We start from the raw sequence: 576716 nt of genomic DNA, 5'->3' as shown, positions 1-576716 counted from the left end.
ACATTCCCACCTTTTTGTTTACATTTTACATTTCGTGGGATCTATTGAGTTCTCCACGCACATGGATTCTCTTTAGACAAATCAAAACCATCCAGGACTAAAAACTAATGTGGTTTTGAGCTAGACCTGTTTTTATAACGAATAAAGCACAAAAAGGTGTCCTAAATGACCAGATGACCACTGGTGGGAATCAAGGATGACCTCCCTTTACTCCACCAGTGGTCACTGACCCCCTTCCACCCCCCCAAAAATGTGATTACTTGCTAAGCCTCAGATGTTGTACTCGGGTTCATTAGAGTGGCCTATGCAGGTCCCTGGAGTAGTCTACTGGGTGGGTGCACTGCATTGACAGGTGGACCCAGGCCCATACCTCCCTCTACCTGTTACACTTGTGGTAGAAACTGTGAGCCCTCGAAAACTCACCAGCCCCAATGGCTTGATTTTCTATATTTTTCACTTGGACGTTTTTTTTTTTCTTTCAAAAATTAAAAAAACACGCACAAAGAACAAAACCTTGTTTGAAAGAGTATTTTTAAAAAATGTTTTCCTTTTTTGAAAATGATCTTCTTTCCTATTTGCATTTTGGACGTTTTGTGCGAAACGTCCAAAGTTAGACTAAGTCGTCATATCGAAAATGCCCCTCCATGTCTTACCTTTTATACATTTGTGATGTCTTACAAACATTTCATGGAGTTACTGACTTTTCATATAAGACTGTGCAACCATTTAATCTCTGTTTTAACTCAAAAGGATTTGGGGAGGCAAGCAAATCTTTACAAGCCAATGGGCTCTTATTTCTTTCACTAGTTCTGCTCCTTCTGCATTTCAAATCAGTCTTTAAATTTCTCGTTCCCTCCATTGACCCCACTTCTCCAAAGAGTGTTCTTTAAATGTGCCTTTAATTAATTTTACACATTGATCACTAGGAGTAACTGTAATAGATTACTATGTTCTTAATTTGTGCATCTCTCTTTTTCTCACTCAGACTTTCTTGCTCTTTTCTAGGTTGCCTGATTTACTCCTTCGTGATTCCTTCTTTTTTTTTACTTCCCTGTTATGACGACCTCCTCTTGATTTCTTACAAAGTAGTAAATGATAGCAGATAAAGACAAGTAAGATGTTTAGGATTATAATACCAATCTGTGCAGGTTACCCCCTTCCCTGCCTTTGTTTACAGTTTTAACTGCTACTCTGTGCTGGATATCCTCCCATTCTTTCTGTTTGAGGTAACATAGTAAATGACAGCACATAAATACTTGAATGGTCTATCTAGTATGCCCAGGAAGGGAAGGGAATGGGACTTATATACTGCCTTTTTGTGGTTTTTCCAACTACATTCAAAGCGGTTTACATATTATATACAGGTACTTATTTGTACCTAGGACAATGGAGGGTTAAGTGGCTTGCCCAGAGTCACAAGGAGCTGCAGTGGGAACTGAACCCAGTTCCCCAGGATCAGAGTCCGCTGCACTAACCACTAGGCTACTCCTCCACTCTTCCCTTAGAAATGGTTAGAGTTATACTTGTCACTCCTTGTAGGGCATTCTATCTGCCACTCCACACAGGTTACACACATCTCTATGCCTTTGTTTAGTGTTGTACCTGCTCAGGGCCGGTCTTAGGCAGAGGCGACCGAGGGGGCCCCGCGCCTCGCCTCTGCCTCGCCGACCACGCTCGGCAGCCCTCCACCCATGTCCCGCCACGCGAATCTCCTCATTCCCCTGCTGCTTCCCCTCCTTCCAGCCACCTGAGACCTCTCCCGTCTGAGCCCCCCTCCCCGACCCGCCAAATGACCCTCTTCTGCCACCCAACCCGCCCGCACCTCACCTGACCCAGCATTTTTAAAAAACCTCCAAGCGGCGGTGCCTCGCGTCTGAGAGAAGAAAACTCGCTTCGTCGTTGGCCGGCCTTCCCTCAAGCCCCGCCCTCTGATGTAACTTTCGCAAGGGTGGGACTTGAGGGAAGGCCGGCCAACGACGAAGCGAGTTTTCTTCTCTCAGACGCGAGGCACCGCCGCTTGGAGGTTTTTAAAAAATGCTGGGTCAGGTGAGGTGCGGGCGGGTTGGGTGGCAGAAGAGGGTCATTTGGCGGGTCGGGGAGGGGGGCTCAGACGGGAGAGGTCTCAGGTGGCTGGAAGGAGGGGAAGCAGCAGGGGAATGAGGAGACTCGCGTGGCGGGACATGGGTGGAGGGCTGCCGAGCGTGGTCGGAGAGGCGAGGCAGAGGCGAGGCGCGGGGCCCCCTCGATCGCCTCTGCCTAAGACCGGCCCTGAGCAGGTATAACACTAAACAAAGGCATAGAGATGTGTGTAACCTGTGTGGAGTGGCAGATAGAATGCCCTACAAGGAGTGACAAGTATAACTCTAACCATTTCTAAGGGAAGAGTGGAGGAGTAGCCTAGTGGTTAGTGCAGCGGACTCTGATCCTGGGGAACTGGGTTCAGTTTCCACTGCAGCTCCTTGTGACTCTGGGCAAGCCACTTAACCCTCCATTGTCCTAGGTACAAATAAGTACCTGTATATAATATGTAATCCGCTTTGAATGTAGTTGGAAAAACCACAAAAAGGCAGTATATAAGTCCCATTCCCTTCCCTTCCTGGGCATACTAGATAGACCATTCAAGTATTTATGTGCTGTCATTTACTATGTTACCTCAAACAGAAAGAATGGGAGGATATCCAGCACAGAGTAGCAGTTAAAACTGTAAACAAAGGCAGGGAAGGGGGTAACCTGCACAGATTGGTATTATAATCCTAAACATCGTACTTGTCTTTATCTGCTATCATTTACTACTTTGTAAGAAATCAAGAGGAGGTCGTCATAACAGGGAAGTAAAAAAAAAGAAAGAATCACGAAGGAGTAAATCAGGCAACCTAGAAAAGAGCAAGAAAGTCTGAGTGAGAAAAAGAGAGATGCACAAATTAAGAACATAATAATCTATTACAGTTACTCCTAGTGATCAATGTGTAAAATTAATTAAAGGCACATTTAAAGAACACTCTTTGGAGAAGTGGGGTCAATGGAGGGAACGAGAAATTTAAAGACTGATTTGAAATGCAGAAGGAGCAGAACTAGTGAAAGAAATAAGAGCCCATTGGCTTGTAAAGATTTGCTTGCCTCCCCAAATCCTTTTGAGTTAAAACAGAGATTAAATGGTTGCACAGTCTTATATGAAAAGGCAGTAACTCCATGAAATGTTTGTAAGACATCACAAATGTATAAAAGGTAAGACATGGAGGGGCATTTTCGATATGACGTCTTAGTCTAACTTTGGACGTTTCGCACAAAACGTCCAAAATGCAAATAGGAAAGAAGATCATTTTCAAAAAAGGAAAACATTTTTTAAAAATACTCTTTCAAACAAGGTTTTGTTCTTTGTGCGTGTTTTTTTAATTTTTGAAAGAAAAAAAAAAAACGTCCAAGTGAAAAATATAGAAAATCAAGCCATTGGGCTGGTGAGTTTTCGAGGGCTCACAGTTTCTACCACAAGTGTAACAGGTAGAGGGAGGTATGGGCCTGGGTCCACCTGTCAATGCAGTGCACCCACCCAGTAGACTACTCCAGGGACCTGCATAGGCCACTCTAATGAACCCGAGTACAACATCTGAGGCTTAGCAAGTAATCACATTTTTGGGGGGGTGGAAGGGGGTCAGTGACCACTGGTGGAGTAAAGGGAGGTCATCCTTGATTCCCACCAGTGGTCATCTGGTCATTTAGGACACCTTTTTGTGCTTTATTCGTTATAAAAACAGGTCTAGTTCAAAACCACATTAGTTTTTAGTCCTGGATGGTTTTGATTTGTCTAAAGAGAATCCATGTGCGTGGAGAACTCAATAGATCCCACGAAATGTAAAATGTAAACAAAAAGGTGGGAATGTGAGCCAGACTATCCAATAACTGGACCTAAAGTCAAGTTTTAAAAAATAAATAATATTTATTAATTTTCAAGCAAATAATAATAAAATAATTCCACATTAAAAATGACTCGACACAACATTGTGTTTCGGCCAGATGGCCTACATCAGGAGTCTATAAACAAAAAATGATAAATAAATACATGAATAAGATGTACATTGAAATAAAGTTCGATGAAAAAGGACATTTAAAATATAGAATATTATAAACTATACCATGTTGATATAAATACTATTCTCCGAGGACAAGCAGGCTGCTTGTTCTCACTGATGGGTGACGTCCACGGCAGCCCCTCCAATCGGAAACTTCACTAGCAAAGTCCTTTGCTAGCCCTCGCGCGCCCGCGCGCACCGCACATGCGCGGCCGTCTTCCCGCCCGAAACCGGCTCGAGCCGGCCAGTCTTCTTTTGTCCGCACTCGGTACGGTCGTGTTTTCGCCGTGTCGAGCCCCGGAAAGTCGACCTCGCGCGTCCAAATTATTTTTGAGCGTGTTTTTTTCCTTCGGGAAAACTTTGTTTCAGTCGGGAAGTGCTCCGGAAACCCTCCGCCGGGTTTCGTGTCAATCCTCCCCGTACTTCCAGCTTTTGCCCCGGTAAGTTTCTTTCGTCGTCGGGGTAGGCCTCTTTTCGGCCTCGGTCGAGATTTTTTTCTCCCTCTAAATTTTGGTGCTTCAAATTCCGCCATTTCGGCTTTTGATTTCGCCGGCGTGATTTTTCCGCCCATGACATCGAAGCCTTCCAGCGGCTTCAAGAAGTGCACCCAGTGCGCCCGGGTTATCTCGCTCACTGATCGACACTCGTCGTGTCTTCAGTGTCTGGGGGCCGAGCACCGCCCTCAGAACTGCAGTCTGTGTTCCCTGCTTCAAAGGCGGACTCAGGTAGCGAGACTAGCCCAGTGGAACGTGTTGTTCTCGGGCTCTTCGTCGGCATCGGCACCGGGATCTTCGAGTGCATCGACGTCGGCAGCGTCCAGACCATCTTCCTCGGCCGCCCCTGCATCGAGTGCATCGAGGCATCGGGCCTCTGCATCGGCGCCGAGACATCGGATAGCTGCATCGACGTCGGTGGTACCAGGACCTCGTCTGCTGATGTCGTCGGACGGTGGTGCATCGAGTGGAGTGCAGGTGAGGGCTGTCCATTCCCCTGCTGGTGGCGGTGAGCCCTCGGGTGGGTCTCCTCCTACCCTGAGGGCTCCTGCGGTACAGCCCCCCCGAGATCGACCTTCTTCGGTCTCGGCCCCGAGGAAGCGACGGATGGATTCGACGTCCTCCTCGTCGGTGCCGGGGAGCTCCGGTGACATGCTTCGGAAGAAATCGAAGAAGCATCGACACCGGTCTCCTCCCCGTGTCGGCACCGAGAGCTCTGGGTCGCCGAGGGATTCGGCACCCAGCAGGCATCGGCACCGAGAGAACCGCTCACCCTCTGTTCAGGAGGTGTCGATGCGCTCCGCTCTGGACAGCCCGGAACAGCCTCCACGCCCGGAACAGGTACTGACGTCGACGCCTGCATCGACCTCCATGCCTTTCTCTGCAGCCGCTCTGAACGAGAGCCTCCGGGCCGTTCTCCCAGAGATTCTGGGGGAGCTGTTGCGCCCTACCCCTCCGGTACCGGCGGTGCTTGCGCCTCCGGTACCGTCGAGCGTGGCGCCGGCTGGCCCATCGCCCGGGGTGAGGTCCCCGACGTCGGTACCGCGTGCGGTGCCGACTGCGGCCACCTCCCAGGAGGGCTCCCCGACTACGTCGGCGGAGGGAGCTTCGCCGATGCGGGCGAGGGAGTCTACCTCTCGACGCCCCCATCGTGGACGCGGTTCCACGGAGTCGAGCCGGGCCCGGTTGCAGACGCAGGTCCGTGAACTTGTGTCTGACACCGAGGGTGAGGCCTCGTGGGAAGAAGAAGAAGATCCCAGATATTTCTCTGACGAGGAGTCTGAGGGTCTTCCTTCTGATCCCACTCCCTCTCCTGAAAGGCAGCTTTCTCCTCCCGAGAGTCTGTCTTTTGCTTCCTTTGTCCGGGAGATGTCTACGGCCATCCCCTTCCCGGTGGTTGTGGAGGACGAGCCCAGGGCTGAAATGTTTGAGCTCCTGGACTATCCTTCTCCACCTAAGGAAGCGTCCACTGTTCCCTTGCATCATGTCCTAAAAAAGACATTGCTTGCGAACTGGACGAAACCTCTAACTAATCCCCACATCCCCAAGAAGATCGAGTCCCAGTACCGGATCCATGGGGACCCAGAGCTGATGCGCACCCAGTTGCCTCACGACTCTGGAGTTGTGGATCTGGCCCTCAAGAAGGCTAAGAGTTCTAGAGAGCATGCTTCGGCACCCCCGGGCAAAGACTCTAGAACCTTAGACTCCTTTGGGAGGAAGGCCTACCATTCCTCTATGCTCGTGGCCAAAATTCAGTCTTACCAGCTCTACACGAGCATACACATGCGGAATAATGTGCGGCAGTTGGCGGGCTTGGTTGATGCTCTTCCCCCTGAGCAAGCCAAGCCTTTTCAGGAGGTGGTCAGGCAACTGAAGGCGTGCAGAAAATTCCTGGCCAGAGGAGTTTATGACACTTTTGATGTTGCGTCCAGGGCCGCTGCTCAAGGTGTGGTGATGCGCAGGCTCTCATGGCTGCGTGCCGCCGACATGGAGAATAGACTCCAGCAGCGGATTGCGGACTCGCCTTGCCGTGCGGATAACATTTTTGGCGAAAAAGTCGAACAGGTGGTAGAGTCTCTCCACCAGCGGGACACCGCATTCGACAAGTTCGCCCGCCGGCAGCCTTCAGCTTCTACCTCTACAGGTAGACGATTTTTCGGGGGAAGGAAGACTGTTCCCTATACTTCTGGCAAGCGTAGGTACAATCCTCCTTCCCGACAGCCTGCGGCCCAGGCTAAGCCCCAGCGCGCTCGCTCTCGTCAGCAGCGTGCGCCTCAGCAAGGCCCCGCGGCTCCCCAGCAAAAGCAAGGGGCGAGCTTTTGACTGGCTCCAGCAGAGCATAGCCGACATCCAAGTGTCAGTGCCGGGCGACCTGCCAGTCGGAGGGAGGTTGAAAGCTTTTCACCAAAGGTGGCCTCTCATAACCTCCGATCAGTGGGTTCTCCAAATAGTCCGGCAAGGATACACCCTCAATTTGGCCTCAAAACCTCCAAATTGTCCACCGGGAGCTCAGTCCTACAGCTTCCAGCACAAGCAGGTACTTGCAGAGGAACTCTCCGCCCTTCTCAGCGCCAATGCGGTCGAGCCCGTGCCATCCGGGCAAGAAGGGCTGGGATTCTATTCCAGGTACTTCCTTGTGGAAAAGAAAACAGGGGGGATGCGTCCCATCCTAGACCTAAGGGCCCTGAACAAATATCTCGTAAAAGAAAAGTTCAGGATGCTTTCCCTGGGCACCCTTCTCCCCATGATTCAGCAAAACGATTGGCTATGCTCTCTGGACTTGAAGGATGCCTACACACACATCCCGATACTGCCAGCTCACAGACAGTATCTGCGATTTCAGCTGGGCACACGCCACTTCCAGTACTGTGTGCTACCCTTTGGGCTCGCCTCTGCGCCCAGGGTGTTCACAAAGTGCCTAGCTGTGGTAGCAGCGGCGCTTCGCAGGCTGGGGGTGCACGTGTTCCCATATCTCGACGATTGGCTGGTGAAGAACACATCCGAGGCAGGAGCCCTGCAGTCCATGCAGATGACTATTCGCCTCCTGGAGCTACTGGGGTTTGTGATAAATTACCCAAAGTCCCACCTTCTCCCAGTGCAGAAACTCGAATTCATCGGAGCCCTGCTGGATTCTCGGACGGCTCGTGCCTATCTCCCAGAGGCGAGGGCCAACAACCTGTTGTCCCTCGTCTCAAGGGTGCGAGCGTCCCAGCAGATCACAGCTCGGCAGATGTTGAGATTGCTGGGCCACATGGCCTCCACAGTTCATGTGACTCCCATGGCCCGCCTTCACATGAGATCTGCTCAATGGACCCTAGCCTCCCAGTGGTATCAGGCCGCTGGGGGTCTAGAGGACGTGATCCACCTGTCCACGAGTTCTCGAATCCCTGTTGTGGTGGACGATTTGCTCCAATTTGACTCTGGGACGTCCCTTCCAAATTCCTCAGCCACAAAAAGTGCTGACCACGGATGCGTCTCTCCTGGGATGGGGAGCTCATGTCGATGGGCTTCACACCCAAGGAAGGTGGTCCCTCCAAGAACGCGATCTACAGATCAATCTTCTGGAGTTGCGAGCGATCTGGAACGCTCTGAAGGCTTTCAGAGATCGGCTGTCCCACCAAATTATCCAAATTCAGACAGACAATCAGGTTGCCATGTACTATGTCAACAAGCAGGGGGGCACCGGATCTCGCCCCCTGTGTCAGGAAGCCGTCAGCATGTGGCTCTGGGCTCGCCGTCAAGGCATGGTGCTCCAAGCCACATATCTGGCAGGCGTAAACAACAGTCTGGCCGACAGGTTGAGCAGGATTATGCAACCTCACGAGTGGTCGCTCAATTCCCGTGTGGTGCGACAGATCTTCCAGGCGTGGGGCACCCCCCTGGTGGATCTCTTCGCATCTCAAGTGAACCACAAGGTCCCTCAGTTCTGTTCCAGGCTTCAGGCCCACAGCAGACTGGCGTCGGATGCCTTCCTCCTGGATTGGGGGGAAGGTCTGCTGTATTCTTATCCTCCCATCCCTCTGGTGGGGAAGACTTTGTTGAAACTCAGGCAAGACCGAGGCACCATGATTCTGATTGCTCCTTTTTGGCCGCGTCAGATCTGGTTCCCTCTTCTTCTGGAGTTATCCTCCGAAGAACCGTGGAGATTGGAGTGTTTTCCGACCCTCATCACGCAGGACGAGGGGGCTCTTCTGCATCCCAACCTCCAGTCTCTGGCTCTCACGGCCTGGATGTTGAGGGCGTAGACTTTGCCTCTTTGGGTCTGCCGGAGGGTGTCTCCCGCATCTTGCTTGCTTCCAGGAAAGACTCCACTAAGAGAAGTTACTTCTTTCATTGGAGGAGGTTTGCCGTCTGGTGTGACAGCAAGGCCCTAGATCCTCGCTCTTGTCCTACACAGACCCTGCTTGAATACCTTCTGCACTTGTCCGAGTCTGGTCTTAAGACCAACTCCGTAAGGGTTCACCTTAGTGCAATCAGTGCATACCATTACCAAGTGGAAGGTAAGCCGATCTCAGGACAGCCTTTAGTTGTTCGCTTCATGAGAGGTTTGCTTTTGTCAAAGCCCCCTGTCAAGCCTCCTACAGTGTCATGGGATCTCAATGTCGTTCTCACCCAGCTGATGAAACCTCCTTTCGAGCCACTGAATTCCTGCCATCCGAAGTACTTGACCTGGAAGGTCATTTTCTTGGTGGCAGTTACTTCGGCTCGTAGAGTCAGTGAGCTTCAGGCCCTGGTAGCCCAGGCCCCTTACACCAAATTTCATCACAACAGAGTAGTCCTCCGCACTCACCCTAAGTTTCTGCCAAAGGTCGTGTCGGAGTTCCATCTGAACCAGTCAATTGTCTTGCCAACATTCTTTCCCCGTCCTCATTCCTGCCCTGCTGAACGTCAGCTGCACACATTGGACTGCAAGAGAGCATTGGCCTTCTATTTGGAGCGGACACAGCCCCACAGACAGTCCGCCCAATTGTTTGTTTCTTTTGATCCCAATAGGAGGGGAGTGGCTGTAGGGAAACGCACCATATCCAATTGGCTAGCAGATTGCATTTCCTTCACTTACGCCCAGGCGGGGCTGGGTCTTGAGGGTCATGTCACGGCTCATAATGTTAGAGCCATGGCTGCGTCGGTAGCCCACTTGAAGTCAGCCTCCATTGAAGAAATTTGCAAAGCTGCGACGTGGTCATCTGTCCACACATTCACATCTCATTACTGCCTGCAGCAGGATACCCGACGCGACAGTCAGTTCGGGCAGTCAGTTCTTCAGAACCTGTTTGGGCTTTAGGATCCAACTCCACCCCCCGAGGGCCCTGTTTGTTCTGTTCCAGGCTGCACTCTCAGTTAGTTGGTAAATTTTTTAGGTCAATTTCAGTTATGTCCTCGCCGTTGCGAGGCCCAATTGACCATGGTTGTTGTTTTGAGTGAGCCTGGGGGCTAGGGATACCCCATCAGTGAGAACAAGCAGCCTGCTTGTCCTCGGAGAAAGCGAATGTTACATACCTGTAGAAGGTATTCTCCGAGGACAGCAGGCTGATTGTTCTCACAAACCCGCCCGCCTCCCCTTTGGAGTTGTGTCTTCCCTTGAAGTGTATTGTCTTGCTACATACTGGACTGGCCGGCTCGAGCCGGTTTCGGGCGGGAAGACGGACGCGCATGCGCGGTGCGCGCGGGCGCGCGAGGGCTAGCAAAGGACTTTGCTAGTGAAGTTTCCGATTGGAGGGGCTGCCGTGGACGTCACCCATCAGTGAGAACAATCAGCCTGCTGTCCTCGGAGAATACCTTCTACAGGTATGTAGCATTCGCTATATAAATGGTATGTCAAAAGATGATAAAATGATGATAAAAACGCTAGAAAACAGATGTAAGACAATAACCAAAGATAATTACCATGCTAATATAAATGGTATGTCAAAAAATAATAAAATAATGATAAAATGATGATAAACTGAAACATGTTGAGAGGCATAACTTTGAATGCAGAAAACATACATTAAACTAAATGCATGTAAAGGAAACACTTACATAAAATATAAAATGTAAATTATAGGATGACAACACATACTGCAATTCTAGACGTCCATATCCAGGCTTTGTAAAAACGAGATTTGGATGTCCATGCAATATGAATGTCTAAATGCCAATTTTCAGATGTCCAAAACAAGAATAAAGCTTCTAAAATAAGGGCCATAATGTCAAAAGAAAATACTTATAGCATTAGTTAATATCATAAAGCAAAATAAATAAAATAAGCATATCCACATTTAATAAAAATTTAAAATACATAAAGATATTTACAATAAAACTTTTTGCAACTATCAAACTTTCACTAAATTTGAATTATATAACAAACATTTTCCCTCTAAGGCAGAAAGGAGGGTGCTTAACCATAAGACTATACCAATCCCTAACAATAAATAAAAAATACTATCTCAAAATTTGAGCAACTGTACCAGCTATAACCACACTCCAACATCACAACACTAAATCCTACTAAATTCTCTCTTAGCTCATTGCTGCTTCCAAAGAACTACCTATCAGATAACCCCCCCCCCCCCCCCCCCCTTAAATTCATCTCTGGGTGTGACCCAGCTCTGGCAGATGCAGCACTGGAGAGGCAGTTCATGCGGACTGGACAACCACAGGCCCTCTTAGTCATGCAGCTGATCCTAGTTTGACTTCAAGCTTTGCTCTCTTTCTTTCTCACCCTCTGCCTCAATTTATGAGTCAGGCCTTGATAGCAATGGGAATCAGTGGCGTAGCCAGACTTGACATTTTGGGTGGGCCCAGAGCTAATATGGGTGGTCACTATGTATATAGGTATGAGTAGAATTAATTAAAGTGCACTTGGAGGCTCTTTTACTGCAAATTGCACCTATTCCCAACGGAAACAGCTGTCCTGCATCAACATAAACCTCTTCCATAAATGTGGGTAGCAGAAGTATAATAAAGTAACCTTCTTTCTAAAGCTTTGCAGCCCCAAACCCCACAATCTAGATCAGTGGCTGGCTGGGACACACCCAACAGATATGTTCATTTAGGCGACACACTGAACACTGCAGTCTGTGACAGAACCAAATAAGAGCCCAAATATTGCAAGGAAAATATAAAACTCTCAATTCAATAATCATTCATTTACACAAATTAATACATTAAAATTTTTCACAAATGTTAACATATCAAAAACCACTTGAAGGAAAGTTCAAGAATTCTTAATGATAAACATATGCAAAATCATATTGTCAACATTAAGATTTTTTTCCACCTTCTGTAGCATACAGAATATAACTAGAATGTTTCCTCTTACAGCTTTCCATTAAAAAAAATGTATTCAAATTCTGGGAGCACCTCAGTAATAGCAACACAAAATTCCTTCACTGTCAGATACTTTGTGAAGCAACACTAAATCCTGCAAAGAAGCTTCTCAGAGCCTATATTACAAACCTTATCACCAATTCTGAACATGAATACCAATAACAGTACCTTTAAAAAGGTAGCAGTGAATATACACAACAGCAATATGTGTTCCATTGGAAAAGCTAGACAAGTCAAACTCCTAGATCCCCCATACAAACTACATGCCATACCAGCAGAATCTCTCACCTCAGTCGCATGCAACCCTCATCAATTACAGAATAAAGGACCAAAAATTTGAAATTGTCCTGTACACGGCATCAGCCCTGCCCTATCCTACCCTTCCCTACCCCCCAATCCATCTCTATTAGCCCAGAATCAACCATAACCTTCCCTATCCCCCCCCCATCCCTACCTGTAGCCTGACATCAGTCCTGCCTTACCCTTTACATGTCCCCCATAGTCATAGTAACATAGTAACATATAGTAACATAGTAGATGACGGCAGAAAAAGACCTGCATGGTCCATCCAGTCTGCCCATCTCTCTTGCCCTTCCCACCGTAAAAGCATCCCCACCGAAATACCCACCAGCATTTTGCCTGGGTAGTACAGAGCCCACCCCCATCACATAAATTTAAACATTTTTTTCTTTTCTCTCTCTCTCTCTTTTTTTAACCTGGGCTTGAGCTTCCTACAGACTGAGGTAAAGGTCTACTGCTCCTGAGCACCTGATGGGTGTGCAGTCTGTGCTGCCGGAGGCCCAAGCTTGCAGTGCCTGTTGATCAGTGCTGGCCCTGCTGGGGAAATTATTCTGGATCTTCCACTCATGATCCCAACTTTGCCACAGGCTTAAGGAATCCGGGTCCCAGATGCTTTCAGTGCTGGCAGGGCACAGTCACACACTGTGACTGTCTGATGCACTGCAGGGGCGACCTGAGCAGACAAGTGTGCACAGGCTGCATTTTGGACACAAAAGAAATCAGAACTACTTGTTTGTAGGATGTTAACACTATACTTCCTGCCATGTGGGGTGGCTGATCTGTCACCTATGTGCTCCTATAACACATAGATAATCATCCTCATTTGCTAAGCACATTGCCCCATGGGGACGTAATAGGATTAGAAGATCATAAAAGTAGATGTTATAACAAAGATTGGTTTTCCTATGGATCGTTCACTCTGTTTATCAAGGTTTTTGGCAGATTATTTTAAACTCTAGGGTCTCACTTTGTTTTCTGCTGTGCGACTGGATGAATCCGTAGTTTCCTGTACCACAGCACATTTTCTAATGAGCTTTAAAAAGTACAGTGAAGTTTTGAGTGCCGTTTAGATAACTTTGTATTTGGTAGAAAGACTAATGGGTTTAAACACGGCCGTTTTTCAAAGGCTGGAGAAGGGGAAGGGTTAGAGTTACCAGCATGCAGCACACCCACGATGATAAAGACACACAGTCACTCTACTGCATACTGCCTTACCGGAGCAGGTCCCTTGGCCCCCCCCCCCCCCCCCCACTTGATTTGTTTCCAAGCACTGTGCGTGCAGCAACATTAAAGCAGGTTAGGACGGCTGCTGCTGTACTCAAATTTGCACATGGCTGAAATGCTGCTGTGCACTGTGTGCAGCCTAACCAGCACCTGAGAAGACAGGCACTAATTGGCGGGTTAGAGACTGGGTGGGCCTGATCCGAGATTGGTCGGGCCTGGGCCCATCCAGGCCCACCTGTAGCTACGCCCCTCATGGGAATATATTAGTTGTCCTACACTTACTGGCAAAAATTTCCATTCTGATGTACACAATTCTCATCCCCCCCCCCCCCCCCCCCCCCCACTTCCTGCTAGCGTCTTACGATCTCAACTTTGCAGTATCCATTGTACTGGAATGGCCGCTGTCAAATTCTTTAAGCTGTGTTGAAAATTTATAAATGGGCAAATTGGAAAGGGAGATACAGTGTAAAACAGATTCCTTATTTCAGTTTATTTGTTAGTACAGTTTTCCCCATTATTTTATCACATCATAATTGTAGTGTTAAATCTGGTTTCCAGTTGTGCAGAGAACAGAATTAAAAAAAAATCACACAAACCTTATTTGTTCTATAATTTCTGAAAATCAAAGTAAAAAGAATGCGGAGGTTTGAACTTGATGGGATAATGGGTTCTTTCAAGGAAAAGGTCTTGAGACACATTTTTATCTTTCTTCTTCCAGGTTTCTGTGTTCTATACCTGACTTCCCCTATTGCTTCCTCTTTTCACAGGGCCATAATTAGGGGTGGATGAGAGAGAGGGGCAACCATCCAGGGTGCAAAGCCCATTGAGGATGGGAAACAAACTGAAATGCTAGTGTAGACAGGCAGCAGATGAAAAGCTAGGATGAATACAGTTCTCTTCTTAACGTTCAGGTTGTGGGGAAGAGGACAGAACAAAAAGGACAGAGCATTAGAGTGGAGGGAGTTAAAGAAAAAGGGGATGAGAGCAGAGTGAGAAACGTGGGACACAAGTATCCTTGCCTGCCTTGGAGGTTAACATGCTTAGTTACAGCTCTACCTTCTCACCAAACATACACCTAAAAATCCTAATTGTTAAATTCATCCAAACCCGCCCTCTTGATACTTTACCCCTCTCCTGTTCTGTACTCACTAGGCATCTGTGACTTTCTTTTTAGGGCTTCTGCTTTTTGTGTCTCCTTCTTCCTGAGAGGACAGTTGATAAGAGGTTCCAGCAGATTCAGTAGAATTCTCACTGCATGGCTGGATGCTCTTCTGAACCAGAGATTCTCCGATTTCTATGATCTCAGGTTCAGCACATGTGCAGCCTACATCAGACACACTGGATACAGCAATCTCATGCTCTGTGGAGTCTCTTGGTAACAATGGCTCCAATATTAGACAATGGAAGTCATCCTCTTCGGTTACATTCTGGAACTGGAAATGTATTAGGGAGCAAATGTGTAAACACCGGTGCTGGTTTTGATTGTATACATTCTCCACTGGGCTGTCAGTAACTGCATCTCTAGACTGGAGCGCTGAATCTTCCTGGGATACCAGTCCATTTTCTGTAAACTCTTGAGCCATTCTAGTGGCAGTGTTGGAGGTGCTTGCCTGAGTCCCCCATTCATCAGACTCAGGGTAGCCGTCAGTAGTAGAAGGTATTTCATTCACCTGCACAGAGTCTGTAAATGTGCCACGTGAAAAGGCCATCTTTTCAGATCTTCAGAGATCTATGGCTCTGAAAGCTTAATCCAACAAGGATTTCAGAAGAAACTGAGTTCAATGCAGATAAGCTGAGTTCAGGAACAAAACTATATGTAAAAACTGATCTGTGAAACAGAAAATTAAACAGGATTTTATCAATAGAAGCTCCCCAACCCCATTAATAAAGCAAGAACATTTCAAAAGAGTACAGAAACCCTAAAAGAATAAACCCATAAACCCTTCAAGAACAACTCTAAACCCCCCCTGAAAATGATGAGTTCCTCAGCCAACCCTCAGCACCGATCACCTATTCCCTTAAAACACAAGCACAGAATCCAAACATCAGTTCAAACCTAACCTTAAAATTCACTGAAGAATACAGTCAGAATATCAGATGAATTTAGAGAAAGGTTATTGGAGGTAACTGTTAGAAAATCTATAATGACATACCTGAAATCTTTTTAAATTTGTTTGTTGATTTTTATTTCCACAGTAACCCTGAAGTTTCTATGATCCATTCTTCTAATGGAACCTGATGACCAACAGAGTAAAGAGAGGGAAGGTTGGGTGATTATTTTTCAAAAAGGCGGCAAATAAAACCTAATAAATAAATAAACAAACAAATTAATTAATATCATACACCTCTAAGCAAATCTAAGGGAAGCACCACCAACTTCCCCTTCAAGGAGACAGTGAAACCAGATCCTTCGCTAGAAGCAAATGCACATTTCATTTTCACTCTATCCTTATCCCACCTCCACACTCAACATGATCTTTTCTCTCTCTCTCTCTCTGCCATCCACTGCCCTTCCCCACCGCTTCCAGAATCCTCTCCACCCTCTGATTCCCAGCACACCTGTACAATTTTCTTTCCCCAATTCACGATTCCTTCTCTCCCCTGATTCCTTGCCCCCCCCCCCACTTCCACACACACACACACACACACACACACACAGAGTTTATTTCCCACATCTTCTCCTCCTCTGGCTGGCTTCATTCTGCCAGTTTGAATGCTTGGTGTCAGCAGGTCCTGCAGGAATATGGGGCCCCATACATTCAAACTGCAGACTGAAGCCAGTGGGCAGAGGCAGACAGCATGACGTACTGCTCACTTCTTTCTGAAAAGGCAGAACAGCACAGTGTAGAAGGTATTGGGAAATTGAGAGAAGATTAGGAGGGAAGTAGATATTTGGGAGGGAGGAGAAAGAAAAGTCTGCATGAAGAGGGGAAATCATGAATTTTCAATAGGCAAAAGAGAAGGAAGGAGGCTGCTGTATAAGGGATCCTGAACCTGGACAGGAGCAGGCCAGAGCGATGGGCAGATACAGCTAAGGACAGGGAATATATTTACCTGTCTCCTCCAGACAGCTCTAGCTGAATGGAAGCTGATTTATGAAGTTCATCAGAAAATAACCTGTGAAGTAATCTGATTGGTCCAGCAGTGCATTCATAATACACGTGTCAATGAATGAGTATTTATTACATCACAGATGGGCTACTGGGCTGGGCTTCAATCACCTTTCAAAATGCATACTGTGGTACATTGATGACATTTTTATGATTTGGACTGAGGGGGAAGACAAATTCCTTCAATACATACCATCCTACAATCAGATTCAAAATTGACTACTCCCCAGAAAAGTCAATTTCTTGGACACCATAGTCTCAGTCAGTGATGGCAATATACAAACATCTATATACACTCCAGCTTCCACCCTTCACATACAAAAAGATCCATTATTTACAGCCAAGCCACAAGATACCACCGTATCTGCTCTGACACAGAGGACAGAGACAGACACCTTGAATTCCTGACTGCATCCTTCAAACATAAAGGCTACAACCCCAAAATAATCTCCAAGAATATTGCCTCCTCCCTCAAAATACCCAGGGAAAATCTACTACAGTACAAAGAAAAAAAAGCCACAGACAGAATCCTCCTTATAGTGACATACAACCCAGAGCTGGAAACATTGAGAAAAATCATAAAAGAGCTTCAGCCTCTACTCCAGGAAGATGAATTACTGAAAGAGATATTCCCATCCCCACCAGTGCTAGCTTTCAGACAGCCACCCAACTTAAAACACAAGCTAATTAGAAGTAAGCTCCCAACACAGACTCAAAAAGAAGAGAAGGGCACACATCCTTGCAATATATCCAGCTGCAAACTATGCCCACACATCTCACAGGACCCCACAGTCATTCACAAAGGAAAAATATTCAACATAAAGGAATCCTTTACATGCTCATCTTCCAATGTGGTATACATCATCCAGTGTAAGACATGTGACCAAGGATGCTATATTGGAGAAACCAGCCAAATGCTAAAGACAAGATTTAACTTACATAGACATCACATGAAAAATGCTAGTGCCAACCAGGATGCCACACCTGTGGGGCAACACTTTACTAAACCTGAACACTGTACTAGCGATGTCATAGTAAGAATCCTGAAGGGTAATTTTAAAACAATACAGTCAGAATGATTGAATATTTTGACACCCAACAGACAGGACTTAATAAGGATCTGAGTTTTCTAGCCCATTATAAACCATAAAGTTGTATTTCTCTGTTTATTTCTCTGTATATCACCCTCCTCTCACCTACCCACATCCATCCTGTTAGAATATCAATGAAATGCTTTGATGTCCCCATGCATACCCCCACCCTCCCACTCTGTCAGACTGTCAAAGTAATGCTGGCTTCATTCTGCCAGTTTGAATGCTTGGTGTCAGCAGGCCCTGCAGGAATATGGGGCTCCATACATTCAAACTGCAGACTGAAGCCAGTGGGCAGAGGCAGACAGCATGACGTACTGCTCACTTCTTTCTGAAAAGACAGAACAGCACAGTGTAGAAGGTATTGGGAAATTGAGAGAAGATTAGGAGGGAAGTAGATATTTGGGAGGGAGGAGAAAGAAAAGTCTGAAGAGGGGAAATCATGAATTTTCAATAGGCAAAAGAGAAGGAAGGAGGCTGCTGTATAAGGGATCCTGAACCTGGACAGGAGCAGGCCAGAGCGATGGGCAGATACAGCTAAGGACAGGGAATATATTTACCTGTCTCCTCCGGACAGCTCTAGCTGAATGGAAGCTGATTTATGAAGTTCATCAGAAAATACCCGGTGAAGTAATCTGATTGGTCCAGCAGTGCATTCATAATACACGTGTCAATGAATGAGTATTTATTACATCACAGATGGGCTACTGAGCTGGGCTTCAATCACCTTTCAAAATGCATACTGTGGTACATTGATGACATTTTTATGATTTGGACTGAGGGGGAAGACAAATTCCTTCAATACATACCATCCTACAATCAGATTCAAAATTGACTACTCCCCAGAAAAGTCAATTTCTTGGACACCACAGTCTTAATCAGCGATGGCAATGAGCCTGCCATGAGTGGGAAAGCACGGGGTACAAATGTAACAAAAAAAAATATACAAACATCTATATACCAAAAACCCACAGACAGATGCAGCTACCTCCACAACTCCAGCTTCCACCCTTCACATACAAAAAAATCCATTATTTACAGCCAAGCCACAAGATACCACCGTATCTGCTCTGACACAGAGGACAGAGACAGACACCTTGAATTCCTGACTGCATCCTTCAAACATAAAGGCTACAACCCCAAAATAATCTCCAAGAATATTGCCTCCTCCCTCAAAATACCCAGGGAAAATCTACTACAGTACAAAGAAAAAAAAGCCACACACAGAATCCTCCTTATAGTGACATACAATCCAGAGCTGGAAAAATTCAGAAAAATCATAAATGATCTACAGCCTCTACTCCAGGAAGATGAATTACTGAAAGAGATATTCCCATCCCCACCAGTGCTGGCCTTCCGACAGCCACCCAACTTAAAACACAAGCTAATTAGAAGTAAGCTCCCAACACAGACTCAAAAAGAAGAGAAGGGCACACATCCTTGCAATATATCCAGCTGCAAACATGCCCACACATCTCACAGGACCCCACAGTCATTCACAAAGGAAAATATTCAACATAAAGGAATCCTTTACATGCTCATCTTCCAATGTGGTATACATCATCCAGTGTAAGAAATGTGACCAAGGATGCTATATTGGAGAAACCAGCCAAATGCTAAAGACAAGATTTAACTTACATAGACATCACATGAAAAATGCTAGTGCCAACCAGGATGCCACACCTGTGGGGCAACACTTTACTAAACCTGAACACTGTACTAGTGTCGCGCCTCCCGCGCTTGACGCGCTCTCGAGGACCTTGGCATACCTTCAGGCTTCTTCCCCGGGAGCGCGGGGTTTGTGAGTCCTTGAGGCAAAATCACCTTCCAGGTAGGAAAAAGAAAAGACTGAACCGGAACTCCGGACTGGAGTTGTACACCGGAACACTCGGAACTGGAACGCACCGGACGGGTGCGCACTGGAGTGGGGCCTGCTGGACTGGACACACTGGAGTGGCCCCACTGGACTGGAACATACAGGAGTGAAACCCGCTGACTGGGAACACACTGGAGCGGAACCCACAGGAACTGGACAACCCTGGACCTAGGCTTCACCTACGCTTGACTGCCTTCCCCTCGGGTTGAGCCTCAGGTCTTTGCGGCCGGTAGGACTTACAGGAACAGCAGGCATGAAGATCCAGGAGTGCCCCCTGGCCCTAGGCGAAGGCCAGGCGACAATCAGAACTATCCGGGTTCTGGCAGTCAGCAGTGAATCAACACAATGACAAGTAAGCTGGACCCAGGCTCATAGAGACACTGTACCCGTGCAACCCAGTCTACACAGGAACATACACAGAGCAAACTCAAGAGACTTGGAAGGCTATACACCAGCTAACAACTAAGCTGTGCCCCAGCTAACAAGTCATGCCCTGGACCCAAACGCAGAGACTAGCAAGGCTTGACACAGGCTACAAGCCAGCGGGGCCTAAGCTGGCTAGTCTACACTAAGAACAAACACAGTCTTGAAATAGTGGCTAGCAAGGGCGGCTAGGCTCACTCTAGGAACAAACACAATCTTGGAATAGTGGCTAGCAAGGGCGGCTAGTCTAACACTAGAAACAAACAGACTTGGATATGGCTAACAGGACGGCTAGCGACACGAGGAACGAACATAGTCTTGGAAATAGCTAACCGGACAGCTAGCTGGCATGGGGAACAATCACGGGGAACTAGCAGAGCTATGCACAGGCACCAAGCCAGACGGTGCCTAAGCTAACTAGTCATACCTTGGAAACAAACATAGAGAACTAGTGGAGCTATGCACAGGCATACAAGCCAGACGGTGCCTTAGCTACTAGTCATACCTTGGAAACAAACATAGAGCACTAGAAGCTATGCACAGGCAACAAGCCAGACGGTGCCTAAGCTAACTAGTCATACCTTGGAAACAACATAGAGAACTAGTGGAGCTATGCACAGGCAACAGCCAGACGGTGCCTTAGCTACTAGTCATACCTTGGAAACAAACATAGAGAACTAGTGGAGCTATGCACAGGCAACAAGCCAGACTGGTGCCTTAGCTACTAGTCATACCTTGGAAACAAACATAGAGCACTAGAAGCTATGCACAGGCAACAAGCCAGACGGTGCCTTAGCTACTAGTCATACCTTGGAAACAAACATAGAGCACTAGAAGCTATGCACAGGCAACAAGCCAGACGGTGCCTAAGCGAACTAGTCATACCTTGGAAACAACATAGAGCACTAGTAAAGCTATGCACAGGCAACGAGCCACACGGTGCTTAAGCTAAACTAGTCTGAACAAACATAAAACACTAGCAAAGCTATACACAGGCTATAAGCTACACGGTGCCTAAGCTAGCTAGTCAAACAAACATAAAACACTAGCAAAGCTATACACAGGCTACTAAAGCTACAACGGTGCCTAAGCTAGCTAGTCAAACCAAACATAGAAACTCACCACAGAGCAAACACTGACACCGGGTACAGAGCACTCTATACACCAGACCTTTGTGATGAGAGTGATGAAATGAGATGAGATACAAAGGCCAGGACTGGTAGTCTGCAGGTGACTAATAAAGGCCCAGCAAACACCAGAGCACAGGTGCAGCAATCACCTTGCAACCAAACATAGGCTTGACACTCAGAGCAGGGCATCCCATAGAAAGTAACAGCGGGAGCCATCTTGGATACTGGCAGAGACGAAGAGGCGGCAGCCATCTTGAAGAGGCATAGCCCACACAGGAGAGTTCAGTAGGGCAATCGCACACAGAGCCAGAGAGAACCTAAGACAAACACAGACACAGAGACAGAGCAGAAGCCAGCACAGACACTGACTCCAGAACAGGGTAAGTCTGAAGGGTGGCACGGCCACAAACGGGACAACTAGCAATTTCATAGTAAGAATCCTGAAGGGTAATTTTAAAACAATACAGTCAGAATGATTGAATATTTTGACACCCAACAGACAGGACTTAATAAGGATCTGGGTTTTCTAGCCTGGAGCTCGGAAACTCTTCTGGCTGAAGTGATAGCCACCAAAAAGACTGCTTTCAACGTCAGGTCTTTCAGAGATGCCCTCGACAAGGGTTCAAACGGCGGCTTCTGCAATGCTCTTAGCACCAGGTTGAGATTCCACGCAGGCACCACTGAGTGCAGAGGAGGGCGCAGGTGATTAACTCCCTTGAGAAAGCGCACCACATCTGGCTGCGAAGCCAGGGAAGCACCCTTCAGGCGGCCCCTGAAGAAAGCCAGAGCCGCTACCTGGACTTTAAGGGAACTGAGCGACAGGCCTTTCTCCAGACCTTCTTGCAGGAACGCCAACACTGAAGAAATTGGAGCAGTGAAGGGAGAAAGTGAGCCTGCTTCACACCACGCTGCAAAGATACGCCAAACCCTGGCGTAAGCAGTAGAAGTAGAGCGCTTCCTCGCTCTCAGCATAGTGGCGATGACCTTGTCTGAGGAGCCCTTCTTCCTCAGACGCTGCCGCTCAATAGCCAGGCCGTAAGACCAAAGGGGGAGGGATCCTCCATCACCACGGGACCCTGATGTAACAGGCCCTGCTCCACTGGCAGCCGCAGAGGATCGTCGACTGAGAGCCTGATCAAGTCCGCATACCAGGGACGTCTGGGCCAAACCGGACCCACCAGGATTACCCTGCCGGGATGCTTTGCCACCCGGTCTAGCACCCTGCCCAACATGGGCCAGGGCGGGAACACATAGAGGAGCTCTTGTGTCGGCCACTGTTGGAGAAGAGCATCTACTCCCAGGGATCGAGGGTCCCGTCCTCTGCTGAAAAAGCGCGGCACTTGGCAATTGGCTGATGACGCCATCAGATCTAGGCTCGGCTGGCCCCAGCGCTTCATGATGTCCAAGAACGCCTGAGCAGATAGCTGCCACTCTCCGGGCTCCAAGGTATGGCGACTGAGAAAGTCCGCCTTGACATTCATGACTCCGGCAATGTGGGCCGCTGAAAGCTGCTCCAGGTTCGCTTCCGCCCACTGGCAAAGATTCATAGCCTCCTTGGCTAGAGGGGCGCTCTTGGTACCTCCCTGGCGGTTGACATAGGCCACAGCCGTGGCATTGTCCGACAGGACCCGTACAGGCTTCAACACCAGTACCGGGATGAACTCCAAAAGCGCCAACCGAATGGCTCTGAGTTCCAGGAGGTTGATAGACCACTTTGCCTCTGCAGGAGACCAGAGCCCCTGCGCTGTCCTTCCCAAGCAGTGGGCTCCCCAGCCCGACAAAGAGGCGTCCGTCGTGACGACAATCCACTCTGGGGTCACCAGAGGCATTCCCGCAGACAACTTGTCTGTCTGCATCCACCAGCTCAGCGCCTTGCGCACTGCTGGGTCCAAGGGAAGGCGCACAGCATAATCCTCCGACATCAGAGTCCAGCGCTGCAGCAGAGAGTGTTGCAGTGGTCTCATATGAGCCCTGGCCCAGGGCACTACTTCCATCGTGGCCGTCATAGAGCCCAACAGCTGCACATAGTCCCAAGCCCGAAGAGGAGAGGCTACTAGGAACTGGTCCACCTGAGCCTGAAGTTTGACAATCCGATTGTCTGGCAGGAACACTCTGCCCACTTGGGTGTCGAATCGAACTCCCAGGTACTCCAGGGACTGAGTCGGGCGCAGCTGGCTCTTCTCCCAGTTGATGATCCATCCCAGGGAGCTCAAAAGAGCAACTACCCGGTCCACAGCTTTGCCGCACTCTGCATAAGAGGGGGCTCGGATCAACCAGTCGTCTAGATAAGGATGGACTTGTACCCCTTCCTTTCGTAGGAAGGCCGCGATGACCACCATTACTTTGGAAAAGGTCCGCGGAGCAGTAGCCAACCCGAATGGGAGGGCTCTGAACTGGAAGTGTCGTCCCAGGACTGCAAAACGCAGAAAGCGTTGATGAGGAGGCCAGATGGGAATATGCAGGTACGCTTCCTTGATGTCCAAGGAGGCCAAGAACTCTCCTGCCTTCACTGCCGCTATAACAGAGCGGAAAGTCTCCATGCGAAAGTGCCGCACTTTCAAGGCCCGATTGACCCCTTTGAGGTCGAGGATAGGCCGGACAGAACCTCCTTTCTTTGGTACCACAAAGTAAATGGAGTAACGTCCCTTGCCAAGCTGACTTTCTGGCACTGGAACGACCGCGCCCAGGCGGATCAGATTGTCCAAGGTCTGCTGCACTGCCACAGCTTTGACCGGAGACTTGCAGGGAGAGAGTACAAACCCGTCTCTTAAGGGTCGGCAGAACTCTAGCTTGTAGCTGTCTCTGATGACTTCCAGCACCCACGCGTCTGAAGTTATTGTGGCCACTCGCTCAGAAACGAGGACAGCCGTCCTCCAATCTGCACTGGGGCGTGGACCAAGGCCCCGTCATTGGGTACGAGACCCTGGGGGAGGACCGGAGGGAGCACCTCCGGGACGGCGGTCTCTGCGAAAGGAATGCTGCTTGGGGGAGAAATTCCTCTTAAAGGAAGAGGGGGCAGAGGAACCCGACTTGCCCGGGCGGTACCGACGGGCTTCCTGCAACCGTCCTCTGGAGGTACCGGGACGAGTACTAGCCCGAGCCCTGACCTCTGGTCATTTCTTGCCCTTAGACGTGCCGAGATCGGTCACGATTTTGTCCAGCTCGACCCCAAAGAGCAGCTTGCCTTTAAAAGGCAATCTAGCCAGGCGGGATTTAGAGGCGTGGTCAGCAGACCAATGTTTCAGCCAAAGCCACCGCCGCGCAGAGATTGTCTGAGCCATGCCTTTAGCTGAGGCCCTCAAGACATCATACAGCAAGTCTGCCAAATAGGCTAGGCCCGATTCCAGGGCCGGCCACTCAGCCCTCAAGGAATGATCCGAGGGGGAAGCCCGCTGCACCATAGTCAGGCACGCCCTGGCCACATAGGAGCCGCAAACTGAGGCCTGCAAACTTAAAGCAGCCGCCTCAAAGGACGACCTTAAGGCCGCCTCCAATCTTCTGTCTTGGGCGTCCTTTAGGGCCGTGCCACCTTCCACCGGCAACGCCGTTTTCTTAGTCACCGCAGTGATTAAAGAATCCACGGTAGGCCACAGATAGGCCTCACGTTCACTCACAGCCAAAGGATAGAGGCGGGACATAGCCCTAGCCACTTTAAGGCTCACTTCCGGGACATCCCATTGAGCCGAAATTAAGGTGTGCATGGCATCATGCACGTGGAAGGTTCTAGGCGGGCGCTTCGTCCCCAGCATAATGGCAGAGCCAACAGGGGCTGAGGGAGAGACGTCCTCCGGAGAGGAAATCTTCAAAGTGTCCATGGCCTGTATCAACAGGTTGGGCAAATCCTCTGGGCTAAAAAGCCGCGCTGCAGAGGGGTCATCCGCTCCATCCGAGCGGGGATCCGTCTCCTCCAAGGAATCCGCAAAGGACCGTTGGGAGACCTCAGACACGCTGCCCTCATCTACATCGGAGGAGACAAAGTCCTCCAAGGCCTGGGAATCAACCCGAGGGCGTTTACCTCTGGGAACCTCAACCTCTTTACCAGACGAGGGAGCAGGGGCAGCGTTTTGCATGAGGAAGGCCTGATGCAGCAGCAAAACAAACTCGGGGGAGAAACCCCCCAGACTGTGCACTTCCGCAGCCTGGGCCACAGCCCTAGCCGCACCCTCAACCGGCGCTCGCAAGAGCGGGGGAGAGACATGCTGCGCATCCAAAATGGCGTCCGGCGCGACACTCCGCGAAGGAGCCGCGCGGGAAGAACGGCGCTTAACTTTAGCCGCTTTTGTGCCGTCGCCCAAATTAAGGGCGTTCATGGCATTAATGTCTCCAACCTCAAGGGCGGCCCACGAAGAAGCCGTCCGAGGCGCGTGGCCGGCCAAGATGGCGGAGGCGAGGAGCGGGGGATGGGCGCTTATGGCGGGAAAAACCGCCACGCCGGAGGAAGGACCGGGACATTCATCGGTCACGAAACTGTCACCCAACAAGGGCGAATCAGGCTTTAAGACCCCCGAATCCCCTCTAGAAGCGCTCAAGCGATCCGGGGAGCGACCCTTTGCGCCCTCGCCCTCCGACGCCATATGCCACGAGGAGAAGAATCGGGGAACCCCCTGCCCGCTATAAAAAAGGTAAAAATTACCTGCTTGCCGCTCCGAGCTGTAACGACCTGGTGTCCCAGTGAGTAGCTGCAATGAACGTTTAAATAAACGTCGAAATAAACGCCTTTAAGGACGTTCAAAATTTTTTTTTTTTTTTAACGGAGCCAGCGGGAGGGGGGAGAAAAGGAGGGACCTGGCACCACCAGGTTTGCACTTGCTCAAAAGAGCCCTCAACCCCAGGCACTCAACAAAACCTAAAAATTAGGCTTGGAGGCCTAGCCAGAGCTGCTGCTGTGTGTGACCACCACCTGCTGAGATAGAGAACATACTGAGGAGTTTCCGGCAGCACATGACCACATATAGGGAGGCAAAAGTTTGCTCTCTATCTCCACCTGCTGGTAGATGGACACAACCCACCAGTCTATGGATTGATCAGCTTGATGATATGGAAATATATATATATACACACACACACACACACACACCCCTACACATTTTTGCAATAACAACCTCAAACCGTCCCTCAATTAATTAAAATTTTGCATGCACAGACTGACATCTAGCATCACCGATGCAAATATAAGAATCCCTCATCCCATTTAAGATAAATTTTAAATTTCTACAAACTACAGTCACAAATATCAGTTTCTGACATGACAATTACTTAAGCGCCAATGCTTATTTCTGGGATAAGCAGCATAAAATATATTGAACTTTTTTGGGATCTTGCCAGGTATTTGTGACCTGGATTGGCCACTGTTGGAACCAGAATGCTGGGCTTGATGGAACTTTGGTCTGTCCCAGTGTGACAATACTTATGCCATCTGTGACGTCACTGCACATTGATAAAATGTTGTCAAAAGAAGAAAATTTTAATTAAAATACTCAAGATTTGAAAAAGGATACGTGGTCAAGGATTAATGGCTTAATTTCTGACATTTGGACTGTTCAGGTTGACATTAAGCGTGTTAGAAACTAACTTTTGGGTAGTGTTACTTAACATTTGACATCTCAGTAACGTTAAGGTGGATTTCTATGAAACCACACAACCAGAAACAGATGTCACTTTGTGCATGTAAAATCTGAATTTGGTGCAGATTTGCAGCTGTTATTGCAAAATGTTTAGGGTGCTCACTCCCCCATACACTCAAAGCTCACCCAAAACGAAATATCTGCTGTCCATTCCAAGTTGAACCCTCTGGTACTGACAGGGCCTAGCTGAACACCTGTGAGGCCTAGGATGAGGACCACAAGTACGCACAAAGGAGTCTCAGAGCCAGGGCTTAATTTGTAGATAAAAAGGAAATGAGAGCTAGGAGCGGCTTGGGTGAGCCAGGAACAGGAGAAAAGGGGCTGGATTAGCGAGCAGTGACTGCTCTTGTCTCCGCTCCATGCTCACTACCTCCCCTCCTCTTTCCTGCAGGCTGCTTGGAAGGCAGCCCCTGATAGGGGATAGAATAGAATGCCCCTGCAGCAGTGCAGTCTGAACATAAGTGATGGAACTGCGTTCCACGCCCTTCCCCCACAAATTAAGCCCTGCTCAGAGCTGAAATGACACTATTCCTAGCTGAAAGCCAAGTACCAGTGAAGTGGGGCTTCACAGGAGAATCAGAAAATATTGTGAAGAATCACAAACTTCTTAAATCAAAGTTACCTTTTTATGGAGACAAAAAGCAGCACGGCAGGTGGTCTGCCAAATCCAATATGGAAGATAAAGTAACAAAGCATACCTTGTAAAAAAAACAGTTTTTATTAATAGATTAAAAGCTCCCAGAAATTTTACACAAAATGCCCGACACAGCCATGTTTTTGCATCAGGGGCAAGTGGGTCACTATAAATGAAAATAAAATCATTTCAATATAACAAAATCCTGTAACAGCATAATTATAAATAATCTACAAAAACACCAGAGGAACTCTTAAATAACACCACCATACTAAAAAAAAAAAAAAACTAACATCAATGTACAAAACAATAAAACAACCAGAGAGGCTTACCCAGCTGATATAAAATTCCAAAAATAGTCCTGCTGGTGTAACTGTTAAAACATAGCAAGTTCTAAAAAAGAAACAAATACACGCTAATGGATTTAGCTCCTGCCACTTTTTCCCTTTCATGTTGGCTCCATCATCATAGCCCTGTCCTCTCATGTCTGCAGTGTTAATGTCCAGTTCCTTCAACTTTTGAAGCAGTACATCTGTACTGTTATCTATGTCAATGAATTCCAGGAAATGTTCTCAGACAGTTACCACAGAAATGTCATTTTGTAATAGTTCTTCTGTTACAAAATGCACCATTAAAGTCATTTGTTCTGTATGGCTGGTGCGTGAGGAGTGCAATTCAAAATGGAGTAATATTTGCAGACTTCAGGTGTGCCAGAATCTTCTTTTTGACTTTTTTTTGCCCAGTAACTGGATAATCTCATTCTGAACTGTTTTTCCGAGGTAGGTAGTATGTTCTTGAGAGCTTACTCTTCTTAAATACTCCTTAAATACTGAATCAAACTCTGCCATCAACTCCACAATTTTAAGAAAGTTACCATGATTTGGCACAAACAACTGATCCGACTTCCCACAGAGAGCAAGATCTGAGTAGCAAGTTCTCTAACAATCTATACCAGTCTTTTTAGAACTTTTTCCAATGACAAATCTCAGAATCCATCTTCTGTTGATTGCTTTCATCTATGGTGGACTCTAACTAGTTCCGTCTCTAGCTCTTTCCAGGTCAAGAATGCTCTGTAGTGATTTTTTGTCACCTTATCATGATTTGCCAGTGTTCTGTCTAGGTTCTTCCAGTCTCTTGTTCCAATAGAACAATTTGCAGCAAAAGCAGTATACAGCATCTTTCTACTTTCTCACCGTTGGGTTTTTCATGCCAGTTGGAGGAGTGGCCTAGTGGTTAGGGTGGTGGACTTTGGTCCTGGGGAACTGAGTTTGATTCCCACTTCAGGCACAGGCAGCTCCTTGTGACTCTGGGCAAGTCACTTAACCCTCCATTGCCCCATGTAAGCCGCATTGAGCCTGCCATGAGTGGGAAAGTGCGGGGTACAAATGTAATAAAATAGATACTATTGGAGATTCTACATGGAATGTTGCTACTATTGGAGATTCTAGATGGAATGTTAATGTTGCTATTCCACTAGCAACATTCCATGTAGAAGGCTGCGCAGGCTTCTGTTTCTGTGAGTCTGACGTCCTGTGTCAGACTCACAGAAGCAGAAGCCTGCGCGGCCACATTGGTGATCTGCAAGGGCTGACTTCTACATGGAATGTTGCTAGTGGAATAGCAACATTCCATGTAGAATCTCAAATAGTAGCAAGAGTGGAGGAGTGGCCTAGTGGTTAGGGTGGTGGACTTTGGTCCTGAGGAACTGAGTTCAATTCCCACTTTAGGCACAGGCAGCTCCTTGTGACTCTGGGCAAGTCACTTAACCCTCCATTGCCCCATGTAAGCCACAAGTGGGAAAGCACGGGGTATAAATGTACAAAAACAAAACATGATAGAAGCTTCTTTTGTATACAGGATCTTTTGGAAACTTGAAAGCTTTCACTTGCTTTGGACCATGTAGTACAAGAAAGTCTCTCAGTTTACTGCTCATTTCAGGCCACAGCCCTGGCTCTTCAAGAAACCATGGAAGTAATTCTGAGGAAACTGCAACCTCCGGTTCCATCACGCTCCCACATGCAACTGCTTCTCCATCAGGCACAGCCACCTCTTCATCCATCGGTGAAGCAGATGTAAACGTAGTGATAAGTCAGTTCTATAGGAGCATCTGTAAGAGCGGTACTATTTCTGTCCTTGCCAGTAAGATTTTCAACCTCAAAACAATTCTTCATGTTGAGAATCTAGTGCTTCCGTTGTAAGAAACTTTAGCATGGCTCCTTTTTGTTTTGATAGAGCAGCCTCTCTCGATTCCCTCCATTTTTATAGTGTGCTCCAGACAGACGTTTCTTCTTATTTGACGTTGCAGACCAAGCCTGGCTATTTCTGAAAATAAAATGAATACTATATTAGAAGTAGCATCAAGTGGCAGTTCAGCAACCTCCTGCCTTCCTCCTTCACAAACGCATCAAAAGGGGCTCAGTGTTACAGCAGGGGTGCAACAGCGTCTCCAGCAGCCAAAGTGAAGCTGCAGTCTAGCGGCAGAAAAACTACAACCGAGACCTGCAGAGACTTTAAAAGCAAGCCCGGGTGGGGGGAGGGGGGGGGATTTCAGACAGGCCAGCTCTACACTTAAGACAATTTTATGTAAGTTATACATTTGCAATAAAACTCTCTCAAGGGCTACTTCACTTTACAGCTTATGGTACAAACTCTGATGTTAAATCAGTGATAGCAACAACCTTCCTATACTACCAGACACTGTAACAAAACCTTTCAAACAAGACACTCGGAAGCCTACCATACTATACCAGTGCCAATTTAAGAACTCAAACTGCACCAACCCCATCTCTGAAATTGAGAGAACAAGATGGGCTGCTACAGATCTATATATATAAAAGGCACCACCAACATTCTAATGAAGCTTCCAGCCGGAAGTGTGAAGCGCCAGAGATATCCAGTTTCCCCATGACTGAAGGAAAACAGCACAGCACGAAATCCCTCTCTCTGTAACAGTGAAGGACTCAGAGGGGGGAGGGGAGAGAGACGCCCTCACTCTCTCTGTAACACAAACACAGCACAGCAGGAAACTTAACACTGAAGGACTGGACTGGGAGGGGGAGGGGACAGACAGCACAGGGGAAGGGAGAGAGGGCAGAGACACACACACTCCCACATGCACACTCTGAAGAAAACCTTGCTAACCCCCGTTTCATTTGCATCAGAAACGGGGCTTTTTTACTAGTTTCTATATAGAACCTACAAGTCAACCAAAATTTCAAGGGAAGCAGCACTCAAAGTTGACAACAACCAACTATACTGCTGTTAAACAAAAAATAAATTATTGTATGGTGATAGTACTCCCAAAACATAACTGCCAAAATAGTGGAGAATAAAAAATAATAATAATAATGCCACCTAACCGTACACAATATTAGGAATGCAAATTTCAATCGTCCAAAAAAACTCCACTACATCATGATAGCACTGCAAAAACTGTGAGGAGACCCATCACCCACTCAATCAGATTACTGGAGGCAAAAAACAATCCCAAAAGGTATTATTAAAAAAAAAAAATTCATATCAACTCAAAAGAAAACACTAATCTTTCAATGGATCTTCATACAATTCCCAGGGCCGGGGATGACAGCAAAGAGACAAATGTGCTAGATGACCCCCTCATTTCTTTTACACAAGGAAAACACAGATCATCACTTAAGGGTATGTTTACTAAGGTTAGTGTTTTTAAATTTAAGGCGCGTTAAACGCCAACACACCAATACATTCCTATCGGCGCATTAGCATTTGACACGCGTTAGCGTTTAATGAGCGTTAAAAATGCTAATGTGTCTATAGCGCGCCTTTGTAAACACAGACATTAGTGAAAAAAAATATAAGGGGCCCATTTACTAAAGTTTATTGCTTACATCATTTTGCTAAAGCAGTGCTTTACCTATCAAACTTCACTCAGCTGTTACCCCTAGTTCTTCCATTTCCCACCTCACTCCTTCAGCAGCATCCTCTTCCATTTTATCTTTTTTACTTATTTCCCATTACCACATTTCTACCCTCTGTACTCGCTACCTTCCTCACTCATCTCTGACGACCCTTCCTCTCCCATATGGTTCCACTGTTTGCCATCTCCCCTCTATCCCTGGCTCCACCCAGGAAGCCCGACATCTCCCAGAGGTACTGCATTTCTCCCTCACCCTTTGCCCTCAAGTACGGCATCTCACCCTCAGCCTTTGTCCTCCCCTACCTTTCCAGTAGTACCTATCTCATTTGCCCCCTCTCCAATACTGACACTGTCTCACTCTTTGCACCCCCCCCCCCCCCCCCCCGGCAGTCTCATCTCTACTTTCCTGGCTCCTCAGCCTTCCCCAGCGGCACAGATTCTCATATGCTGCCTGGCTTCCTGCTCCGGAGTCAGTCTTCTCTGTACTGGATCCTGCTCTGTGATGTAATTTCCTGTTTCCTCAGGGGTGGGACTCTATACAGAGAAGGGTAATGTGAGTGCCAGCAGCCTATGGAATCCAAAGGAGGATGGCAAGACACCTATGCTACCAGACCAGAAAGGTGAAGGAGAACCCACCATGCCATGGTGGGGGGGTGTTAATGGGAGGAAACCTGTCAAGCCATGAGGGGGGGGGGGGCAAATTATGAGAGTTGTCATGGTGGAGAGAAATGGAAGAAGTGCTACCTTTTAGTAGCGGAAGCAGTGCTGTCACGGGAGGGGGGGGAAGGGATGGAAGAAGATATGAGGGGCCAGATACTCACAGGCAGAAAAGGAACCAGACAGCAGAATGCAATGAGGTCAGCTGTTGTGCTGCCACTGCCTTATGCTTGCCTCAAGGCAGTTGGGCCTGGGCCCGGAGCAGGTGGTGGCTGAAGAAGGCAGTCGGGCTGTATTGGTGGGGGTGGGGAGGGAGGGAGAGGCCATGGCAGCAGCAAAAGCAGTCAGCGGTGCCACTAGGCAAGATAGAGTGGAGCTGTGCAGCAGCAACAGCAACTTCATGCACGTATAGCAGTGCTATGTCTGGCTCCTGCTCTTTGCTTGCCACATAAGTCTCTTTGCCAAGCATGGGAATTTCTCTTTCATTTTATGTTCAAACATTTTTATTGAAAATAAAGTACAATTGATACAAACCAGTAAACCGAGTCGCAGCTCATTATGAACATCAATAGCCATCTCCTTGTAAACCCCTTCCCAACTCTCCCGTCTTCTCTTTCATTTTAATTGGCCAACTGCCTGCACTGCTGCCCTCTGAAACCTGCCGCCCGAGGCCACGGCCTCAATTGGACTCTATAGAGCCGCCTCTGATTAAGATGAAGCATTTTAATCAAACTTGAGGCATGCGGAAGCTGGATCCCATGAGAAAGGAACCTGTAGTGATTGTTTCCAAGCACAGGTAATGTTTAGCTTATAGTGAAATGAATTTCATATATTAGAATATTTTTTTGCTCTTGACTGTAATTTTTCAGAGCATATAGTCCTTGCATTCAGTGTCAATGTTCATTTTTTTTTTAATTCTAGATTGTGCGTAAGGCTAATATAATGTCCACAGTGTAGACAAGGTGTCTTGACTCCTTCACCCTATTCTAGTGAGAATCTACATCATGCTTGTCCTTAAGTTCAATTCTTAAAAAAAAATTAAGTGTTACAATCCAAAAAGAAAACAAAGCCCATCAGACAACCCCCCTCCCCCCCAAGATTTGAGGATACAAACATACACATACATATACAAATAGTGTCTAGACGTGATCTACTCCGGCACTCACTAAATAAAAAAGATCTGATAGTCACAACACTAACACAATGAATTGCGAGAACTATATGAACTGTACGAAACTTCTAAAGCCCCTTCCCAGAAGGGCAGGAGGGGGCCTCAAACCGTCTCAAGGGTTTATCTAGCAGACACTGCAGGAATGAACAGGGTTACAGCAAACCCAGCCATGCTGGAAGGCCTGCTGAAAGTGCAGAGGAGACAAAGGCAACAGCCAACAGCATTTTACCTCCTCAAGTCAACGGCTGCTCACCAGGTCCAGAAACTGCAGGAAACATCTGTAACAGAGAAGACATGATAACAAGAAATGGAGTTTTGTTGTGTTTCTGAAACAGCAAAATCAGATATTGGTGAACTGCTGGTAAACACAGGGTAAATGTAGTCTTTTTATGCCATCAACTATCACTCTTACCAGTTATTCCTGTCCATAGGGCAGGTGTGTATAATAAAATATTGTTTCCAGATCATTTTTGGATTTCTGACTGATATTTTTCTGTTAATTAATGCACATAACAGGGCTCATAAATCAACTTTATGTGCACTAATTCAGAAGTTCTAAACACTTAATTTAGCATATATTCCCTCACAAGATTTCCCTAACCAAATGGCAAATGGACGTACATCCTTGCCACAGTGTCAAAGATATATGCCAGCTGCAGAAGCTTCTTAGGTTCCTGCTGGACATTTCGCAGCCACTAACAACCTGTTAGTACAAGCCTCAAATCTGGCTAATCTACAGATGATGGCAAATGCCCAGACAAAAAAAACCTGAAATGCTTTACAACCCCCCCCCCCCCCCCCACACACACACACACAAACACAAAAAAAAAAAACCTCCAAACTTCCTACACTCATTTTAGGTGAAAAAGTGAACTGTAGGAAACTTCTAAAGCCCCCTCCTAGAAGGAGGTGGCCTCAAACTATTTCAAGCTTTTGTCTTGCAGGCTCTGCAGGAATGGAAAAGATTACAGCAAACCTCACCATGCTGGAAGGCCTGCTTAAGAGTTCAGAGAGGTGGGATCGTGACCCCACCATCTGCAGCATCCCACCTTGCTTTCCAGATCCGCTGTCCATATTCCAGATGCAGGAACTACCACCAGAGAATGCATTTCACATCTGTATTGAGAGAAAGCAGGAAACAAGGGAATACATCAACCTGCAGCTCTGTACAGCAGTGTTCCTTAACCCAGCATAGCCGCCGAGAGAGGGGGGGGGGGGCAGTCCCAGATGTTCAAATCCAAATTAAAACCTTACCATATATTACAAGTGGAACACCATTATTCTGTTTTCAAAAGTCAAAAATGGGAAGACTGTTACATCGTAATATACTAGATGATGGCTGAAAAAGACCTGTACAGTCCATCCAACAAGATAAATGTTGGGCATTTAGGGGGAATTCTAAAGATGGCCCTCATAAATCGGTGCTGGGGGAAAAAATCAGCAGTATGGGCGCTCTGGAATCAGCGCCCTCTATAGAACAGCGTTTCAAGCCGATGGAAGTCCAAAGTTCAGCGCCAGTATTTATGTCACCTGAAACATGGTGCGTAAATGCTGCATGCAGTGTTTCACAATAGCGCCTTTCTGGCATGTTCACGAGTAGCCTAGTGGTTAGTGCAGTGGACTTGGATCCTGGGGAACCGGTTTGATTCCCACTGCAACTCCTTGTGACGCTGGGCAAGTCACTTAACCCTCCATTGTCCCAGGTACCAAATAAGTACCTGAATATATGTAAACCGCTTTGAATGTAGTTGCAAAATACCACAGAAAGCCGGTATATCAAGTCCCATTTCTTTCCCTATTTGAGATTCTAGATGGAATGTTGCTACTATTGGAGATTCTAGATGGAATGTTGCTACTATTGAGATTCTACATGGAATATTGCTATTCTACTAGCAACATTCCATGTAGAAGCCTGCCCCTTCAGATCAGCAACGCAGCCGCGCAGGCTTCTGTTTCTGTGAGTCTGACATCCTGCACGTAACAGACTCATAGAAACAGAAGCCTTCGCGGCCACATTGCTGATCTGCAAGGGCCGACTTCTACATAGAATGTCGCTAATGGAGGAGTAGCCTAGTGGTTAGTGCAGTGGATTTTGATCCTGGGGAACTGAGTTCGATTCCCACTGCAACTCCTTGTGACTCTGGGCAAGTCACTTAACCCTCCATTGCCGCAGGTACAAATAAGTACCTGTATATACTATGTAAACCACTTTGAATGTAGTTACAAAAAAACCACAAAAAACCCCACACAGGCAGTATATTAAGTCCCATTCCTTCTCATGTGCCTCCACGGCTGCACCCCGTTTTGAGTTGTGCACTATGGATTTTGGCACCCAGGGCAAAATGCACTAAAGTCGTCGTTAGAGCCTTTCCCTACCGAATTCCATAGCGAATCGGTAGGGAACGGCTATGCATGAAGGAAAGGGAATGCAAATGAGCTGCTCGTTGCAGCTCACTTGTATTCTCTAATCCCTCATAAAACCGTTGGATAATCAGCCGGTAGAGCATGTGCAGAGCAGCCAAGCGTTATGCTGGCTGCTCTGCGCATGCCAAGGACGTAAAAAAAAACCCCAAACACGTCCTTTATGGACGGCCTTGCCCCCCCCCCCACCGAGGTTGCCGCCGCTCCCCGCTGCATTGAAATCAGAACTTTATGCAGCCCCAGCCCCCCTCCCTTCCTTCCTTGAAATTACAGCTTCCCTACCATCCTCCGCCCCCCGTGGCCCCCCCCCCCCCCGAGGTCACCACCGTCCCTCCCCCCTCCTTCTGCCACCGGGCCCTCACAGCGCCTCTCACCTCTGTGTGAAGGTGCTGCACCGGCAACAACAGCTGATCGCCTCTTCAGACTTCCCTCCTTTCTTCCTGGCCCGCCCTCGTCTGACTTAAGTAACTTACGTAGGTTACGTACGTCAGACGAGGGTGGGCCAGGGAGGAAAGGAGGGAAGTCCGGAGAGGCGATCAGCTGTTGCCGGTGCAGCGCCTTCACACGGAAGTGAGAGGCGCTGTGAGGGCCCAGTGGCAGACGGAGGGTGATGGGTGGAGCGGCGGCGACGACCTCAGGGGGGGGGGTGGCGGGGGCAGAGGATGGCGCGGAAGCTGTCATTTCAAGGGAGGGAAGGAAGGAAGGAGGGGGGGGGGGGGGGCGCAGCTGCGGAAAGCTCTGATTTCAATGCAGGGGGGAGGAGGGAGCGGTGTAATGGTAGGTGCAGCGGATGCCTGCAGCATCGGAGCCTGTGATATTTTTTATAATACACTACAGTGAAGAACGTCCATAAAGGACGCTCCTGACGAGCACTTGGTCGTTTTTGCCCCTCCCGATTTTTTTTTTTTTTACATTTATAAGTTTTCCAAGACCGCGCAGCCCCAACGAGAGGTACAGACTCTCGTCAGATTTCCCAGCTTTAGGGCAATCGGAAAAGCTTAGTGCATCTCATTTCAATAGGGTTTCTACACAATTTGCTCATCTGCATTCCGTTTGCGTTAGCTGCTACCGTCGTCGGGGGGGGGGGGAAGTATTTAGTGCATGCCGGGGGTTTACTACTTGCTCGTTAATGGCTCGTAAAGTTTAGTGCATCTGGCCCCCTGTGTTAAAGACTGTCAGTTAGTGCCAATTAAGGTCAATTAACTGATGCTTAACAGCTCATTAACCAATTGGTTTACATGCACATCTTAGATCCATGCCGAAATTTCAGCCCGCAAATTTGGGCACCATATATAGAATCCAGGTGTTAATGAGTTTCACCCTGAGACCTGATTTTAAGCTCATTTTTTTTTTCACACACCTGTGCAGGCAAGTCTTCACTCTCTAATTACTGGGCAGGAGGACAGCTTTTACACCATTCACTCAGGCTGCTTTTATCTTTGTTATTTCCACCATCTGTAAAAGGGAACAAGTCACATTATAGGTTAAAGCAAACTAGTAGTTCTGAAGCGACATACATTAGATCAGAAGCACTATGAGCTTGGAGAAAAGGCAACTGAGAGGAGATATGATAGAGGTCTATAAAATAATGAGTGGAGTTGAACGGGTAGACGTGAAGCGTCCGTTTACGCTTTCCAAAAACACTAAGACTAGGGGGCATGCGATGAAGCTACAAAGTAGTAAATTTAATACGAATCAGAGAAACCTTTTCTTCACTCAACGTGTAATTAGACTCTGGAATTCATTGCCAGAGAATGTGGTAAAGAAGGTTAGCTTAGCGGAGTTTAAAAAAAAGGGTTGGACGGCTTCCTAAAGGAAAAGTCCATAGACCATTATTAAACGAACTTGGGGAAAATCCATTATTTCTGGGATAAGCAGTATAAAATGTTTTGTACATTTTTGGGATCTTGCCGGGTATTTGTGACCTGGATTGGCCACTGTTGGAAACAGGATGCTGGGCTCGATGGACCTTTGGTCTTTCCCAGTATGGCAATACTTATGTATTTATGTAAGTGTCTTGACTGCTTTACCCTATTCTACTGAGAAGCTACATCATGCTTGTTCTTCAGTTCAATTCTTTAAAAAAAATTAAGTGTTACAATCCAAAAAGAAAACAAAGCCCATCAGACAACCCCCGCCCCCTCCAGATTTGAGGATACAAACATATGTTACCATTCGTCCGGATTTCCCTGGACATGTCCTCTTTTTGAGGGCATGTCCGGGGCGTTCGGCGGATTTTGCCCGCAACCACGTTTGTCCGGATTTCTGGACAAACGTGGGCGCGGGTGCGGGCAGGCACGTGCGTGCGGTGGGCGTGTGGGGGGGCAATCGGCGCCGTGGGTCTGGTCTCCTGTCCCCTCCCCTTCCATGTTCCCTGGTGGTCTAGTGATGTCTTCAGGGCAGGAAAGAACCCCCTCTTTCCTGCCCGGAGCGCTGCCTTCCCTGTCTATCATCCTTCTCGGTCTGGCTGGGGATTCAAAATGGCCGCCGAGAGTTGAACTCTCGCGAGGCCGCTTCAACTCTCGGTGGCCATTTTGAATCCCCAGCCAGACCGAGGACGATGCAGCAGGCAAGGGGGCTCTTTCCTGCCCCGAAGAGAAGACGCTACTAGACCACCAGGGCTATATAGTAAGTGAGGTGGGGATATGTGACGGGGGGGGGGGGGGGGGGGGGGGAAGGGACTATGTGACGGGGGGGGGGGGGGGGGGGGGGGGGGGGAATAGGGGTGGAATGAGGACCCGCAGGGGCGTGGCGGGGCAGGGGGCGTGACATGTGTCCTCTTTTTCAGAGGACACAAAATGGTAACCCTACACATACATATACAAATAGTGTCTAGAATTGACCTACTCCGGCACTCACTAAACAACATAGATCTGATAGTCACAAGTCTCAACACTAACACTATGAATTGAGAGAACTATATGAACTGTACGAAACTTCTAAAGCCCCTTCCCAGAAGGGCAGGAGGGGGCCTCAAACCGTCTCAAGGGTTTATCTAGCAGACACTGCAGGAATGAACAGGGTTACAGCAAACCCAGCCGTGCTGGAAGGCCTGCTGAAAGAGCAGAGAAGGAGACAAAGGCAACAGCCAACAGCATTTTACCTCCTCAAGTCAACGGCTGCTCACCAGGTCCAGAAACTGCAGGAAACATCTGTAACAGAGAAGACATGATAACAAGAAATGGAGTTTTGTTGTGTTTCTGAAACAGCAAAATCAGATATTGGTGAACTGCTGGTAAACACAGGGTAAATGTAGTCTTTTTATGCCATCAACTATCACTCTTACCAGTTATTCCTGTCCATAGGGCAGGTGTGTATAATAAAATATTGTTTCCGGATCATTTTTGGATTTTCTGGCTGATATTTTTCTGTTTTCAGAAATGAATGCATGTAAAATGTAATTAATGCACATAACAGGGCTCATAAATCAACTTTATGTGCACTAATTCAGCATTTCTAAACAGGTACACTTAATTTAGCATATATTCCCTCACAAGATTTCCCTAACCAAATGGCAAATGGACGTACATCCTTGCCACAGTGTCAAAGATATATGCCAGCTGCAGAAGATTCTTAGGTTCCTGCTGGACATTTCACAGCCACTAACAACCTGTTAGTACAAGCCTCAAATCTGGCTAATCTACAGATGATGGCAAATGCCCAGTCAAAAAAAACCTGAAATACTTTACAACTCCCCCCCCCCCCCAAAAAAAAAAACCCCTCCAAACTTCCTACACTCGTTTTAGGTGAAACAGGGAACTGTATGAAACTTCTAAAGCCCCCTCCTAGATGGAGGTGGCCTCAAACTATTTCAAGCTTTTGTCTTGCAGGCTCTGCAGGAATGGGCAAGATTACAGCAAACCTCACCATGCTGGAAGGCCTGCTTAAGAGTGCAGAGAGGTGGGATAGTGACCCCACCATCTGCAGCATCCCACCTTGCTTTCCAGATCCGCTGTCCATATTCCAGATGCAGGAACTACCACCAGAGAATGCATTTCACATCTGTATTGAGAGAAAGCAGGAAACAAGGGAATACATCAACCTGCAGCTCTGTACAGCAGTGTTCCTTAACCCAGCATAGCCGCCGAGAGAGGGGGGGGGGGGGGCAGTCCCAGATGTTCAAATCCAAATTAAAACCTTACCATATATTACAAGTGGAACACCATTATTCTGTTTTCAAAAGTCAAAAATGGGAAGACTGTTACATCGTAATATACTAGATGATGGCTGAAAAAGACCTGTACAGTCCATCCAACAAGATAAATGTTGGGCATTTAGGGGGAATTCTATAGATGGCCCTCATAAATCGGTGCTGGGGAAAAAAATCAGCAGTATGGGCGCTCTGGAATCAGCGCCCTCTATAAAACAGCGTTTCAAGCCGATGGAAGTCCAAAGTTCAGCGCCAGTATTTATGTCACCTGAAACATGGTGCGTAAATGTTGCATGCAGTGTTTCACAATAGCGCCTTTCTGGCATGTTCACGAGTAGCCTAGTGGTTAGTGCAGTGGACTTGGATCCTGGGGAACCGGTTTGATTCCCACTGCAACTCCTTGTGACGCTGGGCAAGTCACTTAACCCTCCATTGCCCCAGGTACCAAATAAGTACCTGAATAATGTAAACCGCTTTGAATGTAGTTGCAAAATACCACAGAAAGCCGGTATATCAAGTCCCATTTCCCTTTCCCTATTTGAGATTCTACATGGAATGTTGCTACTATTTGAGATTCTACATGGAATGTTGCTATTCTACTAGCAACATTCCATGTAGAAGCCTGCCTCTGCAGATCAGCAACGCAGCCGCGCAGGCTTCTGTTTCTGTGAGTCTGACGTCCTGCATGTATGTGCAGGACGTCAGACTCATAGAAACAGAAGCCTGTGTGGCCACATTGCTGATCTGCAAGGGCAGGCTTCTACATGGAATGTCACTAGTGGAGGAGTAGCCTAGCGGTTAGTGCAGTGGACTTTGATCCTGGGGAACCGAGTTCGATTCCCACTGCAGTTCCTTGTGACTCTGGGTAAGTCACTTAACCCTCCATTGTCCCAGGTACAAATAAGTACATGTATATACTATGTAAACCGCTTTGAATGTAGTTACAAAAAAAAACACACAAGTCCCATTCCTTCTCATGTGCCTCCCCGGCTGCACCCCGGTTTGAGTTGTGCGCTATGGATTTTGGCACCCAGTGTTAACGACTGGCAGTTAGTGCCAATTAAGGTCAATTAATTGATGCTTAACAGCTCATTAACCAGTTGGTTTACATGCACATCTTGGATCCATGCTGAAATTTCAGCGTGCAAATTTGGGCACCATATATAGAATCCAGGGGTTAATGAGTTTCACCCTGAGACCTGATTTTAAGCTCTTTTTTTTTTTCACACACCTGTGCAGGCAAGTCTTCACTCTCTAATCACTGGGCAGGAGGACAGCTTTTACACCATTCACTCAGGCTGCTTTTATCTTTGTTATTTCCACCATCTGTAAAAGGGAACAAGTCACATTATAGGTTAAAGCAAACTAGTAGTTCTGAAGTGACATACATTAGATCAGAAGCATTATGAGCTTGGAGAAAAGGCGACTGAGAGGAGATATGATAGAGGTCTATAAAATAATGAGTGGAGTTCAATGGGTAGACGTGAAGTGTCCATTTACGCTTTCCAAAAATACTAGGACTAGGGGGCATGCGATGAAGCTACAAACTAGTAAATTTAATACGGATCAGAGAAAACTTTTCTTCACTCAACGTGTAATTAGACTCTGGAATTTGTTGCCAGAGAATGTGGTAAAGGTAGTTAGCTTAGCAGAGTTTAAAAAAGGTTTGGACAGCTTCCTAAAGGAAAAGTCCATAGACCATTATTAAATGGACTTGGGGAAAATCCACTATTTCTGGGATAAGCAGTATAAAATGTTTTGTACTTTTTTGGGCTCTTGCCAGATATTTGTGACCTGGATGGGCTTGATTGACCTTTAGTGTGTCGCAGTATGGCAATACTTATGTAATTATGGGCGAAAAATATAGGATTCAGTCTCTCTCCCCCCCTCCCCCCCAAAGCTGGTAGACACCTCCCAACCTTCATCACCATAGAATTTAATAACAAGCAGTGGGCCCAATATTCAGACTGCAGGAGTTAGCCAACCTGCCCCCTGTGGTCAGTGCTGAGCCTGGATATTTAATACCAGGTTATTTTATTTTTTATTTATTTGTTGCATTTGTATCTCACATTTTCCCACCTATTTGCAGGCTCAATGTGGCTTACATCATACCGGAGGTGCATTTGCAGTCTCCGGTGTTTACATGTTGAGATGAGATAAAGTTCATGTGGGACAGCCACATAAGGTCTTTGAACAGTGGGAAGAGTTGTGTTTTGTGCAAATTGAATTCTAGCGTTATTGTGTTGCAGAGATCAGGCATTTGTTGGGTTGGTAGAGCATGCGTTTTATAAAAAGACTAGTAAAAAAGCCCCGTTTCTGATGCAAATGAAACGGGGGCTAGCAATGTTTTCTTCTGTGTGCATGTGGGAGTGTGTGTGTCCCTGCCCTCTGGCCTCTCTCCCCTCCCCCCTCTGAGTCCTTCACTGTTACAGAGCCAGCGATTTGATTTGGTGCTCTGCTGTTTTCCTTCACTGACTGTGTTACAGAGAGGGCGGGGCAGACACTCATAGGGAAACCGGATATCTCGCCCCCTTCACACTTCCGGCTGGAGGCTTCATAGAACGTTGGTGTTGCCTTTTATATAGAGAGATAAGTTTTTAGTGTGACTGGCATTAAAAATCTGGTTTATTTTTGGCAGGTTAAGTTTAAACCATTCAAGGCTATACCTGCTATTTGGCCACCAAACTTACCTGGCGATGTACTGAATATTTGTAGATAGCCAATTATATTGCATGATATAACCGTTTATCCAGGAAACACCAAGATAACCAGCACGCTCCCACTGAATATTGCAGTGCTGCTTAACCACCAGAAGCTGTTCCTGGCTGGTTAAATGGTTTTAAATATTGGGCAGAAAGATTTCACTGATCCACCCCCCCCCCCCCCCCCCAAAAAAAAAGACTAGAAATATTTCTGTGGAAAAAAATGTGACACTTTTGGGGCTATCAAAGGGCAAACACTTCCTTAAAAACAATCACTGACGCCTTGAACAAAATAAGTACTTTCACAGGAAAACAAGGTAATAGCTTCATAACAGGAGAAGCACCATCTCTCATGGCGAATCTAAATAAACGCCTGTTCTGCTTAATTTGAAGTTTACGAACTTTCCAGGGAATCTCGGTAAAACACGGATCCTCCACAGTTCTCTCTGAGGCCTGTTCTTTTATGGGAAAACGTCGGCTCCAAGCTTTTGTACAACTCTTACCTTTCTTGAAAATGGCCCAGAATATGGACGCAGACAGCACCTATGCGATAAGGAAGCCTGATCATAAACTACAATATTATATCTACTGCTGAATTCAAAGCCCAGCGAAACGAAGTACTGAGCTCCGTCCTACTCCCTTTTGCAAATATGGATCTCGGCACCACGTGCTGTGGGGGGGGGGGGGGGGGCTTGGTTTGCCAATTTATCACCTTCTCTCCCTCCAAATCAGCTCCCGACCAGAGATCGAAGCAGGTACCTGACTTCCAGCAGCTTCAGCCAGCGCCCACCAGCCATCCCCCGAGGACGAAGGGGCTCGGAGGGCAAATTAGGAGAGAAAGGCTGGAGCCCAGATCGACGTGCAGGAAGGAAGCCATACTCACGTAGAGAAAGGGTCAGAGAGAGGCGAGAGCGCTGCATTGCAAGCACAGCCCTGTAAATCGGACTACCCACAAGGCACCGGGTCCCGCACTACATTAACCCTCTAGGTACCGGTCGTGTGTGTATTAGGATAGTGGTTAGGACTGAACACAACAGGAGCTGATTACAGCAGTGGTTCCCAAGCCTGGCCCTGGAGGAGGCAGGCACCCCAGCCACTCAGGTTTGGCGGATAACCACAAAGAATATTCATGAACTAAATTCTGAGTGACCACCTTATTTTTTCTTTGATGTTTCAATATGCTTTTATTTCTTAAATGTTATCAATTCTGAAATCTTAATATGCACCTCATGTAAATATATAACTAATTATCCTATAATAATAATAATATAACTATTATCATGTTTTTCATTATCATGTTACCTAAGATCCTTTTGCTATTACAAAATGTATATTTTCTTATATAATTCTTATATATTTCTTACTGTTTGCTCGTTAAAATACTATTATGTTTTATCATTATCATGTTACCCAAAATCCTTCTGTTATTACTAAATGTATACTTTCTCATGTAGTTCCACTACTCATGAATATTGTAAGCCAGATTGAGCCTGCAACGAGGTGGGAAAATGTGGGATACAAATGCAACAACTAAAATAAATAAATATAATTAATATATGATTTTTTTTTTTGTTACATTTGTACCCCACACTTTCCCACTCATGGCAGGCTCAATGCAGCTTACATGGAGCAATGGAGGGTTAAGTGACTTGCCCAGAGTCACAAGGAGCTGCCTGTGCCGGGAATTGAACCCACTTCCTCAGGACCAAAGTCCACCACCCTAACCACTAGGCCACTCCTCCTTCATGTTTACATGAGGTGCATATTAAAATTTGAGAATTGATACAATTTAAGAAATAAAAGCATATTGAAACATCAAAGAAAAAAATAAGGTGGTCACTGTATGGTACAATGAATATTCATGAGCTATATTTGCATGCACTGCTTCCACTGCATGCAGAATCTCTCTGGTGAATATTCATTGTGGATATCCCAAAAACTTGCCTGGCTGGGATCAGGTTCGGGAACCACTGGATTAGAGGAAACAGTGTAGCTCAGAATCTAGCAAACATGACTTTACCGACTTGCAAGTGCTGGGAAGAGTTATGTGGTCTGTTACAGTTACTTTTTTTAAGTATTCTGGGGCCGTTTGGAAACAAAATGTATCGTCTTAATGTTATTTTTGTTCTGAAAGTTTAAGAAATGCACAACAGAGAGTCTCAAAGGAACAGCAAGAACAATGACGGATTGCCGACAAGACAAACCGAAACGGTGTGGTAGCCCAGTTAGTCCACTTAGAATGGTAAAGAAGAGAAATAAATCAAAACAGAGAAAAGAAAATAAGATTATACCTTTTTTTTTCCCTCGGACTAACTTAATACATATTTTAATTCGCTTTCGAAGGTAACCTTTCCTCTTCAGATCGGAAATAAGCTAGACTTTAAATCACATTTTAAAAAAAGGTATAATCTTCTTTTCTAAGTTTTATGTCTATTTATTACAGGACAAAACAATGAAACCTTTAAGGTTGAATTAATTAATCTGGTATTATTTATGAAAAATGGGTGGTCCAACAGCCCAGCTATTCTATCATTGGTACATAAGTACATAAGTACATAAGTAATGCCATACTGGGAAAAGACCAAGGGTCCATCGAGCCCAGCATCATGTCCACGACAGCGGCCAATCCAGGCCAAGGGCACCTGGCAAGCTTCCCAAACGTACAAACATTCTATACATGTTATTCCTGGAATTTTGGATTTTTCCAAGTCCGTTTAGTAGCGGTTTATGGACTTGTCCTTTAGGAAACCATCCAACCCCTTTTTAAACTCTGCTAAGCTAACCGCCTTCACCACTTTCTCCGGCAACGAATTCCAGAGTTTAATTACACGTTGGGTGAAGAAAAATTTTCTCCGATTTGTTTTAAATTTACTACACTGTAGTTTCATCGCATGCCCCCTAGTCCTAGTATTTTTGGAAAGCGTGAACAGACGCTTCACATCCACCTGTTCCACTCCACTCATTATTTTATATACCTCTATCATGTCTCCCCTCAGCCGTCTCTTCTCCAAGCTGTATAGCCCTAGCCTCCTTAGTCTTTCTTCATAGGGAAGTCGTCCCATCCCCGCTATCATTTTAGTCGCCCTTCGCTGCACCTTTTCCAATTCTACTATATCTTTCTTGAGATGCGGCGACCAGAATTGAACACAATACTCAAGGTGCAGTCGCACCATGGAGCGATACAACGGCATTATAACATCCTCACACCTGTTTTCCATACCTTTCCTAATAATACCCAACATTCTATTCGCTTTCTTAGCCGCAGCAGCACACTGAGCAGAAGGTTTCAGCGTGTTATTGACGACGACACCCAGATCCCTTTCTTAGTCCGTAACTCCTAACGTGGAACCTTGCATGACGTAGCTATAATTCGGGTTCTTTTTTCCCACATGCATCACCTTGCACTTGCTCACATTAAACATCATCTGCCATTTAGCCGCCCAGTCTCCCAGTCTCGTAAGGTCCTCTTGTAATTTTTCACAATCCTGTCGCGATTTAACGACTTTGAATAACTTTGTGTCATCAGCAAATTTAATTACCTCGCTAGTTACTCCCATCTCTAAATCATTTATAAATATATTAAAAAGCAGCGGTCCTAGCACGGACCCCTGAGGAACCCCACTAACTACCCTTCTCCATTGTGAATACTGCCCATTTAACCCCACTCTCTGTTTCCTATCCTTCAACCAGTTTTTAATCCACAATAGGACATTTCCTCCTATCCCATGACCCTCCAATTTCCTCTGTAGCCTTTCATGAGGTACCTTGTCAAATGCCTTTTGAAAATCCAGATACACAATGTCAACCGACTCCCCTTTGTCCACATGTTTGTTCACTCCTTCAAAGAATTGAAGTAAATTGGTCAGGCAAGATTTCCCCACACAAAAGCCATGCTGACTTGGTCTCAGTAATCCATGTCCTCGGATGTGCTCTGTAAGTTTGTTTTTAATAATAGCCTCTACCATTTTCCCTGGCACCGACGTCAGACTCACCGGTCTATAATTTCCCGGATCTCCCCTGGAGCCTTTTTTAAAAATGGGCGTTACATTGGCCACCCTCCAATCTTCCGGTACCACGCTCGATTTTAAGGATAAGTTGCATATCACTAGCAGTAGCTCCGCAAGCTTGTTTTTCAGTTCTATCAGTACTCTAGGATGAATACCATCCGGTCCAGGAGATTTGCTACTCTTCAGTTTGCCGAACTGCCCCATTACGTCCTCCAGGTTTACCGTGAAGTCAGTATGTTTCTCCGACTCGTCCGCTTGAAATACCATTTCCGACACCGGTATCCCACCCAAATCTTCCTCGGTGAAGACCGAAGCAAAGAATTCATTCAGTCTCTCCGCTACGTCTTTGTCTTCCTTGATCGCCCCTTTTACCCCTCGGTCATCCAGCGGCCCAACTGATTCTTTTGCCGGCTTCCTGCTTTTAATATACCGAAAAAATTTTTTACTATGTTTTTTTGCCTCTAATGCTATCTTTTTTTCATACTCCCTCTTGGCCTTCTTAATCTGCGCCTTGCATTTGCTTTGACACTCCTTATGCTGTTTCTTGTTATTTTCAGACGGTTCCTTCTTCCATTTTCTGAAGGCGTTTCTTTTAGCCCTAATAGCTTCCTTCACCTCACTTTTCAACCAGGCCGGGTGTCTTTTGGACTTTCGTCTTTCTTTTCTAATTCGCGGAATATGTATGGCCTGGGCCTCCAGGATGGTATTTTTGAACAGCGTCCACGCCTGTTGTACAGTTTTTACTCTCTCAGTTGCCCCCCTAAGTTTTTTTTTTACCGTTCTTCTCATTTTATCATAGTCTCCTTTTTTAAAGTTAAACGCTAACATATTTGACTTTCTGTGTACAGTTACTTCAAGGTCGATGTCAAAACTGATCATATTATGGTCACTGTTATCAAGCGACCCGAGTACCATAACATCCCTCACCAGATCATGTGCTCCACTAAGGACCAAGTCTAGAATTTTTCCTTCTCTCATCGGCTCCTGCACCAGCTGCTCCATAAAGCTGTCCTTGATTTCATCAAGGAATTGTATCTCTGTAGCGTGTCCCGATGTTACATTTACCCAGTCTATATTTGGATAATTGAAGTCACCCATTATTATCACATTGCCCATTTTGTTCGCGTCTCTGATTTCTTTTATAATTTCTGTGTCTACCTGCTCATCCTGGCGAGGCGGACGGTAGTACACTCCTATCACCATTTTTTTCCCTTTTATACATGGAATTTCAACCCACAGTGATTCAAAGGTGTGATTTGTGTCCTGCTGAATTTGTAATCTATCTGAGTCAAGGCTCTCTTTAATATACAATGCTACCCCTCCACCAGTCCGGTCTACCCTATCATTACGATATACTTTGTACCCCGGTATGACAGTGTCCCACTGGTTATCCTCCTTCCACCAGGTCTCAGTAATGCCTATTATATCCAATTTTTCATTTAGTGCAATATATTCCAACTCTCCCATCTTATTTCTTAGACTCCTAGCATTTGCATATAGACATTTCAGAGTATGTTTGTTGTTCTTATTTGCATGATGCTTAGTACCTGACACTATTGATTTGACATCTTTTGTCTGATCTTTAGTTGTAATTAAGGGCACCTGGCCTACCACGGTCTGTTGTGCAACCTCACTATCCAGAAACCCTATCTTCCCTGTTTGTGAGGTATCTTTGCAAGATACCTTTTCCCGAACCATGCACTTTTGAGCGACTGTCGGCCTTCCCCCCCTTTCTAGTTTAAAAGCTGCTCTATCTCCTTTTTAAATGCCGATGCCAGCAGCCTGGTCCCACCCTGGTTAAGGTGGAGCCCATCCTTTCGGAATAGGCTCCCCCTTCCCCAGAATGTTGCCCAGTTCCTAACAAATCTAAAACCCTCCTCCCTGCACCATCGTCTCATCCACGCATTGAGACTCTGGAGCTCTGCCTGTCTCTTGGGCCCTGCACGTGGAACAGGTAGCATTTCAGAAAATGCTACCCTAGAGGATCTGGATTCGAGCTTTCTACCTAAGAGCCTAAATTTGGCTTCCAGAACCTCTCTCCCACATTTTCCTATGTCATTGGTACCCACATGTACCAAGACAGCGGACTCCTCCCCAGCACTATCTAAAATCCTATCTAGGTGACGCGTGAGGTCCGCCACCTTCGCACCAGGCAGGCAAGTCACCAGGCGATCCTCACGTCCACCAGCCACCCAGCTATCTATATGCCTAATGATCGAATCACCAACTACAACAGCTGTCCTAACCTTTCCCTCCCGGGCAGCACTTGGAGACATATCCTCAGTGCGAGAGGATAGTACATCCCCTGGTGGGCAGGTCCTGGCTACAGGAGTACTTCCTACTTCACCAGGGTGATGCTCTCCTTCTAGGAGACCTCCCTCCTCCAAGGTAGCACAAGGGCTACTAGACTGGAGGTGGGACCTCTCTACAACATCCCTGTAGGTCTCCTCTATGTACCTCTCTGTCTCCCTCAGCTCCACCAAGTCTGCTACTCTAGCCTCAAGAGAACGGACATGTTCTCTAAGAGCTAGGAGCTCTTTGCATCGGGCACAAACATATGACATCTCACCAACTGGGAGATAATCATACATGTGACACTCAATGCAAAAGACTGGATAGCACCCCTCTCGCTGCTGGACTGCTGACTCCATCTTAGTGTTTTTGAGTTTTCCAATATTTTAAAACTTGCTAAAACTTGCTACAGTATTAAGGATATTAGCCTAATATAAAAGTGTCTTTTACTTTATATAGTGTATTGTATGATTTATTTAGTATTTATTTCTTAGATGGTAATGAAATGTATTTAAAACTCTATAAGAGCACTCCTTGCTTGTTACCCTAATTGCAATAACTGACTATAAATGAGGAGTTGTCCTAGGGGTGGGTGGGAATACTAAATTAGATCCTGCAGTGGCTGTTAGATTCTATCTGTTAATGCTGTGGTACAAGGCTTTTAAAACTAAGTGGAAAGACTATGGAGATTAGCTGTTTTCTGTTAGCTGTTGAAATTTGCTTTTTAAGTTTGCCTAACACTAACCTACAATTCCTCCTTTAAACCCCAATCTTTAAGTTCCCAAAGCACAAGCAAAGTACCGTTCACTTACCAGAGAAATGTCCTCTTCTCTCAGAACTGGGGTTATTATTTGCTCTAATAGGAGGAGGGAGGAGAGAAGGCGGCTCCAGAAAGTGAAAGCGTGCATAGAGACGGCTTCAGGCCGGGGCGGTCGGAGAACCCGACTTTCGCTTTCGTTTCTGTCCGGGGACGGGAAAGGCAGCCGTTGATCGCTTGCCGGAGGACGAGGACAGAGCCCCGGGGGAGGTGAGAGCGGCTTACATCCGAGCTTCCGGATACCGTCCTCGCAGGGCCACCACCGATCGCTGGCCGAGGCGGCAGAGCGGGGCTTGGAGCCCGGGGCGGGTACCATCCGAGCTGCTGGAGAGGCTTCACGTGTCCTTTGGGACGGAAGCAAGGGAGGGTGTTTGGGTACAGGGACGGGCGCGAATAGATTAAGTCCAGACGGATGACGATTCCCTAAATTGTCCAAGGGCGGGTGGGTCGTTGTGCGCTGTTTACACCCCAGGCTGCTGCCTAGCAAATGGTGCGTCAAGGACATATATTGAAAGGTCCCTTGTGAACAGATGGTGAAGTGAGAATTCATAAATCTCTGGAAAAGACAGGCACTGTTATATGTGTGTGGCATTCGTTGTTTTCTTTCTCTTTTGGGGGGGGGGGGGGGCGGAGGGAATAATACTGTCTCCTTCCACCTCCTTTGGGCTTTCTGCTCAGCTGCTGCACCATCCAGCTATGGACTTTCATTCTCCCAATTTTATATCCCCTCCAAACTCCCTTTGTCCGTCATTGTTCTTGCTGTTCATTTGAGACTCTCTGTTGTGCATTTCTTAAACTTTCAGAACAAAAATAACATTAAGACGATACATTTTGTTTCCAAGCGGCCCCAGAATACTTAAAAAAAGTAACTGTAACAGACCACATAACTCTTCCCAGCACTTGCAAGTCGGTAAAGTCATGTTTGCTAGATCCTGAGCTACACTGTTTCCTCTAATCCAGTGGTTCCCGAACCTGATCCCAGCCAGGCAAGTTTTTGGGATATCCACAATGAATATTCACCAGAGAGATTCTGCATGCAGTGGAAGCAGTGCATGCAAATATAGCTCATGAATATTCATTGTACCATACAGTGACCACCTTATTTTTTTCTTTGATGTTTCAATATGCTTTTATTTCTTAAATTGTATCAATTCTCAATTTTAATATGCACCTCATGTAAACATGAAGGAGGAGTGGCCTAGTGGTTAGGGTGGTGGACTTTGGTCCTGAGGAAGTGGGTTCAATTCCCGGCACAGGCAGCTCCTTGTGACTCTGGGCAAGTCACTTAACCCTCCATTGCTCCATGTAAGCTGCATTGAGCCTGCCATGAGTGGGAAAGTGTGGGGTACAAATGTAACAAAAAAAAAAATCATATATTAATTATATTTATTTATTTTAGTTGTTGCATTTGTATCCCACATTTTCCCACCTCGTTGCAGGCTCAATCTGGCTTACAATATTCATGAGTAGTGGAACTACATGAGAAAGTATACATTTAGTAATAACAGAAGGATTTTGGGTAACATGATAATGATAAAACATAATAGTATTTTAACGAGCAAACAGTAAGAAATATATAAGAATTATATAAGAAAATATACATTTTGTAATAGCAAAAGGATCTTAGGTAACATGATAATGAAAAACATGATAATAGTTATATTATTATTATTATAGGATAATTAGTTATATATTTACATGAGGTGCATATTAAGATTTCAGAATTGATAACATTTAAGAAATAAAAGCATATTGAAACATCAAAGAAAAAATAAGGTGGTCACTCAGAATTTAGTTCATGAATATTCTTTGTGGTTATCCGCCAAACCTGAGTGGCTGGGGTGCCTGCCTCCTCCAGGGCCAGGCTTGGGAACCACTGCTGTAATCAGCTCCTGTTGTGTTCAGTCCTAACCACTATCCTAATACACACACGACCGGTACCTAGAGGGTTAATGTAGTGCGGGACCCGGTGCCTTGTGGGTAGTCCGATTTACAGGGCTGTGCTTGCAATGCAGCGCTCTCGCCTCTCTCTGACCCTTTCTCTATGTGAGTATGGCTTCCTTCCTGCACGTCGATCTGGGCTCCAGCCTTTCTCTCCTAATTTGCCCTCCGAGCCCCTTCGTCCTCGGGGGATGGCTGGTGGGCGCTGGCTGAAGCTGCTGGAAGTCAGGTACCTGCTTCGATCTCTGGTCGGGAGCTGATTTGGAGGGAGAGAAGGTGATAAATTGGCAAACCAAGCCCCCCCCCCCCCCCCCCACAGCACGTGGTGCCGAGATCCATATTTGCAAAAGGAAGTAGGACGGAGCTCAGTACTTCGTTTCGCTGGGCTTTGAATTCAGCAGTAGATATAATATTGTAGTTTATGATCAGGCTTCCTTATCGCATAGGTGCTGTCTGCGTCCATATTCTGGGCCATTTTCAAGAAAGGTAAGAGTTGTACAAAAGCTTGGAGCCGACGTTTTCCCATAAAAGAACAGGCCTCAGAGAGAACTGTGGAGGATCCGTGTTTTACCGAGATTCCCTGGAAAGTTCGTAAACTTCAAATTAAGCAGAACAGGCGTTTATTTAGATTCTCCATGAGAGATGGTGCTTCTCCTGTTATGAAGCTATTACCTTGTTTTCCTGTGAAAGTACTTATTTTGTTCAAGGCGTCAGTGATTGTTTTTAAGGAAGTGTTTGCCCTTTGATAGCCCCAAAAGTGTCACATTTTTTTCCACAGAAATATTTCTAGTCTTTTTTTTTTTTGGGGGGGGGGGGGGGGGGGGTGGATCAGTGAAATCTTTCTGCCCAATATTTAAAACCATTTAACCAGCCAGGAACAGCTTCTGGTGGTTAAGCAGCACTGCAATATTCAGTGGGAGCGTGCTGGTTATCTTGGTGTTTCCTGGATAAACGGTTATATCATGCAATATAATTGGCTATCTACAAATATTCAGTACATCGCCAGGTAAGTTTGGTGGCCAAATAGCAGGTATAGCCTTGAATGGTTTAAACTTAACCTGCCAAAAATAAACCAGATTTTTAATGCCAGTCACACTAAAAACTTATCTCTCTATATAAAAGGCAACACCAACGTTCTATGAAGCCTCCAGCCGGAAGTGTGAAGGGGGCAAGATATCCGGTTTCCCTATGAGTGTCTGCCTTAATCTATAGGGGGTGAAGTGCTTTCAGTGTACGAAGGAAGAGCAGGACTTGGGGGTGATTGTGTCTGACGACCTTAAAGCTTTCAAACAGGTAGAAAAAGCGACGGCCAAAGCCAGAAGGATGCTTGGGTGCATAAAGAGAGGCATGACCAGCAGGAAAAAGGAGGTGATAGTGCCGTTGTATAAGTCTCTGGTGAGGCCTCATTTGGAGTACTGCGTGCAGTTCTGGAGACCGCACCTACGGAAAGATATAAACAGGATGGAGTTGGTCCGGAGGGCGGCTACGAAATTAGTAAGCGGTCTTGAATGCAAAAATTATAGGGACAGGCTTATGAGCTTCAACGTGTATACGCTAGAGGAGAGAGAGAGGAGACGCATGTGTTAGGTGGGGAGAATCTGATAGGTACGGACGGGGAGAGGGATCTTGGGGTGATAGTATCTGAGGATTTGAAGGCGACGAAACAGTGTGACAAGGTGGTGGCCGTAGCTAGAAGGTTGTTAGGCTGTATAGAGAGAGGTGTGACCAGCAGAAGAAAGGGGGTGTTGATGCCCCTGTATAAGTCGTTGGTGAGGCCCCACCTATTGTGTTCAGTTTTGGAGGCCCTAGCTTGCGAAGGATGTAAAAAGAATTGAAGCGGTGCAAAGAAAAGCTACGAGAATGGTAAGGGATTTGCGTTACAAGACGTATGAGAAGAGACTTGATGACCTGAACATGTATACTCTGGAGGAAAGGAGAAACAGGGGTGATATGATACAGGCGTTCAAATATTTGAAAAGTATTAATCCGCAAATGAACCTTTTCTGGAGATGCGAAGGAGGTAGAACGAGAGGACATGAAATGAGATTGAAGGGGGGCAGACTCAAGAAAAATGTCAGGAAGTATTTTTTCACAGAGAGAGTAGTGGATGCTTGGAATGCCCTCCCGCGGGAGGTGGTGGAAATGAAAACGGTAACAGAATTCAAACACGTATGGGACAAACATAAAGGGATCCTGTTCAGAAGGAATGGATCCTAAGGAGCTTAGCCGAGATTGGGTGGCAGAGCTGGTGGCGGGAGGCGGGGATAGTGCTGGGCAGACTTGTATGGTCTGTGCCAGAGCCGGTGGTTGGGAGGCGGGGATAGTGCTGGGCAGACTTACACGGTCTGTGCCCTGAAGAGGACAGGTACAAATCAAGGTAAGGTATACACAAAAAGTAGCACATATGAGTTTATCTTGTTGGGCAGACTGGATGGACCATGCAGGTCTTTTTCTGCTGTCATCTACTATGTTACTATGATAGAAACGTTTAAATATCTCAAGGGCATTTATGTACAGGAAGAGAGCCTTTTTCAAATGAAGCACAGCTCTGGAATGAGGGGACATATGACAAAGATAAGAGGGAATAGGCTTAGGAGTAACCTAAGGAAGTATTATTTCACAGAAAGGGTGGTGGAGGCGTGGAATGGTCACCCGGTGGAGGTGGTGGAGTCGAGGACTGTTCCAGAATTTAAAAAGGCATGGGATAAGCATGTGGGATCGCTTAGGAACAGGAAGAATTAGGGGTTACAGAGGATGGGCAGACTGGATGGGTCATATGGCCTTTGTCTGCCGCCATGTTTCTATGTTTCTAGCCAGTGTTTGGAGAAGGTGATTTATCTGCCAAACTTTAAATCACATTAAAAAACAAAGTCCATGCCATTTTCTGCTAATTCTAAAATTTGTTTGAGTACACACAGCACATATCTATCGATGTTCTATTTAAAAAGCCTGTTCTCTGTGTTTTACCGCCCCCCCCCCCCCCAAATACATTTGCTGCACTTTCTGTTTCTTTAAAGGGGGGGGGGAGTGCTAAAAATATGCTAAAATTTGAAAGGATGTGATAACTCACTTAAACAATATATTCCTCCTCTTGCAGCTGACCGAGGCCCCTGCACCGCGTAAGCTCCTCTAGAGGCTGGCAGGGCATGGATGCCAGGACCCTCCGTGTTGACAATGTTCCCAGCGTCACGTCAGATGACAGGATGCATGACAAGCTCCTCATCCACTTTCTGCGACCCAGAAACGGCGGAGGGGAAGTGCTGGAGCTGAAGTACCCCACTGAGGAAACCGGTGTGGCCTTTCTAACGTTTCAAGAGAAGGAAGGTAATGGAGCCGTTGAGGACATGGGAGGGGCACAGGCGGGGAGGAAGGCTACATGTCACACTGCGAGAGTTTCAGCAGTTAGGCCAGGTACGTAGATGGAAGACCGAGGTGTATAGATGGTGACACAGCAGTGTAAGGTGAGACAGGACCAAGGTGCATGGGAAAGGAGATTGGGTGGCAGAGCTGGTGGTTGGGAGGCGGGGATAGTGCTGGGCAGACTTATACGGTCTGTGCCAGAGCCCGTGATGGGAGGCGGGGCTGGTGGTTGGGAGGCGGGGATAGTGCTGGGCAGACTTGTACTGTCTGTGCCAGAGCCCGTGGTGGGAGGCGGGGCTGGTGGTTGGGAGGCGGGGATAGTGCTGGGCAGACTTATACGGTCTGTGCCAGAGCCCGTGGTGGGAGGCGGGGCTGGTGGTTGGGAGGCAGGGATAGTGCTGGGCAGACTTATACGGTCTGTGCCAGAGCCCGTGGTAGGAGGCGGGGCTGGTGGTTGGGAGGCGGGGATAGTGCTGGGCAGACTTGTACTGTCTGTGCCAGAGCCCGTGGTGGGAGGCGGGGCTGGTGGTTGGGAGGCGGGGATAGTGCTGAGCAGACTTGTACTGTCTGTGCCAGAGCCCGTGGTGGGAGGCGGGGCTGGTGGTTGGGAGGCGGAGATAGTGCTGGGCAGACTTATACGGTCTGTGCCAGAGCCCGTGGTGGGAGGCGGGGCTGGTGGTTGGGAGGCGGAGATAGTGCTGGGCAGACTTATACGGTCTGTGCCAGAGCCCGTGGTGGGAGGCGGGGCTGGTGGTTGGGAGGCGGAGATAGTGCTGGGCAGACTTACACGGTCTGTGCCCTGAAGAGGACAGGTACAAATCAAGGTAAGGTATACACAAAAAGTAGCACATATGAGTTTATCTTGTTGGGCAGACTGGATGGACCGTGCAGGTCTTTTTCTGCCGTCATCTACTATGTTACTATGAGATGGGATTTGATATACCACCTTTCTGTGGTTATAATTAAAGCGGTTTACATATTATATACAGGTACTTATTTTGTACCTGGGGCAATGGAGGGTTAAGTAACATGCCTAGAGTCACAAGGAGCTGCAGTGGGGGTTGAACCCAGTTCCCCTGGTTCTCACGCCACTGCACTAACCATTAGGTTACTCTGATGGTGACACAGCAGTGTGAGGTAAGGCAGGACTGAGGTGCATGGATAGTGGCACAAGATATTGCAGAATTGAGGTACCTAGATGGTGGTATAGCACAGCTGTTCTTGGCAAGAGCTGCAAACAAGGCTGGTGTTCAGGATCTCCACAGTGAATATTCATGAAATACACGTTTGCATAAGTATGGCTAAGAGTACAGAGCCCAATATTCAAAGCTGCTGGTTAAGTAATACTGACAAGGGCTGTCCACTGAAAATCACCACAGACTGCTCTGACGCTGTCTGGAGAGCACTGGGGTGATCTGGAGGTGGAAACAGGATCTGTCCAGAGACTGGTGATATTTTGTGCCGGTATGCAGATAACTTAGGGAAAAAAACTGTCCTAAATTATCCAGATTCATATCCGGAGAGTGGCACTGAATGTCACTATTTTCTTGAATTTGGGGGCAGTCAGCGCCGTACATGGATATTCAGTGCTAATATCTGAACATCGTCCGTCACTGAATATCCTGGTAGAACTTTAAACACTGTAGCTGGAGTTTAAAAGAATTGGTGACTGTAAAGTTTAAATATTGCCCCTCACAGTTAATTTGCATGGCATTTGGTGTGCAGTCCTGGCATTTCAGCTGTTCTGTGTCCTTCTTTAGAGCGTGCAGGGCAGCGACTTTTCAGCAGGCGACCGTTGGGTTTTGGGCTGGGTGCCAGGTCTTTTGTTGTCTGCACTGTTCCCTGGTAACCCAGCCTGCAAGACATGAGACCTGAGCACAGGATTTACTCAGCTGCTGGGCTGAATGTTAGCATGCTATTTACTTTTATTCCAGAGACTAGGCAGTTGGGGTTTTTGTTTGTTTGTTTAATAAAAAGTCCCAAGAGGTGGCACCAAAGTGAACGTACCTGTAAACATTTATCTGTGATGCTGGTGGACTGTGGGCCTTGGCTAAAATTTGAAGTTTTACGTCAAACTGTATCTGCTGTACACCACCATAGGTCGATCTCTGTCAAGGGCCCTTTTACCAAGTACTACTACTACTACTTATCATTTCTAAAGCGCTACTAGACTTACGCAGCGCTGTACACTTGAACATGAAGAGACAGTCCCTGTTCAACAATCTAATTAGGACAGACAAACAGGACAAACAAGAGATAAGGGAATATTAAAGTGAGGATGATTATATAAGGGTTCTGATCAAGTGAACAAGGGTTAGGAGTTAAAAGCAGCATCACAAAGGTGAGCTTTTAGCTTAGATTTGAAGACGGCCAGAGATGGAGCTTGACGTACCGGCTCAGGAAGTCTATTCCAGGCATAAGGTGCAGCAAGATAAAAGGAACGGAGTCTGGAGTTAGCAGTGGAGGAGAAGGGTGCAGATAAGAGAGATTTACCCAGTGAACGGAGCTCCCGGGGAGGAATGTAGGGAGAGATGAGAGTGGAGAGGTACTGCAGAGTGAATGCACTTATAGGTCAATAAGAGGAGTTTGAACTGTATGCGGAAACAGATAGGAAGCCAGTGAAGTGACTTGAGGAGAGGGCTAATATGAGCATAGCGACCCTGGCGGAATATTAGTCGTGCAGCAGAATTTTGAACAGATTGAAGAGGAGAGAGATGGCTAAGTGGGAGACTGGGAGAAGCAAGTTGCAGCGCTAAAAGGTGGTCTACGGTAGCCTAACGTGGGTCTTTCCTGCACACTGAGGCCACAGTTTTCTTTTTTCTGATAATAGCCACAGACTAGTTTCCCACTAGCGCATGAGCCCCTACCCCCACCTGTTTTGTAGGCGGTAACCTGCTAATCCTGTACCATCAGTTAGTGTGCAGCAATGCCCGTGCGCAAACTGATTAGCATAGCCACGCCCACTCTCCATCCCCAAATGCCCCCAGTGCTAAAAAATGTTTTAAAAATTTTTAGCGTGAGGGCAATGCGCGTCGATTCCAAAACTACCACTTGACTCCTTAGCATGCCCTGCAGTAGCGCATTTTAACCCGCAGGGTTAAGTGACTTGCCGAAGATCACAAGGAACAGCAGTGGGATTTGAACCGGCCATCTCCGGATTGCAAGACCGGTGCTCTAACCACTAGGCCACTCCTCCACTTTGATATGTTGAGAGTTGGCATTTCACTGATCTGAAAGCATTTATGCTTTGCTTTGTAACACTTCTACATCAGTAGCAAGGCAGTGTCAGACAAGCTGAGTTGCTGCACAATTTTAACTTTTTTTTTCTTACTTTATTTTTAAAAATTTCCCACACTTACATGATTTTTTTTTGTTGTTGTTGTCAGAATCCTGTGGCTATTTTATATTCATTTATTGGGATTTATTAACCGCCTTTATGAAGAGATTCACCCAGGTCATTGTACAACAGGTAGATCTTGACATAATCAGCTTATGTTGTTTTAACAGTATAGCAATGGTAAAATGACAACATAAAATACTGTATTTGGAGATAGGCAAATTAAATCCTAGTAATAACAATGACAAGATACAGTATCAGAAACATACCTATTAAAACAGCACAGTAGGACATTCATATGGCAGAAATATGATAAATGTCAGCAGGATAGAAATGATACACTATAATAGACAGCATGGAAAAACATTCATATCCTATATAATAAAACGCACCGCCAACATTCTGAAGCTGACTGCATGGCTGAGGCATTCCTGCTCTCTTTATCCATCTCCTGAATTGACATCACGTACTTCCGGGTTCATCACAAGCAGAAGTGACCAACCACACAAGGTTTCTCGGCTTCAGAATGTTGGATGTGCATTCTATTAAATAGGATTGGTCAGTTCCTTGAAGCACAGCCAGAGCTCAGCGTCCTGCACAGTAACACTCAGACACCAGAGAGAGAAGGGGGGGGGGGGGGGGGGGGCTGACACCAGAGAGAGAGAGGGAGGGAGGTATCTTTGTCACACACACACTCTGTCTCACAGTCAATGTCTTTCTGTCTCACTCTCACACACTGTCTCTCAAACTGTATCACATTCACTCTCTATGTGTCACACGGTCACTCACACGCTCTTGGTCTCATACACTCAGTCTCACAGAGAGTCTGTGTCTCACACACACTCTCTCTCTCGCACACACTATCTGTGTGAAACACACTCACTCACACTGTCTCATATATGCACTTGCACACACTCGCATTCTCACACACACACTCTCTCTCTCACAGACACACTCGCACCCAGACTCACTCTCTCTCTCACACACACACACTCACACATTCACTCTCTCTCTCACACACAGTCACTCTCACATACACACTCCGAGGAAAACCTTGCTAGCACCCGTTTCATTTGTGTCAGAAACGGGCCTTTTTTACTATTAATACATATGATACTCATGATCAATACAAATCTAATACAAGGCATGCATTTTAACTGTCAAATAACATGGCCTTGATGCTCACAATGTCAGTACAATAGAAGGAAATATTTTAATAGGCAATCAGGGGGAGGGATGTAGGAGGAATTCACTTGAGACATACAGACAGGCTAGCCCAGGGGTGGTCAACCACTGTTCGTGAGGGCCACAATCCAGATGGGTTTTCAAAATTTTACAATGAGATGGATTTGAAGGTACTGCTTCCAATGTCTGCAAATAGATTTCATGCATATTCAGTGTGGAAATCTTGAAAACCTGACTGGTTGAGGACCATGGTTGCCCACCCCTGAGCTAGCCAATGCTTGTGCCTCCCCTGGTGACAGTATTCCATATTCCAGTCTCTCTGACAGTGTAACCAGCTTATGAAAGTCTGTTCTTTTCATAAAGAGCATTACTGGTGTTGGGTGCATTGTTATATCAGGAGAAAGAGTTGTTCCCTCACTGGAAGGTGCTGGGCCTGAGAAGTTTTGATAGTGACTGCACAAGGTCGCTGACCTTTGTACTGACGAACTGAGGCTCTGATTCCACAGACATTTGTGACATGAGACTGAATGATGCAATATCCCATCCTGAACTGTTCTGATTCTGTAACTCTGCTCTTTTTATTTAAGCCGGATAGCTCGGGCACGTAGGATTCATTGCTGTTTGCAGGAATAGCTCTACTGGTCATTAAAGGCACGTAGCCAGGTCTCAGATCTTTTTAAGGGGGGGTGGCAGAAATGTTTGCCTTGCCCTGCCGCTGCCCCACGACCCTCAAATACCTGAGCTAGTGACAGTCCTCAACTCCACCATTAGAAGTGCTCCCCATTGCCTGTGGCCGCTGCCACCTCTGTGCCGGGCCTTTCACCTGATGCATGTTCAGCTTCTGCCCCACCCCCTGCACATGCTTAGTTTGTGCTTGCAGGGACCAAACACAAATTGTGTGTGTGTGTGTGGGGGGGGGGGGGGGGCAGAAGCCCCCTGTGGCATTACAATTGGTAACAATGTTGAAAGCTCCAACTACCTGAAGAGGACAGGTACAAATCAAGGTAAGGTATACACAAAAAGTAGCACATATGAGTTTATCTTGTTGGGCAGAGTGGATGGACCATGCAGTCTTTTTCTGCTGTCATCTACTATGTTGTTAAGTCATTGCTGACTTTTCATCAGCTAGCATTCTTATCTGTCAGCACTAGAGGGGGCTCTTTGTGCCACTTCCTGTACTTTGGGGTTCAATGGGCTTAATCGTGTTGGGTTTCTGTTTGTTTTTTTTGTTTTCCCCAGTGGCAGAGAGAATCTTGGGGAGACAACACAGGCTGGAACTGGATGGAAAGATCTATAACTTGGATGTGAGGCGAGTGGAGAGACTTAAGACTCCAGATGCTGAGGTGGGTATCAGATTTTAACCAATTGGCTTTGATATGATGGAAAATATGATGCCTTGCGTACTCTGGGACAAAGGTTTCCCTTTTTCTTTCTCGGTCCTACATAAGACCGAAGTAGAAGGTAAATCAGAAGCATAGATTCCAAGATCCGTATTTTCACCTTTCCACTCTGGTCTTTTTGGAGAACGTGAAGTTTCTCAGGCTTTTTTCAGATGAGGTCATGATCGGAGCTGACAGAGATTTCTGTTTCTGTAGCACCCATGCCCTGCTCTGCTATGTAGAGTTCTTGTTTTTCCCATTGATTCTTTGCCACTTGGCTTCAGAAAGGCCTTTCTGTACATATAAAAGGGCTTTTATGGAACTAAACCAGGGTTTGCATGGGGTGACAAGAAGACACATACTTCATGTGACCATAGTGTAGGTGTGGAGTGGAATGGGTAGACGTGACGTGTCTGTTTACTCTTTCCAAAAATACTAGGACTAGTGGGCATGCAATGAGGCTACAAAGTAGTAAATTTAAAACAAATCTGAGAAAATGTTTCTTAACGTGTAATTAAACTCTGGAATTCGTTGCCAGAGAATGTGGTAAAAGGCAGTTAGCTTAGCGGGGTTTTAAAAAGTTTTGGATGGCTTCCTAAAGGAAATGTCCATAGACCATTATTAAAATGGACTTGGGGAAAATCCACTGCTTATTTCTGGGATAAGCAGCATAAAATGTTTTGTACTTTTTTGGGATCTTGCTAGGTATTTGTGACATGGATTGGCCACTGTTGGAAACAGGATGCTGAGCTTGATGGACCTTTGGTCTGTCTCAGTATGGCAATACTTATGTACTTATGACGGAGTTTGGGTGGCATGTGGACAGTCTTGGTTTACAGGCGTATATGTCTGGAGCTTCAGTCCAGCTGTGATCTCTGCCGTTTGTGCTCTAGTAATTTTGTGTATATAAAATTACCTCCAGGCCCAAGTCTTGGTGTGCTTGTCTGACATTTACAAGGCCTGGTAGCCTAGTGGTATAGTCGGGGCAGGAGTGATCTCCAGTCACTTCTGTCCATGCTGACTTCATTTTCAAAATGGCTACCGCAATCTCTAGCAGCAGTCTTGACTCAACAATAAAAATCACTGGTGTCCTCTTCCCAATTACCCCAACATGTTGAACTCTTCCCAACCCCCCTCCTTCTTGCTGGCATACTTTGAAGAGGCAGGAGTGATGCCCACTTTCTTTTGCTCAGCGCCCCCATGTTGGAAAACGGAGGAGCCTGACCCTGTGTGGTACATCCTGTAATGTACAGCACAGAATTGTGCCCAGACTACCAAATAAAAGCATAATACTCAACTTATTTCTCTGCACCAATACTTTGTAATCCCAATTACTATGTAAGCCGCATTGAACCTGCTTTGAGTGGGAAAGCGCGGGGTACAAATGTAATAAATAAATAATTCCCTTGTTTTGCAGACTGACCCTGTGGCATGTATCCAAGGATTTATTTATTTGTTGCATTTGTATCCCACATTTCCCCACCTATTTGCAGGCTCAATGTGGCTTACATCATACCGGAGGTGCATTTGCAGTCTCCGGTGTTTACAAATACAGAGTGATTTTGAGATGAGATAAAGTTCATGTGGGACAGCCATATAAGGTCGTTGAACAGTGGGAGAGTTGTGTGGATGCACAGTGCAGGGATGGGTGGCACCATTTTTCAAGGTGGCATCACATAGGCAGGAGCAAGTGGACATCCATATCCAGCAATTCTCCTCCCTCCCCTGCCTTCCCCTCCATATCCAGCAATTCTCCTCCCTCCCCTGCCTTCCCCTCCATATCCAGCAATTTCTCGTCTCTCCCTGGGCCCTGGCCTCCCATCCATGTCCATCCTTGTCCATTGATGCTCCTCTCTCCCCTTCCCTCCTCCATCCATCCATATCCAGCAATTCTCCTCCCTCCCCTCCATGCCCAGCAGTTTCTCCTCTCTCCCTGGGCCCTGCCCTCCCATCCATGTCCATCCTTGTCCATCAATGCTCCTCTCTCCCCTTCCCTCCTCCATCCATCCATATCCAGCAATTCTCCTCCCTCCATGCCCAGCAATTTCTCCTGTCTCCCTGGGCCCTGCCCTCCCATCCATGTCCATCGATGCTCCTCTCTCCCCTGCCCCCCTCTATCTATCCATATCCAGCAATTCTCCTTCCTCCCCTCCATGTCCAGCAATGAATCCTCTCTCCCTGGGCCCTGCCCTCCCATCCATGTCCATCGATTAATGCTCCTCTCCCCATCCCTCCCGCTCCCATGTCCACCTGCCTGCCCTCTTCTCTTCTAGTATTTAAATTATTTACCTCCTTTTCAGCAGCTGCGCAGTGTCAGTGAAAGCGCTGTCTGACGTCTCTCCACCAGCCTTCCCTTCGCTCGTTTGTTCCCTCAGTGCCCCACCTTCTTCTGACGTCATTTCCTCGAGGGCGGGACACTGAGAGGGAATGAACGAGCGATGGGAAGGTTAGAGATGTCGGGCAGCGCTTTCACTGATGCTGAGCAGCTGCTGCGACGTCGGACAGTCGGAGCGAGGTAAATTTAAACTACTGGAGCGTCAGGATAGAGCGAAGGAGGCTGACTGAGGCGCGCTGCGCGGGGCCCCCTTAAGCGCGAGGCCCTATGCAGTCGCCTCGACCTAAGACCGGCCCTGCATCTTCGACTCCTCTCTCTCCTTCTCTGCACATATTTAGCAGACTGCTAAAACCTGTCGTTTCTTTCTCTATAATATCACCAAAATTCTCCCTTTCCTTTCTGAGCACACTACCAGAACCCTCATCCACACTCTTATCACCTCTCGCTTAGACTATTGCAAATTGCTTCTCACAGGTCTCCCACTTAGCCATCTCTCTCCTCTTCAATCTGTTCAAAATTCTGCTGCACGACTAATATTCCGCCAGTGTCGTTATGCTATTAGCCCTCTCCTCAAGTCACTTCACTGGCTTCCTATCCGTTTCCGCATACAGTTCAAACTCCTCTTATTGACCTATAAGTGCATTCACTCTGCAGCTCCTCAGTACCTCTCCACTCTTATCTCTCCCTACATTCCTCCCCGGGAACTCCGTTCACTGGGTAAATCTCTCTTATCTGCACCCTTCTCCTCCACCGCTAACTCCAGATGCCGTTCCTTTTATCTTGCTGCACCATATGCCTGGAATAGACTTCCTGAGCCTTATTCACTTGTTCAGAACCCTTATTTTATCATCCTCACTTTAATATTCCCTTATCTCTTGTTTGTCCTGTTTGTCTGTCCTAATTAGATTGTAAGCTCTATCGAGCAGGGACTGTCTCTTCATGTTCAAGTGTACAGCGCTGCGTACGTCTAGTAGCGCTTTAGAAATGATAAGTAGTAGTAGTTATTCTATAATGATGGAACTACAAAAAAAGTGCTAGATCTGATGATAATGTACCTAGCTATAAAAGGTGGTGGGAGAGTAAGATGATGTACATATAAGGATTAAAGGAGTTTGGTCAGTTTATATAAAGTTGTTAATGAAGATAGGGAGAGAAATGTCTCTTGTGGGTGAGGCCCAGTATGTTGAACTGAATTCTGAATTGGATAGGAAGTCGGTGGTAACGCATAAGGAAGGGTTTTAGGGAATCAAGTCAACGGGAACGGCAGAGAATTTTAATGGCTTGTGTTGATTTAAGTGTTGGGAACCAGAGCGGAAGGGCAGCTGAGCAGACTGGATGGGTCTTTATCTGCTATTGCCTGCTATGTTAGATTCCAAATTAATGACATGTCTGGTTTTTAGCTTACTTTTTAAACTCAGAAGTATTTTTTTGTCTTTAGGTGTCTTCCTGACATTGTTTTTGCTTCCTTTACTCATATGTGTTGGTTTCAGAATGAATGCACCATCCCAGAGGGAGGTAAAGGCAGACAGTTGTGGTCTCAAGAGCTGCAGACAGGCCTGGGTTTCAAGGGACCCCTATCAGATACATTTGATTTCAGAAATTGGTCCATCTGCATCTTTTGACTAGTGTAACCTTAGTCCCCATCAGACAGTCATGGATGCCAACTAAGCTCTTTGGATCAGGCCTCAGGCAAGGGCGTACAAATGATAAAGGGCTTGATATTCAGACTCCCGGCTAAATCCCGCGGGAGGCACTGAGCCCGGATATTCAGTGCTGGGCCATTTCCGATGACCACCATTGAATATCTGGGGGGGGGGGGGGGGGGGGGTTGCCGGTTTAAACTTTAATCAATCTAGTCAATATTCAGCGCTGGCCGCACCTCCTCCTGTTCCCATTCATGAGCCTCCTACTTTGGGTACAGAGCACCTCCTATTCCTGAGCCTTTCCCCATTCCTGAGCCTCCTCTTTTGGGTACACAGCACCTCCTCCTTTTCCCATTCCCTGAGCCTCTTCCTTCGAGTCCTTATAGTTGCTGGTGGGGCTTTCAGAATTGTCTAATTTTTCTTTTGGCCATACTAGTCCCCTCCTATATCCACATTGCTCTGAGGAAGCCGGTGTGCTACACAACAGTTTTGAAACCAAAATGTGCCTTGCACTTGAAAAAGTTGAGAAACACTGAGACAGAGGGCTGGTTTAAACCCAGTTCTCCAGGCCAAACTGTGTGGAAGCTCTGCTAGGGGACCAGTAATGTTAACAAGCAACTGAAGATTGAAGCCAGGGGAAAGAAGATACTCATCACCAACCTTCTCTTCTCCCTGTGCTTATTCTCCACTGTCCTGTAAAAAGTAGCAGCTTCCTTTAAAGATTCATAAGCGAGATTACTGCTTAAGGTTTACACAGTAACTACAGTACAGTCTCAATTATCTGACATAAATGGGACAGATCCTTTGTTGGATAATATGGAAAACAATGGTAACCCCTCAAACAATGCAGAAACAACTGTTCCATGCATCCCCAGGTGGTGAAGATGATGCGCTTCAGAGGAGGGGGATGTGGGTGATGCACCGAGAGGGGTGGGGTGATACGCCAAGAGGGAAGAGGGGGTGATGCACTGAGAGGAGGGGGGAGCGTAGCGGTGACCCGCCCGGGGTGGCAGCCAACCTAGGTATGCCACTGTATCACTGTTCAAACAAACAAAATAATCAAGCTGAAAGGTGCATGCCATAGGCATTGTACTTAGGCGCATTTTGGGGCATTTGTCTTCTCCCCTCTTATCTGCACTCTTCTCTCCCTCCTCTCTGAACATCTTCTCTCACTCTTTCTCACTCCTCTTTTCTGTGATCTCCACTCACCTTGCAGGTCTTCTGCTGACAGGAACTGGGAGTCCCTCTAGCATTTCCTCCTTTACCACTGTGCATTTGGCTTCTCTTTTGGTAGTCGGGAGTTTTGTAATCTGTGGGCACTGTATACTTCAGTGCGCAACTGCACAACTCTTCCTGTTGATTTCTGTGTGTGATTTAGTAAAGGTACACAGACATACATTTCTACATCCTATAATGTGTATGGATGGTGGACAGACAGATAGCGTTTCCACCTCACTCCATGTCACAAGGAACAGGCTGCTCCAGTCCTGGCTTACCCTATTGCATGCATGGATTTTTAATTTCTCTTGGGGAAACTCGATGGGACAATCAGAACTCCAAGTCTATGCATATGGTAGCTAAAACCAGGACTGAAGTAGGCTGTTTCTTATGACATGGAGTCAGTGATCACCCTAAGACACTTGGGCAAACCCTCCACAGTAGGCACTTTTGCTTGTTGTGACATGTAGATTGCATATTATTGACATTACCCATAAGGGTGAAAGAGATGGGTTGACTGTGCTGGGATATGACTCTACGAACCCCAAGTGAAGATGCGATCCTTCTGTCTATTATTATTAATAATGGAAAATGTGGTCTGCCTCTTACCTGTGATCTTCATGGTAGCACCAAAACTCTTCGTAAAATCTGCATGAAGAGTAATTTTTTCTTCTAAATATTTTAAAAGTCCATTTTGCCCAGTTGCTTTGTGGCCTGATGGTTAGTGCAACGAGCTTTGATCCTGGCAACCAAGGTTTGATTCCCACTGCAGTTCCTTGTGACTTTGGGCAAGTTACTTAATTCTCCATTGCCCCAGGTACAAACCTAGATTGTGAGCCCTCTAGGGACAGAGAAAGTACCTGTATATAATGTGTACAGTGCTATGTACATCTAGTAGTGCTATAGAAATGATTAGTAATAGTAGCCCCAGTTGAGAGGAACTCTGGGATCCAGTTACTCTTTGTTATTTTGCAGTAGGTGCAAGAGAGAGAAGGGATGAAAAGATCAATATGAAAATCATTAATTCTCATAGGATTTTCCAAGAAACTTGGAATTGAAAGTGCTGCCTGTATAGATTGTCCATGCTATGCTTATGATTGTCTGAGAGAATCTTAAAGCTTACTTCATAATATCCCAGACAGATCTGATGTTGGACTGTTATAAAATGGGATTTCACCGTATTTTGGTTGTGCCTTGGTTCTGTTGAAACATCAGATTTCTGTTGTCTTAATAATTCCAGTGCATTCATATTCTGACAGGTATACATGTTCATGAGGACTACACTGGACCTGCACTGGTTCCGAGACAAAGATGCCGTGAAGCAGTTGGTGAAGAAACATGGCTTCAAGATTTCTTCACACACCGGATTAGGAATAGAGATTGAAGGAACTTTCCCAGCACTTAAGAGGCTTAGGGATGAGCTCTTATGCTTGGCTAGAGCTAATAAGAGGATACGTGTGTCTTCACCATTGATTAAAAGACATCAATCAACTGAAAACCACAGCACATTTCATTCTGAAGGATCTTTATGGAGCAGGAAGGAACTCACCCAGACCGGATGGATACCTGAAAGAAATGTAGATTACTTGCATGGACCTGACTATTCAATGGCAACAAGAATGTGCAGATCACAGTTGGACAGCTATCAGAATGAGCCTCCTAGATCCCGCAGTAGTAGACATAGCACTGAACCCCATTCATTGCCGACCCATATTCGAGGTAACCCCATGAAAGCTTTCCCTGAGGCCAAATTCAGTCTTAGTGATGTACCCATTTCTGCTTCTGGCTATCATGGTGGTGGTCTTGGCAGCATTTCATTGACTGGTACTGCAGACCAGCAAGAGAAGCTTCAGAGTTTACTAAATGCTAAAAGCCCTAGAAGAAATTCAGTTGATTCTTACTCCTCCTCCCCATTGAGTATGAAGTATTCAGCAGGTAGCAGCGGGTCATTAACCCCCAGATCTGACTCATCTCATTGCTTTACTACAGACAGGGACACATTAGAATACCTCCAGGCTTTCAGTAAGCGTGAGATCAGTGCAATCCTGGACTCCCATTCTGTTGAGATGAACATAGAGGATCAAGGTGACATTTGCAACTTAACATTAACTTCACATTCATTCTCCTCAAAGTCTTTAGAAAGTGCTGTTAAAAACTTTTCTGATCTCCTATCTAACACCCAGAAGTATTTAAGGACTTATGATATTCCTCTTTCTAGATTTAAGCTTGAGAAACATTCAGATATCCTTCAGAGAAGTAAGATGATAGGAGAAGTGTACCGTACTCTGATTGTGATGTATAAAGACAATTTGCACTTGATAGGACCTTCACTGGAAGTTTATGAGGTTTATCAGAAACTTCTAGGGGAGGGCCCTCCAGACCTTGGTGACCTAGACAGGGGAGGTCCAGTTGGGCATTTGGTGAAAACAAAATACAGAAGGGACTCTTCCTGCCCTCCTCCTGTAGAAGTGAGAACCCAAGATGTTTCTGGGTGCATGACTTATGATGCCCTCAAATATTCTCCAGGTAGCCATGCAAAGTACGAACACGAGGAACTTTCAAAGAAGGTTCAGAAGAATTTGCCAGACACAGAAATATTCAACAGATACAGACCAAAAAGAACCGCATCTGAAGGAAGAGGCAACAGCAAGAGAGGTTTGGGATCTCCCAGCACATCCACAACAACACGGCAAGAAAGAAACCTACCCCAGACTAACCCAATGGAGAGAGGAAGGAGCTCAGTCAGAAATACAATGAAACCTTTGGACATGTCAAACAAAAAGTCTATTAAAGAGAAATGGTCAAGATAAATATTTGTGATACTGTCACCATTCATCATATGTACTTTAATTTTATATATGGTTTCCATCTCTGCTGGTACCTACTATACCACCATCAAACTAAGATCTGACTTCCCATTGACAAGGCTTCCCAAACCTGTCCTGGGGCCCCTATAGCCAGTCAAGTTTCCAGCAGGTTCACAATGAATATGAAGTAGATGAATTTGCATACACTGTGATTCTAATATATGCAGACATATTTAATGCTTATTCATTGTGGATCTTCTGAAAACCTAATTGGCTCTGGGGTCCCCAGTACAGGTTTGGGAAGTCCTGGCCAACAGTATATTCTACACTCTACTCAAGACCACCAAATTAAGGCCTGCTTTCCCCTTTGGTGTACTGCACACAGTTGGACCAAACAAGAGATCGGGATCTATAACGGAAGCTGTGTATATATATGTCAGTGATGTTTCCTTAAACCAGTGGTTCCCAAACCTATTCTGGGGGCTCCCCAGCCAGTCAGGTTTTCAGGATATTCACAATGAATATTTATGAAAGAGATTTGCATGCAGATCTCGCTCATGAATATTGATTGTAGATATCCTGAATACCTGACTGGCTGGAGAAACCCCCAGGACCAGGTTTGGAAACCACTTCAGGCTGGCTATTTAAACTTCAGGCTGGCTATTTCACTCTTTTTAGCTTGTACCCTTTTTGCCCCCCCCCCCCCCCCCCCTCCAGCCTCAACCTGGAAGAGCAGCTAGAAACCCAATCCACAGGAGTCACTTAAGAGTGTGATTTTTGCTTTGTTTTATTCATGAATTATGCCCTCCCTTTTTCTTTTAGTTAAAGAGAAAGGTGAAGGACCTGGGAGTCAGGAAGAACCGTTAAGGGTCACTTTGAGATTTTTGTTTTTATAGATCACAAGGTATGACTCTGGGGTGGAAGAAGAACAGGATCATTTGAAAACTGAAACTTGAACAAAATACAGGGCCTTTCTAAATTTGCCCCCACATCCCTTTGCCTTTCCTTCCATGGAAGCTTGAGTTGCTTTCTGGGAAGGGAGGAGGTACCTGGAGAAGGAACAATTGTCCACATATGGTTAGCCACATAATGAACAAAATAAAATTATTACCATTGGAGGAAAGGAAGAAAACGTAGGAAGATCAGAATATGGTAGTGAATAATCCCATTAGGCCTATCTAGTCAACAGTGCCATAGGCCCCCTACTGAGTTTTGATTTCTGCACAAATCTTCATAACCAAGAGTCTTCTTATCATAGGCATTTTTGAATTTTACCACGGTTTTGGCCTCAACTACTTCCACAAGGAGGCCATTTCATATATCTGCCTCCAATTCCATGAAGAATCTCTTGCCTCACCAAAATCCCAGAGAACGCTTTCTTTTACAGAAGTGATTCCTCCTTTGGAAAAGTGGTTAATAACCATCTCTCTAATGCAAATCAGGCTTGTTCCACATAATTATACAGCGCAGTGGGTTTAAGATTTATACCTGTTAAAGCAGACAGGAAGTCTGTGGTGCAAAGTAAACTAAACAGGTTTTTCAGGATATTCCTAATGAATATGCATGAGAGAGCATGGGTTCCATTATATGCAAATCTATCTCATGCATATTCATTAGGGATATCCTGAAAATCTGGCCTGGTTGCAGCACTCCAGGGTTGAACTCCTGCATCCTTGTCCTATAGGCACTAGAGATTGAGAATCACTCATACCCAACAACCCTGCCTGGGTAGTTTGCTCATAGATAGATAGCGCTGCATAATTCCTCACAGTATTAATCATTTAAAATACTTATTTGCACTAATTGAAATGATTTGCTCAGTCCTTTAAGGGATTGTAAAGCATTCCTCATGTGAAGTATCTGGAAAAGAGTTCTTTTAAAATTGCACACTGACAAGATGAGGCGTAGACATTTTCAGGGGTGTCAACTTGAGTGGAACAGGGGTGGAGTTGTGATGTATTTATGTATTTTATATGTGTGGGCATACGTAGAGTACATGCACACATTTTCACTTTCTGTGGAGCAGAAGTAAACTTTTTGTTTATTTTTTATCCATGTAAAAATTGTCATATCTAGGTGGAGTACATTATAAAGACATTTCACAACACAATAAAAGTAAAATGTAAAAAGAAAAACTCAGCCACCTATAAGTCCATAAATCACCCAAACACTGGAAGAAAAAGCTGAGCTTTCACTTTTCTTTCATAAATGCAAATCCAGAAGAGGAAACCAAAGGTTCTGCAGAAAGGGCAGTACAATCCTCAAAAGCAGAACACATATCTTCCAATATTTAAAAAGGCTTTTATTCTTGCCACTTTAAAACACAACCCAACATGGCCACGTTTCGCCTCTCTAGAGGCTGCGTCAGGGATTATCAACTATTAGGGTCCCAAAGGGCACAAACACCTAACAGTAGATATAGCAATTAAAACAGCTCAGCAGCTAGCAGCAGGATAAAAAGAGTGTCACCTCCTTTGTCAATACTACACCATAGTATATAGGACTGGGTCATAGTAACAAAATGTCTGACTTCTTGTGGTGGTACGCGTACGCCTAACCTCACTCAAGGAAGACATCTTTATCAACAACTGGCCCTGAAATCTCAAAACCTGTCTTGGTACGGGCCTCTTAAATAAGAGACCAAATAAGATGATTTATTAAAATAGTATCATCTTTAAAGTCAATCCTTCACTTGATAGAGAATCAACGATGAGCACACAAGATAGGTGTAATGTGAGCCCCATCGTTAATTTTGTGGTCGTATTTGCAGTAACTGAAGATGTAAATGTACTCCCTGGATGCCCATGAAAAAGAACATTACCATAGTCTGTTTCACTCATTACCAATGAGAGGATTAGAGGAGCTGCAGCACTTTGATCCAAATACGGATGAACAAAAGAACATACAAATAGCCATACTGGGTCAGACCGGTGGTCCATCTAGCCCAGTATCCTGTCTCCAACAGTGGCCAATCCAGGTCACAAGTACCTGGCAGAAACCCAAATAGTAGCAACATTCCATGCTAACCAATCCCAGGGCAAGCAGTGGCTTCACCATGTCTGTCTCAATAGCAGACTATGGACTTTTCCTCCAGAAACGTGGCCAATCCTTTTTTAAACCCAGATACACTAACAGCTGATAACACTTGCTGCAAATCCTGACTGTACCACCTGCAAAATGTATTTTTTAAAGAGCAAACCCTCAGCCAACCATTACTTGGGTAACTATAGGATCCTATTTTATAAAGGCAAATGGGAGGGTAATTTTATAACAGGGTTTAAAAAAGGTTTGGACAAGTTCCTGCAGGAATGGTCCATAGTCTGTTATTGAAATAAACATGGGAAAGGCCACTGCTTGTCCCTGGGATCAGTAGCAAGAATCTTCCTACTATTTGAGATCTGTCAGGTACTTATTCCCTGAATTGGCCATTTCTGGAAGCAGGATGCTGGGCTACATGGACTATTGGTCTGACCCAATGTTGCTGTTTTTATATTTCTAGGGTGCCTGGTTTAAGAGGGCAAATATGTGTCTAGTTAGGTGCTATTTTATGAAGACACACAGGGCCGAATTCTACGTATAGCACCGAAAGATCGGTGCCGGAAATTATCTGTGCTAAGCACCATTCTGTAAAGGTTTTTCAGCCTTTAAAGAATGTGAGCGTGGTGTGGAAATTGCATCTAACTTTGGGCACTGAACTTATGCCTTGGAAAAGCAGATGCAACACTCGCACCCAAAGTTAGGCATTGATAGGTCTAATTCTGCAAAAGCACGCCTAACCTTTAGAAGTGCCCTGACCCACCCTGGCCATGGCCTCTTTTGAAATCCACGCAAGACCAGTTAGGTGCGGTTGGTGGACAAACATGCAGATCAGAGATCTGCGTGTAACCCCTCAAGTAATGTCAAGTGCTGGTTAACACTGATGGCTGCACCAATAATTAACCCAATTGAGATCTACACGCAAATTCCGGTGCCGATCTTTCAGCGCTATATATTGAATTTGTGGGGATATAGACCTATGGGATCTTTATAAAATACTAGTAAGGAGCAGAAATGATGCTTACCTTGCCGGAATGGACACTTCCACCCGCTTTTCAGCAGGTATAAATGTCTGCCCCTGTATTATGCAGGTACATTTGTAAGTTAGCATATTTTAAAAAGCTAGTTGTGCCGTTGTGAACTCTGCTCAGGATCCATCCAAGCCTTCCTTACATACTTATACCTCTGGATTCTATATATGGCACCCAGAATTGCATGCCAAAATGCACCCACAAATTAATTGAGTAATGAGTGAATTAACGCCAATAATTGGGTGCTAAAACTCATTCAAATTTGCATGCACTTCTGGCCGTGCATTATTCTATAAGGCACGATGCCTAACTGTACTAGCCTGTAACTGAAAAGGTGGGCATGGCCATGGGTGTGATGGGGAACATACCAAAAAGTTGTACATGGAATTAGAGAAAACGGTCTCAGCACACTTAACTTGGGTGCCAGCATTTTCATGCCCTTTATAGAATGGTCTATAGCACTGTTTTTTTTTTTTTGTGCCAAATTTTGAACATCATGTATTGACTCGAGCCCATAATGGCAAAGTAGCACCATTATGTGATAGGAATTTTGTAAAAACCCTTTTATGTATGTAAATCAGCGTTTTAGGTGTGAAAAAATGGCTTATGAAATTATCCTTATAGGTGTCTGATGTCTTTATAAAATGCATAACTTTTTACTTATCAACTATTAATTTTAAAAATAAATTTGAGAGGACCATCATATTATAAAGGAGGGTGTAACAACTCCTCATACATTGCCTACTCCAGTCCTTCCTGAAGCAGAGTGAAATCAAAACGTGATATTGTGTCGGATGGATGAAGTTGAGCCATTTAGGTGGAATCAACTTTAGAAGCTAAGGGGTCCCTTTACAAAGGCGCAGTAAAGAGTGGCCTGTGGTAGTGTGTGTTTTGGATGTGCGCTGGGCCACTTATTTACTGTGTCTGGAAAAAAGTTTTTTTTATGGGCCAGGAAATGGACGCCGGCAAAATTAAAATTAGCACGTGCCTATTTACGGCCTGAGCCCTTAATGCCACCAATTGACTTTGCGGTATGGGCTCACGCATTACCAACCATGTAGCTCGCAGCAACTGCCGATTACTGCTGGGAACGCCCCCCGCGGTAGAAAATAGAAAATTATTTTCTACAGCGGGATTCAGTGCACGCCAAACTTGGAATTACCGCCAGGCACACATGCGAGCCCAGCGGTAGTGCCGATTTGGCACGTGCGACCCGCGCCTTAGTCTTTCCACGCCTTTCTAAAAGGGCCCCTATGTAAGCCATTGTTAAGTTGAAATTTAAAAGAACAGCACATATTGATGGATTGAGGACACATTATAATGCATTTGGAGTAACATTTTTAAAAGGTATAGATGATTATGACTACAGAGGAGGAGTTGAAAGTCTTATATCATCCTTCATAACATAATGATCCACTAAAATGTACATTTGACTTATTAACTATTGATTTTAAAAGTTATATGATCTAGTTAGGTGGTCTTTCAGTTTGAATTTTGAACCAGACCTGTGGTGGAGGACCTTGATTGCCTTTATAAAATAAGCAATTTTTTGTACATTTAACTTAAACACCTAGTTATGACATTACCCCCTGAAAGATAATTTTATAAGGGGGCACCTAGATTTTGGTGCTAGGCAAATGCCTATTTGGTACCTATTCTGCAATACAAATTAGGCTCCTACTTTTCATTATAGAATAGATCATAAGCCATCTTATGAGTGCAGACTTGGACATTTACAGCAGCCTTAGAGCTGGTGTACATTTGCCTAGATTGCAATCAGAATGAGCATAAATGATCAAATTTTATTATCTACATATATAAATGTGTGCCCTGCCAGTGTTCCACCCAGATTCCACCCATGCGAACATCCACCTGCAGCATATGTATGCACCATCGCATCTTGGCGAGTGCCTACAGAATATAGCATAGCCAGGATATGGTCATTGATTCACGCGAATGACTAGAAGACCAGCATTTACCTGCATTCCTGATGCCTAAAACTGGGCATCTCTTTATAGAATTACCTCCTAACTCTTTAGTGTTCTACCACTGTATTTGATGATTCTCAGTTCGATCCTAACCTTGAATCATCTACTTTATTCTTCTCAGTCACTGATATGCTTTTGCTGTGTGTCTTGTCTGTCAGTCTTGATTGGACTACAAGCTCCAAGTAGTACGGAATGTCCATTATCCCCCATATTCTGTATGGGTCACCCAAATTTGGGCATAGATCCCAGATTTGTGTGTAAACTAATTAGACAATAACAATCACTTACTGAAGTTAACAAGCATTTAGTTGTCAGTAATTAGGAGGTTACGTGCAGATCTGTCCTACAATCTATACTATAACATGTGTGTCTAAATTCATAGCATGCAACTCTAGAGGGAGTGTGGCCATGGGAGGGGCCTGGGTGGGTTGGGGAGTTCCCAAAAATTAGGCGCAATGTTATAGAATTCCTGCATTTGTACGTCTAACTGGCATCAGTCGGGCACCAGCCTTTGGAAAGCCCACGTGCTCTTACCCAAAGTTAGGCTTGAAAGGCTAGATTCTAAATGTGGTGCCTGAAAAATCCACGTGGGAAAAAAATACACCTAGGCGCATTCTCTAAGGTACACCTAAATTTTATAGAATAGGCTGAGATTTCTGTACGGTATATAGAATATGCCGAGCGCCTCGCTACGTTACCAAATTTGGTCAGGTCCATTTACGCCATGTTTTACTTGTCTTATTAGTCACAGAGCAGGTGTATTCTATAATCGCGTAGATTTTAGAAAAGCCCATTCCACGCACATAACCACGCCCCCTTTTCAACTGTGCGACTTGGAATTTACATGCACCTTGTTACAGAATACACTTAGCGAGTTGTGCATGTCAATTGCAATTAATGCCAATTAGTGCTGATAATTGCTTGTTAACATCCAATTGACAGCGCTGATTACTTAACTGATTAAGTTACGTGCATTTTTATAGAATACGCTTCAATTTCCGCACGGAAGTTAAGACACAATATATAGAATTTTGGGGGAAATACGTGCTAAGCTAACATTCCACAAAAAAGTTGCTCCGCATAGAGATCCCTGTACAAAATACTAGCTTAGTGCAGATCGTCCTGACACCTAACCTTGGGCACCATGTATTGAATCTGTCCCTTTGTGTCTCTTCATACATCTGATGTGTGCAATACAGATCATTGAAATAAACTTTATTAGACATAATTGCATTAAAGCTCAATACAATTGTTGACAACTTTTATATTTTTTTTTACTGGCTTTATAAAGTATTTTAAAGAGATGTTTAGTGTGGGCTAGTCGCCACTGTGCTACTAAGTGGAAGACAGCCCATAAAACTGAAGGATTCCATGGAAATGCAAGACACCCAGGCATGCCATCTGGTGGTTGGGTGGAGGGTTCAGAGGTGAAGGGAGAAAATTGAGGGAGGGAAGGCAAGCCCCAAAGAGAGAGCCTTAAATGTAGCTATCCGGGATCCATGGCAAGCAGTGATACCAGCCTGATGCTGCTTTTAACTCCTAACCCTTATTCACTTGTTCATAACCCTTATTTTATCATCCTCACCTTAATATTCCCTTATCTCTTATTTGTCCTGTTTGTCTGGCCTAATTCGATTGTAAGCTCTGTCAAGCAGGGACTTTCTCTTCATGTTCAAGTGTACAGCGCTGCGTACGTCTAGTAGCGCTTTAGAAATGATAAGTAGTAGTAGTAGATAACAAACCCACCACATCAACAATATAAAGAGGAAACCCGCACGGGTACCATAAGTAAAAACTATTATTTATATTTTAGACTTAAATGAATACATAACCATGGTGGCGCGTGGCATGTTTATAATGGTACAACATTCAATTCTGACATGTAAATATCTTGTTATGTATGGTTTGTCTATAAATTCCTTTTGGCTGTCTGTGTAGTTTTGGTGTTCTAAAGTTGTTACATATTTATAGTGGCTCACTGTTAAATGCCACTAATTTTTCTTAATTTTGTACATTTTGGTGTGATTATTCTTTTTGGATTTATTGATTGTATATTTATCACAGGTTTTCTAAAAGCACAACATTAAAGTATGAATATACTTATGCTCTTTTGGTGGGTTATATTTTTTCAATCTCATTAAGTATATATTATTGTCCATTTGATATTAAGGGGTCCTTTTAATAAGCTGTGGTACGAAGTACTCATCACACCCTTACGCAGGTTTTTCCTGCACGCTAATGCCGTTCTTGCCGCAGCCGGAAAATGGCTGATTTTCCGAATTAATGGCCTTGCGCTGTTATCAAAGAATATAATCCCACAGAGCTGACAAAACTTTCAAAATTAATGAAAAAGTGTTACAAAATGTTTATAGTAGTGTGCTCATACTGCTTAGCGGGACTGCCACATCAAAAGGTTTTCAAGTATGTCCATGATTTTACAATCATTGCACACTTTTTAAAAAATAATTTTTCATCCCGGTCATGATCAACACCACCAAATTCACATTTCAAACAGTATTGAATATTTGGCCGTTACAAAAAATGATCATGTGAGCCCTTACCGCCACCTATTTTGAAAGTGGCAGGGCTCACATGGTAATCCCGCACTAATCAGCACGTGGTAATATGTTTGTGCTAACTGATTCTAACTGTCATGCTCGCTCTCTGCCCCCAGACATTCCTTCTCTGAGAAAAGTAAAGAAATTTTATTTATTTATTTATTTATTTGTAGCATTTGTATCCCACATTTTCCCACCAATTTGCAGGCTCAATGTGGCTTACATTTGCCGTAATGGTGGTTGCCATTTCCGGGTAACAGAATTACAAATGGAATTGCGTTAAGGTGCATACATACATGGTAATATACATGGAACAGATCATGGTATATATATAAACCGTGTGCATACATGCATAGTAAAGAAGAAAAATACATTATGGTATTGCATGAAGGTTTCTGAATAATAAATTGGATTGTAACATACATTAGGTCATTGACTATAGAGATCATATTCGACGTAAGGATTAAAGTATTAATGGTTGTTCATTGATAGCAAATAAGTTAATCAGTCAAGTGATAGGATTTCAGTTTTATCTAGGACGTGTTAAGTCTTATTATCTAGTATTTAAGATGAGTGTTTGTGGTATGCCTTCTTGAACAGATCAGTTTTCAGTAGTCTTCGGAAGATAGTTAGGTCTTGTGTTGTTTTTATGGCTTTCGGTAGTGCGTTCCATAGCTGTGTGCAAATGTATGACTACTACTACTTACTACTACTTAACATTTCTAGAGCGCTACTAGGGTTACGCAGCGCTGTACAAATTAATAACTAAGGACGGTCCCTGCTCAGAAGAGCTTACAATCTAAAGGACGAAATGTCAAGTTGGGGTGGTCTAGATTTCCTGAGTAGAGGTGTTGTGATTAGGTGCCGAAAGCAACATTGAAGAGGTGGGCTTTGAGCAATGATTTGAAGATAGGTAGGGAGGGGGCCTGGCGTATGGGCTCAGGGAGTTTGCTGTGTGCAAATGTATGAGAAACTGGTCGCGTATGTGGATTTGTGTTTTAGTCCTTTACAGTTAGGATAATGAAGATTGAGGAATGTGCGTGCTGATCTTTTTGCGTTCCTGGTAGGCAAGCCTATAAGATCTGACATGTAGGTCGGGGCTTCCCCCTGAACGATTTTGTGGACCAGGGTGCAAACTTTGAACACAATTCGTTCTTTTAATGAGAGCCAGTGTAGTTTTTCTCTTAGGGGTTTGGCACTTTCGTATTTCGCTTTCCCAAATTGTTTTCAGTGCGTGGTTTGCACGTGCACATTGGGTTTTGTTGCAGGTCGCCTCAGTGCATCCTGCACTATAAGCTGCAGTAAACATGTGCTAGAACTTACTGCAGCTTAGTAAAAGGAGCCCTTATTGTTTTACTCTTAATGTGTCAGGACCACACTCCTGTCCTTAAACCAAGCATTGGGGATTTAAAGCTAAACACCTCGTTGGCATAAAAAAAAAAACAACTCCCAATAGAAATACAGAAGAAACAACTCTCGCACACCAGCTCGAATAGCAAGCAAACATGTTGAAGATCACCAACATTCTTTATTTTTAGTGTTACTGGTGCATAGAGCATTTATTTTGACAACTTCAGTGGCATCAGGTATGTTATGTAAATTTTTGGACAAGTGATAGCACTTTCACTATTGTCTTTTGTGCATCTGATACTTTTGCAGTTTACAATCTAAATGCAGCATGCATGGGTCTTTATTGTCATTCTTCGCTTCTATATTACGCACTGCTCCATAACTTATGTTGTGACTATCACTGAGGTGGCATTTAGGTATTGGAAGGACGTGGAGGGGCATAATCGAACGGGGCGCCCAAGTTTTCCTTGGGGCAGCCATCTTTCATTTCGATAATACGGTCGTGGACGCCCAAATCTCCACATTTAGGTCGATCTTAGAGATGGCTGTCCCCGATTTTCAGCAATAATGGAACCCGAGGATGCCCATCTCAGAAATGACCAAATCCAAGCCCTTTGGTCGTGGGAGGAGCCAGCATTTGTAGTGCACTGGTCCCCCTGACATGCCAGGACACCAACCGGGCACCCTAGGGGGCACTGCAGTGGACTTCAGAAAAAGCTCCCAGGTGCATAGCTCCCTTACCTTGTGTGCTGAGCCCCCCCCAAAAAAAACCCACTCCCCACAACTGTACACCACTACCATAGCCCTTAGGGATGAAGGGGGGCACCTACATATACATATAACATAGTAGATGACGGCAGAAAAAGACCTGCACGGTCCATCCAGTCTGCCCAACAAGATAAACTCATTAGTGCTACTTTTTGTATATACCTTACCTTGATTTGTACCTGTCCTTTTCAGGGCACAGACCGTATAAGTCTGCCCAGCACTATCCCCGCCTCCCACCACCGGCTCTGGCACAGACCGGATAAGTCTGCCCAGCACCATCCCCGCCTCCCACCACTGGCTCTGGCACCCAATCTCGGCTAAGCTCCTTAGGATCCATTCCTTCTGAACAGGATTCCTTTATGTTTATCCCACGCATGTTTGAATTCCGTTACCGTTTTCATTTCCACCACCTCCCGCGGTTTGTGGTGGGTTTTGGAGGGCTCACATTTACCACCACAAGTGTAACAGGTAGGGGAGGATGGGCCTGGGTCTGCCTGCCTGAAGTACACTGCAGTACCCACTAAAACTGCTCCAGGGACCTGCATACTGCTGCAATGGAGCTGGGTATGATATTTGAGGCTGGAAAAAATATTTTAACTTTTTTTTTTAGGGTAGGAGGGGGTTAGTGACCACTGGGGGAGTAAGGGGAAGTGATCCCCGATCCCCTCCGGTGGTCATCTGGTCATTTAGGGCACATTTTTGTGGCTTAGTCGTAAAAAAAATAAGGACCAAGTAAAGTCATCCAAGTGTTTGTCAGGGATGCTCTTCTTTTTCCCATTATCGATTGAGGACGCCCATGTGTTAAGTACGCAGTCCTGCCTTTGTTATGCTTACGACACGCCCCCGGGAACTTTGGTTATCTCCACGACGGAAAGCAGTTGAAGGCGCCCAAAATTGGCTTTTGATTATGCCGATTTGGGTGACCCTGGGAGAAGGACGCCCATCTCCCGATTTGTGTCGAAAGATGGGCGCCCTTCTCTTTCGAAAATGAGCCCAATAGTGTCAAACTTTGCTTCTTCACTGAGTGGTGTGAGCTATATTTCCTAGAGCTGTAGCCCTAGTATGCAGTAGATGGGAGGCAAAGACCTTAAAACCACGTACTATCGGCGCATGTATAAGCGAATCATCAGGTCTACTCAAATGGCAGACCGCAGGCCACAGTCTGGAGTGCAAGGGTGACTCCCTCCCTGAAACCTCTGCTCTGGCCCCAGGTCCGGAGCTCCCTATCTTAAGTCCTTTCTTTGCCCAGCTCTTCGGCAGTGGCAGCGATTCACACGGGCCGTCTGCCTGAGCTCGGAACTGATTTCTGCTGTGCCCTGCCCTTGGGTCAGAACATAGTAACATAGTAACATAGTAGATGACGGCAGAAAAAGACCTGCACGGTCCATCCAGTCTGCCCAACAAGATAACTCATATTTGCTGCTTTTTGTGTATACCCTACTTTGATTTGTACCTGTGTTCTTCAGGGCACAGACCGTATAAGTCTGTCCAGCACTATCCTCGCCTCCCACCACCGGCTCTGGCACAGACCGTACAAGTCTGCCCAGCACTATCCTCGCCTCCCACCACCGGCTCTGGCACAGACCGTATAAGTCTGCCCAGCACTATCCCCGCCTCCCAACCACCAGCCCCGCCTCCCAACCACTGGCTCTGGCTCAGACCGTATAAGTCTGCCCAGCACTATCCCCACCTCCAAACCACCAGCCCCGCCTCCCAACCACTGGCTCTGGCTCAGACCGTATAAGTCTGCCCAGCACTATCCTCGCCTCCCAACCACCAGCCCCGCCTCCCGATCTTGACTAAGCTCCTCAGGATCCATTCCTTCGGCACAGGATTTCTTTATGCTTATCCCACGCATGTTTGAATTCCGTTACCGTTTTCATTTCCACCACCTCCCGCGGGAGGGCACAGCAGAGATCAGTCTCCAAGCTTGGGCAGACAGCCTGTGTGAATCGCTGCCACTGCCGAAGACCTGGGCAAAGAAAGGACTTAAGGTAGGGAACGTCAGACGTGGGCCCAGAGGAGGGGGTTGAGAGAAGGAGTCGGTCTGTTCCTATACTGTACTACGTATAAACGAGTCCCACAAACAAACTTGAGATCAATGAAGACATGTTGCCATTGCGCATAATCCATACCCACGCAATAGGGTGCGTGTGTAGCGCCCCCCTAGGTTTCAGCGCTGCTTCATTTCACTACAGTAACAAAACTTGCTATTGGTCACAGCACCAGGGGTAAGATGGTTCCCCTGAAATGAAGCACACTTCCACCCTTGACACCACTGACGCTAAAGAAATCCAGTGTTAAGTTTCAGAGTGAGAGTAACATCACCCTACAGGGATCAAACAATAAGCCACGACGTAATAAGTTAACAATATTTGATTTTATTGCACAATTATTTCTAAAAAGAAAATCTTAGAGCTTTCCTAGAACTGTTGCGTGAGTAAAGTGCTTCTCAAGTTAAAAACACATTTCTTAAATAGTTAAAACATTTTTAAAACACAGGTTAAAAACCTTAGCTAAGTTACTAAAGTGCAATTTCAATTAAAACTATTTCCTCCCTTTTACAGAAAATGTCTCAATTAAACAGGTAAGTTTTACTCTTGTATCACTAATTCAGTTTTCTTTCCCACATTGTACTTGTTGCTGAACCCTGGGTTTTTCCTTTCAGGTTTCTCAAATACTTAGTAGAGAGGTGTGGTAGCCGTGTTAGTCCACTCTTAAAGGTTATCAATAGAAATCAAACCAAATGGAAAATAAGATACCTTTTTTATTGGACATAACTTAATACATTCCACGTAGAAGTCGGCCCTTGCAGATCACCAATGTGGCCGCACAGGCTTCTGTTTGTCTGACATCCTGCACGTACGTGCAGGAAGTCAGACTCACAGAAACAGAAGCCTGCGCAGCCTTCTACATGGAATGTTGCTAGTGGAATAGCAACATCCCATGTAGAATCTCAAATAGTAGCAACATTCCATGTAGAACCTCCAATAGTAGCAACATTCCATGTAGAATCTCCAATAGTATCTATTTTATTACATTTGTACCCCGCACTTTCCCACTCATGGCAGGCTCAATATGGCTTACACAGGGCAATGGAAGGTTAAGTGACTTGTCCAGAGTCACAAGGAGCTGCCTGTGCCTGAAGTGGGAATCAAACTCAGTTCCTCAGGACCAAAGTCCACCACCCTAACCACTAGGCCACTCCTCCACTGTTGCTACTATTTGAGATTCTACATGGAATGTTGTTATTCCAACATTCCATGTAGAAGTCGGCCCTTGCAGATCACCAATGTGGCCGCGCAGGCTTCTGCTTCTGTGAGTGCAGGACGTCAGACTCACAGAAGCAGAAGCCTGCGCAGCCTTCTACATGGAATGTTGCTAGTGGAATAGCAACATTCCATGTAGAATCTCCAATAGTAGCAACATTCCATGTAGAATCTCCAATAGTATCTATTTTATTTTTGTTACATTTGTACCCCACACTTTCCCACTCATGGCAGGCTCAATGTGGCTATGGAGGGTTACGTGACTTGCCCAGAGTCACAAGGAGCTGCCTGTGCCTGAAGGGGGAATTGAACTCATTTCCCCAGGACCAGAGTCCACCACCCTAACCACTAGGCCACTCCTGCCTCCCTGATTGTATGTTTACTATAGTCAGTGTCTTCTTAGGCAGGGCAGGCCACGTATTCTAGCTACTTTTGAAAATAAAGATAATTCAGTAAAGCCTGTACTAAACCTCCCACAATTATATTGGCTCAGGCTCACTCTCTCTTTCAGCCCCACTCAAGCTGAAATGACAGTATTCAGTTCCACCTGCAGGTCACAGTGCCTCGCTGTACACAGTTTGGCTTTGCACCCCTATCTCCAGTGCAGCACCTCAGTTCAGTCTCAATAAACAGGCTGCACTTCACTCTGCTTTGCTTCTGCAGACTTTCAAAAATCTAGTTTATTTATTTGTTACATTTGTATCCCACATTTTCCCACCTATTTGTAGGCTCAATGTGGCTTATATAGTACCGTAAAGGCATTCGCCAAGTCCGATAGAGGAACAAATGCAATTAGATGTTAGGGTGGAATAGGGTAGGTAAGATTCAGGCATATGAGGGGTTGAAGATAGGAAGGGTTAGATAATGTCCAATACGATCTTAGGTGTTGATGTGTTGCAGAGTTGAGGCATTTATGTTGGGTCAGTAGGGTATGCCTTACGAAACAGGTAGGTCTTTAGTGATTTTCTGAATTTTAGATGGTCGTACATTGTTTTCACAGCTTTTGGCAGTGCGTTCCATAGTCATGTGCTTATGTAGGAGAAGTTGGACGCATAGTTTGCTTTGTATTTGAGTCCTTTGCAATTTGGGTAGTGGAGATTCAGGTAAGTCCATGATGAACTGGTTCTATTTCTGGTTGGGAGATCGATCAAGTCAATCATGTAACCTGGGACTTCACCGTAGATGATCTTGTGGACCAGGGTGCAGGTTTTGAAGGTGATACGTTCTTTGATCGGAAGCCAGTGCAGTTTTTCACGGAGGGGTGTGGCACTTTGGAATCATGTTTTACCAAATAACAACCTGGCTACTGTGTTTTGGGCTGTCTGGAGTTGCTTTGTGAGTTGTTCTTTACATCCCGCATAAATTCCATTACAGTAATCAGCGTGGCTTAGTACCATTGATTGAAACATATTCTTTACAGTGGAGTTTACTTGGGGTTCAAGTGTAAGATTGCGGTCAATTGTAACGCCTAGGATTTTGAGACTATCTGAAATGGGGAGGGTATGATCTGAGGTGATTATGGTTGTGGGTTTGTAATTATTGTGCTGGGATGAGAGGATAAGGCAGTGTGTTTTATCAGTGTTCAGTTTCAATTCAAATGAGTTTGCCCATGAGTTCCTCTTCAGTGTCCCTTTCAGGCAGCACTGACTGAATAGGACTCTGACTCTTTAACTGGAATCCTCTGCTCTCGGAGCACACTACAGCACTGCTTCCCAAAGAGGCACTTTTACTAAGCAGCGTAAGCGTCTACGTGCGCCCAATGTGTGCCAAAATGGAGTTACAGCAGCCTAGCATTCCAGCCCCCAGCGTGCGCCACTTCCGGTGCTACAAAAGTATTTTTAGTTTTGTAGTGCCAGTAATAGGCAGTGCCGCATGCTGCCCGGTTACTGCAGGGTTAGTGCGGGAGTCCTTACTGCCACCTCGAATATTGTGTTCAATTCTGGTCGCCGCATCTCAAAAAAGATATAGTGGAATTAGAAATGGTGCAGAGAAGGGCGACGAAAATGATAAAGGGGATGGGACGACTTCCCTATGAGGAAAGGCTAAAGCGGCTGGGGCTCTTCAGCTTGGAGAAAAGGTGGCTGAGGGGAGATATGATAGAGGTCTATAAAATAATGAGTGGAGTTGAACGGGTAGATGTGAAGCGTCTGCTTACGCTTTCCAAAAATACTAGGACTAGGGGGCATGCGATGAAGCTACAATGTAGTAAATTTAAAACAAATCGAAGATAATTTTTCTTCACTTGTGCGATTAAATTCTGGAATTCGTTGCCAGAGAATGTGGTAAAGGCGGTTAGCTTAGCAGAGTTTAAAAAAAGGGTTTGGATGGCTTCCTAAAGGAAAAGTCCATAGACCATTATTAAATGGACTTGGGGCAAATCCACTATTTCTGGGATAAGCAGTATAAAATGTTTTGTACATTTTTGGGATCTTGCCGGGTATTTGTGACCTGGATTGGCCACTGTTGGATACAGGATGCTGGGCTTGATGGACCGTTGGTCTTTCCCAGTATGGCAATACTTATGTACTTATGTAAGTGCTCCCCCCCCCCAAAATGGCCGTGCAGCAAGTGGTTCACTTGCCACATGGACATTTAAAAAAAAAAAAGACAGCCTTTTACCCGCTGTGGTAAAAGGGGGCCTCAGCACATGTCGAAAACAATTTACCGCAGCTTGGTAAAAGGACCCCTGAGTTTTGTCACCAATCTCCCTTTGCACTCCAGAATTTACCAAAAAAAAAAAAAACCTGACAGGGTTTAACCACAAACATCTTTTTAATTGTACTTTGCACTGTAGCATACAATGGTATTTAGAAGAATATAAACAATTCCTGAACAATCTGTGGTATGGTTGTAATGCTGGTAGAAGACTGCACCCTCTTTCTGATATAGTGCACACTATTATTGGCATATGAAAAAAACACAAATTGTGTTTTTTCTGCTCATTTTTGTTTGTAAATGACAAACAACATGGGATAAATTGTTGATTTTTCCCCGTGTCGTTGCAAATGACAACCTGTCCTTAGCAATTACCGTTCTCCTCTTTGCTTTATGAAAGAGAGTGGAAACACGGCTCTCCTGTCCCTTGTAAATCTATTTGCTTGCTGGAGTCCCTGGAAATCAGGGGTCCAAAGCTGTGCGTAGCTGCAGAACAGCTTCCAGACTTTTGTTCTCTCTTTTGACCCCCTTTTCTGCCCTCTGCTTCCAACTTCTTCCAGCTGCATTACCAGCATCCCATCAGCCCAACCTGAAAGTTAACCATATCACTAATGGTAGAGTCAAGTGAGTCCGGCAACTTCCTGTGAGCTCCACTGACATCGTTTAAAGGAATCCACTCCAGGTTTTGCATTTATCTGTCTGTAGGTTGTGCTTTGAGTCCCACAGCAGTGTCTCTGTTTCAGGCTTTACTCCAACCAGGAAAAGAACATTCCAGAATAGAGAATGACTTGGGTACAAAGATTGTCCCCATCCCCGCAAACTCAAACGTCACCACACTAGTTCCATCATTTTCGATGAAAAAGAATCGCTCACTTTTTGTACAAATGAGATTTTGTACCGTTGCAGGGACGGGTTGGGAATGGAGTTTGAGTCTGTGGGGACAGGGTGGGGATGGGGACAAACATGGTTGGGGTGGGATGGAAATGGCTCTGGGGACTACTGCAGAACTTATTGGTCTTGTCTGTTTGTCCTGATTTAGATTGTAAGCTCTTTTGAGCAGGGACTGTCTTTCTTCATGTTCAATTGTAAAGCGCTGTGTACGACTGGTAGCGCTATATAAGTGATTTATAGTATAGTAGTAGTAGAACTTGGTAAAATTAATACTTGGGTTTTTTTTTTTAAAGCTCAAGGGGATTGGAACCTCCTATTAGTGTAGATTCTGAACAACTAAAATTACCTTCTTTTGGAGGAAAACAGAGATTAACAAAAGTAGGGTCTTTTCACTAAGGATTTTCTCCTGTTTCTATTTCCATGAGATCAAATTTTAGTGAATCAGACAAGTCCCAGTTCCTACCCATGGTACGCCTGTTTTGCATAGCACCCTGAAAGAAGTTCACTTTCGCTTATTGCTCAGCCCCTTCCAGGATTCTGTTACAAGATTTGGGCTTCCCAAGCCTCCATCAGGGGAAAGCAGGAGCTGTTGCAGCCACCCACCCTCCTGTAAGGCAGCTTGAGAGGAAATGATGACACAGGCCAGACCGCAGGAGGCTACAGAAAGCAGGAAATGGGCCTGCCTTACACAGCACACTTCTCTCTTTCAGATGTGCTCAGGAAATTTGAGAACAAAAATGTTAAAAACCCACATACATATCATTTTTAAAATGCACATTTATGAGATCAACAGAAAATAGCCTCTGCCTAGTAGTGGAATTTTTAAAAATCTACATATATGACTAGATCACGTGGCTGCCATGTTCTGTCACTTAGGGGCCTGAGCGCGCCTGGAAAAAAGGGGATTTTTTTTTAATGTGCCGGAAAATGGATGTGCGTCCATTTTCAGCCTGAGACCTTAACACCACCAAGTGTTATGAATGCTCTAATTCTGCCCCCCAATACTCCCCCTTGTAATCTGGACACACTGCAGATTAGCTGCATAGATAAACATCTGCAAAATAGGTGATTTCAACATTTTGGCAAGCAAAACGTCCAAATGCTGCTTTATGCCACTTTTGAAACATTTTTTTCTCTTTTGAAAATGAGCCCCTATATAGCAACCTATGGAACTTTGTAAGTCTAAGTGCTTTGAAAATTAGCCCCATAAGGAAATGTAATATTTACTTTTGGTAGGCTACAATTTTAATGGTGGAAAGTTGGCCCTGGGGGAGGCCCTGCCATGGTGTCCTAGATTTGGAAACCCCAAATCTGCTAACCTTATTACTAACACTGCTGCACTGTGCTTTCCTCTTTCTTCAGTCTTCACGTCACCACTGGCACCATTCAGGGCGATCTTCCTGCAGTGCACAGTGATGGGGGGGGGGGGGGGGGGGGAGAGAACCTTTGAGATAAGACATGCAGGGCAGTGTGGTTGGTTCACATTTTAAAGATTTATTTCACCTAGACACAGACTAGAGACAATCTACTTTCAAAATAAAATCCGTTGGGGTATTATTACGTAGCTGTTCTGCAGTCTTTTTCAGCAGTGATTCCTTTAAAAGACCCAACACGAAATATTAGGGCTACCTAAGTTTCTAGGTCATCACAAACAGGCTTGCGTGCACGTGCACAAACACACACACTGCCCCACCCCAGAATAGGTACAGCATACGCAGCAGCAATGCAAACTTCCCTCACACACAGACACACAGATTGCCCCACCACAGAACTGGTCCAGCCACAGCTGCTATTACCAGTGGGCAAAAGGGGGAGCTGCCCCTGGCTCCTACATGAAGGAGGACCTGCCACCCATAGGAGGAGAGCCATTGAATCATAGGGCTGATCCCCCCTACCTTACTTCTGCTGCCTGCCGCACCTTTGAGTCTATAGGCGCGGGAGTGATGAAAAAGGACCAGGCCCAGCATTAGTTAATTCTTCAGCACTAAAGAGTCATCGAGCTCATTCACTCACAAAGGCCTTGCTGGTACAACATGTCAGAGGGAGTAGGTCCAGCAGGGTCTTCGCGAGTGCATGAGCTCGATGGCTCTTCGGCACTGAAGTATTAATTAATGCTGGGACTGGCCCTTTTTTGTCATTCCTGCGGATCTGGACTTAGAGACATGGCAGTGGCAAGCGGCGGCAGTAGAAGGGAAGGGGTAGGTGTGAGAGGAAATGCTGGATTGGAGGCAAGGAGAGTTAGAGAAAGGGGGTGATGTTGGATGGGTGGGAAGGAGGGAAGACAGAGGGGAGATGGTACACATGGATGGAGGGAAGGGAAGGGAAGAAAAAGAGAAGGAGGAAATGTACATTGATGGAGGGGAAGGGAGAGGGGAATTGCTGCACATGGATGGAGGGGAGGGACAGGAAAGAGATGGAAAACTAGATCTGTGAAAGGGGCAGAAAAATGGAAGAAAGCGGAATCTGAATGATCAGTGCCAAAGATGGATGTAGGAAAGGAAGTGAAGAAAACAGGCAGTGAGAACAGAAGTACCAAATGGACAGGAGACCCTGGAAACTGAGTTAAGAGCACAGAGGCAGAGTGGAGGAGTAGCCTAATGGCTAGTGCAGCAGTCTTTGATCCTGGCAACCTGGCTTCAACTACACTCAGTTTACTAATCCCAATTGCTGTCCAACTGATCACAACTACACTCGAACGGTTTACTAATCAACAATTGTACCATTCTGAACCCATTTTTTGTGATTCTTTATAATAAGAGTGTTAGACCCCTGATGCAGACGGTCTTCCCGTCGAAAAACGGCCGGTCATACACTAGTGTGGTGCTGAATAAAAGGTGTTTTTATTGACTCCTGGCTGTGAAGTGTTCTTGGTCCACCTCTATTTCTTGGTTTGCTGTTTGGACTACATGTAGGGTTTTTTTTTTAACCTCTACCTTTGGGTTTTGTTTGGTGTACTTTAGATCCTTATAGGATCACAGAATGTCGCTGCCGCATTTCTCGAGGGTACATTGGGCAGCCATGAGGGAAACAGCAATCTTTTGGCTTACACCCACCTTATGGAATGATTTACCTAAAGAAATTCAAGCAGAGGTTAATTAGGTTTTAGTAAAAACCCACTTCTTTGAACAAGCCTTCCATGTACAGGAAGATTACAGTGGCCTCCAGGGAACTGTTTCCCACCAGGAGACACAAGAGATACGTTCTACCATTATCACCATCACCAATAGTGACCCCAGTGGGCAACAGATTTGTCTTGCTAAAAGTATAAGGAACGTACTTCTGTAGGGCAAGGGAAGAGAAAAAAATTCTTCCTTCCATCCTAGAAGGAACTACATATGATATTATTAAGAAAAGCATGCAGATATTAAGAATAGCTTGTAGATGGCTGGGTGAGATGCCCGAGTTTCTGGATTGCCAATCCTATATAATAATTCTCACCTCCAACAGGATGTGCTTGGGACCGTGCTTGCCGGAAGTGGTCTGCTAGGCAGGCACGTACTGACCTCAGTGACATCAGTGACAGACAATTTGGCAAAGCAAAACAATCTGAGTGCTGGCCATTAGGACACAGGGTTGATAGGAGAGTTTTAAAAGACTGAAGGAACCGAAAGTGTTAAATGGGGGGAGGGGGGGAGTTCTGGACTGAAAGACATGAACATTTGGGAAAGGAAAACAATCTGAATGCTGGCCATTAGGACACAGGGTAGATAGGAGAGTTTTAAAACACTGAAGGAAACGAAAGTGTTAAACTGGAGAAGGGGGGGGGGGGGGGCGGGAGTTGTGAATGACTGAAAGACATGCAAATTTGGGACAGGAAAACAATCTCAACGCTGGCCATTAGCACACAGGGTACATAGGAGAGTTTTAAAAGACTGAAGGAACCAAAAGTGTTCAGGGGGGGCAAGTTCTGAATGAATGAAAGAAATGAAAATTTACGAGAGGAACACAATCTGAATGCCGGGCATTTGTACACAGGGTAGATAGGACACTTTTTAAAAAAATGAAGGATGTGAAAGTATTACATCTTGGGGGAGGGGTGAGGAGGAAAGTGGTGGGGTATCCAGATACTGGGCGTTAGGGCCACGGGGGTACATAGACTTTTGAAAGCCTTAAGGAACCCAAAGTGTGGGAATGAGGAGGAAAAGGAGGGGAGGGAATGGGGTGAGGGGCATTAGGAACAGGGGAGGGGGCCCTGTCACACACTCTCATTCTCACACACACACTGTCACGCAGACAGTCTCACTCTGTCACACACCCGCACATTCACTCTGGCTCTCTCTCTCAAACATACACACTCCCAGGAGAACCTTGCTAGCATCCGTTTCATTCGTTCCAGAAACAGGCCTTTTTTACTAGTTATGTATAGAATGAGATGAGAAACAGGCAGGTCATACTATTCTTTTTATATATAGTGCTCTAGATGTAATCTGTGTTGCTAGTTAGTATTCACAGTAGTGAGGATGACAGTAGATAAAGTACATAGCAGACAACATATAAGACATTCCTTCATCTAGCAGAGAGTTGAAGAGACCTTTAGACAAAGGCAGGATGATCGAGACTCAATCACCTGCAAGGAGGAATTTGCTTTTCTACTCTATGGATATCAATAGAAATCAAACCAAATAAAACATGGAAAAGAAAATAAGATACCTTTTTTATTGGACATAAATTAATACATTTCTTGATTAGCTTTCGAAGGTTGCCCTTCTTCGTCAGATCGGAAATAAGCAAATGTGCTAGCTGACAGTGTATATAAGTGAAAACATTCAAGCATTACTATGACAGTCTGACAGGGTGGGAGGATGGGGGTGGGTAGGAGGTATGCATGGGGACATCAAAGCATATCATTGATATTCTAACAGGATGGGTGTGGATAGGTGAGGGGAGGGTGATCAACAGAGAAATACAGCTTTATGGTTTATAATAGGCTAGGAACCCCAGATCCTTGTTAAGTCCTTTCAGTTGGGTGTTAAAATATTCAATCATTCTGACTTCAAAGGTCTTACGTTCTTGTATGGTTTTAAAGTTACCTTTCAGGATTCTCACTGTGAAGTCACTGGTACAGTGTCCTGGTCCTGTAAAATGCTGACCAAGAGTGGACTAACACGGCTAACACACTCCTCTACTACTCTATGGAGCAACCCAGTGATCTACAATTAAGAGCCTACAAGGGCCAAATAAGACAATTTGTCATCCTATTGTAATCCATGGTAAGAAAGGGCTTTAGTGACAGGCCGCAGAAGTATCCTGTGGTTACAGAGCTCAGGCTGGGTTAGGCGACCTCTAATCTCCAAGTGGCACGTTGAGTTTCTGAGGAGATACCGCCAAGCACTAAGATATATAAGACATTCAGAGGCATGCAGGAAGGGTGATAGGGAGAAAGGACAAAGACCAGGGGACACTCTATGAAGTTACATGGAAAAATACTTTTAAAACAAATAAGAGGAAATATTTTTTCACTCAGTTAATAGAAGGTTGTATGAACATGAATGTGTAAAATGAACTGGAAAAGAAGGCAATGAAACTGCAGCTGAAATTGAAGTGATTAGTGATGCAACACAGTGAAGTCACAGTTGTTGCAGTGATGGCATGATATTTATTTGTATCTGGAAAAGTTTTCATAAATTTTATGTATTTTTTAAGATGCTGGTGCAAGCTGACACAAGGCTGTATAGAGAGAGGTGTGACCAGCAGAAGAAAAGAGGTGTTAATACCCCTGTATAAGACGTTGGTGAGACCCCACCTGGAGTATTGTGTTCAGTTTTGGAGGCCGTATCTTGTGAAGGATGTTAAAAAAATGGAAGCGGTGCAAAGAAAAGCTACGAGAATGGTATGGGAGTTGCGTTACAAGACGTATGAGGAGAGACTTGTTGACCTGAACATGTATACCCTGGAGGAAAGGAGAAACAGGGGTGGTATGATACAGACGTTCAAATATTTGAAAGGTATTAATCCGCAAACGAACCTTTTCCGGAGAGGGGAAGGCGGTAGAACTAGAGGACATGAAATGAGATTGAAGGGGGGGCAGACACAAGAAAAATGTCAGGAAGTATTTTTTCATGGAGAGAGTGGTTGATGCTTGGAATGCCCTCCCGCGGGAGGTGGTGGAGAGGAAAATGGTAACGGAATTCAAACATGCGTGGGATAAACATAAAGGAATCCTCCTCAGAAGGAAGGGATCCCCAGAAGCTTAGCCGGTGGTGGGAGGCAGGGCTGGTGGTTGGGAGGTGTGGATAGTGCTGGGCAGATTTATATGGTCTGTGCCAGAACCGGTGGTGGGAGGCGGGGCTGGTGGTTGGGGCGGGGATAGTGCTGGGCAGACTTGTACGGTCTGTGCCCTGAAAAAGACAGGTACAAATCAAGGTAAGGTATACACAAAAAATGGCACATGTGAGTTTATCTTGTTGGGCAGACTGGGTGGACCGTGCAGATTTTTTTCTGCCGTCATCTACTATGTTACTATGTTACTATGTTATTTGTATATGGAAAAGTTTTTCATGAATTTTATGTATTTTTTAAGATGCTGGTGCAAGCTGACACAAGGCCATGTGAGGTTTTATGTGATCCCATTTTTCTATAACTTTTTGCTAAAGTTTTTTTTTTTTTTAGAAGTAACTTTTGGTTTTTGCTCTTTATTCCTTTTAGACACGTATAAGAGACAGTCCTTCCTCTGTGTGAAGCCTACACTCTAGTCAAGAAATACTGAGAAAACAAATAGGAAGTTTTAGGAAGTGGATTTATTACAGTAAACCCAGCTGAACTTGAGAAGGCTGGGATGAAGAGGAACCTGGGTTTAAGCTTTAAAAGCAAGTTGAAAAAAAAAAGTAGATTTTCAGGCAGGATTCGAAGATGGACAGAGAAGAAAGTGTCATGTACCAACTCTGGAAGGCCGAGGCACAGTGAAAAGTGTGGAGCCAGAAGTTGGTGATGGAGGAGAACAGAACAGATAAGACCAGTTTGCAGATGAATAGGGATCATATGGAGCAGGTGTAGAGGGAGATTAGAGATTATTTCAGCAGATCTGAGTGTGTCCAGTGCAATTCAAAAATCTATAAATGTAAAATGCAAATGAAGGGTTTTTGTTTTCATAGTATCTCCCTGTAACACTTATAGACCAATGTATTAGGCCATGCTGTGATAAATACGCAATGTACAAAAGGGCCCATCCACTTTATACTTGATGTTAACCTTACTCTCATCTCCTTGCTGACCTTGTGTTCATCTCATGATTTCATGAATTTCGCTGTCTATTCTTACTAGCAGCCCTTGGGGGTTGCTCTGGGTATACTCCAAATGGAAGCTGGGGGGAGCTCTGGAACTGAACCCTGTTCCTGCTGCCTGCTACTGATTCCTTCGGCTGTTCAAGGTCCCCCCAGTCCCCCCTCCCAGTTTCCTATACTGCAACTACTTGATTTGGGGAAATTTCACTAAATACAGGTGTTTTTGTTGAAATAACCCCCTTGTGTGGACTGTGATTTCTTTGGGAACTTTCAAGACTACTGGGGTTTTTGAATAGTCAACCAATGAAGACGTGGGGAACTCTGCCTCCCATATCACTACTGTGTTTGTGTACCCTCTGCGCCCACTAAGAGAGGGATGTTATACTTCACTATTTTATGCTCTGAAAATGTTGTATTATTATTTATGTTGTTAGTGGTTTTAGGCCCTGTTTAGAGAGAGGAGGCAGGTTAGGATATCATACATTCTTCTGATCCTATGACAGCCTCACAAACTCCTTCAAGGTATGGCCTTTCACAAGTCTTGACTCAGAAAATATTAGGTGACTGATATTTGAACATTAAAGGGGGGGGGGGGGGGGGGGGGGGCTTTTTTTGACTGGAAGCCTGTCCTCATTACCAGAGTGTCAGTTTCCCAAAAGAGCAAGATTAGACACTGTCCCTCCAAGCGGTGGTATTGGCGCTGCTGTGCTGGGGAGCTGGAGAATACTGATCCCCTAAATGAAAGCTTTGCTACAAAACCAGCAAGAATTCACTAACCCTACAATAAGACTCTCTCTCTCTTTCTTCTGTCCCACCCATATATCACAAACACTAGGGCACTCAGTGTGTAACCTCAGGACAGGAAGCTAACTACCGGCTTCACTCTGAAAGTCATCTTCCCTTTCTGTCATTCTGAAAGAGAAGCTGTTGCATCCAGTTGCTGTTCTGGTCTTTTCTGAATCATTCTTTTAATTTTTTCCACCTTGTTCTACTTCCTTCTCTGGAGGCCAAGCTCGAGCCCCCCCCCCCCCCCCCGAGGATGGCTGAGCAGGAGAGCCTGGAGTTTGGAAAGGCTGATTTTGTCCTGCTGGACTGCGTCACGATGGAGGACTTCATGGCCAATTTGAAACTCAGGTGAGTCTAAGCCTGCTAAGACTGCTTCTCAGTGCCAACAGATCCCCCCCCCCTCTGCCTCTGCACCCAGGGGAAGAAGGTGCTGGGGCGCAAGGGGTAGGGCAGGTACTGTTACTCCCGGCACTAGCACTGTGAGACTGGGGGAATACTGCTGGTTCATGCTGGCAGGGAAGTGAACACTGCTGGGAAATGCATGATACAAAAGTGAAAGCGTGCTTGGGTCATACGGTGTAGTAAATTTAAAACAAATCGGAGAAATGTTTCTTCACCCGACGCATAATTAAACTCTGGAATTCGTTGCCAGAGAACGTGGTGAAGGCAATTAGCTTGGCAGAGTTTAGAAAGGGGTTAGACGGTTTCCTAAAGGACAAGTCCATAAACCGCTACTAAATGGACGTGTAATTAGACTCTGGAATTCGTTGCCGGAGAACGTGGTACGGGCGGTTAACTTGACGGAGTTTAAAAAGGGGTTAGATAGATTCCTAAAGGACAAGTCCATAGACCGCTATTAAATGGACTTGGAAAAATTCCGCATTTTAGGTATAACTTGTCTGGAATGTTTTTACGTTTGGGGAGCGTGCCAGGTGCCCTTGACCTGGATTGGCCACTGTCGGTGACAGGATGCTGGGCTAGATGGACCTTTGGTCTTTCCCAGTATGGCACTACTTATGTACTTATGTACTTATATGTACGTTTGGGAAGCTCGCCAGGTGCCCTTGGCCTGGATTGGCCGCTGTCGTGGACAAGATGCTGGGCTCGATGGACCCTTGGTCTTTTCCCAGTGTGGCATTACTTATGTACTTATGTCCTCTACTTGGCTCACTTTTATTACATAGAGCAGTGATTTAACCTATTGTGATGTCATAGTGGCTCATTCCACCAATAAGAGCCAACCTCATTAGTGATGTCACGATGGCTTGATTGTATAGAATGTTTGTACGTTTGGGAAGCTTGCCAGGTGCCCTTGGCCTGAATTGGCCGCTGTCATGGACAGGATGCTGGGCTCGATGGACCCTTGGTCTTTACCCAGTATGGCATTACTTATGTACGTATGTACTTCAGTGCTGTGCAGTGCCACACTGTACTGTATTGGGGTGCTATGCTATATCTAGTCTTAAAGATCTGCACAGAGGCCTTCTACAGCCTAGATGAGACTGTGCAGAGCAATCTCAGCGTAATAACCTCAAAGAGCTTACGAATTATAGGGTCCTTTTACTAAGCTGCTGTGCTAGTGGCAGCAGCCATTTTTGCCACACGCCAGGCCCCCTTTGACCGTGGCGGGTAAAAAGCTCCCCCGAAAGAAATGGCCGTGCAGTAAGTTTGCACCTGCCACGCAGTCGTTTTGGAGGGAGCACTTACCCAGTGGTAACCCCCCGGAGGGAATATTTTTTCCAATATTCCCGCTTGCGCCGGAAATGCTGCGTGCTGGGGGTGGAGCTATTGCCGGCACCCGTGTAGGGCTGGCTGTAGTTCCGGATCGCAGTGTGGCAAGTCCTTGCCACGCGACAACCCTTTAGTAAAAGGGCCCCTATGTGGGGATCAGACACATATGAAACACAAATATGGAGAAACAGGACTGACAGGTGAAGCGATGATCAAGCACACATTAGGGACAGCTGCAGCAAAACACAAATAGTACGATAACCTTATTAAGGAGGCATTTTTGCAACATATATGGACACTTTGAGATTACGGTTAATATCAAAGCAATCAGAAACAAAGAAGCTCCATTGAATAAAACACATACAGAATAGGGTGTAGTAAATCTAGCCAAATTAAGTGCTGGAAGGAAAAGCCTCAGATGTCTCAAGGGTAATGCAGTTGATATATATTTTTCTTACATTTGTACCCTGCGCTTTCCCACTCATAGCAGGTTCAATGCGGCTTACATATTATATACAGGTACTTATTTGTACCTGGGGCAATGGAGGGTTAAGTGACTTGCCCAGAGTCAAAAGGAGCTGCCTGTGCCTGCAGTGGGAATTGAACACAGTTCCCCAGGACCAAAGTCCACCACCTAACCAATAGGCTACTCCTCTACTAGCACATTCCATATAGAAGCCTGCCCTTGCAGCCGCGCAGGCTTCTGTTTCTGTGAGTCTGACATCCTGCACGTGCAGGACGTCAGACTCACAGAAGCAGAAGCCTGTGCAGCCTTCTACATGTAATGTTGGAATGTTGCTATTGGAATAGCAACATTCCATGTAGAATCTCCAATAGTAGCAACATTCCATGTAGAATCTCAAATAGGGAAAGGAAACTGGGACTTGATATGCTGCCTTTCTGTGGGGTTTACATAGTATATACAGGTACTTATTTGTACCTGGGGCAATGGAGGGTTAAGTGACTTGCCCAGAGTCACAAGGAGCTGCCTGTGCCTGTAGTGGGAATTTCACACAGTTCCCCAGGACCAAAGTCCACCACTCTAACCACTAGGCCACTCCTCCACTCCACACTTTTTATTGCACAACCAAAGTGGTTTATATATCTAATATAATAAAACGCACCGTGAACGTTCTGAAGACAACGTTCTGAAGTCACTCAAACACTCCCTGTAGGGTTCGTGGATTCATGGTGTGAAGCCACCCAGCCGTCTCTGCCCCGCCCTCGCGTCAAATGTCATGACGTCGAGGGCGGAAAAAAAACCAAACAAACGGATCGCACCCACGCATGGTGCATTTTATTATATTAGATTTACCTCCGTGGTGGCGGTTCCGGCAGCGCAGCGTCAGGGAAGGAGGCGGCGCTCCCGACGTCTCTAGCCTTCCCTTCGCTGTGTTCCGCCTTCTTCTGATGTCAAGGATGACGTCAAAAGAAGGCGGAACACAGCGAAGGGAAGACTAGTCGTCGGGAGCGCCGCCTCCTTCCCTGACACTGCGCTGCCGGAACCGCCATGGAGGTAAATTTAAAAAGAAAAAAAAAAAAGGGATGTTGGGGGGAGAGAAGAGGGTGGGCAGTAAAGTTGAACAATGGGAGCGGGAGGGCAGGGGAGAAACGACAGCATGGATGCGAAGGGGGGGGCATGAATGCGAAGGGGGGGGGAAAGAGGGCTGGCCAGGCTGGGACATGGGAGAGAGAGGAGCATGGATGCGAGGGGGGGTCAAGGAAGGGAGAGAGGGGAATTGCAGGAAAAGGATGAATGGAGGGGGCAGGGGACAGAGGAGCATGGATGGGCATGGATTGGGAGGGCAGGGCTCAGGGAGAGAGGGGAATTGCTGGAAAGGGATGAATGGAGGGGACAGATGGCCATGGATGGATATGGATTGCAGGGCAGGGCTCAGGGAGAGAGGGGAATTGCTGGATAGGGATGAATGGAGGGGGAAGGTGACAGAGGAGCATGGATGGGCATGGATTGGGAGGGCAGGGCTCAGGGAGAGAGGGGAATTGCTGGATAGGGATGAATGGAGGGGACAGATGGGCATGGATGGATATGGATTGCAGGGCAGGGCTCAGGGAGAGAGGGGAATTGCTGGATAGGGATGAATGGAGGGGGCAGGTGACAGAGGAGCATGGATGGGCATGGATTGGGAGGGCAGGGCTCAGGGAGAGAGGGGAATTGCTGGAAAAGGATGAATGGAGGGGGCAGGGGACAGATGGGCATGGATTGGGAGGGCAGGGCTCACACTCTCTCTCTCATATACAATGTCTTTCTGACTCTCACTCTCACACACTCTGTCTCACACTGTATCACATTCACTCTCTATGTGCCACACAGTCACGTTTGCACATCAGAATAAGAAAAGGTCACTTATTTACAAATCTTGAATTAGAAAATCTTGAAAGACACTGCCCGAAAAGAGTCAGCAAATGGCATGGCGGTCGGTCCCACTGATGGTGGCCAGTGTTTCACCTAGTGCTGCATAAGGGTCCCTGGACTACATGTCTGTGGATAAAAGATATGTAAAAAAATTACTCAGTTTTTAGCATCAGATGGGGTGGGACCTGGCAGAGATATGCAGAAGCCTGAGCCTATGCCTGCTTGGGACCTTGCCTTTCTGCTTACCATTGAAGTTTTCACATTAAAATTGGAGCCGCAAAAGAAACCACCATGGTTTGAGGGAAAGGAGTGGACTGTAATGGAGTTGGGGAGGCAGGAAGGGGAGAGGGGGTATTCTGGATCATGTGGGGCGGGGCTAGGAGGTGGAGGAGTAGCCTAGTGGTTAGTGCAGTGGACTTTGATCCTGGGGAACTGAGTTCAATCCCCACTGCAGCTCCCTGTGACTCTGGGCAAGTCACCTAACCCTCCATTGCCCCTGGTACAAAATAAGTACCTGAATATATGTAAACCATTTTGAATGTAGTTGCAAAAACCTCAGAAAGGCAGTATGTCAAGTCCCATTTCCCTTCCCTTTATTCTGACACCTGTATCCTCTAGTATCTGGGAAGGTGCAATGCCCCCTTCTTGGTAGGATTACCATATGACTCCAGAAAAAGGAGGACAGATTGAGACAGTCTGGGTTTTACTTCCATTGATTTCAATAGAAGCAAAGCCTGGCCTGGAACAATGTGTCCTCCTTTTTCTGGAGCCATGTGATAACCCTACTTGTTGGTCTCCTCAAACTACTTGTATGGTCTTCTGTCCTAGGAGACTGCCTAGTGCTAGGGCAGCCTTGCCTACGAGGTCCTCCAGGCCCCTCAGGAATACCAGACTCACACACTAAAGCCTTCAGGAAAACTCTGACTGGGACTGGGTCCCTTCAGATCTATTGATCCCACGCACTTTCTGAACTCAACTGGACATCCAGAACTCTCCAGATCTACTCTGGCTTGAATTGTGTTCTTTTCTCTCAGGCCAAGATGGGACACCTTGTTTTCTGGTCCAAGAACTAGCTAGCCACAGAGCCAGCTCCCTTCTGTTTCTCTGCAGCACCAACTCTTTTTGGGCTGTAATTTTTTGGCCAAGTCTCAGGAAAATCCCTAGAATTTTATTAGGCAGAACTTTTTATAGTTCCCTCCAAAAACCAAAAGGGGAACATCCATTTAATCAGATGAACACCTTAGCCCATTCTCACTACTCAGTACAGAGTAGGAGCAGAGGCTCCAGAAATTTCCTCATTTTAAAACCAGGATTATTTGGAGCTCTCTTACACAGCTAAAATCAGTCAAGTACTTTGTACCTCATATTTGTGTGGTGGCTGAGTGGGGACAAAATAGTGTCTGTACTTTTGAAAATGCTGCTTTTCTCCCTTGACTTAGCCACTCCTGTTCTCTAGAATACAGCTTTTCAACCAGTTAAAAGTAACCGTGCTTGTCTCAGCAGAGCAGATGAGGGTAATTTTCAGCATAGCTGCTCTTATACCATGACTGGAGGAGTAGCCTAATGCAGTGCCGTAGCGAGGGCAGCTGACACCTGGGGCGGGTCGCCGCTGCGCACCCCCCCCCGGGTACAGCACAGCACACCCCCCCTCGGCGAGCACCCTCCCCCCCGGAGCGCATTTGTACTTTCATAGGGAAGCGGCGAGGGGCGATCCGCCCCGAGTGCACGTCGCTGGGAGCTGCGTCGGCTCCGCTGGTTCCCTGCTCTCTCTGCCCTGGAACAGGAAGTAACCTGTTCCGGGGCAGAGGGAGCAGGGAACCAGTGAAGCTGACACCCCCCCAGCGGCGTGCACCCGGGGCGGACCGCCCCACCGCCGCCCCCCCTTCCTACGCCACTGGCCTTAATGGTTAGTGCTAGTAGGATGAGAATCAGAGAAACAGGGTTCAATTTCCACTTCAGCTCCTTGTGATCCTGGGCAGATCACTTAGGGGTCCTTTTACTAAGGTGCACTGAAAAATGGCCTGCGGTAGTGTAGGCGCGGGTTTTGGGTGCGCGCAGAATCATTTTTCAGCGCACCTGTAAAAAAGGCCTTTTTTAAATTTTTGCCAAAAATGGACATGCAGCAAAGTGAAAATTGCCGCACGTCCATTTTGGGTCTGAGACCTTACCGCCAGCCATTGGCCTAGTGGTAAAGTCTCGTGCGGTAACCAGGCAGTAATGACCTACGCGCGCCACATGCCACTTGGCGTGCATCCGATACGCGCGGCAGAAAAATAAAAATTATTTTTCGGTTGCGCGTATCGGCCACACGCCAAATATTAAATTAACACAAGAGCCATGAGGTCGCTGTGAGGTAACTCCATTTTGGCACATGTTGGGTGCATGTAGACGCTTACACAGGTTAGTAAAAGGGTCCCTTAACCTTCCGTTGCCCCAGGTACAAAAACTTAGATTGTGGGTCCACTAGGGACAAAGAAAGTACCTGTATATAATATATAAACTGCTTTGGCTGTAACACAGAAAGGCTCTGAGGGTAGATGACTTAAAAAAATTTGTCCTCCCTGTGTGTAATACATGCTTCTTCTTATTTAGGGTGCAATCTCCAATAGTCGTATTGTTTGCTACACACACGACCACTTTTAGCCCATGTGCATTGCAATCATTTTTCAAATGTCTATGGTCTGTGTCCTAATCGTGGCTGGATAGCTAGGCCAATGCCAGGTAGACTTTTACAGTCTGTGCCCCGATCAGGACTGGATGGGCTAGAGTGGGCTTCGATGATAGCTTCAGTAGCAGGGGCATAGTCAGACCTCGACGGGAGAGGGGGCCACAGCCCAAAGTGAGGAGGCACATTTTGGTCCGCTTCCCCCTGCTGCCCCCACCGTTGCCGCCGCTCCCCCCCACCTGCCCACCCGTCACCATTGGAAGGTACCTTGGCTGGCAGGGGGTCCCCAACCCCCACCAGCTAAAGCATTTGTCCCACACTGGCCTCACATTGCCTGGCATCCTGTCCTGTTTTCAGTGCCATGCACGCTCGTTTTAATGAAACTGAGCATGAGTACGGCGCTGAAAACAGGATAGAGTGCCAGGCAATGTAAGACTAGCGTGGGGCAAGTGCCTTAGCTGGTGGGGGTTGCGGACCCCTGCTAGCCAAACCGGGGGCCCCAGAGCCAATTTGGGGGGCCCAGGGCCCCGTGCCCCCCCCCCCCCCGTAGTTATGCCACTGTTCAGTAGTTGGAGAACAAGGCTAGTTCCAGGCGGACTTCTACGGTCTGTGCCCTGAAAATAGACAAACACAAATCAAGATCAAATATACACATATGTAGTATCTTATCATACCATAAGCTATGAGTTTATCTTGTTGGGCAGACTGGATGGAACATACAGGTCTTTATCTGCCGTTATTTACTATGTTACAACATGCGTTCTTTCTCTTTAAAAAATTAGCTTGTGCAAAGAACACACATTGGAAGTACCGTGAAGGGGATGAAATGATGTATGTTTGCTTGAAAATGTAAGTTGAGTGCTCTCTTTTAGTCCCCAGCCTAAACACAGCCTCTTTCTTTTTAACGTAGCTAAAAGAATACAGGCTATAGGGGACTGCACTCATTAACCACTCAATAACTCATTAAAGGTATAGTGGAATTGGAGAAGGTGCAGCGAAGGGCAACGAAAATGATAGCGGGGATGAGACAACTTCCCTATGAAGAAAGACCAAGGAGGCTAGGGCTTTTCAGCTTGGAGAAGAGACGACTGAGGGGAGACATGATAGAGGTATATAAAATAATGAATGGAGTGGAACAGGTGGATGTGAAGCGTCTGTTCACGCTTTCCAAAAATACTAGGACTGGGGGGCATGCGATGAAACTACAGTGTAGTACATTTAAAACAAATAGGAGAAAATGTTTCTTCACCCAACGCGTAATTAAACTCTGGAATTCGTTGCCGGAGAACATGGTGAAGGCGGTTAGCTTGGCAGAGTTTTAAAAGGGTTTGGACGGTTTCCTGAAGGACAAGTCCATAGACCACTACGAAATGGACTTGGGAAAAATCCACAATTTCGGGAATAACATGTATAGAATGTTTTGTATGTTGGGAAGCTTGTCAGGTGCCCTTGACCTGGATTGGCCGCTGTCGGGGACAGAATGCTGGGCTCGATGGGCCTTTGGTCTTTTCCCAGTAAGGCATTACTTATGTACTTATGTACTAACCAGACAGAAGCGGCGTTTTCAGCTGGGTAAATCACCATTTAAAGTGCAGCCACACATAATACAATATTTAAAGCTTTGGGAGGTTTTTATGCGTGATTAGAGTTTAAGATGGAATTCAGCTAAGTTTAAGGTACTTCTGAGGTCTTTCTCTCCCTTAAGTTCCTGTAATATTTTAGGGTTTGTAATCTGTGCTAGTGATGTGGATCTTATTTGTTGGCACAGCGTAGGGGGTCCCTGTAACCCAGAGGCAAAAACCTCAGCATGGCACTTCCCATACAACTTAATACATTTAAGATCTGTGTTATATGCATATTGGGCGTACTTCTAAAAGTAGGGGTATACCAATGGCAATGCAAAGGAAGGAGAGTTTAGGCAGGCAGTGGCAGTCTCCAAATTTATTGAGGGCAAATAGAAAAGAAAGACCTGACACGGAGCCGTGTTTCGTTGAACAATCGCCTGCTGCAGGAGTCATGTGATCTATGATGCTTCAGCAGAATAAAATATTATGGTGATGGTGCTACAGGATACAGCCAAATCAGCTGACCAGCAGAACCAAAAATACAAAGCCTGTGCAGACTTGGCAAGATGCTATTGCTCCGCTCAGCCACTGCGCTCACAGATTTGGCAAGATGCCGTTGTTATGCTCAGCTCTTGCGCTCGTATGCTGGGCCTTTTTGGTTCTGCTGGTCAGCTGATTTGCCGGGTCTGTTTTCTATTTGTCTTCAACAAATTTTGAGACTGCCACTGACTGCCTGGACTTTCCCTCCTTTGGATTGCCATTGTTGTATCCCTAGTGTTTGGTTTTGGATTGCTCTTTTGTAGAGGTTTGACTTTGCCTTTTGTGGTTTTGTTGTGGTACTTCTACATGCTGAATACACATGTAAGCCAATACGCCTCTTCCGTTCCTCAACCCCAAATCAGTTAGCCAGCCCTACAGTAGCACATACTAGACTTCAGACTACTTGCCATTCTGCTTTTTCCTCCTTAACCCCATTGCTATGGAACATGTTGCCTTTCGCTCTTCACACTTTTTAAAGCTGCCTTGAAAACTCATCTATTTACCATGGCTTTTCCGTCTGATCCTTGAGCTGTGGTGGTTCGTCCGGCCAGTGGGCAGCTTTGTGCTTCTTATCTGACTTACTTTCCATTTCCTAGCTTTGCTTAATTCTCTTTCGCTTTCAGTTGGAGTTCCTTTTCCTTATTTTCTGTATTGTATTGTTTTTATAGTTGATTGTAAATCGCTTTGATTTTATTAAACTAAGGGGTCCGTTTACAAAGCCACGGTAAAAATTGGCCTGTGGTAGTATGGGTGCATATGTTAGGTGCACGCTGGGCCATTTTTTACCACGGCTGGGAAAAGGCTATTTTATAATGGGCTGGGAAATAGGTCTGCACTTATATTAAAACTAGTATGCGCCTGAACCCTTACTGTCACCCAATGACCTAGCGCTATGGGCTCACGCACTACCCATATGGTAACCATGCAGTGCGCACCAAAATGGGTGTGCTGCTGGTTACCTCCGAGAACCCCCCCCCCCCCCCCCAAGGTAGAAAATAGAAAATTAATTTCTACCACAGGATTTGGCACATGCCAAAATCAGAATGACCACCGGGCACACATGCTGTCCCGATGGTAGTGCCGATTGGGCACTGCACCTTTGTAAAAGGGTCTTTCACAATTCCTGGAGAATTGCGAAAACAATTCTAATACCAGACTCCATGATTAACATAATAAAAACTTCATAAACAAAAATGTTTAAAATGTTTTTCTAAATAAGCAATAACTAGTCAAACTAGATGCATGCCAACAAGAGCGCATCTAGTTTTACACAAATTGCATGGACTTGGCCATGTTTTGGTTTGGGCCGAAATGCCAGTGCATTTTCGACTGAAACCGAAACTCCCTCCCCTGACCAAAAGCACCACCCTTCACCACTTGTAGGCCCTTCCTGGGCCTACCTTAGAAGCCCTGGTGACCTAGTGGCCTAGTCGAGGCAGGAGCAATCCCCAATCACTCTTGCCCATGCTGGCTCCATGGGCGGATGTGGCAACCATTTTGAATGCGGAGCCAGCATGGGCAGGAGTGACTGGGGATTGCTCTTGCCCAGACTAGGCCATTAGACCACCAGGGCTTCTAAGGTAGACCCAGGAAGGACCTATGGATGGTGGGAGGGCAGCACGTTTGGTCAGGGGGCCTGCATTCCATCAGAAGTGCCTCACTTTCTGTTGAGGGGGCCAAGTGGCCTGCTTTTGGGAGAGGGGAGGTGTGACAGTTTTGGCTTCGTTTTGGCCAAAACTGTGCAGCGAATTTTGGCTACAGATTCAGTTTTGGCAGAAACTGAAAACCCTGCTTTTGGTTGCCCTCTAGGATGAATGCTGCTGCTGTTTATATAGGTTTTTGGCTCACCCCAAATCTCACTCAAAATTAACATGACTAACTTTGGCTGTATAATGATTTATATAGTTAAATGTTAACCATTCCAGTAGGACAATTTCAAAAATTGTTGAAATAAAATAAACTTATGCAGTTGGCACCTGATGCCAGCCTCAAAACTCCTTGTCAATACTGACCCCCCCCCCCCCCCCCCCCCCCCCCAAGTTTTCAACTTTGGCAAGTCATATCCTGGGCTATGCACTCTAGAGCTAAAAGCTGCCCAAATGGAATAGTTTGATCATTAGGAAACGTGAATAACTTCTCTCTGGAGATCAGCTGATAGCTGTTAGGCAATTTAAGTCAGCAGATTGTTGGCAGGAGCTGGTGAAGTGAACACCTTGGGTCTGGTACGACTGGTGCAAAGCTAGCATTCTTTTGACATCTCAGAATACAATTCTGATCAAGGCTGTATGTGCAGGCACGTCATAGACAGAATGTAGAGATTGCGACTGAAATGTCCAGGAGGGGACATTACTGTAGTATTTCAGAAACAGGTCTGTCAGTGTAGAGCCTATTCTAAAACGCATATAGGAGCAGCTATTTTAAAAGATACAAATTGAAAAATTGAACTTAGGAAGATGGCAACTTACACAGGCAGGTCCCACATGCAAGTTGGTGTTTACCACATAGGCTTATAAGTTACACATAAGAACAGGAGCCCTCAAAAACACAGAAGTCACGCCAAACATAGCAAAGGTGACAGGAAGTAAAAGCTGGACAATGTCCAAAGTGCATAGAATGTTTATTAATGTTGCATAGAGAAATGATACACCTATGTGCAGCATGAAAAACGCAGCTGAGTGTCAACTTGTACTTTTCTCAAAGAGATATTGAGCACCAATAACACCCGACAGAAGACTCCAGAGGCAGGCCATCTGGCCGAAACACAACTTGTGTCGAGTCATGCACTTTGAACTAGGGGCATAGCCAGACTTCGGCGGGAGGGGGGTCCAGAGCTCGAGGTGAGGGGGCACATTTTAGCTCCCCCGGTGCTGCCGACCCCCCCCCCCCCGCCATTGCTACCCCCCCCCGCCATTGCTAACCCCCCCCACCAACTTTGACCTCCCCCGCCATTGCCAACCCCCCCTGCCGATAACCCAACGACCCCCCCTCCCGCCGCCGTCTACCTTTGCTGGCGGGGGACCCCAACCCCCACCAGCCGAGCCGAGGTCCTTTTCTTCCCAATCCTGTGCAACAGGGGCGTAGCCAGACTTCCGTGGGAGGGGGGTCCAAAGCCTGAGGGGAGGGGGCACATTTTAGCCCTCCCCTGGCACTGCCCCCCCCCCCACGGCTGCCTACCTTCACTTTTGCTGGCGGGGGACCCCACTCCCCGCCAGCCGACGTCCTCTCCGTCCTGCTCCTGCTCTTGTTGCATGCATTGGTGACGTCCTGCACGTTGTACGTGCAGGACGTCAGACTCAGAGAACAGAGTTCTCTTCTCTGAGTCTGACGTCACACGTACAATGTGCAGGACGTCAGCAATGCATGCAACAGCAGGAGCAGGATGGAGAGGACGTCGGCTGGTGGGGAGTGGGGTCCCCCGCCAGCAAAAGTGAAGGTAGGCAGCGGCGGAGGCGGGTTCGCCAGGAGGGGGGACCAGGCTGGAATCTACGGGGGCCCAGGCCCCCTCAAGCCCCACGTAGCTATGCCACTGCCGTGCAAGGCTTCGTTCTAGTCTGGTGCAGGACATCAGACTCACAGAAACAGAACAAAGCCTTGGGTCCCCCACCAGCAAAGGTAGGCAGTGGCGGGAGGGGGGGTCATCAGCAGGGGGGTCCAGGGGCAAATCTATGGGGGCCCAGGCCCCCGTGGCCCCATACTGGCTACGCCCCTGCTTTGAACATTGTCTAGCTTTTGCTTCCTGTCACCTTCGCTGTGTTTGGCGTGACATATGTATACCTGCCATTTTGCAAATCTACACATCCATATCACTAATTAATAATGGAGGTTGCAATCCTTAATTATTTTCATTTTGGAAGGGGAAATAAGCAATGGAACTTTAAGAAGGGAACTTCCTTAATGCATTCTATAAAAGGCTGGGCCCAAATGACCCTTTTTAAAAGCATATGTGTGAAGGAGCAGTTGTACATCCCGACATTGAAATATCGAGATGTATATGTGCGCTCCCTTTCTGAATTGGAGAATACACATTAAGATCTACACATACCCCCCAATTCCACAAAATTCATCAAAAATTGCACGCGCAATTTAATTGAATAATGACCCAATTAGTGCCAATAATTGTCTTTTAAACAAGCAATTATTAGCCCTCTCCTCAAGTCACTTCACTGGCTTCCTATCCGTTTCCGCATACAGTTCAAACTCCTCTTATTAACCTATAAGTGCATTCACTCTGCAGCTCCTCAGTACCTCTCCACTCTCATCTCTCCCTACATTCCTCCCTGTAAACTCCGTTCACTGGGTAAATCTCTCTTATCTCCAACCTTCTCCTCCACTGCTAACTCCAGACTCCGTTCCTTTTATCTTGCTGCACCATATGCCTGGAATAGACTTCCTGAGCCGGTACGTCAAGCTCCATCTCTGGCCGTCTTCAAATCTAAGCTAAAAGCCCACCTTTTTGATGCTGCTTTTAACTCTTAACCCTTATTCACTTGTTCAGAACCCTTATTTTATCATCCTCACTTTAATATTCCCTTATCTCTCGTTTGTTCTGTCTGTCCTAATTAGATTGTAAACTCTGTCGATCAGGGACTGTCTCTTCATGTTCAAGTGTACAGTGCTGCGTACGTCTAGTAGCGCTATAGAAATGATAAGTAGTAGTAGTAGTAATTGAATTCAATTAACATGAACACACGTAAATTTAGGCATGTGATCTACGCCTACATTTTATGTGCATCCTGGAAAAGGGGGCGTAGAAATGGGAGGGTCATAGACATTTTGGGGTGGAGCATGAGCATGGATTTGATTTACGTGCACAATTCTATAAGGGGGATCCGCGTATAAATTTAGGCAGGGGCATTTGACCCATGTTTTCATTGGTGCAAATGTGTGCGCCTAAATTTATGTGTGACCCCTGTGCTTAAGCGGTATTCTATAAATCACATCTAACTTTAGGCATGGCTTCTAGAATAGCACTTAAGTGGTTTTTTTCCTGTGCTGATTTTTTAGGTATGATTTATAGAGTTCACTCCATAGTGCAGATTTACATCTCTAAATAGCGGCTTTCTGAAACTGGGTTTACACATGCACGTGATACACATGTGTTTATGTCAGCATTTTTCACATGTAGATCGAGAATAGGGCTTCTAAATTGGCCTCAGTGGTGTACCTACCTTATATGGCACCTGGGGTGGAGCACCCCTCTCCAGGAGAGTGTGCACCACTCCAGGCAGCGCACATCCCCTTCCTCCTCCTTCAAGCAAGGGGGTGCATGGAGCAGATGTGCGGCTGTAGGCTTTGCCGGTCCCCTGCCCCCTCTGACATCAACTTCCTGTGTGGGGCAGTGCCCTCCACTGCCCCGCTCTAGGTACTTTTGTCTTAAAAAAACTTGGCCTCCTCGCCCAGGTGACTTGTAAAATTACCTTCTCAGTTGCACTAACCTCACTGTAGATAAAGCAGATGTAGTCAATGCTATCTACTGAAATGGTGGTAACTGCTCTTAACAGTACCATGTGTAACAAAAAATGGGCGGAAGATATCCAGAAGGACCAGACTAAAACCACAAATATAAACAACAGCCTACTCGCCATTGCTGCCTCTCGACGTCTATGCAGACAGTACTTACAAACTCACTCTGACAGTATCATTGATCATCTCACTTTTTCTGTGAGATCCTCTTTGGAGAAATACCAGTATAAGCCAGTTTTAAAGACCCCTGAGGAAGGCCTTTTTGGCCGAAACACGGATCGTGTTGGGTCATAATAAACTTTTTTTGGCTTTTATATTTGTGGCTTTAGTCTGGTCCTTCTGGATATCTTCCGCCCATTTTTTGTTACACTTTTGTCCTTTTGCGGGAGATTTTGGACTCTCCTTTGTGGTGTTTTCTTAACAGTACCATGCCATATCATGTCGTATGTAAGGCATTATGCCACCAGTCCTTGCCCAGTCTCCACTGCATTCTACGTTATGCGGTTAGCATGGAATTAGGACGTGCTAAGAGTCATACAGTAACTGTTAACATGGGCATATGAAAACAATGCACATTAATTGCACAAAACAATTGTAGAAAATTTATTTGAAAATCCAGAAGTATGCATGTAAGTCTTAACCCTGTCACCAACTCTCCCCTCAGGAATGCCTATGCTCATCACAATGAAAAATTACTTTATTTGCTTACAAAATCTCATATACAGCTCCCTCTGGCCAACAATGAACTCAAAGTAGTTTACAGATCATAGGTGCCAGCTCTGTGGATGCTTGAGCACCCCCAATATTGAGCAAACTCCTTGACTGTGTCCAGGAAGAGGTAATTTCCACTGGATTTAGTACCCCAATCATTTTGAAAAGTTGACTCCTATGTTACAAATTATCTTCCATCATTAAAACAAAAGTCTAACAATCATAAAACATCTACCACCATCAGGAAAACACAAATCTTCCCCTACTACTACTCCACTTGGAAAAGAACATCTCAACTCCTTCCTCAGGAGCAAACAAGATTTGCTACTAAGGTGAAGTGGAAGGCTTATCTCTGACATGCCAAGTCACAAGCTTAAGGGTCCTGATCTCACGTATTGTCTTCCTCCCTACTCCCCAGTGGTCTCCCGCATGAGTCTAGCATTGCCTCACTTCTCTTTCCTCTTCTTCCTTCCTTCCAGCAGGACCAGCATCTCCCCTTCCCTTTCCTTTTTCCCCCCCTGCCGCTCGGGTCCTACAATATGCCTGTTTGCCGGCTGTCTTCCATCAGGCCTTTTCTAACTAGCCCTGGGGTCCTTCCCTCTGTCACAACTTCCTGTTGCCTCATAGACAGAATGTGGGAGAGGGAAAGAAGCCTCAGAGGAGCCCTGGAGAGAGCTTGATTATAGGAAGTTGTGAAGAACCTGCAAGTTTGTAGGGCCCATGTAGAAGGGAGGGGGGCAGGCAGAGGGAAGAGGGAAGAGAAGACGCCATACTTGCAGGAAGAAGGGGGTGGGAATGCTGCACTTGAATGGAAGGGGTGGGGACAGAGGGGAGTGGAATGCAGGATTTGAATGGAAGGGGTGGGAAAGCTGCATTTGGATGGAAGGGAAGGGAGACGGTGAAATGCTGCACATGAATGTAAGGGTAGGAAGTGGGGGAAATGTGCATGATGGGAAGGGTAGGGGAAATGCTGCACTTGGATAGGAGGGAAGGGAGAGGGGGAAATGCTGCAAGTGGATGAAAGAAAAAAGAGAGAGAGTTGGGAGAGGAGAAAGAAAAGGATGCCAACATGTTGGGGGGGGGGGGGGGGGAGAGATAGAAGAAGAGATGCCAAGATAGTAGAGGGAGAGAGAAGAGAAGAAATGCCAAGGTAGTGGAGATGGTGGTGGGGGAGAGGAAGAGATGCCAGGATCTGTGGGGAAAGAAGGAGAAGTGGTGGACCTGTAAAGTGGAGACAGAACAGGAGTGAGGAAAGAGAGAGAAGCACTTGCTGGACCCCTGGGAAGGGCGGTGAGGAGAGGGATGAAAGAGAGAGGGAGAAATGCTGGCTTGGGAAGGCGAAGACAGGAGGGAAGGAAGAGAGAGGGAGAGATGCTGACACGAGTTGGGGGCATAGGGTCACAAAAGAGGTATGTTGGATAGGGCAAGAATAGGGACACAGTGATGGGAGATGCTCAATATGGCGAGAAGATAGGGGCAAGGACACAGGGGTGATACTGGGTAGGATAGATAGGGACACAGAGAGAAGATGGGAACATCTGAAAGGCTGAAGTGCCAAATGGACAAGGAGACTCTGGCAAGATAGTTAAAAGAAGTGGATCAAACTGGAGGGGGGAGGTTGTGTTATAAGTTAAAGAGGGAATTGAGTCAAACAAAATAAAAATTCTGCAGTAAACAGATAGCAACAAGGAAACCTTACGGATAGAAACTCCATGTGTGAAGTGAAAGAATAGAGCTATACTACAGTCCATCAGGCCGGAATGAAAGACAAACATAGAAATGTTGAAAGAAATTAGGAAAGCTGGAAAATTTGGCACCAATATAATAATGAGTGATTTCAATTACTCTAATATTGATTGGATAAATGTCACACCAGGGAGCACTAGGGAGATAAAATTCCTAGACAAAATAAATGACTGCTTCTTGGAGCAGCTGGTCCAGGAACTGACAAGAGGGGGAGCTATTTTAGATCTAGTCCTTAGTGGAATGCAGGGCATAGTACGAGAGGTAACTGTGTTGGGTGCACAGGGAAACAGTGTTCATAACATAATCAAATTTGAGCTAATATCTGGAGTGAAGTCACTAAGGAAAGCTACTGTATCAGCATTTAATTTTTGAAAGGGCAACTATGATAAAAGGAGGAAAATGGTTACAAAAAACCTAAAAGGATTAGCTGCTAAGGGTAGGACTTTAAATCAGGCATGGACGTTGTTTAAAAATACCATCTTTCATTTCCCTAGGGTTTTCTCTGTTACCCCTAGGGAAATGCTTAGAAGATATATTAAAGAAATATTTGGTGTGCCTGAGGAATCTATTCCTCCTTTTTCTCAAATTAACTATCTTCTAGCTAAACCCGTGGAGGGTCAACAGAATTTGGATCAGAATAATTTACTGTTAGATGTTTTAGTCTTTGGATAGCGAAGCGGCAGTGGCTTCAACCTTGTTGGCCACTGTCTCCTTTGCACCAGATACTGTAAGAATTGCTTGTTCAAGATGTTTTCAAAAACAAGGAGAAGACCCTCATGGGCTTTAAAATTTAGGTTTTTCCAGATGTATCAAGAGACACTCAGAAGAGACTTTGCCAGTTTCTATTGCTTAAACCAGGAGTACTCCACATTTGCCCTATCTTTTAAATATGTTATCCTACCAATCTGTAAAATAAGTGTTTTTTGAACCTTCTCTCACTGATTTTCTAGCTGTTAAACAGCTTGTGGGGGTTAGTTAACATCTGCGATTTGCTCAATATTTTATTTTATGGTGTCCCATATTACGTTAGGTTTAAGTTTCCTGGTACAAATTCTTTTATAAAATTGTTCCACTCTATGAAGTCTTAGATCCATCTCTTATGTGGACTTGACTGTAACTACCTATTTCATTAGTTTTTTAAAAATAGTTTTCCTATTATTGTTACGTTTGGTGGATAGTATCACTTTTCTGTACAACTATTTCCTTGGTTGTAGGATTTAAAATGATAAATAAAATAAAAACACTGTCTTTCAAGCTCAGATGAGATGTGTTCCATGTATTAATAAAAGTTGAAAGAAGAGCAATTGACAGCAAGCATGGTTAAAAGGAAAAGTGAAAGAGGCTATTAGAGCCAAAAGAACATCCTTCAAAGAATGGAAAAAGGATCTGAACGTAGAAAACAAGAAGCAACATAAACATGGCAAGTTAGATGCAAAGCATTGATAAAGAAGGCTAAAAGAAAATATAAATAGAAACTTGCCACAGAAGTGAAAAATCATAGCAATAACATTTTCAGGTATATCAGAAGCAGAATGTCTGTGAGGGAATCCGTGGGACCATTAAATCATCACGGAGTATAAGGAGCACTCATGGAGGACAAGGCCATAACAGAGAGACTGAATTAATTCTTTGCTTCGGATTTTACTAAAGAAGAGGTAAGAGATCTACCTGCACCATGAGTGGAGGAACTGAAAGAAATCTCAGTGAACCTGGAAGATGTACTGAGCCAAATTGACAAACTAAAGACTAGTAAATCACCTGGACTGGATGGTATACAACCCAGAGTACTGAAAGAACTCAAATATGAAACTGTTGATCTGATGTTGGGGTGCATTTTAGAAAAATTGTCCATAGTACCTGAAGATTGGAAGGTGGCCAAAGAAACGCCAATTTTTTAAAAAGGGTTCCAGGGATGATATGGTTATCAATAGAAATCAAACAAAATAAAACATGGAAAAGAAAATAAGATGATACCTTTTTTATTGGACATAACTTAATACATTTCTTGATTAGCTTTCGAAGGTTGCCCTTCTTCATCAGATCGGAAATAAGCAAATGTGCTAGCTGACAGTGTATATAAGTGAAAACATTCAAGCATTACTATGACAGTCTGACAGGGTGGGAGGATGGGGGTGGGTAGGAGGTATGCATGGGGACATCAAAGCATATCATTGATATTCTAACAGGATGGGTGTGGATAGGTGAGGGGTGGGGTGATCAACAGAGACATACAGCTTTATGGTTTATAATGGGCTAGGAACCCCAGATCTTTGTTAAGTCCTTTCTGTTGGGTGTTAAAATATTCAATCATTCTGACTTCAAAGGTCTTACGTTCTTGTATGGTTTTAAAGTTACCTTTCAGTATTCTCACTGTGAAATCACTGGTATAGTGTCCTGGTTCTGTGAAGTGCTGTCCTACTTAGGGATGATATGGGAAATTACAGCCTAGTAAGCCTGATGGCAGTGCCGGGTAAAACAGTGGAAATTACTATAAAGAATAAAATTACTGAACACATAGACAAACATGGTTTAATGGGACATAGATTCAGCCATGGAAAGTCTTGCCTCACCAATTTCCTTCATTTCTATGAAGCCGTGAATAAACATGTGGATAAAGGTAAGCCAGTTGATGTAGTCTATCTAGATTTTCAGAAAGCTTTTGACAAAGTCCTCCAGGATAGGAGGCAATGTTCTGTTGTGGATTAGGAATTGGTTAATGGATAGAAAACAGAGGGAAGCACCGTAATGCTGTTCTGAATCTTTCCTTTAGGCGCTTGACTCATTCTTTTTATGGGTTCAAAAGTGCAGATGTTTCCTGATCTTTCAAGAGAGACACAGATGAGGCGCAAGGCATTTCTGGCTTATCGTGCCAGGGTGCAAGCTGTAGGCAAGATTTCCTTGTATGTTTCGTTATATATGAGGGTAAACAGTTTCAGATTTTTGAACCTGAAAACTCAGAAGGATTTCTAAAAGCTGAAGAGGAAATAAACGTTATTGTGCAACCTTTATGCATGGTGCTAGGGACAGGCTTGGGAGGGTTTTTCTGGGGTGGCGTTTGTCATTATTTTTTAATTTTATTTCTTACGTATAGTAATTGCCTAATTCTTGGATCAATATTTCTTTATTTGTGGATGAATATTTGACTCTTTTTCTTTTTGATTGTGGGGTTTAGTTTTCTTTATTTATTTGATATCCTGAATGGTGATATGTTAAACGTTTGTGAAATTTCAATAAAGTAACATAGTAACATAGTAGATGACGGCAGAAAAAGACCTGCATGGTCCATCTAGTCTGCCCAAGACAAACTCATATGTGTATACCTTACCTTGAATTTGTACCTGTCCTTTTCAGAGCACAGACCATATAAGTCTGCCCAGCAGTATTTCCCGCCTCCCAACCACCAGTCCCGCCTCCCATCAGCGGCTCAGGTACAGACCGTATAAGTCTGCCCTCCCCTATCCTCGCCTCCCAAGCACCACCCCCTCTTCTCCCCAACTGCTCCGCCACCCAATTTCAGCTAAGCTTCTGAGGATCCATTCCTTCTGCACAGGATTCCTCTATGCATATCCCACGCATGTTTGAACTCCATTACCATTTTCATCTCCACCACCTCCCGCGGGAGGGCATTCCAAGCGTCCACCACCCTCTCCGTGAAAAAATACTTCCTGACATCTTTCCTGAATCTGCCCCCCTTCAATCTCATTTCATGTCCTCTTGTTCTACCGCCTTCCCATCTCTGGAAAAGATTCGTTTGCGGATTAATACCTTTCAAATATTTGAACGTCTGTATCATATCATCCCTGTTCCTCCTTTCCTCCAGGGTGTACATGTTCAGGTCAGCAAGCCTCTCTTCATACGTCTTGGAACGTAAATCCCATACCATCCTCGCAGCTTTTCTTTGCACCGCTTCCATTTTTTTAACATCCTTCGCAAGATACGGCCTCCAAAACTGAACACAATACTCCAGGTGGGGCCTCACCAACGTCTTATACAGGGGCATTAAAACCTCCTTTCTTCTGCTGGTCACTCCTCTCTCTATACAGCCTAGCAATCTTCTAGCTACTGCCACCGCCTTGTCGCACTGTTTTGTCGCCTTCAGGTCCTCAGATACTATCACCCCAAGATCCCTCTCCCCGTCCGTGCCTATCAGACTCTCCCTGCCTAACACATAAGTCTCCCTTGGATTTCTACTCCCTAAGTGCATCACTTTGCATTTCTTCGCATTGAATTTTAATTGCCAAACGTTAGACCATTCTTCTAGCTTCTGAAGATCTTTTTTCATGTTTTCCACACCCTCCGGGGTGTCCACTCTGTTGGAAATCTTGGTGTCATCCGCAAAAAGGCAAACTTTACCTTGTAACCCTTCGGCAATGTCACTCACAAATATATTGAACAGAATTGGCCCCAGCACCGATCCCTGAGGCACTCCACTACTCACCTTTCCCTCCTCCGAGCGAACTCCATTCACCACCACCCTCTGGCGTCTGTCCGTCAACCAGTTCCTAATCCAGTTCACCACTTCGGGTCCTATCTTCAGGCCGTCTAGTTTATTTAAGAGCCTCCTGTGGGGAACCGTGTCGAAAGCCTTGCTGAAATCTAAGTAGATGACGTCCATAGCACGTCCTTGATTTAATTCTCCTGTCACCCAGTCAAAGAATTCAATGAGATTCGTTTGGCACGATTTCCCTTTGGTGAAACCATGTTGTCTCAGATCTTGCAACTTATTGGCTTCCAGGAAATTCACTATCCTTTCCTTCAGCATGGCTTCCATTACTTTTCCAATAACCGAAGTGAGGCTTACCGGCCTGTAGTTTCCAGCTTCTTCCCTATCCCCACTTTTGTGAAGAGGTACCACCTCCGCCGTTCTCCAATCCCTCGGAACCTCTCCCGTCTCCAAGGATTTATTAAACAAGTCTTTAAGAGGACCCGCCAGAACCTCTCTGAGCTCCCTCAGTATTCTGGGGTGGATCCCGTCCGGCCCCATGTCTTTGTCCACCTTTAGCTTTTCAAGTTGTTGATACACACTCTCTTCTGTGAACGGCGCTCTATCCACCTCATTCTCAGGTGTACTTTTGCTAGTCCCTCTCGGTCCTTCCCCAGGGTTTTCTTCAGTGAAAACAGAACAAAAGTATCTATTTAGCAAATTGGCTTTTTCTTCATCATTTTCTACATAGCGTTTTGTTGTATCTTTTAGTCTCACAATTCCCTTTATAGTCTTTCTCCTTTCACTAATATACCTGAAGAAGTTTTTGTCTCCCCTCCTTACATTTCTAGCCATTTGTTCTTCCGCTTGCACCTTCGCCAGACGTACCTCTCTCTTGGCTTCTTTCAGTTTCATCCGGTATTCGTCCCCGTGGTAGGGTTAAATGGCCATTTCTCCCAGTGGTGGAGGGTGACTAGTGGAGTGCCCCAGGGATCTATATTAGGATGGGTGCTATTTAACATATTTATAAATGATCTAGAAATAGGAATGACAAGTGAGGTGATTAAATTTGCAGATGACACAAAACTGTTAAAAATTGTTAAAATGATGTAGACTGTGAAAAATTGCAGGAAGACCTTAGGAAACTGGAAGACTGGGCGTCCAAATGGAACATTAAATTTAATGTAGACAAATGAAAAGTGAAGCACATTGGGAAGAATAATCCAAAACATAGTTACCTAATGCTAGGATCCACCTTGGGGGTCAGCACCCAAGAAAATGATCTAGGTGTTGTTGTAGACAATATGCTGATATCTTCTGCCCAGTGTGCATCGGTGGCCGAAAAAGCAAACAAGATGCTAGGAATTATTAGGAAAGGGATGGTAAATAAGATGAAGAATATTAAAATGCCTCTGTATCGTTCCATGGTGCGACCCCCCACCTTGAGCATTGCGTTCAATTCTGGTCGCTGTATCTCAAAAAAGATATAGCAGAATTAGAAAAAGTTAAAAGAAGAGCGACCAAAATGACAAAGAGGATGGAACTCCTCCCATATGAGGAAAGGCTTAAGAGGTTAGGGCTCTTCAGCTTGGAAAAGAGATGGCTGAGGGGAGATATGATTGAGGTCTTTAAAATCCTGAGTGGTGTAGAATGAGTAGAAGTGAATCCGAATCAATTTTTTTTATTCTGAAAAAGTACAAAGACTAGGGGACATTCAATGAAGTTAACATGGTAATACTTTTAAAACAAACAGGAGAAATATATATATTTTTTCACTCAATAATCACTTAAGCTCTGGAACTTGTTGCCAGAGGATGAGGTTAGTGTATCTGAGTCTAAAAAAGGTTTGGACAAGTTCCTGGAGGAAAAGTCCACAGTTTGCTATTGAGATAGATATGGGGAAGCTACTGCTTGCCCTGGGATTGGTAGCATGGAATCTTGCTAGTAGTTGGGATTCTGCCAGGTACTTGTGTCCTGGATTGGCCACTGTTCAAAACAGGATACTGGGCTAAATGGACCATCTGTTTCACCCAGTATGGCTATTCTTATGTTCTTATTTTTTTATTAAAGACTTGGAAATTTAGCTTTTGTAAATCAACCAAGTTCCTTGTGGAAATTGAAGCATATTCCATAAAAATGCGCATAACCTAATTAGTTAGCATGCCAATCAGTGCTGATAATTGGATGTTAACAAGCAATTAGCACTAATTGGCATTAATAAGAATTTACGCGCACTACTTGCTAAGTGTACTTTGTAAATTTTAATGTGTGCTACCAAAAGGGGGCATGGCCATGGGTGGTTCGTGGGTGTTCCAAAAATTTAAACATGGGGTTACAGAATACACCTGCTATGTGCCTAACTTAGGGGGTCTTTTACTAAGGCATGCTTACCTTTTTAGCATGCGCTAAAAATAGGCACATGCTAAATATTAGAGACGCCAATGTATTCCTATGGGGGGCATAGCTAGGTGGGGACATGGGCCCCTGCAGATTTAGCCCTGGCCCCCCTGCTTTCACACCCCCCACCGCCGACCCCCCCCGTCACATTCGACCCCCCCTCCCGCCACCACCAACCCTCCCCCGCTGCTGTCAGGTACCTTTGCTGGCAGGGGTCCCCAACCTCCGCCAGCCGAAGTCTTCTTCAGCATCGGTCTCCGGCGCGTTGCTGATCTGGATTCTGTTTCTGTGAGTCTTGACGTCCTGTACATAGGAATGTGCAGGATGTCAGGACTCATAGAAACAGAATCCAGATCAGCGAACGCGCCAGACTCAGAGACCGGCGCTGAAGGGGACTTCGGCTTGCAGGGGTTGGGGACCCCCACCAGCGAAGGTACCTGGCGGGGGAGGATTGGCGGTGGGGGGAGGGGGGGTCGAAAGGGATGGGGAGGGGCGCTGGGGGGGTCAAAATTGGCAGGGGGTCGGCAGTGCCGGGGGGGGGGGCTAAAATATTCCCCCTCACCTCAGGCTCTGGACCCCCCTACCGTAGAAGTCTGGCTACGCCCCTGCTAGGGGCATCTCTAAAATTTAGCGTGTGTCTATTTTTAGCGCGTGCTAAAAACACGAGTGCGCCTTAGTAAAAGGCCCCCTTATGCACGGGTATTTACACCAAGTTTTACTTGCGTAAATGGATGTGCCTAGAGTTAGGCACTGGCATGGCTGCTAGGCGTATTTTAAAACCCGCCTAGTCATATTCTATAAACCATGCCTAAATGTAGGCATAGTTTATAGACAATGCCTAGGTGGAAATTTTCGATGCTGATTTTTCAGGTGCCATAAATAGAATCTAGTCCAGAAACCCTTGGTTAATTTTATAAAAGCCAGTTTCCTTGGATAAAACAGGGCATAATTCTAAAAAAAACAAGTTTATCCCCACCCAAAGCTAACTGTCACAGGGATTTGCTCTTCGCAGTTCACTGAAAGAAATATTATTAGGAATTAAAACATTCTATCCATGGGATTTTCTCACATTCTGTACCTAAGAGCTATCATCCTATGAATCAGCCTTATATGAGGAACTTATGTAGGTCTCACTCTGAGTGTCACTGATCATTGCCAGCCACCATAAGCCTACACCCTTCCTGTCACCGACTGGGAACTCCCTGACACCATCAGTCAGTGTTTACAGGAGAGAGATTTCTTTCATAAGCCAGCTTTCAAAACACTCCCTCTCTCTCCATCACCATGAGCAGAGCAAGGAGAGGAGGACAGCTGAGCCAGGCAGGCAGAGAGCAGCTTCTACAAACACCAGGATGCACTGGTGCTGATTTAAATGTAAAAACATTTCTTACTGGTTATGTATAATTTGGGGTTGGCACCCTGGGGTCATGGATGGACACACAAACCATTTGTGTTTCTACCAAGTTTTGCAGTGTAAGTTGCTCTTCAGAGGCAGCCTTAGGCATATTCTGCCAGATTCCATGTATTGTGCCTTAATTCCCACGTGGAAATGTGTGTGTATTCTATAACAATGCGCGTAACTTAATTGGTTAACTAGCTAATCAGCGCTGTTCATTGGATGATAGCAACCAATTATCAGCACTAACTGGCATTAATTAGAATTTATGCGCACTACTTCCTAAGCGTATTCTGTAACATAGTGCACTTAAATTATAAGTCGCATAGTTAAAAAGTAGGCGTGGTTATGGTGTGGAATGGGCGGGTCATGTGACAGTCTAGTGGTGGGTGCAGTATACTGCAGACAGGTGGACCCAGGCCCATACCTCCCCCTACCTGTTACACTTGTGGTGGAAACTGTCAGCCCTCCAAAACTCACCAGAAACCCACTGGACCCACATATAGGTGCCCCCTTCACCCATAAGGGCTATTATAGTGGTTTCCAGGTGGGGGTAGTAGGTTTGGGGTAGGTTTTGGAGGGCTCAGCAGTCGAGATAAGGGCAGTCGAGATAAGGGACCAACAGTGAGATGTGTTCCTAGGAGCATTTATATGAAGTCCACAGCAGTACCCCTAGAGTGCCTCATTGCTCTCCTGGGATGTCAGGAGGATCAGCCTGGTAAAAATGCTGGCCCCTCCTATATTCCCGATGGCTTGATTTTCTATGTTTTTCATTTGGATGTTTTTTTTTTCAAAAATAGTCCAAAAAAACCTATATAAAGCACAAAACCTTGATCAAAATAGTATAAAAAAAAATAGACGCTTTTCTTTTTTCAAAAATGGCCTTCTTTCCTATTCGGATTTTAGACGTTTTGTACAAAACATCCAAAGTCGAACTTAGACGTCATATTGAAAATGCCCCTCCACAACTCATTCGGTACACAAATTTGCAGTTTCAGAATTCTAGTTTACCACCCTTTACAGATTTGCCCCCTATGGTCTAGATTCAGTAAATGGTGCTGAAAAAATCCACGCAAAGCACTGTTCTATAAGTACCTATTCAATAGAATAGTGTTTATTATTATTATTATTAGCATTTGTATAGTGCTATCAGACGCACGCAGCGCTGAACACCTGACATAAAGAGACAGTCCCTGCTCAAAAGAGCTTACAATCTAAATAATACAGACAGACAAGACAGTTACGGGTGAGGGAAGTACTGGGTGAGAAGGAAGGAAGGAAGGGGCAAGGGAGGGCAACTGAGTAATGACTAGGAGTTAAAAGCAGCAGTGAAAAGGTGGATTTTCAGCATAGATTTGAAAACAGATAGAGATGGAGCTACACGTATAGGTCCAGGAAGTCTATTCCAGGCATAAGGTGCCGCAAGAGAAAAGGAACGAAGCCTGGAGTTAGCAGTAGAGGAGAAGGGGGACGACAAGAGAGATTTGTCCAGTGAGTGGAGTTCACGGGGAGGAATGTAGGGAGAGATGATAGTGGAGAGGTAATGGGGGGCTGCAGAGTGGATGCATTTAAAGGTCAGTAAGAGAAGTTTAAACTGTATGCGGAAGCGGACAGGGAGCCAGTGAAGTGACTTGAGGAGTGGGCTAGTGTGGGTATAACGATTCTGGCGGAAAATAAGTCGTGCCGCAGAATTCTGAACAGATTGGAGAAGAGAGAGATGGCTGAGCGGAAGACCAGTGAGTAGTAAATTGCAATAGTCCAAGCGAAAGGTGACAAGGGTGTGGACAAGGGTTCTGGTAGCGTATTCAGAAAGGAAGGGGCGAAATTTGCTAATGTTGTAGATAAAGAAACGACAGGTTTTGGCGATCTGTTGAATATGTGCAGGGAAGGAGAGAGAAGAATCAAAGATGACTCCAAGGTTACGAGCCGAGGAGACAGGGAGGATGTGAGAGCCATTAACAGAGATACAGAAAGGGGGGCTGAGTCCCTATTTCCGTGCCAAACTTTGGGCGCAAGGATTTACACCAAATGAAACCTGGAGTAAATTCTAACACGTAATTTAGATACAGATCCCCGGTATTCAGTGAATGCTCCTGACCCGCCCATGCCCCTCCCATGGCCACACCCCCTTTTCAGTTGTGCGTTATAAGATTTGCATGCGGATCTTTATAGAACAGTGCCTAGCAACATCGCCGCACAAATCCAAAATGTTGCCAATTAACACGAATTGATTTTTAGCACCCAATTAATGGTGCTAATTGGCTTGTTAGTCAATTTAGTTGCGTGCAAATCTCAGGATAGCGTGAAATTTTGCAAGCAGAAATTTGTGTGCCATTTAGAGAACCCAGGGGTATGTGCCTTCCTTTTTAGAAGTATAAATTGACCCTGTAGCTGTCTCAGGGGCCCTTTTACTGAGCGGCTGTAAGCCCAACATGGGCTTACTGCTCACTCTTCCATGACTACTGCTGGCCCAATGCTGCCACCGGTAGTGGTCCCACCCCAAGTGTGTGCCAAGAAAGCCCCCAGAAACGGCTTGCGCAGCGATAACCCGGCAGTAATCGGGTATTGCCACACGCTGCCTGGTTACCGCAGGGTTAGTGCGGTAGCCCTTATCACCACCTCAATGGGTGGCAGTAAGGGCTCCTCACCGCATGGTCATAAGGTAAGAGTTCTCTTATCGCATGGTCATGTGTGTTTGGGGGCTTTTTTACCTGCTGTGCTAAAAAGGGCCCTGGCACACAGAAAAATGGCCCCTGCCCATGGGCGTAGTTTGTTTCATTGGGGGGGGGGGGGGCAAAGGGTGTGACTTTGTACATTTGCATATATGCATCTCATACATATTCATTATGGCTATTAAAAAAACAAACACACGCACCAGACTAAAATGCTGAATATGAAACCAGCATATCAAAAACATTAGGGACAGACACTTTATGAAATAACACAAAACCCTACAAAAAGACACTTAAAACCTATACAGAAAACTTAACACACAACAGCCCTAACCCACCTATAAAAAAACAGTGCTATAAATATTACACTGGACCCTAGAGCACCAATATACCTGCTACTGGAAAACTGGAACAAGCTGGACTGTTACACATTCCTACACAAACACTACATGCTAGCAGAATCCGTCACCTCAGTCACATATGCAGAACACGGGCAGACCCTCATGCATAGGACAGGGGCGTAGCCACGGGTGGGCCTGGACGGGCCCAGGCCCAGCCACTTTTGCTCCAGGCCCGCCCAGCCTCTTCTGCCCACTCTCCCCGTCCACGTGGTCTGCTCACTTTTACTGCCCTGAAGCGCCATTCTCCCTCCAGCACCGGCAATTCCCATAGCCAGCCTTCTGCCAGCGCGCGTCGTCAGGGCCTCTTCTCAGGCACGTCCCGCCTACTCTGCAACTTCCTGCGTCCCACCTTTGCGGAAAACAGGAAGTTGCAGAGTAGGCGGGACGAACCTGAGAAGAGGCTCCGACGACGCGCGCTGGCAGAAGGCTGGTTATGGGAATCGCCGGTGCTGGAAAGAGAACGACGCTTCAGTAAAAATGACCAGAACTGACCATGTGCAGGGGGATGTCGCGCGGGGGGGGGGGGGGGGGGGGGGGGTAGTGGATGGAGAGGAAATGCGGCGGCGGCTGGGGGGGGGTGGTGGTAGCGGGTGGACAGGAAATGCGAGACCTGTGTCCACCCAGTCCACCTCCAGGCCCATCTAAAAATTAAACTCTGGCTACACTACTGGCATAGGAGCCGACGCTGTGGGTGCTTGAGCACCCCCAATATTGAGAAAATTCCTTGTATGTGTCCAGGGAGGGGTTATTTCCGCGTGGCTTAGCACCCCTAATAATTTTGAAAAGTTAGCTCCTATGCCTTCATGTGATACAATATAGGGAACCACAAAAAACATGCCCGCAAAAACTGAAATATAGATCTCTTCAAAAAAGCCAGACTCTGCAAGCAGTGCAAATACTGGTAAAAGAGAAACAGAAATGTATTTTCTTCTGTACTCTTCAAAATACAACAATAGAAAAAATGTACATTTCAGAAAGCAGGCACATCTTAGTCCTTAAAAAGCATTAAATAAAAAGAATGTTTTGTTTTCTACCTTTGTTGTCTGAGCATTCTATTTTTCTGGCTGGGCTGGTCCCAGTCTCTTTTCCATTTTCCATTTGTCAGTCTTCTCCTAAATTCTTTTCCAGGCTGGCTTTTCTATTTCTTCGCTCTTCTATTGTCTTCTTCCTGTCCTTCTCTGCATCTGTGTGGCACTGATCTTTCATTTTACATTTTTTTCCACATTTTTCTCTCACTCTTTAGTTATTAGTATTCATCTACCTACTGGTTTTGACCATCTCCCTCTCATTCTCTCTCCAGCACTCATGTTTCCCCCGTCTGTCTCTCCCTTACCCAGTTTCTTAAATTCCTCCCCCATCTTTCACCCATTTCATTAGTCCCTCATTCATATACTCTGTACTCACCCTCTTTGCCCTCATCTACCCTCCACTGCATCTCATCATCCTATCGGTCCCAGCTCCATCCATGTCTTTCCTTCCTTCCCTTGCCTATCCTCCATGCCCAATAGCTTCTCTTTCACCATCTTTTTAACCCCTTTCCACCCTAACTCAACCCCCTTCAGATAACTCATCCCCTTCTCCTATACCCCTCTCCAGTAGCCCAATCCCTTTTCAATGCCTCTTATCCTCTCTCCAGTCTTCCATGTCATTCACATTATCAGGCTCATTTTCGAAAGAGAAGGATGCCCATCTTTAGACACAAATCGGAAGATGGGCATCTGTCTCACAGGGTCGCCCAAATCGGTATAATCGAAAGCCGATTTTGGGCGTCCCCAACTGTTTTCCGTTGCAGGGACGACCAAAGTTCACAGGGACGTGTCGGAAGCATAGCAAATGCGGGACTTGGGCGTGCCTAACACATGGACGTCCTCAACCCATAATGGAAAAAAAAGGATGTCCCTGACAAGCACTTAGACGACTTTACCTGGTCCTGTTTTTTTTACGACCAAGGCACAAAAAGGTGCCCAAACTGACCAGATGACCACTGGAGAGAATCAGGGATGACCTCCCCTTACTCCCCCAGTGGTCACTAACCCCCTCAAAAATATCTTTAAAAATATTTTTTGCCAGCCTCTATGTCAGCCTCAAATGTCATACTCAGGTCCATGACAGCAGTATGCAGGTCCCTGGAGCAGTTTTAGTGGGTGCAGTGTACTTCAGGCAGGCGGACCCAGGCCCATCCCCCCTACCTGTTACATTTGTGGTGGTAAATGTGAGCCCTCCAAAACCCACCAGAAACCCACTGTACCCACATCTAGGTGCCCCCTTCACCCGTAAGAGCTATGGTAGTGGTGTACAGTTGTGGGTAGTGGGTTTTGGGGGGCTCAGCGCACAAGGTAAGGGAGCTATGTACCTGGGAGCAATTTGTGAAGTCCACTGCAGTGCCCCCTAGGGTGCCCAGTTGGTGTCCTGGCATGTCAGCGGGACCAGTGCACTATGAATGGTGGCTCCTCCCATGACAAAAGGGCTTGCATTTGGTCGTTTCTGAGATGAGCGTCCTTGGTTTCCATTATCGCCAAAAATCAGAAACGACCAAGTCTAGGGACGACCATCTCTAAGGACGACCTAAATTTCAGGATTTGGGTGTCCCCGACCGTATTAGCGAAACGAAACATGGACGTCCATCTTGTTTCGATAATACGGGTTTCCCCGTCACTCCATTGGGACGTTTGCAAGGACGTCCTCAGCAAAACTTTGGCATCCCTTTCGATTATGCCCCTCCACGTCTCAACCTTTCCCCACATCATCCCTTTTTCTGGCCCTTCTCATATCCCTCATTTCACATCCTGCTTCTTCCCCTGTCCAACCCCCCCAGTCCCATTCATCTTCTGCTCCTTTCCTCTGCCCCACCTTTCCCAGATGCAGATGGGATTCCATGTGCCCCAAATGAAAGAAGAGTTTAATTTTTCTTCCATTTAATTTCACTATATTCCATCTTTATAACACCAGTCTTTTTCCCAAGGCAGATTACAACAACAATTAAGACGAACCCATCAAGAAACAGGATATCCTCACTGAAATTTGGCCATCTGTATTGTATAGAACAGTGTAGAAAAATGAGCACAAAATACAGTTCATAACTGCTGTTTCTCTACCAGTTGCAATAATTTTTTTTTTAAATTTTTGTTTTTATTAATGCTTTTACAATACATTTACAAGTCATAAACTTGCGTTGGTAATGCGGACCTACATACTTAAAAAAAAAAGAAAACATTTGTTCAATCACGAAGAAATTATAACACTTTGTCCTCTTTAGACCACAATATTAGGAGGCCACATGAAGGAAATACAACAGGAGAAGCTTAAGGCAAAGACAAAATCAAATTGTATAGCTTAGCACAGATCTATCCATCTAAGTATCATCAAACTAAGTCTACCCAGTGGCCAATTTTTTTATTTTATCAAATTCGCTAAGATGTTCTGGTTGAAAAAACACATATTTTATCCCTAGGAATTTAACTACACATTTACAGGGGTAATTAAGATAGAAAAATGCTCCCAGAGCTATGGTTTCAGCCCTAAGAGACAGAAAAGCTTTCCTTCTCTCCTGGGTTAATTTAGTAACATCTGGGAACATCCATATTTTTTTCCCTAAGAAAAGTGAATTTGCATTTCTAAAGTAAAGGCGTTTAACTGCCTCCAGATCTTGTTCGAATACAAAGTTCACTAGTAGGGTCAGTCTTTCAGAGTCTTCAGATATGGAAGTTTCTAGAAAATCAGTTAGATTCATAATTTCCTTGTCTTTTGGCCGTTCGGGGGCCCCTGGATCTGGCTGTACATCGGATACTTTCTTTGATGTATATAATAAATCTTATTTATTGGTGGAAACATTTCAGGGGAATAATGTAATACTTCCAGTAGATATTTCTTAAATGCATCCAGTGGGCTAACTCCCAAAGACCTTGGAAAGTTCAGAAAACGTAATGTTAATCTACGATGAAAATTTTCAATCTGTTCTAATTTTCGATGGAGAAAAGTCCTATCTTTTACTGTTATCACTTTAAATTCCTGTAAATTCTTTATTTCTTGTTTTAAATCCAGCACGTGCAAGTTAAATTCTTGTTTTGTGTTATCCATAGTTTTAGAAAGTAAATCCACTTTACTTACAAGTGATGAAATTTCTTTCGTGGAGTTGGCCACTGAAGTATCTAAACGCTGCAGAGCATTCCAAATACTCTCCAGCGTCACCGTCCCAGGTCTAGAAAATGGAGCTCTTTGCTCAGGAAGGGAAAATTCCTTTCCCTTCCCTCCGTCGGTTTTCGCCCCTTCCACTCCTCAATCCGTGGGGCCCTGTATCGCCACTTCCGGTCCCAGAGTCACACGCTGGGGAGGGCGTCCTTCGGGTTGGGGCGGCGGTTCGAAATCCGGGGGAGACAAGGTGACATGGAGTCCCAAGCCCCGAGGGTCTCCTTCCGACGAGGCAGCAGGACTATTCCCGGATATCGGGGTAGATGTAGTTGTGGCGTATCTCTCCATTGTCTGTTGCCCGCCAGGGGGTCTAGGCTTCGAGGTCTCGCCTTTGACCAATCCCTTCCGCTTAGTATGGGGCATTTTGGATAACAAAGTAACGTTGTGGGAAACAGATTTCAGGAGCTCACAGACCACAAACTATCGTGCCGCCATCTTGTCACGTGACCTCCGCAATAATTTTTTTTAACTGTTTTAGTGATATTCAATTGTTATTCCTCCCCTCTTCTTCCCTCAACCTTCTTCCCCCGAGTCTACCTTTAATTTGTTTCAAAACTTGCCGGCAGCAACAGCAATTCACAGGCGCTGCCCTGCAGCCGGCTGACATCTTCTCTCTCTGCAGCGCGGCCCGCCCCTGCGGACACAGGAAGTTACCTCAGAAATGGCAGGCCACAGCAGTTGAGAGAGAATGTCGGTCTGGTAGCAGGGTAGTGCCTGTGAATCGCTGCCACCACCCGGCAAGCTTTGAAACAAATTAAAGGTAGCACATAGGGGAAGAGGGTTGAGGAAGGGAAGAAAGAACAGAGGAGATGCCAGTCTGGGAGGAGTGTGGGGGGGGGGGGGGGGGGGGGGGGAGTTGCGGCAGCAGTGGGAAGGGAAAGATGCCGGAGGAGGAATGCCTCGCAGGACTGCCCCTGTCAGCGGGAGACTTTCCCACTTTGGCGGGAGTGTGGGAGATGCGGGAGACTTGGCAGGTCTGGTCGGCGATGCAGGAGATGGCAAGTCATTTGGGGGGGGCACTGCCCCCCTTGCCCCTCCCAAACTACGCCCATGCCTCTGCTGTTAGCGCAGGGCCCTTTCTCCCACAGCTTGGTAAAAGGGCCCTTCTGTGTTTTTGCTTGTTTTAGCTCACACATTTTCAGAGGTAGCTCAAGGTGAGTTATATTCGGGGACAGTAGGTATTTTCCTGCCTTTGGGGAGCTTACAATCTAAAATTGGACCTGAGACCATAGAGCGTTAAAGAGGAGATTCTATATATGGCGCCTAAAAAAAAATCAGTGCCGACTAAGCGTATTCTATAATCAGTGCCTAGTTTTAGGTGCCGTTTATAGAATACACTTAGTTGATATCTCAGTGCTGAAATTACATGCGTCCATTTGCACCAACGAAAACATGGCGGAAATCCCAAACGTGGCAGTGGGCCATATTCTATAACTATGTGTGTAAGTTTCAGAATGCCCACGAAATGCCCATTTCCCCGCCCCTTTTTGCCTGCGCAGGTTAGAAGCTCGGCGCACTTCATTATAGAATATGCTTAGCGAATTGTGCACCTAAATTTTAATTAGTACCAATTAGTACTCATTATTGCTTGTTAAGTGCTGTAATCAGCCCTCATTAGCTTAGAGTGAGAGGAGTGGCCTAGTGGTTGGGGTGCTGGACTTTGGTCCTGAGGAACTGAGTTCGATTCCCACTTCAGGCACAGGCAGCTCCTTGTGACTCTGGGCAAGTCACTTAACCCTCCATTGCCCCATGTAAGCCGCATTGAGCCTGCCATGGGTGGGAAAGCGCAGGGTACAAATGTAACAAAAATAAAATAGATACTATTGGAGATTCTACATGGAATGTTGCTACTATTGGAGATTCTAGATGGAATGTTGCTACTATTGAGATTCTGTTGCTACTATTTGAGATTCTACATGGAATGTTAATGTTGCTATTCCACTAGCAACATTCCATGTAGAAGGCTGCGCAGGCTTCTGCTTCTGTGAGTCTGACGTCCTGCACGTACGTGCAGGACGTCAGACTCACAGAAACAGAAGCCTGCACGGCCACATTGGTGATCTGCAAGGGCCGACTTCTACATGGAATGTTGCTAGTGGAATAGCAACATTCCATGTAGAATCTCAAATAGTAGCAACAGTGGAGGAGTGGCCTAGTGGTTAGGGTGGTGGACTTTGGTCCTGGGGAACTGAGGTCGATTCCCACTTCAGGCACAGGCAGCTCCTTGTGACTCTGGGCAAGTCACTTAACCCTCCATTGCCCCATGTAAGCCGCATTGAGCCTACCATGAGTGGGAAAGCGCGGGGTACAAATGTAACAAAAAAAAATATTGAGCCGATTAAGTTGTGCGTGTTGTTATAGAATCCAGGGGTAAGTGACTTGTACAATATCACAAAGAGCAGCAGCAGGTTTAAACCTTGCTTTCCTAGCATCGAGCAGATACATTTGGTGATTCCTTTCTAAAGCTATCAAGTGAAGGTCTGGTCTGGAGCTAGACGGGTGGGTGGGCTGGACAGAAATATCAAACAAGTCTCAATGAAATTCTTGAAACTAGAGGAAATTCTATTGTGGCACAGAGCAGAATGTTAATTTTTCAAGCCACAAACAAAAGCCTGTCTCAAAAATAGCATAGTCGGTTGCCCTCAGAGGTAGCTATCTGGAAAACATGACAGCTGCATTAAGCACCTAACACATACCAAGAAAACAGGAAATACACGAGACATCACCTTATACTGAACCAAAGAGCCATATAAGGAGGGGAGAAGAATATGCAGGTCAGTATTCAAGATACCTTATGCAGTCGGCAGAAATTGTTTATTGTTTCTTTATTGTTTATTCCAGATTTGATATACTGCTTAATCCGACGAATGGGCCAAGGAGGTTTATGTAGCATTAAAAAGACATAAAATAGAGAAAGGAACACCGAATATAAAATATAACATTTAAAATCATGCACACAAAATGCAGTTGAATGTAGTTGCTGGCAAAAGACTATCCGATTGAGTGCACAAAAGGAAAGGCTAAAGCGGTTAGGGTTCTTTAGCTTGGAGAAAAAATGGCTGGGGGGGGGGGGAGATATGATAAAGGTCTATAAAATATTGAGTTGTGTGGAACGGGTAGACGTGAATCGCTTGTTTACTGTTTCCAAAAATACTAGGACTAGGGGGCACGTGATGAAGCTACAATGTAGTAAATTTAAAACAAATCAGGGAAAATATTTCTTCACTCAACATGTAATTAAACTGTGGAATTTGTTGCCAGAGAATGTGGTAAAAGCAGTTAGCTTAACGGGGTTTTAAAAAGGTTTGGATAACTTCCTAAAAGAAAAGTCTATAAGCTTTTATTAAGGTGGACTTGGGGAAAATCCACTGCTTATTTCTAGGATAAGCAGCATAAAATATATTGTACAGTTTGGGGATCTTGCCAGGTACTTTTGGAAACAGGATGCTGGGCTTGATGGACCTTCAGTCTGTCCCAGTATGGCAATACTTATGTACTTATGTAAGGGAATTACTTAAGGTGGGAATGATACAACAGACATGGGTACTGAACAAGTGGTTAGGAGTTAAAAGCAGCTTCAAAAAGGTGGGCTTTTAGCCTAGGTTTGAAGATGGCCAGAGATGGAGCTTGACATACTGACTCAGGAAGTCTATTCCAGGTATATGGTGCAGCAAGATAAAAAGAATCTGGACTCTGGAATCTGGTGTTGGCAGAAAAGAGAGATTTACCCAATGAATGGAGTTCCTGGGGAGGAATGTATAGAGAGATAAGAGTGGAGAGGTACTGAGGAGCTGCAGAGTGAATGCACATGTAAGTCAGTAAGAGGAGTTTGAACTTTATGCGGAAATGGATAGGGAGCCAATGAAGTGACTTGAGGAGAGGGCTAATATGAGCATAGCAACACTGGTGGAATATAAGTAGTGCAGCAGAATTCTGAACAGATTGAAGAGGGGAGAGATAGCTTAGTGGGAGATCTGTGAGAAGTAAGTTGCAGTAGTCAAAGCGAGAGGTGCTAAAAGTGTGGATAAGGGTTTTGGTAGTGTGCTCAGAAAGGAAGGGACAAATTTTGGTGATATTACAGAGAAAGAAATGACAGGTTTTAGCAGTCTGTTGGATATGTGTAGAAAAAGATAGTGAGGAGTCAAAGTTACGAGTTGATAAGACAGGGAGGATGAGAGTGTTATCCAGAGAGATAGAGAATATGGGAAGAGGAGAGGTGGGTTTATGGGAAAAGATAAGAAGCTCAGTCTTGGTCATGATTAGTTTCAGATGGCGATGAAACATCCAGGCAGCAATGTCAGACTGGCAGGCTGAGACTTAGACCTGGATTCCTGCTGAATTTTCTGGTGTGGAGAGGTAGATCTGGGAGTCATCAGCATAAAGGTGATACTGAAAACCATGGGATGAGATCAGAGCACCAAGGGAAGAAGTATAGATGGAGAAAAGAAGAGGTCTCAAGACAGAGCCCTGAGATACACCAACAGATAGTCGTGAACTTAAACTCAAAGTGTATTAAATTAGGCAATAACTTTTTCATCGTAAGTCAAAATTTTAATGTATTTGTTGCTGTATTTTTACTTTTACTGAAGCATTAAAACATGTATTTATTTTTTACTTTTACTTATGTACTTTGTCCTAGTACTTTGAACAACATTGGTTGTTCGGTTAAGCAAGTTAATATCTGAGTTAGGACATAAGGAACAAGTAAAATGAAGGAAGTAATTTTCTTTGTGCAGTAGGTGGCAGCAAAGGGATATTTGTAGAAAGAAAGGAATGAGGAGAGGTCCTGTGCCAGGAGTTTCACTGTCAACTTAGGCCTGAGTATAGGGAGGTGGTGAGAGAACGTTCAGAAGTAATTTGGTCTGTATCTTGCTGTAGAAGGAGGGACAAGGAATAAGTATTCACCAATCTTTTTTGCTTCTCACTGGTGTGTTGGAGTAGTTAGGTAGAAATGTGCATTCATTAGTGTACTTTTGTAGTTATGCACTAATACTGTGTTAACACACTGACTATTTTACATTATGCAATAGGATCTAGTTGTTAATAATGTGTGTTAACGTGCTAACGTGGAGGGGCATTTTCAAAATGAAAAAAGACAGATACAAATCAAGGGGCTGGTGGTTGGGAGGCGGGGCTGGTGTTTGGGAGGTGGGGCTAGTGATGGGCAGACTTATATGGTCTGTGCCCTGAAAAAGACAGATACAAATCAAGGTAAGGCAGGGGCGTAGCCAGACAACAGATTTTGGGTGGGCCTGGGCAAGAAGTGGGTGGGCACCAAGTGTTCTCCCTCCCCCCCCCCCCCCACCACAAAAAAATATCTCAGCTGGCAGGAAAACACTTCTTTCCACCTTGGCAGTCTGCAGCAGGCTTACGCTGAAAACTGAGCATGTGCAGGTGCCAGTATCATGGAGAAAGTCTTCAGCTGGCGGAGCTTGGGATCCCCACCAGCTACTGCTAAACATGTGCTACTGATGGGTGGGCCTGAGCCCTAAATGGGTGGGCCCTGGCCCACCCAGGCCCACCTGTGGCTACGGCACTGAGGTAAGTTATACACAAAAAGTAGCACATATGAGTTATCTTGTTGGGCAGACTGGATGGACCATGCAGGTCTTTTTCTGCCGTCATCTACTATGTTACTATGTTACTATGCAAGTTCGACACTTTGCTCAAAACATCCAGAATCCAGGTAGCAAATATAGTGAGTTTCAAAACAGCAAAACGTTTATCTTTTTTTTTTTTTTTTTTTTTCAAAAATGGCACTTGCTAGATGTTTTTGTGCTCTGTGCATTTCTCTTTTTGGTCCCTAAAGTGAAAGTATTGGTCCTTATAGTGAAAAACGCACATAATCAAGCTCTTGGGATGTAGGAGGAGCCTGCATTATTAGCAGACTGGCCACACAGACATCCCAGCACAGCAGTGGGGCATCCTAGGGGGCACTGCAGTGGACTTCACATAAAAGCTCCCAGGTACACATTTCACCGTTACTTCCTTATAATATATGGGGAGCAGTGGCGTTCCTAGGGGGGGGGGCGGTAGGTGCGGTCCGCCCCGGGTGCACGCTGCTGGGGGGTGCCGCGTGCGCCTGTCCTCCGTTGTTCCATGCTTCTTCTCTGCCCCGGAACAGGTTACTTCCTGTTCCGGGGCAGAGAAAAAGCATGGAACAACGGAGGACAGGCGCGCGCGCGTGGCACCCCCCCAGCGGCGTGCACCCGGCGGGGGGGGTGGGGGTGTTTCCTTCGTGGGGGTGTTCTTTCGCCGGTGGGCGGGGGCGCTACACCCGGGGGGGCGGGGCGCATCGGCGATCCGCCCCGGATGCCAGCCCCCCCAGGAACGCCACTGATGTGGAGCCCTCCAAAACCCATCAAAAACTTACTGTACCCACCTGTACACCATTACAATAGCCCTTATGGCTGTAGGTGTCACCTATATGTGGGTACAGTAGGTTTTTGGTGGATTTGGAAGGCTCACACTTTTCACCACAAGTGTAACAGTTGGAGTGAGCTATGGGCCTGGGTCCCCAGCACCGATCACTAAGCTACTCCAGGGACCTGCTTGCTGCTCTAAAAGGTCTGGTCATAACAATTGAAGTTGCCATAGAGGCTGGTATGTTCTGTTTCTTTCACAACTTTTGGGGGTGGGAGGGGGTCAGTGACCACTGGGGGAGTAAGGGGGAGGTCATTCCTTTATTTCTCCAGTGGTCATTATTACAACAGATCTAGCTCAAAATGTCTTAGTTTTAGTCCTGGACATTTTTGTTTTGTTTCATTATGGTCAGGGGTGTAGCCAGACACCCAATTTTGGGGTGGGCCTGGGCCCAAGATGGGTGGGCAGAAGAACTCCATCCTGTCCCACAAGTGATTTGGTCTCTCCCTCTCTCGCCTGCATGCCATATGGTCTCTCAAACATCTCTCTCCCCCATACCTTTTAAATAGCAGATTTTCACTGGCAGTGAGCAGCAGCTAATACACACTGCTCATGTTGGCCCCACAGCCTTCCCTCTGATGCAACTTCCTGTTTCCGCATAGGCGGGAATACATTAGAGGGAAGGCTGGTATGCAGGAAGGACAGTTGTTGGGAATTTTTGGCTGGTGGGGCTTGGGGATCCCTGCCAGACACTTCATAGGTGTGCTGCTACTGGGTGGGCCTGTTAAGGCATGTTAAGGGCAGGATTTGGGCATTCCTAACACTTAGACATGTTTCTACCATAATCAGTGGCACCACTGACCCTCTTGCTGCCGCATCACTCGTTAAAAAAATGGCTACCGAGACTTCCAGCGGCGGCCTTGTGAGACTTCCGTTGCGGCTCAGGGGAGTGGGCAGGAAGTCTGGGATAGGTAGGTAGGTGTCAGTTTTAATACATTTTGTTTTGTCTAAAGTTTCAGCATCAATAGCCTTTATCTCTACACTTATACCAAAAGCTCCTAACAATGTATCATACCAAGTTCATTTTACTCTACAATTAAGGCAATTAAGGGTACTACAGTATTTACACAGGTCTTCATAGGTGTAGCATTCACACAAGAAGAATATAAACGTGCTAATAATACATTGGTGGTCTAAATATCAACAATGTCTGCATTTTTGGGTCAACATTGCTGTATTGTCTGTCTCTGACTTGTGCAAGTCATATTAAACTCGTTTGTGTGGCAGGACTCCTTTCCATATTTGATAGTTGCCACAGGACACATCTAGTAAGCTGAACATGTGTAATTATCTTGTTGTCAGATTTCACTATGATTCCTCCATCTCCCAATCAGCTTGCCCTAACTTTTGGCTGTGAGTCATAAATGTCCACCAGGGGTAATAACCATACCCAAAGACACCATAAGAAGAAGGATTACAATGAATCTTACAAGGATCTATGAATAAAGCATATAAACAGATCAGTTATTCTCTAAGATAACACTTATTTGCTAGGACACAAGTCCATTCTTCTTGCCCAGATTGGAGGATTAGGACAGGGTTATATTATGACTTAAGGCATAATTGTTATACTAATTAGCCTTCAAAATGGGAACCATTATAAGTTTTAATAGTGTTGCCTGCAAGGATATGCAATTAAATATCTAGAATAAGTCTAGTGCTGTGCACACATATTGACATCCTTGCAAATTAGGTAAAGGTCCTATATAATCCATCTACCAAATTTGTTCAGGTAATTTTCCCCTTTATAATTGACCCATAGACACGTGGGGAACAGATCGCCTAGTCTGGTATTAACAGACCAGACATTCAACAATAACAGTTCTAATAACATCCATAATTAAACTAATACCACGATCTGTTGCCCACCTGTAAGTGGCCTTTCTTCCCAGATGTTCACATTTTTGGTGCACCCATTTTCGCCAAACCTGAGCAATTATCCGGCTCTTCCACAGTTTTCCACCTCGAGGGGTGTGATTTTACTTTATTCATCAGCCACTGCGCTGTAGAGACGTTCTAGAGTATCACCCTTGCAATGAGCATCTACATGAAAAACAGTAACATTAGGTTTTTACACAATTCTAAATATCTTGCCACAATTCTCTGCTTGCCACAATTCTCTGCCCCACAAATCCTTGATATATTTTCCAATTATTTTATACCAAATAGGTAGCTACGTGGCTAATCCATTTGCCACGGACCATGAATCAGTATATACATGACATTGCCCTAAATTCTCAGTTTTCAAACCCATATAGGCAGCATATAACTCTGCATACTGACTAGTTCCTCCTTCTCCACTACATTCTAATGAACGTTCTATTTTTGGATTGTAGGCTACCGCTTTCCACATTCTCTTTCCTCCAATATACTTAGCAGAACCATCTGTAAACCAAATATGTTGCTGCTCTTCATTAGTTAATTGATCATAGGCTTTTCCCCACCTGACTGGGCTCTCCACCCGTTCCAGGGGTTCTAGCCCAGTTTGTCCTGTTTCTGGAAGGGCTGCCACCTTTTCATGCAGTGAGGGAATTCCCCCAATCCCTGATTTTGTTCTTTCCTGAATATACCACTTCCATTTAATTATGCTAGCTTCTTGTGCATGCCCTATCCGATGAGGTTTTGGGGAACTATGTATCCATTGCATTACTGGTATTTCAGATCTCAGGACAACCACATGTCCTATAGTTAACTGCTTGGAATCCACCAGAGCCCAATAACATGCTAATAGCTGTTTCTCAAAAGGAGTATATTTTCTTTTCTCAAAAGAAGTATATATTCTTTTCTACTTCTAAAACTACTATGGCTCTAAAACCCCAGTGTTACCCAATTCCTTTGTTTTTGCCAAAGGCTCCAATTAGCATAATTTTCATTCACTGAGACACTTAATTCTACTTCTAGTTGCACTGGCCACAGATCTGAAACAATCTGTGTTGTCTGCTCAAAAGCCTGTTTTAACAAAAAACAAAACTGTTGCTCCTCTTCCTTTCACTCAAGGTCATATTTTTTCCTGATTGCCCTGTGCTAGCATTTTACTTATGTGCTGCTTGCAATTAACAAATTCCTATGCCTAAAAGTTTCCCTGCCAGAGACGGTCCTTGAATCTTATTAAGATTTATCTCCCATCCCTTGTCCTTTATATGTGCAATTAATAATTTCAAATGAGTTTAAACATAATTTTAAATCATGATATAAATGTACTCTTTTTGTTAATATTCCCTTCTTCATTTCTTATATTTATACCGCGTCACTCTTACAGCGGCACGCTCAGTTATCATTTTAACTGTGTAAATCACACATCATTCCAACTGTGCCACTCTTACAGTGGCATGCTCAGTTATCATTTAGTAACGTATTCTGGCAAGCATCTCATTTTAACTGTAAATCACACATTTATCATTCCAATTCTGTACTTTTCCTATGCTGTTTATCCCGGCTCTAACGGGTTTTCAGATAAGCAATACTGTTACATAATAACATACTAAATGACGGCAGATAAAGACCTGTACGGTCCATCCAGTCTGCCCAACAAGATAAACTCATTTTACATAGTATGTGATACCGCTCCTTCTCCCTTTTTGTTTTAACTTTTTGCCTGCAGCAAACCACAGCAAAAGGCAATGATTCCTTTAAACCGGAATCCTATTCCTCCCATTTTGACCACTCAGTGGCTATAATAGCATATAGTACCTCATTCCAGCCTTGGAATTCAACTATCCTCTGCATTCCTCTTAAAAAGTGTCATTACTTCTACGAATCCCATCCTCGTCGCCAAAATATACTGCTATGGATTTACAGCCTGCTTCACTAACACAGACTACTCAGTAATTACTGTAGATTCTTTTGGATTCGTATTAGGTAAATGAGACGTTTATTAGAGGTGCTAAAATCTACAATGATTAAGATATATACAATGATTAACTATATAACTAAAAAGAAACAATACCTATCTATAAACAATCATTACATCACTGATCTCTACATCTAAGCAATGATAAGAGTTTGTAGACCAGGAAAAGAAGCAATAAAACAATCATCACTGGCCCTTACATCATCCAGGCTCTTATCATCAGCTGGGGGGGCCCTGTTCACAGCGAAAGCCAGGAGTTTCTTTGACCAGGAAACATGGTTCTCTGCGTAGTTCATAGGTTACTCACAAATGAGCTCCCAATTTCACTGAAAGAAACTCCCCTTTTTATAAGGCTTAGAACTCATGTTCAGAGCTAAGGAGAATTACAGGAATGTACATAAGGATGCAGTCACATGCTTCTGGCTCAAGTAAACAAACCACTGGCCAGGTGGCTCATCTCCTGAACTCAGAGTATATCCTGTTTCCTTTCTGCACAAACTGAATTGATCAGAGACATGCCTTATCTTCCACATTCCAACTTGTTTTACAGACCCTGAGTGAACTGGTCAGTCAAGGCAGAGTTGAAAAACAATCTTTAAAATTCACTTCCACTACAGGAATCAAACCCAGTTCTCCAGGATCAAGGTCTGCTGCAGTAACCACTAAACTACTCCTCCACTCCTCATCCATCCTCACTGAAGAACCTGTGTGTATTTGCATAGTCTGGAGATGGGGAGGGGCAGGGAGAATAAGTCCATGAATCATTTCCAGAGACAAAATGAGAGAAACCAATCTGTGATTAGTAGACTAACATAAGAAGGATTGCTCAGGAAAGAGTTTTAATCCTTCTAGACTGCACAAGTTGAAAATAGGGATGTGCACAGGAAAAAAAATTAACTTCATCTTATTGTTTTGTTTGCTTTTTGGGCCATTTATTTTTCAAGTAATGTCATGCATTTCATTCAGCAGTTTAGTTCATTACCAATTAAAGGAAATGGAGGAAGCAATATTTTGGCATTTTCCATCCAAGTGTTATGAAATTTGCAGATAGGCATCAGGAACAGAGGCAAGAATACCCCAAGGTACCACAAATGGGGCACAAGAAACAGACTACTAACTGAGGGAGGGACAAAGCAGCAGGTGTACCCATATTAGCACCTCAGGAACCAAAAGAGGGGAAAGGGAACCATCCACAGGAATGGAGATCCACGATGGTTATGATCTCTAAATCACTTGTTGGGCCTGGGTATAGGGATGAAAAATTAATCAAATCATCCAGGAACCAAGCAATCGTGGGGTCAAATATGACCATTTAGGGAGTGGAGGAGTGGCCTAGTGGTTAGGGTGGTGGACTTTGGTCCTGGGGAACTGAGGAACTGAGTTTGATTCCCACTTCAGGCACAGGCAGCTCCTTGTGACTATGGGCAAGTCACTTAACCCTCCATTGCCCCATGTAAGCCGCATTGAGTCTGCCATGAGTGGGAAAGCGCGGGGTACAAATGTAATAAAATAGATATTATTGGAGATTCTACATGGAATGTTGCTACTATTGGAGATTCTACTTGGAATGTTGCTACTATTGGAGATTCTACATGGAATGTTGCTACTATTGAGATTCTGTTGCTACTATTTGAGATTCTACATGGAATGTTAATGTTGCTATTCCACTAGCAACATTCCATGTAGAAGCCTGCGCGGCCACATTGGTGATCTGCAAGGGCCGACTTCTACATGGAATGTTGGAATAGCAACATTCCATGTAGAATCTCAAATAGTAGCAACAGTGGAGGAGTGGCCTAGTGGTTAGAGAGGTGGACTTTGGTCCTGGGGAACTGAGGAACTGAGTTCGATTCCCACTTTAGGCACAGGCAGTTCCTTGTGACTCAGGGCAAGTCACTTAACCCTCCATTGCCCCATGTAAGCCGCATTGAGCCTGCCATGAGTGGGAAAGCGCGGGGTACAAATGTAACAAAAAAAAAAAAAAAGACTACACTCAATAGATGGGAAGAGAACATAACATTGTCACTGACACACTTATAAGCACAAGTTCTCAAGACAAACAAAAGCATCCAAAAAAATAGAGAAAAAAAAAGCCTCAAAGAGCTCCTAAATTAAAAACTTGTGAAGCTAAAATGCTTCATCACCAGCTAAAAATCCTCCCACATAGATATCAGTCTTCAATATAATCACTTTAGAAACAAAGCTCAAGGCTGTCACTTAGCTGCATAGTTGTCTCTTTCTCCCAGCTCACTTGACAACCATTTTCTACATCATAAAAAGCACGGCTGAACATGGTAGACACGCTTGCCTTGAGAACTTGTGCTTATTAGTATGACTGTTTAAGGGAAGACAGAAAAAAAAACTGGGGGGCTCTAGAGGAGACCTATAGTGATCCTGTTTGGATTTTGATTTTAGGCTAAATTATTTGCCTATGGAATTAATGGGGGCCTGGGCTGTGGAATCTGAGGCATGTGGCAAAAAGAAGGAAAACAAAAATCTTCCACAAGAAGTGAACAAACTAAAGCAAAAGTGAAAGTCACCAGAAAAATGTGCGTTCAAAACGGTAAATAACGTCATTAGACCAATGATAGAGTCCATCACATGTGTTTATTCATAATTGGTTAAACCTCAATGTAAATAATATTATCTAGGTCCTCAATGAGAAACGTGTGACTGCTATGATACAGGTACTTCCAGTAACTGTTAAAGATTTTTAGAGGAAAAGGCCTCGAGAAACCCCATGACACAACGTAAAGGTCACTCGGGGTTGGACTTCCTCACCATTGGCCAGAAAAACCTCTAAACTCTGTTGTCTAAGAGCTAAATAGTAATGTTAAACAAACTTAACTTAATCAGATCTCTGTGTTCTCTTTGAGCATTTGTGACCGTGATCAACGATAGCCAGCGTTTCGATTTCTGCTAAAAGTAAAGATTTCAAATGGGCTTCAGATTTTATACCAGTCCTAGTTTTCCTCCTACCATTACCCTACTGGAACCAGAGAGCTCTCCACTTGTTCTGAACATCTCAGGGGTTAAAACAGGTCACAGTGCAATAATTTAGAAGAGCCACTAGAGGTCTCTGCCAAAATCTTAGGGTCTGTACACATAGAGTAATTATTTTGATGAATAGATGCTTCATATACAGTTAAGTTGTAGTGTGCATCACCTGTGTTTTCCTATGCTAACCATTTTGACTTCTTTTCTATAATTGTGGTTGGTATGTGAATAAATAGCCTAACATAGGCTAAGGCCAGATGCTTTCACTGGCAACAATCCCTCGCACTCTGGGTGAATCCTTGAGAACACTGGGAGATCGCAAGGGAAATAGCTATCCAAACAGAAAAAAGTAGGGGCAGACAATGTTCTTCCACACAAAAAAGCAATTTTATTGTAGAGGCACCACATGTGCACAAACCTGACATGGGCCATGTTTCGGTGGTTAAGAACTGCCGGCCTCAGGCGTCATACAATCTGTACAGTTGTTAGCAGAAGATACAAATTGATGCAATGGTGCACAGAGTACGAACAGATATCAGCTCACTCAATGCTGCTGCGCTCAGACCCAACAAGGACAGGGTTGTGTGTGGAAGAGCATAAGAATAGCCATGCTGGGACAGACCAATGATCCATCTAGCCCAGAACAAGTCACAAGTACCTGGCAGAAACCCAATTAGTAGCAACATTCATGCTATACATTCCAACATTTTCTGCCCATACTTTTTTCTGTTTTTTCTTGATTGCGTTGGGTTTTTTTCTTTGCAAATAGCTATCTAGAGGCATCATTAAGACCATCTATCACTCCATAGCAATGAGAACTAATGTGTTCTTTAACTGATGCAGGTTTGAGAAAGGAAGAATTTACACCTACATCGGGGAGGTGGTGGTCTCTGTGAACCCCTACACGCAGATGGAGCTGTATGGGAAGGCCGTGATTGAGAATTACCGGGGCAGAGAGCTATATGAAAGGCCTCCACATCTCTACGCTATTGCAGATGCTGCCTACAAGGCTATGAAGCGCAGAGCCAAGGACACCTGCATCGTAATATCAGGTGATACTAGACAGCTTCAGCCTTCCAAGTGACCAATACTTTTTCTCCCACACTTTCTGCTCTTTCTTAGAGTCTAGCAGTTTAAACACCTGAAAAGAATTGATTTGATCCCAGATGCTGGGAAAAAGTCCAGTGCAAGGATCTGCTACCACACTGCAATAAAGACATCTTCATATAAATCATTACCGTTACCATTACATTGCTTTTTATATCCCGCAAACTTCCCAATTAGAGATTCAGTGTGGGTCACAATGTTAAGAAGCTGGGCATACCCAGGAATTATAAAGATAATTAATTCTAACAGAGTAAACTAGTTATTAGACATTACAAATTTACTCCTGGATTCTATATAAGGCATGGCGACTTGTGCATGTTACATTAGGTATGTGTCCAATTTACCTGCGCACCTTAATTGAGTAACAAACCAATCAGTGATGATAATTGGCTGATAAGCAAACAATTATCAGCACTAATTGGCAATAATTAGAATTAATGCACTCATCTTTTTCGGCGTATTTTAGGAAGAGGATTGCGTAAATTCTAATGCGCATAGCTGAAAAGAGGGTGCGGACATGGGAAGAGTGTGGGCATGTCAGGCGCATTCCTCAAATTTACACACGGAGTTATAGAATTTGGGGGAATGCACCAACATTTAGGCGCGGGTATTTACACCAGGGGCATAGCTACCTGGGGCCATGGGGGAATGGGACCCATAGATTTGGCCCTGGCAACCCCCACCGCCAACCCCTTCGACCCCCCTCCCACCACCAACCCTCCCCCACTGCCGCCGCTGTCAAGTACCTTTGCTGGTGAGGGTCCCCAAACCCCACCAGCCGAAGTGGTCTTCTCCGGTGCGGCCGCGTTGCTGATCTGCAAGGGCAGGCTTCTGTTTCTGTGAGTTTGACGTCCTGCATGTACGTACTTGCAGGACATCAGACTCACAGAAACAGAAGCCTGCGCGGCCGCGTTGCTGATCTGCAAGGGCAGGATGTCAGACTCACAGAAACAGAAGTTTGCCCTTGCAAATCAGCAACGCGGCTGTGCCAGAGAAGAGGACTTCCCGCCAGCAAAGGTACCCGACGGCGGCAGGGGAGGGTTGTTGGTGGGAGGGGGGGTCGAAGGGGTTGGCGTCGGGGGGGGGGGCAGGGCCAAATCTATGGGGGCCCATGCCCCTGTGGCCCCACGTACCTACGCCCCTGGGTGTAAATGTGTGCATTGGAGCTGGTACACCAATGAGGCTGGATGTGGACATCACCAAATATGCCATGCAGGGTTGTCAATTCGTAATAAATTGAGCCATAGTAGTGGTGTCATTAGCATCCGATGGTTCCAATAGTGCTACTAGACACAAATGTATTCTGCAAAAAAAAAAATTTTAATGGTCTGGAGCTGGGCATTTTGGCGTATCTAAATGTAAGCATGTTTCCCGACCCTATGCGCTATTCTATAAACCGTGCCTAACTTTAGACGTGGTTTATAGAATAGTGCTAAGCACTATTTTTGAACATGCCTATGTACAGAATATGGATCTTAGTGTACAAGAACAATTTAATGTGTTAGTTTCTGGAGTTTCAAAGGTAGCTGATTCCACCATTTGGCTGCCATAAATTGAAATTTGTTCACAGAAATGGTTTTATACTTACCATGTGCTGGGCTGGAATAGGGTATGTAGGTTCTAAATATCACCTGGATGTGCCCAATCTATTATGATTGGCAATACAATTCAATTATTCATGTAATCTGGCATTTCACCATGAATAATTGGGGGAAAAACATAGTTTAAAAACTGTTCTAGCCTCCATGGCTGTAAAGTAATCACACTCAGAAATTAATACATATTGTGTGAAAAGAGATGCCCCGAAAGTCTTAATTCACCCATTGCACAACTTTGCTAGCATTGCAGTTGTTTTTTTGGGTGATACTTTAGTCTTCATTTATCTGGATCCCTCTTGAGTGGAGTGGAGGAGTGGCCTAGTGGTTAGGGTGGTGGACTTTGGTCCTGGGGAACTGAGGAACTGAGTTCAATTCCCACTCCAGGCACAGGCAGCTCCTTGTGACTCTGGGCAAGTCACTTAACCCTCCATTGCTCCATGTAAGCTTGAGCCTGCCATGAGTGGGAAAGCACAGGGTACAAATGTAAGAAAATAGATACTATTGGAGATTCTACATGGAATGTTGCTACTTTTGGAAATTCTACATGGAATGTTGCTATTCCACTAGCAACATTCCATGTAGAAGGCTGCGCAGGCTTCTGTTTCTGTGAGTCTGACGTCCTGCACGTACGTGCAGGACGTCAGACTCACAGAAACAGAAGCCTGCGCGGCCACATTGGTGATCTGCAAGGGCCGACTTCTACATGGAATGTTGCTACTATTGGAGATTCTAGGTGGAATGTTAATGTTACTATTCCACTAGCAACATTCCATGTAGAAGGCTGCGCAGGCTTCTGCTTCTGTGAGTCTGACATGCAGGACGTCAGACTCACAGAAACAGAAGCCTGCATGGCTGCAAGGGCAGGCTTCTACATGGAATGTGCTAGTGGAGGAGTGGCCTAGTGGTTAGGGTGGTGGACTTTGGTCCTGGGGAACTGAGGAACTGAGTTCAATTCCCACTCCAGGCACAGACAGCTCCTTGTGACTCTGGGCAAGTCACTTAACCCTCCATTGCCCCCTGTAAGCTGCATTGAGCCTGTCATGAGTGGGAAAGCACGGGGTACAAATGTAATAAAAAAATAATCCCCCTAATTCTAGAAACTTGCATGCCCAACTTTACACTTATGGGTAGACAGTAAATGGCACCTAAGGTAGACCCTGGAATACAGGGCGCTAATCTACAACAGTAGTTCCATGTGAAGTTGCTATCATAGAATACTAGAGTCTACATTTTTGTGCCTAATTTTAGGTGTGAGTATTTATGTCAGCCAAAGGCTGGAGTAAATGCTTGTGCCTAACTACTAGAATTTAGGTGCATAAATGAAAGTATTCTATAAAACCATGCATCAATGCTGGGCACGCCCCTGACCTGCCCATGCCTCTCCCATGGTCACACTCCTGAGTCACCCATTCCCCTCCCCTGGCCATGACCTTGACCCACCCATGCCCCTCCCTTGGTCACACAACCCATGCCCCTGCTATAACCACACCCCTGACCAGCCCATGTCCCTCCCCTGACCTGCCCATGCCCCTCCCTTGTCCATGCCCCTCACCTACCCATGTCCCTCCCCTGGTCACACCCCTGAGTCACCCATGCCCTATCCCATAGCCACACCCCTGACCAGCCCATGTCCCTTCTCTGTCCATGACCCTGAGGCACCCATGCCCCTCCTCTGGCCATGCTCCTCCCCTGTCCATGACCCTGACCCATCCATGCCCCTCCCCTGGTCACACCCCCATGCCCTATCCCATAGCCACACCCCTGACCAGCCCATGTCCCTTCTCTGTCCATGACCCTGAGGCACCCATGCCCCTCCTCTGGCCATGCTCCTCCCCTGTCCATGACCCTGACCCATCCATGCCCCTCCCCTGGTCACACCCCCATGCCCTATCCCATAGCCACACCCCTGACCAGCCCATGTCCCTTCTCTGTCCACGACCCTGAGGCACCCATGCCCCTCCTCTGGCCATGCTCCTCCCCTGTCCATGACCCTGACCCATCCATGCCCCTCCCCTGGTCACACCCCTGAGTCACCCATGCCCTATACCCATAGCCACACCCCTGACCAGCCCATGTCCCCATAATAGACTCTAATTTCTGTTAATTGGCACCAGTTAGCAGTTACACACTTAGAATTCTACAAACGCATACACAAAATCTATAGCATGCAACTGCAAGAGAAGCTTGGGCAGGTCAGGGACATAAGTGACTCAGGGGTGTGACCAGGGGAGGGGTATGGCTAGGAGAAGGGCATGGATGGGTGGAGTGGAGGAGTAGCCTAGTGGTTAGGGTGGTGGACTTTGCTCCTGGAGAACTGAGTTCATTTCCCATGTCAGGCACAGGCAGCTCCTTGTGACTCTGGGCAAGTCACTTAACCCTCCATTGCCCCATGTAAGCCGCATTGAGCCTGCCATGAGTGGGAAAGCACAGGGTACAAATGTAATAAAATAGATACTATTGGAGATTCTACATGGAATGTTGCTACTTTTGGAATTTCTACATGGAATGTTGCTATTCCACTAGCAACATTCCATGTAGAAGGCTGCGCAGGCTTCTGCTTCTGTGAGTCTGACGTCCTGCACGTACATGCAGGACGTCAGACTCACAGAAACAGAAGCCTGCGCGGCCACATTGGTGATCTGCAAGGGCCGACTTCTACATGGAATGTTGCTAGTGGAATAGCAACATTCCATGTAGAATCTCAAATAGTAGCAACAGTGGAGGAGTGGCCTAGTGGTTAGGGTGGTGGACTTTGGTCCTGGGGAACTGAGGAACAGGCAGCTCCTTGTGACTCTGGGCAAGTCACTTAACCCTCCATTGCCCCATGTAAGCCGCATTGAGCCTGCCATGAGTGGGAAAAGTGCGGGGTACAAATGTAACAAAAATAAAATAGATACTATTGGAGATTCTACATGGAATGTTGCTACTATTGGAGATTCTACATGGAATGTTGCTATTCCACTAGCAACATTCCATGTAGAAGGCTGCGCAGGCTTCTGTTTCTCTGAGTCTGACGTCCTGCACGTATGTGCAGGACGTCAGACTCACAGAAGCAGAAGCCTGCGCGGCCACATTGATGATCTGCAAGGGCCGACTTCTACATGGAATGTTGGAATAGCAACATTCCATGTAGAATCTCAAATAGTAGCAACAGTGGAGGAGTGGCCTAGTGGTTAGGGTGGTGGACTTTGGTCCTGGGGAACTGAGGAACTGAGTTTGATTCCCACTTCAGGTACAGGCAGCTCCTTGTGACTCTGGGCAAGTCACTTAACCCTCCATTGCCCCATGTAAGCCGCATTGAGCCTGCCATGAGTGGGAAAGCGCGGGGTACAAATGTAATAAAATAGATACTATTGGAGATTCTACATGGAATGTTGCTACTATTGTTGGAGATTCTACATGGAATGTGTGTTGCTATTCCACTAGCAGCATTCCATGTAGAAGGCTGCGCAGGCTTCTGTTTCTGCGAGTCTGACGTCCTGCGACGTCAGACTCACAGAAGCAGAAGCCTGCACGGCCACATTGGTGATCTGCAAGGGCCGACTTCTACATGGCATGTTGCCAGTGGAGGAGTGGCCTAGTGGTTAGGGTGATGGACTTTGGTCCTGGGGAACTGAGGAACTGAGTTTGATTCCCACTTCAGGCACAGGCAGCTCCTTGTGACTCTGGGCAAGTCACTTAACCCTCCATTGCCCCATGTAAGCCGCATTGAGCCTGCCATGAGTGGGAAAGCGCGGGGTACAAATGTAACAAAAAAAAAAAAGTGCATGGCCAGGGGAAGGGAATGGATGACACATGGGTGTGACCAGGGGATGGGCATGGGTGCCTAGCACTTATGCACGTGGGTTACAGAACAATTACATGCCTAACTGCCTACATTTAGGTACATGGCTAGTGTAAATGCTTTCACCTAAAGGTAGGCACATAACTGCAGACTTATGCTAGTGATTCTCCCTTCTACAGTCTACTACTACTAGTGATCACCGCTTTTGGACCCTGCATAGCCTGTTGTCTTGCACTTAATATCTCTTATGTATCTTTTCAAGGTGAGAGTGGAGCTGGGAAAACGGAGGCCAGTAAATATATTATGCAGTACATAGCGGCCATCACCAACCCCAACCAGAGGGCTGAGGTGGAAAGGTGAGAACCAAAGTTTTCATGTAAAGGGCCATTGAACAAAGCACCACACAGATACCCATAAACTATCTGGGGGTAGGAAATGCTCTTTCCCCTTCACGGGACTCGATGGAAAGGGAACCGCTACTGCTACTTACCATTTCTATAGTGCTACTAGACACAGCACTATAAACTAAGCACGAATGAGAGAGTCTCTGTTCGACAGAGCTTAAAAGCTAATCGAGACAGACAAAACAGGACAAATAAGGAATTAGGGAGTTTCATTTAATTTGGGAACGATTAAAACAACATGGGTATTGAACAGGTGAATAATTGGTTAAGAATTAAAAGCAAACTCAAAAAAGATTGTCTTTGAGCCTGGATTTGTATAGGGTCACGTCACGGCAAATGAAAATGAGTTGCAAAAACATGAAATTCTGTGTTTCTTCATGTACTGTCAATAGTACTCACTCTTCTGAAAGTGCACACATGCATGAACCATTGCACAAGTGTGAACAGTGCATGACCGCACACACTATTGGGAGCAAGTGTGCACTGTAGGCACATCTCTCTTTCTAATCCCTCTACCTACTCTCCTAAACTGCAACACCCCCTTCCTGTCCTGAACCCCTTCCCAAACCACCCCCCTGAAGACAGAAAACGGAAGACCCAAGTCCTCCCTCCCCACCCGCATAGGCACCTTGGTCCTACCTTCATGGTCCCTGGTGGTCTAAAGGATGAAAGTTCGCTAAGGCGGGGAATACTGAGATCCCACAGAGAAATAACACTGACAACAGAGAAGTGGGAAATAGACCGGGCCGCGTTAGCTCGATTACACACACACAGATTTCTCAATCAAAGGTCTTTCTAAAGACCACATTGTTCCTTTACTTGAATCTACGGTCATCGACCGTCAGATAGTGTTTCATTTTATTTAAGGACTCCTGATGCAGGCTACCAGCCGAGTCTTCACTAATAAATTGTCCCATAACAACTGAAGTCACCTTGCTTGTCTCTGGATAGCCCAGTCTATTTCCCACTTCTCTATTGTCACTGGCCTAGAGGGGCAAACAGGTACAAGTGATGTCCACTCCACTCACTCCAGCCATTGGAAATCGCGGCAGCCATTTTGAACAAGCTGCTGCTCTCTGCAGATGTGCGTGGGCATTGCTCCTGCATGTTTACCCCGCTAGACTTCCGAGGACCATGAAGGTAGGGCCATGGTAACTATGCGGATGGGAGGCTCGAGCCTGCTGCCATCTTTCTTTGAGGGTGGGAGGGAGGGGAGATCAGGAAGGGGGTGTTGCAGTTCAGGGTGGTGGGAGGGGGGATTGGAAGCTAAGGCTCCAGACCGGGGCAGAAACCCTTATGTGGGTCCCAGCTGAATAATTGCCAGGATCCGCATAAATTCCAGCAGCTGGCACTTAAAGGTTACTTACGTCAGACGAGGGCGGGCCCGGGAGGAAAGGAGGGACGCCCGAAGACTCGGCGAAGAGGCGATCAGCTGTTCTTCTTGCCCGTGCAGCGCCTTCACACAGAGGTGAGAGGCGCTGTGCGGGCCCGGTAAGACAGAGAGGGGCCCGGTGGAGGGGGGGAGCATCAGCGACGACCTCAGGGGGGGGCGGCGGGGTCGAGGATGGCAGGAGGCAGAGCTGGGGAGAAAGAGAGGAAGAGAGGAAGGGAGGGGGGCCGGGGCAGCCTAAAGTTTAGCCACAGACCAACCTAAAGAGCTCTACTTTCTCCCTCGGCTCTGTTTCAACTCTCTACTTTTAACTTCCAACTAGCCCACTCCAGTTGCTTCAGCAGGTATCCCAGAATTCAAAACAGCCCATGTGAAAGTTAATCCTGTTGCTTCTGGTAGAGGAAAAGTGAGTCCAGCAACTTCCTGTGAGTTCTACCAGCATGTTTTAAAGGAGTCCACTAAGTTTTGCATTTAGCTGCCTGCAGTCGCGATTTTTTCTTTTTGTTTTGACATTTAAGTTTTTTTGACATTTAAGCTAACGAGAGGTACAGACCTCTCGTTAGCTTTCTGGTAGTTTTCCAGCGTTAGGGCAAGTGGAAAACTTTAGTGCATCTCATTTCAATAGGGTTTCTACACAATTTGCTCATCTGCATTCCGTTTTAGTTTGCTGCTACCGTCCTCAGAAATTGGGCTTTAATGCATGCCAGGCAGGGGCGTATCTGCGTGGGGCCACAGGGGCAGGACAACGTGCTGGGACGTCAGACTCCGAACTGGATTGAACAGTCAACTACAGCACGGCCACGGAGGCCGAAGAAGAACTTTAAAGACGTCGGGTTGGCTGGCGGGGGTTGGGGTCCCCCGCCAGCTGAAGAAATATCTTTAAAAGGCGGCAAGCGGACCTCGGCTGGCGAGGGGTTGGGGTCCCCTGCCAGCAAAGGTAAACAACGGCAGCGGGGGAGGGTTGACGGCGGGGGGGAGGGTGGAGAGTCGTTGGTGGGGAGGTTATGGCAATGGCGGCAGTGGCGGGGGGGGGGTCGTTGGGGGGGGCTAAAATGTGCCCCCTCTCTCTGGCTCTGGCCCCCCCTACTGCCAGAGTCCAGATACGCCCATGATGCCAGGGTAGAAAAACTGTTTGTTAAAGGCTCGTTAAAGCCTCGTTAAAGCCTCCTTTAGTTTAGTGCATCTTGCCCTGAGTGAATTAAGGGCCAGATGCACAAAACCTAACGAGCCCACAACTTGCATTTTAAACTGGTTCCAGCCAGTTTAAAACGCAAGTAGTTTACCCGGGGCATGCACTAAGGGCATTTTCCCTGCCACGGTAGCAGGCAACGAAAACGGAATGCAAATGATTCAAAAGCTATTATAATGAGCTGCACTACCGTTGCAGCCCATTATAATGAGATGCACTACCGTTTTTCCGATTCCCTTACCGTAGGAACCCTAACGGGAGGTCTGCACCTCTCGTTAGGGCTCCTGTGAGGGAATCGGAAAGGAAAAGGGCCCCCCAAAAAAGGTAAAAAAGAAAAAAAAAGCAGGGAGCGCATGTGAGGGGCATCCTTTAAGGACGTACTCTCCCTGCGCTTGTGAGAGACGTTTTTTTTCACAGTTTTTTGCTCTGCCAGCGCTCGTGTTTTTTTCCCCCTTCTATTTTGTCTTCGCCGCGCCACTTACCCCTCCACAGCAAAATTTTTCTATTTTCCTGGTTGCCGGAGAATCAGGACGTCCCTTTAGATTAGGCTCCTCTTCCTGGTCTCTTCAGCCAATCAGAGCGCGTTTCGCTGACAACAGCCAGCTAAGCCCGCTTTGATTGGCTGAAGAGACCAGGAAGAGGAGCCTAATCAAAACGGACGTCCCGATTCTCCGACTCAGGTACCGAAGGAATAGAGAATGCAAGTGAGCTACAACGAGTAGCTCATTTGCATTCCCTATCGTTGATGCATTCCCTTTCCCTACCGATTCGCTATGGAATCCGTAGGGAACGGGAATTACCGACGTCTTTAGTGCATCTTGCTCCAAGTCTGGCAGTGAAGATTCAACACACAATTCTAAGGAATTCACCTTTAAAACAGACACCAGATTCTATGAAACCAGATTGATTGGATTAAGTCACAGGTTTAAAACACTTGGCACAGGTTAAAACACAGTTCCAGTGAAGACACCTTTAAGACAATTCCAGCATAAAAAGACGAAATCACAGTGCAATATAGGCAATAGGATGGAGACAGAGAAGGAACTTATAGAGGTCAGACCCTCTGCAAGTGAAAGGACAGGGTTTTTTTTGTGTGTTAATAGGATAGAATAAAAAGGGGGTGAAATAAAATAAAGGAGTCAATAGTTTATCAAGAAGATATTAAGGGAGGAAGTGACGTCACCGATGTAGTCGGTAGCCAGTTTGTAGAGCTCCGCGGGTTTACAGTTATAAAAGAGTGTCTAACCCTTGAAAAAAGCGCGAAAATCACCTCCGCGAACGCTGCAATAAGATTATAACAACTTATGGCGGCCAGAAAGAAGTTGGCGAAGTATAAGTACTCGGCGGATCCGCCGCGGGCCATGAAAAGAGGGAACGCGGCTCCCCTTCAGAGCGGAGCTAAAATGGCGGCGAATGATGATGAAGAGCCCGATAATGACATGGAGGAATGCAGCGCGGGTGAGGCCGAGGTAGAAAGGAGTGAAATCATCCGATGGTTCCGAGAGCTCAAATCAGAAATGATCAATACCAGGAAGAGTATTCAGACAGCTGTAGCAGAGCTCCGGGAAGAGGTAAAAGATATGGGTCACCGTGTAGTTGAGACTGAGGAGCGAACAGAAGCATTAGCGGGTGAATTAAAGACTCTGAAGAAGAAGGTTAACACAGAACAGCAAGTGAGACTGGACATAGAGCAACAAATAGAAGACTTGGAAAACCGCTCCCGGGGGTGCAATTTACGCTTTAAAGGCCTGCCGGAAGAGTCTCAGTATAAAGATATAGAGAAGACTGTGCAAGAGATCTGTGCTTTCATTTTGAATCAAGGAAAAGATTTACAAGAGACGCAGGAAGGGCCCACAATAAAACTAGATAGGGCCCACCGAAGTCTGGGACCGCAACGGGGTGACTTCCCCAGAGATATAGTTGTCTGCTTCCATGATTACCAAGTGAAAGAAGCAATATGGCGGAAAGCACGTGCTATGGGGGAAGTTGAATGGAATAATGTGAAGGTACAGATTTTTCAGGATTTGGCGAGAGTTACTTTACAAAAAAGACGAGACTTCAAAGATATAACTAGATATCTGCAAAAGACCGGCTTGCGATACAGGTGGTTGTATCCTAGAGGCATCCTGGTATCAGTGGGCAGCCAAGCAAAGAAAATACTGCAACCAGAGGAAGCATGGAAAACTTTGGCGTCATTAGGCTGCACGGATTTGCCCGAGGTAACAGCGACGCCTCAGAGCTCTCAAAAAGACAAAATCTCCAAAGGCGTTGGGGGCTGGATCCAGCGAAGCAGAGGCAGTACTAGAAGGAGCCCAACAGAAGAGGACCAGGGGCATGAGCGAGACGCAGAAACTTGAAAATCTACTTGTACCAGGGCTAATGCCCGGATCTAAGTCTGGTTTCATGTATACTTTAGTATAGGTGAAGTTATGTTAAGAAACATAGAATGTTATCCTTTTTCTGTTATATACGATTAAGGGGGAGATTGAATGTGGTGGCTGATGATGGGTGAGGGGAGACACGGAGGATAAATTATAGATGGATAACCCATCGGAACGACACTTCCTTAGGGACTTAACTGGCATCTAAGTTTGGAGGCCAGTCAAGGGGTTTCAGTGGGAGTGGGGAGGGGCAGGGGGGGAGCAGGGAGGGGGGTGGGATAATAGTGGGTTCATGGAATGTGAATGGTTTGAATACCCCTGAGAAAAGAAGTATCATATATAGGGAAATCCATAAAATGCATTGGGATATTGTTATGCTGCAAGAGACTCATATTCAAAAGAAAGATGAAAGATTAATACAATATAAAAATATGGGCACTGGATATTTTCAGGCTGATCCTAGAGGGGGGAAAAAGGGGGGGCTGGCAATTTATATAAGGGATACGGTCGCCTTTGTCCATGAACAAACATATGTGGAAGGCCAGGGTAGATGCATAGCGGTTAAAGGTAAACTAAATAATCAACCACTTACATTAGTTAATATCTACGCCCCTAATGAAGGACAGGGCGCATTTTTTGAGGCCTTACGGTTGGAACTGCTCCATTTTGTATCAGGAGAAATAATTCTGGGGGGTGACTTCAATTGGGCATTGTCAGACTTGGACCGCTCCAAAGGTGAGAGGGGAAGTGGTCAGGCAAATACGGCCAAATTATTGAGAATGGTCAAGGAACTGGATTTGATCGATGTCTGGAGGATGCAACATCCGGGGCAGCGGACATATTCTTTTTATTCTCATGCACAGCGTACTTACACTAGGATAGATACACTCTGGGGATCCCGCAGCCTATGGGGAAAGGTTGGGGATTCGGTCATAGGAACCATCCATGCATCGGATCATGCTCCCATTTGGATCTCTTGGAAGGGATTAGGGAGAGAACGGGAACATACATTTTGGAGGCTAAATGAATCCTTGCTAGATACTGTAGAGGCTTGTGAGGAAATTAGAGAAGTGGTGCAGGAATATTTAACACATAATGATAATGGGGAGGTTTCTGATGGGATTCTTTGGGACGCCCTGAAGGTGGTAGTGAGAGGGCATTTGATTAGGAAAGGTAGTCAACGGAAGAGAGAGGGTCAACAACAGGAATTGAGGGTGCGACAAAGACTGACCATTTTAGAAGCTCAACATCACGGCGGACGAAGCCATGGAACCTGGGGGGAATTGCAAGAATGTAGGGCGGAGTTACAGCAAATTCAAATCCGTCAAATGGAATATCACCGAAAACTTATGAGGCAGAAATTTTTTGAGTTTAGTAATAAAGCGGGTAGGATGTTGGCACGAAGCCTAAGACAACAGCGGGTAGGCAGTACTATTACCAAGATAAAGGGGGCAGGGGATCAGTTGGTTCACCAGGATAAGGAGATTCGGGAACGATTTGCTCAATATTACTCAGCCCTTTACGCTAAAGAAACTAGAGCCAGCAAGGAGGGAATTCAACAATATTTAGATGGGATGGACCTACATAGGTTAACGGAGCAACAGAGGGAATATTTAGATAAACTTATTACGTTAGAGGAGATAGAAGGAGTAATCAAAGGCTTGAAGGGGGGGAAAGCACCTGGCTTAGATGGATATACGGCCAAATTTTATAAACTGTTGGGGAGGGAATTAGGGCCGCTGTTAGCGAGGGTAGGGAACGAATGTTTTAAGACCGGGACGCTGCCGAAAAGTATGTATGAAGCGGGGATCTCTGTCCTCCCTAAGCCAGGTCGAGATCCAACACAATGCGGCTCGTACAGGCCGATTTCTTTAATAAATATTGATATTAAGATAGTGGCTAAGGTAATGGCCGAAAGAATTAATATATTTCTACCCCAGTTAATTCATAAAGATCAATCCGGCTTTATCCCTAAAAGGCAAGTAGCCGATAATATCCGGAGAACTCTAAACATCATATGGGAGGTGCAACAACGGGAGGAGGCCTTGGTGCTGTTAACAACTGATGCAGAAAAGGCCTTCGACCGGGTGGAGTGGAATTATCTATGGGAGGTGTTAAGGTCATGGGGTTTGGCCCAGGGATTTTAACTTGGCTTCGGGATTATATGCAGCACCAGTGGCACGGATAAAAGTGAATGGGGGATATTCAGAACAGGTACAGATACAAAGAGGTACTAGGCAAGGTTGTCCACTTTCCCCTCTGCTTTTCGCTATAGCGATTGAGCCGCTAGCACAGAAGATTAGGGAAACAACCCTGATACGAGGATTCCAGGTGGGAGCATGTGAGCACAAGCTAGCTTTGTTTGCGGATGATATTCTCTTTTATGTAAGTCACCCGGAAGAGACTTTGACTCTCATTTGTAATGAGATACGAACTTTTGGAGAGTTGTCAGGATTTAAAGTTAATTATGATAAATCCGAAATTTTGGGCATCAACGCGTCCCAATCTTCTGTGGAGGCTTTGTTGCAAAAATTTCCTTTTAGACATGCACGGGACAATTTTAAATATTTAGGAATTCGGCTCCCAAGGGAAATATCGCAGCTATATGGGTTGAATTACGCCCCACTGTTCCGGGAGCTGCGCACAGACATGAGCAGGTGGAAAAACGGACTGTTATCATGGTGGGGTAGGATAGCTGTGATAAAGATGAACCTGGTTCCCCGGATGTTGTTCCTCTTCCAGACGTTGCCGTTAGAGGTTCCCCCAGCAGTTCTAAGTAAATTGCAATCTGATATTTCCCAGTTTGCGTGGGGGGGCAAGCGGGCTAGAATTTCCAAAAGAATTATGTGGGGGAGCGTGGAGGAAGGGGGAAGGGGGTTACCCAATATATTATGGTACTACCAGGCAGCGCAGTTAAAACAGGTGGCGGAATGGAGCAAAGGACATAGATCGCCAGTGGCTACTTTGGAGCAAGACTTGGTGCCTTGGTGTAATCTGGAACGTGGAGTATGGGGATCTGAAAAGATGTATAACCCTCATCAGGGGTATAACAACCCATTCATAGCTCACCTGCAACGTATTTGGGATGTATTAAAGAATAAATTTAAGCAGGGGGTAAAAACCTCTACCCTAGCCTATATTAGCCAAGAAGCTGAGTTCCCCGCAGGGCGAGAGGGAGGGGTATTTCGGGAGTGGAATCGAAAGGGTTTGAAACGATTCAGGGATCTTATGTCCGAAGGGATATTAAGAGAGTTTGTAACCCTTCAAAGGAAGTTCGGCCTCCCAGAATCTGATCACTATGCCTATTTACAAGTTAGGCATTTTATGAGGGGGCAAGGGTGGTTGCAGTCTGATCCACGGGAACGAGAGATATTGGAAAACATATGGGAAACCTTAGAGGGAGGGAGGAAGGGAATATCCAGACTCTATAGGTATATTAGGGGAGATAAAATGAAGAAATTACCCTATATGTCTGTGTGGGAGAGAGATCTAAATATTGAAATGAGTGTGAAGGAATGGGAAAGGGTGTGTATGGAGGTGAAAAAAGCATCTATCTGTGTATTAATTAAAGAAAATGCTTACAAAGTTTTAAGTAGATGGTATTACACGCCGGACAGGCTAAAACGAATATACCCCACGGTATCCGATCAATGTTGGCGGTGTAATACCGGGATAGGTAGTTTTTTGCATGTATGGTGGGAGTGTCCTACTATCCAACCATTTTGGGGGGATGTTACCACGCATTTAACACACATTCTGGACACACAATTTCCAGCAGAGCCAAAATGGTGCCTATTAGGATGGGGGAATAAACGGGGCCAGAAATGGCAAAGGCGGCTTAAAAGATTGGGGTTAGCAGCCGCAAAGTTGGAAATTGCGGCACACTGGAAACAGAGAATTGGCCCCACTATTGCAACATGGAAGATGAGAATCAGGAGCATTGTGGGCCTGGAACAGCTGACTGATAGGAGAAAGGGCAGATACAAACCTGATGCTAAAGAGTGGACACAATTGGAGAGACTATGGAATAATGCATTGCCAGAACAGGGGATCTAATCATGCAGTGGAATGTAATGAGTAGGGGGGGGGGGGGGTAGGAGTGGGAGGGGGGAGGGTCGGGAGAAACCTATTAAAACTTATGGTTGTATATTGAGATGTAACTCAACTGTTGGATGTATTTCAGAAGTCTGAAGGCTGTATTGCCTTCTAACGTATTCTTTAAGTTGTGTTTAATAAAAATTTTCAAATTTAAAAAAAAAAAAGAAGATATTAAGGAAGATATTAACAGCAGGACATAGATAACCTCAGTTACCAATCAAACCAAGTCTGAAAACTTTACTTTATTTTCCGTCATGCCTGAGTCCATCCCACGGTCCTCTGCTTGGGACATTCCATTCTTGTTTCCTAAAGAGGTATTATAAGCAAGAGAAAAACTCAACTCTTGCTTTCAAGATTAAAAAAACACCTGAATCGGTCAACCTTATTCTTTGTTTCCTGGGTCCTGGTAGCCTGCCTCCACTGAGATCCTTAACGTAAAGTAAATGTGTTAACCTGCCCAGCTGAGGCTTTTAGCATTCAAACGACAGAGCCAGTCCCAGGGTGAGCACTTTCTGCAAGGTTAGGGGAATAATATACAAGGAAGTATGCCTTAATCAGCAGCAGCTGCAGTGCTCCTGACTCTTTGCTATAGGGAATTAGATTGTGAGCTCTTTGAGCAGGGACTGTCTTTATGTGTATGGTGTACAGCGCTGCGTATACCTTGTAGCGCTATAGAAGTGATAAGTAGTAGTAGTAGAGGTGAGTAAGAGGGAAGTCCTGCCAGAAACGTGATGCCTTCTGTCATCTGGTCAATAAATGCAGCATCTGTGGTTTCCATTAAACACCCCGGTTATAACTGTGCTATGACTGCTAGGAAACTGTCCACGTGAGGCATGCAAGAATGCCACAGAGATACAGAAGAACAAAAAACCTTGCAGAAAGAAAATACCACAAAGGAAACAGCGAAGGTCACTCAATAAAACAATGATGTTGTATGTAGTCTAGAAGATTTATTGGTCAACAACAATGATTCTATGGTCAACACATAAAAGCATCATTTTATTTTTGTTACATTTGTACCCCGTGCTTTCCCACTCATGGCAGGCTCAATGCGGCAGGCAATGGAGGGTTAAGTGACTTGCCCACAGTCACAAGGAGCTGCCTGTGCTGGGAATTAAACTCACGTCCTCAGTTCCCCAGGACCAAAGTCCACCACCCTAACCACTAGGCTACTCCTCCACTGGCAACATGCCATGTAGAAGCCTGCCCTTGCAGCCGTGCAGGCTTCTGTTTCTGTGCATCTGACGTCCTGCACATACATGCAGGACGTCAGACTCACAGAAACAGAAGCCTGTGCGGCTGCAAGGGCAGGCTTCTACATGGAATGCTGCTAGTGGAATAGCAACATTAACATTCCATGTAGAATCTCAAATAGTAGCAACATTCCATCTAGAATCTCCAATAGTAGCAACATTCCATGTAGAATCTCAAAAGGAAAGGAAACTGGGACTTCCTATGCTGCCTTTCTGTGGGGTTTACATAGTATATACAGGTACTTATTTGTACCTGGGGCAATGGAGGGTTAAGTGACTTGCCCAGAGTCACAAGGAGCTGCCTGTGCCTGAAGTGGGAATTGAACTCAGTTCCTCAGGACCAAAGTCCACCACCCTAACCACTAGGCCACTCCTCCATTGTTTTATTGAGTTATCTTAGTTGTTTCCTTTGTAGCATACAAGAATGCTGACATTCCAGCTTGTCAATACCCAAATGAAGATGATTTTACCTTCTGTGCAGACTAGAAGGTTGGATTTCAATGGTTTAATGGAATTAAAGCATCTGAAGCCAAATGAAGAGGCCAATTTCTTTAAAATAGGAGTATAGATACAATACAGTACAATATCAGGATTTATATTCCACAGCTTACCAGAAGGTCTCGTGTGGATTACAATAAAAAATAAATTTAGATCTCTAGACAGGAAAATGCTCATTTCCGTAGTTACAAGATATAAGATACAGAAAAAGATTATATTAAAACAATCTATCTTTTGAAAAGTACCAGTGCGAGTGGGTCTGGAGTGTAGAATCTGAGACACTGCTTAAGGTGGAATGAGGTGTTAGGCTTTTTCTTTGTTGCTTTATTATCTTAGTTGTGATCGCTATATATGCGCGGGGGAGGGGGTTGGTTCCCCCCTCCCTTTACTTTGTGGACTGATTTAAACGTAGAGGAGTATGATTGTTTCTTTATTTCTATTTTCCTTTCAATGGGGGGAAGGAGTGTTCCTTCTGATTTTGTTATATATTCTTGTGTTTTATATTTCTTAATTATAAGGAAATTCCTTGTATGTTATTGAAAATTGCAATAATAAAAAAAAAAAGAAAAAAACCCCAAATCTAATATGTCATAACCTTAGAAATATCCCAAAAAGGTATGTTTTCAACAATTAGAGGATTTTAATCTCAGTTCTGAGGGTAGAGAGTTTCGTAACTTAGCGACCTGATAACAGAAAGAAGCAGCATAAATTCATTTATACCTTATATCAAGGGAAGGGAAATAGACAGGAGCCAGATCCTCCCCAGATAAGGTTTGAAATATGATGGTTTAATACATGAGATCTGAAGCCTGCTCAGTAGCTTGGTACAGAGCTAACAGGTTGCTCAGTTCCAGGAGGGAGCTTTTAGGCCTGTCCTGAATTTATGACTTCCTCATGAAACTGTTTTATGGGACCTGCAGTACTGATTTTTGTTTAAATATTTGTATATTCCTGGAGACTGTCCAGTTCTATCAAATACTGTAAACCGCATAGAACTCCTGAGGGATTTTGCAGGGTATAAGCCTTATAGTATAGTATGGTGTAGTATTTCAATGGGTCGAATTGGGGACTAAAATTCCCACACTGCTTTCGGATGTAAGCTCAAAACCAAGACTTGTTAGCAAGTTTCCTTCCTGGACCTGGGCACTAACATCAGTCGTATAACTGTCACATATCCCTCATTTAGCATAAACTTGTATTGTCTAGGGACCAAGTCATCAACTGTCTTTGTTACAAAGGCCACACGTGCATGCTTTCTTTGAAGTGTGCTGCAGAGCTTTCATGCTCGTATGCATCTTTCCTCATGATAAAGGCAGCCTATTTGCTTATCATAGAGATACTATAGACATCGTGATAGAGATAAGAATCCCTTTAGTGCGTTGGTATTCAACGCAATCCTCAGATCACACCCAGTCAGTTAGGTTTTCAGGATATCCACAATAACAAAATGCAGGATGGACAGAAATTTATGGGAGGGAAGAAATAAAGAAAAATGTCAAGTTTTGACTCAAAAGAGGGAGTGTCATCCTAAAGTAGAAGACAGTGAAAGTGACAGGAAAATACTCCTTGGAACAGGGACATTAAGGGCCTGTGATACAGAAGCCCTGAGCCAGGGGAGGACTGACCATTCGGGCAATCAGGCAGTGTCCGAGGGCCCAGAGGCTATGCCCAGATGCCCGCCGTGCCGCTGGTGATTTAGTGGTCTCTGTGAGAGGAAACATATTCTTTCCTGCCTGGCCCGCTGGGTTGCCGCTATTTCCCCCCTGTCTAGCACCACTGTATTTTAAAAATGGTGGCGGAGATTCCCTGTGGAAGTCTTGTGAGACTGTCAAGACCCATGAGACTACCGCAGGACGTCTCAGCTGCCATTTTGAAAACATGGCGGCAGGCAGGGGAATAGCGGCAACACAGCAGGCAGGAAAGAACATGCCCCTCCCCACACAGAGGCCACCAGACCACCAGGACCCCTCAGGTAGGACAGGGGAAGTGGGGGTGTTGGCTGCGGCAGCAGGGGGGGTGTCAGGCAGCGGTCGGGCAGAGGGTACAGACCACCCTCAGTCCACCCCTGCCCTGAGCATAGTAAAAAGAGGCAATACTAACTATTCATTTTTAGAACTCAGAATTATATACGGAACTCATGACTTTTTAATCTCTGCTATATCCCATTTCTCCCTCCCCTTCTTTCAGAGTGAAGAATGTGCTCCTGAAATCCAACTGTGTCCTGGAATCCTTTGGAAACGCCAAGACCAACCGCAATGACAACTCCAGTCGCTTTGGGAAATACATGGACATCAACTTTGACTTCAAGGGAGATCCTACAGGGGGCCATATCAACAATTATCTTCTAGAAAAGGTGAGAGGGACAAGTTTCAGGAAGAAAGGGAGGTTACGTGATGCAAGGGTCCACATTAAGAGTCACCGACCAGGAAAAGAATCTAGGTGTCATCATTGATGATACAATGCTCAATGTGCAGTGGCGACTATGAAAGCAAATAGAATATTAGGAATTGTAAAACAAAACTGAGAATGTTATATTGCCTTTGTATCACTTCTTGCTGCAGCCGCACCTCGAATACTGTGTGCAGTTCAGTCACTGCATCTCAAAAAAGATATAGTACAATTAGAAAAGGTTCAGAGAAGGGCGTCAAAAATGATAAAGGCGATGGGACGACTTCCTATGAGGAAAGTCTAAAGCGGCTAGGGCTTTTCAGCTTGGAGAAGAGATGGCTGAGAGCAGATATGATAGAGATATATTAAATACTGAGTGGAGTGGAACAGGTAGACGTGAATCACTTGTTTACTTTTTCCAAAAATACTAGGGCTAGGGGCATGCAAAGAATTTAAACGAGTCAGAGAAAATATTTATTCACTCAATGAGTAATTAAACTCTGGAATTCATTGCCAGAGAATGTGGTAACATAGTAAATGGCGGCAGATAAAGACCTGTACGGGCCAGTTAGCTTAGCAGGGTTTCAAAAAGGTTTGAATAATTTCCTAAAAGAAAAATCCATAAGCCATTATTAAGATGCTCTTGGAAAAATCCACTGCCTATTCTAGGATAAGCAGCATAAAATCTGATTTACTATTCTGAGATCTTGTCTGGTACTTGTGATCTGGATTGGCCACCTTTGGAAACAGGATACTGGGCTTGATGGACCTTCAGTCTGTCCCAGTATAGCAATGCTTCTCTTTTTATGACTGCACCCTCGAGAGCGCAGGCTTAAGTGTACAAACAATGTCCTGCTTGTGCAGTTGACTAGTGCCTTGTCACTGAATAGCACTATCAACACAGTCTTTTCAGATTTTAATTGAGAGTTCCAGCTCACAAAATCATGAATCTCTCATTTTGACTTCATTCTTGTTTAGTTCTAGAGATGATGTAATGCCATTTAAATTTCTTGAAAGTACCTTGCCCTGAGCCATGTACGTTCTTACACATCTGTATAAACTGGAATTGTTGCTGTCCAGATACTGGACATGTGCCATTCTGAAACATGCAAAACATACAGAGGACTATTAAATGTGGTCTTACATGGGTAATAATCGGGGCTTTTTTTGAGGGGGTACTTGGGGGTACTGAGTACCGGTACCTTTTCCATTGTCTGCTAAAATTGACCCATGGACCCCAAGTTTTAATGACAGAGCTCAGGCACTACACACCAATTCTGCCTTGTCATAGATTCTGTGACTGGTTGCAGGGGGCCTGGCTATTGTGGGGTGGGTCCCTCAGTGATCACCCCACCCCTGAAAGGTGGCCTGACATTTGAGTACCGGCACCTTTTTCACTAGAAAAAACTCACTGGTAATAATGCATGTTGACAGTGTGTGGTGCTCCAAAAATAGTTAACAAATGTTAACTGCCATGTCAAATATCTAAATTGGAAATTTAAATTAGGCAGCATACAATGGGTGGAGAAGATGCTTTGAAGTTAATGTAGGTGTAGTTACCATATGTTAACTGCTAATGTGGCAGAAAATATGGAATGGTAACTATATACCCTTGAGGTGACATCAGACGCAGGGGCATAAAATAGACCTCATGTCACACTCTGACTTACTTTTATCTGCCCTACCTGTGCTTTAACTGTACCTTGTTTAGTCCTGTTTCAAGCTTTCTGCTCTGCCTCTTTCACCTAGCTGTTTGTTCAATAAACACTGCTCTTGAGAGCAAATCAGTGTACGAGTGTCCAGTGTTGAAGGCCCATCCTTCAACCCCACCTTTTCCGTTGGATTTGTGAATTCTGTAGGGGTCATTTGTTCCTCCACCTTGGTGGTTATCCTTTTGTGTTGCCTCTTTGTCACCCTGCTAGTGTTTCAACCTGATTTGTTGGACCCATCCATGTTCTGCCCACTTGAGCTGATGTCAGATGTTAAGGCATAAATTGCTTTCTATTGCGGTGTTTTGTGCTGCAGCTGTGTGCACCATGGATGTATGCTGAAGGAGCACACTCAAGAAGCAGATCTACTTCTGGGACATGTTCCATGGGGTGACTCTTTTATGAAGGCAGAATCTTCGCTCCGCCTACTGTGGCTGCTTGTGCGCCAGTGTGATTACCTTGTTCTGACCTATTGACTTTGCCAGCTTCCTGAACTCTTCCAATTTCAGTATTGTGGGCACACTGACTGCCTTCTTCTTAGGATACCCATGATCAACAAATAAGACGCCTTACCTGCTGTACTGCCATATTGAGTTCTTGATGTGTTCCTTCACATGCTGTTCCCTGTAAACAGCCATTTGTAAAGTGTCCTACAAATAACCCTACTTGACTGTAGGTTGTTGTGTTCCAAAACCACTGCAGGTTGTGACCTCATCTCAGATCAAGTCCTTGATATTTTGTGTTTCACTGAGACATGGTTAAAGGAGGTTGAGAAGCCTATCCTCTTGCAGTGTATGCCACCTGACTATTCAAACTTCTCTACTGCTATGTCAGGATCAGGTGGTGGGGTGATTCTTATTTATGCTTCGTCCCTGCTGATCATGGAACTTCCATTTGACTCATTACAATGTCCTGAATCTTTACTTAGCAAGATAGACTGTTTAGGACAATTCATAAGTACATAAGAGTAGCCATACTGGGTCAGACCAATGATCCATCTAATCTAGTATCCTGCTTTCCAAACAGTGGCCAAGCCAGGTCACAAGTACATGGCAGAAACCCAAAACAATGCAACACTCCATACTACAAATCTCAGGGCAAGCAGTTGCTTCCCATGTCTGCCTCAAAAGCAGACTATGGACTTTTCCTCCAGGAATTTGTCCAAGGAGAAATTAGACCTTACCTATTAATTTGCTTTCCTTTAGTCCCTCCGGACCGGCCAGGTGGAGACTGAGAAAAAAACTGTGACTCAAGAGAGAGCCAATAAGAGCCCTTGGTAACAAGAGAAAGATCCAGTAACAAAGTACCAAAGCAGAAGGAAGTAAAACAATAAGTAAATGGTCTGTGCATAAAGCCTGAGCAACCACCTGCAACACAGGGTGTGTGCCACCAACAATAATGTGACCAATGACATGCCCTGCATATCATGAACCATAATCAATAGAAATAAAACAAAATAAAACATGGAAAAGAAAATAAGATGATACCTTTTTTATTGGACATAACTTAATACATTTCTTGATTAGCTTTTGAAGGTTGCCCTTCTTCATCAGATCGGAAATAAGCAAGTGTTGGTAGATGACAGTATATATAAGTGAAACATCAAAGCATTTCAGTGACAGTTTAACAGGATGGGGGTGGATAGGTGAGAGGAGGGGGACAAACAGAGCAATACAACTTTATGGTTTATAATGGGCTAGAAAACCCAGATCTTTGTTAAGTCCTATCTGGTGGGTGTCAAAATATTTAATCATTCTGATTTCAAAGGTCTTACGTTCCTGTATTGTTTTAAAGTTACCTTTCAGGATTCTTACTATGAAATCAATGGTACAGTGTTCTGGTTTTGTAAAGTGCTGCCCCACAGAAGTGGAATCCTGACTGGCACTGGCATTTTTCATGTGATGTCTATGTAAATTAAATCTTGTCTTTAGCATCTGGCTTGTTTCTCCGATCTAGCATCCTTCGTCACATTTTTTACACTGAATGATGTATACCACATTGGAAGATGAGCATGTAAAGGATTCCTTTATGTTGAATATTTTTCCTTTGTGAATGACTGTGGAGTCCTGTGAAATGTTTTGGCATAGCTTGCAGCTGGATATATTGCAAGGATGTGTGCCATTCTTTTCTTTTTGAGCTTACTTCTGATTAGCTTGTGTTTTAAGTTGGGTGGCTGTTGGAAAGCCAGCACTGGTGGGGATGGAAATATCTCTTTCAGTAATTCATCCTCCTGGAGTACAGGCTGAAGATCTTTTATGATTGTTCTTAATTTTTCCAGCTGTGGGTTGTATGTCACTATAAGGGGGATTCTGTCTGTGGCTTTTTTTTCTTTGTACTGTAGCAGATTTTCCTTGGGTGTTTTGAGGGAGGAGGCAATATTTTTGGAGATTATTTTGGGGTTGTAGCCTTTCTGTTCGAAGGATGCAGTCAGGATTTCAAGGTGTCTGTCTCTGTCCCATGGGTCAGAGCAGATACGGTGGTATCTTGTGGCTTGGCTATAAATAATGGATCTCTTTGTATGTGAAGGGTGGAAGCTGGAGTTGTGGAGGTAGCTGCATCTGTCTGTGGGTTTCTTGTATATAGATGTTTGCATATAGCCATCGCTGATTGAGACCGTGGTGTCCAAAAAATTGACTTTTTCTGGGGAGTAGTCAATTTTGAATCTGATTGTAGGACGGTATGTATTGAAGGAATTGTAAAATTGTTTCAGAGTTTCTTCCTCGTCAGTCCAAATCATAAAAATGTCATCGATGTACCGGTAGTATTTTAGGGGTTTGGTCTGGTATGTATTCAGAAATGTCTCTTCCAGCTCAGCCATAAAAAGGTTGGCATATTGGGGTGCTGTCCTGGTGCCCATTGCAGTGCCCATTATTTGTAGATAGATATCATCGTTGAAGTGGAAGTAGTTGTGAGTTAAAATAAATTTGATTAATTTTGTAATAGTTTCTGGTGAGTATTGATGGTCCAGTGTGGATGTTTTTAGGAGCCTCCCACATGCAGCTATGCCATCCGCATGGGGAATGTTGCTGTATAGTGATTCTACATCCATTGTGACCAGAAGGGTGCTTGGTGGTAATTGCTTGATATTTTTCAATTTATTCAGAAAGTTTGTGGTGTCTTGTATGAAGCTGTTTGTTTTGTGCACGAGAGGTTTCAGAATTCCCTCTATGAGTCCAGATATTTCTTCCGTGAGTGTGCTAATACCCGATATGATTGGTCTGCCCGGGGTTTCCAGGTTTGTGGATTTTGGGTAGCATGTAGAATGTGCTCACGGAAGGCTGGTTTGGTATGAGTTTCTTCAGATGTGGCCGTACTTGTTTAGGAAATGTTCTGATAGGGTCTTGTAACTGCTTTGTATAATCCTATTTGGGGGTCCTCAGTTAGTTTCCTGTAGTATGTATTGTCTGAGAGCTGTCTGTGCCCTTCTTCAGTGTATTTTTGTGTGTCCATAATTAGCACTGTGCCTCCTTTGTCTGCAGGTTTGATGATAATGCGTTCGTTAGTTTGTAGAGTTCTTATGGCCGCTCTTTCTGGTGGGGGTAAGATTGTACAGAATTCTCTTTTGTTTGTTGGAAAGTTGTGATTTTACCCTAGTCTGAAGCTTTCTATGTAGTTGTCCAGCTTGTAGTTTTGTCCATCCTGTGTGGTGAAATAAGTGTTCTTTTGTTTAAAACTGTATTCCGGTCTGTTGGGGGTCCCTTTGTTGTGGAAATGTGCCCTCAGGCGCATTTTTCTAAAGAATTCTTCTAGGTTTGAGTATAATTGGATTTTGTCCTGCTTGCTAGATGGGCAAAATGAAAGTCCTTTGGAGAGTACAGAGACTTCATACTGTGATAATTGATTGTTCGAGAGGTTTATTATCCCCATCTGATCTGCATCTCCAAAGGTGTGATCAGTGTTTCTTGGTTTGTTTGGGCTCTGATTTTCACATACCTCAGATGTATATCCAAGTGTCTCCAAGGTGTCTGGGGATGTTGGTTTTGCAGGGCTGTTTCTGTTCCAGGATAAGCTGTTTTCTCTCTGTGATTCAGTAGGAGAGAAGACAGCTTTATTTCTTTTTTGCGGATAGCAATGTATTGTTTTTCTCCTTGGATGTTATGCAGGTCCTGCTTAAGTTGGCTGATATGGTATGGATGTAGTTCCTCCATGTTCCTCATGATTTCATCCCTTTGGGTTTGTATTATTTTCTTCTTTTTGTAGAGTTGATGTATAAGTTCATTTCTTAGTTTCTGACTAGTGTGCCTGCAGAGTTTCTCTGCATAGTCAGAATTGTAAGTAGTAGCCAAAGGATTTTTGATCTTCATTCCTTTAGGAATGATGTCATTCTTCTTGCAGATTGTCAGAAAGTAAAGATGACTGTTCAGTTTTGTTTCTTTTTCCATAAGTTTGTTCATTTGCTTTTTCATGCGGCTGTATGCGGTATCTTCCATCTTGAGTAGAGAGGTGTGGTAGCCGTGTCAGTCCACTTTTAAAGGTATCAATAGAAATAAAACAAAATAAAACATGGAAAATAAAATAAAATGATACCTTTTTTATTGGACATAAGTTAATACATTTCTTGATTAGCTTTCGAAGGAACCATAGAATTTGCGTTTCTTTTTTTTTAAAACAATGAAACCAGAAACCAGCAACACAGCTCCCAAGAAGACACAGAATACCTAAAGGGAGGGATCTGGTCTGGTCTGGAGGGACTAAAGGAAAGCAAATTAGCAGGCAAGGTCTAATTTCTCCTTCCTTAGTGCCCCTCCGGACCGGCCCAGAATGTGACTGATGGGAAGTAAGAAAGCAGTAAGATTATGGAAGGGACCCTAACAGCCCTGCCATCAAAACGTATGCCCAAAACAACTTGCTGATGACTCAGGAGGTCCAATCGGTAGTGCTTAGAAAAGGTATGCAAAGAAGACCAAGTCGCCGCCATACAAATGTCATCCAGAGGCACCAGACAACGCTCTGCCCAAGAAGTAGCCTGACCTCTGGTAGAGTGAGCCTTAACTCCTTCCGGAACAGCTTTCCCAGAAAGAAGGTAAGCTGATGCAATAATTTTCTTAAGCCAATGAAAAATAGTGGGCTTAGAAGCCATAAGCCCTTTGCGTGAACCTCTGATGAGAATAAACAAACGATCGAACCAACAAATCTCCGTAGACTTAATGTAATGCTTCAGAACTCTTTTGTCATCCAAACGCTTCAAGAGACACTGCTCCTCCAACCTGGAGAAAGAACCTAGATCAGGCAACACCACCAGTTGAGATGAATGAAAACGAGTCAATACCTTGGGCAGAAAAGAAGGAACTGGTCTTAAAACCACTCGATCCGAGCTGAATTAAAAAAATGGAGACCTACACGAAAGAGCCTGCAACTCCAAAACTCTCCTAGCTGAGGCAATAGCCACTAAAAACAATGTCTTCAGGGTTAAGTCTTTCAAAGTACAAGAAGATAAAGGCTCAAAGGGAGGCTTGGTAAGAACCGAGAGTACCAAATTAAGATCCCAGCGGGGAAAAGAACAGCGAGACGGAGGACGCAGGAGGTTAACCTCTCTTTAAAAATGGAACACATCCAGGTGGCTAGCCAGCGATCTTCCTTGAGCACGACCTCAAAAACACGACAGAGCTGCAATCTGCACTTCAAGAGAAGCCAAAACAAGGCCTTTGTCGAAACCACGATGCAGAAAATCCAAAATTTGCAAGACGGACGCGCGAAAGGGAGCTATCCTGAGCTCCTCACACCAGGCCTCAAAAATCTTCCAGGTCTGAACATAATTCAAAGAGGTAGAACGTCGACGAGAGCGAAGCATAGTAGAAATTACGTTAGCGGAGTATCCCTTCTTGTTAGTCTCGCACACTCAAGAGCCAGGCCGTAAGACAGAATCGACCCAGATCCGGATGAAACACCGGGCCCTGAGCCAAAAGATCCTGCCTGACCAGGAGCTTGAACTGATCCTCTACTAGAAGCTGCTGAAGATTGGCGTACTACGGTCTGTGAGGCCAATCCAGCGCCACCAAGATCAGACGGCCCCTGTGCATCTTGACTCTGTGAAGTAGATGCCCTATCAATGGCCAGGGAGGAAAGGCATAAAGAAGACCGGTCGGCCAGGGAGCAAACAGGTCCATCTTGGGGAACCCTCAATGGTTCACCACTGCCCAATATGCCACATCGCTTAGAGCCCGCTCTCCGGGATCTAGCATATTTCGACTGAGAAAGTCTGCTTGAACATTTTGAACTCCTGCCACATGAGCCGCTGAACTCCGACCGCTGTAACAGCTGTGATGCTTCTTGCTCCAACTGCCGACTTCTCATTCCACCTTGCCGATTGATGTAAGCCACCGCGGTGGCATTTTCTGACATCAAGCGGACAGCCTCGCCCCTCAACAGATGGACAAAGGTCTGGATTGCTAGTCTAACTGCCCTGGTCTCTAATAGATTTATTGAGCAAGATCTCTCTTGAGGAGACCACAGCCTTGAGCATACTGTCCCTGACAGTGAGCTCCCCATCCCTGGAGACTGGCATCTGTTGTAACCACCCTCCAGTTGGGCTGATCCAGAGGCATTCCCTTGGTCATACTGGCATCTCGCAGCCACCAATGTAGGCTGCTTTTCACCTGAGCTGGAAGTGACTATTTCTGATGTAGAGAGTCCTGTTGTGACGACCACCGAGAAAGAAGCGACCACTGAAGTGGCCTCATGTGAGCCCTGGCCCAGGGCACTGCCTCAATCGCCGCCACCATTGAACCCAGGACCTGAAGATAATCCTTGGCTGCTGGCCTTGGTGACTGCAATAAGTGATGAATCTGAGACTGCAGTTTGAGGACACGAGCCTGCAGAAGAAAAACATGGCTCTGCAATGTGTCAAAACAGACTCCCAGGTACTCCAACGACTGAGATGGCTGCAGACGGATCTTTTGTGCACTGACTACTCAACCTAGGGACTTCAAGAAGTCTACTACTTGAGCTGTCACCTGAATGCTCTCCTGGTAAGACTTTGCTCTGATCAACCAATTATCTAAATAAGGATGAACTAGAATGCCTTCCATTCTGAGTGCTGCGGCTACTACAACCATGACTTTGGTAAAAGTCTGAGGAGCAGTCACAAGGCCGAAGGTAAGAGTCCGAAAATGAAAATGCTGGCAGAGCACCGCAAACTGAAGGAAACGTTGGTGTGCCGGTCAAATAGGGATATGCAAGTAGGTTTCTCTGAGGTCGAGCAACGTCAGAAACTCCCCGGTCTGCACCGCCACAATGACCGACCGCAAAGTCTCCATACAAAACGAGGGCACCCTGAGGGCTCGATTGACCACCTGGAGATCTAAAAATCAGCCTGAAGGAACTCTCTTGCTTGGGAACCAGAAAGTATATGGAGTAACGTCCTAGACGCTGCTCTGCCAAAGGGACTGGACAAATAGCCTGAAGGTCAAGAAGTCTGCATAGAGTGTCCCTGACAGCCCTGGTTTTGAGCAGAGAATGGCAGGGAGACTCCACGAAAGCGTCTGACAAAGGACGTGCAAACTAAGGCGAACCCCATCGCAAATAACCTGTAGACCCACTGGTCTGAAGTAATTTGGGCGCACCTCCCATAAAACTACGCCAACCGAGCTCCTACCTGAACCAGAGGCTGGGCCCGCAAACCTTCATTGCTGAGGACAGGAGGAAGACGAGAAAGAATTTCCCATTTCCCGACCGCCTCTACGACCACCCCAAAAGGAGAGGGTCCTCGGAAAAAAACTTGGATCATTGAAATGGAACTACTCTGCCTGGTCTATACCGAAAATCACAGCCTCTACCACGGCAGGAAAAAAAAACACCATTAAAACCCCTTTTCATCTTTTGGTCTGATCATTTTTAACATGAGTTGTGGTCACATTTACTCTACCTCTAAGGTGCCCACATATTATGCTAAGAAACTAGACCAGATCAACTTGGATTTTCTGGTATCTATCTCTGAGATTGTCCTCTGTGAATCTGAATCTTTATCTCTCTCGGAACAGTCTGCAATCCGTAACACCAGCCTAAGAACAATACTGGACACCATCGTTCTCTTACAGCCTTCCTATCATAACTCTAACCATTCCTGGCCCTGGTATAACAATGGCCTTCACCTTTGTTCTGAAGCGTGAGCCAGATCACTCGCACAGCCCAGACGCTCATGCGAGTGATCTGGCTCACGCTTCAGAACAAAGGTCTTTTTTAAGACCACTACAATACAGACTGTATTTTACAACATTGCTAATTCTGGATCATCATTATCGGTCTCAACTCAAGTATTTAGACTCCTGATGTAGGCCCTTTGGCCGAAACACAACGCTGTGTCGAGTCAATATACTGATTAATAAAGTTTGGTTCATCTTCACTCTGGAACTCCTGGTTTTTTACCCACTGCTTTGTTGTATTGTGACTATCCGTGGGATTTCGTTGAGTTCTCCACGTTTGTGGATTCTCTACTTACTCTTGTTCCTATACATCGCCTTTTCATCCTCTTCCCTGCACAAGGTTCTATACTTGTCCCCCTATTATTCTATATTTTTCGTACTCTTTTAACCACTATTGAGCAGGTATTAGTGCATACTTTTATGTTGATGATGTTTTTCTGTTCTCTTATACTGATCCTTACTCACTATACAAAGAACTTGCCTTGAGTTTAGCAATCCATCTATTTATCCCAATCGACTCTATACTACCCATCATATCCCCATCTCCACATCTGCACTTGGCCCCTCAACTATATAGAAAGCTGTATTGTAGAAAAAAACAGGAATATCCTATATATGTTATTTGAATGTTCTAATGTGTGCTTATTAGGTGTTTCATTGCTGTTATGCTGACATGGTATTATATCTATGTTATTTGGGAATGTTCTTCCATGCAGTCCTGTGGTAAAGTGAGTGAGGGCGGGCTGTGGAGCCTAGTAAGCCACACACATTCAGCAAATTAGGATGGAAGCAAATAATATTTATTAAAGGTGTCCGGTAAGGGCGCCTGTTCACTTCACAGGAAGGGAGGAAACAATACTCAAAGCTAGTTCTGTAAACAAAAGTGTCCTCGGGTGGCTTGTTCCTGCAGGGCCACAACATACATGAATGTCTCTCAGCTCAGCATCAACTCTTACTGGTTTCTGGTCTGGTCCCTGAATCCAGGGTTACCAGCGAGGTCTCTAGCAGGTGCACAAGGCTGGCCTGCAGCCGGCCAGACCAAAATACAAACTTTTCAAGATTCCAAGTTGAACTAGGCCTACCTCCTGCACTTAGTGGTTGCAGTTTCTCAGCTTTGGGGTGGAGGCATCTGCAGTGGGCATTGCTGCTTCCCTCTGGGCCTCTTAACCTAACTCTGGCCCAGCCTTTTATACTTCTTCGACCTTGCCCTCCTGGCTCCACCCCTCTCGTATTCATTCCCTCTTGGGCGGGACCAGGGGCTTAGCCAGAAAGCCAATTTTGGGTGGGCCTGGGCCCAGGATGGGTGGGCAGAATAACTTTGCCCTGTCCCACAAGTGATTTGGTGTCTCCCTCTCTCGCCTGCATGCCATTTGGTCTCCCAAACATCCTCTGTCCCTCGCATGCAGCAACTAATACACACTGCTCATGTTGGCCCCACAGCCTTCCATCTGATGCAACTTCCTGTTTCCGCATAGGTGGGAATACGTGGGGCTGGTCCGAATAGTATGTATCAGACGCTGCTTGCTGCAGGCGAAGATCTGCTATTTACAAGGTATGCAGGAGGGACAGTTGTTGGGAGTTTTTGGCTGGTGAGGTTCAGGGATCCCTGCCAGCCACATCATAGGTGTGCTGCTACTGGGTGGGCCTGAGCCCAAAGTGAGTGGGCCTGGGCCCATCCAGGCCCACCCTTGGCTACGCCACTGGGCGGGACTAGGGGTTTTAAGGAAGCCTGACACCGTGAAGGAGTGTTTTTAAGGGGAAGTGGCAGTGCCTTATAGGCTCCCTCACATGTCTGCTATGGTGTTGTTTGTATTGTACTGACATTTATCATATTTCTGTTATATGATTGTTCTGCAGTGCTGTTAAATATGTATATTTTTGATACTGTTTCATGTTAGTCCTATTATTAGGTTTAAATTTGCTATTTCCAAGTTTACTGCATTTATTGTACTTATGTTTATATTTGGTCATTTCACTATGGTTATCGATTAGCAAAATTGTAAATTTTGTGTTAAACTGTACCTGGTGATCAAAAAAAGAAAAAAGCTCTCATAATAGTTGTGGCCATCTTTTTTTTTCTCTTTTGTGATATAAAACTGTACCTGGTGTACACCTCCTGGGGTGAATTTCTTCATAAAGATGGTTAATAAATCCCAATATATAACAAAATAAATGAATACATTTGGTTTTACAGCAGAAAAAGGAGCAATGAATACATTTCTTGCACCTCTAAGCTCATAGCACTGTGAAAGGTGCCCCTTTCATTTTTGCAATGACTAGCCACGGCAGATTTGCTTGCCTGGCGGAGGTGGTGTTACTCAGCCCTCTGCCACAATAGAGAGATGTGATGAGTGAGGTTTAGCCTTCAGAGAATTCGCACAGCAAAAGGAAATGGTGATGATCTAAATATGGACCTGCTGCTCCTTGGTAGCCAAGTGTGATGGGGGTGGAGTGGGGGGGGGGGGGGGGGGGGTGAGTATCATCTGCACAGAATTTGCCTATTTAATTCTTTACCTTAGATAAAGCTGCAAAGAGCAGGCATGTTCTTCTGTGCAACTTGGTAGGTTTCTCTATTGAAGCAACATAAAAGCCCCGTGTTCTCTGAATCATTTTTCTTTCCTTGCTCTCACCTCTCAAAGATTCATTTGATATGTCTCTCTCAAAGCCTCCGCTGAAATTCAGCACCTACTCATACAGTTCACAATGCAACTTGTGCTACAGTGTTTCAGTTTAACCACTTAACCACACTACCAGCACCATCTCTCACCACCTAAATTGAGACACCCAAAACCTTTTGATTATCAAAGTAACATGGTAAATGGCCCCAGAGAACAATCCATCCAGTCTGCCCAACAGTCTCACTCATTATCAATTATCATTATCAATTCATGCATACCTCCTACCCACCCCCATCCTCCCACCCTGTCAGACTGTCATAGTAATGCTTGAAGGTTTTCACTTATATACACTGTCAGCTAGCACATTTGCTTATTTCCGATCTGACGAAGAAGGGCAACCTTCGAAAGCTAATCAAGAAATGTATTAAGTTATGTCCAATAAAAAAGGTATCATCTTATTTTCTTTTCCATGTTTTATTTTGTTTGATTTCTATTGATAACCTCAATTCATGATTAAACCAGTAATAAATGTGATGTAAAATTCTAGATCATCATCTTTCTTTGGAGTTTCTGGGACATAGACTGTAAAAGTCCACCCGGCCCTGACCTTACGTTCCAACTACTGGAGTTGCAGTCAAAGCCCACTCCAGCCTATCCAAATATGTCTTGTCATCTGCAGGACACAGACCATAAAAGTCTGCCTGGCACTGTTCTCACGTTCCAGATACTGAAGTTGCCGTTGAAGTCCTTTTCAACCCATACTAAACCAGATTGCCATATATGGGACACAGATCGTACAAATCTGTCCGGCACCGGCCCTAGTTCATAACAGCCGGAGTTGCCACTTAAGCGTTACTCAACATATCCACACACAGGCAGTCATTTAAGTTTTTTTTTTTATTTTATTTTATACCATCCATTTTCTAATTAAAGATCCTCTGTGTTCATCCCATGCATTTTTAATTCTGTCACCTTTTTCTACCATCTCCTTTGGGAGGGCATTCCAGGCATCGACCACCCTCACTGTGAGAACTTCCTGATATTACACCTAAGCCTACCACCTCGCAACTTCAATTCATATCCTCTAGTTTTACTGTTCCCCCTCCTCTGGAAATTGTTTCCATATTAATACATTTCAAGTATTTCAACATCTGTATCATCTCTCCCCTGCCTTTTCTTTCCTCTAGGATATACACATTGAGGTCTTCCAGTCTCGTCTCATACTTCTTTTGGCATAAGCCCCAGATCTTTTTTGTCACCTTCCTCTGGACCGCTTCGTCTTTTTAAATCCTTAGCAAGATACGGCCTTCAAAACTAAACACAGTACTCCAGGTGGGGCCTCACCAAGGACTTGTACAGTGGCATCAACACCTCCTTTCTTCTGCTGGTTACGCCTCTCTATGCAACCTAGCATCCTCCTGGCTACAGCCACTGCCTTGTCACACTGTTTCATTGCGTTTTGATCCTCGGACACTATCTCCCCAAGGTCCCTCTCCCTGTCTGTGCATATAGGCTTTTCACCTCCTAGGGCATATGGCTCCCTTTGATTTCTGCTCCCCAAATGTATCACTGCAGTTCTTTGAATTAATTTTTTATTTTGAAAAAAAAATCATCTTTATTAAGTTTTATGAACCAAAAAGTACAGAAGCAGATGATCTCAGATAAACAACAATGAAAAGAAACAACCCCAACCCTACTCCCCCTTCAGGCAAATGACAGAGAGTCCAAGAAGTGAATTACGATCCACACAATGAAAAGATAATACTGGGAAGGTGGTGCTCATTCCCAGGTGTCAACATTGTAACGCATTTAACATTCCACTGCGTAATCTAGCTGTCAAAGAATCCAAGAATGGGGTCCAAACTTTAATAAATCGATCAATCTTCTTAAGAGTAATTCCCAAAACAGAAAGGTGTTCTATCTGAAGCAAACTGTGCATTTGGTTCCTCCATAGTGGCATGCATTAAAGTTTAACTGCCAAACATTAGACCATTCTTCTAACTTTTGCAGATCCTTTTTCATGTTTTCCACTCCCTCCGAGGTGTCCACTCTAGTACAAATCTTGGTATAATCCACAAAAAGGCAAACCCCTCTCTTCAAACCGTTGCCCCAATTCCTTTGCTTTTTATTTAAAGTCACTTAAATCAGAACACACTCTTCGAATACGGAGGAACTGACTTACGGGTAGACTATATTTCAGTTTATATGGATGGTAACTTCCAAACTGAAGAAGAGTATTACAGCTTACTGGCTTTCTATATAATGATGTACTTAATCCTCCTTGGGGTCAGATACATTTATTGTATGAACACTGTCTCAAGGATGATATAGGCATAAAGTGGAAAAAACCTCTGTCAGCTTTAAAAACTGTAAATTTAACTGATAGTGATAATAAGTCAAGATTGTGGCCACACCTAATAGGAAATACCATCATCGTCACAGAGAAACCTACAGAAGAACACAATCATTAAGTTCAAAAGTTATATGTGTAAACATCATGTTACAACATAATTAAAGCTTTCAATCTTATAAGGATCCTAAATATAGTCACACACCTTCAACTTTATCCATAGACCAACTTCACATTTCTTATACCTCTTCCCGTTTTCGCCTCAGCAGTGCCTATTTCCAATCTTTATTTAGTTATTGGAAATATATATTTGCAGCAAATTCTTCATTGGCAATTACTCTCGCAATAATTTCATAACTTCTTTTTATATAAATATCTCTCTGTATAAAAGGCAACCCCAACGTTCTGAAGCCTCCACGGAAGTTGAGGCGCCCGAGATATCTGGTGTGCCCTGGAGTGTCTGCACCGCCCTCGCGTCAAAACGTCATGACATCGAGGGCGGAGCTATGACACTTGAGGGCCGAAACGGAAACGCCACGGTGAACAAGGCAAGTAGCTGGGAGGGACGGAGGGAGGGGGCCCCTTGCTAGCACCCGTTTCATTGCGCTCAGAAACGGGCATTTTTTCCTAGTATTTTAATAATGTTATAAAAATCCTCTTTAAAGTACTTATCTTAGCAGAAAGTCGGACCCCAAACACCACTGGAGAATATTTTTTCCAGTAGGACACAATGGTGAAACTCAATGGCTACAAGTATTTTATGAAGAATAAACAATGGAGATAACAAAGTCAATGAATCAAATCAAAATCTTTTATTCAAATCGACTCAACATGAGCCATGTTTCGGCTGAAAAGCTTAAACCAGGAGTCTAAAAATAGCACATACAGAACTGAGACTGAGTAAAAACTAATACATATAAAGCAATCATATATAAAAATGAGTGAACATATGAAAAGATAAAAAAAAATCTAACTACATAAACCAACTTATAAAAAAGATAAAAACTCACTAAACATATAACCTCTGTGTGTATGTCTTTATGGGTGCTATCCCTAATAATCATAAAGTAACAAATATGGGTGCTACTACTTGAACACATCTATTTGAAAATTAAAAAGAAATGATTTTCAGGATAAATTAAGAAAAGACTCTATACAGTTCATTTTCAAAAGAGAAAAACATCCAAAAAATGTCATAAAGCAGCATTTGGATGAATTTCTTATCAAAATGTCCAAATCGGTATTTTCGAAACCTATTTTGCAGACGTTTATCTATGCAATTCATTTGCAGTGTGGCCAGATCATAATGGGGCATGTTGGGGGCGGGTTTAGGGCAGGCTTAGGATGTTCCTAACACTTGGACATTTTACAGCCATAATGGAACAAACGAAAACGTCCAGTGCGAAAACTTCAACGTTTTGGTCTAGACCTGTTTTTAGAATGAATAAGGCAAAAAATGTGTCCCAAATAACCAGATGACCACTGGATGGAATCAAGGATGACCTCCCCTCCCACCCTCCAAAGATGTGACTAAAAGTATTACTTACCAACCTCTATGACAGCTTCAGATATTATAGCCAACCAGGTCCATTAGAGCAGGAGGCAGGTCCCTGGAGTAGTGTAGTGGTCAGTGGAGTGCACTATAGCGAGGAGGACCCAGGTCCATATCCCACTCTACCTGTTACGCTTGTGGTGGAAAGTGTGAGTCCTCCCACACTCCTCCAAAACCTATTGTAACCACTTATATATGTGTCTTCACTCATAAGGGCTATTGTAGTGGTGTACAGTTGGGTACAGTAGGTTTTTGGTAGATTTTGCAGGACTCAGCATACAGTATAAGGGGGTAACGGTGAGACGTGTACCTGGGAGCTTTTATTTGAAGTCCACTGCAGTGCCCCCCTGGGGTGCGCCACTGTTCTCCTGGGATCGCTGTGTGGCCAATCTACTAAGAATGCTGGCTCCTCCTACATCCTTGTAGCTTGATTTTCTCTGTTTTTCACTTGGACTTTTTTTTTTTAATGGCCCAAAAGGATAAACGCACAGAGCATGAAAACATCGTGCATGTGACCATTTAAAAAATAAAAAAGATAAACCTTTTGCGTTTCAAAAAATGGCCATATTTCCTATTTGGATTTGGGACATTTACCTCAAAATAACCAAAGTCTGACTTAGATATCATATCAAAAATGCCCTTCCACGTACTGGAAAAAATGAATAAAACATCAATATCCATAAAAGGTAAATGACAATTGTGCACAAGTATTCATCTTAAATAATTTATCATGATACTTGAAAAAAAGTTCAAAAAGAACTTAAGGACAAAAAATATGCCTTAACAAACTTAGGGCCCCTTTTACCAAGCTGCGGTAAAAGGAGCCCTGAGGTAGCATTAAAACCATATCTCCTCCCCCCCCTGAAAACATTCCGGAACCTGGTGCAATCCACGGTACTTACCCACACCGACTACTGTAATAGTATCTTCTTAGGCTGCAAGACCCATATCCTGAAAAAACTTCAGACTGCCCAAAATACAGCAGCAAGACTCATTTTTGGCAAATCACGATTTGAATGCGCAACACCTCTTCGACAAAAACTTCACTGGCTCCCTATCCGAGAACGAATCAACTTCAAGGTCCACACATTAATCCACAAGATTATCCATGGTGAATCTCCGGACTATATATGCTCAATCTGATTGACCTTCCCGCCAGAAACATGTCTGAAACCTCGCGAACTTACCTCAACCTACATTACCCCAATTGCAAAGGACTCAAGTACAAAACCCATTACGGATCAAACTTCTCCTTCTTAGGCAGCCAACTCTGGAATGCCCTCCCGAGACCTATCCGATCAATCAGGAACTACATCCCTTCCGGAAATCACTAAAAACCCATCTGTTCAAGCAAGCCTACCCAAATGAACCAAACTAATCGTATGAATCCAATTACCCAACACTTACACATCTCTACCCACTTATATCTTTTATTATTCTGCTATACTCAACTTATGTTTTCCCTATCAAGTTTCACTATCAATAATCTGTAATCCCTATTACTACGTAAGCTGCATTGAACCTGCTTTACTACTACTACTACTACTACTATTTAGCATTTCTATAGCACTACAAGGCGTACGCAGCGTTGCACAAACATAGAAGAAAGACAGTCCCTGCTCAAAGAGCTTACAATCTAATAGACAAAAAATAAATAAAGTAAGCAAATCAAATCAATTAATGTGAATGGGAAGGAAGAGAGGAGGGTAGGTGGAGGCGAGTGGTTACGAGTCAAAAGCAATGTTAAAGAGGTGGGCTTTCAGTCTAGATTTAAAGGTGGCCAAGGATGGGGCAAGACGTAGGGGCTCAGGAAGTTTATTCCAGGCGTAGGGTGCAGCGAGAAAGAAGGCGCGAAGTCTGGAGTTGGCAGTAGTGGAGAAGGGAACAGATAAGAAGGATTTATCCATGGAGCGGAGTGCACGGGAAGGGGTGTAGTGACAAGGGTGTGGATGAGGGTTTTGGTAGAGTGCTCGGAAAGAAAGGGGCGGATTTTACGGATATTTTGAGTGGGAAAGCGCGGGGTGCAAATGTAATAATAAATAAATAAATTATCACATGGATTTGCTGCGCACAGAGGCCCCTTTTACTGCAGTGGATAAAAGACAAAAAAAAAAAAGGAAAAGGCTGTGTAGTAAGTGTAACACTTGCTGTGTGGCCTTTTCCGGGGGGGGGAGCCCTTACCGCCTCCTATTTGTTCTAAGGTATAATATGGGCTTCTTAGCATTAAGAGCTTTAGTAAAAGTGCCCCTATAATTGTTAGAAGAGTAAAATTTAATATTTCAATTATTTTGATCTAAGGACCGATGACAAAGTGGGTGTCGGAAATCTTAATGGTGTAAAATAATTGTAGCAAACACCCACAGAAGGTGATCTCTCCACAGGAGAATCAAAGACAGACGAACAAACAGTGGATCCAATAAAAGTCCTCTCACAATGAGTGTCTTCCTGAACAAGGTCTTTATTCAAATCTGCACAAATGACCCGACATGTGACGTGTTTCGGCCGTAAAGGCCTGCGTCAGGGGTCTATAAAATATACATAAATGGGAAATACGCAAAGAATATATACATAAACATTTAAAAACATATAAGTATAGCCCTTGAGCAAAATATAATAAAATATAAAACAAATATAAATATATAAATAAATATAAAACATTATAAAAGAAAAATATGATAAAAGAAAACTATGGAAATGATAAAACAATCAAACAAGAATGAGAAACATACCTAGAAGTATCTGATGAAAAAATACCTTGTTGGTCAGATGAATAACAGCACATAAGTTGCTAACGACAAGTTAGTTTGGGTAGCTCCTTTATATTATATTATATTATATTATATTATATTATATTATATTATATTATTTTATGTATAAGATGTATTTATCTATTTATACATTTGTTCTAGATATCTCTGTTAGCAACTTATGTGCTGTTATTCATCTGACCAACAAGGTATTTTTTCATCAGATACTTCTAGGTATGTTTCTCATTCTTGTTTGATTGTTTTATCATTTCCATAGTTTTCTTTTATCATATTTTTCTTTTATAATGTTTTATATTTATTTATATATTTATATTTGTTTTATATTTTATTATATTTTGCTCAACAAGGCGGTATCTGAACACAAAAGATCCCACGGAGAAACCAACATGTCTAGAAGTGAGTAATGAAGGACGGCTGGACAAACCACTGGTTCAACCAGTCCAATTTATTTCTTAAAACCAATGTTAAGACTCGACACGGAAACCGTGTTTCGGCATACAAGATGCCTGCTTCAGGAGTCTGATGGTGTAAGCATCAAAAAAGGAATGGTGCTAATCAGGACTGGAAATAATGAGTAGGTCTTTAAAAAGACCGTGCGTGTATAGGTAATGCACTGTCAAAAGAATAAGCAAATTTGCATTGAATGTTTCAGTATCGCAAGACAAGCGTGACTGCTCCAGTGTAGCTACACTCCTGAAGCAGGCATCTTGTATGCCGAAACACGGTTTCTGTGTCAAGTCTTAACATTGGTTTTAAGAAATAAATTGGGGCGTTACATTTGCATAGGATAAGGATATATCATAAATGATTCTCTGTTCTCATTGGGTTCTTATTCTGATTTACTTTGTGAAATTTTACAACTCCCTATATTTTAGCCACAGTATTACTTTATATAAATATGATAAAATGTCACTTTCAACTTCATAGGTAAAAAAAAAATTCAAGTATTGCTTGTGGACAAACAGACTAGGATAAATAGAGGGAACTGAAAAAATGTGCTAGAGGATTTTGAGAAGGCTTCCACATAGAGCATGCAGAAATAAAGGTGGAAATAATCTAAAAATAAATAAATAAATAAATTGGGGGTATAGTGGGGGCCTTATTCGGGGTTGAATTTGGTTGTATGGTCATAGTGAATATGTTGTTTGCCCTTTGGGGCATCATCTTGAACATTGTGGATCCACAAGTATAGCTCAGCTGGAGAGCGGGAGGTTATAAGAAACAAAGCCTCCTGCTCGGTCTTCGATGTATGTAGCTGAAGGATCTCCTGCAATTGCAAGACAGAGGCGGCGGCACGGCTTATATCCTTTGCTCTTAGACCATGGGACCGTATGGACAGTCCGAAGAGATTGAAAGTGCAGTAACATGTTACGCTCCACTTTGATGTTTAAAGGGTTGAAGGGGGTAGGTGGGTGGTGGGAATGGACGGGTAGGGAAATGTTAAAATGTTGATGATAAGGTATGTTTGTAGCATTTGTGTGGCAGAGTTGATATGGTGCTATGTTTGTTCTTGTTACAAGAGATTGTTGGAACCCCCATTTTGATTTATCATCAATAAAAACGTTGAAACATAAGAAATAAATTGGATTGGTTGAACCAGTGGTTTGTCCAACCGTCCTTCATTTCCCACTTCTGAACTTGTTGTACAATAATTGAAGCCACTGAGTGTCACTGCTGAGGTCCTATTGGAAAAAATAATCTCCAGTGGTCTTTTGGGACAGATACATTTATTATATGAACACTGCGGAAATATTGTGAGGATCTAATCTCAGTTTAACCATGTTGCTTGAGTTAACCTCATGCTGTGACCCTGAAGAACATTTGCAGTGGTCATTGTTCTATGAGATGGCTTGTTTCTGAAAATTCCAGGCTACAGAAAGTTCAAGAATCACATTCCTCATACCTGAATTACTCTCTTTTGTTTCTCCCTTACAGTCTCGAGTTCTCAAGCAATACCAAGGCGAGAGAAACTTCCACTCCTTCTACCAGGTAAGGTCTATTTAGAGTTGTATCCTCCAACATATGATTCTTCAGGACAGATACAATGTGTGTGAGCTAAGGATGTGGAAGTGACTAATGGGCAGATGATCAAAAGCCCCGCGCTGTTCCTAACAGTGCTCTAAGAACAGCGCTGGAACAGCATAGGACTTTACTGGACCTATGATCAGAGATAATTGCATGCAAATTTAAGCACGCAATTCTCTCTGATAATGGGGTAGAAGTGTGGGAGGATTGTGCCTGAGTATGCGCTCAGGTACAATCTTCTCACATCTGTTTGACAGGTCTGGGCTGTAACAAGCCCAGACCTGTCAAACACAGGGGCTGGAGGTCCAAGGGACCACCAGACCCCAAATACCCCTGCCCCGAGCCAGACAAAATGGGGGCTGGAGGTCCGGCGGACCTCCGGTCCCCCTGACCCCCCCCCAACACAGTTTCAGGGCAGGCTGGAGATCCAGTGGGTCTCCAGCCCCCCTAACCCCGCCCATCATCCCTCAGATGTACCTGGTGGCCCAGTGGACCGCAGTCAATCCCCCCACCTCCCTACCTTAGGTTGGAGGAGGGAGGTGGCCTCCTTCCTCTTTCATCGGTGGCGCCTGAAAAATGTCAGCACCCAGCCCTGCCCAGTGCATCCTGGGATGCACTGGGTGGGGCTTCACACCATATAAGGGAGTTGGGGCGTGGGGAAGGGCCACTAGACCACCAGGTAGGTAGGTGGGTGGGGGGAGGGATTGACCGCGACCCACTGGGCCACCAGGGACATCTCAGGAATGCTGGGGGGGGTTTAAGGGGGGGCTGAAGACCTCTATCAGGGGGACTGGAGGTCCGCTGGACCTCCAGCCCACTGTCGTTGGAGGGGGGGGGGGGGGTCAGTCGGGTCGAGGTTCCTGCAGGAGGCTGCTGCATTGGGGGGAATAGGGGCCTGCTAACATGCAAATGCATGCTGGACAGGGCTCACCAGTCCTGTTTGCTGTGGCCAGCGAGCCAATCTTGGCTAGAACTTATGCATATGTGTAAATGCTAGTATTGTATAAATTCATGTACAAATTTAAGCACTGTGTTATGAACACCACCACTGCAACATCTCCAGCTCTGGCTGGCCCAGGGCTTGGAAGACCTGATTTGGGGATTGACTCCAGATCTGTCCATGTGACATGCCACTGAGTCACTAAGCCAGGACTCTTGGTTGGTTAGGTTCTTCTTTTAACCTAACCAACCCATGTGCCCCTTGTACCATCACATGAAATATGTTAAGGTAAGCAGTGATGTCTCTTCCTTACAGCTGATTCTAGGAGCCCCAGACCAACTGCTGAGCACGCTCCATGTCTGCAAAGATCCTGCACTCTACCAGTTCACCATGGAGGGCGCCACAAGCAATGTAAGTATCCACTGAAAACGCTTTCCATGCATCTATTTAGCAACTGCTGAATTGATGCTTAGAAATAGCAGGCTGTGGCACCCCCTCTATACTTTACCTCCATGATGCCCTGATGCTCAAAACTCTGGCTCTGTGTAGAACAGCACTGGAAAATAGCGTCGGGTCAGTGCGGCAAAACAACTTTCTAATGCTCAATGCTAATAGTATGCAAATATAGGCGTGCTGTTAACGTTGAGCATTAGGAAGATAAAGGGGAGGATTGTTCCTGGGGTATGGCAGAAGACCTCTCTCTCACCAGGCATGCGCAGAAAAGCTCTCTCTCGACGGTCGCTGGAACCTCTCTTCTTGTACTCGTCTTCAACACTTCGGGTAGTGATATCTACTTAACACAGAAGTAGGAAATGAAGACCATTTTAAACAGGTAGCGTCTGCTGATAATTACAGCGGCGTACCGAGGCTGAGGCGGTAGGGGCAGTCCGCCCCGGATGCATGCTGCAGGAAGGGTGCAGGGAGCAGTCGCATGGCTGTTGGCTCTGCTGTTACTTCCTGTTCTGGGGCAGAGAGAGCAGGGAACCAGGCAGAGCCGACAGCTGCGTGGCTGCTCTCAGCACCCCAGCAGGTAAGAAGAATGCACCCCGGGGGTGAGGGGGGGGTTTGAAGGTGATGCACCGGAGGGGGGGGGGGATGATGCTGCACCTGGGGGGGGGGGGAATACGCAGTGGCGATCCGCCCCTGGTGGCAGCCGACCAAGGAACACCACTGGGTATTTGTTTTGACTATTAAACATTGAACAGATATTGCTGTTGTCACTGTATTATTTTTTCATAATAATGCTTAATATTATTCCTTTCACTCTTTTATCTAAAACTGGTATAACACAGCCAAGGGACCGGGTCAAAATAACCCTGTCAAAAAAAAACCCTGAGACAAAATAGCCCCAACAAAAAAAAATAGATAACGAAAAAGCCTCCAACATAATAGCTCCTGACATATGGCTCCCATAGCCTCTCCTCCAACCCTTGAAAAATAGACCGATTAGATAATGGTACTTGCTGTAGGAGAAAATAATGACTGGAGCGATGGGACTCTCAGGTCAGAGCATGGGACTTTGTTGGTGTTGCTGGTGTTCTTTGTTTATCACGCATGCGCCGTGTTTTAGCGGCTAACGTTACCACGATTAGGGGGGTGGGGTGCCATAGAAGGAATGATCCGGAGCAGGTCCCAGGCTACCCGCAAAACTTGCTGCTGTAGCCAACGATATCCAAGGTGAGTTTGAAGGCAGAACGGCGAAGGAGAGGAAAGGGGAGACGGGAAAGGTCACAGTTTTGAGTGTGATTTGGTATTTCTGGGTGTGGTGACAAGACCAATTTAATTCTTCAGTGTATAAGGCAGTGGCGTAGCCACAGGTGGGCTTGGGTGGGCCAGGGCCCACCCATTTATGGCTCAGGCCCACCCAACAGTAGCACATGTTTAGTGGTAACTGATGGGAATCCCAAGCTCCGCCAGCTGAAGATTTCCCCCTGATGGTAACAAAAACACTACTCTCCACGACACTGGCACCTGCACATGCTCAGTTTTCAGTGCATTCCTGTTGCCAAGGTGGAAAGAAGTGTTTTCCCACCAGCTGAGATTTTTTTTTAGGGGGGGGGGAGAACACTTGGTGCCCACCCAATTCTTGCCTAGGCCCACCCAAAATCTGTTGTCTGGCTACGCCCCTGGTATAAGGACCTAGAAAATATGTTTCTTCAATAAATAAGTGAATTTGTGCCTCTCTCTTTCTTTCTCCTCTACTTGCCTTCCCTTCTACGCCCACCACCTCTTCTCTTCTTCTCTGATCTGTGGATATGAGTAAAAGTAGGAATTCTACATTAGCCTGGTACAACTGTCAGCCCTATAAACGTGTTTGACCGTCAGTCTCATAAATATAACCAGCATCAAGCAGTAAAAGTGTTTTGCTCTCTTTAAAATTCACGACTGATGTATTAATGCCCTCAAAAGAGTGAAAAGTAGCCACTCCACATTACTATTTTAATGATAGTAAAAGCTGCCTTCAGAATTAACTTTTATAGTTTTTGTAATAATGTGGATGCTAATAAATGGTAGGAAGAATACTGGTAATATGAAATATAATTAGAATATTATCCAGCTTATAATTGAAAAAGAAAAACGTCTATATTGCGACCCAAATCGGGAGATAGACGTTTATCTCACAAAAACGAATAAAGCGGTATAATCGAAAGCCGAATTTGGACGTTTTCAACTGCACTCCATCGCGGATGCGGACAAAGTTGATGGGGCGTGTTGAAGGCGTGGTGAAGGCGGAACTGGGGCGCGGTTATCGGGCGATCAGAGATGGGTGCCTTTCGCCGATAATGGAAGAAAAATATGCGTTTTTAGTGAGAATTTAGGGCACTTTTCCTGGACCCTGTTTTTCCATGAATAAGGCCCCAAAAAGTGCCCTAAATGAACAGATGACCACTGGAGGGAATCGGGGATGACCTCCCCTGACTCCCCCAGTGGTCACAAACCCCCTCCCACCACAAAATATGCCGTTTCAGAACTTTTTATTTTCACCCTCAAATGTCATACCCACCTCCCTGGCAGCATTATGCAGGTCACTGGAGCAGTTATTAGGGGGTGCAGTGGACTTCAGGCAGGTGGACCCAGGCCCACCTCCCCCACATGTTACACTTGTGCTGGTAAATGGTAGCCCTCCAAACTGCCCCCCAAACCCACTGTACCCACATGTAGGTGCCCCCCTTCACCCCTTAGGGCTATAGTAATGGTGTAGACTTGTGGGCAGTGGGTTTTGAGGGAGATTTGGGGGGCTCAACACACAAGGGAAGGGTGCTATGCACCTGGGAGCTCTTTTACCTTTTTTTTTGTTTTTGTAAAAGTGCCCCCTAGGGTGCCCGGTTGGTGTCCTGGCATGTGAGGGGGACCAGTGCACTACGAATCCTGGCCCCTCCCACGAACAAATGCCTTGGATTTATTCGTTTTTGAGCTGGGCACTTTCATTTTCCATTATCACTGAAAAACAAAAACGCCCAGCTCACAAATTGTCGAATAAAACATGGACGTCTATTTTTTTTCGAAAATATGGTTCGGTCCGCCCCTTCATGGACCCGTTCTCGGAGATAAACACCCATGGAGATAGACGTTTTCGTTCGATTATGCCCCTCCACGTGAGTAAGAGGATGGGATAAAGAAATTGTATAGAGTAGGTAATATCAGAGCCATCATCAAAGTATATACAATTAGAGAAACATTTGAGAGTACTTGTTCCAACTTATAATGCAGATGAAATTATTACCTTCCTTATAAGTGTAGCACATAATCTGTCTATTTAGAGATTGTTATAGTTTAGCAAGAAGCAGGACCGCTGAGAGACTGAGCTGGGCCTGGCCCCCCCAAGGATCGTTGCCACTGCCGCCCCCCCCCCCCAGGATTGTTGCCGCCGCTACCCCCCCCCCCACCCCCAGGATCGCTGCTGCCCCTGCCTGCCGCAACTGTAAATACATTGGCTGGCGGGGATCTCAAGGCCCCGCCAGCAGGAGTCTTCCTCCAGCGCTGCTCTGCTTCACTCTGCCGCATGGCCTGTCCCTGCGGCTGCTTTTCTCTCAGGTCTTGCATGCTCAGTTTCAAAATCGAGCATGTGCAGGCTGAGGGGAAAAGCAGCCGCTTGGCAGGCAGTGCAGCAGAGTGAAGAAGAACAGTGCTGGAGGAAGATCTCTTCTGCTGTGTCTGCTACTCCGGCTCCTCCCCAGCCTCCAAGGGGGGCCTGGCGGCGGAGTTTTCTTTCTCCTGCTCCTGTCGAGTCACAATCACCCAGGTCCCGTAAGGAGCAGGAGAGAGAGAGAGAGACCCTGGCGCTGGGCCACCCTTGGAGGCCTGGGTCCAGGGAATTTTGCCCCCTCCTGCCCCACCCCTCGGCGGCACTGATAAGTAGTAACTGGTATGTACAATATGAAATGTTATTTGATTTATATTTCAATACAGTTATTAGGTTTTTGAAATGCTATTTTTTTTACGTCTTTCAATAAAGAATGTAGTGTATCATTTATTTTTGTGATGGGCTATTTTTGTCCAGGGGGTTATTTTGTCAAGGGTTATTTTGTGGGAGGGGCCATTTTGGTGAGGGTTATTTTGTTATGGGCTGATTTGTCAAGGGCTGTTTTGTCAGGGCTATTATGTCGGGTTGCCCACAGCCAAGTATTTACCTGTCAGTTTTTAATACTTGTCCTCTCAATTGTATTTATTTGCTCAGACCAAGAAAACTCACAGCTAAATGTACGTTGCAGTCGCGTTTTCTGTTTTAAAAGTAACACTTACAAATATATCACAAAAGCGGTTGCTCGGGGGGGGGGGGGGGGGGGGGGGGAGGTTCTGGATAGCTTCCTTCTCACCCTGAAATATTTAATCTTGCATCATAAGTGCCAGTAGAAAGCCACCTGGGCGGAGAACTCTGAAATCCCATGGAGTATAGTAAAGGCAAAAGGATGGTGGGAAATGGACCACAGACTCCAGAAACAAGGGAAGCAAACTTAATGCTTTAAGAAGGTTTATTGATCAAAGATTCAACACAGTACTGTGTTTCAGCCTAAGGCCTGCTTCAGGAGTCTTTGGATAATGAGTAGATTACAAAATCTCCAATATCGTGTCTTTTCAATTTTGTAACACAAAAGATGGGTCTTGAGAAAGACTAATGTAATAATGTTGCAAAAGGTGGAAGATATATGCATTTTCTAATCATGTAGCTTAGAAGACAGATTTAGCTACATGATTAGAAAAGGCATATATTTTCTACCTAAGGCCCCTGTGTATCCTTTTGGATCTACAATAATTAAGCATTGTACTAAAATGAAGATCATTACGAATGATGTTCTTTCTTAAATGCACAATGTCTAACCATAAGTCCATCAAAATTCCGTTGATTGATTCACGTCATCAACCTCTTGATCTTGGTGTTGTAACAACTGATTGAAGTATTCCTCACTGTAGCTGAGGACATTGTCCCAGCTCTGGAAAGTCATGGTCCGGTTCTCTGTCAGGGGTAAGGAGAAAAGGTCCACTGAAGTGGATGAACGCCAAAATCCCACGTGAAAACAACAATAGGAAGTGGACCAACGACTCAAGAGACCAGGACAACAGACTATTATTTATAAAAAAAGACAGGAACTTTATTCCCATCACAAAGAGCAACACATATAATCTGAAGGACCCAAGAGACGGGTCCCCTACAGTACCAGACATAATAAAGATACCACTCCAACCGAACAAAGGCGCAAAATGAAATAACTGTCTATTTTTACTGAAACACTTCCTTTTGCCATTGTAGGGCAGATTTGCAGAGATGCCAAGTTACCCAGGCTGTATAATTCTTGATAAAGTCTCTCAAGCTTTGATACTCTTTCATTAGACATCTGATTTTATTTATTTATTTGCCTCTTCTAAATACTGTCTATCCCATATAACATTCACTTTATCATTTGCTTTAAGCATTTAAAAAGATATTATACCCTTCACTTGTCATTTATATTACATTTCACATCATTCAAGCACTTCATTTTATGATTCATTGTCTCTGTTTTTATGTGGAGTTACTTCACACCACTATTTCATGTTTTATTTACATTTTATGATGTTTTATAAATTGTATTTATATGTCTATATTTGTGATTATTTATATATGGGGTTGTTTATATCTGTGCAGACTCCTGAAGCAGGCACGTATGTGCCGAAACAGGGTACCATGTCATCATCGAATAAAAGTTTCAAACTACATATCGAGAGTCCCTAGTCTGTTCCTACTCCTTTTTTGGCTGGAGTCAGATTCGACATTCTGCATGCATGCATGCATGTCTACAAAAGGCCACTAGGTGTCACAATTGCTTCACAAAAACAGCCAATGAAACCCGAGAGAGGGTTTTTCAATGTTGGAAAAATCTTCATTATAACCATGTCCTGAGGATCTTCATATATTTCTGTAAAAACACATGCACCTGTGGCTGAGGTTTAAATGCTGTTGCTAGCTGGGTTTTGTTTTGTTTTTTTTGTCCAGGAGTGACAGATTAATTTCCAGGAATGTCATTTTTCTAATTACTTATGGATTTCTTCATAAAGAAATGAAAAAGGAGTGGCTGATAGAGCAACCAAAAAACAATATTTCTCTCGATGCATTGCACAGGCTGCCAATTCAACCAAGCAGCTGTTCCGTATAGTAAACAGCCTACTGCAACCCCTACAACAGAACCAGCCTGCCCAGTCAAAACTGAACTGCAATGAATTTGCTGCATACTTTGCCATCAAAATTAAAAATCTCTGCCAGGATTTACAGGCAGTCCCACCCAATCTCCAATCAGTTAGCCAGGAGCGCACATCTCACCCCTCCTGACACAGACATATGGGACACTTTTAACTCAATAGCAGAAGAGAACCTTGACAAAATCCTAAGAGACCTTTGACCAACTACCTGCTCCCTCGACCCCTGCTCATCAAACATAGTGCAGCAGGTAAGTATGGGCCCCATAGAAGGCACCACAAATATCATGAAATCCTCTCTTTCTAATGGGCAGCTACCAACAGCATTGAAAAAGGCAGTGGTTCACCCTTTGCTAAAGAAAAACAACAATGACCTGGACAAACTTGAAAGTTACCAGCCAGTATCCAACATCCCATTTCTAGGGAAACTTATAGAACAAACAGTCTGTGTTCAACTCAGTGGTTGGCTAGAAGAGAGAAATTGGCTAGATCCATGCCAGTTTGGATTCAGACCTGGTTATGGGAAAGGGAAATGGGACTTGATATACCGCCTTTCTGAGGTTTTTGCAACTACATTCAAAGCGGTTTACATATATTCGGGTACTTATTTTGGAGTACCCCATGTACTCCACTTCCTCGTACTCTCTCCCATTCAACAATCTACCCACAGATAAAAAATGTCTACCCCATCGCTCTCTTGCTATTATTCGATCAGCGTAGTAATTCCCCAACGTCATATCCTTTAGTTTATACGCCCCAAAGGTGATTGATCTGACTCTGTCTTCCTTAACTATTCACAATGTAACCCATAATCGTAATGTAACAAACTGTATTTCCATCATTTACAATGTATTTTAAGCCACACTGAGCCCGCAAATAGGTGGGAAAATGTGGGATACAAATGCAATTAAATAAATAAATAAATAAATACCAGGGGCAATGGAGGGTTAAGTGACTTGCCCAGAGTCACAAGGAGCTGCAGTGGGAATCGAACTCAGTTCCCCAGGACAAATGCACATCCCTAGGTGACACAGACACTGACCCTCATGATACTGCAATTGTAAGGACTTGAACATCTCGGTGGCTTGCTGTGATTTGCATACATACTGTGACAGTTTGAATGACTGTTTCCATTAATCTACCAGATATTTATTCCCCTCCAAGAGTACATGGGCTGCTAATGTTTGAAGAAGACTAGAACAAGTTAGAAAGCAATTCTGAGTCCCAAGTTGTAAATGAATTTCAGTGTGGATGTACTTTGCAGCCATTTCCAAAAGCAGCATAAGAGTAGCCATACTGGGTCAGAACAATGGTCCATCTAGCCCAGTATCCTGTTTTCCAAACTGTGGCTAATCCAGGTCACAAGTACCTGGCAGAAACCCACTTAGTAGCACCATCCCATGCTACCACTCCCAGGGAAAGCAGTGACTTTCCCATGTCTGTCTCCATAGCAGACTGTGGACCTTTCCTCCATGAACTTGTCCAAACCTTTTTTTAAACCCAGATACCACCGCTGTTACCACATCTTCTAGCAACGAGTTCCAGAGCTTGACTATTCATTGAGTGAAAAAATATTTCCTTTTATTTGCTTTAAAAGTATTTCCATGTAACTTCATTGTCCCCTGGTCTTTGTATTTTTTGAAAGAGTAAAAAATTGATTCACTTTTACCCGTTCTACAGCACTCAGGATTTTGTAGACCTCAGTCATATCCCCCCTCTGCTGCCTATTTTCCAAGCTGAATAGCCCTAACCTCTTTAGCCTTTCCATCCCCTTTATCATTTTGGTCACTCTTCTTTGAACCCTTTCTAATTCTGCTACTGTATATCTTTTCTGAGATATGGTGACCGACCAGAATTGAACGCAATACTTGAGGTGAGGTTGCACCATGGATTGATTCAGAGGCATTATAGTATTCTTGGTCTTATTTACCATCCCTTTCCAAGTCATTCCTAGCATTCTGTTTGCTTGTTTGGCTGCTGCCTCACACTGGGCAGAAAAGTTCAGTGTATTATCTACAACTACACCTAGATCTTTTACCAGGGCCGGTCAAACCCAGTAAGCGGGGTAAGCACCGCAGGGGGGCGCCTGCCTTCAAGGGCGCTGCTGCACCACCATACTGCGCCGCCTTCTGACATCATTTCCTCGAGGGCGGGACTCTGCGGGAACGAACTCACGAAGGGAGGGAAGGCTAGAGACGGGCAGGGCTTTAAAATGACGCGACCACTGGGATGGAGGTAAATTAAAAAAGACTTAAACCACGCAGGGTAGCAAGAAGAAAAAGGGGGATGTTGGGGGGGGGGGAGAAGAGGGCGGGCAGGTGGCCATAAATGGGAGGGGGATGGGGGCAAAGGAGAATCACTGGACAGGGGCAGGGTGGGAGAAGAGAGAAAGGAGATGGGGGGGGGGGGGCGCCAACTGATAGTCTGCAGGGGGGGCGCCAGAGACTCTAGGACCAGCCCTGTCTTTTATACTTGAATTGGAACTCCTTGCTGGACTCCATGTTTATTGCCGTTTCTTAGGATTTTTTTACTGAGCATTCTTCCTTGTAATTATATTGTGTAACAAGGAAACACCAGGTTATCTCATTCATAAGGTTCCTGACGCAGGCGCATTTGCGCCGAAACACGGCAGCTGTGTCGAGTCATTTGAATGTTCCTCAATAAAGATTTTGAAACCTACACGTCTCCCTTGTGATTGGATAGAGACAACTTGTCCTACCCCTTTCTCCTTGACCTGACTACTTTCATAGGAATCACCGCACCTCCACTGTACGTGGCCTTTGACCAGAATTGAATGCAATACTTGAGGTGAGGTTGCACCGTGGATTGATTCAGAGGCATTATAGTATTCTTGGTCTTACTTACCATCCCTTTCCTGGTAATTCCTAGCATCCTGTTTGCTTGTTTGGCTGCTGTCTCACACTGGGCAGAAAATTTCAGTGTATTATCTACAACACCACCTAGATCTTTTTCTTGAGTGCTAACTCCTAAGGTGGACTCTAGCATCAGGTAACTATGATTTGGATTATTCTTCCCAATGTGTATCACTTTGCATTTGCCCACATTAAATTTCATCTACTATTTGGATGCCCAGTCTTCCAATTTCCTAAGGTCTTCCTGCAATTTTTCACAATCCGCATTTGTTTAACAGCTTTGAATAGTTTTGTGCAGCGGCGTAGCAAGGACGGGGCGGTCTGCCCCGGGTGCACGCTGCTGGAGGGTGCAGAGAGCAGCCGTGTGCCTGTTGGCTTCATTGGTTCCCTGCTCCCTCTGCCCTGGAACAAGTTACTTCCTGTTCTGGGGCAGAGGGAGCAGGGAGCCAGTGGAGCCGACAGGCGCACGACTGCTCTCTGCACCCTCCAGCAGCCAACAATGCACCCGGGGGGGGGGCTTGATGCACCAGGGAGGGGGGTGTCATTGTGCCGGGTGGGGGGCTTGATGCGCTGGAGAGGGGGTGTCATTGCGCCGGGGGGGGGGGGTTGTGCTGTACCCTGGGGGGACGGATGCCACTGCACCCTGGGGGGGGGGGGGGTGCGCAGCAGCGATCCGCCCCGGGTGACAGCCGACCTCGGATCGCCACTGGTTTTGTGTCATCTGCAAATGTAATCATCTTACTTTGCATTCCTATTTCCAGAACATTTATAAATATGTTAAATAGCACCAGTCTCAGTACAGATCCCTGCTATTAACCCTCCTTCTTTGAGAAAAATGGATACGAGAGAAGTAGGTGCCACCCATGGTGGACCTGTTGGAATGAGGGGGGAGGGCAGCTGTCAGTTGAGATTTCCATAGGTAAGCTCAAACAGCCAGGATTGAATTCTCTTTCTAAATTCATCAAATTGAGATTCAAGTCCGACTTCTAACAGCAAAGAATGTTTCCAGGCAACAGAAGATCCCACAGACATTTCCTGAAATTGCCAGTGTTTCAATAAAACCAAGGCATGTGTTGATTTCATTAGGAGTAGGTCTGGGCAGTTAGTGGAGTTAGGATAATCAGGTATCTCATGCCACTAAATCAACATTCATTGCTTTTCGTCACCTTCAACAATTTTCTACTTTGGGGCAAAAAGATCTCTTGATCATAGCTCACAGCTAGGTGTTAACTTGAATCAATTATTGTAATTCACCTTACTAAGGATTGCCTAGAGTAAAATTCCTCTGCAGTAAAAATAATAAAATGAAGAAGTGAAGGGATGATCATGCCAGTTCATTGTTAAGGGATTGACATGGGCTTCCTGTAGAACAGGAAATTCAATAAAAAGGTTATCACTCTGCTCTATAAATAATTTCCTCAGGCTTCCTCTAAAGATCTGAGGTGGTTATTACATCCCTACATCCCTTCTCGTATCTTAAGATTTATTTTAGCAAGAGTGGCTATCGGCCCCTGCTTTCCCAACAAATGTAGCACATGCTAATGAAATGCTCCAGATTTACGGAACAAGCGTTCCTCAGAGTTTTGATTAAAATCTTTTTATTTAAACTTTTGTAAAGTTTCTCCACAGGTGTCTTTAGTTGTCTTTTATTTTAATTGATGTATTCTTTTCATATTGTACTTGCTTTTATTTTGTCTATATTGAGTTATTCTTCTTCATATTAGACCTATATTGTAATCTGTTTTAGAATCTTATTTGTAGGCAGAATATCACATTTTCTAAAGGTTGTAGGAGACTTATTGCATGTGATAAGTAAACATGCAATATGGGCATTAATCCCCATGAGACATGGATCTGGAGGGGTCCATGACCCTTGTGCTCCAGCCTGAGGAGGGCACTGGAGGAGGAATTAGAAGGTTAAAAATCAGAAGAAGCATTGTGCAAAGTGGCAAATGGAAGCAGAGATAGCTAATACAGTAAAATTGGGTGGTAAGACCTTTTCAGATATGTAAGTGACAAGTGGAAGTGCCATTGTGATGCTCAAAGCTGAGAGGGATAAATATGTGGAAGATGATACGGATAAAGCTGAACTGCTTACTCAGAGAAGTTCTGGCGGCTCCGCTGACTGACCTCTTCAATGCTTCCTTGGAGACTGGAGTGGTCCCGGAGGACTAGAGAAGGGCAAATGTGGTTCCTTTGCACAAGAGTGGAAGTAAGGAGGAGGTTGGGAATTACAGACCTGTCAGTCTGACCTCAGTGGTGAGTAAGCTAATGGAAATGCTACAAAGCAGAGGATTGTGAGATTTCTCAAGAATGGAATGCAGGACCCGAGGCAGCATGGCTTCACTAGTGGCAGGTCGTGTCAGACGAATTTGACTGACTTCTTTGACTGGGTGACCACACTGTTGGACACAGGAGGGGCACTAGATGTGGTGTACTTTGATTTGAGCAAAGCCTTTGACACAGTTCCGCACATGCGACTGATAAATAAATTGAGTGCCCTCAGTATGGGACCTAGAGTAACTGATTGGGTTAAAAATTGGTTGAATGGAAGGAGACAGAGGGTAGTGGTACATGGAGCTTGCGCTGAAGAAAAGGATGTTGCCAGTGGAATATCGCAGGGATCGGTCCTTGGGCCAGCTTTTTTAAACGTTTTTGTGAGCGATATTGCGGAAGGGCTGTCTGGTAAGGTTTGTCTTTTTGCGGATGATACCAAACTCTGCAACAGGGTGGACACTCTGGAGGGTGTGAATGACACGAGGAAGGACCTAGCGAAGCTGGGGGAATGGACAGATATTTGGCAACTAAGATTTAATCCCCAAAAATGCAGGGTCATGCACTTGGGTTGCAAGAATCTGAGGGAACAATACAGTATAGGGGGTGAAGTGCTTCAGTGTACGAAGGAAGAGCAGGACCTGGGGATGATTGTGTCTGATGACCTTACTGCTTCCAAACAGGTGAAAAAAAAGCAATGGTCAAAGCCAGAAGGATGCTTGGATGCATAAAAAGAGGTATGACCAGCAGGAAATAGGAGGTGATAGTACCATTGTAAAAGTCTCTGGTGAGGTCCCATTTAGAGTACTATGTGCAGTTCTGGAGACCGCACTTACAAAAAGATATAAACAGGATGGAGTCGGTCCAGAGGGCGGTTACAGAATTAGTAAGTGGTCTTGAACACAAAAAATATAGGGACAGGCTTATGAACCTCAACATGTATACGCTGGAAGAGAGGAGACATGATAGAGACGTTTAAATATCTCAAGGGCATTTATGTACAGGAAGTGAGCCTTTTTCAACTGAGGGAGAGCTCTGGAACGAGGGGCCTACAATAAAGTTAAGAGGGAATAGGCTTAGGAGTAATCTAAGAAAGTATTATTTCACAGAAAGGTTGGCGGAGGCATGGAATGGCCTCCCAATGGAGGTTGTGGAGTCAAAGTCTGTGTCAGAATTTAAGAAGGCATGGGATAAACATGGGAAAGAAAGAGTTAGGGGTTACTGAGGATGGGCAGACTGGATGGGCCATATGGCCTTTATCTGCAGTCATGTTCTATATTTCTATGTGTGTTGGGGGGGGGGGGTCACAATTGTACATATTGTCCCTCGGTGCTGAAGACCCAGGGTACACCACTGCTCTGTAGGCAGTCACAGTAGTGTTGTACCATGGGAATTAATGACTGTGTAGCCATCTCATTGTCTGTGTGGAAAATCACGTTAAGGTTGAATAATGGGAATGATTAAAAATGACAAATAGGCTGGTAGCACCTTATAGACCAAGGCTTCCCAAACCTGTCCTGGGACTCCCACAGCCAGTCAGGCTTTCAGGATATCCACGATGACTATGCGTGGGATAAATCTGCATAGCATGGAAGACCCAGAATTGGGAGTGGAGGAGTAGCTAAAGCAGTGGCAGGGAAATCAGGATTCAAATTCCACTGCCAATCCTTCTGATCTTGGGCAAGACACTTGACCATCCATTGCCTTAGGTACAAACATAGGGGGGGGGGCAATTCTATAAATTGTCACCAAGATGTAGACACCACAATGGAGCATGTTTAGCGCAAATTCTGTAATGGTTTCTGGGCACATCTAAATCAATATAGAATACTAGTGGAGAGCTGCCTTGGTCTGCCGAAACTTAAGCACCAACTTATGTCATGTCAATGGCTGTGTGAGTTAGTGAAGACAACCAAACAGCTGCAGCAATCCAAGGAAGGACAAGCAGAGCAAGAGTTTATCCAAATGACAACTTTAATGGAAGCAGGACCCAACCCGGCCAAGATTCGGAAAAACGTTTGTCAAGGGTACAGATTCAAACATGTACTGCAATACTTGCGTTTAAAAGAAAAATGAGATCCCAAGTCAAAATGCAGCCAACAGCATCCCCCAAAAGCAAGGAGTCATAAAATCACCTGAGTACTGTACAACTGCTCTTTAAGGTGCTGTGCAAAAAGCACATGTGAACAGAACAGTAGTTGTATAGCACTCAGGTGATTTTATGACTCCTCGCTTTTTGGGGGATGCTGTTGGCTGCATTCTTTTACTTTTGACTTTGGACCTCATTTTTCTTTTAAACGCAGGTATTGCAGTACATGTTTGAATCTGTACTCTTGACAAAGGTTTTTCCGAATCTTGGCCAGGCTGGGTCTTCTTGTTTCCATTAAAGTTGACATTGGGATTCTCTGGTTGTGTTTCTCTTTCATTGGATCGCTGCTGCTGTTTGGTTGTTTGTTCTGCTTCTGCAGTAGACCATCTCCTGTTTGTTTCTGTGTGAGTTAGTGTGCCATGAGCCACCCACATATACACCCCACCTTGCAGTAGCACGCTAAATGGGAAAATCAGTAAATGCTGCCCAAAGTTAGGTGCCAGAAAGATCTGCACTAAACTAGTATTCTATAATGGATGTTCCATGATGAGTGTCCATTATAGAATACTAATAGTATCAAAAGAAGAGACTGTGCCTTTAAATTTCCAAAAAATATATATAAATATGATATGAAACATATACTGAATCAAACTATATTCAACTATTTACCTATAAAATATAATATGGTTGCTCAGTTTTCAACAGTGGTCTTAGCTGACATAACTCTTAAGCGCTATTAAAGTGCAAAGTGGTGCATGTGGGAAAGAGGAACCCGATTTATAGCTACGTCATGCAAGTTCCACGTTAGGAGTCACAGACCAAGAAAGGGATCTAGGTGTCGTCGTTGATAAATCGTTGAAACCTTCTGCTCAGTGTGCTGCTGCGGCTAAGAAAGCAAATAGAATGTTGGGTGTTATTAGGAAAGGAATGGAAAACAAAAATGAGGACGTTATAATGCCTTTGTATCGCTCCATGGTGCAACCGCACCTCAAATATTGTGTTCAATTCTGGTCGCCGCATCTCAAAAAAGATACAGTGGAATTAGAAAAGGTACAGAGATTTTATTTGGATGGTCCTAGGTGTTTTACCTAGTTTTTCTTGTTTGTGATCCGCTTTGAACTCATTGGATGTTAGTGAAATACAAGAACAGATTGTAATGTAATAAATAGTGCCTAGCGAAGACACGCATGTAACTCCAAATTGTTGCCATCTCACCTTTACTCCCTTATATTGTATATTGAGCCCTCCAAAACTCACCAAAAACCTTCTGTATACAACTGTACACCACTCCACTACAATAGCCCTTATGACTGCAGTTGTCACCTCTATGTGGATACAGTAGGCTTTTGGTGGATTTTAGAGGGCTCACACTTTCCACCACAAGTGTGACAGTTCAATTGGATTATGGGCCTGGGTCCCCTTCTCCACAATGCACTACATTGCCCATTAGGCTACTCCAGGGACCTACTTGCTGCTGTAATAGGACCGACCATAACATCTGAGGCTGTCATAGAGGCTGATAAATACTGCTTCTTTTATATTTTTGGGGGGTGGGAGGAGGGTCAGTGACCACTGGGGGAGTAACGGGGATCATTCCTTTATTCTTCCAGTGGTCATCTGGTTATTTAGGGCACTTTTTTGTGGCTTATTCGTTCTAAAAACAGGTCTAGCTCAAAATGTTTTAGTTTAAGTCCTGGATGATTTTGTTTTGTTCCTTTATGACTGAAAAACATCCAAGTTTTAGGAATGCCCAGATCCCACACTTAACACGCCCCCTTGAGATTTGGGTGCATTGCAGATGAACAGCATAGAAAATATTTTCAAAAGAGAAAAACATCTAAAAAGTGGACATTTTTCTCACCAAAACATCATCCAAGTCATTATTTTCAAAACCTATTTTTTAGACGAGCCCCTTAATGTCACCCATTACAGAATAGCACCTAGCACTTCCACGTGTAACTTTCAACTATTGGCGCCAGTAATGCGCATAAGTGCTCGTATTCTGTAACATTCACATGCTATTAGTACACTCATCATATTATCTCCCGGATTCTTCATTTGATGCCCAGACTTGTGGGCCCAAATTTGTGTGCGTGCCCGAGTTGCACACGTAAATTAATTGTTTAATGAGCTCAGTGTCATCAATAATTGGCTGCTACACTCAATAATATTTGTGTCTGGCTGCACACTATTCTATAAGACCTTGCACCTAACTCCCAAAGCCAGTATCTCGAAAGGGGCCGTGGCCATAGGAGGATCATGGGCATGTCAGAAGCATTCCAGAAATGCGCAAGTGTAGTTCTAAAATACTGGGTCAGCACATCCAACTTGGGTGCCAGCATTTCCACCAGGTTTTAGCAGGCGTAAGTAAGTCTGGGGCCCAAGGTTAGGTGCGAGATCCACGCTTAAGCTCCGGCGCCTAATTTTATTTATTTATTTGTAGCATTTGTATCCCACATTTTCCCAACAATTTGCAGGCTCAATGTGGCTTACATTTGCCGTAATGGCGACTGCCATTTCCAGGTAATAGAATTACAAATGGTAATGTGTTAAGTTGCATATATACATGGTAACGTACATGTAACATAACATACGTGAACAGATCCCCATTGAGCCCCGTTTATAGAATCCGGCCCTTTAGAGGCAGTTATATAACTGTGCACCTGGACTTACACTGTGATATCTGTGATGGGTCAGAATGTGCTTCTATTGCTCCAAGCATACTTTGTGCTGGGTGTTTGACCTACTATTGACCATTAACTTCCATGAATCAAAGGGATTTTGAGGTTTATTCAGTTAGAAAGCAAACAAATTGTCGTTTTGTTTTGTTGTTTACCTTCCAGTCATTAACCAATGATAAAAGTAACTTCAAAGCTGTGGTGGATGCCATGCAAGTGATTGGCTTTAGTCAGGAGGAGATTGGTTCCATCCATCGGATCCTGGCAGCCATTTTACATCTGGTAAGTTGTTGTTCCTTTTATGTGTATGTAAGGTGCCTTCTCCACCATGTAGCTCTGGTGCTGGAAGCCACATCAGATAAACCTGTTTTTTTGTTAAACTAGACCTTTGTGTTATCCATTATCCAATATTACCATTTGGCCTTTTATTAGGGAAGGAGAGGAGTATATCAGACTTAAATTGGAGGCAGTTTTCTGAATGGTCCTTTTTAATGTCTGCAAACAGGCCACCCATGCTTTAAGCATACTTTCAGGATTGTGCACACAGAGTCACATGTGGTATGCATGCATGATGGACAGAATACCAGCCATTGCTTGATAATAGCATAAAACCTTGTCCAAGGGCTGTCACTGTGATGTCTGGGCTAGAAAAATGAAGGGTTAAAAACAGAGGCAATGTTGCAAGTGAAGGTTTATCATGCAATAAGATTCTGCTTGGAGGCAGCACCCGCAGCCCAGTGGCATAGCCACAATAAGCACCTAGCTGTGACCACTATGGCCATCTGTTTGGAAGACACCCTGACAAGATTGTATAAGGAGTCTACCGGGTAATGTCTATTCCAAACTTGAAGCTTAGAGAAGAGGGCAGATTCTACTGGATCAATAATTCCCCAAAATGCATCTGTGGATATCTGCATGTGTTTTAGGAAGGGCTTATTGGTGTTTGTAGAGGATTTCATTAAACAAATTAATGACTATGTTTCATGTGGTTGGATACCTGTGGCCACTGTGAAAGGGCTTGAATGCAAGAGTTCTGCAATAGATACAGAACAGGCATCCACATGCTTACAAACACATATATGTAAGAAGACACATGAGGATACACATAGTACCATCAACAAATATTCAAATGGAATTATATGTTCAATGGTGGCCAGTGAGCATATAAGTTAGCAACTATACAGGTGGAGGGTATTTCATAAGCGGGTGTCTAGTTTAAGGTAGTCAAAACGCACTATTCCTTAGATTCAGCAGCAGATGACTCCAGAGACTTGTGGGTTGTATCCATCTACCAGCAGGTGGAGATAGAGAATACATCTGCTGTGACTAAAGGAAAGAAAATGATCAGGCAAGATATAATTTTTCGGTGTAAGCCTATTTTATAAAGAAAAGTAGGTGCCTGCTTTTCCATCTAACTCCCGTGGTCAATGCTAAACCCAAATATTCAATGGCGGGCCATTTCTGGTGATTGGCATTGAATATCCGGGTTATTTTGGGCTGGTTTGAAAATAACCGGCTAAGTCGACATTCAGACTTTGCCGGTTATCCTCAAACCGGCCAAAGATATTCCAGGGTTTGACACAGCCAAATATGGCCGCTTAATCCGCTTTAAAAATTGGCAGATAGCTGGTGATATCACGAAATATAACTGGCTATCCGCTAGCCACTAACCAGGGATATTTGAGGGGAATAGCTGGTTATCATGTATATGAGACAAATGCAGTGTGGCTGGGGTAGAAATTGTAACCTAATACCAAATAGAACAACTTCAGCCAATGTTGTATATAGATCGCATTATTCAATGGGTGTAGTGGAGAAAAAGCCCTCAGAAACCTCCAGTGAAATTCTGGTGGTTTAGTGGGGGGTTAAGCACAATTGTGTGAAGTAACTCACGCAGTGATTCTATCATAGGGCAAAAAACTCCACTCCCTGACTATTATTTAAGTCTTAATCTGCACACAATATAAACAGTGTTTGAGCAATGTTATTGAAGCTCGCAACTTAAACGGTGTTAAAGCAATATTTTTATGCTCTAATGTGTCTTTCAACTGAACACAAAATAAAGTAGCACTTAGCTTTATGTTTTAAATCGGCACTCTTCTGTGACCGTTCGACGGAGGCCGCCGTTTCACCTAGAAAACTGGCTTCGTCAGGAACGGAGTGCTCACAGTGATATTGAGTTGAGAACCTAGAAGTAGAAAAAACACATTAAATATCTTTCAAAGTGCGCAAGGTCTTTGATAAGCAAAACTTCTAGAGGTCACCCCATGGACAGACTTACTCGAGCTGGAGGCAATGATTTAAAATGGCGCCTCAGCGTTCGTGTACAAACAGCTGTTAGATATACTAACGTAAGAATGACGTGTTGAGCATTAGTAAAAATTGAACCAATCAATGGAGCTGTTCAGCCCATTGGGTACTAAAGTGTCCAATTGGAAGATCCACCTTGCTTCCCTCCTTGCTAATTTGAGCTTTCGGTCGCCGCCTCTATTAGACGGCGCTATCCAGTCAATGACAGAGCACTGTAAATCTTCAAATTTATGCTTTTGGATGACACAGTGTTCCACAATGGGTTCTTTTAATGCTTTAACACCGTTTAAGTTGCGAGCTTCAATAACATTGCTCAAACACTGTTTATATTGTGTGCAGATTAAGACTTAAATAATAGTCAGGGAGTGGAGTTTTTTGCCCTATGATAGAATCACTGCGTGAGTTACTTCACACAATTGTGCTTAACCCCGCACTAAACCACCAGAATTTCACTGGAGGTTTCTGAGGGCTTTTTCTCCACTACACCCATTGAATAATGCGATCTATATACAACATTGGCTGAAGTTGTTCTATTTGGTAATAGCTGGTTATCCCCTGCTGAATATTGGCAGCCATTCTGACTGGTTAAATAGCGCTGAATATTGCGCAGCTGGTGCTCAATGTATCTTCCTATTTCACACACAAATAGAATACTGTAAGTTGTGTGCATTGTTTGTCAACATTAGACATGCCCAATGACATCTGTCATTCACCTTGCATACTGTAAGTGGTGCACCTAAGAGGGGTTATGCTAGTATTCTATCATGGAATCTGGGCGCCTTGTCTTCTATACATACTTTATATTCAGTGCCACTGGTTAGACACAATATGGCGCTGAATATGTAATAATTTAGGGGTGCTTTTACTAAGGTGCCCCGAAAAGTGGCCTGCACTGGTGTAGACACGTGTATTGGATGTGTGCAGGTTCATTTTTCAGCACACCTGCAAAAAAGGCCTCTTTTTTTTGGCCAAAAATGGACGTGCGGCAAAATGAAAATTGGTGTGCGTCCATTTTGGGCCTGAGACCTTACCTCCACCCATTCACTTAGCGATAAGGTCTCACGTATTAAATGAGCAGTAATCATCAGTGTGTATATCTGGCATGCATAGCGGTCGCACGTAAAAAATGAAATTACCGCCCAGGCCATGTGGTAGCCGGCCAGTAGTTCCAAATTGGCGTGCATAGGGCACGCATAGACGCCTACACAGCTTAGCAAAAGGGCCCCTTAAACGCCAATGCTGGTGTTTACATTATGGTTGCCTTGCTTCATCACAAAAATTGCCCCTCTGAGATTAGCTAAGGCCTCCTGCCTCTTCTGACTGTCTGCCACCTGTTTGCAGGGGAATATGTCCTTTGTCGAAGACGGAGACACAGCAGAGATAGAAGACAAGGATCTGATCTATTACATTGCAGAGCTGACGTCTACTGAGCCCGACTGCCTCCTCCGAACCCTGCTGCATCGTACTGTGGCCACTGGCGGAGGGGATGTGATTGAGAAAGGTCACAATGTCAAGGATGCCAGCTATGCCAGGGATGCTTTTGCAAAGGTAACACCTACTGAATCATGGAGATGGAACTTGATTAAATCCCATTGCAAAAAATGAGACCTGCAATATGTAATGCACATTAATGCATTTTAGTGAGAAATGTGGTAGCACAGTTGAATAAATCTCATTTATGAAGTTGTTAGCTTGTTTTGGTTATTTCCCTGGATGAGGTATTAGAACATAAGAATAGCCATACTGGGTCAGAACCAGGGGTGTGCTGGTAAATTGTTAACAGGAGGCTCTCTCTTGCCAGCAAAGTAAATGAGAATTCAGGAGGGGCCCAAGCCCACATTTTGGGATCCATTTGTTAAAGTAGCCATGGAGAACCAGCTCCAAAATTCTTAAAAACTTAACAAACGGCTCTCTAGAGCCTGCTCCAGCACACCACTGGTCAGAACGATAGTCCATCTAGCCCAATATCCTGCTTCCAGCAGTGACACCAGTTCAGGTTCAAGTGTCTGGCAGAATCCCAAATAGTAGCAAGATTCCAGGGATAAGCAATGGCTTTCCCCATGTCTATCTTAATAGCAGATTATAGACGTTTCCTCTAGGAACTTGTCCAAACTTTTTTTTTACAGCCAGATATGTTAACTGCTGTAACCACATCCTCTGGTAATGAGAAGCAGCATGAAGATAACTTTGGGAACCTTTTTACATCTGTGCACACACTTATGTGAATAGTTTTCTCTGTTTGGGCTTTGAGTTTTCACAATGAACGTATGCATGTGCTTCTGGTGTAGACGTAACTTCAGGGACTGCAGGAGTTATCTTGTTGGGTAGATTGGATGGAACGTGCAGGTCTTTATCTGCCATCATCTAGTATGTTACTATGGCGCTTATTTTTGAAGCATATGGACATCCCAAAATGCTGAAATGGACATCCATCTGCTTGAAATGTCCAAATACCAATTTTGCAAAGGCAGAAAAGGGAGGGATGTCCAACACTGCAGTATGTCCAAATAGCAAGGGGGCATGAAAGAAAATAGAACATTGAAGAATTTGACGAAGCGGACATTTTTTGCACTTGGGGAACAGAATATTGAAAGGTGTAACCTTGCAGAGTGAACAAACATGACGGCATGCTGGGGGGGGGGGGGGGGGGGGGGGGAAGGGAAGTACTGCCAGGCTGCTGCGGTAGTCTGGCGGTACTTCCTATATAGCGAGCGGTAAGGTCACGTTGGGCTTACCGCTGCTTAGTAAAAGAAGCCCTTAGATGCCTAAGTTTATAGTGGACAAAAATAAACTGGATATTCAAGGCTAATCACCGGAAACGGCCTGGCGTTGAATATCTGGGCTCACCGCCAACCACGGGAGTTAGCTGAGCTGCCTCCCGTGGTCTGAATATTGGCCCCAATGAGGCTCATTTTCAAAGCACATAGAAACATATGCAACTTTGTAAGTTTATATGCTTTGACAATAAGCACCACAGTCGGGACACGAAAAATAGAGAAGAAATGGAGTTGCCTTCATAGTCAGGAATGAGCTTGCAAGGGCAGTACTGGGAGGAGTGGAGGAGTGGCCAGGGTGGAGGACTTTGGACCTGGGGAACTGAGGAACTGAGTTCAATTCCCACTTCAGGCACAGGCAGCTCCTTGTGACTCTGGGCAAGTCACTTAACCCTCCATTGCCCCATGTAAGTTGCATTGAGCCTGCCATGAGTGGGAAAGCGTGGGGTACAAATGTAATAAAATAGATACTATTGGAGATTCTACATGGAATGTTGCTACTATTGGAAATTCTACATAGAATGTTGCTACTATTGGAGATTCTACATGGAATGTTGCTATTCCACTAGCAACATTCCATGTAGAAGGCTGCGCAGGCTTCTGCTTCTGTGAGTCTGATGTCCTGCACGTATGTGCAGGACTTCAGACTCACAGAAGCAGAAGCCTGCATGGCCATATTGGTGATCTGCAAGGGCCAACTTCTACATGGAATGTTGCTAGTGGAATAGCAACATTCCATGTAGAATCTCAAATAGTAGCAACAGTGGAGGAGTAGCCTAGTGGTTAGGGTGGTGGACTTTGGTCCTGAGGAACTGAGTTCAATTCCCACTTTAGGCACAGGCAGCTCCTTGTGACTCTGGGCAAGTCACTTAACCCTCCATTGCCCCATGTAAGCCACAAGTGGGAAAGCACGGGGTATAAATGTAACAAAAATAACAATAAATATAATGCTATTAATGATCAATATCCCTTTAACATAGGCAGGCCTTTAACATGACAATAATTCAAGTTTATGCTCCAACAACTGATGCATATGAGGTTGTGGTCCAGTTTTATGATCAAGTTCATGCTGCAATGGATATAGCATGTAAGTAGGATGTGCTACTGATGACTGGTGACTGGAATACCGAAGTTGTTAATGGAAAGAAAAATAACGCAGTAGAACCTTGAGGACTAGGGACAGAAAAAAGAAGCAAGGAATCAGCTAATGAACTTTTGTGAAGCCAACAATGTACTCACTGGAAATGTTTTCTTCATTCAGCCAAAACAACACTTATACACATGGACTTCAGCAGATGAAGACAAAGACAAAGCAAAGGGGGGGGGGAGCAAACCTCACGTAAACATAAACAACAAACAAAACGTAAGCAACAAACAAAACAGTGAGGTAGATGCAAGGAGGATATCAAATGGTCTTTGTTCTTCTATTTATATTTACATATTTATGTTTGTTCTTATGTTGTTTGGTTTTATGTAGATTCACCAGACCTGTGAGGCAGGCCCTTTGGGCCGAAACACGGCCGTGTTGGGTCATCTTTTAGCAGTTTTTTAATAAAGACCATTTGATAGCCTTCTTGTATCCACCTCATTGTTTTGTTTGTTGTTGTCCACCAGATGAAGAACATTGAAACCAGATTGCCTACTTTCTCAGCATGAATCAGAAGAGATCTATTCTGATGGCAAGTGCTGATTGCAGATTGTGGAATAGATCACGAATTTCTTGGGTGCAAAGTATAAGCTAAAGTGAAAAACAACGCCCATACTGGTATGAACAAACAACCTCAAATACATACCACCTTCCTTCAAGGAAAATGTCAAAAATCAATTTGCAATGTTAAATGTATCCAATAGAGAGCCAAAGGAATATGGACAAAAATAAAGGATATCAACAATGAATCATGGAAGAATTTAGACAGGGTAAGAAAGTCAAAGAAGGTTATCTAAGAAAACGATGGAAATAGCACAGAAGAGGAAAAAAGAAAAGAGACAAAAATGTTATGAAAAAAACTAAATAGGGATTTCTGGAGGTCAGTTAGAAGAGACAAGGACTGATACTAGAACAATCTCTGCAAAGGAATTGAAGATGGAAACAAATGTGGAAGTACAAGGAATTTAAATTCCAACCACAAATTGGCATGTTGAAGGGTGACGACAGCCAATTACTGACTGACACGTCGCAGATCAAGCAAAGGTGGAAGAAATATACAGGAAAACCTCTACCAGGGGTGGACTGACAGTGATCTGGGTACCGGGGCAATAAGAATCATTGGACCCCCCTTCCCCAGGTCCTGCTACCACCTTCTCCCCCTGCTTTTAAGCTCCCAGTGCCCAACTCAGACACCTCTCCCTTTTCTATCTTTTAAAGCTCCCTCCCCCTCTCAATCTCTCTTGAACCTCCCACCCCCGGTGGTCCAGCTGCTCCCCCCGGTTTACCTTTCATCTTGTTTCTTTCGCACAGCAGCAGAAGCATTTCAGAGAAAGTTGTCTGTGCTGGCTCCCGAGTCTCCTCTCTGTCACACCCCTGCGGAAACAGGAATTTACATCATGGGAGCGGCAGAGGCAACTTTCTCTAAAATGCTGCTGCTGCTGTGTTCTAGAACGTCTTATTACTCTAACGAGAAATCTTTACTCTGGACAAATTGGTTTTCAGTTTACAAAGGAATAACATAAGGCTATATTCTTTTGCCATATTTGTTTAACTTGTATGCTGAATCTATCATAAGAGAAGCTGGATTGCAAGACTAATGTAGATTCAAATTCAGAGGAAAGATTCTCAACCACCTCCGATATGCTGATGATATTGTGGACAACGTAATGGCCTTTCTGATCAAAGTTAAAAAAGAAAGTGAAATAATGAGATTGTGACTAAATTTAAAGAAGACAAAAGTTACGACACCAGATATAGCCACCACTTTCAGAGTTGTTGTGGACAGTTTCTGCCTCCTGGGATCAATTATCAAGGAGCTCTGGCCAACTGGCACTTCGAAGAGCTGCAATGAAGGGCTTAAAGAAAATTTATAAGAGCAAGGATGTGTCCTTACAAACAAAGATCTGAATTGTACGTACCATGGTTTTCTTCTACTATATAAGAACATAGCATAAGCATTGCAATGCTGAGACAGACCAATCCTTCAAACCCAGTATCCAGTTTCCAACAGTGGCCAATCCAGGTCTCAAGTACCTGGCAAGATCCCAGAACAGAAAAACAGATTTTATGCTGCTTATCCTAGAAATAAGCAATGGATTTTCCCAGGTCCATGTTAATAATGGCTTATGTACTTACCTTTTAGGAAATTAGCAAAATCTAATATTACTACTACTTATCATTTCTATAGCGCTACTAGACGTACACAGCGCTGTACACTTGAACATGTAAGAGACAGTCCCTGCTCGACAGAGCTTACAATCTAATAAGGACAAACAGGACAAATAAGGGATAAGGAAATTACTTAAGGTGTGAATGATACAACAGACATGGGTACTGAACAAGTGAATAGGGGTTAGGAGTTAAAAGCAGCTTCAAGAAGGTGGGCTTTTAGCCTAGTTTTGAAGACGGCCAGAGATTTACCCGATGAATGGAGTTCCTGGGGAGGAGTGTAGGGAGAAACAAGTGTGGAGAGGTACTGAGGAGCTGTAGAGTGAATGCACTTGTAAGTCAGTAAGAGGAGTTTGAACTGTGGAAATGAACAGGGAGCCAATGAAGTGACTTCAGGAGAGGGCTAATATGAGCATAGTGACACTGGTGGAATATAAGTCGTTCAGCAGAACTTTGAACAGATTGAAGGAGAGAGAGATGGCTTAGTAGGAGACCTGTGAGAAGCAAGTTGCAGTAGTGTAAGCGAGAGGTGATAAGAGTGTGGATAAGGGTTTTGGTAGTGTGCTCAGAAAGGAAGGGACAAATTTTGGTGATATTATAGATAAAGAAATGACAGGTTTTAGCAGCCCGATGGATTTGTGCAGAGAAAGAAAGATGACCCCAAGGTTACAAGCTGATGAGACAGGGAGGATGAGAGTGTTATCCACAGGGATAAAGAATGGGGGGAAGAGGAGAGTTGGGTTTAGGGGGAAAGACCCCTGATGAAGGCTTTATAGCCGAAACACAGACCGTGTAGGGTCCTAATAAAGTCTATTTGGAGTTCTCATTCCATGAGTTCTGACTGGTTTCTTGGACTGGATTTTCTTCCACTCTGCATTTGTAGTCCTCCAAAACCCACCCGAAACCCATTGTACCCATATGTAGGTCCCCCCTTCACCCCTTAGGGCTATGGTAATGGTGTAGAGTTGTGGGGAGTGGGTTTTGGGGGGGTTTAGGGGGCTCAGTACACAAGGTAAGGGAGCTATGCACCTGGGAGCTATTTTAATTTTTTTTAACCTTTTTAGAAGTGCCCCCTAGGGTGCCCGGTTGGTGTCCTGGCATGTGAGGGGGACCACTGCACTACGAATCCTGGCCCCTCCTACGACCAAATGCCTTGGATTTGGCCAGGTTTGAGATCGCCGGCTTCGGTTTCCATTATGGCCAAAAACCGATGCCGGCTATCTCAAACCCGGCCATCTCTGACATTTGGGTGGCCCCAACCGTATTATTGAAAAAAAAAGATGTCCGGCCATCTTTTTCAAAAATATGGTTGGCTCTGCCCACTTGCGGACCGTTCGATTATGCCCCTCCACGAATTGCATTTGATAATAGTGGAAAGAGTTGATTTGGTGGAAGATCCCTTGCCAGCTAGTTGCAGTTGGCTAAGCAGAAGATGATGATAGTGTGGAAGTAGTTGTGGCAGTGAGTTTAAGAAGGAAGGAAAGGATTTTCATGATGCTCTAGAGAAGCAATTACAAGCTTTAGCGGTGTTTTGGTCAATGGAAGAGTATAAGGTGTTCTAGGTCAGTGTTACCCAAGTCGGTCCTGGAGTACTCCCTTGCCAGTCAGGTTTTCAGGATATCTGCAATGAATATGCATGAAAGAGATTTGCATACAATGGAAGCAGTGTCTGCAGATCAATCTCAAGCATATTCATTGTGGATATCTTGACTGGGCGGCGTCTGTGGCTCAGCCCTAAGGGAGTTTCAGTCCGGCATGCAGCCACTGGAGGTGTAGAACAAATTTGATGGTGGTTCCTCCTGAGGAAGATTTGTGAAATGCGGTCCTGCATTGAGGAGCCGGCATAACATGAAACAGATATGGTGGACTGTTGAGTTAGTCACCGAGCACACAGCACCTGTATTGTGATGCATACTAATGACTGGAGGTGGCGTATTTGAACAGCCAACGGAGGTTTAACGGACATGCAGAGTTTGTCCATGAAGAACAGTCATCCAGCGTTTATGTGGAAACATTTTCACTGCGTCCATGAGGAAGGCGTGGCGTTTGTAGGAAAAGGACCATTTAGCTGGCAGGACTGAGTTTTGATTATTTGAGTATGATATAATGTATAAGCATGGCAAAACATATGCACAACATGAAACAGTATAAGTATGCAGTTTAAAATGAAAAATCAACTGTTTTGTATTTAAATTAAATACAGGTGTGCAAGGTGAGCAGAGGAGTGAATGTGTGAGGTTTTAATAGTAGGCAGCAGTGCTAGTGAGGTTAGCGGGCATTGCAATACAATAAAATGTTTTTGTGATAAAGAAAAAATACTGGAGTCTTTGTGTAGTCGATATTAAAAGTGACTCTGGAATTAAGAGTTATCCCCTGATTAGTAATTTTGATATTTGATATACTGCCAAAGGCCTACACATAGGCATCTAGGCAGTTTACAATATTCAAATAGGTTTAAAAGAAGTAAGCATAGTGTAGCAGGAGAGAGGTTACTGAAATTGAAGAAAGGCTGAGGAGAATAGATGAGTCTTTAAGGCTTGTTTAAAAGCTGTGAGTGACAGTTGATTCCTGAAATTGCAAGGTAAGTTGTTCCATAGTTAGGGTCAATGTACCTAAAGGCAGAATTGCGGGAGATATTGAGATGGAGGAGAGGAGATAGGGGGAGAATGAGGAGATTATTGACAGCAGAGTGGAGACAATGGAGTGAGGTATAGGGATAAGCAGATTATTAAGGTAGGTGAGGGGGGGGTGCATGAGATTTGTATATCAGTAGTAGGATTTTGTATTTAATACAGGCAACAGTGGGCAACCAGTGTTCTGAGTAGAAAAGGGGGTAACGTGATCGAAGTGGTGTGCGTTGTGAAGGAGCTTGACAGCAGTGGATTGAACAAATTGAAGACATTTGAGGGAGTGAAGCGGTAATCCAGCGTACAATGAGTTACAATAGTCAAGATGTGTTATAACAAGATCCAAAATGAGAGGGTGCAGAAGAGAAGCAGGAAGAAATGGATGAACAGAGGAAATACGGCGAAGTGCAAAGAATGAAGACCAGAGAACATTATTTATTTGGGGTTTGTAAGTATGATACCCCCACCCCTCAGATTGATAATCATCCCAACACCACCTCTCCCTGAAGAACTGTAAAAATATAGATTTGGAAGCAGAAGCCAGTCTTAGGAGGGATTACTATGTATGGAATGGATCCTCCACTGGTTTTCTTATCAACAGTAATATTCTAAATATACTTAGAGTGGCATTTAAAAAAAAATCTAAGTCAGAATTGAGTCATCCTGCCCATAACATCCAAAAAAACTGGTCCGTCTTACACAGCTATTTTCGAACAGGAAATAAGTCCAAATTTCCTGTTCGAAAATATGTGAAAAGGATGTCCTTAAGCTGGAAATGTTCATCCTGAACAACCGTTTTACAAACTGAAATGTTTAAATTATAAACGGGGGAAAACAAGACAGAGACATCTGTCTGGTAGCAATCTTACAAAACTGGCACATGGGATCTTGCCAGGTATTTGTGACCTGGATTGGCCACTGTTGGAAACAGGATACTGGACTTGATGGACCTTGGGTCGGTCCCAGTATGGCAACTTTTATGTTTTTATGGCACATAGGTGTCTTTGCAGACCAAAGGAGCAGCCTAGTGGTTAGTACAGAGGACTATAAACCAAGGGGCACAGGTTCAAATCCCACTGTAACTCTTTTTTTTTTTTTACCTGAAACATACCTACTGTACTTGAATGTACACCACTTCAATAGCCTTCAGGCTTGCAGGGGTGTTATATTATTAGGTACAGTAAGTATTTTTCTGTTCCTGCATGGAGAAGGCATTAACTGAGTGGAAGTGCCTTGTCCAGAAGGGATTTCCTCTTGATGTAGGATTACAGGCCTGGTAATTTTCTCATGCTCCTTCATGCTTCCATGTCAATCAATCCCAGCCTCAGTTGAGGCCAGAGCACCATAAGCCTTCACTAGTAGCTACAGAGCTGCCAAGTTACCCATTCCAGGAGGGAGACTTTTTAGCCGGTCCTGGATTTCTGTCAATGTCATCTTGGTGCATTATGGGTCTTGCAGAACTGATTTCAATGGATAAGAACATGGACTACAATACTACACTGCTTTGGGATATAAGTTTAAAACCAGGACTGAATGAGTAACTTGACAGCTCTGTAACTATCAGTTTTTGCCCCAGTCTATAAACTACTCTTGCTCTCCCCACCTAGTTCAGCCCTCATAAAAAAAGATTTTCAGCCAGAGGCTACAGATTGCAACTGGTGTACCCTGCAGCTGGCTAATAGGCATATGTATCAAGACCCAGAGATGCCAGGTTACCCAGTTCCAGGCTGGAGATTTTGGGACAGTGTCGGACTTCTAACAATTATATCCTGGTGCTTTATGGGATCTGCAGTTCTGATTTCAATGGCCAGGATCAGGCACTACAAATCCCACACTGTTTTGGGATGTAAAGGACTCAAATACAAAACAACTTACACTTCCAGCTTTTCCTACATAAGCACACAACTGTGGAACGCATTACCAAAAGTCTTAAAAGCGACATTCGACCACCTGAAGTTCCAGAAATCACTAAAAAGTAACCTGTTCAAAAAGGCATACCCCATCGTTCTAACCTAAATGACTGACCCCAGCAACACAACATAACGATAGTACGTAATGGACAAAACCCAACTCTCCCGTTAGACGATTCCCTAATGTGGCTATGCCACATGAACTCTATCTTATCACAACATACATCACTATGTATTTGTTCTGACCGGAGTCGGAAATCGCCTCTCCGGAACTCTGTAAGCCACATTGAGCCTACAATTAAGTGGGAAAATGTGGGATACAAATGTAACAAATAAAAATTTTTTTTTAAAAATGTATGTTCAAAACCAGGGCTGGTCAAAAAGTCTCCAGCCTGGAAATGGGTAATTTGGCATCTCTGAGACTCCCTCTTTTCAGCATCTCCAGCTGGTCCTGGAAGCAAAGGCTGAGCTTTGGAGGGATTACTACTTATAGAATGGATCTTCCACAACAGCATTATTCTAAACTTATTCTACTGTCTAATAACAATGAAACGTGGTTTGCCATATGTTCACTGTGCTGAGAAAAATAGTGATTGCTATGTTACCCTTGTATATACCTCATACCGTGTTTGCAAGAACACCAGGAATGGACCAGAATCTCATGATGACATAGAGGCTTTAGCAGATTGGCAAACCTGCCCCCACTCCTGGCATAGAGAAACAGGAGAATGAACAAAATGCTTGTTATGTTTCTCCTGTCAGCCGCTAACAAGTACCTTGTGTGCCATGATGCAGGTTTCAGAGCTATCCCTTCCATCCTCCTGGGCCTTGCTGGTTGGCATGGAAACCTACCCATAGCTAGATTTTCTGTCAGCGGGATCCTGCCAGCAGCAGCCCACATCAGAAGAGGAGGAGGCTCAGTGAGGTCCAAAGCTAACAGTTAGCATAAGATAAATAGGGGAAGCAGTGCTGAGATAAAATGAAACATCATTAAAGAAAGAGATCTCTTAACATCACTGAAGGCTGCTTCCCACTTCCTTGACTCAGATTCAGAGTGTGATAAGCAGTAGAGACATAATGAGAGGGCTTTCCTTGGTTTCCTAGGAAACTGGCCTACTTCAGTCAAAAGGAGTCTAACCACCCAAGGAAAGTTCGTGAAAGCACATAGTGTGGGAACCAGAAGGGGCCAAGCAGTCCCATTTATGCACTAGGGGGGAAATAGTATAAATGGGCGCCTCCAATTAGTCATCCAAACAGAAGGCAGGCGGCAGGAGCCTTTTTTTTTTTTCAAAGAGGTACTTTATTTGAAAACCAATGGGCAGAAGCCTATTCTGTAACAGAATCTAGGCTCCCAGTTTCCATTATAGAATACTGTGTAACCGGCTCTCAATGCACGTAACAATTAGGCCCTCGCACTTAACAGCAGCCATAAAGCTGGTGTAAAAGCGAGTACCTAAGTATGTCAGGGACACACATATCTTACAGTATTTTGTAAGTTACGTGTATAGATGGGAGTCCTGTCTATGTCCTGCCCATGCTCTGCCCTCTCGTGTAACAGACCTATTTACAAATGTAACCAATGACTAAGATTTATAAAATTCTTCTCCTGTGTATTTACAGACTAAGCAACCTGCTATAAAATTACCCCATAGCCCTTAATTTCTAAAGTCTGCTTTTCCCTGCTCTCCCCCCCCCCTACATACAACATCCCCCTCATTCTATAACAGGACACTTAAATTTACACACTGATGATGCATGTGAATGTATACAATACTACCATCAATGCAGGTAAATTGAAAGACATTCTTTGCAACCAGCACAGATAGATTTACAATAATGTTTTCATTTTATTTATTTGTTACATTTTTATCCCACATTTTCCCACCTATTTGTAGGCTCAATGTGGCTTACATAGTACCGGAGAGACCTTTGCAGGCTCCGGTGTGAACAAATACAGGGTGATGTGGTAAGATCAAGTTCATGTGGCACAGCCACATTAGGGAATCTGAGAACGTAAGAGTTGTGTTATGTCCATTACGTGCTTTAGTTTGGTTGTGTTGCAGAGATTAGACATTTAAGTTGGATCGGTAGGGTATGCCTTTTTAAACAGGTTGGTTTTAGTGATTTCCGGAATTTTAGGTCTTTCTTTTAAGTCAAGACTAGAGACTGGACAAGTACCCTGAAAATATCTATTGAAAAAAGGGCCTAATTCTCTTCAGCTTCCAAAGTACCTTAAAAGATTTAGTGACTATGAAGGACATCTGAGATTCTAGGTTTTAGCTGGCGTAAATAGTCGCGCTTAAATTTTAGTCGTGGGAACGGGCGCTATGTGTATTCTATAAACCGTACCTAACTTTAGGTGAGGTTTGTTGATCAGCGCTAAGCACGTCTTTTTTCGGCACCAATGTTTTTTGGCACAATACATAGAATTCAATCCCACCTGTGTGTATATGGGCCTAGAATTTAGGTGCCAGCCCTAGAGCTGGTGTAACTGTGGGTGCTAAATGCCAAAGAGACACACGTATTTAGTTTTAATTTCTTTATTAGTTTTCTTATAACATTCAAACATGAATTAGTTATCAGAAATATCTGAATTTTAACATATAAAGTAAAAATAATATAGCAAATCGCCAGGAAATTCTACAATAACTTTTTGACCACAACATGTGGATCCAAGATGAAAGTAAAATAAATTCAGCAATTACATTCTATTATTAGAGCAGAGAGCATACCAACAATACAATCAGACAGCAGCATTATTCTGGTTAGCTTCTACCGGGGGGTTCCTCATCCTTTCTTTACTTATTACAAATTCTTGGAGTTTCTTGGGGTCAGTGAATAGAAAATTATTATTTTCATAACTTATCAAACTTTTACTAGGAAATTTAACAAAGAAGGTTGCCCCTAGGGCTACCACTCTTGGTTTAAACACCAAGAGCTCCTTCCTTCTCATTTGAGTTTCTTTAGACAAATCTGGAAATATATTTATCATAGCACCCATGAAAACATCTTTCATATGTTGAAAATATAATTTCAAAACATTGGTTTTGTCTAATTCAAAAACAAAGGAAACAAGCAGAGTTGCTCTTTCAGATTCCACTGATGTCTCTAGAATTTCGGTAACATTTAAATCTTCTCTAAGCATTTGAACATTTGTTCTCATATTTCTTTTTATATAATATGCTTTTGCAATCGGTGGAAAATTATCTTTTGTAAATCCCAGGATATCATGAAAATATTTCTTTAAAAGTTCCATCGGGCAAATAAAAGTTGAAACAGGAAAATTAAGAGACACACGTATTTATAGTATTCAATAAGGTATGTATGTAAGTGTATGTCCCACCCAGGCTTCACCTATGCCTATGCCCCCCTTGCAAATATGTGCTATGCAAGATATGTGCATGTAGATGGGAATTTGGCCTGTATACGTGTATGTGCACACATAGGAACATCTGAAGGACAATTTGATAACTGGGTGGTGCAAGCAGTTACACAGAATTTGTGAATGTAACTGGTGCCTTAATTGGCACTTAAGTGCACAAGTGCACTAAGCGATATTCTATAAGGGTGCACTTAAGTGCATAGTGTGCAGGGGTGGCCCAAGACAGTGTGCCACATGAGTCGAGGGGATGGTTGGCTTCCCCAATTTTGCTTCTCCCCCTGGCTCCACTCTGCTCTACTCCACCCCTTCCCCATTCTGTCATCTCCCCCCTTCCTTCCTTTCCTGAATATACCTTCTTTTTTGGCTTTCCAAAAGTTGGGATGGCAGCGGTTCCCATACACTGCCCTGCCGCCAGCCCTGGCCCCTTCTCTCTACTGTGGCTTGCCTCGCCTCTGAGTATATCGGAGAGGCGGGCCATAAGAGAAAAGGGGTGGGCAGCAAGGCAGCATAGGGTAACCGCTGCCACCCTGACTTTTGGAAAGCAAAAAAAGAAGGTGAATTCAGGAAAGGAAGGATGGGGTGGGGGGGGGGGGGGTGTGATGCCAGAGCATGGCAGGTGTGGGTGTGGATGCTGCTCTAAAACAGTGCCACCTGAGACCCCCGCCTCGGGTGGCCTAATGGTAGGGCCACCAGTGATAGTGCATAACTGTAAGGGGGTGTACACATGGGAGGAGCATGGGCATGTCTCCTACTTACACATGCACTTGTATGGTAACTGTAGGCGCCTTGATGCCAACGTACACTAGCATTCTATAACGGAATCTTGGCTCTAATTTGCATTTTTAGAATTTGGTGCTCAGTGCACAGCATCAAAGTGCCTAACTTGAAGTGCCAGGATATAAAACTGCCCTCTTAGGATCTTGCAAATTTTCAAAGAGGCCAATTTAGGATGGTATGTGACTTTTGGGTGTCACTGTATGGGCACCACTGTTTGCACACACTAGCACTTCAGTGCCAACAAAAGGAGGGCCATCTGGGTTGACAAGAGGTATAGTGCTGCAGGCAGTGGTCCTTGGATTAGAAAGGAAGTCTGTGAGAGAGGTCAGAACAGGCCACTGTATGTATTATTTATTCAGATTTTGCTCACACCTTTTTTGGTAGTAGCTCAAGGTGAGTTACATTCAGGTACTCTGGATATTTCTCTGTCCCAGGAGGGCTCACAATCTAAGTTTGTACCTGAGGCAATGGAGGGTTAAGTGACTTGCCCAAGATCACAAGGAACAGCCACCTCTGGATTGCAAGACTGGTGCTCCAACCACTAGGCCACTCCTCCACTTGTTATTCTTTAGGGTTCTACATGGAATGTTGCTACTCTTTGAGATTCTGCATGGAATCTTGTCACTCTTTAGGATTCCAGAATTGTTGCTGATCTGCAAACGCAGGCTTCTGGTTCTGTGAGTCTGACGTCCTGCACGTACGTGCAGGACGTCAGACTCACAGAACCAGAAGCCTGCGTAGCCACGTTGACAGGTACACTGGATATTTCTCTGTCCCAGGAGGGCTCACAATCTAAGTTTGTACCTGAGGCAATGGAGGGTTAAGTGACTTTTCCAAGATCACAAGGAGCAGCAGTGGGATTTGACCTGGCCACCTCTGGATTGCAAGACCAGTGCTCTAACCACTAGGCCACTCCTCCACTCCACTCCATGCAGCTAGAGGTTTCTTTGGGGGACGTGGGGCCCTTTGTCCTTGGCTGCACCACCCCATATGGAGGCCCATTATCTCCTCCCTCACAGACACCATTTGGGGCAGTACAGACCTTCCTTCTGCTTTGAGGACCCAACTCTCTCCCAGAGAAATTGCTTCTCTTGGTGGACCTGCCAAATGAGTCCCATGGCCTGAGCACCTTGCGTTGGAGGTCAGTGCGGAGGAAGGTCTTTTAGGTGCTGCCATTTGGGGGCTTAAAACTCAGTTGCCAATAAGCATAGGCACCCAAAAGTCCTGCTTCAATTTTGGAGCATAACTCAAAGTTAAGAGAATAAATCGTTTGAATATAGGACCCTTAAGAGGTCTTTTACTAAAGCTTAGCTTGAGTTGTCTGCAGCAGGGCCCATAGAAATAAAATGGGTCCTGCTGCAGATAACTCCAGCTAAGCTTTAGTAAAAGACCCCCTTAGTTTTTATGTTTGAACAATTTTTATTGGAAGTCGAAAATTACAATAAAGTCAAATAAAAAGCAATGTGCAGAAGATATCAAACAGTATGAGACTTGTGACCAGAGATCAGTAATACCACAGCTAGATTCTTGCTTCCTTTTCTTGTACAGAGAACCCGGTCAGTCTTTACCTTGTGTTACCAGACATCACAAACACAGTGATTTATTTATTTATTTGTGACATTTATATCCCACACTAGCCATTAAGCCCATAACAACGGGCTACTTTTTGTTTACCTATGGCCTCCCCCCCCAACCCTGCTCTCTCCCCTGCCCTCCCCCCAGCGTCTGTTTCCCTCAGTTCTGCCCCCTCCTTCCCTCCCTGCTCCCTCCTCTTCTGATTTCCATGCCCATGTCCAAGCCCTCCTCCCTATTGGGCTGTACTGCTGGTGGAGGCAGGGCTTGGACTTCTACCTCTCAGCGTCCCAACTGCATTTGCAGGTGAGTCGGTCACTTGCCGTTTATATGTTTGATTATCCCAAACAAGTTTGAGTTCCATGTGGCTTACAATAAACAGTATTGGATACATAACAAAGAATAATGCATAAGAAAGTAATTTGTTGTATGAATCCAATTTTATAATACTGTATCATAAACATACTGGGATAGCTATGGATGCTTAACATTTAGAAAACCTATTATGAATGAGAACTTGTACATGAAGCAAAAAGAAAGTTAATGGTAAATAGAGTAATAACCAATTCAGGTAATAGTGAATTGTTTGAGATACAGTTGTTCTTTGTGAGGGTTTGTTTGAATAGAAACGATTTGAGGATTTTGCGTAATCTAGTATATTCCTGGATATTTCTTATTTTGGGTGGTAAGGAGTTCCAACATTGGGTTCCTAGGTAAGTGAAGTCTGCAGAGTGGACAGCTTTGTAGATCACTTTTCTGATGGCAAAATGAAACTAAGTTCTGTTATTGTTCTCGTTCAAGCAAGATATGATTCATCGAGAACTGAACCCCAAGGTGAATATTTCTTCAACCTCTGCTTCCCACTTTTCCAGGCGATCTATGAGCGGCTTTTCTGCTGGATCGTGGGGCGCATTAACAATGTCATTGAGGTGAAGAACTATGATGCCCGGATTCATGGAAAGAACACTGTGATCGGAGTGCTGGATATCTATGGCTTTGAGATCTTTGAAAACAACAGGTAAGTGACAGAGATGGAGGGGTGGAGAGAAGCTGCAAGTCAGATTGCATGCAGGGGACATGAAGACAAGAGAAAATAAAAAGAGAACAAGACAGCTAAAGCTGATGGAGAACCCTAGGGGGAAAAGTGCACATGTCACAAGGACAAGCAGAGAATGAGTAATACAAGGGAACAAATCTAAAGAAAAGAGTGGAGGCAGAGATGAAATCATCAGCATTACAGTGTCCTTGAGAGAGACTGACAGCAGCACAGACAAAGGAAAGGGCTTCTATTTATTTTATTTTGCTCACACCTTTTTCAGTAGTAGCTCAAGGTGAGTTACATTCAGGTACACCAGTGGCATACCAAGGGGGGGGGGGCGGTGGGGGCGGTCCGCCCCGGGTGCACGCCCCTGGGGGGGGGTGGCGCGCGCCTGTTGGCCGAGTCCGCTCGTTCCCTCCCTGCTGCTCCCTTTGCGTGGAACAGGTTACTTCCTGTTCCGGGGCAGAGGGAGCAGCAGGGAGGGAACGAGCGGACTCAGCCAACAGGCACGCGGTCCCCCCCCCCCAGCAGGTAAAAATGCACCCGGGGGGGGGGGGGGGGGGGGGTTGTGCTGCACCCAGGGTGGGGGATGTAATTTTGCTGGTGCTCTAACCACTAGGCCACTCCTCTACTTTTATGAGTCAATACACCAGTTGCAGAGATGGAGGGCTGAATTAATAATAGGCAGATTAGTCAAGTGCCTATGGTTGATTGCCCTTATGGGGACAGTTACCATACTGTTTGTGAGTCACATTTTTTTCATCAGTAGCTGTGGCACTATTCTGCAGAGCTGCCAAGTTACCCAGTTCCAACAGTGATATTTTAAGCTGTTAGCTTAGCAAGGTTTAAAAATGGTTTGGACAAGTTCCTAAAAAATACAAAATCCGTAAGTCATTACTAAGATGGACTTGACAAAATCCACTGCTTATTTCCAGGACACACAGCACAAAATCTGTTTTACTTTTTTGGGATCTTGCCAGTCCTGGATTGGCCACTGCTGGAAACAGGATACTGGGTCTGATGAACCGTCAGTCTGTCCCAGTATGGCAATGCTTATGTTCTTATGTAAGTCCAGTCCTGGATTTCTGCAACCCCATACTTGTTCATGATAGAACCCGCAGCACTGATTTCTATCACTAGAATCAAGAACTATAAATATGACAGTGTTTTGGTATTTAAGTTCAGAACCAGAAGTGGCCAAAAAGGTATCTGTTCTGAAACTGGTAAAATGACAGCTGCATGTTTTAGGTGAAACTTGAAGAGATAAGGCAGCCAACTGTCCACATGTGTAAGGGTGGGTCCCTGACAATTAGTCCAATGACAGTTTGTCAAATGGGCCATTGGTCTAAAATCCACAATGGCTAATGGGTCAATTGGTCTACTGGTATCATTGGTCTAAACAAAAGAAGAGGAGGGATACGGATTAAAAAACCAGTGTAATTTTGTAAGAAAAACTACTGCAGGATTCAGGTCTCAGTTATTTTGATTTTCAGAAGCTAAAGATTAGCACACAAACTTGATGGAAGAAGACAATCTTATAAACTTAATATATGAGTGAAGAAAGTTAATATGAGAAAATTAAAAAGCACAAAAGTTTGTCGATATTGTTCTAAAAGTGCAGATTGTGGGCAATGCCATGTAGGATTAATGCCTTGATTAAATTAAAGCCTGTGGTATATTCTCATTATTGACTTTAACAAGTGATCTTCCACATGACAAACGTATGACTTCACATCTTTATCTTGATTATTTAATTTTTAGATGAATTAACTTTTAGATGAATCGTCTCTTTAATCGAATTGTATCCTTGGATGAATTGTATTCTTAGATCAATTGACCATTAATCGAACGTCATTAGCTGAATCGTACCAAACCCTCTAAGGTACATCTGCCAGCAGGGAAGGCTGCACAGATAGGCATCCATTGGAACAACACATGTTCTGCAGAGCCATATCCACATGTATGCGAGTGTTAATTACAGCAAACTGCAAGCTGCTGTCCTTGTTAGGGTTAATCCCTACGATCTCATAGATATTGTGCCTCTGGGTTTATAAGAGAGAGAGAATGTGCTGGGACCTGTGATGTTTACTATATTCATGAATAATCTAGAGAAAGGAGCAACACGTGAGGTGATCGAATTTGAAGATGACACAAAATTATTCAAAGTCCTTAAAACAGTAGAGGATGGTGAAAAATTGTGGAAGGATCTTGAGAAACCAAGAGATTGGGCAACTAAATGGCGGATGGAATTTAATTAGTGCAGGTGCAAAGTGAGGCACATAGGAAAAGTAATCCCAACCACGGGTACAAAATACTGGGTGACTAGTTAGGAGTCACCACCCAAGAAAAAGATCTCGAAGTGACGAAGTCAATGTGAACAATACATTGACATTTTCAGTCCGGTGTGCCACAGCTGTCAAAACAGACAAACAAAACAAATAGAATATTAGGGACTATTCAAAAGGAATGGAGAACAAAATTAAGAATATCATTATAACTCTGTATAAATCCATAGTGTGACAACACCTTGAGCACTGTTCCCTCTAAGTTGAGCGGGAGTCCTCCACCTCTAGTCCTGCCAGCAGGGCCAGTCTTAGCAAGTGTGGGGCCCTGTGCAGACCAATTTGGTGGGGCCCCATCTCTCTCTCTCTCTCTCTCTCCACATGCCCTCCGCCCCATGAAAATCTTGCTTCTTAAATCTCCTCTTTTTGGCTTTCTTTCTACCTACCCATCAATCTCTTAAGCCAGGATATATGGAGTATGATCTGTCTCTCAAATTTACAGCTAACATTTACTGTAGTACTTGCATTGTGCAAAAAAGAGCTTCCTTCTGGAGTACATAAAGTGTACATCCTATATAATAAAACGCACCTCCAACATTCTGAAGCTGACTGCATGGCTGAGGCATTCCTGCTCTCTTTATCCATCTCCTGAATTGACATCACGAACTTCCAGGTTCGTCACAAGCAGAAGTGACCAACCACTCGAGGTTTCTCGGCTTCAGAATGTTGGAGGTGCATTCTGTTAAATAGGATTGGTCAGTTCCTTGAAGTACAGCCAGAGCTCAGCATCCTGCACAGTAACGCTCAGACACCAGAGAGAGGGGGGGGGGGGGGGGGGCTGACACCAGAGAGAGGGAGGGAGGGAGGGAGGGGGGGCTGACACCAGAGAGGGGGGGGGGAGGTATCTCTGTCACATATACACACTCTCTCTCTCTCTCACACACTCTCTCTCTCTCTCTCACAGTCAATGTCTTTCTCTCTCTCACTCTCACACACTCTATGTCTCACACTGTATCACATTCACTCTCTATGTGTCACACAGCCACTCACACACTCTCTTGGTCTAATACACTCAGTCTTACAGAGAGTCTGTGTCTCACACACACACACACACTCTCTCTCTCTCTCACACACAGTGTATCTGTGTGAAACACACTCTCTCTCTCACACTGTGTCTCACATACGCACTTGCACACACTCTCATTCTCACACACACACTCCCTCTCTCACAGACACACTCACACCCAGACTCACTCTCTCTCTCTCACACACACACACACACACACACACACACACACACACACACACTCGCACATTCACTCTCTCTCTCTCACACACACAGTTACTCTCACATACACTCTCTCAAACATACGCACTCCGAAGAAAACCTTGCTAGCGCCCGTTTCATTTGTGTCAGAAACGGGCCTTTTTTACTAGTAAGAACATAGGAATAGCCATACTGGGTCAGCCCAATGGTCCATCTAGTCCAGTATCCTGCTCCAATAGTGACCAATCCAGATCACAAGTACACGGCAGAAACCCAAATAGTAGCAACATTCCATGCTACCAATCCCAGGGTAAGCAGTGGCTTCCCCCATATCCATCTCAATAACAAACTATGGACTTTTCCTCCAGGAACTGGTCCAAACCTTTTTAAAACCCAGATGTGCTAACCACTGTTACCACATCCTCCGGCAATGAGTTCCAGAGCTTAACTATTCTTTGAGTGAAAAAATATTTCCTCCTATTTTTCTAAAAATGTATTTCCATGCAATTTAATTGTGTCCCCTGGTCTTTGTACTTTTTGAAAGAGTAAAAAAATCGATTCACTTTTACTCGTTCTACACCAGTCAGGATTTTATAGTCCTCAATCATATCCCCCCCTCAGCCATCTCTTTTTCCAAGCTGAAGAGCCCTAACCTTTTTAGCCTTTCCTCATATGACAGCAGTTCCATCCCCTCCTAGTACTGAGCTGGCAGCAATCATCCTTTTGCTGACTGCCACTGGTGTTATCCCTGGAAATTCAACGCTGGACCATGGCTCCAGCATTGAATTTCTGGGTTTACGGAGCTGGCGAATACACAGTCGGTTAAGTGCAATATTCAGCACTTAACCGGCTAAGGCAAACCACATAAAGATAGGACTGACTTTTATGCTGTCCTATTTATTCAGTTACCTTGGACAATTAAGTGCTCAATATTGGCACTTATCCAGCAAGTTCTGATTTCATCCCCAGAACACCCCCAAAATAGCCAGTTTCGTATTGGGCACTAAATGGACATTTTCAGTGGCACTACCCAGTTACATGCCACTGAATATGACTAGTTAGCCCCGAACAAAGAATTTTACCAGTCAGGAACCGTTTCTGTATGGGCAACTTATCAGGATATGGTCGAAGATTCTTTTTAATCAACTCTGTTGTTCCCAGTGGAATGGGAAATATTTCAATATCTTTCTGCCACATTTTTTGGTCTCCGACTGCATGTCATTATTTTTTAAGCATTATAAGCATCTGCTCCTTCTCTGCCTCATTCACAGAGTAATCGCTTGATAGTGACATCTTTATGATCAGTGTAATTCTGGTGTTTTTCTCTTTTACCAATATGTCATTGATCTTTCTTGTGGGATTTTTTTTTTTGGTGGGGGAGGTGTTATTTGTTTATATTATTAATTTTTTTGAAAATAAAAATTTGAATTAGAAAAAAAGAGTGGGGATTCTGCACATGATCTGCATTCTGCATAACATTTTTGTGGTCACAATCTCAGTGCTTTTCTTTCCAACATATAAATTATAAGAATATTTCATGAAGTATATTTCTCTAGTTTGGTCAGCAGGTGGTGCATGTTTATGTTTAAAGCTGTTACAGAAAAATGACTGTTCCTTCGTTAGTTGAACACAGAGAAGTTAATCTGCAGTGATGTGGCCAGTTACTTTTAAAATTTGTTGTTCTGGGCTCTGATTGGCCTAGAAGCTCAAATTCAGCTAGGATATACTGGCTTTTTCTCTAGTCTTAGCCAGGGAGAAGAGAGAGAAAGATCTCTTTGCTGATGCCCTGTGAACAGTTATATTTGATAACCTGTGAGCAGGTATATGTCCTGAACTCCCCAGGTACTATTTAGATAGTAAGCAAATGTTTAGATAGTGTTATGATTGATCCATATTTCAGTTACCTGTTATTGTTTGCTGATTGCACCTTTTCTGTTCATTGTTCTAATTTTTCATGACAGTAAATATTTTTAGTATATTGCCTCTGCTTGTCTGGACTGACTTAGAATACTGGTGGTTTATATATTGGGTCTGTGAGTGCTTATCCATAATCTTCTGTCCTAGGCTGCAGCTATCAATTGCTTATCCTTAGGTTTCAGTTTACCTTTCTGTAACCATTCATGTGTTTGATTTTGATCAATGAACAGTTTCTAGAGCAATACTTTGTATTCCCCATTATACTTATGCATTTGCCACTTGTTTTTCCTTGTTTGCTGATCTAATTCTTTGAAGAGTTTTTTTTTTGTCTTTGTTTGCAAATTTTGCTTTTTTCTTTCTGTATGTATACTGATGGAGTCTTACTCATTCCTTCTACTCGTTGGAGCACTTGTCCAAGTTTAATGATGCAGAGAGATTCAGGACATTTTCTTTCATATTTCAACACCTTTTGCATATTGAATCTGATGACATTGTTAAATAAGCCTGAATGCCCATGAGAGAAGCTCTATGAAGCCCATTCCTGCTTTCGCTTGGGGAATGTACAGTTTTGGAATACACTGATTCTTGTAAATGACTTTGTGGGCATGAAGGAGTTTTCCTGTTCATATGCCCAGTTTTTTAAGATCTTTAAGAGACCAGCCTACAAAACTGTATGAGAGCACAGGAATTGCCAGCTGACTAATGGCTTGTGTCTTATTCCATAATATACACTCTTTGATATCAATTTTAGCCTTCTGTAATATTCAGTATTGATCTTTTATGTCAGTGATTTATGCTTGATTGTTGCTTCTTTCTCCACTTCTAAATATTTAAAGTATACACCTTCCTGTTGAAGCTTCTTTATATCATAGTTATCTGTCAGAGGGATGTTTTCAGTTTTGCTCAATTTTCCTCCAAGAAAGGTTGCCTTAGCACATTTGTCCAGACTAAGAGTCATCCTGATGTCATCTGAGAAGCTTTTCACTGGAACTGTAGAGCTTCAAATCATCTACAAACAGTAAGGGGTCAATATTTAGCCAGTGTTTTGCTGACCACCGCTGGCGCTATACTCAGAAATTCAATGATGGGCCATGTCTAGGCACCAGCATTGAATTTCCAGGTTTGCAGAGCTAGCTCACACACATATTTATTTATTTAGATTTTGCTCACACCTTTTTCAGTAGTAGCTCAAGGTGAGTTACATTCCGGTAGACTGGATATTTCTCTGTCCCAGGAGGACTCACAATCAAAGTTTGTACCTGAGGCAATGGAGGGTTAAGTGACTTGCCCAAGATCACAAGGAGCAGTAGTGGGATTTGAACCAGCCACCTCTGGATTGCAAGACCGGTGCTCTAACCACTAGGCCACTCCTCCACTCACATAGCTGGTTAACTGCGATGTTCAGCATTTAATTGGCTATAGTTTGCTACATAAAGATAGGACCAGCTTTTATGTAGTCCTATATATGTAGTTAACCTGGCCAGTTAAGTGCTGCATGTCGGCATTTAACCATCGAAGTGCTGACTTTGCCTCTGGATCGCCCCCACAATAGCCGATTTTGTGTTTGGTGCTAACCGGTTATGAGCCACTGAAAATTAGTGGTTAACTCCGAACAGGTGATTTAACTAGCCAGGAGCCATTTCTAGTCGGTTAAATCACATTGAATCTCGACCCATTGGTGTGATGTAAGCTCTGGATGATTACCAAGCAACATGCTCATTTTATTTACTTCTTTTCTATTAATGAAGAGATAGTACCATACACATGTCAAAATTTACTGTCTGAGATACGGCTATTCAGAATTGTGAGGTGTTTGTTAAAAAGACTGAAGAGAAAATCTCCAGAAAGCCAAGCGAGAATAGTGGAAAACTGTTCGATGGTTGTGTGACCCGTGGTTGATGTTCTCATTGCCGCTGTGACCGCAAATTTGTTTGCCTATGTGATTTACTAGATAAATCAATATATGACAGGGAATATAAAGGCAGCATTCAAACACAATCTATGTTAACGTTTGGAAGGCTGATTATGTTTAGAAAGTGCAAGTCTGTGCCTTTTGAAGATGAGTCTTACCAAGTGCGGTCTACATAAAATAGGATCCAGGTTTCTAACCCTAGGTAGCCCCATGCCTAGAAAAATAAACCAGATATACAGTCCATTAGACAGGAAGCATAAATTCTGGCTCTAATGACTTTTCTGGTCTGCAGACAGAAAGTGAGATCTGGGATAGATACACTGTATTAATAGATTCCTGCACTGCAGATAGAGAGAGATGGGACAGATATACTGCATCCACATTCTTCTGTACTACAGATCATGAGATGCTGTATATTGTATTCATAGACTCCTGCAATCAGAGCCAGTGTAAATATATTAGGCACCTAGGTAAACCTTCTGTCTTGTGCTCCCTCAATATTTAGGTTGACAGGCTCCTCCCTCCCCCCCCCCCCCCCACTCCAAGACTTTGAGAATTATTTATTTATTTATTACATTTGTATCCTACTACTACTACTACTATTTAGCATTTCTATAGCGCTACAAAGCATACGCAGCGCTGCACAAACATAGAAGAAAGACAGTCCCTGCTCAAAGAGCTTACAATCTAATAGACAAAAAATAAATAAAGTAAGCAAATCAAATCAATTAATGTGAACGGGAAGGAAGAGAGGAGGGTAGGTGGAGGCGAGTGGTCCCACATTATCCCACCTATTTGCAGGCTCAATGTGGCTTACATAGTTTTGTTATGACATTGTCATTCCAGAATATCAGATACAGTTAGTAGTGTGCAGAGATTAAGTAGGGAAGAAAAAGAGGTCACGTGACGCGATGAGCGGGAGTGGACGCTAGGAAGATCGCTCCTGCTTACTCCTCAAAAATCGGGGCAAAATAATTTCCACAGAAGAGCCTTATACATTAAGACTTGAGAGAAACTACTTGCAGAATCGATAGAGCATATAACGAGCGGAGAAAGAACCGGTAATGGCGACAAAAAATACAAGAAAAGAGAAAGAAAAGATTCGCTCCGCTGAGGACAAAATGGCGGCGCCGGCGAGCCCGGGAAATTCGGCGGTGGGATCCGCCTGGGCCGCCGAAATTGTGGGAGAAGTCACACAAGCCCTAGAGGTAATACTGGATAAAAAATTGAATTCACTGGACATTAAACTGGAAACTCTCAACAACAGTATAAATCAAATACAAGCGGATATGGCACAATACCAGCAGAGGGCCAGTGATACCGAAGATCGAGTCAGTGTCCTAGAAACGGAGATCGCCCAACTAAGAAAAATAATTACCTCCTATGATGATAAACTTGAAGACCTAGAAAATAGGTCGAGGAGGAACAATCTACGAATAGTGGGATTGATTGAAGGACAAGGAGACCGTGAACTTAGCAAATATCTTGAAACATGGTTCACAGCGGAACTAGAGCTGCCGGAAGCGTTGGGGCCGCTTAGAATTGAGCGAGCACACCGACTAGGGCCGAAGAACGGAACGGAGGGAAGACCACGTGTAGTCATTTGCAAAATTCTTAATTTCAATCACAAGAATGCAATTTTGCAAGCGCTACGCAATGGAAAAGAACTATACAGTGGAAATCGTAAAGTTCTTTGTTTCCAAGACTATTCAGCGGCGGTAGCGGCGCAAAGAAAAAAGTTTTCGCCGGTTTGCTCAATGTTGGTGAATAAGAAGATTAAGTTCGCGCTATTATACCCAGCGAAGTTGAGAGTCATTCATTCATCGGGCACGAAATTATTTGCTACGGTGGAAGAAGCAAAAATGTTTGTGCAGCAGATGGAAGAGAGGCTGGAGTCTTGAAATTGTAAAGAGTGCGTCGCAGAAACAAGACAATTCATAATTGCCTTTGCTAAATGATGGAGTCTACTAGAGAAGCGGTGGGCCAATTAATATATAAGTAAGATGAGAGACAACATGAATATGAAAGTTTCACAAGAATGCTGGATATCATGAGGGAACGATGTAATAGATAATACAAATTGTTGTAAGTTAATGCTTCTGTTATTAGAATTTAAAGAAGTTGGGAAGTTTACATGGTGTGATCGGAAATTAGTTAAATATTAGAACACTAATTTGAAAGATCTTGATAGTAGTGGAACGTTATAATGCCTCACTACAGTAGAGAATGATAAAATTCATAAACAATATGATGAGAGATTGAATGTTGAGAGAGTGATATGACCGCTCAAACATGTAATATCTCATTAAAAGAAACATGTGGAAAGAAGGGACGGATACAGATAATGGGAGGAGAAGCGTCGTCAATGACCTGCTTCCTATGGGAAGAAGAGGGTTAATGGGGGGGGATGGGGGGAGGGGGGAGTTAAAGGAGCAATTTAAGAGACTGCAATTTAAAGAAGGGAGGAGGAGAGGAACAAGTCAATGTAAACCTCAGAATCATATACTAGTGACACTGAGAGTATGGTATCAGAACAGGAGTGGCTGGAGGCTGGGCTGGCTACTCTTAGAGATACAAGTTGATCAGCTGATGGGAAATCAATGTATAAGAGATGATCAATTAAGGTAATATCCTGGAATGTGGGGGGAATACACTCCCCCATTAAGAGATCAAAAATTTTGCGGCATCTTAACCGTATAAAAGCAGATATTGTAATGCTCCAAGAAACACATTTATCAACAGTAGAACATGCTAAATTGACTAAATGGTGGGTAGTGGAGTGTGTAGCGGCTGCGGCAGTGGGTCGGAAAGGGGGAGTAGCCATACTCTTTCGGAAAGGACTAACATATAAAGTAGGTAAAACGATTTCAGATCCGGAGGGTAGATTCATATTAAGTATAGTAAACATTAATAACGAAAATATAATTTTGGGAAGTATATATGCCCCTAATGTATTGGATTTAAAATTCTATAAGAAATTGTTAGCACAAATTACTCAGTTAGGGAACCTGCCCCTAATACTGGGAGGAGACTTTAATATGACTTGGGATCCGATTATGGATAGAACACACCCACCAAAAGAAGCGAGGAAAATAGATACTAGGGGTTTACCGGATTTATGTAAAATGCTAGATATAATAGATGTCTGGCGTACGTTGCATCCATTGAATAAAGAATATACACATCAATCTAGAGCACATGGGACATCATCCAGAATTGATTATTTGCTGGTATCTCGCAATGTATTAACAGATATTACTGAGGCACACATAGATCCCTGTGTCATATCGGATCACTCGGTGGTCGGAATGACATGGAAGGGAGGAGAAGGTGAAGACATGTTGAAAAGCTGGACGTTTCCCACATATTTAATGAAAGATACACGATTTGGGGAGCATATACAAGACAAATGGGCAGAATTTAAACATTTCAATGAGGGCTCTGTTACTGAGACCAGTACTTATTGGGAAGCGGCGAAGGCTGTGCTGAGAGGTGAAATAATAAGCTATGTAGTGCAATATAAACGAATGAGAGATAGAGAAATAATGAGGCTTGAACAATTATTAGGTAAGCTAAACCGACAGTATGGTCTGAAACCCAATAATAGCATTAGACAAGAGATCTTGGCTATACACACTACTTTAAATACTAAAATACATGAGAGAGAGGTGAAATCTCAGGCCTATTATCGTTTCCAGCTCTATAAGCATGGAAACAAGGGGGGCAAATATCTAGCACGGCTTATAGCACCTAAGTTTGCTTCCCGAAATATAACAACTTTGAGAAATAAGAATGGGACTCTCATTCATTCCAATAAAGAAATTAGACAAACTTTTCAAAATTTTTACCAGGAGCTTTATAAGAGATCAGATCAAGATGAATTACAAGGGGAATCTTATATGGAGGGTAGTCAAATTCCGAAACTGCAAAATGAAGACAGACAGAGGCTCAATGCTAAAATCAACATGGAAGAGGTTGGGTGGGCAATTAAACAGAGTAAATTAGGGAAAGCATCAGGTCCAGATGGATATAAAGCGGAATTTTATAAGTTGATGGGGGATTCGATTATACCTACTCTGACTGAGGTATTTAATGAATGGATAGAGAAGGGCACATTATCAGATAATATGAATCTAGCTAGGATAGTAGTATTTCCTAAACCCCAACGGGATGAGCAGCTGGTTGCATCTTATAGACCCATCTCCCTAATAAATCAAGAAGCAAAATTATTTGCAAAAATATTGGCCAAAAGATTAGGGGGGATATTACCTCAAATTATACATCCAGCACAAGTCGGATTTGTTCAAGGGAGATCAACTACAAAAAATTTGCGGAATATCTTGGCCACCCTAGAAAGCCTAGGTCATTCCAAAGAGCAAGCTTTGATGATAAGTTTTGATGCAGAAAAGGCATTTGACAGAGTGGAATGGCCCTTTCTGTACTCGGTGCTAGAAAAATATGGGTTTAATGGCACTTTTGTGCAGGCGATTAGAGCACTATATCATAAACCAAGGGCACAGGTGTTGGTGAATGGAAATGTTACGGAGGAAATTCAGATTAGTAGAGGCACCAGACAAGGTTGTCCTTTGTCACCCTTACTTTTTGCGCTTCAACTAGATCCATTAATAAGAGATATCCATGAATGTGCAGCAATCAAAGGGGTAAAAATCAAAAGACAAGAATTTAAGATAGCCGCGTTTGCGGATGACTTGTTAATGATAATTACGAAACCGAAAGATACTTTAGCGAATCTTTTGCAAATTTTTAAAGAATATGGAGACTATTCGGGATTTAAACTGAATATTGATAAGTCAGAAGCGTTACAGATTAATGTGGACATACATAAATTGTGGGGGAGAGATTTCCCATTGAAACGAGCACATAAATCCTTTCGATACTTAGGTATACAACTACCAGCTACACCAAAAGAGCTATATCAACTAAACATTGAGAAATTACTGGAACAAACTAAGCAACAACTAGACTCATGGGGCATGTTAACACTTTCGATGATAGGGAGAATCAATTTACTTAAAATGGTGATATTGCCGAGATGGTTATATATTTTGCAGATTTTACCTATAGCATTATTGCAGAAAGATATCAGAAGTTTGTACCGAATAATGTTTAGATTTTGTTGGGCCAAAAAAAAAGCTAAAATACAACAAAAATACATGCTGGGAGGATGGAAGCATGGGGGGTTGGGAATTCCTAACATTAAATATTATAATATGGCATGTCTACTGAGACTAGTGAGGGATAGATTATTCCAAACAGATGATCACACACCAATAGAGATAGAAGATGCATTGTTTAGTCCATATCATTTTGTTACTTTACTACATATGCGACATATTGAAACTCCCCATGAATTTAGACACAACACTTTACTTAAACCTGTGAGGGAGGTGTGGAAATTTATAAGCACATTATTAGGGGGAGACCCAAGGATAACGGAGTTAGTAAGTATTAGAGGGAATCCAAATTTTAAACCAGGAATAGAGAATAAAACTTTTAATGAATGGGGAAAATTGGGTGTGACAACTCTAACAGATGTGTTAGACAACAATGGGGATATCAAACCATTGCCGCGGCTGCTAAACCATGAGGAAGTGAGTTGGCATGATACTTACGCATATTATCAACTCCAACATTATATACAAAAGCTAAATAAAGAAACACTTAAACTTAGGATAGGAAACAAAATTCTTAATTTCTTTGAGGAAATTACAGAAAATGCCCCTACTATATCGCAACTGTATCAGAAAGTGTGGAGCTTAACCCCTGAGAAGGACATGACTCTGTTAAGACAGAAATGGGAAAAGGATATAGGAAAAGAACTGCAAACATGGGATATAGTAGCACAAATTAAAAGCATTCCAAATTTAATTGGAGGAATGGATTATAGAGAATGTGCATTTAGAATGATACATAGGGCATATTTTACTCAGATTCAACTGTATAAATCAGGGAGAATTGAAACAGCTCTATGCTTAAAATGTAATAGTGTTGAGAACTCCATATATCATGCGATGTGGACCTGTGTATTTATACAAAGATATTGGAGACAAATAACTGCTTATCTTGCAGGAGTGTTGTGTAGCAGAGTGGCAATGAATCCGTTACAACTAATATTAGACATGAAAGAGACAAGACCGAATTTAAATGCGGATAAAATGTTGTTACGACGTAAATTGTGTCTGATAGCTAGGAAATGTATTATGCAACACTGGACGGCGCATAACCCGCCAAATTTCTGGCATTGGCGGAACCAAGTACACCAATTATTGGTATGGGAAGCAAAAGAGGCTAAAGGAAATGAAAAAAGAAAAAAGCGATTTCTTAGAATATGGGGATGTTATTTGGAGCAGATGTCGCAACAGGGAAGGAGTTTGATCATCAATACTTTATGAATGAATTCTATAAGATATCAGAATGAATAGAGATTGCAGAGGGTTGCAGAGGAGACTAAGAAGAAGAAGGGGGAAAAGGGGGGAGAGGGGGGGTAAAGGGGGGAAGGGGGGGAGGGAATAAGAAAAGAGAACTAATGGTTAAAGGTTATAAAAATGAAGAAAGACAACATACCACCATTGTGTAAGATAAATATTGTTTTATTGTATTATTACAAGATAATTGAGGAACAGAAAATGCTTGTATTAGTTATATAATGCCAACAAGCTGTGGATGTGTTGATTTCTTTCATAATAAAAACAGTTGAAACATAAGTAGGGAAGAAAGAGGAAGTGATTGGGCGGGTGATAGTAGAAGTGGATTTTCATAACTGGTTGGGTTGGGAAAGTGAATCAGTGAAGCTGTTGGTTCTCGTTGTAGGCCTTGTTGAAGAAGTGTGTCTGCAGAGATTTGCGAAAGTTATTTGTTTCGACAATTGATTTCAGGTCTGTGGGTAGAGCATTCCATATTTGCGTGCTCGTGTAGGAGAAGGTAGTGGCATGCATCAGCTTGTGTTTTAGTCCTTTACAGCTGGGGAAGTTCAAATTGAGAAATTTGCGGGATGTTCTTGTGGCGTTTCTGGGGGGTAGGTCCACTAGGTTCAGCATGTAGATCGGGGCGTCTGCGTGGATAATTTTGTGTACAATCATACATATCTTGAACGCAATGCGTTCCTTAAGTGGGAGCCAGTGCAGTTTCTTTCTTAGGGGTTTTGCACTTTCATATTTAGTTTTTCCAAATATGAGTCTGGCGGCAGTATTCTGGGTTGTTTGGAGTTTTTTGATAGTCTGTTGTTTGCAGCCCGCATATAGTGCGTTGCAGTAATCCAGATGGCTTATTACCATTGACTGTACCAGGGTGCGGAAGACGTATCTCGGGAAGAATTAAACTCATGATCACTTCAAGACCATCACTCCTAAAATGATTCTGTAAAAATGCATAAATGTGTTAAATTATGCAGACCATTCTTTGAGTTAATATGGCTGTTCAGCACCTCAATTAGTTCTGTCTTACAGTCCATATTCAAAAAAGCAGGGCTCCTAAGTTTGTGCCCTATTTTAGCTGAACATTCATCTTAATCTAGGAGTTATGCTTGTAAACTTAGAACTGCCATTCATTTGCCTAGATTTATGAGCATAGAGCTAAATTTTATATGTCATGCCTAAAACAATCGACGCTGAAAAAAAATATGCCAAAATTTAGGCATAGTTTATAGTTTATTAAAACTTGCTATAGAATACGCCTAACACCTAAATTAGGCGCAGAGTGGGTGTATTCTATAACACTGTGAGTAAATGTTAGGAATGTCCACGATCATTCCATGCTCCTCCCATTGGCCATGTCCCCTTTTGAGATTCGTGTGGTAGAATTTACACACACCTCTTTATAGAATACGTTTAGCGAGTAGTACGCATTATAATTATTGCCAATTAGTGCCATTAATTGCTTGTTAGGGTCTAGTTATCATCTCTGGCTCGTTAATCAATTAAGTTGTGTGCGGCTAGAATTACGTGTGTAACTTTAGTTACCATATATGGAATTTGCTGGATAGTGCTGAAAATTAGGGCTAAACTCCAAACTTTTTCCCCTATCCTAAATATACCCCTATTGCAATCAAATGTTTATGCTCTTACTTTAAAAGTTTAGTGACATTTTGAGCATAAACGTAGGCCCTCAGCCTTAGTAAATTTTCAAAAGGCCAATTTAGGAGCATTGGTCTCAAAGTTAGAAGCATGGAGAAATTAGATGTTACTTGTGATTGTTTATTTAAAATGTATTACATTTTTGTATTAAGAGTTTGAATATAAGAAAACAGACTGTGGGTTTAATTTGGAAGAAGATGAGGATTTCAGCAAGGCACTGGGCTGTGTTTCCTAGTGTGAAAAGAGTCACCTCCGAGGCTTCTTACTCATTGGTCATGGTTAATGTAACCTGTCGTGCTCAAAATTTTGAAATATGTAATTATTTACCACATTGGGGAAAACAAACCAGCAAATCAGTATAACATCCAAAAAAACTTTATTGAAGATACCGTGTATGAAACAAATGCCCGACAGGCCGTGTTTCGCCCAACAATAGGGCTGCGTCAGGGGCCAGTCTGTATCTTTCTTAAATAAGATCGGTATCAAATTATATATCAGAACAAAGATATAAGGAACCTTCTTCATAAAAAACCAGCATGAGCAGCATAAAATAGAATATCCTGGATAACGCCAGATAAACAATGAATTGTCTGCAGACGCAGCCCTATTGTTGGGCGAAACACGGCCTGTGTCGAGCATTTGATTCATACACGGTATCTTCAATAAAGTTTTTTTGGATGTTATACTGATCTGCTGGTTTGCTTTCCACATTGGATTTTGCAGATCGTTTGCCTTGTTGTTTTCTGGGACCATTATTTACCACATTTGCTTACCTGATCTTCATCTATGCAAATGTAAATAAATGCGTTTCATCGTTTACTGACTTCTTGAAGTCTCATGATTTGGAATTTTCTTCTTTTTGCATTTCCTTTTTTTCCTTATATATTTAATCTAAGGCTGCCAAATGGATCCAGATTCACAGGACAGGGTTGATCCAGTGGCGGGCTTAATTTAACAGCACAGTAGACAAGCACAAACGAGCAGATCGCCAATATCCCCAATGCTTTAATGTGTCCAAAGACCCCTGTTCCGCAGGCACAACATATATACTGTATATTTAGATCTGTAGGTGTCCGCACTGTAGTCACCTCAACTTATTTGTTTCAGCTTTGAGCAATTTTGCATCAATTATTGCAATGAGAAACTGCAGCAGCTTTTCATTGAGCTGATCCTGCGTCAGGAGCAAGAGGAATACCAGCGGGAAGGCATCGAGTGGCAGCAGGTGAGTGAGTGCCACTTCATAAGAACTCAATGAGCCACCCAGCTATGTAGCAGTGTACATTTTCTCCATCAGGTTGCTGTCCCAGTTTAGCTGATGAGGTACTCTGCTATGAAAAATTGCCACTTAAACCCTACTTTCATCTTTATTCCTGCTGAAGTCATTGGTGGGAGCTGCAAAGAGACTCATAAACACTGTATTTTAATGATTACAAGAGGAAATTGGGTGTTTGTATTTGAATGATATCCTAAATGACCTTTCCCAGTTCTATGCTTAATTCCTATGCCAGGGCATTAGGGTAACCAAAATAACTAACCAGCTCATTTTCAAAAGTGATCGCCAGCCATCTTCCGACACAAATCGGGATATGGCCGGCGATCTCCTGAACCTGGACAAATCGGTATAATCGAAAGCCGATTTTGGCCGGGTTCAACTGTTTTCTGTCGTGGAGCTGGCGAAACATCAAGGGTGTGTGTCAGTAGGGTAGTGAAGGCAGGACGGGGGCAGGATGGCCGGCTTCGCCCAATAATGAAAAAAAAAAGCCAGGCTAGTAGAGCATTTCGCCGGCTGTACTTGGTCCCTTTTTTTCATGACCAAGCTTCGAAAAGGAGCCTCAACTCACCAAATGACCACCGGAGGGAATCGGGGATGACCTCCCCTTACTCCCCCAGTGGTCAGCAATCCCCTCCCACCCAAAAAAAAAAAATTAAAAAACAATTTTTTGCCAGACTCTATGCCAGCCTGAAATGTCATACCCAGCTCCATGACAGCAGTATGCAGGTCCATGGAGCAGTTTTTAGTGGGTGCAGTGCACTTCAAACAGGTGGACCCAGGCCCATCCCCCCCTACCTGTTACACTTGTGGTGGTAAATGGGAGCCCTGCAACCCCCCCCCCCCAAACCCACTGTACCCACATGTAGGTGCCCCTTTCACCCATAAGGGCTATGGTAATGGTGTAGATTTGTGGGGAGTGGGTTTTGGGGGGGGATTTGGGTGGCTCAGCACCCAAGGTAAGGGAGCTATGCACCTGGGAGCTATTTTTATTTTTTAATTTTTAGAAGTGCCCCCTAGTGTGCCTGGTTGGTGTCCTGGCATGTGAGGGGGGCCAGTGCACTACAAATGCTGGTTCCTCCCATGACCAAATGCCTTGGATTTGGCCAGGTTTGAGATCGCCGGCATTATTTTCCATTATGGCCGAAAACCGATGCCGGCCATCTCAAACCCGGCGATCTCTGACATTTGGCCAGGACCAACTGTATTAGCGAAGAAAAAGATGGCCAGCCATCTTATTCGAAAATACGGTTGGCTCCGCCCACTTGTGGCACTGGCTCCGGAGATGGCCGCCCATAGAGATGGCCGGCGGCGTTCGATTATGCACCTCTAAGGCTCCTTTTACTAAGTGGCGGTAAGCCCAATGCGGGCTTACTGCTAGCCATACAGGAAATACCGCCAGGCTACCGCAGCAGCCCAGCAGTACTCCTACCCCTAGTGCACTGTTATTTCCAGCACTACAAAAATGTATTAATTTTTGTAGTGCCAGAGTGTACCCAGCGGTAATTGGGCAGTGCCACGCTGCCCAGTTACCTCTGGGTTAATGCGGGAGCCCTTACCGTCACCTCAATGGATAGCAGTAAGGGCCCCCCCAAAAAATGGCCGTATGGCAAGTGCTTTACTTGCCTCACGGCCATTTCCTGCAGGAAGTTGAGACTTCCCTTTTACCAGTTGTGGTAAAAGGGGGCTTCGGCGCACGTGTAAAACACACGCAGATGCCAGCACCGGCCCTCTTTTGCCTCAGCTGGTAAAAGGGGCCCTAAGACTTTTCTTGTGAATGAATTATGACTTTTATTTAGCACAAATTAATAGACTAAATAGCAACTGTAATTATTTTCTGATTAAAGAATTATGTAGGAATTTACAATCTCTGTGTCTCTGTAAGATGTTATCTTTTAATGTTTCCACACAGAATCACTATCACATATTTATTCCATTTTACCCACTGTTTACTCAAATGGATTTAACCTTTGCTATGGCAGCTGTCAGGCCAATACTGCTCTATAACAATCTGATTTAAGAACAGAATTTCTCTGTAGCAGCATTTTTGATGTTAGCTCAGTTTGAATACAAGTTTCTGACCACACCTTAGGGAGAGCTCCTTGCTCCATCTTTCTGGATCTTCTGCGACAGTTCCTCTGCTGGGCTGGAGACCACCTTCTTATACTCCACTTCCATCTCACTCACTCTCCACACTCCCTCCCTCCCTCTTCCTAATGTCCAAGAAATCCCATATTATATAGGATTTGTCTGGAGATCACCCTCTTGCATGCCACTTCTACCTCACTCACTCTCCCTAATGTCCAGGAAATCCCATATTATATAGGATTTGCTCCATAGCCATTAATGATATATTCTGTCATTGGTTGTCAACAGGCTTACATGGAAATAATGGAGCTTGGCTTTTCATGACTGGTTCAGTTTAATAAGGATTAAGGCATGGGGGTTGGTCCTATGATGCAAAGGCCTAGTCAGCATTACTCACAATAGGCCCTTTGAAAGGGAGTCTCTGCAGACCCTCCCTTTGAACATCAGCATGGGTGGGCATAATTGGGCTGGATTGTGTTGTCCTGAGGCTGTACCCAGGTCACCTAATGCATCACGATTCTTCTGTAACCCATGATTCAGAACAAACATCCAAGCTATACATTGCAGTGTTCTTTGATACACCAGCTTGAATGAACAATGCTAACAGCTTAATTCTCTTAAAAATACAGTTCAGGCCTCGTCTAAAACAGCTATATAGCAAAGCCTAATTTGACTTAATTTCTCTATAGTGTCCAGGCCCAAAATCACCCCAGCACTAATCATAACATGATCATCTTTCATTAACAAATAAAGGAACTCCCTAGTAATTTTGCCTGAATCCACATATAAACATCTCCTCTTAATCAGTGGTCTGTAATTTCCCGAATCACCTTGGATCTCTTTTTAAAAGTAGATGTTACATTGGCTACCCTGCAGGTACAACGGATGATTTTAATGACAGGTTACAGATCCCGAGCAACAGATCTGAAATTTTATATTTGAGTTCTTTTGGTACCCTGGGGTGTATGCCATCCAGTCCAGGTGATTTACTACTCTTTAATTTGTTGATTTGGCTCTGTACATCTTCCAGGTTCACTGAGATTTCTTTCAATTCCTCTGCATTGTCACTCCTGAAAACCATCTCTGGTACCTTCGCTACTTTCAAAACCATATTGTCAGATAATGGTAGTTCAGTCAGGGTAGAAGAGGCGGTATGGCATAACCATAATACTTTGATTTTATTTTTATTTAATTTAAAGCCATGAGCTAAACTCTGTTTTTCAATTATATAGATACAGTAAGTATTAATAGAAAATGCAGTACATAAATCTACATCTATAGTTATTAATAAAACCATATCATCTGCGTATGAGAGAAACTTTACACCCAACTGAGAAAAGCCTGAACAAAAAGAAATCATATAAACATTAAAACAACAACGGAGAAAGTGGACAGTCTTGAGGCACTCCACATGGTAATATCCAATCAGTAGAGAATTTGTTAGCCATTTTAACTGTATAGTGCCTATGAGACAAAAGTTCACTCATCCAATTCAAGACCTTGCTTGATAGGCCCAAAGAACTTAACTTGTAAAGCAAACTATGATGATCAACTGTATCAAACGCAGCCGTAAGATCGATCTGTAAAAGTACAGCTGCTTTTCCCCAGGCAAACAAAGTCATTGCCTCTAAGATAATCACCAACAATACTGCTTCAGTCAAATGATAGGGCCTAAATCCAAACTGCAATGGATGTAAACAATCAAAATTAGTTAGATAATTTGACAGTATCTTTCTGTCCCTACAGGGCTCACAATGTAAAAAAAGAAACAACTATAAGAGGTACTTGAACCCACAACCTCTAGATCTCTGCACTGGTTTTCAGTTGACTGCTTTAACAGTTAGGCTATAACTCAACATGGACTACTAGGTGGCCATTTTATAAAATAGATGTGCCTATATTTCACTTGTTTTGCCCTGTTTACAGTTTAGATCTTAATTTTCGTAAAACAGATGTTCATGCTGGACGTAGCCAGCACTTGGATTTATTTATTCTTGTTACATTTGTACCCTGCACTTCCCCACTCATGGCAGGCTCTATGCGGCAGGCAATGGAGGGTTAAGTGACTTGCCCAGAGTCACAAGGAGCTGCCTGTGCGGGGAATCAAACTCAGCTCCTCAGGACCAAAGTCCACCACCCTAACCACTAGGCCACTCCTCCACTCCATTTGTCATGTATTTTAGAACAGGCTGTGTGTTGGAAGATCCTGTTCTAAAATCCATGAGATATGTGAATGTCCATATCTGACGAACAGCCATCCTTGTTCTGAGTTGGATGTCCTTTCTAAAATTCTGCTCCACATCTGGACATTTATGCAAAATCTTTATGTATGTGTATGTAGGGTTACCATATGGCGCCAGAAAAAGGAGGATGGATTGAGCCAGCCGGGTTTTACTTCCATTGCAAAGCAATGGAAGTAAAACCCGGCTGGCTCAATCCGTCCTCCTTTTTCTGGAGCCATATGGTAACCCTATGTGTATGTGTGTATGAGAGAGAGAGAGAGAGAGATTTGCATTGAGGCAGTGCATTCAAATCTATCTCATGCATATTCATTTTAGCTATCCTGAAAACCTGATGGGACTAGGTGTGCCCCAAGGACTGGGTTGTGAATGGCTGATATAGAGATTATAGGTAGAAAGATAGAGATATGCACATATATAAGGACAAAGTGATATATATGGATCAGGAGTTCTCAACCCAGTCCTGGAGACACACCTCAGTCAGTCTGGTTTTCAGGATACACACAATGAATATGCATGAGATAGATTTGTATAAAATGGAGGCAGCATATGCATATGTATCTCATGTATATTCATTGTGGATATCTTGAAAACCAGACTGGCTTGGAGTGTCCTGAATACTGGGTTGAGAATCCCCTGATATAGATGTATAAATATATAAAATTATTAGGCGGAAACATCCTAATGGCCAAATGCTTTTACCTTAACTTAAAGGACAAGAACCATATGGGTCTAAGAGGTCATGTTCTACAATTCTTAATAATAATTCTTATGCTGGTCTAAGACAAGAAATCATAAATGGGAAGGAACCCAACAACAACAAAAAATATATATATGTAATAGATTATTGACATGATTATAATTTAGCTCTGGGGAAGACCTGAGTTTTGTTTGACCACGAGTTGTAATAAGAGGGATCTTCGTAAGGAAGATCATACAGGACCACCTGCTGGTGGGGAGATTGATAAAAGAGTGCCTCTATTAAATGTGTCTGCCCTGTCTCTGGCAGATTGAATACTTCAACAACCAGATCATCGTGGACCTGGTGGAGCAGCCGCACAAAGGAGTCATCGCCATCCTAGATGAGGCCTGTCTGACGGTGGGAGATGTCACCGACATTATGTTCCTGGACTCCATGAACATGAAGCTCTGCACACACCCACACTACACCAGCAGGAAGGTGAGATCCCTGAAAGCACAGCCCCTGACACTTAATGGGTAATCAGGTACACAGCAGGAATAAAAGATGCGTGTACTGGCTGCTGTAATACTTAAGCTATAAAAAAAGTTCAGTGTGTCCACACCGTAAAAGCAATATATTTATTTTAGTTACATTTGTACCCTGTTCAATGTGGCTTACATATTGTATATAGGTACTTATTTGTACCTGGGGCAATGGAGGGTTAAGTGACTTGCCCAGAGTCACAAGGAGCTGCCTATGCCTGAAGTGGGAATCAAACTCAGTTTCTCAGAACCAAAGTCCACCACCCTAACCACTAGGCCACTCCTCCACACAAAGTGGACTCTTAGGTCACCATAATATCATTTGTAGGAGGAAAAGGTCTCAGACATCACCAGATCACTCTGCCCAAATCAATGATAAGAGGTCAGAAAAAGGAGACCCCTTAGTGACTGTTTTAATCATTGACCAAAAACCCTCTCCATCTTTATTTTGACCATTCAATCAATCAGTATGGCATACAATAGGCAGCTAGCAAAATGTTACAGTGACACTTATCTGAAACCCACTGAATCCTGGTAGGCACCCGTTTCGTTACTGCTTCTTCAAGGGATAAAGGTCAGTGGTCAGATTGTTACAAAATATATCTCGCTTCTGCCATCTGGCTGCTGTAATAACATCCTGTGTAATTAGAAATATAAACTTCCTATCAGGGCCTGTCCATAGGAAGAAGCCACACCTTCAGGTGCTGGGAAGGCCAGGTAAAACTCCCAACCATCCCAGCTGTCCTTTGAGGCAGAGAGGGGGAAGCAAGGACTTCTAGGCTCTTGAGAATCAGTAAGACCTTTCAATTATAAAAAAAAACTTTTCATACAACCATCAGGCAAGACTAGGCGTTTGATTAGGGCAACCGCTTCTTGGGAGCAGCAAAGAGCAGCTACAGCCAAAACAAAACATACTTGACTGCATGAGCAGGCATAGCGCTGACTAGAAACTTAGAAACCCAATGCCCACATTCATTATAGCGTTTCGGTCAACCAACCTGCTTCTGGGGTCAATGAAAAAGTTACCAATCTGAAACAAAGAGAAACAATACAATGTAGAAACAAGAAAATATTACAAGAGAAAGAAAAAGCTTAATACAAATTTTACCTGCGGCAAAAGCCATCCACAGCACCAAATTCAACGGGCGGTGCACAATGACATTAACACATTTAAAAGGGTATTCACTGCGTGATGATGACAACAAATTGGTGACTGTTTCACTGACCCCAGGTTGGTTGACTGAAACGCCATAACGAATGTGGATGTCGGGTGTCTAATAAGTTTTGAGCCGGCGTTGTGCCTGCTCGTGCAGCTAAGTAGTCCCGTTTTCATACTTGTTTAGATATTTCTATATATTTTCCATAATTTATTGTATGTATTTGAGATGTGTTTTTATATTTTGTACTTGCAAGAGTCTTTTTGAACAAGAATTAAGAATAAAAGAATTGAAGAGTTTTTGGTGGTAGCAGAGGTTTTGGTACATGGATGCAAGTGATCGACCACACGTAATAGACTCAAGGATTTGAAATAGCTGTGGGCTATAAGAGGTCTGATAGCTTTGCCTCTGGTGCATATCTGATGCTTCTATGTTCCTTTCCTCTTTTTTTAAAGCTTCTTAAGTTTCCTTCAAAAATGCCATGCTAGTCGTGCTCCTTTTTCATTATTTTTGTGGAGTATAGTTTTCCTTTTTTCCCTTATGCCCTATTGTTAGAAGCCCAAATAGTAGCCACATTTCATGCTACCAGTCCCAAGGCAAGCAGTGGCTTCCCTGTGTCATCTCAATAGTAGACTATGGACTTTTCCTCCAGGAACTAGTCCAAATCTTTTTAAAACTGAGATATGCTAACCACTGTTACCACAACCTCCAGTAATGAGTTCCAAAGCTTAACGATTCTTTGAGTGAAAAAATATTTCCTCCTATTTGTTGTAAAAGTATTTCCATGTAGCTTCATTGAGTGTCCCCTTCATTGAGTATTACCTGTTCTACACCACTCAGGATTTTACAGACCTCAATTATATCTCCCCTCAGACATCTCTCTTCCAAGCTGAAGAGCCCTAACCTCTTTAGCCTTTCCTCATAGAAGAGGAGATCCATCCCCTTTATCATTTTAATCACTCTTCTTTGAACCTTTTCTAATTCCACTATATCTTTTTTAAGATACAGCGACTAGAACTGAACGCAATACAAAAGGAATCTGGAGGCTACTAACATACAAAGACATTGGATAACAGCTTTTCCATATAGTTATTCTCTTTCCAACCCTCTGTAGGGCTTGTCTCTAATCCAGTCTGCTCCCTTTTGCACTTGAGACCTCTTAGTTTAGTGACAGAATTCGTTTTCGAGCTTGGATGCCTCAAAGTGCCAGATATCAAGTTGTTGGATGCCAGTACCAGAGGGTAGATAGATTTAGTTGGGATCTCTTATGGTTCTGGTTGAAGATACACAGGTAAGATACAAATACCCAAGCAGCTAGTACTGAGAGTTTCTAAGATTTATCTAGGTATCATTATTTCTGTGACTATTACCTTCAGAATGCAAAAGATCCTGAATACAAGAACCTGTGTTATATTTGCTGTCGGACAAGCGAAGTACTGTTTTTGCATGGAAACAGGAGTACCCCCACCCCAGCTCCCCCAATGGTGGCGACCACGTTCATTGAATGTGCCGGAGAAAGTCGGGACTAAGCTTTGATATCTGTCCTCCTCCCCCCTTCTTTCTTGGTCCCAACCAGCAACCACCTGGGCGGGACTGGTGAAGAAAATAAAAGAGAGGCGAAGGAGTGATATGTGTGGAATCTGCTTTTCTGTTTTTCAGGCCTTCTCCTACAGAGTTTCATGTATGCCTCATGCTTCACACACACCTGCACACCTGTAAGGTCTTAGGCTTCTTGGCTTTAGAACCTCTTTTCCCATGTATTAAGAAAGGTTGTTTGGTTCTGTGTTTCCAGCTGAAACCTATCGACAAGTCCATGGCATTCAACCGGGATTTCCGAATCAGACACTACGCAGGAGATGTCACGTAAGTCCAGTGCACTGCTGTTTCTCCAGGAGTCTTTCCATAGTGCATGTTTTAATCTCTCCAGCCTGCTACACCAAGCGACAAAGCATCCACTAAGAACAGACCAAAAACAAGCATGACCATTAGGAGACAGACTGATCCAGTCTTGGTTTTACCCCCTTTATACAGGAACTTGCAATCCCACTCTTCTTGTGGAAATCAAGTCCACGTATAGCAGTGGGTAAGCACAGGACAGGATCTGGAACAAAGTCAGGACATGTGGGCCAACAAGGACTTTCATAATATTCATAATCTTTTTTTCAAAATAAAACTATCTTCTTCCTGCTATAATGGTAATACAGAAATAGTTCCCATTTGTTGGCATGACAGCCTGGAGACGAGTGACTTTCAGTATATTACATTGCTAATTTTAGAAGCATCCCCGTGTGAATACCAGCTGTGCTTTTTTATAGATTGGCATACAGGTTTAAAAACCATTTTATTTACACCTGGTGACGGAGCATGACACGCCAACTCAGCAGTCTATTCCAGGTGAACGGCACAGCAAAATGGAAGGAACAGAATCTGGAGTTGGGAGGTGAAAGAAAAGGGTACAGATCAGTGGTTCCCAAACCTGGTCCTGAAGACACTCCAGCCAGTCAGGTTTTCAGGGTATCTGCAAATATCTCTCATGAATATTCACTGTGGGTATCCTGAAAACCTGACTGGCCCCCTGGGGTGCCTCCAGGACCAGGTTTGGGAACCACTGGTACAGATGATGGATCATGTGTGTCTTTATCTGCCATCATATGCTATGTTATTGTATGTATGTAACTAACCAATATTATAAAACCACTCTTCCATGACTGTTACTGCCAGTATTTGACCATGATGGACTGTAACCTGAATGGAGTGACAGCAGGGCTGCAGACAGCCGGGGCCGGGCCCGGGCCCAGGACAAGGCCGCTCCTGGCCCCCCCCCCGAGGTCACCGGGCCCCCCTCCACCCGCTGCCAGTGCCGGGCCCTCTGAACTAACCTGAAGCGCCTTCATCTTTGACGCAAGCAGCAGCAGCAGGGCAGACCTCTCCTTCCTTCCCTGCCCCGCCCTCGCGGACGTTACGTCAGGCGAGGGCGGGACATGGAAGGAAGGAGTGGCCTGCCCTGCTGCTGCTGCTTGCGTCGAAGATGAAGGCGCTTCAGGTTAGTTGTGGGAGCGACAGAGAGCGGGTGGGCTGGACTGTGGCAGCGCCGGGCCCCCCGCGGAGGCCTGGGCCCGGGGACTTTTGTCCCCCCTGTCCCCCCCTCTCGGCGGCCCTGAGTGACAGGTGCGCCACTGGCTGCCTTACTGGGCAGACTAGATGGACCATGCTGGTCTTTATCTGCCATCATATATGATGTTACTATATAACAGTGACTTACCTAATGAACAGAATTCCTGGGGAGGGGTTTAGGGAGAGATAAGAGAGGAGAGATACTGAGGACTTTGAACTGTATATGGAAATGAATAGGAAGCCAATGAAATGACGTGAGGAGAAGGATTCCTGCCCCCCCCCCCCCCCCCCCCACAGAAACTGCTGTTTCAGAGAACCATCTAGAATGCCTAGTGTTCTGGTTGGTCTTTTGAGAGGGTGATAGATGCCTGGAACAACCTACCAACAGAGGGAGTGGAAACCAGTACTCTGACAAAATTCAAATGCACTTGGGACAGAAAATAGAGGACAGGAATAGGGTTGGGGTTTTTTTTTTTTGCAGTATTGCAGAGTATCCATTATTTGCTCCCTCAAGAGCAGAGGTGGGGAAAAGATGATAAGGAGAAGACAAAATGCAAATAATGAATGCACAACCTAGCACTACTGCAGACTATTGAGGGATAAATACTCAACTAAAGGCATTCCTGATGCTGAGCCACTCTGTAATTTTCACCTAGTCCGTTCTGACCCAGCACTGGTAGTTACAATCATGGAGAGTCCAGGTGTGTTCCTGAATGAGGAAAGCCTTAATTTGGTGGCAAGTGCCCACCAATCTCACACAATGATCTGGCTTCCAGCAGTTCTAGTACCAAATTGTCCTTAAAATGGATGTGTAACCCGTGAGGTATGGAGATTGTTTGCGTCACTTGCATATTCAAAGCTATCATTATTATTAGCATTTGTATAGCACTACCAGATGCACGCAGCGCTGAACACCTGATACAAAGAGACAGTCCATGCTCAAAAGAGCTTACAATCTCATGCAGCAAGTGTCAGTTTCATACAAATCTCTTGAAGTTGAAAGCTATTTTCCACGCTTTCCAAATGTTAGAGAGTGGCTTTTGGGAAAAATCTCTCTCATTCGAACATGTCACTGCCCTGGCTCCACTTCCTTTCCTCTACCATCATAAGTACATAAGTATTGCCATACTGGGAAAGACCAAAGGTCCATCAAGACCAGCATCCTGTTTCCAACAGTGGCCAATCCAGGTCACAAATACCTGGCAAGATCCCCAAAAAGTACTAAATATTTTATACTGCTTATCCCAGAAATAGTGGATTTTCCCCAAGTCCATTTAATAATGGTCTGTGGACTTTTCCTTTAGGAAGCCGGCCAAACCTTTTTTAAACTCCGCCAAGCTAACAGCCTTTACCACATTCTCTGGTAACGAATACCAGAGTTTAATTACACATTGAGTGAAGAAACTTTTTCTCTGATTCGTTTTAAATTTACTACATTGTAGCTTCATCGCATGCCCCCTAGTCCTAGTATTTTTGGAAAGCGTAAACAGACGCTTCACATCTACCCATTCCACTCCACTCATTATTTTATAGACCTCTATCATATCTCCCCTCAGCCGCCTTTTCTCCAAGCTGAAGAACCCTAGCCGCTTTAGCCTTTCCTCATAGGGAAGTTGTCCCATCCCCTTTATCGTTTTCATCGCCCTTCTCTGCACCTTTTCTAATTCCACTATATCTTTTTTGAGATTCGGTGACCAGAATTGAACACAATATTTGAGGTGCAGTCGCACCATGGAGCGATGCAAAGGCATTATAACATCCTCATTTTAGTTTTCCATTCCTTTCCTAATAATACCTAACATTCTATTTGCTTTCTTAGCTGCAGCAGCACACTGAGCAGAAGGTTTCAACGTATCATCAACGACGACACCTAGATCTGTTTCTTGGTTCGTGACTCCTAACGTGGAACCTTGCATGACGTAGCTCACATTAAACGTCATCTGCCATTTAGATACCCAGTCTCGTAAGGTCCTCTTGTAATTTTTCACAGTCCTCCCACGATTTAACGACTTTGAATAACTTTGTGTCATCAGCAAATTTAATTACCTCGCTAGTTACTCCCATCTCTTGGTCATTTATAAATATGTTAAAAAGCAGCGGTCCCAGCACAGACCCTTGGGGAACCCCACTAACTACCCTTCTCCATTGAGAATACTGACCATTTAACCCTACTCTCTGTTTTCTATCTTTTAACCAGTTTTTAATCCACAATAGAACACTACCTCCTATCCCATGACTCTCCAATTTCCTCAGGAGTCTTTCATGAGGTACTTTGTCAAACACCTTCTGAAAATCCAGATGCACAATATCAACCGGCTCACCTTTATCCACATGTTTTTTCACCCCTTCAAAGAAATGTAGTAGATTGGTGAGGCAAGATTTCCCTTCACTAGATCCATGTTGACTTTGTCTCATTAATCCATACTTTTGAATATGCTCTGTAATTTTGTTCTTAATAATAGTCTCTACTATTTTGCCCGGCACCGATGTCTGTCTCCCCCAGAACCCTGGTGCTCTAGTCAACTGCCTACTTTGCCTCATGGAAGCACCAGCCATGATCCCAGATAGGTATCCATCTCCTCTGGCTTCATTGATGCAGCAAGACTTCACTGTCCTTGATACATCACTAGAGAATGACATGGGGACGGGGACCCGCGGTAACCACGGGGATGGAACAGGGACAGAGCCTTAAGGGATGGGGTGGGGACAGATCCCGTAGGGATGGAGACAAAGCCCATGGAGACAAACTTTGTCCGTGTGCCGTTTTCTACTTTGAAGCCTGTTAATGAACTGGACTGTATTTATGTTTGAGTGATGCAGACAACAATATTTTGATTTTTTTTGGAAAAACGAGCAAACATTCTGGCTATAATTAGCAAAATTTGCATGGGGGATCCTGTACATTCCTGCTACCAGCATATCTTCTAAGAAGACATCTTTTATTGCAGGAAGAACTGTGGAAGACAGGAGAGCTAGACTGAATCCTGAGATTGTTGATGACTTATTCATCCATAGATTAAAAAATCATAACAGTTCTTCATAGGCATATTTCTCCCCCACTGGGCATACAGAACGGGTTGTACTTTGTACCCCTGGACATTTTAACAGGGTGGATTAGGATTCTTTGGGGTAGTAGAAGTCAGCTATTGTTGGGGTTAGAAGGGTAGAGGGTGGTGGTGAGGGCGGTTGTTATAATTGCTCGTTGTTATTATTGTTTTCTAGTTATGATTTATAAACAACAGTTGCACAGCATATTGTTCCTTTTTATACTTTAATAAAAAGATTTAAATATAAAATCATAAGTGTTTGAGGCTTCTGCAGATGAGGACAGAGCCCACGGGGATGGGGCAGGGGCAGGGACAGAGACAGAACCTGCGGGGACAGGACGGGGACGGATACAGGGCCTGCGGGGACAGGTTGGGGATGGAGACAGAGCCCGCAGGAACTGGACATGGACGGAGACAGAACCTGCGGGGATGAAAACAGAACCCACGGGGATGGGGCAGGGACGGGGACAAAGTTTGTCCCCGTATCATTCTCGTCACCACACATTGGCCACTAGACTGTCCCTCTGATGCCACATTCTTTTCCCCTCATTCTGAACCAGTGGTATACTGAGTTTGGAGCGGGAGGAGGTCATGGCATCAGCCTGACTTGGGATGCTGGAGGATCGGACAGGAGGTGAAGAAATAAAAGTAAGTATGGGGTCTTTGAGCCCATGCACATGCTTAGAGCCTGCCGCATCCCTGCCCTTCAGAAACAGGAAGTCTGTGTGAGACAGGCCTTGAGTGTGTGTATAGGAGCGCAAAGGCTTCATGCTTGATTTAATTTTTGCTGCTACTGCTACAGTTCTGAGAAGGCCTGACTGGGGTCAAGAAATGAAGTGTCAGCAAAGGTAAAGAATGGGGGGGGGGGGGGGGGAGACGCGGGGAAGGGCAGAAAAGTGGAAGAGAGAAAGGGAGTATGAAAGAAAGGAGAGACAATGGAAGGGGGTAGAAAAGAAAAAGGGAAGATACAAGATGGAAAGCAGGAGGAGAAGACAGATAGGGGAGATGCTGGATGGGTGGTGGGGCAGAGAGAGATGGGGGAGAGATGCTGGATAGATGGTGGGCAATGTTCCTTCTAAGCTGTGCGGGAGTTCTCCAACTGCATTGCTGCCAGTGGGGGATGCTGCGTCAATATTGTGTTTTCGATCACTAGGGACAGGCAGATCCTCTGGAATGCTGCAGGGCTTGCATTCCCCCCACTTCTGAAAATGTGTTATTGAAACAGCGCCCTCCACTGGTTGCAGTGGGTTGGAAGACTCTTGCACAGGTTAGAGGGAACATTGATGGTGGGGCAGAGAGAGATGATGGATGGATGGTGGGGTGGGGAGGGGGAGAGAGATGCTGGATGGATGGTGAGGCAGAGAGAGAGAGGTGAGAGATGCTGGATGGATGGGAGCAGAGAGAGATGGGGAAGATGGGGAGCAGAACAGAGAAAGGGAAAACGCTGGGTGAGTTAGATGACTGAGATGAGGATGGAAACAGGGCTGTAGACATGGTAAAAGGGGGTAATTGGAGACTGAGTGTAGATGAGAGACAGGAGAAAGGGACCACTGGAGGCAGGGGAGGGGATAAATGACAGGGAGGATTCTGGGTCTGGTGAGGGCATAAGAACCAGAGGAAAGTTAATGAAGGCTGGAGAAGGGAAGGGTCCAGTATGTGGATATAGAGTAATGGGAAGTGGGTGAAAGAAGAAAATACGAGACTGGGAAAGGAGTGAGAGACATAGAAAAGGACGGCTAGGAAGGAGGTGACAGGAATTCTGGCTTTGTTTTCCCTAAGAAAAGTAGCAGGAGCATATTTTCATGCATTCAGTGGGGTAAAATCCTGTTTTGGCTTCAGCTCTGATGCCCTTTTCTTAGTGCTAAGCTTACAGCTGAGATAGTGCTTGTAGAAGATCTAGTGACAGCCTCGCCCTGCCACTTCCAGGCCAAAAGTCACTTAAGTTCTGACGCAAAGATGATTTCTGGAAAAAAGGGTTGCTGTGTCGTTCCATTTCTGTTGGCCAGACTGATCCTTTCCTGGTTTTACCTCCATTGCATGCATGAACTTGTCGACCCACTTTTATGAAAAAAAGAACTACCTGTCCATGATGTAATGGGATAAAGCCAAGCCCAGATCAGCCTGGACAGCAAATATTGAGCTGATGAAGTGCCTAGGATTATCCTAAAGCCTGCATTACTCATCCAGCAGTCAAGTATCAAGCTAACTATTTAATTTAATATGGGTTTTTATAGTCTGCTTCACCAAAAAGGTTTAGGTGGATTACAAGTTCCAACTGAGTTGCAATGAGTGCAAACTGAGATAACAAACATTCAGTCAAGTTACAGTAAGTTCCAAACAACTATAATGGATTCCAATCCGTTAATCACAAGAAATTAATAACAAAATAAAACACAATAAGTTGTAATGATAAAAAAAACAGTTAGAGAATTATAGTCACAGGACTTCAAATCCATGTGTTCATCATACTTGGAACTCCAGATAAATATTTCCCGAATAAAATCTATTTCTAGTTTAGCAGCAGGCAAAATATAATAAACCAGATGTAATACTGTCTTTCCCCGGCCTTTGACTTTCCCATTGCAATGTTCTCAGGCTGCCTATAGGTTGGATATCCAGCAAAACACCAGTTTGTGTACTTTTCCGACATTTTTCTCCTGGTGCTTTGTGTGCTGCTGTGGAAGTAGGACTGCTGGGCTGGAAGGCTGGGAATGAATCTATATTTGCTTGTTCCCCTCACAGGTACTCCGTGGAAGGGTTCATTGACAAGAACAAGGACACCCTCTTCCAGGATTTCAAACGCTTGATGTACAACAGGTGAGAAGGAAGAATCTGGAGCCTTGCTGCCAGGGGTGCCTAGATCAGTGTTTCTCAAGTCTGGTCGTGGACTACCCCTTGCCAGTCAGGTTTTCAGGATATCCACGATGAATATGCATGAAAGAGATTGCATAGAATGGAGGCAGGGTATGCAAATCAAGTTTATACATATTCATTGTGAATATCCTGAAAACTTGACTGGCAAGGGGTAGTCTCCATGACTGGACTTGGGAAGCACTGGCCTAGATGATGAGGTACTACTACTACTACTACTTAACATTTCTAGAGTGCTACTAGGGTTATGCAGCGCTGTACAAATTAATAACTAAGGACGGTCCCTGCTCAGAAGAGCTTACAATCTAAAGGACGAAATGTCAAGTTGGGGTAGTCTAGTTTTCCTGAACAGAGGTGTTGTGATTAGGTGCCGAAAGCGACATTGAAGAGGTGGGCTTTGAGCAATGATTTGAAGATGGGTAGGGAGGGGGCCTGGCGTATGAGCTCAGGGAGTTTGTTCCAAGCATGGGGTGAGGCGAGGCAGAAAGGTGGACTGACAACCGTGGTAACTGTGGCAGGGAGCACTGAATACCCACGTCAGTTCCTCACCATCACTCATTGGGTGATCCTTGGCAATTCACTTCACCCCCTTGGTTTTTAGCTCTTTGGGGAAAATACAGTGAACCCATGTGAATTATCTTGTGCGGTATTATATACAAGTATAAATAATGAATAAACACCATTACTGTCTTGTTTATTTATGTTAAAAACTTGTACCCTGCTTAAACCTAAGTGGCTAAGAAAAAGGAACATACATACATAAGAATTATAATCACAAACATACAAACAACAAATACACTGTTATCCCCCCAACAGTTTTCTCAAAAACCGTAACTACTACCTGCCAACATCAAAGAGTAAGAAAGGCTTGGACAAAAACGTGGGTTTTTAATAACTTCCTAAATTGTCCTACACTAGCACAAAGGCACAAATGGTCAGACAGGGCATTCCACGTTAGTGGACCTGCTATTGGGAATGCTGCAGCCCTGGTCAGAGCATAATGTGTGCTCACTAACAAATCAACTGCCAACTCCTTCACAGAATCAGATCTCAGACCCATAACATTTGCAAACAACTTTATAACAGAGTGTAAACCATGGAACCCTGCCATAAACAGTCTGATGGAGAAGATACAAAACATTAAACTGGATTCTAAATCTCACAGGCAACCAAATATAGGTGTTTCAAAGTGGGAGTGATATGATCCTACTTCGAAATACCTAAAGTCACCCTCGCAGCAGCAGCATTCTGCACTGCTTTGACCCTAGCACTAGACATTCCGAAATAAAGAGAATTACAATAGTCCACCTTTGATAGGACGATACTTTGTACAACATTTTGGAAGTCAGATAAGTCAACATTGACTTTAATCGATATAACAAACACAACTGATTGAATGACACTTGTATCACACTTCCAATCTGAACTTCCATTGTAAGCTGGGCATCTAACACTGCCCCCCAACAACCTCATTTCACTTCTAACAAGCACTTCTAATCCACCCACTTGTACAGTCTGTGGCCATCTCTCATCCACCACTTTTCCCACAATCATTATTTCAGTTTTCTCTAAATTCAAGGCAAGCTTGTTCACTGTCGTCCACTCTCCTATAGCCTCATATATACTGATATCCGATTGGACAAATCAGACCCCCAAAAAACTGTCGGAAAAAAAATACTGAACATCATCAGCATAAAGGTACTCAACCCCCAACCGCTCAAACATTTGATACAATGGGGCCATGTAGATATTAAATAGAAGGGCAAAAGAGAGCAGACCCCTGTGGGACTCCTCTCTCAACCTCAATAGGTTCAGAGATCTTTCCCCCACTACAAACCTGCATGACATATCCGGAAAAATAGGAGGCAAACTACTCATATACTTTACCAACCACTCCTGGCTGTTTCATAAGAACATAAGAGTAGCCATACTGGGTCAGACCAATGGTTCATCTAGCCCAGTATCCTGTTTTTCAAACAGTGGCCAAGCCAGGTCACAAGTACCTGGCAGAAACCCAAATCGTTGCAACACTCCATACTACAAATCCCAGGGCAAGCAGTTGCTTCCTATGTCTGCCTCAATAGCAGACTATGGACTTTTCCTCCAGGAATTTTTCCAAACCATTTTTAAACCCAGATACACTAACCGCTTTTACCATATCCTCCGGCAAAGAGTTCCAGAGCTTAACTATTCGTTGAGTGAAAAAATATTTCCTCCTATTTGTTTTAGAAGTATTTCCGTGTAACTTCCTCGAGTGTCCCCTAGTCTTTGTACTTTTGGAATGAGTAAAAGAAATCGATTTACTTCTACTTGTTCTACACTCCTCAGGATTTTGTAGACCTCAATCATATGTCACCTCACCTGTCCCTTTTCCAGGCTGAAGAGCCCTAACCTATTTAGCCTTTCCTCATACAAGAGGAGTTCCATCTCCATTATCATTTTGGTCTCTCTTCTTTGAACCTTTTCTAATTCCGCTATATCTTTTTTGAGATACGGTGACCAGAACTGAACACAATACTCAAGGTGTAGACGCACCATGGAGCAATACAAAGGCATTATAGTGTTTTTGGTCTTATTCACCATCCCTTTCCTAATAATTCCTAGCATCCTATTTGCTTTCTTGGCCGCCACCACACACTGAGCAGAAGATTTCAGTGGATTATCTATGATTCTCAGATCTTTTTCTTGAGTGCTGACCCCCAAGGAGGACCCTAGCATAAGGTAGCTATGATTCGGATTATTCTTTCCAATGTGCATCACCTTGCATTTGTCCACATTAAATTTCATCTGCCATTTGGATGCCCAGTCTTCCAATTTCCTAAGGTCTTCCTGCAATATTTCACAGTTTGCATGTGTTTTAACAACCTTGAATGTTTTGTATCATCTGCAAATTTGATCACCTCACTCATGGTTCTGATTTCCATATCATTTATAAATATGTTAAATAGTACCAGTCCCAATACAGATCCCTGCGGCACGCCACTGTTCACCCTCCTCCATTGAAAGAAATGACCATTTAACCCTACCCTCTGTTTTCTGTCCAATAATCAATTCCTAATCCACTCCAGAACCTTGCCTCCTATCCCATGACTCTTTAATTTTCTCAGGAGTCTCTCATGAGGAACTTTATCAAAAGCTTTCTGAAAATCTAGATAAACTACATCAACCAGCTCACCTTTATCCACATGTTTATTCATGCTTTCAAAGAAAGGAAGCCAATTGGAGAGGCAAGACTTCCCTCGGCTTAAACCATGCTGACTCTGTCCCATTAAACCATATTTGTCTACGTGTTCTGTAATTTTATTCTTTATAATAGTTTCCACTATTTTGCCCAGCACTGATGTCAAGCTTACTGGTCTATAATTTTCCGCATCACCCCTAGAACCCTTTTAAAAAATCGGCTTCACATTTGCCACCCTCCAATCTTCAGGTACTATGGCCGATTTTAACGACGGGCTACACATTACTAACAGCAGATCAGCAATTTAATGCTTGAGTTACTTGAGTACCCTTGGATGTATGCCTTCTGGTTCAGGTGATTTACTACTCTTTAATTTGTCAGTTTGGCTCAGTACATCTTCCAGGTTCACCGAGATTTCTTTCAGTTCCTCTGCATCATCGCCCTTGAAAACCAGTTCCAGTACAGGCAGATCTCTTACATCTTCTTCCATAAAGACAGAAGCAAAGAATTCATTCAGTTTCTCTGCTATGGCCTTGTCCTTCCTGAGTGCCCCTTTTGCTCCTTCGTGATCTAAACAATAACATAGTGACATCAGCTGAATCAAAAGCACAGGAAACATCCAGGGATATCAGACAGAAACACTGATTCCTGTCCAATCCTCATCTGAACACAGCTACTGTAGATAACAACAATGTCTCCACTCCATAAGCCCTCCTAAAGCCAAACTGGAAAGGATCTAAACAATCATGCTTCTCCACAAAAGCCGCCAACTGTTGCAACACTACTTTTTCCATAACCTTTCCCATGAAGGGAATAATCAAAATAGGTCTATAATTTGACATAATTGTAGAATCCAAGTTTTCTTGCTTTAATAAAGGTCTGCCAGTAACCTGCTTACATGCCTCAGGAAGAGAACCTTCCTCCAAAGACTTATTTGCAATAGATGACAAAGTGACGTTCCTAAGTCAGCTGCCACCTGGGGCACATCACCACTGAGGAGCCCCCTGGCGCATCATCCCCCCAGCGCATCACCTCCACTCCCCGGCACAGCATCTCCTGGGGGTGCAGGGAGTAGTCGCATGGCTGTCAGCTCCACTGGTTCCCTGCCCTGGAGCAGGAAGTAACGTCAGAGGGAGCAGGGAACCAGCGGAGCTGACAGCCAAGTGGCTGCTCCCTGCACCCCCTTGCAGTGTGCACCCAGGGTGGGCTGCCCCCACCGCTCCTACCTTGGTACACTACTGAGATGACAACACTGGTGTGACCTTATCCGCCATCAAACGTATTACAGGAGATGAGCAAGCATCTACTAAAGACTTGGTTGGTGAAATAGAAGATAAAAACTTTTCCACTACCTGCTCACCAACGAACTCAAACTCCTTCCATTTTACCTCCAAATCTCCAGCACTCTCCCTCACTTCCTCCACCACACCACCCACTCTCCTATTTAATTGGGCCATCTTATTTTTCAAAAAAGCATCATATACTCTTGGATCAGGGCCCAAATACTCCTCCCTAGCTCTAGAACCATCAACCAAATATTACACAGTTTGATATGATTCATGAGGCCTATTCAATGCATAATGCACCCTCTGCCTGAAATATTCATTCTGTAATCTCTCACAAAATCCCAGATTCTCAGTAAGTCATAAATTATAACTCTCTAAACCATCCACATCACAAGACTTTTGCCACTTTCTTTCAGCCTGCCTCAATGACACAATCCACCAGCTTCTATATAGCGTGCCTAGAGATCTGTGCAGAAATCCAGGCATATTCTGTAACTACGCATGTAACTTAATTGTCTTAACAAGCTAATCAGCGCATTTAACAGCACTTAACAAGCAATAATGAGAATTTGTGCACACAACTCGCTAAGCATATGCTATAATGAACTGTGCCTAAACTGTAAAGTGGGTAGTTCAAAAGGGGCGGGGAAATGGGCGTTTCGTGGATGTTCTGAAAGTTACTTACATAGTTACAGAATATGGCCTAGTGCACGTAAATCTACAGTGGTGGAAATAAGTATTTGATCCCTTGCTGATTTTGTAAGTTTGCCCACTGACAAAGACATGAGCAGCCCATAATTGAAGGGTAAGTTATTGGTAACAGTGAGAGATAGCACATCACAAATTAAATCCGGAAAATCACATTGTGGAAAGTATATGAATTTATTTGCATTCTGCAGAGGGAAATAAGTATTTAATCCCTCTGGCAAACAAGACCTAATACTTGGTGGCAAAACCCTTGTTGGCAAGCACAGCGGTCAGACGTCTTCTGTAGTTGATGATGAGGTTTGCACACATGTCAGGAGGAATTTTGGTCCACTCCTCTTTGCAGATCATCTCTAAATCATTAAGAGTTCTGGGCTGTCGCTTGGCAACTCGCAGCTTCAGCTCCCTCCATAAGTTTTCAATGGGATTAAGGTCTGGTGACTGGCTAGGCCACTCCATGACCCTAATGTGCTTCTTCCTGAGCCACTCCTTTGTTGCCTTGGCTGTATGTTTTGGGTCATTGTCGTGCTGGAAGACCCAGCCACGACCCATTTTTAAGGCCCTGGCGGAGGGAAGGAGGTTGTCACTCAGAATTGTACGGTACATGGCCCCATCCATTCTCCCATTGATGCGGTGAAGTAGTCCTGTGCCCTTAGCAGAGAAACACCCCCAAAACATAACATTTCCACCTCCATGCTTGACAGTGGGGACGGTGTTCTTTGGGTCATAGGCAGCATTTCTCTTCCTCCAAACACGGCGAGTTGAGTTCATGCCAAAGAGCTCAATTTTGGTCTCATCTGACCACAGCACCTTCTCCCAATCACTCTCGGCATCATCCAGGTGTTCACTGGCAAACTTCAGACGGGCCGTCACATGTGCCTTCCGGAGCAGGGGGACCTTGCGGGCACTGCAGGATTGCAATCCGTTATGTCGTAATGTGTTACCAATGGTTTTCGTGGTGACAGTGGTCCCAGCTGCCTTGAGATCATTGACAAGTTCCCCCCTTGTAGTTGTAGGCTGATTTCTAACCTTCCTCATGATCAAGGATACCCCACGAGGTGAGATTTTGCGTGGAGCCCCAGATCTTTGTCGATTGACAGTCATTTTGTACTTCTTCCATTTTCTTACTATGGCACCAACAGTTGTCTCCTTCTCGCCCAGCGTCTTACTGATGGTTTTGTAGCCCATTCCAGCCTTGTGCAGGTGTATGATCTTGTCCCTGACATCCTTAGACAGCTCCTTGCTCTTGGCCATTTTGTAGAGGTTAGAGTCTGACTGATTCACTGAGTCTGTGGACAGGTGTCTTTCATACAGGTGACCATTGCCGACAGCTGTCTGTCATGCAGGTAACGAGTTGATTTGGAGCATCTACCTGGTCTGTAGGGGCCAGATCTCTTACTGGTTGGTGGGGGATCAAATACTTATTTCCCTCTGCAGAATGCAAATAAATTCATATACTTTCCACAATGTGATTTTCCGGATTTAATTTGTGATGTGCTATCTCTCACTGTTACCAATAACCTACCCTTCAATTATGGGCTGCTCATGTCTTTGTCAGTGGGCAAACTTACAAAATCAGCAAGGGATCAAATACTTATTTCCACCACTGTACATGCTGGGATTTACACCAAGTTTTCATTGGTGTAAATAGACACACATAGATTTAGATGCAGAAATATTATCTAAGCGTATTCCATATACCGTGCATAAATCTAGGCGTCGCTCATAGAATATGCTCAGGCAGAAATCATTTCCACGAGGTTATAAAACCATACATGAATAAATAAATATAAATATAAGCAATAAACATCAATAATAAAAATGATTTATAACAATTATAAAAAAACAATAATTGAGAATTAAAAATCAGTGATAGAAGCCCATTTCCAGCATGCCCAGAATATAGGGCATGTCCCAGTATTTCATTTTCAGGACGTGCATGAATGTTCACATTAGCGCATGTAACCGGAAAATAATTGATGCGAGAGCCTTCTATCTGTGTCTCATGTTGAAATTAGAAGAGGTAGGAAGAATTAACTATTAGCAGGCCTCAAGGCTTATACCTGGATTGTAAGGGCAGGTCATAGATACTAAATTAGAAGGAGTCCTTTCATAAAATGCTTTATGAGCTATTGCTAATGTCTTAAACTTCACCCTATATTATATTGGAAGCCAATGATATTGAACCCATAATGGTGTAAATGCTCCCTCTTTTTTACCCCCCCCCCCCCCAACAATCTAATTCCTGCATTCTGGAGTGTCCACAGGCGCTTTATCAAATAACAGCTAATCCCTGCATAAGTAATGTTTTCATAATCCAATCTTGAAATAGTAAAGAATGTTAAAGAGTATGCACTATATCGTCCTTAAAATATGACCAAATAGCCCATAATAAACATCACAAAAAACCTGTATGTTATAAATCTATGTTGTAAACTTTGACAAAACAGTGGGTTTCCAAGGCTGAACACTGTATTATTCCATGGAGTGTATTTCTTCTAATTGGCCATCAGATGGCACTTGTTTTGACTTTTAAAGCTTTTGCAGAAAAGACTTTCTCTTCTCCAGATTCAGCTTATGGAAAGGCAATCTGCAGTACCATTTGGCAGCTACTTTCAAAATTGATGCCCTGGGTTCTGATTGGCCCTGGATTTCAAATCTAGCCTTAAGGTACTGGATTTTTCCCAGTCTCAGCCAGGGAGCAGAGAGAGAAAGATCTCTTTACTGAGGACCTGTAAGCAGTTATATTTTGTAAACTGTGAGCAGCTACATTTCCTGAACTCCCCAGGTACTACCCAGATAGTAAACAAATATTTAGTTTTATAATTGATCCATATTCAGTTACCTGATATTGTCTGCTGATTTCACCTTTTTCTGTTCACTGTTCAAGTTGTGTGACAATAAACCATTTTTAGTTTATTGACTCTGCTGTCCTGGACTGACTAAGAATCCTGGTTTGTGTTTTGGAGTCTGTGGGTGCTTTCTAGGAACATGTGGCCTCTGGAGTGTGGCCCTAGTGTCCTAGAAATCACCTGGGAATAACTTGAAAGTGGGAGACTAGCCCAAAGGCAAGCAGGACCCAGTCGGTGGGAGGAGGGTGCTAGTATATGCCCAGGTTCAGGCGGGCCTGAGCAATGCTGGGGACAGACCCTCAAGGTGGCCGCAGGGTAAACCCCAGGTAGGTGCTAGGCGTTTCATGACATAAACCAATGCGCATAAACCTATGCTCTTAAAACATATTGCCGTATTTATTAATTTATAAATTTGTATTAAATTAAACTTCAAATTAACATTTCCTTGATGAAAATCTCAAGCTGAATGTTATTACAAATACAAATCAGTTAGGATAATGCTAGAAAAGAAAGGACTCAAAATTGTTTGCCAAAATGATGATGATGATGATGGGAAAGGGAAAGGGAATGGCGAATGAATTTGATATACCACTTTATGGCTAAAAGTAATCATCCAGGTACATACAAGATGTTTTATTGTGCTCTGATTTCCCCATTGTATTCTCTTAAAAAAACAACAAGTCCCTGAATGCAGTGGGGTAAACCCAGGACTGGATGAACCCTTTGGGTGAATCTTAATCCAGTTGGCAATTTAGGGGTCCTTTTACAAAGGCATGTAAAAATAAGCACATGTTAAACACTAGAGACACCCATAAGAATATATGGGTGTCTCTAGCATTCAGCGCATGCTAAAATCGCTAGTGTACGTTTGTAAAAGACCCCCTTAGGGAGGAAGAATGTGCGAAAACAGGATGTAGAGAGACAGACAGGGGTGAGTAAGGTGTTGTAACAATATGCAACAAGCTACATTTCTCCCTGCTTGGTAAGTGTACAAGGATTTGGATTATTAGATTTATCTAATTATTGGACTTTCCAAACCCAAGCTCAGGGAAAGATATATTACATTACATTACATTTTGTGCTTCTATATCGCAGTGTCCACAAAGAGTTTTCTCCAGTGCACAATCAAAGAAAGCAGAACATATCCCCGGAAATACAATTATTTAAAACTGCATGCCAAAATACAATACATTTTAGAACAGATCATAAAAATAAGTTTTAAGAGCTTTCTTGAAGACAGGATATGGAATATTTGCCGAATATTTAAAGGTAATAAATTCCACCAATGCGAAAACCTGATGGGAAAACGTGCCATTAAATAGAGTTTTATATATAATTCCCTTCAGGCTAGTAAATAGTAAAAGAAAAAGCAATCTACTACCTAAGGACATATTCCTGACTGATAATTGAATTAACTTCTCTAAATATAAAGGGACATAGCCATGAAGTATTAAAAAAAAAGTAATGGAACAAATTTTAAAAACAATTCTAGCCCTAATCGGAAGACAATGAACTTTCCTCAGCAATGGATAGGCTGAGTCGTGGATAGGAAGAATGATAAATTAGACGTGCTGCAGTGGTTGACGTTTTCTAAGAAGACCCTCATTTAAACCCATATATATTCAGGTACAATAAGCATGTAAGCCCTGCCACGCTGGGAAAAGACCAAAGGTCCATCAAGCCCAGCACCCTGTCTCCGACAGTGGCCAATCCAGGCCCCAAGAACCTGGCAAAAACCCCAAAATTTAATAACGATCAATGGACTTTTCCTTCAGGAATCTGTCCAGACCCCCTTTAAACTCAGCAAGGCCAGCTGCCGTCACTACCTTCTCCGGCAATGAGTTCCAGAGTCTAACCACGCGCTGAGTAAAGAAAAACTTTCTCCGATTTGTTTTAAACCTACCACATTCTAATTTCATCTTGTGTCCCCTGGTTCTATTATTGTTAGAAAGCGTAAACAAATGCTTCACATCTGTCCGCTCTGTCCCGCTCATTATTTTGTAAACCTCTATCATATCACCTCTCAGCCGCCTTCTCTCCAGGCTAAAGAGTCCTAGCCGTCTTAACCTCTCCTCATAGGGTAGTCATCCCATCCCTTTTATCATTTTTGTCACCCTTCTTTGCACCTTCTCCAATTCCTTTATATCTTTTTTGAGATGAGGCGACCAGAACTGAACACAATACTCCAGGTGCGGTCGCACCATGGAGCGATATAATGGCATTATAACATCCTCATGCTTGGTTTCCATCCCTTTTCTAATAATACTCATCATTCTGTTCACCTTCTTAGCCGCCGCAGCACATTGAGCTGAAGATTTCAACGTCCTATCCATTGCCTCAGAAGGCTTTCAGTCTAAGTCTGAGGCAATGGAGGGTGAAGTGACTTGCCCAAGGTTGCAAGGAGGTTCTTGGGATTAGCAGGATTCAAGCATGATTTCCCAGGTTCTCAACTTCCTTACAGTCCGGAGTGGTCCCGGAAGCCTGGAGAAAGATGGATGTGGTCTCTTTGCACAAGAGTGGAAGTAAGGAGGAGGTTGGGAATTACAGACCTGTCAGTCTGACCTCGGTGGTGAGTAAACTAATGGAAACACTTCTAAAGCGGAGGATTGTGAGGTTTCTTGAACTGAATGAAATGCAGGACCCGAGGCAGCATGGCTTCACTAGAGGCAGGTTGTGTCAGACGAATCTGATTGATTTCTTTGAATGGGTGACCAAACAGTTGGATGTGGCACTAGATGTGGTGTACTTAGATTTCAGCAAAGCCTTTGACATGGTTCCGCACTTGCAACTCATAAATAAACTGAGTACCCTCAGTATGGGACCTAGAATAACTGACTGGGTTAAAAATTGGTTGAATGGAAGGAGACAGAAGGTGGTGGTAAATAGAGCTTGCTCTGGAGATGTTATCAGTGGGGTGCCACAGGGATCGATCCAGGGACCGGCTATTTTTATCATCTTTGTGAGTGATATTGCAGAAGGGCTGTCTGGTAAGGTTTGTCTCTTTGCAGATGATACCAGACTCTGCAACAGGGTGGACACCCCAGAGGGTGTGGATGACATGAGGAAGGACCTAGTGAAGCTTGAGGAATGGTGCAATATTTGGCAACTAAGATTTAATGCTAAAAAATGCAGGGTCATGCAATTGGATCACAAGAATCTGAGGTAACGGTACAATATAGGGGGTGAAGTGCTTCTATGTACAAAGGAAGAGCACAACTTGGGGGTGATTGTGTCTGATGACCTTAAAGTTTCCAAACAGGTAGAAAAAGTGGCAGTCATAGCCAGAAGGATTCTTGAGTGCATAAGGAGAGGCATGACCAGCAGGAACAAAGAGGTGATAGAGCCCTTGTATAAGTCTCTGGTGAGGCCCCATTTAGCGTACTGTGTGCAATTGTGGAGACTGCACCTATGGAAAGATATGAACAGGATGGAGTCGGTCCAGAGGGTGGCTACAAAATTGGTAAGCAGTCTTGGACATGAAACATATAGGGACAAGCATATGAACCTCAACATGTATATGCTGGAAGAGAGGAGAGAGAAAGGAGATACGCGTTTAAATATCTCAGGGGCATTAATGTACAGGAAATGAAGGAAAACTCTGGAATGAGGGGGCATACGATGAAATTAAGAGGAAACAGGCTTAGGAGGAGGAATCTAATTAAGTATTTGTTCATGGAAAGGGTGGTGGAAGTGTGGAATGGCCTCCCAGTGGAGGTCATGGAGACGATGACTATGTCAGAATTTAAGAAAGTGTGGGACAAGCACATGGGATCCCTTAGGAAAAGGAAGAGTTAGTGGTTATGGAGGATGGGCAATTTGGTCTTTATCTGCCATCATGTTTCTAACCACTAGGCCACTCTTTCACTCTGCTCAGTCAATATCTTGAAATTCAGAATGCCTTCACACCAGCAGGGCTGGCAGAACCAACCAGCAGCACATTGAACAAAGAAACTATGGCAACCATGTCCTGCTGACCAGCATTTCCCAAACAGTGTCCCCCTCCTTCCACACACTGCTAGTTTTTTTTTGTTACATTTGTACCCCGCGCTTTCCCACTCATGGCAGGCTCAATGCGGCTTACATGGGGCAATGGAGGGTTAAGTGACTTGCCCAGAGTCACAAGGAGCTGCCTGTGCCGGGAATTGAACTCAGTTCCTCAGGACCAAAGTCCACCACCCTAACCACTAGGCCACTCCTCTTCCTTGCTGCCTTTTCAATATCAGAGGAGCAGCATCACAACCTTCTGTTGTATCACAATGCGGTTCCTTCTTGATAAGTTGCTCCTCAGCACTCACTTCTTGTTCTCAGTCTAGCTATTTATTTTTTTGAAATATTATTTTTTTATTTAAAAATTCATAACAACAGAGTACACATTGCATGTGTCAAGGAAATACTAGCTAATGACAATAACTTAGAGCAAAAGTCTCTACCTTCCCATCTAGTCAAAGAAAGAAAGAAACGGACTCCTGGCACCCTAACAACTTGGTGTACCTTAACCAAGTTTTGGTATAAAGCTCTAGAAGCTTTGCACTCAAATTTTCTTATGTAAGGAATTAAAACCAAATCAAAATCAAAATCCACTAACGAATCAAGTACAAAAATAACCATAATAACCCCACCCACCCAATCCTCACATCCCATTCCCCCAACCTTCCCCCACCCACCCCATAACCATTATATTACCTCTACCTGCATAGCTGAGCAATTCCAGAAGAAAAAAAAAGTATAGATAATATATCAATATCACATGTTAATACTTAAGCCTCTCACTCTCTACTAAATATATGTCCTGCATTTCCCCATTCCCTATTCATTCAAGTCTTTCATGCCCCAATAACTCAAGATTAGCCTTCCCACGAACCTATAAAGAAGATAACCAACCAAATCTGCTCAAGTTTGTCTCTTTTTCCTCATCATCCAGGGCCGCCGAGAGGGGGGGGACAGGGGGGACAAAATTCCCCGGGCCCGGGACTCCGGGGGGGGGGGGGGGGCCCGGCACTGCCACCACAGTCCGGCCCACCCGCCTTCCGTCGCTTCCTGGCATTGAATTTAAGCGCCTCACCTTCGAAAGCACAGCAAGCAGCGGCAGACCACTCCTTCTTTCCTTGTCCCGCCCTCGCCTGACGTAACTTCCGCGAGGGCGAGACACAGAAGGAAGGAGTGGTCTGCCGCTGCTTGCTGCGCTTTCGAAGGTGAGGCGCTTAAGGTCAGTGCAGAGGGCCTGGGGGTGGAGAGAGGGCCCGGTGGCGGGTGGAGGGGGGCCGGCGACCTCGAGTGGGGGGGGGCGGCCTTATCCCGGGCCTGACCCAGTCTCTCGGCGGCCCTGTCATCATCCATGTTAATTTGCCATATTTTATCATTTCTCTCCATTTGGCAGTCCAGATTTCCACTAATGGACTTTCAGCCCATAGCCATCCCTGTGCTATAGTCAGTCTGGCAGCTAGCAGAATATTACTGTAGATACCAAAACCCCTTTTCCTGCCTTCCCCATCGTGTGGTTACCCACCCCTAGCAAGCAGAGCTCACTCTAGCAATTAATTCAATTAAACTTCTTAATTTAACCCTACATATTCAATAGAAGTTCAGCCTAATTAATTGAGCATTAAAAATTCTACCTTCAAGGCATTAGGGTGCACCCCTCCTAACTATTCTATATGTTCAATAGAAATATGACTGTGGAATCATTGCCCTATCTGCAATAATATTATAGCACATCGTCATTTTTTCCGTGTTTACTATATATAAACTCTGATGCAAAAATACAGTATTCCATCATGAGTTACAACATGGAGAGATCAATTTTGTGTAGGTCATCTAGGCTGGAAATGGGAAGTCCCAAGTTAACATGTTCAAAATTTCCTAGGTATCTTACAAGAAGCCTTTTGTAAAATACAGAGAAGGTCATTGGAAAAATACATGTCTTTGCTTATACTATGGGAACACCCATTTTACAAAAAGCACATTGAAAAAGTGAATGCATCTCTTGGGGCTTTGTGCATATAAGTGTCAGTGTTGAACTTGTGTTAAAGGATTTTCCTACCTCCATGTGTAAGTATTGAATTTTGCAAAAGTTTGGTGTGTGTGTGTGGGGGGGGGGGGGGGGGGGGGGGGGTTAATGAAGGAGCTGAGATCTCAAATTCATTTTATGTGCTGTTAGAAGTGATTTGGCCCACCAGAGAGGTATGGTGAGCAGAATTCCCAAACGAGCAGTTAACTGATGCTTCTGCATGCTGACAGGGAATATTTTGATGAATATGTATATTTCCATTGCTAAATAGGAAATCCAAATATAATTTTAATGTCTATTCAAATTTGTGTAGGCAAAGGTTATACACATGTAAGGAGTAACTTTTCTAAACTTGCTACTTATTTATGTATTTATATTTAGTTCATTCATTACTTACACACTGATGCCCACATACATATGTAACTCAGCTTTTCACACATGCACATGGCAAATAACTCTTCAAAACCCCCCCTCCCCGCCCCCCATTTTCTATTTCTGTTGATGGCTCTCTCATTCTCCCTGTCTCCTCAGCTCGAAACCTTGGGGTCATCTTTGACTCTTCTCTCTCCTTCTCTGCTCATATCCAGCAGATTGCCAAGACCTGTGGTTTCTTTCTTTACAACATCCGTAAAATCCGCCCCTTTCTTTCCGAGCACTCTACCAAAACCCTCATCCACACCCTTGTCACCTCTCGTTTAGACTACTGCAATCTGCTTTTTGCTGGCCTCCCACTTAGTCACCTCTCCCCTCTCCAGTTGGTTCAAAACTCTGCTGCCCGTCTCATCTTCCGCCAGGGTCGCTTTACTCATACTACCCCTCTCCTCAAGACCCTTCACTGGCTCCCTATCCATTTTCGCATCCTGTTCAAACTTCTTCTACTAACCTATAAATGTACTCACTCTGCTGCTCCCCAGTATCTCTCCACACTCGTCCTTCCCTACACCCCTTCCCGTGCACTCCGCTCCATGGATAAATCCTTCTTATCTGTTCCCTTCTCCACTACTGCCAACTCTAGACTTTGCGCCTTCTGTCTCGCTGCACCCTACGCCTGGAATAAACTTCCTGAGCCCCTACGTCTTGCCCCATCCTTGGCCACCTTTAAATCTAGACTGAAAGCCCACCTCTTTAACATTGCTTTTGACTCGTAACCACTTGTAACCACTCGCCTCCACCCACCCTCCTCTCTTCCTTCCCGTTCACATTAATTGATTTGATTTGCTTACTTTATTTATTTTTTGTCTATTAGATTGTAAGCTCTTTGAGCAGGGACTGTCTTTCTTCTATGTTTGTGCAGCGCTGCGTATGCCTTGTAGCGCTATAGAAATGCTAAATAGTAGTAGTAGTAGTAGTATGTTGCATACAATACTCAGGTAAAGAAGATCAAGCAGCTGATCAGTCCATTCTTCTGCTTCATCTAGCTACCAGAATTTCCTCCCTGTTTACTAAGCTGCGCGGCAATTCTGACTCAGCCCATGCAAAGCGTTAGTGTTTTAAACTGTAGTTTAGCTCTTCACAGCTGATCAGTCCATTCATCTACTTCACATAGATACCAGTAAGAGTTCTAGAATGTAGTTTAGTTCTTTATAGCTGATCATAGATACATAGATACATTTGATCAACCGGAGAAGGCAGGCTTGTAAGGAAAGCAGATTGGGGAAACACGGTCTTAATAGAAACCACAGGAAATATATACCATAATGAATACCCTCAAACTACTCCTAATAATCTACTCCCTAACACTGATCCACTGAACACTAACCACCCCACTTGCAGAAAACAACATCATACCCATACTACACAATCATCATAGATTGATCAAATACACCACACCTCACCAAACTGTTAACAACCTAAACAAAGGAAGAACACTTACATGCGAACAACCACAACAGAAGGGAAAGAAGGGCCCAAACAAACTCACATCAACAAAGAAACAACAACTAACAAGAGTCCATAACACCAAATACAGAAGACCCATTCCAAACAATCCAAGTGGGCTACGTCAGATCTGCTGTAAATAAAACAGCAATACTAACAGACTGGATCAGGTCAGAAAACCTCGACCTACTCTTCCTCACTGAAACTTGGATCCATGACCAAAAGGATCCTATAATCCTAGACCTGCGCCCTCCAGGATACAAAATCACACACTGGACCAGAAAAGAAAAGAGAGTCGGAGGCATAGCACTAATCTATCGGTCCCACTTTACCACCAAAACCACTGCCAAGCCCATAACACCTCAACTTGAAATTGCCTCAATCAGAATCCACAACAAAACCCTACGCGATCATGTGAATTGTGTCTTGTTTTACAGACCTCCAGGTAATTGGAATGAAGGCCAGACCAACTTCATGGGCTTCATTTCAAACACTCGTGTAACCAACTCCAATATACTAGTATTAGGAGACATTAACCTCTACCTAGAAGACCCAAACTCTACCAACACATGAAAATGCAAGGAATTCCTCCACTCATGGGATCTTAAATGGCTACACATGCAAGCAACCCATGTCAAAGGGCACACACTCGACTTCATCTCACACAATCTGTCCACAGACCAGAACCTAATAATAACAAATTAAATGGACAGAAACACCATGGACCGACCACTACAAACCAAACCTATCCCTAAAATGGCAGAAAAAGGATTCACACTGTATACAAGAACACACAACCTACAGCACAAGAGGCCAAATAGATTCGGAAACATTCTGGCAACAGATATACAAAAACGAATGGACAGCACAAATGGACTCTATATACTACCTCTCAGAATGGGATAAAAGATGCAGAAGCATACTGGACGAAATAGCACCCTTACGAACAAGAACCTCACGTAGGCATAACTCGATACCGTGGTTCAACGAAGAACTGAAAAAATTAAAAACACAATCCAGGAAACTCGAACGAGCTTGGAAAAAAATAAAAGATGAACACAAACTCAACGCATGGAAACAAATAAAAAGAAAATACAAATACGCAATAAGACAGACCAAAAGGTCATACTATAAAACTGAAATAGGGCCAGATTACAAAGACACGAAGAAATTATACCAACTCGTGAACAAACTACTAAACATCACCTTGGTCACCACAACTAATACAGACATCCCATCTGCAGACAACCTTGCTAAATACTTCAATGAAAAAATTGCAAACCTACGTAACACGCTACCTCGGGACAACACCGATATCGAAAATTTCATCACTGGCTTGGAACCAACCCCTGGTGAATACCCAGCGGACCGAACCTGGTCAAACTTCGCTCTCCTCACCGCGGAAACAGTCACCCAGGCGATTAATAGGTTCTCCAACTCTCACTGTAAATTGGATACCTGCCCCAGCTACTTAATAAATTCCGCCCCCCACCGCTTCATAGCAGACCTTACATCCCACTTAAACTACATGCTTCAACAAGGTCTCTTCCTAAGGAAAATGGCAACATCCTACTCACCCCAATACCAAAAGATCCCAAGAAAAAATCAAATGAAATCACTATCTACCGCCCAGTAGCATCAATCCCACTGGTGGTCAAACTGATGGAAAGCATGGTAACCAAACAACTTACTGATTATATAAACAAATTCACAATATTACATGAATCACAATCAGGATTTCTCCCCCTCCATAGCACTGAAACAGTACTAATTACCCTCCTAGCCAAATTCAAGCAGGAAATAGCAACAGGCAAAAGCATACCTCCTCAAATTTGACATGTCCAGTGCGTTCGACATGGTAAGCAATAAAACAGTGGCGTAGCCACAGGTGGGCTTGGGTGAGCCAGGGCCCACCCATTTATGGCTCAGGCCCACCCAACAGTAGCACATGTTTACTGGTAACTGGTGGGAATCCCAAGCTCCGCCAGCTGAAGATTTCCCCCTGATGGTAACAAAAGCGTTACTCTCCATGACACCAGCACCCGCGCATGCTCAGTTTTCAGTGCAATACTGCTGTCAATGTGGAAAGAAGCGTTTTCCCACCAGCTAAGTTTTTTTTTTTGGAGGGGGGGGGGGGGGAGAACACTTGGTGCCCACCCAATTCTTGCCTAGGTCCACCCAAAATCTGTTGTCTGGCTACACCCCTGCAATAAAATACTACTAAGACTCCTAGATTACTTCGGGATTGGCAGACACATACTTAGTTGGATCAAGGGTTTCCTAATCACTAGAACATATCAAGTGAAATCAAGCTCAAACATATCACCACCGTGGAAAGCAGAATGTGGAGTACCTCAAGGATCACCACTATCACCGATCCTTATCAACCTAGTCCACTAGCCAAATCCTTATCCAACCAAGGCCTTAACCCTTTCATCTATGCAGACGATGTCACAATATAAATTCCTTACAAACGTGATCTGACAGAAATCACCAACAAAATCAAACTCAGCTTGAATATCATGGACTCATGGGCAAACGCATTTCGACTAAAACTCAACACAGAAAAAACACACTCTCATCCTCTCATCCCAATACAATACGAACAAACCCACAAACATAAATACCCCAGATTATACCCTCCCTATCTCAGACAGCCTGAAAATTCTCAGTGTTACAATCGACCGTAACTTCACACTAGAGAACCAACTGAAATCTACAAAAGAAAATGTTCCACTCAATGTGGAAACTCAAACGCGTGAAACCATTCTTCCCGAGGGAAACATTTCGCAACTTGATACGATCAATGGTACTAAGCCATGTAGACTAGTGCAACAGAATTTATGTGGGATGCAAAGAACAAATTATAAAGAAACTTCAGACCACTCAAAACACGGCAGCCAGGCTTATATTTGGAAAAATGCGATTCGAAAGCGCCAAACCTCTCCGAGAAAAACTGCACTGGCTCCCAATCAAAGAACGTATTGCTTTCAAAATCTGCACCCTGGTTCATAAAATTATCTACGGCGAAGCCCCGGGATACATGGCAAAACCTCATAGACCTACCAACCAGAAACACAACAAGATCAACACAAACATACCTAAATCTCCACTACCCAAGCTACAAAGGACTCAAATACAAATCAACCTATGCATCCAGCTTTTCCTACATAAGCACACAACTATGGAACACATTACCAACAGCCTTGAAAACAACTTATGATCACCTAAACTTCCGGAAATTATTAAAAACTAACCTGTTCAAAAAGGCATACCCTACCGACCCAACTTAAATGCCTGTACCCTGCAACACAACGAAACCAAAGCTCGTAATGGACATATAATAACTCTTCCTCTCTATGATTCCCTAATGTGTCTGTACACACGAATCTTATTCTACCACAACATTACTGTATTTGTTCATACTGGTATTGGCGAACGCCTTTACGGTACTATGTAAGCCACATTGAGCCTGCAAATAGGTGGGAAAATGTGGGATACAAATGTAACAAATAAATAGATAAACAGATAGATACCAGTATTAAGAGTTCTAGAATGTAGTTTAGTTCTTTACAGCTGATCAGTCTGTTCATCTACCTCACATAGATACTAGGATTAGTGTTCTAGACTCTGGAGGTAGATACCTGGAATGCTCTCCCGTAGGAGGTGGTAGAGATGCAAACGGTAACAGAATTCATAAATGTGTGAGACAAACACAAAGGAATCCTGTTTAGAAGGAATGGATCCAAAGAAGCTTAGCTGAGATTAGCTAAGAAAGCCAGTGCTGGGCAGACTTCTATGGTCTGTGCCCTGATCGTGGTTGTATAGATATGGATGGGTTGGAATGGAGCTTTTCTGGGACTTTGATAACAGCTTCATAAATTTTAGAACAAGGCCAGTGTTGGGCAGACTTCTATGGTCTATGCCCTAAAAATGACAAAGGTAAATCAAGATCAGGTATACATATGATGTATCACATCATACCATATGTAATGAGTTTATCTTGTTGGGCAGACTGGATGGACAGAACAGGTCTGCTGTCATCTACTATGTTACTATGGTTTAGGTCTTAGCAGCTGACTCTGGTGTAGTTTTTGCAGCTGATTAGTACGTTCTTCTGTCTCACATAGATACCAGGATAAGTGTTCTGTAGTAGTTTTTTTGCAGCTGATCTTCTTTATAGGTTCCCAAGAGTGCTAATCTTGAGTTATTAGGACATTCTTCTGTCTCACCTAAATACCAGGATTAGTATTCTACACTCTGGTTTTGTTCTTTGCAGCTGATCAGTCCATTCATTTGTCTCACATAGGTACTAGGATTAGTGTTCTGTAGTTTAGTTCTTTGCAGCTGATCCGTCCATTCTTCTACCTCACATAGATACTAGGATTAGTGTTCTAGACTCTAGTTTAGTTCTTTGCAGCTGATCTGTCCATTCTTTTGTCTCACATAGATACCAGTATTAGTGTGCTACACACTGATTGGTTTAGTTCTTTGCAGCTGATCAGTCCATTCTTCTGTCTTACATAGATACCAGGATTAGTGTTCTAGACTATAGTTTGGTTCTTTGCAGCTTATCAATCCATTCTTCTGTCTCACATAGATACCAGGATTAGTGTTCTGTAGTATACTGGTTTTTGTTGTTGTTGTTGTTTTTTCTTTTTTTTTTGTGCAGCTAATCAGTACATTCTTACCAGGATTAGTATTCTAGACTCTGGTTTAGTTCTTTGCAGCTGATCAGTCCGTTCATATCTCTAACTTAGATACTAGATTAGTGTTCTGTAGTTTGGTTCTTTGCAGCTGATCAGGCCATTCTTGTATCTCACATAAATACCAGGATTAGTGTTCTAGATTCTGGTTTAGTTCATTGCAGCTGATCAGTCCATTCTTCTGTCCCACATAGATACCAGGCTTACCAGCTTATAATCGAATGAGAAAAATGCCCAAGTTCCGACCTAAATCGGGAGATGGGCGTTTATCTCACAAAAACAAATAACGCGGTATAATCAAAAGCCGAATTTGGGACGCTTTCAACTGCACTCCGTCGCGGATGCGGACAAAGTTGACGGGGGCGTGTCGAAGGCGTGTCGAAGGCGGAACTGGGGCGTGGTTATCGGGCGAACAGAGATGGGCGCCCTTTCGCCGATAATGGAAGAAAAATATGCGATTTTAGCGAGAATTTAGGGCACTTTTCCTGGACCCTGTTTTTCCACGAATAAGGCCCCAAAAAGTGCCCTAAATGACCAGATGACCACTGGAGGGAATCGGGGATGACCTCCCCTGACTTCCCCAGTGGTCACAAACCCCCTCCCAGCACAAAATATGACGTTTCACAACTTTTTCTTTTCACCCTCAAATGTCATACCCACCTCCCTGGCAGCAGTATGCAGGTTACTGGAGCACTTATTAGGGGGTGCAGTGGACTTCAGGCAGGTGGACCCAGGCCCATCCCCCCCCTACCTGTTACAATTGTGCTGCTTAATGCGTTAGTCGTCCAACCCCCCCAAACCCACTGTACCCACATGTAGGTGCCCCCCCTTCACCCCTTAGGGCTATAGTAATGGTGTAGACTTATGGGCAGTGGGTTTTGAGGGGGATTTGGGAGGCTCAACACACAAGGGAAGGGTGCTATGCACCTGGGAGCTCTTTTACCTTTTTTTTTTGTTTTGTAAAAGTGCCCCCTAGGGTGCCCGGTTGGTGTTCTGGCATGTGAGGGGGACTAGTGCACTACGAATCATGGCCCCTCCCACGAACAAATGCCTTGGATGTATTCGTTTTTGAGCTGGGCGCTTTCATTTTCCATTATCACTGAATAACAAAAACGCCCAGCTCACAAAGTAGCGAATAACATATGGGCGTCTATTTTTTTCGAAAATACAGTTGGCTCCGCCCCTTCACGGACCCGTTCTCGGAGATAAACGCCCATGGAGATAGGCGTTATCGTTCGATTATGCCCCTCTTTGTGTTCTAGACTGTAGTTTTGTTCTTTGCAGCTGATCAGTCTATTCTTCTACTTCACATGCATGCTAGGATTAGTAGTCTAGACTGTAGTTTTTTTGTGTTGTTTTAAAAACCTTGGACTGGCCTGGGTTCAATATTCGGGGGGTTGGTTTAATTTTGAGCTGCTTAGATAAACTGTGATAGGAGTTTTACGGTCTCAATTATTTCACTTCTATAGAGATTTCAAATTATTATATATTAGATTATAAAGGGTACGCTACTATTTGTATACTGACAAATTGATTGGTATAAACTGCCTAAGGCATATACCAATTGACGCTATATCAAATAATAAATGGAATGGTGTGGTAGCCACATGGACATTAGTGAGCAGAGATGTAGTACAACTTACTTAGGAATGACTTATGATCATTTCACACAGCCCTGTTTCTTACAGCTTTTTCTCCATTTCTTTCTTGCAGTGCAGACCCAGTTCTGAGAGACATGTGGCCAGAGGGCAAGCTCAGCATCACGGAGGTAACCAGACGGCCCCTGACTGCTGCCACCCTCTTTAAGAACTCCATGGTGGCCCTTGTTGAGAACTTGGCATGCAAGGTAATGCTTCTCGTTTTGTTTTGCCAAAACCTCACCTTTCATGTTTCCCTCACTTGAGATGCTTGCTTTAGACATGTAACTGGGAGGCATTGACCATGTCCTGCCCACTTGTACTTCTGTGTTATGCCACTTACAGAATAGCATTCATGTGTGTAAGTGTTAATTTTTGTGCAGTTACGTACACAAGGGGGTGTGTACCCTTGTTCTAGACTTGCCCTACATGTGTTTCAGCAGAAGAAGCAGGATTCAGACTCTGGTTCCCACCCACTGCTCCAACCACTAAGATAGGTTCATCTTCTCTAAGAAGACCTAGAGCACATTCATCAATCTAGAGGTCTTATTTTTCAGTATTAAGGCCACTCCTTTCCGGTGGTAGTTCAAGGTGTGTTACATCAGGTACAGTAGGTATTTCTCTGTCCCAAGAGGACTTATAAGTTGGAGCCAAAGGGTTAAGTGACTTTTCCAATGCCACAAGGAGTGCCAATGGGATTTGAACCCTGGTTCTCTGGTTCACAACTTGCTGCTCAAAACACTAGGCTTCTCCCCCACTGTGTAGAATGGAGCATACATGTGGTGCTGGCATCTGCATTGGCACTTTGAGCTGCTAGCAGTCGAGCTTTAAGGGATCAGGGCCAGCTCCAGATTTGTACAGATGGCAGAGCTTGGGGATCCTCACCAATTACAGAAAGATGTGTCCAACTGCTGCGTAGCCTGAGACAAAAGTGAATGGGCCCTGGCCACCTCAAAGTCCTAACTGAAGCAGAAGGTCTGATTAGATTCACCAGGAACAACACAAGTCTAGTACTTTTCCTCGTGAACAAGGATATGCAATATCCTCCTTTTGATTGTCCTTTTCTCTTGTCATTACACTTTCAAAAATATTTCTTGGGTCCCCAAAAGTCACTGTGAAACAGCCTGTTCTTTCTCTGCAGAGTACTTGACTGATAACCTTTCAGGGGTAGATGTTAAAAGTACTCTGACAAGTATGTATCGTCCAGGACTTGCATAAATTCTGGCAGCCTGCACAAGTTCAGTCAGACACTGATATTAAATACAGGTGCCCAGACATGGCCAAACATTGAACATCAGGGCCTAATTTAGCTGGTGACAGACAGTATTTTAAAAAAACACTGACCACTGCTGGCTGAATATTGACTGGACGAGTGTTCTATAAAATAGGCATCTTATTGGATAATCTATCTAGGTGCCATGTTATAAAATTAGTCCCACAAGTGCAGGCTCTCAACTCCTAATTCTATAAAAGTCGCCACAAATTCAGGGCCAGTGCTAGGGTTTCTGGCGCCCTCCTGCAGCCTATTAGTCAGCGCCCCCTACCCATCCAGGGGCAGGGTCACTATGGCTCTGCCCCCATAGTAGCCATACCTATAGTAGCCACACCCATTTTACCGGCCATGGCGCATATAAAAATATTACACCAGTTTAGGAGAAGAAAAATAACTTGTTTTTTTTTTCATTATAAATAATTTCTGTAAGCTCCAGTATACCCAAAATAACACAAACCAAATTAGCATACAGACCAGGAATTAGGAGAACAGTCTTGCCAAACCTGAAACAATATGTTATCAAAATGTCAGAACCTAACAAACAGATTCCTATTCAGACATTTGGCCTTGCAGTCACACATGCAGAACAGAGAAAGCCCTGCTTCAAATTTTAACCTGAAATCCTAAAAAGCTAGATTCTGCATGCAGCACAATACCAGAAAAACAGAAAGAAACACATTGCTATTCATTGCAAAATAAGACAGCACATGTAAATTTTCAAATTGGATATATTCCAAACACTAAAATTAAAATAAAATGATTTTTTTCTACCTTTGTTGTCTGGTGACTTTGTTTTTCTGATCATGTTGGTCCCAGTATCTGATTCTGCTGCTCTCTATGTGTTCTCTTAACTCGTTTTCCAGGGCTTCCTTTCCATTTATTTCTTTACTTTCCTCCTTTGTTCTTCATTCCTTGTTCTACATCCATAGGTAAAAGCTGGGTCCTCCGCGGACTTAACTGGAAGAGGTATAGAGTGGATCCAGCTTTTGCCTATTTTCTCCATCCATGTGAAGCATTTTTCCTCTTTTCCCTTTCCCTCATCTCCGTTCAGTATGCATCTCCTTCCGATTTTTTCCCTCTCCTCCATCCACGTCCAGCATTTTTCAAAATGGCAGTTAGGCCCTGCCTAGTGCATCCCAGGATGCACTACACTGGGTGGTGTGCCACCATTTTCAATATGGCAGTCTTAGAAGCAGGAGCAAGTGGGCATTGCTTCTGCTTCCAACTTTAAAGGTACAGGGTATGGTGGTGGGCATGGTTTGCTACTAGACCACCAGACAGCTCTGTCAGGGGGCCGGGCTGGGCCTGGCCTAGCCCAGCTGGGGGGGGGGGGGTTTCTGGATGTGCTGAGCCTGGCCTAGCCCAACTGTGGTGGGCCTCCAGGTGGGTCAGGGCCTAGCCCACCCTAGCTGGGGGGGGGGGGAGTCCCACTGGACTACCAAGTTTTTCTTTGTTTTGTTCCAGGTTGGGGTGCTGAGGGCCATTTTTGTTTTAGTGTTGGGGGGGGGGGGTTAGGGGACCATTATAGATTTTTTTTGGCGGGGGGAGTTGGGTGCTAAGGTCCATGGCATGCTTTTTTTCCTCCAAACATCAACCTTCCTATCAGTGCTTGAGCCAATCAGCACTCAGGCACTGACAAGAAAGTTAGCACAGAGTACTGAGCAGCTAATTAATGCCAGAATTTTAACATGCTGCTGTGACTTTTCTGCATTAGATTCGCAATAGTTTCCCTCTACCTTGAATCATCTTTGAGCATTGGGCCCAATGAGAGTTATCGTGAGTTATATTAGATCTATAACTAGACCTTCAACTGCATTTTATAGATAACTAGTAAAAAAGGCCCGTTTCTGAAACAAATGAAACGGGCGCTAGCAAGGTTTTCCTTGGAGTGTGTATTTTTGAGAGAGAGAGAGAGAGAGAGAGTGAATGTGCGTGTGTGTGTGTGTGACTGAGTGAGTGTGGGTGTGAGTGTGTCTGTGAGAATGAGTGTGTTTGTGATGTGTGTGGAAGTGCGTATGTGTGACACAGTAAGTGTGAGAGAGTGTGTTTCACACAGATACAGTGATTGGGAGAGAGAGAGTGAGACTGTGTTCGAGTGTCTGTGTGAGAGAGAGAGTGAGACTGTGCGCGAGTGTCTCTGAGAGAGAGAGTGTGTGTGTGGGAATGAGAGTGTGTGTGGGAATGAGAGTGTGTGTGAGAATGAGTGTGTGCCAGGATGGTCCCCCCTCCTGCAAGGTGCCCCCTCCCTGTCTCCCTGCCATGTGTAAGTGTGTATTTGTGAGAGAGTGAGTGTGTTTGTGAGAGAGTGTGTGTGTGTGTGTGGGAATGAGAGTGAGTGTGAAAATGAGAGTGTGGCAGGATGGGCCCCCCTCCCTCAGATGTGGCCCCCTCCCTCTCCTCCTGCCAGGTGCAAGTGTATGTTTGTGAGTGTGAGAGAGTGAGACTGTGTGCGAGTGTCTCTGTGAGAGAGTGTGTGTATGGGAATGTGAGTGTGTGTAAGAATGAGAGTGTGTGCCAGGGTGGCCCCCGTCCGCCAGGGTGGCCCCCTCCCTCCCAGGTGCAAGTGTGTATTTGTGACAGAGAGAGAGAGTGTGTGTGGGGGAATGAGCGTGTGTGCCAGGGTGGGGCACATCCCTCCCCTCCCCCTCCCAGATTTAAGTGTGTGTTAGTGACAGAGAGAGAGTGAGTGTGTGTGAGTGTGTTTGTGTGAGAGAGAGAGAGAGTGTGTGTATGAAGGAGAGTGTGTGCCAGGTGAAGGTGAGTGTGTGCCAGGGTGGTCCCCCTCCCTCATTGTCTGCTTCCCTGCCAGGGGCTCCTCTCCCTCTCTCCCCACCTCCTCCTCCTCCAGCCCTCCCTGCCACTTGATCCCGTTCTTCGGTACTCCTCCCCTTGCCTGCTAGCACTGATGTTTACCTCCTCCTCTTCTGTCCCTCCCTGCCTCTTGATCGGCGTTCTTTGTGACTCCTCCCCCTGCCTGGTACACACCCACCTTCTCCTCCTCCGGGCCGCCATGCCACTTGATGTTGTATCTTTGGTACTCCTAGGGCTGGCGCTATAAAAAGAAGCGCTAACTACAAAAAATGTTTAAGAAAATGTAAAAACGCGGCACCGCAGGCAGCCTTGAGGCATTGGCTGCTGGCTGTGCAGGCTCCTCCCGTCTCTTACGTCACTGCCCCCGGAGGGACGTAGAGGCAGTGACGTAAGAGACGGGCGGAGCCTGCACAGCAGCAGCCAGTGGCTCAAGGCTGCCTGCGGTGCTGTGTTTTGTTTTGTTTTTTTTTTACATTTTTTGTTGTTTGCGCTCATGTTAGTCAGCTGATTGTTTTTTTTATTTTTGTAGCACCGGCCCTGCTGCTGAACATGAAAAGCAGCATTGGCCGGCAATAGGAGCTGGGGCTGGTGCGGTGGAGGAAAAGTGGGCTGGCAGGGCTCGTCTAGGGCCGGCCGTGGCTACGCCCCTGGCAGCAGTCTTGAGCAATTCTACTCCTCCCCTGCCTGAGTTGGTGTTTGCTGGGGTGTGGCATTCAGTGTGTTTGCGGTGTCAACCTTGGGGGGGGGGGGGGGGGGTTTGGTGACGGGCGGCGACTTTGGTGGGTGGGGGACGTGCTGGGGGGTCTTGTTCCGTGTGTTAGCGGTGGCAACCTTGGGGGGGGGGTGTTTTGGTGACGGTCGGCGACTTTGGGGGGTGGAGGAAGTTGGGAAGGGCGGATAGTGTGTTTCCAACCTTCTAATGGGACATCATTTTAGGTTGAGCGCTGTTATTTGCTGAGTGTCATTGCTCCGCCCTGACGTCATTACGTTTGACGCGTGGGCGGGGCAGACACTCATGGAGCAAAAAAGTGGTCTCAGCCGCCTCACTTTAGAGCGTTGGGAAAGTGAGGCTTCATTAGAATGTTGGAGGTGCGTTTTATATAGAGAGATACTAGTAAAAAAGGCCTGTTTCGGTATGAAATGAAACGGGTGCTAGCAAGGTTATCCCTCCCTCCCTCGCTCTCTCCTTCTGTCCCCTCCAAGTCCCAAGGCCCCCTTTCTTCCCTTCCGATTTTCAGGCCCTCCCTCTCTCTCCCTCCCTCTCTCTCTCTCCTTCCCTCTGTCCCTCCCCCGAATTCCAATCCCCCCTACTCTCTGTCTCACAGACACATCCTTGCGATGCCTCCACCTCATTTCCTGTTTCCGCAAGGGCGGGACCAGAGTCAGAGCTGAAAGCGAAGAGAAGGGAAGGCAGCAGACTCGCGAGGCTCTTCACTGCTGCCGTCGGGACCCCGGTAAGAGGGGGGGAGGGGAGGGTAGCAGAGGGGGGTTGGCAATTTTGGAGGGGGGAGCAACGTGCACGTAGGGACGTCTCTGCCCGCTCCCGCTGTTCTTCAATGCGCGCCTCTCACTGGGATCGTAACCCCCTGCTGACGTCAGTAAAGCAGGGTTCTACTGCTGGGCAGTGACGTCAGCAGGTGGTTACGATCCCAGTGAGATATTTTAGAACGTTTACTTAGCAAATTATTATGTTAGATAAAATGCAGTTGAAGGTCTAGTTATCTGTTTGCCTTTCCCATTAGCATGCATTATGATCACCCTTGTTAATGTCAGTTTATTTTCCCCACCTGCTCCTTTTTTTACCCTTAGCCTACATTAACATAAAATCCTTCCCTATGTGTTCCACATTGGCTGTTTTTTAAATTCATGCTAATACCCACATTAATAAAGTAATATGTAACAACTTTGCCAAGGTAGATTTTTATTTTAAGAATTTGGATAGCATTTAAAATATTTGACTAACATTCCTAAAAGGCTATTTGTGATGCCCCATTTCAAGCCAATAGTTGAAGCTGGCTGGTCTCTTGGCTCACTCAGTCTACCCAATGGTTTCTGCGGGCTGAGGCCCTCCTTGATCTCCAGTGAGCTTTCCCATGTCCATGCCCCATCTCTCCAGTCTCTCTTCAAAGCATGCTTGAATACTGTCACTATTTTTCTTAGCACCACCTCTCCTGGATTTCTGGAAATACCTATTTGCATGTTTCTTAGCTTTGATGCCTTCGGTTTCAGGCTTATTCATATGAGTCTCTTTTCTGTCCTAACACATTTTTGAACTCCTTTGGATCAACGGTTCTCAACCCCATCCTTGGGACATGCCTAGCCAGTCAAGTTTTCAGGATACCCACAATGAATATGCATGAGATAAATTTGCATGTGGAAATCTATCTCATGCATATTCATTGTGGGGATCCTGAAAACCTGACTAGCTAGGTGTGTCCGAAGGACTGAGTTGAGAACTCCTGCTTTGGATTGAAATCATTCATAGCAGCCTCTAGGAGGTACTGTGGTTTTTAGGCAGTGCATATGACATTTTCTGCTCCCAGGAGCAAAAAACGGAAGCCCCAGGCAGAGACTGGGCAATCCTGTGAGAGCCAGATAGCCAGCTGGACAGGAACAGGGGCGTAGCCAGACACCCAACTTTGGGTGGGCCTGGACTCAAGATGGGTGGGCAGAAGAACCCCTCCCTGTCCCACGGGTGTTTTGGTCTCTCCTTGTCTCACCTTCATGCCATCTGCTATTTACAAGGTATGCTTGAGGGACAATAGTTGGGAGTTTTCAGTTGGTGGGGCTAGGGAATCAGCATAGGTGTGCTGCTACTGGGTGGGCCTGAGCCCAAAGTGGGTGGGCCTGGCCCACCCAGGCCTACCCTTGGCTACGTCACTGGACAGGAAAAGTGAAAATGAAAGGGACCTAATTACACACAACTGAGCAGTAAATTTTCACAACCCAAAGGGGAGAATGAAACTGTGAAAATGTCTTTAAAAAAACAGTGAGTTGTCACCTTCTGCTCCAAAAGCCAGCTCTGCCATGCTCTGAATGGTTAACACCTTTCTGGCTGGTGTGGATGAGAAATCCTCAGGGCCTGCAACTTCTTTGGTAACAGTCAGCAGTGAAATATCCTGAATAATTTGTCATTTTCTCCAACGTTATGATCATTAACCTCTTCCCAGAAGCAGAGACTAAAATTAGCTCTTAGTAGAAAGAAAGGAAAGGGAAAGGGGAAATGATTTGATATACCACCTTTCAGTGGTTACAATCAAAGCGGTTCACAAATTATATACAGGCACTTTTTCTGTCCTTAGTGGGCTCGCAACCTAAATTCTGTTTTTTTGAGAGATGAATTGAGGGGGAAGGAAATGAAAAGAAAAAAAAAAACCATGAAGAAGAGTAATGTAGAAAACCATGACTGAAGGAAGCAGGTATGCCATTATATGGATAGAAATACATCGATTTGATGTCAGGTAGCTGTTACTTTGAGTGGCGTAGCAGTGCCATCCTTGTAATGAGGCAGAAGGAAAACTCCAGATAATCAGGCACAACTGGCCCAGTTTTAGGCTTGTTCTAGGCCCTATCCCAAAGGATGCTGGGGACTGTAGTTCTGCACTCCTAATACAAAAGCTAGATCTATGACTCCCAGAGGACTTGATATGAGGGATTAAATTAAACCACAAGGTGGAGCCACTTGGAGCTCATGGAGATTACAAATGAAGAGGTCCTAGACACCTATGGGGACAGTTCTAGAAGAGAAAACCACCAGCATGATTAAAAGGTGAAGTAAAAGAGGCTATTAGAGCCAAAAATGTCCTTCAAAGGATGGGAAAAAAACCCAAATGAAGAAAATAAGAAGCAACGTAAGCTTTAGCGAGCTAGATGCAAAGCACTGATGAAGAAGGCTAGAAAACAAATATGAAGAGAAACTTACCACAGAGACAAAAGCTCACAGTAACAACTTTTTCATGTACATCAGAAGCAGAAAGCCTGTGAGGGAATCCATGGAACCATTAGATTATGAAGGAGCACAAGGGGCAGTCAGCGAGGACAAGGCCATAGTGGAGTCCCTGAATGAATTCTTTGCTTCAGTTTTTACAGAAGAAGATTTAAGAGATCTATATGTACCAGAAATTGTTTTCAAGAGTGACGATGTGGAGGAACTGAAAGAAATTTCAGTGAACCTGGAAGATGTACTAAACCAAATCAACAAATTAAAGAGTAGTAAATCACCTGGACCGGATGGTATGCATCCAAGGGTACTGAAAGAACTCAAACATGAAATTGCTGATCTGCTGTTAGTAATATGTTACATGTCATTAAAATTATCTGTAGTACCTGAAAATTGGGGAGTAGCCAATGTAACGCTGATTTTTTAAATCCAGGAAATTACAGACTGGTAAGTCTGACGTCAGTACCGGGCAAAATAGTGGAATCTATTATAAAGAATAAAATTACGGAACACTTAGATAAACATGGTTTAATGTGACAGAGTCAGCATGGATTCAGCCAAGGGAAGTCTTGCCTCACCAATTTGCTTCATTTCCCTGAAGGCGTGAATAAACATGTGGATAAAGGTGAGCTGGTTGATGTAATATATCTAGATTTTCAGAAAGCTTTTGTCAAAGTTTCTCGTGAGAGACTCCTGAGAAAATTAAAGAGTCCTGGGATAGGAGGCAATGTTCTGTTGTGGATTAAGAATTGGTTATTAGACAGAAAACAGAGGGTAGAGTTAAATGGCTATTTCTCTCAATTTAGGATGGTGAATAGTTGAATGCTGCAGGGATTTGTACTGGGACCAGTAACATTTAACATATTTATAAGTGATTTGGAAATCGGATTAACAAGTGAAGTGATTAAATTTGCAGATCACACAAAACTATTCAAGTTTGTTAAAACACATATGGACTGTGAAAAATTGCAGGTAGACCTTAGAAATTTGGAAAACTGGGCATCCAAATGGCAGATGAAATTTAATGTACACAAATGCAACGTGATGCACATTGGAAAGAATATCCAAATCATAGTTAAATGATGCTAGGTTCCACCTTAGGTGTCAGCACCCAAGAAAAAGATCTAGGTGTCAAAGCAGTGGCGTAGCCAAGGGTGGGCTGGGGTGGGCCTGGGCCCACCCACTTTAGGTTCAGGCCCACCAAGTGGCAGCACACCTATAATGTGGCTGGCAGGGACCCCAAGCCTCACCAGCCAAAAATTCCCAACAACTGTTTGCTGCCGGTGAAAATCTGCTATTTAAAAGGTATACGGGGGAGAGGGGATGTTTGAAAGACCATATGGTATGCAGGCGAGAGAGGGAGAAACGAAATCACTTGTAGGACAAGGTGGAGTTCTGCCTATCCACCTTGGGTTCAGGCCCACCCAAACTTGGGTGTCTGGCTATGCCCCTGTGTCAAAGTAAACAATGTGCTGAAATCTTCTGCCCAGTGTATGGCAGTGGCCAAAAAAGCAAACAGGATGTTAGAAATTATTAGGAAAGGAATGGTAAAGAAGACCAAGAATACTATAATGCCTCTGTATCGCTCTATGGTGCGACCTCACCTTGAGTATTGCATTCAGTTCTGGTCACCGTATTTAATCAAATCAATTCTTGTATACTGCTAATATCCCCTTTCCAGGGTTCAGTGCGGTTTACATTCTAGGTGAGACAATATGGCGGAATTAAAAAAAATTAAAAGAGCGACCAAAATGATAAAGGGGAAGACTCCTCTCATATGAGCAAAGGCTAAAGAGGTTAGGGCTCTGCAGCTTGGAAAAAAAGATGGATGAGGGGGCTATGATTGAGGTCTACAAAATCCTGAGCGGTGTAGAACGAGTTGAAGTGAATCGATTTTTACTCTTTGAAAAAGTACAAAGACTAGGGGACACTCAATGAAGTTACATTTATTTATTTTTTTATTTATTAGTATTTATTAACCGCCTTTATGAAGATAATTTATTTAATGTAATGATGTCAACACTAGGCAACAGACTAGAAACAGCAAGATTCAAAACATTCATATATGCTGATGATGTTACCATATGCATAACCTTCAAAAAGAACATTAAAGACATCTTACAAAAGGCAAAACTTGACTTAAATCTGAACCATTACTTTTTAAATTATTTCATCATTGATCTCGCTATACCTAATGTTTTATTCCACTATGTTACTCATATTCTTGTGTTATTATTAGTTGTATCTCTACTCAGCCATGGCAATAGCCAGGGTGGAATATTGTAAGCCACATTGAGCCTGCAAATAGGTGGGAAAATGTGGGATACAAATGCAACAAATAAATAATGAAAACCTGGGCCTCAGAACCCAAACTAAAGCTAAATAAAGAAAAAAAAACTAAATTCATGGTCATTACCAACCTATTTGACCAAAACAACTACAACAGTTTCACAGTTGACAACACTTCATTCCCCATTGACAATAATCTGAAAATTCTAGGTGTAATTATAGACAAACATTTATCATTTGATACTCAAGTTTCCTCAGTAATCACAAAATCTTTTAGGTCTCTTTGGAAACTAAAAAAGATCAGACCCTATTCAGACTATTGGTACAATCATTAACATTATCCCAATTTGATTACTGTAATGCCATATATGCTGGCTGTAAGGAGTAACCGTTGAAAAAACTCCAAACAGCTCAAAGCACTGCAGCCACGGGTTCATATGTAAAATCTCTTGTTTTGAAAGTGCCTCCCTTTTATTAATCAAATTACACTTGCTTCCCATCAAAGCAAGAATTACCTTCAAATTATGTACCTTTATCTTTGAAATACTAAATGGCACAGCTCTAAACAATATTTATTTATTTAGATTTTTGCTCACATCTTTTTCGGTAGTAGCTCAAGGTGAGTTATACTCAGGTACTCTGGATATTTCTCTGTCCCAGGAGGGCTCACAATCTAAGTTTGTACCTGAGGCAATGGAGGGTTAAGTGACTGGCCCAAGATCACAAGGAGCAGCAGCAGGATTTGAACCGGCCACCTCTGGATTGTAAGACTGGTGCTTTAACCACTAGGCCACTCCTCCACTCCATTAATAAACCATGGTACCATTAATAAACTTACCTCAAAGAGACACTAAATATGCGGCAAGAAACTATCTCAGACTACACCTCCCAAATTGCAGAAAAGTGATCTACAAAACTGTCCACTCTGCAGACTTCACTTACCTAGGAACCACATGGTGGAACTCCTTACCACCCAAAACAGTGGCGTAGCCACAGGTGGGTCTGGGTGGGCCAGGGCCCACCCACCAGTAGCACACATTTAGTGGTAGCTGGTGGGGAGCCCAAGTTCCACCAGCTGAAGACTTCCCCCTGATGGTAATGAAAATGCTATTCTCCACGATACTGGCACCTGTGCATGCTCTGTTTTCAGCGCATCCCTGCTGCAGACTGCCAAGGCGGAAAGAAACATTTTCCTGCCATCTGAGATATTTTTTTGGTGGTGGTGGTGGTGGTGGGAGAACACTTGGTGCCCACCCACTTCTTGCCTAGGTCCACCCAAAATCTATTGTCTGGCTACGCCTCTGACCCAAAATAAGAAATAGCCAGGAATATACTAGATTCTGCAAAATCCTCAAATCGTTCCTATTCAAACAAACCCTCACAAAGAACAACCATATCTCAAACAATTCATTATACCTGAATTGGTTATTACTCTATTTACTATTAACTCATAGCAAATGCATTGCAGGTCTGCTCTTCTTTATGTATATCACCGTCTTTAAATAACTGCTGTGACCACTGTAAATTAGTACTAAACAATGATGATGATGGTGTAATTGATGTAAATTAAGAGATTAGAGACGACTGAGTACAACATAGAAGATAGGAAAAAGAGTGTATGTATTGAATGAATGAGACGAGGCTAGGATATTAGGGTTTTAAAGAATATTTACACTTTTTGTACCTTGAAGTATATTTACTTATTTGTTGCATTTGTATCCCACATTTTCCCACCTATTTGCAGGCTCAATGTGGCTTACATAATACCGTCAAGGCATTTGCCCAGTCGGTTGATAGCAAATACAAGGTTGTATAGTGATCGAATGAGGTATATGTTATTATTATTTATTACATTTGTACCCCGCGCTTTCCCACACAATGCAGGCTCAATGCGGCTTACATAGTAATTTGAAATACAAAGTGGAGGGTCGGAAGGGATGAAGATTGTGTGTTGTCCAGTTAGGTATGCTGTGTTTCTGGGTGAAGAGGTTTACGTAGGATCGTTGGGGTAGGCCTTTTTGAAGAGGTTGGTTTTTAGTGATTTCCTGAAGTTCAGGTGGTCATGTATTGTTTTCACAGCTTTTTTTATGTTTAATAAAGAAGTTTGATATAATATATACGGATATAAGTGAGTTCCTTGGTCAGTAGATAATAATATGTAATCAGATTGGAATTTGGGAACTCAATAAAGATTTGATGCATATTCATAAGGGATATTCTAAAAACCCAATTGGCTATGCAGATCCTTTGGCTCTGGTTCAGAGCTGTACACTAATCCTGCTTAGACCACATTGTTTGTTGTTGGGGTTTTTTTTTTAGAATTAATGTTCTGCTAGATGAACTCACTCTTTGATGCAATCCATGCAAGTGGATAAGCAATCACTTACTGTATGCACCGTGGTAACCAGATCCAGTAAAGACGTCACCTGATTGTCTCCTAGAGGTTGGATATCAAATTTAGAAACTGTGTAGGCAGATAACTGTATTTGGAACACTGACATTTCATGCTTTGTTGAATTAGAATATAACATTTCTGTATAAGGTTCTCCAGGAGGAAGCTCAGTCATACATCCTGATGGGGAAGAGAGAGCTTGAATTCAGCCTCTCTCCGGAAAGTATTAAAACGATGTCTGTTTTAAAGGGACAACAGCGTTATTGGGTTCTTGTGGCACTAGGACATGCTTCATTGTACAATGAGTGAAAAATGCTGCTACAACACGTTTTCTTGTAGGGGAAGTGCACAGTGAGGCAACAAGCTGCAAACCACCACATACATCAGCTTTCTTTTTAAATGTATTAATAGCAGGCTTTTGTATGGTATTGGGATAAATGTAATTTTAAACTGGTCTAAATTGATTTTGCTTTAAGTTTATTTTATAAATTTGTTTACTGTTTTATTGTGCCATGTTTTAAAATTCTATCCTGCTTATAATCGAAATAGAAAAACGCCTATTTTGTGACCCAAATCGGGAGATAGACGTTTATCTCACAAAAATGAATAAAGCGGTATAATCGAAAGCCGAATTTGGACGTTTTCAACTGCACTCCGTCGCGGATGCGGACAAAATTGATGGGGGTGTGTCGAAGGCATGGTGAAGGCGGAACTGGGGCGTGGTTATCGGCCGATCAGAGATGGACGCCTTTCGCCGATAATGGAAAAAAAAATGTGTGTTTGTAGTGAGAATTTAGGGCACTTTTCCTGGACCCTGTTTTTCCACGAATAAGGCCCCAATAAGTGCCCTAAATGACCAGATGACCACTGGAGGGAATCGGGGATGACCTCCCCTGACTCCCCCAGTGGTCACAAACCCCCTCCCACCACAAAATATGCCGTTTCACAACTTTTTATTTTCACTCTCAAATGTCATACCCACCTCCCTGGCAGCAGTATGCAGATCCCTGGAGCAGTTGTTAGGGGGTGCAGTGGACTTCAGGCAGGTGGACCCAGGCCCATCCCCCCCACCTGTTACACTTGTGCTGGTAAATGGGAGCCCTCCAAACCGCCCCCCAAACCCACTGTACCCACATGTAGGTGCCCCCCTTCACCCCTTAGGGCTATAGTAATGGTGTAGACTTGTGGGCAGTGGGTTTTGAGGGGGATTTGGGGGGCTCAACACCCAAGGGAAGGGTGCTATGCACCTGGGAGCTCTTTTACCTTTTTTTTTGTTTTTGTAGAAGTGCCCCCTAGGGTGCCCGGTTGGTGTCCTGGCATGTGAGGGGGACCAGTGCACTACGAATCCTGGCCCCTCCCACGAATAAATGTCTTGGAGTTATTCGTTTTTGAGCTGGGCGCTTTCATTTTCCATTATCGCTGAAAAACAAAAACGTCCAGCTCACAAATTGTCGAATAAAACATGGACGTCTATTTTTTGCGAAAATACAGTTCGGTCCGCCCCTTCACGGACCCGTTCTCGGAGATAAACGCCCATGGAGATAGACGTTTCCGTTCGATTATGCCCCTTCACGTATACTTAACTCCCAGCACTACTCACTTATGAGTTCTTTTATCACAGTGGCAAATTATAAACATATATTCTCGATAGCTTCTCCAATATATATTTAAAAAATATTTTATTTAGACTATCAGACATATTAAGTAAACAAATCGCAGTATTTCACTGATGACTTTGCTTCCATTCCACATAGGTCCTTTTCTTTATAACATTTAAAAAATTTCTTCTAGCTTCCATCTTGTTATCATATCTTAAACATTCTTTAATACTTAACTTACATGACTGGATCCACTGTCAATAAAGCCAGTGTTTCACCACCTTCTTCAGGGTAGCAGTCCAAATCTAACAAGAAAAAATATCAGCCATTAGTAAATTCCCAAGTAGTAACATTTCTTTAATTTCATATATTATTATTATTATTTGTTACATTTGTACCCCACATTTTACCACCTTTTTGCAGGCTCAATGTGGCTTACATAGTACTGTAAAGGTGTTTGCCAATTCGGTTGATAACAAATACAAGGTTATATTGTGGTCAATGAGGTAGGTATGAGTCAACCGTCCTGAGTGTCGAAGGGAATAAGGATTGTCATTGTCCAGTATGATCACTGGATATGCTGTGTTCCTGTGTGTGGGGATTTAAGTAAGATCAGTGGGATAGGCCTTTTTGAAAAGGTGGGTTTTTAGTGATTTCCTGAAGTTTAGGTGATCGTGGATTGTTTTTTACCATTTTTGGGAGTCCATTCCATAGTTGTGCGCTTAAGTAAGAGAAGCTGGATGCGTAAGTTGTTTTGTATTTAAGTCCTTTGCAATTTGGGTAATGTAGGTTAGGTATGATCGTGATGATCCGATTCTGTTTCTGGTTGGTAGATCTATGAGGTCTGTCATGTATCCTGGGACTACACCGTAGATAATTTTGTGGACCAAAGTGCAGATTTTGAAGGTGATCCGTTCTTTGATTGGGAGCCATTGCAGCTTTTCTCGAAGGGGTTTAGCACTTTCAAATCGAGTTTTACCATATATTAGTCTGGCTGCTGTGTTTTGGGCAGTCTGGAGTTTTTTTATGAGTTGTTCTTTACATCCCACAAAGATTCCGTTGTAGTAATCTGCATGGCTTAGGAACACTCACATATGAAGACTCACATAAATTCACAATGTTGCCACTTGCTCTCTGAAACACATTCTTCCAATATACAGTACAGCCAGTGTCTAGTTGGCGTCTTTAAACTGACACAAGAAAATAGGCAGCTTTCTGATTGGTTCATCGCCATTCAAAGCAATTCCAATTCCACATTTAAACCATGTGGCTGATTTGTGTTTAAACAAAAAATACACAGTTGTTCTTTGTAATTCAAAAAATACTCCAAATTAGCACCCTTCCACTCAACTTGTATATTATCAATCACTCTCCAGCGGATATCTTCCCATGTATGTTTATCCAACCAATGCTGTACCAATGGCGCAGATAACATTTGGTTGACAATCCGAGATGTGTGCTCAGTCAAATGAACTTTTATAGGTCTTGATGTATGACCTACATATATTAAGGAACATAGACACATAATTATGTAAATAATATTACGTGACATACAAACAGTATGTGATCTTGCCATTATTCTTTGTTTCTTTGAGGGTCAGCCCATTCAAGTCCTTCAAATGTAGAAGAACACCATTGACATTGTTTACATTGAAAATGTCCCAGAGATTCATTTGAACAATCCACATAATCAATACGTTTGAATGTCAAAATCTCTCCTATTGTTTTATTCTCCAATAGGCACAAATAGGGGGATCTTGAAAGAAGTCGCAAACTTGCAAAACATGCAACAAGTCCCTCATCAATGTCACAATTTTAGAACTCAAAGGAGAAAAGGGAAGTACCAACACCAGCCCTCCCACAGGAGGTGGTGAAAATGAAAACAGTAATGGAATTCAAACATGCGTAGGATAAACACAAAGGAATCCGGTTTAGAAGGAATGGTTCCATGGAATCTTAGCAGAGATTGGGTGGCGATGCCGGTAATTGGGGAAACAAAAACGGGAGCTGGGCAGACTTCTACGATCTACGCCCTGATCGTGACTGGATAGAGATGGGCTGAAGTGTAAATTTTAAGGGGGTTCGACATTAGCTTCAGAACTTAGTACAAGAACAGTGCTGGGCAGACTTCTACAGTCTGTGCACTGAGAAAGGCAAGGACAAATCAAACTCAGGTATACATATAAAGTATCACATACCATGTAAAATGAGTTTATCTTGTTGGGCAGACTGGATGGACCGTACAGGTCTTTTTATCTGCCGTCATTTACTATGTTAACACAAATTCTTCTTTCTCCTGTCTCTGATTGTATTGTAATAGTAAATCTCTTTGCGTAAATTTCGCTTTAAAATAGGCTTGTTGAACCAACTTTGCAGGATATCCACGAGCTATAAAATTAGATGACATCACTACAGATTGCTGTTTAAAATCATCCAAGGATGAACAAATCTGGTGCAAGCAGAGAAATTGACTTATAGGCAAAGTTCTCTTTAGACAGTGAAGTAGACTAAGGGTATTCTATAAAAACTTGCATAGATTTGTGAAATACCCTCGACTCGTCCAATCCACACCCATGGCCATGCCCCTTTTCAACTATGTAACCTAGAATTTATGCACATAACATTATAGAAAACGCTTAGACAGTTGAACCATATGGAATCCGGGGGATGATGTCTAAAGCAGCTGCCATATCTACAAAAATTAACCCCCCCCCCACCCCCGGTTTACTAAGCCGCGCCAGCACTGACACAGCCCATTCAACTAAGGCTCCTAAATTTGGCAGAAAATAGATTTAGGGACCTAACTGTGGGGCCATTTTACTAAAGGGTTGCCGTCTGGCAACTTGGAACTATCACCGGCCCAACGCAGGTGTCTTCAGTAGTTCTTCCCCCAGGATGCACCATTTCCGGTGCTAGTGGAAATATTGAAAAAAATATTTCTGCAGGGGGGTTACCTAGCGGTGACGCTGCCCAGCTACCGCTGGGTTAGCGTGGGAGCCCTTACTGTCACCTCAGTGGGTAGCGGTAAGAGCTGCCCCGGAAATGGCCATGCAGCAAGTGCAAACGTACTGCATGGCCATTTAATTTTTAGTTATTTTCACCCGCTGTGGTAAAAGGGCCCTGGTGCATGGAAAAAATGGCCGCCATCGCTAGCTCAGGGCCCCTTTAACTGCAGCTTAGTAAAAGGTTAAGACCTCAGGTTTTTTTTTTAACGTTGGGCCCAATGTTTCTAAATGGGACCAGCTAGAATGTGGTATCCTTCAAGGGTCCACTGGATTAGCAACCCTTTTAATTTATAGGGAAAGGGAAATGAGACTTGATATACCACCTTTCTGAGGTTTTTGCAATTACATTCAAAGCAGTTTACATATATTCAGGTACTTATTTTGTACCAGGGGTAATGGAGGGTTAAGTGACTTGCCCAGAGTCACAAGGAGCTGCAGTAGGAATTGAACTCAGTTCCCCAGGGTCAAAGTGCACTGTACTAGCCACTAGGCTACTCCTATATGATCCTGCTTTGTAAGAAGCTATGAGAGTTGAAGACCAATTTAAGTCTTTATGCTAATGATATTTTGCTGTTTGTACCGTTTTCTATTCAGACAGATATCCAGTCTGGGAAGTTAATTTCTGATTTTCAAGTAATATCTTTGTGTGCTGAAAATGGGCTGGCAATAAACCTTAAAAAAAAGCATTAGTAATAACTACAAATCACACTTAAGATCTGTGATTATATTAAAATATTCAAACAATTTATTCCAGCTTGCAATGAAATGCAATATTTAGGTGTTGTTCAATACCACAAATTGTCTTTTTGATCACATGTAAATAAAGTGATCTGCAATATCTTTTAAACTGCATATGATACCAAGGCTTCATATGTTGTTAGACTCATCTTGATTTTCAAATTGCTGTTCAATTATTGACTCATTTTTATTTAGACTACTGTAATGTGATTTATCTTAGACTTCTAGATGTAGTCATTAAATAACTACAGGTGGCACAGAATGCTGCAGCAAACACCACAGAAGGTGATCTCTCCACAGGAGAACCAAAGACAAACGAACAACAGTGGATCCAATAAGAGTCCTCTCACAGTGGGCGTCCTTCAAAACAAGGTCTTTATTCAAAACAATCAATCAAACAACCCGACATGTGACGTGTTTCGGCCAAAAGGCCTGCGTCAGGGGTCTATTGATCCTTTATGTGAAATACCTTGAAAATCAGATGGCTCTCAGTAAATAAATTATTAACAGAGATATTTTGTGCTTTCACTCGTCGGCTCCCCACCATCCTCAGATCTTTTCGAAAATTATTGGATCCACTGTTGTTTCGTTTGACAGAATGCTGCAGCTCATATCGTCACAGGCTACTGGAAGTATGATCATATTTCTCCATTATTAGTAGAACTCCTCTGGTTTCTAGTGAAGCACCATTTACAATTTAACATTTTGGGAATGGTGTTTAAAATTCCATCTTCTTTATGTGTTGTGAATCTAGATTACCCCATGCAACTATATGAGCTTTTTTGTAATTTATGCTCCAGTTAAAGAGTTTCTTGGCAGCCGCTCATTAGGGTGTACTAAGAAACAGCCAACTATCAGCTGCTGTATTCTGTAAGAGGATTTTCTGGCTTTCAGAAAGGATTAGAAGACACATTTATTTGAGATGTATTATGCACAGTTTTAATGGTGTTGTTTTATGACTATATTTGGGATTGTATGTATTTGTTTTAATTATGTATGTTTTAGATGTATATCTCAAAAGTGGAAAGACTGAAACTCTAGATCTATGATTAAGCAAACACTATAGTGAAGAGTCCAGTAATAATTTTTAACAGTACAAAATACTTGTTTAAAAACGAGGAAAAGACCTCAAAACACCCAAATGCCTACTTTAATTTTGAGCGTCATTAGCTGGGGTCGTGGTATTCATCATTGATCAGAAAAGCCTCATGACTTTTCTTTATTTCGATTAATATATTTTATCATACTTTACTTGTCCTTTATTAAAATAAATATTTCTTTATTTTTGAAACAAAAGGTCTAACTTCTTTGACCATATATTTAAGATTGTCTTGCACAAAACATTTTTTTACAGACAATTTGTGGAGCAAAAAAGTCGAGCATTTATCTGACACCTGACGGCAGCCAGATCCGCTTCACTTTGTCGGCTTCTTCAGGGGTTGTGCATCGACAGTTACAACAAAAAGGATAGTGTCATTCTTTTAATGATCACATTTTATCCCACTGGCGGTTTGCTCTACAATGTGTGATAAAGTATGATAAAATATATTAATTGAAATAAAGAAAAGTCACAAGGTTTTTCTGACCAATGATGAATACCATGACCCCAGTGGAGGAGTGGCCTAGTGGTTAGGGTGGTGGACTTTGGTCCTGGGAAACTGAGGAAGTGAGTTTGATTCCTGGCACAGGCAGCTCCTTGTGACTCTGGGCAAGTCACTTAACACTCCATTGCCTGCCGCATTGAGCTTTGAGCCTGCCATGAGTGGGAAAAGCAAGGAGTACAAATGTAACAAAACAAAACAATGCTGAAAATTAAAGTGGGTGTTTTGAGGTCTTCTCCTCATTTTTAAAGAAGTATTTTGTAGTGTTAAAAAATTATTACTGGACTCTTCACTATAGTGTTTGTTTTAGATGTACACCACCTAGATTTACAAGGATAGGTGGTTTTAGAGATATATTAATTGAAATGAATTGAAATTCCTATTGCACAGCCTTCTGACAATCACCTGGAAGAATTCAGAAAAACAATGTGTCCCACTCTCCATGCCAAATGTGAACCTCGCTATAAATTATAATAGCTCAGGGACAAAGCCTAGAATTTGCTGAGCCATTCAGAATTGAAAATAGCACTTTGACTGATCATTATCTTCCTGCCAGCCTTTTTATATAGTTCATTAGCCCTGAAGGCCCCAGTCTGGGCATCCCGAACCTGTCATCAGCTGTCTGCAGAAGAGACTCGGGGTATTTAGACTGCTAATAGCTCCAGCACTTCCTAGACCTTGGACATAATAGTGAAACAGAGCAAATAATCGGTGCTGGTGGTGTTTAAGATTGCATTACTCTAAAAGGAGCAGGCAGCGTCACTCACACTCACACTATCAACGCCTCTCAGGAGGCAAAGATTTTCTCGCCTTCCCAAATACAGATGCTTTTCCTCACCTTCCTAAACACAGATGCATTGCCACTACATTTCACACACCAATGAATTCTTTGCCCTCAGCTCCTGTCTCTGGCTCTCAGTCTTATTCATTCTTAGTTTCCCTCTCTTATTTATTTATTTATTGCATTTGTATCCCACATTTTCCCACCTCTTTGCAGGCTCAATGTGGAATGAATGATGGAAATGTATAGGAGAATATACATTTAGTATAACATAAGGATCTTGGGTACTTTGATAGTGATGAAACATGATAGTAGAGTAACAAGCAAATGTTGTAAGTCAATTCTGGATATATGTGTAGGGATTCACATTCGTTGATCTTTGTGGTATGCCTTGTTAAAGAGATGAGTCTTCAGTAGTTTGCGGAAGTTAGTTAATTCGTAGATCGTTTTCAAGCTGCATGGCAGCTCATTCCAAAATTGTGTGCTCAAGTAGTGCCATTTCACAGCTTCTTAGATGATGTAAATAACTGGTTATACATCTTATATGTCTAGAAATCATTGTGCTCTCTCCCCCCCCCCCCCACCCCTCCTCCCCAAGCCCCAACATACCTATTCCAGCTCCACATTGCAAGTTGCCAGCTATACCCACTGTCCTATTTAGGATTTCTGCTTTCCCTGGAGCCCAATTAACAACTGCGGGACATCTCCAGTCAGGCAGCCTCTTGCATGATTCCCTTTAGTGAATGATTTATATTCCATTCTTTCTATCCCTTGGTTCTTTCAAAATGCTATGTTTTCTATGTATACGCCATTGTATCAAAATGCTTATTTATTACGATTTATTTACCGCCCTTTTGAAGGCATTCACTCAAGGTGATGTACAGCAAGAATAAGTCAAATGTAGGCAATAGACAATTACAGCGGTAAAAAGTATTCAAATAACAGTACATATTCCCCAGGATTCTATATATCACGCCTTAATTTTCATGTGGAAATCAAAGCGTATTTTAAAACAATGCGCGTAACTTAATTGGTTAACTGGCTAATTAGCGCTGTCAATTAGATGTTAACAAGCAATTATCAGCATCATTCATTCACAAGCATCTAGAGATTTTTCCACTATTTTGAATCCCCTCTCGGCTTTCTTGTTAGTTCAATCGCTGCAGTGATAGCTGTTGGTTGGAAGTCATTCACCCCTACAATCAAGGAGGTTTGATTGACAGGAGATGGCATCACATGACAAGGCTGAAACCATCTACACCAAGGACGTTAATTGCTCCCCTATGCAGCAGCTACCATCTTGATACACTCAAAATACATTACTTTGTATGGTGGCAAGCTCCGTCTACTGGCTTTAGGCCAGAAAATGGGCCAAGCACACTCCCACCATTTCCTGTCAATTAAACCTCCTTGCCTACAATCATAGAGCCTCAATCCAGCCACTAGGTGTCGTTTCTGCTTATCCACTCCTACCCTAGCTGAGATCATTTTCAACCATCTTTCTGACTTCATATGCAACTTTCTTTAAATTACTCCCTTTATTTTCTAACTCCTAATACTCTCTTATTTATCTATAGATTAATCTTTGCTTATACCCTATGCTGTCTATTAAAATGTTTTATTGCATATTGTGTTGACATTGTAAAGTAGCATACTATGCCAATCGGTTCGCTTTACTCATACTACCCCACTACTCAAGTCACTTCACTGGCTCCCTATCCGTTTTCGCATCTTGTTCAAACTTCTTCTACTAACCTATAAATGTACTCACTCTGCTGCTCCCCAGTATCTCTCCACACTCGTCCTTCCCTACACCCCTTCCCGTGCACTCCGCTCCATGGATAAATCCTTCTTATCTGTTCCCTTCTCCACTACTGCCAACTCCAGACTTCGCGCCTTCTGTCTCGCTGCACCCTACGCCTGGAATAAACTTCCTGAGCCCCTACGTCTTGCCCCATCCTTGGCCACCTTTAAATCTAGACTGAAAGCCCACCTCTTTAACATTGCTTTTGACTCGTAACCACTTGTAACCACTCGCCTCCACCTACCCTCCTCTCTTCCTTCCCGTTCACATTAATTGATTTGATTTGCTTACTTTATTTTTTGTCTATTAGATTGTAAGCTCTTTGAGCAGGGACTGTCTTTCTTCTATGTTTGTGCAGCGCTGCGTACGCTTTGTAGCACTATTTAAATGCTAAATAGTAGTAGTAGTAGTAACCATACCTTGTATTGTCATTTGAATATTTTTACTGCTGTATTTGTCTGTTGCCTATGTTTGACTTATTCTTGCTATATACCGCCTTGAGGGAGTTCCTTCAAAAAGGCGGTAAATCAGTCCTAATAAATAAATAAATACTGCACAATGACTGATTCACTTCCTTTAAACAGTTGCCTCTGCAACATTCTCAAAACCAGCAGATCTGTGGAGCAGAAGACCTGATTCAGGAATCAGACTCAGGTCTCTTCACATGGTACTACATAGTACTAAGACACAGGCCAGCCCACTGGCATCAGTGGCGTAGCTACGTGGGGCCACGGGGGACTGGGCCCCCCAAAATTTGCTCTGGGCCCCTGGTTGGCTGGCAGGGGTCCCCAAACCCTGCCAGCTGAAGACTTTGTCCAGTTCTGGTCTGTGGCAGCGCCGCTGCATTGTCTGCTCTGCTGTCTCTTCCCTTCACGTTCCGGCATGCTCCTTTTAGTGAAATTGAGCACTCAGTTTCACTAAAAGGATCATGCCAGATGTGAGGGGAAAAGAGAGCACGGGCAATGCAGTGGCGCCAGAGACCAGCGCTGGATGAAGTCTTCAGCTGGTGGGGGTTGGGGACTCCCGCCAGCCAAGGTATTTGTGGCATCGGTGCTTCAGCTGGCAGGGGTTGAGGACCCCAACCAGCCAAGATGTACAGCGGCTACAGTGGGTGTGGAACGGCAGGGCGGCGAATGAGGTGGCAGCGGCGAGGCAGTGGAGGCGGCAGCAGGGCAGTGACCAAAATGTGCCCCCCACCTTGGGTTCTGGCCACCCTCCCACCTCGAGGTCTGACTATGCCCCTGCCCTGCACTCCTCCCCCCACTGATCTTTTTAACAGTAACTGGAATTTATTTTTATTTATTTTTTATTTGTAGCATTTGTACCCCACATTTTCCCACTGATTTGCAGGCTCAATGTGGCTTACATTTGCCGTAATGGCGGTTACCATTTCCTGGTAACAGAATTACAAATGGCATTGCATTAGGTGCATACATACATACATGGTGCATGCATACATGGTAAAGAAGAATACGTTATGGTATTGCATATTATTTCATGAGTGAAAGATTGGATTGTAGTATACATTAGTTCATCGACTATAGAGAGACCATAATCGACATAAGGAATGAAGTGGTAGTGCTTGATCATTATTAACAAAGAGGTTATTCATTCAAGTGAAAAAGAGTTCGGTTTTCTAGTTCATGTGCAGTTTTATTATTTACTGTTGAGGATGGATGTTATTGGTATGCCTTCTTGAACAGTTCAGTTTTCAGTAGCCTTCGGAAGATAGTTAGGTCTTGCATTGTTTTTATGGCCTTCGGTAGTGCGTTCCATAGTTGTGTGCAGACGTAGGAGAAACTGGTTGCGTATGTGGATTTATATTTTAGCCCTTTACAGTTGGGGTAATGGAGATTGAAGAATGAGCGTGCTGATCTTTTTGCATTCCTAATAGGCAAGTCTATAAGGTCTGACATATAGGCCGGGGCTTCCCCGTGAACGATTTTGTGGACCAGGGTGCAAACTTTAAACGTAATTCGTTCTTTTAATGGGAGCCAGTGCAGTTTTTCTCTTAGGGGCTTGGCGCTTTCGTATTTCGCTTTCCCAAATATGAGTCTGGCTGCTGTGTTTTGGGCGGTTTGAAGCTTCTTAATGATTTATTCTTTGCATCCGGCGTAAATGGCATTGCAGTAATCTAGATGGCTTAGTACCATTGATTGTATTAGGCTGCGGAATATTTCCCTTGGGAAGAAATGTTTGATCCTTTTAAGTTTCCACGTTGAGTAGAACATTTTCTTTGTGGTGTTTTTCACATGGTCTTCGAGTGTGAGATTTCGGTCAATTGTGACTCCCAGAATTTTCAGGCTGTCTGAGACCGGAATTGACTTCACAATGTGTGTTTGTTTTTCTCTTTTACAGGAGCCATACTACGTGCGCTGTATAAAGCCCAATGAAGTCAAGTCTCCTGTCCTCTTCGATGATGAGCGGTGTCGCCACCAAGTGGAGTATCTGGGTCTTCTAGAAAATGTGCGGGTGCGGAGAGCAGGCTTTGCATACCGACAGCCCTATGACAGATTCCTTCTCAGGTACAAGCACAGTGATCCATTTTCTCTTTTTCCCATAATATTCAAAGCCTGGGCATGTACACTTGATTTAGAGGGAGGAAAGTAGTTTTTGGTTCCCCAAAGAAACAGACAATAATCACAGGCACAAAATACGAAAAGAAAAAAAAAAAAAAAAAAAAAGGAAAATTAGGCTTTCCTTTATCCAATGCGTCCAACTCATAGTTGGCAAACAAAATAAGGTCAGCATCTGAGCTGAAAACTCAAAATAAGATAGTTCCAAAAAATATGGCCCATTTTTCTCAGTGTTTCTTCAGAGTTCATCAGTCACGCATCATAGTAACAGGTTCCACTCATACACTCATCACCTTATACATGCGTCATGACCCAGGTGATATGCAGATCAGTGTTTTTACAGCTGAGTAAGGATCTAGTATTGACATTTCTTTTTGATTAGTGTTTGGTTACAGGAAAGGTTCCAGAACAGAAATGGGCAGATATTGTCTCATTCTGATTATACCTGGGTTAAGTGCAGAGCTGGTTTTAGACATTCAAGGGCCCAGAACAGAAACTGGAGAGGGGGCCCCAAAGCTGGTCTTCAGCCTATGCCTTCTTCAGCTTGAAGCAGGCTTGGGGGACCCCTGTAGTATGGTGGCCCAGAGCCATTGCCCTGTTTAAGTGACTGACTGTTTGTGACCCCGGGCAACAATGGAAATCACACCCATTTCACCAGGTTCTCAACCGTTAGGCTACTCCTCCACTGGTGATGCATGGAATGGCTTGAGGAGGAGGATGAGGAGGAAACGATAACAATGTGACAGGACTCAAGAAATAGTTTGCTAACACAGGGGACCTCTAGTTGAGAGGAAAAGAAGCTAAATCCAGAAACCAAGTAGACTGGGTAGTACTGCACCAGGAAAGGATATAGAGCAGACTGGATAGGCCTGTGGTCATATGTGTACTATTAAGAACGATATTCAGTTTTTTAAGTTTCCTGGTGTGGTGTCAGTATTTCCATTCAGAATGATTTAGGGAAGAGGTACACTTTGTTCGATTGAACCGGTCTGATGTGCCTTCCTCTTGTCTGCCATGCAAGCCATAAATGTTAATTTGTGGTTCTGTTGCTTCCTTATTCTCCATGCTGCACCTGGATTTCTGGAAAGTGGCTTCAATTATATCATTTCAGTCACAACTCCAGATTGTGCTCCTGTTCTCAACTAGGAAGGTGTGAAAGCTTAAGAACATAAGAACATAGGTGTTGCTATACTAGGACAGACCAAAGGTCCATCAAGGCCAGCATCCTGTTGCTAACAGTGGCCACTCCCGGTTACAAGTACCTGGCAAGATCCCAAAACAGTACAATACATTTTATGATGCTTATCTTAGAAATAAGCAGTGGATTTTCCCCAAGTCCCTTTTAATAATGGCTTATGGACTTTTCTTTTAGGAAATTATCCAAACCTTTTTTGAACCCCGCTAAGCTAACTGCTTTTACCACATTCTCTGGCAACAAATTCCAGAGCTTAATTAAATGTTGAGTGAAGAAATATTTTTTTCTGATTTGTTTTAAATTTACTACTTTGTAGCTTCATTGTGTGCTCCCTAGTCCTAGTATTTTTGGAAAGAGTAAATAAGCAATTCACGTCTACCCATTCCACTCCACTCATTATTTTATAGACCTCTATCATATCTCCCCTCAGCCGTCTTTTCTCCAAGCTGAAGAGCCCTAACCACTTTAGCCTTTCTTCATAAGGAATTCATCCCATTCCCTTTATCATTTTCGTCACCCTTCTCTATACCTTTTCTAATTCCACTATATCTTTTTTGAGATGCAGTGACCAGAATTGCACACAGCATCCGAGGTGCGGTCACACTATGGAGCAATACAAAGGCATTATAAAGTCCTCATTTTTGTTTTCCATTCCACAAACTAAAAGAAGTACAAAACAGTTCCAAAGAAATAAAATGGAATGTGGCCATTAAACAGCAGTCTCTGCAGCAGCCCAGCCTCTGCTCCTAATTTTCAAGATGAGGACCACAAACCAATGTCAGAAAAAGCTACAGCCAACAGAACCAACTAGTGGCAAGCAAATAAAGAATTTATTGTAAGGAGCAATCTTTGGTAAGGAGGCATAAGTACTGTCCTACCACAGAGGTGTTTCAGTCGTCACCCAACACGTTTTGGCAGCTGGACTAACCTGCATCAGGGGCACAATCAGTCTTTATAATGAGAACAACAGATACACCTTGAAACAAGATATTCAATGCATAAACATTGCATACACTGGGCTCCTCAAGGCCAATGTGAATTGCTTCCAAACTGCAATAAAAACATTCGGAATTTAAAAGAAAAAGTGGGAAAATGACTTTTCACATGTCTTTTAATTTTTTGTAATTCATTTGCAAAGTTCAGGAAGGTTCCCCTATTGGGCCTTGCCACAGATTAGCAGCATTTCTCTGTCTGAAATTTACACTCCACATCACATAAGCAGTTTCTTTACCCAATCAGATTGTGTCTTTAATCCATCAGCATCATCTGAAACTGTACTGTAATGTTCCTTGTTTCATGTCAGTATGCTCCTTGGTTGCCACAACTATCCAGTCCCACTGAAGGCTTGGTTATGTCTAACTCACTTTCCTCCACCTTGATTGGATATAAAATTATTTGCAGCAGGCTTCGTTGTGTCTAACTCACATTCGGATATAAAATGATTTGCAGCAGGCTTGGTTGCGTCTAACTCACTTTCCTCCACCTTCATTGGATATTAAATGATTTGCAATAAGCTTGGTTGTGTTTAATTCACTTTCCTCCATCTTGGTCAGATATAGAATGATTTGCAGCAAGCTTGGTTATGTTTAACTCACTTTCCTCCACTTTGATCGGATATAAAGTGATTTGCAGCAGGCTTGGTTGTGTCTAACTCACTTTCCTCCACCTTCATCAGATGTATACAATGATTTGCAGGAGGCTTGGTTGTGTCTAACTCAGTTTTGGATATAAAATGATTTGCAGCAGGCTTGGTTGTGTTTAACTCACTTTCGGATTTAAAATGATGTGCAGCATGCTTGGTTGTTTCTAACTCACTTTGGGATATAAAATGATTTGCAGCAGGCTTGGCACTGTTTAACTCACGTTCCTTCACCTTGATCAGATATAAAATGATTTGCAGCAGGCTTGGTTGTGTCTAACTTACTTTCCTCCACCTTCATCGGATATAAAATGATTTGCAGTAAGCTTGGTTGTGTTTAATTCACTTTCCTCCTCCTTGATCGGATGTAAAATGATTTGCAACGGTCTTGGTTGTGTCTAACTCATTTTCAGATATAGAATGATTTGCAGCAAGCTTGGTTGTGTTTAACTCACTTTCCTCCACCTTGATCGGATATAAAATGATTTGCAGCAGGCTTGGTTGTGTCTAACTCACTTTCCTCCACCTTCATCAGATGTATACAATGATTTGCAGGAGGCTTGGTTGTTTCTAACTCACTTTTGGATTTAAAATGATTTGCAACGGTCTTGGTTGTGTCTAACTCATTTTCAGATATAGAATGATTTGCAGCAAGCTTGGTTGTGTCTAACTCACTTTCCTCCACCTTCATCAGATGTATACAATGATTTGCAGGAGGCTTGGTTGTGTCTAACTCACTTTTGGATATAAAATGATTTGCAGCAGGCTTGGCACTGTTTAACTCACGTTCCTTTACCTTGATCAGATATAAAATGATTTGCAGCAGGCTTGGTTGTGTCTAACTTACTTTCCTCCACCTTCATCGGATATAAAATGATTTGCAGTAAGCTTGGTTGTGTCTAACTCACTTTCGGATATAAAATGATTTGCAGGAAGCTTGATAGTGTTTAATTTACTTTCCTCCTCCTTGATCAGATGTAAAATGATTTGCAACGGTCTTGGTTGTGTCTAACTCATTTTCAGATATAGAATGATTTGCAGCAAGCTTGGTTGTGTTTAACTCACTTTCCTCCACTTTGATCGGATATAAAGTGATTTGCAGCAGGCTTGGTTGTGTCTAACTCACTTTCCTCCACCTTCATCAGATATAAAACGATTTGCAGCAGGCTTGGTTGTGTCTAACTCACTTTCCTCCACCTTCATCAGATGTATACAATGATTTGCAGGAGGCTTGGTTGTGTCTAACTCAGTTTTGGATATAAAATGATTTGCAGCAGGCTTGGCACTGTTTAACTCACGTTCCTTCACCTTGATCAGATATAAAATGATTTGCAGCAGGCTTGGTTGTGTCTAACTTACTTTCCTCTACCTTCATCGGATATAAAATGATTTGCAGTAAGCTTGGTTGTGTTTAATTCACTTTCCTCCATCTTGCCTAGGTATAAAATGACCTGTGAATACACCTGGCCTAACCACCTCATGGCAACGGACCGTGATGCCACCAAGGCCATTATTGACCAGCATGGCTTCCAGGATGATGTGGCCTATGGTCTGACAAAGGTGTTTATCCGCACACCCCAAACTCTCTTCACACTGGAGTATGAACGGGCACAGCTTATCCCCATCATTGTGCTCCTCTTACAAAAGGTAAGATGGCAGAGTTGCAGACTTGAGTTTCTAATCTTCTCTAATCTGTGTAATTGCTTTTATGTATGTGATCTTGTAACCCACCTAGAATCACAGATAGCGTGAAATATAAATTTTAAAAAGAAAGAACTTGTATTAAGGGGAAAAACACATGCAAAATCTCATGATTAGATTTATTTTTACATACGGGGTCACTTTATAAATCATGTTTTTTTTTTTTGTTACATTTGTACCCCGCGCTTTCCCACTCATGGCAGGCTCAATGCGGCTTACATGGGGCAATGGAGGGTTAAGTGACTTGCCCTGAGTCACAAGGAGCTGCCTGTGCCTGAAGTGGGAATGGAACTCAGTTCCTCAGGACCAAAGTCCACTACCCTAACCACTAGGCCACTCCTCCACTGTTGCAACTATTTGAGATTCTACATGGAATGTTGCTATTCCACTAGAAACATTCCATGTAGAAGTCGGCCCTTGCAGATCATCACCAATGTGGCCGCGCAGGCTTCTGCAGGCCATGCAGGACGTCAGACTCACAGAAGCCTTCTACATGGAATGTTGCTAGTGGAATAGCAACATTCCATGTAGAATCTCTAATAGTAGCAACATTCCATGTAGAATCTCCAATAGTATCTATTTTATTTTTGTTACATTTGTACCCCACGCTATCCCACTCATGGCAGGCTCAATGCGGCTTACATGTGGCAATGGAGGGTTAAGTGACTTGCCCTGAGTCACAAGGAGCTGCCTGTGCCTGAAGTGGGAATCGAACTCAGTTCCTCAGGACCAAAGTCCACCACCCTAACCACTAGGCCACTGCTCCACTCCACATGAAAAGCATGTTTTCCCTACAAAACATTACTGTTACAAAATTGTGCATGGGTATGCACACATCAAATGCAGGTGCACTAAAAGACTGCACATAGGCATCCTGTATAAGAAGCTTAGGAAGGCTAAGCCACCCCAGCCCCAACCATAAACTTCCCCTCCACTCCACCCTCCTGCACGCTCACTTCCTCCACCAGGTCCGCTGCCTTTCCAGCTCTGCAGTGGTAAAGAACAGAAAAGACAAGCAGGACCATTGCTTTATGTTTGTCGCTGCTAGCTCTGCTGTTCCCACCCCTGAGAAGCAAGAAGTCTACATAAGAGGGGGCAGGAACAGAAGAGCTAGGGGTGGCATGCCCAAAACAATGGTCCGGTGCATGTTTTCTGATTTTGATGCCGCAGACTCGGAAGGCAGTGTTTTTTATGTTTTTTAATTACTGTGGACCCAGTATTCAGCCAGTGGTGATCAGCATTTTGCTGAGCGCGGCAGCAATAAACCCAGAAATTCAAGAGAGCCATGTCCAAGTCCTGGAACTGAATTTCCAGGTCTAGGGAACTGGCTACAACATAGCCAGTTAAGTGCGAAATTTTGCACTTATTTGGCTATGAAGTACTGCGTAGAGATAGGACTGCGTTTTATGCGGTCCTATTTATGTGGTTATTTTAACTGGTTAAGTGCCAACTCCTCACCTGGAATGCTCCCAAAAATAGCTAGTTTTGGCTTGAGAGTTAACTGGATATTTTCAGTGGCATTATCCAGTTAACTGCTGCTGAAAATGCCCAGTTAGTCCTATGTATATACAGTGGGGGAAATAAGTATTTGATCCCTTGCTGATTTTGTAAGTTTGCCCACTGACAAAGACATGAGCAGCCCATAATTGAAGGGTAGGTTATTGGTAACAGTGAGAGATAGCACATCACAAATTAAATCCGGAAAATCACATTGTGGAAAGTATATGAATTTATTTGCATTCTGCAGAGGGAAATAAGTATTTGATCCCCCATCAACCAGTAAGAGATCTGGCCCCTACAGACCAGGTAGATGCTCCAAATCAACTCGTTACCTGCATGACAGACAGCTGTCGGCAATGGTCACCTGTATGAAAGACACCTGTCCACAGACTCAGTGAATCAGTCAGACTCTAACCTCTACAAAATGGCCAAGAGCAAGGAGCTGTCTAAGGATGTCAGGGACAAGATCATACACCTGCACAAGGCTGGAATGGGCTACAAAACCATCAGTAAGACGCTGGGCGAGAAGGAGACAACTGTTGGTGCCATAGTAAGAAAATGGAAGAAGTACAAAATGACTGTCAATCGACAAAGATCTGGGGCTCCACGCAAAATCTCACCTCGTGGGGTATCCTTGATCATGAGGAAGGTTAGAAATCAGCCTACAACTACAAGGGGGGAACTTGTCAATGATCTCAAGGCAGCTGGGACCACTGTCACCACGAAAACCATTGGTAACACATTACGACATAACGGATTGCAATCCTGCAGTGCCCGCAAGGTCCCCCTGCTCCGGAAGGCACATGTGACGGCCCGTCTGAAGTTTGCCAGTGAACACCTGGATGATGCCGAGAGTGATTGGGAGAAGGTGCTGTGGTCAGATGAGACAAAAATTGAGCTCTTTGGCATGAACTCAACTCGCCGTGTTTGGAGGAAGAGAAATGCTGCCTATGACCCAAAGAACACCGTCCCCACTGTCAAGCATGGAGGTGGAAATGTTATGTTTTGGGGGTGTTTCTCTGCTAAGGGCACAGGACTACTTCACCGCATCAATGGGAGAATGGATGGGGCCATGTACCGTACAATTCTGAGTGACAACCTCCTTCCCTCCGCCAGGGCCTTAAAAATGGGTCGTGGCTGGGTCTTCCAGCACGACAATGACCCAAAACATACAGCCAAGGCAACAAAGGAGTGGCTCAGGAAGAAGCACATTAGGGTCATGGAGTGGCCTAGCCAGTCACCAGACCTTAATCCCATTGAAAACTTATGGAGGGAGCTGAAGCTGCGAGTTGCCAAGCGACAGCCCAGAACTCTTAATGATTTAGAGATGATCTGCAAAGAGGAGTGGACCAAAATTCCTCCTGACATGTGTGCAAACCTCATCATCAACTACAGAAGACGTCTGACCGCTGTGCTTGCCAACAAGGGTTTTGCCACCAAGTATTAGGTCTTGTTTGCCAGAGGGATTAAATACTTATTTCCCTCTGCAGAATGCAAATAAATTCATATACTTTCCACAATGTGATTTTCCGAATTTAATTTGTGATGTGCTATCTCTCACTGTTACCAATAACCTACCCTTCAATTATGGGCTGCTCATGTCTTTGTCAGTGGGCAAACTTACAAAATCAGCAAGGGATCAAATACTTATTTCCCCCACTGTATATAATCAGTGCCGTAGCGAGGGCTAATGGCACCCAGGGCGGGTCGTCACTGCGCACCCCCCACCCGGGTTCAGCACGGCGCGACCCCCCCCCCTCTGCGGTGCACCCCCCCGGACCACATTCTTATCTGCGGGAGGGCCGATCCGCCCCGAGTGCACGTCACTCAGAGCTGCGTCGGCCCCGCTGGTTCCCTGCTCTCTCTGCCCCGGAACAGGAAGTAACCTGTTCCGGGGCAGAGAGAGCAGGGAACCAGCGGGGCCGGCACCCCCCGAGCGCGTGCTCCTGGGGCGGACCGCCCCTCCCGCCCCTCCCCCTCCCTACGCCACTGATATATATATATATAGTTAATAAAAGAGAGAAACTAAGACAAGGACTAATGACTATAAAATGTACAGCAGGAAAGTTTCTCCTCATCCATATGAGGGTCCACTTTTCTATTAGACCTGATAGACTTACCACCCAGGAATGCTAAAAAATCATCCCGCACATTCCTTAATCTTCACTTCCCCAACTGTAAAGGTCTAAAATACAAACTAACGCATGCGTCAACCTTTTCCTACCTGAGCACACAATTCTGGAATGCTCTACCACGCAACTTAAAAACGATCTATGAACTAACTAACTTCAGCAAACTACTGAAGACCCATCTCTTTAATAAGGCATACAACAAAGATCAACAAATATGAACTCCTATATATATATCCAGAACTGCCTTACGATATTTGCTTCTTAAACTACTATCATGTTTTATCATTATCATGTTACCCAAGATCCTTCTGTTATACTAAATGTATATTTTCTTATATATTTCCACTATTCATGATGTATTGTAAGCCACATTGAGCCTGCAAAGAGGTGGGAAAATGTGGGATACAAATGCAACAAATAAATAAATAAATATTTCTACTCGTTGGGAGAGCAGGTGTCAAGGCATCTTAGACGGTCTTGCCCCTTTGCAACTTAAATCCTCCTTCCACCGCAGATCTAAACCTTGGTTTACTCATGAACTTAAAGAGTTGAAGCAACAAACTAGAAGGCTGGAGAGAGCTTGGTTTACGTCCAAAAGCGCCCGCACCTTATCAGCTTGGAAGCATTCTCATTGCACTTACAAATATGCAATCAAACAAGCCAAGAGAGCTTTCTTCCATAAAAGAATTCAAGCGAATATGTTGGATACTCGGAAGCTATACCGTCAACTGACTTCTCTTCTAGACACCACCCCAGTTACCTCACCAAGTGCTGATATGCCTTCAGCGTCCCAGTTGGCCAACTATTTCAGGGAAAAAATCCTTCTACTTCGGAATTCGCTTCCCCTGAATGCCACTAGTGTTGATGCCTTCCTTAATGGCCTTTCGGCCCCACTAGCCCCTTGCCCAGCTGACCATTATTAGTCCTTCTTTGATCAGGTCACCACTGTGCAGGTCTCCTTGGCCCTTCGCAAGTTTTCACTGACGCACTGCAAGCTGGATATCTGCCCTAACTACCTGCTGCAATCGGCACCAGAGTGTTTTGTTGCTGACTTTACATCCTACCTCAACTACATGCTTCAGCGTGGGCGCTTCCCCGCGGCCCACGGTCACATTCTCCTAACACCAATCCCAAAGGACCCGAAGTGTGAGCCTAGTATTATTTCTAACTACCGCCCTGTTGCTACTATCCCATTACTTGTCAAGACTATGGAGAGCATGGTTAATTCCCAGCTCATTAATTATTTAGACAAATTTTCAATTCTTCATGCCTCCCAATCTGGATTCCGGTCTCACCACAGTACCGAGACAGTGCTGGTTACTCTTCTGTCCAACTTTCGGAAGGAACTGTCTTTTGGGAAAAACATTTTGGTTCTCCAATTTGATTTGTCAAGTGCGTTCGACATGGTTGACCACAATCTCCTCCTTACGCTGCTAAGTGAATTTGGTGTTGGTGGCACTGTCTTGGATTGGTTTTGGGAATTTCTATCTTGCCAATCCTATCGGGTCAAAGTCCAGTCTACTATATCTCCATCCTGGAAGTCGCAATGTGGAGTTCCTCAAGGCTCCCCCCTTTCGCCTACCTTCTTTAACATCATAATGACCCCACTGGTAACTGCCCTTTCCAACCATGGCCTGAATCCCTAAAACTATGCTGATGATGTGTCTATTTACATTCCTTTCCAAACTTCCTTAGCCAAAATCACAGCGGACATTCAGAACAGTCTCGCCATTATGGTCAACTGGGCTAGCACATTTAAGTTTAAGCTAAATAAGGAAAAAATGCATTGCCTCATTCTCTCCTCCCCGTTCAAACAGCCTATCCCGGGCACGATTGCTGCGCTGGACTTCTCCATCCCTATCTCAACAAGTCTGAAGCTTCTCGGGGTCACTCTGGATTCCCACTTGACTCTCGACCTCCAAGTATCGTCAATTGCAAAGCGTATGTTCCTTTCCATGAGGTCTCTTAAGCGTATCAAGCAGTTCCTGCCATTCGACCTCTTCAGGACTCTACTCCACTCCCTCGTTCTGAGCCATTTCGACTACTGCAATGGAATTTACACCGGCTGCAAAGAACATACCCTCAAAAAACTCCAGACTGTGCAGAACACGGCGGCGAGGCTTCTATTTGGCAAATCTCGGTTTGAAGCAGCAAAACCCCTTTGTGAAAAGCTCCACTAGCTCCCGATTAAAGAACGTATTGAATTTAAACTATGTGCTCTTACGCACAAGATAGTTTATGGGGGCGTTCCAGCTTATATGTATAGCCTGATTGACCTTCCTCCCCGAAATTCCGAGAAGTCGTCTCGCACCTATCTCAATCTTCACTTTCCAAACTGCAGAAACGTAAGATACAAGCTACTGTTTGCCTCCTCTTTTATCTTTATGAGTCCCCGTTATTGGAATGCATTACCATTATCGTTAAGAGAGCTATCCGATCACAGCCCGTTCAAGAAGTCCCTAAAGACCTACCTATGTGATCGATCATACTCCTCTGTTGCTTGACCTCCTGTAATCCCTCATCCCTTTATCCTATTGTTTCCCTCCCTTCCCCTCTTCTGCCTTATTCTCTGTTGTCCTAGAATTACTATGTTACTCCTTTCCTTGAATGTTGTAAGCCACATGGAGCCTGCCTCAGTGGGATTGTGTAGGATATAAGTGTTCATAAATAAATAAATAAATTTATATTAATATTAATATTGGTCTGCTTTGATGATGATTTTCTGTAAAATAACTGTGGAAATGAATGACTGCTATATACAAGCTTTACTAGTTACTGGCATTTGTATCAATAGTCATGGATCCCACTGGAGTAACATTGTATTTATACAATAGGCATAAAGGGCTAGATTCTATATATAGTGTCAAAACAATTGGTGCTGAAATAAAGCAATGTTCTATAAGCTGCGCTTAAAGTTAGGCATGGTTTATAGAATAGCACTTATGCCTGGGAATCACACCTAACTTTAGGCGTGACCATTTGCATCGACTGAAACATGGTGCAAATGTACATGCCTACATTAAGCGCATATAATTTTAGGAATGTCCTCGTTTTGTCTATGGCCCTCCCATTTCTGCACACTCTCTTTCAAATCGCACGTAAATTATAGACACAGATCCTGTGCCTAAATTTAGGTGCATATTCAATTAGATTTTATTTATTTATTTATTTATATAGCTGGTTAGCCACTATGCGCTAAGCACTGATATTCAGCTGAGATAACCAGCTATCTCATGCTGAATACTAACGCTTAGCCGGCTAAGTGCTATTTAATCGTTCCTGGCCAGTTAAATAGCGCTGAATATTGGTCAAACTATATTTATGTGCTCAGTGTAAGTGCAAGCGCCTAGATTAGAGAATCGCCCATATTGACTTTAAGGATCTTATATGAAGAGAATTTGCATCAAGAAAAAAAAACTGGTTGAATCCTAAACTTGCTGTCTTTGTTAGTGTCAGAAATGTGCTCTGTCTTGTATCTTCTAGTCAGCAGGTTTGTCCTTCTCTTGCTTGCTTTTTTTGCTGTTGTTTGGGAGAGCATTCTTTCTTTCTTTCTTTCTGCCTTCTTAGAAAAATGGAGCGTTCATCAGTCTTCAGTTCTGTCTCTCTGCATGCTCTGTCCTGTTTTTATATGGTCTCATAGAAATGCAGGGATGTAGTGTGATGTACTCTTCCCTCAGCAGGCCATTGATTGTGATTCTCTGTAGGACATGATTCTCCCAAGTGCTTCAGATGGTTAGTCGTAATGGGGGGAGGGGGAGACTGGTTTTTGACTGCTGATTCAGTTGAAACTACAACTGAAAGCCAGTCATAAGTTGTGTATTACATTGAATTTGTGCATTGGTTTCAATCAGCAGTAGGCATTCTGGTATGCTGTTTAATCAGCGGACCAGTGATTGACTCCACAAAACATCTCTTTTGTTCAAGCTGGTCTCTTCTCTGCTTTCATCTTGTCTGTCTTTTAATTTCATCTCCCGATTTCTCATCTCAGTTTTTCTTTTCTTTTCTTTGATGCTTGCTCCATCTAGCTCTCTCTTTTTTTAAGAATATTTTTATTTCAAAGATTTTAGAAAAATTACTGTATACAATTATCCATTTGTGCCAGAAACCAAAGAGAGCAACAACTGGTAACTATTCAAGTAAAATGGTACATATAACAAAATAATAATAATTATCTCTTACATTAGACTATAATCATAAGGGAGGAGGGAGAAAAATGGAGCACTTTCGTAAGTAACAATCAAAAGGAAAGGCTTAACATTGAAGAACCTTGAGGGGCCCTTTTACTAAGACGCGTAGGCGCCTACGCACGCGCAGTGTGCATCAATGTGGAGTTACTGCCCGGCTACCGTGTGGCCCTTGCAGTAATTTCATTTTTGACGCACGTCCACTGCGCGCGCCGGAAAAGAATTTTTATTTTCTGGCGCACGGCAGAAACCGGGTGGTAATCGTCATTTTATGCGCGTAGACGATTTCTGCATGGTTAACGCCTGAGACCTTACTACTGAGTCAATGGCCGACGGTAAGGTCTCAGACCCAAAATGGACGCACGCCAATTTTTATTTTGCTGCACGTCCATTTTCGTCAAAAATTTTTTAAAGGCCTTTTTTACAGGCGTGCTGAAAAATGGATCTGCGTGCACCCAAAACATGCGCCTACACTAGCGCAACCTATTTTTTGACGCACCTTAATAAAAGGACCCCTGAGTTTCTTAACCATCACCCACCCTATCATTGGCTTGAGACAGCTGTGATGCCCCAGCTTCTTTAAATCTAAAAAGGCACATAATTGATCAAGGACAAAAAAACTGATATCTAGCACCCACATAGGAAAATATATATGTGCAGGTGTGCCTAAGAGAAAAAGGCAGCTTCCAAAGATACCTCCACCCCCCCCCCCCCCCCCCAATATTCTAAACTATTTAACCAGCCAGGTACGGTTACTGCCTAACTGCAGATATTCAGCAAGAGATAACCAGTCATCTCCTGCTGAATATCCCGGTTAGCAGCTAACTGCTAACCGGCTATATCGCATGACATAGCTGGTTAGGCATGGCTATTCTGTGCCTAACTGGCTATGTTGAGCGGTCAAAACAGGCCACTTAAATAGCAGCCTTATCTTTGACCACTAAAAAAGTTAACCAGCTAGCAATGAATATTCAATGCCAGTCACCGGAAACAACTCGGCATTGAATATCTGAGGTCAACACTGATTGCGACACTTCTGTGAGCTGAATATTGGGCCCAAAGTCTCTTGGTGCATAGCCAAAAACAACTGGCACCTTTCTTACTTGAGCCTACTACTACTACTACTACTGCTATAAATCATTTCTATAGCGCTACCAGTCGTACGCAGCGCTTCACAATTGAACATGAAGAAAAGACAGTCCCTGCTTAAAAAGAGCTTACAATCTGAATCAGGACAGACTGGACAAATAAGTGATAAGGGTAGGACAGACAGATAGGACACATAGGGAAAAGGGACTATTGAAGAGAGGAAGACAAGATAAGGTTACGAGCAGGTGACAAGTTAGGAATTAAAAGCAGCATCAAACAGGTAGGTCTTTAGCCCGGATTTGCAGGCGGCCAGGGATGGAGCTTGACGTAATGGCTCAGGAAATCTATTCCAGGCATAAGGTGCGGAGAGATAAAAGGAACGGAGTCTGGAGTTAGCAATGGAGGAGAAGGGTGCAATTAGGAGAGATTTGTCTAGTGAACGGAGTTCCTAGTCATGTCAGGGTAGATTTGTATCCTTTGTCTCAAAAAGACGACAGAAGCTTTCTTACGGTATAAACGCAGACTTATGTCTTGGTCAAAAACCAAAATGACTAAAAGAGTGGCCATTTCTTGGAGCTCAAAGTCAGAAGATTCAAGGATTACGGAAATATCCACGAGTTCCGTATCAGAGGACTTCTTTTTTCCAGGAAGAAAGGGAAAGGGAATGGGACTTGATATACTGCCTTTCTGTGGGTTTTTTTGCAATTAATTCAAAGCTGTTTACATAGTATTTATTTTATTTATTTATTTATTTATTGCATTTGTATCCCACATTTTCCCACCTTTTTGCGGGCTCAGTGTGGCTTACAATACGATATGAATGATGGAAATACAATTTGTTACAACTTGGTTATGGTTTACATTTTGAAGAGTTATACAAGACAATCAAAGTGTTGTTAAGGAATATATATACACATGTACTTATTTGTACTTGCGGCAATGGAGGGTTTAGTGACTTACAGAGATTCACAAGGAGCTGCAGTGGGAATCGGACCCAGTTCCCCAGAATCATAGTCTGCTGCGGAAACCACTAGGCTTCTCCTCCGAAACAAAACTTATTACACGGAGGCATCATGGAGTCTGAAAAATTCAATACTTCCTGCAGATATTTCTTAAAGGCTTAAACAGGTGGCAATCCAACAATTTTTGGAACGCTCAAAACTTGTAGATTCAAATTGTCTAAGAAGATTCTCCCATCTAGTCCAGTTTCCTATGTATAGTGATTTTATCTTGGACTAATGTATTAACAACCCCTTTTGTTTTCTTAGCCTTCTTGCTCCAGATTTTTTATGATGTTCTACTCCTAGATTTCCCTGTTTCTGCACCAACACTCCCACTGTACTAACCAAAGCATTCAAATCAGAAGAACGTTTCACTAAAGAATCATCCAGTTTCACTAGCATAGCCCAGATAGTCTAGAGCAGTGATGGGCAACCTTTTGAGCTTGGTGTGTCAAAATTCACCAAAAAACCGAGCCTAACTCGGGTGGTGTGTCACTTCAAGAAAACTCACTGCTACTAGGAACGCACCCGGGCCCCCCCCCCTACCCGAGATTGCTGCCCACCCGAGGTCGCCGGGCCCCTCCTCCACCCGCTACCGGGCCCGGAACTAACCTTAAAGCCTCCTTTCACGTCGCAGCAAGCAGCAGCAGGGCAGACCTCTCCTCCTTCCTTCTGTGTTCCGCCCTCGCGGACGTTACGTCAGGCGAGGTCAGGACACGGAAGGAAGGAGTGGCCTGCCCTGCTGCTGCTTGCTGCGACGTGAAAGGAGGCTTTAAGGTTAGTTTCCGGGAGCGAGGAGGGAGGGCGGACCACACTGCGGCGGCGCCGCGTGTCATCCAAAATGGCTACGCGTGTCAGTGCTGACACGCGTGTCATAGGTTCGCCATCAGGGGTCTAGAGGGACACCTTAGGGGTCTCCAAAGATCAACCACACTTAACTGAGCTTCAGCTTATGCCTACTCTCAACGGCTCATCTGGCATAGCTGCAGTACTCACCACGCCGGGTCCACTCTCCAGCATAACATCAGAAAGGATCTCTTTTCAATCGTGTCTCAGTGCCCGGGTTCCATTATAGAATACTACTGTAATCCCATATCGGCACGCCGAACATATAGACACCCTCACTTAAACCAGCTATAGAGCTGATGTAAGCATAGGCACCTACATGTGGCAGGGATGCATGTAACTTATAGTAGTCTAAAAGTTACACAGATAAGTGCGAGCCCTGCCTGTGTCCTGCCTGTGTGATTTACCACCTTGCAGATGCTCACTAAGTAAGTTAAGCGGGTATTTGCACAATAGCACTTAGGTGCCCTGCCAGCGTAAACGTGGACACACCTTGGTTATAAAATTAACCTTCACATAAATGCAGCTAACACAAAATATGGTTAAGAAGCAGAACAGAGACTTTTTTCACCTTCTCTTGGGACACCTTCATCTCCCTGCTGACTCCCTGATGACTTTTGTTACTCCTGTTTCTCCAAATGCTTGAATCTATCCTCTTTTCACCTTTTACCTTTCTTCTCTGGACAAGACACTAGATAGGCTGCTGGCTCAACCATTAGACAAGATTAGGTAGTCACCTAGGGCGACAGCTTCTTGGGAGGGTGAGCAGTTGTTAGCCCATTTACCTAGATTATTCTGGGAGGGCTGCTGTTAGAGTCATCAGTAGTCATGATTGTTGCATGGGGAAGCAAGGGGCTACAGGTTAATTCAGGGTGAAGGGGTGCAAAACTAAAGGTTTGCCTAGGTGCCTGATATCCTTGCTCAAGCCCTGGCTTTCCTCTTTCTACACAGCTGGCTACCTCTGGATAAGCACCAGATACACATTTCTGTGCTGTGGTGTAGCCACAGGTGGACCCAACTGTGTAGGGGCCCACTCACTTTGGACACAAGTCCACCCAGCAGTGATGTACATCATCTATCTAGCTGCAGGGATCCCCAAGCCTTGCCAGCAGAAGACCTTCTATCCCCGGGCCATCTGAACACTGGCAGTTGACGGCTGTGCTCCCAGCCATTGACCTTGATACCACCCCACGCATACACAGTTCTCACATGCTTAAGGTGCCAGCATCAGCAACTGGGAACACATCCACTGAATGTCATAGTGTTCAGATGGCCCAGGGGTTCCTACAAAGGAAGTCTTCAGCTGGCAGTGGCGGGGCTTGGGGAGGGGAGTAGGGAGCAGGGGTGCAGAGGAAATGCATGGGCCCACACATTCGTCCTCAGATCCACCCGAAAATTACATTTTGGCTATGCCACTACTCCTGCATGGATCTTCATCCACTGCTGGAACACAGGTCAGGGTCCTCTTTCCCCATGAAAGAGCAAGAGTGAGAATGGGGCTACTTCCTTCACCACTGCAGTTATCTCTGTAAATATCAGAAGTTTGCTTAGTTTTTTTCAGGGGGGGCAGGGGCAAAGGGTAAGGAAACCGTATTGGCAGTGGAGGAAGGAGGAACCTGTTCAGCATTAGGACCCACAACATTTAATGGGGCACAGCCTCCCCCACACCTGCTTTAAACTACACCCGTGAGTACTTCCACTTTATTGTAATGTCTTTGCACCCACTGCAGGAACATAGAGACAACAGATCTGCTTCCTCTCTCTCTAGGTCCCTTCTCTGACTGATAAGAACTGGAAATAAGACAAGGGAGTTCTGACTCTCCCATCAGCAATGGAGCAAGTGCAAAAGGCACTGGAGTAGAGGCAGTAGGCACCATAGGGAACAGTCAAAGCAGTGTCCCTTTTTACCTCCTGTCCCCACATCTCCCCCTGCCTCTGTACAGGCTTCGTTGCTATTTAGGAAGCCCCTGCGTGATAAGCAGTAGCGTAGCTACGTGGGGCCTGAGGGGGTCTGGGCCCCCGTAGATTTCAGCCTGGACCCCCCTCCCTGCGAACCCGCCCCCGCCGCCTACCTTCGTTTTTGCTGGCGGGGGACCCCAATCCCTTCCAGCCGACATCCTCTCCGTCCTGCTGCAGTCAAAAAAGTCTTCTTCCTTCTGTCGCATGCTGACGACCTGCACGTTGTACATGCAGGACGTCAGACTCAGAGAACAGAACGTTCTCTGGTCCCCCGCCAGGAAAAGCGAAGGTAGGCGGCGGCGGGGGAGGGTTCATGGCGGGAGGGGGGTTGGCAAAGATGGGGGAGCGGCAATGGCAGCAGGGGGGGGCGGCGCCTGGGGGGGCTAAAATGTGCCCCCTCCCCTCGGGCTCTGGATCCCCCTTCCACCGAAGTCTGGCTACGCCCCTGGATAAGGAGTGAAAAAAGAGACTAAAGGGATAGGAGTGCAACTCTTTTACCATCTCTTACAGTGCCTGCTGCCTTATACAGGCCTTCATTGCTATTTAGGAAGCCCTTGTGTGATAAGGAGCTAAGAACCCCAGGGACTGGAAGAGCAAAGTTTACCACCTCTGGCATTGCCGGCTGCCTCCGTTCTAATTCCGTGGCTCTTTTCTCAATGATACTGCCCATCTCCATTTTAGTTCTGCACGCCAGAATGTGGTAGCCAGCGGCGAGACATGGACCTCCTGCTTGATGTTGCTGCTATGTGTGGTAGAGATGGAGGAGGGGGAGGGGTCAGTTGCATTCCATAGTTCGAGTTCCCCTCACTTATGTGTTGGCAGTCTGATTGCAGGCCCCTGACAGGTAGCCATATACCCCAGCTAAGATCCACTGATTTACAATGGCATAACTAGCCATGTAGGCGGATGCAGTGCGGTGATGATATATACCATTGATTACTGCACATCCCATGAATATGTGGAGAGGAGTGGCCTAGTGGTTAGGGTGGTGGACTTTGGTCCTGGGGAACTGAGTTCAATTCCCACTTCAGGCACAGGCAGCTCCTTGTGACTCTGGGCAAGTCACTTAACCCTCCATTGCCCCATGTAAGCCGCATTGAGCCTGCCATGAGTGGGAAAGCACGGGGTACAAATGTAACAAAATAAATATGCAGGAATTTGCAGAAAAATGCATTGCAATGAATGAGCAAGGAGGAGTTTGGGGCACAGCTTGAGATTTTGCAGGGTTTAGGACAGAGAATAAGACCCCCTAACTAAGTTCTGCTTCCAGATCTTACACACCTCACTGCCAAGAGTGATCATAAAGGTGCCTGTGTGGAAAGGCTGTTACAAGCTGTGTGTCCTCTTTCCCCACAGAAACGGACATCAGGATTGATTTCTGCCAGCCTCCCTATCTCCCTGTGATTGTGCTGGGAAAATGGGAAGCATGCTCTTCCTCCTTCCAGAGGTTCTGAGCTCTGCAAGTTGCAAGGAGATAGTTATCAAGTTTTCTCAGTGTGTAACCAGCTTCACTGCAATGTCTTTCCTGAGAGAGATTTACCTCTTGTGTCTGCACACAAACTCTTCTTTCTTCTCAGTGCTCTGCCAGCTCCCTCAGCTCTTTTACAAACTGGACACAAACTCTACTGTTCCAAAGAATGTTATTCACTGTCATCTGGAATAAAATAAATGCGGAGAATAACAACTCCTTGCTGGTCAGGTGACACCCGCTCCTCTCCATATACTGAAAGTGCATAAAATGTAGGAGAGGCATGAGGACCAATACATATTGTATTCTTCGTATACTTTTCATTCAGATGACATAATTGAATTTACATCTGTAAAATCAATTCCATACCACAGACAAGTCTCTTTTTAAATGTTTAGTCCAGCTGTCCCACCTCCCTCCCCCCCACCATCATCCCTAGTCACAAAAATGAAACGATGAAGAACCACTCAGTCACTCTCTCCACCCTTTCCTAGATCTCCTTGGTCTTTTACCCCATCCACTGGTTCTTCATGGTGCAGCCAGAGTAATTCCCAGTTGCTTCTGCCCCAGCTGAACTGTTTTTCAAATACTGCCAGCACCAGAACCGTTTCAGAATTGGGACTGAGATTATAAATGTGTGGAGTTTTTTTAAAGCGGATTTGCAGAAAACTGATTTATTTGCAGTCTTTCACTTAATTTTTATTTGTGGAAAAAACCAATTCCAGTTCACATGATCCAAGAATACAGGTATTTGTTGTCCTGGGCGACCATCCTATATACTCAGGTTTCCCAGAATGCACTGTTCTGTATCGCACCAACATCCCACTCAGGTTCCTGGCCATTGTCAGTTACCATGGCAACTAGAGGCTCTGACTAGCAGACCTTATGCAGAATATCTATGAATTTCCATTGCAGATTGATCATTTTAAAGCATTGTTTTATGTTATTAATGTGGGTGAGAGGTACTTTTTTTTTTTTTTTTAAGGTCAGGATTGTTAGTCTGACGACCATGGTAATGTCAGTATTGAAGGCGCTGAGAGCAATCTTAGAAAGGCTTTCTACTTGCAACACCTGGTTTACACATAGGAAGCAGACTATGCAAAATTCACCACCATATATATGTATAAATGGATCCATAGGGAGTTGTATTCCTGGGGGCAGAGTTGAGTGGAGCTTGGAGTTTGCACATATACTGTGCAAATTGCAAAGGAAACATGCGTAATCTAGCAGACATAGACTTGTGTACTGACACCTGCCCTAGAGTGTCTCAACCATGCACTGCCAGGACTAGAAATTGGGTACAAGGAGTCCCAGAGGATGGACCCAAAGCCACAGTCCCAACAAGAACTAGGCTCAAAGATCCAGAGTTTGGACACCGGAGTGCATAGTATCCTCTCTCACCATAGTAGAGACATGAATTCAATGTCTGACGCCTCTGCTTTTCCTGTGCAGAGATAGGGACGTGGTCCACCTGCATGTGTTTCTCGAGATCAAGAGATGCCCCCCGCCCCTCCGGCTGCGGATGCATGAGTTTAGTGATAACTAGGCACCCAGCGGACCATCTTCCTGGACGATTGTTGCTCTCGGGCAAGCTATTGGAACCAGATATCAGCCAAATTGCAGAGACTGATAAGGTCATCCAAGGCAGTAGGGAGTTCCCGTCCTGTCAGCTCACCCTTGATTTGGGGTGCCAACCTCTGGGAGAATCTCATTGTTTCATCTTAGTTCCAAAGCTAAGGTGCAGAACTGTATGGCATAATTCCCAATGGTCCATGTTCCCTGCTTCAGTCTAAGAAGCTTGGAAGCTGCCGGCATGACTTTCCCAGGTTTCTCAAACACTCTTCTGAACTGCACCAGAAAACTGTGGAGGTCATGGAGCACTGGGTCATTTTGTTTCCAGAGTGGAGACGCCCATGCCAGAGGTTGGCCAGACCCTATCTGAAGAGAAATCTCTAGCTTGGAGTTCAAAAATTATCCGACACTGGTTGATGAATCCTCTACAGTCTTTGAGGCTCCCATTGTATCTTGGTGGAGCTATGAGTCAAATACTTTGAGCTACAGAAGCAACTGGAGGCAAGGGAGGACTAGCACTTCTGGAGGCAAGGCAGGGCTAACAGGTCTAGAGGCAGGGCAGGCAAGTTGGAAGACAAAGCAAACAGGTCTGGAGGCAAGGCAGGGCACCTCAAGAGACCTGTTATGAAGGCACTTGATGAAAGTCAGGAGCTTCCTTAAATGCCCCTCGAACTGGAAATGATGGCTTCATTGGGCCTTCTGGAGTTCCTGCTGCAGGCTCTTTAAAAGTACCTTCTGCGCACGCACACTTAAGGAAACCGGAATTGGCTGGCACAACAAGGGGAAAGGAACTGCGGACCACAAAACCATTAGAGACTGCCGTGCTGGTGGTTCAGTTTAGAGGAGAAGGCTGCCAGCAGCCCAAAGACTCCCCATAACCCAACCATTGAAGGATAAGGTGAGTCGGGGCATGAGAGCACAGCCATGACCAAGACACAGAGCTGCTATAGTTTTCCTTTCTAAAATCACCGCTGTTTATATGCGTACTGGCTGCATCCACTCATGCAACTGGCTCTCAAGTTACCCCATTTTGGAACACACATTTACAAAAGGTCAATGGCTCTTGTAAATGCAGATGCCTAATGCAGCATGTACATGCATACATTACAGTATCCTGCAAACCAAAGGGTCGATATTCTCCTGCGCAGGAGTCTGACCACCACCTGCATTATGCCTGCTAATTCAATTTCGGGCCATAGATTGTGAGCCCATTGGGGACAGTGCAAAGTACCTGTAATAGAAATTGTAAACCACGTAAGCCTCAGAGATCACTTGCTGTTACGAACCCAGACAGCCAGCCAACCAGAGAACATTGGAGGTACAAATTATCATATAGGATGTTATCTTATAGGCACAATTAGGCCACAGCACTTACAAGTGCCACTGACTGGGAAGAACTGTTGGTGCTTAACATTCAGCACACCAATGTTGACTTACCCTCGTATTCTATAAAGGAATCCAGATGCCTTTATTGAAATGACACTAAGCACATGGCTTTCAGGCGCTGAAATCTTGCCGCTATTTTACCTTTGACTGTAAACCCTCTGAGGATGGGAAAATACCTATTGTGCCTGAACGTTACTCACCTTTAGCTACAGCAGAAAGCCACATTGAGCCTGCAAATAGGTGGGAAAATGTGGGATACAAATGTAACAAATAAATAAATAAAATAAAAGGAATGAGCTAAATCCACAAAAAACAAAACTCTTCTACATAGCAGCCAAGTATCAATAAATTTATAGCTGCTAGTGGTCAGCAGTCTAGACAGCACTACTCCACATAGCAGTACTGTATATTTTATTTATTTATTTATTACATTTGTATCCCACATTTGCCCGCATAGCAGTAGGCTCAATGTGGCTCTGGAGAGGAGAGCACCAACTCCGGGAATATATACAGAGTGGAAAATGGAGTAACAGTAGGTGCAAGGAAGCTGGTAAGGTTCCGGAAAAGAGAATACAACCTTGGGACGAATATATAGTAGCATATAGAGAGAAATAATCCCAAATGAGGCTGATAAGTCTCCGGGGATGGGACTACAGCTTCTAGTGAGCAATACAGAGTAGGCTAAGGGTAGAAGTATACTTAAATATAACTGGAGTGGTAAAATTTGTACAGTGTGTGTGTGTGTGTGTGTGTGTATGTATATATATATATATACAGGGCTTTTTTTGAGGGGGTACTTGGGGGTACTGAGTATTGGCACCTTTTCCATTGTCTCCTAAAACTGACCCATGGACCCCAAGTTTTAATGAAAGAGCTCAGGCTCTACACACCAATTCTGCCTTGTCATAGATTCTGTGACTGGTTGCAGGGGGCCTGGCTGTTGTGGGGTGGGTCCCTCAGTGATCACCCTACCCCTGAAGGGTGGTCTAGCATTTGAGTACCGGCACCTTTTTTGCTAGTAAAAACGTACTGTATATATATATATATATATATATATATATATATATACATACATACATACAGTATATATGTTTTTTTCTGAGTTTGCATAATTTTTATTGAATAAAAATGTGGGAGGCATTTAAAAAAAACACTGACTGCCATGACTGAATATTGGCCCATAAATAAACAGCGATTATTTATGTATTTATAACATTCAATATGTGTCATCTTTCCATAACTGCTCCAGGCAGTGTATAAAAATCATAAACTATATAATATTAAAATGTGGATCAGCCTGATCAGAAAACGCTCTGTAAGCACAAATATCTGCAGAGCCTGTGTATCACATCTAATCAGCATCAAATAACCAAGATTTTACAATTTACTAAATCGAACATACTCTCCATAGGACCAGGACTTAACTGATTTATACATTCGGAGCCGAACAAGAAAATGCTTTTCTACAGGTTTCAGTATATTTAACTCCAGCTAATGCAGGACAATTCAATCTCCCGTCCACAAAGGACCACATAGCACATCCCAGAGAACAGCACATAACCTTCTGTATTAAATAACACAGGATATTATTAGACAACATTTTAAAATATACCAGAATTATCTTAAATTGAATTCAAGCATGGGCAGGCAGGAAGCTAATGTAAATTATGGAGAGCAGGGGAAGGATGGGATGCAGTACTTTGCATAAATTGTAGCTGGAGTAAGTGTTTCTTCGATAAACCCATGTATAATGAGTAACAATAACCCAAATGCCCCACTTTACATGCATAAATCAAGGTAGCCAAATGGTCCAAGCTGAAATACGGACATAAATTCAAAATATCCTGCAACTGAGCAAAGCAGGAATGGATAACACTATGAGGCTCATTTTCGAAGCCCATAGACTTACAGAGTTACATAGGTTACCATATGTAAGTCTATCTGCTTTGAAAATAAGCACCTATATGAACTTCAGACTGCATAGTCAGAGCACAATCAAGAAAAACCTCAGTCTCTTCCTCAAGTCTTAACTTTTCACCTTCCCAAACAATCGTAAGAAAAGGATAATCCACAGCTGCCGACTGCAACCACAACACTTTAGTTATACCAGGATTCAAATGCAAGTGATTTTGTCTTATCCATTTATTTACTTTTTATGTATTAGGATTTTTTTTTAACTGTCTTTATGAAGAGATTTACCCAAGATGGCGTACAAAAGGTAGAGCTTCACATCAGGGGCGCACTGACCGTTGAGGCAATAGGGAGTCACCCGGGGTCCCACTGTCCCCTAGCTTCCATCTAGTTTAATCATTTTGGATAGGTGGTTTGGGGCCCATGACCCTTAGGTGCCCTTTTATAGAGCAGCAGTAAGTCCAACGCGGGCTTACCGTTCGCTCTTCCGGGACTACCGCCAGACCAATGCAGTCGCCAGAGGTAGTCTCGCCCCAAGCGTGCGCCATTTCCAAGGGAAAAAGAAAACCTCCGGAAATGGCTTACATGGCGGTAACCCAGCAGTAATCGGGCATCGCCGTGCGCTACCCGGTTACCACCAGGTTCGCCGGAGCCCTTATTGCCACCTCAGTGGGTGGCAGTAAGTGCTCCCTGCTGCATGGCCACATGGTCCCGTGGCCATTTTGTTTTTTGGGGGAGTTTACTGGGTTTACTGGCTGTGGGAAAAGGGGCCCTGGCACATGAAACAGTCCCCGCTGCCAGCACAGGGCCCTCTTTTTCCACAGCTTAGTAAAAGGACCCCTTAGTGCCTAAATCCCTGCGAGTCCACCGCTGCTTGACATAACTTGGGGGCAATTCTGTAAGTGTGCACCTCCATTTTTAGGCATTCCAAAGATATGTGGTGAAAGCATATTCTCTAAAGGCATTTTGGCACCCAGAATTTGTTATAGAGTATTAATATAATCCAATACTAGCCGTTGAGCCCGTAAAAACGGGCTGGTATTGAGGTTTTCCTCCCCCCGCGGTCACCACCGCTCCCCCCCCCCCGCGAAGTCGCCACCGCTCCCCCCCCCCCTCGAAGTCGCCGCCGCCACCCCTCCACCTGGCCCGGGCCCTCTCTTCACTTCTGAACTTACACATCCATTCGCCGAACGCAGCAACGCACATCAGCTGAGCTGCCCCTTCCTTCTCTGCCTGTATGTGTCCCGCCCTCGCTGACGTTACGTCACAGGAGGGCGGGGCCACAGGCAAAGAAGGAAGGGCTCACTGCAGCTCAGCTGATGTGCGTTGCTGCGTTCGGCGAATGGATGTGTAAGTTCAGAAGGGAAGAGAGGGCCGGGTGGAGGGGTGGCGGCGGCGACTCCGAGTGGGGGGGGGGGGGAGCGGTAGCAACCTCGGCGGCGCAGTTTCCCTCTCTGTCCCGCCCCCCGTCATCACGTATTGATGCGGGGGCGGGACAGAGAGGGAAGTCTCTACTGCGCATTTGCGAGTGAGTTGGTCACTCGCCATTTATATGTTTGATTGGCACGTCTTACATACATGCGCCTGCAGTTACTCTAGCCAGTAACTGGTATAAGTGCAACAGGGGTTCATGTAACTTACAGTGCTCTGTAAGTGGCAGTCCTAGCCATTGCCCACCCATGTTTCACCTATGTGTAGCCCCCCCCCCCCCCATTTTTCCATACTGTGCCACTTATGTGCATAAGAACATAAGTGTTGCCATACTAGGACAGACCAAAGGTCCATCAAGCTCAGCATACTGTATCCAACATTGGCCAGTGCAGGCCACAAGTACCTGGCAAGATCTCAAAACAGTAAAACATAAGTTCATAAGTATTGCCATACTGGGAAAGACCAAAGGTCCATCAAGCCCAGCATCCTGTTGCCAACAGTGGCCAATCCAGGTCACAAAATGTTGCCCAGTTCCTAACAAATCTAAAACCCTCCTCCCTGCACCATTGTCTGATCCATGCATTGAGACTCCAGAGCTCTGCCTGTCTCTTGGGCCCTGCGCATGGAACGGGTAACGTTTCAGAAAATGCTACCCTAGAGGATCTGGATTTGAGCTTTCTACCTAAGAGCCTAAATTTGGCTTCCAGAACCTCTCTCCTACATTTTCCTATGTCATTGGTACCCACATGTACCAAGACTGCTGGCTCCTTCCCAGCACTATCTAAAATCCTATCTAGGTGACGCGTGAGGTCCGCCACCTTCGCACCAGGCAGGCAAGTCACCAGGCGATCCTCACGTCCACCAGCCACCCAGCTATATCTATATGCCTAATGATCGAATCACCAACTACAACAGCTGTCCTAACCTTTCCCTCCCGGTCAGCACTTGGAGACATATCCTCGGTGCGAGAGGATAGTACATCCCCTGGTGGGCAGGTCCTGGCTACAGGAGTACTTCCTACTTCACCAGGATTCACCAGATTTTATGCAGCTTATCCTACAAATAAGCAGTGGATTTTCCCAAGTTCATCTTAATAATAGCTTATGGACTTTTCTTTTAGGAAATTATCCAAATTTTTTAAACCCTGCTAAATTAAATGCTTTCACCACATTCTATGACAATAAATTCCAGATCATAATGATGTTGCCTGAAGAAATATTTTCTCCATTTTGTTTAAATTTACTACTTTGTAGCTTCATTGCATGCCCCCTTGTCCTAGTTTTTTTGGAAAGAGTGAGTAAACAAGCGATTCATGTCTACCCGTTCCACTCAACTCAGTATTTTATAGTCCTCTATCATATTTCTCTTCAGCCGCCTGTTCTCCAAGTTGAAGAGTCCTAGCCGCTTTAGCTTTTCCTCATAGGGAAGTCGTCCCATCCCCTTTATCAATTTTGTCACCTTTCTCTGCACCTTTTCTAATTCTGTTATATCTTTTTTGAGATGTGGTGACTAGAATTGCACACAGTATTACAGAATAGTTCTTAAGCTTCCTGTTCATGGCTAACTGTACACGTACACGCAGAGCTAGTAATCTGTAATTTTGTGTGCGCAAGGGATGTGTAAAACGTGCACCCAGTTATGGAATTGCCCTTCACATGTTGTATTAACAGTATAACACTAGTAAATAACTTAAATCCTATTAATAGCAATACCATCATACATGAGGAAAGAAATGACAAACACATCTTCAGATATGGTGGATCCTTCAAGGTTCCGCACTTTTGCCTTTTCCTTTTAGTGTTTTTATTTCTTTCCTGTTCTCTAGGGGCTGAACTTACTGTATTTATGCTGATGATGTTCAAACTATTTTTCCTATAACTTCTAGTTTTTCTGATACAAACATCTTTTATACTTCGGGGTCCTTTTACTAAGGTGCACTGAAAAACAGCCTTTCGGTAGTGTAGGTACGAGTTTTGGGCGTGCGCAGGTCCATTTTTCAGCATTCCTGTAAAAAAAGGCCTTTTTTAAAATTTGTGCTGAAAATGGACATGCGGCAAAATCAAAATTGCCGCTCATCCATTTTGGGTCTGTGACCTTACTGCCAGCCATTGACCTAGCGGTAAAGTCTCACGTGATAACCGGATGGTAATGATCTACGTGCATCAAATGCCACTTGGTGCGCATCCGATACACGTGTCCGAAAATAAGCATTCTTTTTCTGATGCGCGTATCGGACGGGTGCCAAAAATGAAATTACCATAAGAGCCACGTGGTAGCCGGGTGGCAACTCCATTTTGGCACATGTTGGGCACATGTAGATGCTTACATGGCTTAGTAAAAGGGCCCCTTTATCCCTTGCTTTTCCCTTTATTTTCCTGCTGCAACTCCAGCTTTTGCAGCTTACTCTGAAGCAGAAGCAACTAGTCATTAATTAGTAGTAACGTGGAGGGGCATAATCGAAAGGGGCGCCCAAGTTTTCCTGAGGACGTCCTCGCAGAGTGTCCCAGCGAAGGGGCGGGGAAACCCGTATTATCGAAACAAAATGGGCGTCCATCTTTCGTTTCAATAATACGGTCGGGGATGCCCAAATTGCGAAATTTAGGTCGACCTTAGACATGGTCGTCCCCGATTTTCAGCGATAATGGAAACCGTGGATGCCCATCTCAGAAACAACCAAATCCAAGCCACTTGGTCGTGGGAGGAGCCAGCATTCGTATTGCACTGGTCCCCCTGACATGCCAGGATACCAGCTGGGCACCCTAGGGGGCACTGCAGTCAACTTCAGAAATTGCTTCCAGGTACATAGCGCCCTTACCTTGTGTGCTGAGCCCCCCCAAACCCACTCCCCACAACTGTACACCACTACCATACCCCTTATGGGTGAAGGGGGGCACCTACATGTGGGTACAGTGGGTTTCTGGTGGGTTTTAAAGGGCTCACATTTACCACCACAAGTGTAACAGGTGGGGGGGATGGGCCTGAGTCCACCTGCCAAAACTGCTTCAGGGACCTGCATACTGCTGTCATGGAGCTGGGTATGATATTTGAGGTTGGCATAGAGGCTGTAAAAATATTTAAAGAAAAATTTTTTGAGGGTGGGAGAGGGTTAGCGACCACTGGGGGGGAGTAAGGGGAGGTCATTCCCGATTCCCTTCGGTGGTCATCTGGTCATTTAGGGCACATTTTTGTGGCTTGGTCATAAGAAAAAAATGACCAGGTAAAGTCTTCCTTCGTCAGGGATGCCCTTTTTTTTTTCCATTATTGGTCGAGGACGCCCGTATGCTAGGCACGCCCCAGTCCCGCCTCTGACACGCCCCTGTGAACTTTGGTTGTCCCCGCAACGGAAAGCAGTTGAGGACGCCCAAAATCGGCTTTTGATTATGCCGATTTGGCGACCCTGTGAGAAGGATTTGCGATTTGTGTTGAAAGATGGGCGCCCTTCTCTTTCGAAAATAAGCCTGCTAGTAACATAGTAGATAATGGCAGAGAAAGACCTGTAAGGTCCATCCAGTCTGACCAACAAGATAAACTCATATGTGCTACATGTGTATACCTGACCTTGATTTGTATCTGCCGTTTTCAGGGCACAGACCGTAGAAGTCTGCCCAGCACTAGCCTCGCCTCCCAACCACTAGCTCCACCTCCTACCACCAGGGCGCCACCCAATCTCCACTAAGCTTCTGAGGAGCCATTCCTTCTGAACAGAATTCCTTAATGTTTATACCATGCATTTTTGAATTCCGTTACCATTTTCATCTCCACCACCTCCCGCGGGAGGGCATTCCAAGTATCCACCACTCTCTCTGTGAAAAAATACTTCCTGACATTTTTCTTGAGTCTGCCCCCCTTCAATCTCATTTCATGTCCTCTAGTTCTACTGCCTTCCCATCTCCGGAAAAGGTTCGATTGCGGATTAATACCTTTCAAATATTTGAACGTCTGTATCACCTGTTTCTCCTTTCCTTCAGGGTACACATGTTCAGGCCAGCAAGTCTCTCCTCATACGTCTTGTAACGCAAATCCCATACCATGGACAGCTGATGAATAAGACTGTTGATGAATACGATACACAGGTCCATACACAGAGTTATGTGCAGGGCCGGCGTTAAGGGGTGAAAACCAGGGCAAATTGCCCTGGGCACCCATGCCACAGAGGAACCTAATCCTACTCAAGCTGATGGAAGCTTGGCCTAAAGATGGGCTTTGGGGGCCTCCTCCCCAATTTCTGTCTTGGGGTTCTGCATTTATTTATTTATTAGGATTTATTTACCGCCTTTTTGCAGGAATTCACTCAAGGTGGTGTACAGTAAGAATAGATCAAACATGAGCAGGAGGCAATTACAGCAGTAAAAATATTCAAGTAACAATACAAAATATGGCATGATATACTACTTGCAATGACAACACAATACGTAATAGAACATTATAATTGGTAGTGAAGGGTAAGGCAAAGTTGTAACATATAGATGAGTAAGAAAGTAGGAAGAATTTGAAAGTAAGGTGACTGATTTGAAGAAAGTTGCACGTGAGGTTAGAGAGATGGTTAAATATCTCAGTTCGGCTAGGAGTGGATAAACATGTCCCGCTGCAGTATGTGCAGCCCGAGTCAATCCTTGTGTGTGTGAGTGAGACTAACGAGTTAATTATTTCTTCCAATAAAGGCCTGGTTGAAGAGCCAAGCTTTTACCTGCTTCCTGAAGTAGAGATAGTGGGTAGAGACAGTGCATGTCTTACACCAGGCCTGGTCACCGTGCAGTTCACACCTCCATTACTTGCACATGGCTGAGCAGAACATGAAGATGGCTACCCCAGCAGTATCACATCAGTGGCAAATACTCTTTCCTTAAGCATTTCAAATAACCAACCTTAAATGAACTGTTGTCACATCTGAAACGGTTCTTTGAAATGTTTAAACAGGAAGAGTTTCTCAGTGATCTGAGAGTGCCTGGAAAACTGCCATTTTTCTGACTAATTATGCAGCATATGGAAGTCTGCCAGTTGCTGTAGTTTGTAGTAGTTTTCAACTCTGATGGTAAGGACGATGTGCCATCGGAACGTGTTTCTCACACCCGAGTAATCCACAGTCCAAAATGGAAAGACACTGCTGGTGAATCAGTGAGCAGCCTTTTAGGAGTCGGTTTTCAAAGGCTTTGACAGGATTTATGCATGAAAGCTGTGTGATTGACATTCAGTGTTGTGAATTGTTTAAGTGGGCAGGAGAGGCTTCTGCCCTCTTAAACCACACTCAGCATCCTGGCTACCAACATTCAGCAGCACTTCGCCAGGCAGTGCCACCCAGTGTCAGTTCTGACCACCAGTCCCCGGCAATATTCTGTGCCAGGGCCTGAATATCAAACTGGGCAAGTAGGACTGTGGAAATAGCTGCCCTAACTTTGCTCAATTAGTTATGCGAGTATGGCAATGAATATCAGCTGTACCCGCATAACTTCTGGGTATTTGTGCAGACTTGGATATTGATGAATGCCGGTGTCCGGGCACAGCCCAGCATTGAATATACAGGTGTATTCTAGCCGGTGGCAGTCAGCGTTTAGAAAAATGCTAACCACTGCTGACTGAATAGGAGTGGGTTGGGAGTCATGCATAGATAGCACAAGTGAATATTCAGCCACTTAATCATACCTGCATACATTTTAGCTGCATAAAAGGAAGCATTATGAAGTTGTACTTCATGTAAGTGGCTCGCCTTTAGGAAGCATAATTTTACGTCTTATTTTGCAACAAGTAAAATCAGCTTATAAGAAATCAGTTTTCTACACCTGGAGGAATTCTGCACAACTGCACAGCGCAAAATGTGCGCAGAATTCCCCACGTCTGCAGAATGCACAGAATTCTGCACTTGCTGTGCAGAAAGTGGCACAAGTGCCGGCAGCAGCTGCTCTGCTCACTCTCTCTCCTCCTCACCTGCTTAGACCGTGTGGCAAGAGAAGGAGGTCGTGAACAGCTGCACATCAGGCCGCTTCCTCCTCCTGTGCCAGCCTGGACCCCCATCTTTTCCGTGTCCGTTTTACTGTATCTGGCTCTTTGTGTGGGGAGTGGGAGAGTAGCCTAACGCTTAGTGCAGTGGCTGAGAACCTGGGGAATTGCATTCAATTCCCACTGCAGCTTCTTGTGACTCTGGGCTCGCCATTGCCCTAGGTACAAAATAAGTACCCGTAAATTATTTGCAAACCACTTTGATTGTACCACAGAAAGGCAGTATATCAAATCCTATCCCCTTTGGACAATATGGCGTCCCTGTACAAAGGGTTACAAATCTATGAAATAGTTGTGAAGGTTTGTTTACGTTATACACATATTGAGGGGCAATTTGATAACTGGGTGCTCCAATACCGCACGGTAGAAGCCTATTCAATAACAGAAACTAGGCGCACTAGGTTCCATTACAGAATGAAAGTGTAACCAGGTATTGGCATTTCTATTGTTTTATTTATTTATTTATTTATTTGGATTTATTTACTGCCTTTTTGAAAGAATTCACTCAAGGCAGTGTACAGTAAGAATAAATCAAACATAAACAATAGACAATTACAGCAGTAAAAATATTCACATAACAATACAAAGTATGACGTGGTATACTGCTTACAATGTCAACACAATACGTAATAGAACATTTTAATAGACAGCGTATGGCATAAGCAAAGATGGAACGTATAGATAGGTAAGAGAGTAAGAGGAATTAGAAAATAAATTTATTTATTTATTTATTTATTGTTTGCATTTGTATCCCACATTTTCCCACCTCTTTGCGGGCTCAGTGTGGCTTACAATAAGATATGAATAATGAGAATACAGTTGTTACAAATTGGTTATGGGTTACATTGTACAAGTTATGCGAGATAATCGAATTATCATTAGGAATATCACAATGGGACATTAACAGGGAGAGTTTGGGAGGAGACAATGGGAAGCTTAAGGGCAGTGTTAAGACCCATAGGCACATGGTGTACATATTCCTGTAAGTATATGTATGAGTAATGTGGAATTAGGGGGAATGAGAGATCATAAGTGGATGCGTGATGCATTTATGTAAGTGAGTGTGGGCTCTATGTGTTTTGGTTTTTTTCCGTAAATTGTCTCAAATAGATGGGTCTTCAGTAATCTGCGGAAGGATGCTTGTTCGTGGATCGCTCTTAAGTTGCGTGGCAGTGAGTTCCAACGTTGCGTGGTCGTGTGAGAAAAGGTTGACGCGTGTAGCGTCTTGTATTTCACGCCCTTGAAAGTAGGGAAATGGAGGTTGAGGTATGTTCGGGAAGATCTCCTAGCATTTCTGGGTGGTAGGTCAATCAACTCGGACATGTAGGCTGGGGCTTCGCCGTGAATAATCTTGTGGACTAGTGTGCATACCTTAAAGGTGATGCGTTCCTTCAGCGGAAGCCAGTGTAGTTTCTCTCGTAGTGGTGTTGCCCTTTCATTGACTAATTTAAAGACAGTTGCACATGAGGTCAGACAGATGGTTAAATATTATTTCAGCTAAGGTAGGAGTGGATAAATATGTCCTTCTGCAGTAGGTGCAGCCCGTGCCACTCCTTGTGTGTGTGAGTGAGACTAACCAGTTAGTTACTTCTTCCATTAAAGGCCTGGTTGAAGAGCCAAGCTTTCACCTGCTTCCTGAAGTAGAGATAGTCTTGTGTTAAGTGGAGCCTTTCAGGGAGTGCATTCCAGAGTGTTGGAGGAAAGCTCGCTTACGGGTATCACATCGTGTAATGTCTTTTGGAGAGGGCGTGGTTAAGGATACCACTTGGGAGGATCTTACTGTCCTTGGAGGTGTGTCAAGGGTCATCCTGTTCTTCAGCTACTTGGGGTCATTTCCTTTCATGCTTTCATTACGTGGAAATGAAGATGTGAGCATTTCTATCGTGTAGGAACCCACCCTAACATCAACTGTAGAGCCTAAGGGGCCTTTTTACTTAGTGGTGGTAGGGCTCCCCTGCAGGTAGCATGCAGCAAAACAGCACTACTGCCAGACGGACCCGGGCGCCTGGTGATAGCTCTGAGTTTGCTACACACCTTTGCCCGTGCTAGCACAAGGGACAGGGATTAGGTACTCCTGGTGGTAATCAGGCAGCTCGGGCACATTGCCACACGCTGCCCGATAACTGCTGAGCTAGCGCTTGAGCTCTTACCACCTGCCTAATAGGTGGCAGTAAGGGCTCAGGCAGTAAATGGCCACACGTAGTGCGTGCCCATTAATGACGCCAAAACAAAAATGCTTTTTCCCTCAGCATGTGGCAGTTCCACGCACCATCACTACCGCAGGCCACGTTTTACCGCCGTTTGGTAAAAGGGCCCCTTAATGTGGCAGGGACACAGGTAACATAGGGTATTCTGTCGGTGCCCACCTCTACATGCCAGTAGTCTAAACATTTACGGAAGCATTGGGAATGTCAATGTTAGCACCCAGTTTAGAGAATTACCCTTATTATACAGATACAGCCCAGAACTAGGCAAAAACCATGAGCAATGACAACACACTGACTACAGTTAACTGCTTGCTGACTTTGGCTGTAAGTGTAAGAATCTCGTTACAAGGAGGTTTCAGCTCAGAGCTGCGCCCCCCTTTGGGCTCTTGGTGAGAAATGTACATACAACACAATAGAGGACTTCTGACCTTCTGAACTACTTATGTGCCATGCTATTGGCAGAGGAATGGGGCGGGCCACTGGGAAGCCCAAACAATATTTTGCCCAACAGAGCATCAGCAACAAAGAGCTTGGGGTGGGCTGGAAATTTGTGTGTTTGACCCTCCAGCTTAAAGGTGTTGCTCTGCGTCTGGTTCACAAAATCCTCCCCTTAAATTCTGAATAGGCTACCAGACTCACTGTAGTGTCTTGGCCCCTTGTGCTTGCCATACCAAGAGAGGTACCAGAGGCAAGCAGTTTCCCTCGAAACTTGATGTTCCCCACACCCTGAGTAACAAGGCTGCTGTAGGACTGTTTCTGTGCAAACTGTAGTCGTTATAAAGGTTGTCTCTGTTTATCTGTTGTGTGTCCTCTGCTTCATAATACTGGAGATGAGAGTGGAATGCTGTTGAGGCACACAGAAGTCCATGCCAGCAAATATAAAAGAAAAGGCTCCTTGGGTGGGGGGGCTCAGTTAGTGTCCTCCTCAGCAGCATACTCAAATCGCTAGGGCACCACAGGTCTACAGAACAATTTGCAGGTAGAACATAGAGTCCCTTGTGCAACTGAAGAATTTAAACCCCTCATACCATAGCAAATGGGATAACTCAGACCTGCCAAGTCTCCCGCATCCCGCAGGAGATCCCACTTTCGCAAGTTATCTCCCACACTCCCACTGCGGAGTGAACTTCTGCTTAACAGCCTCCCAGCTGACCAGTGCCAGTTTTACTGTTCCATACCCAGGAACCATCCAGCATCTCTTTCTCCCCCTTTCCCTCTCTGCACCCTGTGTTCGCGAGTCTGGCATGTCTTCCCCCTCCCCCCTCAACTCCAGAGTCTGTGCCTCTACCCCTCTGATGTAACTTCCTGTTACCACGTGGACAGGATACCATACAAGGAAAGCCCTGACATTGACAGAGGCAGTTTGCCAGATGGGAAGACCCGGGGTGGGGGTAGAGGTGAGGAAGTGAGGAACAGACTCTAGAATCATGGGTAGGGGGTGAGAAATGCCAAACTCTGGAGCACAGGTACAGAGAGGGAAAGGGAGAGAGAGAGAGGTGCTGGCTGGATCAAGATGGTGGACCCATTTGGGAAGGTAGGGAGAGGGAAGAGACACACTGGAATCATCGAGAGGTAAGTGGGTGGGTGAGAGAGGGATGTTAGACCCTTGGAGGAGGGGAGGGAGATGGAGATGACCTGGGGGGAAGGAGATGGAGATGTGCTGGACCTGGAGGAGGTGGGAAGATGGAAATATGCTAGACCTGCCAGAAAAGGGGGACAAGAAGAGAGAGAGACTGGACTTGAGTTTGTTATAACATCAGACACTTTTGTGAAAGAATCAGTAGCAGGAGACAAGCCTTGAGATAGCTACAAAATCTCCCAGCTTTATCACAAGACTGGTCCTGTGGGAGCAGGAGATGATGTTTTATTAAGGCATCTCCTGTTGCTATAGGGGGAGATGACTTGTTGGTTCTGTGGACCACAGAATTTTGGTGAGCCACTACTACTACTACTACTATTTAACATTTCTAAAGCGCTACCAGGATTATGCAGCGCTGTACAATTCAAACATAGAAGGACAGTCCCTGCTCAAGGAGCTTACAATCTAAAAGACAGGTGTACAATCTATAGACAAGTGTCCAGTCAAAGACAAGTGTAGAATCCGAATAATAGGGCATACTATATTTCACGGACGGTTAGGTGCCGAAAGCAGCATTGAAGAGGTGAGCTTTAAGCAGAGATTTGAAGATGGGTAGGGAGGGGGCTTGGCGTAGGGGTTGAGGAAGATTGTTCCAGGCATAGGGTGAGGCAAGGCAGAATGAGCGGAGCCTGGAGTTGGCAGTGGTGGAGAAGGGAACTGAAAGGAAGGATTTGTCGTGGGAGCGGAGGTTACGGGCGGGAACATAGGGGGAGATGAGGGTAGAGAGGTAGTGAGGAGCCGCAGACCGGGTGCATTTGTAGGTAAGGAGGAGAAGCTTGAATTGTATGTGGTATCTGATCGGAAGCCAGTGAAGTGACTTGAGGAGAGGGGTGATGTGAGTGTATCGGTTCTGGCAGAATATGAGACGTGCGGCAGCGTTCTGGACGGATTGAAGGGGGGATAGATGGCTAAGTGGGAGGCCGGTGAGGAGTAAGTTGCAGTAGTCAAGGCGAGAGGTAATGAGAGCTTGGACGAGGGTTCGTGTGGTGTGCTCAGATAGGAAAGGGCGAATTTTGCTGATGTTGAAGAGGAAGAAGCGACAGGTCTTGGCAGAGCCAAGGGGTGGAAGCAGAGTGGGTGGGGTTGAGGCAGAATTGGGGGCAGAGTTGAGTGGAGTAGGGCGGGGTTAGGGGGCATGTCGTAAAATCTCCCTCTCAAACATTGGGCCCTCATGGCAGCTCTGATAACTGTGCTGTAAGACTGGAGTTTTATTTAGCACTTAATGACGTTACTAACATAGAGAGATAGTGGGATGCACTATTCAGCCTCTGTGAGGCAGATACTTTTGGCTTGGTCCAAGCCTCCTTTTTCACAGCAGCATGAACTTTCAATGTGCAAAGGATGCAGGGATATCAGATGTTGGAGGCTTTTAATGTTGGATGAAGGCACTTCTTGCAGCTATGTCTGGTGGGCTGAGATGAGCAATAAAATTAATCAGGCACTGTAAAATGTGTCAAGTTTGAAGACCTGAACCCCTGTGTACCCTGGTGTACCTGTGGGAAATGACAAAGAAACCCTGGTCCCAGAGCAAAATAATGTTTACTTACCAGAGAAATGTCCTCTTCTCTCAGAACTTCTCAGAAAGAAAGTTAAGTGGGACCTTTCCTCTCTATATATAATTTATAATCTAAGAGGATTGCTTCAAACAGTCCCTTTCAAACTAACTCAGTAATCCTATTGCCCTTAATAACCTTTGCAAATATTCTACTTCTTCACATCTTAATTAACACCTAATTCAGGTCAGTAGCAGTGCTACCTCTCCAGCAGCCAAAGAACAGGAAATCACTGTCTTTTAGAACAAAATTTGAGCCTTGCTACTATCCTTTTTAATTTTCTTTGGCTGTTAAGTTTCTACCTTTAGAAAAAGTTTTAGTTTAGAACAATGGAAAAAGGGTTGTACACTATGAAAACTAGTTAATAATACTTGCTTCTCTCTTTTTTTTTCCCCTAAGCAGGGCCACCGAGGGGAGGGGAGCAAAATTTCCAGGCTGGGCCCGGGCCCGGCAAGCTTCTTCCTGCCTGCCTGCTTCTGGGTCTGTCTTCTCCTGCTCCTGCTTGCCATCTAGGACCCCGGATGATTGCATTAGTGTGATATTGGATTAATGCAATCATCTGGGTCCCGACTCCCTGCACAGTCAGGAGCAGGAGATGACAGACCTTGGGAGCAGACAGGCAGGAAGAGGCCTGGGAAAATCCACTGCTTATTTCTGGGATAAATAGCATAAAATCTGTTTTACTCTTTTGAGATCTTGCCAGGTACTTGTGACCTTGATTGGCCACTTTTGGAAAAGGGATACTGGGTTTGATAGACCTTCTCTGTCCGATATTCAGCAATATTTAACTGGCCAGGAATGGCTTCTGGCTAGTTAAATAGTACTTAATCAGCTATTCACGAATATTCAGTGGGAGACAGCCAGTTATCTCCTGCTGAATATTCCTGGTCAGCACTTACTGGACAACTGGCTATATTGCGCAATATAGCCGGCTGTCCACGAATATTCAGCCCATCGCCAGCTAAGTTTGGTGACCAAATTGGGCGACCGAACTAGCAGACCTATCTTTGGCCAGTTTCAACTTGACCACCCAGCACTGAATATTGACTTGTCCGGTTAAGTTGAATCTGACCAAAAATAAACCGGATATTCAACGCCGGTCACCGGAAACGGCCCGACATTGAATGTCTGGGCTCAGGGCTGACCATGGAAGGCAGCCCAGCTAACTCCCGCGGTCTGAATATTGGACCCTCAGTCTTGGTCACTATGGCAATGCTTATGTGCTAACCCAGTCTGGCCTGAGTAAACCAACTTGTATGAGAACCTTGGTATCTGAAGGACTGTGTTAGCTAGTGGGGAGGAGAGAAAGGGAGGACACAGGGGATGCATTGACCCCATAGACTTGCCATACCAGGAAATACCAGAGGAACAGACTGCATGCAGTTTCCGTTATAGCCTGTGTTCTAACTAGTTTCCTGAATAGCTAGGCTGCTGCAGGACTGTAGCTCTACATGATATCAATTAAGGTTCCCTGTGCTAGCAGTCTGTGTCCTCTGCTTTGTACATAATACCCACCCACAGCTAGCCTTCCCACAATCTGGAGAAAATAAAACTTGCGTTGGCTGCTGTTGCCATGGAAACAGACCTCTCTCAATTCTGCAGGTCGGAGGTTCTTTGCTACGATTCACAAATTAATGTACTGGAGCCTAGGAAATATCTTTTAAGTTTGGGGACGGTATATGCATGAAAGATTACATGTATGTTTGATGTCGTCTTTCCTGCTACAAAGTAGAAAGATGGAGATAAGATTGGTAAGAAGAATTAGGATGGGGGGAGCAGTTTGCTCTGGAGTATTAGCATCAGTAGGTAACTTAAGTAATACCAGATGATCAAATAATATTGTTTGTGCTTTTATGAAAGCGTCACTGACGTATTGAAGCCTGGTAAAATAATATCTGAGTTAACATAATGTTAATGGAAATCAGCCCTTCACAGATACTGCAGATACTATAACACAGTGAGAAAGGTACATACCGGAACTGTTGCAATATGGTATGAGTCATAATATTCCTCCCACTCCTTGGCAGTCAGTACCTGGGAATATGTTTTTGATTACATACTTACAGAGAAGTATGTTGCACAATATTTTTAGATTGTTTTGGTTGCACTTAAAATTTTGAATAATTAATGTCACTTGGAAGGCTTTTTGGCCGGTGAGGTGACTGTCCTGAAAAGTCTTAAAGAATTTCATAGACTGGAACTTTTGGGGGGGGGGGGGGGGGGTTCCTTCCTTTAAAATTTTCAGTTTATGTGTAAAATCACGATTGATCAATAAGACATAAAACTGATATCGGAACATTTTATGGTGGAAATTTGTTCTGATATAAGAACATAAGTGTTGTCATACTGGGACAGACCGGCCAAACCCAGTTTCCTGTTTCCAACAGTGGCCAATCCAGGTCACAAGTAACATAGTAGCATAGTAAGTAACGGCAGATAAAGACCTGAATGGTCAATCCAGTCTGCCCAACAGTCACATTCATTATCAATTCAAGATTTAAATCAACAATGAACGTGATATTATTTACTTGATCATTGTCTTTCTTTAGTGTTTCTCAGACATAGAGCATAGAAGTCAACTCAGCTCTATCCTTAAGTAGCTGGAGTTGCTGTCAAAGCCCACTCCAGCCTATCCAAAACTGTCTTGTCATTTGCAGGACACAGACTGTAAAAGTCTTCCCAGCACTGTCCTCCCGTTCCAAACTACTGGAGTTTCCGTCGAAGCTCTCTCCAGCCCATTCTAAACCGGATCGCCATATGCGGGACTCAAACTGTACAAGCCAGCCCAGAACTGGCCTTAGTTGATGCATCCAGAGTTGCCATCTAAGCACCACTTGACATGCAAACACATATGCAACCCTTTAAGTTGTGTTTTTTTTAATATATCATTCATTTTCTAATTAGAGATCATCTGTGTTCATCCCAGGCCTTTCACCACCTCCCTCAGGAGGTCATTCCAGGCATCCACCACCCTCTCTGTGAAAAAGAATTTCCTGGCATTACTCCTAAGTCTATCAGCCTGCAACCTCAATTCATGTCCTCTAGTTTTACCACTTTCCCTTCTCTGGAAAATATTTGTTTTAATATTAATACCTTTCAAGTATTTAAATGTCTGTATCATATCTCCCCTGTCCCTTCTCTCCTCTGTTGAGGGAGACCTAAGGGCTCACCCTCCTTCTGACTGAGCCTGACATCAGGTCTTCCAGTCTCTTCTCATATGTCTTTTGGCGCAAGCCCCATATCATTCTTGTTGCCTTCCTCTGGACCATTTCAAGTCTTCTTACATCTTAGCCAGATACAGCCTCCAAAACTGAACACAATACAGCAGGTGGGGCCTGGATCATAGAACAGTAAAACGGATTTTATGCTGCTTATCCTAGAAATAAGCAGTGGATTTTCCCAAGTCCTTCTTAATAATGGCTTATGGACTTTTCTTTTAGGAAATTATCCAAATCTTTTTTAATCCCTTAAGCTAACTGCTTTCATATTATCTGGCAATGAATTCCAGAGTTTAATTACACTTTGAGTGAAGAAATATTTCTCTGGTTTGTTTTAAATTCATTACTTAGTAGCTTCATTGTCTGCTCCCTAGTCCTAGTATTTTTGGAAAGAGTAAACAAGAGACAGTGGCGTTCCAAGGGGCACTGACACCCGGGGCGGATCGCCGATGCGCCCCGCCCCCGGGTGCAGCGCCCCACCCCGTGCAGCGCGACCCCCCCCGGGCGAAGGGACACCCCCAACCCCGGCGAAAGAACCCCCCACCGGGTGCACGCCGCTGGGGGGGTGCCACACGCCGGTCAGTGTCGTTGGTTTCCATGCTTCATCTGCCCTGGAACAAGTTACTTCCTGTTCCGGGGCAGAGGGAGCATGGAAACCAACAACGCTGACCAGCACGCAGCACCCCCCCAGCGGCGTGCACCCGGGGCGGACCGCCCCCCCCCCCCCTTGGTATGCCACTGACAAGAGATTTACCTCTACCCATTCCACTCCACTCAGTATTTATAGATCTCTATCATATCTCCCCTCAGCCATCTCTTCTCCAAGCTGAAGAGGCCTAACTGCTTTAGCCTTTCCTCATAGGAAGTTGTCCTATCCCCTTTATCATTTTCGTCACCCTTCTCTGTACCTTTTCTAATTCTACTATATCTTTTTTTGAGATGCAAGGACCAGAGTTGCACACACTATTTGAGGTGCAGTCACACCATGGAGCGATACAAAGGCATTATAATATTTTCAGATTTGTTTTCCATTCCTTTCCTATCTTAACATTCTATTTGCTTCCTTAGCCAGAACTGCACACTGACTAGAGGGTTTCAACGCATCATCAACGATGACACGTACATCCTTTTCCTGGTCGGTTATTCCTAATGTGGAACTTTGCATCTCATAGCTATAGTTTGCATTCCTCTTTCCCACATGCATTACTTTGCACTTGCTCACATTAAATGTCATCTGCCATTTGGATGCCCATTCTCCCAGTCTCTTAAACTCCCCATGATTGATTATTTAATGTTTTTGATTCCCAACTGTTCATTAGGAGATATTCTTATATCCCAAGGTACCTTTCTAAAACTGTGCCAGTTTTAATACAGGAAAATAGCAACCTCCTGGTGATTTGTTGGGGGGGGGGGACTGCATATTATTGCTTGGCTTCCTAGAAGTTGTGGTCTTGGAGTCACACCCTTCATTTGGTCAACATGCTGTTACAACACCAGAAAATCTGAGCTTAGAGGGATACCAGTCCAGACATGATGGAAGCAGCCTTTCAGTGGCTACAGAACTTCTGTCTTAGTCCCATGACATCTTCAAGAGTGTTGACACATGATGAGAAAAGAGCTCGTAGCTGGACTTCTCCTCTTAGCCAGGAGCGCTGATCTTGCTTATAAGAATGCTAAATCTACTAATGAGCACTGCAGTCTCCTGGCTTCTCTGCTGCCAACTGTCTGAACAAGCAAGTTTGTTCTTCTTGGGGAGCTAAACAGAAGACATGGGGATAACCTACATGGAGCAACAGTTACAACTTACAATCTACATATCATAGGGGGACTGGTGGTGGTGTGGATAATCTGCACAACATGGCAATTATATCCATAAACAGAATGGCGTGGGGTAACCTATATGGAGCCTCAATTATAACCTAAACACCTTACTAGGTAAACTAGATGGGCAATTTTGATCTTTATCTGCCCTCATTTACTATCAGACTTTATCCTCGGCAGGCCTGGGAGCATTTATGTAACTTGCTGCCTTCAGGGTCTGTTGGAAGAGGCAAATATGGCTCCTTCTTGAACTCTTCCCCTGAGGGGTGACCTACACACCTTCTTCCACGGGCCATCCTTGCAAGAGCCTGCTGTCTTTTTCATGACCTTAAAGGTAATCAATAGAAATCAAACAAAATAAAACATGGAAAAGAAAATAAGATGATACCTTTTTTATTGGACATAACTAAATACATTCTTGATTAGCTTTCGAAGGTTGCCCTTCTTCGTCAGATCAGAAATAAGCAAATGTGGTAGCTGACAGTATATATAAAAGTCTTTCATAGACAGTCTAACAGGGTGTCTATGACTTCAGGTTTCTTCAACCCAGCCTTTCCCCTTCTAGAGCTCCTTTTGCATAATGATCAGTGTCCTTTCCTTTCTCCCAAAACAGCCTTGGTGGTCCATCAGTACTTACCGATGGCAGCCTGAGTGACAACTTTTCTTCAAGCTGGTGCTGAACTTATTGGTAGGGTTGCCATCGATATCCAGATTCGCCTGACAGGGTTGATCCAGTCCTGGGCTTACCCTAATGCATGCAGGGACTTGTAGCTTTACTTTTCTTACAGAGACTTTTACGAAGGCATGTTAGCATTTTTAGCGTGCGCTAAAATAAGCGCGCACTAAATGCTAGAGATGCCCATATATTCCTATGGGTGTCTCTAGCGTTTAGCGCATGCTAAAAACACTACTGCGCCTTTGTAAAAAGACCCCTTTAGGGAATCCAATGGGGAAATCAGAACCACATGTCCCTGCATGCAATGGGGTAAGCAGAAGACTGGATTCATCCTGTCGGACAAATCTGGATCTAGTTGGCAACCCTACATATTGGGCTATCTGAGAGCAGACTACTTGTTTACTTTCAGTGTTAGCAGTGCGTGTTCACTTTTCGAGGGCAGCTGACTTCTCTCTCACTGTATTTGGATTTTGCACTATGGAGGAAACAGAACTCCTGAGCCCCTTTCAGCTGAGAGGTTATTTTCAAGGTTACTGGCAGCCTGGTGTTTTACAGCTGTTACCACAAACAACAAGTGAACGGGCGGGAAAAATGAAAGCAGTTTAATGACAATAATACACCATGTGGATGACGTGGAACGAAATGTTCAATCAGATCTAGCTATGTTTAATTTGATTGCGATGGCTAGCTGGTGCCAATTGAAAATTATGCCTTCCTCTTAATACCGATGAAAGCATGTGTGCTGTTTCAAAGTGTACGTACTTTTTCCCACACTAGAAAGGGCACAGACTACCGGGAAGGTTTAGAGGCGATGAGGAGTAGCCTAATGGGTTGAGAACCTGGGGAGCTGAGTTCAATTCCCAGCATAGCTCCTTGTGATCCTGGGCAAGTTATTTAACCCTCCATTGCCTCAGCACAAAAAAAACCAACAAACCTTAGATTGTGAGCCCACCAGGGACAGAAAAAGGTACCTGCATGTAATGAATGTAAAGTGCTTTATGTACAAGGATTTACATTTCTGCAAGTACTTTATCATGGTCACTTTGCGCTTTCTGTAAAGTGGGTGTAAAGCAAGTCCTTGGGTTACTCTTATGCTTATGGTCCCTAAGGGGGTCATATTCAGCCAGTGGTGTGCTGGAGCTGGCTTGAGAGAGCCATTTGTTAAGTTTATAAGAATTTTGGGAGCCAGTTGTTAAAGTAGGGCACTTCCCCCTGTAGTTACTTTAACAACCAGCTCCCCAAATTTGGGCTCAGTCTCACTCCTGAACTCCTTTTTACTTTGTTGGTGGGGATGCCGAGCCCTGTCAGCCAAATAAGTAGACTGCTGTCACTCTCTGCTGCTTGTTTATGGCTCTGAGGAGCATGCTGGGATTTCCCGCAGTCTGAATATGGGTCCCTATGTTATTACTATGTTACTTTTCTTGCAGGGGGTCACCAACTTGGCAGTGATTCTGATGTGCTGCCTGCAGCCCCCTCAGGGGTTTTCCTCTGCCATGGTCCACCCAGGTGGAAACAAGACGTTGCATCAAAGGGGGCAGACCACGGCAGAGGGGACCACAGGCAGCACATCAGAATCACTGCCGTGCTGGCGCCCCCTAAAAAGAAAAATGCATTTTAAAAGTAGACCGGGAAAGTGAAGGAGATGTCAGATGGGAGTGGAGAGAAGGGGAAAACATGCCATCCCACGAGGGACCCCCTGAAGCAGCTGTTTTAAAAGTAGACTGGGGAGTAGGGGGTTCAAAGAGAGGGTAAAATGCAGGACCAGAGGTGAGGAAAGGTAAAAGGGAAGAAATAATGGGCCCAGAAATAGAGAACAGGGAGAGAGAAATGGTGGACAATGGGATGGAGGGAGGGGAGAGAAAGGGAGAGAAATTGGACCTGGGGTGGTGTAGAGAGAGGGGGATAGAGATACTGGATGGGAGAACAGTTAGAAAGAGAAAGGAAGAGATGGTAGACCTAGGGGTGGTGCAGAGGGAGGGAGGGAGGGAGGGAGGGAGGGAGGGAAAGAGAGACAATGGATGGGAGGGCAGTTGGAAAGAGAACAGGAGTGTTGGTGGACCTGGGGGTAGTACAGAGGGATGGAGACAGAGATACTGGATGAAAGGGCAGTTGGGAAGAGAAAGGGAGAGATGGTGGACCTGGGGGTGGTTGGGAGGGAGGGAAAGATATGGATGGGAGGGCAGTTGGGAAGAGAAAGAGAGAGATGGTGGACTCAGGGGAAGTGAGGAGGGATGGCGAGATAGGGCAGTTGGGAAGACAAATGGAGAGATGGTGGACTTGGGGTGGTGGGAAGGAAGGACAGGAGAAACAGGGGATAGGAGGGAAGTTGGGAAGAGAAAGGGAGAGAGAGTTGTGGGGTGGGAAGGAGGGAGATATGGGATAGAAGGGCAGTTGGGAATAGAAAGGGAGAGATGGTGGACTCGGGGTGATGGGGAAGGAGGGAGGGAGAGATATGAGATAGGAGGGCTTTTGGAAAGAGAAAGGGAGAGATGGTGGACCCATGGGTGGTGGGGAGGGAGAAAGAAATGTTAAATGGAATGACAATTGAAAGATGGTGGAAATGAGGGTAGTGGGGAGGGAGGGAGAGATGCTAAATTGTAGGGCTGTCATGAAGAAAGAGAGAGAAGTTAAACATGGGGATGGAAGGGAGAGGGAGAAATGTTGGATCTATCAGTGGAAGGGAGGGACGGATGCTGAACAATGGGGATGGAGGGAAGAAAGAGATGCTGCATCAAGGGGGGGGGGGAGTAAAGAAGTAGAACAGAAAAGAGGGAGTACTGTTGGGCCATGGAGGGTGAGGAGAGAGAGGAGGAGAAATGGGGCAGGGAAAAGAGGTGGGACAGGAAGGTACTAGAGGGTGGTGAGAAAGGGACAGGGAGATGTCAGGCAAAGAGAATGGGTGGGCTACAAGAGTAGAGAGAGGGGGAGGTGATTCTGCAAATAGTGAAACCATATGGAAGAGGTCAAAAAGAGGGTGGCAAGAATAGTGAGTGCAGAGGTAGAAATGTGGTAATGGGGAGTAGATGGAAGGAAATAAGAGGCTAGGAAAGGAGTGAGATGGAAAATGTGAGAGCTAAGGACTGAGAGGTGATGGAAAATTGATAGGTAGCTGAAAATTAAGAAGAAGGAGAAGAGTGAGAAAGAGGGTGAAATTTGAGTGGACAGAGGCAGAAAAGAAAAAAAGCAGGGAAGAGCTGAGAGGAAAAAAATCAGTATGTTAGAGACAGGTTTAGTGAGGGAATGGAACAAGAGAGGAGAAAAGAAAAAGGACAGCAGACACTGGAAAGAGAATTAAAAGAAATCAGACAAGACAGCAGAAAATAGAAACTGGGACAAAGATAATGGAAAACCAATGTCTAGACAGCAAAGGTAGAAAGAGGTGTTTTATTTTTAATTTATTAACTGGAATATGTTGGCTTTGGGATATGTGCATCACAGATACTTTTGAATTGTATTCAGTGGCATAGCCAGACATCTGATTTGGGGGGGGTCGGATACAAAATATAAATACCTGAGCTGGTGGCATTCTCTTACATATTGTGTTGACATTGTAAGTAGTATACTGTGCCATACTTTGTACTGTTATTTGAATAATTTTACTGATGTAACTGTTTATTGCTCATATTTGATTTATTCTTACTGTATGCCGCCTTGAGTGAATTCCTTCACAAAGGCGGAAAATAAATCCTAATAAATAAATAAATGAATTTTTAAAAACCTACTCTGCCTAATGGTTAAACCGGCCCTGGAAGTGGGTGTGACAGAAATCTATGGGTTAACAACAGAGTGGGGAAATCTTTTCCTTGTCACCTACTGAACTGTGATTCCCCTGCTTGAGCTTCAAGCTTCCATATCCCGGTGAATGGTATTGATTTAAATCCCTTCCTTCTCCCCTTTTCAAAATAAGTAGGGAAGAGAGATATAGGGGCGTAGTTATCAACATGGGCTACTGTTAAGACGTATTATTATACTGCTAACCCCAGTTATTAGTAACTGCCTAAAATGGGACCTGTGGTACAATAACAATTTTAATGGTAGCCCATGTTGATAACTCTACCCTTAAATTCTCTATTGGTGTTTTAAATTGTGGCTTCTCCTTATCGTTGAGATGATCGGACTGTGAAGTCTGCTCTGAGGAGGCTTTGGGTGTAACCCTTGAGATTGTTTCTAACAAGAGAAACTTTTCATCTCAATGAATTGGGGCATACACGAGATGTCATCATTTTCACAGACATGGTTTTTAGCAGAAGAGAAACCCCTAAGGTATGATTTTTTTTTTAGCCCCTGTCAAGGAGGGCTTTATATTATCGGACTGAAGCAGAAGATGAATAATGGAACTGTGGATTATTGCAGCAAGAAATTCACAGTTGGTGTCTGACTCACAAAACACAACAGGGTGTTCGCTTCATTTTTAGCCAAACCTTCCCCCCCCCCCCCCCCCACCTCCCTTGCGCCCTCCCCTCCTGCATCCAAATTTAGAAGCACAGCGCTTTCCACGGGCTGCAGAACTTTATGTAAAATGAACGCTTCAGCATTCAACCTAAAAGGGCATTTTCATAGGCTTAGTTCTGTGTTTCCACTTGCTTATGAAAAAATGTTGGACTGCAAATCCCTCCAGTTTTCTGAAAAAAAAAAAAAAGCCAGTAAACTTAAGTTAAGATGATTTCTTACAGAAATAAATGGATTGATACAGCATAATGAGTGAGGTCCAGTCCTGTATCTGGTACATAATGTACTTTGCTTAGTGGCGACATTGTACAGGGATGGGGAGGGGGGGGGGGGGGGAGGACAGGAGGGGGAAGACAGGAAAATTATATGTGAAGCATAAGAACATAAGAGTAGCCATAATGGGTCAGTGATCCATCTAGCCTAGTATCTGAACTAAGGGATGATAAAAGAGCAACTTGGTTCTCAGCCCCTTTCTTTAACCATTAGGTTACTTCTCCATGTTTAGTTCTGCATTCTTGTCTTTCTTTTATACCTCCAACCTCCCCACCCCTATTCCCTAGTTCTGTATTGCACTGTACTGGCTTTCTTAGTGGAACTTGGTAGAAATCCTGTTCTGTTTGTATTGGGCTTATAAATTTGGTTTCATTTTGCGTATGTAGGTCACGGTCTCTTAATATAGAATCTGTACGTAAGTATTGCCACACTAGGACAGACCAAAGGTCCATCAAGCCCAGCATCCTGTTTCCAACAGTGGCAAGATACCTGGCAAGATCCCGGAAAACTTCAATACATTTTATGCTGCTTATCCCAGAAATAAGCAGTGGATTTTCCCCAAGTCAATTTAATAATGGTCTATGGTCTTTTCCTTTAGGAAGCCGTCCAGATCTTTTTTAAACCCTGCTAAGCTAACTGCCTTTACCACATTCTCTGGCAACAAATTTAAGCATCATATGAGACAAAAATGTGGTACTGTAGTGAGCGTCTGTACATAGGTACCATTTGACCCACTCTATCTGGTTACCTTGCCTGCATTGCTCTTAGAAGGTTTGATCTCCACTGTACAACTTGACTGTGAAAGGGAATGGGACTTGATATACCGCCTTTCTGTGGTTTTTGCAACTACATTCAAAGTGGTTTATGTAGTATATACAGGTACTTATTTGTATCTGGGTCAATGGAGGTTTAAGTGACTTGCCCAGAGACACAAGGAGCTGCAGTGGGAATTAGTTCTTATTCCTTTTACCCATAGCTGGAAAGGTAAATTAATCTGTAACCAACGCTATGGAAATTGTCACTTCCCCCTGGCTATAACTGAAAATGTACAAAGCTCTCCCCTCACTCTGCAATAAAACACACTCAGGCTTTGCGCAAGCTGATGTTACAGTGGGAGATTATTTGGCATCTAGTGATCACTGAATGGCATGGTTCAATATTAATACATAATACATATATAATCTGAAAACTATGCAAATAGATTATATATGTATTATCATTTGTTTTTAGTGTTATATTCTTTTATATTTTGTTTATATATTGTTTTTATTTGTAGACCCCTGATGTAGGCCCTTTGGCCGAAACACAACGTTGTGTCGAGTCAATATACTGATTAATAAAGTTTGGTTCATCTTCACTCTGGAACTCCTGGTTTTTTACCCACTGTTTTGTTGTATTGTGACTATCCATGGGATTTCGTTGAGTTCTCCACGTTTGTGGATTCTCTAATGGTTCAATATTAAAACACAGGAGGAGAGGGCTTATTCACGACAGAAGGTCCTAGATTTCAAAAGAACTAATTTTGCCAAGATGGGAGAATTTCTCAAGGTAGAGTTAGTTGGATGGGAACAGCTGAAGGAAGTAGATCAGCAGTGGGCAAAACTGAGAGGAGCTATTTTAAAGACGAACTTTTATGTTAGAAAATTACATAAAAGTAAGGAAAAGAAGGCCGCTCTGATTCTCAAACATAGTAGCTGAAAAAGTAAGGGAAAGAAAGTTAGCCTTAATACGTTACAAGACAAATCAGAAAGAGGATGACAAGCAAAAATACCTGAAAAATCTAAGCAAAGCTGGAAAATTGTCAGCAAAGCAAAGAGGCAAATGGAAGAAAAGATACCCATTACGGTGAAATTGGGAGGCAAGATATTTTTTTATATATGTAAGTGACAGGAGGAAGTGCCATAATAACATTGTGAGGCTCAAAGCTGGAATATGTAGAAGCTGATAAGGATAAAGCTGAACTGTTTAATAGTTATTTCTGTTCTGTGTTCATGGATGAAAGGCTGGGGGCAGCAGTGGCGTAGCCACAGGTGGGCCTGGGTGGGCCAGGGCCCATCCACTTAGGGCTCAGGCCCACCCAACAGCAGCACACATTTAGCGGTAGCTGGTGGAGATCCCAAACTCTACCAGCTGAAGACTTCCCCCTGATGGTAATGAAAATGCTACTCTCCACAATACTGGCACCTGTGCATGTTCAGTTTTCAGCGCATGCCTGCTGCAGACTGCCAAGGTGGAAACAAGCATTTTCCTGTCAGCTGAGATGTCTTTTAGTGGTGGTAGGGGAGAACATTTGGTGCCCACCCACTTCTTGCCTAGGCCCACCCAAAATCTGTTGTCTGGCTACACCCCTGGGGGGGGGGGGGGGGGCAGGACCATAGAAAACAAATGCTAATGGGGATGGATGTATGGTAGACTAGGACCAATTCTCAGAAGACTCTGTTTATGAGTTGCTGGCTAAACTAAAAGTAGACAAAGCGATGGGTCCTGATGGGATACGTCCGATGTTACTCAAGAAACTCAGAGAAGTTCTGGTGGCTCTGCTCTCTGACCTCTTCAATGCTTCCTTAGAGTCTAAAGTGGCCCCAGAAGACTGGAGAAGGGCAGATGTGGTCCCTCTGCACAAGAGCGAAAGTAAGGAGGAGGTTACAAATTACAGACCAGTCAGTCTGACCTCAGTGGTGAGTAAATTAATGGAAATGCTTCTAAAGCAGAGGATTGTGAGGTTTATTGAATCGAATGGACTGCAGGACCCGAGGCAGCATGGTTTCACTAGAGGCAGATCTTGTCAGACAAATCTGATTGATTTCTTTGACTGGATGACCAAACAGTTGGACGTAGGAGGGGCGCTAGATGTGGTGCACTTGGATTTTAGCAAAGCCTTTGACACGGTTCCACATAGGTGACTGATAAATAAATTGAGTGCCCTCAGTATGGGCCCTAAAGTGATTGACTGGGTTAAAAACTGGTTAAATGGAAGGAGTCAGAGATGGAGCTTGCTCTGAGGAAAAGGATGTTATCACTGGTATACTGCAGGAATCGGTCCTAGGGCCGGCTCTTTTTAACATCTTAGTGAGTGATATTATGGAAGGACTGTCTGGTAAGGTTTGTCTCTTTGTGGATGATACCAAACTCTGTAATAGGGTGGACACCCTGGAGAGTGTGGATAGCATGAGGAAGGATCTAGCGAAGCTTGAAGAATGGTCCAAAAATCGGCAACTAAGATTTTAATGCTAAGAAATGTAGGGTCATATACTTGGGTTACAAAAATCCAAGGGAACAGTACACTATAGGGGTGAAGTGCTTCTGTGTATGAAAGAAGAATGGTACTTGGGGGTGATTGTGTCTGATGATCTTAAGGTGGCCAAACAGGTAGAAAAGGCGACAGTCAAAGCCAGAAGGATGCTCGGGTGCATAAGGAGAGGGATGATCAGCAAGAAAAAAGAGGTGATAGTGCCCTTGTATAAGTCTCTGGTGAGGTCCTATTTAGAGCACTGCGTGCAATTCTGGAGACCGCACCTACAGAAAGATATAAACAGGATGGAGTCATTCCAGAGGGCATCTACAAAATTGGTCAGTGGTCTCTGTCATAAAACATATAGGGACAGGCTTATGAACCTCAGCATCTATGCACTGGAAGAGAGGTGGGAGAGAGGGAATGTGATAGAGACATTTAAATACCTCAGCGGCATTCATGTATAAGAGGTGAGCCTTTTTCAAATGAAGGAAAACTCTGGAATGAGACGGCATTGGATGAAGTTAAGAGGAAACAGGCTTAGGAAGAATCTGAGAAAATACTCTTTCATGGAAAGGGTGGTGGATGCATGGAATGGCCTTCCGGTGGAAGTCGTAGAGACAAGGACTGTATCAGAATTTAAGAAAGCATGGGACAAGCCTGTTGGATCTCTTAGGAAAAGGAGGAGTTAGTGGTTACTGAGGATGGGCAGACTGTATGGGCCATTTGCCCTTATCTGCAATCATGTTTCTATGTTTCTAGGCTTAATGCAGCTTTAGTGCACAATTTTGTGGGCACAGGATGCAAAAAGAAAAAGGGTTTTGCACATCATCTAACTGGATGCAAAGCCTTGAGTGCCTGGCACATTTAAAGAAAATGATAAGAAGGCTAATTCACTATTTATTGTAGATGCAGAGAAGTGTGCTGAAGAGTGAAAGCCTGAGCTCTACCATGGGACCTGAAGGGGCACAGAGGGCTTGCAGCTTGATCCTGGCTTTGGAGCAGAGAGTGATCTGAGGTGAAATGCAGCACTTCGTCTCAAATCACGTTGTGCTCCAGTGATGGTTCCCCCACCCCCAAGACCCCAAGCATAGACTCAATAGTGATCTGGTGAATCCAGACCCTCTGAATCCCCTCCCCTCCCCTCCCCCCACTTCCCCATGTACCTGGAAGATGGAAGGCAGGAGTAATGCCCTCTCATCCATTCATTCCTGCCCCTGTGCTGCCACCTTGTGAAATAGCAAAGCCTAACCCCCTGTGGTGCATCCTGGGACATATGGACATGGCTCTGACCAAGGAGGTTTGATAACAGGAGACGGCATGAGCCTATCTGGCCCATTATGTGGGCTGAAGCCAGTAAGCATTGCTTGTCGTCCTATCAATTTCATTGTTTTTGGTGTACCAAGATGGCGGTGGTTGCTTTGGGGAGAATTAAAATCTCCTTGGGTAGAGTCGGTGAAGACCGGCTTCAGCCTTGTGACATCATGCCGTCTCCTGTTATCAAACCTCCTTGGCTCTAACATAAGCTTACTTCATCCCCTCTGCTTGAACTTGTCCCTTCTCCTTGGAAATTTGTAGATGTACCACTAACCAGTGCAAGTCAGCTTAGTTACCTCCTATTTTTGATCCTGCAATGTGTGGGTAGCTAGCAGGCAGGGTTCTATATGTTGTCCAACATCCAGGCCTTTTCATGTCTTTCTTCACTGCTCCACCATCCCTACTATAGGGGTAATTCTCGAAAGGTCATCTAAAGTTGGATGCTGGAATGTTGTGCATGTGCAGGCCTAACTGCAAGGGGGGCATGGACCTGGGAGAGGCATGGGCAGGTCAGGGGTATGTCTGGCAGTTGTGCATATGGGTTATACAAACCTGAAATTAGGCACATAACTGCCTACAGTTAGGCTGCACAATTACACTAGGCTAGCCTATACAGACTTACACTAGCATTCTATAACAAGTATTATGTGTTCAATTGCTGTTATAGAATCGGTGCATAGCGCAGGGGCGTAGCCACGGGCGGGCCTGGACAGGCCCAGGCCCAGCCACTTTTGCTCCAGGCCCGCCCACCCTAATTAGCCCCAACCCAACCAGTGGCGTAGCTCTCCCAAGCGGCTCCAATCTTTTCCTGCCTCTTCTGCCCGCTCTACCCGTCCGCGTGGTCTGGTCATTTTTACTGCCCTGAAGCGCCATTCTCCCTCCAGCACCGGCAATTCCTATAGTCATCCTTCTGCCAGTGTGCGTTGTCGGGGCCTCTCCTCAGGCGTGCGTCCCACCTTTGTGGAAAACAGGAAGTTGCAGAGTAGGCGGCACGCGCCTAAGGAGAGGCCCCAATGATGATTCCCCAGGCCCAGTCTCTAAGGGGCGCCCAGCACTGGCTAGGCTTCGGGAGGCAGGCAGAAGGTTCTGGTCCCTTGGTCTGTCTCTCTCCTGCTCCTGTGTGTCGGGACCTGGATGAATGCATTAACGTGATAACCCAGGTCCCGAAACACAGGACAGACCGAGGGAGGAGCAGACGAAGGAAGGCAAGAGGGCAGGGGGTGGTAGTCTGAATGGGAGGCAGTGGCGACAGAAACACAATTTGGGGGGGTGGCAGAGGTAGCCCAAGTGGGGGGCAGCGGCAGTGGCAGCCCTGCACCAGGCCCAGCTCTGTATCTTGGCAGCTCTGTTTATAATATAAAACCTTCTGTTTGTTAATCCGAATTTCCTGTCAAAGTATAATTATATCTTTGTTGTAAACTTGAAATGCAAATTTTTAAAAAAAGTATTAACAAAAATGTGTGAAACAAACTGAAAAATAGTCTAAAGATCAGAGAAAAGTCTGAAAGTAACCTGGAAATAAACCTACATTTATTTACATACACACATCCCTATTAAGAAGCTAAACAGACATGAGCTGGGGGTCATACTAATTTTCACAATGCGATTATCTTATAGAAACATTTTTTCAAGCTAAAAAAAAAAACAATTCTCCTGTTCTGAGTTTGGTCTATTTCCAAGATCTCTAGATTAAAGACACTGCGAGTACTCTATGAAGGCGATTTCAAGGTTGAAAAAGCACTTATGCTTTGTGGATCTGGATCAGAACACTTCATCTAATCTTATTACAGAGACAGAGTAATCAAGCAAGTTAAAGGCAAATGTGGTACAGCATCATGTGTCTGGGATGTATGAGTTTCCAGTTACTAAGGTCAGCGCCCCACTGAGAACATTGATTTCTGTACAATTCATTAGAGACTGGGCTGTACAGAATTTCACCTTTTGATATTAAGTACATAAGAAGATAAGAATAGCCATACTGGGTCAGACCAGTGGTCCATCTTGCTCAGTATCCTGCTTCCAACAGTGGCCAATTCATGTGACAAGTACCTGACAGAATCCCAAATAGTAGCAAGATTCAGGCTACTGATCCCAGGGACAAGCAGTGGCTTCTCCGATGTCTATCTCAACAGCAAACTATGGACTTTTTCACCAGGAGCTTGTCCAAACCTTTTTTAAAACCCAGATACACTAATGGCTGATACTAATGACTTAGCCATTCGTTGAGTGAAAAAAATTTTTTTTTCTCTTGTTGAGTGAAAGAAAAAAATTTCTCCTGTTAGCAGTGGTGTTCCTAGCCTGGAGGACACCCGGGGCGGATCGCCGATGCACCCCCCCCCCCCCCCCCGGTGAAATGACACCCCCCCCTGGGTGCACGCCGCTGGGGGGGGGGGTGCCGCGGCACGCGCCTGTCGGCTCCGAGTTTGCTAACTTCGCTCGTTCGCTGCAGCTCCCTCTGCCCCAGAACAGGAAGTAACCTGTTCCAGGGCAGAGGCAGCTGCAGCGAACGAGCGAAGTTAGCGAACTCAGAGCCCACAGACACACACTGCGGCACCCCCCCCCCCCAGCGGAGTGCACCCGGGGCGGACAGCCCTCACCGCTCCCCCTTGGTACGCCACTGCCTGTTCGTTTTAAAAGTAGTACCATGTAACTTCCTTAATGTCCCCTAGTCTTTGTACTTTTCGAAAGAATAAAAAATCAATTTACATTTACCTGTTCTACACCACTAAGTATTTTGTAGACCTCTATCATATCCCCCCTCAGCTGTCCCTTTCCAAACTGAAGCGTTCTAACCTCTTAAGCCTTTCCTCGCATGAGAGGAGTTCCATCCCCTTAATCATTTTGGTCACCCTTCTTTGAACCTTTTCTAATTCTGCTCTATCTTTTTTAAGATACGGTGACCAGAATTGTACACAATACTCAAGGTGTGGTCGCACCATGGAGCGATACAGAGGCATTATAATATATTTTGTCTTATTTTCTATCCCTTTCCTGATAATTCCTAGTGTCCTGTGTGCTTTCTTGGCTGCTGCCACACACTGGACAGAAGATTTCAGCATGTTGTGTACAGTGACACCTAGATCTTTTTCTTGAGTGCTGACTCCTAAGGTGGATGATTTGGATTAGACTTCCCAAGGTGCATCACTTTGCATTTGTCCACATTAAATTTCATCTGCCATTTTGATGCCCAGCGTTCCAGTTTCCTAAGGTCTTCCTGCCATTTTTCACAACCTGCATGCGTTGTAACAACTCTGAATAGTTTTGTGTTGTCTGCTAATTTAATCACCACACCAGGGGCGTAGCCAGAAAGCAGATTTTGGGTGGGCCTAGGCAAGAAGTGGGTGGGCACCAAATGTTCTCTCCCCCACCCCCACATCAAAAAAAATATCTCAGCTGATGGGAAAATGCTTCTCTCCAGCCTCCACCTTGGTAGTCTGCAGCAGGCATGCGCTGAAAACTGAGCATGCGAAGGTGCCAGTATTGTGGAGAGCAGCATTTTCATTACCATCTGGTAATGTTGGATGGGCCTGAGCCCTAAGTGGGTGGGCCCCGGCCCACCCAGGCCCACCTGTGGCTATGCCACTGCACCACACTTGTCGTTCCGTTTTCCAGATCAATAATAAGTATGTTAAATAGCTCTGCTACTGCATTCTGTATGCAAAAAATAAATACAAACATGTGTAATACACTAAGGCCAAAATTCTATATACGGCACTGAAAAATCATCACCGATAAAAATTGGTGCTAAGCACTATTCTATTCAGAGTTGGGCACTGTTTTTAGAATAGCGTTTGGTGCCAGGATCGGCGCCCAATTTTAGGTGTGAGGATTCATGCCAAGTAAAACCTGGTGCAAATTCTCGTGCCTAAATTACACCCGGATCTCCCTTATTCTATTAAGTTGCACGTAAATTCTAGGAATGCGCCTCCCATGGCTGCACCCCCTTTTTGGATCCACGTGTAAAATTTATGCATGGATGCTAGCGCCTAAAAATATGCATATAAATTTTAATTGATGCCAATTAGCACTAATAATTATTACCCAGTTATTGGTTCTAACTGGCTTGTTATTCAGTTAAATTGCACATGGAAATTGGGTGCGCACCCAAATTTTCACACGCAATTGTGAGCACCATATGTAGAATTAGGCCTTCAGGGAGGAAGTTATCACTGTGGGCTAATATTAAGTTGGGTTATTTAACACAGGGCCCCATTTTATGTGATGAGACCCTGTGCTAAAATAACCTGACTTCTGGTAAAATAACTTGACCTAACAGTAGCCCACATTAATAACTTCCTTCATTAATAAAGAAGATGGAAGGGCAGTACCTTCTGAGAAAATGTGTTCCATCCTTAATTAGGTCCGGTAACCTTTTGTTCTAAAAGATGGCAGCTCCACCAATCAGCCAGAAGGAGAACCTTAAACTAGACAACTTGCAGAAACTATTATTCTCCGTCACCATGTTCTGAAAGTTCACTTTTCTTGTCTTTTTTTTTTTTAATTCAAGGTTTCCTTTTACAACTATTTCCACTTATGATCCCCTTTATAAGAGGCCAGAAAGGTCCTGTGGTAAGGAGGCAGAGCTGCCACATTATCCAGTCCCAGGAAGGGGATTTTAGGCCAGTGCTGGATTTCTGATGGCCATATCCTGATTTATTTATCTGGATTTGGTTCATAGCTTTTTCAGTAATAACTCAAGCTCAGTTATATTCAGGTATGTTAGGTATTCCCTTGTCTCTGTAAATCCCAGTATTCTATCACATTGTATCTAATTTGTGCGAACTCCCCTGACCTGTCCAGGCAGAATAGAACCCCTTGCTCTCACACACATACACCCTTTCTTACCCCATAGTACCACATTCACAGACACCACCCACAAATACAGTACCTCCACTAATGAACCCCAAGTGGGGACACATTAAGGGGGGTCCTATAGGATGCCTTGGGGGGGGGAGGGCTTTTATGATGGCGGGTAGTAAGAGAGGAGAAGGAAGTAAAAAGTAGGTACACCAGAAGAGTCAATGTTTTAGTTTTTTGTATTTTTTTTAATAAACTTGCCCTTGTGTTGGAATTTCTGTGTTCACTCCCCAATTTTTTATTTGTTTTACACCAGAAGATTTCACATACTTTTACATGATCTGTGTGCAGAGTTTCCTAGTGGTCATAACTTGAGCAGAGCTGAGGCAGAGTTGCAATGTATGCGCATTTCCCCCTAGATTCTGTATATAACACCCAAATTTAAGTGCCAAAATCTGCATGCGGATCAAAAATGCACGCTCAAATTAATTAACTAACAAGCCATTAACTAGAAATAAATTTGTTAACAATTATTGCAGTTAATAATTCCGCCAGAGTCACTATACTCACGTTAGCCCTCTCCTCAAATCGCTTCACTGGCTCCCTATCCGCTTCCGCATACGGTTCAAACTTCTCCTTTTGACCTACAAGTGCATCCACTCCACAGCTCCTCAGTACCTTTCCGCTCTCATCTCTCCCTACACTCCTCCCCGTGAACTCCGTTCACTGGGTAAATGTCTCCTGTCGTCCCCCTTCTCCCCCACTGCTAACTCCCGGCTCCGTTCCTTCTATCTCGCTGCTCCCTATGCCTAGATTAGACTCCCTGAGCCAGTACGTCAGGCTCAGTCTCTGGCTGTCTTCAAGTCTAGGCTTAAAGCCCACCTCTTTGCTACTGCTTTTGACTCCTAACCATGACTCTCTTACTCAACATCCTCACTTATCACCCCTACCACTGCAATTTCCCCACCCCTAGCTGTCGGATCGTCTGTCCAATTTAGATTGTAAGCTCTGTTGAGCAGGGACTGTCTTTTCATGTTAATTTGTACAGCGCTGCGTAAGTCTAGTAGCGCTATAGAAATGTTTAATAGTAGTAGTAGTAGTTAATTGGCATTAATTAGATGTTGTGTATGCATCTTCCCGTGTGTTACTGTATAACCCCATGAGCCTAAATCCCCTAGGGTAGTCCAAAGAAGAGCAGAACAGTATGATAAATAGGCTTTATTTATGCCACTCTGTACAAAATGTCCCAATGTGGCCACGTTTCATCTCACTAGAGGCTGCATCAGGGGCTAAAACAGCTATTGCAGTTCCAAAAGGCACAAACATGCAACAGAGCTAAAATCCAATGAAAGCAGCAACAATCAGCCATACAGCTTGCAGGGTAGATAGAAACACAGCAACCATCTCCCTCATTCAAGAGAACTCTCAGAGATGCACGCACAAATTAATTAGCTAACAAGCCCTTAACTAGCAATACATTGATGTTAACAATCAATTATTGGAGGATCCAAGATGGCGTCTGGACTAGAAGTGTGTCTGTTTTAGCTCCGGATTCTCTTCGTGGAAATCTTGGTGAAACGGGTAATTCCTCTACCCAGAAATGGGGAAGAGGAAGGGAAAAACCTGTACACTTACCTCCACAAGTGGGGTGAATGTCCCTCCCATGCGCCAAATGACGCTAGATGAACTCGGGCTACAGACGCCGGGAGGACAGGAAAATACCACGAGGGGTCCACCGGGAGAACGGGACCATAGTGCAGAGGGAGTGTCTCTTTCTCCTCCCTCGTTTACGGCACCTCCGAGACCAGGAACAGGACTGGTGGTAACAGAGCTACAGCTGACTGAAACCTCCAACGTGAGGGGAAAATCGGCAGCTGCCTGTGGAGGGCATGCAGCCATCTCGACTCCTGTGGGAACAGCATTTGCAGATAATCAGATGTCGTCCCCTGATTTACCTACAATAACACAGATCAGTCTTTCCGGAGGGAATGGTGGTAAAGTTAAACCGGCTGTAATAACAATGGAAGTACTTTGGACAGCAATCCAGGGCATAAATACAACTCTCCAACAGATTTCAAGCTCCCTTCGAAGAGAGGTGACTGAAATAAAACAGATTCAAGCTCAGAATGTTGTGAAGATCGAAGAGCAGACTTCTAAGATTGAAGCTTTAGAACAAGAGATAAAATCAGTAAAAGATTCGATTGTCGTGTTAATTAAAGATAGTAACTACCAAAAACGTAAAATTGAACACTTGGAAAATCAGGCCAGGAGGAACTGCTTACGTTTATTAAATTTTCCTAAGTCTCCAATTATCCCAGCACTGGAAATGCTAAAAAAGTATTTCAAAGAAGTGCTGGGCATACCACCTGAAGCGTTTCCACCAATTACAAGGGTTTTATATATTACTGGAACTAAGGGAAAATCTGATCCTCCACAACCAGATTTAAATCTTATAGATTTTCTTGAAAACTCTATGGAAGTTATATCTGAAAGGACTACAATGTTAGTAACGTTTGCCTTAGAATACGATCGAAATAATATATTAAGAGTGTATTTTCGTCACTTGAATATTTCTTTCCTAGGTTCAAAAATTCAGATGTTTCCAGATTTTTCACGTGACACTCAAAAGCGGAGAAAAGAGTTCTTGGCTTTAAAACCAAGAATTCTTGGTTTAGGGGGGCTTTTTCTCCTTAAATTTCCTTGCAGGTGTATTATTTCCTTGAATGCCACTAATTATATATTTTTCACTCCTGGGAAATTGCTGGAATTTATAACTAGTAAAGAATAAGTTGGATTAACATCAGATTGCATAGAGATTGCATGCACTACTCGATTGTATATTCCTGTAAACCTTCTACTCCTAGATTAAGGAAACATTTTTGTTTATTGATGTATATTTCCTAGTACTTGGATCATTTATTGTGGACAAATAATTGAAAGTATTATTTCCTTATGTTTATTTTGTATTTACAAAGTTTAGTAATATTTGCCTAATTTCCATATATTTATGTTATTGCATAAATGTAAAATGAAAATTTATAAATAAAGCATTAAAAAAAAACCAATCAATTATTGCAGTTAATTGGCATTATTTAGATTTTGTGTGCATCTTCCTGTGTGCTACTGTATAACCCCATGAGCTTAAATCCCCTAGGGGGCATGGCCTGGAGCATAGTAGGAGAGTATATTCCAAAAATGTACATGTGTAATTATAGAATACCGCCTTTCCTGAACCTAAATGGCAAGATTTGGGTGCCAGCATTTACACCAGGTTTCAGGTGGCATAAATACCAACACCCAGATTTGGATGTGGGAATGGGCTCTAATTGCTATTCTATACAGAGCGCTCAACTCTTCACCGATTTTTTTCTGGCACCCAAATTTGGGTGCCATTTACTGAAACCAGGTCTTTCCCCACAATCCAAGATCTGTAAGCCAGAATCAGTCTACTGTCTATCCGCATGGCAAAAGGTGACTAATGTTCCATGAACTCGGAGAGCTTCTGAATACTTTATCGGTAGACTGGCTATGCCTTTCTTAAAACATGAACGACAGGCATCACATCCCAGTAACTGTAACGGAAGATTTTCCACCTTTTGGTCATTCTCTGTTTGTATTTCTGGCTTTTTCTTTCTGCCAGGCTTGAATTCTTACTCATTCCCTTCTCTCCAGGTGTGGAGGGGAGCCTTAGCCCGGAAACGCTATCGATACATGCGAGCCATTTATACCATCATGAGATACTTCAGACGCCACAAAGTGAAGTCCTATCTTCTGGAAGTGGTGCAGCGTTTCCAGCATGTCCGCAGTATGACAGATTATGGCAAGAACGTGGAGTGGCCAACACCACCAGCAGCACTGATGCAGTTCCAGGAGAATAGCAAGCTACTCTTTAGGAGGTATGTGCCCATGAAAGGGAAGGGTTATCTGTCTTTGAATCTTGCTTAAAGAGATAAAGACCTTAAGGCCAACTAGGTTGTACAATTTGCTTTTTGTTGCAATTCCATAGACTCCAGTTGATCTCTTGCCCTCCTTTCATGTCTTCACAACTACTCCTAGGAGCTTATTCCAGGCTTGCTTGGATTCTGCTACTGTTTTCTTCAAGCAGTTCCACTTGGAGGCTTTCCATGGAGAAATATTTCCAAAAGTTACTTCAGAGTCTACTCCCTGTAAGCCTCCTTATTCTACAACATCTTTTCCACTAAAAATGTTTGCTTCTTGTGCAATTTGTATGTCTTTTCAGTTATTTGGATGTCTCTCCTCTGGAACTAGGCTGAGTGACCAACAAAGGAACAAGGTAGACATGCTAGAGGGCTCCATGGGAGTAATTTAATAAAGAATTTTCCACATGTAAAGTATGTTTTATACATGGAAAGAGTAATGTTGTTCACCTGTAATAGTTGTTTTCTGTAGTCAGCAAGATTGAAAAGACACACAGGTGGGTGACACCATTCAACAATGCCAGGATTGTGGGGACTAAACACAATAACCATGCCTCGTTAGAGGACCGGCAAAGACAGGGAAGTACAAATATGAGAAATAATGGTAATTTAGCACTCTGGGATGAGATCACAAACTTCCCACTCATGCAATCTAAATTCGGAACAGTCCAAATTATAAACACTGAGAGGAAAGGACACAAGGCTTAGGTATTAGAAAAAACTAGAAAAGCTGTTTTATTAAAGATAATGTCAGTAAATGTAATTAGAGACAATAATTATATAGAATGACCCACAATGACGGTAGAACAATGATTTCATGTACCTGTCAAGGCAAAGATAGCGATCACTAGCCCTAGTCCAAAACTTATAGGACACCAGACACCCCAAGAACTAAGGAGAAAGCAGTTCACCCTGACAGATGATAACACTCATGAACATTGGGTCTGTAGGGAGTCAGGAAGACAGAGGCTGGCAAATTGGTTTCATCTCATGATCAGACAAGGCAGCATCCGAGACTCCAGGCTGGTCAGCAGATGGTAGCTGTACCCAGGCAGGTGAACTTGCAGGTAGGGGGGCTACATATCTTTAACAAGCCTCCATCATGAGGCTGCTTGGGCCAGCTGATAGCAGCTTTCACATGAACTGCCCAAGATAATAGCCAGCTAGCTATTAGCTTATGGAAGGGGGTTTTATACCCTTTCCTCTGGTTTTGGTGGCATACTGACTAGAACAAAGTCTGATGTTTTCCGGTGTTGTGTCTTTGGGGGCCCATCAGGACCCGGCTCTTGACACTGTAGATGTTTTCTTTTTGTCCATGAAGGTCCCCAGCACAGTAAATAAAAGTTGTTCTGCACAGTTGTTTTGCCTCTGTTAGCCTTGATGTGTCAGCAATGTGCTTGAGGCCTATTACAGGATCAAGCCTCTGCATGGGAGCTGACATGGCCTAAGTCTGTTAAAAGTCAAGTTCATAATGTAGAATAGTGCTTGACTGTAGTGCTACATGTTTTGTCCCTACAGGATAGAACTGTTGACCTAGAGCTCAAAACTTAGTAAATGTTATGAGCACGCTCAGTCTTTTCTGTGCACAACAGTCTTCTTAGCTGCTCAGTTGGTTTTAAAGCTCAATGCAAGCAACTGTTGGCGTTCTGAGAGGGATTGTGTGCATGATCAGTTCCGCTGTCCATTAGAAAATTGTGTTACAGGTGAGCAATACTGCTTTTCCTTTCGGCAAGCAGGATAGAGTAGCGTGGTCGCTGTTTAGTCTAGTTTAAAGGTTAATAAATAAAATAATGCAAAACAAAAAAAAAAAGAAAAATACCTTTTTAGGTTTTTTTACTGAATAAATTTAATATACCTTTTAAAACTAACTTTCAAATACCAGAACCACCTTCTTTAGGTCAGGTTCTTTCAAAGTTGTTCAAAAATTCTTTCTATAACATGAGCACCTAAACGTACACGCTATGGGCTGGATTCAGTAAATGGCGCTGAAAATTAGACAGCAGAAGAAGACCTACAAGAAGTGAAGGAAGAGGACACCCTACGACTATAGTAGAGTAAACAAAGGAGTAGAGAGAGGATGGCACTTCCAAAGACCATGAAGAAGACATAGAAGATGGCAGTGGATGATGTTTATTAAAAATACACCAAAAAGACAACACAGCAGCTGTGTTGCGGTGCCTAAGCGCCTGCCTCAGGAGTCTGTGGTTAAAGGTTAAAATGGACTTCTGCATGACAGACAAGACGGCATTGTGAAGAAACGGGTGCCACGGGAGACTTTCCTCCTTTGAGATATTTTTGCAGCGATTGAAGGTACCCGTTTCTTCGCAATCTAGTCTTATCTGTCATACAGAAGTCCATTTTACCCTTAACCACCAGATTGTTTTCTGTATTATCCGACTTTTTACTTATCCGACAATGGGTCAGTCCTATTTATGTTGGATAATCGAGACTGTACTGAAGTTGCTACTATGGAGCGTACTTTCCAGATTAGAAACTTGAAAGAACTTCCAAAGTTTCAAAGGGAGACTTCTTAACTGAGACTTTAAATGAAGCAGACCTTTCATAAAACAAGCGACCATATGCAACATATGTGATGGTGGAAGGTTATTCACTGGAGTGTAATACACAGACAGTGCACTGAGGTGAACTCAAATAGAGGAGGTTTGAAGGTCCAGATGTTAAAAGTGGTATAGATACTGCAGAATAGCACAGTGGTGTGCAAAAGACTGGGAAAGGTTGTTTGCGATGTGAAATTAATTTCATTTCCATTTAAAAAAAATTTGTTCTTATTTAGTTTTACTATTCTTGTGGCTTCATGCACAACGACTCCTTAATGCTATTCCAGTCATAAATGCATTGTGAGAAGGGAGAGGCTGTCCTACCCTGGTTAGGCCCCTAGAGGGCGCTGTTCCCCTAAAATGTCCAGGGAGAAGGGCTGGGTGAGTCGCTGAAGGGAGCCAGTAAGGGGAGGTATAGCTGGAGGTCGCTAGGACCGGGGAGAGTCCTGGAGGTGGAAACAGGTGCAGCAGGTTATGGGCTGAGTCCTGTTTGGCCGTTAAACACTTAACACCCCACCTGAGTGGTGAGGGGGAGAGGAGAGCTAGCAGCGGAAGAAGAGAGCTGGTAGCTGAAGCAGGAGGCCCCCATGTGAAGTACTGGCTGAGCCCTTTGGACTGGTGGTGAACTGTGTGCAAAGCAAGGAAGCTGGCTGGGGTAAGAAGGCCCTAGAGTGCCAGGTATAAGAACTGTGTGTTACAAGGACGGACTGGGTGTCCGGGTTACAAGGAAGGACTGGGGTGTTCATGTTACAAGGAAGGACTGAGTGTCCAGGTGCTTAAGCTGGAAGATTGAACTGACTAGGAAGAAATGTTTAAGCTGGAAGGACTGTTTAAGCTTGTAAAAGTGTTTTAAGCTGGAAGAAGTGTGCCCCAGGAAGGGGGAATAAAAGATTTGTAAGAGAGTATCCTGTTGGTGAGACCTGACTGTGTTTGCCTTTGAGAAGCAGGTCCCCCTGAGCAGAAAGGGGTAGTAGAATAAGTTGCATAAAATCTGCATACTGAGAACCAGCTCACCCTGAGTGAAAGAGGGACGTGGCATCCTGAGGTGGGAGCTTCATCCTCACAATAGCCTCATCTTCACAGCATGTTACATATGTGAAAAATACAGTTACTGATCTATATATTGTAATTTTAGTGTGGTTCAGCAGCTATTCAGATGTTGTGTCCCCCCCACCACCACCTCTACCATAGGCAGGGCAGGATGAGTATTCTGCAGGGAGTGGAGGCTCAGAGTATAGTCAAAAAGAAGGCTGTTGCTTAGATTGAGTGGAAGCCACTTATTTAGGCTGAGCCCTTTATCTTTGTCCTGGCTATAGGGCAATGGGTCATTGACCTTATTGTGTAATAGAATCTTTTGTGTTAATAATAGCCATGTCAATATTGGTTGAAAGAAATACACCTAGCAAAGGAGGTCCAAGCAGAATGCTGAACTGCTGAGAGGTGCTGAAGTGTAGAACAATGATCTTTAATCAGTCAACTATCACTTTTACTTTTTCTCCAAAGAGGAGGTCTCCAGTACAAGGAGCATATCTGGGTTTAATGCCAGCGGCAGTCAGTACTGCCTGATAACTCCAGTAGTTGGAACATAAGGACAGAGCCAGGCGAATGTCTATGTCCCAGAAACACCAAAGAAAGACCATGATCAAGTATATAATATCACATTCATTGTTGATTTAAATCTTGAATTGATAATGAATGTGACTGTTGGGCAGACTGGATGGACCATTCAGGTCTTTATCTGCTGTCACGTACTATGTTACTATGTAAAAAATTAACCGGTTAAGTCTATATTCAGCATCAACCAGTTAGCTCTTTAGCAGTTAAAGATAGGCCTGCTATTTATGGGGGCCTACCTTAACCGCTGAACATAGCCGGTTAAGTGCTGAATATTCGCGCCTAACTGGCTATGTCGCACGTTATAGTGCTAGCTGCTAACTGCGGATATTTAGCAGGAGCATGAGGAGTCACCATTAAGAATGATCCCTCATGTACTGCGAGCCACCTTAAAACACTTAGTCCCGCCCAGAGAGGAAGTGTGATGGGAGGTGTGGAGCCGAAAGGACAGGAACCAGAAATTCTAAAAGGCAGGGCCAGAATGAGGTTGAGGAGGCCTAGGGGATAGATGAAATGAAGTCTGAGCATACGTCTTCACTACATACATCTAGCTACTATGATCAGGCTGGGGTAAACCAAACTTTCAGTTGGATACTTATGAGCCCGTTTCTGAGGCCTGGCTGACCCAGAGAGAGAGAGAGTGAGAAAGAACTCTACAGACTGTGTTTGGGCCTTGTCAGTCTCAGCCCCTTATCAAGACTTTCCCCTCTGAACTGAGACTTTGCCTTTTGTTTCTGACCCTGAGGTAACAGTCCTCACGTGTAAGTCAATAAAGTGCTTACCTTAATTTTGCAACCTTGTCTAGCTGTGTTGTTTGGAGACCTACCCTCAACCCTCATTCACAATATCACAGGGAGATAACCAGTTATCTCCCACTGAATATCTGCAGTTAGGTGCCGATATGCTATTTAACCTGTCAGTGGCTATGTCTGGCTAGTTAAATAGCTTTGAATATCAGGGGGATGGAGGGTAAGGGGACACTTCATTTAAGATGACAAGTAGGTGCCTACTTAGCTGGGATTTTTTTACAATGCAGATTGGTACGTATATGTCATTATAAAATACTACAGAAGGAATCACATCTACAGTACAGGTGCAGACAGTTACACCTGCCGTAATATCCATATCTAAATTATTTAAGTATATGCGTAAAGTAGTGTAGATTATAATCTATGCATGTACTTACAAACTCTGCCCACCCTTCACCTAAAATCTACCCTCTGCACGTCATCACGGGTACGTTTATACCGGTTAGAATTGTATAACAGACCATTTATGTTTGAAAATTATTTTTAAAACCTATCCCCACAGAGTACACACAAACAGGTGCATCTTTATAAAGGTAGTGCAATTTGTGCATGACTATTTGTGTGCTACTAGGCGTCATTGTAAGATCCTGTTTTATTAATGTATGAACTAGGTTCATTTTGGTATATATCACAAAGAGGGGCATTTTCGAAAGAAACGTCTGTCAGAATTTGGACGTTTTACAAAGATGTCCAAATTCCGAACCGGGAAGAAGGTCATTTTCAATAAAGATGGACATCCAACTTTTTCGAAAATTACCTTCTTCTCAGTCACTACTCTCTCCATTCTTTGTGTTCAAAAATACCATGGACGTCCTGTGATTTGGACGTTTTGCAATTTGGATGTCTTTGATTTTCGGCCATTTTTGAAAAAAAAAAAAAAGTCCAAGTGTAAAACTTCCAATGTCAAGCCATTGGGAAGTAGGAGGAGCCAGCATTTTTAGTAGACTGGTCCCCCTGACATCCCAGGACAGCAATAGGGCACCCTAGGGGGCACTGCAGTGGACTTCATAAAATGCTCCCAGGTACACATCTCACCATTGCTCTCTTACCTTGTGTGCTGAGCCCCCCCAAAACCCACTACCCCCAACTGTACACCACTACAATAGCCCTTACGGGTGAAGGGGGCATCTATATGTGGGTACACTGTGTTTCTGGTGAGTTTTAGAGGGCTCACAGTTTCCTCCACAAGTATAACAGGTAATGGGGGTATGCGCCTGGGTCCACCTGTCTGAAGTGCACTGCACCTACTACTAAACTACTCCAGGGACATGCATGCTGCTGTCATGGACCTGAGTATGACATCTGAGGCTGGCAAGTCATGTTCTTCAACACACTTTTGGGGGGTGGGAGGGGGGTTAGTGACCACTGGGGGAATAAGGGGAGGTCATCTGGTCATTTGGGGCACCTTTATGTGCTTTATTCATAATAAAAACAAGTCTAGCTCAAAACGTTGAAGTTTTAGTGCTGGACGTTTTTGCTTTGTTCCATTATGGCTGAAAAAAGACATCCAAGTCTTAGGAACGCCCAAGTCCTGCCCTGAACAGGCCCCTGATATACCACCTTGAGATTTGGACATCCTTCTGACGGACTTCGGAGAAATATGTCCAAAATGAGGTTTTGATTATACCGATTTGGATGTTTCTGTGAGATGGACGTCCAAATGCTGATTTATGTCACTTTTTGGACGTCCATCTCTTTCGAAAATGAGCCTGATAGGCACCCATTTATGAAAGTATTCCCATATGCTTATATGCTCCTAATCCCCCTTAGCTTGGCTGATTCTTGCATTTTCATGCCTCACCCCCAGTTGTGGTTCCCTCGCACAGGCTGTCAAAAAACAGAGTTCTGATCAGTACAGTTTTATTAATAGAGTCTTGATAGATAAATCCATTCATTTATTAACATATAGATTTAGATCACAATCTCTTCTTGTATTTCTTTGGGTATAACATATACTAATATAGTAAATGATGGCAGATAAAGACCTGTATGGTCCATCCAGTCTGCCCAACAAGATAAACTCATTTTACATGGTATGTGATACTTTATACCCAAGTTAGATTTGTCCATGCCATTCTCAGGGCACAGACCATAGAAGTCTGCCCAGCACTGTTCTTGTACTAAGTTCTGAAGCTAACGTCGAAACCCCTTAAAATTTACACTCCAGCCCATCCATATTTATTCAGTCACGATCAGGACGTAGACCATAGAAGTCTGCCCAGCACCAGTTTTGCTTCCCAATTACTGGCATCACCACCTAATCTCCGTTAAGACTCTGTAGATCCATTCCTTCTAAACAGGATTCCTTTGTATTTATCCCATGCATGTTTGAATTCCATTACTGTTTTCATCTCCAGCACCTCCCGCAGGAGGGCATTCTACATATCCACCACCCTCTCTGTGAAAAAATACTTCCTGACTTTACTCCTGAGTCTGCCCCCCTTCAATCTCAATTCATGTCCTCTAGTTCTACCGCCTTCCCATCTCCGAAAAAGGTTTGTTTGCAGATTAACACTTTTCAAATATTTGAACGTCTGTATCATGTCACCCCTGTTTCTCCTTTCCTCTAAGGTATACATGTTCAGGTCAGCAAGTCTGTCTTTGCACGGTTTGCAACGCAAATCTCATACCATTTTTGTAGGTTTTCTTTGCACCACTTCCAGTCTTTTTATATCTTTAGCAAGATACAGCCTCCAAAACTGAACACAATCCAGCTCATTTTCGAAAGAGAAGGGCGCTCATCTTTCGACACAAATTGGGAGATGGGCGCCCTTCTCTCAGGGGCGCCAGAATCGGCATAATCAAAAGCCGATTTTGGCCGTCCCCAACTGCTTTCCATTGCCGGGATGGCCAAAGTTCCTGGGGGCATGTCGGAAGGGTAGCGAAGGTGGGACAGGGGCGTGCCAGGGCGTGCTTAAGAGATGGGCACCCTTGGCTGATAATGGAAAAAAGAAGGGAGTCCCTAGCGAGAATTTGGTCCATTTTATTTGGTCCCTTTTTTTTCAGGTCCAAGTCCCAAAAAAGTGCCCGAACTGACCAGATGACCACCGGAGGGAATCGGGGATCACCTCCCCTGACTCCCCCAGTGGTCACTAACCCCCTCCCACCCTCAAAAAAACAACTTTCAAAACTTTTTTTGCCAGCCTCTATGCCAGCCTCAAATGTCATACTCAGGTCCATCGCAGCAGTATACAGGTCTCTGGAGCAGTTTTAATGGGTGCAGTGGACTTCAGACAGGTGGACCCAGGTCCATGCGCCCCTACCTGTTACACTTGTGGTGGAAAACGGGAGCCCTTCAAAACCCACCCGAAACCCACTGTACCCACATGTAGGTGCCCCCCTTCACCCCTTAGGGCTATGGTAGTGGTGTATAGTTGTGGGGAGTGGTTTTCGGGGGGGGGTTGGGGGGCTCAGCACCTAAGGTAAGGGAGCTATGCACCTGGGACCAATTTGCGAAGTCCACTGTAGTGCCCCCTAGGGTGCGCAGTTGGTGACCTGGCATGTGAAGGGGACCAGTGCACTACGAATCCTGGCCCCTCCCATGACCAAATGCCTTGGATTTGTTTGTTTTTGAGATGGGCGCCATCGGTTTCCATTATCGGGGAAAACCGAGGGCGCCCATCTCTATTGTTGACCTAAATGTTGAGATTTGGGCGCCCCCAACCATATTATCGAAACAAAAGATGGACGCCCATCTCATTCGATAATACGGTTGGCCCCGCCCCTTCCCGGCGCCGTACTCGGAGATGGGCGCCCTTAGAGATGGACGTCCCCGGTCGAAAATGCCCCTCCATGTGTTCTATATCTATCTTAATAGTTATTGGGTCCTGTTGAGTATAGAGGTGCATGCCATAGGAATGAGTCCTGCAAGAGTTATTTAGGAAGTCCAAATGTACACAACAAAACTTTAGGAGGCTCTATAGGGGAAGATGTGTTTATCATGGAAGAATAAGTTGGGCTGTCCAAGGCTGACTTTGATATGTAAATCACTGGTACATCCAGGGATAACCTTTTGCCGGGATACATAAATTATTCATTGTGCAATTCCTCTTTCTGGCTGTGCCACCACATCTCAGTGTGTAAGTGATGCTGGCCTTGCCTACGAGATAGGTCTCTCCTGAAATCTCCCACTCACCTCTTTGTTTCTCTTATAGATGGAGAGCCAGGCAGATCGTGAAGAACATCCCTCCATCTGACATGGCACAGATCAAGGCTAAGGTGGCTGCTATGGAAGTCCTGCAAGGACTGCGGAATGATGTAGGCTACCAGCGTGCCTGGGAGCGGGACTACCTGTCAATGGTGAGCAGTACATACAGGAAAAGATATGCCTTTGAAATGGTCAGCTAGGGAGGGGGATGGGGGTCGAGGATTCCTGTTATACTGAAGATTGTCCTTTCCTTAGGACAGGGGTTCTCAATCCATCCTCAGGACAAACCCAGCCAGTCTGGTTTTCACAATGTATATCTTGCATATTCATTGTGGATATCCTGAAAATCTGATTCATTGTGTGTACCCTGAGGACTAGGTTGAAAAACATAGAAACATAAAAACAGAGAAAAATGTAGGTAGATAAAGATCATGTGGCCTATCTAGTCTGCCCATCCATGTCATCTATTCTCCCTTTCACTTCCTTAGAAATCCTATGTACTTGTCCCAAGCTCTCTTGAATTCAGGTACTGCTTTCATCTCCACCACATCCACCGGGAGGCCATTCCACAAATTCACCGCCCTTTCCATGAAGAAGTATTTCCTCAGATTACTTCTGAGTCTATGCCCTTTCACCTTTGTCCTATGCTCTCTCATTCCAGAGCTTCTTTTCAATTAAAGAAACTCGCCTCCTGTGCATTTATGCCGCATAATTATTTAAATGTCTCTATCATATCTTCCCTCTCCCGCCTTTCTTCCTAAGTATACATATTGAGATCTTTAAGTCTGTCCCCATACGCTTTATGAGAAAGACCCCTGACCATTTTAGTAGCCACCCTCTGGACCACCTCCATGCTGTTTATATCCTTTTGAAGGTGCGGTCTACAGAATTGTACACAATATTCTGATTGAGGTCTCACCAAAGTCTTATACATGGGCATCATCACCTTCTTTTTCCTACTGGCCATTCCTCTCCCTATGCAGCCAAGCATCCTTCTAGCTTTCACCATCGCCTTTTCTACCTGTTTAGCCACCTTAAGATCATCACATATGATCATACCCAAGTCCTGCTCCTCTTTCATGCACAAAGGTTCTCCACCCCCTAAACTATACCGTTCCCTCGGGTTTTTGCAGCACAAATGCTGGACCCTGCATTTTTTAGCTTTAAATCTAAGCTGCCAAATTCCAGACCATTCCTCTGACTTTGCCATGTCCTTCCTCATGTTATCCACAACATCAGGGGTGTTTACCCTATTGCAGATTTTGGTATCATCCGCAAAGAGGCAAACCTTACCAGACAGCCCTTCAGCAATATTGCTACAAAAATTGTTAAAAAGAACCAGCCCAAAAACCGAACCTTGCAGCACACCACAAGTAAACATCCTTTTCCTCAGAATGAGCTCCATTTACCACTACCCTCGGTCGCCTTCCACTCAACCAGTTCTCATTTCTCATTTATTAGCATTTATATACCACCCTTGTCCAGAGCGGTGTACGCTTTAGGGCTCATACCTAGGACACTCAGTTTATTTATTAGTCGTCTATGTGGAACCATGTCAAAGGCTTTGCTAAAATGTAAACACAACATCTAGTGCTTTCTCTCAATCCAACTCTCTGGTCACCCAGTCAAAGAAATTAATCAGATTTGTCTGACAAGACCTGCCTCTAGTGAAACCAGGTTGCTTCGGGTCCTGTAATCCATTGGATTAAAAAAACTTTATTATTCTCTGTTTTAAAAGCATTTCCATAAATTTACTTACTACAGAAGTCAGTCTTACCAGCCTGTACTTCCCAACCCCTTCCGTACTTCCGTTTTTATGGAGGGGGTCCACATCTGCTCTTCTCCAGTCTTCCGGGCCACTCCCAACTCTAGAGAAGCATTGAGAAGGTCAGCAAAAATAATGGACCTAAAGTTATCCTCTGATAGATAGGCCCTTAATCCACTCAAAAGCTTTATTCTAAAGAAAATTCTTCTGACCAGGCTCTGGACATGGCCTGAAAAAGACAAAGAAGAGTCCAGGAGTACCGTGAGATATTTCATTTCCCATTTAACATCAGTCACTACACTGTCTATTTAAATGTTCTATTACATATTGTGTTGACGTAAGTAGTATACAATGCCATACTTTGTATTGTTATTTGAATATTCTTACTGCTGTAATTGTCTATTGCTTATGTTTGATTTATTCTTACTGTACACGACCTTGAGTGAATTCTTTCAAAAGGGCGGTAAATAAATCCTAATAAATAAAATAAAATAAATAAAAAATCATTGAACCTTGGAAAAGGTAAATCAGATCTATCTGACAAAATCATTATTTGAGTCTTAGCCACTAAGTTTTAGTCTATTGGCCGATATCCAGCTCTTCACTGTTGACAAAAAAAAGACACAGGCAATCAAATGCCTCCGTAACACATTTTTCAATAGGAAAAAAGAACTGTATGTCGTTGGCATAAACCGGTAATATACTCCCAAACCTTTTAGAAGCTTAAACAAAGATAATATATATGTTAAAGAACCAAACCCTGGAGCGCTCCTAGATGAATTTCTAGCCAAGTAGATGATTTGGTGTCGTTTTAATTATTTGTACTGTCTAAATTTTCTGTTTGATTATATATGTAGCAGTTTTGTAAGCCACCTTAGTTTCAGAAAACCATAAACCATATAAGTTTGATAAAGCTGTGATTTACTTTTAACAACCGCAAGGTAAAGCTGAAATCAGACGAGAATTTAATACCAAATGTGAATGAGCAAACTGATGAGTGCCCAAAGGGGGAAGAATGGAGTTCAGAACCTTCTTTTTGAAAGCAGTTTCTAGAATGATCCCTGGAGTTTAGGTAGAATTCAGGCACAGCCTGGTTTTCTTCCAGTAAAATAACACTCTATAAGAAGTTTTTAGATGTTGAGAGGTAGAAATTTCCCACTGCTGAGGCAGACATCTGTCATGCCTGTCTCAATCCTGAAGGTAATCAGGCTTTGTTCTCAAAATATAATTTTGGCTGCTTGCCTCGCTCCCTAATTAGTCATATAAAATTTTCTCCAGACTTTCAAAATAAGAAGAACACTCTGTCACACTCCCAGGGCTCTTAAAAGGAATAAAACAGCATATGTTTGTTTATTGTATGAACACCTGAAAACCAACTGACAGAAATATACTTAGAATCTAGCCCCCAATGCCCCTCTCTGGTATTTAATCACTGTGGTCAGTGTTGAATTCAAATGTTGACCGTGGCATTTAATTCTGTACCCTGATATTCAGTACTAGCCGATACCCTAAGAATTTAGAAAGGAATTCAGTAAAGGTTGCCCAAAGTTGAGTGTGCAAATTTAGACACAGATCCACAAACAAACTAATTAGCTAATTAGACACTAACAATCAGTAAATGGTGTTAACAAGCACTTAATTGGCGGTAATTAGGATTTACATGCAGATCTGCCCTATGCCCTATTCTAGGGGTTCCCAAACTTTTTTGGTTCCTGGCACCCCCCACTGGCAATATGGGTCTCCGTGGCAAACACCCCTGGCCCAGTTACATAGGTCTCTGCACCCCCCCTCCTGGCCCGGCCACATGGGTCTCCACACACCCCCGCCACATAGATCTCCATTTCCCTTTTCCTGCAGCCCTCTCCTCTCACACCAGCACACCTTCCCTAAATCCAGCATCGCTCCTACCTTCCTTCCTGCAGGTCCAGGATTCCCCCCCCCCCCCCCGTCACATAGATCTCCGTTTCCCTTTTCCTGCAGCCCTCTCCTCTCACACCAGCACATCTTCCCCAAATCCAGCATCGCTCCTACCTTCCTTCCTGCAGGTCCAGGATCCCCCCCCCCCCATCTCATAGATCTCCGTTTCCCTTTTCCTGCAGCCCTCTCCTCTCACACCAGCACATCTTCCCCAAATCCAGCATCGCTCCTACCTTCCTTTCTGCAAGTCCAGGATCACTGCCAATTCCTTCTACTTCCCCCGCCGCCGCTGCAGTTGTTGCAGCTTACATTTTTGGGCCATCCATGATTCACACAGGCACTCCAGTGCCTTCCCAGTCTGCTGCGTCCGGTCCTTTCTGATGCAACTTCCTGTTGTGAGGGACGGACGCGGCAGAGCGGTGTCCCTGCAGTGCCTGTGTGAATCACGGATGCCCAAAACTGTGAGCTGCAAGCACTGCAGCAACGGTGGGGGGAAGAAGCAGGAAGTGGCAGATGCTGGACCTGTGGGAGGAGAAAGTAGGGAGTGATGCGTCGCAGCACCCCTTAGAGTTTGCAGCAGTGCACCAGGGTGCCATGGTGCACAGTTTGGGAACTGCTGACCTATGTTATATCACGTGCACCTAAATTTCATAGTAACAAACAAACAAAAGAGGTGTGGCCATGGGAGGCGCATGGGTGAGTCGGGGTGTTCCCAGAATTTCGGCATAATTTTATAGACTACCTGCATTTGCGCACCTAATTGCAATTAGGTGGGCACCAGCCTTTGGCAGGCGTAAATGCTCACGCTCAAGTTAGATATGAAATGTTCCACACAGAGCATTTTCCATCTCACAGATAGGCTGCAGAGAATACCTTCTCCTGCTTTAGACTTAGCCTGGCCTCAGAATGACATCCTATAGTATATCTCCTATCAAACTGAGCTCTCTTTTTCATCAAGCACTGCCATTTCCTCCCCTCACCGTCCCCACTGACAGTTTGAACTTCGTGGGTGTGGCTTGGATCTCTTTCAGGGAGAGAAAACTAACAACTTATAGCAGCAGCTTCAGAGAGCATTTTCCATCTCACAGATAGGCTGCAGAGAATACCTTCTCCTGCTTTAGACTTAGCCTGGCCTCAGAATGACATCCTATAGTATATCTCCTATCAAACTGAGCTCTCTTTTTCATCAAGCACTGCCATTTCCTCCCCTCACCCTCCCCACTGACAGTTTGAACTTCGTGGGTGTGGCTTGGATCTCTTTCAGGGAGAGAAAACTAACAACTTATAGCAGCAGCTTCAGAGAGCATTTTCCATCTCACAGATAGGCTGCAGAGAATACCTTCTCCTGCTTTAGACTTAATCCTACCCACCCACCCCTAGAGTGACATGTCTTATATAACCTCCCTATCAACCCACTCATTACTTTACCTCACCCATTTCTATTCTTCTATCACCTTCTCGCACTACTCCAACCAGAGTTACACCTAATCACACTGACCACCCTTCAACATCTTCTGTCCTTCTGTGACTGTTCTCTTGTGCTTGACTGCTTAAATATTTTAAATTTAAATGCTTTACTTTTTGTCTATTAGATTGTAAGCTCTTTGAGCAGGGACTGTCTTTCTTCTGTGTTTGTACAGCGCTGCGTACACTTTGTAGCGCTCTAGAAATGTTAAATAGTAGTAGTAGTAGTAGAGCACCCTTTAAAGAATACCAGCTTAGCGTGCGGATCATCCTGGCACTTCACTTTAGGCACCGTTTATTGAATTTCCCTTATTCTCCAGCAGGTTGCCTTTGGTTAGCTGACAGATTGCTGTTAGATGTTCCATTGTCTCATCATATCAAACTTAATGAATTCCACTCCTCAATTATTTATGTAGACGGTTCCACTATATGGAATTCACTTCCTGCTGAAATTTGCCAGACTAGCTCTGTAAACTCAGTTCAGAAAGCAGTTGAAACACTATTTATTTTTGAAAGCTTTTCCATCTTGATGGCTTTTAATGTTTTTTAATTGATTTTTACTGTGTTTTAATTTGTTTTTGTTTATAGGTTTGTATGTTTCTTTTCTATATGTTTATTTTGTAACCTGCCTAGAGTGGTAGGATAGTGTGGGCTGTAAATTTTTTAATATGTAAATACATTTTTTTAAAAACAGTGCTCAATATTCAGGTGTAGATTAGCTGAGTGCCATTGATATTTGGGCCATTATAAGGCTGAATATTGGCAACATGGCCTTCTCCATTCATTAGGTCCAGATGGCCCTCCTGGGATCCACTAGCCCTGCAGCCTCCCTTTCTTTCTATCTGTCTGTCTTTTCCTTCTCTTTCCTTTTCTCACTCTTACATGTCTTTTCTTTTTATTTATAAACTTGGCGTTCCTTTACTCTTTTAATTTATCTTATTGAATTTGTACATCACTTTGTTATCTTTTTTGAGGAAAAGCGATCAATTAAGTTTTAATAAATCAAATCCAATTCAACATGGACACCAGCATTTAAAAATGATACAATACATATACCAATGGCCTCTCCCTGGACTCAGTGAAGGAGTTTGCTCAATATTATGGGAGCTCAGCACTCACTCATACACACAGAGCTGGCTCCTATAATTTGTGGTACCCAGCTCCACCTCCTCTGGATCGCCCTGGCACTACCAGAATAGGGCCTAGGTAGTTAGAGATGATTCCATAAGTACATAAGTATTGCCATACTGGGACAGACCGAAGGTCCATCATTCCCAGCATCCTGTTTCCAAGTACCTGGCAAGATCCCAAAACAGTACAATACATTTTATGCTGCTTATAGTAGAAATAAGCAGTGGATTTTCCCCAAGTCCATTTTAATAATGGCTTATGGTTAAACCTCGCTGAGTTGGCCGTCAGGGCTGCTGAGAGGGGGGGCAGGGGGGGGCAAGATTCCCCAAGCCCCAGCCTCCAAGGGGGGCCCGGCACCGGGGTCTGTCTTGCTCCTGCTCCTGATGGGACCTGAGTGATTGCGTCCCGACAGAAGCAGGAGAGAGAAAACTCCGATGCTGGGCCTCCGTTAGAGGCTGGGGAGGAGCAGACACAGGGCTTCGGGGCCTTTGGTTTGGCTAGCGGGGATCCCCAAGCCTCGCCAGCAGAAGCCTTCCTCCAGCGCTGTTCTCCACTGCATTGCCTGCCCTGCGGCTGCTTTTCCCTCACATCGCGCAAGGCAGAGAACAGTGCTGGAGGAAGGCTTGGGAACCCCCGCCAGCCAAGAAATGTGGAGTTGTGGTGGGGGACAGGGAGGTGAGGCAAAATGTGCCCCCCCCCCCCCCACACACACTTTGGATTCCTGCCCCCTCAATTTTTGTGGTCTGGCTACACGGCAGCCCTACCTCGGGCCTGTCTCAGTCTCTCAGTGGCCCTGTTGGCTATCCGCCAATATTCAGTGGCACTTAATCAGGCAGTGCCACTGAATGTCAGTTCTGACTGCCATGGTGCTGTTTGGTTAGTGCCAGGACACTCTGTGGGTGGAGCATGGGCCGAGCCATTGCATAAACAGTTAGTGGCAATATTCAGTCCATTAACTGGTTAACTGCTGGCCCAATGCAGGAGCCTGTGAGTAGTTCTACCTCCAATGCACAACATTTCCTGCGCTAGCAGAAATATTCAATAATTATTTTCCACTGGGAGTTACCCAACTGTAATTAGGCAGTTCCACGAGCTACCTGTTTACTGCTGGGTTAGCGTGGGAGCCCTTACCGCCACCTCAATGGGCGACAGTAAGTGTTCCCCCCTTTCCCACATGGCCATGTGGTAAGAGCAATCTTACCGCATGGTCATGTCTTTTTTCGGCCTTTTTATCTGCTGTGGTAAAAAGGGCCTCAGTGAGCGGCAAAAACGGCCCACACTGCTAGCATGGAACCCTTTTTACCGCAGCTTAGTAAAAGGTCCCCTTTGTCAGTACTTCTGGATTGCCGATCAGTAAGCCTGTATTGGACATACCGCTTCTTAGTAAAAGAGCCCCAAAGTTAGGAAAGAAAAGGGCTGTCCTAACTGTATCCACCACACTAACCATGCACCAGTCTGAATATCAGTCAGTACATGATTAGCTTCCAGGTGACCAGTATAACCCAGATATTCTATGCCCATACCCAGACATGGCCTAGCGTTGAACATCTGAGCTCAGATCAGCCTGTGAATGTAAGCGGCATAAAAACCGCTGACTGCTGCGGGCTGCATATTGACCCTGTGGCTTTTTAGGATGGCCTTTGACACTAATGCAGGCTATTCCTCTTGACTGTCAGAGATGGGCTTAGTGTTCAGGACAGGCTCTTCTATTAGGAATCATTTGTGTGTTCTCTCTGTCCCTAAGTGGCATTTATGTACAGGAAGACAGCCTTTTTCAAATGAAGGAGAGCTCTGGAATGAGGGGCATATGACAAAGTTAAGAGGGAATAGGCTTAGGAGTAACCTAAGGATTATTTCACAGAAAGGGTGGTGGAGGCGTGGAATGGCCTCCCGATGGAGGTGGTGGAGTCTGGGACTGTTCCAGAATTTTAAAAGGCATGGGATAGGCATGTGGGATCGCTTAGGAAAGGTAGAATTGGGGGTTACAGAGGATGGGCAGATTGGATGGGTCATATGGTCTTTATCTGCCATCATGTTTCTATGTTTCTAATATAGAGTAGCTGTTATATGTACTTAGACATTGTAATCTCTGTTTTATTTTATTTTTTTTATTTATGTTGTTTATGATATTTGCACCCCACATTATACCAAACAAGTTCGGGTTCAGTGTGGCTCACAATCAAGTAGAACAATCGACAACATGTCCAGGTTACCTTAAATATTTTTCAGAAACTTGTGTGAATGCAATGCAGTGTATAGTCTTGAAGACTATACAGTGAATCAGTTGCTTTTGTCAGTGAGAGATGATCTTACCAAGTGAGATTTTAGCAATTTGTGAAATACAAAATAGGCAGTTGTTTGACATAATCGCTTGGGAAGGGAATTCCAGGAAGTCTCTATTTTATATTGTCTGTTTTATATGGTCTATAGTACTTTATAGAGTTTTAAGAATATTGCTTTTTATGGATGTTATATCAAATGAATAAATTAAATTTAATATCTGAGTCTAGCTTCCTCTTAGGGTGACCTCATCTTCTATAGTTTTCTTTCTGCTGCAAAATGCTTGAAGAGTTTGAATGTTGCTCGTATTCCTCAGCTCCTCTAGGGCTTACTGTTTAGGTCCTTACATCTCGCCTTTTAAAAAGTACTTTGCAGAATCTGATTTCTGTCTATATTTATTTATTATATTTGTATCCCACATTTTCCCGCATATCAGTAGGCTCAATGTGGCTTACAGGTTCCGGAGAGAAGAGTACCAACTCCGGGAATATGTGCAAGGAAGCTGATAAGGTTCCAGAAAAGAGAATACAACTCTGGGATGAATATATAGTAGCATATAGAGAGAAGTAATCCCAATGAGGCTGATAAGTCTCCGGGGATGGGACTACAGCTTCTAGTGAGCAATACAGAGTAGGATAAGGGTAGAAGTATACTTAAATATAACTGGAGTGGTAAAATTCGTACAGTTTGAAGTAATTGGATTATGTGGAAGGGTATTGTTCATTTCTTAGATCGAAAGATGTGATGCATTGTTCATGAATTAGTTCGGGTCTGCTGGGTAGGCTTTCCGGAAGAGGCGAGTCTTGAGGTCTTTTCGAAATTTTAGATAGGTGTTCACAGTTCTAATGTTTCTAGGTAAAGCGTTCCAGAGCTGGGTGCAAATGTAGGAAAACCTGGATGCATATATGTTGATTTGTATTTTAGTCCTTTACAGTATGTGTAATGCAGGTTTAGAAACGTTCTTGATGATTCGATGATGTTTCTAGTTGGTAAGTCGATAAGTTCGGTCATGTAGGTTGGGGCCAGACCATGGTTTATTTTGTGGACCAGAGTGCAAATTTTGAAGGCTATTCATTCCTTGATTGGTAGCGAGTGCAGTATTTTGCGTAGGGGTTTAGCACTTTCGAATCTTGTCTTTCCGAAAATGAGTCTAGCTGCCATGTTCTGCACGGTCTGGAGTTTCCTTAAGATCTCTTCTTGGCATCCCGCATATACGGCATTACAGTAGTCAACATGTGATGGTACTATTGTTTGAATTATGTTACGGAAAGTTTCCTTTGGAAAGAATTGTTTGATCCGTTTGAGTTTCCACATTGCATGGAACATTTTCTTCATGGTGGCAGAGGCTTGGCTCTCCAGGGTTAGGTTGGTGTCAATAGTAATTCCAAGGATCTTCAGTTTGTCCGATATTGGGAGAGTATGTTCCGGGGTTTTTTTGGATGAAGGGAGGTTTGTTTTGTGGTGAGAAGAGAGAATAAGACAGTGAGTTTTTTCCTTGTTGAGTTTGAATGCCGATGTCCAGGCATCCATTAAGCTTAAACTAGTCTTTATTGCAACAGTGATTTCTGTTGTATTAGAGTTGAACGGTATGTAAATGGTGACATCATCCGCATACAGAAAAGGATTAAGATTATGCTTGTATAGGGCAAGAGCAAGGGGGATCATCATCAGATTAAATAATATGGGTGAGAGATGTGAACCCTGGTGTACTCCGCAATTGATACTCCATGATGGTGATATATCCTTTGGCAGGTAGAGCCTTCAGAGTTGGACACAATTTTCTAGGTGATGATGCCAACAACTTGTACAATGGGGTTATCACCTCTTTTTCCTGCTGTTTACACCTTTCCCTATCCACCCTAGCATTCCTCTTAACTCATGCCAGGATGTATAGGGAGAGGTAGAATTCTTTTAGAAAAAGGAGGTGATGATGTATAGGTCATTATTTATTTATTAGGATTTATTTAGCACCTTTTTGAAGGAATTCACTCAAGGCGGTGTACAGTAAGAATAGATCAAACATGAGCAATAGGCAGTTACAGCAGTAAAAATATTCAACTAACAATACTAACAGTATGACATGGTATACTATTTGCAATGTCAACACAATATGTAATAGAACATTATAATTGATAGTGAAGGTTAAGGCAAAGTTGTAACATATAGATGGATAGGAAAGTAGGAAGAGTCAGAAAGTAAGGTGACTGATTAGTGAGACATCATCTGGAGCAGTGGGGTCAACATCATCCTGAACGCTGGCACAGAGGACACAGGCAGATTCACAGAGCTGGAGTTGTTTCTTTTTTACTCAAGGACAGCTGGAGCCAGTCCTGGTTTTCTCCCTGTGGTTCTGTTCAGCTTTGGAAAATAAGGGACCCTTTTACTAAGCCGTGTAAACGTCTATGCATGCCCAACGCGCACCAAAATGGAGTTACCGTACGGCTACCGCGTGACCCTTGCGGTAATTTCATTTTTGGAGTGCATAGCAGATGTGCACCCAAAAAAAAGTTTTTTTATTTTCTGGCGCATGTCAGCTACGTGCGCCAAGTGGCATTTGGTACGAATAGGTCATTACCGCCCGGTTACCACATGAGACTTTACCGCTAGGTCAATGGCTGGCAGTAAGGTCTCAGACCCAAAGTGGATGCACGGCAGTTTTCATTTTGCCACACATCCATTTTCGGCAAAAATCGAAAAAGGGCTTTTTTGCAGGCGCGCTGAAAAACGGATTGGCACGCGCCCAAAACCCATGTCTACACTACCGCAAGCCATTTTTCAGCGCACCTTAGTAAAAGGACCCCTAACAGCGTCATGTACCTTTATGGAAGGGGGCAAAGTCAGGAGTAGATTAGGGTGTCATGTGGAGGCATTAGGTAAACCTTCAGTCTGGATATTCCCTCTAAGAACCTTGATGTGCTCCTGGACTGCTGTGGAAGGGAAGAGATTATGAAGAGCAGTTTTTATACTGCAGCTAGGAATTGAGATCATCTTATGTGGATAATCATCATTAATTAAATCATATGGGGGGGGGGGGTATGCTGAAGAAAGCAGGGGATAAAGCCCTGACTTTGGCATGTAAGTGCTGCTCATTCAATAATCGCCTGTGGATTTCCTGGCTGTGATTGAGAGATGGAGCAGGTGGCCTTGCGCCCGCCAGCTCCCTCTCCCAACTGCTCCCCCCCCCCCCCCAGCTTTTGGATGGAAATCTTGCCTTCCTTGTCAGTTCCTGGGCCATCAACTCTCAAACAAGTGACTGTTTATCCCCAGAGAGGTCTCTCTATCAACCCTGAACAATCTGCCTTTCACCCTGCTCTTTTATTTGCCTGTGTCAGCTTGTATAGGCATATGTGTCTATATACACTGATCTGTGGGAGCATCCATAGATGTGTGCAAGAGTAACTGTAAGGGAGTGCATATGTATGTTTGTATCTTGTAAAGCTCCCAACCACGGAGGAGCAGGTTAGGGCCCCTCACAGCCTGTGTCCTGCCCTGCTCGATCTCTGCACTTTTACAAAATATTCTGAATTGGAAAGGCTGAGGTGTCTAGGGCTCTTCAGCTTGGAGAAGAGATGGCTGAGGTCTATAAAATAATGAGTGGAGTGAAACGGGTAGACATGAATTGTTTGTTTACTCTTTCCAAAAATACTAGGGCTAGGGGGCATGCGATGAAGCTACAGAGTAGTAAATTTAATAAGGATCGGAGAAAAATTTTCTTCACTCAACGTGTAATTAAACTCTGGAATTCGTTGCCAGAGAATGTGGTAAAGGCAGTTAGCTTAGCGGGGTTTAAAAAGGGTCTGGAGGCTTCCTAAAGGAAAAGTCCATAGACCATTATTAAATTGACTTGGGGAAAATCCACTGCTTATTTCTAGGATAAGCAGCATAAAATATAGTGAGATTTTTTTGGGATCTTGCCAGGTATTTGTGACCTGGATTGGCCACTGTTGGAAACAGGATGCTGGGCTTGATGGACCTTTGGTCTGTCCCAGTGTGGCAATACTTATGTACATAAATATTTTGTTTTCTTCCTATTTTCAGTGCGTTACCATCTTGAACTTAATCCAATACCCAGTAATCCAACGTTTTATTACTAAGCTGAACAGCTACCAAAACCACTCTTACTAAATGGATACCATGTCACTGCCCATCTGCTGGTACTGACCTAGTTGCTTTCTTGGGAGTTGCAGCCTAATGATTCCAACCTGGCTACCCCATGGCCTGCAGTGTCATTAGATTGGCAATTCTTATGTACTTATGTAGTTCAAAGGGCTGAAATCTCCCCACATCCATGCAATGGTGCAAGCTTTCCTCATACACACACTGTCTCATCACAGAACAGGTACATCATAGGCAGCAGCAGTGCAAAATTTCCCCTCTTTCTCTCTCTCTCTGTCTCTCCTATACACACACACTGTCCCCCACACAGAATACCCTCCACTGAACAGGTTTAGCATGAGCAGCAGCAGTGCAAGCTTTCCTCATGCCCACACTCATACAGTTCTACTACAGTTTTATCTGGGCAAGCTTCATTGTTATTATTATTACATTTGTACCCCGCGCTTTCCCACTCAAAGCAGGTTCAATGCGGCTTACATAGTAACAGGGGCGTATCTGCGTGGGGCCACAGGGGCCTGGGCCCCCGCAGATTTTGCCCTGGCCCCCCTCCCCGCCGTCAACCCTCCCCCGCTGCTTACTTTTGCTGGCGGGGGGCCCCAACCCCCGCCAGCCGAGGTCTGACCCGCACTCTTCATATTTCGTCTTCCTCCGTGGCCATGCTGCAAGGAAGTAACGCTGCAGTGCTAATTCGCTGGATCCAGTTCGGAGTCTGACGTCGCAGCACGTTGTACGCGCGTACAACGTGCTGCGACGTCAGACTCCGAACTGGATTCAACGAAGCAGCACTGCAGCGTTACTTCCTTGCAGCATGGCCACGGAGGAAGACGAAATATGAAGACTGCAGGTCGGACCTCGGCTGGCGGGGGTTGGGGCCCCCCGCCAGCAAAAGTAAGCAGTGGGGGAGGGTTGACGGCGGAGAGGGGGGTGGAGGGAGGCGGTGGCGGCGGGGGGGGGGGGAAGGGAGGCAAAAATGTGCCCCCCCTCTCTGGCTCTGGCCCCCCTACCGCTGGATTCCAGATACGCCCCTGCATAGTAATAGGGGTTACAGAATATTGATAAAGACAATGAAAGTTAAGTATAGCAGAATAATAAAAAGAGAATAGGTAGGTAAAGAAGGACAGGGGTCATTCACACAGTACCCTCTACAAGTCTCAGATCTATACTGGTGCAATCACTGGATGGTTCTGGGTTGGATATAGTTTTATAGGAAGGGCATTGGTTGTGTACAATCTTGCTGTTTGGGTGCAGACTTGTTTGAATTCACCATCCTTTATGTGAAGAAGTATTTCCTCAGGTTACTTCTGAATCTGTCCCCTCTCACCTTTATCCTATGCCCCCTCATTCCAGAGCTTCATTTCAATTGAAAGAGACTCACATGGAGGGGCAAAATCGAAAGGGACATCCAAGTTTTGATGAGGACGTCCTCGCAAAACATCCCGATGCAGGGGCGGCGAAACCCGTATTATCGAAACAAGATGGACGTCCAACTTTCTTTTCTATAATACGGTCAGGGACGTCCAAATCTTGAAATTTTGGTCATCCTTAGAGATGGTCATCCCTAGACTTGGTCGTTTCTGATTTTTGGTGATAATGGAAACCAAGGACACCCATCTCAGAAACGACCAAATGCAAGCCCTTTGGTCGTGGGAGGAGCCAGCATTTGTAGTGCACTGGTCCCCCTCACATGCCAGGACACTGACCGGGCACCCTAGGGGGCCTGTAGTGGACTTCAGAAATTGCTCCCAGGTACATAGCTCCCTTACCTTATGTGCTGAGCCCCCCAACCCCCCCTAAAACCCACTACCCCCAACTTTACACCACTACCATAGCCCTTACGGGTGAAGGGGGTACCTAGATGTGGGTACAGTGGGTTTGTGGCAGGTTTTGGAGGGTTCGCTGTTTCTTCCACAAACATAACAGGTGGGGGGGGGGGGGCCTGGGTCCGCCTGCCTGAAGTGCACTGCACCCATTGAAACTGCTCCAGCGACCTGCATACGGCATCATGGACCTGAGTATGACATCTGAGACTGGCATAGAGGCTGGCACAAAATATTTTGAAAGATATTTTTTGAGGGTGGGAGGGGGTTAGTGACCACTGGGGGATTAATAGGAGGTCATCCCCGATTCTCTCTGGTGGTCATGATCATTTCTGGCACCTTTTTGTGCCTTGGTTGTGAGAAAAACTTGACCAGTTAAAGTCGTCCAAGTGCTCGTCAGGGACGTCCTTTTTTTTCCATTATGGGTCGAGGACGTCCTAGTGTTAGGCACTCCCAAGTCCTGCCTTCACTAAGCCTGCAAAATGCCCCCTTGAACTTTGGCCATCCCTGCAACGGAAAGCAGTTGGGGACTTCCAAAATCGGCTTTTGATTATACCGATTTAGACGACCCTGTGAGAAGGACGCCCATCTTCCGATTTATGTCGAAAGATGGGCGTCCTTTACTTTCGAAAATGAGCCCAATAGTCTTTGTGCAGTTGTGACAACAAGTGACCAGATCTTTCAGCCAGTATTGCGGGATTCCAGAAGGAGTCCTGGTGTGTGGCCAAGGACCATCTCTGCAATGACTAGTCTGAATATGATGAGAGGAGATATAAAAGTGGGAGAGAGAGGAAATCACCAGAAAGTTGTACATGAAGGCTAATGGCACAGGATCACAGCCCTTGTTCCAGCTGAACTTGTGGGGGCAGCCACAGAGGGTTGCGGGACCATGTCCAGAGACTTGTTGAAGGATTTCTTTTGCATGTGTCAGTAAGAATTGAAAAATGAAGTTATATGTGGAAAAACTCAAGCATTCAATGATAGGGCTGGCCCTGTGAAACGGAAGCCTTCAAGAACCAGGAGGAAACTGTCAGGTGAAAAAATGAAAAAGAGATTTGGAAAACTGATTGGTTTTTTTTCCCCCTGTGGTTCATTTCAGGTGAAGGAGAATCCCCAGATACTCAAACAGTTCACCCGGGTTCTTCAGGATCTGAAGAGAAAGGACCTTTACAGTGCAGTCCTGTTCTCCTGTCACATCCGGAAGGTAAGCTAGACTTTGGGGCTCATTTTCAAAAGAGAAAAATGTCAAAAAAAAGTGGCATGAATCTGCATTTGCACAGTTTTCTCACAAATACATCCACATTGGTATTTTCAAGACCAATGTTTAGATGTTTTTCTATGAAGTCCATCAGAAGTGTGTTCAGATTACAGGGAAGCGTGTCAGGGGCATGTTAAGGGCAAGATCTAAGTGTTCCTAACACTTGGATGCTTTTCTGCCATAATGAAACAAAACAGAGACATCCAGGGTTATAAGCTGGACGTTTTGGTCTAGACCTGTTTTATTAATGAATAAGCCACAAACAAGTACCCTAAAGGACCAGCTGACCACTGCAGGAATAAAGGAATGACACCCCCCTTAGTCCTTCAGTGGTCACTAACCCCCTCCCAACCCACAAGGATGTAAATGTTCAGTACATACCAGCCTCTATGACAGCCTCAGATGTTATGGCCAGTCCTATTAGAGCAGCAAACAGGTTCCTGAAATAGCCTAGTGGTCAGTGCAGTGCAGAGAAGGTGACCCAGGCCCATAATCCACTCTATTACACTTGTGGTGGAAAGTGACAGCCCCCCCCCCCAAAAAACCCCCTAAAACCTACTGTACCCACATATAGGTGACACATGCAGCCATAAGGGCTATTGTAGTGGTGTACAGCTGGATACAGTAGGTTTTTGGTAGGTTTGGAAGGACTCACCATACAATAAAAGGGGGTAACGGTGAGATGTACCTAGAACCTTTTATGTGAAGTTCACTTCAGTGCCCCTTAGGGTTCCCCCCTGTTCTGCTGGGATACCTGTGTGGCCAGTCTACTAGAAAAGCTGGCTCCTTCTACGTCCCAATGGCTCGATTTTGTGCATTTTGCACTTGGACGGTTTGTTTTTGACAATGGTCCAAAAAGATAGACGTACTAAGCACAACAACGTGGTCATTTTCAAAGAAAGAAGATAAACATTTTTCTAGTTTGCAAAAGGTCATTTTCACTACTTGATTTTTGGATCTTCTCAGCAAAATGTCCAAAGTCAGATTTAGACGTCATATCGAAAATGCCCCTCCATGTCTCTGAAAATGGTCCCCTGTTATTTCTTAGAGCAGTCTCCCTTGCCCCCCTCCTCCCCTACATATCCCATAGCTTCTATTGAAATTATTAGCGGATAACCTGGCCCTGCAAGCAACTCTTTCTGCATTCATTAATTTGACTGCACTGTCGGACCTTTCTTGCACTGTTGGTGCTAATTCCTGTTTCCAGTCCATCAATACTCTTTGTGAGCAAATGATACACCAAGGCTTCCTGAGGCTTAGGCACAAAAAAGCCCCAACTAAACAATGCTAGTGAAAGATTAAGTTGTAAGATTGTTTTCAAACCTTGTTTTATCCTACCACTACTCTTATTCAGATTCATCGTCTTCAATTAGTACAACATCTTGCTGGAGTTGACCATGTTGGCCAGGTTTCCCCCCTCTTCTAAGAACCCTATAGAATTCACTTTAAAGTCCTCTTTCTTGTTCCTAGGACACTACATCCTGGTATATGTGTTTACTTTTCCAAATTACTGGTTCCCTACAGCTCTAGTTGACCACTTCATCCTCAGCATGTCAGTCAGCTTGTGATACCCTCTTCCACCCAGATTACATACAAGATACCCAACAAACTGTTTTCAGTTATTTTGCTCCAGCATTTTGGAATTTGCAACCCCCACCCTTAAGGTCTAAGTCTAACCATTCTTATTTAAAGTTACCCTCAAAATATGTCTTTTCTCCCAGGCCTTTGAGACATGGAGATGCACTTCCCTGGGCTGAAGAGATAGTCGATGTGTCCGCTGACTATCTCTTTCTGTCTCCCTTATCTTCTGATTATTGACATCTCTTTGTTGTAGTTGCAGATTTTTTTTTTCTTCTTGTTTCTTTCTGTATTTTATTTTGTTAACCTTTTGATTGTAAACCGTTTCATTGTGCCATGTATTCGAGAGACAATATTATAAGTTCAGAAAACTAAACCAAATGAAACATTCTCATCCAATAGCATATCTTTGCTCTATTAGACCAGATTTCCTCTACAATGAGAGAAAATGTGTGCCATGGTCTTCCAACCACATATTCTTTGGAAATTCTTCTCTCAGGAATGTTCCTTCTTTTCCATTTTGGATGCACCATGTTTATCATTCTGCTCCGCTGACTTTTTCTTTGTGAATCTATCCAGGTTGCTTGTGTAAAAGTGGCCTCTCTCCCTCACTATAAGTTCCTCTATCATACACTGTTATCCTCTTCCTAATAACCTTTCCAAAGTGCATCTGTGTGCTTTTTTGAGGCCATCTGCATTCCATCTTTCACCTCAGCCATTTGTGAGGCCACTTGGTCTGTCTGTGATGTACTAAATCACCAGTAGAGGGCCCCAGCAATGGAGTGTGGAAGCTGGAAGCCACGATCTTAGTGCCCTCTCCAAGATTTTTTGATGCTACCATCTATCCTGCCTACAGTGTTTTGTTTTCATTGTTTCCTTTGCAACTATATTCAAATTTTGCTAGTCAAAATGGTTCCTCTGCTTTCTCTAGAACTGGATGTACCCACTCTCAAGGCCCATACAGGGGAAAAAAAACCTCTAGAGAAAAAAATAGAATATACATTTTATCCAGATTAAAGAGGTGCTTGTTGGGGATGTGTTTAGGATGAGGAAGGAATACAGTACACATATGTAGAATTTGCAAAAGTATTTGTGCTATTTACACACTCCAACCTACTGCCCAAACGAACAGGTTCAAAGAAGTACATAAGTATATAGCACACATATATTTATGTTTTATTTTGTGAGACTGTATTTGTTTTGTATGATTTTGTATTCTTATGTATTAGATTTGTAATCTGCCTATGTTTATGTTTTTAAGCTTCTTGATATTCTACCTTTCTGTGGTACAACCAAGGCAATTTATATATTATATATAAAACGTAAGAATAGCCATGCTGGGTCAGACCAATGATCCATCTAGCCCAGTTTCCTGTTTCCAAGTGGCCAATCCAGGACACAAGTACTTGGCAGAAATCCAAATAGTAGCACCATTCCATGCTACCAATCCCAGAACAAGCACTGGCTTCCCTTATGTCCATCTCAATAACAGATTATGGACTTTTCCTCCAGGAACTTGTCCAAACTTGTCCAAACCTTCACGGTATTATGTAAGCCACATTGAGCCTGCAAATATGTGGGAAAATGTGGGATACAAATGTAACAAATAATAATAATAATAAACCCAGATACACTAATCACCTGTGAGGGAGTGAGTAGTGTAAGGGCAAGAATCACTCCCTCACTGATGCAGTTTAGCTCCCTTTTGGCACATGGCACTAATCTGCCAAGACAGAGGCTGAAGCTGACTTGGTTCAACCACCTGGCAGCAGGTGGCGCTAGACAGCAGAGGCTGAACCTGTCAGAAGGGCAGGGCTCAGGCCAGGAGGGAGCTAAAAGCCCTCAGGCAGTACAGATCAGGGAGGTCGAAATACAGAGGTCCCAAGGAGAAAGAGAGAGCAGGAGGCCCTGATACAGATGCTCCATCTCCAGGTACAAGGAGAGAGAGAGAGAGAGTGAGCAAGCAAGAGGTCCGATACAGAGGACCAGGGAAGTGGTGTGTCTCCAACTTAGAGCTTTAGAGCCGGTGTGGGAAGACTGGCAGGTAGGAGACACCTGAATTACAGTCAGGAAATACTTGCTAGGTTGTATGTTTAGAGGGAACCCAGGAGAATGTGTTAATGGACCCTGGCTTGGGCTAGGCTGTGAGCCAGCCCTGGAAGAAAGTACTAAGTATATTAAAGCACAAATAAATATAAACTAGTGGTTTATGTAGTACTTTTGTAGCTGATTGGTGCATTGAGAATGTCTTGATAGAATTACAGGGGAAACACCCTGCTTCTGTCAGGGCATGTTTCCATCTCCCCTCCCCCCCCCCCCCCCCCCCCCCCCCCCAATTGAAGTAGTATCCTTCCCTCTGTTTTCCTCCAACATGTTGCTTTGTCAATGCAAGATGTCAGTTGAGGTTACTGGGGAGTAAAACTGAGAACTATCTGAACAGGAAGTTGCAGGACCTGAAATGCTTCAGGGTTCCAGAACTGTCAGAATATGAGCGTGTCACATAAATATATCCACTGAATCCTTGAATGGGAAAGGACTATGCTGTTTGCTGTCCATGGTGCTAATCCTGCAAGCATCTGTCTCTTGTTTCACTGTGCTGCTAGGTGGCTCTATCCTTAGGAAGAATAAATACCAGGGCTGCTGTGTGCTGCACTGAGCAGAGTGAGCAGGACATGAGACTTGAATTTGGGTCCAGCGGTTTCTATTTACTTTGTGTCATAATTTACGGGATAATTTTTATTTGTCTCTTATATATTTTGTTTTTAATAATGTAAACCATCTTGAGCTTTTTGGCATTGATAGTATATTTTTTAAAAAATCGTGTATTGGTATTGTTATTGCATTTCCCCAATTTGTTTGAATTCTTTCTATTACTCCCACTGCATTTACCTCAGTGCATTTGACTGATGCTTAATTGCAGGTCACTTTCTTCTCCCAGGATGGCTGCATCTTCTTTCTCTTGCATTTTGTGATTTTAGTTCATATACTGGCCAAGAAGATTCACATCTTGGGAGACACAAATTTCAAGGCATGTTGCAATACAAGATTTAACACTCCACAATGTCAAGAAACTCCCTTTATGATGGCATGATCTTCGATCTTTTTAATAAATTCAAAAGGATCATTTGTACCCTTAGAGGTTCTGTGAAATACTGAGCATAAAACCCCAAATGGTTTCCTTCTCTTTGGGGCCACAGGTAGTTTCATGTTTAAGTATACATTTCTGTTTGAAAGGAGGAGGGATGAAACAAGGACTGAAAAGCCATCTCAGTTTTCAAGAGCCTCTCACTCCTGTATTGTACTTCTTGTAATGGTGTCACCCTGTAGACACCAGAAAGACAACAATGAAAACTGTAAGGGTTTGAGTCATTCAGTATGAGATTGGAAGGGAGGCCATTGTGAACAGATGTTCAGGCAGCAGGCCTGCAAATTAATACAAGAAAAAGCAAACAAACTGGAAACTAGAGCAGAGGGTGTAGAAGAGATCAGGTAATGGAGAATTTGGTGGTAACGAACATATAATGAAGCATTTTAGACTTGCCTGGCTCCCAGCTGAAGAATTAATTAGTTGTGTCATTACCCTATGTGTGAGCCCAATTAGAATGAGATGGTGAAGCACCTCATCACAGCATCATTGACATCTATCTATGCACCAGGGATGATGTCCCTCTACGCTATGCCAAAGGGGAGGGTGCTCAGGAGGAGGGAGTGGGTAGGAGAAGGAGTCATTTTGTCACTACACTCAAGACAGGAGAAAATCCCCAGTGCGAATTGGCATGGTGGATTTGTGGCTGAAGAATAAACAGAATCATTTATAGCATGTGGCCCAAGGCAAGCATCAACATTTTGTAGGTCCAGTAAGTCCTCACTTGCAAGTAATGCTCCATTATTTACATGCAGATAAGCACTAATTGTAGTGCATGCAGGTTAATGTGATAGGGATCATCTTGACATACATATTAAGGCCTTACTGCCTTAATATTTTTGCATATGCAAAACAGTATTAATGGGCATGTTAAACTTGATTACATTGACTCCATAATAGCCCAATTATAAAAGTTATCATGATGTTACTGTATATAGGAGCAACCTGGATTAGTTTTTATAAATAGGCTGTGATGTCCCTAACTATATATAGCTTATTTCATGACAATACTATAGTAGTATATGTAGCCTTGGGGTCTGTGGCCCTCACAGGGCATAAGCTGACTGTGGGGAGACCCTGGATACATACTTCAAGGAAGTTATCACTATCTGTGTAGGTCTGCCACCCATGGAGTACAGAGTTCTGGAGCTAGTCTAGTTAGAACCGGGATGCCGTTGTCCCTGGAATCACTTATTCTGCCACCTATTTCCTCTTCCAAAAATTCACAAACTGGTCTAGGGTTTGTTCTGAACCAATAACATTTTTTGAAAGTCTTTAAATAGTCAAAACAATAATAGGAATTAATCAAAATGCAGAGTATAAAATACATAGTAACATAGTAGATGACGGCAGAAAAAGACCTGCACGGTCCATCCAGTCTGCCCAACAAGATAACTCATATTTGCTGCTTTTTGTGTATACCCTACTTTGATTTGTACCTGTGCTCTTCAGGGCACAGGCCGTATAAGTCTGCCCAGCACTATCCCCGCCTCCCAACCACCGGCTCTGGCACAGACCGTGTAAGTCTGCCCAGCACTATCCTCACCTCCCAACCACCAGCCCTGCCTCCCAACCACCGGCTCTGGCACAGACCGTACAAGTCTGTCCAGCACTATCCCCGCCTCCCAACCACCAGCCCTGCCTCCCAACCACCGGCTCTGGCACAGACCGTACAAGTCTGCCCAGCACTATCCTCACCTCCCAACCACCAGCCCTGCCTCCCAGCCACCGGCTCTGGCACAGACCGTACAAGTCTGTCCAGCACTATCCCTGCCTCCCAACCACCAGCCCCGCCTCCCGATCTTGACTAAGCTCCTGAGGATCCATTCCTTTGGCATAGGATTCCTTTATGCTTATCCCACGCATGTTTGAATTCCGTTACCGTTTTCATTTCCACCACCTCCCGCGGGAGGGCATTCTAAGCATCCACTACTCTCTCCGTGAAAAAATACTTCCTGACATTTTTCTTGAGTCTGCCCCCCTTCAATCTCATTTCATGTCCTCTTGTTCTAAAACATTTAAATTCAGTTGGCCTCTTTCACTTGTACTTGAGTAGGGAAAATTTCTTCTTCCTCCTCTTTATATTCTCCCCCTAAGCTGAGGACTCCAGCAGTCTTTTTCCTCTACCTCTTCTTCCATTAGGGCAGATCTCAAGCATAGGCTGCAAGCAGTCTGCCCCTTGAACCCTGGATCCAGCTCCTGTCATATATCTCACAGCTGGATATTTTCTGTGGGGCCATCCTGGACTCAGATATGGCTGCATTCTGGCTCTTTGTCTCAGCTCCTGAGGTTGTCCTCTGACTCTTCCCCTTTACTTCCAGGGTCAATGGAAATCCTTTATTCTCCCTTGCTCAGGGGCCTCCTCCTCTTCCCCCATCTCCTTAATGTAATAAATCAGTATGAATGCCTTGACTTGGCCAGCTAAGGACAGTATGTTGTTGATACAGTTGTTTAGCCAACCAAAGACACACTTGTTGTGGTACAACGGTTTAGCTAACCAAAGACAGGAAAGTCCCTTTTGACTTGGTATTTTATATTACCATTCAGTGTTCCCTCCATTATGAGGTCTCTTCTTACCATTATCTAATTGGTAAGGAGAGCCTACCTATTTCTAGAAAGCAGTAGGTGGTGGCATAAAACAGTCAAACACAGTAATTAGTAGTTACACTAGAGGCCTTTACGCTCTACACATTATAGAATCTTAGGGTCTCTACAATTGGCTTTATAACTCTAGGGCCATCCTATCTCGTATAAGTGCCTCAAGTTAAATACTCTTCAGTATCCTAAAAGGAACATTCATGCATAGTGAATGCCTCCTCTAGATCAGCGGCTGCCCACCCTCTCCTGGACGCATACCTAGCCAGTCACATTTTCAGGATTACTACAATGAGATAATTTTACATACTACTACTACTACTTAACATTTCTAGAGCGCTACTAGGGTTACGCAGCGCTGTACAGATTAAGAAAAAAGGACAGTCCCTGCTCCAAGGAGCTTACAATCTAATGGGCGAAATGTCAAGTAGGGGCAGACCAGATTTCCTGAATAGAGGTATGGTGGTTAGGTGCCGAAGGCAACATTGAAGAGGTGGGCTTTTAGCAAGGCTTTGATGATGGGCAGGGAGGGGGCCTGGCGTATGGGCTCAGGGAGTTTGTTCCAGGCATGGGGTGAGGCGAGGCAGAAAGGGCGGAGCCTGGAGTTGGCGGTGGTGGAGAAGGGTACCGACAGGAGGGATTTATCTTGAGAACGGAGGTTACGGGTAGGAATGTAAGGGGAGATGAGGGTAGAGAGGTAGGGAGGGGCTGTAGATCGAGTACATTTGTAGGTTAAAAGGAGAAGCTTAAACTGTATGCGGTACCTGATCGGAAGCCAGTGAAGTGACTTGAGGAGAGGGGTGATATGAGTGTACCAGTTCAGGCATACCATGGGTCTCCAATATATGCAGCTTTATCTCATGCATATTCATTGTGGCAATCCTGAAAACCCAGCTGGCTAGGCGTCCCTCCAGGAGAGGTTAAAAAGCACTGCTCCAGGGTTTTCTTTTGAAGGTGTCCTGGTTAGTGAGTCTCGTTACACTCTCTAATTCTTTGATCTCTTTTCATGCCTTGTAGGTTAACCACTTCAATAAGAGCAAAGATCGGGCCATACTCATCACAGACAAGCATTTGTACAAACTGGAGCCCAATAAACAGTTTAGAGTGATGAAGTCTTTGCCACTAAAGACTGTAAGTATTTTCTTCACTAAACATCAAGGAGGGCATGCAGTTACCGTATTAAAATGTGCTTGTGGCTTGTGCCTTTAATCTGCAAACTGCCAGAAATATTTTATTTGCAAAGTGAATTGATGTGTTTAAGTAGATTTCTTGTACCCGTGACCCTGATAGAACTAAAGAAGTGGAATAAAGTGAAAGGAAATGGTCACTTGAACAGGGCAGGAAGAAGGCATAGGCAAACTAGGCACCTGACTAGGGTCCAACTGGAACTGCTAATTCAATGGCTCCCAAGGCAGAATTTTGCTCTGTTGAGTAGTCTGCTAGCAGAAAGAAAAGGAGGGAGAGGGAGGGGAGGGACCATGATCATGGCTGCCAGCAGCGATCTGTCTATTCCCCTCATCCACTATGCATCATCCTTCAGTTGGCAGGAGGAGTTTCTTAGCTGCTGCTTCATCCTCTGCTCAGTCAGAACCATGTGGGGCCAGTCTGAAAGTTTTGCATGTATGTTACAATGCGGGCTCAATGCCTACCAAAAGGTTAATCCTTCCTTGTACCTAGAATAGACTTTCAGGAAAGGAAGTAGGAGCCAAAATTGTGGTAGAACTCATGCATGCAGGGAATAAGGACTTTTAGTAGCCAGGCAAAGGAGAAAACAAACATAGATAAAGTACGGCATGTGGCAGGCAAATCGGCAGGAATAAATGAGCCGCTTAGCTGGTCCTTAAAAGCCAACATCTTCCTTTTCCAGGTGCTATTGGCTCTTGAATTTCTGCTACCAAAATCCATGAATTTACAACCTCACCTTTGTATTATCCTATGGATATTTTCTATGGGGCCAATATTTAGACCACGGGAGATAGCTGGACTGTCTCCTGCGTTCGGCGCTGAGCCTGGACAGTCAATGCTAGGCCATCACCGGTGACCAGCATTGAATATCCAGTTTATTGTTGGCTGGTTTAAACTTAACTGGCCAAGTTGATATTCAGTGCTGGCCAGTTAAGTTTAAACCGGCCAAAGATAGGCCTGCTTTTTTTGTAAGCCCAATTTGGCCACCAAATATAGCTGGTGATGCGCTGAATTTAGCGGATAGCCAGCTAAATCGCACAATATAGCCAATAATCCACTAAATGGTGACCCTGAACATTCAGCAGGAGTGGAGGAGTGGCCTCATGGTTAGTGCAGCAGGCCTTAATCCTAGCAAGCTGGGTTCAGTTCCCACTGCAGCTCCTTGTGACCTCGGGCAAGTCACTTAACCCTCCATTGTCCCAGGTTTTAGATTTTGAGCCCTCTAGGGACAGAGAAATTGCCTGCATATAAAGTGTACAGCGCTGCATACATCTAGTAGTGCTATAGAAATGATTATTAGTAGTAGATAACCAGCTATCTCCTGCTGAATATTTGCGGATAGAGTTACTTCTTTCTTTGGAGGAGGTTTGCCGTCTGGTGTGACAGCAAGGCCCTAGATCCTCGCTCTTGTCCTACACAGACCCTGCTTGAATACCTTCTGCACTTGTCTGAGTCTGGTCTCAAGACCAACTCTGTAAGGGTTCACCTTAGTGCAATCAGTGCATACCATTACCGTGTGGAAGGTAAGCCGATCTCAGGACAGCCTTTAGTTGTTCGCTTCATGAGAGGTTTGCTTTTGTCAAAGCCCCCTGTCAAGCCTCCTACAGTGTCATGGGATCTCAATGTCATTCTCACCCAGCTGATGAAACCTCCTTTTGAGCCACTAAATTCCTGCCATCTGAAGTACTTGACCTGGAAGGTCATTTTCTTGGTGGCAGTTACTTCAGCTCGTAGAGTCAGTGAGCTTCAGGCCCTGGTAGCCCAGGCCCCTTACACCAAATTTCATCATAACAGAGTAGTCCTCCGCACTCACCCTAAGTTCTTGCCAAAGGTCGTGTCGGAGTTCCATCTGAACCAGTCAATTGTCTTGCCAACATTCTTTCCCAGTCCTCATTCCTGCCCTGCTGAACGTCAGCTGCACACATTGGACTGCAAGAGAGCATTGGCCTTCTACCTGGAGCGGACACAGCCCAACAGACAGTCCGCCCAATTGTTTGTTTCTTTTGATCCCAATAGGAGGGGAGTGGCTGTGGGGAAACGCACCATATCCAATTGGCTAGCAGATTGCATTTCCTTCACTTACGCCCAGGCTGGGCTGGCTCTTGAGGGTCATGTCACGACTCATAATGTTAGAGCCATGGCAGCGTCGGTAGCCCACTTGAAGTCAGCCTCTATTGAAGAAATTTGCAAAGCTGCGACGTGGTCATCTGTCCACACATTCACATCTCATTACTGCCTGCAGCAGGATACCCGACGTGACAGTCGGTTCGGGCAGTCAGTTCTTCAGAACCTGTTTGGGCTTTAGGATCCAACTCCACCCCCCGAGGGCCCTGTATGTTCTGTTCCAGGCTGCACTCTCAGTTAGTTGGTAAATTTTTTAGGTCAATCTCAGTTATGTCCTCAGTTATGTCCTCGCCAGTTATTTTGAGTGAGCCTGGGGGCTAGGGATACCCCATCAGTGAGAACAAGCAGCCTGCTTGTCCTCGGAGAAAGCGAGTGCTACATACCTGTAGAAGGTATTCTCCGAGGACAGCAGGCTGATTGTTCTCACAAACTCGCCCGCCTCCCCTTTGGAGTTGTGTCTTCCCTTGCTTTGTTTTGCTACATATGGGACGGACGAACACGAGCCAGTTCGGGCGGGAAGACGGCCGCGCATGCGCGGTGCGCATGAGCGCGCGAGGACTAGCAAAGGCCTTTGCTAGTGAAGTTTCCGATTGGAGGGGCTGCCGTGGACGTCACCCATCAGTGAGAACAATCAGCCTGCTGTCCTCGGAGAATACCTTCTACAGGTATGTAGCATTTGCTTTAAGTAGTTCCCTTACAGAAGAATTTTATATATGGTGCTGAATGTTAGCATTACTTCCATTGCCAAATTTTCAGAGTGGAAAAGCACTATAATAGATGCAAGGCATCTAACAAGGTGTCCAGCATCTTCCTTCCCCTACATCTCTCTGTTTCTCTACCTCCCCCCCCCCCCAAGATGTTGTGCATCTCCCCTTCCCAGGTCCCAATCCAACGTGTTCAGCAGCTTACCTCCCCTCTCCAGGGTGGTACCACATGGCAGTCAATTTGTCTAATGGAGGCTCATCATGGCCAGCATGACGCCTTGAGCATCCATGCAGAGCCAGCAGGAGGACATAGGCTTGTCTTTGTTCTAGTGTTGCCAGAGCAATGTTGGATGCCAGGATAGTAGGAGGCAATTTGAAACTTTTGGGAGATAGGAAGGGAAATCAAGGTGGGGAGACTATTTTAATTCTAGATTGTGCAGAAAGGAAGTGGATGGGGAGGATAGGATAGGCAGTATCTGGAGTAGCCTAGTGTTTAGAGGAGCAGCCAGCGAACCAGGGGAACATGGTTTAAATCTCACTGCGGCTCCTTATGATCTTGGGGGAAAGTCACTTAACCCTCTATTGTCCTAGATACAAACTTATCCCCCCCCCTCCCCTTTTTTACAAAGCCACACTAGCGGCTGCCACGCAGTAATGACTACATATGCCATTGAAAGTGAATGGGCTGTTTCAGTATTACTGAACGGCAACCACTAGTGCAGGTTTGTAAAAGTGGAGGTTAGATTGTGCACCCTCCAAGGTCACAAAAATATCTACTGTACCTGAATGTATACCACTTAGATAGCTTTGGGGCTTGCAGGCAACATATAAGAAATTAAGGGGGGAAGTTATCAACTTTTGGCTACTGTGAAGATATGTTGTTTTACTGTTAAGCCCAGTTATTAGTAACTAGGTGTCGTTGCATAGAATGGTACCTGGACTAAAATAGCACAAATTAGTGGTAAAATAGCATGTCTTAATTACAGCCCACATTGATAACTATTCCCCTAAATTAAATTAATGTATTCGCACAGGTTTGATATACCTCACATTGTACTGAAAACACCTCTATGTGGTTTGCAGTTACCAAAAATATATGTAATGAAAGAAATGAAAAAAAAAAAGAGATAATAATGATATAAATACAAGGAGGTGGGGGTGGGAAGAGTTGCAAGCAAAGGAAAGGGGGCAGCATCAACAGAAGGGATAGTTGGTATAGGGAGATATCACAGGAGGTGGTGCTTGGGGAAACACCTTTTCAAACAGTTGGGTTTCTAACATCTTTTTGAACCGGGGGTATGATGGCTCCTGCCAAATGATGAGGGTGTAAATGGGTGTTAAGTATAATTTGGTTTTTTAAAAAAAAGTAATTGTAGGCTCACTGTAGCAGCTGAGTTTTGCTGTTATGTGAACGTTAATGTAGTACAGAGGCTGGGGAATGTTGTAGATATCAGTGAAGGAATGCACGTGCTTGCTGAGTCTTCCTGGTAAGCCAGGGTAAACATTATAATGTAGCCGTTTGTGAGCAGTTGGGAGGGTAAACCCGGATAGGCAGGACCTGTGCTGTTTGGTGTCTGGCTGTCTGAGTGTGTGATAGGGATTAAGCTTAATTGATGAATGAATGAAAGTGACAGGGTTCCTGCCTGAGAGTTGGCGATTGTGAGTGAGTGTCACAGTAGGCAGAGAGCTGATGTGCAGGGTTAAGAGGCTCTGCAGGGGCAGGGAAATTGTGACTGAAAAGAGTGCAGAGACTTGGTGAACAAATTATTATAAATTGAATTATCAAAAGTGATATCTGCCACACTGTTTCCTGAAGCTAAAGCCAGCCAGACTTCAGAGTGTGCAGATTGAAATGCAGACAGCTCAAGATTGTGCTGTCTGCTGAAAAACAGTCAGGTTAAAAAAAAAAAAACAACAACAACAACCCTGTAGCTGTGAAGTGAAAGCAACTTAGAGTAGTGACTCCCTGTTCACTTAACAAACATCAACCTAAATGCTGCATGGAGAGGGGAAACAAGAGACAGGTTGCTAAAGTTAAGTGTTCCAAGTGCAAAGAGTGTGTGTTACTTGATGACCTAGATGCAAGGCTGTGTCACCACATTCCCCTGTTGGTCAAGAAACAAGTAAATTATGACACTCAGCTCAGGAAGATACACAGGGGAATTTAGAGACATTAAACCCAGGCAAAACCTGTGTGGGAGGGTTTATTTAGGGATACTGAATTATCCAACTGTGTTCTGATATGACAGACTAGACTGAAAAGATTAATGTTCTAGGCACTGACATTGCATCAAATATAGGGAGACAGGGTTTCTTACCCTTTTGAGTTGTTAAAGATAGGAAGTAGGCACAACTACAGAGAAGCATTGCAGCAAGTCTGCAGATGTCGGATACCTGAAGAAGAACTAACCACTGCAAGAAAGTGACGAGCCAGTGAAGCCAAGTTTATATGCCTAATTTTAGAGACTGAGCTTGTGGAAAGGGGAAGACAGGGAACATGGACTGACACAGACATACAAAACAAACAGACACAAGTATATACTTACCTGGGTGGAGATAGTCAGGTCTCATCCGAGTGTTCCGGAAACTTCCTTTCCTGAAAAAGAGAACACAGAAATGTAAGAAAAGAATGTCTCTTATATGATTGATATAAACAAAATAGGATTCAAACATAAAACTTCACTGATACTTATCTGATAGTTACATTATTTCAGGTGCACAGCAGGAGGGTTACCTGCAAGAGAGGTACGAATATTAATGATTTGTGTTTTGAGACTGCTGAAAATGTGTGAAGAGTTATAACGCTGCTGTGTACAAATTGTTGTCGACAACCCTCATAGAAATTGTATTCATACAAAGTTAGAGATTTCTACCATTGAATTTTATTACCTGTTAAATAAATAATCTTATTATTAACCAACAAACTGGTTGTACTTCCTCCCACATTCATAATTGAGTTTGGGAAAATACATAGTTAATTAATTTAACATAACTATCCTTTTTGTGAGACTTAACTGGTGTAGGCTACTATAACATCCGAACCACCCCAGCCATGACAAAAACATTAAAAATAAGCAAAGGTGCAATTTTACTTTCTACTACTAGGGGTTCATGAGGGGCAAAGAATTCCAGAGGGCTGGGCCTAGTTAGAGAATGTGGTGTTTCTGGATAGGTCTAACTGAAGTTAGCATGGAGAAGGCAAGGATAGAAGAGTTTGTTGGGAGGAATGCAGGGGCCATGGTGGAACATACGGTAATAGAAGGTAAGCAATGTAATTAGAGACACCAGGAAGTAGCCCTTTATAGACTTAACTTTTGAAACTGATCCTGGCTTTCGCTGGTAGCTAGTGTTGGTACTTCAATAGGGGGAGTGACATGATCATGAAGACAAGCATTTTACATCAGTTTAACTGCTGTTGATTGAACAAGCTTGAGGTGCTGCAATGTGGAAGGTGGAAGTCTGTTATAAAGGGAATTGCAGTCATCCAAATGAATAATGACCAGTGCCAGGATGAAAGTCCAAAGCCGGGCAGTAGAGAGTAGGAGCTTCAGGGATCAAATGTGATGAAGAGCATAGAAGGAGGATTGGACCACCGTTCACTTGGGCCTTAAAGGTTGACCTTGGTGCCAAAAATGAAACCAAGAATTTGAACTGAATCACAAAAAGAGAGTGGGTGGTCCTCAATGGTAGGCGAATGGGGGAAAGAGGGAGCAGGGCTGTGAGGATTAAGAAATAAAATAGCCTCACATTTGGAAGAATCAAGAAAGAAACACTGGTCCTTTAGGTAGGTGGATACAGCACAGAGGCAAGAATTGAGGGGAGGGACATCAAGGGAGGAAGATGAGTCTGAACAAGATTTGCTCATCATCGGCATAACAAAAGGGGCTGCACCCTAAAGACTGAATCAAGAGAAGAGGTGAGAGGAGCTAATTAAACAGCATTGGAGAGAAAAAGGAGCCCTGGGTGACCTCACAGTTAATAGCTTGGAGAGTTGAATAGGTATCCCTGATTTTTACCTGAAAACTCCTATTCAAGAGATAAGAGTGGAACCAGCTATGTACCATGCTTGTGATTCCAGTTATTCTATTTATGAGGTCAGATGGATTTGAGGAGAATTGAGGCAATGTCTGGGAATGGAAATGTTTTTCTTTATGAGATCAGACCCCTGTGCCTAGGTTTTGCAGGTTAGGCTAGCCACTGACAGTGAAAACCAGTAGCAGGTACCTTACTTGCTTCACATCCCTCCCCCCCCCCCCCTCTCCAAATACACAGTACTTCTTCTGGGACCACCCAGAATTTAAATGTTTCAATTTATCCACCTAATGAAATTTGACATCTAAATTCAGCCACTGGGATAGTTTCAAAGAGGCCAATCTAGCCACTTACCTCCATTTGTTAGGCAGCTGGATCTCTTTGAAAAGTCATCCTGCATTTTGTTTTTGGCGGAGTGGAGGAGTACCCTAGTGGTTAGTGCAGTGGACCTTGATCCTGGGGAACTGAGTTCAATTCCCACTGTAGCTCTCTGTGACTCTGGGCAAGTCACTTAACCCTCCATTGCCCCTGGTATAAAATAAGTACCTGAATATATGTAAACTGCTTTGAATGTAGTTGCAAAATACCACAGAAAGGCGGTATATCAAGTCCCATTTCCCTTTCCCTATTTGAGATTCTACATGGAATGTTGCTACTATTGAGATTCTGTTGCTACTACTTGAGATTCTACATGGAATGTTGCTATTCCACTAGCAACATTCCATGTAGAAGCCTGCCCTTGCAGATCAGCAACGCGGCCGCGCAGGCTTCTGTTTCTGTGAGTCTGACGTCCTGCACGTACGTGCAGGACGTCAGACTCACAGAAACAGAAGCCTGCACGGCCGCGTTGCTGATCGGCAAGGGCAGGCTTCTACATGGAATGTCGTTTGTGGAGGAGTAGCCTAGTGGTTAGTACAGTGGACTTTGATCCTGGGGAACTGGGTTTGATTCCCACTGTGGCTCCTTGTGACTCTGGGCAAGTCACTTAACCCTCCATTGCCCCTGGTACAAAATAAGTACCTGAATATATGTAAACCGCTTTGAATGTAGTTGCAAAAACCTCAGAAAGGCAGTATGTCAAGTCCCCTTTCCCCTCTAAGGTACTGAATAGGAATGTAGTTATCACTTTGGGTTTGTTTTTTGGACAGTGACCAGCACATGGTTTGAGGCCCCTAGTAAATATTTATTCTTGATTTGGGAACTGTAAATGAATGGTCTCTTAGGGAAAGTTGTATTATTTGCATGTTGTGTAATTAGGAGGTTAATGAATACATACTCTGTCTCCATGCCCCTCAGCTCAATGACTGATGTCTTGTGTGCTTTAACTCTTTACAAACTACCCACTAAGTAAAAGCAAATTAGCCCTCAATTACAGCTGTTGGAGGAAAGTAGCCTTCTAATTGGCTGGAGGACAGTCTAAAGCAAAGATTAGACAGACCTCCTCCTCCCCCACCCAATTAAGATTTCTTTTTCTCTGACAAGGGCAGTCAGGCTTTTGTAAGATAATGGAGAGATAATTAACCCTTGGAGACTTTGCAGACACCCAGCTGCAGGCACTTCTCTACACCACAGGGGTAGGGTCCTTTCACCAGAATGACACTCCCCACCCTATCAAGGATGATTGAATAATTGAGTGTGAGAGAATGGGAGGTTTCTGTCAGGCTAAGTGATTGTCTGGAACTCATAATCCTACATGAAATATTAAATCAAAAGATGCTTGGCTTGGATTTTGGTTTTCATTACTGCCCCGTCCAAATCTATGCGCAAGTAGGCCGATGCTCAAAATGTAACGCCGGCGTTAGAGGAGATTAGCGCAGGACTAACGCCAGCATTAGTGAGCACAGAATGCTCAGAGAGCTGTAGTGCGGGAGACAATTGCGTGCCAAAGATTAGCGCAAATGGCTTGCAAATGTAGTCAAACGGGTGTTAATGAGGTCATTTCCTCTTACCTCCCAATGCTCAGAGAACAGCGCACAAAACAATGCCGCCTTACCGCTGAAAACCTAACGCCAGCTCGGAGCAGGCATTAGGGTGTTCGAAGAGAGGATTTCTCATGATTCTTTCTTTAAAATCTGCCAGTTTGGATTTCTTTTGGAAGTGAAAGAAAGCCCATGCATCCTATGGGCGCCGGTATCCTATATAATAATTCTCACCTCCAACGTTCGGTCTCTGCCTGGGAGCATGGCTCTGTGGTCTGATTCCGGCAGTAGATCATTGATGTCATCCGCATCACACAGCCTCTTCTATCGCTTCTGTTTCTGCTGTTCGTGTGATGGGACCACACGAACAGCTGAAACAGAAGAGAAAGAAGAGGCTGTGTGAAGCGGCGTCCCTACAGTGCAGGAGGTAAAAACGTGCAGGAGGTGGGGAGGGGGTCCTGAAACGACAGGGGAGGGAAGTGGGGGGTCATGAACGACACGGGGGGGAGGGGGTCCTTCTTTCGCTTCTGAAACAGAAGCGAAAGAAGAGGCTGTGTGAAGCGTGCGGGAGGTAAAAACGTGCAGAAGGTGGGGAGGGGGGGTCCTGAAACGACAGGGGAGGAAAGGGGGGTCATGACCAACACGGGGGGGAAGGGGGTCATGAAACTACAGAGGGGGGTCCTGAAACGACATGGGGGAGGGGATTCCTGGAAATCAACTGGAAGGGTAGGGGCAGGTCCTGGAAGGGGAGGGGGGTCCTGGATCAGGGGGTAGGGGGGATGGGAAGAAGGGGGAGGGTAAGAAGGGGAGGAGGAGGGGAGGGGGTCCTGGAACTCGGAGAGGGGGGAGAGGCGGAGTGGGAAGGGGAGAGGGGGGTTGGTAAGAAGTGGCAGGGGGGGGGTCCTGGAACTCACATGTGAAGAAGTGGGAAGGGTTTCAGGAACTCAGACAGGGGTGGAAGGGGGGAGGGGAAGGGGGTTCAGCAAACTCTTGGTCTCGCTGTGTCTCACATATGCACTCGCACACACTGTCATTCTGACACACACACACTCTCTCTCACAGACACAATCACACCCAATCTCACTCTCTCTCTGACACACACACACACTCGCTCAGTCACTCTCTCTCTCTCTCTCTCACACACACACTCTCTCAAACTTACACACTACGAGGAAAACCTTGCTAGCGTCTTTTTCCTTAAAAACGGTTATCAATAGAAATCAAACAAAATAAAACATGGAAAAGAAAATAAGATGATACCTTTTTTATTGGACATAACTTAATACATTTCTTGATTAGCTTTCGAAGGTTGCCCTTCTTCCTCAGATCGGAAATAAGCCATGTTTTATTTTGTTTGATTTCTATTGATAACCTTAAGAGTGGACTAACACGGCTACCACACTCCTCTCCTTAAAAACGGAAACGGGCCTTTTTTACTAGTTAAGAAATAAATGCGTGCAATTCCAAGCAAATCTGAAAGCGAAAGCACACATTGGCAGCTGTTTCCTGCACTTAAATATAAGCCTTCCAAATAAAAAAAAAAAATTGAAAAGCTGGTATTTAAAGGCACAGGAAACAGGTGCCAATGTGTGCTTTGCTTTCGGGTTTGCCTGGCGCATGCGCACAAGAGCCGAGCTTACCATAACTCTTCCGCGCATGCACCAAGCAAGTTCGCCTCTTGCTTTCATTTTTACGGTGCGCATATAATTTGAATACTGTTTCCTCTGAGCGTTGGCGAGCTAGTTTTCTGCGCTGCTCCGGGAGTATGAGCTCTGCGCTGTTGGCTTTACCGTGGGAGTTCTGAGCATCAGCCTGAAGGTGAGTTGCAAATTTAGATGCAATAGGTCAGGGGTTCCCAAACTGCTTGTCAAACCACAAATGGGGTTGTACATACGCCATTTGGGGTCATGACCTATCCCAGAAGTACGTAGGAACATTATGGCCACGCGCCTTGGCAGGGTCAGAGAGAATGATACAAATGCAACCATGGAGTCACAGCCCTAAAAAGATGGGTAATTACAGCAATAAGTTGTTTCCAGCATACGAGGGGTACAGACAGGGTGTTTAAGTGTGGCAAAAAGACATATGGAGGGACATAATTGAACGAAAACGCCTATCTCCATGGGCGTTAATCTCCAAGAACGGGTCCGTGAAGGGGCGGACCGAACCGTATTTTGGGAAAAAATAGACGCCCATGTTTTATTCAACGATGTGTGAGCTGGGCGTTTTTGTTTTTCAGCGATAATGGAAAATGAAAGCGCCCAGCTCAAAAACGAATACATCCAAGGCATTTGTTCGTGGGAGGGGCCAGGATTCATAGTGCACTGGTCCCCCTCACATGCCAGGACACCAACCGGGCACCCTAGGGGGCACTTTTACAAAAACAAAAAAAAAGGTAAAAGAGCTCCCAGGTGCATAGCACCCTTCCCTTGTGTGTTGAGCCCCCCAAATCCCCCTCAAAACCCACTGCCCACAAGTCTACACCATTACTATAGCCCTAAGGGGTGAAGGGGGGCACCTACATGTGGGTACAGTGGGTTTGGGGGGGGGTTGGACGACTAATAAGCATTAAGCAGCACAATTGTAACAGGTAGGGGGGGGATGGGCCTGGGTCCACCTGCCTGAAGTCCACTGCACCCCCTAACAACTCCTCCAGTGACCTGCATACTGCTGCCAGGGAGCTGGGTATGACATTTGAGGGTGAAAATGAAAATGTGTGAAACATCATTTGTTTGTGGTGGGAGGGGGTTAGTGACCACTGGGGGAGTCAGGGGAGGTCATCCCCGATTCCCTCCAGTGGTCATCTGGTCATTTAGGGCACTTTTTGGGGCCTTATTCGTGAAAAAACAGGGTCCAGGAAAAGTGTCCTAAATTCTAGCTAAAAACGCATACTTTTTTCCCATTATCGGTGAAATGTGCCCATCTTTGTTCGGCAGATAACCACGCCCCAGTTCCGCCTTCGCCACACCTCTGACACGCCCCCATAAACTTTGTCCGCATCCGCGACGGAGTGCAGTTGAAAACGCCCAAAAATCGGCTTTCGATTATACCGCTTTATTCGTTTTTGTGAGATAAACGTCCATCTCCCGATTTAGGTCGGAACTTGGGCGTTTTTCTCGTTCGATTATAAGCTGGATGGTAACATAGTAGATGACGGCAGAAAAAGACCTGCACGGTCCATCCAGTCTGCCCAACAAGATAATTTCACATGTGCTACTTTTTGTGTATACCTTACCTTGATTTGTATCTGCCATTGTCAGGGCACAGACCGGATAAGTCTGCCCAGCACTAGCCCCACCTCCCAACCACTAGCTCCACCTCCCAACCACCGGTGCTGCCACCCAATCTCTGCTAATTTTCTGAGGATCCATTCCTTCTGAACAGGATTCCTTTATGTTTATCCCATGCATGTTTGAATCCCGTTACCGTTTTCATCTCCACCACCTCCCGCAGGAGGGCATTCCAAATATCCAGCAGTCTCTCCGTGAAAAAATACTTCCTGACATTTTTCTTGAGTCTGTCCCCCTTCAATCTCATTTCATGTCCTCTAGTTCTACCGCCTTCCCTAATCGGGCACTGGTCTGAATATTGGCTGGTTCCCGCAATAGCTATTGAGTGCCCAGCCATGGCCAGCATTGAGCATCTGGGTTAAATGTAGTCTGTAGTTCTCAGAGGCTTAAAAACTGCTCACCACCATGGGATGAATATAGGACCAACTAACATTTAGCACACAGAGGTTTACTTTGGGCTTTGCACAGATTTTCTTTGTGCTAAAATGATATTCAGTGTAGCAAAGATTCTAGAACACAAGCCTCTTTTTAAAGGGAGAAATAGTTTGTTGTTCTGCTTTTACCTTAATGAGTATGGAAATGCATGCTAAGGAGCTGCAAAGGGACTTCCCGGTACTTCTCGTGCAACAAAGTGTGTTCATTTTAGTACCGATTTTTACCTCCAGCTTGGTGCAGAATCTTTACTTCAACCCTGGAGGTGAAGTAGTTTTTAACCCAGAGGGGTCCATGCAGAAGACCCTGCATTAGAACCACTGACTGCAATGCTTCTACTGAGAGCTTTCCACAAAATATGACCCCTGGGATGCAGTACTCAATGAGCCATGCAAATTCCTGCTGTGTTCAAATCATGGCAGTAATCCACAGCTCATTGTGAAATGTCCCCTTCCTGTCAAGCGCATGAGCAGAGATTGGCTCACACAGGGACATTTTTAAAATGTCTGCAATATCCCTGGTAGTCTATGGCCCCCCCTCCTCCCTGACCCAATATGTAGCATTTTTCATCGACTCGTTTTGGCCTCCTGACATGAACTCCCTAACTTAAAATCAAGAAGCCCTGGTAGATTAGTGGCCCCTCCCTCCAAATCCTGTCCCTCTGCCATCCCAACTTAAACCCCAAAAGCCCTGGTAATCTAGTGGCCCCCCCTCTGTACCACAGATCCAGCCCCCTCCTTTGCCATTATAAAAAAAATCTCGCTGCCACCCCTCCCACTCTCCTGACCCCCTTCTGAACCCCCAGGACCCCCTCAGGGCAGACTTGCAAGAGGCAGGAACAATGTCCACTTGTTCCTTCCTCAGCATTGCCATCTTGGAAAATGGCAATGCCTGAGCCCATGTGGTGCATCCTGGGATGCACTGAGGGGTAAATCTGCCAAATAAGGGAATATTTCCCTTATTTGGCAGACTGATCTCGCTCAGTGAATAAGAATAGTCATACCAGATCAGAACAATGATCCATCTAGCCCAGTATCCTATTTCCAACAGTGGAAAGTACTTGACAGAATCCCAAATAGTAGCATGATTCATGCTACTGATCCCAGGGACAAGTAGTGGCTTTCCTCATGTCTATCTCAATAACAGACTATGGACTTTTCCTCCAGGAACTTGTCCAAACCTTTTTAAAACCCAGATACACTAACCACTGATACCACATCCTCTGGTAACGAGTTCCAGAGTTTAACTATTCGCTGAGTGAAAAATATTTCCTCCTGTTCGTTTTAAAAGTATTATTCTCTTTGAAAATTTGTTGTCAGTTTCTATCCTTTTCCCTTTATACATGTTTTTATTTAAAAATTGTGAAATCTTTCAATAAAATAAAGTAATACCACGTAACTTCCTGGAGTGTTCGTCTTTGTACTTTTTTGAAAAAGTAAAAAAATCGATTCACTTCTACTTGTTCTACACCGCTCAGGATTTTGTAGACCTCAATCATCTCCCCTCAGGCGTCTCTTTTTCAAGCTGATGAGCTCTAATCTCTTAAGCCTTTCCTCATATGAAAGGAGTTCCATCCCCTTTATCATTTTTGGTCACCCTTCTTTGAACCTTTTCTAATTCCACTATATCTTTTTTAAGATATTGACCAGAATTGAACATAATACTCAAGGTGAGGTCACACCATGGAGCAACAGAGGCACTATAGTATTCGTGGTCTTATTTTCCATCTCTTTCCTAATTTTATGTTTCTATGTCTCAATTCCTAGCATCCTGTTGGCTTTTTGGCTGCCACCGCACACTGGGTAGAAGATTTCAGCGTATTGTCTACAATACCATGTAACTTCCTTGAGTGTTCGTCTTTGTACTTTTTGAAAGAGTAAAAAAAAAAAAATCGATTCACCTCTACTTGTTCTACACCGCTCAGAATTTTGTAAACCTCAATCATCTCCCCTCAGCCATTTCTTTTCCAAGCTGATGAGCGCTAATCTCTTAAGCCGTTCCTCATATGAGAGGAGTTCCATCCCCTTTATCATTTTGGTCACCCTTCTTTGAATCTTTTCTATTTCCGTTATATCTTATATTAAGGTATGGCGACCAGAATTGCACACAAGTGTGGTCACACCACGAAGCGATACAGAGACATTATAATATTCTTTGTCTTTTTTCTATCCCTTTCTTAATAATTCCTAGCATTCTGTTTGCTTTTTTGGCCGTCGCCACACACTGGGCAGAAGATTTCAGCTTATTGTCCACAATGACACCTAGATTGAGTGTTCCTGCCTCTTGAAGATATGCCCTGGAGAGAGAATCTAGACTGCTCAGAGAGGGGATGGGGTGAAATGGATTCTGCTAGACCCTAGGGAATTCTTTTTTTAATTGCAGAATAGGGGGCTCAGGAATGAAGGAGAGGGGCCACTAGACTACCAAGGTCTTTTTGTTTTGTTGGGGGTGGGGAGTCAGATTGGTTAGGTTCAATTCAGGGATTGAGAGAAGGGGGCATTAGATTACCAGGGAAAGGGAGGCCAATGCAGACGGCTATGTAGGGGGCAGGGGGTTCAGGTCAGTGGGGTTCTCCTTACTCTTTTTGCCACCTCAGACATGATGGTGAATTTCTCATATCCTGCTTGCATTGTGCTCCCCCAGAAATGTCTCTGCATTGCCATGGGTTACTCAGTAGACATCTTTACATGCGTTTTAATCAGTTGAGCACTGGTATCTACTGCGAGCACGAAACCCTGTCTGTTCACATTGAGTCCTCATTAAGCATGTGCTTGTACCCATGGTAGCTTTTTACATCAGTCCCGAAGTACGCTTACGTAGGCTTACAAAGGGTCTGTTGGTAATTGGTTACTGTTTGTTATTATTACTTGTTTTTCACTCTGTTTGTGTATTTCTGCTATATTTTCTTCGTTTCGTGTATGATCTGCTAAATAAAAGAAAAAGAAAAAAATTTTAAAAAATGAAGGAAAATGCAACCAGCTGGTGAGGGGCAGTGGAACATCTTTTTGGTTGGAAGGGCCAGAAAAACTACCTTCTTGCCCTGCCCCAAGCATCTTCTTGTCCTGCCCCACATTCTCTACTTGCTGATTTCCTGTTTGGCAAAATATTAATGGGGCCATGGCCCCTGTGGCTTACCTCATTCTGCTGCCTATGCAGCTGGCAACCCTATTGGACAAGATTAGATTTAGATTAATTATGTATAACCCGCTCTTATTCAGGGCAGAGAACAATAAAACATGCATAAAAATAACAATACACAAATATCACGCTATCAAAACAGTGGAGGAGTGGCCTAGTGGTTAGAGCACCGGTCTTGAAATCCAGAAGTGGCCGGTTCAAATCCCACTGTTGCTCCTTGTGATCTTGGGCAAGTCACTTAACTCTCCATTGCCTCAGGTACAAACTTAGATTGTGAGCCCTCCTGGGACAAAGAAATATCCAGTGTACCTGGCAACGTGGCTGTGCAGGCTTCTGTTTCTGTGAGTCTGATGTCCTGCACGTACCAGAAGCCTGCGCTTGCAGATCAGCAATGATTCTGGAATCCTAAAGAGTGACAAGATTCCATGCAGAATCTCAAAGAGTAACAACATTCCATGTAGAACCCTAAAGAATAACAAGTGGAGGAGTGGCCTAGTGGTTAGAGCACCAGTCTTGACATCCAGAAGTGGCCGGTTCAAATCCCACTGCTGCTCCTTGTGATCTTGGGCCAGTCACTTAACCCTCCATTGCCTCAGGTACAAACTTAGATTGTGAGCCCTCCTGGGACAGAGAAATATCCAGAGTACCTGAATGTAACTCACCTTGAGCTACTACTGAAAAAGATGTCAGCAAAATCTAAATAAATAATTCAAAACCCAAAACACCCAAGCATGATCAGAGCAAATGAATGTCCATACATTGCAGTTCATTGTCCAACAAAAGTCCAAAACAAAATCAAGGCAGTCCCATCTCATCAGGTACCTGGTAAGCAAAGTAAATGGTCCCTCAATTGACCCGTAAATGTGTCTGCTTTTTTTTTTTTTTACCCCCAAAGGTAGTTTATTCAAAGATATTATCATAAAATATCTCCTGCACTTTGTAGGTGGTGGGGCTGAGCATCACAAGTGGCCGAGATCAGCTGGTGGTGTTTCACACCGAAAAACATGATGACCTGGTTGTCTGTCTCCACAAGATGTACCCAGAGAATGAGAACCGTGTTGGGGAGCTGGTTGGTGTCCTTCTGGAACATTGCAAAGGGTAAGTGCCTCCATTAACATAAGAACATAAGCATTGTCAGCCTGACAAAAGTTCCATCAAGCCCAGCATCCTGTTCCCAACAGTATGCAATCCAGATCAAAGTACCTGGCAAGATCCCAAAAGAGTAGAACAGATTTTGTGCTGCATATCCCAGAAATAAGCAGTGGATTTTTCCAAGTCCATCTTAATAATGGCTTATGGGCATTTCCTTTAGAAACTTCCCTAAACCTTTTTTAAATCCTGCTAAACTAACTGCTTTTACCACATTCTCTGGCAAATTCCAGAATTTAATCACACGTTGAGTAAGGAAATATTTTCTCTGATTTGTTTTAAATTTACTAATTAGTAGCATGGGAATGTGATGCTGTATGCAAAGATGACAGGGAAACAGTGCTCATGAAGGGCAGAAAGCTGAGAGGGAAGCTGAAAGGCAAAAGAAATCTCTTTGTAGGTTGTAAGAATTAAATATTCACTCCTCTGGAATGCAGCTAGAAATGATGATATCGTAAAGGGGGATTAAATGCCACTGCAGGATAATCCTATTCCATACTTTGTAAAGCTCCCAGCCATGGAGGAGCGGGATAGGGCCCCTCACAGCCTGTGTCCTGCCCTGTTCGATCTCTGCACTTTTACAGTCTGGAAGTTTTCTTTTTACCCTCCACACGTTCTGGGGTTTGGAATGTCACAGGGTCCTTTGCAATCCACCGGACCACAGGGAGAGTTATATTGTAATCCACAGTCAGGGCTATCTCGCTCAACCTCTTTGCTTTTACAGTCTGGAGGTTTCCCTCTTAGCTGCCCCCTGCTTGGGACTAAGGGCCAGATGCACTAAACAATTGTTAGAGCCCTTCCCTTACCGATTCCCTTAGCGAATCGGTAAGGAACAGGCATGCATCAAGGAAAAGGAATGCAAATGAGCTGCTCGTTGTAGCTCACTTGCATTCTCTATTCCATCGTTAAACAGTCGGCCAATCGGCCGGTCGAGCATGCGCAGAGCAGCCAAACGTTATGCTGGCTGCTCTGGGAATGCCAAATACACCTCCCTCTGTCGCTTGAAAAAAAACATCCAATTTGGCCGTCATTCCCCCCCCCCCCCCCCCCCCGAAGATGCCGCGCTGCTCACCCCCTCCGATGCAGCTCGATCCAGAGGACAGTGCAGTTGAGGATGCCGATCCAAAAAAAACGTCTATTTTGGCCGTCATCCCCCCCCCCCCCCCGCAATAATAAAAACGTCTTTTTTGGCAGTGCTTCACTCAGCTGAGTGACTTGTAAGTCTCTGAGCCAATCACAGTGCATCTAGCTCAGCTAAACGCATTGTGATTGGCTCAGGGACTTCCAGGTCTCTCAGCTGAGTGAAGCACTGCCAAAAAAGACATTTTTATTATTGTGGGGGGGAATGATGACCAAAATGGATGCCCATCCAAAAAAAAACGCCCATTTTGGCCGTCATTCCCCCCTGCGATATTAAAAATGTCTTTTTTGACAGTGCTTCACTCAGCTGAGAGACCTGGAAGTCCCTGAGCCAATCACAACGCATTTAGCTCAACTTCTAGGTCTCTCAGCTGAGTGAAGCACTGTCAAAAAAAACGTTTTTATTATTGCGGGGTGGGGGGGAATGACGGCCAAAATAGGCGGGGTTTTTTTGGATGGGTGTCCATTTTGGCCGACATTCCCCCCCCCCCCCCCACTCCCCCCGCAATAATAAAAACATCTTTTTTGGCAGTGCTTCACTCAGCTGAGAGACTTGGAAGTCTCTGAGCCAATCACAGCACGTTTAGCTCAGCTGCATCGGTCTTTTTTAAAGCGGAGCGCTATTCTTTTTTTTGGTTACTTTTGTAGCAGTTTTTCAATCCCGTGCAGCCCCAACGAGAGGTACAGACCTCTCGTTAGATTTTCCAGCGTTAAGGCAATTGGAAAAGGTTAGTGCATCTCATTACAATAGGGTTTCTACACAATTTGCTCATCTGCATTCCGTTTTCGTTAGCTGCTACCGTTGTAGGAAAAAAGTCTTTAGTGCATGCCCGGGTTTACTACTTGCTCGTTAATGGCTCATTATTGGCTCGTTAAGTTTAGTGCATCTGGCCCTAAGACTCCTAGGTGGGTGTGGCCACTTAGTGTGTCCCAGATTTCACCACCACTTCCCCCCACTCAGCTCCAAACTCCCTCTGAAGCAATCCCTCTCTTTCTCCTTTCCCCTTTCCTACGGAAACGAAGGAGAGTCTCTGTGCGCTCCCTTCTCCCCCCCCCCCCTTTTTCTCTCAGGTTCCTTCAACGCTTGCTGTATGCATTTCTGTCACTCCTCTGAAAGAGGAACTGCATGTTCTTCAAAATTGTTTTTCTTAAACACTCAAGTACTCGATATACTGTTGGAAGACTCCTGAAGAAGGCGCTACGTCGCCGAAACACAGCTGTGTTGAGTCGACCTGTTATAATAAACATTATACCTTTTTCAAATATACGTCTCCCTTATTGATTAGAAAGAGCCTATTTTCCCCCACTCTTCCTTTTTTTCTTCCTGTATTGTTTCGTGGCGATTAAGTGCACCTCCACACTTTGTGTGGCTTCCTTTTTTTGAAAAGAACATGTGTCAAATAGTTCAGTATTGTAACCCGCCATCTCTAGACATTTTTATAGTACTGCAGTGAATTGGAATTGCAACAGTGGGGTCCTGCATTTATGCACTAGCAGAGGTTTCCCCAGACAGGGTCTTATGGCTAAGTATACCCAAATGTTTTCTATCAGGCATATAGACAGTGCATCCACTTGATGCAACATTACTTCTGAACCTTACAGTGCCAAAAAAAAAAGTGAAGACAAGCCAATATGCATAATGCAGCAGTACAGCTGCATCCAGCTTCCAAGAAGGGGAGGTGAAATCAGCCAGCATGAAACTGCAGCAAAGCTCGAATATATTATTTGGCAGGGAAGCCAGGCAGAATGAGGCCAAACAGTCTTTATCTGCCAGTATCTACTCCAGTACTTGAACGAGCACCTCTTCTAGGCTCAGGTTTGTGTCTCATGACTATCCGCTGAGAAGAAAGAGTTAATAGAAAATCATTAAACTGAGTGGAAAGAAGAAATACTTGTGTGTTGAAGAAAGATTTTACATGGATGCACTGTTGCTAAGCAAATGAAATGGAGGGTAATGAGAAATGAAAACAGGAAACAACGAATCTGAAATAGCGGTGTGAGAAAGAGCAGCCACTACAGCTTAAGACTTGTGAATATTAAGATGTTCCTCTCATCCCTTCCAAAGTCAAAGCAGCATTGTTTTCTAATCCTTTTGAGCACAAACTTTCTTAGAGTAATTTTTGATGGTTGGCTAGCTGCCTGCCTGCCTCTCTGATTTGAAGTATAGCAGCCATATTGGTCCTGGAGAGATCTGGATTCTCAGCAGGCTATGTGATCTTTTCCATTGGCCTAGCATAAGAGCTATCCGGGAACACTGATGATTGTGAATTTTCACGATGATGGAGGTCCTTTCTGCAGTCTTCTCACATTATTGCTTCGAAGTATTTTTTTTTCCTGGCCTAATAAAAACATCAAAGGTTTCAAGAAGACCAATACTGACATGAGCAAAGAGGAGCAAAACTGAATGCCTACTACTACTACTACTACTATTTAGCATTTCTATAGCGCTACAAGGCGTACGCAGCGCTGCACAAACATAGAAGAAAGACAGTCCCTGCTCAAAGAGCTTACAATCTAATAGACAAAAAATAAATAAAGTAAGCAAATCAAATCAATTAATGTGAACGGGAAGGAAGAGAGGAGGGTAGGTGGAGGCGAGTGGATACAAGTGGTTACGAGTCAAAAGCATTGTTGAAGAGGTGGGCTTTCAGTCTAGATTTAAAGGTGGCCAAGGATGGGGCAAGACGTAGGGGCTCAGGAAGTTTATTCCAGGCGTAGGGTGCAGCGAGACAGAAGGCGCGAAGTCTGGAGTTGGCAGTAGTAGAGAAGGGAACAGATAAGAAGGATTTATCCATGGAGCGGAGTGTACGGGAAGGGGTGTAGGGAAGGACGAGTGTGGAGAGATACTGGGGAACAGCAGAGTGAGTACATTTATAGGTTAGTAGAAGAAGTTTGAACAGGATGCGAAAACAGATAGGGAGCCAGTGAAGGGTCTTGAGGAGAGGGGTAGTATGAGTAAAGCGACCCTGGCGGAAGACGAGACGGGCAGCAGAGTTTTGAACCGACTGGAGAGGGGAGAGGTGACTAAGTGGGAGGCCAGCAAGAAACAGATTGCAGTAGTCTAAACGAGAGGTGACAAGGGTGTGGATGAGGGTTTTGGTAGAGTGCTCGGAAAGAAAAGGGCGGATTTTACGGATGTTGTAAAGAAAGAAACGACAGGTCTTGGTAATCTGCTGGATATGAGCTGAGAAGGAGAGAGAAGAGTCAAAGATGACCCCAAGGTTTCGAGCTAAGGAGACAGGGAGAATGAGAGAGCCATCAACAGAAATAGAAAACGTGGGGAGCGGGGAGGTGGGTTTGGGGGGGAAAATGAGAAGCTCGGTTTTGGTCATATTTAATTTCAGGTGGCGTTGAGACATCCAGACAGCAATGTCAGACAAGCACGCTGAAACTTTGGTTTGGATGCAAGGTGAGATATCAGGGGTAGAAAGGTAGATTTGGGAGTCATCAGCATGGAGATGGTAGGAAGAGCCATGGGATGAGATTAATGAACCAAGGGAAGAAGTGTAGATAGAAAACAGGAGGGGACCAAGAACAGAACCCTGAGGTACTCTGACAGGCAGAGGGATAGAAGTAGAAGAGGATCCACCAGAGTGAACACTAAAGGTGCGGAGGGAGAGGTAGGAAGAGAACCAGGAAAGGACAGAGCCCTGGAATCCAAGTGAGGACAGGGTATCGAGAAGTATGCTGTGATCGACAGTGTCAAAAGCAGCGGAAAGATCAAGAAGAATGAGGATGGAATATTAACCTCTGGATTTAGCCAGTAATAGGTCATTGGAGACTTTAGTAAGCGCAGTTTTGGTTGAGTGGAGAGGGCGAAAACCAGATTGTAGTGGGTCAAGAATAGCATGTGAGGAGAGAAAATCAAGGCAGCGGCGGTGAACAGCACGCTCAAGTAATTTGGAGAGAAAAGGAAGGAGGGAGATGGGTCGGTAATTAGAGGGACAAGTAGGGTCGAGTGAAGGCTTCTTAAGGAGAGGTGTGACCACAGCATGTTTAAAGGCAGCAGGGACAGTCGCAGTGGAAAGTGAGAGGTTGAGAATGTGACAGATAAAAGGAATAAGAGCAGGAGAGATGGCATTAAGAAGGTGGGTGGGAATGGGATCAGAGGAACAGGTGGTCCATTTTGAGGAAGAAAGGAGAAGTGTAGTTTCCTCAATAGTAACTTCAGGAAAGGAGGAAAGGGAATGAGGGGAAGGAGAGAGAGGGGAACGGACTAATGGAGGGAGAGGTGGTGAGGTAGAGAAAGCAAGGTTTATCTTTTGAACCTTGTTGTGAAAGAATTCAGCAAGGGTCTGAGGAGATAATGAAGGGGGAGTTGGGGGAGGGGGCACCTTGAGGAGAGAGTTCAATGTGGTGAAGAGAAGTCGAGGATTAGAGCCAAGAGAGTTGGTCAGTTGGATATAATAATCCTGTTTGGCACGTAAAAGAGCAGATTGGAAGGAGGTCAGCATGAACTTAAAGTGTAAGAAATCAGCAAGGGCCCGAGATTTCCGCAATTGAAAAAGACTTACAGGCCTATATTGAGCTCATAGCAGTCCGTGATTACAGATGCAGACTTTGACCTGGATATTCAATGCCAGGCATAATCACTGTTTCCACTAAGCTGAGCGGGAGTCCTCCATCTATGGACCTGCCAGTTGGGGTTGCTGTTTCACTATCATGTTTTCAATAGTGATGGATAGGAAAGCTCTGTAGTACTCCAGGGAACTTGCCTGTCCCTAGCAATTGAAAACACAATATTGATGCACCAGCCCCTACTGGCTGGAGTACAGTTGGAGGACTCCTGCTGAGCTTAGAGGAAACAGTGGTCCTAACCTGGATATTGGCATTGAATATTCAAGACTTTGGCAGTCGCTGGAAGAAATACAAAAGAACACAACAAGAGGAACACAGTAAAGATTACCAGGTAAACCTCAAAGAAGCAAAGAGGGATATAGGGCTAGCAAAAGCACAGGAAGAAGAAAAAATGGCTAAAGATGTAAAGAGAAGGGACAAGACTTTTTTTCAGATATGTTTGAGAAAGGAGGAAGGCTAGAAATGTAATTGTAAGACTAAAAAATGCTGAGACCTGCTATGTGGAGAGTGATGAGGAAAAAGTGGATGTGCTAAACAAATACTTTTGTTCTGTGTTCACGGAGGAAAATCCTGGAGAAGGACCACTGTTGGCTATCAAGGGTATATATGGGAATGGAGTTGGTACTGCACCTTTTATAGAAGAAAGCATTTATAAACAACTAGAAAAACTGAAAGTTGACAAAAACCAAGGAGCCAGATGGGATACATCCCAAAATATTGAGGGAACTCAGAGAAATCCTAGCAAGACCTCTTCAAGATGTATTTAATAGATCCTTGGAGACGGGAGATATTCCACAAGATTGGAGATCAGCTGTTTACAGTTTACAATTTATTCAGACTTTCTATACCGCTCACACCACCCACAAAAGTGGGGAAAGGGGAGAAGTGGGAAACTACAGGCAGTAAGCTTCACTTTGGTGGTTGAAAAACTAATGGAGATGCTGCTGAAGGAAAGGATAGTGAATTTCCTCAAATCCAGTTAGTTGCAAGGACTGGGGCAACAGGGAACTGGAAAAAGGACATACACTAGATGTAATCTACTTGGATTTCTACAAAGCCTTTGATACTGTTCTTCACAGGAGACTCCTGAATAACCTAAGTGGACTGAAGTTAGGATCTAAAGTGCTGAACTGGACTGGAAACTAGTTAAATGATAGATGACAGAGGATGCTGATAAATGGAATCTGCTCAGAGGAAAGAGTACTAGAGTGCCTCATGGATCGATCCTGGTGGGGGAGGAGCAGGTAGGCTTTATATAGACCAGACAGGCAGCTAAGAAGGTACGCCGTCTCCTATTAGCGATGGCGACGGGACAGATGGCAGAGATTCCATCCTCAATTATATTTATATTTGTGAACAACATTGCCAAAGACTTAAAAGAAAAAGTTTGCCTTTTTGCGGATGACACAAAAATTTCCAACAGGGTGGACATCATGGAGGAAGTAGAAAATATGAGAACAGATCTACAAAAATTAGAAGAATAGTCTGAGGTATGACAGCTAAACTTTAATGTGAAGAAATGCAGAGTAATGCACTTGGGGTGTAGAAATCCAAAGGAGATGTATGAGATAGGGTGCAAGAGACAGATAAACACAATTCAGAAGAGAGACCTTGGGGTGATAGTGTCTGAGGATCTCAAGGTGGTAAAACAATGTGACAAGGTAGTGGCCGTAGCCAGAAGGCTGCATAGAGAGAGATATAACCAACAGGAGAAAGGAGGTGTTGATGCCTTTGTACATATCAGGGACTGCCAGGGAGATAAAATTTCTAGATGTAATAAATGACTGCTTCTTGGAGCAACTGGTCCAGGAACCAACAAGATGGGAAGCCATTTTGGATTTGGTCCTTGGTGGTGTGCAGGGCATAGTGTGAGAGGTGGCGGTATTGGGTCCCCTGGGATACAGTGATCATAACATGATCAAGTCTGAGCTACTATCTGGGATAAACCCACAAAGGAAATCTACTGTAGCTGCATTTAATTTTTGAAAGGGCGACTATAATAAAATGAGGAAAATGGTTAAAAAGAAACTAAAAGGATCAGCTGCTAAAGTTAGGACACTAAATCAAGCATGGACGTTATTCAGAAATACCATCTCGGAAGCCCAGACCAGATGCATTCAATGTATTTGCAAAGGTGGAAAGAAGAGAAAACGACAGCCAGCATGGTTAAAAGGTGAAGTAAAAGAGGCTATTACAGCCAAAAGATTGCCCTTCAAAGAATGGAAAAAGGACCCAAATGAAGAAACTAAGAAGCAACATAAGCACTGGCAAGTCAGATGCAAAGCATTAATAAAAAAGGCTAAAAGAGAATATGAAGAGAAACTTGCCACAGAGGCTAAAACTCACAATAACAACTTTATCATTTTTTTTTACTTTAAAATATTTTTATTTTGCATAACTTCATAACAAGAGCACATCTCGCTCACATTTGCCCACACAAGGGCTCATAAGTACTCCACTACTATGTACCCACTGTAACAATTTATCATTTACATCAGAAGCAGAAAGCATGCGAGGGAATCCGTGGGACCATTAGATCATAAAGGAGCAAAAAGGGCACTCAGGGAGGTCAAGGCCATAGCAGAAAAACCAAATGATTTCTTTCCTTCTGTCTTTACAAAAGAAGATATAAGAGATCGCCTCCACCTACCCTCCTCTCCTCCTTCCTGTACACATTAATTGATTTGATTTGCTTACTTTATTTTTTGTCTATTAGATTGTAAGCTCTTTGAGCAGGGACTGTCTTTCTTCTATGTTTGTGCAGCGCTGCGTATGCCTTGTAGCGCTATAGAAATGCTAAATAGTAGTAGTAGTAGTAGGTCTGCCTGTACCGGAAATCATTTTCAACGGTGATGATTCAGAGGAGCTGAAAGAAATCTCGGTGAACCTGGAAGATGTACTGAGCCAAATTGACAAATTAAAGAGTAGTAAATCACCTGGACCAGATGGCATACATCCAAGGGTACTCAAAGAACTCAAGCATGAAATTGCTGATCTGCTGTTAGTAATATGTAACCTGTCATTAAAATCATCTGAAGTACCTTAAGATTAGAGGGTGGCCATTGTGACGCTGCTTTTTAAAAAGGGTTCTAGGGGTGATCGGGAAATTACAGACCGGTAAGCCTAATATCAGTGCCAGGCAAAATAGTGGAAATTATTATAAAGAATAAAATTATGGGACATGTAGACAAACATGGTTTAATGGAATAGAGTCAGCATGGGTTTAGCCAAGGGAAGTCTTGCCTCACCAATCTGCTTCATTTCTTTGAAGGTATGAATAAACATGTTGATAAAGGTGAGCCGGTTGATATAGTGTATCTAGATTTTCAGAAAGCTTTTGATAAAGTTCCTCATGAGAGACTCCTGAGAAAATTAAAGAGTCATGGGATAGGAGGCAAGGTTCAGATGTGGATTAGGAATTGGTTATTGAACAGAAAACAGAGGGTAGGATTAAATGATCATTTCTCTCAATGGAAGAGGGTGAAGAGTGCCGCAGGGATCAGTACTGGGCCTGGTGCAATTTAACATATGTATAAATGATATGGAAAAAGGGAACGACAAGTGGGTGATTAAATTTGCAGATGACACTAAACTATTCAAGGTTGGAACAAACTAAAACTTTTGAACAAACAATTATACTTGAAACAAATCAAATTAAAGAGAGTCAAATAACTTTAATAAAAGAAAATGTATATTTACATAGGAAAATAGAAACTTTAGAAATTTTACAAAGGATGAAAACATTGCGATTTATAAATTTTCCTAAAGTTCCAGCAGTGGCTCCTTTAATAACATTTAAAATATATCTTTCTGAAGTATTAAAAATTACTGAACAATTGTTTCCACCTGTAGCAAGGATTTATTATTTGGCTCCCTATGTTAAGAAACCAAGTGAGTGTATAATACCATCTATGGAAACCCCATTTGAGGAGCTAAATTTGAATTTATCACAAACAATTGAAGATGAACTATGTGGAGTACAACCTGCTACATTAATTATAGACTTTGTTCTACAGCCGGATCGGGACTGGATCTTTTTATCGCCCTCCAAGCTCCCAGTGTTTCCTTCCAAAGTTTCAATGTTTATGTTCCATTGTTACATTCCCTAACGACACCTCAATTGTTTCGCATAACTCTGCACAATGTAATCCATAACCAATCTGTAACAAATTGTATTTCCAACATTTAACTCTTATTGTAAGCCACACTGAACCCGCAAAAAGGTGGGAAAATGTGGGATACAAATGCAATAAATAAATAAAATAAATAAATCTTGAAAACTTTCTTTAAACATAGACATGAAGTCTTTCTGAATTGCAAAGTCAAAGTATTTCCTGATATTGCTAGACAAAATCAGAAAAGACGTCAGTCTTTTTTGAAACTTTGTGATCGTGTATTGTCACAGGGGGGAATTTTCTGGCTTAATTTTCCTTGCAAATGTGTTGTTAAATTTTAATCAATTAAATATGTTTTCTTTGAGAGTGATCAGTTAGCAAAATTCCTCGACTCCAGACAAGAACCAGCCGTAAACTCTCTGGTGCTTCCTCCATTAGTATCTACTCTGTGATAGGATAAGTGGGAATATGTTCTACTCATTTTTTCCTATGTTTACCAATTTTTGAATAGTGCCTTGCCTATAATTGTGGACTTTAGCAGTAATTATCATTTAATAGATTTTCTTTATAAAATATTTTCTTGTATGGTATGGTAATACTCCTTTTCTGTACAAGTGTTTCTTGTAAAATTCATTAAAATTACAAAAAAAAACTATTCAAGGTTGTTAAAACACATGCAGACTATAAAATATTGCAGGAAGATCTTAGGAAATTGGAAGACTGGGCATCCAAATGGCAGATGAAATTTAATGTGGACATATCCAAGGTGATGCACATTGGAAAGAATAATCTGAATCTTAGTTACCTGCTGCTAGGGTTCACCTTGGAGGTCAGCACTCAAGAAAAAGATCTAGGTGTCGTTGTAAATAATACGCTGAAATCAGTGTGTGGCGGCAGCCAAAAAACCAAACAGAATGCTAGGAATTATTAGGAAAGGGATGGTGAATAAGACCGTGAATACTAAAATACTTCTGTATTGCTCCATGGTGCGACCACACCTTGAGTATTGGGTTCAGTTCTGGTCGCCGTATCTCAAAAAAGATATCGCAGAATTAGAAAAGATTCAAAGAAGAGAGACCAAAAGGAGATGGAACTCCTCCCCTATGAGGAAAGGCTAAAGAGGTTAGGGCTCTTCAGCTTGGAAAAGAGATGGATGAGGGGAGATATGATTGAGGTCTACAAAATCCTGAGTGGTGTAGAATGAATAGAAGTAAATCGATTTTTGACTCTTTCAAAATGTACAAAAACTAGGGCACACTCAAGGAAGTTACATGGAAATACTTTTAAAATAGGAGGAAATATTTATTCACTCAACAAATAGTTAGCTCTGGAACTCTTTGCTGGAGGAAGTGGTAACAGTGGTTAGCGTATCTGGGTTTAAAAAAGGTTTGGACAAGTTCCTGGAAGAAAAGTCCATAGTTTGCTATTGCGACAGACATGGGGAAGCTACTGCTTACCCCAAGATTGGTAGCATTGAATGTTGCTACTAATTGGGTTTCTGCCAGGTATTTGTGACCTGGCTTGGCCACTATTTGGAAACAGGATACTGGACTAGATGGACCATTGGTCTGACCCAGTATGGCTCAGATGTTATGTTCTTATGTTCTTATACTCTTATGTTCTTATATCGTTTGTGAGGCTCAACTTGGAGTATTGTGTTCAATATTGGAGGCCGTATCTTGCTAAGAACATAAGAAGACTGAAGGAATTTGGAGAATTCAGAGAAAAGTGACAAAAAATGATGTGAGATTTGCACTAAAAAATGTATGAGAAAAGACTTGTTGACCTGAGTATGTATACCCTAGAGGAAGGGAGGGATAGAGGAGATATGATACAGATGTTTAAGTACGTGAAACTGGTATTGATAAACAAATCTTTTCCAGAAATTAAGAAGCAGTAGAACTAGAAGACCTGAGTTGAGGTTGAAGGGTGGTTGACTTAGGAGTAATGTCAGGAAGTACTTTTTTTTACTGAGAGGGTGGTGGATGCCAAGGTGATGGTGACAGAATTCAAAAATATGTAGGATAAACACAAAGGATCCCTATGTGGAAAGAGGACAAAATTTAAAACAAAATGTAGCAGTGCTTGGATGGCAACTCCAGTAGTTGGGAAGTAAGGCCAGTGCCAGGCAGACTTCTACACTCTGTGTCCCAATTATAGAAACAAAAAACAACAAGGCAGGCGATCCGCCAAACCCAACGTGGAAGATAAAACAAAGAGGCAGATCTTGTACAAACATAGTCTTTTAATTAGTAAAAAGCTCCCAGGTCTTCAATCATATTTGCTCGACATGGCCATGTTTCGCCAGGATTATTGGCTACTAGTAAAAAAGCCCCGTTTCTGATGCAAATGAAACGGGGGCTAGCAATGTTTTCTTCTGTGTGCATGTGGGAGTGTGTGTGTCCCTGCCCTCTGGCCTCTCTCCCCTCCCCCCTCTGAGTCCTTCACTGTTACAGAGCCAGCGATTTGATTTCGTGCTCTGCTGTTTTCCTTCACTGACTGTGTTACAGAGAGGGCGGGGCAGACACTCATAGGGAAACCGGATATCTCACCCCCTTCACACTTCCGGCTGGAGGCTTCATAGAACGTTGGTGTTGCCTTTTATATAGAGAGATATCAGGGGCACAACAACTGAAATTCAAACATACAGAAATCCATACATTTACAAACAAACAAAAAGAACATTTTAGATGGGTAAATAAAACATGGAGGAACTCTTTCATAAACAAACTATACAAACCTTTACTTCTATATTTAAAGCATAAGAAAGCATAAAAAAGACAAATGAATAATAGCAACAGAAAGGCCTATGCAGGAACCACTTATCTCAGTTTAAAACCAACTTAAAGAAATGGGGGAGGGGAGACAGGCTTACCCAACTGGTGTAAAACAGCAAACTTCACCTTGTCTGGTCCAGAAAACAAAATGAGAATAGGTGCTGTCTAATAAAAAAAGGACATGTCCCCCATGTTCAAAAACACATAACTGCTAAAAGAGCATCTATACAATAGAATATAACATCTCAAAAAAGGACTACTTACATGCGTATGTACCTGGAGGCGTTTGACTGTATATTTTTGCAAGATCTGCCTCTTTGTTTTATCTTCTAATTGTGGAAAGACAGATCTGGATGGGTTGGAGTAGATATTCATGAGAGAGATTTGCGTGCACTGCCTCCACTGCATGCAAATCTCTCTCATGAATGTTCATTATGGATATCCTGAAAACCTGACTGGCTATGGTGCCTCCAGGACCAGGTTTGGGAAACATTGCCCTACACAGTTGAACAATAAGAATAAACCCCAAAATGACTGGTTTCTTTCCAGTGACCTCAAAGTTCAGCATTTCCCCCCTTTTTAATAGCTGTCAGGAATCAGCCAGATGCCTTCCAGGAAGAGCTATTCTACCTCTTAAGAGTCTACTATAATCTAACTGTGACTTGTATTTCTGGTAATCATAATGCTTGCTTCCTGATTGGCTCTTTGCTTTCAGTAACCTTTATGTGCCTTTTGTGCTGAATGTACTTCTTGGAGGTACAAAGACAATAAGCAATCATAGTTCTTGCTTTGTTCTAGTCTGACATTCAAACCTCAGGAATCCCTACTAGGGACTCTGTGACAGAAGGTACTGAAAGATTGTGTCAGTCAATTAAATAAAGAATTTGATAGAAGAACTTAGCTAAATTAGATCTAACCCAAAAGAAAAGGAGAAAAAACCTGAAATATCAAGTTTCTTTCCAGTGTCATTAGTTTCCATTGTTAATAGCTATGTGTTGAGCCTTGTGATCCTTGGGTTAGGAGACAGCTGCCTTCCAGGAGGAGCTATTCTGCCTCTTAGGAGCCTACTCTTGTCTCATATTACTGCTTCGCTGTTGTTCTTGTCCAGTTGTGCCCTAAAAACTGAAATGAAACAAAACGAAAAGCCTACAAGCAATATAGGAAACTAAACAAAATGAAATTTTGTGGTCTGCACATTCCTAATAGATGAAGCATTTGAAACAGGATTATGAAGTTGCAGGATTGCAAACAACTAACCCTTTGCTTCTTCAAGAGCACAGGCAAGGGGAAGGTGATAAGGAGAGGGACAGATAAATGAAACTCAATCTAATGACACTGCAGGCCATGGGGTAGCCAGGTTGGAATCATTAGGCTGCAACTCCCAAGAAAGCAACTAGGTCAGTACCAGCAGATGGGCAGTGACATGGTATCCATTTAGTAAGAGTGGTTTTGGTAGCTGTTCAGCTTAGTAATAAAACGTTGGATTACTGGGTATTGGATTAAGTTCAAGATGGTAACGCACTGAAAATAGGAAGAAAACAAAATATTTATGTACATAAGTATTGCCACACTGGGACAGACCAAAGGTCCATCAAGCCCAGCATCCTGTTTCCAATAGTGGCCAATCCAGGTCACAAATTCCTGGCAAGATCCCTGAAAAGCTCAATACATTTTATGATGCTTATCCCAGAAATAAGCAGTGGATTTTACCAAGTCAATTTAGTAGTGGTCTATGGAATTTCCTTTAGGAAGCCGTCCAGACCCTTTTTAAACCCCGCGAATCTAACTGCTTTTACCACATTCTCTAGCAACAAATTCCAGAGTTGAATTACACGTTGAGTGAAGAAAGATTTTCTCTGATTCGTATTAAATTTACTACTTTGTAGCTTCATCACATGCCCCCTAGTCCTAGTATTTTTGTAACGTAAACAAACGATTCATGTCTACCTGTTCCACTCCACTCATTATTTTATAGACCTCTATCATATCTCCCCTCAGCCGTCTCTTCTCCAAGCTGAAGAGCCTTTTCTCATAGGGAAGTTGTCCCATCCCCTTTATCATTTTCATCGCCCTTCTCTGTAGCTTTTCTAATTCCACTATATCTTTTCTGAGATGCAGCGACCAGAATTGAACACAATATTTGAGGTGCAGTCGCACCATGGACCAATACAAAGGCATTATAACATCCTTACTTTTGTTTTCCATTCCTTTCCTAATAATACCTAACATTCTATTTGTTTTCTTAGCTGCTGCAGCACACTGGGCAGAGCATTTCAGCGTATCATCAACAACGACACCGAGATCCATTTCTTGGTTGGTGACTCCTAAAGTGGAACCTTGCATTACATAGCTGTAGTTTGCGTCCTCTTTTCCACATGCTTCAGTTTGCACTTGCTCACATTAAATGTCATCTGCCATTTAGACGCCCAGTCTCGCAGTCTCGTAAGGTCCTCTTGTAATTTTGATTGGATAAGTAGTGATGGCCTTCAAGTAGTTAGCTTGTATGACTTGCAGCTGAAAGTATAGAGCAGAATAATGGGACCAACAGATCTTTACATACCATCATGTACTATGTTGCTAAATACACACAATATAATGAAGAAGTTTTGTGACCGTGGGCTATCTGGAGAGGTCTAGAATGTTATCTGTCCAATTCTGGGGAGATCGTGAGGTGAAAGGGGGATGGGACACTGGAGCAGGTCCCTCCTCTATGGCTCTTCTAAAGGTGGCATTAAGAGAAGGACTGGAAGTGGCTGATTTGCAGAAGGACTAAATACGATTAAGGTGGCAGGTTCTTCACTCAGCCCTGTGTCCTTCATGCTGCCATTCCCCCTCTTCTCTCACCAGCGTCTGTGCCCCAAATTGCCTTCTGCTACCTGACTTCAAAGCACTGGATTCTCTTTCTCTTCCAAAAAAACAGAAAGGCAATCGATCCACAAACTCCAAGATGGAAAATGATAAAAGCAGATCAGCAATCGATATACATCAACATCAGTTGACGTATATCGATTGCTGATCTGCATTTATTATTTTCCTCTTTCTCTTCTCCAGAACTGCATGGTCCTTCTTGGTGCAGTTTGTGCTTTTCAAGAGCCTGCTCAAGTTTGGAGGAAAAGAGAAAACTGTTTGGTAATGGGGAGGGAGGGGTCATTGACAATCCAATCACATCATTTTTTTTTTTTAATTTGCAGAAGTCATGACATCTGGGTGCTGAAACCCTTGTTTCTACAAAAAAAAAAAAGTCTGATGATGATTGGATTCTCAGTGCCCCCCCCCCCCCCCACTTCTCCTTAACAGTTTGCTGTTTCCCTCCACATGTGTGCACACCCACATACACTCACCAGAAAAAAACATAAGATGTGCTCTCCGTGGTCAGAGACCGTCTGTTGCTTATTATGCTCCCATCTGGTATGGGAATAGGCGGAGAAGGAGGGGAGCTTAGAGAGCTTCTGACCTCTGTGGCCCTGAAACTCTGTCATGCAAAAGAGAAGCATAGAAGGGAAGCCATCAGCAGGCTTGGAATGAGTAGCACTGCACTCACCTCCTACCCTCCGACCCTAGGTGATGTGTGTCAGCATCATTTTTAGCTTGACTTATCCAAGCAGAGTCTCACTGGCCTGGCTTCAGAGTTTATTCATGAGCCTGCTGTGTAACAGGTGAATTATAAGCTCCTGGGAAAGTGAGGGATGTATGTAGATGCTCAGGCATGGAAATATATTATACACTTTCTATGCAGAACGAGTGCATATCTGCACAAAGATGGGAGGATATAACCTTGTACATTCATCATAACATACCATTTCTCAGACATTTCTTGGAAAGTGAGTCACTTTCCTGAGGAGTTATTCTAGGCAGCTCCAAGTGCCATAGCCTTTACTGCTTCTCGACTAACAATTGCAGACAAAAAGACATTTTTCTACTGAAAAGTAGACATGCAGGCAATCTTCTGAAGGAACCTGCAGATTTTGAAATGCTAAGGGCAAGCAACATAAAACGATCTTCAACAAATACCTGTCCAATATTGAAAAACATACCTGCTGATGAATGTTATCTGCTGTGTGTTAGGTTCTAGAATAGGAAACCTTTATAGGCCTTACCTTCAGAGTAGGGCTGAAGCACATTGCCAGAGCTGCAAGGGGTAAGCTTGAGGGAAGCTTGCACTGCTGCTGCCTGTGCTGTGCCTGTTCTGTGGTGTGGCAGTGTGTGTGTATGTGAGAGGAAAGCTTGCACTGCTGTTGCCTGTGCTGTGCCTGTTCTATGGTGTGGCAGTGTGTATGTGAGAGGGAAGCTTGCACTGCTGTTGCCTGTGCTGTGCCTGTTCTATGGTGTGGCAGTGTGTGTGTATGTGAGAGGAAAGATTGCACTGCTGCTGCCTGTGCTGTGCCTGTTCTATGGTGTGGCAGTGTGTGTGTATGTGAGAGGGAAGCTTGCACTGCTGCTGCCTGTGCTGTGCCTGTTCTATGGTGTGGCAGTGTGTGTGTCTGTGAGAGGGAATCTTTCACTGCTGCTGCCTGTGCTGTGCCTGTTCTGTGGTGGAGCAGTGCGTGTTAAGGATTTCAGATAAAAGGTGTCAGACTACTGTATATTTAAGCCTTGATGCTCAGAAGCAAATGCGGGCACTAGAGGCCATTAGCGCCAGACTAGCGCCCACATTTCAACCGCACCATACTTAGGGCAAACAATGAGGGAAACAACACACGTGCTGAAGAACAGTGCAAATGCCATTCAAATGTAATCGAAATGATGCAAATGAGGGAATTTCCTATTCCATCCAATGCACAGCCAACAGCACAGCTTGTAAGGGTGCCCTTACTGCAGAAAACCCTACGCCAGCTCGGAGCTGGCATTAGGGTGTCTGGATAGCAGGATCACTTGTGGGTTTCTCTCTTGCAAAGTAAGCCTTGGTAATGATGTCCTAAGTCGGCTCATGAAATATCTTCTGTATGCTGACCTCCTCCTTTAGATCTGGGTTGTGATTCACAGACAGTTTTTCTTCATGGTGGCATTCCATTTTATAGTGGTTTTCTGTTGCACTGAAGTTAACTTCCAACAGCTATAGGATGGGAGTGTTTGCTGATAAATTGAAATGAAATATCTTTTCCAGAAAGCATATGGCCTGATACATGAGAGAGTACATAAGTACATAAGTACATAAGTAGTGCCATACTGGGAAAGACCAAAGGTCCATCTAGCCCAGCATCCTGTCACCGACAGTGGCCAATCCAGGTCAAGGGCACCTGGCACGCTCCCCAAACGTAAAAACATTCCAGACAAGTTATACCTAAAAATGCGGAATTTTTCCAAGTCCATTTAATAGCGGTCTATGGACTTGTCCTTTAGGAATCTATCTAACCCCTTTTTAAACTCCGTCAAGCTAACCGCCCGTACCACGTTCTCCGGCAACGAATTCCAGAGTCTAATTACACGTTGGGTGAAGAAAAATTTTCTCCGATTCGTTTTAAATTTACCACACTGTAGCTTCAACTCATGCCCTCTAGTCCTAGTATTTTTGGATAGCGTGAACAGTCGCTTCACATCCACCCGATCCATTCCACTCATTATTTTATACACTTCTATCATATCTCCCCTCAGCCGTCTCTTCTCCAAGCTGAAAAGCCCTAGCCTTCTCAGCCTCTCTTCATAGGAAAGTCGTCCCATCCCCACTATCATTTTCGTCGCCCTTCGCTGTACCTTTTCCAATTCTACTATATCTTTTTTGAGATACGGAGACCAGTACTGAACACAATACTCCAGGTACGGTCGCACCATGGAGCGATACAACGGCATTATAACATCCGCACACCTGGACTCCATACCCTTCCTAATAACACCCAACATTCTATTCGCTTTCCTAGCCGCAGCAGCACACTGAGCAGAAGGTTTCAGCGTATCATCGACGACGACACCCAGATCCCTTTCTTGATCCGTAACTCCTAACGCGGAACCTTGCAAGACGTAGCTATAATTCGGGTTCCTCTTACCCACATGCATCACTTTGCACTTGTCAACATTGAACTTCATCTGCCACTTGCACGCCCATTCTCCCAGTCTCGCAAGGTCCTCCTGTAATCGTTCACATTCCTCCTGCGACTTGACGACCCTGAATAATTTTGTGTCATCAGCGAATTTAATTACCTCACTAGTTATTCCCATCTCTAGGTCATTTATAAATACATTAAAAAGCAACGGACCCAGCACAGACCCCTGCGGGACCCCACTAACTACCCTCCTCCACTGAGAATACTGGCCACGCAATCCTACTCTCTGCTTCCTATCTTTCAACCAGTTCTTAATCCATAATAATACCCTACCTCCGATTCCATGACTCTGCAATTTCTTCAGGAGTCTTTCGTGCGGCACTTTGTCAAACGCCTTCTGAAAATCCAGATATACAATATCAACCGGCTCCCCATTGTCCACATGTTTGCTTACCCCCTCAAAAAAATGCATTAGATTGGTGAGGCAAGACTTCCCTTCACTAAATCCGTGCTCTTTGTCTCATCAGTCCATGTTTTTGTATATGCTCTGCAATTTTATTCTTAATAATAGCCTCCACCATCTTGCCCGGCACCGACGTCAGACTCACCGGTCTATAATTTCCCGGATCTCCTCTGGAACCCTTCTTAAAAATCGGAGTAACATTGGCTACCCTCCAGTCTTCCGGTACTACACTCGATTTTAGGGACAGATTGCATATTTCTAACAGTAGCTCCGCAAGTTCATTTTTTAGTTCTATTAATACTCTGGGATGAATACCATCAGGTCCCGGTGATTTACTACTCTTCAGCTTGCTGAACTGACCCATTACATCCTCCAAGGTTACAGAGAATTTGTTTAGTTTCTCCGACTCCCCCGCTTCAAATATTCTTTCCGGCACCGGTGTCCCCCCCAAATCCTCCTCGGTGAAGACCGAAGCAAAGAATTCATTTAATTTCTCCGCTACGGCTTTGTCCTCCTTGATCGCCCCTTTAACACCTTTGTGATCTCTGCAAAACAGGCGGAAACTCTCAAATGCACCTCCTCCGTCCATGCAGATTGCACATGTACTGGGCATGTCCCGCCCCCCCCCTTACATCCCAATGTTCAGCGCTAACAGAGCGCATATAATTTGCATGCCATTGGAATTGAGCCTTGGGGAGGAACTTTGCAGTGTTGTTTGGGCGGTATTTTCTGGCACTGTTTTGTACAGCACCGGGGTTTTGAGCGTCGGGCCATTAGTTAGACTCTGACCTTCTTCAGTACAAGTCCCCATTTTGGTAAACAAGCTTCAAGTTTATTATTCATTTATTAGGGGCAGCTTACAATCTAAAATAATGAGAGAGACAAGAGAGTAGTGGTTTACACATGACTTTCAGGATGAGGGGGGGGGGGGTGGAACTACAATAATAGATAGAATAGGAGAGACGGGGAGAAAAAAAACAAGAGAGGATGTCATAAGTATCTTTGAGATCTTACCAGGAAACCACTGGAAATGCATAAAGACATTAATGGTCTGCATCTTTGAAAAGGTGAGTCTTGAGGTCTGTTTTAAATTTGTCAAGTGAAGTCTGTAGACGAAGAGAAATGGGGAGACAGTTCCAAAGTTGGGGTCATTGCACGCAAAAAATCACGTCTAGTGTGTTCATGGGCTATTTCTCGCTGGCTGGGTACTACTAATTGATTGTGTTGTGCAGTTCTGAGTGTTCTTGCTGGGCAGTAAGGAATAAGGTGGCAGAAGAGATAAAGAGGCTGCACAGCATATAAAGTTTTGAAAGCAAGTATTAGGATTTTATAAGTGAATCGATGGATGACAGGAAACCAATGAGCTTCTTTAAGATATGAAGTGAATGATCATATTTGTGTGAGTTGTAAATTACATGAAAGCTGTGTTTTGAATAATCTGTAGATGGCGGGTATCTTTGACCTGAAGGCCTTTGTATAGGGAATTACAGTAGTCTAGTTGGGAAATGACCAATGAATGAACCAGTATATTCAGCTCCATCAGGAGAATCAGAGAATGGATGGAAGGAATAAGTCGTAGTTTGTAAAAAGAGTGTCTAACGACCTGAGAGATTTGTGGAAGAAAGGATAATGTGGAATCTACAAGTATTCCAAGGATATGGACGGTGACTACCTGGAGTACAGGAATGATTGCAAGAGAAATTGGTGTGGATAAGGTAAGATGCATTTTATGTTGGAAAAATATATTTTTGGAATCATTTTGATTGAGAGCCAATTTGTGTTCCTTGAGCCAGTCTGAAATCTGGACAAGTTTGTGATTAACAGCAGAAATTTCAATGGAAGAACAAGTGTCTAAAGGGATAAGACTTCAGACTGCCCAGAACACTGCAGCTAGACTTATTTATGGGAAGCCTAGATTCGAAAGTTCAACACACCCCGTATGAAACTTCATTGGCTCCCTATGAGAGAACGAGTCAACTTTAAGACCATCACACTAATACACAAGATCATCCATGGAGTATCACCAAGTTACATGGTCAATCTATTAGATCTTCCATCCAGAAACAGGTCAACATCTTCACAAACATACCTTAACCTGCACCTTCCCAATTGCAAAGGACTAAAGTATACAACTTATCATGCATCTAACTTTCCCTACCTGAGATCCCAACTCTGGAATGCTCTACCAAGATACATTCGATCAACTAGTGAATACCTTCCTTTTAGGAAACTATTGAAAACCCATCTATTCAAACAGATTTACCCAAATGACTTGACCTACCATAAGCAAACATAAGGAACCCATCCATTTACTGGTTCATCTAATCATTAACAACAATGGCTCAGAAATTACCTCCTACCAATCTTCTTACCCTCCATGCTCTTCCCCTACCTCTTCTTCATTGCTCCACTTTCTTACCTATCCCTATCCTTTCTCTCATACCTCTTTTATCCCATTTACCCTTATTCATTTGTCCTACCACATACCTCCTTTGTTGATTCAGATACTACAGATTGTATTCTCTTGTTACTATGTAAGCCACATTGAGCCTGCAATGAGTGGGAAAGCGCGGGATACAAATGTAATAAATAAATAAATAATAAATAAATAAGCACTTGAATATCATCAGTGTACACATATGCAGTCATTCCTAAGGATTGTACCAAAGTCAATAGAGGAGCCAAGAAAATGTTAAACCATGTTGGGGACAGAATAGACCCTTGTGGTAAGCCTGAGCTAAGGCTGAAAGAAGTGGAGAGGGAGTTTCCATAGAGTACAGTGCACTCCATTTAAGTGCACGTTGGATAAGCACATGCTCTGTTTAACTGCATGCCGTACTTCGGTCCCGTTTTTGGTGCCATCAATTTCTATGGGGACAAATTTCAGTTTAGTGCACCACTGATGAGTGCAAGATTCACTTATATGCATGGTTCAAGACTGCTCCTCTGTAGGAAAGACTCTGCATAAGCGCGCGCATGAAATATGGAAGCCGATTGGCGTGTGACAACCAACGAGATTTCAAATTTACTGCCTGTTTAACTGCCACAGGCAGAATAAGCGAAAGAATGTTGTTAGAGCGTACACCGGGGTCGTCGTCGCGGCGGAACTGTAAGACTTTAACACTGGCTGAATGAATAGAAGTTTTTTAAAAAATTAGAAAACAAACAAAGTCAAGCATCTATTGCTAAACAATATGGTGTCAATCCCAGTCAAATTTCATGTGTCTTGAAGCAGAAAGATCAGCTTCTGGAAGACTGGCAAAACAATACAAATCCACAACGGAAATGAAAACGGGCGGGAAAAGTTGAGGAGGTAAAAGATGCTCTTCTTCGGTGGTTTTCTCAAGTCAGGAACAGACAGTTTCCTGTCAGTGGTCCACTGCTTATGGAGAAAGCTAACCAACCAGCTGAAAGTCTTGAACTAACTGAATTCAAAGCCACTGTTGGATGGTTGGAAAGATGGAAGGAGAGGAACAGCATAAAATTCAAGAAACAGCATGGTGAGAAACAAGACGCTGCTGACTTTGGTGCTGAAAATTGGGTTGTTTCAGTTCTTCCTATCATCTTGAACGAGTTTGCACCTCGTGACATTTTCAATGCTGACGAGAACAGTCTCTACTGGTGAGTGATTCCTGATGGAACATTTGCATTCAAACATGCCGAAACTACTGGAGGTAAAACATTGAAGCATTTAAATATTTTAAATTTAAATGCTTTACTTTTTGTCTATTAGATTGTAAGCTCTTTGAGCAGGGACTGTCTTTCTTCTGTGTTTGTACAGCGCTGCGTACACTTTGTAGCGCTCTAGAAATGTTAAATAGTAGTAGTAGTAGTAAGGTCCGACTGACGATCCTCCTTTGCTGCAATATGGATGAGAGTGAGAAGTTGGAACCCCTCGTCATTGGAAAGAGCAAACAGCCCCATTGCTTCAAGAAAGTTAAGCGACTTCCTGTGACATACAAGGCTAATGCAAATTCATGGATGACTGGGGAAATTTGGAAGCAATGGCTAAAGAAGTTAGACACTAGAATGCAGGCACAAAAGCGTCAGATTTTGCTGCATTGTGATAATTGTGCTGCACACAGGGATGATGTCAGGCTGTCTAACGTCAAGGTGGTCTTCCTGCCACCAAACACTACCTCTCTGATCCAATCTATGGATCAGGGCATAATAGCCAATTTCAAACAACATTATCGGGCTCTTGTACTACGTCGTCTGATGAGTGTTATGGATGACCAGACTGGCAAGGATAAACGTGCTGTTGAACTGGTTCGTAATCTATCACTGTTGGATTCCCTACATATGCAGAAAGAAGTCTGGAATCATGTTACACAGGCAACCATTGTGAACTGCTACAAGCGAGCAAGCTTTGTTAAGGATGTGGAGAGGGACGAAACAGATGCAGCTGTTGCAAACGCGTCAGATGAACAGGTTATTTACATCCCAGCCGGTGTTACTGAAGAGGAGTTCCATTGCTACGTAGCTGTTGATTGCGATCTACAAACAGCTGAAGATAGCACTGATGTCGAGATATGTGCCTACATGCAGGCAACAACGGTTGATGATGGAACAGATGAAGAAATGAGCAGTGAGGCACATGCTGATGAAATTCAACAACCTCCTGTCACTTTTGCAAGAGCGCTGCAGAGTCTCAGCACCGTGCGGGCCTAACTGGAGGCCACTGGATGTCAGTGCTATGACAGTTTTTACCGCCTGGCAGACGTAGTCTATGGAACTCACAGACCCAAGAGTGTACAAGGGACTATAACTGATTACTTCAAGTAAGCCTAATGTCAGTTAACTGAGACTGTATACTGTGGCATATAATTTGTTTATTTATTTATTTGTAGCATTTGTATCCCACATTTTCCCACTGATTTGCAGGTTCAATGTGGCTTACATTTGCCATAATGGCGGTTGCCATTTCTGGGTAGCAGAGTTACAAAGGCATTGCATTAAGGTGCATACATACATGGTAAAGAAGAATACGTTATGGTATAGCATATAAGTTCCTGAGTGATAGATAGGATTGTAATATACATTAGGTCATCGACTATAGATAGACCTTATTTGACATAAGGATTAAAGTGATAGTGCTGTACTGTACATATGTTTATCAGATGTCAAGCTTCTTTGGGTCACAACGGTTAAGTGCACGCTCTGGTTAACTGCATGGATTTCTTTGGTCCCAGACCCTTGCACTTAAGTGGATTGCACTGTACTATGTAGCGGTGATTTTCTAGATAAGAAGAAAACCAATCCAGCACTGTATCAGAAATACCAATAGACTGAAGGCAGTGCAGAAGAATTTGGTGATCAACCAAGTCAAAAGCTGCGGAGAGATCGAGGGATAGTAGTAGAACAGATTTAGCCTGATCAAGGGATCGATATATAAAGTAGTTTCATTGCTATTGTGTTGGCAGAATGCAGTTTGATTAGGATGAAGGACTTGTGCCTTAGTGAAGAAATCGACCAATTGTGTGTGCACTACAGACTCTAGAATCTTAGCAGTAAAGGGGAGGTTGGCATTAGGACGGTAATTACTGAGGTTCATGAGTGACATAGAGGGGCATAATCGAACGAAAACGTCTATCTCCATGGGCGTTTATCTCCGAGAACGGGTCCGTGAAGGGGTGGACTGAACCATATTTTCGAAAAAAATAGACGTCCATGTTTTATTCGACAATTTGTGAGCTGGGCATTTTTGTTTTTCAGCGATAATGGAAAATGAAAGCGCCCAGCTCAAAAACAAATAAATCCAAGGCATTTGTTCGTGGGAAGGGCCAGGATTCGTAGTGCACTGGGCCCCCTCACATGCCAGGACACCAACCGGGCACCCTAGGGGGCACTTTTACAAAAACAAAAAAAAAGGTAAAAGAGCTCACAGGTGCATAGCAGCCTTCCCTTGTGTGTTGAGCCCCCCCCAAATCCCCCTCAAAACCCACTGCCCACAAGTCTACACCATTACTATAGCCCTAAGGGGTGAAGGGGGGCACCTACATGTGGGTACAGTGGGTTTTGGGGGATTGGACGACTAAGCATTAAGCAGCACAATTGTAACAGGTAGGGGGGGATGGGCCTGGGTCCACCTGCCTGAAGTCCACTGCACCCCCTAACAACTGCTCCAGGGACCTGCGTACTGCTGCCAGGGAGGTGGGTATCACATTTGAGGGTGAAAATAAAAAGTTGTGAAACATCATTTTTTGTGGTGGGAGGGGGTTAGTGACCACTGGGGGAGTCAGGGGAGGTCATCCCTGATTCCCTTTGGTGGTAATCTGGTCATTTAGGGCACTTTTTGGGGCCTTATTCGTGAACAAACACGAAGTGCTCTAAATTCTAGCTACAAACGTATACTTTTTTTCCATTATCGGCGAAAGGCGCCCATCTCTGTTCGGGTGATAACCATGCCCCAGTCCCGCCTTCACCACGCCTCCGACACGCCCCCATCAACTTTGTACGCTTCCGCGATGGAGTGCAGTTGAAAACGTCCAAGTTCGGCTTTCGATTATACCGCGTTATTCGTTTTTGTGAGATAAACGTCCATCTCCCAATTTAGGTCAGAACTTGGGCGTTTTTCTCGTTCGATTATAAGCAGGATAGTGGGATCTTTAACAAATGCAGTAATTAGGAATATTTTTAGAACTTTGTCCTTTACAAAGAAAACTTGCAGTCTTTCTACCTGAAACCATTATTCTTTTTCAAATCTCCATTTTATCTTGTGCTTTAAGTAGATATCTATTTATTTATTACATTTATATCGCACATTTTCCCATACAATTCAAGTTCAATGTGGCTAACAAGTAAAGAGTAATCAGTACAAACATAGCATATAATTCATAAAACAGTGCAATTCAGGAAAGAAGATTTGAGAACCACAAATACACAACTCCAGAAAAGAATTAGGACAAACAGGAGGGAAGGGAAGTGGGGAGTAAGCATAAAGAAATTCATCAAGTTAGAGTAAGTTATGAATTATAATCTATTAAAAGGCATTTTCTGAAAAGGAAGGATTTCATAAATTTGCGGAATACTTAGTAATTTTGCTGAGATCACATAGTTTCCAGTAAGGAATTCCACAACTTAACACCTTGACAAGTAAAATTAGCAGAATGGATTGACTTGTACACTACTTTCTTACAGCTTGGGAAATGGAGTTGTAAGTAGCCTCTAGCTCCAAAGGCTGCATTGCATGATGGGAGATTAATAAGGGGAGATTGAGATTTGTGTAGTAACTGAAAAGTGGATAGATAATCTGTGAGTTGGGCTTCTACAATGCCTTCCATCACCTTGTTTAGCAACGGAATGGAAGCAACTGGTCTATAATTAGTAACATCACTTAATGAACCTAAAGAATTCTCAGGTATAGGAGTTAATATGATAGAACCCTTCTCTGCAGGGAAGAGCCCATAAGTAAACATAAAAGAAAGGATAGGTTAGGAGCATTTTTTACTAGATAGCTAAGGCAAGCATCAAGGAAGCAATGGAAGGAGAAATACTTTGAAGGAAAGAATTTGACTGTGTCACAGGTGGGTAGGTGAAATGAGGACCACAGTCTATCAGTAGGTATTCCGACACAATAAGCAATCTGTGATTCGGAGGGTCAACTACACAAATCTCAATCTGGCTTCAGAACGTGTTACAGAGATGTCCTTACCACCTTAGTATCTACCTTCGGGAGATAGACTAATAGTTAGATTCTGGCTCCTTGAATTGGTGTTAAGGGAAGGCTGAGGACTCAAAACCAAAACCCTGGTTCTGTTACAGAGAGAGTCGGGGGGGGGGGGGGGGGTTGAGATGGCGCCAAAAGACAAGGAACCTCCCTTCCTCTAGAAACTGCGGGGCAAGAAAATGTCAGAGCTCCATGTGGCAGTGGCAGAAGCAGCACGCTGCAGATCAAATCAACAACCCAGTGACACCCGTCTAACCCAGAAACGCATGCTTAAGTTATAGCACTCAGTCAATGCATCCACATTATCAGCCATTTTCAGACCCATAGAACAGTCATGGAGGACACTCAGCTTCAATTTTAAGGAATTACTAAATAAGCAAAATCAAGTATTCTAGACATTCTTCATTCTATGCAGCATAAAATAAGTGACTGTCCTCTAGTGAGACATTGATATGCCTAGTCTATCCCAATATTAGGCTGCTCTTCAAGTAACAGATAAATGCCTCAGGCTAGAACCGCTTTTAGTCCAAGATTTCTATTTATTTATTTGTGACATTTATATCCTACATTATCCCAAACAAGTTTGACTTCAATGTGGCTTACAATAAACAGTATTGGATCCATAACCAAGAATAATGCATAAGAAAGTAATTTGTTGTAAGAATCCAATTTTACAATACACTATCATAAACATACTGGGTAAGTATGGATGTTAACATTTAGAAAATCTATTATAAATGAGAAATTGTACTTGAAGCAAAGGAAAGTTAATGGTAAATAGAGTAATAACCAATTCAGGTATAATGAATTGTTTGAGATATGGTTGTTCTTTGTGAGGGTTTGTTTGAATAGGAACGATTTGAGGATTTTGCAGAATCTACTACTACTTAACATTTCTAAAGTGCTACTAGGGTTACGCAGCGCTGTACAATTTAACATAGAAGGACAGTCCCTGCTCAAAGAGCTTACAATCTAAAAGACAAGAGAACAATCTAAAGACAAGTGAACAGTCAGTCTGATAGGGGCAGTCTGGATTTCCTGAAAGGTAAGAGTTAGGTGCCCAACGCAGCATTGATGAGGTGGGCTTTAAGCAAAGAATCTAGTATATTCCTGGATATTTCTTATTTTGGGTGGCAAGGAGTTCCACCATTTGGTTCCTAGGTAAGTGAAGTCTGCAGAGTGGACAGTTTTATAGATCACTTTTTTTGCAATTTGGGAGGTGTAGTCTGACGACATTCTTTGGGAGACAGGCTGCAACCTCAACACAGTCCAGTATGTAGATTTTCTAACTCCATCTCCCCTTTCTCGCTTTTTATTTAACTTTGGAGGTCGGTGTATCAAGAAAGTGAGGGGAACCCTATAACGCATGATATATTACCTGGCATACTGCAGTAATGTGAGGGCAGGACAGGGTTAATGCTGTACTAGAGGAGCAGCAGCTGTTGCTGTTTTAAAGGCGGTGGGATGACTACTAAGCAGGTTCTTGCAGATTCTTGCTTTTAAACATTGAAGGCTGCTGGTAGCCATTAAGAAGGAACAAAAGACAGTGATATGCAAATAAGGCCACAGGCCGGAGCAGCTGCAGTCTCTTAAAGGGGCAGGAACAAGTTCAGTGAATTGGAAGATCAGATGGTGAACTGACCCGGCCATGTTAATCATCCTAACCCATACACCCTGCCCTGCTCCTATTTTTCTGGAAAAAGGGTCCTTTGAAATAGGATCTCAGGTTTCTTCACAGCGTGGCATATTTCTGTTTTTATTTTTCCTTATGTGGCAATTGTGAAAGGGGTTAGTATTTTTAATTATCCCATTGGTGCCATCACTGAGTGGCCTAGTGGTTAGAGCACTGGCCTTGCAATCTAGCACTTCAGATAAACCAATGAAGATAGATCGCTCTTTCTTCAGCAATGACAGATAAATCCGTCAGGAAGCAGAAGTGAGGGGCAAATTTATTACTCGTCAAACACTGGGGACATCTGTTGCTTTATGAGGTGTCATGGATTTACACAGCACTACACGTCGGTGTTTATAAAAGGGTGAATGGTCAATGTGAGTCTGAAAGGCAGCAGCAGATAGGAAACATCTTGGCTCAGGGGTTCAGATTGCTCTTCCCGTCACACATTCTTTTCTTTCTAATTGTAGATTTTTGGGGGACAGGCAGGCCAGTCTGATGGTTAAGGAAAATAATCATAATTATGTCGACTTGTTTGTGGCACCCTGTTCAGGGGTCCAGAAGAGTAGGGCAAGTGGATGGCTCTTCAAACACAAACTGTGGAAACAAAAGTCTGTAAAGTAAGATATGTAACATAGTAGATGACGGCAGAAAAAGACCTGCACGGTCCATCCAGTCTGCCCAACAAGATAAACTCATATGTGCTACTTTTTGTGTATACCCTACTTTGATTTGTACCTGTCCTCTTTAGGGCACAGACCGTATAAGTCTGCACAGCACTATCCCCGCCTCCCAACCACCAGCCCCGCCTCCCACCACTGGCTCTGGCACAGACCATATAAGTCTGCCCAGCACTGTCCCCACCTCCCAACCACCAGTCCCGCCTCCCACCACCGGCTCTGGCACAGACCGTATAAGTCTGCCCAGCACTATCCCCGCCTCCCAACCACCAGCCCCGCCTCCCACCATCGGCTCTGCCACCCAATCTCGGCTAAGCTCCTGAGGATCCATTCCTTCTGAACAGGATTCCTTTATGTTTATCCCACACATATTTGAATTCCGTTACCGTTTTCATTTCCACCACCTTCCGCGGGAGGGCATTCCAAGCATCCACCACTCTCTCCGTGAAAAAATACTTCCTGACATTTTTCTTGAGTCTGCCCCCCTTCAATCTCATTTCATGTCCTCTCGTTCTACCGCCTTCGCATCTCCGGAAAAGGTTCGTTTGCGGATTAATACCTTTCAAATATTTGAGCATCTGTATCATATCACCCATGTTTCTCCTTTCCTCCAGAGTACACATGTATTGTTGTAGAAACACTCAAAACTTCTGAAGATTGACACAGAGCCCTGTTTCTGCATAATGCCTGCCCCAGGTGTCTATGGCAATAAATACAGATAAAAACCAGTTCAGGGCACATTAAAATAAATATACTGTACTTTTCTAAAGACATTGAGAGAATGGGAGCAGTTCAGAGAAATGCTGTAAGGCCTGTGAAACAAATCCAACATAGAGAGAATGAAGATGCTCTGAATTTAATTGCAGGAAAAGAGAAGGGAGAGAGGGGGGCCCATATGATGGAGACATTCAGATATGTAACTGGCTTGGTAAAATACAAGTATGTGCAGTAATCCAGTGACATTGGGCTGTAATAAAGAGAATAAGTATTGCTGTACTGGATCAGACCAAAGGTCCAATTAGCCCAGTACCCTGCTTCCAACAGCAGCCAATTCAGGTCACAAGTACCTGCAGAATCTCAAGATTAGCCATATGCCTCTTGTTTAAGTCCAGTTGTTGAGGGACATGTCAGTTTAAAGCAGGGGCGTATCTGGACTCCGGCGGTAGGGGGGGCCAGAGCCAGAGGGAGGGGGCACATTTTAGCCCCCCCCCCGCCGCCGCCGCCACCGCCCCCCCCACCGCTGAGCCCCCACCGCCACGAATGACTCTCTCCACCCCCCTCCCGCCGCCAACCCTCCCCCGCTGCCGTTCTTACTTTTACTGGCGGGGGACCCCAACCCCCGCCAGCCGAGGTCTGCTTCCACCTGCCGCTGCCGTAAAAACATCTTCTTCAGCCGGCGGGGGACCCCAAACCCCCGCCAGCCGCCCCGCGGTGTTTAAAATTCATCTTCGGCCTCCGTGGCCGTGCTGCTGTGATAGGCGCTGTTGAAATCCACTTCGGAGTTTGACGTCGCAGCACGTACAACGTACAACGACGTCAGACTCCGAAGTGGATTTCAACAGCGCCTATCACAGCAGCATGGCCACGGAGGCCGAAGATGAATTTTAAACACCGCGGGGCGGCTGGCGAGGGTTTGGGGTCCCCCGCCGGCTGAAGAAGAAGTTTTTACGGCAGCGGCAGGTGGAAGCACACCTCGGCTGGCGGGGGTTGGGGTCCCCCGCCAGCAAAAGTAAGAACGGCAGCGGGGGAGAGTTGATGGCGGTAGGGGGGTCCAGGGCAAAATCTGCGGGGGCCCAGGCCCCTGAGGCCCCACGCAGATACGCCCCTGGTTTAAAGTATCTCAAATATCACCTGGTTTTATGTTTTATTTCACACTTGATATACCGCCTTTCTGTAGATACAGTCAAAGTGGTTTATATAGACTATTTATGCAGGTGCTTCCTGTCCCTAATAGGCACACAATTTAAGGTTATTTGCACCTGGGGCAATGGAGGGTCAGGGCTGCCGAGAGACTGAGCCGGGCCCAGGATAGGGCTGCCACGTAGGCAGACCACAAAAATTGGGGGTGGGGGCCAGAGCCCAAAGTGGGGGGGGGGGCACATTTTTCCTCACCTCCCTGCCCCCCATCACAACTCCATATACCTTGGCTGGCGGGGGTCCCCAAGTCCCGCCAGCAGAAGACTTCCTCTAACGCCCAGTGCTGTTAACACCTGTAAATTAGCTTGTGAGAGGTTGTTTTACTGGTATTTTTTCCTCTTGCTCCTTTGTGCTTCCAGCTCATTTGGAGCCAGGGCTTTCATTCACAACAACCAATTTCAAGTAGTCTGGTCATTGCAGTGCCAGTCCTTGGTCAGGGACTTTGCATCATGCCTCTTCCCAGATTCCTGCAATCATGGGCCTTGACTCCAACCATGTGGTGACACCATTAGGTAATGACCATGATTTTCTCCCCCTAGGAATGGTGCGCTTCCTCCACAGCATCTCTTGTTTACCCAGAGGATGATAGACCCAACTTAGGAATTGAATTAGGGGAGCCTTCTGCATTACGTTGCATCCCCAGCTACTTGTCTCGCCCTAGATTGCAAGAATTTTAGTGTAAAAACCAGGCTGAATGACTAAGATGTAAAACAGCTCTTTACTTATCAGTGTAGTGAAAAAGTGCACATGCTAACATAAGAACACAAGAATAGCCATACTGGGTCAGACCAATGGTCCACCTAGCCCAGTATCCTGCTTCCAACAATGGCCAATCCAGGTCGCAAGTACCTGGCAGAAACCCAATTAGTAGCAACATTCCATGCTACCAATTCCGGGGCAAGCAGTGGCTTCCCCCATGTCCATGTCAATAACAGACTGTGGACGTTTCCTCCAGGAACTTGTCCAAACCTTTTTTTTAAACCCAGATACGCTAACTGCAGTTACAACATCCTCCGGCCAGAGCTTAACTATTCTTTGAGTGAAAAAATATTCTCCCTGTTTGTTTTAAAAGTATTTCCATGTAACTTTGAGTGTCCCCTAGTCTTTGTACTTTTTGAAAGAGTAAAAAATCGATTCACTTCTACTTATTCTACACCACTCAGGATTTTATAGACCTCAGTCATATCCCCCCTCAGTCATCTCTTTTCCAAGCTGAAGATCCCTAATCTCTAGCCTTTACTCATACTGAACTTGAAAAACTCAGTCACCCGTTGGAGATGTATAATTACACTTTTGGGATAATGTACATAAGTATTGCCATACTGGGACAGACCGAAGGTCCATCAAGCCCAGTATCCTGATTCCAACAGTGGCCAATCCAGGACACAAGTACCTGGCAAGATCCCAGAACAGTACAATACATTTTATTCTGCTTATTGTAGAATTAAGCAGTGGATTTTCCCAAGTCCATTTTAATACTGGCTTATGGACTTTTCTTTTAGGAAACTATCCAAACCTTTTTTAAACTCCACTAAGCTAACTGCTTTTACCACATTCTCTGGCAGCGAATTCAAGAGTTTAATTACACGTTGAGTGAAGAAATATTTTCTCCAATTCGTTTTAAATGTACTACTCTGTAACTTCATTGAATGCCCCCTAGTCAGCCGCGGTCGCTCCCCCAAACAGGTTTGTAGAAAAAATGGTACCTCTGCGCCTCTTGCCAATATTTTGTTTCTGCCCTCTCCCAAGTGAGGCTCCAATCTTTTCCTGCCTCTTCTGCCCGCTCTTTCCGTCTGCGTGGTCTGGACACTTAAGTTTTACTGCCCTGAAGCACCGCTCTTCCTACAGGACCGGCGATTCCCATAGCCTTCTGCCAGCGTGTGTCGTTGGGGCCTCTTCTCAGGCGCGTCCCACCTACTCTGCAACTTCCGGTTTTCCACAAAAGTGGGACGCGCGTCTGAGGAGACGATCCGACATCGCACGCCGGCAAAAGGCTGACGCTCCCCCTGCGCCCCCCAGCCACGCCACTGCCCCTAGTCCTAGTATTTTTGGAAAGAGTAAACAAACGATACACATCTACCCGTTCCACTCCACTCATTATTTTATATACCTCTATCATATCTCCCCTCAGCTGTCTTTTCTCCAAGCTGAAGAGCCCTAGCCATTTCAGCCTTTCCTCATATGGAAATCATCCCTTCCCCTTTTTCATTTTCATCGCCCTTCTCTGTACCTTTTCTAATTCCACTAGTATCTTTTTTTAGATGCAGTGACCAGAACTGAACACATTATTCAAGGTGCGGTCACAGCATAGAGCGATACAAAGGCATTATAACATCTTCGTTTTTATTTTCCATTCCTTTCCTAATAATACCTAACATTCTATTTGCTTTCTTTGTTGCTGCAACACACTGAGCAAAGGGTTTCAAAGTATCGTCAACAATGACTCCTAGATCCTTTTCCTGGTCGGTGACTCCTAACGTGGAACCTTGCATCACGTAGTTATAGTTTGGGTTCCTCTTTCCCACATGCATCACTTTGCACTTGCTCACATTAAACATCATCTGCCATTTGGATGCCCAGTCTCCTAATCTCATAAGGTTGTCTTGCAATTTTTCACAATCTTCTTGCGATTTAACAACTTTGAATAAATTTGTGTCATCAGCAAATTTAATTACCTCACTAGTTATCCCCAGATCAAGATCATTTATAAATATGTTAAAAAGCAGCAGTCCCAACATAGACCCTATGGAACCCCACTATCTACTCATCTCCATTGAGAATACTGACCATTTAACCCTACTCTCTGTTTTCTATCCTTTAACCAGTTTTTAATCCACAATAGAACACTACCTCGTATCCCATGACTTTCCAATTTCCTCTGGAGTCTTTCATGAGGTAGTTCGTCAAATGCCTTTTGAAAATCCAGATGCACAATATTGACTGGCTCACCTTTATCCGCATGTTTGTTCACCGCTTCAAAGAAATGTAGTAGATTGGTGAAGGCAAGATTTCCCTTCACTAAATCCATGTTGGCTTTGTCTCATTAATCCATGCTTTTGAACATGCTCTGTAATTTTGTTCTTTATAATAGTCTGTACCATTTCACTCAGCACAACATCAGGCTCACTGATCTGTAATTTACTAACAATAGTTCTGCAAGTTCATTTTTCAATACTATCTTTACTCTGGTATGTATACCATCTGGTCCTGGCAGTTTGCTACTCTTCAATTTGTTAAATTGCACCATTACATCTTCCAGGTTTGCAGAGGGTTGATTCAGTTTCTCTGACTCGTCAGCACTGAATACCATTTCTGGCACCGGCATCTGTCCCACATCTTCCTTGGTGAAGACCGAAGCAAAGAATTTATTTAATCTCTCTGTTATGGCCTTATCCTCCCTGAGTGCCCCCTTTACCCCTCAGTCATCCAGCGGTCCAACCGATTCTTTTGCCAGCTTTATACTTTTAATATGCCTTTAAAAAGTTTTTACTGTTTGTTTTTGCCTCCAGTGCAGTCTTCTTTTCAAAGTCTCTCTTTGCCTTCCTTATCAACACTTTGCATTTGACTTGCCTTTCTTTATGTAGTTTCTTATTATTTTCAGTTGGATCCTTCTTCCGTGTGCTGAAGGATTTTCTTTTATCTCTAATAGCTTCCTCTACCTTACTTTTTAACTATGCCAGCTGTTGTTTGGTCTTCCTTCCTCTTATTTTAATACATGGAATATATTTGGCCTGGGCTTCCAGGATGGTAATATACACAGGTAGCTTACCCTTTGCCTGATTTATATGTCATTATTGTTGTCATGTTAATCCACTTGGATTTACAGAAAAAGGATCAGCACACAAGTTGAAGGTGATTACCTTTTTATTAGCTGAATTTAATACATCAGTAACATGTTTTTGAGAGTTATCCTCTTTTCATCAGATCAGTGAAAAAACAGCACAGTTTAAACAAAGGAGACCTTTTACTGAAGAGTGTTAAGCCCTTAGCACATGGGTAGCAGGAACCAGGGGCGCAGCCAGACTTCGGCGGGAGGGGGATCCAGAGCCCGAGGTGAGGGGACACATTTTATCCCCCCCCTGGTGCCACCAACCCCCCCCCCCCCCGCCGTCATTTTTTACCCCCCCCCCCCAGCACCACCACCCCTCCCCCATTCCTTTCGACCCCCCCCCTCCCGCTGCTGCCAAGTTCCAACCCTCCCCACCACCGCCAGGTACCTTTGCTGGCAGGGGTCCCCAACCCCCCCCCCCCCCACCAGCCAAAGTTCCCTTCAGCACCAGTCTCGGAGTCTGGCGCGTTCGCTGATCTGGATTCTGTTTCTGTGAGTCCTAATGTCCTACATGTTCCTACGTGCAGGACGTCAGGATTCACAGAGACAGAATCCAGATTAGCAACGCGTCGGCGACCGGCACTGAAGAGGACTTTGGCTGGCGGGGGTTGGGGATCCCCACCAGCAAAGGTACCTGACGGTGGTGGTGGCGGCAGGGGAGGGTTGGCGGCGGCAGGACGGGGGGGGTCAAATGTGGCAGGGGAGGGTCGGCAGTGGGGGGGGTGAAAGCAGGAGGGCCAGGGCTAAATCTGTGGGGGCTCATGCTCCCATGGCTCCACCTAGCTATGCCCCTGGCAGGAACATGCAAGAACCGGCTACCACAAACACGTTAAAGCATTCTGTGGTATTGTGCCTGTTTGCACACACTAAGAAGCGCATCACCTATTTTTTGGAGGGGCCGTATCATGGGCTGAGAGAGGGTGTTCCTGTATTATCCAGCTAGTGTGTTATGATTAGCATTCCCTAACTGAATAATGCAGAGTTAACGAGGTAGCACTTAGCACCTTCTAAATAGGGGGCAGTCAGTGCTCCAGTGTTAACTGTATGCAGTTGCTGTACGCTGACAGCAATTAGCGCACTACCTGTATTAGAATATTTTTTTGAAATCCCCCTTTAAGTGCCACTTTAAATGTGGGCTAAGTGCATAGGAAAGCCCCATGTTAAAACGCATTAAGCCCAGATTTTCACTGCACAATCTTCACTTTGACATATTTTCAATAAACTTTGGTTTTCTTATCATATTAAGCAAGCTACTGTATTTGCAAATGTGCAGAAATTTGCAGCGGAGTTTTCTAGGTCATGTCTCCGGAACTGTCCTGCTGCTGCTACTGAGAACTGGTGGCTCAGCCCCAGGTTATCTCTGACCTCACATAAAGAAATGAAGTCAGGCACTGTTTAAAGTCAGTTCAGCACCATGGCCAGCTCTTTCTCAAGTGCTGAAAAGAACAGCCTTTGGAATTGATTCAGTAGGGTCTGGATGCTCAGAAGCAAACACATAGTAACATAGAGGGGAATAATCGAACGTCGCCGGCGAAATAGGTCGCCGGTGATCTATTTTGGCGGCGGCGCAACAGCTGGCCGGAACCGTATTTTCAAAAAAGATGGCTGGCCATCTTTTTTTTCGATAATACGGTGTGGGCCGGCGAAATGCCTCGGATTTCGCCGGGTTTGAGATCGCCACTTTTGTTTTTCCGCAATAATGGAAAAAACTGCCGGCGATCTCAAACCCAGCGAAATCCAAGGCATTTGGCCGTGGGAGGAGCCAGCATTTGTAGTGCAATGGTCCCTCTCACATGCCAGGACACCAACCGGGCACCCTAGGGGGCACTTCAAACATCTTTTATAAACAACCAAATTAGCTTCCAGGTGCATAGCACCCTTCCCTTGTGTGCTGAGTCCCCCAAATCCCCCCCAAAACCCACTGCCCACAAGTGTGCACCATTACCCTAGCCCTAAGGGCTGAAGGGGGGCACCTACATGTGGGTACAGTGAGTTTTGGGGGGTTTGGGAGGGCTCAACATTACCCACCATAAGTGCAACAGGTGGGGGGGGATGGGCCTGGCTCTGCCTTTCTGCAGTCCACTGCAACCAACAACAACTGTTCCAGGGACCTGCATACTGCTGTCTGGGTGCTGGGTATGACATTTGAGGCTGGCATACAGGCTGGCAAAAAAGGTTTGTATTTTAATAATTTTAGTGTGGGAGGGGGTTGGTGACCACTGGGGGAGTAAGGGGAGGTCATCCCCCATTCCCTCCGGTGGTCATCTGGTCAGTTGGGGCACCTTTTTGAGGCTTGGTCGTGAAAATAAAAGGACCAAGTAAACCCGGCGAAATACTGCTTATCGACGGGTTTTATTTTTCCATTATCAGCGAAAGCTGGCCATCTGGTAGCCACGCCCAAGCCTGCCCATGTCCCGCCTTCGCTTCACCGCCAACACACCCCTTTGAACTTTCGCCGGCGAGGCGAAGGGAAAGCGGCGAAGCTATCACAAATGTAGCTTTCGATTATATGCTTTTCGCCGCTTTTGCGAAATCGCCGGCCATATCCCGATTTGTGTCGGGAAATAGCCGGCGATTACTTTCGATTATAAGCTGGATAGTAACATAGTAGATGACGACAGAAAAAAGACCTGCACGGTCCATCCAGTCTGCCCAACAAGATAACTCATATTTGCTGCTTTTTGTGTATACCCTACTTTGATTTGTACCTGTGCTCTTCAGGGCACAGACCGTATAAGTCTGCCCAGCACTATCCCCGCCTCCCAACCACCTACCCCTCCTCCCAACCACCGACTCTGGCACAGACCGTATAAGTCTGCCCAGCACTATCCTCACCTCCCAACCACCAGCCCTGCCTCCCAACCACCGGCTCTGGCACAGACCGTACAAGTCTGTCCAGCACTATCCCCGCCTCCCAACCACCAGTCCCGCTGCTCACCACCGGCTCTGGCACAGACCGTATAAGTCTGCCCAGCACTATCCCCGCCTCCCAACCACCAGTCCCGCCTCCTGATCTTGACTAAGCTCCTGAAGATCCATTCCTTCGGCACAGGATTCCTTTATGCTTATCCCACGCATGTTTGAATTCCGTTACCGTTTTCATTTCCACCACCTCCCGCGGGAGGGCATTCCAAGCATCCACTACTCTCTCCGTGAAAAAATACTTCCTGACATTTTTCTTGAGTCTGCCCCCCTTCAATCTCATTTCATGTCCTCTTGTTCTTCCACCTTCCCATCTCCAGAAAAGGTTCATTTGCGGATTAATACCTTTCAAATAATTGAACGTCTGTATCATATCACCCCTGTTTCTCCTTTCCTCCAGAGTATACATGTTTAGTTCAGCAAGTCTCTCCTCATACGTCCTGTAACGCAAATCCCATACCATTCTCGTAGCTTTTCTTTGTACCGCTTCAATTCTTTTTACACCCTTAACAGATACGGCCTCCAAAAACTGAACACAATACTCCAGGTGGGGCCTCACCAACGACTTATACAGGGGCATCAACACCCCCTTTCTTCTGCTGGTCACACCTCTCTCTATACAGCCTAACAACCTTCTAGCTACGGCCACCGCCTTGTCACACTGTTTTGTTGCCTTCAAATCCTCAGATACTATCACCCCAAGATCCCTCTCTCCACCCATACCTATCAGACTCTCCCTGCCTAACACATACGTCTCCCGTGGATTTCTATTCCCTAAGTGCATCACTTTGCATTTCTTCGCATTGAATTTTAATTGCCAAACCTTAGACCATTCTTCTAGCTTCCTCAGATCCTTTTTCATGTTTTCCACTCCCTCCGGGGTGTCCACTCTGTTACAGATCTTAGTATCATCCGCAAATAGGCAAACTTTACCTTCTAACCCTTCGGCAATGTCACTCACAAATATATTGAACAGAATCGGCCCCAGCACCGATCCCTGAGGCACTCCACTACTCACCTTTCCTTCCTCCGAGCGAATTCCATTCACCACCACCCTCTGGCGTCTGTCCGTCAACCAGTTCCTAATCCAGTTCACCACTTCAGGTCCTATCTTCAGCCCCTCCAGTTTATTTAAGAGCCTCCTGTGGGGAACCGTGTCAAAAGCTTTGCTGAAATCTAAGTAGATTACGTCCATAGCTCGTCCCTGATTCAATTCTCCTGTCACCCAATCAAAGAACTCAATGAGATTCGTTTGGCACGATTTCCCTTTGGTAAAACCATGTTGTCTCGGATCTTGCAACTTATTGGCTTCCAGAAAATTCACTATCCTTTTCTTCAGCATTGCTTCCAATACTTTTCCAATAACCGAAGTGAGGCTTACCGGCCTGTAGTTTCCAGCTTCTTCCCTATCACCACTTTTGTGAAGAGGGACCACCTCCGCCGTTCTCCAATCCCTCGGAACCTTTCCCGTCTGCAAGGATATATTAAACAAATCTTTAAGAGGACCCGCCAAAACCTCTCTGAGCTCCCTCAATATCCTGGGGTGGATCCCGTCTGGTCCCATGGCTTTGTCCACCTTTAGCTTTTCAAGTTGTTGATACACACTTTCTTCCGTGAACGGTGTTTTATCCACTTCATTATCAATTGTATTATTTCCAGTCCATCACGGTCCTTCTCCAGGATTTTCCTCTGTGAAAACAGAACAAAAGTATCTATTTAGCAAATTTGCTTTTTCTTCATCATTATCCACATAGCGGTTCGCAGTATCTTTTAGTCTCACAATTCCCTTTTTAGTCATTCTCCTTTCACTAATATAGCTGAAGAAATTTTTGTCACCCCTCCTTACATTTCTAGCCATTTGTTCTTCCGCTTGCGCTAACACAGGTGCTAGAAGCCATTAGTGCCAGACTAGCGCCCACATTCACCAGTGCACAATACTCAGAGGCCCCTACCACAGCAAATAATGAGCTCACCCCAGATCATTACTATTTGCATTAGTGGAGGAGCAGCCTAGTGGTTAGAGCACTAGTCTTGCAATCCAAAGGTGGCTGGTTCAAATCCCACTGCTGCTCCTTGTAATTTTGGGCAAGTCACTTAACCCTCCATTGCCTCAGGTATAAACCAAGATTGTGAGCCCCCATGGGACAGAGAAATATCCAGTGTACCTGAATGTAACTCACCTTGAGCTACTACTGAAAAAGATGTGAGCAAAATGGAAAAAATAAAATTTAAATTAGATCAAAATGAGGCTATTTTCTATTCACTGCGATGCTCAGAGAACAACGCCCTGAAGAAGGGCACCCTTTCCGCAGTAAACCTAACACCAGCTCAGAGATGGCATTAGGGTTTTTGAAGAGAGGATCTGTGGTTTGCAGAGGAGAAGAGAGCAATGAGGTCGGGGGGGGGGGGGGTGTCCCATATGGTTCTTGAGTCAGCAGGAACACTGGAAGTGCCAAGAGCCAGGGGGAGCTGCATAACATGGAGCAGCAGCTGGAAAGTGAAAGCCCAAGTCTAAGAGGCAGCCGTGCCACAAGAGGAATATCTGGATTCACCCCAAAGCCTTGCAAGTGGGGCACAGAACCTGCCTCAAAACAAAACATGCTTTGCTCTTAATTATCTGACTGCTGTAGCCGCTTCCTGCAGCATGGGCTGTAAACTTAGCATGCACAGGGACTCCCCACTTTCACCTTCACCTCTCATCAGGATTTTTAGGCGTCCTGTGGTACTCCGCTGTACATACAGAGGGGGTCTGGATAAAAAAAAGTTACAAGAGAAGTCTTGTGGGCATGTGCTGGGCACGTTCCCCCCCCCCCCCCCATCCTTATTTCCCAATGCTTAGAACAAACAGCATGCATAAAATTTGCATGCCATTAGGGTTGAGCATTAGGAAGTTCTTTTTCAGTGCTGGAAGGGTGGTATTTTCCAGTGCTGTTTTGTACAGCACCAGAGTTTTGCGCTTTGGTCCCTAAGGCTTTTTTCCCATTCTGTGTTTGAGGGAAATTTAGAGGTCATTTTAATAAAACATGTTAAGCTCAGTGCTTAATTTGACTATAATGACATTTGTAACATTTCGTTTTAGAGTTAGTCTGTGGAGTATTTGTGCAGTAGAGAATTTTTTGAAATATAGTACCCTAATATTATCAAAATCATTGACTGGACGAGTAAATATATGCTGAAGACCAAATTTTCTTACAAGTTGAAAGGGAGCCACATTTTTCCACCGCTACTTTTTCATATTTAGCGATCAAAAAAACTGTGTTCCACCACATGTCATAAGATAATTTTGTAAAGTCCTTCCAGTTTTGACATATCAGTTTTATGGCAATTTGTAATAATATGTGGAGTAGTTTATCCGCATGTGGTTGTAGGGTATTGTTGACACCATATTCTCCTGTGATAATGATACTATATGATAGTCTTAACATGTCAACTGTTAAGTTTGTCATAATTGATTACTTATGATGTTATTTTGTTAAAAATCAATAAAAATAATTGAACAAAAAAAAAAAAGATCAGTGCTTAATGCATTTTAACGTGGGACTTTCCTGCGCATTAAGCCCAGATTTTCCATGGCAATATTTAGGGCTTTTAAATAATTGTTTTTTTACAGGTCCCACACTACTTTTTCCATGGAGAATGGCACCATGCAGGATTGCTGCCATGTCATATAGCTATCTCTCATTCTGTGTTTTTACATACCCATTAAACTATCTAACAAAGATTTTGCCAGACCCTTAAAATTTAGCCCCAGGTAACAAAAGTGTCAAAAGTGCTCTTTAAACAAGTGTTCACTTCCATAATTCTTTGTCTTTGCAATAGTTTTTTGTTCCTTTCAGATCAGTGGTGTCCATTATATATTTTTTTATAAAGCATGTGTCCAGCTGAGGGCATCTGGGTGGGTTCTCAGTGTCTTGCAAAGAATCGTCTCAACATTGCACATACAGAGGCCTCCCTCCTTCCCTCCCCTTCCACCCTACTGCCCACCACCAACACACAATCAGCCAACTCCCCACCTCCAATTCCAGGACTCCATCCACCCCTCAGAGTGCTTCTCTCCTTACAACTTTTCCTTCTCTCCACTGCACTATATAAATATACCTTCCCAGTATGCAGGACCTGTGCCTGATATGTTAGAAACCAAGGTGGGCAGTCAAGATAAGCTCCTGCCTGGTTAAATCACATTGACTGGCCCTAGAGCAGATGCAAGGTGGCACAACTGGAATGTGCCACTGAATATCTGCTCTGACCACCACAGCAGTCTGCTTTTAGTGCCAGGCAGTCTGGGAGCGGAATCAGGGCAGCCCCCTAAATTAAGATTAAGGTTTAGGTTTATTAATATATCTAAGCAGAGAACAACAGGCACAGGCAGCTCCTTGTGACTCTGGGTAAGTCACTTAACCCTCCATTGCCCCAGGTACAAATAAGTACCTATACACAATATGTAAGCCGCATTGAACCTGCTATGAGTGGGAAAACGCGGGGTACAAATGTAACAAAAATAAAAATAAAAAAATATGCATAATCCTAAAAAAGATACACAGTAATTAAAAACAAATCAATAAAAACAACCAAAATACAAATCAGTGCCGGTGCCCAGATACAAATACCATACAAATAGCAGTCCTAACTTACCCGGGATAGTTATCCTGGTCCCAGCACTGACTATAACTTCCGGTAGCCAGACGAGATCCAGAAAAGTATTGGGGCCTGGTTTAGACCCAGCATTGAATATCCGGGTCAATATATTCAATATCTGCAGTTCACTATCACTACTGCAGACCTTTAGGTTTTCTCGCTGTTACCTTTTTCACACAGTTGCGTCATAGTTTTAAACTACAGTTTTGCGATGTTCCTTATTTCCTCACATTGATTAGATTAGCATCAGACTGATGTGGACTCCTGCTGCAGGTCCGTGTCGAGTCCTGTTTTAGATTTAATGTGAGCCGTTTCACTAATAAAGGATTGTGACCATCTATATTTGCACCCAGTTCATTGTTCTCACCTGATCATCTCTGCTGTTTGCTTTTCCTCCTTTCCAAATTCTACACTCAACAGTCAGCACCTTAAAAATCGCTGACCACTATCGACTGAATATATCGGACCCCAGGTTTATACAGCGTAAACAAGATACCGCAAATAACTAAGCCAAAGAAAGAAAAGAATGAAGACTACTTTTCTCTGTCCCTAGTGGGCTCCGAATCTAAGTTTTTTGTACCTGGGGCAAGGGTAGCTCGCGGCTAGTGGAGGTAGAATGCTATATTTCTCGTGTCATTTACAGGATTTTTCATTTTGCTTTGTTTTCATTTTAAATGTTTTTCATTTCTGGGCCAATGTTGTAAATCAGAGCTTCCCTCTTGGACCTCATATGGAGCCACAATGCCCATGTTTGGTGTTGCAACGTGGGTGAGCTTTTCCACAGATACAGCATTATTCTTGACCTCCAGGGGGGTCACACAGTTTTATGTGGGATGCAAGGGAGAAGAGAGAGAAGAGACCATTGGGACTAGGTTAGAGGAGTTACAGCTTGAAGAGACAGCAATAGGGAAAAAGAGGGGCATGAGTAACAGAGGAGATATTACAGGGAAATGTAAGAGATGAAGGAAAACATAAGGAAAGGAGGTGAGGACATTATTAGGTGGGGAGGAGAGAGCAAGTAGAAGGCAAGGAGAAGAGTGTGTGTATAGGTGGGAAGAAGGGAAAAGAACAGAAAAGTATGGGAAAGATAGAGTGGGCTTGAGGGGGAAAGGGAGGACTGTGAGAAAGAAAATCAGATGGTAGGATGGAAGAAGGAAACAGGGACATGTATGACTGGGAAGATGAGAAGGGCATTGAGGGAGATATGGAAAGGAAGAGGAAGGAGAAGATAGAGAAGTTGGAGAGAGAGAGAGAGAGAGAGAGAGAGAGAGATGAGGAATAGCACCAGTGTCCTTTTCCCTCAAGAGCAACTGCATAGTTTTCTCAGCTTTCCTTGATCGGGAAATGTGCTGTAATCCACATGGTGCCAGGCAGTATCCTTGGAGTACCCTCCAAACGGATGAATTCTAAAGATTTCCCAGACTTGATTCCAAACAACTAGAGGGTTTTCTTCTGGCAAGAGAATCTCCTAATACCTCTACTTAATCCCCTTTTACAAAGTGGCAGTAAACCCAACGGGGGCTTACCGCTCGCTAAACAGGAAGTACTGCCAGGCTACTGCAGCATCCCGGTGGTAGTTCCCACCCCCAGCGCGCCATCATATCCAGCGCTACAAAAATAAAAATATTTTTATAGCACCAGTCTGTACCCAACAGTAATCAAGGAGTGCCACACGCTGCCTGGTTACCACCAAGTTAGTGTGGGAGCCATTACCACCACCTCAAAGGTAGCGGTAAGGGTCCTGCTTCTGCTGTGGACACTTAATTTTTATTTACCCTATAGCTTTTATTCATGTTATTTACTTGAATGCAAAACTGGAAATGTTATAAACAAAAACTTGAAACAAAAAAAGATTTCCCAGACTGAAACTGAAAATTCAATTTGATTCAAAGCCAATGAGGGACTCTCCAGGCTTACATAACCCCAAGAGCTTGAGCCTAAACCTATCAAGTTTGGCAGTCTCAGGTTGAGCTGCTGTGCTCCATTGAAGGACTCACTATTTATTACAGATATGCAGCCCTAAAATTGTCATTTTGTTTAGCTTTTCAGGTCATTTACAGGGTTTTCCATTTTGCTTTGTTTTTATTTTAAATGTTTTTCATTTCTGCTGTAATGTAAATCATAGCTTCCCTCTTGGACCTCAAATGGAGTCACAACACCTGTGTTTGGGGTTGCAACATGGGTGAGCTGTCCACAGATACATCATTATTCTGCACCTCCAGGGGGTCACACAGTTTTATGAGGCCGCGATCATAGAGATCCTGGTCACAAATAGATTGATAAGCACTGTTGTAACTAGTGCGCACTCTACAGAAAGAATGCATGCTGTTTCCGAAAAGTACACATCATTTATGACACAGGAAAAAAACTAAGGAAGTCAGTTAAATCGCCTGTTCGGGGATGACCGGTCATTCAGTGACACTTAACCAGTTACAGCTGCAGAAAATAACCAGTTAGCTCAAATTCAAAACTGTTTTGGAGCACTTGGCTGGTTAAGTGCTGATATTCTTCAGAACTTAACACATAAATAGGACCACATAAAAGTCAGTCATATCTTGTGCGGTGGCCCATAGCCGGTTAAGTGCTTAATATTGCACTTAACCAGCTTTATGTTAGCCAGCTCCGCAAACCTGAAAATTCAATGCTGGTGTCTCTACTTGGTCCAGCATTGAATTTAAGAGTTTAGTACTGGCAATGGTCAGCAAAATGCTAAGCGCTTCCAGCTGAATATCAAACCCCTAAAAGTTCAATGTTGTTTTCAATGAATGCACATCCCTATTATGTTCCATGACAGACAGACCTACTTTGCAAACCCAAACTTAAATTCTTCAAGGACCTGCAGGCTGGATAATCACTGCCAGTGCTTATAGGGTTTGCATTTCACTTCCCCTCCCCCTCTATCTGCATCCCTCTCATCTTTTCTTGGCCCTTTATGGTGTAGCTGCTTTTCAAACAATGACACCCCCACAGAAGCTAGGCACAGATGTCAGTTACATGATCAATTACCTCTTCTGAAAGCATTTATGACCCAGGGATCAAGTCTGGATCAAAGGCCATATTCCAAACTCCACAGCACGTGTTTAGAGCAGCTCAGCTGTGACTTGGGGCTTTCTGCAGTGAAGGAAAAGTGGAGGGGGGGGGGGGGTTGGTGTTAGAGGGCAGGCAGAGGGCTCAGGAGAATACAGAGGAAAGAGAGGAGCTGAAAGAACCCAGTTGCCTTAATGTAGCAAGAGTGCCCTTTGCTCATGGCAGCCTCTGAACACCAAGGAGGAGACCAGGGGGCAATCTAGAATGGAATGCTAAAGTTATTTCAATAGCATTAATCCGAAACTGAAAAATCTATTGCTCAATCCGTTTTTCCTAGCACAATCCAAGGATACTTTTATTGAGAAAGCTGGAATAGTTTTTGCATCTCTCTGAGTCATTGTTGTCTGTACACACGTAAATGGCCTCATAAAATACCAATTCATGCAAAACTACGCACCATGACATCACAGTGCGCACTGTGCTGATAGGCTGTTCTGGGGGTGGAGTTCGCAAGCACACATGCAGATGATAAAGTTCAGTAATCTACGCATATAGGTGTATCATCTAGATGCAGACATTTACATCTGCTGAAGAGCGTGTTTATGTGTCCGCACTTGAAAAATAGCCACAGTTGTTGCTTACACAAGTATTTTGTGAAGACACTTGGACACTTCTGTGTCTTTATCAGCAGTGTACCTTCCTTATATGACACCCAGAGTGGAGCACCCCCCCCCCCAAACAGCACACACCCCTTCCTCCAAGCAAGGTCAACCACATCAACTTCCTGTTCCGGGGCAGGGAACCGGCAGAACTGACCACCCCCACCACCCTGCCCTAGGTACATTAGAGGTCTTTATAAAATAGCACCTAAGTAAGAATCTTCTTGTCCTCTTAAATAGACACCCTTACAAAATTAGCTGAGTTGTTGTTGATCGACACTTAACCTTTGAATCTCAGGTGTCCTCGGTGGTTAATAAATGTTTTAAATGACTTTGGAAGCTGAAGTGCATTAGGCCTTTTTTTTTTTTTCAATTGATATTTTCAAATTACTTGTCCAATCTCTTCTTTTGACTCAATTTGATTACTGCAATTCTATCTATGCAGGTTGTAAAGAATGTATCTTAAGGAAACTGCAAACTGCCCAAAATACAGCGGCTAGACTTGTCATGCGTGTAGCACGCTTTGAGAGGGCTACTCCTTTGCTGATACATTTGCATTGGCTTCACATTAGGGCCAAGACTGTATTCAAACTCTGGGCTCTCCTATTTCAGATTTTGTATGGTATTGCCCCTGATTATATGTTGCCCCTCGTTCCTTTGCAAGAGACTACCTGTGTCTTCATTTTTTTCATATCAAGATTCTAAACGGTGGAATTCCTTGCTGAAAAATATAAGATCACAGTATGATTATTTGGTTTTTCATAAGTTTTCGAAATCTTTCCTTTTCCAAAACTTTCTGTCAATTGATCCTGGTGCCTAATCTCCCCCGTCCATTCTCCCCATTGTGCTTTATTATTGAATTTTTTATATATTTATGATTCTTTCCTTATTGATATGTGTGGGTTTATGTATTTTATTTCATATTTTGTAATGACTTCTTTTTTAGCTTGTTAGCCACATTGAACTCGAAATTGTACAGGAAAAGGTGGGGTATAAATGTCATAAATAAATAAATAAATAAATAAATTTTTTCTTTAATTGTATCATACGGTTTCATCCCAACAAATTTCTGAGCTTCCTATGAAACTGCTGTTTACAAATTTGAGGGACCTGAGCGGGAAGGAGGAGGGGTGAGAATCAGAAAAACCTGACGGGGGTGAAAGATGGCATCACAGCCACCAACTTTGTTTTCTGTTTATCATTTCCCACAAAGCCTCTCTCCCAGAAGACCCATCATGCATGGTCATGACCACAAAGCCATTTAAGAGAGAATTCTATATATCGCGACTAATGTTGCAGGCACAGAAATTGTGCATGCAACTTAATTGGTTAACAAGCCAATCAGTGCCAATTGGCCACTAACAAGCAATTACTGGCACAAATTAGAATTTACGCGCTCAACTTCCTAAGCGTATTCTATAAAGTGGTGCATGTAAATTCGACCACTGGGATCTCATAAGGGGGCATGGCCAGGGGAGGGACATTGGTGGGTCAGGGGCATTCCTAAAATTTACGTGCGCTGTTATAGAATACACCTGATCTGTGCCTAAGTTAGGCGAGGGCATTTATACCAGGGAACAGTGCTATGTGTATTCTAACTTTAGGCAAGATGTATAGAATAGTACTAAGTGCATTTTTTCTGGCGCTGATTTTCTCAGTGCCATATATAGAATTCACCCCCCCCCCCCCCACCACCACCTTTAGGGAGTGATTCTATAAATTTGTGCACCAATTTTGGCTCTCCATTGGTGCACGCTGAGTGCCAATTTTATAACAGGACCTTGGCACCAAGATTCCATTGTGCAAGTCACCATTGGCGCTCTAGAAATGTAATGCACCATCACTTACGCCTGCCGTAGACATGGTGTAACTGTTGGTGTGTTAGTGTGGCAAGGGTGCACATAACTTAGCAACATTCACATGTCATTTGGCACCCTCATCCATGCTCCGCCCAGTGGCATGCCCCTGAGTAATTATATTCCAAACCAGTTACTCACACTTTCATAGAATCAGGTGAAAAAAGCACAAAGGGCATCCAAAGATGGGTTGGCATCTAAAGTTTATTGAAGGACCAGGTACAAGTTGTGTTTCAACAGAACGCCAATGTCAAGGGTCTTAATTGTCATATCAAGGTGGTATCTCTTATTCCAATAAAGTAAGTAGAGTAAAGCCAATAAATGCAAGGATTAGAACGAGGATGTTAGTTCATACAGTTATATAGTTAACTCTGCTAAGATTTTAGAACAGTGAATCATTGATCAATTTGGCTTTGCAACCTATCCTTGGAAGCCCTTTGTGCTTTTTTTCACCTGATTTGCTTTCTTGTACTTTGGATTCCCTCTCTTTTGCTTGTCACCTTTGCGCCTGTTTTCTGGGTACTGACATGTAAGTGGCATATAACTATAGGCACCAATTTAGAGAATTGTCTCCATGATAGGTCCCACAGCAGGCTTTAGGACAAATGATATCTTGGACAAAAATGTCATTACCCTCTCCCCTCTCCCTGCCCCCCCCCCCCCAATCCCCCTTTCTTGGCATGGACTAGTGGAGTAAGAGTGTACACAAGCTTTCTCTACCCACCCTGATTAACATGGGGCAAGGACAGTAGACTTTCTTTTCCCTTGACTCACAGATACACTATCATACACACGCTACTTTCCTCCTCCCTCTGCAACACATTCATTACTCTAAGTCTGAATCTGAGCACTGGTCTCCAGATGGAAGTATTTGCAGGAAAACTAGGTGTGGAAGGGGACAGAATTTCAATAGAAACCTTTCACACTCCGCTTCTTTTGTGCTTGAAACAATAGCAGGGATCTGGGGATGATCATAAGGTGGCCAAACAAGTAGATAAGTTGGCAACAAAAGCCAGAAGGATGTTTGGGTGCATAGGGAGAGGAATGGCCAGTAGGAAAATGGAGGTGATGATGCCCCTGTGTAAGATTCTGGTAAGACCTTTAGAATATTGTGTACAATTCTGGAGATTGCAACTTCAAAAGATATAAACAGGATGGAGTCAGTCCAGAATGCAGCTACTAAAATGGTCAGTGGTCTTCATCATATGAGGGGCAAACTTAAAGATCTCAATATGTATACTTTGGAATAAAGGCAGGATAGGGAATATTTGATAGAGACATTTAAGGGCCCTTTTACTAAGGCTCGAAGTGTCAATTTGGAACTACCGCCCGGCTTCCGTGAGCCCCAGGCAGTAATTCCATTTTTTACGTGTGTCCAATTACTGATAATTACCGCCCGGTTAATGCGTGAGACCTTACTGCTAAGTCAATGGGTGGTGGTAGGGTCTCAGGCCCAAAATGGACGCGTGTCAACTTTTATTTTGCCGCATGTCCATTTTCGGCCAAAAAAAAGGCCTTTTTTGCAGGCGCACTGAAAAATGGACTTGCGTGCGTCCAATACACATGCCTTTAACAGCGCAGGCCATTTTTCAGTGCACCTTAGTAAAAGGATCCCTTAAATATCTCCAAAGTATAAATGCACAGGGGCGAGTCTCTTTCAATGGGAATAAAGCTCTGGAACGTGCGGGTCATAGGATACAAGTGAAAGGGATAGATTCAGGAATAATTTAGAGAAATATTTCTTTACAAAAAGGGTAGTGAATGTATGGAACAACCTCCCACTGGAAGTGGTGAAGATGAGAATAGTATCTGAATTCAAAAAAGCATGGAGCAAGCACTGAGGATCTCTGAGGGAGAGATAGGGATTGTAGAACTGAGCAGTTGGTGCGATGGGCAGACTAATAGGCTACATGGTCTTTATCTACCTTCATTTTCGATATAACAGTGGAACCAGAACATTTCCCCTTAGAACTCATCATATAAAACAAGCCTAGACGTACATGACAACTTCCAACAAGGATGTTTTGTAACTTCATGACACACGTGAATGATTTGCAGTTGTGGCTGCATAATCTAGCATTCTGGGTTGCTTACAAAATTACATACACAATAAATACAATAATATTGCACACATAATAAATAAAACTACATATACAATAAAATACCAATACGTTTCCAAGGATTTTTTAAAATGACTCATAACCATCTTGTTGATTGCAACTGAAGTAAAGGTAGATCTCAGGGACCCAGAGGACTGATAAACCTGCAAACCAGCAGCAACGATTGAGGGAGCATTATTCAGCACATTAAAAATCAATGACAAAATGTTATATTTTATCCTCCATTCTTTAGGCAACCAAAGCAATTTAAACAAAATTGGAGAGATGTGAACATATTTGGAGCCACCTTCAATTATACAACACAGTCTAGACCAACTTAACAGGCAATGCTGGGGGCACCCAGGACACCCCTCATCTCACGATGCCAAGCTGCCCAGCCTGCTCTACCGAAAGCTGGCACTGAGGAGCCCCTACAAATTGACTTTTCATTTGGATAAATGTAATTCAGTCTGGAAAATGCTGATCCCTCCATGATTGCTTCTGTTTGCTTTTGAGAACTCTCTCAGCACCTCAATACATAGCCCAGAATTCTGCTACAGCTGTATAATTTCACTATGTATAGCACTGCGCTTCATAAAAAAAAAAAAAGAAGAAAGAAAGAAAATGAAATAATTATGCAAAGGGAGCATTACTAACAAAGGAGTATTCCTCCCTGTAGCTGCTCTAGTTACCACCTGCAAGGCACGTTCAGCATGGTGAGCAATCTGTAGTGCTAGTAACATAGTAACATAGTAGATGACGGCAGAAAAAGACCTGCACGGTCCATCCAGTCTGCCCAACAAGATAACTCATATTTGCTGCTTTTTGTGTATACCCTACTTTGATTTGTACCTGTGCTCTTCAGGGCATAGACCGTATAAGTCTGCCCAGCACTATCCCTGCCTCCCAACCACCCGCCCCGCCTCCCACCACTGGCTCTGGCACAGACCGTATGAGTCTGCCCAGCACTATCCCTGCCTCCCAACCTCCAGTCCCACCTCCCACCCCTGGCTCTGGCACAGACCGTATAAGTCTGTCCAGCACTATCCCTGCCTCCCAACCTCCAGTCCCACCTCCCACCACCAGCTCTGGCACAGACCATATAAGTCTGTCCAGCACTATCCCTGCCTCCCAACCTCCAGTCCCACCTCCCACCCCTGGCTCTGGCACAGACCGTATAAGTCTGCCCAGCACTATCTTCGTCTCCCACCACCGGCTATGGCACAGACCGTATAAGTCTGCCCAGCACTATCCCTGCCTCCCAACCACCCGCCCCGCCTCCCACCACTGGCTCTGGCACAGACCGTATGAGTCTGCCCAGCATTATCCTCTCCTCCCACCACCGGCTCTGGCACAGACCGTATAAGTCTGCCCAGCACTATCCCTGCCTCCCAACCTCCAGTCCCACCTCCCACCCCTGGCTCTGGCACAGACCGTATAAGTCTGTCCAGCACTATCCCTGCCTCCCAACCTCCAGTCCCACCTCCCACCCCTGGCTCTGGCACAGACCGTATAAGTCTGCCCAGCACTATCCTCGTCTCCCACCACTGGCTATGGCACAGACCGTATAAGTCTGCCCAGCACTATCCCTGCCTCCCAACCACCCGCCCCGCCTCCCACCACTGGCTCTGGCACAGACCGTATGAGTCTGCCCAGCATTATCCTCTCCTCCCACCACCGGCTCTGGCACAGACCGTATAAGTCTGCCCAGCACTATCCCTGCCTCCCAACCTCCAGTCCCACCTCCCACCCCTGGCTCTGGCACAGACCGTATAAGTGTGTCCAGCACTATCCCCGCCTCCCAACCACCAGCCCCTCCTCCCAACCACCGGCTCTGGCACAGACCGTATAAGTCTGCCCAGCACTATCCCCGCCTCCCAACCACCAGCCCCTCCTCCCAACCACCGGCTCTGGCACAGACCGTACAAGTCTGTCCAGCACTATCCCCGCCTCCCAACCACCAGCCCCTCCTCCCAACCACCGGCTCTGGCACAGACCGTACAAGTCTGTCCAGCACTATCCCCACCTCCCAACCACCAGTCCCGCTTCCCACCACCGGCTCTGGCACAGACCGTATAAGTCTGCCCAGCCCTATCCCTGCCTCCCAACCACCAGCCCTGCCTCCCGATCTTGACTAAGCTCCTGAGGATCCATTCCTTCGGCACAGGATTCCTTTATGCTTATCCCACGCATGTTTGAATTCCATTACCGTTTTCATTTCCACCACCTCCCGCTAGGATGGATGCGTGCACCCCAGCTCATCTGTAATCAGTTTACAGGAAGGAGAATACAGTACACACATTTTATATTCACCTCCTGCGTTCCTCACTCTTTCTTCTTTTCTTGTTCTGTTTTCATTGTATTGTACTTTAAAGAATCTGTTTAATTTTATTGTATTAAAAAAAAGTTTTGTGTAAACTGTCATAAACCCAGCTGGAAGGGTGGTAAAGCAAATTTCATAAATAAATTAAATTAAAATATTGTAGCATTTGTATGCTAGCAGAAAAAAAGAGGAGCTAACACAGAATGCCTCTTTAACAAGAAAGCCCCCTATCATTATTTTTCTAATTCTGTTGGTTTTCTATTCTGATATACTAGGGCTAGGGGGCACACAAGCTACTAAGCAGTAAATTTAAAACAAACCAGGAGAAAATATTTCTTCACTCAATGTGTAATTAAACTCCAGAATTTGTTGCTAGAGAATGTGGTAAAAGCAGTTAGCTTAACAGGGTTTAAAAAAGGGTTGGCTAATTCCCTAATAGAAACGTCCATAAGCCATTATTAAGATGGACTTGGGAAAATCCACTTCTTATTTCTAGGATAAGCAACATAAAATCTGTTTTCTCTTTTCGGATTTTGCCAGATACTCATGACCTTTGGAAACAGGATACTGGGCTTGATGGACCTTCGGTCTGTCCCAGTATGGCAACTGTTATGTTCTTAGTATAGGGAGAGCTGGTGTGGAGGGTGATCATAATTGTGGGGAATTAATTATCAAACTCTCAGCAGGGCCCAGAGTCCTGAAAGTTAATCAATGGTGGGTGAAAGCCCTAATCTCCAAAGGAAGTGCAACTAACAGGCTTTGTGTCCTTGCCTCTTTTCAGGGAGAAGCGTGAGCTGCAAGTGAGGGTGTCCGACTGCATCCAGCTGAGCATGCGCGGGAAGAAGCGACTGATCTCTGTGGAGACAAGGAACGAGCAGATCCATCCCGACTTCCGGAAGAATCGGAGTGGCTTGGTCCTCTACTGGCCTGGCAAATGAGCCAGCGATGTACCTTGAGGAAGCGGGGAGGGGGATTAGTGTTGCCCGTGTCACTCCATGTCAGGATGTGATTCTGGTTCAGTCCTGTTTTTTTCTGACACCCAGCCTCCCAGTGCATTCTGGCTTCTTGTCCACACAAACTGAAATGCTCTGGGATAGTGGTGCAGATCTCCAGGCCTGGAATTTAACAAAAAAAAATCTTCCTGCAGTTATGTTGATAAATGGGAGGAGTGAAGTCTCATTGATTTACATCCTGAAACTCATTCTGCACATTTTCTGGATCACAGAGACACTGTTTTTGCACTTTATAACTGTGCTTGTTCGATATTAATTACATAACCTATTCCATCTACAGTCATGAACATTTCTGTGTTTATATTCTCTTGTGCCATAGAGAGTGAGCAGTCAGAGAGATTCCTCCTCCTACCCCTCACTCTCACCTTCCTCTTCACAAGCTTTTAAGTTAATACATGACACCAGGTCAGAACTTTCTTCCATCTGTCATCCGGAAGCCATCAGGACCAGCCTCCTGTATAAACTTGGGCCCTGAGTCTGTCTTGCAGAGAATGTTTCCCAGTATTGGGCTTTTGAATTTTGATCCAGGTGCATCTGCAACCCTACAGGCCCTGTTGTTCAGAAGGACACTGAAAAAGGGGGAGAATTGGCCCATTGATTTATGAGTGAGCAATCATAGTGACCGTAGAGAAAATTCCGCTTGAAATTTTGGTTTAGTCCTGTGGAAAGCAATTCTATAACAGGTCACCTGGTAAGAGCTAATTCTACAGGCACCTGTGTTCCACTTTACACACTTAAGTGTTAGGTGCCAACACTTAACACTAGCCACAGAGCTGGTGTAAGTGGTAGCACTTAAATGTACTCAATGAATAGTTAAGTTCTGGAACTCGTTGCCGGAGGATGTGGTAACAGCGGTTAGCATATCTGGGTTCAAAAAAAATGTTTGAACAAATTCCTGGAGGAAAAGTCCATAGTCTCCTATTGAGACAGACATGGGGAAACCACTGCTTGCCCTGGGATTGGTAGCATGGAATGGTGCTACTATTTGGGTTTCTGCCAGGCACTTGTGACCTGGAATCACCACTGTTGGAAATAGGATACTGGGCTAGATGGACCATTGGTCTGACCCAGTATAGCTACTTTTATGTTCTTATCTCATGCATATTCTAAAGACCAGACTGGAATAAGGAAACCTAACCATTTGACAGAGCAACAGTTCATCAAGTAGCAGTGTCATTTGGACAGCTTACTTTGCTGGTGCTTGCAGGGGTGGACTGAGAGTGCTCTGGGCCCCCCCACTGCTGCCGCCCCTGTTGCCCCTGCCCCCCCCCCCCCACACTACCGCCAGCCCCACAGTCCTTACCTTCCTCCATGTCCAGTAGCATGTCCTCCAATCTCCCCTTTCTCACCTTCTTCCATCCCTGCTGCTGCTGCCCGTAGCGGCTCCACGGTTTAAAATGGCGTCTGTGACCTTCTCACGGTAGTTTTACGAGAGTTTGCGGCCACCATTTTTAACCGTGGAGCTGGCACAGGACACAGGCAGCAGCGGGCTAGGGCAACCAGGCAGAGCCTCTGGGCCTCCTGGAGCTTCTGGGCCCTCGGGCAGTGCCCGGTTGCCCGAATGGTCAGTCCACCCCTGGGTGCTTGTGTCCTTTACATAAATGTCAGCCTGCATCTAGCTACATGTCACACACGAGTGGCTGGTTAAAAAAAAAAAAATCTCAAAACACATATCAATTATTATTTTTTCAGCAAGTATTTTGCCTCAGTGACAATCAGGATTTCTTTCCCAAAAGAATTTACAATTTAAATGTGTACCTCAGGCAACAGGAGTAACATGCTGAGAGTATTTTTATAATCACTGATTTATACACATAAATGCACTAGCATTATGGTGTGGGCTTTGCTGGTAGGCATGGACAGGGGCACAGTTTGCAGGTACCCACATGGATTATAAAACATGCTAATGTACTTGAATAATCTAGGAGCAGACATTTATACCTGCTTGAGAGAAGGTGTAACTGATCGCACCTGCAAGTTAGACATGATTTTTGCGGCATGCGCTGTATTTTATAAACTGCTAAACTTATTGCTCTCCCTTGGACAGTAATTACACCGCAAACCTCAGCGATGACACTCACTAAGTCATATAGTGAGAATTACACACCCACCTCCTCATTGGGATGCAGTAAATTCTTTAAACATCAAATTTTAAATGCTTACATTTTCGTCTTTATACATCGTGTTTCAACATTATTTCAATTTGTATCAACTTTTCAACTTAAGAATTCTTAATATTTAATAAATATTGTGATTAATGCTGGCATCATTTTTAGCAGGGGGTATGCCCTGACACAGCTGGAAAGCGAAACATAGTCTATGTCAGACGAAATAACCCCCCCGGCTGAAGAGAATGAAGGTGACCCAGGAGGTCTCCAAGGGCCGCCATTTGACCCCAGCCCTTGCATTGAAGAACACTGACTTATACTATTGAGGTTAGTACGGGCCTCTCCACAGTCCTTCCTTTATTCATAGTCGGTGGAACGGGGTGGGCCACTGGGTCCATAGCACTACCAACATTTTGCCCCACATAGTATCAGCAAGTAAAATGTTGTGGGGTGGGACGCAGAAGCTGGCTTGTTTGGCCTCTCCAATCTAAAAAATATATATGCTCCACTGTCTCTGCTCTTTCTCACTAGCACACGTGCAGTAGACCCGCAGAGCTTGCAGGTTATCAGTTCCAAAAGAGAGATTTTAGGCCAGTCTTGGATTGCTGACAACCCTATTCTCATGCATTATGGGACCTGAAGTGCTAGTGTCGATGAGTAGAATCCAGGACTACATGTACCACACTGTACTGGAGCTGTAAGTTCAAAGTCAGGACTGGCCAAGACCTCCTGGAACTGGGTAACTTGGCAGCCCTGGTCTGATGAACGTGAAATCATTTGATAGATCAGGAAATTAGAGCCCAAAATGTGCCAGGTTGTACAGTATGTACAGTAAACTATATGTAATGATTTTGTACTGAAAGCTCAGCTAAGCTCCTGTTTTGCACATTTCAATTATCCCATCACTGCGTGCCCACACTCCTCCGTCTCTGCTCCCGGCCTATACGCAGTAATGGCATCGCCTGCTCACGGAGCCACTGGGAAGCATCAGCCAGCCTAACATTTTTTTTTAATATAGCGCTCATCAATTTGCTTCCTTGTTTTCTGCCCCCTCCCCTTCCCCCTTTTCCATCCTGGCCCATTTTCAGGCTTCTTTTCTGCTGGTTCCTATAGCAACGAGCCGTAGGGATGGCATTTCCCAGTGCTGCCTCACCTCTCTGGCAGTACAGGCCTTATAAAAATTCAGCACCGGTACAGTATAACACACAGGAGCAGTAATGAATGGACACCAGACCCTGAAAGTCTACTGAATCCTACCCCATTCTGGCACAAAGGATATGAAAAGAATACAAGTACACTGACTATTTAAACCCTGAGTATCATAATGATATCCTGAATATGTATTGATCAGAGAGCAGGAAGCAGTCTTTTAAGTTTGCGACAGCTAGAGAAATGTATTGATTCAGTTCTTGTGCTATGCAGAGTCCACTTTTTCATTCCAGGCCTTTCAGGTTTGGAATAACTTATTTTATTTTTTATTACATTTGTACCCCGTGCTTTCCCACTCATAGCAGGCTCAATGGAGCAATGGAGGGTTAAGTGACTTGCCCAGAGTCACAAGGAGCTGCCTGTGCCTGAAGTGGGAATTGAACTCATTTCCTCAGACCAAAGTCCACCACCCTAACCACTAGGCCACTCCTCCACTCAATCTTAAGTCCCAACCTTTCGGAAGGGTTTAAAAAACTTATCTATTTAAGAAATGTGTGAATTTAGATATCTGAATGGAGGTTATTAGGTAATTTTTATAAATGCGTGGTATGTATTTTTAAGATTGTAAGTCGCTCTGAGCCTATTTAGGGAATAAGCGGGTTAAAAGCGGGTTAGATTAGATTAGTTGACAGCGTCATTGACGGCAGATAGAGGCTACTTTTTATGACAGGCAAGAAGAAGCAGTTTTAAAAAGACATATAGACACCTATGTGTGTTTATAAAATGCTACTGCAAACCCAGCAACAACAACAGTGCCTATGTTACAAGAAATGAATTGAAGGAAGAGAAAGTTGTGCACCCAAACTTCTAGCTCCACAATCGGAGCACGCAGCTTGTAGAAAAAGGTCAGTCGTGAATGTAACTTGATCAATTCATTTGCTGCTAATTGACCTTAACAACCAATTACCATTTAGAATTGGTGCCCTGTGCGCTCAATTTCAGAGTGAGAAACTCCAAGGGGTATTTGGACCTGGGAGAGGCATGGATGGGTCAGGGGCGTATCACATAGTAACATAGTAGATGACGGCAGAAAAAGACCTGCACGGTCCATCCAGTCTGCCCAACAAGATAAACTCATATGTGCCACTTTTTGTGTATACTTTACCTTGATTTGTACCTGTCTTTTTCAGGGCACAGACCATATAAGTCTGCCAGCACTATCCCCGCCTCCCAACCACCAGCCCCGCCTCCCACCATCGGCTCTGGCACAGACCGTATAAGTCTGCCCAGCACTATCCCCGCCTCCCAACCACCAGCCCTGCCTCCCACCACCGGCTCTGGCACAGACCGTATAAGTCTGCCCAGCACTATCCCCGCCTCCCAACCACCAGCCCTGCCTCCCACCACCGGCTCTGGCACAGACCGTATAAGTCTGCCCAGCACTATCCCTGCCACCCAATCTCAGCTAAGCTCCTGAGGATATCAGGCAGCTTCATGAGCAGGTTCTAGAATGCCTACACTTAGGTGCAAGCGTTTACGCTAGGCATTGAGCTAGCGTAAGTGCTTGTGACTAAAATTAGATGCATAAAGGTGTTTGCATAAAGGTGTTTGCCCTTATAGAATTTGCACTTCGCACTCATCATCCCACTGCCTAAGTTTGAGTGATCTATAGAGAATTACCCCATCCCTGATTCTATATAGTGTGACATAAGCAGCCTGCACAGATACAGTCGTATTCTGAATTTCCGTGCACAACTTAATTAGTTAACAAGCCAATCAGTGCCAAAAATGACCACTTAACATGCAATTATTGACACTAATTGGCATTAATTAGAATTTATGTGCAAAACTGTCTAAGCGCATTCTACAATGTGATGCACATAAATTCTAAGTCGCATAGTTGAAAAGCGGGGGTGGAATGGGTGCATTGTGGGCATTACTAAAACCTGTGCGCACTGTTATAAAATACACCCAGTTTGTGCCTAATTTAGGCGTTGGAATTTACACCAAGTTTTACTTGACGTAACTGCCCGCTACTAAATGTAGTCACTCGAACTGGCGCTCAGCATGTCCTACAAACCACATGGAAATTTAGCCTTATTCTATAAAGTTTGCCTAAATTACAGTGTACTTTATAGAATACACTTAAGTGGTAAAACGCGGTTTGAAAGCGCAAAACCCCTCTGCGAAAAACTACACTGGCTCCCAATCAAAGAACGCATCTTCTTCAAAATCTGCACCCTGGTTCACAAAATCATCTATGGAGAAGCCCCAAGTTACATGATAGACTTGATCGACTTACTAATTAGAAATACATCCGAATCAACACGATCTTATCTAAATCTGCACTACCCAAGCTGCAAAGGACTTAAATACAAAACAATTTATGCGTCTAGTTTTTCCTACATAAGCACACAACTATGGAACACATTACCAAAAGACTTGAAAACGACGTACAACCACCTGAACTTCCAGAAATCACTAAAAACCAACGTGTTTAAAAAGTCATACCCTACCAATCCAACTTAAATGCCCAATCTCTGCAACACAACCAAACTAAAGCACGTAATGGACATAACACAACTCTTCCGTTCTCCGATTCCCTAATGTGGCTGTGCCACATGAACTTGATCTTACCACAACATCACCTTGTATTTGTTCACACTGGAGCCTGCAAAGGCCTCTCCGGTACCCACATTGAGCCTACAAATAGGTGGGAAAATGTGGGATACAAATGTAACAAATAAATAAATAAAATTTCATTTTTTAGGCATGATATATAGAATCTTGTCCCATATGTCTGCTTGAGAGCAGGTATAAATATCCACATGTAGGTTAGGAAATATGCTTGTAGAGTACGGTGTTTTATCCGTGGGGTCAATTCTATAACTTGGCACTTCGATGAACACACTTACCCCAGCATTAGGGAGGTGTAATCCCCATGCCACATTAGGCCCCACGAATGCCCAAAGCTTATGAAGGTAAGATGGGTAAGCTTAAGGTGGGCTTTGGGGCTCCTCTTAAACGTATGCCTTGGACCATGTACATCATGCCTGCAACTGGCACAGGCATGAACTTTGCTCCAGCAGAATAGGATTAGGGCAGGAGCCCTTAAGTAGACAGATACAGAGCAGTTAGTAAGTCCAAGATAAGTCCATTCTTCAGGTCAGGAATTGCAGAACAAGAACTGACCTGCAAGTTACAGAGCAGTAACCAGAGATGAAACAGGCTCAAGGTGTCATGGGCAAGTTGGGTAGCAAGTTACAGAGCAGTACAATCATAACCAGAGATGAAACAGTTCAAGACAGAAGAAGGCTCAAGGTGTCATGGGCAAGTTGGGTAGCTTCTCTCTCTCTAATATGTTTTTTGTTAAATAATGTCACTTTGGAAGTCAGTGATGGCTGCTAGGAGTCTTGTCCTTCTTAATGGGGGGATTTTAGTGCTTCCAAATGAAGAAAACTTGAGGAGGTAGTAATCCACTGAGAACTGGCAGATATCAGATAGGCATATTAAATTAGTTTTCTCGTGTGTTGTTTTAATTGTGAAATACAATCATAATCATTTTTATATTTTCCAAAATATACTCTAAACTTATTAATTTTGAAGGATATCAGAGAACCGTGTCATAAGAAAGGTTATCGCATTCCTTTCAGGAACAAAATCTTTGCTATATCCAAACTTTTACAACTTTCTCAATCATTTGGCCCTGTTTTTAGATGCCAACTGTGCAACAAACCCACCTCATCATATATAAAAAAAAATTGTATGAACATAAAAGTGCTTATCTCTTTTTTATAGATAATTTTTTCAAAGGCGATCATTTCTTATTCCAGCACTGTCACTGAAATCCAGTGCTTTTTTTGTAGAAAAAAGGTGCTGGTGCTCATTATGGGTGGGGTTACCACATATGGCTCCACCCCTATGATAGCCACACCCACATTAGCCACACCCCTTGCACCAGCCATGGCGCATATAAACAGACATCATTGAAAATATTATACTAGTATAGGAGAAAAAAATAACATGATTTTTTTTCATTATAAATAATTTCTATAAGCTGTTACAGCTCCAGTATACCCAGTGCAAACTAAGACAGCAGATGTAAATTCTCAAATTGGACATATTCCAAACACTAAAATGAAAATAAAATGATTTTTTTCTAACTTTGTTGTCTGGTGACTTTGTTTTTCTATCCATATTGGTCCCAGTCTCTGATTCTGCTGCTTTCTATCTGTTCTCTTAACTCCGTTTCCAGAGCTTCTTTTCCATTTATTTCTTTACTTTCCTCCTTTCTTCTTCATTTCTTGCCCTAGATCCATAAGTAAAAGCTGGGTCCTCCTCTGTGGAATTGATTGGAGGAGGTATAACGTGGATCCAGCTTTTGCCTATTTTCTCCATCCATGTGCAGTTTTTCTTCCCCCTGCCCTCCCCTCCATCCACCCATGTCCAGCAAACCTCCTCTCCCCCCTGCCCTCCCCTCCAGCCACCCATGTCCAGCAACCCTCCTCTCCCCCCTTCCTTCCCCTCCAGTCACCCATATCCAGCGATTGTCGTCTCTCCCCTGCCCCCTCCAACCACCCATACCCAGCGATTGTCCTCTCTCCCCTGCCCCCTCTAGCCACCCATACCCAACGATTGTCCTCTCTCCCCTGCCCCCCCTCCAGCCACCCAGGTTCTTCAGTGGATTCTTCGGGGCACGCAGGAAAGATGCCCAGTCTTTCCTGCCCGCTGCTGACGCTGACGCTGACTCTCCCATGGCGCTACTGCATCGTTCTTCAAAATGGCCACCGAGACTTCAACAGAAGTCTCTCGAGGCCACCGCTGGAAGTCTCGGCAGCCATTTTTAAACAGCGATCCGGCAGCAGGGGAGAGTCAGCACCGGCAGGGGGCAGGCAAGACTGGGGATCTTTCCTGCTTGCCCCGAAGAATCCACTGGACAGCCGGATGGTAAAAAAGCTGCCGGTACACAGTACCTGCACGTACAGGCACTAAAAAAGCACTGCGAAATACCAAATCATATTCATACACTACCTCCTCAGTTTTTCTTCATTTGGTCGTGTTTACCTGAATTGGGAGGACTATTTTTTTAACCCTATTTCCTGAGATCTGTTGGATTTTTGGAGCTGACATCAACTGCATGAAAGACTGGGTGTCATGCAGGCTTATTTTCGAAAGAGAAGGGTTCTCATCTTCTGACACAAATCGGGAGACAGGCATGCTTCTCTCAGGGTTGCCCAAATCAGCATAATCGAAAGCCAATTTTAGGCGTCCTCAACTTCTTCCCGTCGCGGGGACAACCAAAGTTCATGGGGGCGTGTTGGCACCATAGCGAAGGCGGGGCTGGGGTGTGATTAAGAGATGGGCATCCTCGGCCGATAATGGAAAAAAGAAAGCTGTCCCTGACGAGCACTTGGCCGACTTTACTTGGTTCATTTTTTCTTGCGACCAAGCCATGAAAAGGTGCCCGAACTGACCAGATGACCGCCGGAGGGAATCGGGGATGACCTCCCCTTACTCCCCCAGTGGTCACCAACCCCCTCCCACCCCCCAAAAAAATTAAAAAACATTTTTCCAGCCTCTATGCCAGCCTCAAATGTCATACCCAGCTCCATGACAACAGTATGCAGGTTCCTGGAGCAGTTTTAGTGGGTGCAGTGCACTTCAGGCAGGCAGACCCAGGCCCATCCCCCCCCACACCTGTTACACTTGTGGTGGTAAATGTGAGCCCTCCAAAACCCACCACAAACCCACTGTACCCACATGTAGGTGCCCCCCTTCACTCCTTAGGGCTATGGTAGTGGTGTACAGTTGTGAGGAGTGGGTTTTGGGGGGCTCAGCACTCAAGATAAGGGAGCTATGAACCTGGAAGAAATTTCTGAAGTCCACTGCAGTGCCCCCTAGGGTGCCTGGTTGGTGTCCTGGCATGTCAGGGGGACCAGTGCACTACGAATTCTGGCTCCTCCCACGACCAAAGGGCTTGGATTTGGTCGTTTTTGAGATGGGTGTCCTCAGTTTCCATTATGGCTGAAAACCGGGGACGACCATCTCAACATTTAGGTCGACCATCTCTAAGGTCGGCCTAAATGTTGAGATTTGGGCGTCCCTGACTGTATTATCGAAACGAAAGATGGACGCCCATCTTGTTTCGATAATACGGGTTTCCCCGCCTCTTCGCGGGGCCGTCCTCCAAGGATGCCTTCATGAAAACTTGGGCGCCCCGTTTGATTATGCCCCTCATGATCTCCAGCCAGCAAGGACCCATCCACTTGTTTGGGATCCCCATCTCTGAGCTTACCCATGGGTAGAGTTGACCCTAGGTGTGTTTTGGGGGGGGTGCAGAATCTGGGTTGAAACAGTTTGGCTTCCTTCCCCAAGAATGAAGAGTCAGAGGTTCAGCTCTGAGATTTTTGAAGAGAAGAAAGGTCTCTTCAATGTCTGCCTTGCTGGAACTGTCCAGGAACAGGAAGTAATAGCAGGTGGCACAACGGGGGGAGTGGGAAGCTGCTACTCTGATGGTCCAGAGCCCATCATAGTATGAAACCCAGGGCAGTTGCCCCAATTCACTCCCTTCTCAAGAAGGGCTCTGCCCATGGAAGAATTTTTTTTTAGGTTTCCTTTTATTTATTAATTAGATTAGATGTTACATTGCTACACTGAAAAGGGTAAGGTAAGGGTCATGGATTTGATATACCACCTTTCTGTGGTTGCAATCCGGTAATGTAATTCAAAAATGCATGGGACAAACACAAAGGAATCCTGTTTAGAAGAATCGGATTCAAAGTAGCTTAGCGAAAACTGGTGCTGGACAAACTTCTACAGTCTCTGCTCTGATCAAAGCTGAATAGATTCGGATGGGTTAGAGTGGAGAGGAGCTATTCAGGGGCTTTGACAACTTCAGACATTTTAGAACAAGGCCAGTGCTGGGCAGACTTCTATGGATTATGCCCTAAAAATGGCAAGGATAAATCAAGCTCAGGTATACATATGATATATCACTTCATACCATATGCAATTAATTTATCTTATTGGACAGACTGGATGGACCATACAGGTCTTTATCTGCCATCATCTACTATGTTACAATCAAGGCGTTTTACATAATACATACAGGTACTTATTTTGTACCTGGGGCAACGGAGTCGCAAGGAGCTCATCTTGTATGTGTGGCCTTAATGTTGTGCTTCCATTCTTGGGTCACCTACCCTCACGCTTTCAGGGATACCAGATTATGTGCCAGGGCTTCAGGATAACTCCTTATGTGATCATTCTACAGGGATCACCCTGAAGAATAGCATCCACGTAAGCACGAATGCAAGACTTAGGTTACAAGGATGATGATGTGGACCAAAACCGAAACATAATAACCCCTCTTCTTCCAAAAAATAGACATACCGTAGTACAGGGGGTAAAAATGTCTTTTATCATGGTGGAAAATGGCTGGGGATTGGGATAATAAAACTCTTGATTTCAGATCTGTGACATTACTCCTATGTGGTCATTACGTTTACTACTACTACTACTACTACTATTTAACATTTCTAAAGCGCTACTAGGGTTACGCAGCGCTGTACAATTTAACATAGAGGGACAGTCCCTGCTCAAAGAGCTTACAATCTAAAGGACAAATGTACGTTTACTGGAAAAGAATCTTTTGATAGCGTACACAGTAAAAGAGGTGAGGTTAGAGAAATGGAAAATGAAGGCATATTGGATAGCTGCTATATACCAATGGAATCAACTTCTCGAGAAGCTTAGAACAACTAAATCTCTGGTGTTGTTTAGGAAAGGTGTGAAGTATTTTCTCTTTGTGCCATGATGCTCTAAAGTTCTACTTCCCAACTACTGAACTTGTTGTCAAAGTCCACTCCAGCCTCGATCCTGATCCATTTTTGCCATTTATGGGACCCAGACTGTAGAAATCTGCCCAGCATTGGTCTTACTTCCCAACCTCTGGAGCTGCTGTCAAAGCTCACTCCAGTTATGAGGTCGTTTAAGTTTTGCTTTAATTGGATTCTATCCTTTTTCTCTATAGTAACTACCACTTCAGGTAGATAAGCACACGGATGCTCAGGGGTCGATATTCAAAGTGATTTAACCGGATAGGGAATATAAAAGTCTGTAATTATTCTGTGGGATTTCATGTGCTGAAGTTCTGGCTGGCATTGTTGGTGTCATTGTTCTATGTTTTTTTTCTATTGCATTTTAAATTGTACTTTTATTATTTGTAATATTTTGTAAATCATCTTGATCGGATAATCCTAGGAGAGGGTCTATACATTGATATATATATAAATAAATAAACTAGGAGCTTCAAAATAAAGGAACTTCACTGGCCATGGGATAGTCCTTTGCAGAGAAGATCGGATATCCACGCAGGGACATTTGTCTTCATTGATGTCACCTGCAACTTCTGGGTAAATGGAAACTGTCTGCCTGTGACCCTCTGCCAGTCAGTGCTGATAATGGAGGCTTACAGCGGGTGCCCGGCCTCCCTAGGCACATGAAGGGCAATTCAATAACTATGAGCCTGCAGTTTTGTGCCCCTTGGTGTGCACAAATGCTGAAAAAGTAGCATACGCTTCCTATGCGCTATTCTGTAAGGGTGCTCACAAGTGTTCTAGTTTACAAATGCTAGGGAGCACTCCTGTGGTCGGAGCGTAGGTGTGACATTGGCATGTCTCTCAGATATGCGCACAACTTAGAGACTACTATAAGTTCTGCACACCCTCAACACATTTAGGTACGCTCAAGTCTAGTATTCTATAGCAGAATCTGGGCTGGGCACCCAGATGTCATTATAGAATAAACTTACCATGTGGCATCAGGTCATCTACAAGGAGGCTCCACTTTCAGAATTGCTTGTATGAAGTCTGTGTCTCCTGCAACTGTGCCTTTCCTGCTAGCTGGTGCTGGCGAAAGAGGGTTTCTGTGGGTGCCTGGTCTCCTAGGCATATGGAGTCTGTACCTGTTGTAAAACTCACCCACCTGCTTCTCTTTATACAGAATGTACCATTCTATGCTGGACAGAGGGTGTTTTCTACAGATATAAAAGAGTTTTGTTTATGTAACATAGGTCTTGTTAGCATGTTATATTTTTATTTTTTTTTAATTAATAAACTCCAGCTTTTGTTCACCTTTTTTCTGTATATGATACTTGCACGCCATATCTTCACAACTGTTACCATGATTTGTGTCCTGAGGGTAAAATCCTGTCTCAATTTTCTTAAATCCCATTTCCAAACATCCTGGTCTGGTAGTTCACTTTTCCCATCCAGAAAGCAGGATTATTTATTTATTTATTTATTGCATTTGTATCCCACATTTTCCCACCTATTTGCAGGCTCAATGTGGCTTAAAGAAACCTGTTATGGCATCGCCAGTCCAGGAGATAGACACAGTTGGTGTTACAACAAGATCATGGATGAGGAGAAAAAGAGCTGAACAAAGTTATCGAATGATGACTATCAGAATAGGATGAGGTCGTGAAGTGGTTAAGTGTTATAATAAGCTATGGATTCCCATTGTAGGCCTTGTTGAAGAGGTAGGTTTTCAGTGATTTACGAAAGTTAGTTATTTTGTTAATCGTCTTCAAGTCAGTTAGTAGTGTATTCCATAGTTGCGTGCTCATGTAGGATCAAGCACTTTGAGGGAGAAGATAGATGGCCAAGAGTGGTCAGAAATCTCTTGACAAGGCCCTTGTTTTAGTGCTCTTCCATCGATGCATAACCTGGAACAAAAAAATCTAAAGGACTGTATCATATTGAGGACCCTTGAAAGGTTTCTGAAGAAGGGATACATCATGAGTTACTCACAGGCAGTCCAAAAACACGGAGAAGTGCCTAAAGTCCCACAAGTCATAGAAACCAAAGCACAGGGGAATGACCAAAGAAAGGAAGATGATCCAGCACGGAAATGTCCTTTATTGTGGTAAATCGCACAAATATAAATCTTGGATGATTAGATATGTGTGGACTCGACACAGACCATGTTTCAGCACTAACGCCTGCATCAGGAGTCCATAGTACTGATAAAGAACCTATGAGATCTTCCTATATAAATGAATGAGGTGTGTGTCTGAAAAAAGTAAATCTCAATCAATGATTCTGGTTGCTTGGTGAACACTCCTACATTGCCTCACGCTAACTGATTAGCTCATTCTTAGCATGTGAGCCCTTACCACTTACATAATAGAAACATTGAAAAATGTGGACAGATAAGACCATCCTGCTTATAATCCAACGAGAAAAATGCCCAAGTTCCGACCTAAATCGGGAGATGGACGTTTATTTCACAAAAACGAATAAAGCGGTATAATCGAAAGCCGATTTTGGACGTTTTCAACTGCACTCCGTCGCGGATGCGGACAAAGTTGATGGGGGCGTGTCAGAGGTGTGGCGAAGGCGGAACTGGGGCGTGGTTATCTGCCGAACAGAGATGGGCGCATTTCACCGATAATGGGAAAAAAGTATGCGTTTTTAGCTAGAATTTAGGACACTTTTCCTGGACCCTGTTTTTTCACGAATAAGGCCCCAAAAAGTGCCCTAAATGACCAGATGACCACTGGAGGGAATCGGGGATGACCTCCCCTGACTCCCCCAGTGGTTACTAACCCCCTCCCACCACAAAAAATGAAGTTTCACAACTTTTTATTTTCACCCTCAAATGTCATACCCAGCTCCCTGACAGCAGTATGCAGGTCACTGGAGCAGTTGTTAGGGGGTGCAGTGGACTTCAGGCAGGTGGACCCAGGCCCATCCCCCCTACCTGTTACAATTGTGCTGCTTAATGCTTATTAGTCGTCCAACCCCCCCAAACCCACTGTACCCACATGTAGGTGCCCCCCTTCACCCCTTAGGGCTATAGTAATGGTGTAGACTTGTGGGCAGTGGGTTTTGAGGGGGATTTGGGGGGCTCAACACACAAGGGAAGGGTGCTATGCACCTGGGAGCTCTTTTACCTTTTTTTTTGTTTTTGTAAAAGTGCCCCCTAGGGTGCCCGGTTGGTGTCCTGGCATGTGAGGGGGACCAGTGCACTACGAATCCTGGCCCCTCCCACGAACAAATGCCTTGGATTTATTCGTTTTTGAGCTGGGCGCTTTCATTTTCCATTATCGCTGAAAAACAAAAACGCCCAGCTCACACATTGTTGAATAAAACATGGACGTCTATTTTTTTCGAAAATACGGTTCGGTCCGCCCCTTCACGGACCCGTTCTCGGAGATAAACGCCCATGGAGATAGACGTTTTTGTTCAATTATGCCCCTCCATATGGCCTACCCAGTCTGCCCATTCATGCCATCTACTCTCCCTATCACTCCCTTAGAGATCCTATGCACTTGTCCCAAGCTCTCTTGGGTGGTGGTAGGGGTTCACACGCTAATGGCCACACACTGATGCTGGGTTACAAGACAATTTCTAATTTTTGGTCCTTTAATCTGTAATTGATGAGGGTTGGTCTGTGTTCTGCATGTAACGGAGTAGGTGAGCGATTGTGCTGGCATGTGGTTTGTGTGGGGATCTATGAGTCTGGCTTTTCCAATTGGATACATATTCACTGCTGCCGTACTGTTATTCGAATTGGTGTTAAGGTTTGCAGCATAGACTCTAAGAAGCTTCTTTGCAGGAATTAGTGTTGCTTCACAAAGTACCTGGCAGTGAAGGGATTTTTTTGTTGCTACCAGAATTTGAATAAATTGTTCCTATGGAAAGCTGTAAGAGGAAACATTCTGGCTATGTTCTGTATGCTACAGATTCCACAGTAGGTAGAAAAAAAATCTCGATGTTGACAGCGATTTTTCTTATTTCATTAGTTAGAAATCTGGGGCTTTGCTTCAGGCAGTTTTTGATGTGTTGAAGAGTAGACAAAGGTTTAACAGTTATGAAAAACGTAAGTTTATTAACTGGTGTAAATTAATTGTTGTTGAAATAAAAGTAAATTCTGTTAAGAGTACTTTATATTTCCCTCGCATCCTTTTTTTTTTTTTTTAAACAAAACTAAAATAAATTATATTTGGGATCTTTTTTCGTTGTTCCACAGACACCAGTGTTCCACCTACATGAACATTATGGTTGAGATTGTGGGGGTGGGGGTAAAAGGACCGCTTTATTATGCTTCTGCTACCTACCCGTATACCTATATACACAGTGCCCACCCATATTAGTTCTGGGCCCACCCAAAATGCCAGGTCTGGCTACGCCACTGCTGTAGCCAACTGTACACCCTTATGGCTGCAGACGTCACATATATGTGGCTACAGTAGGTTTTCAGTGAATTTTGGAGGGCTCACACTTTCCACCACAAGGGTAACAGAGAGTGGATGATGGTCCTGAGTTCACTTTTCCACTAGAGAGTTGCACGGGGACAGAAATCTTACCCATCCCCGCCCGTCCCTGCTGGAATCTTACCCGTCCCCACCCATCCCCACTGGAATCTTACCCATCCCCACCCATCCCCGCAAAAATTTAACCCATCCCCACCCATCCCCGTAAGAATTTAGCCCATCCCCACCCATCCCCATAAGAATTTAATAGTACATAAAAGAAAGTTCCAGTCAGCTCCCTCAGTCTCTCTCTGGATTTGAGCCACAGCACTGTAGGCAAGGAAGGAACGGAAGTTGGAACTTGGAACACTCTGGTGCGCACATGTAAGATTTGTCTCTGATTCACTGGCAGTGTGTGCTAAGAGGTCGCCACATGCACGCGCTAGTAGGTCAGGTGACATCTGATTCTCGTGCCTGTGTCAGAGTTGAGGTCTGTGCACCAGCCTGGGAGCAAAGAGGATTAATAGTAACATAGTAAGTGACAGCAAATAGACCTGAACGGTCCATCCACTCTGCCCAATAGTCACACTCATGATCAATTCATCATTAAATCAACGAGTGTGATATTATATACTTGATTATGGTCTTTCTTTCGTGTTTCTGGAACAAAGACCACAGAAGTCTATCTGGCCCCAACCTTATGTTCCAACTGCTGGAGTTGCCATCGAAGCCCACTCCAGCCTATTCATGTTCTCATTTGTGGGACACAGACCATAAAAGTCTGTCCAGCACTGTCCTCATGTTCCAGCCACTGAAGTTGCTGCCTAAGCCCTTTCCAGCCCATCCTACACCAGATTGCAATGTATGAGACACAGACCATACAAGTCTGCCAGGTATCAGCTCTAGTTCATCACAGTATCTCTCCACACTCGTCCTTCCCTACACCCCTTCCCGTGCACTCCGCTCCATGGATAAATCCTTCTTATCTGTTCCCTTCTCCACTACTGCCAACTCCAGACTTCGCGCCTTCTGTCTCGCTGCACCCTACACCTGGAATAAACTTCCTGAGCCCCTACGTCTTGCCCCATCCTTGGCCACCTTTAAATCTAGACTGAAAGCCCACCTCTTTAACATTGCTTTTGACTCGTAACCACTTGTAACCACTCGCCTCCACCTACCCTCCTCTCTTCCTTCCCGTTCACATTAATTGATTTGATTTGCTACTTTATTTATTTTTTGTCTATTAGATTGTAAGCTCTTTGAGCAGGGACTGTCTTTCTTCTATGTTTGTGCAGCGCTGCGTATGCCTTGTAGCGCTATAGAAATGCTAAATAGTAGTAGTAGTAGTTCATCACAGCCAGAGTCGCCATCTAAGTGTCACTTGACATATCCACACACATGCAGCCATTTAAGGTTAGCACGCCTTTTTGAATTCCGTCATCATTTGTGACTCTACCACCTCCTTAATGGAAGACTTTCCACATTTATGCTATTAAAGCAAGGAAGAAGAGGAGGAGGAGGAGACAGCACTCAAATAAATTGGTGTTCGGTAGATGAGAGGCTGGTGCAGGTGCAGCTTACACTTCCACGGGAAGCCCACAGAACTGGTTCCATCCCCGCGGGAACCCCGCAGGAACTGCCTCCGTCCCCACGGGAACCCCGCAGAACTGCTTCCATCCCCGCGGGAACCCCGCAGGAACTGCCTCCGTCCCCACGGGAACCCCGCAGAACTGCTTCCATCCCCGCGGGAACCCCGCAGGAACTGCCTCCGTCCCCACGGGAACCCCGCAGAACTGCTTCCATCCCCGCGGGAACCCCGCAGGAACTGCCTCCGTCCCCGCGGGAATCCCGCGGGTTCCGCGGGATTCCCGCGGGGACGGAAGCCGTGCAGCTCTCTATTTTCCACAGTGCACTGCACTGACCACTAGGCTACTCCAGGGACCTGCTTCTTACTCTAATAGGACTAGATATAACATCTGAGGTTGTCATAGAACTGGTAAGTACTGTTTCTTTTACATCTTTGGGGGTGGGTGGGTGGGTGGGAGGGAGTCAGTAACTACTGCAGGAGTAATGGGGGGGGGGGTCATTCCTTTATTCCTCCCATGGTCATCTGGTCATTTAGGGCACTTTTTTGTGGCTTAGTCATTATTAAAACAGGTCTGGCTCAAAAACAACTTAGTTTTTGTCCTGGAAGTTTTTGTTGTGTTCCATTATGGTCCAGGTCTTAGGAACACCCAGATCTCACCCTTAACACATTCTCTTGAGATTTGGACACACGGCAGACAAACTGCATAGAAAAATGCCTGGAAAATGGGTTTCGAAAATACTGATTTGGATGTTTTGGTGAGAAAAACATCCAAATGCTGCTTTATGCCTCTTTTTAGACCTTTTTTCTTTCAAAAATGAGCCCTGTAGTAACCAATGGAACTTTGTAAGTCTAAGTGCTTTGAAAATGAGCCTCTACATCAAATGCAGAAGAAAGATCCAATTGCATTAACATTGCTAATTGGCCTCTATCTATTATTAATCTACGCCAGTGGTTCTCAACACAGTCCTCGGGAAACACCCAGCCAGTCAGTTTTTCAGGTTATCCACAATGAATATGCATGAGATAGATTTGCATGCACTATTTCCATTCTATCTCATGCAAATCTATCTCATGCATATTCATTATGGTAGCCTGAAAACCTGACTGGCTGTGTCCCGAGGACTGGTTTCAGAACCTCTGATCTATGCTGAAATACCAAGGAAAGTAAGCATGAAACTTAAGAAAACCTGATTGCATAGGATCTAACAAATCAAATTTAGTTAAGTACTCTTGAAGATGGTATGCTACGAAGGCCTCAGATAATTTGTTTTAAAAGGTACAGTATATTTGCAATTGGATGAAAACAAGAGCAGAGAGTAAAGAGAAAGGGCAGAGAGAATATGGAAATGAGACTGGGAAGAATTTGAAGAGGAGGCATTGGAAGCTGGGTAGGTGGTAAGAGAAAGAAGAGCTGGCCTAGATGTCAAGAAAGGTTGAGTTAGAAAGTTAGAAGGAGCTGGGGCTGATGTGGGAATGAGAGTCAATGCACTCCGTGAATTTGCTCTTGTGACAACAAAATGTCCCAGAAATTAGATGAAACAACAAATTTATGGAAATTGATATATGTATCTACCAAAAGTGAATGAATCTCAAAAAGGCAAACTGGATCAATCATCTTGGTCTTTATCTACCATCATTTACATTTTTGCTTACTGTCAAGTGCTGTTGAGTCAGTGTTGACTCATGGTGACCACCTGTTTGATGTTCAGTTAGGTGGTTAATCATTGACAGAGTGGCATTGTGAGGGAGTCTAGAGGATGCCGCCCCTCTCCATTGACAGCACTTCCTCACGGTGTTAGAGCCACCTTAAATCTTACAGTCCTGCCCGGGGGGGGGGGGGGAGTCACCCGGGAGGGGCAGAATAAGGAAGGCATAGTCCAGGAAGTATAAAAACTCAGGACACAGCTAGGTGGGGAGGCCCAGAGGGAAGCAGTGAAGCCCAAAGCCCAAATGCTATTGCCTCCACCTACGTATGAACTGCAGCTGCTACAGTCTGGTAGGCCAAGTCCAACTTGGAACCTTGCAACTCTGGATTTTGACCCAAGTAACTGCTAGAGACTACATTGGTAACTCTGGGGAATTAGACCAGAGACAAATAAAGTGTACTGCTCTGCAGAGAGACAGTTATGTACACCATGGCCCTGCAGGAGCAAGCCACTGGAGAACCTTGCTGGCATCGTGTGGTAAATTTAAAATGAATCGCAGGAAATTTTTCTTCACTCAACGCGTAGTTAGACTCTGGAATTCACTGCCGGAAAATGTGGTTAAGGCGGTTAACTTAGCGGACTTCAAAAAAGGGTTGGACGGCTTCCTGGAGGAAAAAGCCATAGAATGTTATTGAATGGATGAGGGAATAATACAGTATTTCTAGGATGGGCGGGACAAATTGCTTGTTCTTTTGGCCGCTGTCGGTGACAGGGTGCTTGGCTCGATGGACCCTTGGTCTGTCCCAGCATGGTGATGCTTATGTACTTATGTGTTTATTTTTCTTTCCCCTACCCGATACTTACAACAAATAGTTTTCTGTACCTGCACCCGTTGTGTGGCTCCAGTTTGTCCTGGCTCCATGCTCACCCTCGCTCACTTTACCACAGGCATCAGTAGCTGTCATTACTGTATCAATCCATTGCATTTCTGGTCTTCTTTTTTGTGTGGACCCAGTGGTGTTCCCTGGTCAGCTGCCACCCGGGGCAGATCGCCACTGTGTGCGCAGTCCCCCCTGGGTGCAGCATCATTCCTTTCCCCCCCCCAGGTGCAGCATGACACCCCCCAGGTGCAGCAGCATCCCCCCTCCAGCACATCACCTCCAAGCCCCCTCCCCCCGGGTGCATTATTCTTACCTGCTGGGGTGCTGGGAGCAGCCGCGTGGTTGTAGGCTCCGTTGGGTCCCTGCTCCCTCTGCCCCGGAACAGGAAGTAACAGCAGAGGGAGCAGGGAATCAGTGGAGCCAACAGCCATGTGGCTGCTCCCTGCACCCATCCTGCAGCATGCACCCGGGGCAGACCACCCCGCCCTCGGTACACCGTTGTGTGGACCTCCAACCTTATCAATCTGATGTCTTCCTAAAATGATCTTTCTCTTCTCATGCTGTGTCCAAGCCAGCAGCAGCAACAGCGTGAACAACAGGTGGCTTTTGGCTTGCCCCTTCTTCCTTGTGCCTCATCCCACTTTCTTTGATGCTATTCCTGTGAGTGGAACACGGCAGAGGGAAGATGAGAAGATAAGAGATGCTGGACTGAGTGAAGGAGAGATGCCAGACCCGTAGGGAGTGCCGGGGATGGAAAAAGTGTGAGGGGGGAGCTGCTGAAGCAAGTTTACTTAAGGTGCCATAATTGCTTGAGCCAGCCCTGCCGGGGAGCAGCAAAAAATGGATGCACTCTTTGGAATCTGTCAGATACTTCCTAATGCCCCAAATTAGCCACCATCAGAGACAGGATACTGGGCTCAATGGCCCACTAGTCTGACCCAACATAGAAATTCTGTTATTGTTCCAGCACATCTTACAATGACGTTGCTCATGTCTTTCTTTCTCTCTCTTTACATTAATCATGTGGAGTGGCATTTTAGAAAGGACGTCTGACTCAGAAGATGGACATCTAAGTCTGTACGTCACATATGGACGTCCATTTCTCATGTATTTTAGGACAGAATTTACCAACATACAACCTGTTTTAAAATACCTGAGAGACGGCTGTCCCAGTGCTGGATGCGTCCAGCGTGAATATCCATTTTACAAACTGAAACATCTGTGTGGCAGCCTAGCACCCTCCGTGTTATACAATGGCACGACAATGTCCATGTGGAGAAAAAGCCTAATACTTTGAACTGCCTGCAGAGAATGCTGGCTCAAATCCTCTGGTAGCTGTCTGTAATTTTCTTTTGTTTTAAAATACCTTCTGTGACTTCTCTTACTCCCTCCAGTGGAGAACTGCTTAACCAGAGCACCCCTCTGTAACCTGGACATGCCAAATACCAGGACTAAATAAGGGCGTCCGTCTTTTTGGATATAGATGTCCCTTCCCCTTCTGAAATCAGAGTTGTACATCCATATTTTTGCCCCCCCCCCCCCCAGTCCCACCCCAAACATACACAGGCCATGCTCTCTTGCCGTAGGAATGTACTACAGTGTAAGATGTCCATATCCTAGCTTTAAAAAAACTGGAATTTGGACATCCATGCAATATGGATGTCTAAATGCCAGTTTTCACATGTGCAAAATATGAATAGAGCTTTGAAAATAAACACTTTTAGTATAAGTAGCTGTTTCTTACTTACATTCAAAAAGAATTCCGGCTAAGCTAGGGTTGCCACCTGGCCACAGATTCACCAAGAGGATTCATCCAGCCTTGGGTTTACTCCATTGTATGCATGGTCTTGTAGTCTTGCTTTTATGAGAGAATCCAGTGTGGAAATCATAACTACAAGTCCCTGCATGCAATGCGGTAAAACCTAGACTGGATGAACCCTAGTGTCTAGTGTGTCTAAGGGCCATAGTGTGAGAAGATATATAATGTATGCAAATTCTAACCTTTTCTAGTCTGGGTAAGAAGCTAAAATTGTGTACACTAATAATTTAAGTATTCCAACTAACAGGAAAAATTCCAAAACACAAACATCTGTAAGTTGTATGGGTAGATTGGGACCACTAAATTTTCTTCCCTTATTTTTTTTTGCCTACTGATTTGGGCAAACATGAAAACAAGATTCTTGCTTGTCTAGAAAACTAAGGTTACTTAGAAAATGGATGTGAGCATGAAGCTAGCTGGAAACCATCACCCAGTGAGAAAGAGATTCAAGCATCTTTCTTGAAATCTTCCCCCTTCCTCCTCTAAAAGGATGAAGGTTAGATACCCAGAGATGCTTAGTTACCCAGTTCCAGGCTGGAGACATTTTCGCCAGTCCTGCTTTTGAACTTATATCCCAAAGTAGCGTGGGATTTGTTGTTCCTGATTCTGCCCATTAAAATCAGTGCTGCAGGTTCCATAATAGGGTGGTCAGAAATCCAGGACTGGTCCAAGATCTCTGGGTAACTTGGTACCTCTAGATACCACAGAATTACACAAATATTTCTCTGACATGTCTTTGCAAGGTGTGTGAAAGCTGATTTCAGCCTTCCTCTTTGATAGAGGAAGGAAACATTAACAGTATAGCTTCTATACTGCCACATACCTCTCGGTTCAAAGTGGATCACATTACTCTGCCATCATGAAGAGCCACAGCAGATCCATCCACCACCTGCTCTGTGCTCTAAAATCTGTTGTTCCGCCATCACATCCTCACCACACGCCTGTAATTGCAGCCAAAGATCATGAGGCCTACTCCTGTGTAACTCACCAACTGAGGCCTTCATTTCATGTCCAGTGAAGTTAAAAAAAAAAAAAAAAAGAGACAGGAACTTCTGCAGTGGGTCTTTTTTTATATATATTATTTTATTTCATTTTGCATAAAGTGCCATTGCTCAGTTACTAGGACAAAAGGGTCCTTCCTGTCCCGCACGGGGGCGTTTTAGCACTGCTCCCAGTAAATGACACAGGTTATACCTTTAAAAAAAAACCAACACTCAGGCAAATCTGCAACAGTGAGAGTAAAATCAACTTCCCCACATCCCCTCTCCCCAAAATGTTCTCCTGGTAATATTTCATGAATAATTGCTGCCGTGTTCTCCTTCCAGAATGGAGTGAATTGAGAAAAACAAACAAAAAGCTCTCGTTCCACTGTAGCTCAAACTGATAATTTGGAGTGACTGTTCTTCCTTTAGTGTCGTGACCTCCAGTGCTCACCACAGATCAAGGGCCAGAAGAAACCTCCAGGTCCAGCAGCAGCAGGGCCTATCTATGCAGGTCCAAAGTCAGAGAGGCCATTACACAAAAAGTGTCCAGCACAGCCCGAAGGGTTAACACTCAACATGAGAATGCTGTTGGCTCTTCTCCCCACCCCAGTTAAGAGAAAAATCCAGTGCTTTGGGGTGGGGGGTGGTCTCCCCCTTTAAATAACTTAAACATTGACATTTCCTAACTACAGGCCCAGTTCAGAGTCAACAGGCTGTCATGCATCCATCATACAGAAGGCTTTTCTCAGTGCACTGTGCTCTAAAGATTAGAAACCAGATAACTAACAGTTTGTGAACTCTGAAATGAATTTAACATTTGATTCACAAATATGAGTAAGTAGCTCTAAGTTCTGAAATTCTCCCCTTATAAATAGACTTGGCCTGCAGTCATGCCACTTCCTAAATAATTCATTAATGGGTGGTGCAGTTGACAACTGGTGTAGCACCAGTGCTATACGTGAGATCCAGGTTTGGTTCTTGTCCCTGGCTCCAGTTCCGGGTGCTCCTGATCAGGTTCTGTGCAAGCAGCATCACTAGCACCAGTGCCACCTATTGGCTGACTTAAGAATACATTTGGACTAGAGTCCTAAGCAAACCCCAATCTGTGTCTTGTCAACCAGAGGACTTCCATAGGAAGAGAGAGAGAGAATAGGTTCTAAAAATGAGAGAAAACCTCAGGGTAGCTGCAAGTGAAGGCTTACGGCACTAAGAACACTGAGAGCAGCAGGAAATGGTTTGAAGAACCAAATCTGAACGACCAGCTGCTGAATGCAGGCACGAAACAAGTTTCTGTTAATTAGTCCAATATCCCTTCTCATACTGGCAAAACTGGTTCACAGAAACTGTGTAAGCTAGACCCTTCTGGTTGCATTAGCTGAGAAGCCGAATCTGAACTGGGAGGAATTTAAAAAAAGACACAGATGCAAGTTTGCAAAATCATGCATACACGCACACACCATCACAAGTACACCAAGCTGGAGCAACCCTCTATCCAGTACAATGACTCCAGCTGAAGGTGGAATGGTGAGAAAGAGGACAGGAAGGATGGGAGACCTGGAATATTCCCCCCCCCCCCCCCCCCCCCAGGCCTATAGCAGCAGCATCTTTAAGAGGAAAGTGTTTTTCTAAGGATACGGCAGGCAACAGGTACAGGACAAATTCAAGGCTCTTTTATTAAGTGTTAGTCAAATAGATAAATAGCTGAACAAAACAATGAAGGGTGTCACACACTTCACTGACACACACGTGAATGGTCATGTGACACTACCAGAGCCTTAAAGCTACAGTACATCCCTCCCAGTCTTATGCCTAGGTCTCCTCTTGTTTTGAGCAGAGTTTTGGAGGGTCTTTTTGTTTAAAATGAAAGGCATGTCCTTGTTACCTCTTACAGCTTCATCTTAAATCTGTAAATACCTCTCGCCTTTATGGTTGTCGTTACTGCTCAGGCCTTAGGCAGTACTCATAGTTTGGGGGTGTCATTTTTATGACAACAGCCAGCATAAGGGCACAACGAGCTTTATTTAGAAAACAAAACGCCAAAAATAAATGAGATTACAAAGGGTGAAAAGGCCGATTTTCAGCTGCTGTCTGGTTTCACTAGATCAGATATACTGAGTACTTGGTATCTCAGGCAGAAGGTTAACATGTCTACCTTTGATTTCCATTTAACAGTATCTGAAACCTCCTGCCAGCCTCAAGGCTACAGCCTAGCTATCTAGCCCACCCCCTCTTCCCCTTCTGCTGCAATACTGTACAATCCATTTAATATCCCCTTTGCCGCCACCAAGTCCTTTAACTTGATTTTTGCTACTGTACTTCCTGCGCATCCCAAGCCTTGGGAGAAAGAAATATTTAGCGGCAACAGAAAATGGACTTCCCCCTTGATAAGAAATTTGAACCAAGGGTTTTCTGTGACTCGGGATTCCTTCTCCAGCAAGTCATGCAAGCTCCTCCCCTTTCTCAAAGAATCTCACCCAATGTGCAAAGTAGTGATGTCACCATGTGACACAGAATGGGAGATGGAGTCATCACACCTGCAGCTGCTCGCTGATGTCACCAAACATGGCCACAGAGCAATGTGGTCGCTGACTCCTTATGAGTCATTGTGGTGTAAATACTACATAAAAATATTAAATAAATAAACCCATTACAGGCAAATTTTACATATAATACATACTCAGACCTTAAAAGAGTAACAGTGCCCTCCACTGGTGCAGGCAAGATCGCAAGACCAGGCAGAAATGAAATACTCCCTAGTACATACGTACTCAGTGCCGTAATAAATTTCCCTTAAGAAAAGCATAACACACACATACTGCCACATTTGCTCATTGGAGGAAAAATGAACCCCTCAAGAGGGTCTAAAGACCAGCAGAGGAAAGAATTGATAACAATCCATCATCAGTCAATGTTCACCCCCTTCAGTGTCAAGGACGGACAAGTTTCTGGGTGGATTTTCACTTGTTCCCAGTGGGCAAGTCTTCCCCTCCCTAAAGCCCCACCAGAGCACTGGGTACTAATGGGTGGCACTGTTGACATTCTCATCAGAGAAGCTAAAGACCACCTAGCCAGGCCTGGAGGTAGCGTGACCTTTTGCCATCAGAGGTGAGCAGTGTATGTAGAGCCAGACCCATGACTGCATTTATTGTATCTCCTCAGAGTTACCCTGTCCAGTGCTGGCACCATTCATGGATGCTACATTCACCATTAGAAAAAGAAGAAAAGCAAAAAAAAAAAAAAGCATTTAAATGAGAGACTTGCCTTGTGAAAGGTGAACAATGGCAAAATTCAAATGCTCTGTTGCTCTAGAAAGAAAACTAGAGGAGCCATTTCACTACAGTGCACTAAAATCTACTTAACGACTTGTTACTCGGGATTTTACCGCATGCTAAGCCCAGATTTAATGTGGCACCTTTTCGGGGTATTCCCGACATCTTTTTTTGCAGGTCATGTGTTAATGTTGCCATTAAAACATAGTACCTGCAGAGAGTTAGGGATCCTTTCACCGAGCCACGCTACAAAGTGGCCGGCACTGGTGTCAGCGTGTGGGTTTCCCCATTAGCCCGTGGCCATTACCGCAGGAGCCCTTTCCGCTACCTATTTGGGAGCTGGTAAGGGCTCCCATATTACTCTTGTGCTAATTGGGTAGAGCGTGGTAATGCGCCTACTCTCCGCCCTGGGCACACCACCCATGCTGGAAAATAAAACATTTTTCAGCATGGGAGTAGCATGTGCTAAGCGGGAAACTAGCACAGAACATTTTAGCGCATCCTGCAGTGGTGCCCTATTAGCACACAGCAGGCCTGAGTTAGGCCTACCGTGCCTTAATGCAGGAACACTTGTCACCTCCTATTTAAGAGGTGCTATGTGGTCCCATGTTAACTGTGCATTAGCTAATCAGCACGCAGTACGTATAATGTGCTAGCTGGTTAATGCTTCCATGTCCACTCTCTGCCCCCTGCAAGAAACAGTTTTAAAAATTAAGCAACACCCGGTTAATTGCGTGGAACAGGGAAACTACCACAAAACACCGTACTGCATTCACGCGATGGCATGCATTCTCCGACTCAAGAAAGAGCATCAAACTTTAGGTGCTAGGATGACGCATGTTAACCGCAAATTCTAGCACCGCAGTTCCGCGTGGAGCTGCCGTTATCGAATACTAGCGCAAGTCTGCAGTTTCATGCCTAACTTTAGGCTCAAGCACTTACACCGTGTCCAAAGCTGGTATAAGTGGTTGCGTCTAACCCGTAGTATTCTGTATCCTGCGCACCTAACTCCTAGGCATGCACCTGATCCAGAGGCATAGCCAGACCTCAAATTTTAAATAAGCCACTGGGCAAGCTGGGTGGGCGCATATACCCCTCCCCCAAGCCAAGTTCAAACTTTACAGTATATTCCTGTGCTGGCCAAGCTCCACAAGCTGCAGGGCTCCTCCGGTGACCAGAACAGCTCCCCCTCCTCGTTGCCCAATTGTCTACAGTACATGCTGCTACTGCCCCACCCCTAGGCTCACACTCAGTTTTCACACACGCGTGAAAACTGAGTGTGAGCGGCAGAGGGAGACCAGCGCAATGGCAGCGTATAGACAGTGTCATCGGCTGCAGCAAGTAGGAAAAAGCTATTCTTGCTGCCGCAGGACCCCTGCAACTGGTGGGGCTTGGGGATCCCCACCAGCCAATAATAAGTGTGCAAGAATTTTGGGTGGGCCTGAGCCCAAAGTGGGTGGGCCATGGCTACACCACTGCCTTGACCCACCAATGTCCCTCCCATCTCTACGCACCCTTGGAAGGTGTACAAAATGGAAACTGAGTGCACAACTTTTAGACTAGTGATTAAGGGTAGTTGCACAAGCAATTAACACCAATTTAACCCAATAATTGGTTAATACCGATTAACAGTTGAGTATTAAATTAAGTTGTGCACACAATTGACTGTATCCTATAAATGTTAGTGTAAAGTTGGGGGCCCAATTTTATAGAATTAAGGGGTTGATGCTTAACACACTTTAGTAAAAGAATGCCAGAAATTGAAGAGAGAACCATAAAAAGCAAACAGGTCCCTCTTTTCTCCATGGATTCAGAGAGGTAGACTTTTTGGCAGGTTTTTCAGTGTCAAAACGCAGAAATAAAGGTTAACACAAAAAATGATAATAATATAAAGGGGATCATTTTTCTTGGACTAATTTAACATAGTTTTGACCTACTTTTAAAGAGCTGACACTTCCTTTCTCAAGTGCAAAACGAGAAATGTTAAAAAGTCTGCTTTTTGTCACTGTTGCTTTCACGACAAATAATTAATTGTGTGCCTCTTTGCTCAATGCTATTCTCTCTCTTCCTATATATGTGACAAAGAGAGATAGAAAATGCAACAAAAACACACACCTTTTACACAAGAAGTTTAATCCTCCCCGTTTGATCACAGTTCAAGCAGTTCTATGTCCCCAAAGGCCACTAACTCCCCTGCCCCCCCCCCCCCAATACTGTCTGGATTTCCAATGTTCAGGCCTTACGTTTCTTGCTGTCATCTGTCATATATGACTTTGCATTGTATGTACACTGGATAATCTCTCATGGCTGCCTGCCACCCTCTCAAAGTGCCATTCCAGGTCAGGGCTGATGTGCGTGTGACAGCAAATTAACACACCAAACTACAGCACGCTTAAAGCATGCAGCAAAAATATAGACATGCACACACCTTCAGAACAGCGTGACAACTAGAATCAGAAGCATCAAAGTGCTGGGTCCCTGAATTTTTATGCACATGCAAAATCTTCGAGGACGGTGCTTCAGAGAGATCCTGTCTATTGCAACAAGTAAGTCTAAATTGGCTTCATGGTTCCTTCAAATATTGTAACACAGACCGGGACACAGTCAGAGCACACAACACAGTGGGAACTGCTTCTGTAGATTTAAGAAGAGAATTAATATGTCCTTGTCTAACAGATTTTGGTTTGTTTTGGTCCCTAAAAGCTATTCTTGTATAATGCAATAACATAGTGAGGACTTGTGGCAAACCCTGCTGATTCCTTGGGCCCGGTGCTGTAAGAATGTAGCAGTGCTTCTAAGATCTGTCTGAAATCCAGGGAGGAAACTGAACAGACACTGAAGGAAGTGAAAATGACATAAGCTGACCCTCACATTTACACTACCCGAGTTGCACCTGAGGGCACAGTCTAGGTGTGAGCAGCTGGTCCACAGAGTCCTCTCTGCCAACCAATGGATCATTCAGAGGTAACAGTAGAAAACTCCATCACTATTTCAGGATTTCTGCTCTTCCAAAATACCGAAAGGATAAGGGATCCCCAGAAAAACCTACTATCACTAGGCTAACTGCTTTCCAGGGTTAAACCTCAAGAGCAGTAGATCTGAGAAAACCCCAGAAAAAGCCCCCTTCAACACACCTCCAGCGGTCAGAATTTATAGAAAAATCCACTCAATACTTATCTTTTTCTCTCTTTGTAAAAGATGGACTTGGGCAGTGGCTCCCAAACCTGGTCCTAGAGGCACCCCAGCCAGTCAGGTTTTCAGGATATCGACAATGAATATACATAAAAGAGATTTGTATGCGGTAGTGCATGCAAATCTCGCTCATGAATATTCATTGTGGATATCCTGAAAACCTGACTGGCAGAGGTGCCTCCAGGACCAGGTTTGGAAACCACTGGACTTGGGAAAATCCACCGCTTATTTTTAGGATAAGCAGCATAAGATCCATTTTACTTTTTTGGGATCTTGCCAGGTACTTGTGACCTGCATTGGCCACTGTTGGAAACAGGATACTGGGCTTGATGGGCCTTTAGTCTATTTCAGTATGGCAATGCTTCTGTACTTAAGATTGGACTTACATAACTTGCCAAATTGTACAGTATCAGCTTAATGCCTAGGGACTGTGTCTCCAAGACTTACTTTTAAATATTGAACTCCAATGATCAAATGATTTATAGTTGAAGGTGCCTGATTTATGAAGGGATGTAGGCCAACCTTTGGCTTCTTCGTAGGGGATTTTTCCTTGTTTGGTGGGTGTTGTCTGCTTTATAGAGGCATTTTATCCAAAGCGCCTATTCCTTCACCACATCTGCCCCTAAGGATTTGGCTGAAATTTGGTAGGTGCCAAACACCTGGAATTTCAAGCACTGGGAAATTAGAAAAGGTACCTTCCCTCAGTTACCCTGGAAGCGTAAACTTCTCCAAGTTATTTGCATTTCTTGCAATCTGGCTTGTGCTAACGACAAAACACACTTTGGGTTGCAATTCTGTAACTTGGCGCCTTGAGTTAAGTGCACCAATGCCATGACCTGCGCACCAATTCTACAATGGCATATGTGTGCCAAAGCGCTGTTGTAGATCAGTAGCGTAAACTTGAATTAACGTGCCTAAACATAGTTGAGACCATTTACACCAGGTCATAGGTGTGCCTACATGCACCATGCAATGGGCATAATGTACAGTATTCTATATGTTACAGGTGTAAGTTGGAGAAAGGCCTATGTCCTCATGCTCCGCCCCTTACAATTAGTGCTAAGACACTTAGAGGGCCTTTTACAAAGTTGCATTAGCATTTTTAGCTCGCTGTAAAAATCAGCTGGCCATAAACCTGAGACGCCCAGAGGAATATAATGGGTGTCTCAATGTTTACTGCCAGCTAATTTTTACCATAAGCTAAACACGTTAGTGCAGCTTTGTAAAAGACCCCCTTAGGTCTATGCCCTCATGCTCCGCCCCTTGCAGTTAGTGCTAAGACCAAGGAGGTTTAATAACAGGAGATGGCATGAACCTATCTAGCCCATTATGTGGATTGAAGTCAGTAGGCAGAGCTTGTCACCCTATGGATTTCATTGTTTTGGGTGAACCAAGATGGCGGTGGCATTGGGGAGAATTAAAACCTCCTTGGGTGGAGACCAGCTTCAGCCTTGTGACATCATGCCACCTCTTGTTAACAAACCTCCTTGGCACACTTAGTGTTTGCTATTCTAAATGGTAGAGCATAACTGCAAGGGGTGGAGCATGAGGGCATAGACCTAAGTGCATTGGTGCCTCTGACCTGTGTAAGTGGTTTGTAGGCACCAAGTTATAGACCTGCCTTGACAGCCTCTCAGGGTGGGGGGAAGAGATGGTTTCTAATTTTATTGCACAGTCTTAGGAAGTGGGAACCACTCAAATGTGTTTGCCCTTTCCCCCATTAACCAAGCAGAAAGGGGGAGCTCCTGGCACCCTATCATGCACATTTGTGTTCATCAGTCACAGATACTGGGTTTTCAGTGAACCTGCCAACTTACTATACATTCTGGCTGGGAATTAGAAGCAGATGCGTTTCCCTCTCTCAGTCTCTTTTTGATCTGACGCTTTGTTTGCTGAAATACAGCGATAGAAATAAACAGATCCCACATTTACATTGGGGAATCCCAATTGGGCATGTTTGTTTGTTGGGGGGGGGAGGGAGGGAGAAGGAAGGGTATGGAACTACCAAACTCATGGGTTATATACCCAGGAGCAGCTCAATGATCCTGAAGGCTAGAATTGACCCTGTTCCCATAAGCAGATTTGGTATGCGTCTCTTCAATGGGCATAGGAGGTGATGTTTTACTGGGGTCTGGTGGGTATATAACATAGATGCTGTTCATAAAAAATAAATAAATGTATATTTTAAAACCCCTTGTGAAGTCGGGTGCGTGCATGTGTTTAACCAGGCAGGGAAAAGGAGGAGAGAAGTGTGAAAGGTAGATCTAACCGAAGGTACAAAGGAGGGGCAGTTTAGCTGAAGAATGGCAGACACAGAGGGGAAGGGAGGGGAGGGGAGACACCTACCAAGAACCAACAGGCTTCTTTTATTTACCTTACAAAACACAGCTGTAGCAATGTAAAGTCCGCTCCCGATTTTTAAATTCCAAACCAAAAGCCCTTCCCCTCACCCCAATGATTTTACCTTCAAACAACACAGGTCGGTAAACGCAGTTAACCATCTAGCACCACTGGACAAAGCTTTATCCCCCCCCCCCCCCCCCCCCCCAGCATTTTCACATGCACACATCAGCATTGTAAAAAGGTCCATCTTCCGTCTATAACACGGGCACCAATATTTTTTTTTATTAAAAACCACGCAAAACCCAACAGAGCCCCCCCCCCCCTACTCTATGGAAATACTGTCTGGACCCAGAGCTAGAAGTGCAAAATTTTTGTTCTGCTCTGCGCCCGATTATTTTTGTAACCGTATAAACAGTAAATAAAATTAAGTACAATAATGTCATCATCCACTATATGGCACCCACCTATTTTCTTTTTAAATATATAATTCTCTACCAGCTTGGGTTTTCGTTTTCAATCCAGAAGGTAGGAGAGGACGGTGTCGTTTGGAAATATATACACAAAGGAAGGGAAAAAAATTCATTCTGCACAAGACGCCACCAACACAGAAGCTCGAGGTTATTATTTCATGAATCTTAATACTTTCCCCCCAAAAACATCAGGGGTGCTTTGGAACGGCGTGTACTTCTTTTGTTTTTTTTTTTTGTATTGATCAGCTCCCCATAAAGAGCAAAACGCACGCAAACATGTATATATATAGAGAGAGACATCGTTAGGCACTTACTGGCCTATCTAGAATGACAAGAAAGATGCTGAAAGGCTCCCACAAGAGAGAAAGTCCAAAGACCGTCTCTGATTTGGCTCCCGGATTGTGGCTAAGGGCTGCTAGGTTGAGGGAGCGATCTTCGCGTGCTCCGCTGGACGGGGACTTGCCCCGTGTTGCAGTCACCGGTCCAGGACTCTGGAAAAGTCATCGCGGTTGCCCTCGTTTTTCAGGTCGGCAAAGACCTGGGTAAAGTAATGGGGATCCGCGTTGATCCGGAGCATCTTAGCGCTCATGGCATCGATGATGCGAAGGCACCGGTCCCAGAAGGCATCCTTGGCTACCTCTACTAAGAAGGGCTTCAGCGGGTAGGAGATCTCGTTGCCCATGTAGGAGTAAGACAAGTAGAGGCAGGTCAAGAGGGTGGCTTGCAAGTCATGCTCGGTGGCCACCGAGTCGCCGTCGATGACATCCCTACACAGCAGGTAGACAAAGACCACGTTGGCCGGGGTGACAAAGGCCTGGTCTTGCCAGCCTTGAAGAAGCAGAGAGCGATCCACACTGCGCAGCCAGAGGATTGGGTCAGTCGGGGACAAATGCTTGAGCCTGTAGCATCTTCTGCAGAGAAAGTCTCCCAGACACTTGAGTAGCTCACTGGTGGAGGCCTGTACAACCACCCGCTTGGGAGATCCCCCACTTGGCTGGTTGGAGACCTTCTTGATGGAGGAGATCTGCTTGGAGCTCAGTGGGGCTAGGGGTTGGCTCTCGTAGCTGGAGAGGTTGGCACAGGAGAGGGACTTTTTCACGTTTTCGTGATTCAAGTGGGCCACGTCCTTCTGGTAGTTGTTATTGGCCGTGCCTTTGCGGGAGGTCTTCTTCTTGGTGGAGGCCACCAACCTCTTCCAAGTGAGAGCAGGGATAAACATGGAGTGTCTCTTGAGGCTCTTCCCGCTGCCCTTGCCGCTCTGCCCACTCGTGTAATGGGCCAAGGAGCCAGAGCCATCATCATAGAGGCTGGCTTTTCTGGAGCCAGGCGAGAGGGACAAAACCGTGCCCATCGTGCTCAACCCAAACCCCCAGGTTACCGGGCTGAAGGATTTCGCTCAAATACCGTGCAGAGCCGGTGAGCTCAGAAACAAAAGCCTCATCCAGGGAGCCCGTGACTGCAAAAAATGCCTCTTGTCAACCAAGTCTCATTCTGAAGCCCCCTCCCCTAGGGCGATGACCCCAACCCAAGGTAGTGGAACCAACCTTTCTCCAGGTATCAGCTCCCGTCTCTCCTGCTCGAGGGATGCTTTGCTGCTTTCCACCCCACCCACTCGTTATATCTGCATTGGTTTAACGAAAAATCACAGTTCCAGTACGACGGCTGCTTCATTCAACGAGTCCAAGGGAGGTCAAGAAATTCAGAATGAGGTCATTTCGGACAGTTAAGCACAAAATAATGCTCCAGCAGGGGAAAACCCAGTAGCAAAACCTCCAGGGAGAGCAGATGGGAAAATAAATAAATAAATAAATACAAATCCTCCCCGCAAATGCTCACCACAGAAAGAAACTCAAGACTATAGACGGGTTTTTTTTTTTATCTGTTATCGTGAAGACGAATCTTGATAGTCAGCGTTTCTCATGAGCTGGAGGAAAATCCCTTTCAGATCTCTCCCAAGAAAAAGCGATTCCGCAGCTGATCCGCCATCTATTTACAGGAGCCGGATGACAGCGGTACCCTGACACACCGACTCCGGATCTCCCCCTGCCAGCCCAACCGATTCCAGGGGCTTCAGATCGGGATTATTGTCCTCTCACATCCTTAGCGATCGGCCATCATCCGATTAGTGACGAGCCGGGAAGAGGCAGGTGCGCGTCTAACAAGACGAGCGCTTTAAAGAAAATAGGAGAAGGCGTTTGGCAATCTCAGCACCCTTTCCTCCGAGACGATCAGTCAGCCAGATTGTACGCTTGCCTTTTGTGCGTGTGTCTATTCTGTGAGCGCTGTTGGGGTGGTGGGGGGGTCTGCCGATGTCCCCCCCCCCCCTTCAAGTGCCGGTTCAGGCGCACCGCCTCGGTTCTGGTCTCGGTGGACGACGGCACGGCAGCATGGCCCCCGGCTCTCCCCCCTTCTTTCTCCGACGCCTTTTCAAAGGTAAAAGAGGCTGCACCTGTGCAAAATCTGTAGCATCTCCCCACCTGCCGGAGGCTGGGGGGGGGGGGGGTCGATCGCAGCTCCTATTGCCTTGGCATCTCCGAGCCCCCCGCTCCAACCAGCTTCCTCCCAGGTCCAGTGGAAAAAGCAACGTGATTTGCTGTTCAGTTCCTCGGGAGTTTCTCCCCCACCCCACCTTGATTCCCGGCGTCTTATCAGCTGAAAGAGATACAGCTCACTACTGCCACCTTCTGGTACAGCGCTACAACGGGGCCTCCCCTTCCCCCTCCCCATTTCAACATGGGACCAGATTCACAGCTAGCAAGATTCCTCCTCTTTTCGTCCGGTTACAGTCCCAATCCCTCCTTTCCTTGGTATCCAAATGTTTGGTTTTTTTTTTTCTTCCTTTCTTTTAGCAGTGGCTGCTCCTCTTCTCGCCCCCTCTAGTTTGTTTGACGTTTCACCTGGCGGATCTTCAAAACCATGCTACGGGCCAGAAAATGGCGAATAAAGCGGTCACTTGCACTCCCTGGATGCTGGTGCTGGATTTGCAATGTACCCAGGGTGGGGTGTGGGACCCGCACTGCAGTGTTCAGAATTATTGAGACTAGCTAGGGGTTTTTTTTTTTTCTTTTTCATGTGGAGTTTGGCATTGTTTATTACAACAAAAATACACATGGGAGAAAATCAATGGGAAAAAATGACTCATCATTTTCCAGAAAAAAAAATATGTGGTCTATTTTGGTGGACAGAAACTAGAATATTAAAATATGTGTACGTTAAGAGCAGATTAGGCTACCTCTATTTATTTTGGTGTCCTGGTATACCTGCATTCGCAAACTAGCATCATAACAAGGGGTACCCAAACCTTGGGGTTTTTTGCTACATTTCCCACTCATAGCAGGTTCAATGTGGCTTACATATTATATACAGGTACTTATTTGTACCTGGAGCAATGGAGGGTTAAGTGACTTGCCCAGAGTTACAAGAAGCTGCCTGTGCCTGCAGTGAAAATCGAACCCAGTTCCCCAGGACCAAAGTCCACCACTCTAACCACTAGGCCACTCCTCCACTAGCAATATTCCATGTAGAAGCCTGCCCTTGCAGCCGCGCAGGCTTCTGTTTCTGTGAGTCTGACATCCTGCACGTACGTGCAGGACGTCAGACTCACAGAAACAGAAGCTTGTGCAGCCGCGTTACTGATCTGCAAGGGCAGGCTTCCACATGGAATGTTGCTAGTGGAATAGCAACATTAACATTCCATCTAGAATCTCAATAGTAGCAACATTCCATCTAGAATCTCCAGTAGTAGCAACATTCCATCTAGAATCTCAAATAGGGAAAGGGAACTGGGACTTCATATGCTGCCTTTCTGTGGGGTTTACATATTATATACAGGTACTTATTTGTACCTGGGGCAATGGAGAGTTAAGTGACTTGCCCAGAGTCACAAGGAGCTGCCTGTGCCTGAGGTGGGACTCGAACGCAGTTCCCCAGGACCAAAGTCCACCACACTAACCACTAGGCCACTCAGCCACATTACAATGAAAATCAGTGACAGGAGTAAGAGGATCTTTTACCAAGGTGCACCAGCGTTTTTAGCATGCACTAAAAATTAGTGTGTATTAATGCTAAGATACCCATAGGAATATTTTAGCGCATGCTAAAAATGCTAGTGCATCTTAGTAAAAGGGGTCCTAAATGAACATTCGATTAGCCCCTTTTCCCAGCATCTCTCCTCCCTAATTTTCATCTTTCCCCTTCCTCTTTCTCCCCAATGTATGTCCTTTATTTTTCCCACTCCCCTAGTATCTCCTTTCTTCCCAAGGCTTTTCTTCTTCTATAACATAGACAGGATGCACACATTCTCGCCCCTGACCACACACACACGGCACACAGTGACAAAGCAAGAAGCAAATTTTCTTTTGGGAATAAATGGCCACAGCTTTAATAAAACATGTTAACGTAGCTCCTAGGAAGTACCCAAGCATTGACTACTACTACTACTACTATTTAGCATTTCTATAGCGCTACAAGGCATACGCAGCGCTGTACAAACATAGAAGAAAGACAGTCCCTGCTCAAAGAGCTTACAATCTAATAGACAAAAAATAAATAAAGTAAGCAAATCAAATCAATTAATGTGAACGGGAAGGAAGAGAGGAGGGTAGGTGGAGGCGAGTGGTTACAAGTGGTTACGAGTCAAAAGCAATGTTAAAGAGGTGGGTTTTCAGTCTAGATTTAAAGGTGGCCAAGGATGGGGCAAGACGTAGGGGCTCAGGAAGTTTATTCCAGGCGTAGGGTGCAGCGAGACAGAAGGCGCGAAGTCTGGAGTTGGCAGTACTGGAGAAGGGAACAGATAAGAAGGATTTATCCATGGAGCGGAGTGCACGGGAAGGGGTGTAGGGAAGGACGAGTGTGGAGAGATACTGGGGAGCAGCAGAGTGAGTACATTTATAGGTTAGTAGAAGAAGTTTGAACAGGATGCGAAAACGGATAGGGAGCCAGTGAAGGGTCTTGAGGAGAGGGGTAGTATGAGTAAAGCGACCCTGGCGGAAGATGAGACGGGCAGCAGAGTTTTGAACCGACTGGAGAGGGGAGAGGTGACTAAGTGGGAGGCCAGCAAGAAGCAGATTGCAGTAGTCTAAACGAGAGGTGACAAGGGTGTGGATGAGGGTTTTGGTAGAGTGCTCAGAAAGAAAGGGGCGGATTTTACGGATGTTGTAAAGAAAGAAACGACAGGTCTTGGCGGTCTGCTGGATATGAGCAGAGAAGGAGAGAGAAGAGTCAAAGATGACCCCAAGGTTTCGAGCTGAGGAGACAGGGAGAATGAGAGAGCCATCAACAGAAATAGAAAACGGGGGGAGCGGGGAGGTGGGTTTGGGGGGGAAAATGAGAAGCTCGGTTTTGGTCATATTTAATTTCAGGTGGCGTTGAGACATCCAGGCAGCAATGTCAGACAAGCACGCTGAAACTTTGGTTTGGATGCAAGGTGAGATATCAGGGGTAGAAAGGTAGATTTGGGAGTCATCAGCATAGAGGTGGTAGGAAAAGCCATGGGATGAGATTAATGAACCAAGGGAAGAAGTGTAGATAGAAAAGAGGAGGGGACCAAGAACAGAACCCTGGGGTACGCCGACAGGCAGAGGGATAGAAGTAGAAGAGGATCCACCAGAGTGAACACTAAAGGTGCGGAGGGAGAGGTAGGAAGAGAACCAGGAAAGGACAGAGCCCTGGAATCCAAGTGAGGACAGGGTATCGAGAAGTATGCTGTGATCGACAGTGTCAAAAGCAGCGGAAAGATCAAGAAGAATGAGGATGGAATATTGACCTCTGGATTTAGCCAGTAATAGGTCATTGGAGACTTTAGTAAGCGCAGTTTCGGTTGAGTGGAGAGGGCGAAAACCAGATTGTAATGGGTCAAGAATAGCATGTGAGGAGAGAAAATCAAGGCAGCGGCGGTGAACAGCACGCTCAAGTAATTTGGAGAGAAAAGGAAGGAGGGAGATGGGTCGGTAATTAGAGGGACAAGTAGGGTCAAGTGAAGGCTTCTTAAGGAGAGGTGTGACCACAGCATGTTTAAAGGCAGCAGGGACAGTCGCAGTGGAAAGTGAGAGGTTGAGAATGTGACAGATAAAAGGAATAAGAGTAGGAGAGATGGCATTAAGAAGGTGGGTGGGAATGGGATCAGAGGAACAGGTGGTACATTTTGAGGAAGAAAGGAGAAGTGTAGTTTCCTCAATAGTAACTTCAGGAAAGGAGGAAAGGGAATGAGGGGAAGGAGAGAGAGGGGAACGGACTAGTGGAGGGAGAGCTGGTGAGGTAGAGAAAGCAAGGTTTATCTATGTTTATCTATGTTGCAGAGGCTTCTCCTCCCTGCCATGCCTGTCCAGCTAGGGGCATGACTCAATGTTCCATGTGGCGGTCAGTCATATCTCCGCCTCCACTATGGCCGCGTGCCCATCTGCTTTGGACTGCACCCCAGTCCAGCATTTCCACCTGCCATTTAGAGCCAGCTAGGTGATTAGTCTGTCACCAGTGAGTGTTCCTGTCCTTGCCTCAAGCGGCCGAACTCCCTTTCGCCTGCTGTTCCAGCACCTTCAGCGGTTCCTAGGCTCAGATGCTTCTACCACAGTCTGGGGTTGCAAAGCATTCCCTGGACCCCCCCCCCCCCCCCCCCCCCCCCCGCTTTCCCTTGGGTCCCCTTCAGCAATGTCTCTCCAGGGCCTCCAGGAAGTCCTCAGTGATTTCTGAAAGATGAATTGCATCCTGCCTGATGTTTCCTGGGCTGAGAGGTGATGCCCATTCATACCAGATCTTCACTCCACCGAGGTGCTCTGTCCACAAACCAATTTGGCGATTTACTTTCTTTACGCTTCTGGGCCACAACCTGGAATCAGCCCCTCGCAATTGAGGGATGATGTCAGACCAGAGGAGCATGGTTCAGCTCAGCAGGGCCGCCGAGAGGGGGGGAAAGGGGGGACAAAATTCCCGGGGCCCGGGCCTCCAAGGGGGGCCCTGCGCCGCAGTCCCACCCACCACCGGGCCCCTTCCACCCGAACCCCCGCCAGCAGAAGTGCTGTCTTCTGTTCTGACTCCGGCGTGCGCAGCCCACACAGACGCGCTCCTCTCAGCTGATCTTTGCTGTACTCTGCAGGGCTTCTGTGCGTCTGACGTCCTGCACAGAAGCCCTGCAGAGTACAGCGAAGATCAGCTGAGAGGAGCACATTTGTGTGGGCCGTGCACACCGGAGTCAGAAGACAGCGCTTCTGCTGGCGGGGGTTCGGATGGAAGGCGCCCGGCCCGGTGGCGGAGGTGGGTGGGACTGTGGCGCCGGGCCCCCCTCAGGGGGGGGGGGCGTGAACAACCTGGGGGGGTGGCAGTGGGGGCAGCCTTGTCCCGGGCCCGGCCCAGTCTCTTGACGGCCCTGCAGCTCAGTAGAACAAACAACTCGAAGAGATCACATGATGTAGCGAGTGATCGGGTGATCTGGTACAGTCCCACTTCTCCATCTGTGCCCTTGTAAGTATTTGTGAACCTGGTTAAAGACATTCTTGTAGACATGCCAGGTAGAGCTGGCTAAGGAGTTGGTGATCAGTAAGTCCACAGTGGTGTTCCTAGGTGCCATAGTGCTCGGGAACTGGAGTGGGATCCTGTTTCGCCAAGGGAGCAAGCTGTTGAAAGTGTGAGAGAGCATCAGCAATGTAGTTGTCTACTCCAGACACATGCCTTGCTTGGGCAGTCAGGTTAACCTCTGGGCAAAGGAGCACAAAATGCCTGATAAGTTCGGTGGCATGTGGGCAGCGCGCAGTTTGTTTATGATCCCCACCACTGCTGCATTGTCTGACCATAGGTTGACAATTTTATTGGCCACTGCAGTACTGTAGAAGTGTACCATGGTGACAATGGAAGGTGATGTTCCTGGTGAGTCCTGCCTGGATCCTCTGTTGCGGCCATGGGATGGCAAACCAGGCTCCATTGTAGTAAGCTCCACGCCCTGTAGCCCCCGCCACATCCATAAAAAGATTGAGGTTGGCACTGGACATTGTTGCTGATTGGATCATGGCCTTCCCGTTACAGTCCTATAGGAGGCACAGACAGATGCGTAGATCCTGCTTCATGGGCAAGGTGACCCGCAAGTGGTGGTGTTTGTGTGTCATGCCGGCTGTGGCTTTAGCAGGTTTGTGGACAAATACCTTGCCCATTGGGATAATCCTGCAGGCAAAATTCAGTGAGTGTAGAGTGAGCTTAGAAGATGCCACTGCATTAAGAATTTTTTAATCCTAGATCATGTAGCTTATCCTCTGCTAGTTTGGTGGTCTGGGTTAATGAATTTATTTCAGTTCCCAGGAAGGTAATGACTGGGCTGGATTCCATGGTTTTGCTGCATGCAGTGGGCACCCTGAATTCATTGGCTACTGCATGGTAGATGTCCATGAGGTCCTTGCATGTGTTGGATTCCCATGGACCCACAAAGAAAAAGTCATTCAGGTAGCGCACAATTGTGTTCACCTTCGCCAGCTTGGACATCATCCAATGTAAAAAGGAACTGAAAGCTTCAAAAAGGTTGTATGATACTGCACATCTCATGGGCATGCATTTGTCAAAATAAAACTGGTTGGCATAGCAGAAACCCAACAACAGGTAGAAGTGTAGATGGATGAGAAGCAGATAGAATGCGGATTCAACATCCACTTTGGCCATGACTGCTCCGTGTCCAGACGCACAGACCATGTCCAAAGCTCAAAGGACAGAGTGGATTGAAGTGGTGTGATCTAGGATGGAGACATTCACTGAGTAACCAGTGGGGTGTGAGAGGTAGTGGATGAGGCAGTACTTCCCATGTTCCTTTTTTGAAACTGCAGTAAGGGGTGACACAAACATCCTGGGGAAGGGAGGCTCGAGGAAAGGTCCTGCAATGTGGTCCATTGCAAGTTCCACTGCCAGCTTGTCCACAACCACATGGACAAGGTGAGTCCATGGGCGAGATGGTATTGCTGCGCATGCCGGCGGTATGGATCCATGAAACAGTATGACAAAGCCCTCAGTGAAGCCACATAAGAGCAGACTCGCATCCTTGTTCTTGGGGTTCTGTGCTAACCAGGGGGTCATGACGTGTACACGGATGGGAGTGAGTGCTCTAGCAAATGGGTCAAGGTTTTTGAGGCCCTCCTTGTCTTGGTGTTATCTTCCTAGGACACAAGACAAGGGGGTGCGCAGCTTGATGTACCGGCTCAGGAAGTCTATTCCAGGCATATGGTGCAGCAAGATAAAAGGAACGGAGTCTGGAGTTCACAGTGGAGGAGAAGGGTGCAGATAAGAGAGATTTACCCAGTGAATGGAGTTCCCGCGGAGGAATGTAGGGAGAGATGAGAGTGGAGAGGTACTAAGGAGCTGCAGAGTGAATGCACTTATTGGTCAATAAGAGGAGTTTGAACTAACCCCCTCCCACCCTCAAAAAAATCTTTAAAAATACTTTTTTGCCAGCCTCTATGCCAGCCTCAAACGCCATACTCAGGTCCATCGAAGCAGTGTGCAGGTACCTGGAGCAGTTGTAGTGAGTGCAGTGTACTTCAGGCAGGTGGACCCAGGCCCATCCCCCCCTACCTGTTACAGTTGTGGTGGTAAATGTGAGCCCTCCAAAACCCACCAGAAACCCACTGTACCCACATGTAGGTGTGCCCCTTCATCCCTAAGGGCTATGGTAGTGGTGTACAGTTGTGGGTTTTGGGGTGGGGGGTTTGTGGGGGCTCAGTACCCAAGGTAAGGGAGTTATGTACCCAAGGTAAGGGAGTTATGCACCTGGGACCTTTTTCTGAAGTCCACTGCAGTGCCCCCTAGGGTGCCCGGTTGGTGTCCTGGCATGTCAGGGGGACCAGTGCACTACGAATGCTGGCTCCTCCCACAACCAAATGGCTTGGATTTGGTCGTTTTTGAGATAGGCATTCTCGGAATCCATTATCGCCAAAAACCGGGGACGACCATCTCTAAGGTCGACCTACATTTCATGATTTGGGCCTCCCTGATCGTATTATCTAAATGAAAGATGGACACCCATCTTGTTTCGATAATATAGGTTGCCCCGCCCCTTTACGGGGCCGTCCTGCAAGGACGCCCTCATGAAAACTTGGGCGCCCTGTTCGAGTATGCCCCTTCACGTCACCCACTCTCCATCAAGCTTGGACAGTGTGCAGGGCTGCTAGGAAACCCATCTGTACTACAGGGTCTCAGAAATTGAACCCACCCTCTCCCCCGCCCAGATATTCCAGATGTCCAGAAGAAACTGAACTGCCAGAAGAGGAGTCACAGCTGGCCCAATCCTTTGACAGGGTTCCACTCCTTCACATTATAAGATCTGAGGGTGAGGAAACCTCTTATCCATTCCAAAACTACACTATTAATTCCTAAGGATTCTAAGATTTCCAGGAGTATCTTATGGTCTACTATATCAAAGGTACTTGAGAGGTCAAATTGCATCAATACTATTTGATGGACAGTACTCACAATTTTCTCGAAATTGTGAACCAAGGTACCTAGCAGTGTTTCTGTACTGTAGTTTTCTCTGAAACCAGATTGGTTTTGATGTAATAGATTGTAGTGTTCCAGAGAATTTGTTAATTGTTCTTCGATATACCTTCTAAGATTTTGACATGTAACAGTATCGAAACCACCAGTCTATAGTTGGTGACATCTCCTAGGTCTCCCTTCTGATTTTTTGGGATGGGGAAGTATAATTTTGTCAAGTTGTCTTGGAAAAGAGCCTGTATTTAAGGATTCTTTTATCCATGTCATTCCTAGAGCGAGATAACTTTCTGATGGGTTTTTCAGTAAATAGACTGGAGAAGTATCTAATCGACATTGGGACTTTGAGTATTTCAGCATTAAATTCTCGAAAACTTTTGTCTCAATAGGTGAAACATTTGAGCAGTTTCTATGTGCTGCACGTTCTCTTTTCTTCTGTCTTATGACCTCTCCACTGGAGATAATTTCTTCATAATCATTGAGATTTATTGGGGATCCTCCTGCCCACAGACAGAAGGTTATGTGGCTGGCCACGAAACTCCTGGCACGAAATGAGCTGCTGGCTGACTATCTGCACCAGAAGCTACCACTGCTGCATAACCAGGATGCTAGGCACAATATGTGGCAGCAGCTTCTGGGGATCCAGCGAGATCTCCATGATTACACTCAGGCCTTGCCTTGCACACTGCCCACCCACCCTCTCCTGGCCGTTTAAATTGTTTTGCATATTGGGCCCTATGATTTTTGATGTTTGGACTATAGTAAAGTTATAAAACATAAGAAGGTAAGATATCCCATGCTGAGTTGGACCAAGGTCCATCAAGTCCAGAATTGTGTCTTTGATGGGAAGGGAAACAGTTGATGTTCTTGGTCCTGCCTGATATCTCATGGACATTTGATCCAATAGACCATGATATTCTGATTGCCTGCCTTCAATGGTGGGGGAAGAGGTGCTTCTTCTGAAAACAGCTCTTCTCATGGGTACAGGGCTTCTCCCTTTTAGCAGGTTTTTTTTAAACATCTGCCTTCAGTTTCTAGGTCACTTATTGGCATCCTTGTGCATGCAGTACAGCATGTACGTTGATGACATTGAGATGCTTCTCCCATGCAACCTTGGCATTTTTGTTTCATTGGCATTGTTGTCCAAATGAATTAATGGAATTTGCTCTTGGACAGGACCAAATAGGACATTTCAAATCACCAAGAGGCCCGGATGGAGGTGGAGGCCCCCTTAGAAATGGATATGCTGTGCACAGGAGGGGACGAGGGAGAACCATGCTCTCCACCTGCTGAGCTGAGTCAGTTGAAATGTGGCATCTAAGTATTTAGCTTTATTCTCTGATTGCTTTTAAGAGTCAAACTAAAACAGTTGTAATAGAAGCTTTTTATAATTTAAGATTAGTCAAGCAGTTGAAATACATTCTGCACCCAAATTACTTCAGAGCAGTGCTAGAGTCTTTAGTGCTGTGTGGGTTTGATTACTGTAATTCAGTTTATTTAGGGCTTCCTGCCACCCTGCTGGGAGTTTTACAGCTTATTTAAACTCTTGAGCCCTGTCTTATTAGTGGCAGTTGACACCATGATCAGATTTCACCCTTTACTGGGTGCCCATGGTTTAGATAATTAAATTAAAAATCCCCACACTGGTTTTTGAGTCACTTAAAGGAGAGTGACTCGGTTAACTTTCGGAGATCATGATACCTTATGTAAGAGGGGAAGTTAAGAGAAGTCTGCCTGTCCCCTCTTTTCTACTGCCCTGTCACAGGCACACACAGAGCCAACAGAGACATGCAACTCGCACACACACACATACACCCATAACATGCAGATACATATATACACATACACAGAAACAAGGTATAGACTCATGTACACATACAGTACATATAAACAAAACACGTGGGTGCAAAAAACCAAGACATAGTATTCACAAATAGGGACTGAAAAACATTCCACGAGACATGCTCCATATGCGTTCCCCAACACATAATCCCCCACTGCTGCCAAACCCCTAACCCTGGTCAGCAGGTTCTTAGTGATTCAGATGCGTACTTCATTTTCTTTGTTGTAAATTCTACTGTGAAATCTAGTGACTGAGACCTAAGCTTCGCTTAAAGTTTCCTATGTACATGACACCTGGTGACTGAACCAGGTAGATTGCTACAGGGTGTTATGTGGAGGGGCATTTTTGATATGACATCTAAATCCAAATTAAGACGTTTTGCTGAAAAAGTCTAAAAAAAAAAAACATCTAGCTCACAGCCATAATCAAATCAGGAAATCATCTAAATTTTTGGATCAGTTATGACTTAGTGCTAGCTGTTTTCATGCTCAACACGTCCATCTGTAAGTACCATTTTTGAAAAAAAAAAGTCCCAGGAAAAAACATAGATAAACAAACCATAGTGAAATCTTTGCACAAAGAACAATGATGGACCAGTTTAATGACAAGATTAAACAAGAGTGTAGAATGGAATGCATATTTTTTAATTTATTCACCTGTGCTGTGTGCTTTGGCGATTTAGGTTTTCCTTGTTGATAAGCCATTACCTCTCGCCTTGACTACTGCAACCTACTCCTCACTGGCCTCCCACTTAACCATCTATCCCCCCTTCAATCCGTTCAGAACTCTGCTGCGCATCTTATCTTCTGCCTAGACCGATATGCTCATATCACCCCTCTCCTCAAGTCACTTCACTGGCTTCCGATCAGGTACCGCATACAGTTCAAGCTTCTCCAACTAACCTACAAATGCACTCAATCTGCAGCCCCTCACTACCTCTCTACCCTCATCTCCCCTTACGCTCCTACCCGTAACCTCCGCTCACAGGACAAATCCCTCCTCTCAGTACCCTTCTCCTCCACCGCCAACTCCAGACTCCGCCCTTTCTGCCTCGCCTCACTCTATGCTTGGAATAAACTCCCTGAGCCCATACGCCAAGCCCCCTCCCTACCCATCTTCAAATCCTTGCTCAAAGCCCACCTCTTCAATGTCGCTTTCGGCACCTAACAATTGTACCTCTATCCAGGAAATCTAGACTGCTTCAGTCCTTTAGATTGTAAGCTCCTTTGAGCAGGGACTGTCCTTCTTTGTTAATTGTACAGCGCTGCACAACCCTGGTAGCGCTTTAGAAATGTTAAATAGTAGTAGTAGTATCACAACATAGGGGGTGTATGACTGGATAATTTGTTTCCACTAGTTGTAGAAATTGTTGGCGTTTTGTGTTTCCGGGTGCCATCTTTGGAGTCTTACTATGATGGGTTGAACTGTTTCTTCTGTGATCTTCTCCTGAAGCAGTAATATTTTTGTGAAACGAGGCGCTCTTGTTGAGATAGGAGTTTCTTTGAAGACATGTTCGCGTCCAGTGTGAACTGGGCAGTGCACTGCATAAGTTTGAAGGATCAGATTAAGTCAGTTGGAACTAAATTGAGCCATTTGAGGATGCTCGAGATATAGAGGATCAGAGGCTTTTCCAGCTAAGTGATTTGTTAGGGGTGTTTGGGGGGTTTTGAGCTGTTCTTTGCAACTCCTGGCTTCCCCCTTTTTCTGTATTTATTGATTTTTCCCCCTTTTTCTGTATTTATTGATTTTTCCTCCTTTTTCTGTATTTTTTGATTTTTCCATCTTTTTCTGGTCTTTTTCTTACTTTATAGGGAGTATCCTTGCTAGCTGGGAGGAGGTTCCTTTGGGCATATTTTTTTGTATTTTGTTTTGGATATAGCTTTACACATTTTTTTTGAGTATTAGATATGTTTATATTTTTACATATGTTTTCACCTCATGCTTATGTGCAATGTGTAAGACGTTTTTCTGACTCAGTAATTTTTCTCCTAGATATGGACGTTTTTTGTGCTGATTCTTCTTTCCTCCTTTCACTGTATTTATGACCAATGATAATAACTGACTCCCATTCATGATAGTGGAATAATTCATTACCTCTGGTATTTGTCCCTATTGGGAGATTTGAGGTCATCTTGGTTTAAAATTGATTTAAAAGGGTTTTCCTTGTGAATTATGTGGCAGTACTGTAAAAATTATTGTCAAACTACAATTTTTTTTGGGGGGGGGGGGGTCACTTTAGTTTTGTATAGTTTGTTAGCTCTTTAAGTTGAATAAAATTATACTTACCCTCATCCCAAAAACTCAGACAGGAGATCTAGGAGATGTCACCAACTATAGACCGGTGGCTTCAATACCATTACATGTCAAAATCTTAGAAGGTATAGTCACAAAATAATTAACAAATTTTCTGGAACACTATAATCTATTACAACAAAACCAATCTGATTTCAGACAAAACTACAGTACAGAATCACTGCTAGGTACCTTGGTTCACAAATTCAAGAAAATCTTGAGTACTGGCCACCAATTTGACCACTCAAGTGCCTTTGATATAGTAGACCATAAGATACTCCTGGAAATCTTAGAATCCCTAGGAATTAATAGTGTCTTGGAATGGATAAGAGGTTTCCTCACCCTCAGATCTTACAGTGTGAAATGGGGTGGAACCCTGTCAAAGGACTGGACAGCACACACTGGGGTGCCATAGGGATCCCCCCTATCACCAATCCTATTCAGTGTCCTGATGTCCACCATGGGTTTCTATATGGAGAGGAATGGAATTAACTACTTCTCCTATGTAGACTATATAACACTGTATTTTCCCTTTCATAAAAACAAAGATGATAACACACTGGTCAACCACAGTCTGATTCTGGTTGAAAAATGGGCGTCATATCTGTATCTTAAACTGAATTGTGGCAAAACCAACATTTTAGTAATCACAACACCTACCATGGATGTGTCAAACATACAACCATAGGTGCCCGGTATAAGAGGCTTGGGGAGGCTATGCCTCCCCAGCCACAGCACGATGGATCAGCTGTTTCTATAGAAATGCTAAATAGTAGTAGTAGTAGTTCTCCTGCCTGCTGCTCTGGGGAGTTTAAATAGCAGCAGCTGCAGTGAAAGCCGTCTCTAGCCTTGTGTATAACCAGTTGTAATTTGATTATCTTACTGCTGGGAGAGCAGAGCAGGGGGGTTGGCTGGAGGTGTCCTGGGTTGCCAGGGAGATATTTAACTAGGATCAAGAATTCCTGCACATGAGCAGTTCACACCAAAGAGACTTGCACTAACCCCTGAAATTTTAAAAGTGCTAAAAATAAGTTTTAAAAGTATTTGCATTAAGTCTAATTGCAGAATTTCGGTGCTAGGAAGTGGGATTGGTATGCTATGTACTCAAATTTGCTCAAGCCATATGCAAATTTGTCTGTTTTGGGGAGGTTCTCATTTGCATATTTTTGGGTAAAAATTGTTGGAAATGTTTACAGCCTTAATGTTAGGGCATGGCTCTGATCAAAAATGTGAACTTTGATCCAAAAACGAAGGGTTTAGCTAGTGATTTTGACTAAAAATTCCCATTAAAGTGTCTGTATGTTAATCTGCATTCAAATAGAGCTCTCTGATTGGATGAGCAGCTCCTGTTAGAAAATCTGCCCGGGAACAGAGAGTAGAGGAGAGAATCAATGGGTGGGTGGGTGGGTGGGTGTGGATGGCTGGAGGGGGACAGGGGAGAGGAGAGAATCAATAGGTGGGTATGGATGGCTGAAGGGGGGGCAGGGGAGCGAGGACAAGAAATGAAGAAGAAAGGTAGAAAGTAAAGAAATAAATGGAAAGGAAGCCCTGGAAACGGAGTTAAGAGGACAGATAGCAGCAGAATCGGATACTGGGCCAGCATGATCAGAAAAACAAAGTCACCAGACAACAAAGGTAGAAAAGATAATTTTATTTTCATTATAGTGTTTGGAATATGTCCACTTTGAGAATCAGGTGCTCAACATTAAATGTTTATATTTATTTATTTATTTATTTATTTATTTATTTATTTACTTATGTATGGCATTTTATCCCACATTAAACATGAATTAGGGTGTTTTGTGGCTCTACATGAGAATTGTGATGATATGATCCCTTGTTTCATATTGTTGACGGTCTGCATTTTCCGTTTGGGTGGTATATTGGTGTATTAGGTTCTGCCCAGTGTAATATTTATGGTACAGTAAGGTTCTGAGTGTGTTTTTGCACAAAGTTGTGCATAGTGTTTGTGTTTTGTAGTTGAGCGACTGTGGTTAGTATATGCTTTGAGCAACCACTTTATTCTTTGACATATGATACATATCTAATATCTAAATTTAATAAAAGGTATTAATTGTGACTTTTATTTTTATTTATTTATTTTTTCTGTGTGTTATCAGACAATTATGGATTTAAGCTCCACCCCTGGCCCCACCCCTAACCCCACCCCCTTTAGCCTCCCCAAACAGTTGGGCCACCGACCGCCTATGCATACAACTACACTTCAATGGAATACCACTGAAAATTGAAAAAGAACTGAAAATATTAGGGATAACGGTTGATAGATACCTAACCATTGACAAACTGTCAGCAAATGGTTAAAAAAGCTTTTTCAGTGTTCTTAAAAAAAACTCAGGAGAATACATCATTACTTCAGCTGAGACAACATATATATAGGCTGTGGAACATCAATTAGAAAAAAGATACAGACTGTACAGAATGTTGCAGCTAGACTGATCTTTTCTAAATCAAAACACGAGAGAGTAACTCCTTTGAACATCACATTACACTGGCTACCCTTTGAAGCGAGAGGGATTTTTAAACTCTGCACCACAATACACTCATTTCTACATGGCAAAATGCCAGAATATCGAAACCACTTGATAATACTACCCAAAAAGAGACTGAGAAGAATGAACGGAAATCTCCTGGACCTAGTATTTCCATCAACAAAAGGTGTCAGATTTAAGACAGAACACTCAACAACCTTATCCTATCTATCGGCAAAATGGTGGAACCAATATACCAGTGACAATAAGATTCATATCAGAGTTACGTAATTTTTTTCGTAAACAGTTGAAGACTCATCTATTCATAAAATATGTGCTAGGGAATGTGTACAGCACCCCAGCACACACTAACTACAACCGTTATGACCAGGGGTGTGCTGGTAAATTTTTAACTTGAAACCACTCAAAATCTCCCCAATGAAATACTCTTTGGTAAACGCAACCAAATAAACTACAAAACCAAAGATAGGAACTAACTGTCTGCAAATAGCAATGCCTTTAGTTTTTCTCCTCACACATTGTTTAATGTAACATATTCCTGATGTAATATATTCTTATACTTATATAAGGGAACCCTCGGAAGATACCACTTATAAGGACAATATCGTTGATTCTTTTGCCTAGTGGCATAGCATCTCTTCATTGGGCTATCCCTTAATTCATTTTTTGTAGTGCTATTGCAAACACGTAAAAGTGCTCAAACTACATGTGCTCTGAATAATGATAAACTTATCTTGTCTTTAAGCCGTATCCGTGTCTCTTAATGCTGAAATCCACTTGGGCTTCCCCTGATTGCGCCCGACACCGCGGGTTTCAGTGCTTTCGTCAGGGACTCGGGTTAATTGCCCTCCACAGATACACAATGACCTGTAAGCTGAGACATCGGCGCTGAATTTTTAACAACAGGCTCTTTCTCCGGACTTAGCCAGCTCTGCAGTTGGAAGGGCTAGGGGTGGCCGGTGTGGGGGGGAGCAACACTTGCCTCTCTCTCCTCCCTCCCTTCGTGCGGGCACGCTAGGCATACCTTTGCTGGCAGCCAATAAATGGACTGCCACTGCTCCCAACGTCTTGCTCTGAGCAGCATGCTGGAGAAGTCCCAGCCTGCTGCTCAGAGCTGGAAACAAGGAGCGGGGAGCAGCAGTAGTCTATTTACTTGGCTGGCAGGGCTCAGCATCCCCACCAGCAAAGTAAAAGATAATTCAGCAGGGGGCCCAAGCCCACATTTTGGGAGCCAGTTGTTAAAGTAGCCATGGAGGGCCCTACTTTAACAACCGGCTCCCAAAATTCTTAAAGACTTAACAACTGGCTCTTGCGAGCCTGTGAGAGCCTGCTCCAGCACACCACTGATTATGACCCTAAAATGTAACAATGTTTTTCTGCTTGAAATGTGTTGAGTCTAAAATGTAACAATGTACTTGATCTCTTAATGTAAGTCGCCCTGAACTCAGTCTGGGAATGCTTGCCACTAATAAGAAATAAAGTAAAGCTAAGAGTGAAAGTAGGAATTGAACCTGCAGCACCCCACTATTCACCCTCCTCCACTGAGAAAAATGGCCATTTAACCCTACTCTCTGTCTTCTGTCCAATAACCAATTCCTAATCCACAGAAGGCCATTGCCTCCTATCCCATGACTTTGTAATTTTCTCATGAGTTTCTCATGAGGAACTTTGTCAAAAGCTTTCTGAAAATCTAGGTGAAATAATATATCAACCGGCTCACCTTTATCCACATGTTTATTCACACCTTTGAAGAAATGAAGCCAATTGGTGAGGGAAGACTTCCCATGGCTGAACCTGTGCTGACTTTCTCCCATTAAACCATGTTTGTCTGTGTGTTCCATAATTTTATTCTTTATAATTGTTTCCACTATTTTCCCTGGCACTGAAGTCAGGCTTATTGGTCTGTAGTTTTCTGGATCACCCCGGAACCCTTTTTATAAATTGACATTACTTTGGCCACACTTCAATCTTCAGGTACTACATATGATTTTTTAACAAGTTACAGATCACTAATAGCAGATCTGCAATTTCATGTTTGAGTTCTTTTAGTAGCCTGGGGTGTATACCATCCAGTGCAGGTGATTTATTACTTTAACTTGTCAATTTGGCTCAGTATGTCTTCCAGGTTCACCAAGATTTCTTTCAGTTCCTCCGTATTGTCACTCTTGAAAACCATTTCTGGTACCAGTAGATCTCTTACATCTTCTGTAAAGACCAAAGCAAAGAATTCATTCAATCTCTTCACTATGGCCTTGTCCTTCCTGAGTGCCCCTTTTTTGCTCCTTCATGATCTAACGGTCCCACAGATTCCCTCACAGGATTTCTGCTTCTGATGTACCTGAAAAATGTGTTACTATGAGTTTTAGCCTCTGCAGCAAGTTTCTCTTCATATTCTCTTTTAGCCTTCTTTATCAGTGCTTTGCATCTAGCTTGATACCGCTTATGTTGCTTCTTATTTTCTTCACTCGGATCCTTTTTCCATTCTTTGAAGGATGCTCTTTTGGCTCTATTAGCCTCTTTCACTCCACCTTTTAACCATACTAGCTGTTGTTTCCTCTTCTTTTCACGTTTGTTAATGTGTGGAATACATCTATTCTGGGCTTCCACTCTAGTATTTTTAAACAATGTCCATGCCTGATTTAAAGTTCTAACCTTTGCATCCAACACTTTTAGCTTCTTTTTTCACCATTTTCATCATTTTGTTGTAGTCACCCTTTCAAAAATTAAATGCTGCTACAGAAAATTTCCTTAGTGACTTCACTCCAGATATTAGCTCAAATTTGATCATGTTATGATCTCTGTTTCCCAGCGGATCCAACACCGTTACCTCTCATACCATGCCCTGCATTCCACTAAGGACTAGAGCTAAAATAGCTCCCCCTCTTGTTGGTTCTTGGACCAGTTGCTCCAAGAAGCAGTCCCTCTCCCCACCCCACCCTACATCCAACAACTTTCCCTCTTCCCCCTTGCATCATCTCTCCGTCCCTCACCCTCATGTCCAACAATTATCCCTTTCTTCTACCCCCACACATCTTTTTTTTTTTTGTTACATTTGTACGCCGCGCTTTCCCACTCGTGGCAGGCTCAATGCGGCTTACATGGGGCAATGGAGGGTTAAGTGACTTCCCAGAGTCACAAGGAGCTGCCTGTGCCTGAAGTGGGAATCGAACTCAGTTCCTCAGGACCAAAGTCCACCACCCTAACCACTAGGCCACTCCTCTACTGTTGCTACTATTTGAGATTCTACATGGAATGTTGCTATTCCACTAGCAACATTCCATGTAGAATCTCCAATAGTAGCAACATTCCATGTAGAATCTCCAATAGTATCTATTTTATTACATTTGTACCCCGCGCTTTCCCACTCATGGCAGGCTCAATGCGGCTTACATATTGTATACAGGTACTTATTTGTACCTCCAAGCCCAACAATTTTTACTTTCCTATCACTCCCCCCCATGTAGCATTTCTCCTTCCCATCTACCCTTGTGCCCAACAATTTTCACTCTCTCCTACCAAACTCTGTGCAGAATTTGTCTTTCTCACCTTCCCTTCCACTCCTGGCAGCATCTCCCTCTCTGTGACGTGTCTGCCTTCAAAGAAGGATCACCAGTAGCATGTAATAATCGTTGCCGCTACTGCCCAGAAGCTTTCCTTCCGCCACGTTCTTCCCAGGCTATAAACATGAAACTACACAGAGCTGGGGGAGATGCAGCAGAGGGAGGGCATCTGGGTCAACCGGAGGCAATGATTCTTACATGCCCACAACTGCTCAGCAAGGAACGAGGTGAACCTGCTGCTCTGCTGTCTCTCTCCCTTCTCTTGCCCTTATTGAAATAAATAATTGCATATTCTGACTGTGGATAACGCTCTAGCAATGTCTGCTGCTAACCGATACAATGGAATTAATAATTTAAAGTTTCCAGCGGTCAGTGGGTTCATCAATTGGTAATGGTTTACTGGAATCACATACTGCTCTTAAAAGAGTTTGGTCATTTTTAAATTGCACTTTGGGAAGTGTTGTATTACTACAAATGAAGTTATTGTGGGGAGTCTTGGAGAGCAGTGGTTGAGATTTGTTCATTGATCTATAAAGTACTATTTGGATTGGCTCCAGGATATATGTTGGATCTAATCGAACAGTAGAAATGCAGGATTAGGTAGCATGGATTATACCACACCATACAAGCTTATATTTTGCTAATACCTTCCAGTTCAAAGCAAGCAGGTAACAAAGTAAAGCAACCAGAGCAGACCTCTGGGATATTATTTTTAAAAAAAATCAAATAAACATTTAAAATACAATTATTTTAAAACAAATTTCTGAAAATTCCGAGAAAAATTGCATTGGCTCCCAATCAAAGAATGGATCAGCTTCAAAATCTGCACTCTAGTCCACAAAATCATATATGGCATAGTCCCAGGATACATGATAGACCTCATAGACCTACCAATAAGAAACAGAGTCGGGTCTGCAAGATCATACCTAAACCTACACTACCCAAATTGCAAAGGATTGAAATACAAAACAACCTACGCATCCGGCTTCTCCTACATAAGCGCACAACTATGGAATGTACTCCCAAAAGCTGTGAAAACAATGCACGACCACCTGAACTTCAGGAAATCACTAAAAACCAACCTCTTCAAAAAGGCCTACCCCAACAGCCCTACATAAACCTCTTCACCAAGCAACACAGCATGACTAATGATCGTACTGGACAATACACAATCTTCATCCCTTCCGACCATCCACACATACCTCATTCGATCACTATACAACCTTATATTTGTTAACAACCGACTGGGCAAACGCCTTAACGGTACTATGTAAGCCACATTGGGCCTGCAAATTGGTGGGAAAATGTGGGATACAAATGCAACAAATAAATAAAATAAATAAATAAACCACTACTAAATGGACTTGGGAAAAATCCACAATTCTAGGAACATGCATAGAATGTTTGTACGTTTGGGAAGCTCGCCAGGTGCCCTTGGCCTGGATTGGCCGCTGTCGTGGACAGGATGCTGGGCTCGATGGACCCTTGGTCTTTTCCCAGTGTGGCATTACTTACGTACTTATGTATAATAAAGTCTTAACCTTTCTCCTAAACATCATATACGACTTAGAAGAGAAAAATATCTGAGCAAACTCTTTCTAATGCCAAGGTGAATTCTAGCATCCTTAATCTCTCTTTCCCCTTAGGTGAAGGAAAAGAAAACAAATAGTTACAAGTGGTCTTCCTAGATCTAACAGAAAGTGCAAGCTAAAAATGCAACTGTAGATCACTGGGAGCTAAGCCATTCAATAGTTAATAAAGAAAACAGGCTAATTTAAACAGAACTCTGGCCTCAAAAGGCAACCAGTGAAGTTCAATATAGTAAGAAGAAATATGATCGTATTTGTTTAGGCCAAATAAGCACATCCCAAATATGCTAAATTACAATAATTTGCTTCTTCACCTTCCTAGCTGTAAGAATGTGGCTTATAAATCAGTTTTTACAACAGGTTTTGGTTATCAGGGATCAAAACAGTGGTGTACCGAGGGCGGAGTGGTGGGGGCGGTCCGCCCCGGGTGCATGCTGCAGGAGGGATGCAGGCAGCAGCCACATGGCTGTCGACTCCGCCGATTCCCTGGTCCCTCTGCTGTTACTTCCTGTTCCGGGGCAGAGGGAGCAGGGTGGAGCTGACAACCACGCAGCTGCTCCCTGACCCCAGCAGGTAAGAAGAATGCACCCTGGGGGGGGGGGGGGCTTGGAAGTGATTTGCCGGGAGGGGGGACGGTGATGCACCGGGGGGATGCTGCACCCAGGGGGGTGTCGTGCTGCATCCGGAGGGGGGAGGTGCTGCACCAGGGGGAGGGTGTGCGCAGCAACAAACCGCCCTGGGTGGCAGCCGACCAAGGAACGCCACTGGATCAAAATGGTAGAATACTGCAGTTACACGCTGGACTGACAGCAGTTAGCTGTGAGAAATTCCACCAGTTATTAAGCTAGCGTAAGTGCTTGCACCTGATATTAGGGGCATAACTAGGGGCTTATGCTAGTATTTTATAACAGCAATTATTTAGCAAATATCATCCCAGTGCTTAACTTTAGGTGACCTCTAGAGAATTACCCCAATAGGACTAGATTCAATATATGACACCTGGAAAAAAGAGGACGTACGGGTATTCTATAAGCTGTTCCTAAAATTAAGCAAGCTTTACAGAATTAGCTCTTATGGCAGGGAGTCGCGCCTAACTTTAGGTGTGGCCACATGCACTAACTAAACCTTGATGCAAATCCTCGCACCTAAATTAGGTGTGCTTCCCTCTTATTCTATAAATTACACATGTAAATTCTTAGAACACCCCCCAAACCACCCACGACCCATTTCCACACCCCCATTTCAGACTCACACATAACATTTAGGCACAGATCCCAAACACTTTAATCAAAACCAATTAGCGCTTATTGCTTGTTAAGATGCCAATTATCAGCACTGGTTGGCTCATTATTCAATTAGGTTGCGTGTGCAAATTGGATGCATGCCCAGATTTGTGCATGCAACTTGAAGCGCCAGGGGGATAGTGTAAACAGGGGACCTTTTGCCAAGCTGCGGGAAAAATGGCTTTGCACTAGCGGTGGGGATTGTTTTTCCCGCACGCCAGGGCCCTTTTTATTGCAGCAGGGTAACGAGCTCCCAGACACACGTGACCATGTGGTAAAAGAACTCTTAAAGCATGGTCATGCAGTGGAGCCCTTACCACCACTCACCAAACCTCTATAAGCATAGAAGCCGAAGCAAGGTGTACGGGGAACTGCCGGCCTTAAGTAGTCCCCACATTACTACTACTACTATTTGACATTTATAAAGCGCTACTAGGGTTACGCAGCGCTGTACAATTTAACATAGAAGGACAGTCCCTGCTCAAAGGAGCTTACAATCTAAAGGACAAATGTACAGTCAGTCAAGTAGGGGTAGTCAAATTGGGGCAGTCTAGATAGTGCACACTATCAGAAAAAGCGTGCACTCTTGTTCATTAATAACATGCAAAGGCACATAGGATATATTTCATTGACCTTTTCCACGTCATTGCAAATGACAGCCCATCCCTAGTGATGAGCAGCACCTCTTTTCTCTCTTTAGTACAGGGAGAGAGTGCGCTGGCTTTAGTTTTCAGCAGTAACCACGGGCAGCTGCAGAGAACGCTCCAGATTGATGCCAACAAGGGAAAAGGTGGAACCTCGGGAATGGCGCCCAATCCCTTGCAACCAGGCCATGCGAGCTACCCGGAAACCGGCGTGACTTCCGGAACGCCGGCCACCGCGCGATGGCCGTCCAATCCATCAGCTGGACCCGCGCCCACGGCCAGAGCGACATAGCTGGTCATCGGAACCAGACCCCACGAGATTGCCGCCCACAGCCCGAATGGCCGGCTATCGCCACCGGGGCAAGGCTCGGCGGTGAATTGGCCACGCAGACCACAATTCAGGTGAGGGACATAACACTGTGGTGGTGATAAGGGCTCCCGCAGTAACCTGGCGGTAACTGGGCAGCACGTGGCGATGCCCAATTACCGCCAGGTGACCTCCATGCAAGCCATTTCTGAGGTTTTCCTTTTTTCCCTGGAAATGGCGTACGCTCGGGCCAGGGACTACCACCGGCGGCTGCGCTGGGCCGGCAGTAGTCCCGGAAGAGCGAGCAGTAATGTAACCTGGGGTTAGAAAAATAAAATAAATACTTACCTGGGAGGTTTTTGGAGGGTCTCCGATGCTGCAGGAGCAGGCAGCAAGGTTTTTGGGAGGCTTCTGGGGTCATTGGTGGCTGGGGTCCGTTTTGGGGCCGTTTTGTGTAGATGGGAGCGCTGTGGTGGAGGAGTGGCGCTCCCCGAGGGATTTTGGGGCCTTCCGGTCCCATTTTCGGGAGGGAGAAGCTGCATCGCCGTTTTTGGCTCCCGGGGTGATTGGAACGGGCCCCGGGAGTGAAGAGGATGGCGCGATTGTTTTCGGGCCCGAAGAGGGAAACCGGAGGCCGGAGGAGCGCTGCAGGAGGCAGCGCTGAAGTTTGCCGGCTGAGGGAGGGCGCCGGGAATTGTTTTTTTTAAAAAACAAGATGCCGGCGAGTAAAGAACGCCGGCGCGAGTGTGCATGAGGCGGCGCGCCTCATGCACGAATCGCGAACGCGCGTCTTCGCGAGTAGGCCGAAGCCGGGGCCTAAATTTTGGGCCGGCTTCGGTTCTTTTTTTATTATTGGATCCGTTTTCGTACCAGGACGACCGGGACCGGAACCGAGGGTAGGCATCGAGTGTGCTGAAAATCACGGACAAGGTAAGGGGTTTTTTTAACCTAAAATTTCCGTTTATTTATTTTTAAATTGTATAAGTTCGGTTTTTGATTTTTAAAAAATCAGGGGTTTAAGTTTTTTAAATTTGGTTTTTAGATTCTTGATCAGGGGATTTTTCTTGATTTTTCTATCGGATTAGTTTTTTGAATTTAAATATTTTTAGGGGTTTTTTTGAAGGGGTGCTAGTTTGAAGGGGTTAATAAAGGGTTAAATTCTTAAATTCGACAGGGTAGATTAAGGAAGGGGTATATTAATTTTTGAGATGGGTTTTACAAATTTGGGTAATTTTGGAGGGGTGTTAGAGGGGATAATGTGCGGCGGATAGGAAAATTGGGGTATTTTTAAAATTTAAAAGTATGGTTAGATGGGGAATTCGGGGTTTTAGTGGCAGGGAAAATTTGGGGTATTTTGGGGAAAATTGGAAGGAGTTATAGTTTAATTTTATAATTTCCCATTGAACTCTATGGGAAATTATAAAATAAAATGGAGATTTTGCTGTGCTTCTCAAGATTCCGCTGGTCAGCTTGAGGGTTTAGAATGTTGGAAAAGGCTTGGGATTGGTCAGCACTGCTCGGAATCCCAAGCCAAAGCTTGGTCTCCTAGGAGATGAGGCTAACTGACAGTGGCAGTGAGAGGCTGGTGACTGAAGAGAGCGGAAGCGCAGCTCAGTGTGGGAGAGTCAGTGTGAGATTATTGGTGATTGGAAGTTAGAAAGTGAGTTTAGTGTGATAGTAAAAAGTGTGAGAGTGATAGTGAATTAAAGGAAAAGTCTGTAAGGGGTTTTATTTGATTTTTGATTAATTATAATAAACTTGGGGGGTATGAAGTGTGATTGGTTTTGGTAGTGAAGTGTATGGATGATAGGGGAAAGGGTATGAGTACATATGAGAATAAGAAAGTGATTAAGGAATGTTGGGATGCAAGGGACTGAAAGGGTTATCAGCCTCTTCAGTTTAAGGAATAAGTGATTAGCATAGGTTTGGAGCAATACAGGGATTTGTATTTAATTTTATTTAAATAGTTTAGTTGGCCCTAAGTATTAAATAAATAATTCACTAGAACTAAAGGTATTAACAACATGTGAGAATAGATAGGGTTTTTCCTCCTATTAAGTTTTAAGAGATAGGTTTAGGGAGAAGACCTGGAAGAAGAACCTGGAAGTTGGAGAACCAACAAGGGCCCCTCCGCAAGACAGACTACACATCATCCAGTGAATTGACATAAGCTAAGTGACTATTGAGAAAATAGAGAAAAAAAATAGAAAAGAAAAGATAGAGAAAGACAAAGACAACACTAAATATACTTACCTTGCTTGCTTCTCTAGAGTGAAAACAGGTACCTGTAAAAAGAGAACAAAGAACACACAAAGTATCAATTCTAATAATTTACTGTATAGCTTATTTGTCATCTGATTTAATTGAAAAGAAATTGAGAAAGGTTATTTGAGATACTTATCTGAAAATTCTTGAGACCTAAAGTGATTCCTGTAAAGAAAAAGAAAAAGGAAACTAAGTTAATATATTAACCCTAAGTGGAGAAATTATTTAGTTAGAATTGTGATACCAATAGAAGGGAATTTGGTTAGAAATTAAAATGTTATTGTTCCTAGTTTTTATGATTACTAGAATGTGTTGAATAAACTTGTGTTATTTATATTAAACATAATAGAGTTTTATTGCCTCCTTCAAATAAGGGATAATCCTGAATCTAGTTTTTTTTTCCCCTCATGGTCCTAGGGATTATGAGGAGAGGTTAGTTTTTGTAGCTTACCCCTTTCATTCTGAGGTAGAGTTCCAGAGTCACGACTACTGCCATCTGGAAATTTGGGCTCTATTTCTGATAACATCTTGTGCCAGAGCGAGAGGGGTACAGCCAACAGTAAGCCCGTGTTGGGCTTACTGCTGCTCTGTAAAAGGGCCCCATTGTGCGCTCTCTCCTTAAAGACTATGTGCTATTTTCACAAAGTGTTCGCTCTTTCCCAATAGAATTCGCATGCACTAGCGTGAGTGATGGTTCACGCACAGTCATCTATTGGGAAAGAGGGCTTACTATGTGCAAATATAAACACAAAAGAATCCTGTTTAGAAGGAATGGTTCCGCGGAATCTTAGCGGAGATTGGGTGGCGGCGTCGGTAATCGGGAAACAAAATGGAAGCTGGGCAGACTTCTGCGGTCTATGCCCTGATCGTGACTGAATAGATAGAGATGGGCTGGAGTGTAAATTTTAAGGGGCTTCAACGTTAGTACAAGAACAGTGCTGGGTAGACTTCTACGGTCTGTGCCCTGAGAACAGCAAGGACAAATCAAACTCGGGTATACATATAAAGTTTCACATACCATGTAAAATGAGTTTATCTTGTTGGGCAGACTGGATGGACTGTGCAGGTTTTTATCTGCCGTCATTTACTATGTTACTATGTTACTCTTTAAGGAGGGAGGTCACTATCCCCTGGATTCTAAATATGGTGCTCAGGTTTGGGCGTCCAAATTTGGGCGCGATCCTGAGCTGCACGTGCAACTTAATTGGATAATGAGCCCTTAATGAGCCATTGTTGTATATCCGTATAGATGCCATGAATGGATATGTTGCGGTTTATCAAGCATTGTAAATAGATTGGACAGTAACAACCAATTATTGACAGTAATTGGCACCAATTAGGATTTGCGTGCGCATCTGGCTGCACGCTATTCTATAATGCTGTTATTCTTTTCTTTCTTCAATTGGCATTCTTTTATATTGATGCCTTATTGTTTTATTTTGTGTTTTTAATATACTATTGTAAATCGATTTGACCTTCTTTGAAGTAACTGCGGTATATCAAGTCTGAATAAACAGAATCAGAAACATAATGTTTGATGCCCAAATCACGTGGAGGGGCATAATCGAACGAAAACGTCTATCTCCATGGGCGTTTATCTCCGAGAACAGGTCCGTGAAGGGGCGGACCGAACCGTAGTTTCGGAAAAAATAGACGTCCATGTTTTATTCGACAATTTGTGAGCTGGGCGTTTTTGTTTTTCAGTGATAATGGAAAATGAAAGCGCCCAGCTCAAAAACGAATAAATCCAAGGCATTTGTTCGTGGGAGGAGCCAGGATTCGTAGTGCACTGGTCCCCCTCACATGCCAGGACACCAACCGGACACCCTAGGGGGCACTTAAAAAAAAAAAAAAAAAGGTAAAAGAGCTCCCAGGTGCATAGCACCCTTCCCTTGGGTGTTGAGCCACCCAAATCCCCCTCAAAATCCACCGCCCACAAATCTACACCATTACTGTAACCCTAAGGGGTGAAGGGGGGCACCTACATGTGGGTACAGTGGGTTTGGGGGGCGGTGTGGAGGGCTCCCATTTACCAGCACAAGTGTAACAGGTGGGGGGGGGATGAGCCTGGGTCTACCTGCCTGACGTCCACTGCACCCCCTAATAACTGCTCCAGTGACCTGCATACTGCTGCCAGGGAGGTGGGTATGACATTTGAGGGTGAACATAAAAAGTTATGAAATGGCATATTTTGTGGTGGGAGGGGGTTTGTGACCACTGGGGGAGTCAGGGGAGGTCATCCCCGACTCCCTCCAGTGGTCATCTGGTCATTTAGGGCACTTTTTGGGGCCCTATTCGTGGAAAAACAGGGTCCAGGAAAAGTGCCCTAAATTCTCGCTAAAAACGCATATTTATTTTCCATTATCAGCGAAAGGCGCCTATCTCTGATCGGCCGATAACCATGCCCCAGTTCCGCCTTCACCACGCCTTTGACACGCCCCCATCAACTTTGTCCGCATCCGTGACGGAGTGCAGTTGAAAACATCCAAATTCGGCTTTCGATTATACCGCTTTATTCGTTTTTGTGAGATAAACGTCTATCTCCCGATTTGGGTCGCAATATAGGCGTTTTTCTTTTTCAAATATAAGCTGAATAGGGGCCCAACGTGGGCTTACCGCTCGCTAATACGGAAGAACTGCTGGGCTACCGCAGCAGCCCGGCGGTAGTTCCCTCCCCCAGCATGCATCAAATCCGACAATAATCGGGCAGTGCCGTGTGCTGCCCAGTTACCGCTGGGTTGGCACAGGAGCCCTTACCAATAGGTGGTGGTAAGTGATCTCCCCCGAAATGGGCACACAGCAACTGCTTCACTTTCCGCACGGCCATTTCCTGAAAAAAGGAAATACCTACCTTTTAGCCACTGCGGTAAAAGGGAGCCTTGACGCACGTCAAAAACACATGCTGACGCTAGCCCAGTCCCCCTTTGCTGCAGCTTTATAAAAGGGGCTCATAACACACAACTCAAAAGGGGGGGGTGACCATGGGAGGGGCATGGGCGTATCAGGGGCGTTCCAAAATTGCACACGTTGTTGCAGAATATTTACGATGTCAAAGTAGTAAGGCAAAAAAAAAAAAAACAAGGTTTTCCAAAGTTTTAGAACCTTTAATATAGTCACAAATTCAGCATATCTGGATCCCGACTCGGCTGTGTTTCAGCGTGTGAGCCTGCCTCAGGGGTCAACAAACCTGTGAGCATATGTTGCTGGAGATACAGGTAGAATATGTTGATTGAATACAGTCCTATGTTAAAGTGATCGCTGTGTTCCATGTTAAACATGGGCACTGCGATCAATTTAAACATAGGACCATATTCTATCAATTTAGCGTCAATCATTTCTGGTGTCCATTTTTGATTGTTATTTGCCCTTCATGCACATAGTGCACATCTTAATGACATTCATATCCACACGAACAAAAACCAAACACAAAATCAAAACTTTCTGGCTGCCGATCCTTAGCACATACAAGAAAGAAAAATTGGTAAAAAACAAAAATATAAACAAATTATAAATATCAAAAAAAGAAAATCAAAAAAAGACGACACAAGCAAAATGAAAAAAACTAAATAAATTTATTAGGGTGATATGACTCGACACAGCTGTGTTTCGGCCCAACTGGCCTGCGTCAGGAGTCTAGATAAAACAAATTCAATTCAATTTAGAACGTATCAATTTTTGAACAACTTAAACTATAAACAAAGATCAATCAATATAAAATAAAATACAAAAACAATTGTACTGCAATCATTAGTCCAGTATTTTCTTTCAATACATTTTTATGGAGGAAACTAGCTGAAGACAGTATATAAACAGTATTGAAACAACAGAAAAATACACAAGCACAATACATGTTTTAAATGAACTAATAAAAACATCCAAATAGTTCATCTTTCAATTTTTATATCTATTGATGAATCTCATATTAATACTGAAAATTTATATCTTTGAAAACTTATTACATATGTTAAAGTTGACAAGGCTTCTAAATTTCTACAAGTTCTAATCATTCTATATAAATATGGTATGATGATCATTAATGATCATTATGAAGCTAAAAAAATGTTATATAAAACTATAATATACAATTCATATTTAGAAAACAGGTCATTGTGATTTTAAAGTTTACCTGTTACACCATATATGTATTATCTGGTAATGTCAATCCTTGGAGGGTATTCAATTAAACGCACTTTTATTCAGTAACACTCTACCTTTAAAAAGGCTGTGTGCACGGTTTGACCAAAATCTATATGGCAAAGGGAGAAAATATTTAGACTATAAAGGTAAATATTTCCAATCTTCCTAAAAATACTTATTCCTGGTTATAGGTCATGTACCACTTATCAATTGTATCTTGCCTTATACGTTATTTTATCTATAAAAGAATATTCTATAAAAAAAAATATATATATTGTCAGGGTACAATGTTTGTATGAAATATATAACGAAAGACTCTAGGATAAAGTCATGTATCTGTAGGGAAAGATCTTATAAACATCGCTCGTTATGCTTTGTAACTAAATATATCCGTTACAGGTCTTTAAACAAAGCAAGATTATGGATGGTATTAAGTTTTCCTCGATGTATCCGTATAGCGTGTGCTGCTGCGAAGACAGGTTTCTTCTGTATTTTTAAGATCCTTAGCACATTCCATGCAAATGGTAAGTTTATGTGGTAAGAGAACAGTGTATTCTTAGAAACTGCGTTGGAGTATGTAATCTCCTCTTTTTTTCTCTCTTTTAATATTGTTGGTGCTGAGTCATAGGCCGGGTATCCAGAATCCATTGTTGATCTCATTCATCAAACAATGAAGACTGGTTTTGTTCTTCTTCACATACATCTAATCACCTCTAAATGAGTCTCTATAAATATCTCCACTCACCAAGCAGATTTTCCAGTTTCCCTGGGGGCCTCCTGTCATGCAATTATTATCCATATAAATGATAAAACCCAGCACCAGCCAAGACTTCCACAGTGCAAACAATAATAAAATTAGTCTTTGAGCCAGAAGAGGGGGTTGAACTTATTAGCTAAAGACAGAATTTCCAATTGGCTCCATATTTTCAGGATAGGGTTATCCAGAACTGATTTTATTCCCATAGGATGTAACATCGTAACATAGTAAATGACGGCAGATAAAGACCTGTACGGTCCATCCAGTCTGCCCAACAAGATAAACTCATTTACATGGTATGTGATACTTTATATGTATACCCAAGTTTTAATTGGTCCTTGCCTTTCTCTGGGCACAGACCGTAGAAGTCTGCCCAGCACTGTTATACTAAGTTCTGAAGCTAACGTCGAAGCCCCTTAAAATTTACACTCCAGCCCATCCCTCTCTATTCAGTCACAATCAGGGCATAGACTGTAGAAGTCTGCTGAGCTCCCATTTTGTTTCCCAATTACCAGCGTCGCCACCCAATCTCCGCTAAGATTCCGTTGAACCATTCCTTCTAAACTGGATTCCTTTGCGTTTATCCCACGCATGTTTGAATTCCACGCAGGTTTGATGCAGGGACTTGCTGTCATGCTGGTCTTAGAGAAATCAGAACTACAAATCCCAGCATGCACTGGGAGTGAAATCAGGATCAGCTCCACCTGTCCTGAAAAAATGAAGCCTGTGGGCAGCCCCATAAATACACTCGTTTGCTAAATGGGGTGACCATATATCATCATTTTAAAAGGGACAAAGCTGATCCAGTTTTGAATTTACCTCACTCATGCAAAGACTTAGGAAAATCAGACCTACAAGTTCATGTATTCAGTTTAGTAAAAGAAAGACTACATCAGCCTGTTAGTTGACGTGGGGTGATTTGAATACCCTAAGTCACATATAGACACGTGGAGATCTCAGTATAAATGGAGGAGTAGCCTAGTGGTTAGAGCAGCAAGCATACAGCCACAGGAATCAGGCTTCAAATCCTGCTTGAACAAGTCATTTAATTCTCCATTGATTTTAGGTATAAGCCTAGAGGCCCTTTTACCAAACAGTGTTTAAAAAATGGCCTTAGCGCAGCCTTATGTGGATCATTCCTGCATAGTTAGGCCATGGATTGGAGGAGTGGCCTAGTGGTTAAAGCACTGGTCTTGAATTCCAGCGGTGGCCAGTTTAAATCCCACTGCTGCTCCTTGTGATCTTGGGCAAGTCACTTAACCCTCCATTGCCTCAGGTACAAATTTAGATTGTGAGCCTTCCTGGGACAGAGAAATATCCAGTCTACCTGAATGTAACTCACCTTGAGCTACTACTGAAAAAGGTGTGAGCAAAATCTAAATAAAATTTTACAGGTGGGATAAAATGGACAAATTTTCTATTTTCATTATTAGTGGCCACATGCTAATTTTAGGAGTCAAATTTATTTATTTTTGTTACATTTGTACCCCATGCTTTCCCACTCATGGCAGGCTTATATGGGGCAATGGAGGGTTAAGTGACTTACACAGAGTCACAAGGAGCTGTGCTTGAAGTGGGAATCAAACTCAGTTCCTCAGGACCAAAGTCCACCACCCTAACCACTAGGCCACTCCTCCACTCAAAAGCAGTGGAAGCAGGAAATAAATCTAATTATAAACAAAATCAATCCTGCTAGGAACTTCAGAAGACCAACAGAGAGCATGACACCAACAGAAAGTAGCCAACTGAACAGTGCCTCAGTGCTAAACACCCACACACAGAACCCCACTTTCCCAACGAGCAGCTATAGCAGGTTTAATCATGGGTCATTTACAGAAGAAGCTACAGTGGAGAAAAAAGGCATTAAAAAAAATTCCACTTTACATGCCATGTATCTACACTCCAAAGTTATTGTAAAAGTCCAATTGCATACATGTCAACAAAATTTGTCAAGTCCAGGAGCAAAGTCTTAAACCCACCAGTGGGGCATTACTTATCTAAATGTCCTCCAGAAATTAAAAACTTCTCAGCCTCCAAGCTTGCTGCACATAATCTGATGAAATTGGGCCTTTTCGTTTCGCAAACGCTGCTTCAGGGGTGTGGCCAAAGACGTCAAACACTTACATCCATATCTCACTCTTATATGTTCAGCTTCAAGCAAGAAAACCAATCAATCAAAGACAGGCAGGACATAACCCAATCTCCAGCCAATGAAAAAAATGCTGAAAGCACAACTTCCTTATGATGTCCTCAAGGAGCAGCCAATCAATCGAAGACAGGGCAGGACAATACCTCACTGCCAATCAAAAAGGGAGAATGTGAAAACACAACTTCCTTATGATAACATACATCAGCAGCCAATCTAAAGAGGACAGAGCTGGACATCCCCTACTAAACAGAATCAACAACGCACAATCTCCATGTTGTAAATCCACAGTGCTTATAAAAACAGTGTTCTATTCAGTAAAAACATTGAGACCCAAAGGAGTCACAGTCTGTAGTTTGAAGATCCAACGCTGTTCCCTGAACCTCAACTGACTATCCACATCACCTTGATGTACAGTAGGTACCACCCTGTCAATGACTAAACACTGCAATTCATCAAATGAATGTTGGAGTGATAAACAGATAGGGACACCTTTCTCTTTTACGATAGTATGCACCCTATACACTTGGAAAATAGTCTTCGATTGATTGGCTACTCCTGTAGCGTTTTTTTCATTGGCTGGAAATTGGGTAATATCCAGCATGTCTTCGATTGTTTGGTTGGATGTGTTGTTTTGAAGATGAACATATAAGAAGAGTGAGATATGGACAAAGGCATCCGACGTCTTTGGTCACACTCCTGAAGCAGCATTTGTGAAACGAAAGAGCCCAATGTCATCAGGTTATATGTAGTAAGCCTGGAGCATGTGAACCTTTTAATTTTTGGAAGACGTTTAGGGGCCCTTTTTACTGAGCCGCGTAATCACGTATGCACATCCTACATGTGTCAATTTTGAATTACCGCATGGCCCGGGCGGTAATTTCATTTTTGATGCGTGTCCACTTGGTGCGCCGGAAAATATATTTTATTTTCCAACATGTGGTGCTAACCGGGCGGTAATCAGCATTGTTCACGCGTTGACGATTACCGCCCAGTTAACGTGTGAGACCTTACCTCTAGGTCAATGGGTGGCAGCAAGGTCTGAGGCCCAAAATGGATGCGTACCAATTTTCATTTTGCTGCACGTCCATTTTTGCCCCCCAAAAAAGAGGCCTTTTTTGCAGGCACACTGAAAAATGGACCTGCACATGCCCAATACATGCATCTACACCAGCGCAGGCCATTTTTCGGTACCCCTTAATAAAAGGACCATTTGGATAAACAATACCCTGCTGGTGGGTTTAAGAGTTTTGATCCTGGACTTGACAAATATTGTTGACCTGTATGTACATGGACTTTTACAGTAACCTCAGAGTGAGACACATGGCATGTAAAGTGGAGGATTTTTTTGAAATCCCTGATGGCTTTTTTCTCCAGTCTACCTTCTTCTATAAGTGACCCATGATTAAGCCTGCTGTAGTTCCCTATTGGGAAACTTGGGTTCTGTGTGGGGGGGTGTTTAGTGCTGAGGTACTGTTTAGTTGGCTACTGCTCTGTTGGTATCATGATCTCCGTGCTAATTTTGGCATTAAGATATGAGCCCCTATCGCCACTCATTATGTAGGCAGTAAGGACCCAGGCCCTAAGTACATGCTAATTGGTTAGCACATGACAATATAGCTGTGCTAACCAATCAGCATAGAACACACCCACTCTTCATGCCCAGACCCACCCGCATGAGCATCCCAAAATTATCGTAGGATGCCTTAGTGCGCCTTATGGCAAAGCCATTTCTTATTGCAGTAAGCATGAATTAGTACTTACCGCAGCTTTGTAAAAGGGCCCCTTAGATCGTAAATCTCTGAAAACCTATCTCTTCAACAAAGCCTACCACGAGAATACTTAGCTTAACTATAACACTTCACCACTTCACCCCTAGTTCGAATGACGCCTTTCTATAACTGTCTGCTTAATTCTTCTCTAACATCCTTGATCTTTTTACAACACCAACTGTACCTTTTACCATGGTATGGCGACACCATAACAGCTTTTTGTAAGCCACATTGAGCCTGCAAATAGGTAGGAAAATGTGGGATACAAGTGCAATAAATAAATAAAATAAATGAATAAATCCTCTAGGGACAGAGAAATAGTTACTGTACCTTGATGTAACTTGCCTTGAGCTACTAGTGAAAAAGGCATGAGCAAAATCCAAATTCTCCTCACATCCCCCAGCTCCAGCATCCTAATTTGCTTCTCACTCCAGAGTCTGCTTTTGTTGAGGGGGCACAAGTTTATGTGTGTGGGAGGGAAGGCAAGGAGTCAGATTGTGGCAGTGGTGGGGAGCAGGAGGGAGTGCCACGGGGCCCCTGGAGGCACGGGGCCTTGTGCGACCGCTCCTCTCGCCCCTGCCTAAGACCGGCCCTGTGGGTACAGCAGGAAAGTACCATTTGCACCACAAGGCCTCCCATGATGAAGCCCATAGATAAAAGCACAGCCTTTTTCTGGCCACCTGCTCTTATTGGCCACCAGTCCCCCAAATCACAAGTTGAAACTTTGCAGCAGGACATCATAGGCAACATTCAAGACGTTATATCAAGGGGTGAGGTGTGTTGTCCCCCTCCCCCCCCCCCCCCCCCCCATGCTAAGCAGAACAGTGCTGCTTTGCCTACTTGATGGTTCCATCATGGAGCAGTGAAAACAGCACAGGCCACTGCGTCCCTAACCATGTGCGGTGCTGTCTCTCCCCATGTCCCATCTTTGAATAGGAAGTGCTGAGATTGAAGGAGAAGGTGGTTTGCAAGGAGAGGCAACGCAGCATATGGTCAAAGACTGCGGCCTACCTTCTCCCTTGATCCCAGTACTTCCTGTCCAGAGGTGGACATGGGGTAAGGCAGTGCTGCAGATGATGAGAATCTTTGTGGCTTGCCTCTGAACAGGAAGAGCTAGGATTGAGAGAGGAAGTATCTACAGGGAGAGGCAGTGCTGCCCATGGTCACAAACCCCTGTACCATGATACCTACTGCTGCTGAACCAGGGAAGGAAAGGAAAGCAAAGGGGGTGAAGTTGAAGGGAAGAGACAGGTAGGCCTTAGGGAATTGGTCTTATCATAAGAAAGTGCATGTTTGGCTTAGTGGAAGAGGAGAAGGAAAAAGCACAGAGTAATTTGCCCACATTTCATTCAATAGTTTCACTAGATGGAGGAGTGGCCTAGTGGTTAAGGTGGTGGACTTTGGTCCTGAGGAACTGAGTTCAGTTCCCACTTCAGGCACAGGCAGCTCCTTGTGACTCTGGGCAAGTCACTTAACCCTCCAATGCCCCATGTAAGCCGCATTGAGCCTGCCATGAGTGGGAAAGCGCGGGGTACAAATGTAATGAAATAGATACTATTGGAGATTCTATATGGAATGTTGCTACTATTTGAGATTCTACATAATGTTGCTATTCCACTAGCATCATTCCATGTAGAAGGCTGCGCAGGCTTCTGCTTCTGTGAGTCTGACGTCCTGCACGTACGTGCAGGACGTCAGACGCACAGAAACAGAAGCCTGTGCGGCTGCATGGGCAGGCTTCTAGATGGAACGTTGCCAGTGGAGGAGTAGCCTAGTGGTTAGGGTGGTGGGTCTTTGGTCCTGAGGAACTGAGTTCAATTCCCACTTCAGGCACAGGCAGCTCCTTGTGACTCTGGGCAAGTCACTTAACCCTCAATGCCCCATGTAAGCTGTATTGAGCCTGCCATGAGTGGGAAAGCACGGGGTACAAATGTAACAACAACAAAAAATAGATATTGTTTTTCACAGAGAACTTATATATAGTAACTAGCTCCTGCTAAACATCAGAGCAGGTAGAGGTGGAAGGGATGGAGGAGAGGTGGGAGAGTTATTATTTACTTTGACCTGCTTTGGCTTTTGGTGGGGCTCGGGGGAAAGAGGAGCCTAGTTGAGGCTTGCCCATGGCTGAGAAAAGGGTCACTTTTGTAAAGATCTGCCATGGGGGAAAAAAATCCCACCTCCAGCTGGTGATGTCATTGGGTTGCTGAGAGTGTTTAAAAGCAAGGTTTTCCCCAGTGGTTTCTTTTGGTTCAGAAACTGAAAAAAATTAAGATTCTTAAAGCTTATTTTTCTAAGAAAGAAATGTTCTGTAGACAAAAAAAATTACAGGGTTTCCCAAGGTTTCCAGAGCAACAGAGGCTCAAAGACATTTATTTCTTCAGTTACAATCTGTATCCCTGTAAGTGTTTGATTTCTAAACAAAGCCAGAATTATGTCTAATTAGATCTTACTTATTAAGAGGCTTTTTTGGATGGAGGAAGGAGAAATAATGAAGCCAGGGCAGAGAGAGAGAGAAGGAGGAGATGGAAAAGGGAAGGATAGAGGAGATGATGGATGGTAGAACATTGAGGGGTGAATTCTATACATGATGCCAAAAATAATCGATGCAGGAAAAAGCGCGATTCTATAAGCCATACTTAAAGTTAGGTGCGGTCTATAGAACAGTGCTTACGCCCGGGAATCGCGCCTAACTTTAGGCGTGGCTATGTGCACCAAATGAAACACGGTGCAAATGTACGTACCTAAATTAGGCGCATACCCTCCCCCCCCCCTTATTCTATGACAACACACATAAATGCTAGGAACACACATATGAGTTTATCTTGTTGGGTAGACTGGATGGACCGTGCAGGTCTTTCCCTGCCGTCATCTACTATGTGACTAGTTACTATGTTACACCCATTCCACCCATGACTCTCCCATTTCCGCACCCCTCTTTTTTTTACTTACGTGTAAATTCCAATTAGATTTAATTGGAATTTACACGTGAGATGCAGGGCAGTCTTTTGATGGTCTGAGCCCTGACAATGCAAGGATGATCAGGAGCAAGTATATATATTTTACTAGTAAAAAAGGCCCGTTTCGAAACGCTATGAAACGGGTGCTAGCAAGGTAAATTCCCACCATCCTCCCTTCCTTCCCTCCCGAGTTCCATACCCCTCTCCCTCCCTTCCTTCCTTGCTGAGTTGCAGAACTCCCTCCCTCCCGAGTTGCAGACCCCCTTCCCTCCTAGTTCAAGGGCCCACCCGAAGCACATCCACACACCCACCCACACATATGTCCCTCCCTCCCAGTTCAAGGGCCGTCAAGCCCCTCCCACCATGTTCCAGACTACCCCCTCCCTCACATTCAAAACCCTCATCCGCTTTAATGTCCCCTGCACCCCCCTACCGCGACCCTTTGTACACCACCCTTTCCTCCGAAATACCTCCCCTGAAGCCGTCGCATACCTCTGCTGAGCTGATGGATCAAGTTCTGTTCTTTCTCGGCTGCGGGGCGTGGCTTCATGATTGAGCATCTGTCGAAGTCTATGTGTGTGCGTCTGACATCAGACGCACGCACAGAAACTTCCACTGATGCTCAATCATGAAGCCACGCTCCACAGCCGAGAACAGAACTTCGGATCCGTCAGCTCAGCAGAGGTATGCAACGGCTTTGTTGATGCGCCGAGCAGGGGGGGAGGTTGTTGCGCCACTCCCTGCCACTTGCTCTGAAGTGGCAGGGAGCGGCGCAGTGACAGCTGTTTCCCAGGCAGGGGGAGGAGTAGGGAAACACGCTCCACATGTTTCCCTACTCCTCCCCTTGCCTTGGAATCAGCTGAGAATGTGGGCAGAGCTATTATGATGCCTATGAACACCTCAGGCTTCATGCTTCACTGCGAGGCTGCTAGCTTCAGAATGTTGGAGGTGCTTTTTATTATGTAGGATACCGTATTCATATCGTATGAGTGCGGGTCTTGTAGATCTCAGTGGGGGAGGGGAAGACACAGTATAGTGGAACTTAGTGAATAAAATGTTGTAATAATAGTATTGGATTGTTGGTTCAATATAAAAAAAATTGTGATCTAAAATAATAGCAAATAAAAACAATAGATAAATAAATTCATGCAAATAAGTGCTTGTTAAAAAGCCAGTTATTGGCACTAATTAGCTCATTCTCAAATTAAATTGCGTGCGCAAATTGAGTGACTTTTTAGACTTAGAGGGTGTATGTGTGAGACTTGAGGAGGGACATGAGTTAGCAAGAGGGAAGTGAGGTGTATGTGAAGAGGAAAGGATGTGTGGAAAAAGGAGGTAGGAAGGGCAGCAGGTAATTTATCAGGAAGTAATGTAATGCAAAAGAAAAAAAAACAAAAGAAATGGGATGTGAGAATGAAATTTGCAAGGGGCTACAGGACAGAGACATTTAGAAGAAAGTCTGACAGAAAGAATAAGAACATAAGAATAGCCATACTGGGTCAGATCAATGGGTCATGGTCAGACATTTCCTCCAGGAACTTGTCCAAACCTTTTTTAAACCCAGATACCACATCCTCCAGCAGCAAGTTCCAGAGCTTTAACTATTCTTTGAGTGAAAAAATATTTCCTCCTATTTGTTTCAAAAGTATTTCCATGTAGTTTCATCGAGTGTCTCCTGGGGGTATGTTTACTAAGGTGCGTTACCGTTTTTAATGCACCTGTAAATGTAAGGCACATTAAATGCTAACGCGCCTATACATTTCTATGGGTGCATTGGCGTTTAACATGCGTAAACTATTTACGCGTGTTAAAAATGCTAACACACCCATAGCACCATGTGGAGAGGCATAATCGAACGGGGCGCCCAAGTTTTCCTGAAGGCGTCCTTGCAAGACGTCCCCGCGAAGGGGCGGGGAAACCTGTATTATCAAAACAAGATGGGCGTCCATCTTTCGTTTTGATAATAGGGTTGGGGATGCCCAAAATCGGCTTTCGATTATGCCGATTTGGGCGACCCTGAGAGAAGGAAGCCCATCTCCCAATTTGTGTCAAAAGATAAGCGCCCTTCTCTTTCGAAAATAAGCCTGTAAGTAAACATAGCCGCTGGTCTTTGTACTTGTTGAAAAAGTGAAAAGTTGATTTGCTTCTATCCCTTCTTTACCACTCAAGATTTTATAGACCTCAATCATATCCTCCCTCAGCCGTCTCTTTTCCAAGCTGAAGAATGGGTAAGATAAGAAGGAAATGTAAAAAAAATCAGCAGGGAGAGAAAATGGAGAAGTGTAGAATATGAATAAGAAAAGACTGAAAATATGAAGTAATAAATAAAGTATAAAGACTAGAAAACAGATGAAAGAAACTGAGCTGGAACTAGAACATTAAAAAAAGGATGAAGATGACAATAAAAGAGCAAAAAAACACAAGGTTTGAAAACATTTTATTGAAAAAGAATTATGCTATATTAAAAACTAAATTGGCAGAGCAGAAGTACCAGGCAGCAATGCCTTAGGGTTAGGACATAAGAATAGCCACACTGGGTCAGACCAATGATCCATCTAGCCAAGTATCCCGTTTCCAACAGTGGCCAATCCAGGTCACAAGTACCTGGCAGAAACCCAAATAGTAGCAACATTCCAGAACCCCAAAGAGTAGCAACATTCCGGAATCCCAAGGAGTAGCAACATTCCATGCTACCAATCCCAGGGCAAGCAGTGGCTTTCCCATGTCTGTCTCAATAACAGACTATGGACTTTTCCTCCAAGAACCTGTCCAAACATTTTTTTAAAACCTAGACACGCTAACATAGTCATTGGGGACTATTTAAAATCTTAATATTGTTTGAGGGAAAAATGCAAATACCTTTGTGTTAAAATACAGATACAGCTGCCACTTCACAAAAAGATGTGAGGCCCCAGGCAGTTGTCTGATTACTAGATTGGATGAGGAGTGACCTAGCATATACTTGAGGCATTTGATTCCAAACTAATATGAACATTTTTATTTATTTATTTTTTATTTATTGGAATTTATCAACCGCTTTTATGAAGAGATCCACCCAAGGTGAGGTACATCAGGTACAGCTTGACATAACACTTACAATTTTGAGGGGTTAATGGGTAGGGAATATTACTCAAGTATTGTTCCAAAACTTATTGTTCCAGTCTCAGGACTTTGGAGTTCTGTACTATTATCATAATTTGCATAGTATTGTACATTTATAAAAGTTAAAAAGTTTTGCAAATGAAAAAAGTTGACAATTTTGTTAACAGTATAAACAATAGTAAAACGAACAAGAATAAGTATTTTTTTGGTTACATTTTGTACCCTGTGCTTTCCCACTCATGGCAGGCAATGGAGGGTTAAGTGACTTGCCCAAAGTCACAAGGAGCTGCCTGTGGAAACCGAACTCAGTTTCTCAGGACCAAAATCCACCACCCTAACCACTAGGCCACACCTCATCCTCATTGATTGTATGAATACAATCAATGAAGTAAACCTGGAGACTACAAATTGAAACCTAGTAATAGGACTAACATGAAGCAATATGGGAAATATAAACATTTAACAGCAATGTACAACAATCATATAACAGAAATAAATGTAATCAGAATATGAATGATACCATAATAGGCAGCATAGAAGAACAAACAAAAAAATCTTAAACTGCCAAGAGTGCAATAATATATCTCAAAAACACTAAATGTCACTCCTTTTATACAGTCTTTAGGTGAGCGCCAGACCTTGATCTAACATAAGAAATGTATATGAATAAAATAGCCTCAACAGCCCAGGGAACCTAACATTAGGACTCCACTGAAATGGCCAACATCATAGGCTCCTACCGCCTTCCGAAAAAAACTCACAGACATCAAAAAACTCCCACACTTGGGGAGAAAAAGATTCTGTGAACAAAAAACAGAAAACGGAGTGTCTTCAAGTATCAAAAAATGATCAAAGTCTATACACCCCACTATAGAGAGTACTAATGGATGTAAGAAACTATAGTATCCCTTCCTAGACCTCTCTCAATGAAAACTGGAAGGTGTTGACGAATGAAACACGATTACAATATTTACTGTTCAGCATGTATCGGCAGCAAAACATTCAAAAAATCAATAACTTAACTTGAAATGCTGATTTATGCTTCTTCCAAAGTCTTTACGTCCTGGTTCCCAGGTGACAATGATGAAAGAGTTTCAAATAGCCAATTCATTTCTTCCAGTCATATTTTGACAACGGTCATGAAGTTGGATACAATCTGTTTTTATTCAATTTTTTTCAAAGTGGGTATTAACCTCCACACTCGCAATGTCTTACAAACTTTCCCGACAGCAAGGGACCCCACTGTTTTGCAACCTTAATCAGGAGAAATATCAAAAACAAAAAATGTTTTATCTTTTCTTTTTAATCCATCGCGAACACTCATAAAACATAGATAAGGTACTCACTATTAGGGGAATATTATTTATTTATTCATTAAAAAAATTTATATACCACCTACAGCCTATATATGGTGCCAAAAGTTAGACGCTGCTTCTGCGCTGAAAAGCATTCTAATGGATGCAAGGCATCAAAATGGGGCAGAAATGGCAGATTCACATGAAAACACACTTCAAGCCACCATCTTGGTCCCCTGTAAACTCTTCATTTTTATGACTTGATTGTAATTCCCAGAGTATGCTCTGGCTTCTTTTTCTATACCCCGCATTGAACTTTTGGTATATAAACGGGTCATAAGCCATAATGTAATGTAAACTGAAGGTAAATTATATGTACAGTTGAATAAGATATGAGGAACTGATCTAAGCTTCAGGGTGTGTAGTAAGCAGGGCTTTTTTTGAGGGGGTACTTGGGGGTACTGAGTACTGACACCTTTTCCATTGTCTGCCCCAAGTTTTAATGAAAGAGCTCAGGCTCAAGACACCAATTCTGCCTTGCCATAGATTCTGTGACTGGTTGCAGGGGGGCCTGACTATTGTGGGGTGGGTCCCTCAGTGATCACCACACCCCTGAAGGGTGGCCTGGCATTTGAGTACCGGCACCTTTTCGCTAGAAAAGTAAGCCAGTCCAGGTGTGGAGTGAGAGGATGGTCAGTCACCACATGTACTAAAGGCTTGGGAGAAGAGCCGAGTTTTCACCTGCTTCCTGAAGTAGAGACAGTCTTGAGTTAGATGTAGCCCTTCTGAGAGTAAGTTCCAGAGTGTGGGAGCTACTGCTGAGAAGGCTGACGGGCGAGTATCACATATATGTGTGCTCTATGTACGTGCCCATGTATTTTATAAAATACATATCTACATTGCAAATCTGCCTCCAGTTCACCCAAAGGGTGTCCTCAGGAAGCCCTATGTGCAGTGCATTTAAGTACAGTCAGTCTTATTGGTGCGCATGTTTCTCAGAAGCAGAGCCAGGTTGACGGCGTGGGGGGAGCGAGAGCGGCGCAAGAGCATACTTTCGCCAGCGCACATTTTCAGTGCAACACATTGAAAAAAAAAGGCGCCGGCAGAACTCCGTTTGGGGGAGCAGCCGTTCCTCTGGCGGCCCCCCTAGCTAAGCCACTGATTGACTACAAACATCTTTTTTAAAGTGTTTGGCACACATAAAATCCACTTTGGGTTAGATTCTATATATTGTGCCTCGATTTCCACGCAGAAATCAAAGCAAATTCTATAGAGCATGCTTTAATTTAGGTGTACGTTTTAGAATATGCCAAATGCTGCTCCACATGACTAAATGTAGTCGCAGTCAATTATGCCAACTAAAACCTGGTATAAATCCCGACACCTAAATTAGGCACGGAGCAGATATATTCTATAACAACATGCATAGATTTTAGAAACGCCCATGACCTGCCCATTCCATGCCCATAACCACGCCCACTTTTCAACTATGCGACTTCGAATTTACATGCACCGCGTTATAGAATATGCTTTGCAAGTAGGGTGCCTAAATTCTAATGAGTGCCAATTAGAGCTGATAATTGCTTGTTAACATCCAATTATCAGCGCTGATTAGCTTGTTAACAAATTAAGTTACGCGCATTGTTATGGAATAGGCTTCAATTTCTGCATGAAAAATATATAGAATCCCAGGGTTTATGTATGGAAGAACCTTTAAAAATTAACCACTGTGTATAGAGTATGAAATGTTCTGATATAAATAAAATTCCAGTTGGAAAAATACATGGCTTGGGAAAATTTAGCAAAATCAGCCCTCTCTTGATGAAACTACACTGGTTGAGGGTGGAAACCTGTATCCAATTTAAAATAACTTGTCAAGTATATAAATATGTGTACAGTATGAATGCATTTATGGTAGGGCAACTAATACCTCCTTTAGGCATAAGAGGACAGCTAAGAAGTGCAGAGGGTTTCAATGTATCATCAACGACGACGCCAAGATCCCTTTCTTGGTCGGTGACTCCTAATGTGAAATCTTGCATTACGTAGCTATAATTTGGGTTCCTCTTTCCCATATGCACCACTTTGCACTTACTCACATTAAACGTCATTTGCCATTTAGACGCCCAGTCTCCCAGTTTCGTAAGGTTCTCTTGTAATTTTTCACAGTCCTCTCGAGATTTAACAACCTTGAATAACTTTAACAACTTTGAATAACTTTGTGTCATCAGCAAATTTAATTACCTCACTAGTTACTCCCATCTCTTGATCATTTATAAATATGTTAAAAAGCAGTGGTCCCAGCACAGACCCCTGGGGAACCCCACTATCTACCCTTCTCCATTGAGAATACTGACCATTTAACCCTACTCTCTGTTTTCTACCTTTTAACCAGTTCTTAATCCACAATAGAACACTACCTCCTACCCTATGACTCTCCAGTTTCCTCTGGAGTCTTTCATGATGTAATTTGTCAAATGCCTTTTGAAAATCCAGATACACAAAATTGACTGGCTCATCTTTATCCACGTTTGTTCACCCCTTCAAAGAAATGTAATAGATTGGTGAGGCAAGATTTCATTTCACTAAATCCACATTGGCTTTGTCTCATTAATCCATGCTTTTGAATATGCTCTGTAATTTTGTTCTTTATAATAGTCTCTACCATTTTGCTGGCACCAACGTCAAGCTCACCGGTCTATAATTTGCCGGATCACATCTGGAACCTTTTTTAAGAATCGGCGTTACATTGGCCACCCTCCAATCTTCTGGTACCACGTTTGATTTTAAAAATAAATTACATATTACTAACAATAGTTCTGCAAGATCATTTTTCAATTTTATCATTACTCTGGGATGAATACCATCCGGTCCAGGCAATTTGCTACTCTTCAATTTGTCAAATTGCGCCATTACATCATCCAAGTTTACAGAAATTTCATTCTGTTTCTCTGACGCATCAGCTTTGGTTACCATTTCTGGCACCATATCAGTGATTGGACTACTAGTCTAATTTATCTTGCTGAATACATTTTTGTTCTCTTTTTAATTTATGCAGGAAATGAAAACAGCTTTTAACCACTTGATTCACTCATTCAGAATCCAGGATGATCCCTAATATTTTCAAAGAGGATTCAAGTTTAAAAGTTATACCATCAATATGAAAAGAAGTTTCACAATCAATGTCAAGTCTATTACCAATTAAGAAAAATTTTGTCTTATCACAATTTAATTTAAGACAATTAGGGGTCCTTTTACCAAATGGTGGTAAAAGGGGTCCTGCGGTGGCATTAGTACATGGGTTTGCTGCACGCCGAGGCCCCTTTTTACCGCTGCCAGTAAAAGATGTTTTTTTTCTGTGAGGAAATGGCCATGTGCTAAGCCAAGGCATTGGCTGCAGCCATTTCTTGCAGGACCCCTTACCGCCTCCTATTTAGGAGGCAGTAGGGGCCCCAGTGGTAGCCCGGTGGTAACCGGGGAGCACACAGCAGTGCCCAATTACCGCCAGTCACACCCCCTGCGCTAGAAAATACAAAAATATTTTCTATCACCATAATTGTTGCAAGCTGGAAGCCATACTGCCACATTCGCATGCTCCAAATTGGCCCTACCGCCTGGCTCACTGAGGAGCCCGGCGTTAGGAAGGCCAGGCTCCTGAGCGATCTCAGTGGTAGGACCAATTTGGCACTTATGGGTTTGGCAGTATGGCTACTGCCGCTTCATAAAAGGGCCCCTTAATATTCATTCATGTACTAGTTAAGGAGATACGTTCTGATATTCTTGATCACCTCAATACCTTTGCTGGAGTGATGCACATATGAGCAGCAAAAACTTAGGAAGAAAAAAAAAAAAAAAAATCATTCCTGAGGTAAAAATAATAACACCTTTATTGATGGTTCCCCAAGAATAAAGTATGTAGAGTACGACATCTGCAACAGGGTTTCTTCAACCTTCTACTCTCTCTAAGCAAAGGTTCTCTTTTATTTAACCTAGCCATATTAGCGGCAACAGTTCTCCTTGGCTGGATAATCTGGCTGCTCTCCGGATTCCCTCGGCTTCTGTTAGCTCCTCTCCTTCTCAGTGGTCTCCCATGGAGGAAATCACAGGAACATTAATTAATGGAAGATTCACCCTGCTCCATTATGGCCCAGCCTCCATTACCTCACCACCTCTAGAATCAGATCAGGTGTGCAGGGATTCCAGAACCTTCCTCATTGAAAACACAGAGAGAAGATTGTGATGCCATGTTAGAATGGAATAAATCAGTTTACAGTTTATTACAGTTTACAGTTTATTTCTATTTGATGTACTGCTATTAGGTATATCCAACTTAGTGGTTTACAAAGTATAAAATTCTATAAAGAGGTAGGCATAGGTATGAAAAGAAAACATTACAATTTCTATAGTAAAGGTAAAGTACAGGGTCTCACTGTTCAATTCAAGCTAAAGTTTAGTGCAATTTTCAGTCCACAAACATTCAATCATTTGGTTCTGGGTTAAAAGCTTTTTGGAAGAAATATGCCTTCGGCTTAGTCTTAAATCGTGGGTAACAATATTCCAATTGCATGTGTTCAGGTAAATGGTTCCATAGTGTGGGATCAATGACAAGGAAAATGGAATCATGAATAGATTGTAGGTGAATCACGTCATAAGGAAGGAATAACTAATAAATTCTGATTTGATAGGAGAAGTCTAGATGCTTGGTATGGTATAAGATATTTAAAGAGGGGATACGTAAATTCTTTTCCGACTATGCTCTGGAGAAATGTTTTTGCAAAAATCCCAAAATGCTCTAACATTGGAGCCTTGTAAATATAGCAAAGCAGTGGAGGACCTGCTAGACCCCAGGACTTGATGTAACAAGGTCATATTCATCTGACGCTGCCCTTGACCACTTCACACCCGCTCAGGCAGTAGTATAGAGGATTTTATGCAGGGTGGCACCTGATTGAGATAGGAAGACACTATGTTTGGCCTTTACCAGGCTCTGGTGCTACACATCCCATTTGTCAAGGGCAGTGTCAGATGTGCATGACCTTGTTACATCAGTCTGACCTTGGTGGTGAGTAAACTAATGGAAACGTTTCTAAATTGTGAGGTTTCTCAAATTGAATGGAATGCAGCATGACTTCACTAGAGGCAGGTCATGTCAGATGACTCTGACTGATTTTTTTCACTGGGTGACCAAACAGTTGGATGTGGGAGGGGCTCTGGATGTGGTGTATTTGGATTTCAGCAAGGCCTTTGACATGGTTCCATACAGGTGACTCATAAATAAACTGAGTGCCCTCGGTATGAGACCCAGAGAAACTGACTGGGTTAAAAATTGGTTGAATGGAAGGAGACAGAGGGTAGTGGTAAATGGAGCTTGCTCTGAAGATAAGGATGTTATCAGTGGAGTACTGCAGCGATCGGTCCTAGGGCCGGCTCTTTTTAACATCTTTGTGAGTGATATTATGGAAGGGCTATATGGTAAGGTTTGGCTCTTTGCGGATGATACCAAACTGTGCATCAGGATGGAGGGTGTGGATGACATGAGGAAGGACATAGCGAAGCTTGAGGAATGGTCTGATATTTAGCAACTGAGATTTAATGCTAATAAAATGCAGGATGATGCACTTGGGTCACAAGAATCCGAGGGAACAATACAATATAGGGGGTGAAGTGCTTCTGAGTACAAAAGAAGAATGGGACTTGGGAGTGATTGTGTCTGATGTCTTTAAAGTGGCCAAACAGGTAGAAAAAGTGATGGTCAAAGCTAGAAGGATGTTTGGATGCATAAGGAAAGGGATGACAAGCAGGAAGAAAGAGGTGATGGTGCCCTTGTATAAGTCTCTGGTGAGGCCCCATTTAGAGTACTGTGTGCAATTCTGGAGAACACACCTATGGAAAGATATAAACAGGATGGAGTCGGTCCAGAGGGCAGCTACAAAATTGGTAAGTGATCTTGGACATAAAACATATAAGGACAGGCTTATGAACCTCAACATGTATAGCTGGAAGAAAGGAGGGAAAGAAGAGATATGATAGAAACACTTAAATATCTCAGGGGCATTAATGCACAGGAAGAGAGCCTTGTTCAAATGAAGGAAAACTCTGGAATGAGGGGGCATATAATGAAATTAAGAGGAAATAGGCTTAAGAGGAATATAAGAAAATAATCATTTATGGAAAGGGTGGTGGAAGCGTGGAATGGCCTTCCGGTGGAGGTTGTAGAGATGAGGACTTGTCAAAGTTTAGAAATCATGGAACAAGCATGTGGTTTCTCTTAGGAAAAGGAGGAGTTAGGGTTATGGAGGATGGGCAGACTGGATGGGCCATTTGACCTTTATCTACCGTCATATTTTTATGTTTCCATGTCACGATATGTCAGACTTGTGAGTTCTTGTACCAAGTAGAGGCGGCCGGACAACCCCGGGTTTCACCTGCGCTGACTGCCATTCCCCAGAGGTTGAGCCCCTAGGTGCGGGCGGCCTGCAGGGCTTACAGGATGGAGCAGGAAGCGGGGTGATGAACGTGACGGCCAGACAGGCAGCAGGAAAGAGAATGATCCAACTACAGGCAGAGTCAGTAGGCAGGCAGCAGGTCAAGAGAGTAATCCAGGTGCAGGCAGAGTCAGTAGGCAGGCAGCAGACACGAGAGTAATCCAGGTACAGGCAGAGTCAGTAGGCAGGCAGCAGACATGAGAGTAATCCAGGTACAGGCAGAGTCAGTAGGCAGGCAGCAGGCATGAGAGTAATCCAGGTACAGGCAATTCAGCAACAAAGAACAAAGTAGAGGAGAAGCACACTACTGAGCAAGTAACACCTACCAAAGTAGAAGCCGAAGCACTGAGTCCAGGGAGAGCTCAGCTTATAAAGTGCTGGTGTCTGACATCAGCAGGGACCAGCAGGGAGAAGGGGCACAGCCATAGGACAAGAGCAAGGGAAAGAAAGGAGGAGCCAGGAGACCAATAGGAGAGAAGCAAGGAAAGCCAGGCAGAGGGAGAGCAGACCCAGGTGGGTGGAAGCAAAGCAATCAAGGAGCTTGGAAGCCAGGTAGAGAGAGAGAGAGAGAGAGAGCAGAAACAGGTGCATGGAAGCAAAGCAATTAAGGAGCCTGCAACCACCACTCTCTGAACAAACCCAGAGAAGGACTACACACACATGGCTCAGGCAGTGCCAGTCAAGTGTGCGTGTCGACAGGACCCCGCGCAGCCCGAGGATGCCACTTGTGTTGAGGTAGGGGACATGACACGATATTGGCACTGTGTGGACTGCCCGCTCCTCTGCTGCTCAATGGCACTTATTGTACATAGAAATTCTCAGATTCTCATTTTTTACCATGAGCATGGTCCCTTTGAATTCACCTGTGCACTCATTTCGCCTTGCGCTGAAATAAAATTGCAGGTGCAGAGATTTGCTTGTTCTGATGACTCCCTGACAGCGTCTGACAATGCCGCACAGGTTAAATTCTGGATGGAGGTACCGCAGGTTCTGTAATCATGCAATGCCTCATCTCTCACACAACAGCCACCTTCATTCCTCCCCCCTCCCCAACTACCCAGTTGCTATGGTGACTGGACAGCATGATAGGTCCCCTTACCCGAGGAAGCAGGGATGAAAACATGTTTGCTTAAATGAAAATGCAATCAATACTGCATACACTCAGACCAACAGGCCCAATCTGCCATGCATTTTTACTTCAGCCATTAGTTCCCTGCCTCATCTCAGCATTCTGAATAACACTTTTATGTTGCTGAGTGCTCCAGATGGGCTGAGAGGAAGAACTGACGGTAAGAGGTGGATAGAAGGGCAATGAGAGGGCCACTGAACTTACAGTACAGGTATAAACAAATAGGCTAACTCCAGACTTCGTTCCTTTTATCTTGCGGCACCTTATGCCTGGAACCGTCTTCCCGAACCCATACGTCTAGCTCCATCTCTACCTGTCTTCAAATCTGTGCTAAAAGCTCACCTTTTCACTACTGCCTTTGGCTCCTAACCGCTACTCATTTGCCCTCTTCCCCTGTTCCTCTTTGCCCTGTAATTTCCTTGCCCGTAATGTCTTGTCTGTTTGTGATACCTAGATTGTAAGCTCTTTGAGCAGGAACTGTCTCTCTATGTCAAATGTACAGCGCTGCGTGCGTCTGGTAGCGCTATATAAATGCTATTAGTAGTAGTAGTAGTAGGCCTTCAACTAAGGTGAATTCTTCTGCCACTAAAATTAGCCACATTTGTAAGACACTATTTTAAATCATTTTGGATTTCTGTTAGTTTTTTTTGCTTGTTGTTGTTGTTATTCTTGATTTTTAATTGAATTTAATATAAGTGGAATTCACAGATCAGGTACAAGGTGACCTCTCCACACAATAGATTACCAGACAGCTTCCAGTCATTATCTGGCTTGAATTTGCCCCACAGCGCTAACACTTGCAGCTCTTATCGCTTGTCAGGCTAAGAAAACTTCAGGTGCAGTGGGCCTATCCCAGGGCAGACTTGGCCTATCCCACACAAGATCCTTCCCCTAACGTGCCATAGTCCTGTTCTGGAGCTTCCACTTCTGACACTGAAAGATTCATTCTTTTTGTCGTCCCTACTGCTGGGTTACTAGATCAATGACGTGTTCCAAAACTAAACGGTAAAGGGGTGGAAAGGACCCAAAATCAAATGATCAGTCAACCACACAAGGATAAGATGCTCCAGAAGAACCCTTTATTCAGACCCAACACGGTCCATGTTTCGGCTAGAACAGCCTTCTTCAGGGGTCAACTATTGGTGTTCAGTAATATATTGACTGATTGAGCATTTAGATATCTTGGCGAGCTTTTTATATAACGTGCTGCCGATATAAATGCAATTTTTGCATTTATATCGGCAGCACGTTATATAAAAAGCTCGCCAAGATATCTAAATGCTCAATCAGTCAATATATTACTGAACACCAATAGATTGACCCCTGAAGAAGGCTGTTCTAGGCGAAACACGGACTGTGTTGGGTCTGAATAAAGGGTTCTTCTGGAGCATCTTATCCTTGTGTGGTTGACTGATCATTTGATTTTGGGTCCTTTCCACCCCTTTACTGTTTGGTTTCCGTTCCTGTGGAGAGTGTGAACCCCATTTGTTTTCTTTGTGTGTTCCAAAACTAATTCACAAGCTTCTGCCTCACTGCCCTACTCTTGTGTTTTCTATTTTCTTTATTAGATGACCCTGCTGGTGCTAAATATCATGACCCAACCTGCAAGTCTTCTAAGGTCCACTAGAACAGTGCTTCTCAACCCAGTCCTCAAGACGCACCCAGCCAGTCAGGTTTTCAGGATATGCATAACAATTAGGGTTACCATCAGGCTCATTTTCAAAAGAGATAGACATCCAAAAAGTGACATGTCAGCATTTGGATGTTTATCTCACAGAAACGTCCAAATCAGTATTATTGAAGCCTCTTTTTGGACGTCTTTCTCTGAAGTCCGCCAGAAGGATGCCCAAATCTCAAGGGGGCGTGCCAGGGGTGTGTTCAAGGTGGGACTTGGGCTTTCCTAAGACATGGACATCTTTCAGCAATAATGGAACAAGACAAAGATGTCCAAGACTAAAACTTAGATGTTTTGAGCTAGATCTGCTTTTATAAAAGCTAGCTGCAGTGGGAATTGAATCCACTTCCCCAGGATCAAGGTCTGAAAGTGCTGGCCACTGGGCTACTTCCTCTACGCCACACAAGGGGTGCCCCAAATGACCAGATGACCACTGGAGGGACTCAGGGAAGATCTCCCTTTACTCCCCCAGTGGTCACTATCCCCCTCCCACCCCAAAAAATATGATTAAAAATATTACTTGCCAGCCTCAGATGTTATACTCAGGTCAATTAGAATAGCATGCAGGTCCCTGGAGTAGTCTAGTAGTGGAGCAGTGCACTGCAGACATGTGGACCCAGGCTTCTTCCTCCCCCTACTTGTTACACTTGTGGAGGAAACTGTGAGCCCTCCAAAACCCACCAGAAACCCACTGTACCCACATATTGGTACTCCCTTCACCTGTAAGGACTATGGTAGTGGTGTACAGTTGGGGGTAGTGGGTTTTCAGTGGGGTTTGGGGGGCTCAGCAGACAAGGTAAGGGAGCAATGGTGAGATGTGTACCAGGGAGCATTTTATAAAGTCCAATGCAGTGCCCCTAAGGATGCCCTATTGCTTTCCTGGGATGTCACTTTTCCACTATTCTACCTGATGCCAAGCTTGCTATTCCTTTTTAATAATATCTGAGCCTTGTGTCTATTGTTTATCATTAGATTTGGGCTTTGAATTCAGATCTATAGATGAAAAAGAGGTCTCATTACATATATCTAAATACCAGAGTGCTATTTTTCCATACTTCATAGCAAGAGTGTACATTCCCTAATTACCTGTCCCAATGCAGCTGAAGCTTTTACCTCCTCAGTGCATGCAGATGGTTACATCCCTGTGTGGATTCTCTGATGCCATGTGAGGCTTTCTTTCCAACCAAAGCTTTTACCACAAAATGGTTTCACTCCTGTGTGGATTCTCTGGTGCACTGTGAGGTTTACCTTCAGACCAAAGCTTTTACCAAACTCTATACATGCAAATGGTTTCTCTCCTGTGTAGACTTTCTGATGCACTTTTAGATTTACATTACAACCAAAGCTTTTACCACCCTTAGAACATGTGAATGGTTTCACTTTATTGTGGATTTTCTTGTGTATTTTGTACGTTTTGCATTTGGATGTATTTGTTTGAAAATGGACCAAAAAATAAAACATCTAAATCACAAAACATTTTTTCCAAACAGCATTTTCAAAAGGACAAGATAGACTTTTTTGTAGAAAATGACCTTTCCTGTTCTGATTTTGGACGTTTTACAAAAAACGTCCAAATTCAGACTTAGATGTCACATCCAAAAATGCTCCTTGTACATTTGACTTGCCCAAAATCACAAGAAGCAGCACTGGGAATTGAACCCATGCTGCCAGGATCAAAGCCTGCTCACTAACCATTAAGCCACTTCTCCTCTGTGTTGGAAGTCTTGCATTTGGACATCTTTTGTTCGAAAATGGACCAAAAAAGGCCATCCACTTCACAAAACGTCCAAATCACAGGACATCCATAGTATTTTTGAACACAAAAGATAGATGTGCATCTTTTTTGAAAATGACCTTCTTTCCTGTTCGGAATTTCGAAATCTTTGTAAAATGTCCAAATTCTGATTTAGACGTTTCTTTCGAAAATGCCCCTCCATATGGCTCCAGCACAAATTGAGGAAGGAGGAGGTTTTTTGGTCTATGATTATTTCAATCACAAAAGGGACTTGCCAATACTGAAATCACTATGTAGTGACATATTCCTGGGATTTATGAGACCTTTCCCTCCTACCTGAATACATTTAGAAGTGAACATTGAACATTAAAGTCTACTTTTTTTGATACAGAAAAAAGAGGACAGATTGGATTGGATTTTACTTCCGTTGAAAGCAATAGAAGTAAAACTTGGACTCACTTAATCTATCCTCTGTTTTTTTCTGGAGCCACATGGTAACCCTATTAATGAACATGCATGAGAGAGATTTGCATGCACTGCCTCCTTGGTACACAAATCTATTTCATGCATATACAGTGATACCTCGGTTTTCGTTGATAATCCGTCCAAAAACAATCAATGAAAACCGAAACAGACGAAAACCAAGGCAATTATTTCCATAAGAATCAATGTAAATCCAATTAATTTGTTCTAGACACTCCAAAATACATACCAAAAACACATTTTATAGAGAATAAATACAGTTCCATGATGGAGCTAAAGGGAAAGGGTTAACTTATTAGATTTGAGCACATGTGATTTTATCTTGCGTGTGTTGCGTTAGACGCGGGGGGTGATGCTCACACAACGAGAAACAATGCCACAATGAGCAGGAGAACGTGTGGGCCACCCTTTGTTTTTGCAAAATTAGCAGCGAGGTCACATGGACACATCAACAAAATCAACGAAAACCGAGGCAACCGACGAAATCCGAGACAAACTTTTCACTGAAAAAATCAACGAAAATCGAAACCGACGATAACCGATGTCAACGAAAACCGAGGTTTCACTGTACATTGTGGATATTCTGAAAACCCAGCTGGCTGGGTGTGCCTCAAGGACTGGGTTGAGGAAAATCAGGAATATGTTCAAAATTCATACTTTTAGGCTTACTGTCCAGTTTAGTCCTGTCAACATTAGACAACTGCAACAGCATTTATGCAGGTTGCCAGAAGACTCTTTTGAAAAAAAAAATGCAAACTGTTCAGAACACAGCAGCATGCTTGATTTTCTCAGCACATAACAGTGATAGAGTTTTACCTTTATTTAGGGACCTTTACTGCCTGCCTGTGGAGGCACATGTACATTATAAGATATGTACACTTAACTTTAAGATATTTCAAGGGACTGCCCCAATGTATTTGTTAAGTTAGATGCAAACAGAAGAAGGATTAGACTAGAGATCTTCACGATAGTTATTTATTGCATTTTCCTAGTCCGACAGGAGTAAAATATAAAACTAGCTTATCGGGTAGCCTGTTTTATCAAACACCACTGCTGTGGAAGTCTCTATTCCTCTTTATTTAAGGCATATACAAAACCATGTTTTTAGAAAACAGTTACAAATTTTAATTTTTAAGAAATATTTTGGATATGCATATTTTCTTTCTATGAGGTTACTGATTGGGCGCCTACTATAATAAATGTTTTAGGAATAAGGAAGAGATTATATTTTGAAACTATTTTTGTTACTTCACAGGGTCTGCCTGTCTCACTAAGCCCTGATGGGTAGTTGCGGCATATAAAAACTCTATGGGGGAGGATGGATCCAAGATGGCTGCCTGACCAGACGTGTGTGAGAGAGCTCCAGAAGCTTACCTTTGAGGATTCGCGATACGGAGCGCTCCCCAGGTACAATGGGGAAGAGAAAAGGTAAAACTGCTGCTCCTACCTCTTTGAGCGCAGTTAATGTACCCACCATGTCGCAACCCACACTGGAGAGCTTCGGAATCCGCCCACCGGGAACGCCGGTTCAAACTTCTAGAAGTTCCACAACGCTATCTTTGGAACACAGTACTGAGGGAGCTACATTGAACCCCCCTTCCAGTTTGACCCCTCCGCAACCTGGAAGGAGTAGCGGAGCTGAGAGAGGGCCGTATGAGGGAGCGTCCGGAGTTGGTGACTTTCCAACGGCTGCGGGAGGACCAGCCCTCGCCTCTACCCCAGGTACTATAACAACAGAAGGGGGATATTTACCCCTAGGCATAATCCATGGAGATTTTTTCCCCTGGATTAGGAAGAGGTTCGTCAAAACCTGAAAAAGTCACTATGGACACTCTCTGGGAGGCCATCCAAGGGGTAAACACATCTCTACAGCAGATATTGAATTATGCCCAGACTGAAATAAGTCAATTAAAATCTACTAATGCACAGATATCCACTAAGGTTGAAAATTATGACTCTGAATTAAAATCAATGCAATCTACTGTGGTTTCTGTAATTAAGGAAAATAATGCCCAGGCACGTAAAATGGAGTATATTGAAAATCAGCTTAGAAAGAACAACTTAAGATTTTTGAATTTTCCTTCATCTTCGTTTATTTCACCTATTGAACTTTTGAAAAAGTATTTCTTAGAGATTCTGGATATTCCTTCAGAAAGTCACCCTCCAGTGACTAGAACACAGTACTTAAAAAAAGTTTCGCGTTTAACAAATGGAACACCAGAACAATCGCAAAATTTCAATTTAACTGATTTTCTTGAAAGGTCTGAAATCACAGACCGAGCTACATTGCTTGTAACTTTTGCACTGGAGTCGGATAAAAACTTGGTATTGCGTACTTACTTCCGGAAAATGAATGCCATCTTTATGGGTGCTAAAATTCAGATCTTTCCAGATCTAGCGAAAGAAACTTTAGTTAGGAGGAAAGAGTTGATGGTTTTTAAACCAAAAATTCTTTCACTCGGTGGAACTTTTTTTGTTAAATTTCCTTGTAAGTGTTTGATTTCTTTGCATGGAGTTAATTACCTTTTTTCTTCACCCAAATTTTACAAGAATTTATTACTGCTAGAGAGAATGTGAAGGATACCCCTGAAATGGTAACTTCTAGTTAAATGTACTGTCTAGGCTGTATGTTCCTAAATTCCTTCTGGTCAATGTGACTTATTATATAATGTTTATTTCTGATATGTATTTAGATACGTGGGTTTATTTCCTGTTCTTGGATCCACTTATTGTGGACAAATTATTTTGATTCTTTCTTTTTATTATTAGGTTTACTGTATTATTTAGAATATTGTGAATTTCCAAAGCATTGTGATGTAATGTCATCTTTATGTGATAATATTAAAATTAATAAAAGAAAATTAAAAAAAAAAAACTCTATGGGGCCCTTTTACTAAGCCACGTAGGCGTCTACGCGCACAAAATGTGCATCAGTTTGGATTTACCACCCGGCTACTGTGTGGCCCTTGTGGTAATTTCATTTTTGACGTACGTCTGCTACGCGTGCCTGAAAATAATTTTTATTTTCTGGCGTGCGGCAGAAACTGGGCGGTAATCATCATTCTACGTGCATAGACAATTACTGCACGGTTAGTGCGTGAGACCTTACCACTAAGTCAATGGCTGGCAGTAAGGTCTCAGACCCAAAATAGACGCGCACCAATTTTAATTTTGCCGCGCGTCCATTTTCAGAAAATTTTTAAAAAGGTCTTTTTTACAGGCGCGCTGAAAAATGGATCTGTGTGCGCCCAAAACACGCACCTACACTAATGCAGCCCATTTTTTGGCACACCTTAGTAAAAGGACCCCTATGGGCAGTAACCCTGTAGATGCCCATAATATTCCTATGGGCGTCTACACAGTTAGCGCGTGCTAAAAACGCTAGTGCACCTTAGTAAACAGGGCCCTATGTATGTTATGTAATGCATCAAAGTCAACCTGCATGCTGGGAGCAGGAAGAAGACTGCACAGGCTCTAACTTGCTCTCAGATGGTAGTAATTGTTAGTCTCCTACCAGGGGCGTAGCCACAGGTGGGCCTGGATGGGCCCAGGCCCAGCCACTTTTGCTCCAGGCCCCGCCCAGCCTCTTCTGCCCGCTCTCCCTATCCACGTGGTCTGCTCACTTTTACTGCCCTGAAGCGCCGTTCTCCCTCCAGCACTGTCGGGGCCTCTTCTCAGGCACGTCCCGCCTACTCTGCAACTTCCTGCATCCCACCTTTGCAGAAAACAGGAAGTTGCAGAGTAGGCGGGACGCACCTGAGAAGAGGCCCCGACGACACACGCTGGCAGAAGGCTGGCTATGGGAATCGTCGGTGCTGGAGGGAGAACGGCGCTTCAGGTCAGTAAAAATGACCAGAACTGACCATGTGCAGGGGGCTGTTGCGGGGGGGGGGGGGGATAGCGGGTGGAGAGGAAATGCGAGGCCTGTGTCCACCCAGTCCACCTCCAGGCCCATCTAAAAATTAAGCTCTGGCTACGCTACTGTCTCCTACTATACAGGGTGAGGCAAAAAAAAAAAAAATAACCCCCTAGAGAGTTTTGCTGTTTTCTCAGCAACTGTTTGGAATTTCAACGTGACATTTTACAGCTTTACTTGTTGATACTATATATGTTTATGTGCCAAGTTGCTTGAGATTATCTTTAAACACAGTGATTTTCGGCATTCAAAAATGTTTGCATTATAAAACTACCATTATTTGGGGGGGGGGGGGGGGGAAGCAATGTAGCAGCTTAATGCTAATGAAATCACATTGACGTAGGCTTTTCTCTTGGCAGCAATGTTGGAGGCCTATCTCAAACTCCACCCAAAGCTCAAGGAAGCGCTACAGATGATCTGGGACAGCCTGCCACACGGACCAAACCACTGAAGGCTTGGCTTTCCCCATTTGTTTTGCCCTAAGGCTACTCAAAATTTAGGCTAGGCCCTTAAATTTAAAACCTAAAGAGAGAAGATGAATACTTTGAGCATTCATAGTGACTGTGAAGATCTGACTCATTGTAATTGTATCGTTTGATGATGTTTGCTGTGTTTTAGCGCAAACGATTTTAACACGCAAAAATCGCTAGGTAATAATGCTAAAATGTCAGTAACATCAACATAGCTTAAGATAATTAAATGTTGTTTAATAGTAATATGTAAGTATGATGACTAAATAAGTATGTAAAATTTCTCACTGAAATTCAAAGCGGTTACTGAGAAAACGACAAAAAATCTAGGAGGTAACTTTTTTTGCCTCACCCTGTATATTGGCTATTTATGGACCCCCCTGTACCACTGCTGAGGGAACAACTGATGAGATCAGTATTACTGTAGCAAGGGATCTCCACAAACATAATAACAATCAACTATAAAAGGAAGTTTTAATATAAAAAGTCAATTAATCAAGAAATTATCAAAAGAACATCGCAGTGCAGAATATAATAAATCAAGAACAGTATCCAGCATCCTAGACTTCGAGTTAATATGGTGTTACTGTACAGTGGCATAGCCAAGAATTTTCAATAGAGGGTGTGTCTGTAGCCCAACCTCCTCCTCCCCGCCAATCCTATTTATAGTCTGGTATCTTTTCATTGCGGTTTTTTCAGAAGACCAGTGACAGCGATTGAAAGGATTCTAGTACAGTCGGCTAGCACACTTGTCAAGTCCTATTACAGTTTGACCCCTGAGGCAGGCGCAGTTGAGCGCTGAAACACGGCTCGTGTCGGGTCTTTTATAATTAAAGATTGTACCATTGCTCCAATTCTTGAGGCCCTTTTGTGTTTTTTTTGTGCTAGTTTCTAAACCAGACCAATGACCTTGTGATCAGAATACTAAAAGGGACCTTCAAAACTACCCACAAATGTACGACATTCCAAATTCAAAAATAAAGGGGCTTAGTAGAAACCAGGGGCTGCCCAAGACAGTCTGTTGCCTGAGGTGAGGAGTTGGTCTGCCACCTCAGCTCCGCTCTGCCCTGCCACCCCGCCCCCCCCCCCCCCCCCCATCTGACATCTCCTCCCTTCCTTCCTTCTCCGAATTTACCTTCTTTCCTGGTTTTCCAAAAGTCAGGGCTGCAATAGTTCCCATATGCTGCCCTGCTGCCAGCCCCGGCACCTTCACTCTACTGTGGCCCGCCCTGCCTCCGAGGAAACAGGAAGTACATCAGAGAGGCAGGCCGTAAGAGAGAAGGGGTCAGCGGCAAGGCAGTGCGTGGGAACTGCTGCAGCCCTGACTTTTGGAAAGCAAGAAAAGAAGGTAAATTCAGGGAAGGAAGGGCGGGAAGCAATGCCAGAGCGCTGCAGGCATGGGAGTGGATGCCACTCCAAAAGAGTGCCGCCTGAGCCCCCCCCCCCCTCCGCCTCAGGTGGCCTAATGGTAGGGTCACCAGTGGTAAAAACTATGGGGCCAGTTCTATAACTGGATGCCCCAGTGCTGCACAGGGAACCTATTCTATAATGGCATCTGGGCACCTGGAATGGTTATAATAGTGTAAACCATATTGGCACAACTAAATGTAGGCACAATAGCAAGCGTAAAGGGGACTGCCTAAATGCAGCAAGTAATGTGCATAACACTTATGGGAAACGTATAGGTATGTATTTTTCAGACCCTCCTCAAGTCTGTGCTTTTTTCCCAAAAGGCAACGGTGATAAAACTCACGCTAGAATAATTAAGAGCTTTATTCTGGCATCAAATCAAATGAATCATAATACGATAATTAATGGTACAAAAATTAAGTATGTAGAAAAAAAGAAAACAACCTGAAGCAGTTTAAAACACATTTTCTATCTTGTATCCCTAGTTTAAATCTAAATTGAATATTCACTCAGAATTGCAACTGAGAGAAACGGAAATCCCCAGCTTTGTTTACTTTTCTGAGTTAAAAGTCAATAGAAAAATTCTCACCCACTGTGTATCTCTTTTTTTCTCTTTCTTTCTCTGGGATTTTATTTATTTTTATTTGAATTTTGCTCACACCTTTTTCAGTAGTAGCTCAAGGTGAGTTACATTCAGGTACACTGGCTATTTCCCTGTCCCTGGAGGGCTCACAATCTAAGTATGATGAACTCTGATCTCAGACTGTGTAATCAGGTTGCCTTTACCCCTCCTTTATACAGGGTTGATCAGAGCAATCACCCCTGTCCTTCTTTCATTTTACCTCTGGATCTTGCTTATTTATAATAATCCCATACAATGGACCCCAATTAACAGAGGGTATAGAATTTTAAAAAATACCCACCCAAGGTGGAGTGAGAGAAGTTGTATGGGCTGTTGCTTATATGGAGGCGGACTCTGGTGCACAGCGGAAGGGATAGGGTTACCATATGGCTCCAGAAAAAGGAGGACGGATTAAGCCAGCCCATTGCTTTCAATGGAAAGCAATTGCTTTCAATGGAAGTAATTGAGCCAGCCGGGTTTTACTTCCATTGCTTGGAAAGCAATGGAAGTAAAACCCGGCTGGCTCAATCCGTCCTCCTTTTTCTGGAGCCATATGGTAACCCTAGGAAGGGAGTTCTGGGGTTCATGGGTGCTGACTGTGGAATATGGCAGCAATGGCTGCATCAGGAAGTGTTGCTGTGGTAGCACCTATCAGTGCCGTAGTGCCGCGGGAGTGCGGGGACCGATGATGCTGCGCATGCTCAGTGAGTGAGTGAGTTTCTGTGTTCATGGATGAGGAGAGAGAGATGCCTGGATGTTAGAAGGGCAAGTCGCGTTCGAGAGAAAAATTCCTGGATGTTGCTTGGAGTGACTTGGACCCTGGAGACAGTTCTCTGATTGGATAAGAAGGGCTGAAAATTGAAGGAAGGAGGGGGCGGGGCCAGTGAGTGAGTGAGAGGCTGGAAATTCCTGATGTGCAGCGGGTGAGGAGCTCGCACACGGGACCGGGAGCTGAAAGCGTGGGGCATAGCAATCATGAATAACTCATGGCTTAATTTTCTAAAGGATCTCTTAAGTTTTCTTGGAGTTCTGAACAAACTAGGATTGCAATGAGGGTGAGATCAGGAGTTGGGAGATGAAGAAAAGTTTTGGGAAAGTATGTAGTACGTGTGAATGGTTGGTAGAAAGCAAGCACTCCTTTTACTAAGTGGCGATAGGCCCAACGTGGGCTTACCGCTCACTATACAGGAAGTACCGCCAGGCTACCGCAGCAGCCTGGCGGTACTTCCCACCCCTAGGGCACCCTCATTTCCGGCGCTACAAAAATGTATTTTTTTCATAGCGCCAGAGTGTACCTGGCAGTAATCGGGCAGTGCCGCATGCTGCCTGGTTACCGCCGAGTTAACACGGGAGCCCTTACCGCCACCTCAATGGATGGCAGTAAGGGCTCCCCCCCAAAATGGCTGTGTGGCAAGTTCTTTACTTGCCGCCCAGCCATTTCCTGTTGGAAAGCGAGACTTCCCTTTTACCAGCTGCAGTAAAAGGGGACCTCGGCATGCATGTAAAACACGGGCCAACACCAGCACCAGCCCCCATATGCCACAGCTTGATAAAGTGAGCCCAAGTGTCTTGTGTAAATTGCTTAATAATGTTGTCAAGTGCTATTGCCTATGGTAAAAGCTTCTGGCACTGTATTTCACATATGCTGAGATTTTGGTGACTTTAAATTGCTGCTGAAATAAACTGTAAAAGACAGCAGTGCTGGAATCTGTACGCATGTAAAAGAATTCATGTGTAACAAAGCTGACAGTGTCAATGTATAATGAATGTCTGTTTATAATAAAAGATATTATATTAATTTTTGAGAAGTGCTATGAGCAGAATTGAAATGAGATCATGCAAAGTCAAACACTGTTGCCCCACTGATCAGAAGCCCCGCGCTGTTCCTAACAGTGCTCAAAAATTAGCATTGGAACAACACAGGGCAAAAACGTCCCCTTGATCAGAGTTAATAGCATGCAAATTTAAGCATGCTATTAGCTCTGATCATAGGGGGAAAGTACGAGAGGATTGTGTGCATTGACTTCTGGACTCCTGCCATCGCTCAGTCCTGGTGGCCTAGTGGCCCCCCAAGTCCCCTCCCAGTCAGCAACACGGGGGCTGGAGGTCCAGTGCACCTCCAGTCCCCCTGACATCTACCCTGACGCAAGGGCCCAGGGGGGACTGAAGATCCAGTGGATCTGTAGCCCTAACCCCTCCCCCCACAACCCCCCAAAAATCCCTGGTGGTCCAGTAGGCTGCTAATCCAACCCCCCCCCCCCCCCCCATCCACCCTGGTGGTCTAGCAGTCAACCCTCCCGGTACCTCCATGATAGAGGAGAGAGTAGCACACTCCCTCCTTTTCCAGTGCCGCCTTCAAAATGGCAGTGCCCTGACCAGGCCAATGCATCCTGGGATGCACTGGGCAGGGCTTCCCTACCACATAAGGGAGAAACTCTGACGGTGACAGCCCCTGAGAAATCTGACACAATTCTCAGTCCTTCACAGCTCACAATCAGGTTTCAGACCACTACACAGCACCGAGAAGGTCATCAGAACTTTGATAACAAAGTTCAGAAGTTTATTATGCCAAGGACAGAAAATGTTACTATTACAATTCGATTTGTCACGTGCATTTGACCTAGTAGATCATACAATACTAATGACCCTGTTCGACAACATGGGAATTAGCGGTGCAGTAGCAGCATGGTGCAATGGTTTTCTACGGACCAGATCCTATATTGTAAAAATATCGAGCCAACTATCAGACTCCTGGATCTCTGGGTGTGGAGTACCACAAGGGCTTCCAATATCACTCATACTATTCAATGTCATAATGGCTCCACTCAGCCAAAAACTGGAATTAATGGGATTCAACCTATTCATCTATGCCAATGATGTCATCATTTACATACCTTTCAACAACAACATCACAGGAATACTGGATAAGGTTAAATTAAAACAGGCCTTAACCTTATGGAAAACTGAGCCGCAACCTTCAAACTCAAGCTCAATAAAGAATAAATTAAATTCCTAGTTTTATCAAGTCCACATAATCCCAGCACCCAACAACAATTCACAATCAACCTTCTTCATCTTGTAGTGGAGGAGTAGCTTAGTGGTTAGTACAGTGGACTTTGATCCTGCAGAACTGAGAGTTTGATTCCCACTGCAGCTCCTTGTGACTCTGGGCAAGTCACTTAACCCTCCATTGCCCCTGGTACAAAATAAATACCTGCATATATGTGTTTTACATTTGTACCCCATGCTTTCCCACTCATGGCAGGCTCAATGTGGCTTACACAGGGCAATGGAGGGTTAAGTGACTTGCCCAGAGTCACAAGGAGCTGCCTGTGCCTGAAGTGGGAATCAAACTCAGTTCCTCAGGACCAAAGTCCACCACCCTAACCACTAGGCCACTCCTCCACTCTGTAAACCACTTTGAATGTAGTTGCAAAAACCTCAGAAAGGCAGTATATCAAGTTTCATTTCCACTCAGCATGTCAGAGTGGCATGTAGAGGATGATTTGGGGCATCCAAAGAGTGTCTTTTGAAGGGGCGTAGTGCAGATCTTTAAGTCGGAGTTTTTAAATTGACAGTTGACTTGTACAAGCATGTTATATTTTTCTTTTATCAACTTTTTTCCATTGTAAATAGTGGTTTGTGATTTGGCACTGTCTATGACTGTCGTGAGCAGATGAAGCAGGAGGCCAATGAGAGATACTTCAGTGGAGAACTTTGAGCATCATAGTCAGAAGCAGAAACTGGCTGCTGTAAATGAGAAAAAGAGACTTGTAATAAGTGTGCACCCCTAAACTCAGCAGAGTTATGCTCTGGAGTGGAGGAGTAGCCTAATGTTAGCAACGCAGATATTGATCCTAGGGAACTGGGTTCAATTCACACTGCAGCTCCTTGTGACCCTGGGCAAGTCACTTAACCCTCCATTTTACCCCCAAGTACAAATAAGTACCTGCATATACTATGTAAACCGCTTTGAATGTCCCATTCCCTTTCTCCTCTCCTGTTTAAGAATTCAATAGTGTGAAAAAGCGACAAAGCAATTTACTGGGGGGTAATTTGAATGTCTGGTATGAGAGTGGAAAAGAGGGGTGTGATGTCCCACTGGTATAATCAGGTGGGTTAACAGCTAAGAACTATGAAAATCTGTTTATGGGGAAGAGGACCCTGTGCATCAGGGTATGACAGCTGCCTTAGAGGAGAAGCTATTATTTAGTATAAGAGGAAAGGGGAGGATGGTAGAGACAAAAGGAAATTAGGACCTTCTGTTGACTGACAACAAGTGCATCATGGGGAGAGAAAGTATTAGGAAGGTTGGTGGCTAGGATGACCTTTCCAAAAACAGAGAAGCAGCAAAGGGATATGTGTTTAAAAGAAGGTATATCTTAAAGGGGATGGTTAGGTGTGCATCTTGGAATGTGGAGGGTATTTTGTTAACCATAAAGGGGCAAAAAAAAATCTACAAGCACTTAAAAAAAAATAAAGCTTCAGTGGTTTTCTTACAGTGCTGTAGAACATGAAAAATTGAGACACTGGTGGGTTGAAGAAATAACTGGGGATGCAACCGTAGTTAAGAAAGCAGAGGTGGTTATTTTGTTTCATAAAGGGCTAGAGGTGGTTAGACATAAATTATTGATTGACCCAGAGGGCCCTTGTGTAATTACATGTAATAGTGGATTGCTTGAAGTTGATATTATGTAATATATAAGCCCCAAATACCTAAGATAAACATTATTACAGGAAAGTCTTAAGGATACCAAGGGGCTTTGAAGGGAAAACTGTCATTATGGGAGGGGATTTTAACATGGTGTACATTCCTGAAATGGATAAATGTCATAATCTTGAATACTTACAAAGGAGTGCTTCTACTGTTTGCTGGATCAACTAGATAGATCTAGAGCACACACAACCCAATCTCAAATTGATTATTTTCTGATCTCTAGAGAGATGCATTCAAAAATATAATTTGCAGAGGGCCATATGACATTTCTGATCATTCGATGATATGGGTAGATATCAAAGTGGGAGAGAAAAGGAAAGGACCACCTCAGTGGAAATTCCCTATTAGGTTATATAAAGACATGAGATTCCAGGAATATATAGCTAAAAACGGAAAGACTTCTCTACATTCATTGAAGGTGGTGGGAACCCATTCTCTATTAAGAAACAGCCAAAGCTGTTTTAAGAGGTCATAGCATAAGACTCGGTTCTTAGCAACACAAACAGCCCTGAATTAAATGATTCATCAGCAAACACAAAAGTAGCTCATTTACTGTAAATATCAGCTCTACCAGTTTGGGAACAAAATTGAGAAGATTCTAGCAAGAATGGTGAAGCATTGGGTAGGTTATAAGATATTATTTTATTTTTATTTATTTATTGCATTTGTATCCCACATTTTCCCACCTTTTTGCGGGCTCAGTGTGGCTTACAATACATTATGAATAGTGGAAATACAATTTGTTACAATTCAGGTTATGGATTACATTGTGAAGAGTTGACGAGATGAAATCAAAATCATTAAGGAATCAATCAATTGAGAAGAACAATGAGACAGTGGAAGGAGAGAACAGGAAATTAGAGGCGCTATATGAAGTATGTGGTGTAAACTATACCCTTGGTGCTTGTCTACGTTTGAACATACAAATCTTTAAATAAAACAAGCAAACTATCCCTGTTATCTAGATAACCTTTTTACTTAATAGAGGACAGGACTTCAGAAACTCAACAACCGCTGATCCAACTTATAATTTAGACCGCTGATTGTTTTCCTCTGCTCTGCGTGGCCAATTATTCGACCCACGTTGGCGAGAATCCTCATCAGTCTCAATCCTCTTTACTAGCACTAGCAGTATAAATTTTTTTACACTTTTTTAAAGAATGTTTTATATATACATGCTGTGCAATATCGCAAAACAAATACCTAGCCATGGCTGTGCTGGAATGGTAGCGAATGCCCGCACCCAACAGCGAGCCCCTGTTTCACTCAATGCTTCTAAGGGGCCGGACTTTTACATCTTTTCACAGCACCTTCACACAGCACAGCATGTATATATAAAAAATTCTTTAAAAAAGTGTAAAAAAATTTATACTGCTAGTGCTAGTAAAGAGGATCGAGACTGATGAGGATTCTCGCCAACGTGGGTCGAATAATTGGCCACGCAGAGCAGAGGAAAGCAATTATAAGTTGGATCAGCGGTTGTTGAGTTTCTGAAGTCCTTTCCTCTATTAAGTAAAAAGGTTATCTAGATAACAGGGATAGTTTGCTTGTTTTATTTAAAGATTTGTAGGTTATAAGATAGCAATGCTTAAAGATAAGAATGGAGAGTGTGCAAGAACTGAACAGGGAATTAGTAGAATTTTTAATGATTGTTATGAAACATTATACTCCTGGCCAAGGATTGTCACTAAGGGGAAGAGAGTTATCTGGTACAGGTGGATTTGCCCCCAGTAGGCGGAGAAGACAAGTAGTTGCTCAAAGAACCCATAAATGAGGAGGAAATGAGTTGAACGATTCAACAAAGCTCTATATATAAAACCCCAGGTCCTGATAGGTATAGGAGAGAATTTTGCAAGATCTTGAAAGAGCAGATAGCTAGCATTTCATGAGAATGTATTTATTTATTTATTTATTTATTTATTTACAGCATTTATATCCCACAATTTCCCACCCATGGGCAGGCCCAATGTGGCTTACAACAATCTACATAAAAACACAGCATGTCAGGGGTCAAACAATTAATGTCCTAGAAGTATAATGGGAAAAAGGCAAAGCCAGGTAAAGTAAAAGAGAAACAGCAGCGGTGAGTAATGTGACACCGGGATAAGACAGATCAGAAGGTAGAGATGCCTGGAGGGAGTGAGGCATACGCTTTGCCAAATAGAAAGATCTTGAGGTGCTTTTTGAAAGTAGGGTGATCAGTAGTAAGTTTCACCAGTTTAGGCAGTTCATTCCAGAGATGAGCGCTAGAGTAGGAGAAAGTTGATGCATAGGTGTGGCTTACATGGGGCAATGGAGGGTTACGTGACTTGCCCAGAGTCACAAGGAGCTGCCTGTGCCTGAAATGGGAATCAAACTCAGTTGCTCAGGACCAAAGTCCACCACCCTAACCATTAAGCCACTCCTCCACTCCCTTACACATTATTGCAGGTATACATCATTGAACCAATGTGATCACTCCCAGTTTATATGGGTATTTTTAGGAAATGTGCTTGTCTAAATCTGCCATCAATGGGATCTCTTAAAACTCGATGGAAGGTGATATTTCCCTTATAATGGGTAGAAGGATCCTTCCAATATCTAAGAGTATGGGGCATGTGACCTAGACCACAGTTTTATGTGTAGCACAGAACCAAAATGAACCAATTCAAGATGGACCCTGAAGCTTGCACAGCAATATAAGCTTAACACAGAAGTTTTCCATTCAGCCTGTTTCTGTGTGAAAGATCACTGACTACATGTTTATTCCTCTGCTGTGTACTGAAACCAGCCATTATCAGTGCAGAGGTGCCAGTCAAGACAAAATATTGTATTCCAGAATGAACTCTTGTCATACTATGTCAGAGACACTATACAATGGATACCCATGTGGAGAATACCTGCCTGATCTGTTCTGTCGGCGTCGATGAGATCACAGATTACTGTAATGGTCTGTTAATGGGAATTACCAGTAATATGTTGAAGGCACTGCACGTTGTTCAAAATTCCATAGCTAGAGTGATTAAAGGAGGTTCACACTATGATCATGTTACGTCAATTTTGAAATCGCTACATTAGCTCCCTGTAAAATTTCAGATTTAGTTTAAAATTTTATTGTTATATTGAATGGTAACATTTCCTCAACTCTCAGTGCCACTCTAAGGTGTTACCAACCTGCTTGTTTTTTGAGATCATCTCAGAAACAGCTACTTGATGTGCCTTCATTTCATCAGGTTTATTTGGAAGAATGTAGATCTTCTAATTTTTACATCAAAGGTCCTAAATTATGGAATGCATTGCCCAATGAACTTCGTTTAATACAGAATTTAGATCAGTTTAAAAAAGCTTTAAAAACTCATTTATTTTCTCAGGATTTTGGTTCCTCTGAGGTATGATCCTGTTTTATTTTAATAACTTGTATATTTACCTTGTAGCATGTTTTATTTTAAGAGTTATATAGCAAATTTTTGTATAGGGTTTTTTTTTGAGTGATAGTTTTTATTGTTATGTTTTTTGTTCCTATACTTTGTATGTGATTTGTTCCCCGCTTAGACTTTTACAGATATAGCGGGTTATAAATAAAGTTTATTGTTATTACACGCCACCAATCACAAAGACTGTTTAGAGTTCACACAAACAGCACTGATACTGAATCTTACTAATGGCTTCGAAGAGTCAGAGACTTGGCTTTTGCCATCAAGCTCACTCCTGCCACAACTTTGGGTATTTTGCTTTGTGTGATTTTGCATTTTTTAGTATACTGTTGTTGCCTATTCCTACAGCCTTTTGCCCAGGACATTTATTAAAGAGCATATTAACTCTGAGTTGACAACTCTGGTAGCCAGCCTGTGGCTTAAAGACGTCACTTGACATTGTATCATTCTGCATATCTGTCCTTCTGCTCATTTTTGGCATCTCTGCTGGCTGACTATTACCAAGTCAGCAGGAGCAGATTGGGAGAGGCATTCCAGCCACTGTCAGAGGACCAGAGACATTCCTGCATTTGGAGCTTCCATTAAAAAGTGGTACGGCTTCTTTATATAAACTCCCAGAGATAATGGGGTAGATAGTTAAAGATATCTGTCTGTGAAGTGCTGAGTCAAACCAATTTGGTATGTTGTGCTTATACTTACATTTTAGAATATTAAAGAATATTAGCTATTTTGTTTTGTGCTTGCCTAAGACATAATTATTAGTAGTATAGGAACTAATTACTGCTCAGATTATAATTGCTAGCTATGTTCTTTGCTTTTATCATTTATACAATAAATTATGTTTTCACAGAATAGCTTCCTTACTTGTAGTTTCTTTGTCACCAACCAAGATTTGCTTTAAATTAATTTCCCCGATATTCAGCTAGTGGCAAGCAGCGCTTTGACTGCCCGCTGCCAGCGTTCAACCTGGGTATTCAATGCCAGGCTGTTTCCGGCAACCGGCATTATTGAGATGCTACTGCTGAGGGAGAATTATCACTGCAGTGGTCCCCGCCCCCCTCCATCTGCTACTTTGGAGTCAGGAGGCTACTGCTCCTTAGCTGTCAATTGGGTCTGTGCTGGCAAGTTGGTGGTGGCCAGAACACAAGACCCAGGTAGCTAGAGGTCCAGGCAACGGCCTCCCTACCTTTGGTGGGTGCATCGATTATCACAATGCTTGGTGATAGGACATGGAGGGGAGGGGAGGGGAGCTGCTGGAAACTGGATTAACTGTGGGAACTTGTAAATCCACCCAGGAAGGTGAAACGCTAAAGAGAAAGAGGACAAAACAAATGGTATTCTACAAGCAGTCAAGTAACTGGGATACATCCTTAGTAGGGTGAACCAAGAATGGGCCAATTGGTCTTTATTTGCCATCATCTACTATGTTTCTATGAGACCTTGATGCTCCCAGCTGTGCCCCAGATTTAGGGGTGTTGGGCTACTTGATGATTGTGGAAAAACTGCAATTTCACCTTATCTTGTTGAATTAATTCAGGCTGACAACTTGTCTATTTTTGAAAACCTGCACAACTCAGAGGATGCGGCTTTCTCTAAATAATAAATTCACAGATGGTCTAGATTGATTTAACCTCCAAAAAACCAAGAAATCCATTTGCTGCACTGGGTGGTTTTAGTCTTCAAGCGATCTTCTTGCTGTGTATTTATAAATGTAATGACATATCCATCTGCCTTTACGCATATTGCTGACAGACTGGGATCCTGTAAATGTGTCACTCTGTTCATCGTCTGCATTAACTTGTCTCTGGCACTATTTATAGTGTGCAAACATTTACAGTGCAACTCTTTGAGGAGTAACCTAGTAGCTAGAACATTGGGCTGACAACCAGGGAAACCCCGTTCAAATCCAACTGCTGCTTCCTGTGACCTTGGGCAGGTCACTAAGGGGGTCTTTTACTGAAGCTTAGCTTGAGTTATCTGCAGCGGGGCCCCTAGGAATAAAATTGGCCCCACTGCAGATAACTAGAGCCAAGCTTTAGTAAAAGACCCCCTTAATCCTTCATTTCCTCAGGTACAATTTCTGGGGCCCTTTTACCAAGCTGCAGTATGTACTAATGCGTTCTTACTGCAGCTTAAAATGACATACCGTAGGGCAAGCTAGAAACATAGAAACATGATGGCAGATAAGAGCCAAAAGGCCCATCCAGTCTGCCCATCCACAGCAACCAGTATCTCCTCCTTTCCCTAAAAGATCCCATGTGTCTGTTCCACACTTTCTTAAATTCAGACCCAGTCCTCATCTCCACCATCTCCTCCGGAAGGCCATTCCACGCATCCACCACCCTTTCCATGAAAACGTATTTCCCTACATTACTCTTGAGCCTATAACCTCTTAACTTCATCCTATGCCCTCTCATTCCTGAGTTCACCTCCTGTACATTAATGCCACAGAGGTATTTAAATGTCTCTATCATATCCCCTCTCCCACTTTTCTTCCAAAGTACACATATTGAGAGCCTTAAGTCTGTCTTCATACACTTTATGAAACAGACCACTGACCACCGCCCTCTGGACTGACTCCATCCTGTTTATGTCTTTTTGTAGGTGCGGTCTCCAGAATTGCACACAGTATTCTAAATGGGGCCTCTTCAAAGACTTATATAAGGGCACTATCACATCTATTTTCCTGCTGGCCATCCCTCTCCTTATGCACCCGAGCATCCTTTTGGCTTTGACTGTTGCCTTTTCCACCTGTTTGGCCACCTTGAGATCATCAGACACAGTCACCCCCAAGTCTCACTCTTCTCTCCCTATACTATACCTTTCTCTTGAATTTTTGCAATCTATGGGTATAAACCTACATATTTTTAGCATTAAATCTGAGTTGCCGACTGCTGGACCATTCTTCAAGCTTTGCCAGATCCCTCCTCATGCTTTCCACACCCTCCAGGGTGTCTACCCTGTTACAAAGTTTGGTATTATCCGCAAAGAAACAAACCTTACCAGACAGTTCTTCCGCAATATCACTCACAAAGATGTTAAAAAGAGCCAGCCCAAAGACCAATCCCTGTGGTACACCACCGATAACATCCTTTTCCTCGGAGCAAACTCCTTTTACCACTGACCCTCTGTCTCCTTCCACGTAACCAGTTTTTAACCCAGTCAGTCACTTTAGCATCCATACCAAGGGCACTCAGTTTATTTATCAGTCACCTGTGTGGAACTGTGTCAATGGCTTTGCTAAAATCCAAGTACTCCACATCTAGCACTCTTCCCACATCCAACTGTTTGGTCACCCAGTCAAAGAAATCAATCATATTTGTCTGACAAGATCTGCCTCTAGTGAAATCATGCTGTCTCAGGTCCTGAAGTCCATTTGATTCTAGAAACCTCACGGTCCTCTGCTTTAGAAGCATTTCCATTAGTTTACTCACCACTGAGGTCAGACTAATTCTCAACCTCCTCCTTACTTCCACGCTTGTGCAGAGGGACCACATTCACCCTTCTCCAGTCCTCCGAGACCACTCCAGACTCTAAGGAAGCATTGAAGAAGTCAGACAATGGAGCTGCCAAAACTTCCCCGAGTTCTATGAGCACCCTTGGATGTATCCCATCAGGCCCTATCGCCTTGTCTACTTTTCGTTTAGCTGGCTCCTCTCGAACAGTCTACTGAAAATATGTCCTGGTCTATTAAACAGCCATTTCCATTAGCAGTTGTTTTCTGCAGCTCTGCCCCCAGTCTTTCATCCGTGAGCACAGAATAAAAATAATTGTTAGGAAGTTCAGCTTTATCCTTATCAGCGTCTACATATTCCTCCCCTTCACCCTTGAGACTCACTCACGCCATTCTGGCACTTCCTCCTATCACTTATATCTTGTCCCCAGTTTTACCATACTGGCTATCTTTTGTTCTATTTGTATCTTTGCTTTCCTGGTGGCTTTTCCAGCTTCTCTTATCTTTCCTAGGTATTTGTACCTGTCTTCCTCTTTCTATGTCATCTTGTAACTTATGAAGGCTAACCTTTTTTCGCTTACCTTTTCAGCTACTGCTGAGTTGTCCCATGGTAATTTTTGAATGTGCACGGACAAACTGCGCTCTAAAATATTTTTTACATTTTTTTGCGGAGGGGACATATCTGGGGGGGGGGGGGAGAGTGGGTGTGTCTATGCAAATTGGTTAGCACGTCAGCATTGCTGTGTGCTGATAGCGCAAGTTTAGCGTGTCAGTCCCTACTACCTATAAAATAACATAGTAACATAGTAAATGACAGCAGATAAAGACCTGTACAGTCCATCCAGTCTGCCCAACAAGATAAATTCATTTACATGGTATGTAAATAAGTGGTGATAAGTGTTCACACATGGATTGCCATGAGCTAATGGGAAAATTGGTGCATGGCCATTAATGGGAAAATTAAGCCCTACCGTAAGGACGTGCTAATGCCACTTTTTACCGCAGTTTGATAAAAGCCCCCTTAAATGTAAGCCCTCTAGGGACAGGGCAATACTTAGTATATCTGAATGTAACTCAACTTGAGCCACCACTGAAAAAGGAATGAACTAAGTCCAAATAAATAACTTACCCATCAACCCCTGGATTCTAATATAGCATAGAGATCCGCACCAAAATCCAGGCGTATTCTATAACAATACGTGTAACTTAATTGGCTTAACAAGCTAATTAGCATTGAAAACAACACTTAACAAGTAATATTTATTCTAGATTTTTCTCACACCTTTTCAGTAGTAGCTCAAGGTGAGTTACATTCAAGTGCACTGGGTATTTTGTTGTCCTTGGAGGGCTCACAATCTAAGTTTGTTATGAACATTAATTGACAATAATTAGAATTTATGCACACAACTCGCTAAGCGTATTCTGTAATGAACTGCGCCTAAATTCTAATGCACGCAGTTCAAAAGGGACACCAACAGTCCAGCACTTTTCTCCTTTCCCCACCTCCAGCCCCCGGTCCGGCACCTCTGCACTTTTTTCCTCCCTACTTCTGCTGTAGTGTTTGCAACTTAAGTCTTACAGCATTGGTGCTACCCAGCAGCGATTCACACACACATAGGCTCGCAGTAGCTCCGGAGTTCTCTCTGCCGCATCCTGTCTTAAATAGGAAGTTGCATCAGATAGGGTGTTACACAGCAGAGAGAACACCAGAGCCGGCCTGTGTATGTGTGAATTGATACCGGGTAGCGCCAATGCTGCGAGTTGGAAGCACCGAGGCACAGTGGCATTCCTAGGGGAGCTGACACCCGGGGCGGATCGCTGATGCGCCCCGCCCCCTGGGTGCAGCGCCCCCCGGATGCAGCGCGGACCCCCCCCCCCGATGAAAGGACACTCCCCCGTGAAGGACCCCCCCCGGGTGCACGCCATGCTGTTGTTCCATGCTTCTTCTCTGCCCCAGAACAGGAAGTAACCTGTTCCGGGGCAGAGAAGAAGCATGGAACAACGGAGGACAGGCACGCGCGGCACCCCCCCCCCCCCCAGCGGCATGCACCCGGGGCGGACTGAACCTACCCCCCCCCCTTAGGAACGCCACTGCCGAGGCAGAAGCAGGGAGGAAAAAAGAGAAGTGCCAGATCCGTGGGACAGGATGGGAGTGGAGGGAAAGGATCATTGGTGGTCGGGGTGCACCATTCCTGGGTAAGCCTCGGGCTTAAATGGGTGGGCCTGGGACCACCCGTGGCTACACCCCTGGGGATGTGGCTATGGGTGGGGAAATGGGCATTCCGTGGCTGTTCCCAAATTTACACACATAGTTATAGAATATGGCGCAGTGCGTGTAAATCTATGTGCAGGGATTTATATCACATTTTCAATGGTGTAAATGGAGGCATATAGTTTTAGGTGCTGGAATATCAACTAAGCGTATTCTATATACCGCGTCTAAATCTAGGTGTTGCTTATAGAATACGCTTAGGCGAAAATGTTTACCGCATTGATTTTTTAGGTGCCTTATATAGAATCTGGCCCCAAGCCTCTGTCCCTCTGCTGCTTAAGAAGTTGAGAGCTATCAGGAAGTATTTTGAGGAATCTATGTTTGTTTATTTATTTATTTGTTACATTTCCCCACCTATTTGCAGGCTCAATGTGGCTTACATAGTACTGTAAAGGCGTTTGCCAATTCGGTTGATAACAAATACAAGGTTATATTGTGGTCAAATGAGGTAGGTGTGAATCAGGCGTCATGAGGGCCAAGGGAATGAAGATTGTAAGCTGTCCAGTACAATCATTGGTTATGCTGTGCTGCTGGGTGTGGGGGATTTAAGTTGGATCGGTGGGATAGGCCTTTTTGAAGAGGTGGGTTTTTAGAGATTTCCTGAAGTTTAGGTGGTCATGGATTGTTTTCACAGCTTTTGGGAGTTCATTCCAAAGTTGTGCGCTTATGTAGGAGAAGCTGGATGTGTAAGTTGTTTTGTATTTAAGTCCTTTGCAATTTGGGTAATGTAGGTTTAGGTATGAGGTCTGTCATGTATCCTGGGACTACACCATAGACAATTTTGTGGACCAAAGTGCAGATTTTGAAGATGATCCGTTCTTTGATTGGGAGCCAGTGCAGCTTTTCTCGAAGGGGTTTAGCACTTTCAAATCGTGTTTTACCATATATCAGTCTGGCTGCTGTGTTTTGGGCGGTCTGGAGTTTTTTTGTGAGTTGTCCTTTACATCCCACATAGATTCCATTGCAGTAATCTGCATGGCTTAGGACCATTGATTGTATTAGGTTTCAAAAAGTTTCCCTCGGGAAGAAAGGTTTTATTTGCTTGAGTTTCCACATTGAATAGAACATTTTCTTTATTGCGGTGTTTACTTGGCTCTCGAGAGTAAGGTTGCGGTCGATTGTGACGCCGAGTATTTTTAGGCTGTCTGAGGTAGGGAGGGTGTGTCCTGGGATGTTTATGGTTGCGGGTTTGTACTTGTTATGTTGAGATGAGAGGATGAGGCAGTGTGTTTTTTCAGTGTTCAGTTTCAATTGGAATGAGTTTGCCCAAGAGTCCATGATGTTCAGGCCATCATTGATTTCATTGGTTATTTCTGTCAAGGCATGTCTGAAGGGAATGTAGATTGTAACATCATCTGTATAGATGAACGGGTTGAGGCCTCGATTGGATAAGGACTGTTGAAGAGTATTGGTGATAATGATGATCCTTGAGGTACTCCGCAGGCTGCTTTCCATGGTGGTGATATGTTTGAATTTGATTTTACTTGGTATGTTCTGGTGGTTAGAAAGCCCTTGATCCAATTAAGTACATTTCCATCAATCCCGAAGTGGCCAAGGAATCTTAGTAGTATACTGTGGTTTACCATGTCGAATGCACTCGACATGTCGAATTGGAGGAGAAGTATGCTTTTACCTGTGGCTATTTCCTGCTTGAACTTGGCCAGGAGAGTGACTAGGACAGTTTCAGTACTATGGTGGGAGCAGAATCCTGATTGTGAGTCGTGTAATATTGAGAACTTGTCCATGTATTCCGTAAGCTGTTTGGTCACCAAGTTCTCCATCAATTTTACTACTAGAGGGATGGATGCAACTGGGAGGTAGTTGGTGAGATCGTTTGTGTTTTTCTTAGTGTCTTTTGGTATAGGGGTAAGTAGGATGTTACCATATTCCTCGGGGAAGAAACCTTGTTGTAGTATGAAGTTTAGGTGGGATGTGAAGTCTTCTATGAAGCGGCCGGGGGCAGATTTAAGTAGATGACTGGGACATATGTCCAGTTTGCAGTGGGTATTGGCGAACCTATGAATCGCTTGTGTAACTGATTCAGTGGTGAGTAGATTAAATGTTGACGAGATGCGGTCAGCTGGGTCGTCGAAGAAGTTTTCGATGTCTGTGTTGTGATGAGGAAGAGTGCTGCGTAATTTTGTTATTTTTTCGTTAAAGTAGGTAGCCAGTTTGTCTGCGGGTGGGATGTCTGTGTTGGTTGTGGTGACAGAGGTGGTGTCTAGTAACTTATTTACGAGTTGAAATAGTTTCTTCAGATCTTTGTTCAGACCCTCATACTTGCATATGTTGATTACTGTAATGTGATATACATAGGTTGTACAAAATATCTTTTTCATAGATTACAGGTTATTCAGAACACTGCAGCCCAACTTATATTTGGTGGTTGTCGTTGACAGAGCTTCCCCGTTGCTGCTAAAACTTCATTGGCTACCAATAGAGGCAAGGCAGTGGCGTTCCTAGGGGGGGCCGGTGGGTGCGGTCCGCCCTGGGTGCACGACGCTGGGGGGTGCCGCGTGCGCCTGTCCTCCGGTCATTACTTCCTGTTCCAGGGCAGAGAAGAAGCATGGAACAAACGGAGGACAGGCGCACGCAGCACCCCCCCCCAGTGGCGTGCACCGGGGGGGGTTTCTTTTGCGGGGGTGTCACGCTGCATCCGGGGGGCGTGGTGCATCGGCGATCCGCCCCGGGTGTCAGCCCCCCCTAGGAACGCCACTGAGGCAAGGGTTAAATTTAAAGCATGTATCATTATATTTAAAACCTTATATGGACAAGTTCCATCATATCTGATTCCCCTCCCTCATAGAGTTGACAGCAAGTGGTCAATTTTATGCGCTACGTAATCAAATGTTACTCAGTTTTCTGACTCTAAAAGCAGCTAAACATGGTTTTCTGACATCATCAGTTTCGTATCAAGCTTCTGCAATCTGGAATTTATTACCAGTTTCTTTGTGTTTTCAGTCAAATTATCTTATATTTAGGAATGTTTTGAAGACACTTTTATTTCAAAAGTTTCTTTCTATAAAAAGTCTTTTCTGTTCAAAGTAGATTGATTTTCTTATGATCTATGTTTGCTGATATTTTTAATATTGTTTATTCTGGTATTGGCCAGGAATTTAATATAATTTTGTAATCTGCATTGAATTGGATAGGTGACTGGAATATAAGTCTTGATATATAATGTAATGTGAACTATGTCATGTACAATATCTGAGACCTAACTGAGAAGCACTGAGGGACTGATGCACAAAAGTCCCCATATGCGTTTGCCCCGAATGGCTAAGCATGGCTCCACGGCAACATTTGTTTTGTTCCAGCCCAGGAGCTCACCCCTACCAATCCCCAGAGGAGAAAAAAAGGGGGGGAGTTTTCCCAACACACAACTGAACCAATCGCAGCTCTCAAACTCTGGAAAGGGTCGGTGGGGGGAGGGGAGGCAAGCAGAGAACGTGAGAAGCCTGCATCTGTCAGGGGCTGCACTGCTAATTTGCTTTTCAATGTGTGAAGGATTATTATAGCAAGCTGTGAGTGCTAAGCCTGCAAAAAAGTGCACAAATGGATTCCCCCAACTTCTCGGGGTGGTAGATGGATGAACTGCAGTAGAGCACCCGCAAGTAAGGGTTTTGCCAAGTTCTGTATACAGTTGCCTCCTCATCTTGTTCACTGAAAGTGAAGAGCAAAGAGGTTACATTGCAAAGGTGGTTGGTATTGTTGAAGCAAACTACTTGATGAAAATTACGACTGCTCCAGACCTCCCATAAAATTTCCCCCGGTAAAGGAAGGCGGTCCTTTCTGTGCATTGCTTGGAAAGGGCTATGCATTCCTCAGAATGCACATTTGAATACTGAACAGCTCGTTTGCCTACAATTCTCATTGTATGCTGCCACAAATGGTAAAAAGCTCACTTAGCCCCTTTGTGCATGACTCGCTAAAAACCATGCTCACTCAAGCAGCTGGAGTCGGTCAAAAACACATGATGCTAGCCCGGTAAGTTTTGTGCATCAAGCCCTGAATGGACCCTCGAGTGGGGGAAGCGGAAGGATAAGAGGGAGATCCAAACACTGCTCTTACAGTACCACCTAGTGACCAACCTGAGAGATGCCACAGAAAGGACCCTGGGCAGCTGCATCCTGCCTTCAGCTACATGAAGGTACAACAGTGCATGTACTATAAATATGACTATCAGAATGGGAAACGGAGTGAGAGGAAGCAGCAATAAGACCTAAGGCTATTAGGGCAGAGCCTGATAGTAAAAAGATAAATGTAATGCTTCAAATACAGAAAGAAATGAGTACAGCATGAGTAGAGTCTGTCCTGACACAATAAGTAGGGAAAATGAGGGAGACTAGGTAGACAGAAAGATCTATCTGTTCACAGTGACTATATTATTATTCTAGACCACCTTTCAAGACTCATCTAAGCCAGTGTACAACAATCATACATAACTTCCATAAAAACACAATGTCGTTTACATCATTTGCATCAGAATATAAACAAAATAAAAATGAAAAATAGTTCCAATAATTACAATACATTCCAGCTTCAGTAATACATAGCTAAAAACTTCTAAAGCGGTGAACTAACGAGTAGAGTTCTAAACTACTAGGACAGATCATAAATGTAAATTCAACTTTTTTACGAGTATTTCTAGTGAACCAATCATTCATGGGACATCATGACAGTTTACAAAATATTAAAACACAGCTGAAGCTATAAACCAATTACGACAGGCACAAGACCAAATATAATAAAAGACAGGACCAAGCCAATTTAATACTTAGATTCTGCTTTTTCTACCAGAAGCCAGTTCATAGCAGATCACAATCACACAATAATAAAAACACTATCAATAATAGCACTGCCAACAGGAAAGTCTGGTACCAACAATTTACAGAATATTATTGCAAACCATTTTAAATAACATTTAGCCAGTATGGTGGTATATAAGCTTCTAATAAATAAATCAAGCACAGCAGGGCAGTTAATTAAATCATATCCATTACTTCCTACTACCACCCAGAGTGAAACTGTTATGTTATGTTCTTATAGCCCGCTATATCCTCAGATCAGGGTTTGGAGCATGAATACATAATAAAACCAATCAAAATCCACAATTGGGATGATACACAATAATATAAGTGTATGTACAAAACAATATAGCTCAAACATACAAAATAAGATATTCTCTAAGGGGCCCTTTTACTAAGCTGTGTAGGTGCCTACGTGCACCCAATGTGCACCAGTGCAGAGTTACCGCCCGGCTATCATATGGACCGTGCGGTAATTTCATTTTTTAAGCGGTCCGCTACACACGCCAGAAAATATATTTTATTTTCCGGTGCACTCCGAGAATCAGGCGGTAACTCCAACATGACACGTGCAGGCGATTACTGCACGGTTAACGCGAGAGACCTTCCCGCTAAGTCAATGGTTGGCAGTAAGGTCTCAGACCCAAAATGGAAGCGCACCAATTCTGGATTTGCCACATGTCCATTTTTGGAAAAAAATTATAAAAAGGCCCTTTTTACAGGCGCGCTGAAAAATGGATCTGTGCGTGCCCAAAACGTGTGCCTACACTACCGCAGCCCATTTTTCAGCCCGCCTTTGTAAAATGATCCCTAAATAAGTAAGATTTCAACATTTTATGAAACCAAAGATCATATATCATATTTCCTGCAGGAAGAAATTCCAAGTCTTTACAGACTGATACAAAAATGAGTTCTCATGGAAGGTCTTACATCTCAGACCACTTACCAGAGAGAAACGCAGAAGACGGTTTGCGTTTCAACAAGAACCACTACAGTTCAATAGCTGCATATGAGAAGTAACACAATCAATAACATCCCATCTTCATTAGCACGCACAGAGCTACACAGCCTTCACTTTTCAGGGCATGTCTCCCTCAAGTGGATGAAATGAAATTGGTTTTCAGTATTTTTTTTCTCATTTAAAAAAAAAAAACAACTCAAGCAATTTGTCTTTGTAAAACTAGTCGTAAACGAGCGTTCACAGAAAAGGCTCTGGACCTGGAATGCATTAGTCACAATCCCCCTCGTACTACAACTTTAGTGCATAAATGTGTCATTTGCGTGCTAAAATGGTTGAATACTAGCATGTTATGTGCATGAACGTACACTTGCACATGCAAATCCCCGGATTCTATACAGCGTGTTCAGTTTTCCACGTAGAAATCCAAGCGGATTTTATAACAATGTGCATAAGTTAATTGGCTTAACAAGCTACTATTAAGTCTATGATATATGGAGTGGCCTAGTGGTTAGAGCACCAGTCTTGACATTCAGAGGTGACTAGTTCAAATCCCACTGCTGCTCCTTGTGATCTTGGGCAAGTCACTTAACCCTCCATTGCCTCAGGTACAAAATTAGATTGTGAGTCCTCCAGGGACAGGGAAATACCCACTGTACCTGAATGTAACTCCCCTTGAGCTACCTATTGAAAAAGGTGTGAGCAAAATCCAAATAAATAAATAATCAGTTTTGATAACAGGTCTTAACAAGCAATTATTAGAATTTGCACACACAACTCACACCATGCACCTAAATTTATTTATTTATTTATTTATTTATTTATTACAGTTGTACCCCGCGCTTTCCCACACATTGCAGGCTCAATGCGGCTTACATAGTAAATACAATTACAGAGTCGTGAAGGAGAGTATTACAAGTTGTAGTAAACGTAGTAATTGTGAAATTGCATCGACAAGAATTAATCATCCAAACCTAATAGGACACCTCAACACAATCCTATTCTACAGGCCACCAGGAAAATGGCAAGACTCCCAAGTACAACTCATGGATTTCATCTCGAACTCCTGCGTGTCTGCCTCAAACATCCTCATACTAGGAGACATCAACCTACACCTAGAAGATGACACCTCACCAAGCACATGAGAATGCAAAGAATTCCAAAAACTCTGGGACCTGCAAGTACCCAACACGCAACCAACACACAAAAAAGGACACACACTTGATATCATAATAAACAAATTCGAACCGGATTCAACTATCATACTCACTGACACAAGATGGACACCTACATTATGGTCAGACCACCATAAAGCAAATGTCTCTCTCTGCTGGCGAAAAACACACATAAACACAATCAATAAACAGGAGCGAACAACATACACAACGAGAGGAAAAATAGACCCCACAATATTCTGGCAACAGATCTACCAGAACGAATGGTCAACAAACGCTGACACCATCCAATTCCTCCAAGAATGGGACGATCTATGTACAACAACATTAGACAAAATCGCCCCAATCCAAACCAAAACATCACACAGGTAAAAAACAAATCCATGGTTCACCGAAGAACTGAAAAAACTTAAAACACAAGTCAGGAAACTAGAACGAGAATGGAACAAAAAGAAAGATGAACAAACACTAAACGCATGGAAATTACTTCGGAGAAAATACAAATACACCATAAAACAGACCAAAAGACTACATTACAAAACAATAATAGGACCAAACTACAAAGACACACATAAACTCTTCAACCTTGTGAACAAACTGCTAGACACCACACCAGTTACAAACAACGGCAAAGATGTACCAGATGTGGACAACCTTGCGAAATACTTCAAGGAGAAAATTATACAACTACGACTCAAAATACCTGCTAGCCCTATTGAGTACGCCACACTTTTAGATTGTCTAGACCCAGAAGAAGGAACATACCCAGCAGACAGAACATGGACCGAATTCGAAATACTATCAGTAGACCTCATCTCTGAAACCCTCAAAAGATATGCCAAATCCCACTGCAAACTAGACACGTGCCCAAATAACCTCATGAAATCTGCTCCTCGACAATTCATAATAGACCTAACGAACTATGTGAACTTCATGCTACAAAACGGACTTTTCCCAAAAGAAAAAGGAAAAATCTTACTTACCCCAATTCCTAAAGATACAAAGAAAAGCACGAGTGAAATAACCAACTACAGGCCAGTAGCATCAATACCACTAATAACCAAAATAACTGAAGGAATGGTAACCAAACAACTCACAAACTATCTAAACAAACACTCAGTACTGCATGACGCCCAATCAGGATTCCGGTCGAATCATAGCACAGAAACAGTATTAGTCACCCTTATGACTAGATTTAAACAAATAATTGCGACTGGCAACAACATACTCCTCCTACAATTTGACACGTCAAGTGCCTTCGATATGGTTGACCACGGAATCCTAATACACATACTCGAATACTTTGGCATTGGAGGAAATGTCCTGAATTGGTTTGAAGGGTTCCTAACCCAACGTTCGTATCAAGTCACATCAAATTCGACCACGTCTAAGGCATGGACACCTGAATGTGGAGTACCACAAGGATCTCCTCTCTCACCAACCATTTTCAACCTAATGATGAACCCTCTGGCAAAACTCCTATCAAACCATAACCTAAACCCATATATATACGCTGATGATGTGACAATATACATCCCCTTCAAACAAGACATTAACGAAATCTTCAACGAAATCAATCAAAGCCTACACATCATGAACACATGGGCAGATGCATTTCGTCTGAAATTAAATGCAGAGAAAACTCAATGCCTGATACTCACCTCCCAATACAACACAAAGGAATTCACCGCTATAAAGACACCAAACCTGAACCTTCAAATCTCAGAAACGCTAAAAATCCTTGGAATCACTATCGACCGCCATCTAACGCTCGAAACTCACGCTAACAACACAACTAAAAAGATGTTTTACAGCATGTGGAAACTGAAAAGGATAAGACCATACTTCCCAAGATCCGTCTTTCGCAGCCTAGTGCAATCCCTCGTGCTCAGCCATCTGGATTACTGCAACTCACTATACGCAGGTTGCAAAGAACAAACACTGAGGAAACTTCAAACAGCCCAGAATACGGCAGCCAGACTCATCTTTGGAAAGCCAAAATATGAAAG

General features: G+C 44.2%; 3 protein-coding genes, 1 long non-coding RNA gene and 4 other non-coding genes across 11 annotated transcripts; 2 read left to right on the top strand and 6 right to left on the bottom strand.

The window, feature by feature from the left end:
• Nucleotides 1–29052: 29052 nt before the first annotated feature.
• On the bottom strand, nucleotides 29053–43169 carry LOC115465902. 2 transcript variants are annotated; one of them, XR_003941478.1, is made up of 8 exons: nucleotides 43034–43169; nucleotides 40804–40898; nucleotides 39358–39424; nucleotides 38526–38574; nucleotides 36783–36877; nucleotides 34051–34117; nucleotides 33231–33279; nucleotides 29053–29603 (listed from the first exon to the last, which is right to left on the bottom strand). It is a non-coding gene; the product is annotated as an uncharacterized LOC115465902 (long non-coding RNA). The 2 variants fall into 2 exon arrangements; XR_003941479.1 differs by lacking the exon at nucleotides 43034–43169 and adding an exon at nucleotides 42778–43002.
• Nucleotides 33055–33188, bottom strand: LOC115460860. Its single transcript, XR_003940632.1, has one exon. It is a non-coding gene; the product is annotated as a small nucleolar RNA SNORA9 (small nucleolar RNA).
• On the bottom strand, nucleotides 33873–34001 carry LOC115460863. Its single transcript, XR_003940635.1, has one exon. It is a non-coding gene; the product is annotated as a small nucleolar RNA SNORA9 (small nucleolar RNA).
• LOC115460861 lies at nucleotides 38347–38480 on the bottom strand. Its single transcript, XR_003940633.1, has one exon. It is a non-coding gene; the product is annotated as a small nucleolar RNA SNORA9 (small nucleolar RNA).
• Nucleotides 39180–39308, bottom strand: LOC115460862. The gene has a single exon (XR_003940634.1). It is a non-coding gene; the product is annotated as a small nucleolar RNA SNORA9 (small nucleolar RNA).
• Nucleotides 43170–51442: 8273 nt separating the features above from the next.
• On the top strand, nucleotides 51443–68599 carry RBM43 (RNA binding motif protein 43). 3 transcript variants are annotated; one of them, XM_030196716.1, is made up of 4 exons: nucleotides 51443–51560; nucleotides 54429–54655; nucleotides 60453–60556; nucleotides 67048–68599. In XM_030196716.1, exons 2-4 carry the CDS (start codon nucleotides 54478–54480, stop codon nucleotides 68596–68598), a joined length of 1833 nt encoding a protein of 610 aa, XP_030052576.1. In that variant the 5' UTR covers nucleotides 51443–51560; nucleotides 54429–54477; the 3' UTR covers nucleotide 68599. The 3 variants fall into 3 exon arrangements, with proteins under 3 accessions (XP_030052576.1, XP_030052585.1, XP_030052594.1); XM_030196725.1 differs by having other exon boundaries at nucleotides 51443–51607; XM_030196734.1 differs by lacking the exon at nucleotides 51443–51560 and adding an exon at nucleotides 51717–51817.
• A 25663-nt stretch (nucleotides 68600–94262) lies between these two features.
• Nucleotides 94263–462194, top strand: MYO1G (myosin IG). Its single transcript, XM_030196702.1, has 22 exons — nucleotides 94263–94495; nucleotides 140533–140741; nucleotides 146441–146534; nucleotides 159579–159744; nucleotides 180853–180906; nucleotides 182198–182293; nucleotides 198634–198750; nucleotides 202120–202326; nucleotides 218009–218154; nucleotides 234754–234868; nucleotides 240254–240424; nucleotides 243418–243488; nucleotides 250529–250603; nucleotides 272986–273118; nucleotides 297500–297666; nucleotides 301991–302198; nucleotides 357580–357803; nucleotides 366981–367125; nucleotides 382563–382667; nucleotides 391057–391170; nucleotides 407807–407961; nucleotides 461133–462194. The coding sequence occupies exons 1-22, from the start codon at nucleotides 94401–94403 to the stop codon at nucleotides 461287–461289; spliced, it is 3024 nt and encodes a 1007-aa protein (XP_030052562.1). The 5' UTR covers nucleotides 94263–94400; the 3' UTR covers nucleotides 461290–462194.
• Nucleotides 462195–493546: 31352 nt separating this feature from the next.
• LOC115460031 (cyclin-dependent kinase 5 activator 1-like) lies at nucleotides 493547–494422 on the bottom strand. The gene has a single exon (XM_030189887.1). The coding sequence runs from the start codon at nucleotides 494420–494422 to the stop codon at nucleotides 493547–493549; it is 876 nt and encodes a 291-aa protein (XP_030045747.1).
• Between the last annotated feature and the right edge of the window lie 82294 nt (nucleotides 494423–576716).

Source organism: Microcaecilia unicolor, chromosome 1 (assembly GCF_901765095.1).
Source record: "Microcaecilia unicolor chromosome 1, aMicUni1.1, whole genome shotgun sequence".
NCBI lineage: Eukaryota > Metazoa > Chordata > Amphibia > Gymnophiona > Siphonopidae > Microcaecilia > Microcaecilia unicolor.
The sequence above is the reverse complement of the archived record's forward strand: the minus strand, read 5'-3'. Positions and strand labels throughout refer to the sequence as shown.

Excerpts from the sequence above, each read along its gene's own strand:
- RBM43 (XM_030196716.1), top strand. The coding sequence starts at position 54,478 with ATGGATGCCAGGACCCTCCGTGTTGACAATGTTCCCAGCGTCACGTCA. Across the intron at positions 54,656-60,452 it reads AACGTTTCAAGAGAAGGAAG|TGGCAGAGAGAATCTTGGGG; the intron begins GTAATGGAGCCG and ends TGTTTTCCCCAG. Across the intron at positions 60,557-67,047 it reads TTAAGACTCCAGATGCTGAG|GTATACATGTTCATGAGGAC; the intron begins GTGGGTATCAGA and ends ATATTCTGACAG.
- MYO1G (XM_030196702.1), top strand. The coding sequence starts at position 94,401 with ATGGCTGAGCAGGAGAGCCTGGAGTTTGGAAAGGCTGATTTTGTCCTG. Across the intron at positions 218,155-234,753 it reads GAGATCTTTGAAAACAACAG|CTTTGAGCAATTTTGCATCA; the intron begins GTAAGTGACAGA and ends TATTTGTTTCAG. Across the intron at positions 367,126-382,562 it reads AGCGGGACTACCTGTCAATG|GTGAAGGAGAATCCCCAGAT; the intron begins GTGAGCAGTACA and ends GGTTCATTTCAG.
- LOC115460031 (XM_030189887.1), bottom strand. The coding sequence starts at position 494,422 with ATGGGCACGGTTTTGTCCCTCTCGCCTGGCTCCAGAAAAGCCAGCCTC.